This window comes from Myotis daubentonii, chromosome X (genome assembly GCF_963259705.1).
Source record: "Myotis daubentonii chromosome X, mMyoDau2.1, whole genome shotgun sequence".
Lineage (NCBI taxonomy): Eukaryota > Metazoa > Chordata > Mammalia > Chiroptera > Vespertilionidae > Myotis > Myotis daubentonii.
This window is the reverse complement of record NC_081861.1, coordinates 938,560-1,515,275: the sequence shown is the minus strand read 5'-3', so window position 1 is coordinate 1,515,275 and position 576,716 is coordinate 938,560. Positions and strand designations below refer to the sequence as shown.

At 46.5% G+C, this 576,716-nt stretch overlaps 9 protein-coding genes, 1 long non-coding RNA gene and 1 pseudogene across 24 annotated transcripts; 7 read left to right on the top strand and 4 right to left on the bottom strand.

The window, feature by feature from the left end:
* The first annotated feature begins 105,125 nt into the window (after window positions 1-105,125).
* LOC132225369 (U6 spliceosomal RNA) lies at window positions 105,126-105,225 on the top strand (annotated as a pseudogene).
* Window positions 105,226-118,887: 13,662 nt separating this feature from the next.
* CASK (calcium/calmodulin dependent serine protein kinase) lies at window positions 118,888-396,239 on the top strand. Of its 11 annotated transcripts, none has more exons than XM_059679502.1 (27): window positions 118,888-119,427; window positions 184,080-184,210; window positions 220,221-220,326; window positions 252,480-252,557; window positions 258,970-259,042; window positions 298,943-299,045; window positions 302,245-302,420; window positions 306,952-307,074; window positions 307,894-307,977; window positions 317,747-317,846; window positions 330,663-330,784; window positions 342,399-342,476; window positions 344,948-345,028; window positions 352,121-352,309; window positions 359,054-359,132; window positions 360,592-360,677; window positions 362,090-362,158; window positions 364,760-364,828; window positions 366,180-366,215; window positions 368,411-368,607; window positions 372,470-372,585; window positions 379,901-379,981; window positions 380,089-380,169; window positions 382,410-382,612; window positions 383,841-383,960; window positions 389,308-389,391; window positions 394,218-396,239. In XM_059679502.1, exons 1-27 carry the CDS (start codon window positions 119,369-119,371, stop codon window positions 394,392-394,394), a joined length of 2,901 nt encoding a protein of 966 aa, XP_059535485.1. In that variant the 5' UTR covers window positions 118,888-119,368; the 3' UTR covers window positions 394,395-396,239. The 11 variants fall into 11 exon arrangements, with proteins under 11 accessions (XP_059535485.1, XP_059535487.1, XP_059535488.1 ...); XM_059679503.1 differs by having other exon boundaries at window positions 118,903-119,427; window positions 184,080-184,192; XM_059679504.1 differs by lacking the exon at window positions 366,180-366,215 and having other exon boundaries at window positions 118,893-119,427.
* Window positions 269,213-270,273, bottom strand: GPR82 (G protein-coupled receptor 82). The gene has a single exon (XM_059678476.1). The coding sequence runs from the start codon at window positions 270,255-270,257 to the stop codon at window positions 269,241-269,243; it is 1,017 nt and encodes a 338-aa protein (XP_059534459.1). The 5' UTR covers window positions 270,258-270,273; the 3' UTR covers window positions 269,213-269,240.
* GPR34 (G protein-coupled receptor 34) lies at window positions 288,476-295,318 on the bottom strand. 2 transcript variants are annotated; one of them, XM_059678806.1, is made up of 3 exons: window positions 295,209-295,318; window positions 294,096-294,194; window positions 288,476-290,565 (listed from the first exon to the last, which is right to left on the bottom strand). In XM_059678806.1, exon 3 carries the CDS (start codon window positions 290,406-290,408, stop codon window positions 289,290-289,292), a length of 1,119 nt encoding a protein of 372 aa, XP_059534789.1. In that variant the 5' UTR covers window positions 290,409-290,565; window positions 294,096-294,194; window positions 295,209-295,318; the 3' UTR covers window positions 288,476-289,289. The 2 variants fall into 2 exon arrangements, with proteins under 2 accessions (XP_059534789.1, XP_059534788.1); XM_059678805.1 differs by having other exon boundaries at window positions 288,476-290,511.
* A 21,732-nt stretch (window positions 396,240-417,971) lies between the features above and the next one.
* NYX (nyctalopin) lies at window positions 417,972-434,779 on the bottom strand. The gene is made up of 3 exons (XM_059678539.1): window positions 434,435-434,779; window positions 433,596-433,666; window positions 417,972-419,635 (listed from the first exon to the last, which is right to left on the bottom strand). Exons 2-3 carry the CDS (start codon window positions 433,615-433,617, stop codon window positions 418,185-418,187), a joined length of 1,473 nt encoding a protein of 490 aa, XP_059534522.1. The 5' UTR covers window positions 433,618-433,666; window positions 434,435-434,779; the 3' UTR covers window positions 417,972-418,184.
* A 49,970-nt stretch (window positions 434,780-484,749) lies between these two features.
* Window positions 484,750-486,217, top strand: LOC132224698 (erythroid transcription factor-like). The gene is made up of 3 exons (XM_059679794.1): window positions 484,750-484,782; window positions 485,255-485,380; window positions 485,849-486,217. The coding sequence occupies exons 1-3, from the start codon at window positions 484,750-484,752 to the stop codon at window positions 486,215-486,217; spliced, it is 528 nt and encodes a 175-aa protein (XP_059535777.1).
* Window positions 486,218-489,531: 3,314 nt separating this feature from the next.
* Window positions 489,532-491,917, top strand: LOC132224695 (erythroid transcription factor-like). The gene is made up of 5 exons (XM_059679793.1): window positions 489,532-489,540; window positions 489,967-490,201; window positions 490,304-490,482; window positions 490,955-491,080; window positions 491,549-491,917. Exons 1-5 carry the CDS (start codon window positions 489,532-489,534, stop codon window positions 491,915-491,917), a joined length of 918 nt encoding a protein of 305 aa, XP_059535776.1.
* A 3,314-nt stretch (window positions 491,918-495,231) lies between these two features.
* Window positions 495,232-497,617, top strand: LOC132224694 (erythroid transcription factor-like). The gene is made up of 5 exons (XM_059679792.1): window positions 495,232-495,240; window positions 495,667-495,901; window positions 496,004-496,182; window positions 496,655-496,780; window positions 497,249-497,617. The coding sequence occupies exons 1-5, from the start codon at window positions 495,232-495,234 to the stop codon at window positions 497,615-497,617; spliced, it is 918 nt and encodes a 305-aa protein (XP_059535775.1).
* Window positions 497,618-500,931: 3,314 nt separating this feature from the next.
* LOC132224693 (erythroid transcription factor-like) lies at window positions 500,932-503,316 on the top strand. Its single transcript, XM_059679791.1, has 5 exons — window positions 500,932-500,940; window positions 501,367-501,601; window positions 501,704-501,882; window positions 502,354-502,479; window positions 502,948-503,316. Exons 1-5 carry the CDS (start codon window positions 500,932-500,934, stop codon window positions 503,314-503,316), a joined length of 918 nt encoding a protein of 305 aa, XP_059535774.1.
* An 11,870-nt stretch (window positions 503,317-515,186) lies between these two features.
* Window positions 515,187-525,975, top strand: LOC132224150 (uncharacterized). Its single transcript, XR_009450604.1, has 2 exons — window positions 515,187-515,355; window positions 525,479-525,975. It is a non-coding gene; the product is annotated as an uncharacterized LOC132224150 (long non-coding RNA).
* Window positions 521,223-536,813, bottom strand: DDX3X (DEAD-box helicase 3 X-linked). Of its 4 annotated transcripts, none has more exons than XM_059679246.1 (17): window positions 536,655-536,813; window positions 533,469-533,526; window positions 531,693-531,740; window positions 529,676-529,808; window positions 528,527-528,685; window positions 528,345-528,444; window positions 527,835-527,970; window positions 527,167-527,252; window positions 526,888-526,986; window positions 526,621-526,781; window positions 525,832-525,976; window positions 525,609-525,753; window positions 525,235-525,416; window positions 525,032-525,149; window positions 524,579-524,732; window positions 524,045-524,184; window positions 521,223-523,773 (listed from the first exon to the last, which is right to left on the bottom strand). In XM_059679246.1, the coding sequence occupies exons 1-17, from the start codon at window positions 536,697-536,699 to the stop codon at window positions 523,694-523,696; spliced, it is 1,989 nt and encodes a 662-aa protein (XP_059535229.1). In that variant the 5' UTR covers window positions 536,700-536,813; the 3' UTR covers window positions 521,223-523,693. The 4 variants fall into 4 exon arrangements, with proteins under 4 accessions (XP_059535229.1, XP_059535231.1, XP_059535230.1 ...); XM_059679248.1 differs by having other exon boundaries at window positions 524,045-524,181; XM_059679247.1 differs by having other exon boundaries at window positions 531,693-531,737.
* Between the last annotated feature and the right edge of the window lie 39,903 nt (window positions 536,814-576,716).

Genomic DNA, 576,716 nt, shown 5'->3' with positions numbered 1-576,716 from the left:
GCATAACTAATTCACTTCATTGTACTGATGGCCACTCAGTGTACATTGGCATGTCTTTTCAATACCTAAGGATACTTGCAATTCCTATGGAGCTTTCTGCAGGTTGGAAACATGACAAACTCTTCCATTCAGACTTTAAGTCCTGACAATATTTGGAGATTAAAAGGCTTCTCTTGACTGAAAGTTTTTAGACTCTTTGAGTGAGAAGTTCTTTTTGGGTGTTCCAATGAGGCATTTACCAGTATCCTGAAGGCTCCAACAAAGATTGAAGTCACAAAGGCGCAGAGACCACAGGAAAAGAAAGGGTGATCCTCCTTGTAGGACAATACAGGCACCCCAATTTCAGCACCTGTGACTGCATGCCCAAAGATGACCATGGCTCTGAGAGCTGTGAAGAGCTTCTCAGAGCCCTCCTGCTACTCATCACATATGATTTGGAAAAAGAGTTTTTCTTGTGACTTTTTCTGGAAAACCTTAGTAGAGAGTAATTTATGGAGAAAAAAGTCATGGATGAACTTTGTAGTGTTTCCAGTTAATGAGAAAAAATGTATCTAATTTTTCTCTTGGGAATAGTAGAAATGGGATTTAAACACTCTTATTCAATAATGATTGGACACAGTGTTCGCTATCTTGACAAAGAAAAACACCCAACCAGAAGAGCAAAAAGAAAAAAGAATCCAAAAATATGAAAGCTAGTGTAAGAAGCCTCTGAGACAACTTCAAGCACACCAACATTCACATTATGGGGGAGAGGGGCAGAAGAAGAGAGAGAGAAAGATATTGAAAACCTATTTGAAGAAATAAAGACAGAAAACTTCCCCTACCTGGTGAAAGAAATAGACTAGCAAGTCCAGGAAGCACAGAGAGTACCAAACAAGAGGAACCCAAAGAGGACCACACCAAGACACATCATAATTAAAATGCCGAGGGCTAAGGACAAAGAGAGAATCTTAAAAGCAGCAAGAGAAAAGCAGTTAGTAACATACAAGGGAGTACCCATACGACTATCAGCTGATTTCTCAATAGAAACTATGCAGGCCAGAAGAGAGTGGCAAGAAATATTCAAAGTGATGAATAGCAAGGACCTACAACCAAGATTACTTTATCCAGCAAAGCTATCATTCAGAACTGAAGGTCAGATAAAGAGCTTCACAGACAAGAAAAAGATAAAGGAGTTCATCACCACCAAACCAGTAATATATGAAATGTTGAGCGGTATTCTTTAAGAAGAGGAAGAAGAAAAAGATCAAAAATATGAACAACAAAATAGCAAAAAATACATACTTATCAACAATTGAATCTAAAAATTAAAATAAATAAGAAATCTAATGAATAGAATAAACGTGAATAAAATAGAATCAGAGACATGGAAATGGAACAGACTGATGATTCTCAGAGAGAAGGGGGTGGGGGCAGGAAGAGATTAACCAAAGATCTTATATGCATACTAGAGGCCCAGTGCACGAAATTCATGACAGGTGCGGTCCCTAGGCCTGGCTGGCAATCAAAGCATGAGCGTCTGGCATGGAAGGGCAGGTCCCAGCTGACCTCTGGGTCCTGGGCAGCACCTGGGCCCCCGGGCCCCCACGCTCCCCTCTCTGCCTGAGTCACGGAGCCCGACTCCCCACACGGAGATGCAGTGAGCGCACCCAGACACCACAGGCCGGGGCACATCATGGGTCTCTGGGCCACCCAGAGCGGCGCCGCACGGAAGCCGGGCGGGCAGCGCTCTCTCTCCCAGCCAGTCTCACAGACTGGCTCCTGCACAAACTCACAGGAAGCCCAACCGGCCCCTGTGGTCCTGAAGGCTGTGGCCTGGCTCTCCTGGAAGAAGCCGCATGGGTGCAGGGCGGGCTCCTTGCGGGCACCCAGCACCTGAGCGCGGGGGTTTCCCCAGCACGCGAGCCCTGGCATCCCTGGGGAGGGTAGCAGGGGGGATGAGAGCAAGCTTGGCAGACACCTTGCATTCTCACCGCACCTCTATCCCTGTCACCCCTGCACCCAGGTAGCCGGCAAGAGGGTGCAGCTTGTCGCAGACACCCGCCATGTTCTGTGCCTTCCCCTGGTGGTCAGTGCACGTCATAGCGAGCAGTCGAACTCCCAGTCAAACGACCGCCCAAGGGGACAATTTGCATATTAGGCTTTTATTATCTAGGATATTCATTACCTAAGGACACAGGCAATATGGTGGCAAAGGCCTGGGGTGGGGCAGGAACTGGGTGGAGGAGGAGAATGGGGAAAAAAGAGGGACATCTGTAATAATCTCAACAATAAAGATTTTTAAAAAGAAAAGAAAATGGATTCATACAGTAAAAAAAAAAAATGTGGGTGGCAGAGAAAGTTCATATATAACCTTTTCTGCTGAAAATACAACGTCAATATTTAGGTGTAACTAACGAGCTCCATATGATTAATTATGCATAAGGTTTTTCCACTGACTTTTTCTTTTTATAGTTATGGGTTGATTTCATATCAACTAGGCTCCTTTATTTTCCTATAAACTGAGGTACAGAGAGGCAAAATGGTTTCCCGCAGGGAATTCAGAATATTGAGCTATTATAATTAACTCATTCAGTAGCAAGTTGTGGGCGACTTCCAGCCAACATCTTATGTAATGATGCCGCTTCATTCATTCCCAGGAAAAGGAATCGGCAAAAATCCAGGCCACTGGGATGTGATAAGAGATAAATGAGATAATGTATGGGAAAGCCTCAAGCTCCTCAGAAGAAACGTGCTATACACATTCACTTAAAATAATACAGCTTTCCTTCGGTCTCCTTGCCTAAAATAAACTGGCTCCTTTTGAATAGAAACTCCAGGAATACATTTCTCCATTGACATTTCTGCCACTTAGGCCTTCATTACCAACAATTTTATGTGGGTCTTCTGAATACGCACCATTACGGCTTCATCACTGCGATGATTAATAAGGAGCTTTTGCTGTAACCGTGCCATTTACTGAAAGCAATTTCTGTCCCTGTTCCTTTCCAATGGCTTCAAGTGAACAGCTCCGCCTAAAGAAATCCTTGGTCAACACTCTAGCCATGGCGGAGTCTTGTCTCTTCCCTTCTTTTCCATCCGGCAGGGGAGCTATTTGTATTTGAACACCTGCCTCAGTCTACCTGTCGGGATTCATCAAATAGTAGAAGGCAGGGATTGAGCCCTGATGTCTTCATCTCTCTCACGGCAGCCGCGATGGCCCTGAAGCATAACTGAGACCTCACAGAACTACAATGGCAGCTTGGTCCTCTCCCTGGCCAACCACGGAAAGAAAACAGCTCTGCCCGAGCTCCTGGGGGGGGGGGGGAGGCTGGTTTCCTTGTGGCAGCACTGAGACCCCCAGGCACATCTGAAGCACCAAGACACCCTCCAGCTTTTTGTCCTTTTTGCTACAAAGGGCCTGTTTCCTGCTTGGCTCCCCCAGAAGCCCAGGCTTTTATGTGGATGTGGGAGGTGATCCAGGAAGCGCAGGGGGGGGGGGGGGAGATGAGCAGGGCAAGCACCCAGGGGCAGGAGTGTTATTCGCCTGGTCACTGCCTGGGGCAGCAGGGACTCTCCGGGAGATGGGATGGAGCACACCTCCAAGGGGCTAGGATGCTGGCACATCAGTCATTGTGGAGGGTCGCAGGGGGTCGGAGGGAGGCCAGGCAGGTGCCCTGCAGCCAGAGAAAACCTTCAGGCAAAACTCACAGCCTTCACATTGGAAAGTGGGCAGCCCCGGACAGTCACCCAGGGATTCAGAAAGAGAGAGAACCTGGCAAGTCCCCCTCTTCTCACGCTGCCCAGGGCTCCACTGGCCATTCTTCCTCAGAGCCCAGCGACCTGAAGGAGTCCCCTAGAGATGGACCGGCCCTCTCGCCATGGGTCCTTCCACCGTGACCTCCTTCTCAACCAGGGGCATGTGATTTGGAACAAAAAAGTCAGTGGAGAGCCACCTGTGAATCCAAAATCCAAAATGCTCAGCCAACTCCCAGAGGCTGAGACCCGGAAATACTTTCACCTCACAGATCTCATTGGTGCTCCCAGCAGAATCATCGCCCCACTCCCTTCCTCATCCTCACCTCATTCCTTCCTCTCACCAAGGTTATGCACCATCATATGTTAAGTGTGAAGTATCAGATTTGAAAACTAGCAGTAATACAGCTGTGTTTTTATTTCCCAACTAGTGGCTCAGTGTGCCGGGGTCCTGCCCCAGCGGGTCCAGGGGTTCCCCAAAGGTGTGGACGGAGTCGGCGAAGAAGGAATGACACGGAGACAGCGTTCAGTTGATCAGCAGCCTAGCCAGGATCTCTAGCCAGGATCTCCAGCCAAGTTCTGGTCTGGATCTCCAGAGAGGTTCTGCTGTTTATTGTCTTGTTACATCCGTATTTATACCAGTTGATTTTAATCCTGTCAATTTCTATTACAAAGGTTAGGGTGTTTCTTATCTCCATTCCAGGGAGTAAAGATTATGTAGCTTAAGCATGATTGTTTGTAGTGATTAACTACCCGCCTGGCACTTAGTTAAGGAGTTTCATCCCCTCCCTGACTTCAGGGAAAAATTCCTACCTGGGGAAACAACCTTTCTCGGAGAGGTGACCTTGGTTAAAACACACAGCGCTAAGGGGAGCAAACATATTAAGAACAGTATGCTATATACGCCAGGTCCCTTGAAACATATGCTGTGCAGATGTTTCTTTCCTGCAGCGACTGTGTCAGGCAGCAAGGATGGACCGGCTTCCGGCATCAGTGCACAAAATTCGTGCATGGGGGGAGTGTCCCTCAGCCAGGCCTGCACCCTCTCCAATCTGGGACCCCTCAGGGGATATCCCAAAGGGATCAGGCCTCAACCGGCAGTCGGGCATCCCTCTCGCAATCTGGGACCACTGGCTCCTAACCGCTCACCTGCCTGCTGGCCTGCTCACCCCCAACTGCCCCCCCTGCTGGCCTGTTTGCCCCCCAACTGCCCCCCCCACCAGCCTGATTGATCCCAACTGCCCCCCTGCCAGCCTGCTTGCCCCCAAGTGCCGCCCCCCCCCACCGGCCTGCTCGCCCCCAACTGCCCTCCCCTGCCGGCCTGATTGCCCCCAACAGGCCCACCCTGCCAGCCTGCTAATCCCAACTGCACCCTCCGCCAGACTGATCACCCCCAACTACCCTCCCTTCCTGGCCTGATCGCCCCTAACCACCTCTGCCTGGGCTCCGCCAACATGGCTTTGTCCGGAAGGACGTCTGGAAGGTCTCCCGGTCTAATTCGCATATTACCCTTTTATTAGTATAGATTTATTTTGAAGAAAGTATCTTAACTGATTTCTGCTCCAGAAGTTTTCCAGTAGCCTTTGGCTACAAGCATGAAAATTCTAACCTATCTGGGTTCAAGGTCAGCAGCTAAAATTAAAGTCCCATGGAAGTTCAGACGATTTCAACTTAACTAACTCAGCAAATTCTTGTGGTGACAGGTCACTGAACATGTATGAAGAAATATCCCAACAGAACTTGGGGCAGGACAACGAGTTAAGGTCCTCGTCTAGCTTCATTCCTGACCATTCGCACCTCCACGCCCCACCTGCCCCTGAAAACGTTTGCGGGGAGGGCCAAAGTGGAGAAAAGTTAGCAGAAACTGAATCAGAGAGCAAATGGTGGAGTGGCTTTTCCTTCACATCAAGCCCTATATCCATGGACAAGCCGAAACAACCCTTAAGAGGCCCAGGGGGTAGGTGGGTGGGTGGGAAGAGATCAACCAAAGAACTTGTATGGACACAGACAATAGGGTGGTGAAGGCCTGGGGTGTGGGGAGAGCAGGTTAGAAGGGGTCAATGGCGGGGGTGGGGAGGGGACATATGTAATACTTTCAACAATGATTTTTTTAAAAGGAGTTTATCAATCTATCAATCAACCAACGAGGATTTAATGACAGAAGCAGTCTGGTGTTCTGGAAAGACCAATGAAGGAGAAGTCAGGAGGCCTGACTCTCCCCTAGCCCGGTACCAACGGGGAGACATTATGAATGTTGGACTCCTACATGAGCCTAAAGCTCCAACGTGCTAGTTTTGTCATTCGCTTGCTCTGTGATACTGAAGCGGGATGGAGCCTCAGCGTTCAATCAGTCACATTGATAAAGTACCTTGCACATGGTGGGCACACAGTAGGTGCTCTATAGTTGCTTTCCGTTTTATGGGGGCCAGAATAACCCAGTGGAACAAGCCCAGCTTCAGAGGCAGAGAGTTGGGTCGAAATCTCAGTGGCACCAATCACCCCGGGGCCACTGATCAACGCCTATGTGTAGCGTTGCCCTAAGACAGTGGTTCTCAACCTTCCTAATGCCGCGACCCTTTAATACAGTTCCTCCTGTTGTGGTGACCCCCAACCATAAATTATTTCCGTTGCTACTTCATAACTGTGTTGCTACTGTTATGAATCGTCATGTAAATATCTGATAGGCAGGATGTATTTTCATTGTTACAATTGAACATAATGAAAGCATAGTGATTAATCACAAAAACAATATGTAATAATAGATGTGTTTTCCGATGGTCTTAGGCAACCCCTGTGAAAGGGTCGTTCGACCCCCAAAGGGGTCGCAACCCACAGGTTGAGAACCGCTGCCCTAAGATGATTTGATAAATGACTTTTTCCCTTCAACTGCACTCAGCTATCTCAAACCCATAAAAATAAATTCAGTTGCCTTACGGGTTTATTAAATAAACAATAGGCTAACCATTCTGATAAAGTGGGGAAATACATCCATACATCCACCCCTACGGGTTCACTCTACTCAACGGCCTTCTCTAGGAAAGTAGATGCTTGTAGTCAGTTAGGGCCGTGGTCAGCAAATTGTGGCTCGCGAGCCACCTGCGGCTCTTTGGCCCCTTGAGTGTGGCTCTTCCACAAAATACCATGTGCAGGCGCGCACATACAGTGCGATTGAAACTTCGTGGCCCGTGCGTAGAAGTCGGTATTTTGTGGAAGAGCCACACTCAAGGGGCCAAAGAGCCGCCTGTGGCTCACAAGCCGCAGTTTGCCGACCACTGAGTTAGGGGGCCCGGTCAGAAACCAAGCCAGGCCATTCGCTCCCCTATTCGCCCTAGATGAGTCTGCTGACGTAGCAGCTGCCTGAAATAGGAGCGATCTGATGAGAGGGAAACTTAAAAAGGATTGTTGGGAAATTGTACTTGGAAATATGCTTTGACACCCTCTCCTGAGGAGTCTCAAGAACGTTTCAGTAAAAACAAAGTTGTTTTTCAGATGTTTTGGAGCCAGATATTGGAACTTGGGGGATGCCATGAGGGGTCCAGGGCCCGCTTCCTGAACAGGCACCGGTGTAGTTCCACAGGCCACACTCTCAGGGGCCCCAGGGCTTGGTTTCACGTCTGCTATTGCCATCTTGAAATTCTAAATAATTTTCTCTTTAAAGTGATGTTATGTAAATGAAGTCCAACGGGATAACAGAGCATGTGAGTGAGCTGATATAGGCAATACAATGCCCACTGTTTCTTGCCACAGCATTCATGTGCCGTTTTTTTCTGATGCCCCTCTAAGCACACCATCCCAGTGGGCCCATGACGCCTGGGAGTTCAGTGAGACTGAAAGCGGGCAGACAGTAAGTGTGTGATGTCTACAACCAGGTCAGTGAGGTCGCTGGCAGTCTCAAGAGGCCCTGTTTCCCATACAAATCAGAAGTTGCTTTGAACAGAGAAAGAAAACAATGAATTCGAAGAAACATGAATGACCAAGGAATCCTATCATATCTTTTCGTATTTGTGTCACTTCTCTGTATTAGTCAACCACTCTCAGAGAAAATGGTAACTTGGAAGGGAAGGGAAAGATAGGGCAACCCCTTTCCTTTCAGGCCTTCTTTTTTTTAATATATATTTTTATTGATTTCAGAGAGGAAGGGAAGAGAGAGAGAAGCATCAGTGATGAGAATCATTGATTGGCTGCCTCCTGCACGCCCTCTACTGGGGATTGAGGCCCCAACCCAGACATGTGCTCTTGACTGGAATCGAACCCAGGACCCTTCAGTTCACAAGCCGATGCTCTATCCATTGAGCCAAACCAGCCAGGGCTCCAGTTACTTTAAATAGGAATGAAAAGTTGCCTCTCCTATTCTTCCCTGTAGAAGGAGTAGGAAGAGAAGGCTGGACACACTGAGCGCTTCCTTAATCTCTAATATACACGAAATGCACCAGGCCTAGTGCCTATCATCAAATGTAGAAGGAAGAGGAATTTCTGGCAGCCCTGTCCTGGGATTCCACGGTGTCTGTACAAAGAGGAAATTGCCTGAAGCTCCTTTTTCTTTATTAACATAACATAACATAACATTTATTATTTGTAACCATTTTAAGTGTTCGGTTTTGTAGCACTAAGCGCACTCACATTGTACACAACCATCACCATCATTCACCTCTCAGCCTTTTCATTGCCGCTAAAACCTGCCAATGTTTGTTCCTCTGAATTGCCCAGCTTAGGTTGCACTGTCAAGTGAAAGGAGGGTCAAATATGAAAGTAAAACATGAAAAAAAAATGGTAGAAGTGGCTGAATCCATGGATGAAAGAGAGCCAAGCAAAAGAAAATGTCACCCGCATGGATTTGGGATAGTGAAAGATAGAAGCCATTGCCAAGAGGATAGTGTCCACCCATTTTCTTTTACATGTTGTCACGCAAGTCCTCGAAAAACTCCCAGAAAAACCTGTTCTCAAGCAAAGTGGTTTCTCAGACTCACTGCACTGCGGGAGAATAGCATCTTGACGGGTTTAGTCATGTCTCAGACATTGTAGAGGATCTTCAAAGAGTTTAGGGCCCGAGTTGGGTGATTTGAAGGTGGGTTTTGCAAGGTGGGAAACTGGGTGAGATTGGGCCGAGTTTATGGCACAATAACTTTGGATTGGTGGGCACAGCAAATGAAGAGTTTTGAACAAGTCTTTACGATTAAACTGCTCATCTTTGTAACTTGCTTTAGTTAGTTAACAGTCATGGCTTTTAGGAACTATTATTTCCTGGAACAAATAGCTTAAGGGCATTTTTGTTTTGTTTTTTGCTGGTTTTAGTATTTTATAACATGGGGACAGGAAAGCGTGCTCAGTCCCAGCACTGTTAAATACGGGAACAGGAATTTATGTTGGTTTTAGTTTTCAACATGAAGAAGCCAAGGCAGGGAGGGGTTTAATAACAAACCCCACATTCTATAGGTAGTTGGTAACAGAGCTAAGGTTGAGCTCAGACCCTCTGATTACGAGTTCTCTCTCTCTCTCTCTCTCTCTCTCTCTCTCTCTCTCTCTCTCTCTCAATCTAATTACCTTACTTTCTCTTAAAATGAAAAACTTGCAATATAATCACATCACAGAAAATTTGGAAAAAAGAAAAATATATCCCAAATTATCTATATATATAAAAGCCTAAGTGACCAGCTGACCATTCAACTGTTCGACTGTCCAACTGTCCGACTTTTAGCTATGACGCACACTGACCACCAGGGGCAGATGCTCAATGCAGGAGTGGAAACCACAAGCATGGAAACATGGAACAGACTGATGAATCTCAGAGGGAAGGAGGGAGGAGGGAAGGCGGGAAGAGATTAACCAAAGATCTTAAATGCATACTAGAGACCCAGTGCACAGATTCGTGCACTGGTGGGGTCCCTCAGCCTGGCCTATGCCCTATCGCAATCTGGGACCCCATGGGGAATGTCAGAAAGCCGGTTTCAACCTGATCCCCACAGGCCAGGCCAAGGGACCCCACCAGTGCACAAATCCATGCACAGGGCCTCTAGTATCACCATAATATCAATCACCTGTTATTTCCTTCCAGTCTTTCTTTGTATGCAATGTTTTTGTTTCTGTTTTAATTCTGTTATATCAGTGGTTCTCAACCTTGGCTGCACATTAGAATCACCTGGGAATCTTTTTGAAATCCTGATATCTGGGCCTCATCCTCTGGAAATTCTGTTTCTTTGTGATGGGGTGGGGCCACAACATTAGTCACAAAGAAACAGAATTTCTGGAGGATGAGGCCCAGAAATCAGGATTTTAAAAAGATTCCCAGGTGATTCTAATGTGCAGCCAAGGTTGAGAACCACTGTGTTATATAGAGGTTGCTTTTGCTCCATAGATTTTTTCTCTAATGCCTTCTTAAGCCAGATGAATCCTCTCTCCTGCTTCCCTGTGTGCTCCTCACTGCTCCCCATCCTACGGAAGAGAGTCCATGCTTTTGTTGAGATTCTGCCACAGCCATCTAGTCTGAAAGAGCAACTTTAAGAGGCACAAGCCCCAGAGAACAGCTTCCCCCACTAGCCTAGTTTGTGGGGCCCCAAAATCTCCAGGCAACTGACCAGTGACATCAAGGTAAAGTCACCTGACTCTCAGTCAGACTCAGCCTCCTACTACTGGTTATCTCCTCTGTCTGCCTTTACCCTCCCTTTCCCTACTCCCTGCTCTTTGCAAGAGGTCTGCTGAGGCCTTCCATAGGCAATACGTGGCCCTCATTTTAGTAATTGGCAAGCCCTGTCACAATTACAATCACATTCTATAATGGGGATCACGTCACTGATCATTCATTCTCAATAACCTCATTTTCAGTAAAGGGGCTCTTGAAAAGTTTTAAGACAAAGCGCTACTAACTTAATCATATTTAATATGCACTTGAGGACTTAACAGTTAGAAAAAAAATCTCACTGTGAGGCCATTTACATATCAAATAATTGCTTAAATTCCTTCTTCCTCCAAATTGAGATTTTTCCCAAATCAGGTGATCCGGCATTGCATTTCAGTGAATATTACATAAGACATCCTTCTGAAATCTAAAGGGCATCCTTAAAATAAAAATGCATCTTGACGTCCAAAATAATACACTAATCCCAGTCAGCAATACTCTGCCCCGCATAATAACATTCTTATGAAAGGAACCCTAACGTTTCGGTAGCCAGGGCAAGATGTGAAATGTAGAACAGAGGTTGACAGGTGTAAACTTCATTTAGGAACTGATCTCCAAAGAAAGGTGCCAGTCCATGTAAATGGTATATTTCACTCCAGATCGACTTTTACAAAATTTTTAAAAATATATTTTTATTGATTTCAGAGAGAGAGAGAGAGAGAGAGAGAGAGAGAGAGAGAGAGAGAGATAGGAACATCAATAATGAGAGAGAATCATTGATCGGCAGCCTCCGGCATGGCCCCTACTGGGATCAAGCCAACAACCTGAGCATGTGCCCTTGACCGGAATCAAACCCAGGACCCTCAGTCCGCAGGTTGATGCTCTATCCACTGAGCCACACCAGCCAGGGCACCTGAATCGATTTTAAACAACACTAATGGGCATTGGTCCCGTTCTGTTGCTGGCCAAATGCCCCATGTTTCCCATTATCCTAGTCATTTCTCATTATTTTACTCAGAGCACTACACAGAACGAGGCTCCTTACATAGCTAAGGTGTCTTCATTGTCAGTACCTCTCTGCACGACCAGCTACTTAATTGTATGTGTACTATACACATTGCTCAGTCACCCTTGGCTTGACTTTGAGAAGCAGATAGCTGAAGAGGGGATTGGGCTCCAACTGTGTGAAGGGGGGTATAATTGTGAAATGTATTCGATTGGCAATGGACCATGATCAAATGCTGAATCAACTATTTCTTTCTTAATTTCACTATCTCACCTTGCATCCTCTGTTTGTCGATGAGACTATCAGAACTCAGACCTGAATCCCCACTGAACAATTTGAAAACTTTCCTATCAACATGACTCCACCTGCACTGAGCCTGTCCCTGAGAGACACCCCGAGAACCTCCAGGAAAATGAAGGGGGGTCCGGCCAACATTTCCCTCAACCACTCTCAGCAACACAAAATTTCTTATAGACAGAGACCACTTCCTAAGCCTCGAAGCCTGAGCATTTGGGGCTGGACCTACTCATTCTTGCCTGGACTAGGAGAACAGCCTCCTTGCACCATCATGCCTTCAGTCTGGCAGTCTATCCCTGCCAGGGTAATCTTCACAAAAGGCAGCTCTGATTATGTCACCATCTGAACAGCCTAGAGCGCAGGGGACACCCTTGGTGGCTGCAAGTTCCACATTGTACTGGGCCAGAAGTCAGTGGTTACTGGAGCCCATCCTCTGAGAGGTGGGGGTTGGTGGAAAGTCAGATTAACTGACACAGGAAAATAGATATATTTAATAGTAATATCTAGGTTTTTATTACTTATCTATATATATAAAAGGCTAATATGCAAAGTGTCCCCTCGGGAGTTTGACCAGGAGAACGGGAGTTCGATCGCTCGCTATGATGTGCACTAACCATCAGGGGGCAGCACAGAACATGGTAGGCAACCAGCGGTGGTGGCAAGGCACTGAGGGAGCAAGGGAAGGGGAAGGCAGGGAAGCAGGGAGGTGAGGAGGTGGGAAACCTGATCAGTCCTGATCATCGGCCAGGCCTAGGGACCCTACCCATGCATGAATTTCGTGCACCGGGCCTCTAGTACATGAACAGAATGTGGTAAGTTAAATAGTTCTATAAACAAAAGCAGCTGTCCTCAAACACACTTCTTTTCCATTTAACTTTATTCACAATAAATAACCCAGCTCCCTCACCCTAGAGTCAGGTTCTTCACTGTCTCCCAGAGTTTCCAGCGGGACTGAGCCCCCAGTGCCCATACCTCTAACCTGTTCACTTTCTCTTTCCTTGTCTCCCTTCCTCCCTTTACCTAATAGTTCTAAGTTGATCACTTCTCAAATGTACTACCTGACCTCAAATCCTTATCTCAAGGTCTGCTTCTAGGGAAACCCAACTCAAGACCTTGAGAAAAAGCATCCCTACAAGTCAATGGTGAAATATTTGTAAAGATGGGGTTAAAGAAAAGGGAAGGATGGAGAATGGAAGGGATAAGGAATGGAAAGGACTAGAACAAGAGCAGTCATGATCGAGATGCCAACTTCTATGGCCCATGCTCACAGCTATATCTATGTGAGACTTCTTACCAGACAAGACTCTCCAGGACCCAGAATTCTTTGCATTAATACCAAGCACAGCATCTTGTACCGCTGGAGTATTGATAATTTTTCTTGCTACTCTTCAAATTGTTTCTAATAGTTGACAAACTTAAAATTCTCCCCATCCTTGTAGCACCAATGGCCACTGTGAGAAGTTTTCTGACTTCAGTGTCCATTGTAGAGGACTCTGGAGATGAAAGGATTACACAAAGGTTAAGTATTATTGCTTAAAAATATCTTGGGAAAACGTCTTATTTAAGACATTTATCACAAAAGAAGAGCTTAAAAAAGAAAACCAAGCAAGTAATACAGGAGGAAAAACCATATCTTTAGTAAAAAAAAAAAAAAAAATGTCACCTTTCCTTTGTTAAAAATGACTCTGGGAAATCAGTATCACTTCTAGTAGGTGAACTTTCTAGCAGTAATAAAGGAATCAATTTGTGCTTAAGGTAGAACAGAAGTAAAATCAGAAAGCCTTCCAGGAGTGGAACAATTTTCCCAATCCTTTGTAACAGTCAACAAAGCAGAGCCTGAACTGAGGACTGAAGAAATTACGCATCAATATATCATTTTCATTACTATAAGATCACCTCTACTAAAAACCCCCTTTGAAAATATTTGGAGGAATACTATACTATAGAGCCCATGGTTAGCGATGCTTTCACTATCCTGCTATTAGTGCTGTCTTTTTCCTTTGTTTTTCTGGCATGTTGGGGACCAGTTTCGCATAATCTAATGCCAGACATAAGTTTGTACCCATTAAGGTGAACAGAAAATTGCCACAGACAAACAAAAATAATCTATAAGTAGAACACTTCAAAAAGGTAGAACTTAATTTTACTCTCTTATAAAAAGCCTAGAAATATGTAGACCAGGGAGAATATGACAGCTCTGTTCACAAAGTTCTCATGAGCTGAACCTCTTTGGAGATACAAGAATGTATCAAATAAGGCTCCAGAAGTAAGCAACCCCAATCATCAACATTTGTAAGACTGAGAACCAAATCCACTTGTGAAATGGTAACTGCCTAGTTTGGAAGCAAAAGTTGAAAAATCTATAATAATAAAAGCATAATATGCTAATTAGACCAGACATTCTTCCAGAAGACCTTCCAGACAAAGCTGGGGCTGCAAGGGAAGCCCGGGTGCCAGAGGGAAACCAGTGCCAGCAGCTGGGAGAAGGAAGGCCTACTCTTGCATGAATTTCGTGCATCGGGCCTCTAGTGCTATAATAATAGACTGCTCGTAATCAGCCAATCTTTCATGTCCTCTGTGTCTGCCTGCATTTTCCCGATATAAACACTTGGAATTTGCCCACATTATTAGTTATTCTTGGTAATTGGGTCAGGAGTGGCTGGAATAATCACACAAAAAAATCTCAAGCTTCAAATGAGTGTGTAGTTTCAAACCAAATGTCAGAACTCCCTCAAGTGAGCTGCACTTCCTTGTTCTGCCCCCTCAGATGATGGAAAAAGACTTGGCTTGGGGTGGTGAACTCATAATACAATACACAGGTAATGTATTCTAGAATTGTATGCCTGGAACCTACATAATCTTATTAACCAATGTCACTCCAATACATTCAATATAAAAATGAACAAATAAAAAATAATTTTTAATAATGAAATGGCAGGGGATTAAAAAGAATACAAAGGTATATAAATATACACCAGAAAGCAGAAAGACCTAATATAAAGGAGTCAGACAAGGAATTAGTAGACTCAAGGCCTCTAAGTTGGCCAACTATTAGTCACCTTAGACAAACCTAATCTCCCTGACACCCAGTTTCTTCATCTGGCCATTGGGGAGAAAAATCTTAAAAGTTCACAAAATTGTTGAAAATCTACATGGTCTTTAATATGAAAATACCCCTTATCTCTCTCTCTCTCTCTCTCTCTCTCTCTCTCTCTCAAAAGTGGCCTACAAATGTAAAGTGTTAATATAGAAAATCCAAACTTTATTTGCCACAAATAAACAAAGAGTTGTATACAGCCCCTGATGGAGATTATCTGCTACAACCCATCTATTGTTTCAGATGACAAAATTCAGGTCTAAACAAGTTCAGTGGTTTATGAAGACTGCGGGACAAATGCCTAGCAAAGTGTTCGCTTCACACTCAGCCTAGTGGTCTCCCGGGCCCCCTGATCACCTGTGACCTGCCTATGAGGTTGCAGGCAATGGCTAGGATGCTCATCAGCATGCGTGTGGTTCTCAGGACTGTACTGATTAAAGTCAGAGCTCACAAGTCAGTCTGTGCCCCTCGTAGCCCATCCATCACTTAGTGCTGTTAGGTTTACTCCTTAAATCTCTCCGGAGATTCATTCTCTTCCCTTCACTCACACAGCCAAGTCCCCAAACCAAGCTTCCATCCCCTCGTCCGGTCTAGCCTAACTGTTCTCCTAGCTTCCATTCTTCAGCCCTCTAATCTGTTCTCTGTATCACAGCTGAAAGGACTTTTTCAAAAGAAAAATCTGACCACATCTACCTGCTTAAAATCTTTAAAATATTTCCCATTTTAAAAGAAAGAAGACTATGCCCTGGCCGGTTTTGCTCAGTGGATAGAGAATCGGCCTACAGACTCCAGAGTCCCAGGTTCGATTCCAGTCAAGAGCACATACCTCGGTTGCAGGCTCCTCCACAGCCCGGGCCCTGGTCTGGGCTCGTGCAGTAAGCAACCCATCAATGTGTTTCTCTCACATTGATGTTTCTCTCTGTCTCTCCCTCTCTCTATTCCATTCTCTCTAAAAGATCAATGGAAAAATATCCTCAGTGAGGATTAACAGAAAAACAAACAAACAAAAATAAACCTAGGGAATATAGTCAGTAATATTGTAGTAACTACATATGGTGTCAGATGGGTACTAGATTTATTGGGGTGATCACTTCATAAGGTATATAAATGTGTAATCACAAGGTTGAACACCTGAAACTAATATAATATTGGGGTGGGCAAAAGTAGGTACATAATGAGGGCAGCAATTTGAGCACTTACGAGATTGTACCTAAGTACATTGTGTCATTGTGACATTCTTTTGAGTTAATCAATTTATTGTAGTAATCATAACCTGCGTGTCTTTTTCCATATGAACAACTAACTGTAAACTTTTTTTGCCTACTCCTGTATTGTATGTCAACTGTAATCTAGAAATAAAAATCTTATTTTTAAAAAATGTTTTCCCATGGCCCACCAAGCTCTATAGACTCTAGAGAGCATTATACTAAACGAAATAGCAAGTCAGGGAAAGGTAAGTATCACATGATCTCACTCATATGTGGAATGTAATGAGCAACATAAACTGATGAACAAAAATAGATCCAGAGACACAGAAGCATCAAACAGACTGTCAAACCTCAGAGGGTAGGCAGGGGAGGGTGGGTGGGTGGGAAGAGATCAACCAATGAACTTGTATGTATATATGCATCACCCATGGACACAGACAATAGGGTGGTGAAGGCCTAAGGTGGAGGGTGGGGGCCGGCTGGAAGAGGTCAATGGGGGGGAGGGAGACTTAGGTAATACTTTCAATGATAAAGATTTTTTTAATGCTTCCTCATGGCCCAACAAGCTCTACAGAATCTGGTCCCTGCTGATCTCTTTAGACCCATTTCTGCTCTCTTTCCCACTCCAGAGTCAAGCCATATGCTGCCAGCATGCCCATGACCACGCCAATCCCCTTTGCCTTATTAGCACTTTCACCCATAAATCCAAATCAACTCAAATGTCTCCATTCTCCACAAAATTTTATGAGTCACCGACTAGACTAGAACAGGACTCAGAGCTTCCTGTCATTTCCTTTCCGGGACTTTTCAGAGTTGGGCATTATATATTTATACCAGTAGCCCTGCGCACGAATCTGTGTGCCAGTAGGTCGCTGCCACCCTCCTGTAGCTCCCCCCGGCCCCCTCCTCCCTCATAGCTTGCTGCTCTGCCCCCTCCTGTAGCTCTCCACAGCCCGCTTGTACCTCGCTGGCCCACCCTTCTGCTGATCCGTGATCTGGTCGTGACGCACTTGGTTGTTACGCGTCAGGGTGTAACGGCTAATTAGCATATTCCTCTCTTATTATATAGGATGGGTAAGTATTGGACCAATGTCTATCTCTGTCATCACAGGTCCATGGGGGCAATGCCCATGTTTGTTCTGTTCATTATTTGTTCACTAGTCAGTACCTGGTATTCAGTAAGTGCTCAATAATTGTCCATTAACACATTGTATGCGGGAAACGTATTTATACGTTTCACATATTTATACGCTCTACCAGTGTAGTAGAGCACGGGACACATATTAATACATTTTTTATAGACTAGCGGTAGAATGCGGGTAATGTATAAATACGTAAGCTAAAGTTATCGTAATTTTACTGAACGTTGCCATTTGCGCAAAAAATTAGCAAAAATGGCCCGCGCCACCTGTTAGCGCACGATAAAAACTACCTGCAAACAATGTGTTAAGAAAAAGAATGAAGAACAACATTGAAGACCCTGGGTATAATAAGCAACAATTTTTTTCCTGGATCCTCTAAAAATAAACAGAAGTGACCTGGAAAAAAAAAAAAGGAACCAATTCTCATTTCATGAGGACTCTAAACTCTAAGGGTTCATAAATTCCAGTGGAAAGCAACCCCTACATTCAGAACATTCTCTAAAGGTCTTCCTTTAGACCCCCCACAATGATGTCAACTCCTCGCTCTCCCCCCACCCCTGAGCCCAACAGTGTCCTAAATCTAAGGTTGAAATGAGTATGAAATTTTTAAAACATGAAAAATCAATGTAAGTTACCATTTTCCAGTTAGGCAGAGAAAGGTCAAGAGAGGACCAAGCCCTCTCTCCCCAGGTTGTTCTAGCACAGATGGAGAAAATACAAAATCTTTCTTCTTTAAAAGCAGGTGGTACAGAGAAACCCATGAGATACCAAGTCCCTAATACATTCCAAGCATGTGCTAGACACTATGCATATCATTTACTCTCACAACCATGGGATTGGTTGGGTATTATCAATTTTTTATAAGAAAGCAAGCAAGCAGCTAACCCGGCATTACTAAACTTTATAAATTGGCACAGCTAGGCTGCAAACTCAAAGGAATCCGAGTCTAAAGCTTATCTGCCCTTTCTTAAACCCCGTTCCATCCCCCCAGGAGAGATACACAGAAGTGCTGTCTACCATAATCCAATTATGTTCATTTTCTCCCGCAAAACTATCTCCCCAGACCAATTCCTGAGCGTCGGCAGGAAGTAAGCTGAAGATAAATCTTCTCCCCGTATATTCATTCATTCTGTGCACTCATGATCCTTGACTACTTGCTAAATTTGAAGCACAGAGATGGACACAGACACACACACACACACACACACACACACACACACACACACATTTATTTATACCAGTCACACCTCTATGCTTAGCCTGTGAGCGCCGTTGAGTGCAAGGGGCATGTCTCATTCATCTTTAGAACCCCCAGTGCTGAGCGCGGTCCCTGGCTCTCAATAAATCTTTGCTAAATTAACTAGATGAATGTGGACTGATGCAAGATGAATAAAACATGATACTTGCCCCCTAATATATTTAAGGTCTAATAGGAGACAGAACACATAGCAGACACAATAATAAATGACAGTAGTAAAAGTGTCAGAGAGAGTTAAAGGCCAAGAAAATGCTTGAAGGAAGAGAGAACTTTGAGTGGGACCTTACAGACTTGGTGGGATTAGAACAAGCCAAATAAGGAAAGGACGGGGTTCGTGGAGGATAGTCTATGTGGACAAAGCAACATAAATAGAGGTTCCGAAGAGAGAAGCCCTAACTATGACCCAGAATAATCTTATTTGGACGGAGCACAGAGTACAGATGGGAGAGATGCCCGGCAAATAGACTAGAATCAAATTAGGAAAAGGGAACTTAGAAGACAGGGTAAGGAGAGGGGCAGGGAGAGGAGCAGCATTCTAGGAAAGGCTTATGTGGGAAGCACGCGGGAGATGAACTGAGGAGAAGGGAAAATGGAGTAATGCCTATAGAGAGGATGGTTGCAGCTCAGGTCAGAAGCAACTGTGCTCACAGCCACCGCTTCCCATCCAGAGAGCCCGGGCACCACACGTCATGTTATCCCACTTTCTCTCCTAAAAACAAGTGAGTGGTCACAGCCAAGAATTAAGATGGGCGCTGCTTTCCCTCAATCTCCCCATGTTTGCCTTTTTTATCTAAACCAACAGCAGGTCTCTCTCTTCCTAGGTATTTGTCATGAAGTTGGATGAAGCGTATGTTCCAGGGAGCTAATTCCCCCAGGATCAGCCCTCAGTAAAGGATGGATGGAAGTGGGAGGACAAACACCCCAACTTCCTTGCTGGGGCAAATCTGAGGCATGTGACACACGGTCTCCCAGGGGTGGCCCGTGGGACTGAGAGCCGGACGCCCACAGTAGTAACCCACCTTCACAAACTGGCTTCTCTCCTGTCTCACTTCCCCACTCCCCCGCTGCTCTTGTCTAGCTAGCTTCCCAGATAAACGACTTGGCCTCAAATTCTTGTCTCATGTTCCGTTTCGGGGGGAATTCAAACTGAGACAAGGGGAGTCTTTGTTTCTTCAGGATGGTTGCGCTCCTACCACCGAAAAGAGAGAGACCTACATGGTCCTGGGGTAAGAGCAGCCTGGGACTACCTTTGTCATGGAAAAACCCATCCCCAAGGTATGGAACACCTCACTGTCTAGGCCGACATCCCATCATGCCTTGCCTGAGGAGATAAGGGCATCTCTTCCAGGCTGTGAGCTATGATGAATCAACTGACCAAACCTTTCATGTGAGGTCATGGCTGCCACATCAACAGACAAAGCCAGAGGAGGATCCTGAAACCAGCCTATAGGTCCCTGTGTTCCTTCCCCATCTAAATTGCTGCTCTCACATATCTGGAGCATTTCCTGAGGGCCTTTTCTAGAAGCTTCCCAAAGGCCCGGGCTACTGCGGCTGGACAAGAGAGAAGTGTGTCCAGCCCAGCCTTTGCTCTGGCCTGGAATCACTCACATCAAGCTCTCCATGGGCACAAGCTCAACGGGTGAGGGAAACGCCTCATTGCAACTCAGGAGGTAAATTCCTACATTGCATTAGGCCCCATAGCGCTACAGCAGCGGTTCTCAACCTGTGGGTCGCGACCCCCTTGGCGGTCGAACGACCCTTTCACAGGGGTCGCCTAAGACCATCCTGCAGATCAGATATTTACATGACGATTCATCACAGTAGCAACATGACAGTGATGAAGTAGCAATGAAAATAATTTTATGGTTGGGGGTCACCACAACATGAGGAGCTGTATTTAAAGGGCCAGAAGGTTGAGAACTACTGGACTACAGCATCCATCCGGTCCCTCTCCTGGCAGTAGCTCAGAAACAGGGAAATAGGAACTACTGCTCAGTGGCTAAAAGCAGACATGCACGTATGCATGCTCCCTCCCCTCCTGGTTTCCAAGCCATAGACCTGACATGTGTCCCTGAGCCTGGCTGCCTGCCCCAACACCACATCTGCTACATTTCAGTTGTTCACCAAAAGAACGTGGTAGGTTTGTCTACTGAGAAGGCAGTATTCAAGCACACCACATCTCATGCCCACCGCCTTCAAGACTTGGCAAACCAGGGTCACATCTTTGTGAAATAACGTATCGAGGGACAAATTCCACATCTGGAATTTCGAACACACAAGTCACGAAACAACAGGACCTCCTAGAAAGCGCTGAAGCCAAATATTATATGATTCATGCATGAACTTGGCATGGAGACTGCCAGGAAAGAAACGTGCCATGTTAGATCATTTCCCATCTCCTTGTGGCAGGGAAATGGTTACTTGTTTCATTTTCTCTCAAGATACCCATAATGCCAGTGACTGAAATAGACAGCGACTTTGGAATCCAATGCAGTGAAAAAAGACCATGACCAAAAAGTGATTTAAGGCAGAGCGTGCAAGTTGGGGTCCACAGCAAACTGTCATTGTAAAGGCGTAGAACAGCTGTAAACACTCTGAAACTGTTTTTATGATGTCACCTTATTTTAAAACAAGCAGACACTGAAGCTCATGGGCTTCTGCTTTGGGGCAGGGCTCTAAACCGATGCCACAAATCTTTCAAACATATTGTCCTCCGAGAAAATCAATGCCACACTGCGGAACAGGAATTTGACTTTCCATGGAAGCAGGATGGACATTGCCCATGGCTGGCTGGCTCGCATAGAAAAACGAGGCCCAGTCACGTGTTGGGCCCCAAAATAAGCCAGTTGGCCCTACTCCTCTCTGCTCCACAGGCTACTGGCCAGCTTCCCTTCCTTCCTTTCCCTTCAACTTCTTTGCTTCCAATCCACCTGCCTCTACCTCCTCTTCCCCGAAGACTTGGGCGGGAGGCCTCCCCCTCTTTCATCTTCCCATTCTTCCTCCATGGCATGCTCCTCTCATATACCTTCAATCTCCACCAGTAACAGATGTCTCCCAGACTCGCCCTGGGCCCACATCGCTCGTTCATTTAGTACATCTGTCCTACAGCACCCTACAAATAAAACATCTAAAAGGAGGTTCACCGTTCTTGCACCTGAACTTCTCTCCCGTAGGAGTCCCATGATCAGAATTAAGATTTTTCTGATGCTATGCATGTTCCTTCCTTACCCTTTCCAAATTCCCACCCCTGACCAAGCCTATATCAACTCCAGTGGAAATCAATCTGAAAAAATGCACCTCTAATTCATTTCCCTGTCTGTACATCCTTTCCCGTTTGTCTATCTGATACTGAACTGTACATCTTATGTCCAAAATAACAAACCTATTTATTCTTGCACACTGAACCAAACCCAAATGCACTTCCGTCTTCAGAGCTAACACTTCTTTTTTTTTCTTTTTCTTTTTTTTTTTTAAACAGTGTTTATTTTGCAAGTAAAATGCTCAAGAAACTTTAAAAAGGTCCAAAGGCCTGGGGATATCCAGGCTTCAGATAAGATTATAGGCAGGTGCTGACTATTGGTTTCCCGTTACTAACACCTAAACTTCTATGTGCTGGATTCTGTCATTCCATGATTCTTCTTGTTGGGGAGTTAATTCCTCCAACTCTCGACGGCGTACATCAGCATTTACCACAATAAGAACGATAAGAAAAACAGTGGCGGTAGCTATCAATGTCATTGCCAAGGGAAACATTTTCTGGCCCAAGGAGAAACCTACCACAGCAAATCCAAAAATCAAAATCGTTAATCCAGTAAAGAAGAAAAAGTATTGTTTGCAGAATCTATATGAACACTTTCTTTGGATTATTGTCTGCAACAGAGTCCGCTAATCATAAACCCGAGGTGTTCTGATCATGATGAGTCTTACCTTGGTTAATGCAGCTCTTGAATAACCAGAAAAGTCAAACTCCTTTCAAGACGAGGCAGAGCTAACACTTCTTGTACGCCCAATGCATAAGACCAACCCTCATTGCATACAAGAAAAAGCTGGTGGCATCCTTCACACAAGTGCTCTCTCCTGCTGACAGGCATGGGCTTTGTGGGAGCCCGCCTCCAGCCCCAGTATGAAACTAGCTTCTTCCCTTCAGCAGTCGTGCAAGTTTAACAAGTTATTGAACCTCTGAGACTTAACTTCTTGACTTGCATATTAAAAGAGAGCTTAATTATACCTACCTCACGGGATTTTTTCCAGCTATATTGAGGTATAATTGACAAAGTTGTATATGTTTCAGATATACATGGCATTTTGACATATGTATACACTGTGAAATGATCGTCACAATGACCCTAACATGCCCATCACCTCTCACAGCAAGTCTCGTATAAAACACAGTATTACTAACTGTAGTCACCTTGCAATGCTTTAGAAACCTCCCCCCCAGAACTTATAACTGAAAGTTTGTACTTTTTAACCAACTCCCCCTCCCACTCTACTTCCCCTAGCCCTGTGGTCGGCAAACCGCGGCTCGCGAGCCACATGCGGCTCTTTGGCCCCTTCAGTGTGGCCACGAAGTTTCAATCGCACTGTATGTGCACACGTGGTATTTTGTGGAAGAGCCACACTCAAGGCGCCGCATTTGCCGACCACTGGCCTAGCCCCTGGCAACCACCATTCTGTGGTCCTCTTCTAGGAGTTAGCCGTTAGATTCCGTACACAAATGTGATCCGCAGCATGTCTCTCTGTAGCTGCCTATTTCATCCAGGATCATGTCCTCCGGGTTCCTCCATGTTGTCACAGATGGCAGGATTTCCTTCTATGTTAAGACTGAATCATATTCCTATCCCATGGACACAGACAATACTGGGGTGACAGCCTGGGGGGAGGCAACGGGAATGGGGAGGAGGGGTGTCCATGGGGAATCAAATGAAGCCATCTATAATGCTTGCAATAATAAAGATAAAGTTTTAAATGTAAAAAACTGAATTTTATATATATATAAATGTCACCTAACTACCCTCACTGCATTGTTCTGAGTTTGGAATGAGTTAATATACATGGAAGTGTCTGGTAGGGCAACCAGAAAATAGTAGCAGTTTAATTATAAAATGTATGCATTATCTGAAACGCAAAGTTAACTGGGCACCCTTATTTTTATTTGCTAAATCTGGATCGTCTCCCTCTAGGTATTTGCAGCTTTTTCTATTTTGATATTTTCCATAAATCTTTCCGGTTCTCATGTGCTTTAGGGTTGAAAGCCCATCTTTTCTTTCTTTGAAGCCCCCCCCCCCCCCCCCGAGCAGTGAGCCTATCTGGGTGCCCAGCACAAGCTCCAGGCCCCAGGCCCCAGGCCCCTGGCAGCCTCTCCGGCTATTGCGGGAACTGCTGAGCCCATCACCTCTTCAATAAGAGCATATTTCCCAGGCGGTTGGTTCTGCGGTGCAGCGCTCCCTTTTTGTGGCTTTTCCTATCCTGGGCTGTTGAATTGTGACTTCGCTTTTCATGTGTTTATTTCTGCTTATCCTGAATCAGTCAATATACTCAGTTGTCAGCAACAGAAACCAACTCTAACTGATTTCAATGGAAAAGGAACTTATCAAAAGGATATTGAGTGACTCACAGACATGCCTGGAGGCCTGAAGAAGCTGGCTCAAAACAATACCGGAAATCCTTCCACAGATAAAAGAAAAGAAAAAGGGGTTCTGTGCTTACCAGCCCCAGGGGCCAGACACTGTGGCCTTACCACCTACACGGCTGTCTGGGAGCCAAGAGTCTCCCCGCCACCAAGATCCTACTTCTCTGAGCCACTGCCCCCAGGTCCAATGTGGAAGGAGTGTCTCAATCATTGCAGTTCAGTCAAGTGCACATGCCCCACCTGCAAGGAAACTAGGAAAGTGTGGATGGGGCATCTAAGGTTTTCCTATTGGGAGGTGGACTTTCCTACCACCAGGACTCCAGGATTTCTCTTCACATGAAAAGGGGAAGCAGCCCCTGTCAGTTTGGCTCAGTGGATAGAGCGTCGGCCTGCGGACTCAAGGGTCTCAGGTTCGATTCCGGTCAAGGGCATGTACCTGGGTTGCGGGCACATCCCCAGTAGGAGATGTGCAGGAGACAGCTGATCGATGTTTCTCTCTCATCAATGTTTCTAGCTCTCTATCACTCTCCCTTCCTCTCTGTAAAAAATCAATAAAATATATTTTTTTAAAAAGATGCTGTTGACTTTTTAAAACTCATTATAGCTTCAATCTGGGGACTACTGGAAAGAGTTACATTCTGCAATCGATTGCCAAGATAGTGAGGAAGGCCTACTGGGCAGCATGTACAATGCAATCTGTAATGAAAGGAATTTGGGGGGTAAAATACGAATTTTTAGGGATATAGGCAGGTTTCAGAAATTTTAAAAATTAAGGGTCCATGGAAACAACACAGGGCTACAGAGCAGAGGTTCATTTCCATAAGACAAGGAGGGAGCTGGGGGAAGGTACATTTCCATAACACAAGGGAGCCAGGTGCAGTTCCATTTCCATGAGACAAGGGAACTGGGAGTAACAAAAGGTCTGTATTTCCAACATAAAGGAGGAGGAAGAAAGCCCAGAGCGAATAGGAGGACCAGGAGGGACTCACACATCCCACATGAGATTTGACCTTTGCACTCAAGAGCTACTATAGTAACCAATTCAAAAGGGAATATTGACCAATCAGAGGGGATATCAGGACACAGGGACTTGCAGCCTTTATAAACCATGGAAAGAGGAACTGGGTGGGACTCTTTCCCCCTCCCCACGTGGGAGTCTGTGCTGTGAGATTCTTCCCCCCTCCCCACGTGGGAGTCTGTACTTGTTCTTCAGTAAATTTCCACCTTTGCTGTACCACCTTCCACCCATGGAGTCATTCTTCCACTCTGACTCCAACGGACAAAGAATCCGGGGAAGCCATGCTACCCAGGGGAACACCACGCGTTCCATCCAAAAATCCCGTATCAGTAAGTATTGAGATGTAGGAGAAAAGAAGGGACTATGGGCAGTGGATAGAGCAATTTCGCAGAGAAAACAACACTGGAGCTCAGGTCTGAGGGAGTGGATGGATTTGTTCATCAATATGGCGAACCCAGATGTGTTAGGAACTGGTCACACAAAATGAACTCAGGAAGTAGAGAAGTGTTCATAGTGAACCCAAAAGGTGTGCGTGGCTTAGTGAGAGCTGGGGGGAGGGATGCATTTGGAGTGTATGTGCATGCACACACACACACACACACACACACACAATGCCCTTCATGGTAACACTCAATCTATGCAAATGAGACCAGCAGAATGGACTTCATCAGTTGTGACCTCTGACTTGAGGACAAATCCTGAGACGGTGCCAATGACTTAGCAGGTAGTGAAAGAAAATAATATTCAGGAACATGGAAAACTACCTGAAGTGCCCCGTCCTTGCACAAAGGAGTAGGAAGCAGCGCTTCTTAAACTCCATGTGAGCCACACCTGAAGTGGCCTCCAACTGTAACCGGACAATCAAGGGGTCCGGGCCGCCTGTCACTACCTGAGCCAACTCAGCAGAGACGGGGTTGAATCATATGAGCGTTTATCCCAATCCTGCCGGCAGCAGGGAGAGCAGGTCGCCCACAAAAACCTGCTCTGCAGCCCCCATAGGCCAGCTGCTTATGTGGGATAGGAGGACGAAGATTACAGGGGGAGTAGCCAAAGGGCGGGCCAAATGGGCAGCTCACAGGTAATGCGGGCTGGGGGTGTGCAAAGGCCTGCGGGCATGCAAAGCTGGGGGTGTGCAAAGGGCTCAGTGATGTGCAAAAGGACTGGGGGTGTGCAAAGGGCTCAGTGATGTGCAAAAGGACTGGGGGTGTGCAAAGGGCTGGCGCCTCTGGCTTCTGCAACCAGCTTGCTAATGTTTCCATGACCATAGGCAGCTCCCGATGGGAGGATGGGCCACATTTCCAGGTGCTCCCAGGGCCCAGGTGCCCCTTCCAGCCAGGTTAGAATGCCCCTTCTTTAATCAGAACAAAACAATCCCAGTTAACAGAGCATGACTCATATTTCTTACAATTACAACTGGTGCCCAATATTCTATTTCTGCCTCTATCATAACCACACAGTCCAAATAAAAATACAATGAAAGTCACATGTGTAATTGTTAATTTTCTAGTAGCCACATTAAAAAAAAATAAGATTCAATATTGTCAAGATGTCAGTTCTTCCCAACTTGATCTATAGATTCATGCAATCCCAATCAAAATCCCAGCAAGTCACCTTGTGAATATTGACAAACTGACTCCAAAGTTTACATGGCAAGGCAAAGGCCCGATTAGCCAACACAATATTAGAGAACAAAATTAGAGGCTGGATGCTACCCAACTTCAAGACTTACTATAAAGTTACAGTATTCAAGACACTGTGGTACAGACAATAATAGGCAAATAATAGACAAATGGAATAAAACAAAAAGCTCAGAAATCGACCCACATAAATATGGTCAACTGATCTTTGACAATGGATCAAAGGCAATATTATGGGAACAAACACAGTCTTTTCAACAAAGGGTACTAGAACAACTGGACATTCACATGCAAAAAAAACAAAAAAAAAAAAAAAAAGAAGAATCTAGATAGAAACCTTACACCTTCCACAAAAATTAAGTCAAAGTAGTTCACAGTTCTAAATGTAAAGTGAAAAACTATAAACTCCTAGAAGATAACAGAGGAAAAAAATCTATTAGTAGATGACCGTGTGCATGGTAATGACATTTTAGATACAACACCAAATGCACAAACATTGATAAGCTGCTTCATTAAAATATAAAAAATATTCTGCTCATATATATCTATATATCTATATCTATATCTATATCTATATCATCTATATCTATATCTATATCCATCTATATCTATATCCATCTATATCTATATCTATATCCATCTATATCTATATCTATATCTATATCTATATCTATATCTATATCTATATTCTGATACTGTGAAGAGAATAAGACAAGCCACAGACCTGGCCAAAATTTTGGCAAAAGACACATTTAGAAAAAGGACTGTTATCTAAAATGTACAAAGAACTTTTAATAACAAGAAAACAAAAATTCTGATTTCAAAAGTGGGCTGAATACCTGAATAGACAGCTCACCAAAGATGATGTACAGATGGCCAGTAAGCATCTGAAAAGATGCTCCTTGTCATACGTCATTGGGGAAATGCAAATAAAAACAACTATTTTGTCCACCGCCAAAATCCAGAACAGTGACACTACCGCTGAGAATGCGGAGCTACAGGAACGCTCATGCATTGCTGGTGGGAATTCAAAATGGTACAGCCACTTCGGAAGGCAGTTTGGTGGTTTTTTTACCAAACCAAACGTCCTCTTATACCATACAATACAGGAATTATACTGCTTGGTATTTACTGAAAAGAACTGAAAACTTACATCGACACAAAAACCTGCACATGGATGTTTCTAGCAGCTTATTCAGACTTGCCCAAACTTAGAAGCATCAAAGATGTCCTTTGGTGGGTAAATGAACTAGACAATGCAATATTATTCAGCACTAAAAGGAAATGAGCTATCAAGCATGAAACGACATGAAAGAAACTCAAATGCATATTACTAAGTGAAAAAAGCCAATCAGAAAGAGCTAAATACTGTATGATTCCAACTATATGACATTCTTAAAAAGGAAAAACCGTGGAGACAGTAAAAAACTCAGTGGTTGCCAGGGGTTAGGAGGGAGGGAGGGATGAGTAGGCAAAGTGCAGAGGATTTTTAAGGCAGTAAAACTTTTCTGTATGATACTAGAGGCCCGGTGCACAAAATTCGTGCACAGGTGCGGTCCCTAGACCTGTCCGGCCATCAAAGCATGAGCGTCTGGCATGGAAGGGCAGGTCCCAGCTGACCTCTGGGCCCTGGGCAGCACCTGGGCCCCGGGCTACCACGCACCCCCCTCTGCCTGAGTCACAGTGCCCAAGTCCCCACACAGAGATGTGATGAGAGCAGGCAGACGCCATGGGCCAGGGCACATTGTGGGCCTCTGGGCTATGCAGCGGCACTGCACGGAAGCCGGACAGGCAGCGCGCTCTCTCCCAGCCAGCCTCGCAGACCAGCTCCTGTGCAAACCCAAGCGGAGCCCGACTGGCCGCTATGGTCCCGGCAGCGGCGGCCCAGCTCACCCGAAAGAGGCCACACAGGTGTGGGGTGGGCTCCTGGCGGGTGCCCAGCACCTGAGCACGGGGCTTCCCTAGCACACGAGCCCTGGAGTCCCAGGGGAAGGTAGTAGGGGGCGTGAGAGTGAGCTCAGCCGATACACCGTATTCTCACCGCACCTCCGTCCCTGTCACCCTGACCCCAGGTAGCCGGTGAGAGGTTGCAGCGTGTCGCCGACACCCACCATGTTCCACACCGCCCCCTGGTGGTCAGTGCATGTCATAGCGAGCAGTTGAACTCCCGGTCTCCTGGTTGAACTCTTGGTCGAACAACCACCCAAGGGGACATTTTATTATGTAGGATTATAGCAATAGATACATATCATTGCACATTTGTCCAAACCCATATAATATCAACATCAAGAATGTACCCTCATGTAAACTATGGACTTGGGGTGACAATGATATGTCAATATAGCTTCACCAATCATAACAAATGTGCCACTCTGGTGGGGGATGTTCATAATGGGGAGGACTATGCCCGTAGGGGAACAGGGGGTGTATGGGAACTCCCTGTACTTTCTGCTGGATTTTGCTATGAACCTAGAACTGCTCTAAAAAATAAAGTCTACTTAAAAGTAAAAAGAAACAAGTGACCTTCATTTTAGAAAATATTTTATTTAACCTAATTTATGCAAAATATTATCATTGTAACATATAAAACATGACTAAGGAGATATTTTATATCCTTTTTATTGTACTAAGCCTTTTTGTTGTTGTTAATCCTCACCTGAGGATACATTTCCATTGATTTTTAGAGAGAGTGGAAGGGAAAGGAGAGACAGAGAGAGAGAGACATTGGGTGTCTGTCAGAGTCCCGACCAGAGCCATGAATCAAGCCCACAACCGAGGTACATGCCCTTGACCAGCATCGAACCTGGGACCCTTTGGTCCACAGGCAGATGCTCTATTCACCGAGCCACACCGGCTAGGGCTGTCCTAAGCCTTTGGAATCCAGTGTGTAGTTTACATCGACAGGCACCTCAAGCCAAACCAGCCACATTTCAAACACTGATGCCACATGAAGCTCGTGGCTACTGTACAAACAAAAACCAGTGCAGGTCTATAGCCTATTGAAGGCGACTTCAGTGAGTGCGCCCTTGGGTATCTTTGCAATGTCAGGCTGCTTTGAACGTTCTTACATGCCTGCTCTCTGTTTGGAATGGATCCTTCACCAGCAGTGAATAGTTCGCCAACCACACAGAGTGGACCATGCTTGGAGCAGCTGTGGATGGAACAGTTTCCTTCTGCCCCAGAAATCAGGCCATCAGTACCATCGCTGAATACTCGATGGTCATGGGTTCGTGAGTCGCTTGTTCAGGTGGAATCTAACGAAGGCTTTGAAAGACCCTGATGTTTGGAAAGTGTAGATCAAGTACAGACATCTTTCCTGTCTTTGCTCTGCCCCCAGCCCCATGCAAACAGAAACAGCAAACACTAAATAAAGCTCAGAACAGGGCGTTTCACACAGCTGGGAATACCTCCCCTCAGATTTTCCAAGGGGCTTGGAAATGGGTAAACACGGCTTGCAGTGATATTTGACTAGGTGAAACCAAAATCAATTATTTTCCAATATAGGTTTGAATGGAGACAAATAAAAGAATTCTCTTAAGCAACAACAGCAGTTCTGGGGAAATGGCCTTGTTTATAGATGTATTAAAACATCGCAAACCTGTGGGGGATCATTTTTCTGAGAAACAACTCCCTTGAAAATAAATTTTAAAAGACTTTATTCTGAAAGAGGAGGCAAAATTCACATAAAACAGCTTCCAACAGCAACTTTTCAACCTAAATGAAACAGAAAAGCTTCATCTCTGAAAACCAGTCATAACAGAGCAAATCGGTGCTCAAGAAAAAAAACAAAAAAAGTTTAAAACGAAGTCAATTTGAACAGAAAATAGGAACTAAAAGAGGAAGATTTAAATGTCCCACATGTTACCATTAACAGGAAATCTCCAACTGAGAATAACCAAATGTAACAGGCCCTGTCCGTAGCCCTCACAACGTCGAGAATAAGTCAACATCACTTGGTGCACACAGTTATGTAACCTAACTCTGAAGTGGCCACTGCATTACAGCAGTGAGTGATGAACCTAACTGATGACCTGGCCCTTGGAAAGTCACACAAGAGCCATAATCAAATTTCAAGATCAGATTATTATTGTTCCACCCCCACCCCCCACACCCAGAGGTCACAGGTTGAAGTCCTAGCCCCCCAGTGCGAATGGAGACAGGAACTTTAAGGAGGTAATTAAGGTTGAAAGAGGTCATAAGAATGAGGCCCAAACCCAATAGGACGGGTATTCTTATAACAAGAGGAAGACCCCGGCTGGTGTGGCTCAGTGGTTGAGTGTCGATCTATGAATAAGAAGGTCATGGTTTGATTCCCAGTATAGGGCACATGCGTGGGTTGTGGGTTCAATCCCCACTGTGGGGCGTGCAGGAGGCAGCCGATCCATGATTCTCTCATCATTGATGTTTCCATCTCTCTCTTCCTCTCTGAAATCAATAAAAACATATTTTTTAAAAATGAACAGGAAGAGAAACCAAAGCTCCCTGTCCCTCTCCCTCCCTCACTCCTTTTCCCTTTCCTCCCCTCCCTTCTCTCTCTCTCTCTCTCTCCCCACCCCCTCCCTTTCCCACTCCCTGAGCATGTACAGGGAAGAAAGGTCATCTGTTAGGAGGGAAGAGAAGCCTCACCAGAAACCTATCCTGCTGGAACCTTGATCTTGAACTTTGCCTCCAGAACTGTGAGAAAATGAATTTCTGTTGTTCAAACCACCCTGTCTGCGCTATTTTGTTATAACAGCCCGAGCTGACTAGCTCAGGTACTATTTCAGAAGTCCACAGTCTACAGAGAGATTCCCACCTTTAGGGTCACCAATTCACACAGCAGCAACTAGTTGGCTCAGCTGCTACAGTGGTGAGTGACTGAAGTATGTGTGCGCCTGTGAGAGCCAGGGGTGAGGATCAGTCCCAGGAGCTCCAGGCCTGATGAGCCAGTAAGAATCTGGCCCCGTTAGAAACAGGAGAGACTTTCTGCCGACTAACCCTCGCCGTCTAGCTCAGGAGAGAATAATACCGTATGCAAAATATTTAATTATTCTACTCATGTTCTTCCTGCAATAGGAATTCCCTTTTTAAAGAGACAGGATCAATGCTTCCTTCTCAAGAATCTGGCAACAAAGAAAAATAGTTGGTGCCTCTGGTTCTGAAACTGTCTGTGAAGAGTTTGCTTTTTTTAATCCTCACCAGAGAAAATGTTTCAGGGAGAGAGGGAGGGAGGGAGGGAAGAAGGGAAAGAGAGACAGAGGCAGAGACAGAGAGACATCGAAGTGAGAGAGAAACATTGATCGGTTGCCTCCCTTACACACCCCATCCGGGGATTGAACTCGCAAGCTTTCTGGTGTAGTGCAACCAACTGGGCCATCCGGCCAGGGCCCCGAAGGCTTTCTTCATGCAAGTCTTCTAATTACCAGAAACATCTGAATGCACAGAGCACAGGGAGAGACAACGCAGTTCATCAAGGCCAAGGTGATGATAGTGAGAATACTAATAAGACTCAAATGAGTGGTGCATTCTAATGCATTGAATCTAAGAAGGTTAGAACAGACCATTAAAACATTGGAACTTAACTCAAATATCAAATGATCCAAGCTCCTAATTTTACAACCCAGACTTCTAAGTTTTTGAAGGACTTCTTAAGAATATCAAGTGGACACATCCTCCACACTGTCAAAAGAAAGCACACTTGTTGGGACAAATGCCAGAGAATGAGAAAGGAGGAAGCAAAAAAACAAAAAAAAGTAACACAGATTCAGTGAGCATCTACTAAGTGCCAGAGGTACCGGGCTAAATACCTAACATTAGGCATCTTCTTTAAATGCTTTTATAGAACCCTGATGAGGAAAGGCGTTCATATACCCATTTTACAGATGGAAAAACAAAGGCTCTGAGTGTGGAAGTATTTTGCAAAAGACTACATAGATAAATTGTCCAGAACCAGTGTTCTGACCTAACCTCAGTCTGATTCTGAAGACCTCACTCTGCTTTTGCAACCTCAAATACAGCTCCAGCTTAATTTGAAGCATACTTTATTTTTATTTATTTATTTATTATTGTCTAAAGCAGTGGTTCTCAACCTTCTGGCCCTTTAAATACAGTTCCTCATGGTGTGACCCAACCATAAAATTATTTTTGTTGCTACTTCATAACTGTAATGTTGCTACTGTTATGAATTGTAATGTAAATATCTGATATACAAGATGGTCTTAGGCGACCCCTATGAAAGGGTCGTTCAATCACCAAAGGGATCGCGACCCACAGGTTGAGAACCACTGGTCTAAAGTTTTACATATGTCTCCTTTTTCCCCAATTCACCCCCCCCCCAGCCATTCCCACCCCAGGCAAGCCCCCACCGCCCCAGTGTCTGTGTCCATTGGTTACATGCATGCATACAAGTCCTTGGGTTGCTCTCTAACCTCCCCTCCCCTACCATTTATCTCTAGATTGATCTATTCTTGTTCATCAAATTATGTTGATCATGATATCCCACATATGAGTGAGATCATGTGATATTTATCTTTCTCCAACTGGCTTAGAGTCGAAAAGATTTTCAATGTAATCAAGTCTCAAAAACAAAAGAGTCCCTGAGAAAATCACCCCAAGCCCCCTTTAGACCAAGGCATTTATTGCTAAGAGTACTACTGGTTGCTCCAGATTCACAGCTTGGTTCTTTGCTAGGATTTGCCTCCAGTAGCCAGGACCTTCCATTCTCCCGAGGGCAGCCACATCTCAGGACTGGTTCATGGGGATGGGGTACAGAGGTCCAGTCCCTTTGCCCGATTTGGGACAACTCTGAAGACCCATGTCAGTTTCAGAGCTCCCTGCAGGGTCCGCTGAGGACTCAGTGGTGACTGCATCACAGCTCAATTCCTCTCTCTGCCCAAACCTTTCCCCTCACTCCCTTACAAATGCTGATCCTGAGGGTACCCCCCCCACACCCAAGAAAAATTGAGAAATTGACCTAAGAAATATACCATTCCTACCTTTACCAAAAATTGTAAGTAATGTTTTTGAAACATTAAGAAACTGTTGTTCTCTTAGTAGCTGCTACATGTGAATCACTTCTGGCTAATCCTATATAATAAAGGCTAATATGCAAATCGACCGAACAGAATGACCAGTCACTATGATGCTCACTGACCACCAGGTGGCAGACGTTCAACGCAGGAGCTGCCCCCTGGTGGTCAGTGCGCTCCCACAGGGGGAGCGCGGCTCAGCCAGAAGCCAGCTCATGGGTGGTGAGCTCAGTGGTGGTGGCAGGAGCCTCTCCCGCCTCTGCAGCAGCGCTAAGGATGTCTGACTGCTGACTTCAGGGAGCAGGCCTAAGCCATCAGTCAGATATCCCCTGGGGGCTCCCAGACTGCGAGAGGGGCAGGCCCGGCTGAGGGACCCCTGCCTACCCCGAGTGCATGAATTTCATGCACCAGGCTTCTAGTGAGAAAACATGTTGGTAAGTCCTTTGCAGGTGGGAAGGGGGGTGAGAGCCTCAAAGGGCATAGCTGCTTAACAAATTAGGGTCACTAATTGGCTGAGATCATTAAGGGGCAGTCAAGGACTGGGGGAACTTGGATCAAGCGCTGTGTGCAGGAGTAACTAAAAGAAGATCTGGACATTGGGGTAACAGCAACTCTCTCCTCTATCTCCTCTGTAAAACCCTCAGTGACCTGAACATCGTTTCGTTTGTGTGAATAGATCCCGCTTGGAGCTCAGAGAGGTTGCCATGGAAATACCTCATACATGGACTTCACTCTCCATGAAAAAGAGTCAAGTTCTAGCTCAGGAAACGATAATGCGAACGCTCCATCATCCAGGGAGACAATGTCCTGCACCTCTCAGGTGGTGAGGATCTAAAGATGAAGCCCACACGTGATTGAGAGAGAAAAAAAGAGGCAAATTTAAGACAGCATCATGCCAGTGCTTGCTGTTTATTGATTTATTGATGACAGCCACTCTGACAGGTGGGGGGTGATGTCATATTGTCATTTTAATTCGCATCTCTCTAGTGATTAGTGACATCAAGCAACTTTTCAATATGTCTATTGGCCATCTGTATGACCCCTTTAAGAAGTATCTATTCAGGTCTTTTGCTCATTTTTTTTCTGTGTGTGTGTGTGTGTGTGTGTGTGTGTGTGTATTGTTAATCCTCACATGAAGATATTTTTCCCCATTGATTTTAGAGAGAGTGGAAAGGAGGGAAGGAGGGGGAGAGAGAGAAACATCAATGTGAGAGAGACACATTGATTACCCGCATGTGCTTCTACTGGGATGGGGATTGAACCTGCAACATAGGTTACTAGTACATGCCCTTGACCGGGGATCAAACCCGAGACCCTTTGGTAGGCAGTCCGATGCTCTCACCACTGAGCCAAACCAGCTAGGGGCCTTTGCTCATTTTCTTTTAATTGGGTGGTTGGTTTGTCTTTCTGGTGTTGAGTTGTATAAGTTCTTTATGAATTTTGGATATTAACCCCTTATCAGATGTATCATTGGCAAATATGCTCTCCCATTCATTGGGTGTCTTCTCATTTTATTGATGGTTTCCATAGAAAAGGGAACCCTTGTGCACCATTATTGTGAGTGCAGACTGGTGCAGCCACAGTGGAAAGCAGTATGGGTTACCTCAAAAAATTAAAAACAGAACTGCCTTTTGACCCAGTGATTCCACTTCTGGGAATATATCCAAAGAAACCCAAAACACTAATTAGAAAGAATATATGCATCCCTAAGTACATTGCAGGGTTATTTACAATAGCCAAGCTATGGAAGCACCCCAAGTTTCCATCAGTAGATGAGTGAATAAAAAAGTGATGGTGCTTTTACCATGAAATACTACTTGGTCATTAAAAAAAAATAGAAGGAAATCTTACCTTTTGCAACAGCCTGGGTGACCTGGAGAGCATTGTGCTAAGTGAAATAAGCCAATTAGGAAAAATGCAAGTACAATATGATTTCACTCATATGTGGAATCTAATGAACAAAATGAACAAACAAAATAGAAACAGGCTCATAGACAGAGAACAGACTGGCAGAGAGGAGGGGAGTTGCTGGGTGGAAAAAGTGAAGGGATTGAGAAAAATAAAACCTCATAGATCAGTGGTTCTCAACCTTCCTAATGCCATGACCCTTTAATACAGTGCCTCATGTTGTGGTGACCCCCAATTTCATTGTTACAAATTGACCATAATTAAAGCACAGTGATTCATCACAAAAACAATATGTAATGATATATGTGTTTTCCAATGGTCTTAGGTGAGCCCTGTGAAAGGGTCGTTCGACCCCCAAAGGGGTCACGACCCACAGGTTGAGAACCGCTGTCATAGAGACAACAGCATGTTGATTACCAGAGGGGAAGGAGGATGGGGGGAGGTAGGGGAAGGTAGAGGCTAAAAGGGAATATGGTAACGGAAGGAGACTTGACTTGGGTGGTGAACACACAATACAATATACAGATGATGCATTATAGCATTGTACACCTGAAACCCATATAATTTTATTAACCAATGTCACCCATTAAATTCAATTTAAAAAACCAGCATGCCATTTTCACTATTGAAATTACTCATACAGGAAAAGAACATGCATAGAAATCGACTCCCCTATACGATCTGAAAGACTGTGCTGTTACAACCTTCCTAAATGGCAATGTGGGGATAGAGAGCAAGCAGCTCATACATGCACATGCTCTTTGCCCTGCTAATTAGCCACTAAGAAACATCCCAGTGGTGACAAACACAAACATTTACGTGCATGAAAACACATGGGACATTATATACAGTAACCAAAAACTACTCAAGAGAGGGGAAATCTATATATATAAAAGCCCAATATGCAAAGTGTCCCCTCAGGAGTTTGACCAACCAAGAGTTCGATCACTTGCTATGAGGTGCACTGACCACCAGGGGCGCAACGAAGGGAGGCCCCAGCCGGCAGCTGGCAGTTGGGGAAGGGAGGCCCCGGCTGGAAGCCAGTAGCTGCTGGGACCCTACCCATGCACGATTTCGTGCACTGGGCCTCTAGTGTTTAAATACATGATGCTACATTACTGGAAATTTGTTTCCTCAAAGAACATTTAATGAGATGGGAAAGTACTTGTGATCGTAGTAAGTGAAAAATGCAAAAAACTATATATTGTTAAGCTATTTGATCCAGGTTATAATACATGTACATGTGTAAAGGAGTGTATAGATATACTTGTGTTTCTATATATTTGTAAATGAGGCAAAATTAAGTTATGTGTCTTTTTATAAGCAGAAAAACAGTGGAATGAAAAAATAAATCAGACTAAAAGGCAAAATGCAAACACTTAGATTTTCTATCCTTCAACATGAGGAACTTGTTTTTTCTCGCTTATGTTAAGCAAACCAGCTAAATCCCCAGTCAGCCACCAAGTACCTGCCTGGTTGTGCAACCTACAAAATGAATGAAATCATTCCTCCATATTTTCCCAGGAAATGAAAGAAGCAATTCCTATGCAGTCAAAGTGTTGGCTCATCTCATTGAACATTTCACTAAAGGAATCGTGATGATAACCTCCAAACAATAAAGAGCCTGGGTCGCTGTTTTCCTGTGGAGAAACGGGCCTCCTTGCCCCCTAAGGCAGCGGTTCTCAACCTGTGGGCCGCGACCCCTTTGGGGGTCGAACGACCCTTTCACAGGGGTCGCCTAAGACCATCGGAAAACACATGTATCATTACATATTTTTTTTGTGATGAATCACTGTGCTTTAATTGTGTTCAATGTGTAACAATGAAATTGGGGGTCACCACACCATGAGGACCTGTATGAAAGGGCCGCTGCATTAGGAAGGTTGAGAACCGCTGGGCTAAGGCTTAGCTCAGGGGTGTTCGTTTCCGTCCCTGCGTGGCAAGCACCCAGAGAGAGACCCAGGCAGATAGGCATGGTCAGGTTTGCACCCTCACTTCTCTGTGAGAGGTGTGAGGGCGCAGGCTTTACATAAACAAAAGGCTTATCTAAGGGATGAGCCATTTGCCCTAAAGAAAAAGCAGTCTCCCTCCACAGAACAACAGGAAACAAACAAACAAAAATCTATTATTCGCTTTCAAATAACACTTTGTTCCTTTAATCAAAAGTGAGAGGAGCCCTGACCGGTTTGGCTCGGTGGATAGAGCGTCAGCCTGCAGACTGAAGGTTCCCAGGTTCAATTCTGGTCAAGGGCTTGTACCTTGGTTGCGGGCTCAATCCCCAGTGGGGGGCGTGCAGGAGGCAGCTGGTCGATGTTTCTAGCTCTCTATCCCTCTCCCTTCCTCTCTGTGAAAATTCAATAAAATATAAAAAAATAATTGAGAGGAGACATCATTTTTTCCCTCCAGGACCTCAGTCTACTAGGAAAATTCTATGTGTAAATAAAAGTTAATGAGATAAATATAAAGAAGTAGAGGCACAGGTGATGGGACCATAAGGAATTTGCCTCTGCGTTCCTGACTTATACAAGGTACCTGATACATTTGCTTAGTAAATGAAAGATTGGATGACTAATTAAAGGATAAATTCATGATAGAATAGGGAATACCATCCATCTCTGGGATTCCCTACTTGAAAAAAGAAAAAAGCTATTGAAGACCATTGGAACCAAGCAATTCAAGGCCCCAACTATAGGAAGTCATACATGGAAGAGACAAAATGCATGCAGCATCCATCCCCTCACTTTACAGACAAATCAACTGTGGCTCAGAAAGGTTGAGTGGTGCCCAAAGTCACAGCCAGTATCATGGTTAATTTGCCAAATCAGATTGCCAACAATGCTTTTCATTCTTTCGCTTTTCATTCTTTCTCTTACTTGGAAATACATTCTAAATCCCCAAACAGGAACTGCAGCTACTTGGGGAAGAGCCAAAAAAAGCCTCACCCTGGTTCGAGCTATGCACGCCGCTCTGAAGGAGCCATTATCCAGTCACTGCTGTGGCCATAGCTCAGCTCACATCCCACAGAAACGGCCCTGACAGCAGCAGGAGCGCAGCACAAAGAGCCAGCTCGTTCCGAATACCATTTAGCACCAGACAGGGGAGGAGGCAGAAGCCATCATTTCTCATTTGGGGCAAAAGGCAGTCAGTGAGAAAATCTGATTTGCAATCACTTAAAGTGTATTAAAGTGAAAAGGAGACCCAGAAAGACGTGTCTGAGGAGCCTTATTTTAAAATAAAAACAGCACGCCGTGGGCTTAGCCACTGTGTGGACTTCCATGAGCTGTCATGTTAAATCCATGTGCCCAGGGAGACCTGTGGCTAACTCCTAATTCCCCTCACTCAACCCCGGCTCCATGTTATTTGATGACTTCATTGCTGATTTTTGATTTACGGAGCGCTGCTAAAATTCAGTACATAAGCGTGAACACAGTAGAAATGATTATTTGAATAACAACCAAAAACACCCTAACATAAGGCTAATCTGGGTGGCATCATTCAGTCACTTAGACCATCATAAGACATACAGTGGAGCCTTGACTTACGAGTTTAATTCATTCCATGACGGAGCTTGTAACTCAAATTACTCGTATGTCAAATCAATTGTGAACGAGTGAGACACGTGATGCGGGGCTGATGGTGTGGCGTTCACTGTGACGTTCGCTGCGCCAACTAGCGGTGGGGTATCTGAAGCTGGCTCGTAACCCGAATTTTAGCTCGCAACTCAAAGCAAAAAATCAGCCGAGAGACGGCTCGTATCTCAAAAAACTCGTTAGTCGGGACACTCGTAAGTCAAGGCCCCACTGTATTTTTTAAGTCTAGGGAAATAGAGAAAGGGGATGGAGAGGGTGGGAGCTGGGTGAGTCAGTACGGGAGAGACAAATAGAAATCAATATTTCGTGGGGTTCTTTTCTAATAGGATGCAAATTAAATGCAAAATTAATTGCTTGGAATTAAGGTAACTGAGAAGCTCAAGACCTCATGAACAGCAACCAAAACGTTGACATACAGGGCTCACTGGAAGGTGGCTTAGGGCTTCCAATAGAGAGCAGGGAGAATGGATTGACCCTCCCCTCCTCACCCACACCCGTTACAACGACCAAGCAGAGAGGAAAGGAAGATGGCAGCGTAGGCAAACGCCTGTACTCGCAGCCTCACGCAACCACATCACAATTACAACTAAAATACAGAACCACCATCATCCAGAGCCGCCGGAAAGCTGGCCGAGTGGCAGTCCGACAACTAGAGAAGCACAGGAGAGCACACCGGGCCTGGCAGGAGGTGCTGAGGTGCGGAACAGGCCGGGCGGCACCCACGTGGGCCGCCCTTTTAATCGGGAGGGAGGTCGTCTCTGTGGAGGCCGCCCGGGGGAGCAAGGGGTCCCAGCCCCACACCAGGGTCCCAGAGCTGGGAGAAGATGTCCCCACGACGACAGGCTGTAAAACCCAGCGGGACTGGGGCTGACGGACACAGAGGCTGCTGGAGGCCCACCTGCTCCTCTTAAGGGGCCGGCGCCAGGACCTGAACTTACACGGTCCCGCTTCCTCTGAGCTCCAGTGCAGGCGAGGCTCTGGGGGACCCAGACACATACCAGGAGGAACTGGACGGTCTGGCATCAGGGCAGGAACTCGGGGGCGGCTTTCTCCCAGGCGCGGTGCTCGCAGGGGCCACTGTTCCTGTGCTGGGACCTCCCTGGTAGGAGGGCTGACTGGCAGCCATTTCTGTTTGCTCGGCCCTGGTGATTCCCTGAGACCCCTCTCATCCAATTTATAACCCCGCCCAAGCTGTGGGAATCAGCTGTTGCACATGAATGGCCTGTCCTTGCTCAGGGTAAAACCTCAACAAGCTGCAGCTGGGTCAGGGAGCCCAAACCTGTCAATAAAAGGCCCAAGAACCTGCACCGGCACCAGCCCGCCTTGCTTCACAGCTGGGCCTCCTCTGGGGACTTCTAAACCCGATACAAACAGGAGGAATCTGCAGGTCTCTCTGTAGCTCCTGCTGGGTGGCCCCAGGCAGTGGCTGACTTTACACCTCCCTGGAGACCCAAGAGCCAGTGTACCCATGGTCAGAGTGAGACCATACCAGATTACAACTCTACACATCCATAAGAGACACATTCCAGGGGCAGACTCAGTGAGCACCAAAGCCCCACTGCAGCAAGTCCTGCTCCAGAGGGGTGTCTCCTGCACAGCAGCGCTCCCACTGTAGTCACAGCTGGCCCCCACAGCCAATTAGCCTGGCGGTCAATTCCTCCTAGGACAGTGGTCAGCAAACTCATTAGTCAACAGAGCCAAATATCAACAGTACTTCTTCAAAATAGACTCACCCAGGCCGAAAACCAACTTCTGCGCATGGGCCACGAAGTTTCAATCGCACTGTATGTGCGCCCGTACACGGTATTTTGTGGAAGAGCCACATGTGGCTCGAGAGCCACAGTTTGCCGACCACAGTCCTAGTGACACCAACAGCAATCAAGGCTCAACTACAAGAAGACTGTGCACACAGCCCCCACAGGGGCACACCTACAGGGCCCAGCTTAGGTGGCTGGGGAGGCTGAGCCACTGGGCCCTGTAGAATACCTACTGCACAAGGCCACTCTACCAACTCAAGGAGACATAGCAGCTCTACCCAATACACAGAGATAAACACAAAGAAGCAACCAAAATGCAGAGACAAAGAAACATGTCACAAATGAAAGAAATGGAAGAAAGCAAACTACTGGATATAGAGTTCAAACAACAGTTATAAAGTTACTCAAGAATCTTCTAGAAACTGCCCCCCAAAATGGAAAGAGACCAGTAAGAAATTAAGCATACACTTACTGAAATAAAGAATAGTATACAGGGATTCAACAAGAGTTCATCACCACCAAACCAGTATTATCTGAAATGTTGGAGGGTATTCTTTAAGAAGAGGAAGAAAAAGAAAAAGGGGAAAGATCAAAAATATAAACAACAAAATGGCAACAAATACATACCTATCAACAATTGAATCTAAAAATCAAACGAATAAGAAATCCAATAGACAGAATAAACTGGTCCATAAAATGGACTCAGAAGCATGGAAATAGAACAGACTGACGATTCTCAGAGGCAAGGGGGGTGGGGGGGCAGGAAGAGGTTAAACAAAGATCTTATATGCATATATGCATAACCTACAGACACACACAATAGGGTGGTGAAGGCCTGGGGCAGAACGGGAACTGGGCGGAGGAGGGCAATGAGGAGAAAAAAGAGGGCCATCTCTTATAATCTCAACAATAAAGATTTTTTTAAATGACCAAGCAAGATTGATCCGTGCCCCTTCTGTCCTCACCCCAGCATCCCCTGCCACTTGGTGCCTTTACTTATGAATGTGAAAGGAGAAGAGAAAGGTGGAAAAGCAGGAAGAAGCAGCAATAAGGGAGGACGCAAGGGAAAACAAGGATTAAGCTGCCATAACACCTGAAACACCTATCCCCAAGAACTGCAGCCTAAAAATGGTTTTGTGTGTCATGAATAAGTGCTCCATTCTTTTTTTAAATATATTTTATTGATTTTTTACAGAGAGGTAGGGAGAGGGATAGAGTTAGAAACATCGATGAGAGAGAAACTGATCAGCTGCCTCCTGCACACCCCCTACTGGGGATATGCCTGCAACCAAGATACATGCCCTTGACTGGAATCGAACCTGGGACCCTTCAGTCCGCAGGCTGATGCTCATTCCACTGAGCCAAACCGGTCAGGGCAAGTGCTCCATTCTTTATAGCAGCGGTTCTCAACCTGAGGCTCGCGACCCCTTTGGCGGTTGAACGACCCTTTCACAGGGGTCGCCTAAGACCATCCTGCATATCAGACATTTACATGACGATTCATCACAGTAGCAACATGACAGTGATGAAGCAGCAACGAAAATAATTTTATGGTTGGGTCACAACATGAGGAACTGTATTTAAAGGGCCAGAAGGTTGAGAACCACTGCTTTATAGTAAATGAAAGAATGAATGACTGAATTAAAGGATGAATTCCAAGGAGGATGTCAGCAGTCTGATGGCATACCTGGGCTTCTAGAGAAAGTTGGACATGTTAGAGATTTTCCAGTCCAGGGCACATGCCTGGGTTGTGGGCTCGATCCCCAGTGTGGGGCGTGCAGGAGGCAGCTGATCCATGATTCTCTCTCATCACGGATGTTTCATCTCTCTCCTGCCTTCCTCTCTGAAATCAATAAAGAAATATAATTTTTTTAAAAAAAGAAAGAAAGAAGACACTGAACAGAACATATTAGCCAAATCGATGACTGCAAAGTGTTTACCAGTTGCTGATTGGCTGGCATAAGTGATTTCAGAAAGATTTGGTGAGGGGGCCTCCATGGGTGGGACCGTGGCATTCTCGTGGCATAATCTACGGTGAGGTGCCATCCATTATTCCAGGCTTCAGAATAGGCCAGATTGGGCTGTTAAAAGAAGTGTCGTCGGGATAACAACTCTCCCGTGAAATATAATGGGCACAGCCCATAGTGTGGTGAAGGCCTGGGAGGGGCGGGTATGGGGTGGAGGGGGTCAGTGGCGGGGGGAACCTCTGTATACTTTAAACAATAATGATAAATTTAAAAAAAAATTTTAATATAATGGGTTTCAATTCCTGGAGGCCCTGCTTTAATGAGCCCGCAGACCAAACTCACCTTCACGCTGCATGTCTCTGCACAGCTGCGCGAGTGGAAACTCTGAAGACTCTCAGAGAGGGTGGTCCCCGAGCCCCGCAACCAGCGCGGCTCCTGCTGTCCTTGACCTTGACGGTGCTTCCAGTTCCAGTGGGAGCGCAGCAGGCAAGTGACTTGTTGCTTCCAGCTGAGCTGGTGGTAGCCTCGGAGACGCCAGGTGAGAAGATTTCGCCAAAGGTGAAGAGGAGGCGTGACGCTGGGTTCATTGTTTGACCGACACAGGAAGGAAAGAAAACGAGCTCCGTGCAAAAGTCAACCACAAAGACCGAGTTAAGCACAGATCACGCTGACAAAGAGTTTTTTTAGATCTCGTTCATGTTTTCCTCCTGTTCTGTTTGCTCAATTCAGAGGATAGCGGTTGCTTCTTGTTTTCTTTCAAAAATTAAATTAAATGCTGCCCCTGAAGCTGTGCAAGGAGGAGGTATCCTTAGTGTATCCGTCGCTATTTAATTCCCAACAAGCCCACCCATTGAGCCGCATGGTCTGCGTGTTTTGACATTGGCTTTGATGTTGGCTCTCGATGCCAAGCCTCATTTCCCAGGAAAGTCAAGTTCATGGCTCAGGTTTGCTGCTGGAAAAGAAGAGATCTCATAAGATAGGACTGCAGGAGGCCCTGTTCCTTGTTAAGTAGGGAAATTCATGAAGACCTAATTTCAACAAAGTTCATCCCACCAGTTAGAAAACTCCTCTTCCTACTGAGGATGCATGGGGAGGGGGCGAGGCATAGGAGCAGACAAAACTGAGTTTGAGCCCTGACCGGTTTGGCTCAGTGGATGGAGCGTCGGCCTGCGGACTGAAGGGTTCCAGGTTCCATTCTGGTCAAGGGCATGTACCTTGGTTACAGGCTCATTCCCAGTAGGGGGTGTGCAGGAGGCAGCTGATCGATGTTTCTACTCTCTATCCCTCTCCCTTCCTCTCTGTAAAAAATCAATAAAATATATATTTTTTAAAAAACCTGAGTTTGAATTCTGGCTCTGCCACCTCATCACTTACTAGGAACTTCTCTGCGTGTCAGTTTCTTCCCCTGGAAAATGAGGGTGATGGCGGTATCCACCTCAAAGGGTTGTTATGAAAAGCCTGGGAACCCGTGCGTGTTCTTAGTTCTCCTGGGTTTGTCCCCTCACCACCACCTCCCGTCCCATTCAAACTCAGAGTGCGTTTAAGTTCCTTACCTGCCACAGGGTTAGGGAGAGGGGCTGGACTGAAAGCTGAAATCATCTACAAGTGTCCTGGCTTGGGTTTCCAAAAGCTTAATTCTCTAGGCCCTAGGCCAGTGGTCGGCAAACTCATTAGTCAACGGAGCCAAATATCAACAGCACAACGATTGAAATTTCTTTGGAGAGCCAAATTTTTTAAACTTAAACTAGATAGGGAGGTACATTGTGATTAACTTAATGAGGGTGCTCCCAAGGCTTAGGAAGAGTCACACTCAAGGGGCCAAAGAGCCGCATGTGGCTCGCGAGCCACAGCTTGCCGACCATGGGCCTAGGAGAACAGAGAGCCTCTGGTATACAGAACAAAAGTTTAAGGGGGGCGGCGGGAGATGAAGGAAGAAAGATTTCAGGACCTAGACTACAGCAAGATTCTTCTGGGCAGAGGGAGGCGAGGAGATGGGCGAAATACAGGTACCAGACCTTCTGCAGTGAGCGCCCTGGGCCTCGCTTCCCAGAAAGAAAAGACCGCCCCAGGGAGCCCAGGGCTTGTTCCTAAGCAATCGCACTTGTTGATCCTGAACCATCTGGTCTACAATGTGTTACATTCTTCCCTCCTTAAACAAAGAACGTTTTCTTATTGACTTAGTATAGGCCATTCATTGCATGGCCTGCTAATGAACGATGCCCCCAGGTTCTCCCCAAATCTGTAGGGTTGGTTCTCTTGCACTCCATGGCCTTGGACTATTATACTCATTTATATTTGAACCTTCTCTTTTTTTTTCCCACGCATTTTTTATTTTATCCCCGGATTACAAGTAGTCTCTTGTCCAGTGTACCCCCTGTCCGTGGTCAGTCAGTATGTCTCTTTATACAACCTCCTCTCCTCCATTCTAATTTGATTTTCCAAAGTTTGTGTGGGTTTAGGAAGGATTATGCTGAGGAAACAGGTTCTGAGTGAGGGACCAAGGAAGTTAATAATGAAATTTGTGATATCTGTTTTGACTGTGTTATGGATTATAATGGTGTTCTCCTCTCCCTCCACAAAAAGAAAAATCATGTGTTGAAGCTTTAATGCCCAGTGTGTACCGGACAACCAAGGCGTCGGGGCTGTGTGTCACTCCTTCAGCCAATTCAGCAGAGACAGGGTTAAATCCTATATGAGCGTTTATTCCAATCCTGCCGGCAGCAGGGAGAGAGCAGGTCAGCCACAAAAACCTCTGCTCCCCCAACCCCCCATCAGCCAGCTGCTTATATGGGATACAAGGATAAAGATTACATGGGGAAGTAGGCCAACGGAACAAGAATGGGTATGCAAAATGGCAAGTTAACAGGTCATGCCGCGGGCTGGGGATTTGCAAAGGCCTGGGGGTGTGCGAAGGCTGGGGGTCTTCAGAGGGCTGATAGCTCTGGTTTCTGCAACAAAGTTATTCATCTTTCCCTGATCACAGGCAGCTCCCAGGAGGGAGGATGGGCCGCATCTCCAGGTGAGAATAGGGCCTAGAAGGAGGTCAGGAAACTTAAGTGAGAGCCAAGAGAGGAACCCTGAGAGACCTCAGAGCGCCCCCTCTCTCTACACCCACACTGAGAAGAGGGAGGAGGTGGCCGTCTGCAAGCCAGAAAGAGATGCCTCACCGGCAACCACCTTGACCTTCCACTTCAGTCTCCAAAACTGTGAGAAAATCAATCTCTCTTGTTCAGGTCACCCAACCTGCACTGTTCTCTTTGAGCAGCCTGAGCAGACTCAGAAAGACTGCCTACGAAGTTACTTTAAGACAGTCAAGTAAGTCTTATCAAAGAAAAATTAGTGGACACACTTCATAATGAGACTTATGGGAACACATATTGTCAGGTAACATTCCAGTGCCACGAATGATCATTGTCTGCACACTTGTGATCACCATGAAGCACAGCTTACTAGCACTCTGGCGATACGAATCAAAGTAGGAAAAACATGTTGCTATGAAGTCTTTTCAGTGCCGTGTTTTCATTCAGTTCTAAACACGTTCTTACAGTCGTCACCACTAGTTTTCCCGACGGTCCCATCACCAGACCTTCCCAGAGAAGCGCAGAAAATCAACCCAAGATCCAAGTACTGAATGGTAGCTTTCTTTTCTTTTTCTTTTTTTTTTAAGAGAATACCACCAACTACTCAACAATAAGTGTGTTAAGATAAATGATATTAATCATTCAGAGGAGGTCCATCCTCACTTCCACAAATAAGCTTTTTGCTATTATTTAAAAAGAAAAAAAAGCTAGTTAACTAATCCTATTCATTCATCATTACACTCACACACACACACACACACACACACACACACAAAATAACCATCTGAATTTTTTCCTCTGAATTCTTCTAACTACCAGTCACATGCCAAATTCAGATTCCAGCTACTGCCTAGACACCGAGATGGGTTTTTACATTTTTAAAAGGTTGTAGACGATGATGATGACAACGAGCAAGAAGATGAAGGCAGAGGAGGAGGATGAAAGATGCAACAGAAATCTTATGTGCCAGCAGAGCATAAATAATTCCTATCTGGCCCTTTATAGAAAAAAAAATCGCCTGATGGTATAATTGTGTATTTACTTTGAGGAAAGCGCTGAGAATGGTAGACTAATGCTATTTATATGAAATAACAATATAGGGCTGAGTAGGCTCTGCACACAATCATTCTTCTTACAGTGGAAATACCAGACAATCTCCACTAACACAGTCTGTGGAAAAATAAAAATATCAGGAGAAAGTGCTGGCGGCGAATCACTGATATCGCCCTGCCAATGCAGACAATAGGGTGATGGTTCCAACCACAGGGGCAGAAAGGGATCCTGGGTAGAGAGGTACAAAGGTCCATCAGACAAAGGGATCAGTTCGTTGGAATTAAGGGCAAATCCAAGAAAGTTGAAGAGGAACATTTTCATCGAAGGCATTGCTAGAAGGCACACATCTTACTACATAGATCATAGCTGTTAAAATTTGCCATTTAATTTGCCTGAGAAAACAACAGAAGCTAAAGACATTCACATGATTCTTGGAAGGCACTTCTGAACAGGAAAAGCTGTCTTTTCATCAGGGGTTCAACTGCAAGAGGAAGTTTTTAAAAATAAAAACTGCCTGTGAGCAGCCACCCCGTGCAGACAGTAAAGAAGAAAAGAGCATTCCTGTTCACTCAGTTTTGATTGGAACAGATTGAGGTAAGGGCAGCGTGTTGCTTTTGTTCAAAAATCAAATACACCAAATGAGCAAAAAACAGAAAGAGGTAATTAACATTAGAAGAGAAAGATATGAGAAAATGCTTATCATCCCAAATAAAGAAACGCAATTTAAAGTCACCTTAGTTCCTAAACATAAAACTAATAATCTTAAGAAGTCATTTTATGCTATTAAATTAATAGCAATAAAAATGTGTGCTAGCAAAGTTAAACTGGTGCCCACCCACTGCTCTAGACTGGGGTGGGGGTGAAGGGCATGCCCACTGGACAATGGGGAGAACTCTGGCCCCGCATATTGAGTCAGAAGATGTCCCTTCCCTTTGACATAGATGCTCATTTGAGGGGAATTAATCTTAAGGAAACAATTCAAGAGAAGAAGAAAAAAAACGCTTGAATCAAAAAGATTTTCCCTGCTGCCATATATATAATTAGAAACAACCAAATGTTCCCAAATGAGAAACATGAGTAAATAAATGATAGCATATCCGCTTGGGCGACTATTATATAGCCACTGAAATCTTAATATTAAAGACCATGTAGTGACTGGAAAAACAGTTTAGGATGTTTTCAAGTCAGAAAACAGAATACAAATAAAACAGTATATGAGGATATAGGGTTGCAACATTATGGATATGTTTTGGTTTCAATTTTCTTTAATGTTGATATGTTAACTTTTCCTTGTTAAAGCAGAAGCTTGTTGAGCTTTCTACATGTACATATGATCATTCCACTGAATGAATCTAGACCCACTGGAATTTAACACATCTCATCTTAGACTTTTTTGAAACTAGGCTTTCTGGCAATTAGTGATGACAAACCTAAAAGTGTCCACTGACAGGAAAGAGTTCACAATCTGTTTTATGAGCCAATGAAAGCCCTGAGTTCAGAATCTTGCTTCCTTTGGTGCACTTTCTCCTTTTTCACTCTGTGTCTAGACCTTCATTTCTGCTAAGAGTCTTGCTGAGCTAGTATTTGAGAGTTGCCAAGCAAGCAAATAAAGTCAGCTTTGTTTCAAACTGCCATTTAGTAGCCTATCTCATGCTTTGTAATGGGACGTATTATCTAAAGCTCTCACTTAATATCTATAGCTCTCACTACTTTAGGGAAACATCTGTCATGGCAGCCCCTCCAACCCCAGTAAGGACCACAGTGACAACTTCACTGGAAAAAAGCACACCATTGGCCCCCACTTGTTCCAGGAAATGGAACCCACATACAACCCTCCACCCCAACACTGAACAATCCTTCTTCCTTTGAAATGTCCCCAGCTTAGTAGAATGCTTGCCTATTAGAACCTGGGCAAGTGGAAAGCATTTTCCTACCTTCTGCTATAAGACGAACTCTCCTGTCTAACAGCTGTGAACTCCTGCTGAAACCAAAGTGACCTGTAAAAGTCTTCTCCTCCTTTGGACTTACAGTTTTGTCTCTGACACTTTATTTTGACTTTTTCTAATCTTATATAATAAAAGGCTAATATGCAAATCGACCGAATGGCAGAACGACCGGTTGCTATGATGCGCACTGACCACAGGGGGCAGACAATCAATGCAGGTGGTCAATGTGCTCCCAAAGGGGGAGCGCCACTCAGCCAGAAGCCGGCTCAAGGATGGCAAGTGCAGCAGCAGTGGCGGGAGCCTCTCCCGCCTCCACAGCAGCACTAAGGATGTCTGACTGAAGGCTTAGTCCCGCTCCCCATCAGTTAGACACCCCCCGAGGGCTCCTGGACTGCAAGAGGGTGCAGGCTGAGCTGAGGGACCCCACCACCACCACCACCACCACCAGTGCATGAATCTCATGCACCAGGCCTCTAGTGTTCAAATCAATAAGATGATACAATTGAGAAGAAGTAAAAACCCAGTGGTTTTTAAGAATACAAAACAAATCCTTCCTCCATTAAAGGAAACCAAAAGATAAACTTTTAACAGCTGTTATGAAACAAAGATGGAGAAAAGATGAGGCAAAATTTCAAAACTTAGGACTGTGAGGTTTCAATCACCTCTCAAAACTACTCAAATTAGAGAGGCATTTTAGTTCATCATGGACAATTCTACAAAGACTTCCCTCTGGACTCATCTAAAATGTCAACAAAGTCATTTAATCCCTGTTTCCCTTTCCGGTTGCAGTTCCTCTGCCTTATTATGACCAAAGTGGCAGAGAATGACCTTGAGTAGCACACCCTCAGGCTCTTCTCTCTGCCCCACCCCCATACCATGTCCCTGAAACTATGGGAATTCCATCTCAAAGAAAGCCTGGGAAAATTGCTTTCTTCTGTAATAAGTAACTAGCAAAAATTGAGTGCTAGCCTTTGCTTGGGTTCAACCGCATCCCCTAAAACAGTGGTTGGCATACTGCAGCTCTCGAGCCACATGCGGCTCTTTGGCCCCTTGAGTGTGGCTCTTCCACAAAATACCGCGTGCGGGTGTACACGTACAGTGCAGTTGAAACTTTGTGGCCCGTGCGCAGAAGTTGGTATTTTGTGGAAGAGCCACACTCAAGGGGCCAAAGAGCCACATGTGGTTCGCGAGCCACAGTTTGCCGACCACTGCCCTAAAAGATGTCCAAGTCCTAACAACCCTCAGCACCTGTGAACATGACCTTATTTGAAATTAAGGTCTTTGCAGATGTAATCAGGTGAAGGTGAAATCAGATGGGATTAGGGCGGGTTCCAAATCCAAGGAAAGGAGAGAGCAATTTGGAGAGGCAAAGACAGACAGGGAAGATGGTCATGTGATTATGATGGCGGCCACTAGAGTGATGCAGCTGCAAGCCAAAGGGCACCAAGAAGGAACAACCAATGGAAGCCAGGGAAAAAGCAGAAACAGAGGGAAAATGACCCTGTAGACCAGTGGTTCTCAACCTTCCTGATGCCGCGACCCTTTAATACAGTTCCTCATGTTGTGGCACAGTCACATGACCAGCCTCAGCCAACCAGAGATCCCTCCTAGAACTGAACCAGGAAATTGGAGACTCTGGTAGAGTGGAGCCTACCATATGGTGGGAGCAGTGACAGCAGTATCCAGTGCCCCTGGCAGTGATGCCAACAGAGATATAGCGGGGTTCATAATCTAAAAAATGCCCAGGGTGCACTCTTATGAAAATGAAGAAAATATCTATTTCACAGGGTTTGGGGGGGAAATTAAATGTAAAAAAAAATGATCACAGGATCTGGGACAAAATAGATGCTTAATAACTGTGTCTTGAGTTTTGGAGGCCTTCCCCAGTTTCTCAAAAAAGGCTGAGAGTTTCGGTGTTGGCTCCATCTAAACATAGAATTCCCAAGGACTATTATTTCCAGCTCCCATCCCAGTTCTGGATTTCTCACTTTATGTATTTTTTTCTTTTTTTTTTTAAAAATATAGTTTATTGATTTTTTACAAGGAGGAAGGAATAGGGATAGAGAGCCAGAAACATTGATGAGAGAGAAACATCGATCAGCTGCCTCCTGCACACCCCCTACTGGGGATGTGTCCGCAACCAAGGTACATGCCCTTGACTGGAATCGAACCTGGGACTCTTCAGTCCCCAGGCTGACGCTCTATTCACTGAGCCAAACCGGTTAGGGCTCACTTTATGTATTTCTTTTTGCTCTTCCCTATAAGTTCAAAGTACACTTAGCTCAGATATGCAGAAGAATTCAGTTCATTATCTCTGGTATTTGTACATTTTGTCTTGATCTCTGATTAAAAAGTAACTGCTTTATCTGGTGTTTTCTGAAAGGCAAGATCGGTAGGGTTTGGAAGTAGCTTCTTGCCTCTAGTTTAAGATCTAGGTAAAGGAGATAAAACTCACAGTCAGAGAAATCATCTCAGCAGCCACAATGAAACAGACAGCTAAGTGCTAGATGTGATCTATTTCAGCAAATCTTATCACACAAAAAGAACCCTGTGACAATGCTCTGTGCGTACGGGCATTCAGTAGAGTCCCCACCCGCTGCCACTCATGGGCAGGGGAGGGAGGGACCGAGAGGTGGACAATGCACCTCATGGCGACTGGTCGCACAATCATTCTGGTCATTACGCTTATGGTCCCTGGCCTTTTATTATATAGGATACTATCATTCTCCCAATCACACAGGCTCCAGTAATTGATGTTATTTCTATTCCTTTCTCCTCCTTCTCCTGTAATTCATACTTTGCATGGATATTCATACCCATCCCCTTCTTTCCATTCCCACTGGCACCACCCTAGTTGAGGCCCAAATGTTTTGTTTTGTTTTATCTCGCAATGATAAGAATAGATACCCAGTTAGTCTTGATCATTTCTACCTTTTTTCCTGACTACAAATGACTGCACATTGCCTATTTAATCCATTGCTTGCTTATTCAAACACTTATTGCAAACCTAATTGTGCATAACACTATTCTAGGTGTTCTCTAAGTTTATAATTTTAAAAGGCAGCCCTTAATTAGAGGGAAAAAATTGTTTTTAAGTTAATTTTGTATTTAACAACTACTTCGAGAGAAGTCTACATACACACATATAACAGAACACTATAAAAACCCTATCTGTGTTCAAAGAACAGGATAAATGCATTTGGTGTAAATTTTAGAAAACGAACTTTAAAAACTCCATTTCTAAGAACTGGATTTTATGCTCCCTCAATTCACATGTTGAAATTCTAACCCCCAAGGAAATAGGGACTTTGAGAGGTGACTAGGTCATGAGGCTGAAGCCCTCATGAGTGAGATTAGTGCCCTCATTTTAGAGATTCATTTATTTAAAACACAAATAAACACACACACACACACACTTTCATAGGTTAAGTTCCAATGTGTTGGCCATAACTTCTGGGGAAATTACATGGCCTGCAGCTCCACAGAAGAGCTGAGCCAAAGGGGTGATGTACAAATACCATGCATTGGTCTAGTGAGTTGGGCAAGAGCAGGCAGAGGGCCCCAGGCTGGTCAGTGTACTCAAGACCCCCAGCCTTCAAGCCAAAATTCCCCCAGAGAATCAGTGCCTCTTTCTAGAAAGTGACGGAAGAGCCCTGAGTGCCCGACAGCGTCGTGGGAAGCAGAAGTCAGAAAGAGGGCAAGAGCAGGTCAGAGCCGCGTCAAAGCGGGGCCTTGTGTGAAGCAAAGGTTACGCACAGAGAGCAGAGAACTGAGAGAGAAAGAGAGGCTTGTTCCTAGAATCTGATGTCTTTCCGCTATTTCTGGTCCATGGCTATTCAAATAAATTCCCCCTCTCCCGAAGGAACTTGAAGAAGTGAGTTTAAAAGTCAAGCTGGCACAACATTTAAACAAGCTTCCAGAAAAAGCTCCCATAAGCTTAAATCATCAATGCTGACATTGCTCTAAATTCTTTCCCAATTTCCATTAATGCATAAAAATATATTTTTACTTACTTGTAACATATATATATATATATATATATATATATATATATATATATATCCAGTTCTTTACCCTTTTTTCACTTAACATTATTTTATATACATACAGTGGGGCCTTGACTTACGAGTGTCCCGACTAACGAGATTTTCGAGATACGAGCCTTCTCTGGGCCGATTTTTTGCTTTGAGTTGCGAGCTAAAATTCGGGTTACGAGCCAGCTTCAGATACTCCACCGCTAGTTGGCGCAGCGAACATCACAGTAAACGCCACACCATCAGCCCAGCATCACGTGTCTCACTCGTTCACTTTTGATTTGACATACGAGTAATTTGAGTTAGGAGCTCCGTCACAGAACGAATTAAACTCGTAAGTCAAGGCCCCACTGTATTTCCAAGTAGCATTATTGTCTCCATCTATAGATCATGTTCATGTGTGCATATGTCTAGTTTGAAATGTTTGACTATTTTCTATGAATATTATGAATAAACAGTGCTATAAATATCTTTTCTCTTTTAAAATTTTCACTGGGCACAGCCGGCGTTGCTCAGTGGTTGAGCATCAACCCAGGAACCAAGAGGTCGCTGGTTAGATTCCTGGTCAGGGCACATGGTCATTCAAGGACCCAGGCTACTTCCATCTTGGGTTTCCACCTCCTCCTGGGCCTCCACATTCATCCAACAAATAGGAAATGAGCATGGGAATCCTACATGGGAAGTGTTTGTGGACCAGCCCTAGAAGTGGCACCCTTTCTCCCATTCACCTGGCATTGCCTAGAACTTGGGCCACCTCTCGCTGCAAAGGATCTTGGGAAATGCACTCTAGCTGTGAGCTAAAGAAGAGGACATGGGTTTGATGATCAAGCCAGTCTCTCTACCTCAAAGATATACAATACAGTGGGGCCTTGACTTACGAGTTTAATTCGTTCTGAGACCCAACTCGTTAAGGAGCTCGTTAACTCAAATTACTCTATCAACTCAATGCAAAAAATCGGCAGAGAGACAGCTGGTATCTCAAAAAACTCGTTAGTCGGGACACTCGTAAGTCAAGGCCCCACTGTGATTTCATTCTTCCAAACATTAATCACATCATGTGGATTTTAACCTAATTAACCTCAGTAGCCAAGAAAGACAACTATAACGAAGTGAGTTCTTCATTCCCAAGTGCCATGCTAACATATTTCCAAATGGATCAGAACTACAGTATTTCAGTTGAGTGCAAGAAAGAGTTCTTCAGCAGTCGTCACCCAGGATCTATGATAAGCAAAAGGGGTAGAAAGTCCACTAGACTTAGTCTTCCCCTGAAGGATCTTACCCTCCAGTAGGGACACTCACAGACTAATGGAACTTTCCATGTGGCTTTCATACCTTAAAACTGCATGCAATCAATGCAGACAAGAACTCCTTATAAAGTTAAAGAAGCACAGTTCAAAACTAGAAATACTCTTTAAAATTCTGTATCAATAGTACATGAAAAATGGGCATATTATTCAAAGACACATTGATGGATAAATGGATGGATGTTCTGATGTAATCTCACAGAAAATTATTTTAATTGAAGTCATAAAGCACAGGACACAAGATGCAGAAGCGTATGGCTTACCTTAAGGGGAAGAAAGGGGAAAGCCACATATTAAAATAACTAAATTCTTAGCTTCCAGAACAGGCCGTTCCCAAGACGGGCACAGGATGTGTTGGTTTTCAGGTCAATTATTTGAAACTCCGAGTACATTTTTCCTTAGAAGCAAGTCAGAAAGGGTTGTTTAGATTCCTGAGCAGAAGCAGAGGTGTCTATTTCACTCATAATGCGTCTGAAGGATGGCACTGCAGTGCGACTCCTGTTTCACCTGTCACTGGGCACCCTGGTCTTCAACTCAGAAAACTGCTCCCACCATCCCAGCCAGGGGACGAGGAGGTGAAGAGGGGAAGACCTTGTAGGCCAGTTATGGCTGAAGCAGCGACAGATTCCTTAAGATACCGGAAGTCAGCATGGGAGACAGAGGTGACGTTGCCAGCATAGAGGAAGCTGCAAGAGATAGAAATTTCTGGGCTTCTGTAGCCAGTACCACCCACAGCTTCAGTTTCTTTTGAAAACCCAGTTCACATTCTTACAGAACAAAAACCAGCTCTTCACTTCACCCAGTCCCCACCCTCCCTATAATCTTACACTCACTCACTGCACTTCTCTAAGTTTCCTGTCAAGCATGGGCAGTAGAATTAAATGCTACAGAGAGCTCAAGTAAGATAAGAACCGGAAATGGGGTATAAAATTGAAGGACTTCATGCCTAACGTGTATCTGTTTTCTCTGTAGAGTTGTATGTTCATTTCATATGTTGAAGGAAGAGAAGAGCTGGGTAGATGGATTGGCACCTACCACCCATGATACCGTCCCCAAGGTCATAGCACTTTCTTCTGCAGAGATTAATGGCTTGGGTTTCAAAGTGGAAAACCCAGAAACATCACAATAGATTTTCAATAGAAGGTACTTCTTGGAAAATCATTTCCCAAAATGTCCGAATTGTAGAGAAAGCGACAACGATATCTGAAGAGAAAAAAGTATATACAAAGTTTTTCTTCACAAGCCACTTCGTCTGTATGGGTCATCTTTCAATTCCGTTTCCTTTATCAGATTCTTAATCTTCCCAGGCAACTTGAACCAGTACCTCACAGAATATGACAGACCCATAGAAGTAAAAGGAAGTTGTATTTGTTTAATAAATTATTATATCAGAAAGACATAGTTTAAAAGAGTCTGAGTGAAAAATGATTTATTGGGGACTGTTTACATCTTTTGGTAGTAGTTTCATGTGACTAACATTTTTTGAGGAAAAACTGCTGAGCAAAAATGATCAAAGGTTTCCTTTGGGATTTTTCCAGAAAAAAAATATGACACAGAATTATTATGACTAAAGACCTTGAAGAAAGGGTGGACTACTCAAGGAATCTAGATAAAAATTATGATCAGATCAAATGGCTCACTTGAAAAAAAAATTAGTTCTGATTTGTAAGTGATCAATTTTAAATATTTTTCCTTTATGTATTTATATATTTTATACATGGAAAAGAATAAATAAAACATGAAGGTAAATTATAAGGCATCTATAATAATAAAAGCATAATATGCTAATTAGACCAGATGTCCTTCCGGACATCCTTCCAGACGACCTTCCAGAAGAAGCCACAGTGGCAGGGGCTGAGGCAGAGGCAGCTGCCAGAGCAGGTGGGTGTCAAGGCAGCCGCTGTGGTGGTGCGGGCCAAGCCCCTTGCATGAATTTCATGCATCGGGCCTCTAGTAAGAATATAATAAAAGTTAATGAAGTCACTACTGAAAATGTTAACATTGTAAATAATTTGCATCTTATGTATTCACTAACCCAGTGGTCGGCAAACTGCAGCTCGGCAAACTGCGGCTCACGAGCCACATGCGGCTCTGGCCCCTTCAGTGTGGCTCTTCCACAAAATACTGGCTCTTCCACAAAATACCGACTTCTGCGCATGGGCCACGAAGTTGCAATTGCACTGTATGTGCGTGCCAGCACATGGTATTTTGTGGAAGAGCCACACTCAAGGGGCCAAAGAACCGCATGTAGTTCGCGAGCTGCGGTTTGCTGACCACAGCACTAACCAATCCTCCTATCTCCCTACCAGAAGTACTTATTGTCCTAAATTTTGTGTTCATCATTCTATTCCTTTTTTATAGTTTCATCACTTATACGTGTACTTAAACATTTTCAGTACTAAAAATCTGTGCATATCCCCATATAAACTTTTAGAACTTGATTTTTTTTCAGTTAAGATTATGCTTCCAAGAATAATGATGTTGTTTGGATATACAGTTCATTCATTTTCACTGATGTATGATATTTCCTTTTATATACATACTAAAGGCCCAATGCACAAAATTTGTGCAAGGGTCTCGGCCCTCGCAGCCCTGGCTTCGTCCAGAAGGTTGTCCAGAAGGACGGCCGGAAGGATGCCTGGAAGATCGTTTGGCTGTCCAGTCTAATTAGCATATTATGCTTTTATTATTATAGATAACACACTTTATTTCATTCTTCTATGAACAAACATTTGGATGTTGAGAGGGTTTTTTCATGTGTATATATAGCCTGAAGTACATAGGAAAGATTTTACTTAAGTTACTTACATAAAAGGAATTGTTAGCGTATAGGTTAAAGAAATGCCTAACTTTACAATATAAGTGCAAAATTTTTTTGACACTGGTTGCACCAATTTACAATCTACCAACAATATATGAGTTCCTCTCTAATCTTCTCCAGCACTAATATTGTCAGACTGCATTATTTTTACAAATATAATGGATATAAATCATGTTTTCATATTAATTGACAAAATAACATGGGTGAATCTGAAAAACATCATGGTGAGACAAGTCAAACAAAAGAGATGAAATGCTGCATGACTTCATTTACATGAAACTCTAGAAGAGTCAGATCTACAGTGACAGGAAACAGATCAGTGGCTGCCTGGAAACAGGGGAGGGGATCAACTACAAAAGGACATTAGGAAACTTTTCAGGGCTATGGAACTGTTTAATATCTCAGTTGTGGTGGATGTTACATGATGAACATAATTACAAGAATTCATCAGACTATGCACTTCAAATGAGTGAATTCTATTTTGTATTAGTGAGCTCAGGCTGCCATAACGAAGTACCACAGATTGGGTGACTCAAACAACAAATGTATTTTCTCACAGTTCTAGAGACTAGAAGTGTGAGGTCATGCTACCATCAGGGTCATTTCTGGTGAAGCCTCTCTTCCTGACTGGTAGAGGACTGTCCCCTCATTGTCCTCACATGGCCTTTCCTCTGTGTGTGTGACCAGGAGGAGAGAGAGACGGTGTCTTGGTATTTCTTCCTCATCTTTTAAGGACAGCAGTCTTATCAGATTGGGGCCCACTTTTATGACCTCATTTTACTTTAATTATTTCCTTAAAGACCATATCTCCAAATACAGTCACATTGGGGGTTAGAGCTATAACATGAGGAACACAATTCAGTCCATGACTTACCTCAATAAGCTATAGATAGATGATAGATGATAGATAGATAGATAGATAGATGATAGAGATGATGATGATGATGATGATAGATAGATAGATAGATAGATAGATAGATAGATGATAGAGATGATGATGATAGATAGATAGATAGATAGATAGATAGATAGAGATGTTTTTTTAAAATTACATTATATTTTAGTCACAATTGCTATTTCCCTGATACAAAAGAGAGTAATTGGTGCCCTGCCCAGATCCCCTTGGCTGAGCCAGTGCACTTTCCCCGGATGCAGCTAGATTGGCTGCTGGTGGTTCACAGCTTCACTCTTCTCCAAAGAACTACCTTTGGCCAATGGAAGCCATCTCCCCTGAAAAAAGCTCGGGGCAGCCCATAGCCAATGACTGGTTGACACTGAAATGCAAAGATCTAGTTCCTCCTGTTCCAGAGTTTCCACGGGATGAGGCTGAAACCGCATCTACTGGGAGGTCCTAGTGCAAGCTTCCCAACACTGGGCAAGTCCGCAGATGCCTCATGCCTTCCCCTTCTGACTGGCTCCTATAATAAGGCCGTCATCAGTGTCTCCCCGGAAGGAACTTGTGCACACATCCGGTGCCCCACCTTTGGTGGCAGCCACCCACTGGATGGCTCTAACACCAATGGGGCTTGCATTCATGAGTCTCACAGAACTTTAGCAAACAAAAATAAAAGTTTTTAATGGATGCATACAAGTTTAGAATTTTCATATCTCCCTGGGCAATTGAGTCTTTTATCATTTTGTGTTGATGCATTGGTTTATTTTGATTATTAATATAAATCAGTGGTTCTCAACCTTCCTAATGCCGCGACCCTTTAATACAGTTCCTCATGTTGTGGTGACCCCCAATTTCATTGTTACAAATTGAACATAATTAAAGCATAGTGATTCATCACAAAAACAATATGTAATTATATATGTGTTTTCCGATGGTCTTAGGCGACCCCTGTGAAAGGGTCGTTCGACCCCCAAAGGGGTCACGACCCACAGGTTGAGAACCACTGATATAAATGAACATGTTTCTATAGCTTACATTTTTATTTCTCTGTGACTTGCTTTTACTTCTCTTTCCTCCTTTAACACTTTTCAGGATTGATTGAGCCTATTCAGTTGATTTTCTATACCATTTTATCTGATGTAGAATTTATGTACTCGATGTTTTATTCTTTCAGTAGTTGCCCTTGAATTTTTAAGCATTACTGTTCAACTTGCAAAATGTAATGATAAATAATATCTTGATCTACCTCCTGAACGCTTTAACACTGATTACCCCTTTTCTGACTTACATGCTGTTATGCACACATTTAATGATGTTATAATTATTGTTTTATGACACAATATTTGTTTGGATTCACATACATATATGTGAGTTTATTTGTTCACCATTCCTTCTTGCATCTTCTACTAAATTATAGGATAATTTTCCTAATTGATGAAGAATATCATTTAGAATTTCTTTTAGTGTCATTATCTGGGAGTTGAACTTTCTGGGGTTTTGTTCGCTTGAAAGGTCTTTATTTTACTCTCAATTTTGAAAGGTTTTCTTCTGCTAACAGATTTCTAAGTTGACAATTATTTTCTTTGAACAGCTTTTGTTTTGTTGCTGTTGAAAGCCCCCATCACTCTTGCCCGGCCAGTGTGGCTCAGTGGTTGAGCGTCAACCTATGAACCAGGAGGTCACAGTTTGATTCCTGGTCTGGGCACATGCCTGGGTTGGGGGCTCAATCCCCAGTAGGGGGCATGCAGGAGGCAGCCAATCAATGATTCTCATCATTGATGTTTCTCTCTCCCTCTCCCTCTCCCTTCCTCTCTGAAATCAATAAAAACACATTTTTTAAAAGAAAGTCACCATCATTGTAATTGTATTGTATTTTATTCTATTTGGATTATGTTGTGCTTCCTGGGTTTATGATTTTATATTTTTCATAAAGTCTAGAAAATTCACATTCATTATCCCTTCAGTTTTATCTTTTCTCCATTTTTTCTTTCCTTTCCTTCTGAAACTCAGATTAAATACATATTAGACCACTTTCTCATTCTATTCCTTATTTCTTTTTACTCTGTTGCCATCTCCTTAGCTTCCTAAACCACATTTACTAATCTTGTCTTGAGATTTTTCTAATATGTTAGTTAATCTGTCACTGAGTTTTTTATGTCAACAATTATATTTTTCATTTCCAGGATTTAAATTTTTATTTTTATTTTTTTTAAAATATATTTTATTGATTTTTTACAGAGAGGAAGGGAGAGAGATAGAGAGTTAGAAACATCGATGAGAGAGAAACACCGATCAGCTGCCTCCTGCACATCTCCCACTGCGGATGTGCCTGCAACCCAGGCACATGCCCCCGACCGGAATCGAACCTGGGACCCTTCAGTCCGCAAGCCGACGCTCTATCCACTGAGCCAAACCGGCCTCGGCAGGATTTAAATTTTTAAAAATTCTGTCTAGTCATTCCTGATGGTATCTTATTGTATGCTTGGATGTATTGTTTTGCCTGTTATTTCCTTAAACATTTCTTACCCAACTGTCCTATGCTCAATATTTGATTATTTTAATATCTGTATCCTTGAAGCATCCAAATCTATTGTTTGTTTTTTCTACTGATTTTCACTCACTGTGAATTGCCTTACCGTGGGTTTCATAATCTTTGATTGTCAGCCCATTGTTTCAATGTAATCAGGGGGAGTTTCATTGGCAAAACTTTTCCCTAGGCCTTTTCAAATGATCGGAATTACGACCGTTCGATAAATGCAAAACTGAAAACATTAGGAGATGAAAGAATTATGTCCAGAACCAAGCCATCGTGAGAGGATCCAGCAAAAATGCTCTCATAGAAAGCAGTCTTAGCATTCCATAAACATTACTGTACCAAGAAAGCAAGAACTGATGTAGATTAAAATAGCAGAACCTCTACCTCAGTGGTTCTCACCCTTGGCTGCACGTTAGAATCACCGGGGAATCTTTTTAAAATCCTGATTTCTGGGCCTCATCCTCCAGAAATTGTTTCTTTGTGATGGGGTGGGGCCACAACATGAGTCACAAAGACACAGAATTTCCGGAGGATGAGGCCCAGAAATCAGGATTTGGAAAAGATTCCCAGGTGATTCTAACGTGCAGCCAAGGGTGAGAACCACTGATCTAGAGAGTGTTTGCTTCTGCTTTTTCCAGAAGCCAAGGGTTTGCTTCAGCCTGAAGGTTTTAGCTCAGTGCAGGAGTCCCTGGATCATTTCCCTCCTCGTGGTACTGGGATACTGAACCTTAGTACCTCTCACTGCAGCCCACTTCTCTGGTCCCAGTCCCTTTCACTTCAGCTCCAGTTCATGCTCCATTGGGAGTACTCCCTGAACATACCCCATTCCTCTGGCAATACAAGCAATGTCTCAAAAAGTATGTTCTGTGCAGAATATAGTTGTTCTAAGGTAGCAGGTTTCTTTCTTTTCTTTTTTTTTTTTTTTTACAGAGAGGAAGGGAGAGGGATAGAGAGTTAGAAACATCGATGAGAGAGAAACGTCAACCAGCTGCCTCCTGCACACCTACTGGGGATGTGCTGGCAACCAAGGTACATGCCCTTGACCGGAATCGAACCCAGGACCCTTCAGTCCACAGGCCGACGCTCTATCCACCGAGCCAAACCGGTTTTGGCAGTAGCAGGTTTCTTAAAGCTCTTATTTAGCTATAACACCAGAAGTAGAAATCCAAGTGATTAACCTTTTTAAGTAGCCCTATTTAATTCTAATCAACAAATTCAGTTCATCTAATAATTATTGAATGTATACCATGTGCCAAACAATTTTCTAGGCACTGGAGGTATAAAATAAGACTATTTATAGGTAAATTACTTTATTAGCACCCCTCACTCGAAAAACATTATTTTTCTTATTTATTTTCATACTAGAGGCCCAATGCACGAAATTCGTGCACGAGTAGGGTCCCTAGGCCTGGCCGGTGATCAGGGCCAATCAGGTTCCCCGCCTCCCCACCTCCTCCTGCCCTTGCTCCCTCAGCGCCCCGCCACCATGTTTCGCGCCACCCCCTGGTGGTCAGCGCATGTCCCAGTCGAACTCCGGAGGGACACTTTGCATATTAGACTTTTATATAGAGAGATATTTTAAATGTATGAACCTATTTGAAAACTATTATTAACAAGTGAAAATTATGTCTAAAGTCAAACTCCGTCTTTGCTAAGCTGATTCCCTCATTTCATGAGTTCCTGTTCATGGTACTTTTATTCTTTCCTTGACAGAGAATAAAAATTTCAAGAGAGCTTTGACTCCTTCCGCTCCTTCCCTTCATACATCAAAGTAATCCCTGAAAACTTCCCATGAACCCTCCTCTACGAATATCTCTTCTATCTGCCCCTTTTTTTCCATTCCCATAAACTCTTACAATTTCCTTAGGCACAGCCCCAATTATGTCACTCACATTCACAAAATTCTTCAATGGGCCCCCATTACGTACCTCAGTGTTTCTCAAATCATAGGCATGTATAGCTCTAGAAAGGGAATTTTACAGCATTTTACTTATAGAAAATATGAAAGTATCCTAACTCTGTGTTTGTCTTACATAACCATAAACTAAAATAACATTACAAATTTAATAAAAACAGAACTCCAAACCAATTAAAGTCAAATTAACAACATTAATTTAATGTGACATAATAATAGGCTCACACTGAATTTCATCTTAAACATAAGCATGGCGCTGAACGCTACTGCACAGGCTGGTTTGTTTGCCGTTGTTGCCACTGTCCTCGGCACAGCGACGTTCCCATGCACCTGCATGACTAATCCTCCCACTTCTCTGTGCTCAGCCCTGGTGACGTCATTTGGCTGCAACTAGGGTGGAGGCGTCAGGATCAGGATCGTTTCCTTTCTCCAACTGCATCTGATTGCCCGGGGGATGTTAATAATGCAACCCGGTGGGACTCTTTGATGCTACCTAGTCCCTGAAGCCAACACAAATCGACATTTAGGGCTATTCTCAGTTTCAAGGTACATGTCCAGGTCACCCAAAAGACACTGATTTTTCTTTTTTAGATGATCATCTAAATAAAAACAGGACACCTGCTCCGTTCTCATAGGCCTCATTGGGCCAATGAAACGCATCGCTGCTGAACAAAAGCTTGAGATGACCTGGCGTGGCTTCCATCTTCTTCCCTTCGGCCCCGCCATCAGAAATGGGCCCGATGGATGCTGTAGTGACAGCTGGGGTTCTGGAGTGAAGCCGTTACAGCTGCCCCCGAATGTGGGCGTCATGTGAATGAAAAAGAATCCTTTGTTGTAAAAAATAGTCTAAAATAAAAGGCATGACTTGTAAAATTTCTGTTGATCTCATTTTAAGAAATGCGGGGGGGGCGGGGGGGGGAGGCATTCACACCAGCATTTCCCAGATGCCAATGCTCCCTCTTCACTCCCCTGAACAAGTCCTATACAGTGGGGCCTTGACTTACGAGTTTAATTCGTTCCGAGACCGAGCTCCTTAAGGAGCTCATTAAGGAGCTCGTTAACTCAAATTACTCTGTCAACTCAATGCAAAAAATCAGCCGAGAGACAGCTGGTATCTCAAAAAACTCGTTAGTCAGGACACTCGTAAGTCAAGGCCCCACTGTATGTTCTCACCATTGAGCTTTTGCTCATGGAATTATTTCTGCCTACACATTCCTTGCCTCCCTCCTTCCCTTTGCTCCCTATATATGCCCAAGAAGCCTTCGTCAGTCACTCCGGTGGATAAGCACTGCACTTCATACCTCTGTAATGACACATATTACATCTCTCCTTTTTTTGTATTTTAGATTTTATTGAATCCTTTTGTTGAAAGTATTGCATATGCCCCTCTTTTTCCCCATTGACCTCCATCTAGCCCGCCCCGCCCCTCGCCCCAGGCCTTCTATTCCAGCGGTTCTCAACCTGTGGGTCGCGACCCCTTTAGGGGTCGAACGACCCTTTCTCAGGGGTCGCCTAAGACCATCGGAAAACACATCTATAATTACATAATGTTGTTGTGATGAATCACTGTGCTTTAATTATGTTCCATTTATAACAATGAACTTGGGAGTCACCACACATTTAGGAACTGCATTAAAGGCTCGGGCATGAGGAAGGTTGAGAACCGCTGGAATCTATTCCTTCCCAGATTCTCTTTCTGACGGTGGCAACGAGCCTCTTCCAACCTTTTATCCTTGCCCGTGCCTCATCCGATGTGTTGTTTCTATTAAATCCAGCGACAGGAAGATGGGTGGAGATGACAGTCCGCATGGCGCAGCGGCCTCGCTGCTGTCCTACATGCACTGCCACACGGGGGGAACGCATTAGCTACGGAAAACCCCCGCAAAGGCAGAACGAATGTAGCTGGTACTCAGTGACAATTCCCTGCCGCATGAGGCCGGAGGAGAATTATGATAAAAGCTCATTCTTATGAACGAGTGAGTGAGCCCTCTCTGCCTCTAAAAGAAAAATCATTTAGAAATGAATATTGCTGGGAACGTTTTATAAAGCATAAACATTTTCAAAACTAGAAATATTGCCCTGACTGGTGTGGCTCAGTGGATGGAGCGCTGGCCTGTGGACTGAAGGGTCCCAGGTTCGATTCTGGTCCGGGGTGTGTACCTTGGTTGCGGTCACATCCCCAGTGGGAGGTGTGCAGGAGGCAGCTGATCGATGTTTCCCTCATCGATGTTTCTAACTCTCTATCCCTCTCCCTTCCTCTCTATGGAGAGTCAATAAAATATAAATTTTTTTAAAAACTAGAAATATTTGTTATTCTGTATCCGTTTCAGATGTACAGCATAGTGGGCTGTATCGTGGGCAAACACCTTCTTCCATTCAGTGCAGTGGTTCTCAACCTGTGGGTCGCGATCCCTTTGGGGGTCGAATGACCCTTTCACAGGGGTCGCCTCAGACCAGCCTGCATATCAGATATTTACATGACGATTCATCACAGTAGCAACATGACAGTTATGAAGGAGCAACGAAAATAATTTTATGGCTGGGTCACAACATGAGGAACTGTATGTAAGGTTGAGGACCACTGATTCAGTGGGTTGTCTTTTTGTTTTGTTCATTATTTCCTTTGCTGTGCAAAAGCTTCTTAGTTTGATGTAGTCCCCCTTGTTTAGTTTAGTTTTGTTTTGTTTTCCTTGTCTGAGGAGATATGTCGGGGGGGGGGGGAACTATTGCTAAGAGAAATGGCAGAGATTTTACTGTTTCCTTGTAAGAGTTTTATGGTTTTGAGTCTTACATTTGAGAACATTGTTACACTGAGGAAGCCATAGATAGAGGTTGAGAAGTGATGAAAGACAAGGCTTGGCCATGAGGAAAATGAAGGGAAAATGGACTGTAGGTGACAGTAAAATGATTTAAAAACCACATTCTATCATAGTTTGCCAATACGTGACACATAGTTCAAGCACAGACAAAAGACTTTTTAAGTAATTAAAATTATTTCACTACTAATTAACAATAGTTTAAAACCCATGAGGCCCTCCGACTTAAGCATTTCTATTCATACTATATCTGCCAGATATTAAGAAAAAGAGAACAAAAATAGGAGAGGAGAAGCTATTTCCAATTAAACCGCCATTTTTTACTTATTTAGGGCAATAGCTGAACTCAGATGACTTCATTTGGTTAATAGCTTTTAATATATAAAATGACTAGAAGCATGCATTATGAATGCAGTGAAACAGTTTCTTCTATTAAAAACAAAGTAGAACTATCCTGACGTTTATATTTATCTAAACAAAGACCAATACTAGTTAGAAAAAAACATCTGTCTGAATAAAGTCAGAAAATTGCTAAGCACACACTTAACAACTAAGCATGCTTCCAGAGCAGACCCACCCAGACACGTGGCTTGCCGTCCAGATGGGATGATGACATTTTCCAGCCCCTCCTGGCATTTATTTAAATGTTTGGCCATCCAGACACAAACTTCATCCAGCAAATGGGAACGACTATTCCAAAAATAAGTGATTGAAGACATCTTTTTCCTTGTACAAGTAACAACTGAATTCTTCATGCATTAAATCATACTGTGCTAACGCTGTTTCTGCTCTCGAATTTGAAGACCTGCGGCAACTGCACAAACATCGATAGGGCTGCTCTCCCCAACAAGCCCTCATGCTCAATGCGGCAAGCATAGAGAGGTGGAGAAGATACAGCCTTCCCTTCCAGGGCCAAGGGTCTTGGTAAAAGAAATAGAATTTCATGACGAATCACTAGAATGCAGTAGCAGGAAATTGCACAAGAGAAGAGGAACATTCTTGAAGTAAGGATTTAAAACGAAGGCTGTGATGGTTAACAGGAATGAGTGGTGTCATTTGTAGCTAGGAAACGGCAGGAAGAATTTCGGATGGAATTAGCGGTTCACGTAGAATGTGAAGGTTGGTTAGGATTTAAAGCAGCAGCAGTGTGAGGGACAAAGGAACAAAGACAGGAAAAACACAGTGTGAGTGTGAGACGCATGACCTTTCGCAGTGCTGTTTACAACACGCAGCTTGACACTGTTAGCACTCAATCCGTGTGCCCTTGGAACTAACTCTTCTCTCAGACAGAGGCCTGAGAGTTGGCTGATGAATTTCTCATTTTCCTCGCCTCTCAAAGAAACTCTCTCCCCTAGAAGGCTTCAGTAAACCGGATCCCAACTACCCACACGAACACTCTCTGTATTGTCTGTTTTCTCTTCCTTGTCTTACTTCCCTCTCTCCCTAGAAAGACAAATGAGGCATGGACTCACTTACGGAATCCAAAATGGTCAAACTGAGGGAAGCAGAGAATAGAATCATAGCTGCCAGGGGCTGGTGGGAAGGGAAAATGGGAAGATGTTGGACAAAGGGTATAAGTTTCAGTTATACAAGATAAATATAAGTTCTAAAGTACAGCGATGCGAACAGAGTTAACAATGCTGTATTGGATACTTGAAATTTGCTAAGAGGATAGATCTTCAGCATTCTCACCACATAAAAAAAAGGTAAATATATGAGGTGATGGATACACTAACTGGCTTCAGTGTGATGATTATTTGATGATATATACATAAATAAAAACATAAAGTCATGCCCAGTCAGCGTGGCTCAGTGGTTGAGCATCAACCTATGAACCAGGAGGTCACAGTTCGATTCCTGGTCAGGGCACATGCCCTATTGTAGGCTCAATCCCCAGTGTGGGGTGTGCAGGAGGCAGCTCATCTATGATTCTCTTTCATCATTGAGGTTTTTCTCTCTCCCTCTCTCTTCCTCTCTGAAATCAATAAAAATACATTTTATTTTATTTTTTTATTTATTTTTATTGATTTTTCACAGAGAGGAAGGGAGAGAGATAGAGAGCTAGAAACATCGATGAGAGAGAAACATCGATCAGCTGCCTCCTGCACATCCCCCACTGGGGACGTTCCCGCAACCCAGGTACATGCCCTTGACCGGAATCGAACCTGGGACCCTTGAGTCCGCAGGCCGACACTCTATCCACTGAGCCAAACCGGTTTTGGCAATAAAAATACATTTTAAAAAATTAAGGCAAAAGCCTTAAATATATACAATTTTATATTTGTCAATTAGACTTCAATAAAGATAGGAAAAGTATAGTAAAAGGATATTATGAACAATCTTTTTTGTAAAGTAATTTGGCAATATTTACTAAAAGTATAATTACATATACATTTCAACTCAGAAATCCAATATCTTGGACTCTAGCACATAGCAATGAAAACACCAATATAATAAACAAATCTCCAGTATGTAAGGAATATATAGAGAAACTAGAGACCCGGTGCACAAAATTCGTGCATGGGCAGGGTCCCTAGGCCTGGCCGGCGATCAGGGCTGATCAGGTTCCCCGCCTCCAGGCCTCCCTGCCTCCTCCTTTCCTGACCCCCTCAGAACCCCCCACCGCCGCTGGTCACCCACCATATTCCATGCCACCCCCTGGTGGTCAGCGCACGCCATAGCAAGTGATCGAACTCCCAGTCACTGGGTCCAACTCCTGAGGGGACAATTTGCATATTAGCTTTTTATTATATAGGATATTTGCTACAGCAATATTTGTAGTGCAAAAAAGGGAAGCAAAATGCATGTCAATCAATTGCAGAACAGAACATTAGGCAGCCATAGAAAAGAATGATGCAAATACAGTGAGAAAAGGAAGATCCAAAGACGTGCATTATAAGATCCTGTTTTTACTAAAAAGGTCTTAACTGTGTGTATGTGTCTGTGTGCACATGCACACGTAGATGTGTGTAAAATTATACAATGATGGAGAAAGGACTGTAAGAATAAACACCAAATTTTTTACATTAGTTACTGAGAGTATCAGTGAGAGGTGGGGGGTGTCAATAAAAAAATTAAACAAAAATCATTTTTCAAAAGTTTTCCATGATTTAAAGAAGTCACCATGCATGACATTATCTCAAGTAAGTGAAAATACAGCTGTGAATATGCATGCATAACATGAAATGCTAGCCTCCCAAAACATTAAAGGTGAGGTTCTGGGGTGATGAGAATTCAGAAGACGTTTACTTTCTTTAACACGTTCTTCCAAAATTTTTTGAATTTTTCCCAAAGCAAAAATCAAAACAATAAAGCTATTTTCATTGTTAAACACAATAAATAAAAATAAAGAAGCCAAGGTAGGCCCTAGCTGGTGTGGCTCAGTGGATAGAGTGTCAGCCTTCAGACTGAAGGGTCCTGGGTTCAACTCCATCAAGGGCACATGCCCGGGTTGTGGGCTCAATCCCCAGTGTGAGGTGTGCAGGAGGCAGCTGATCAGTGATACTTTCTCACCATTGTTGTTTCTCTCTCTCTCTCCCTCTCCCTTCCTCTCTGAAATCAATAAAAATATTTTTTTTTAAAAAAAAGAAGCCAAAGCAGAATTAGACATTGAGCCATGGAGCATCCCAGAAATATTGTAGGAAGATGATCCCTGTCTTCTTTGGTTGGGTCCTGTCACCATGGCGCCAGAGTCAAGAGGATCTCCGATAATCTCCTCTATTGTTCCTAAATCACCCTCACCTATATGTGAACCAGAGATGACTGACACTCTTTACATGGATAATCACCCCAGATCCCATGCAGAAGCCAGGACACAGTGTTTGAGGCAAGTCCCCTTGCATTGTCAGCTTTCTCATGGTTCTACCTTGGTATGGGCCAGTGGAATCCTTTCCTTACATTTGCTTGTTCAAGATGACATCATGGTCCATTGTGCCCACGTACCAGGGTTCATTATCCAAGCCATCAACTTCTCTCTGTTCTTTGTGTCAGTGAAAACAGCCCTGCCCCAGCCACCACCCACCCGGGCTAGAAAACAGGCTTCAGGCTTTCCCAGCGAAGCACATCCCTGAGATGTTAGCAGGAGCCTCCTTTCCCCAGACTGACATGTCTTCCCTTGAGGGTGACACCTTTCATTTTCCACCTACACACCACCCGTAAGAGTTCTTTAATCATCTTCAGTTCTATTTGCTCTGAATAAGTTTTATTTTGCAGCTCCTGATGGGAATGTGGAGTAGGAGTGTGCAATCACTTTTCCTTTGCCCAATAACAATAACCATTTTCTCCTTTCTAATAACTATTTCTGAGCACTTCCTGAGCCACTGAAATCGTCACATTAACTCTGTTTCTGAATTCTCTCCACCTCTCCCCAGTATCATTTTGCTCAGGCCGAAGTCCTTGAAATCACCCTTAACTGCATCCTCTTTCACATCCTATACCCACTCCATCAGTAAATCCTTCTGACGCTTCTTTGCTCACCAACCTTAGTAATTAGGAAAATGCAAATTAAAACCACAATGTGATACCGCTCCATACCCACTAGAATGACTAAAATAAAATACACCGACAATGCCAAATGCTGACGAGGTTGTAGAGCCACTGAAACTCTCATGTTGCTGCCAAGAATGCAAAATGGTCCACCCTTCATAGCAAACAGTTTGGCAGTTTCTTACAAAGTTCCTCATACACTTACCAATCGCACCAATAGTACCCAGATATTTTTACCCAAAAGAAACTTTGTTCATAATCACCCCAAACTGGAAACAATCCAATGTCCTTCAGTCTGTGAATAGAGAAACAAACTGTGGTACGCCTATAAAATGGAATTCTACTGAGCAATTAAAAGGAAGGAACTATTGATTCACACAACACCAGGAATGAAAGCCAAGTGAAAGAAGCTGGATCCAAAAGGCTATGCATTGTATGATTCCATTTATGTGAATTTCTGGGAAACCCAAAACTATAGGGACAGAAAAAAGATTAGTGGTTGCCAGAGTTGGGGTGTGGCAGCATGAAACAATCCTATATAATAAAAGCCTAATATGCTAAGTGTCTGGCCATCTGGTTGGCCGTTCAACCAAGCAAAGCATAATATGCTAATGATATGCTAAGGCCACTTAACCACTTGCAATCTGATCCCTGCCAACTTCTCTGGCATTATCATCTAGTACTAGGCCCTTGTATTCCAGCCATACTGGCCTCCTTGCTTGTGCATGAACAGTCCAAAGCCACTCCAACTTCAAGGTCTTTACCTTTGCTCTTTCCTCTCACTAGATTATTCTTTGTCAAATACCTGCATGGCTTATTCCCTTGCTTAAAACTCTCAGTAGTTCTCCATTGCCTATAGAATGAAATTTCAACTCCTCAGTGTGGCACTTAAGACCCTTCCTGATGTGGCCCACGCTCATATCTACATCCTAATCTTTCACACATTGGGCTCCAAACTCGGTGAACTCTGTTTCTGAATTCTACCCACTTCCCCTTTTTTGCCTGGTGAATAAATATCTACTTATTTTTTGAAACTCAGCTCAATCATCACTTTCAGATAAAATAGAAAACTCCTTCTTCATGTACCCACCATTCCCTGCATGTGTTTCCCACATTGGCAGGTATTTTTTATTGAATTTCTCAAGGTAACGTCTATATATATAAAAGCTTAAGCGACCATTATGACCAGCCGACTGGATGACCGGCTGGTCACTATGACACGCACTGACCACAAGGGGGCAGATGCTCAACACAGGAGCTGCCCCCTGGTGGTCAGTGCGCTCCCACAGCCAACCTCCCACAGTCCCTCCCCCCAGCTGGCTGGCCCCGATTGGCCCCGATTGCCAACCAGGCCGAGGGACCCCACCCATGCACAAATTCGTGCACAGAGCCTCTAGTTGTTTAATAGCATTACATAATTTTCAGGTGTACAAGATTATAATTTGACATCTGTGCACTCTATTGAATGCTCCCCAGCTGAAGTCTAGTTTCCTTATGTTTCCATATATTTGACCCCTTTACCCACTTTGCCCTCCCCCCATCCTCTTTCCCCTGTGGCAACCACCATCCTGTTGTCTGTATCTATGAGCTTATTTTTGTTAGTTTGTTACTTTTTGTTTTATATTCCACATACAAGTGAAATCATATGGGGGGTTTTGTCTTTCTCCATCTGACTTGTTTCACTTGGTATGTGTTTTAATCAAGCTCTTCGGGTGAGAAGTATTGGCCCAACATTTACAATGTGAATTATATTTGATTATATGTCCATCTCCCCTCACTAGACTGAAAAGCCCTGAAGGTTGTTAACTATTCCCACAGCCTGACACAATGTCTGACTCCAAATATGGGTTTTATAAATATTAGATGAAAAACAACTGAAAGGATGTATGCAAAATTCTTCCTTTCTTCCTACTAACAAAACAGTTCTCTCCCTGTATTGACCACTCACCCAATCAGATATCAGAATGACACAGAAGACAGTTGGGTCTGGCACCTGCGTGCCCTGTGTGGCTGGGACCAGACTGAGTCATTTTTCTTTTGTCTGCTAACTCACTCGGCCATTACAAATTCACTCGGGTTGTTGTCTATCTCTCTAGTATTTAGCCACAGCACTTAGCTCCTAATTTCTGAGTTGGAGGGTTACATTCATTAAGTGCACAACCTTAGCGCAAGGCTCTAAGAGGTCATTGTAGATTTATTTTTTAACCTAGAGCAATTATTTCACTAACTAGTTCTTTCTCTTTATTTGGAGGACACTATTTCTTAGATGTGGATATTTTAATATATTCATGCTGCCTTTCAGTAGTTCCCAAGTGTCCCTTTCCTGCTGAACAAGACACTTGGCAATGGGGGTGGGGCACTCGATATTTGTTCCAGACAACTGCCTTGACACTTGATTCGTTTCATCTAACAACCTTTCTCCACTGTTTCACTGACCAACTCCAACTCCAGTGCCCCCCAGGAAAGCACAGAGCGGGAAGAAATGGGAGGTGGAAGGGAGAGAAAGGGAGAGGAGAAAGGGAGTGACTTGCGAACAGCTGTAAGGAAGATGGGCAATCAGGAAGGGAAGGTGCGGGCTGACCAGACATTTTGCTCAGAGCAATGTGGTCATGCGCACATCAGCCTGAATATTAGGTGGGTGTGGCCCAAAGAGAAGACAAGGTTATTTAACTGGTTGTGACTCACACCCGCTCAGTGTACACAAATTAAGCTCCCACCTACTTATTTTTCCAACAACAACAAAAAGATTTCCAGCAAGATCGCCTTGGTTATCTGCATTGTGACTCAGCAGTTTCTGTTTGTGAAACCCAAACTGCTGCAAAACCCTAAATAAATTGGGATCAACTATCACTAAAGTTGGGATATTATGTATCAATGGTTCTTCTCTCCCCAGGTGTGTTAAATCTAATACTGCAAAGAGATTTCTCTATTGGACATCCGAGCACACACAGTACCTAGAGGTAGGAAGTAAAACAGTCAGAAGCAGCCAGGTGTGGAGCTCAGCTAAAAACTGACAGTGATTTTCACATGATTAAAAGCATTGCTGTGTCAATTCTCTATTAAGATGTTGTGGCTAAGACTCAATGCCACCCTCAATCCATTCTCCTTGACTTGCAGAGTGATAGCAATGGCACGTGATGATGACCCGGAATACATTACCCAGCCTTCTTTGCAGCTAGGTGTGACAAATGATCCAGTTCTGGCTAATGGCATCGGAATAGAAGTAGTATGTTCAATTTCCAGGCTGTGCCCTTACAGAGCAGCGGCCTCGCACTGGACTTCATTCCTATTGACTAGAACATTAGCATAAGTTAGAAGCAATTAATTAAAGGTGGGAGAGAAACAGACAAGATAGAAGGGGACTGGACCATGATCACTGTGGAGCCACCATAGCAGTCTGGAACCAACTACCCAGATTTTTATATGAAAAAGAAATCAACTTCCATCTTGTTTATGCCACTATTCGTTTTAATTTCTCCATGACAGCATATGTACCAACATCCTAAAGGTAGAGACCATTTATTTATGCTTTCTCAGCAGAATCAGTGTGAGAGCAGGCAGAAGCAGTGGTCAGCAATGGTATCAGGGCTCCCTCAGGGGGGCAGTGACTGGTAGAAAATATGTGCATCCTGTGCTCAGGGTGTCTGCACAGGAGAGAACCTATGAAGGGCCAGGGAAGGATGCTCCATTTTTTCTCCCAAACTCAACAAGCCAGTAAGTTACTTTCCTCTTCTGAGAAGGCTTGAGTGAGAAGTCAGGGGAGGGGGGACAGGAGATTTACACTAGCAGAAACCCCTACATTCTTGAGTTGATTGTTCACTTATTTTCATGGTGTCTTACTAATAACTAGAGGCCCAGTGCATGAAATTTGTGCACTGGGGGGAGTCCCTCAGCCCAGCCTGTGCCCTCTCACAGTCTGGGACCCCTCGCTCCTTACCTCCTGCCTGCTCACTGCTCCTTACCGCTCAGCTTGCTGCTCCTTAGCGCTGCTGTGGAGGCAGAAGAGGCTCCTGCCATCGCCACTGAGCTCACCAGCCATGAGCCCAGCTTCTGGTTGAGCATCTGCCCCCTTGTGGTTAGTGCACATCATAGCGACTGGTCATTCTGGTCGTTCCACTGTAATGGTCACTTAGGCTTTTATTATACAGATAATAAAAAACTTTAGTTATAAATTTGCCTCTGAGTATGGCCATAGCTACATTTCATAATATGGGTTGTTTCTATATCCATAAATTATAACTTTATTTGTCCTTTGAAGGAACAGTAATTTAATGGACTAGCTTTAAATTCTACTTTTAAAAATATATTGATGCCCTAACCAGTTTGGCTCAGTGGATAGAGCATCGGCCTGCAGACTGAAAGGTCCCGGGTTTGATTCCGGTCAAGGGCATGTACCTTGGTTGTGGGCACATCCTCAGTGGGGGGGTGTGCAGGAGGCAGCTGATCGATGTTTCTCTCTCACTGATGTTTCTGACTCTCTATCCCTCTCCCTTTCTCTCTGTAAAAAATCAATAAAATATATTAAAAAACAAAAAAAAATATATTGACGTTTTCTTTGATATCTAGTGAAATAAGTTTTTTTTGAATCATGGTGTGGCTAATTGGAAAGAAATACATTGCCTGTAAGGTAAAAAGTTCGACATATGTTTATTAAATTAACTTTGTTAATTATATTATTTAAATTGACACATCCTCTTGTTTTCATATGTTTTACCTTATAGAGCTGTATTAAAGTTCCTAAAACGCAGTTGGATTTATTTGAGTTTGCCAACGAGTTCCTGAAAACTTCTGCTTTGTAAATATCAAGACTAAGTCATGTGGAATATAAAGTTCATAGCTGGTATATCTTTGCTCTGTATGTTTTTTGGCTTGAATTCTGCTTTGCCTGAAATTAATATTGCCAGCTCTGCTTTCCTTTTGTTTGCACTTGTGAACAAAGATAAATTTTTGCCCATTTATAATTTTTAAGATCCAGTGTCTTCCCCTAGCTGGTGTTGCTCAGTGGATAGAGCGTTAAAATTTAGTTATAAATTTGCCTCTGAGTATAGCCGTAGCTACATTCCATAATATACATTGTTTTTGAATACATAAATTATAACTTTATGGGTCCTGGGTTCAATTCTGGTCAAGGGCACATGCCCAGATTGCAGGCTTGATCCCCAGTAGGGGGAGTGCAGGAGGCAGCTGATCCATGATTCTCTCTCATCATTGACGTTTCTATCTCTCTCTCCCTCTCCCTTCCTCTCTGAAATCAATAAAGATATATTTTTTAAAAGATTTAGTGTCTTTTTGTCTCCTATAAGCAATATAAAAGCATATTTTATGTTATAATCTAATCAGAGAGTATTACTAGTTTAATAAGAAGTTTCAACAATTTTTTGTTATAATTGATGTTTCATTGCTTTTATGCCATTTTTTGATGTTGTTATTCCTTTAAAGACACATATTCTGTGTATTTCTTTGTATTTATCCCAGTTAATCATTTAGAAAATATAAACATTATAAACTTTTTAAGACTTTTTATTGATTTTAGAGAGAGGATGGGAGGGAGAGAGAAACATTGATCAGTTGCCTCCTGTATGCACCCCAACTGGAGACAGAACACACAACCTGGGTATGTGCCATGGCCAGGAATCAAACCCACCACCTTTTGATGTACAGGATGATGCTCCAACCAACTGAGCCACACTGGCCAAGGCAACATTATTAGGTGGGTGTGGCCCAAAGAGAAGTTCCTAAACTTTTGCAATCAATGTAGTAAATGTTTACACAGATATACTAGTTCTTTTTTTTTTCAAAAGGTAACATGGTTGGCATATTTTCTGAGCCCATAATACTCATGTCTTTCTGTTGCCTTCATTCATAAATAGATATTGACTATTTAAGCCAATCTTTTTCTTGCCAAATATTTTTGACATTGTTCTGTAGTCTTTCAGCCTTTAGTTTAAAATACTGGAGTTTGCCTGATTTTTCCTTTCTTTATCAGGAAACTAATTAAGAGACTAGATATTTATAGGATACTAGAGGCCCGGTGCATGAATTCGTGCACGGGTGAGGTCCAATCAGGGATGGGGGGCTGGCCAGGGGGAGGGGCTGCGGGTGGTTGGCTGGCAGGCTCCGCCCCCTGGCCAAATTCCCAGTTAAGGGGAAAATTTGCATATTAGCCTTTTATTATATAGGATGTTTGAATCCTTATGATTCAAAATATGCCTACATGAGAATTTCTTTTTATTTTTGTGCCTAGAGGATTCTGGACTTTCAGTCTGCACAAATCAGATCTTTATCAAATCATGAACAGTTTTTTCAATTATGTCTGATTGCTGCGTGTGTTCGTTCTAGTCACACGGATCTCTTTCTCTGGGGTATTGACAACTTTTAGGTTTGACAATGTTTCTCTTTACTCTGCATATCACCCTTCTATTATATAGGATTGTGTTTCTAGTTCTCTTACAGTTTGTTCTACTTTTATGTATCCCAAATATTTGCCTGCTATTCTCCTATAGGTGTCTTCTTTTCTGCTACTTTCCGTAAGTCTTCTGCTCCTGTTTCATAGAAGTTGCATCTTGTCATCTTAAAGCTGTACGTTTCTACTGGTTTGCATAGTAAATCATTTCCCATTTGGCATTTTCCTGAATCTTCAGAGTGGCTTTTTTCTCCGGCTGCTGTATTTTGTCACAGACCTCTGTGTAAGTTGTTTCTATTCACTCATCCCCAAAACGAAGAAACACCTAGCCTGACCCAATTCTTGCCAAGAGACACATTTTGTTTGTCTTTCCTTTCCCCTGGGCATTGCTCCCTTCACCTTCTGAGAGTTCCAGTGTATTGCTGTGGCCTTGTTCTCAATCCAATTTTCATTGCCCAGCTCTTATGTACTACGTTGGAATCTCCTCCCATGTCTAGAGCTTGGCTGTGTGATGCCCTACATCAATCAAGAACATGGAAGACAATAATCACCAGCTCGCACTATGGCAAGGGTTCTTCTGGCCTCTTCAACTGCAGCGAGGTATTATCAATCCCGTCTCTACTTTCTTGCAAATAGTTTTCTGGAAGATTTCTGGTCTCTGCTAAATATAAGATAGATGCTAATAGAATAGGATATGAGCAAGAAAAAGTCTTCTGGCTGCCATTTGACCCAGTGATCCTACTTCTAGGAATATATCCTCAGAGACCTGAAGCACCAGTCAGAAAGAATGTAGGCACCCCTATGTTCATAGCAGCACAATTTACAACAGCTAAAATGTACAAGTGCCCATCAGTAGATGAGTGGATAAAAAAGCTGTGGGACATCTACACCGTGGAATACTATGCAGCTGTAAAATAGAAGGCTCTTTGCGACAGCATGGAGGGGCCTGGAGAGCATTATGCTAAGTGAAATAAGCCAGTCAGAGAAAGACAAGTCTCACATGATCTCACTCATATGTGGAATCTCATGAACAGCATAAACTGATGAACAGAATAGAAACATGGAACAGACTGACAACTGTCAGAGGGAAGGCAGGGGTGGGGGATAGATGGGGAGAGATTAACCAAAGCACTTACATGCATACATGCATAACCCATGGACACAGACAATAGGGTGGTGAAGGCCTGCGGGGGGGGGTGGAGAGGGTCAATGGGGAAAAAGAGGGGACATATGTAATACTTTCAACAATAAATATACATTTTTTAAAAAGAATAAACGTAAGCAACCAACAGCATCTGCTACACTGATTGTTAAATCTTCAAGGTCTAGCTATTCAAAACCTGAAGAGGCTCTAAGAGACACAAGAGATTATGAATTGTGGGCAGCTCTTATTTTGCTGAAGTGTTGTAGTGACACGGTACAATGAGGCACCCTTTGCACTTGCTGTCTGAACTCGTCCCATGCACGTAGGTACATGCAGATACATTTATACTGTTTGTTCATAGTCCTGAGCCTGTCGCTTCTTTTCAATGACTTAACAGAACCGCAGAATATGAGAACTACAGGAGGTCTGAGAGATCAGAGCGTCTGCAGGTTGTCAAAAATTTAAATTCTGAATCCTTTGTACAAATAAAATCTTACCATAGGGAAAACAGATGAAAGTGGAGTCATTCTGGTTGCCACTGTGAGGGGCAAGGGGTGAGGTTGAGTGCATCCATGAAGGGAGGTCAGAGAATCCCTCGTGCTCATACAGTCCCATTTGAAAAGCCATGATCCACTCCAATCTTCTCATCTCAATAGGGAGAGAATTTTTCTTTTTCTCCCCCGAAGTCTGCAAGAGAAGATCCATGTTGTCTAACTTTAGCTTTCTTTTGCCAGCTAATCCCACTCATTCAGAGTGGCTAACTGGCATTTACTCCAATGCTACTACTGAAAAACAAGGATTCCAAAAGCAAACGAATTCAATTCAAATAAAAGGGCATGACGACCATTCCCACTTAAAATTCATCCCCATCACTGTGGGTAATGGGTCCTCGTTTTTTTATAAAATCTGGGGGAAATCTCTGATGGCAGGGTAGAACTGAAGAGAGAGGAGAAAGAACTGGGAGACACGTATGTCACAATCAGTGAAGTAGTTCTTGGAAAAGGAGGAACTTAACATTGTTTATGTGAATGAGCTCCCTGAAGGTATGAAGTCCAGAATAAAAAACAAACAAACAAACAAAAAAAAAAACAGGAGCCACAGAATGGGGCTTAAAAGCCAGATATTGATTGATTGATTGACTGATTGAAGCATGGCTGCATAGTTCAGAATGCAAGTTGAATTAGTACACTGATTTTGGCCAGACGGTCTTATGGTGCTTTTTAATTGTGCAATTGTAATGACTTGTGACGTGGATTCCAGACAGTTCTAAAGAACATAGGTGTGGCCACCTGTTGGGTTCTATATTAACTTTTTAAAAAACTCAAAAAAAAACCCAGACAAAAACAACCCTGCTTTTTGCAAAGTTCCTTTTGAGGAGTCTCTTGTTAAACCTCCCCGTTACCTACAGTCCATTTTTCCTTCATTTTCCTTGTAGCCGGGATTATAGGCACCAATTGTGATGAATCACTGGTTCATCTAGAGCTTCTGCTATTTTAATCTACATCAGTTCTTGCTTTCTCGGTACAGTAATGTTTATGGAATGCTAAGACTGCTTTCTATGAGAGCATTTTGGATCCTCTCACGATGGCTTGGTTCTGGACATAATTCTTTCATCTCCTAATGTTTTCAGTTTTGTATTTCTTGAACGGTCGTAATTCCGATCGTTTGAAAAGGCCTACAGAAAGCATCAGTGGCCGTTTTCATTCTTTAACAGTTTTCATAAAAATTCTGTCTGTTGGAAGATGTTCCTCATTGGAGCTTCAGTATATAGATCTGTACTCGAGCCAACTGACAATAATTCATCTCGGCCGGTCAGCCTTGACTCCGGGTCAGCCTGGCTGCAATAAATTGAAACCGTAATACTTTTGAGAGTTACAGTGGTGTTCCTCTCAGTGTGGAAAGTGGCCATCGGGAGCTCCATCCCAAGCTGTTCATCAAAACAGAATGGATCGCTCATCTTGATGCTGCTCAATAGGGGGGTGATCACACTTGACTTTTTCCTTGATTCTTTTCCATCCCTGGCCATCCGCACTCCATGAATAATGAGGACCAGCATCCCCCCAGCCCTCAAGCAAGAGGCTGTGGAATGATCTATGCCTCTTCACTCCCTTGCCTCCCTGTGGGTGTTATCAAATTCTGTTTCTTCTTTTTCATATACTCAGTGGTATCAGCAATAGTCATTTCATACTCACAGATTCTGTGGGTCAAGAATTTGGACAGGGCTTGGGAGTAGCTTGTCTATATACTGCAAGTCGGGGTCACACAGATTCAGATCCAGGTAGAGGTGACTCAAATGACTGCAGGTTGGAATTATTAGAGATTTCTTCATTTACCCTGCGGGCACCTGGGTGGGGATGGCGCCAGGGCTGGGCTCAGGTGGGCTATAGACGGGAACAACAACATGTGATCTCTTTGTGTGGCTTGGACTTCCTCCCAGCATGGAGCCTGAGTTCCAAGTGGCACTGTCCTGAGAAGCACTAGGAGCAGATGGAGAATATCTCAAGAGAACCAGGTAGAAGCTACATGGTCCCATTTGACATCACGTCAAGTTCTCATTGAATGGGAAGTACTGCTGTGGCCATCTTTGGAGAAAAATGATCTGCTACAACATTTTCCATGGCTGTTTTTGTTCTCTGTTTTCTGACTACTCAGCAAAACGCCTCATCTCGACCCTGGCTATCTTCCCACCACAAAGTAATAGTCATCTCCACAGTAGCTTCTCTATTTTTTTAAACACAAATTTCTTATTTTACAGTTCTGTAAGTCCAACACAGGTCTCGCCCGGCTAAAACCCATGTTTTCAGGTCTATGATCTTGTAGATTCTAAAGGAGAATGTCTCTTTGTTCATGTTCTTTCAGAGGTGAGATCTCCAATGTCCCCTGAAATTCCAACAATATAATATTCTTACAGCCACGCTAGTTGAGTTCTGCTTAATCAAGGTTTTATTTACTCTAGCTTTATCTTATCAACTTTCAGAATATGTGCTAATATGTCCGTAAGTATAAACAGTATAATTATGTCAAAATTTGTTGGAATTTGGGTTCCTAGAAATCAAAAACTTTTTACTTTACTTACTTAGAAAATAGCTTACGTATGAATAATTGATATTAATCAAGTGCTTATTATGAGCCATGCACTTTTCCAACTACTTTATAGATATTAACTCATTTATGTCTTCAAACAACCCTGTGCAGTAGACAGCATTATGATGGCCATTTTTCATATGATGAAAACTAAGGCACAAAGAGGCTCTGCATTGTAAGCAAGCTTCCCTGGTATGTTAGGCGGCATAATTTGCTCACAATTTTTCCTTCTTGCCTCGCCCCCTCTCCATGGAAGAAGTATTCTCCATTCCATTAGCAGAAGCTTTGGCCAGTGGAATGTTCATTGGCATGACACAAGTAGAAATTTTAAATGGACCCGTGTGGTTTGACTTTCTTTGTTGTCCTTATGCTGTCCACCCTGAGGGAACATACCTTGGGTAGCTTCTCCAGAATGAGGAGATACATGCACCAGACTGAAACCCAACCTACAACCAAGGTCAAATGATCCCAACTGAAGCCTACAGAGCCACATTCATCCACTGGCTTACAAGTGAGAAAAATAAGGGAAATTTGCTAGTTATTTGTTATACAGAATTACTTCAGTAAAAGTGTGACTAATTCATACAGCTAAAATGAGGCACAACCAGAATTCAAATGGCATAGCCTACATTTGATTTGAACCACTTCAAAGCATTGGAGCTACTGCTCTGAAAGTATTCAGTTCATTAATAGAGATTAGAGTGGCCCCTGAGCACGAATGGCCTGCAAATTTGTGAATTGTTCCATATTTTCAATGTACAGCATGCGGACTATAGTCAACCCTATATAATAAAAGGGTAAAATGCAAATTGACCCTAACAGCAGAATGACCAGAACAACCGCTCGCTCGACCAGTCACTATGAGGCACACTGACCACCTCTCGGTCCCCTTCCCTGGCCAGCAAGATCCAATTGCCCAATGGCAAACGGGGAACTGGGGGTGGGTGGTGGGGGACATGGATGGTGCCAGGCCAAGACCCCCACCCCACCAGTCATCCCACACACAGAGGGCAACCCATGGCAGGGGTGGGGCCAGCGAGTGGGCAGAAAGGCCAACCTCTCGGTTCCTCCCCCTGGCCAGAAGGCTCCAATCACCTAATGGCAAACGGGGAACTGGGGTAGGTGGCAGCAGGGGGCGGGGCTGGCTGCGGGCAGCCGGGGAAGATGGCCCTGATTGCAGAACAGGCCTAGGGACCGTACCCACACACGAATTTCATGCACCGGGCCTCTAGTATCATAATAACTATGTACAGGGACAGATGGCTACTAGACATTGTGGTGACCATTTCATAAGATATATAAATGTTGAGTCACTATGTTGTACACCTGAAACTAACATAATATGATGTGTCAACTATAAATAAATAAACTGAGTTCGCACCTATGTGGCCTGGAACACAGGCCACCTCTGCTCAAAGTTTGCACCTTGAAAGCATGACAAGCATATACAGGGGAGGATGTTGCTGCCATAAAGAGCAACTCAAGGCAAACTGCCTTATATAGGGTGTCCCAAAATTCACGCAAGAAGTAATTTCGATAGAAAACACAGGTTTATAATTAAAAATTGTAAATTTATTATTGATTCATAAAGTATACAGTATAGGGTTATGTATGGAATAGCACATCAGGTAAATAGCCTCCACGGCTTTGCTGGCACATATGCAAAGCCATGGTCTTCATTGGTCTTCCTTGTCCCTGCTCCTGGGCCATCATTGGTACTTGGTCATGCTTATTAAATTGAAGGGATTGACATCAAAGGGCAACAGATATTAGAATCTGATTCAATAAACCAAGTAAAATTAGGCTTTTATTTTTTGTTGTTGTTAATGCTCATGCAAAATTCAAATCTTGCGTGAATTTTGGGACACCCTGTACTTATGTAGACTTGCTCTAATTCCTCTCAAAATGACTGATGGATTTTGCTCTTGGGGACCACATAGCTTGGACAAAGAGCTGTAGAGTCCGTATCTTTTCTTACATTTACTAATGGCTTTCCCTCTGCCAGCACCTGAAACAATGCTATGAATTGTGTTTGAATCCATGTGGCAACCATAACATCCAGTACCTGCCTCTACCCACTAAGCTAACTCGGTTTGTGTGGGGCCAAATCAGATGGCGCCTTCACTGCCAGATGGCGTCCCTGCCGCACCGAGATGCGTGGCTCAAGATACACTCAGTCTTCGGTAATCAGGTATGCAAATCTATTCATCCACTCAGTAAATATTTATTGAGCATTTGCAGGATGCGACATTGTGCTAGACAGGCACTGAAACGTTTTTTGCCATGTCTTCTACACCACATGCAATGTGCTATTTCCTCTAAAGGTAATTTGCTGTGTCTCCTGCACTGTTTCTTCTGCCACCTACACCAGGTGACAAAATCAGATGCAAAATGGAGATGTGGCCAATGAGCCTGCAAAGCTCTCCTGCCTCTTCCCTTCACTTCTCTTCTAGTGAGTCTTGGTGTCCCTCCCGCCCCACTCACACACACACACCACCCCAGGTACCCTCCCAGTCTTTCCCAGCCCTGTGTGACCTCTGCCTACTCCCTTTTACCTCCACCACACACGCTTCTGCCCTTTCCACAGGCAGGGGCTCTTTATTTTATTTTTAAAATATTTTAATTGATTTCAGACAGAAAGGGAGAGGAAGAGAGAGACAGAAACATCCATGAGAAGAGACAATCATGGATCGACTGCCTCCTGCATGCCCCACACTCGGGATTGAGCCCACAACCTGGCCATGTGCCCTTGACTAGGACCAAACCCGGGACCCCTCTGTCCACAGGGCGACGCTCTATCCACTGAGCCACACCAGCTAGGGCTAGGGGCTCTTTTATATATCACCTTAAGTAATATCATTTCCCCTTTTACATGTGAATCCAACCTCAGTTCCCATTCAGGAACCTGACCAGTAGGGACAGCTATCGCTGGTGTATGTAGATGAGGTGTCACCATTGGCAGGAAGAAGCTGCTGTTGACAGCGCTTCAGAACACAGAGGCACAGAACATGGTGCCTGATATGCTCAGGCTGCCTTAACCTCCGTGAGCCTCCACCCCCTCACTTATTAAATAAATACACATACATGCGCACACACACGACAACCTGACGCCCCCCAGCAAGCAGGAGAGGAGGCATACAAATATAACAAAGTCAATACTTAAATGTCTAAAATAGTAAATACTTCACTGAGCTAAATAATAAAGCAAACAGCCCAGATAGCCATGAAACTAACTTACCTGTCTGCCACACCAACCATTTGTCAGCCAGTGATACCAATAAGATAACACAAATAATATTTATTTTTGTATAAATTGAAATAATAAAATATGAATAAATTATACTGCTACCCCATTAGGAACTCTAAGAAGAATATAGTCAAGGACATAATAACCAATGATCATTTATCCACTTCATAAAATCTAGGCACGAGAATGGGGGAGAACCAAGATGGCGGCATAGGTTAACGCCGGAGTTTGCTGCTTTGAACAACTACTTCAAAAGTGAAACTAAAACACGGAACGGACATCACCCAGAACCACAGGAACGCTGGCTGAGTGGAAGTCCTACAACTAGGAGGAAAGAGAAACGCATACGGACACTCAGAGGAGGCACAGTGCTGAAGTCAAATTCTGAGGTGCGGAGTGCGCGGAGCGGGCTGGCGGCGGAGGGCGCGGTTGTTGTTTTCAATCGGGAGGGAGTCGCAGACTCTGAGCTCCAGATACAGGCGAGTCTTTAGGGACCCAGGCTCAAACGGGAGAAGCAGGACTGTCTGGCTTCGGTCAGAGCGAGTGCAGCTTTCTCTCCGAGCCTTGCAGCGGGTGCTGGGACTCAGAGAGGCAGAGCCCCTGGGGACAGGACTGAGAGCCGCCATAACTGCTCTCTCTGGCCCACCCTGTTGATCCTGTGCGACCCACCCTGCCCAAGCCCTGCACAGAGGCATTTGCCGGATAGCCTCAGGCAAAGGCTAGATTAGCACCTCCCTAGAGGACAGAAGTTCTCTCACTGCTGACACAGCTGATTCTCATAGCCACTTGGCCTGGAGGTCAAACCCTCCCTGGAATTAGCTACAACAATCAAGATTTATCTATAAGACTGCGAACAAAGACCACTAGGGGGTGCACCAAGGAAGCATAACAAAATGCGGAGACAAAGAAAAAGGACAAAATTGTCAAAGGAAGAAATAGAGTTCAGAACCACACTTTTAAGGTCTCTCAAGAACTGTTTAGAAGCTGCCGATAAACTTAATGAGATCTACACGAAAACTAATAAGACCCTCAATCTTATATTGGGGAACCAACTAGAAATTAAGCACACACGGTCTGAAATAACGAATATTAAACAGACGCCCGACAGCAGACCAGAGGAGCGCAAGAATCAAGTCAATGATTTGAATTGCGAGGAAGCAAAAAACATCCAACGGGAAAAGCAAAATGAAAAAAGAATCCAAAAATGCGAGGATAGTGTAAGGAGCCTCTGGGACAGCTTCAAGCGTACCAACATCAGAATTATAGGGGTGCCAGAAGATGAGAGAGAGCAAGATATTGAAAACCTATTTGAAGAAATAATGACAGAAAACTTCCCCCACCTGGTGAAAGAAATGGACTTACAGGTCCAAGAAGCGCGGAGAACCCCAAACAAAAGGAATCCAAAGAGGACCACACCAAGACACATCATAATTAAAATGCCAAGAGCAAAAGATAAAGAGAGAATCTTAAAAACAGCAAGAGAAAGAAACTCAGTTACCTACAAGGGAATACCCATACGACTGTCAGCTGATTTCTCAACAGAAACCATGCAGGCCAGAAGGGAGTGGCAAGAAATATTCAAAGTGATGAATACCAAGAACCTACAACCAAGATTACTTTATCCAGCAAAGCTATCATTCAGAATTGAAGGTCAGATAAAGAGCTTCACAGATAAGGAAAAGCTAAAGGAGTTCATCACCACCAAACCAGGATTATATGAAATGCTGAAAGGTGTCCTTTAAGAAGAGGAAGAGGAAGAAAAAGGTAAAGATACAAATTATGAACAACAAATATGCATCTATCAACAAGTGAATCTAAGAATCAAGTGAATAAATAATCTGATAAACAGAATGAACTGTTGATTATAATAGAATCAGGGACATAGAAAGGGAATGGACTGACTATTCTTGGGGGGGAAAGGGGTGTGGGGGATGTGGGAAGAGACTGGACAAAAATCGTGCACCTATGGATGAGGACAGTGGGTGGGGAGTGAGGGCAGAGGGTGGGGCAGGAACTGGGAGGAGGGGAGTTATGGGGGGGGGAAAAAGAGGAACAAATGTAATAATCTGAACAATAAAGATTTAATTTAAAGAAAAAAAAATAAAATAAAATAAAATAAAATAAAATCTAGGCACTATTGCAAGAATTTTACGTATATTAACTGGCAACAACACTGTAACATAGGTACCATTATCTCCATTCTACTGATGAGTAAACTGAGATACAGAAAAGTTAAATAACATATCCCAGGTCACATCTATTATAATTCTGACTCCGGAGTCTATGTTCTTATTATTCTGTACTACCCCCTGATAATAAAATTACTCTAAATATTCATGCAAATTCTTATTTTAATTATTTGTATTGCTTTTTAAAGAGAGAGGAACATCAATCGGTAGCCTCCTGCATGCCCCCTACTGGGGACTGAACCTTCCACCAAGGCTCATGCTCTGACCAGGAATCGAACCTGGGACCTCTTGGTGCATGGGTCAATGCTTCACCACTGAGCAACACTGGCCAGACTCTTTTTTTTCTTTTCTTTGTTATTCCTCACTGGAGGATATTTCTTCCATTTTGCCACTTATTTTAGAGAGAGTGAAAGGAAAGATGGAGGGGGCAGGGGGAGGAGAGAGAGACATCAATGTGAGAGAGCCTGCAGGGGCCATAATGGGGGCAGGGAACCTGCAACCCAGGTATGTGCCCTTCACCAGAATCGAGCCCTTGACCCTTCAGATCACTGGCCAATGCTCTAACCACTGAGCCCGCTGGCCAGGGCTATGCAAATTCTTATTCTTCATAACTGCTTCCTGGGACTCCAGAAACTGAATTGCAAATTTCAGTTGGCATGCCATCTTTACCTTGCCGGCCATATTCTCCTCCTAGAGAATCAAGTTCATGTCCCACCACAGAAGTGCGAATACATCCCCATCCTAGGACAGCATCTGCCTCAGCTTTGGAGTGGAGGCGCAGCCTTTCTCAGGGAGTCACCCTTGACTTTCTCCTGGGAATTCATCGTTTGAACCCTACGACACTTAATTCATGAATTGGGACTGAGAGACTGAATCTTGGAAATAAAATCAAAGCGGGGGCAGGGCAGGAGTCAGTGCCAGGCCAGCCGACACCATACCTGAGCTGAAGTCCTCATGGTGGAAAAAGCCACAGGAGATAGGACCTAGCCCTCATCGGTGTGGCTCAGTGGATAGAATGTTGGCCTGCGGACTGAAGGGTCCCAGGTTCGATTCCGGTCAAGGGCACGTATCTTGGTTGTAGGCACATCCCCAGTGGGGAGTGTGCAGGAGGCAGCTGATCAATGTTTCTCTCTCATCGATGTTTCTGGCTCTCTATCCCTCTCCCTTCCCCTCAGTAAAAAGTCAATAAAATATATATTTTTTTAAAAAGAGAGAGAGAGAGAGAGAGAGAGAGGACCCAGCAGCCCTGCCAAGAGAAGAAATTGTTCTGTGGCTCCACAGGAGCTGGCAGGACCCCTTACGGCACCTGACATCCTGTGTGGCCTGGCCATAATACAGTACTTAGCCTCAAGTGCCATGAAAATGGAGCATTTACTGTTATAATCAATCCGCTTCACTTCAAGCCAGAGTGAGTAGATTTCTATCTCTTGCTTCCAGCTCTGCCTAAAGAGGAGTGAAGTTTCATACAATCGATCTGGAGGGGAAATGTCGAGTGATGGTAGCTTCAGTGGTAAGAAGGTGCCCCCAGTCCCAGGATGGGAAAATAGTGGTCCATGTAGCGGGAGAAAAGCAACAGCTTGAGTTACAGTCAGCTGCCTCAAGGATCTCCAAATAGGCGCTTCTCCCCCAGAGGGATTTGCAGGACGTGGGAGCCAGATGTGAGCATATCTGAGTGAGCTGGTTTCATCTGGTGGCTTGCGGAAAGGACATCCGGGGAGAGATGAGTTTCCTCTAGAGTTGCCCAGCGGGAGGAGGAGAAGGCAGGAGAAGCAGGCGCTGCTCCTCTTATCTGTAGCCTTGTGTCCCGGGGCCATACTAGAAATTCCCTAAGGTGTGAAACGGCTGCAGCAGGAAACTGTATCAGACTCTCGCAGTGATGCTGTGGGGAGTCGTTGGTGGGCCTGAAAGTGATAAGCAAGTCCCCCGGCAGAGATGATTTAAATGATCTGCCATTGGTAACAATTGTTCAGGTATCATGAGTCTCATTGATTACAGCAGTGGTTTTTTCAAGAGGATGTCATAACTGCTGGTGTTCGTTTGTTGTCTGAAGTATGCACTAGAGCAGTGGTTCTCAACCGTGGCTGCACATGAGAATCACCTGGGAATCTTTTTAAAATCCTGATTTCTGGGCCTCATCCTCCGGAAATTCTGTTTCTTTGTGATGGGGTGGGGCCACAGCATGAGTCACAAAGAAACAGAATTTCCAGAGGATGAGGCCCAGAAATCAGGATTTTAAAAAGATTCCCAGGTGATTCTAATGTGCAGCCAAGGTTGAGAACCACTGCCCTAGTGGGAACGGTTTTAAATTTTAGAGCAATGGATTTGTATTCGTTGTGAGAGATTTCTTATAAAATATGTAAACAGGATGGGTGCTTCCCTGTAGCCCTGGATTACCCTATCGTCACTAAAAGATCGGCTTTGGTTAATGCTCGAAGGCTCCTACAGTGGGGCCTTGACTTACGAGTTTAATTCCATGACAGAGCTCGTAAGTCAAATTACTCGTATGTCAAATCAACAGTGAACGAGTGAGACATGTGATGCTGGGCTGATGTTGTGGCATTCACTGTGATGTTCGCTGCGCCAACTAGTGGTGGGGTATCTGAAGCTGGCTCGTAACCCGAATTTTAGCTCACCACTCAAAGCAAAAAATTGGCAGAGAGACGGCTCGTATCTCGAAAAATTCGTTAGTCAGGACACTCGTAAGTCAAGGCCCCATTGTATTTTGAGGCCATTCTCTCGAGCAAATTCACAAAGGCCAGTTAGTTATGGTTCTTGGCTCCCCCAACCCAAGAGGTGCGGGGAGAAGAAAGAAAAGAAATCTTGCTACCAACCACTCCTCCGCCAACTGAGAACAGGCTGACACCCCCCAACACACACACTATTACAAGAGCCCGTCTTCCTTGTTCTCTCCTCAACTGAACGTGGACCAACCTGGAGGTCCATGGGGTGGTGGAAGTACATTTCAGTGAGCGTCTGTGGGCCATGGAGGTGTGCTGTTCACATCTCCCTTCAGGAAAGAACATGCTGCCCTAACTGGTTTGGCTCAGTGGATAGAGCCTCGGCCTGCGGACTGGAAGGTCCCAGGTTCAATTCCAGTCAAGGGCACATGCCGGGGTTGTAGGCTTGATCCCCAGTAGGGGGCCTCCAGGAGGCAGCCGATCAATGATTCTCTCTCATCATTGATGTTTCTCTCTCTCTCCCTCTCCCTTCCTCTCTGAAATCAATAAAAATATATTTAAAAAAAGAAAGAAAGAAAGAACTTGCCATTCAGTGCCAAGGAGCTCAATCAGCTGACAGCCTCCAGCTGTTACACCTTCAGCATCTGCCTCGGCTTTGAAGCTTAGGCCACGCTTCTCCCAGGCAGCCCCAGCCAACCACTCGGCATGGCGAAAGTGCCCAAATTCCCACATCCCCTTCCCACCAGCCATTGGGCTCAAAATCTAGGGGGTGTGAGGGTTAGAAGCTCACACATCATTGTGCAGGAATTCAATATCAGGAGTGATGTTGCATAGTGGCAAATAATGATAATTGACACACTTTTGAATTGGATAATGACAAAAAGTGATCATTGAATTGGGGGGAATAATCAGTTGGAATGAGTATACTGGAAAAAGGAATAGAATGCCGGGAGCCGGTCCATCCTTGCTGTTTCAAGGGACCTGGCATATATGGCATACGGTTCTTAATATGTTTGCTCACCTTCTTGGCGCTGTGTTTTAACCAAGGTCACCTCTCCGAGAAAGGTTGAATCCCCAGGTAGGGATTTTCCCCTGAAGTTAGGGAGGGAATAAAACCCCTCAACTCTGGCGCCCGAACAGGGACCCCTAGGTAAGCGCCCCGCACTCGGGACGGATCGGACTCCACCGTAGGAAGAAGGTGGATAGTCTTCGCTGACTCCGTCCACACCTTTGGGAACCCCTGGAACAGGATTCCCCTAGGTAAGCCCCCCTCCCCCATTGAGAACCCCCACACTCGGGACGGATCAGACTCCACCATAGGAAGAGGGTGGATAGTCTTCGCCGAATCCGTCCACACCTTTGGGAACCCCTGGAACAGGATTCCCTTAGGTAAGCCCCCCCCATTGAGAACCCCACACTCGGGACGGATAGGACTCCACCAGGGTGCTACAGACCCCCCTATAGAGGATAAGTAGGGTAAGAAGGTGGATAGTACAGAACTTAGATTGAGAAGATGTGCCATACTGAGTCCAAAGAAAGAAGACTCTGTATTGATTCTTAGATTGAGAAGATGTGCCATACTGAGTCCAAAGAAAGAAGACTCTGTATTGATCTTTAGATTAAGAAGATGTGCCATACTGAGTCTAAAGAAAAAAGACTCCGTATTGATCTTTTAACATATATGCTTGTTAGCAGAGGAATTAAGGTTACTCCCAGTCAGACAGAACATTTTATACAAGAAATGCGTCCATGCTTTTCTGAGGAAGGAAAGGTGCCGGAAAGGTAAATGTAGAGGCATGGGAGAAGGTAGGCCCAAGGAGCCTTATCCTTAACCCCACTGCAGCCTTTCCACCCCGGGAAAGTGCAGGATTGGCAAGCTCTCCCTGGGGTGATAGATCAGGACTCAGGTAATAGCAGAAAGCACCAATCCTACTCTTAAAATGGATACAAGAGAGCATTTCAGGTTTTTCTTTTTAATGCCTGCTTTTAAAAAATAAAAAAGGGGGAATTTGCCGAGAGCCGGTCCATCCTTGCTGTTTCAAGGGACCTGGCATATATGGCATACGGTTCTTAATATGTTTGCTCACCTTCTTGGCGCTGTGTTTTAACCAAGGTCACCTCTCCGAGAAAGGTTGAATCCCCAGGTAGGGATTTTCCCCTGAAGTTAGGGAGGGAATAAAACCCCTCAACTAAGTGCCAGGCGGGTAATTAATCCCTTTAACTATGAACAATCATGCTTAAACTACATAATCTTTTCTCCCTGGAATGGAGATAAGAAACGCCCTAACCTTTGTAATAGAGATTGATAGGATTGAATCAACTGGTATAAATACAGTTGTAACAAGACAGAAACACTCAGAACTCAGAACACAGAAATCATGAGACAGAATTCAGAAGACAGCAAGAGACAGAACTGAGAACACAGGGCTTGGAAGACAGGACCAAGAGAGACAGAGCCTAGGCACAGAACCTACACAGAACGTTCTCTAGAGACAGAAGAACTTCACTGGAGAGAGCATGCCGGAGGATCCTGGAGAGGGACTGGCCTCGGAGCCTAGAGACAGAGCCTAGCGGGAGAACATGGCAAGGGATCCTGGACTGAACCTGACTACAGAGATTGGCAGGAGAACCTGACTGGAACCTGGACACTGAACCTGACTGGAGAGCCTGGACAGAACCTGGCTGGAGAACCTAGCGAGGGAACATGGCTACAGAACTTCCCTGGAGATCCAAAGCAGAACCTCTCTGGAGATCGAGACCAGAACTTGGCTGGAGATCCTGGCTGGAGATCCTGGCTAGGCTGCTGATCAACTGAACGCTGTCTCCGTGTCATTCCTTCTTCGCCGACTCCGTCCACACCTTTGGGGACCCCTGGACCCGCTGGGGCTGGACCCCGGCAATAGAATAAGTTATGTGTTTTAAAGTTCTTTGATACAAAGTGAAGTTTGATCGCAGAAAATAATGTTATATTTCTTTGCACATCTGCATCCCAGTAGGTGATATCCACCTGGCTCAATGGGCCATTAACCCTTCCATCTGTACATACTGTGCCCTCTGCCTGAATGCTCCCCTCACCCCCCACCAAAAAAAAAAAAGATTGCTATTTATCCTTCCGATCTCAGCTACAATCATTTCCTCAAAGAACACCTCCTTGGCCCCAGATTAGATCGGTTCCCCTTTATACCTGCTCTTAACATTTTTCTGCATGTCCTTTATGGCACTTCTCACAAGTGCAATTGTACCATTACTCGTTTAAGTCCCATTTTAATATTTATCTCCTCTGGAATGTAAGAACTGAGCAGGGACTGTATCTGTCTTGCTCACGGCAAATGAACAAAATATACCCTATATCTCAAGGGCATAGCCTGGGGTCTGGTATATAGTACGTGCTCAATAACTATGTTGACTGAAGAAATGTCTATGAATATTTTGCAATAGGTATCTGGAATTTTCCTTTCCTTTCTCACACCCACCTTCAATCAGATAGCCAGCGCTGTGCCTCAGGGAGTTATGTGTGTGTGGGGGGGGGGGGGCGGGGGTAGAAAGTTAAAAAAGGTTGCACATGTTTCCGGTTTTTGTTTTCTAAAAGCCTAAGTTGCCTGGAGAAAATGATCCATAGGTCTATATAGAGTTTCTTGAAGGAACACGTAAGGAAAAGGATTTCCCTCAAACTAGAAAAATGTCCCCCAAACTGGCAGAGGTGAGCTGTTGATGGGACCCTGGAGCAGAGACCTTAGTCCCACTTCTCAACAATGCCCGTGGGGAGGGAGCAAGACCAGAAGGAAGAATGGGTGCCACGTGGTCAGGGCTTTCGTATTTCTCAGTGTATCCCAATCACAGAGGACCAAATGTACATCTGCTCATGTGTGTGTGTGTGTGTGTGTGTGTGTGTGTGTGTGTGTGTGTGTGAACCTTGACCCTGGGTAAGATCCCAGAGACAGATAACAGTCTTTAGAAAAAGGAAACAAAAAATGACTGAAGTGACATTTCAAAAAATCGTCTTGCACCCATGGGTTTGTGGAATGAGATTTGTTAAAGCTACATGCTTGTTTTATCAAAGATCCTATATAATAAAGAGGCAATGTGCAAATTGACCCTCACACCCTCGTGTCATCACAAGATGGCTGCCCCCACATGTACCAAGATGGCCGCCCCATGTTGTCACAAGATGGCCAGCAGGGGAGGGCAGTTGGGGTGATCAGGCCAGCAAGGGAGTGGTTAGGGGGTGATCAGGCTGGCAGGCAGAATCGGTTAGGGGCAATCAGGCAGGCAGGCAGGCAAGCGGTTGGGAGCCAGCAGTCCACAGGCATCGGGCCTAAACCAGCAGTCAGACATCCCCTCCACGGGGTCCCAGATTGGAGAGGGTGCAGGCTGGGCTGAGGGACAACCGCCTCCAGTGCATGAATTTCGTGCACCGGGCCTCTAGTGTATTTATATACAGATTTCGTTTCATATGCAGTTTATTCTAGCCTAACCATTTAAAACTGGACCCCCTGTATGGTGTTCACAAAATCTTTTTTACTTTACAATCACATCTGTTCCTTGTAATAACCCTGTGAGACAGAGAAAATATGTATTACTCCCACCACCATCCCATTTTTCAGGTGAAAGCCCTAATTCAAAGAGGTCAAGTGAATGAAAAAAAGCCACATAACTATGGTAGAAGCAGAGTTGAACTTCTGACCTATCATTGCATAAGATTCTTTATGTGATCCCATGCGATCTCTATTAATCAACATGTTGATTTATAAGATGATTCCATTTCCTGACAACATTAAACCACTATGAGTTTTCTGTATTTGGGATCACTTTTTCCCTGCAAAGTTAATTAGCATCTTTCCAAATCCAGTTTCCATTTTCAAAGATGCTTTATAGAACTGATGCCATATTATTTGTTAATTGCTGCTTAATGGTTGAATTTTCCTATCTGTTGGTACAATGAAACTTTTCTTTTCTTTTGGATGAGACACATTCTGCTAAAATGACCTGCTGCTGTTTGTGATTCTGGTGGCGATGCAGCTGGAGAGAGGGGGGGCCGCTGGAGTGAGATCCTCATGTTTGAGATCTTCAAAGTGCGGCCTGCAATTACTTCCCTCCGTCTTAAATTTTATGGCCCAGCGGGGCTACTCGGAATGTACACTGTGGTCCTAGGGGGTTTTATGTTCTCCAAGTTCTGAGGCTTGTTTTGTAATCATGACTGCACAAAAATTCTCAGTGGCTTAGCAGACTTATTTACATGGTTACAAAGAAAGCTCACTTCCATGTAATACTCATGAAATAAAAAATGTTCCCTTTGGTATTCAGCTATGTTAATGCCACTGGGAGGATGGTCCCATGTTAGTCCCTCCCCTGAACAATATGTCTTGTTATAACAGCATTCCAAAGGCATTTGTCAAAAAGTAAAAATTTGATAGACCCTCATTTCTTTCTAACATAGTCACATAGAGCAGCGGTTCTCAACCTGTGGGTCGCGACCCCTTTGGGGGTCGAACGACCCTTTCACAGGGGTCACCAAAGACCATCTGAAAACACATATATAATTACATATTGTTTTGTGATTAATCACTATGCTTTAATTATGTTCAGTTTGTAACAATGAAGTTGGGGGTCACCACAACATGAGGAACTGTATTAAAGGGTCGCAGCATTAGGAAGGTTGAGAACCACTGACATAGAGGGACCAATGTGGGGGAGGGGCAGGGGACAAAGGTGGAAACTTAGGGAATTAACATCTGAAAGAAAACCTTGAACTTGCATTCCAGCTCTAAGATGAAATGATGTTGCTGCAGAAAGTGCCACTACGCTAGATCTGACGGTCATGACATATAATGGCACCTGCAAAGTTTTGTTGAAGTGAATTAACTCGATGTATTGTAGCCTCACAGTTGACAGGACAGTAGTCGCTTTATGAAATTCCATGTTTAATCAATCCACTGCGGACAAAGACATCCTTTCAGTTTGGTCACTGACTGCTTATTTCATGGGTTTAAGTTTGGAAAATCCAAATGAACCCCAAATATTTGCGCTCACATTGCTTGGGCAACATTAGGCAAAAGAGCCACAGAGAGCTGTAAAGATTTCAAAGTGAAGGTTATGTGTGCCAATGGTTGCATATTTAAAAATCCCAGAGGACAAAGGGTGCATGCATCTGTCACATCTAGGAACCCAGAGGGAGAAAACTCAACATCCAAATAAGAAAAACAACCTCTATGCTTCAGAGGAGGATTTTGAACTATGGGAGAATAAATAGCATTGTGAGTGTTGCTTAAAAGTTTCCTTCAGCCCTAACTGGTCTGGCTCAGCGGCTAGAGCGGATAGACCAGTGGTTCTCAACCTTGGCTGCACATTAGAATCACCTGGGAATCTTTTTAAAATCCTGATTTCTGGGCCTCATCCTCCGGAATAGAGCATCGGCCTGCGGAATGAAGGGTCCCAGGTTCGATTCCGGTCAAGGGCATGTACCTTGGTTGCGGGCACATCTCCAGTGGGAGGTGTGCAGGAGGCAGCTGGTCAATGTTTCTCTCTCATCAATGTTTCTTTTTTTAAAATATATTTCTTTATTGATTTCAGAGAGGAAGGAAGAGGGAGAGCTAGAAACATCAATGATGAAAGAGAACCATCAATTGGCTGCCTCCTGCACACCCCCTACTGGGGGTCAAGCCCACAACCCAGGTATGTGCTCTTGGCCGGAATCGAACCTGGGACCCTTCATTCCGCAGGCTGACGCTCTATCCACTGAGCCAAACAGGCTAGGGCAGTGGTCGGCAAACTCATTAGTCAACAGAGCCAAATATCAACAGTACAACGATTGAAATTTCTTTGAGAGCCAAATTTTTAAAACTTAAACTATATAAGTAGGTACATTGTTATTAACTTAATTAGGGTACACCTAAGGCTTAGGAAGAGCCACACTCAAGGGGCCAAAGAGCCGCATGTGGCTCGAGAGCCGCAGTTTGCCAACCACAGGGCTAGGGCATCATCGATGTTTCTAACTATCCCTCTCCCTTCCTCTCTGTGAAAAATCAATAAAATATATAAAAAAACAAAGTTTCCTTCAATCATTTGATACTAAAATTTCCACTGCTTATTATGAGCTCTCTGAATGTGAGAAATATCTTGAAAGTCAAAACTTAAGACTTTACTCAACCCTGCTGACCCTTGTTTCTCAGATTGTAAATTGCAGAGATTATGAAAGCTACATATAGGAGTAATTCTTTTTTAAAATATATTTTTATTGATTTCAGAGAGGAAGGGAGAGAGGGAGAGAGAAACATCCATGATGAGAGAGAATCATGGATCAGCTGCCTCCTGCACGCCCCCTACTGGGGATGGAGCCTGTAACCTGGACATGTGCCCTTGACTGGAATCAAGCCCGAGACCCTTCAGTCCGCAGGCTGACGCTCTAACCACTGAGCAACACCAGCTAGGGCAGGAGTAATTCTTATTGCAGGGCAAGTCATCAAAATAAAATGTGGGTCAACTATAGGCCTTAATTTGGGATCCCCCAAAAGCAGACCCTGAGGCTGGAATATAAGTAGTTTGTTTGGACGGTGAACGAAACATCCAGTAGCAGGGTGGAGAAGTAGAAGAGGGAAGAGAAAAGAAACAAAGCTGTCTATTTGCACAGTGGGGGATTTGCACTCAGGTCCGCTGGGAGCCAATGGAGCACACACACTTCCGAGTTATTCTACCCAAGAGGCCAGGAGCTACAGTATTTAGACACCAGTTCCTGTCATTTATTGGCTGAGCAATACTCCCCAGGGAGCATTCGTTTCTCGGCACTTCTGGGCTGCTGCCGGTGTGGGTGTGCTGGGAAGCGGCCAGAGCGAAGGGCTCTGGCCAGGGCACCATTAGGAAGTGCTGGCTTCTGTCGTGGTCGCTGCAGCTTCCCACCGCAGGAGTGGCTACAATTGCATTTGTAAATCCTTCCCCGTGTCACTGCTGACCTCTCGTCCCCAGCCCTTTGCACGGCGCTGTCACATGGTAGCTCCTGAAACACGTTGGCTGAATGAACCAACACATGATTTGCTCCGTCCGTTATTATTCTGACTGTCATTTCAGGGAAGCAAAAGCTCATCACACAGTTTTGAAACTGTTTCCAAATGTGCTCACCTCCCAAGACAGCATCCGAAACCACCAAGCGGAATGGCCGAGGGCGGGAGGAAGCGGCGATGTGCACACTGTCAGTGAATGTGTGCAGAGGAGCAAGCTTCCCAGAGACCAACTTGTCAATATTTATCAATATTTCAAAGGCACCTATTGTGTGACAACAACTACACCAGCAGGAATTTTACCTCACAGACTTGTGGAAGGGTAGAGCGACATGTACATAAGATGGCACTGCAGCTGTCTTTGTCATAGTGAAACCCTGGATAGTAAGTTAGCTATCCATCAACATCATAAAGGCCAAACGAATTATAGTAAATCCACACAACAAAGGGATTAAAGAAAATGAGGAATTCTATCTAATAAAAGGGTAATATGCAAATTAACTGTCACTCCATCACAAAAGATGGCGGCACCAATAGCCACAAGATGGTGGTATCCAGTCCCCTCAGCCCTGCTGGAGTCCCCCAGTCCTGGGGGGGCAGCCGCTGAGAGTGGGCAGCGTGAGTGGCCTGGCGGAATGCTTGCCTCGTCACCACAGCGACACAGCAAGTGTCCCACCCTGGCCATGGAGGGCCTCTGGGCAGCACATGCATGCACAGAGTGGCCAGGGCGGAATGCTTGCGTTGTCGCCACAGTGATGAGGCAAGCATCCTGCCCCGACTGTGGAGATCCTCTGGCCCATGGAGAGCCTCTGGGCAGCGGGCACGGAGCGGCCAGGCCCCACAGAGAGCAGAGAACCACAGGGAGTGGGCCTAAGCCATCAGGGCTCCCAGATTGGAGAGGGCTCCCCTGAGCGCTCCCAGATTGGAGAGGGTGCAGGTCAGGCTGAGGGGACCCCCCCCCCCCGTGCATGAGTTTCATTCACAGGGCCTCTAGTATCCTTATAGGATGACAGAGAAGTCCAAGACATATTGAGAGAAAGTACCCAGTTCTAAAACAGCATGTTTGCTGTGACCCCATATGTGTCCAGCGATGAGGAGGTTGGATAGTTACAACACAGGTATCCTCGTTTAGGCAGATCAAATGCCTAGAAATCAAACACCCGAGTTTCCAAATCTGTGAGACATCACAGAGTGGTTTCATTTAATCTGGCCCTTACCCTGCAAATACCAGGTAAATTCATTGGCTCTTTTGGCACTATATGTCACATATATTTCATCCTTACCAAAAATTCCACAAAGTGGGTGGTAACACCCTCGATAGAAGTCACTGTCCAAACCCTGCCTGGACTGACTGGCAGACCCCGAGCGGCGGATGAATGGATTGCTCTGACACACGTTTCTGTGAAGGAGAGGCTAAGGGACTGCTTGGCTATAGAAGCCAAAACAGCCCCATTCACCTGCCTCCTTAGGCTTTTATTGTCACAACAGCTTGAACTCAAATTAACCTCTAGACCAGCGGTTCTCAACCTGTGCGTCGCGACCCCTTTGGCAGTTGAACGACCCTTTCACAGGGATCGCCTAAGACCATCCTGCATATCAGATATTTACATTATGATTCATAACAGTAGCAACATAACAGTTAGGAAATAGCAACGAAAATAACTTTATGGTTGGGTCACAACATGAGGAACTGTATTTAAAGGGCCAGGAGGTTGAGAACCACTGCTCTAGACACAATCAGCAGGGTAAGTATCCTTGAGAAAGCACATGCTTCTACAAGGTCAGGTCTAAAGACTAAACATAGAGATTTTAACAAAACACATGGGGGATCGGACTTGTTGGAAAAGTCAAGGTAAGGGCTACCATCTTTGGCAAGGTCCTCCCCAGAGGACCCCGACCTTTCGGAGAATCCTCCATACAGACTCTCCAACCACATCCCGTGCTTCCCCACACAAACCCTATTCCTATTCCATGACCCACCCCAGATGCCTCCTCCATGCCCTCCTTCCCGCATACCCGCTCTAGGTGCAGGAGCCCACTCCACCCGCATGAAGTGGGGGCTGGAAGGGCCTGGATACGCCCAGGCAGTGAGTGACAGGAGTCAGTAAAGACGCCAGCTTCCGGTGCTGTGGGGCACATTTCCAAGGTGTGTTCTACTGTCTCTCAGAAGCTCCCAGCAGGATGGGTCCTGGCCTGCAGCAGTGACCTGCTCATCGCACACCCCGCTTTGGTTTCTGCTTTCCCTATCTCACCTTCCCCAGTCCTCACTGGGCTTCCCGCAGAACCCTCCCAAGTGAAACAATTGCATCTCCATCTCCATCTGAGAGCCCGTGGACCAAATGTTTATCTCGGGGTCTGCTTAGGCTACATCACCATTTAATAGGCCAAGAAACTGAGTGTCTTAAACGTTTAGGCAATGCATGCGAGGCCACCTGGCTACTAGGTTGAACTATAGGAAAGTGCCATTCCTGAAATGGTCAAATACCAGCAATTTCATGTGGTTTAACCTAATAATATTAGAGCAGAAGTTTGAGTCCAGATTGAGAATGAAGCTTGTGTTTTCCAAAGTGATCCTAATAGGTGTGGCCCGGGGTAGACTCAGCTGCGCCTCAAGTGGCAGCAAAGGTATGTTGCACACATTTTGCACATGGGTTATGAGCTGGGCTTTGGATAGAGTCAGACTTGGGTTCAAACCCTGCTTCTTTTTTTTTTAATATATTTTATTGATTTTTTACAGAGAGGAAGGGAGAGAGATAGAGAGTTAGAAACATCAATGGGAGAGAAACATCGATCAGCCGCCTCCTGCACCCCCCCCCCCACTGGGGATGTGCCCACAACCAAGGTACATGCCCTTGACCGGAATCGAACCCGGGACCCCTCAGTCCACAGGCCGACGCTCTATCCACTGAGCCACACTGGTTTCGGCCAAACTCTGCTTCTTATTCATGTGCAGTGTTGAGCAAGTTACCTAATTTTGGGGAGCCCCCATTTCATCACACATACAAAGCAACCACCTCACACATTTCCTGTGAAAATCACCTGAGACGCAATGCAGCCGGCGCCTGGCACAGAGGAAGCCCTGCCGACACGGGTACTTGCTCAAGATGGGAAAATCAACCATTTTGTTTTTCTCTTGGTTACGGTGGACAGAAACTTAACTCAAACAAGCTTGAGCAGAAAAGGGTGTGTGCCGGGTCATGAGACCAAACAAAGAACATGGGTAGGCTGGCCTTGGGTAGCTACACTCGGGGACTTTGGACACTTTTTTCTACCCAGCATTCCTGCTTCTTTCTGTTTCATTCTGGGAGGCATTCTTCAGGTGTCAGAGCCCAAGGCTGTAGCTGACGGCTGATGAAAGGGAGCTTTCTTCCAGGAAGGTCCCCGAGGCATCTGGCTTTGGCTCAGACACTCTGGACTAATTCCCGTGGCCAAGGAAACATGGTCAGGCCTGAGCCATTTACCCACTTACCAGGGTGGGAAGAGAGGGGCTGCTACCAGCAGAAGTATATAAGAGGTGTTCTCAGCCGACACAAATCAAACCTGTTTCTCTCAATTTTAGCAATCATTATTATAATCACTAATCTTTTTTTTAATTGCAGTCGTCTCCCCCATCTGTGCTTTTGATTTCTGCAATTTCAGTTACCTGTGGTCAACCAAAGTCCGAAAATATTAAATGGAAAATTCCAGAAATAAACACTTTGTAAGTTTTAAATGATGTACTGTTCTGAGTAACGTGAGGAAGTCTCTGGCTGCCCTGCTCTGTCCCACCTGGGATGTGAATATTCCCTTTGTCCTGTGTCTCCATGGCCCTATCAGTCATTTAGTAGCTGTCTCAGTGATCAGCGAGACCACACTCATGTTTATATTGTTATAATTGTCTATTTTTTATGAGTTATTATTGTTAACCTCTTAGTGTGTCTATTCATAAATTAAACTTTATCCTAGGTATGTGTGTTCTGGAAAAAACATAGCATATATAGGGTTTGGTACTATCTTCAATGTCAGGAATCCACTAGGGTTTTTGGAACATACCCCCCAAGGACAGGGGGAGGGGACTACTGTAATAAATTTTAAGGTTAAGAGAAGTTGCAGGCTTAAAGGGAAAATTGTGCATAAAGTACAAAGAATTCCTATATGCCCCCTCTCTTCCCTCCCTCCCCCACCAGTTTTCCCTATTATTAACATCTGGCATTGGTATGGTACTTCTATATATATAAAAGCCTAAGGGACCGGCCGACCGGCTGGTAGCTATGACGCACACTGACCACCAAGGGGTAGACACTCAACACAGGAGCGGAAACCACAGGCATGGAAACATGGAACAGACTGATGAATCTCAGAGGGAAGGGAGAAGGGGGAGGGCAGGAAGAGATTAACCAAAGATCTTATATGCATGCTAGAGGCCCCATGCACGTATTTGTGCACTGGTGGGGTCCCTCGGCCTGGCCTGCAGGGACTGACTGGCCTCCAACATCCCCCGAGGGGTCCCAGATTGTGAGAGGGCATAGGCCAGGCCTAGGAACCCCACCGGTGCATGAATTCATGCACTGGGCCTCTAGTTTGTTATAATTGTCAAACCAATATTGATACCTTATTGCTTACTAAAGTGCCTGGTTTGCACTAGGGCTTATGCTTGGTGCTGCACATTCTATGGTTTTGCCAAATGCATCATGTCACGTATCCACCACGACAGTATCACACAAAACAGTGTCACCACCTTGAACATCCCCTGTGCTCCCTCTCTTCATTTTTTCCTTCCACCCTAACCCCAACCACTTCTCTTTTTATTGTCTCCATAGTTTTGGCTGAAACATTGTTTTGAATAAACACCTGCTGAGGATTTGAAAAATATAAAATATAGTTTAAACAAACTTTCCAGGACAGCATGACTATTTTACAAACTGGTAAACTTACTTTTTAAAAAAAATATATTCTTATTGATTTCAGAGAGAAAGGGAGAGGAAGAGAGAGATAGAAACATCAATGATGAGGGGGTGGGGAGGCTGGGGGAATTTCAAGGGGGGGGGAGGAGACATATGTAATACTCTTTGTAATACTTTAAGCAATAAAACAAAATTTTAAAAAAAGAGCCAAATAAAACTCAAAAAAATTAAAAAAGAATATACCTATATAAAATGTTAATACAAGCTACTATATTGCCTTCTAGAAAGATTGCACCAATTTTTACACTCGCCAACAGCAAATGCTATGAATCATCTTCATCTTTACTCTAGCAAAAGGTAAAAGAAAATATTGTTTTTATTTGAATTTCTGGATATCTTTTAAAATGTTAAATGACCATAGATTTTCATTTATTCATATATGTATATCAATTACCTGAAGCTGTACCTATTTTCTATTGGGATATTCTCTTTCAATTTTAGCAAAAATCACCTTATATTAAAGATTTGAACCCAACATTTCCCCCTCAACATATTTTTTCTTTAGTTAAAATTTTTTTTTCAAATACAGCTTGAAAAAACAGTCAATATTATTTTCTATTAGTTTCAGGTGTACACTGGTTAGACACTCATATATTTTACAAAGTGTTTCCAATACCCAACTGACAGTATACATAGTTAAAACAGCATTATTGACTATATTTCCAATGCTGTACTTCATATCCTCACGACTATTTTGTAACTATCAATCTGTACTTCTCAATCCATTCACTTTTTCACCCAGTCCTCCAACCCCTCTCTTCTCTGGCAACCACCAGTTTCTCCGTATCTATGAGACTTTTTCTGTTTTGTTTGTTCATTTTCATCATTCTTTAGGCTCCACATATAGCTAAAATTATATGGTATTTGCCTTTCTCTGACTGACTTATTTCACTTCGCATAATTACCTCTAAGTCCATCCATGCTGTTGCAAATAGTAAAATTTCATTGTTTTTTATGGTGGAGTAATATTCCATCATATATATGTGCCACTGCTTGCTTTTTTATCCATTCAGCTATTGATGGGCACTTGTCTTGGAAGCTCTTTATTTCTCCTTCCATTTTAGATGATAACCTTTGTGGGTAAAGTAGTTTTGCTTGTGGATCCTTGCTTTTTTAAAAATTTAAATTCTTTATTATTTCAAGTATTGCATATGTCTTCTTTTCCCCCCATTGACCTCTCCCTGGCCGCTCTCACCCCCCAGCACATGCCCTAACAAAAAGAAAAAAAAAAAAAGAAACATCAATGATGAGAGGGAATCATTGATTGGCAGCCTCCTGCACATTGGACTGAGCCCGCAACCCAGGCATGCACCCTTGATGGGAATCGAACCTGGGACCCTTCAGTCCGCAGGCCGATGCTTCACCCACTGAGCCAAACCAGCCAGGGCAAAACTTACTTTTTTTAAATAGACAACTTCTAGAAAAGGTCCTCTTGTGTTCTTACAAACTGTGTCACCCCAATTTGCCCCTCCTCATCCTCTGCACTTGAATACCCCTGTCCCTCAGTTCTGGCATCTTTTGAGCTGCAAAATTCATCGCATTTCAATGAGTTGAGTGCCTGTTCATTGGAAATCAAAGCCGCAGTACTTGGCAGGGTGTTAGATTATTAGATGGTAACTTTTTGTGGATTGGCAGGAGGAGGAGTATTCAGGAGGATAGTAGTCGGGGCATGTTGTTGACTTGTTTGATTTTCTTCTTGTGTTTCTTCCAATTTTATTTCCGATCCTGATGGAACTGATTTAACAGCTGTGACATCGCCTGCAGCCTCTTGACATTACTAGCAATTTGTTTATTTCTTCTCTTCATTTCCTTCAACCTAATTTCTCTTCTAAAGCATCTTGTTCAAAAACAAACAAAAAATCTATTCTAAGGAAAACCTATAACGAAAAATCCACACAGCATTCTCCATATTAAACAGCACTTCAGGGATCGCCTTTATTTCTACCAACAAATAAACATTTTCCCACGGCTTCAGCAAAGGTAGCGCTTTTATAGTCTCTAAAGAGACGGGCCAAGTCTGATACAGTATGAAAACACTGATGCTTTCATGTTAAAAATGTATACAGATAACATATAAAGATTATCTTGGCGGAACAATCTCTTTAAAGATATGTCGGCAACACTTTATTACTTTTTTATTGGTGGTACGTTTAACAATGTTAAAAGGCTTCACTATGATTTTCATCATATGGTTCTCTCCGAAAGGGAGAAAGAAAACCAAGAATAAAACTGTATTTTCAAAATCCAGAGTAAACTGCTGAGTTCAACCAGAATGGATTGCGTATCTACTGTGGCAAGTTGCTACGATTCACGAATACGAAGGCAGAGTCGGTGTCATAGGCAGGATTCTCCCAAAGCACACAGTGCGATGGAGTTTGGGGTACATGAGGGTTTCAGGGATCAACATCTTGAAGGGAATTGCTGGCGGCAGGGAGCTCCAGAGCAAGAATTGTCCATCCCAGTGATCCTAAATGGGGCTGAGCTGGCGGGACTCAATGCCCCATTCAATCAGTGATTGCACGTTACTAAGGGAGAGAGGTAACCCAGGGCCAGGGGCTGTCTGTGGCAGAAGCAGGCCCTGAAGGGGCTGACCACACTCCCCACAGCTGGGGCAGCAGGCCCTTCCTTGAAGGGGATTGGGCGGCATATCTCGGAGTCTACCCACAGCCCGGCGGGAAGAACATACCTGTATGTACTTGACCACAACGTAGGAATAAGCTAGGAGGGATGTGCGTGCAGGTTGCTAGGGAAGCATAGAACAGGGACTGGGCCAGGGAGAGTATCACAAAAAGGCTTCCAGGCGAGGGGCTGAAGACGTAGAAGAAGATTGATGTCTTGAGAGCACTGACTTCATCTGGTACCTCACTGGATCGGGACTTCGAAGAATTGAATCATTTCCCCATCGCAGCAGGATTGAAATCAGCTACTCAAAGCAATTAAAGCACAGAGCCAAGAAGCAACTTTAGTAGTTTGGGAGGGGGGGGGGGCACGGGTTTACCACTTCTTCAATGGCAAGACCAGGGGTCCTCAAACCACGGCCCGCGGGCCACATGCAAATACTAACATTGTATTTGTTCCCGTTTGGTTTTTTTACTTCAACATAAGATATGTGCAGTGTGCATAGGAATTTGTTCATAGTTTTTTAAACTATAGTCCGGCCCTCCAACGGTCTGAGGGACAGTGAACTGGCCCCCTGTTTAAAAAGTTTGCGGACCCCTGGGCAAGACTCAAATGGCTTGTCAGTTGAGTAAAATATTCCATCCTGTGAGGACAGGCTTGGTAGGATGAGGGTTTCTCGAAGCATACAGAGGTTTGGTCTAGTCATCAGAGATTGTGTTCCCATATGTTTTTTAAATATATTTTTATTATTGATTCCAGAGAGGAAGGGAGAGGGAGCGATAGAAGCATCCATGATGAGAGAGAATCATTGAGCGGTTGCCTCCTGGGGATGGAGCCCGTAACTCAGGAGTGTGCTGTGGTCAGGAATTGAACCGTGACCTCCTCGTTCATGGGTCGACGCTCAGTCACTGAGCCACGCCAGCCGGGCATGCTCCCATATGTTTGTTCTATAATATGAAATCTCTAGCTCCGGGGAAAGATGCAGGTAACTGACTGAATGTTCCACATTTTTTAAGAATGATGGTATCAGGTAGAAACAGTCAAACTATTGTTATCAAAACTGTACACGGGTGCTCTCTTCAGCATCACATATACTAACATGGGAGTGATACAGAGAAGATTAACATGTGTGAGGATGACATGTAAGTTTGTGAAGCGTTCCATATTTTTCAGACACAGAGTTCAAAATAATGGTTATAGGGATGCTCAAACAACTTACTAACTACAATGAACTTCATGAGAACTACATCAACGTGAAAACGAAAGAAACTCTGAATAAGAGCCAGTCAGAAATGAAGAATACCTTATCTGACATCAAGAATACATGGAATGCCCGGCTGGTGTGGCTCAGTGGTTGAGCATCGGCCTATGAACCAGGAGGTCACGGTCAATTCCTGGTCAGGGCACAGGCCCGGGTTGCAGGCTCCATCCCCAGTAGGGGGCGTGCGGGAGGCAGCCGATCAGTGATTCTCTCTCATCATGGATGTTTCTGTCTGTCACCCCCTCATTCCTTTGTTCCTGTCACAAGGCCTTTTACCGTTTCCAAAAAGCCCCAAGGCCTTTGCAGCTATTTCTTCTGTCTGGACTTCCCCACCGCCCCCCCCCCCCCAATCCTTGACGGAGTCAAGAACTCTGCTAAGGAAGCCTTATGTGCCCTCCCCGCCAGACTCCCCGTGTAGGTTAAGTTCCCACTGGATACCTATCAGTGACTGCTCTGAAGGCTCTTACGTTCATTCACAATTCTCTCCCCATCTCCTGTGATCCTTCCACCACGCTGTCCTCCTGGGTTTGCCCCCCCCCCCCCCCCCCGCCTCCTGCGCTGAGCATCGTGCCAGGCACTTAGCAGGCACTAAGAGAAAGGAAGAATGGATGCAGGACTGATAGGAAAATGACCTTACAATGGAGCGGACGTTTTTTAATTCAAGCAGGCGCTACAATGGATATAGAACAGGAAATGAACGTGGAAACCCAGGACCTGGCTAAAGAAAGCCATTTTTCCTTGCCAAATGTGCCCCGTCCCTTCATCTCTGGGAGCTATGATGCCTGCAGCGCAGCCTCAGCGCCTGTCCCTGGGAGTGGGGGGGAGGCCATTCCTCCCGCCAGGGCCTGGTCAGGCCCAGTAACACTCCTCTGTTCCAGGCTGGAGTAAGGGCCTCCCTGGAAGCCTTTCCCCGCCCCCCTCCTCAGCATGTGTCCTGCCTCCCCGGGTCACACAGGACAAGGACTCGGGATTCAGGTCATTTCAGTCCAGAAGCCAGCTGCAGGGTTTAGTCCTCTCAGACAGAAGTCTGCTATAGCCCTGGCCGGTGTGCGCAGTGGATAGAGCATCAGCCTGCGGACTGAAGGGTCCCAGGTTCGATTCTGGTCAAGGGCCCATGCCTGGGTTGCGGGCACATCCCCAGTGTGGGGCGTGCAGGAGGCAGCCCATCAATGATTCTCTCTCATCATGGATGTTTCTCTTTCCCTCTCCCTTCCTCTCTGAAATCAATAGAGATATATATATATTTTTTAAAAGTCTGCTGTAGAAGAGATCACAGCGGTATTTGTGTGTGTATTGATATGTAATGACTTGGGGCGGTGGGTCAAATAACGCCGGGTTTAAAAAATGACCCGTATGTCTTGGAATTCTCTGAATTCTATGCACTCAACTTGAGTGGGTTTCCCGCAAGCCTACTGCTCATGAGGAAATGGGCATCTTCCAGTCACGCCTGAGCTCCTCAACTTACTATCCCAAGTGGTCCATGTGGTCTTCTGAGTGACAAAGCCACTCAAATGCTATTCCTTGCCTTTTTAAACACATGTATTCTGGAAGTAAAGATCCTAGTGTCCTTTCCACATTTGTCCCTTGGCTCTCGGAAACATTAATTGCGAGGGAAAGAATTCACAGGAGACACCGTTTGCCCAGGTTTTCCTTCTAATCAAAAAACATCACGTTGGGTAGAGAAGCTGCATGATTCAAATACCCAGAATCCTCTTCCAGTCCTTTTTATAGTCTCAAGGTCACGGTCGTAAAGAATGTCTAGAGCAGCCGTGGGCAAACTACGGCCCGCGGGCCGGATCCGGCCCGTTTGAAATGAATAAAACTAAAAAAAAAAAAAAAAGACTGTGCCCTTTTATGTAATGATGTTTACTTTGAATTTATATTAGTTCACACAAACACTCCATCCATGCTTCTGTTCCGGCCCTCCGGTCCAGTTTAAGAACCCATTGTGGCCCTTGAGTCAAAAAGTTTGCCCACTCCTGGTCTAGTGACTGCTAGGCCTTCTGGGAATGAAGCAATGATTTCCTCGGGCAACTGTGAGCTAGGTCTTCTCCTTCCATGATACCCTGGTGTTGGAGCTAATGGCAGGGCTACGTGCCTTCCCTTGACCAAAGTCTCATGCCTGTTTGCTTACACTTAAGCAGATAGCACTTCTGCCTACCCCCGCTGCCTGCATTCCCCCTTTGGCCCAGTGTACAGTCCTCACAGTGGTATCTGCCTTGGTCTGCTCAACCCTATCAATGCGGGGCACTTTTTATTTATTTTATTTTATTTTTTTAATATATATTTTATTGATTTTTTACAGAGAGAAAGGGAGAGGGATAGAGAGAAACATCGATGAGAGAGAAACATCGATCAGCTGCCTCCTGTACACTCCCTACTGGGGATGTGCCCGCAACCAAGGTACATGCCCTTGACCGGAATCGAACCTGGGACCCTTCAGTCCACAGGCCAACGCTCTATCCACTGAGCCAAACCGGTCAGGGCTGTGGGGCACTTTTTAAAACTTCAACTAGCTTCACTCAGAAACTTCAACATGTTACAGCTTTCCCCCACCCCCCCACCCCGACCCCCAGGATCCTCCAGGCAGGGTCTCTGTCACCCTTTTTCCTCCTGGAAAAAGTGCTGTCTGGCTCACATCCACTAGTGGTCATATTTAGGCGAAAAGCAATCTGTGGTTTAACTGGAACTCCAGGGGGCAACCAAGGACTTTATCTTAGGAACTCACACGCTAGTGGCCATTCTGCCCTCCAACAGGCTTTTAAGGCGGCGCCTCCACTAAAAACGCCTAGGCGCTACCTCCACTGCCTTCAAGGTGTTGTCTTTGGTAGAGAAAGAAAGACATACAATGTTCATAGAGTAGAAACCACAGCAAGCGGTAGCTTCATTCGTTTGTTCAAAGACCTGGCTAGCTAGGTCTGCTGACAGTTTAGAGCATGACCGTTAGGCTCCGGGAATGGGTTCAAATTCCATCTCCACCCCTGTGACTAACTGCACCACCTTGTATAGAGCACAATAAAAAGCTCCCTCATATCGTTATTTAAAAGATTAAAGGAGACAAATGTTTCAATTGCACATTCAAAATTTTTTAATGTGCAGCGATAACAACATTTCCTATTTTAATCATTTTTAAGTGTACAGTGTTAAGTATATTCACACTGTTGTACAATCAATCTCCAGAAGTCACTCATCTCAAAAACGGAAGCTCTACACCCATTAAACACTAATTTGCGGAAACCGGTGTGGCTCAGTGGATAGAGCATCGGCCTGCGGACTGAAAGGTCCCAGGTTCGATTCGGGTCAGGGGCATGTACCTTGGTTGTGGGCACATCCCCAATGGGGAGTATGCAGGAGGCAGCTGGTCGATGTTTCTCTCTCATCGATGTTTCTAACTCTCTATCTCTCTCCTTTCCTCTCTGTAAAAACTCAATAAAATGTATTAAAAACAAACAAACAAACAAAAAAACACTAACTCCCCATGTCCCTCCCCCTCAGCATTGGCAACCACCATCCTACTTATTGTTTCTATGAATTGAATTACTCTTCGTGCCTCATGTTTGTCAATCGCTCCATGTTTGCCTTTTTGGAACTAGCTTGCTCCCCTGAGTCGGATGTCCCCAAGGTTCACCCACATTGTAACGTGTGGCGGGACCGCCTTCCTTTGTAGGGCTGAGTCACATTCCACTGTGTGTACGCACCACCTTTTACTGACCCACTCACGTGTGGGTGGGCACTGGGCTGCTTCCCCTACCTCTGGGCTCCTGTGAATAGTGATGTGCTAATCATGGGTGTGCAAATATCTCTGACACCTTGGTTTTAGTTCTTTTACGCCTATAACCACAAAAGGTATTGCTGGATCTTATGGCAGTTCTATTTTTTTTAAATATATTTTATTGATTTTTTACAGAGAGGAAGGGAGAGAGAGAGTTAGAAACATCGATGAGAGAGAAACATCGATCAGCTGCCTCCTGCATACTCCCCACTGGGGATGTGCCCGCAACCCAGGTACATGCCCTTGACCGGAATCAAACCTGGGACCTTTCAGTCCGCAGGCCGACGCTCTATCCACTGAGCCACACCGGTTTCGGCGGCAGTTCTATTTTTAATATTTTGAGGGACTTCCATACTGTTTCCATAGAGGCTGCACCAATTTACACTCACACCAACAGTGGACAAGTGTCCCAATTTCTCCACAGCCTCACCAATGCTTGCTATTCTGTTTTTGTTTCTGGGGGCAGCCAGCCCATGAGTGTGACATGGTATTTTTATTGTGGTTTTGATTGGCATTTCCCTAAGGAGTAGTGAAGTTGACCATCCTTTTGTATGCTTTTTGGCCACTTGTCTATCTTCTCTGGAAATATGTCTATTCAAGTCTTTTGCCCATTTAAAAAGTTTTTATCCAAGTATTATTGGCATACAATAGTGTATTCGCTTCAGGTGTACAAATAGTGATTCAACATTTATATACCTTATGATGTGATGCCACACTAACACTAGTAAACCACTGTCACTGTGCCAAGTTTTTACAATATTATTGATTATACTAAGAGGCCCTATGCACGAAATTCGTGCAAGAGTAGGCCTTCCTTCCCCCGGCTGCTTCACTCCAACCACTGCCACCACCCACCCGATTCCCCATTCGCCATGCTGTGATCAGAGCCTGCGGGCCGAAGGGGAGGGGCGGGAGGTGATCAATGCACCTCATAGCGACTGGTCGAGCGGTCGTTTTGGTCGTTATGGTTGCTGGCCTTTTATGATATAGGAGTCCCTGTGCTGTATACCGCATCTCTGTGGCTAATTTATTTTCTAACTGAAAGTTTGTGCTTCTTATTTTCCTTCAGCTTTTTCACCCATCTTCCCACCCCCAGATTTGTTCTTTTGTTGTTAGGTTGTAGGAGTTCTTCATATATTTTGGATATTGACCATGTATCAGATAGATGACTTGCAAATATTTTCTCCCATTCTGTATGTTGCCTTTTCACTCTGTTGACTGTGTCCTTTGATGCACGGAAGTTTTCGGTGTTGAGATTGTCCAATTTATCTACTACAACTCGTTGCCTGTGAATTTGGCGTCATGTCAAAGGAATTGCCCAATCCGATGGCATGAAGCTTTTCCCTGTTTTCTTCTAAGCATTTGAAAATTGTAGGTCTTCAATCCATGTTGAGTTATTTTTATGTGGTATAAGGTAAGGGTCCAACTTTACTCTTTTGCATGCAGATATACAGTTTTCCAAACACCACTTGTTGCACACATCATCCTTTCCCTATTGAATGGTCTTGGCACCTTGTGAAGATAATTAGATATTTGTTTTCCTGGTTATTTGACTCATAGCTGCCTCTCTCACTAATTTATAAGCTCCAAGAGGACAAGAATCATGTTGACTGTGCTGACTCTTAGCCCCTGAGTTCTAGTAGATAATACAAGCTCAGGAAAATTTAATTTAATGAGCAAATAAATGCTTGAAAACACTGAGCACAGTGCCTGGCTATCATTATCATTGCTATTGCTACTCAACCTATTTTACCCTTTACCTGAAATTCACTTTGCTTAATTCGAATAAAAAAGTTGTTATGTGCATGAAATGAAACATGTGCAACATGTTTGCGTAGTGTCTGACATTTATAATAGGCCCTCAAAGTGGCTCTTCTATTATTCTTTCTTTTAAACATATTTTTATTGATTTCAGGGAGGAAGGGAGAGGGAGAGAGATAAGAACATCAATGATGAGAGGGAATCATGCTCGGCTGCCTTCTGCACACCCCCTACTGGGGATCGAGCCCACAACCCGGGCCTGTGCCCTGACCGGGAATCGAACCCGGGACCCTGCAGGCTGATGCTCTATCCACTGAACCAAACCAGCCAGGGCAATTCTGTTATTTCTTTCCAGACCATTAGACTATCGCTTCCCCTTTGTTTGGTTTGCTATTGTCTTTTTAAAGGTTACTTTCTTAGCTATTGTCTCCATTTACAAAACAATTTAAAATAGATAACAAGGGTAAAGAAGCTTGAATGGGAAATATTTGATTAGACTGCTTAAGGACAAATATCACTGAAGAGTTCCTATCAGATCTGGGAATTACCACAAACAGCCTGTGGAAAAGCTAAGAGTTATTTTTCCTCTTGATCAAAATGGAAAACATCTTATTAGTGCGGATCCCGACATTGTAGATGATCTCTATGGGAATAAAGATTTGTCAGGAAAAGAGTCTCCATTTTTTTTTTTAAAAAGGTATCATTTCTGAGAATGTATGGTAAGCAGGAAATAGCTCCTTACGAGTTTTGCAGGCTCATACTTGCCAGAAAAGACCCCCGGATCGGCTCCATCCTGACGGTAAATGATTAACCCTCCCAGTGTGGATAGGCTCGTATTTCATATTGGTGACTTATTAATCACTTGACCTTTTCCACACTGCACTTAACACAGTAAATTACACTCCTTCCTATCGAGGTCTGAGTGACTCACATGACTGTTTGCAACTTAGCCCGAGCTGGGCTCAATATAAGTCACCCATTGGACACATGGCAGCCGATTGTGCGTTGTCACCCTACAGTGTGACAGTTTAGTGGCAGCCTGGAAAGAAAGCACCAGGAAATACAGAAAAGGACATTATGGAGGGGGTCCCAGTTTAATCTGTCACGCTATCTTCGCAAGCCCTCATAGCTAAGACGGAAGGAAAAATTCCCAATGCTGTGTGAGATTTTTATGCTGGTTTAGCTACACAAAAGATAGCGGGTAGAACAACTGGCAATTAGTAGAAATAAATCCAATGCCTTTCTTTTCTGTCCCTCGTCTCTGTGATACTGCTTTTAGCTCCAATACTGTTGACTCTCCCATCCTCTGTGAAAATTATGTATTTTTTCTGTTATGCAGTTTCTTCCCAAGAATCCAACCACTTTCACTGCTTCTGTTGGCTCTTTGATCTCTTCCTAATGACTGATTCATTCCCTAATCCAACTCAAGAAACATATAGTCATTTATTTATTTAACAAACATATATGTGGTACTTACTGTATGTTCCAGACACTTACTAGGTTCAAGGGTTGAAGGAGAAAGGCTATAACTAAGACAAATGAAAGAGAATTCCAGGAAGTGATAAGGGCTATGAGGCCATTCATTCATTTATTCATTCATCCATTCATTTTGAATAACTACTACACACCAGGCACTGTTCTAGATGCTGAGAAATCGCTTTCATGGACCTGAATTGGGAGAATCTAAAAGAAATGTTGAAAGCAAAATTGACAAGATCTGATGACTGGCGAACAACGAAAAAGCCAATGGCAGGATTTGGGTGAGTAGGGGAACGAGGACCCTTCCCATCATTCATTCTGCCCTTCTGCCTAAAGTGTCTAATTTTCCTTTAAGGCCTTTTCCTACCCCTCCATTCTCAGTCAGGAGGTTGAGTCCCATGCCCCGCTTGATTACTCAGTGGCTCTCCCTCCCTGACTACAGTAATTGGTCCATGGAAGGTCATGTGCCTTAATACAAGGCCAATGAGAGAGAGGGAGGGACTCCTAGGACATGGGCAAGACCTCCTGGATAAGACTCCTCTTTTCCTGGAAGCTGATATACAAGAAGGTGAAGGCTGCAATGGTGGCAGTTGTTTTGCTACATTAAGGGGAGAAAATAGAGCTGGAGGGGTGGAGGGGAGGGGTCATCTTGTAGAACCTAAGAATGAAGCCAGTACCACAGACTGCACAATGATGGAGCTGGGAGAAAGGTCCATGAGCCAAAGGCTCCCTGTTGTCCTAGCTGGCTGGAGTTCTCTGTCCCTTGCAACCAGAAGAACCCTGACTGCTGAAGTCCCCATTAGCACAGCTACAGTGTTCTGTCTCTCGGAGGCCTACGAGCACTTGTGATCTTAAGTGGCTGAATGAATGGATATATTTTGATTAACTTTTGAGTTCCATGTTCATTGTGTACAGGCACTGTACTGTGTCCAAAGGCAATTCTGTTTTTGTCAGACAAAAGTTTCCAGTGACTTGTTTATTGATATGAAAGGAAGAAGGGTAAAATGAATCTTTAGAGAGAGGTTGACAAAAGGAGACATTTCTATTCAGCTCCTCTTCTGCTCCCTGAAGTATTCCTTCGCATTTGTTATGGTCTCTCCACCCGAGTAATGAAGTCAGCCCTGGCTCCTTTTGTCCACTGAGGTTATTCGGTGGCCGGTGTTAAGGGAGTGGGCCTTACTTTTTAGGGGTACAAGACTCACTCAGGAAGCTTACAAAAATATAGATCCCTGCCACAAGCTCCAGGAGATTCCGAGTCAGCAAGGACTGGGTAGGAGGCAGGAATCAACAGTTTTCATGCCCGCCCCCCCCCCCCCAGGTGACATGGATGCACTTGTCACTTTGAGCAGCACCATTGTCTTAGGTTACACCCGCCCAAAGCAGATCCTGCTCAGGGGGTCCAAGAGCACATGATTCATTAAGGAAGGACTCCCAGAAACCCGGGAGAGAAGTGGGAAAAGGAAGGGGAAGGAACTAGTCCTGAGGAGGGGAGCTCAGGTTGTCAGTCACCCCTCAGAGCGCCCCCTCTCCCCTGGGAAAGGGCACTGGGCCCTCACATTCCTGCACCAACAGGCCCATCAGGGAGCCCTGGACTCCCAGGCCCTGTCCTGTGGGCAAATGACCCCAGTGGCTCCTGGGAAGTCCTCTGAACTTGGGGAGCAAAAGCCTGCTGAAGCTGGGGGAGGGGCGCCCAGAAAAAGCAAAGGGGTTTGGAGGGGATTGAGTGCAGCAACTACAGTGTCAGCCCAAAGCATTTAAGACAGTGGTTCTCAACCTTGGCTGCACATTAGAATCACCTGGGAATCTTTTTAAAATCCTGATTTCTGGGCCTCATCCTCCGGAAATTCTGTGTCTTTGTGACTCATGTTGTGGCCCCACCCTATCACAAAGAAACAGAATTTCCGGAGGATGAGGCCCAGAAATCAGGATTTTAAAAAGATTCGTAAGTGATTCTAATGAGCAGCCAAGGTTGAGAGTCTCTTAAATTTTAAGAGATTTCCTATTTAGTGCAGGTGTGCCTGCATTTCTACAGTAACAAAGGGAGAGGCCAGAGTTGGCCAAATACAAAGGGGAAAGTTACGTAGAACAGGATTCCGTTCATGATGGGACTTTGGGGAGCTTAGTCAACACATTAGAGTAGTGCCCCTGAAATCCGCAGTCTTTTATTTTTATTATTATTATTGATCGCAGAGAGGAAGGGAGAGGGAGAGAGAGAGAAACATCAATGATGAGAATCATGGATCGGCTGCCTCCTCCACGCTCCCACTGGGGATCCAGCCCACAACCCAGGCCTGTGCCCTGACCAGAATCGAACCCAGGACCCTTCAGTCCACAGGTCAACACTCTATCCACTGAGCCAAAACCACCTGCCTCTCCCTTGCGCACCTTCAAAGAGGAGGCGGGAGAAGTCCGCTGCCCATGTTCCCAGCTCCCCTGGCAGGTCAGGGTTGCCACGTGACTGTTCTGGCAGTGAGATGGGGAAGGACATAGGATTCCCTATTCCCGAATAAGAGATGGGTGAGGAAGCAAAAGGGCCTAGCGGCTAGCAGCGGTTAGGCAAACTCATTCGTCAACAGAGCCAAATACCAACAGTACAACGATTGAAATTTCTTTGGAGAGCCACATTTTTTAAGCTTAAACTATATAGGCAGGTACATTGTTATTAACTTCATTAGAGTGCTCCTAAGGCTTAGGAAGAGCCACACTCAAAGGGCCAAAGAGCCGCATGTGGCTCGCGAGCCGCCGTTTGCCGACCACGGGCCCAGCCCGTTCTTCTTACCTTCTGATCCCTCCCTTTGCAGGCAGCTTGACCTGGAAATTGTGAAGCCACCACAGGATGACGAAGCAGCGCGCCCAGAATGAGAAGCCAGCCTAGCAAGGGCCGCCGAGGGGAAGGGACGACCTAGGTCAGCGATGGCAATGCTGAGTAGCTGGTCCAGCGTCAGGCACCGTCCACCGCCAGACCCCTGGCTCTGCAGGCAGACGCCCTCACTGGCTTCAGCCTCTGTGATTGAGGACGCAGGCACTCACAGCTGAACACAATCAGTGGGGCGCCCAGTTACTTGAACTTTTTCTTCGTGGAAACAAAAACAGAACTAAATTATTGACACCTGATCATTTACACTATGCTTGTTTGTTGGAAGAGTATTGGGTTGTTGGAAGAAACACAGAGAAGAATTATCTTTATTTAAAAGGTTAGGCCATTTTATGCCCGGCTGGCGTGGCTCAGGAGGTCATGGTTTGATTCCTGGTCAGGGCACATGCCAGGGTTGTGGGCTCGATCTCCATGTGGGGGGGGGGGGGCGTGTAGAAGGCAGTCAATCAATGGTTCTCTCTCATCATAGATGTTTCTATCTCTCCCTTCCTCTCTGAAGTCAATAAAATACACACACACACACACACACACACACACATATACACTGAGTGGCCAGATTATTATGACCACCTGATGTTTGTAGGCAAATTAGCTATAATTTCGCGCTGAAGTTGCTAGAGGGCCGGGCCATTATAAATAGGAAAGGAGGTTGTTTGCCGCGACAGTAGAAGTGATTTTTTTTCTGAAGATATGGGTAAACAATGCGATTTAACAGCCTTTGAACGTGTATATATGTATATGTATATATATATTATTTTTAAAGGTTTGGTCATTTTTTTAAAGTTACATTAATCTTTTTTAAAATATATTTTTATTGACTTCAGAGAGGAAGGGAGAAGGAGAGGGAGAGATACTAGCATCAATGCTGAGAGAGAATCATGGATTGGCTGCCTCCTGCATGCCCCCTACTGGGGTTTCAAGCCCACAACCCAGGCATGTGCCGTTGACCAGAACCGAATGCAGGACCCCCTAGTCTACAGGCCAATGCTCTATCCACTGAGCCAACCCGGCCAGGGCAGGTTGGGTCATTTTCACTGCAGAAGCAGAGAGGGGCCCCTCTGGCCACAGTGCATGTATGAGTTCTGAGGGCTGTGTGTGCAGATAATTTCTCTGAGACTAAATACCACACTGGGAGCTGAGAGGGCTAGGTTCGGATTAGATGTTCAGCTAAATATGTAATCATGAACTTATAGCTGTCTCCGAATTCATTTCTGCCCGCTGCATCATTTGCAGGATGCTTTCTTTGAAAGTAACAGAAAACTCCACTCAAAATGGCTTAAACAAGAAGGAAATTCGTCTCCTACGATGGGAAAGTGTAGAGATCGATAATGTCATTGAGGACGTCTCCACCCTGCTGCCCCTCAGTTCCACCTTCATCTTAGGTCTACTACCCTCATGGCTGCAAGATGTCTAGGCCAGTGTGGTGGTCAGGGGGGGTGGGGGGAGGAGAGAGAGTATTTCCCATTCAACAGAGGGAAAGTCCTGAGCTTTGTGATGATTGGAAGACCTTGAACCAATCAAGACCAGGGAATGCCAAGAGCTGATTAAGTTAGGCCAATATTGTGCCAAAGGGGCTGCATTTATCAGTTTGATGAATCAGGGCCCGCCTCTCCAGGTGAGGTGCTTACAATCCCACCTCAAGCGCAGAGCTGCTACCTCATGGTGGAGGGGCAGAATGGCTCTTGGGAGAGCAACCCCCACTCTCCCCACCCCCCACACCTCTGTAAATGACTGAGCTGGACTGGCTGACCTCTAGGGATCTTTCCAGATCTAAACCGGCGGTGATTCTACGAGCAGAGTGCAAGCCTATCTTTGTAGTCATCTTTTTTATTCCATTCCACATTCCTTTCTTTTATAACTAGAGGCCCGATGCACGAAATTTGTGCAAGGGGCTTCATCCGGAAGGTCGTTGGGCTGTCGGGTCTAATGAGCGTATTATGCGTTTATTATTATAGGTTGTCCTTTTCTGCCCCTGCCTACAGGCCTCTGTGGAAAAGAACCCCCAAATGAAGCTCAGGCTGGGGCCCGGGAGAGGACGCGAAGCTGACAGGGGACTTGTGAGGGTCCCTGTGCACTTCAGGGCAGAATGGAATGATGCCTTATCCACCAGGCACCAGGTGGACATGCCAACGTGGGGTGAGTGACGTGGATGTGTGGGACCCTCCATGGAGGCGATGTTTCTCAGGCTCTAAAGCTCCCTTCTCTAGAGAATGCCCCAGCCCTTCAGGAAAAGGAAGGAAGCCTTCTCACGCAAGTCTATTTTCCTGGTGATTTGCATTTTTAAAAGGTTTAGTACTCACATGGTTAACACGGGGGAAATCTCTGAGCATCTTGAGGGCGTGGTCCAGGGTTTGCACAAAACGTTTCTGAATAGAAAATGGGCTGTGGGTCTCCACTCACCCCACACACTTTGGTAAATACTATCTTTTCTCTTGCTTTCTTTTTAAATGGCTGCGCTGAGAATGCTACCAGGTGATTGCTAGGAGCTGACTTGTGAACGGATGGGGCACTTCTGCTGTGCAGAGGAACAAAGACTTTTTTATTGGTCATCAACTGAGGCATATACCTGTCTGATGGCGCTGGCTCACGCCGCACATGCTCAGTCGAGCAAAAATGTTCCTAACGAACACAACCTAGCACAGCGGCACCACCCAGGAGCTCAGTCGCAGGCTGACCCTGTGCACACGCCCTCCAGTTGTATTTTCACCCTGAATTGTAGAGACAGCAGGCTAGGGCCTGGGGGCCTGGGGGAGGGCACTATCCAAAGGGCTTCACGTCGGTGTCCCTGCCTTCCTGGCCTCTCTCTCGGCGGGGACAGGTGCTGGATAGAGATCTGTTGAGTTGGGGCAGCAGCGGGAGGAGCTCTCTCTAGAGATTGCCATTCGTGGTGGCACGCCGTCCTGTACAGTTTGGTCTGCTCTTGACTTATAGGTGGACGGCCCCCCTCCCCCCTCCCCAGCCCCGGTTTTCCTGAAAGAATGACAGCGGCACTGAAGGCATCCTCCGCCCGGCACGGTCCGGAGCGACCGCCTCTCACCTCCCCTCCAGCTTTTCCCATTCATCAGGACTCGTTCCCAGCCCAGCCGGGGGCCAGGCTGGCGGGGGTGACAAAGGAACGGGGTGGGTGCGGCCGGGGCTCCGAGCCTCCCGCCGCCGATCGCCCCCCACGTGCGCCCGGCCCCGGACCTTTTGTCCCCGGCCCCGCGCGCGCGGCCCGGCTCGGGGGCGGAGGTGACGACCCCGAGCGGCCCCCACCTCAGCGGCGGCCGCCCGCGCGCCCCGAGGGCCCGGCCCCCTCCCCCCACCCCGCCCCGATCCCCGGCGCCCGCCCGATCGCCGTGACGTGTCGGGCGGCGCGCGCATGCGCCCTCAGCCCCCGGCCCCCTTCCCGCGGCCCGCGCCGCCCGACGGGCGGGAGTGGGCGGGGCCTGCGGGGCCCGAGGCCGCGCGGCCGGAGCGGGAGGCGGGCGGGGGTGCGCCGGGCGGGTGCGCGAGGCCGGCGAGCGGGTCCGCGGCCCAGGCGGCGGAGGGGGAGGAGCCGAAGGCGGCGGCCGCGGCTCCCGCCCGCACGGCCAGCCAGTCCCGCGCCGCCCCCTCCCACTCCCCGGCGGGCGGCGGCGGGCGGAGGCGGAGGAGGGAGCGTCTCTGCCGCCGCCTCCTGGTCCCCGGCGCGGAGCTGCCGCCGCCACCTCCTCCCCGAGCGGCGATCGTCCCTCCGTGGTCCCGCCGCGGCCCCCCCACCCCCGATCGGCAGAGCCGCCCCGCGCCGCGCCGGAGCCGGCCTCGCCGAGGGAGCGCTCGCGGCCTCGCGGCCCCGCGCGGGGCGGACGGGCGGAGAGCAGATCGCGGCGCCGCGCGGTCCCCGAGGAGCCGCACGCCGGGCAGCGCGGCCCGAGCAGCGCGAGGAGCCGCGGGCGGGCGGGCGGCGCCGGGCCCGGGCCGCCCTCGCTCCCGGCCCCGCCGCCCGCGCCGCGCCGGGGCGGTCGCCCGCAGAGGAAGGCGCCGCAGTCCCCGGGCCTCGCCGCCCCGCTCGAGCGTCCTCAGCACCGAGGGCTCGCGCGTCCCGAGGGGAGGAGGCGATCCCGGGGCCGGGCACTGAGCTCGTGGGCGCCCCCACCCCCGTTTGCGGAGCCCTCCACGCTGCGGCCACTGTCCCCCCCGGACCATGGCCGACGACGACGTGCTGTTCGAGGATGTGTACGAGCTGTGCGAGGTGATCGGCAAGTGAGTCTCCGCGAGGGAGCGGGCGGGTGGGAAAATGCCCGGCGGGGATGCCCGGGGCCGGCCGCACCCGATCCCGCGCCGGGCCCGACCCCTGCCCTGCGGCCCCTCCCCCGCCCCGGTCCGGCGCACCCCGAGTCTCTCCAGACGGTCCCCGGACCTCCTGCCGGGCGGGGGCTGGGGGGCTCCCGGCGCTCGGCGGCCCCCGAGCCCAGAACGGCCAGCCCACGAGGCGTGGAGCCGGCTGCCCGCCGCTGTCTGCATGTTCCCCGCCGGCTGCCCGGGGACGTGGCCCGAGCGATTGTGTAGTTGCTCCCCGGGAACAGTTGGGGTTATTGTTACCTGGCGTGTGGACCGGGGACGAAAAGAGCAGCTGGCTGGGATCGGCGAGCGAGAGAGAGAGCGTCCAGGGGTTTTAATTGCGGGGTGTGTGTCTATTGTGCGGGATATTAGATAGATGCCTTTGTGTGCGCCCCATGCACGGATGGCGGGGGGCGGGGGGTCCTTTAAGACCGGGTGCTTTCCGTGGGAGCAAATCCCTCACCTGGTGTCGACCAACGTGGAAAGAGTTGGGGGGTCGGAATGGTGAACGCCTCGTTATGCAATGCCTGGGAAATCAGGGTTCGCGGCTCCCTCGACTGCCGGGCTGGTGGCGAGCGTGGCAGAGCCGTCCGCTTTGAGTCACCAAGCGAGGCTGGAAGACAGAACTGACAGGGCAGACGCTCATCCTTTCATCCGTGCCGTGTCATGGCACCAGGGCCAGGCAGGGAATCGGATTCATCCCCGTGCTGCTGGAGAATTCAATCTGCCGTTCCTCCTCTAATTGTCCATCCCCTAAATGTGTTTTTCACTAGTTTCCTTTTCATTCTTGTCAAACACTCGGCCGAGTGCACGAGCCTGCTAATCTGCCCGGGAGGGAAGCGCTTGGCAATCTGAAGTTCATTTCCTAGTTCCGTGTGTCGTCCGTGGCTTTGGAAGTTGAGGAGATCAGACTGAGGGGCGATTTTTAGCTTCTTCGTGGCTTGCTCCATAGCTACCATTGCCTCTTGGGAAGTGGGGCTCTGTCGGCTATTGTCAGGTCTGCAGTTGGGAAATGAAAGCGAGACCTTAGGGCAGTTGGCTCTTTGAAGTTGTCTGCAGCGCTGGATTGCCATGTAAGTGCTGATAACTCATCTTTCCCCTTTGCATGTTGAGGGATGACGGCGTTGCCTCACCTGGTGATTGCGGGGAGAGCTTGCTCCACACTTTGCTCAGACTCAGTTGATAAGGCGACATGTTCCTCCTTGCCCTATTGTTTCTTCACAACCGGCCTGGGGATTAGAAAATCCAGATGTGCTCCCACGAAGTGATGGCGGAAGTGCCCTAGAGCCAGCGCTGTCCGAGAGGGAGAGAGGGGAGCCATGGATGTCATTTTACATGTCAGTTTCCATGTGTGCGTTTTCTAAAAGCCACCTTGAGAAGATGATAAGCACATAGGTGCCGGGACTTTTAATAAAATATTGTCTTGCGCCCCATAGATGCAGACTACGATCATTTCAACATGTAATCGGGAGAGAAATTATTAATGAGATATTTTACAGCCTTTCCCTTCGTACTCGGTCTGTGAAAGCCAATGTGTATTTTACACTAACAACATCTCCATGCGGACACTCCGCTACATTTGCAGGGGAAAAATTTGACCTGAATTTAGTTTTCATAAAATTTGCATTTGCAGAAGTAGAGGCACATACCCAAGTTCCAAGCATACCTAAAAGTTTTCCAATAACGGAATCAACTATCTCTTTCTAAATTTAAATTTAAATGAATCAAAACTAAATAAAATGCAAAATTCAGTTTCTCGGCTGGACTGGCCACATGTAAAGTGCTCAGTAGCCCTGTGTGAACAGCACAATTCTAGAGAGGCAAATGGAAAAAACAAACCCCAGTTTCTTCATTTTTAACACCCAGTAGGGGTGTGAATTAGGTATTTCCCCAAAGCCCCCAAATGATTGTGTGTGTGTGTGGGGGGTAAATATTGTTTGTCATATCTTAGTTATATTTGGTTTAAATGAGCCAGCCAAGTCATAATTGGAAACTGTGAGGTTACGATGTTATTTATATTGCGATGACGGAATATAGCCATCATTAAATCAATGCTAGTTACTAGTCCTGATTCCTTAGGGTCTGGGAGAGTGATGGTATCGCTCTTTGGATATGGAAAAAAAGTGGTCAGCACCACATTAGCGCAATCAATATTCTGCTGACTTGTAATTGATAGAATATTCTCAGGAAACACTTCTGATAGGACTGAATTCATCGCTTCTGTTGCTTCCACGCTGCATGAGGAGGGAGAGTCTCGGGTATTCTGTGACTCCCTTAACTACGGTGCATGTGAAATCTCATTCAGATCCTACAAAATCTGACTTGGTTAGTGCCACTTATGTCATTCCACGCAGTAATGAGTTCAGGGGAACCTTCGTGGAAAGAGTGTAATGCTAGTGTTCCTGTCCTGGGTAAAGGTTGAAGGTTTCTCCCTTAAATCATCTCAGCATATATTGATCTGGGACTCGAAATTCACTTGAGATTTTCTTGCGGGAGCCTCGACAGAATACACTTTAACTTAGAATTTGTTCCACTTTGGATATAAGCAGAAATGCCTTGAACGTGTTCATTTGCACTGAAAAGCTTTGTGCTGATCTCTATCCAAGTTCTCTGGGATTGTGATCTTCTTTTATGCCAAATTAGTACAACAAGTCGGTTTTGACCCCCGGGTCATAATAGGTTTAAATTTTCATGGAGATGCTAGATTGTACTTTTCAAGATCAGCTGACCACCCACTCACTCTCCTACCTCACACGCTCATCCACTCTCTTTAAAGGAATCACGTGCCTGATTCCTTATGAATATTGAAAAGATGTTACCTCTTTTTTTAAAAAGATTTAAAATATTTCCCATGTTTCTGATTTTTTGAAAGTTTTACAAAGGATCCTTTGAACGCCTCTTGTTTCCATAACATTTTCCTACGTAACATCTTTCAACAACTGAAACAGATCTCCAACGATGGGACCTTATTGTAGTCCCAGAACTTTGTCTTAGCAAATTACCGGAAACGGAAGGTGTTATGCAAATATAGGTAACTGGCTAATGTTTTTCATGACCCTCTACTTCAGTGGTTCTCAACCTTCCTAATGCCGCGACCCTTTAATACAGATCCTCATGTTGTGGTGACCCCCAATTTCATTTTTACAAATTGAACATAATTAAAGCATAGTGATTAATCACAAAAACAATATGTAATTATATATGTGTTTTCCAATGGTCTTAGGCGATCCCTGTGAAAGGGTCGTTTGACCCCCAAAGGGGTCGCGACCCACAGGTTGAGAACCGCTGGCCTACTTCATCTTTGGCAGATTTCTGGTTTTACAGGTAAGTATACCATCGGTGATATTGCGGGAAGGAAATTGGAAGATGATTCATCCAAATGAAAACATAGACATGACTGCCTTCAGAGGCCAGGAGTTTTCGTGGAAGAGAAGAGTAGCAAGTTGCACCCTGTCTTCATCTCGCGTGGGCTGAATGTGTGCCTGTGGGTTCAGTAACCTGCACCTTCTTACTTCCATGCTTTGGGAGGACACATGATCAAATGAGGACCCTGCAGCGTGGCCCTGTCTGGGGATGGCCTGCTGTGTTTGTGAAGCCGGCTGTATTTGCTTACACCTCAAGAGTTCTCATCATATTTAATTACAGTTACTTATTTATGGCTCTCCCTCCCCAGTTAACAGGGTGCTTCCTGAGGGCAGGGAGCATATCTTTCTCCATTACTTACCCCCATCCCTGCAAGGTAACCGTCCTTCATTAGCTATGGAATGAATTGAGCCCTTTTAGTAAAATCTCGTTAAAAGGCCAGAAGCCTATTTATCAACCTCCCAGCAATTACTGTGGGAAAGGCTGTATTGCTTTAAAGGAGTGGTTCTCCACCTGGCTGCATGTTAGAATCGCCAGGGGAGCTTTTGAGACAGATCCATGGCCCTGTGTCAGAGCAATGAAATCAGGATCCCAGGAATGGGGTCTGGTCACTGATAATTCTGTAAAGCTCTCTAAATGCTTCTAATGAGCGGCTACAATTGACAGGCATTGTTTTGCGTTTGTAATATTTGGGGTCTGGCTTTTAAAAAGTAGAATGAACGTGTGTGGTTTTTTTTGGGGGGGGGGGAAGGGAGGAGGGGGAGGCACTGAAGCCCAAGGAGGAAACCGTGGATTTTCTTTCCTCTGGGCTGTGATACTGAGATTGTTGTGGAAGAATTTTGTGTGAGCCCGTGTTCGGCTTTGATTTCCTCGGTCTTTCAAGATTCACATAGATTCATGACACTCATCTGATGATAGCATGGTGATGGATGTTTGGAACAACGCAGGACAAGGATTGCTTCAATAACAGTGGATGCGGGGTAGCCACTAGAATGCCTCAATTTCATATTAAGAGAGTTATCAATTTAATATGGATTGTGTTTGTGCATACCAGTACACAAGAGTATGGTTAAGTTGCTTATATATAGGGTGTCCCCCAAAATGTATACGGGCACTTTGAATGATTATAAAGGCAGTGTTTATTAAAATATATTTCTTTTTCAAAATTGAACTATTAGCTGTTCAAGTATATATACATTTGGCGGGGAGGGAGGTGGCACAGACTTTAAAGTCCACACTTGTGGTTCCAATAATGCTCTTTACCAGAGAATTGAGTTAAATGCAGCCTTTATGTAAATACTGGGTTAATAAGATGAAATGTAACTTAGAGAAAAATTCAGCTTTTCTATTTGTACTGATTACTAAGGCTTTCACATATATTGATTGGCCCGCCGATTTGGTTTCCTATTACCATGACAATGGGGGGGTATTACATTACATTGGAACATCTTTCCTGGAAACCTTATTTAGACATTGGAAGTGAACTAGTTTTTAATGTTAAGAAAAGGTCAAGTGTGAGCCTGAAAGAACTAGCAATTGTCCAGACATGAGTAGCTATTCCAGAAAGAAGTGCTCGACCAAGTGACAATCCTATAACAACGTAAAAGAAACACAACCACCACCTGACCTGGTGGCCCAGAGAATCCAAGCGGTGGGGTGACATGGATGTTCCACAGAGGAAAAGCCTGTTACACATAGGGTGGGTCCCTAAACACAGCAGGCTTATGGGAAGTCCGTCAGCAGTGTTGATCCTGGTGATGGAATTTGTCTGGGACCATTTGGGATGGAACTCAGTTGTTTCCTGCATTTGCACATCTTTCTCTGAGTCTCATGATGAGACTGCCTGAGGCCTTGGGGTTTCTGGAAGTGTGGTTTACATGTTAACTTCATACAAACTTCCTGTGACTCCTTTACCTTCCATGACTGACATACGTCTGCACCCTTGACATATGCAGTTCACTCTCCTCCATTTTCCCCTGGTATCTGCAACAGTGTCACCTGGCAAACTTAAGTTATTTCCTGGATATTTTCCTTAATTGAAAATTCTTTTGCCACCTCCAGTTGTAACTCTACTCAAGAAGTTAAAGAAGCAAGTCTACCTTACTGTTTGAGGTTGTTCTTGAATTAGTGCATTTTCATAATTGTTTTCACATTTTAGATGTGGCAGAAGCACAGTTCAAAGGGACTTTGACATAAGATTGTTTAAAAGAAAAACATTTTTATAACAATGCCTATTTCGTAACGGGAATTGACATGTATGCCTTCTCATGTTAAGTGTTTTACATGTATTCTCTCCTCTACTTGTACCCGTTTTATAGAAAAACTAGAGGCCCAATGCACGAAGATTCATGCAAGAATACGCCTTCCTTCCCCGGCTGCCAGCACCACCTTCGCTCCGGCTCGGAGCCGCCTTCCGCCCTCTGCCCAGAGGCCCAGAGCGGCTGGGGGCGTGGCGGCACCCGCTACCCACAGGCTCACCATCTTTGTCGGGTTAATTTGCATACTCACTCCTGATTGACTGTGGTCGTCATGGAGGGACAGTCAATTTACATATTTGTCTATTATGGGTATAGATAACTGAGATTCAGAGATGTGTGAGTAACTTGCCCAAGATCACATGAAATGCCAACTGGTTCTGAAATCCATTGATTTCCTGCTGCGTTGGATTTCCTTATAGGCACATGTCTTCAGAGATTATTTCCTGCAAATTTTAATTGTTTGACTTTCTAGTTAAATTTCTTACCTCTTCAGTAGAGGATCCATACTATTGTTCATTGTTTCATCAATCCCATTTTCCTTTTGGTCTTTCTCTTTAAAGACATATCAGCACCTGTCTCCAAAGTAGTAAGTCTATGCATTGTTCAGCAACGGCAACACAGAATCGTGGCCATTCATCCCAAATATCATTTGTTTTGGAACTTTCTCTACCCCTTTCATAATCTGAGTTTGTCCTCTGCATTCCCCTGAATTAGTCCTAACTTGCCAGGTCAGAAGTAATGAGGTTTCGGAGGTAGGTGTTTGTTGGGAATGGGGCGGGGTGGTTCTTCCAATATCTATAATAATAAAAGCATAATATGCAAATCGACCAAACAGCCAAACAGTGGAACAACCATCCGGACGAAGCCGGGGCTGTGAGGGCCAAAGGCAGTCAGGGCTGCGAGGGCTGAGCCCCTTGCACGAATTTCGTGCATCTGGCCTCTAGTCCTGGTATAAAAACACCGAAATGGCTCTCTCTGGCTCTGAAAGCCACGTTGAACCACAGCTGCAGAGCTGGGAGCATCTCAGCTGGCCCGCCCCGCACACCTAAGTAATCAAGCGACTGAATTGCAACAGTGGCTCTGGGTTCATGCTACAGGTTCAAGGTGCTGTGCGACCTGCTCCGCATTCATTCTTGCCTGGGGCTCCCCGGTCTCTTGGTATCCCCTCTTCCAACTGAGCAAAAAGTAATTACCTGATGGCTATCGGGGTACTGCAGTAGGATTTTGCTCATAGAGCCCAAGTCAGTATGGGAAGAAGCTGACTTGCTATCCCAGGAAGATTTCATTGCTAAAGCTATTGGACTCTTTTTCTATTCTTTCTTTTTACTGATTAGCTCGTTTTGATGAAATAAATTATAAAAATGACTTAAAAATATAGATGATATGAAGGTAAATGGCAAGTCTCTCTCCATTCTCCCACCATCTGTAGTCCCATTCTCCAGGGGTAACCATTATCCCGTTCTTGCATACCTGTGTAAGGATTGTTTAAAAAATAGAATGGGATCATATCTGTACACTATACGGAAGTGCTCGTTTTCTATTGGAAAATAGTATATTTGATGACCTTTCCATAACCATCTATATATCTCACTCTGCCTCCTCTTAAACTGCTGCCCGCCATTCCATGGTGTGGGTTGGTACTTTTTTAAATTTTTGTTTTTAAATATATTTGTATTGATTTCAGACAGGAAGGGAACAGGAGAGAGAGAAATGAGAATCATTGATTGGCTGCCACCTGCACGCCCCAGATGAGGATCGAGCCCGCAACCTGGGCATGTGCCTTGACCGACTGGGAATCGACCCCTGACTGGCCTCCTGGTCCACACCGGCCGGGCGGGATTGGCGCTTTGAATTGGAAATGCCTGCCTGGAGTTTGAGAGAAAGATCTGGAATGACAGTGACTATTTGGGAGTCATCTGTGTGGAAGTGAAACCAGGAAGGAATGAGTTCTTGGGGTTGACTGAGCTGGGGGATTGTGGTTTGGAGTATAACTCACAGAGTTAGAAGAATCAAGATAGCTCAGCATCACAGAAAGTGGGGAGGAGCAGTCATGTAAAATGCCAGCACTCCCTGACTGAGGACCAAGAAAAGGCTTGTCTATCGAGATAAATGTAATATTTAATATTCAGTTTATGGTGTGACTAAAAAGCAAAGATCTAGCTTCATTTCTATGGATTTTGGGAGTATATTGTCTCAACACCAACATATTTCGGGTTTTAAAAAGAGTAGATTATTTTCTTCACTATAATTGTGTTGTGCACATTGTCATAGCTGACTTTTAGGTAAAACCATTTAGTTTTCCCAAGATTAGGTTTTTATGATTCCAGAACTTGGTGCATAACTTTCTTTTTTCTTTCTTTTTGTTTAAACATCTAATTTCAATGAAATAGAAACCTTTAATGATATGACAAAGAGCATTTTAGATGCTTTAAGTTGTTGATATTTGTCAAACCTGGTTATTTTTTTTCATTCTTCCCCATAGGGGACAGAATTCTTCTCGCCTCGGGGTTGTTGGTCCCCATTGAATAAGTGTAGTACTCTCTTCCCCTTTCACATCCTCCCCTCCCTGCCCCCAAGGAAATGTTCATGGACTTTGTGGATATGGATACGTTCACATCCATTCACAATCAGAATTTATGACTTTATTGCACCTAAACCGACTTTTAAAATCTGAGCGCATATTATTTCATTTCAGATCTTGTTTTCTCTTGCTGGGCTGTTGCACGTTCTTTGTTCAATCTTTTTTATTTCTTTTCATACACTTATTTTCGCTTGGAATATTTGCAGGTAGGAGTGATGATTGTCCCCCCCTCTTTTGGTGTAGTTTAATCATTTCAAGTATAGATTCTGTTGAGTATGGATCAGGCTTTTCATTTTAACCCCGAGTTTAGAGTATTTGGGAAGATTTTAATACATGATGAAAGTATTACCCTGGGCCAGTGATGGCGAACCGTTTGAGCTCGGCGTGTCAGCATTTTGAAAAACCCTAAATTAACTCTGGTGCCGTGTCACATATAGAAATTTTTTGATCTTTGCAACCATAGTAAAACAAAGACTTATATTTTTGATATTTATTTTATATATTTAAGTGCCATTTAACAAAGAAAAATCAACCAAAAAAATGAGTTTGCGTGTCAGAGGTTCGCCATCACTGCCCTTGGCCCATATGCAGATTTAATGTTGTTTTAAAACTCTCTCGATGTTACTTGCTTTCAGAGGCCTCTAGGCCTGCTATGATGTGCAGATTACCACTATGCCACTATGGTTTGTAGAATCGGCTTCGTGTTTTTAGGAAACTGCATCGATTTGGGACCTTTCTGCTTGTCCTTGGTTTGTACCTTCCTCAAATATTTGCTTGTAAGTCAGCCCCCTACAATGCGACCTGGTAACCTTTGGGCACAGCGTGGCCATTTTCTCCTTATTTATTGAAAGAACTAGAGGCCCCATGCATGAAGATTTGTGCAAGAATAGGCCTTCCTTCCCCTTGCTGCCAGCACCACCTTTGCTCCGGCCCGTAGCCACCTTCCATCTTCACGCACTGCCCAGAGGCCCAGAGCAGCCGGGGCAGGGCAGAACGCCCAGAGCTTCCCGGCCCAGCCGCTGCCATCTTTGTCGCATCAATTTGCATATTCCCTCCTTATTGGCTGTGGGCAATGCTATCTTTGTTGTGCAGTGATGGTCAATTTGCATATTCCATCTTTATTAGATAAGATGGTAGCTCCTTCACAGGCCATTTGCATGGATCTGTAATTATAAGGCACAGCATAAGTCTTTTTTATTTCTAGAATGTCTCTGAGATACTCAAATTACTTTTGGCAGCTATGTAGCTAAGTTTCAACAATTTCCAAATGTGCACTTTCTCAGCACTTAAAGCACAGGCTCTATTACATAAATGATATGCTGAAATGAACATCCTTTTCTACCCTGTGCATGAAATTGTTGGTGGTGTTTTCATGTATTTGTTCATTTATGCATCCATTTCTAGCTGTGTGGCCCTGGGCGAGTTACTTAACCTCCCTGTGCCTGTTTCTTTATCTGTAAAATGAGGGTGATAGTATATATCTTGAAGAGGTGTTGTGAGAATTGAATATAACATGGTCTATATAAAATGTCAAAAGGTGGTTATTTTCATTGCCATTAATATTATTGTTCACCGAATACTTATTATCTAGCCTCAAGAATTTCTCTGTCAATGGGAGAAGTTGACAAATAGTTCATATCTAATGTAACTAGACCTTAAGTCCTGTGAAGCCAGGGCCATATCTGATTTGTCACCTAGTATCCTCAACATAACTTGATAACTGACACATGGTAAGTACTCGGGAGTTGTTGAAGGAGTGTGTTAAGTGGGTGATCCATAAACTATGGTCACCCCGTAGAAGGAAGTTGGGGAAATCTTTGCAGAGGATGTGAGGCTGAAATGATTTGGTGGCCTTCTTGAGTAACTCATTTAATGTTTTGAGGCCTGTTTCCTAATTTAGAAAGAGGAGTAGAGGAATACAGGTAGAGAAAATAAATCTTTCAAAAGTTTTCTAAAAAATGTTTATCCTATTTTGTTTTTTAATTAATAAACCTCACTTTTAGAACAGTTTTAGGTTCACAGCTCCTATATTAGTTTTAGTGACAACGGCAATAGTATAATAAGTACAAAATTAAAGTTTTCAGGTAAAACTTTAGGAATTCTTTGATTTTTTTTTTTTTTTTTTGGTTTTGAAGTTCTATGGCTTCGGTGTTCATTATATGTTGGACAAGGTGTTAAAATTTTTATATTTTTCTAACTTAACCTTGGCCACAACCCTTCCTTTTGAGGCAGTCACCCCTCCCCGTTTTACAGATGAGAAAACTGAGGAAAGGGGAGATGAGGAATTTACCCTGGGGAAGTGGCAATAATAAGTGGCAGCATGGGGATTCACACCTGGGAGTATATGTGACCCATCTCAACACCTGCTCTGCGACACTGCTTTACGACACTGTTCTACGACACTTTTATGGCAAGTGGAACTATAAATCTGTGGTCTTTAGTGGCTATCTTTTCCTCTAAGCATCACATCTTCAAAGGCTCATTCATGTTGTAGGTGTGTCAGTACTTCATACTTTTTTAAGACCCAATAGTACTCCAATGTGTGGGTCTATCACATTTGTTGATAAGTTGGTGGGATATTTGAGTGGTTCTCAACTTTGGCCTATCCTAAATAACCTTGCTCTGCACATTCCTGTACACGTTTTTGCATGGGCATATGTTTTTCTCTTGGGTATATACCTTGGAGTAGAATTGCTTGGTCACATTGTCACTTTTTGAGGAATCCCAGACTGTTTTCCACAGTGGCTGCACCATTTTGTGCTTCCAGCTACTGTGTATGAGGGTCCAAATGCTTTTAGTCAGGTGAGTTCTATCAGAGTTTGCCTATAGAGTCTGTTCCACGCATAAATGGGACAGCAACTAGAGCAAAGTTATGTTGTTGGCCTGTGCTTTTTTTTTTTTTCAGGATAGAATCCATTTCACTTTTTTTATTTTTTATTTTTATTGATTTTTTACAGAGAGGAAGGGAGAGAGATACAGAGTTAGAAACATTGGTCAGCTGCCTCCTGCACACTCCCTACTGGGTATGTGCCCGCAACCAAGGTACATGACCTTGACTGGAATTGAACCTGGGACCCTTGAGTCCGCAGGCTGACGCTCCATCCACTGAGCCAAACCAGTTAGGGCGTTGGCCCTCCTTTTATCTCATGGCCCTATTTGTAGTGATTTTCAACAATTTTAGGTATTTAAAAAAATTTGTTTTATTGATTAAGGTATTACATATGTGTCCTTATCGCCCCATCCCCCCCCCCCCACACACACACTGCCCCACTCATGCCCTCACCGCCCCCCCCCCCCAGTGTCTGTGTCCATTGGTTAGGCTTATATGCATGCATACAGGTCATTTGGTTGATCTCCGCCCCCTTACCCCCACCCTCCCCTGCCTTCCCTCTGAGGTTTGACGGTCTGATAGATGCTTCTCTGTCTCTGGATCTGTTTTTGTTCATCAGTTTATGTCGTTCATTATATTCCAAAAATGAGTGAGATCATGTGGTATATTTTTTTAATATTTTAGAGGAAGACTTGGCAAACTATCCGTAAACATGTTAGGGTTTAGTGGGCCATATAGCATCCGTCACAGCTAGTCAACTCTGCCTTTGTAGCAGGTGAGAAAAGCGAGCGTGGCTGTGTCCCAGTAAAACTTTATTTACAAAAGCAGGTGGCAGGACTAGATTTGGCCCTTGGATATAGTTTGCTGATCTTGTAGATTAAAACTGAAACTGGAGCTTATTGTTTACCCTCGCAGTTGGGATGTTCTTTGAGGTCGGAGTAGCCCTATAGTGAGTAAATTGTTTCTGCAAAATGTAAACACATTGAGACTGGTCCACGGAACTGTTTTCACTGTCAAATAGGAAAGTGCTATACATTTAATATTTTTCTTTCTTTTGAAAAACTGCTTTTGGATTCTCTTTTTGATCCTAGGTTAAAAGGAAGAAAACCATCAAAATTCTTCTAAGTTGACTGGAGGCAGCATGAATGCGGAGTTCCTGAAAACAATTATTCCCTTCATTCTAGCTTATTGCCTGTAGAATGGATGAAAATAGAGCTGAGAACATACTAGAAATGGTCAGAAATGAACTATTATTTTAAATGTTGGCTTTAGTAAAGTTAGGTGGGAAATCAGCAACTAAATCTCCATCCCTAATTGGAAAGTTGTGATGTGCTATCCATGTCTATCTTATGACTTCAAGAGCCCCTGATAGTCGATTAGGGGTGGTGTGTGTGTGTGTGTGTGTGTATGTGTGTGTGTGTGTGATCCTATATAATAAAAGGCTAATATGCAAATTGACTGAACGGCAGAACGACTGGTCGCTATGACGTGCACTGACCACCAGCGGGCAGACACTCAATGCAGGAGCTGTCCCCTGGTGGTCAGTGAGCTCCCATAGGGGGAGCGCCGCTCAGTCAGAAGCCGGGCTTGCAGCTGGCGAGTGCAGCGGCGGTGGCGGGAGCCTCTCCTACCTCCACTGCAGCATTAAGAGGACACAGGCTGGGCCAAGGGACCATCCCCCCCACCTCCGAGTGCATGAATTTCGTGTACCGGGCCTCTAGTATGTAAATAAAACTTCTTCAGATTTCATTTTATGTTTGACATCCATTTTACTCAATATGTTTTGTGGTAGTAGACATAGACTATCTAGAGTGCTTTGTGGCTTTTTAAAAATTGTCATTGCCTATGTACATAGGAAAAAGTATTTTTGGAGGTTCTAGATTTCAGAATTTGTTTGTGTCATCCCAGTGAATTCAATAATAAAGAAAAAAGACTTTTCTAAATTATAATTATGTTAAAAGAGGGAATTTTATATCACACCTTTTATCTTTGCATTTGGGCATACAACAAATGAATTACTTGTTCAAAATGTGAAATTTCAAACTGAGACAAGGAAAACCACATAATATAGATTTAGGAGACAGCCGTGTAATTTCCCCCAATTTTTTTATGTCCACATCTTAACAGCAAGCAAAATAAGGTAGAAAGAACCCTGGTTGGGTGGCTCATTGGGAGCATCATCCCATGCACCAAAAGGTTGTGGGTTCAATTCCCAGTCAGGGCACATACCTAGGTTGTGGGTTCATGTAAGGAAGCATGTAAGGGAGGCAACCAATCAATGTTTCTCTGTCCCATCTATGTTTCTCTCTCTCTAAAATCCCTTCATCTCTCTCTAAAATCAATAAAAATAATGTATCCTCAGGTGAGGATTAAGAAAAAAATGAGGTAGAAAGATCTTAAATTTAGAGTCCATGATAGGATTGGGCACTGAATCTAAATTACCTACGTTTACAGAACAGCATTTCATCTGCTAGATCACAGTACATTGCAATGGAGGGAAAGTGATAATGTTGGAATCTATTTAGACCACTTACTTCAATGAAAATTCTTCCCAGATTGGCTTCAGAAAACAGTAAAAGGTACCCTAGGATCAGCCTCGGAAAGAATGATCTATATCAGTGATGGCGAACCTTTTGAGCTCGGCGTGTCAGCATTTTGAAAAACCCTAACTTAACTCTGGTGCCGTGTCACATATAGAAATTTTTTGATCTTTGCAACCATAGTAAAACAAAGACTTATATTTTTTATATTTATTTTATATATTTAAGTGCCATTTAACAAAGAAAAATTAACCAAAAAAATGAGTTCACGTGTCACCTCTGACATGTGTGTCATAGGTTCGCCATCACTGATCTAGGCCTTACTTAGTTTGTTTTCCTCAGTTTTTTCATATTGTAAAAGGATAGTAAAGGCTAAATTATCTAACTCATTGGATTCTTACAAACATAAAATGACACAATTCTTCAAAAGGCTTAAACTACCTTATTTGTCTTATTATTTTGATTTTATCAAAATCAGGCACTTCTCCTTAGAAATGGGCTTCATTGAATTTTCTTTGATATTGCAAGAATCATGTACTTTTGTGTTTAAAACTGATTTTCTTTTCTTTTTTTAAATATATTTAATTGATTTTTTACAGAGAGGAAGGGAGAAAGAGAGGGATAGAGAGGTAGAAACATCAATGAGAGAGAAACATTGATCAGCTGCCTCCTGCACACTCCCCACAGCACCCACAACTAAGGTACATGCCCTTGATGGGAATCGAACCCAGGACCCTCCAGTCCGCAGGCTGATGCTCTATCCACTGAGCCAAACCAGTCAGGGCTTATTTTATTTTCTTGTTTGATTTCTAGCGCTTAATATTATCAAGTCTTTATAGGACTTAGAACATGCTAGGTGAAAATGTTGAATAAAGAGATTTGGATGGCCGAAACCGGTTTGGCTCAGTGGATAGAGCGTCGGCCTGCGGACTGAAAGGTCCCAGGTTCGATTCCGGTCAAGGGCATGTACCTGGATTGCGGGCACATCCCCAGGGGGGGTGTGCAGGAGGCAGCTGGTCAATGTTTCTGTCTCATCGATGTTTCTAACTTTCTATCTCTCTCCCTTCCTCTCTGTGAAAAATCAATAAAATATATTTTTAAAAAAGAGAGAGATTTGGATGAATTGTGTGTATTTTACTAAAGAGACAGTGTTTACACTGAAGTCAAAGCAAAGAAAAAACACCCCGACCAGTATGTTTTCCATTGCTTCTCTTTAACTTATTTCATTTTATTTGAGCTTTGAAGTTCAGAACTTACTACAAGTAATAAATTTTTGTTGCCAAAATTTGGCAGCTACTTAAAATGTTGACCTTTCTGTTTAGTAGTAAGGTCGAGAGCAGCGGCTCTCAAAGTCTAGACCTCAGTCTGACCAGTGGCAGCATCACCTGGGGACTTGTTAGAAATACGGGCAATTGGGGCTCTACCCCAACCCTACAGATCAAAAGCCCTGAGGATGGGACCCAGAAATCTCTATTTTAACAGCTCTCCAAGGGGTCCTGAGGCACTAAAGGTAGAGAGCCCTGACTTAGAACTCTAGATCAGGGCTTGGTGAAGTTATGGCCCATGAGCCAAATCGGTCCACTGTCTGTTTTTGTCAATGAAGTGTTGTGGGAAGGCTGCCACTCTCATTGTGTAAATATTGTCTGTGGGTGCTTCTACACTACAAGGGCAGAGTTGAGTAGTTCCAGCAGAGACCATATGGCCCACAAAGTGTAAAATATTTACTTTCCGGCTCTTTACACAAAAAGTTTGATGTTTCCATGTCTTTACAAAAAAGTTTTCTGATCCTGGCTCGAATGGAAGCTTTGGTGCTGTTTCCTTGCCCATAATCCTGGACTACAAACATCTGAAATCCGTAGATAAACACCTCGTTTTGTCTTTGCATTTGACTCTTCTTTCTACAAACTCCTCTCCCTGATGTCAAACTATTACTCGGTGATTAGAAACTTGTGAATAAGAATAAACTACTGTGCCCTTTCCTTCTATTTGGTAACAGTGATCGCCTGTTTAACAATTCTGTGACATTTCCTCACTAATTCTGCACTGGGGTGCCCTTGGTTGTTCTGTACTACATAGTGGCGTAACTTAATTATCTATTACTAGAGGCCCAGTGCACGAAATTCGTGCACAGGTAGGGTCCCTAGTGGTTGCTGGCTGCCAGCCAGGGCCTTCCTTTCTTCCGCGCTGCCCTCTGGTGGTCAGCTCACATCATAGCGAGTGATTGAACTCCTGGTTGGTCAAACTCCCGAGGGGACACTTTGCACATTAGGCTTTTATATATATTAATAGTCTTCATGTCTCCCAATTCTTGCTGCCTTTACTTCCACAACAGAAAGTCCACCTTGGGACTGCTAAGTTAGGAATTCATGGGAGCTGTTTGCTGTGCTTCTAGCCATTGAAATGGTGCCATTTCATCTGGAAAATTTTTATCCTTGGCCTGGAATGCTGTGGCCACTGTACTTCACAACAGTGTTTGTGAGCACATAGATACCAAATATTGTGGGTAATCTTAGAATGTTTACTAGACGAATTTTTGTTTGCCTTCCCATAATCAAGAATTACCATGTCTATCCTTAGTTGGAATATGATAATGTCCTCTTGATATTCTTTTGTACTTGACTTTCAGTCAAGGTGACTGGTGGCCAGTGTCATGTAAAACACAAGAACTAAATTTTGACATTGTCCTCATTGGTACACTTGGAATCTTTCTCTCTACCCACACCACTGAAGAAAGTGTAATAGTTTTGGGGGGGAGGGGGGCCTCTCACAGTCTCCATTCGTTTTGCAAGACCAGGCAAAGTGTTGTTTTTGCAGCTGGTTGTACACGACTGACGTTTTTCGTTAAGAAACGTGACTTGGCCAAATGATAATGAGCTATATTACTAGCGAGTTTGTCTGGGCCATGATTTCTTTCCGTAAGTTCCAGTTGAATAATTTGGTAGGGGATGCTGGGCAAGACACAGGAAATAGTGAGATTGAACTGGACATGATCGAGGTAGATCTTCCATTTAGGCTTTCCCAGCACCTTAATGCATGCCTTTGCCCTGCTTACTCATCGCGGAGGCGAGGTACCGTGAGAGAGGGTCAGGCAAAGGTCAGCCCGCAGAGTGTGGGCACTTAGGTTTGTTGCCAAAAGCAGCCCATCCACAGGAGAATTTGAGCTTTCCTGTTGTGTACAATATAGTGTGGAAACGCTGTGCTGTTAAAATTAAATTGTTATTTATAGCGATGAATAAAATGTGAACTCTATAAAAGAGAGCCGTGTTCTGCAGCCGTATTGTCCTAGTCAACACAATAGCCGCCCACACGAATCAGCTGAACAACCTCATCATTTCTGTGTCATCTACCTGAATGAGGGGTCAGAGGTGGGTGGGGAGGGAAGCTGGGAATCAGGTCGCACTTCAGGCACGAGGAGAGAAATCCTCCGGTAACTCTGGCTGTGCTGTCCTCCCCCGTGTGCACAGGGGCTGGGACAGCCCCGCGGAGCTGGAGGGGAGCTTGGATGCCCCTGGCGCCTTGGCAGTGGGCCATGCTCGGGAGCTGGGTGCGACTTCCCCAAAAGAAACTGCTGTAGACGAGTTCTGCCAAATGTCGGTTTTGAGCCATTTAAAAGGCAATAATGTTCATACTCAGAATTCCTTAGTAGGCACAGAGTGTCATTTAAGGGTACTTATGCTGCAGGGATAAGGTTCATTATGAAATAGACACTGCAGCAAGGCCTCTGTGTGACATAAACTTATTGGAGCTTGTGTATTTTTAAAACCATATATATGTGTGTCTGTATATATAATATATCTTTAATATATAATGCATCTTTATATTTTAAGCGTCATTGGGTCAAGGTTCATGGCTGTCATAGTCATTGCTATATCTCTACACCGAGGACAGCATCTGGCACGCAGGCAAGCTCATTATTTAGTTGCTAAACCAGTTCAAAGGAGAGGAAGTACCTGAACACATTAGAAAAGATAAAATCTGGCCCAGAATGCACAAATGAGTTCAAATTTTCATATAGTAGTAATAGTTTGCCGCTTCAGAAATCATCTAATTGTCATCATGTCCCTTTGAGATAGGTTAATAGATACAGAATTGTACAGTGTATGCTGAACATAATGGTGGGACCCTGAATAACACTTAGCTTCTCTAGTTGAGATCTGTAAGATCATTGCTACAATTAAACTACACGAAGAAAAGAAATTTCTAAGGTTAAAATGGAATGGAGATTTTGATAATGAATAAAATTACTAATACTTGCTTACCTGATCCGTCTAAAACTGCTTCCTCATTTGTAAAATAAGTGAAATAAGCCAGTCAGAGAAAGACAAGTATCACATGGTCCCACTTATATGTAAAATCTAATGAACAAAATAGACCCAGAGACAGGGAAGGGGGGAGGGTGGGAAGAGATTAACCAGGGAATTTATATTCATACTAGAGGCCCAGTGCATGAATTCATACACAGGTGGGGTCCCTCCGCCTGGCTGGCAATCAAGGCCAATTGGGGCCATCTCACCCAGTTCCGATCTGGGCCAGCCGGCCAGGGGAAGGGACCATGGGTGGTTGGCTGGCCATGGGAGGTTGGCTATGGGGATCTCACTGACCACCAAGGGGCAGACGCTCAATGCAGGAGCTGCCCCCTGGTGGTCAGTGCGCATCATAGCTACCCGCCAGTCATAATGGTCGCTTAGGCTTATATATATATAGACTAGAGGCCCGGTGCACAAAAATTTGTGCACTCAGAGGGGGAGGGGGGTCCCTCAGCCTGGCCTGTGCCCTTTCGCAGTCTGGGACCCCTCGGGAGATAACGCCCTGCTGGCTTAGGCCTGCTCCCAGGTGGCAGAGGGCAGGCCCAATCCCTAGGTGCAGCCCCTGGTCGGGCTCAGAGTAGGGCCGATTGGGGAGTTGGGGCGCCGCCCCCTGTCATGCACAGAGCAGGGCAGATTGGGAGGTTGCGATGCCACCCTCAGTCACGCTCAGGGTAGGGCCAATTGGGGGGTTGGGGCACCGCCCCCGCTCACACTCAAGGCAGGGTCGATGGGGAGGTTGAGGTGCCACCCCCTGTCACGCACAGAGCAGGGCCAATCAGGCGGTTGTGGTGCCACCCCTGTCACATACAGAGCCAGCCGATCAGGGGGTTAGGGTGCTGCCCCCTGTCACGCACAGAGCAGGGCCCATCAGGGGGTTGGGGAGCTGCCCCCTGTCACTCACAGAGTAGGGCCCATCAGGGGGGTTGGGGCTCCGTACCCTGTCACACACAGAGCAGGGCCCATCAGGGGGTTGGGGAGCTCCCCCCGTCACGCACAGAACAGGGCTGATCAGGGGGTTGGGGAGCTCCCCCTGTCATGCACAGAGCAGAGCCGATCATGTGGTTGAGGAGCTCCCCCCTGTCACTCACAGAGTAGGGCCGATAGGGGAGTTGGGGCACCGCTCCCTGTCACACACAGAGCAGGGTGGATCAGGGGGTTGGGGTGCCGCCACTGTCACACTCAGGGCAGGGCCGATGGTGAGGTTATGGCTCTACCCTGTCACACACAGAGCAGGGCCCGTGGGGTGGGGGTTGGGGCACCGCCCTCTATCACCCACAGAGCAGGGCCGATCAGGGGGTTGGGGCACCGCACCCTGTCACACACAGAGCAGGGCCGATTAGGGGGTTGGGGCACCGCCCTCTATCACCCACAGAGCAGGGCCGATCAGGGGGTTGGGGCACCGCACCCTGTCACACACAGAGCAGGGCTGATCAGGGGGTTCGGGCGCCTTCCCCTGTCACGAACAGAGCAGGGCGGATAGGGAGGTTGTGGCCCCGCCCCCTGTCACACACAGAGCCGCAGGGCGATCAGGGGGTTTGGGCGCTGCCCCCTGTCACACTGATCCCGGTGCCGGGAGGCCTCTCAAAGCTCTGCTGATCCCGGTGCCGGAAGGCCTCGCGGCTCCGCTGATCCTGGTGCTGGGAGGCATATTACCCTTTTACTATATAGGGTAGAGGCCTGGTGCATGGGTGGGGGCTGGCTGGTTTGCCCTGAAGGGTGTCCTGGATCAGGGTGGGGGGTCCCCACTGGGGTGCCTGGCCAGCCTGGGTGAGGGGATGATGGCTGTTTGCAGCTGGTCACACACCCTTCAGGGTGGGGGTCCCCACTGGGGTGCCTGGCCAGTCTGGGTGAGGGGCTGAGGGCTGTTTTCAGGCTGGCGGGTGACTGAAGCTCCCAACTGCTCCTTTTTTTCTTTTTTTTTTTTAATTCTGGGCCAGCTTTAGCTTTGAGGCTTGGCTCCAGCTCTGAGGCCTCCGCTGCTGAAAGCAGGTTTCTGGCCTTTGTTTACCTTCTGTATTTGAAACAATGTTGCGATCCTGCTGGGTGAAGCCCTGCGGACTAAAGCAGGTTTCTGGGGTTTTGTTTAGCTTCTATATTTGTAACATAGTTGCTTAGAGTTGCAGCTCAGAGGCCTGCAGCGGCAGGCGGCGAACGTTGGAGTCCTCCGTCACTGAAGCAAGCAAGCCTCATGTTAGTTTCAAGCTGCCTGGCTGGCAGTTAATTTGCATATTGCCCTGATTAGCCAATGGGAAGGGTAGCGGTCGTACGCTAATTACCATGTTTCTCTTTTATTAGATAGGATATGCATAGCCCATGGATACAGACAAAATAGTGCATTGAAGGCCTGGGAGGGGGTGGGTCAATGGGGAGAAAGGGAGGGCATCTGTAATACTTGCAACAATAAAGATAAATTAAAATCCTATTTAAGAAAACCCTAATATGCAAATTGACCAAATGGCGGAACAACTGGTCGCTATGATACACTGGTGGTGAGTGCGCTCCCACAGGGGGAGCGCTGCTCAGCCAGAAGCTGGGCTCATGGGTGGCTGGCAAGTGCAGTGGTGGTGGCGGGAGCCTCTGCTGCAGGCAGTCAGTAAGGAGGGAGGGGTCCCGGACTGCAAGAGCCTCAGACTGCGAGAGGGATGTCTGACTGCCATTCAGCCACAAGCTGCAGGTGGACATCCCCTGAGGGGTCCTGGACTACTAGAGGGAGCAGGCTGGGCTGAGGGACCCCCGCTCCCCACCCTCAGTGCATGAATGTAGTGCACTGGGCCTCTAGTAACTAAACAAAATGGAGACAGTAGAATCTATTTCCTAGGACTGTTAGAGGGACACAGTGGGTAGAAAGCACAGTTCCTGGCATGCTGCAAGTGCTTACTAAATGCGAGTTGCTTTCATCAACATGAGTAAGTTTTGAGCACAGGCCAGTGTGGCATGGTTGGTTGGTCATCATCCCATGCACTGAAAAGTTGCCCGTTCAATTCCTGTTCTAGGCACATGCCTGGGTTGCAGGCTCCATCCCTAGTGGGGGGCATGCAGGAGGCAGCTGATTGATGTTTCACTCTCACATCGATGTTTCTCCCTCATTCTTTCTCTCTCTCTCGTTCTCTCTCTCTCTAAAAATCAATAAAAATCTTTTTAAAAAAGACTTAAGTTTTGAGACCTTCCTAAGTGCTAGACTCTGTGGCAAATACATCCCCCTTCCAAGTGTTGCTCCAATTCCCCTTTCCTCTCTTCTTGCTGCCTCACTCCTGGTTCCATCTGGGGTATCTGGGATGAGTCATGAAACTGGGTTTGACCTTCACTCAGCTAGCCCTTCCCACCTGACCTTGAACAAAGGTAAGGGAACCAGACACTAAATCCTGCCATGTGCCTAATACTGTAGCCACTAGCCACATGCGGCTAATTAAATAAAATTTAAAGTTCATTGAATGTTTTTCTAAAGAAGATTTACAAATGGCCAATAAAGGTATGAAAAGGTGCTCAATATCGATAGTCATTAGGGAAATACAAGTCAAAATCATGAGATGTCACTTCACCTACAGCAGGATGGCTATCATAAAAACGAGGGACAAAATAACAAGTGTTGGCGAGGGTGTACGGATATTGGATCTCATGTGTTGCTGGTGGAAATGTAAAATGGTGTAGCCACTGTGGAAGACACTCTTGCAGTTCTTCAGAAGTTATGTTTTTCATACAACCCGGCGATTCTACTGGATATATATCCAAGAGAATTGAAAACATGTTCACACACACACTTGTATATCAGTGTTTGTAGCTTTATTCATGATAGCCAAAAGGTGGGAACCACCCAGATGTCCATTGACTGGTGAATGGATAAACAAAATGTGGTAGTTGTATTGTACACAGTAGAATACCTATATATATAAAAGCCGAATATGCTAAGTGTCCGAATGATCAGTTGACCATTCCATCGACCGGTTAACCAGTCGCTATGACACGCACTGACCACCAGGGGGCAGATGCGCTGACCAGTAGATTAGCTTGCTGATGGGGTCCAGTGGATCGAGACTGGGCGAGATGGGTCAGATATGCCCTGGAGCCTTCCCACGGCCAACCTCCCACAGTCCCCCCTCCCCCGGCTGGTGGGCCCCCATCAGCCCTGATAGCCAGCCAAGCTTCGGGACTCCACCCATGCACGAATTCGTGCACCAGACCTCTAGTTCAGCCATAAAGAAATGAGGCGTTGATACACGCTACCACAAGGATGACCCTCCGAAGCATTACGCTAAGTGAAAGAAGCCAGACACAAAAGAGCACATATTGTATGATTCCATTTATATATGAAATGTCTACAATAGGCAGATCTGTTGACAGAAATCAGTTTGGTGGTGGTCAGGGGATGGGGGAAAGAGGCTGGTGAGTGACTGCTCATGGGTATGGGGTCCTTCTGAGATTATTAAAATAATCTGAAATGGGATAATGCTTACTGATTGAGTGACATATTTGTGACTATACTAAAAAAAACCACACTGAACTGTAGACTTGAAAAGAGTGAACTTTCTGGTATGTGAATTATATCTCAATGAAGATGTTCTATTTAAAAATTCTGCTACTTTGTTGCATCAGCCACATTTGAAGTAGTCAATAGCTACATGTGGCTACAAAGTGGATGGTGCCAACTTGGAACCTGCCCCTCAGCACAGAGACTTCTATTAGATAGCGATGACCTAGAGGAGCTGAGTTTCTCAGTCTGGCACCAAAAAAGAAAAAGAAAGGAAAAATCACAGCCTAAAAATTGCAGAGAGAATGGAAGACAGACTACGTGATTATGCTTTTGAGCAATGTTACTTTTGGATAATTTTATTCTTTGTTGCCTTCTGACTGTTCCACTGGGTGACCTCAACATTCTTTTTAATTCTCAAAACAAACCCACAAGGTAGGTACTATCACTCTCGAATTTTACAAATGAGTGAATTGATGCTTTACTGAGTTGAAGAGATTTGCATAGCTAGCGAGGACAGCCAAGTTTCTAACCTAGGTACTTTACTTCTGTGTTATATAGTTTCCCTCTTTTCATGGTATCTGGGTTTCTTCTAATCCCTCTGTAACCAGACAACCAAGGCGTCTGGGCTGTGTGTCACTCCTTGAGCCATTTTAGCAGGGACAGGGTTGAATCCTATATGAGCATTCATTCCAATCCTGCCGGCAGCAGGGGGAATAGCAGGTCACCCACAAAAACCTGCTCTGCCCCCCCCCCATCCAGCTGCTTATATTGGGTAGAAGGGCAAAGATTACGGGGGACAGTAGGAATTACAGGCATGTAATGAGAATTAAATCAGGCGCTTCCTGCCCATCTCTCTCCTATTTCATGCTCTCTATTTTCTTCTTCACTCTTTCATGGGAAAGTAGGCACGGGATCATCATTACAAGTCATGTGGGCTGGGGGGTGGGGGCGTGTCACAGAGGGTGGGTGCCTCTGGTACCCCTGGACCAGATCACAGGCAATAGGGGCTGGGGGTGTAAAGATTGTCTCAGCCATGAGGCTGTAAATCTTCCCATCATGATAGGCAGTTCTCAGGATGGGAGGGTGGCCTGCATTCCAATGTGAGGGCCCCTGTCCCAGGGCATACAACTCGCAGCCAGGTGAGGATGCACTTTCTCTAATCAGAACAGCACCATCATGGGTAATATTTCTTATTTTATTTCTTACTAGAGGCCCGATGCACGAAATTCATACGAGAGTAGGCCTTCCTTTCCTGGCTGCCGGCACCGGCTTCCCTCTGGCACCCGGGACCCAGGCTGCCTTCCCTCTGGCCACCTGCAGTCACCCAGGTCCTGGGCTTCCCTCCAGTCCCGGCTTCATCTGGAAGGACGTCTGCAATGACGTCCGGTCTAATTAGCATATTACTCTTTTATTATTATAGATAACTAATAGCTACTCCCCAATATTCTATTTCTGCCCCTAACACACTCCGCACGCCCACCTAAAGGCACAGTGCTCTCTGCTCCTTAGCAGAGACCTGTCAGCCACCCCTCTGTCCTCCCGACGCCAGTGCATACATGTGGCCTACTTACCTGCAAGCCCAGCTCCAGTAGCTCTTCCCTTGTGAAACTACCCCACTACGCTTCCAGGTTTAGCAGCCTTTCTTTCTGTTGCCATTTCTGTAGTTAATTTCTAAACATTCCCCAAGTTAAAAGGTAGTTATCCACTAAGGAAACAATGGTGTCAAGCAGTTTGGGGGGCTGCTTTCTCACCCCACTATGGTCTCCATCCCTGGGCTATGCATACATGCATCTATATTCTTTGGCTAATCTCTTCCCGTGTCCCCACTCCCCCCTCCCCCCTCCTCCTTTCCCCCTTCTCCCTCCCCCCACGGTTTATATATTTTCGAATTCTTCACTCTCGTGGTTTCTAGAGGGAGGTATAGAAATTTCAAGTGAAACAGTGGAGTCCTTCCGGCACGTAGGTTAGGAAGCTAGCCCGTGTCCTTGAGCCTGATTTCTTACCCACAAGGCCTCTCATACAGGCCTTCCAGAACCCCACGAAGACGGCAGAGCTTTAAGCCCCCTGTGGCCGTCTCATTCCCGAGGTCTCCCTTCCACATGTTTGGCTTGTCTGTTTGCCCCTGACCAGAGCTGCAGGTTTAGGGAGCTGCCAATGATCCCTATTTGTTTCAACAGAGCTGCAGGCCTGGGGCTTTCCCTTGAAGATCTGAATCAGGTCAGCTCCCTTCCATGGCGACTGTTCACAGAGCTGCATGCCACAGGCTGGTCGTGGGGGATGGGAGCCGCCTCGAGATAAAAGGCAACAGGCCCTGCTTGTCCTGCCTAGATTATTAGAGGCTAAGGTCCTCACTCTGCCGTGACAAGTCCTATCCCCACCTTTGATTTTCAGTGTATTTTTTAAAATATATGTTTTTATTGATGTCGGAGAGGAAGGGAGAGGGAGAGAGAGAGAGAAACATCCATGATGAGAGAGAAGCATGGATCAGCTGCCTCCTGCACGCCCCACAGTGGGGATCAAGCTCACAACCTGGGCCTGTGCCCTTGACCGGAATTGAACCCAGGACCCTTCAGTCTGTAGGCCAGCGCTCCATCCACTGAGCCAAACCAGCTAGGGCCAATGTATTTTTTAAAATATGTTTTTATTGATTTCAGAGAGGGAGAGGGAGAGAGGGATGGAAGCCTCAATGATGAGAGAGAATCATTGCTTGGCTGCCTCCTGCACGCCGACCCGGCCTGTGCCCTGACCGGGAATCGCACCGTGACCTCCTGGTTCATAGGTCGATGCTCACCCACTGAGCCACACCGGCAGGGCTTCCATGTATTTGTTATCCCCGTTTATAGTTTGATGGCTTTTCATTTGGCATAAGTAACTCCTCATCTCTTTGATGGCTGTGTATCATCTCATTTCGATGTCTCAGAGTTATTTGATAATCCCCCTGTTGCTGGACATCAGATAATTACTTGTTTAATTATCTCCTTTTCCCAGCAGGCTCTAGAACTCAGAGGGTTGCGACTGTTTGCTTACCACTTCATCTTCAGTGCCTGACAATAATTTATGTTGAATAAAGATATTTTCCCCTAATTTTAAAATATAATAACACATTGAGGAGTATCTTACTGCCAAAGCTTTACCCAGATTTCAGATTATTTTCTAAGAATGGGATTCCAGAAATGGAACTGCCTTATCAAAGAGTATAGAAATGCTTAAGCATCTTGGCATAGGTTGCCAGACAGTTCTCTCAAAGGTTCTACCAAAATGTCTTCTTTCAGCAGCAAATGGTATTCCTCTCTCTCGCACTGTGCATGTGGTAACATTGAACATGCTAATTGCTTAAGTGTCGTTAACCTGCTAGGCAAAACATGTTATCTCATGGAACCACTTTGTGTCTTTCTAATGACCAGTGGAACTATTCATTTTCCTCATGTTTAATTTTTGTATTCCTTCCAAAAATTGGCTATTTCGTTTCTTCCCCTATTTTCCTATTGTTGCCTAGCCTTTTTCTTGCTAATTAATTTATGGCAACTTGATATATCATATTAGCCTGCTATTGACTTTCAAATGCTTTTCAAGTTCACTTTTTTATTTTTCTGACTAGAGGCCCGATGCACAAAATTCGTGCAAGGGGCTCGGCCCTTGCAGCCCCAGCTTCGTCCAGAAGGACATCCGGAAGGTTGTTTGGCTGTCTGGTCTAATTAGCATAGTATGCTTTTATTATTATAGATGAGTAGATATGTGGAAACTAAAAATCATACAGAAGCCTGTTTATTGGGTGTGATTCGATCTCATAGCTGGGCTGTTTAACAGGAAGTGGTATCTTGAAAAAGTTTACCTGTGTATCTTCAGCAGAATACACATTAAGTCACTAATCCTTTTATATTGGGCTGCCCTTTTCTTTGAATATGAATCTTAATTGATTAGAAATCTATATATTTCTTTTTATATCTCATTCAAAATGCATCATCAGTGATTTTCAGTTTTGGTTTTTTTAAAGTGCAGTGATACCTCAGTGAGCTGTAATCGATGAAGAGTCTTTCAGGTATTCCACAGGTCCCCCTAGTTTTTACAGGTTTGACACCCACATTTAATTCAACATTCACCTTTACAGTATCTGGTCTTTCCAGTCAGTTCCTCTCTTTTTATACTCCCATTGAACTGAATTAACCTATAATTAAGAATTACAGTAACAGGTGCACATAAAAGGGAACACATCGCTGGCAAGGATGTGGAGAAAAGGGAGCCCTTGTGCACTGCTGGTGGGAATGCAGACTGGTGCAGCCACTGTGGAGAACAGTATGGAGTTTCCTCAAAAAATTAAAAATGAAACTTCTATTAGATCCATCATTCCTACTTCTGGGAATATATCCTAACCCCCTCCCCCCTGCCAAAAAAAAAAAACAACAAAAAAACAATCAGAAAGAATGAATGCACCCCTATGTTCATAGCAATGTTAGTTACAATAGCTAAGATTTGGAAACAGCCTAAGTGCCCATCAGTAGATGAGTGGATAAAAAGCTGTGTACATTTATACCATGGAATACTATTCAGCAATAAAAAAGAAGACCCTTTTACCCTTTGAGACAGCATGGAGGGACCTGGAGAGTATCATGCTAAGTGAAATAAACCAGCTAGAGAAAGACAAATATCCCATGATCTCACTGATTTGTGGAATCTAATGAACAAAATGAATTGACCAACAAAATAAGACCCGAAGCAGGGAGCCATGGAACAGACTGACTTACCTCGATGTGGGGGTGGGAGGACGAGAAGAAATAAACCAAAGAACTTATATGCACAGCCCATGGACACGGGCAATGGGGTAGTGAAGACCTGGGGGGGGGGGCAGGTGCTGAAGTAGGGGGTGACTGGAGGAGGGGGGGAATGGGAGACATCTGTAATACTACCAACAATAAAAAATATATTTAAAAATAAAAAAGGGGACAAATCTGGGAATAAACATAACTCTTGGTAAGTAGGCAACTTAATTTAAAGGGCTTGATTCATCTGAAGTTTATTTTGCTTTTCAGTATGAAGTAAAGATCTAAGGAGATTTTCCATAGTCAAATAATCTGCCATGTTCCTCCTGTCACAGGGGCTTTCATGGTAGTTCTCAACCGTTCATGTAGCCTTGGGAGTGGAAGGTCAAGCTCATCCTTTCGGGGGTTAGGGCCAGGCAGGGAGGAAATAGTGGGGTTTTACACGCACACATGCTGTTGGGGGCCAGATCCTCAGCCAGGGCCTGGACCCCACTGGGTGCAGGAAATTGGAAGAACACACAGCTGGCAGGTGGGATGCGCTGGCTGGTCAGTGGCACCTGAGCTACCCGCTCAAACAGAAGAGGCCTCCTGCCAATTAGTGACACTCGTGCGAATTAACATAAACTGGTTACATAAGGGTGCGCATGCGCAGGACATCTAGCGCTACTGCTGAGTCATTGCCCTGGCGCATGCGCAGGGCAAGGGGCCTCGGCCAGTAATACTGCTGTGCCCTGGCCTGCACACATGCGCGTGGGGAGTAGGCCTTGAACTTCCGATGTCCTCTGCTCAGGACCCCCACGCATGCTAATTAGAAAAAGAGCTGGGAAAGAAAATGGTGAGTACAGAGTTACCAAGAAGTGGGTATTTTTCAAGGAAGTCCTTTATAGAACCCAGGCCCTGCCCCAAATGGTGTTTGAAGGTAAAGTAGTTTATTCAGCAGCTTAAACATCAACAGTTCATAGGTGGTTTATTAATAAAAAGGGTATGCCAACAAAGAAGAATTAAGCAAAGTTCTATACATACTAGCAAACTCGAAAGCAGGATTCACCCCTCCCCCTCTAGTTTACCCGTTTATGCTGGGACGTTCTTATGATAAGATATCAGGCCTTTGATTTATGGTGTGTTTCATGGGAGCCTTCCTCTGGAATAAATCGACCCCTCACTGTAATTATTGCTTTTTCCTGGGCCAAAGCATTAGGTCAATTAGTGAGATACTGAGTCTTACACTGTTTAAGACTGTGAACAGCTTCCAACTAACACGTAGAAAATATGGGACTAATATTAAGAAACTGCTGTGAAGCAAATGTTACTAATGGGAAATTTTATTATGCGATGGTATTTAAACTGGTTTATATTGCAAAAATGTTTTCTCTGTAAATGACCACGGTATGGATTTTACTTTCAAAATATTCTTTGATGTTGACCACTGTGTGAGTTTGAACATTGTTTGGTGTTGAGAGGTTCCGTGGAATCTTTTTAACTTGTATTTTGATTGTTGACAGTATACAGATGTCCCCTCCCTGTTTCATCCGAATGTTTATTTGTATTAGAAGTTAAGTCACTTCAAAGTGACTCATCCGCATTGTCTTGAAGCAACCCCCCCAAGCAGCCAGCATGGGAGATCTGTTTCAGCTGGAGGGCCTTGTTCTCCTAAAGCTATTCTCTTCCCTTGTTCTGGAAAGTGCTGGTTGCAAGCCCTTTCCCCCTCTCCCAGTGTGAGGTTTTCGGGGTTCTTGCTACGTGCATTGCAAAGCACATGCAGCAAGTGTCCCCTAGTTTTTCAGACCATTTGGACCCACCTGTGGCCGCTGTGCAGTCTAAAACTTCAGGTGGCTTTAGGATCCATTGGCAGATGGCTAAATTGGAGTCTTGTATCAGAGGTATAATTGATCTTATTTGTTTCATTCCAGAATAGAAAAGTGAAATGAGAAAGAAGACAGTGAAGGATGGGAGTTGTTTCTTTTTTGTGAATTTGGGAAGTATTGACATTTCTCAGAAAAATATGACAATCCATTGATGTTGTTACTGCTTTGGGTTTTCCACTTTAGAATGATATTTCTTCACCGGATTTAGCTGAGGAAAAGTGGCATTTGTAATGGATTGATGGTTTTAGGAGATTTGGTTTTGTTTTCCGGACCTTCAGATACCTGGCTTAAAGTAATTAGAAAGATATCCAGCTTTGTGTGAGTCTCAAAAAGATGGTTATTAAGCTTTTAATTCAATATCTTCTGAGCCTGCTGTGTCTGATACATTAAAATAAAAAATTTTATGATTTATTGAAAAGGGTAAATTGCCCAGATCTCTACCACTGCCACGTTTGAATCCAAACTTAGCTTTAAACAAATATTTAAAATGAAATAGCCCAGCCGGCGGTGGCTCAGTGGTTGAGCATTGACCTATGAACCAAGAGGTCATGGTTTGATTCCCAGTCGGGGCACATGCCCAGGTTGTGGGCTCCATCCCCCAGTGTGGGGTGTGTAGGAGGCAGCATATCCATGATTCTCTCTCATCATGGATGTTTCTATCTCTCTCTCCCTCTCTCTTCCTCTCTGAAGTCAATAAAAATATATTTTTTATAAAATCACAGTTGCCAGAGGCGACAGGGTGGAAGATGGATGAAAAAGCTGAAGGGGAATAATTGACCTTCCAGTTATAAAATAAATAAGCCACAGGGATGTAGTGTACAGCACAGGAAACATAGTCGATCCTATATAATAAACCCTAATATGCAAAGAGACCAAACGGCAGAACGACCGGTCGCTATGATGCACACTGACCACCAGGGGGCAGACGCTTAATGCAGGAGCTGCCCCTGGTGGTCAGTGTGCTCCCATAGGGGAAGCACCGCTCAGCCAGAAGCTGGCTACAGGCGGGCGGTAAGGAGTGAGGGGTCCCGGACTGCGAGAGCCCTGGACTACAAGAGGGATGTCTGTAGGATGCCTGGGGATCGGGCCTAAGCTGGCAGACAGACGTCCCCCAAGGGGTCCCAGACTGTGAGAGAGTGCAGGCTGGGCTTAGGGACTCTCCCCCAAGTGCACGAATTTCATGCACCAGACCTCTAGTAATATCATAACTTTGCATGCTGATAGATGGTTAATAGACTTATTGGGGTCACTGTGTTGTACACCTGAAACTAGTACAATATTGCATGCCAACTATACTTTAATTTTAAAAATTTAGAATAAGTTTTTTAAAAATCCAAAAGCTAAGGTCCTTTAACATTTAGACATTAATTTATAGTACTTGGAGAATGATCAACTGTGCTATTCACATATACGCCTTTCATTTCCTATAGTTGGGATCTGTGTTATATTTTTATTCGGTGTGTAACGTTTTCCAAAAGTGATCTGAGCAAGCTTGACCTTAAAGATATCTTTGTCATTTTTTCCACATTGTTAGTGTTTGCTTTGTAAAGTCTTCTCAGTTTCCAAGCTTCTGTAAGTTACATTTCTAGACTTTCCAAGAAGTTCTAAATGGTTTCAAAGCCTCAAAAAAGGAAATTGAAATAAGCACTGGAAAACTTTATTGAACTTCAGCTGGGAATATGTATGCAGATCCTGTTTTAAAGATCACTGACCATGAGATGCTAATGAGTACATTTTTGTACATTACTAAAGCTTATCTAAACATTGAAACTTCAGTTACGTTTTTATCCTGGGTACTAACACTTAGATCTCAGGGGTTACTTCACAGCTTTCATTGAAGGTAGGGGTCATAGGTTATTCACTATTTTAATAAAGACAAATTATTACATTTTGTAGGCAATCAAATATTTGCTGACTTAATTAAGCTTGCCTAGTTATTTTTACCTTAATGTAGATTTTATTCTGTAGAGCAGAAGAAATTTCTCCACTCTGAGTTTAAAGAAATGCACATGTGTTTGATAAACTTCCCCTCCCCCATAATGAAACAACTTTTTTTTCTTTTAAAAAGATTTACCCAATAGAATAAAAACGGAATTCTTCCATGAATGCTAGTGTTACTTCTGCCGGGTGGAATTAAAGCTGTGAAAATGTTTGCAATATACCCCTGATCTTTTTGTGCTTCCCCCACCCCAGTCCATTATTTCTTGGGTGTAAAAACCAGAAGAATGAACTCTTTCTTAGTCAAATTCTCTATCCTACTACATAAGACAGTGTAACCATGTTCTGGAAATGAATTTAAATTTAGATGTTGCGTATTTCTAATAGCAGATGATGCTAGTTGTGAAGAACAAATTACATAGTGTGGACTTATTAATAATTTACATGTTCATAGTAATTTAAGGTTCAATGTTTTTCACACTTATTTTGTGTGATCTTTACATCAACCCTGTGAGATAAGTAGACTTTCCTATAGTTTCCATTTTACAAAGGAAGGAACAAGTTGTTGTAAAAAGATGACTGGTCTGGAGTTTTAGAATGAGATCATATAATTTGATCCGAGTTACCTGACAGTGTAGAAATCTTGACACTTTTTCTCTATTGTAAGGTGTATCATTCTGTTTTAGAATCCTAGAACTCTAGAGCTGGGAGAAACTGCCATGGATAAAGTGGAAATAGGTCCTGTATTGGGTGCCAGTTGAAACTGGGAGTCGAAACAGTTGTGTAGTTATACTTCCAACTCATTGGGAGAGAGGGCCCTGATTGGTTAACCAGGCCTGAAGTGGACATGGGGGAACATATGGATGGCAAATTTATGTGGCACTCTGGCTAAGGAGGTAACCGATATAGTTTTCTACAGATTCTATTTTTCACTGACCTAAACTTGGTTAATTCCTCAGTGAGTCATAGGATCTGTGTGCATCAGTTAAGGGATTGAATTTTGCTACATGGAACAGAAAACCCAGAGAATAGTGACTTGAATTTGAGCTGCTTTTTCACTCACAGAATGTGAATTCCCATGTTAGGCATTCCAGGGTTGGTACGGTGTCTCCAAGATACCATTAGGGCTCAGGTTCCTTCTAGCCATCTTCCCATTGCTCCATAGGTAGAAGAAGAATAGGACAACTATACTGAAAGTTCCCACCCCCCAGAAAAGGGGGGTAGGAAAGATAGCCATGGTCACATTCTCCTGGACAGGAAGAGCAAGGACTCCCCGTTCTAGCAGAAGAGAACTTTTCTCGGGGGGGCTGCCTGGCTGTCCCTGGTCCTGCTCTCCAGGTGGCTTTCCTTTGCCTGGAAATAAGTGTGTGAGGGGAGCCCCAGCATTTGTGAGGAGCTCATGATTGCTCTTCCCTGGAGGTCAGTAATCACAGTGGACACTGCCACCACTGAATTGGCAAACCTAAATGCAGGGGTGGGCAGAAGGAGGTTTCAATTGTGAGTATGCAAAGCACAGTTTATGCTTACATTATTTAACTAGAGGCCCGATTCACGAAGATTCATGCAAGAATGGGCCTTCCTTCCCCTGGCTGCCGGCACTGCCTTCGCTCCAGCCCAGAGCGGTCTTTCCACCTTCCCACATTGCCCAGAGGCCCAGAGCAGCTGGGGCAATGCGGAACGCCCCCGGCCGCTCGGCACCTTGTATGCAAATTAACCCACCATCTTTGTTGGGTTAATTTGCATACTCACTCCTGATTGGCTGGTGGGCGTCGCAAAGGTATGGTCAATTTGTATCTTTCTCTTTTATTAGTGTGGATTATTGTATAATTTATTTGTGTTATAATTTAAACCTACTTTTACCCACCCCTGTACAGTAAGAGTAATTGAATCGTGGGGTGACAGAGGCCAACTAGCACTCAATCCGCAAAGGCAAGGTAGGCATGGTTTTCTCAATGAACAGGAGGCTCAGATCAGCACTTGGCATAATCTGAGTAATACAGGATGATTTCTTTTACCCCAGAACAGGCCCCTAGACTGTTCTCTAGAGATTTTGGGGGGTCCATTCTCCTCCATAGCCCCATCTGAAGTACTCATTGGGGAGTATGATTTCCTTGGGGAATGCATAGCTTTCACAGCTAATGTTGTTTTGGTGGAGGTTTGGGGCCATGAATTATTTTAGAGACTTAATACTTTCTGGCTGCTGAAGGGCAGTCTTGGGGTTTCATGGTAATATTATTTCCTCCAAAACTTAGAGGTTTTTATATATTTACTTTTAGTAAGTTCAATGGGAGAGAAATCACATCTAGACATCATTTCTTAGCTTGAAAATTCTTCTGCTTACTGGTCTCTGTGCTCAGCCATTTTCCTCTAGCTTTTAAATTAACAGTCATCTGCCTTAAGGTAGGCAACATCCTTAATCTGATTTTTGCTGGTGGTTATCATCTTTGTCCTAAAGAGAACTCGTCAAACAGCTTGGAGCTATGGTCTTATCCTGCTAAGATAATCACTTCTCTTGAGTTACTGCTTATAATCACTTCAATTTGAGGTGCAGAGTCTGTTGAAATTCACAGCCCTACAGAGCTTCAAATTATATAACTCTCAGTTGATCCAGATTGAAGGCTGCAAGCATAGAATGACCAACTCAAGTTTGACTTGGTCCTTCATAGGACAGGGCTCAAGAGCTGTGAGAAAAAGCCATCATATACCCATATCCTGAAGTTTCCCTGTATTTCCCTGAACTGTAGCCTTAATTTGCCACATGACATTATCAAATGTTTTGCCACCACTTAACAAGAATAACCAGCATTAGGAGTCACTAACTTTAAATTGGTTAGAGACTGACATTAGTTCTTAAGACTAATTTTCCATGAAGTCTTTCCTTTTCCTTGATATAGTTACATTCTAAGCATGGGTGGGCAGCTTGGGATGCATTTGCTTTTAATTAGGAGGTATCATGTCTAGAGGGTATTGCTTTTTTCTAAGGAACAGGGACATTTTGAAAAGACAAGGAGAGAAGAAATATGTGGACATAATTGCCAAGAAGTGATGGGGAAATAAATGGTCAAGCAAAAAATGGGCAGTGTGTTCATATCATCCTGTTCAAGGAGGATAGATATTATGTGAGCCATTTTCTTACTTCAGCCACCAGGTGATGTAGTTTACCAGGGTATTGGTTCCTGTCCACAGTGAGAGGTACCATGGTTAAGTAGAAAGTGAACTTACTAGTTGTTTATAAGTTCTCCAATGTTTGCACTTTTTGGGTGAGAGTCTCAAGAAGGAGCAGGAAATGAGAAAGGTGCAGAAAGCTTATTTAAAGAAGGAATGATAGAAAACTTCCCAAATCATGGGAAGGAAATGAACATCAAGAGGTCTTTACCAAGACATATTATAATCAAATTGTTAAAAGGATTTTTAATGCAGCAAAAGAAAAGTGACTTAGATGTAAGCCTCCTATTCTTCCTCCTTCTCCTCCTCTCTCTGTCCCTTCTCCCATAATGCTATCAGCAGATTTCTCACCAGAAACCTTGTAGGCCAAGAGGAAGTGAGATGATATAATCCAAGTGATGGAAGGAAAAAAAAATGCCAATCAAAAAGATGATCCAGTTATTTCACTTCTGGGTATTATCTGAAGAATATGAAAACACTAGTTCAAAAAGACATATGCACCCCATGTTCATTATGGCATTATTTACAATAGCCAAGACTTGGAAGCAACCTTAGTGTCTATCAGTGGATGAATGGGTAAAGAATATGTGGTAGAGCCCTAGCCAGTTTGGCTCAGTGGATAGAGTGTCCACCTGTGGACTGAATGGTCCCAGGTTTAAGCCCAGTCAAGTGCACATGCCCGGGTTGCTGGCTCATTCCCCAATAGGGGGCGTGCAGAAGGCAGCCAATCTATGATTCTATCTCATCATTGATGCTTCTATCTCTCTCCCTCTCCTTCCCTCTCTGAAATCAATAAAAAATATATGTTTTTTTAAAAATACATGGTAGATATAGGTATCTATATTTTTATATGTGTGTAATGGAATACTGCTCATTCATAAAAATGATGAAATAGTGCCATTTGCACAACATGATGGGCCTTGAGGATATTATGCTAAGTGAAATAAGTCAAGTGGAAAAGGACAAATACCATATGATTTCACTCAAATGTAGAATATAAAAGAGATGAAAAATTAAAACAAAACAAAAACAAACTCATAGATATGACCAGAAATTGGTGATTAGTAGAGAGGAAGCATGGTAGGGGAGGATGAAATGAGTAAAAGGGGTCATATATATGGTGATGGATGGAAACTAGACTTTTGATGGTGAGCATGCTATAGTGTGTACAGATACCGAATTACACTGTTGTACACCTGAAACTTATATAATGTTATTCACCAATGTCACCTCAATAAAAATGGTCTTAAAATTTAACAAAAAGAAATGCTGTATCTGGCAAAGGTGTATTTCACAAATGAAGGAGAAATAAAGACTTCCCCAGACTTTCCTAGGCAAATAAAAGCTGCGGGAATTCATCACCACTAGGCAAACTGAACACACCCCTGTATTCAGCACCCAAGTCAAGAAACTAGGCCATTACTCGAAGCCCTCTTCGTGCTGTCTGCACTTCCATTTTTATCTTTGGAATGGGGTAATCCTGTCTCCTTCGCTTTTTAGGAGTGTTGAGAAATGGCCAGAAAAGTTGCATTGATCTCTCTCAGATCATGTGCAGATAAAATGAGATGGCCGTAGCATTATGCATGGGATCTCAGAAAGTAGGACCAATTTGCAGAGTTGTACAGAGCTTACAGAATTATTAATAAGCCTATTAAATTGAGAGTGAATGAGAAAGTCTGAAAATCACAAACCAAAGGACAAAACAGTTGTCTGAAACGAATCATAAAGACTTTTAAGCAGAGTATACGTGCCGCCACCTTATGTTAGTTCCTACACGGTGTCGTCCTTGGGGTTCAATAAAGCAACTTGTATATTTTACATGTTCAGCACATGTGAAACTGCTGTCGTCATTTGAGAACGCTCAGAGTGGGAGCTCCCTGAAAGAAAAGCAAGTTTCATATTGAAAATACCCACAAGTCTTGAGTTCACCAAATATTTCTGTTTAAGGTTTCAGGAGGTCTGATGCTGAATTTCTTTATAGTCATCTGACTCTCAATGAATGCTTTTACGACAGGAAATGCTTCTTCATGTTCTTAATACTATTAACTGAAGAATTTACTTCCTGCTGAGTTATCGTAAATGAAATGACATAGATAAATAAAAAAAAAAGCAAAGTCTGAGGCTAGCAGAGGTTGAGTCATGAGGTTTAAGGAAAGAAGCCGTCTCCATAACAAAAGTGCAAGGGAAAGAAGCAAGTGCTGATAAGATGGAGAAGCTGAAGCAGACTCTCCATTAAGATCATTAATGAAGGTGGCTACAGTAAACAGCACAATTTCACTGTAAGCGAAACAGTCTGATGTTGGAAGAAGATGCCATCTAGGACTTTCATAGCTGGGAGAAGTCAGTGCCTGGCTTTAAAGCTTCTCTCCCATTGAGCTCTCCCCACCCCTCTAAAACTTCTACACTAATAAAAGAGAAACATGCAAATTGGTGTCACTCTGCTATGCCCACCAGCCAATCAGGATGAATATGCAAATTAACCCAACAAAGATGGTGGTTAATTTGCATACACAGGCGCAGAGCAAAGACTGAAGACGACTGAAGGCTGAAGAGGCTTGGCTTCTCCACTGCGGCCGGAGCAAAGGCCTGGGTCCCAGTGCCGGAGGAAAACCGGTGCCAGCAGCCAGGGGAAGGAAGGCCTATTGCACGAATCTCTTCATGCAACGGGCCTCTAGTTTAAAATAAAAATAAAAACTTACCCTCGGGTGAGGATTTTAAAAAACATTTTAAAAAAAGAAAGTCGTGGGCTCTAGATCTGAAACTTTTGGATTTGAATTCTGATTGAACCAGTTACTAGCTCTGGGGCTATGGACCTCAGTTCCCTCATCTGTAAAATGGGGATGAAGATACCGCCTCGATAAAATTGATCTTCTAGAGTAGTTATGGAAATTAGTTAATACCAGCACATCTTAGGAAAATGACTGGCACATAATGAGCGTTCATACCCGCGATACTAATAATAAACTAATAATATATTCAAATATATACTTAATATTAATACAATACCTGTTACTAATAATTTTTTTTATTGTCGACGTTGCTCCTGTGGAAGACTGTGGGAAATGTGATGTGTGAATGGGTTGTCTTCTTACGCTTCTTTGCTAAGTGCAGGATCTTTGACCTGTGGAAACCTTTGACTGCTTGGATGTAAATATAAGTACTTTATTCAGACTTTAACCAATATTAATGAATTTTATAGCGAGAAAGTATTTCTCAGCCCAAATGGTTCTACTAACCCAATTTAATTCCTTGGTCAATTTTTTGTACTATAGTGAAAACATTTGCATTTTTTCAGTTTTCATATTTATTTTCCTGAAAGTATTTTTATTGGGATTAACTTTTTTCTGTGTAAAACCTAAAACCAGGCTTTTGAATTTTATTTATTGATTTTTAGAGAAAGAAGAAGGGAAAGAGAAAAAAATATTGATTTATTGTTTCACTTATTTATGTATTCATTAGTTGATTCTTTTTTTAAATATGTTTTTATTGATTTCAGAGAAAGAGGAAAGGAGATGGAGAGAGACAGAAACATCAATGATGAGATAAAATCATTCACCTGCTGCCTCCTGCACGCCCCCTACTGGGGATCAAGCCCTTGACCCAGCCATGTGTCCTGACCAGGAATCGAATGGTGACCTCCTGGTTCATGGGTCAGTGCTCAACCACTGAGCCACACTGTCCGGGCATTGGTTCATTCTTGCATGTGCCCTGACCCAGGATCAAACTGGCAACCTTGGCACATTAGGAAGACACTCTAACCAAGTGAGCTACCCGGTCTGGGCTAGAACCAGGTTTTTCTAAATATCAAATTTTATTGATTGTGGCTCTACCATGGTAAATGTTCTTTTGCACTGGAATTGTAACATTAATTTTCCTTTAGCATCATACACTACTATACTAACCAATACAGTTTTTAGGGAGGCATTATTATGCCTTCCTGGTGATTATGCTTCATTTCACGTGCTTTCTTGTTTCCCAGGCAGTCATTTCCGCCAACTTCTCCCCCCGCCCCCCCACCCGATCTTGTTGTTAACACTGCTTTCTTGGGGACATGTCAATAACTCTAGAATTAAAGAGCATAAGCGGAGGTAGACGGGAGGCTTGGAGGAAACCAGATGCCCCCTGTGAGGAGTTAAAGGGGAGACAAGGAACTGAGCCCTGAACAGAGGAAGCACCAACTCACTGCAAACCCACAAAGGATTAGTATGATGGTTTTCAAATATGCACTGTTTCCCATCATCCTACTGTACACCATGAGATACTCAAAGAATTTCACTTTTTTTTTTAGAGAGAGAGAGAAAAAAAGAGTGGAAGGGAGGGGGAGAGACAGAGAGAGAAACATCAGTGTGAGAGACACATCTATAGGTTGCTTCCCACAGGTGCCCAGACCAGGCCTGGGGATCGAGCCTATAACCGAGGTACATGCCCTTGATCGGAATCGAACACAGGACCCTTCAGTCCGCAGGCTGACGCTCTATCCCAGGGGTCCTCAAACTATGGCCCGCAGGCCACATGCAAATACTAATATTGTATTTGTTCCCGTTTTGTTTTTTTTACTTCAAAATAAGATATGTGCAATGTGCATAGGAATTTGTTCATAGTTTTTTTTAAAACTATAGTCCGGCCCTCCAACAGTCTGAGGGACAGTGAACTGGCCCCCTGTTTAAAAAGTTTGAGGACCCCTGCTCTATCCACTGAGCCAAACCCGCTAGGGCTAGATTTTCACTTTTTGAAGAACATGCTATTGAAACTATCCCCTTGCCTTAGCAGTGACTTCCTGATTTAAGGTTAAGACTCTCTCTCCAAGATTTTAGATAAAGAAAAACAAAACAGAATTACTTTAATAGCTTTAACATTACTCACTGTGGTTGGTAGTTTAATTTATTTCACGTTTTATTAAGATTGGAAAACAATAAGCATTGCATATTTGAATCAAGTACTGATCTAAACCAGTAAGCATCTGTTACCATCCTGCTTGTCTCTGTTCTGTGTAAGGCACCATTGTAGCAACACTGAGAGTGCCTGGAGCAGTGATTGAAAGAGTAGCCCTTGCTAATTCCACAACCATCTTTCTTTTCTGATCATTAGAATCCATTTTACCTGCTAGAGTTAAGGTTTAAACTGAGTGACCGCTTTCAAAAGGAATATTAGTCTTGATCAATACTGTATTACCTGTAATGCATTTTTAGCCCAATGTGCTTTCCTTAGCTGGGAATTGAGATCCATGTTATCTGTTCAGGAAATGAAAGCAGCAGGTGTCTAGGACTTCGGATTGTTTGTATTACGGATCAACTAAGTATTTGTGGTAAACCAGAGGCATAAACCAAGCTCAAAAACCCAATCTGTTACCTGGAAGTAACAAACTACAATCTCATTAAGAACAGGAACTATGCATTTGTGGAAGTTCCAGAATTTTTTTTTACAACTGGTATAATAATAGCTTCTTTGATGTGTTCCCTAGAAAGGATTGTGGTCCGTCATTTCTCCAACTGATAAACTCTGTTGTTTGGTGCTTTCGGTGTTATTTACCAACTAGAGGCCCGGTGCACGAAATTTGTGCACTGGGGAGATGGGGTCCCTCAGCCCGGCCTGCACCCTCTCCATGTCTGGGAGCCCTTGGGGGATGTTGGGCCTACACCAGCAGTCGGACATCCTTAGTGCTGTGGAGGTGGGAGAGGCTCCCACCACCGCTGCTGCACTTGTCAGCCCTGAGCCCAGCTTCTGGCTGAGCGGGGCTCCCCCTGTGGGAGCACACTGACCTCCAGGGGGCAGCGCCTGCGTTGAGCATTTGCCCCCTGGTGGTCAGTGTGCATCATAGCGACCAGTCATTCTGCCCTGTGGTAGATTTGCATATTAGCCTTTTATTATATAGGATAATGTTGCAGCCACAATAAAAGGAAGACTGCAGTGGAACTCATTTCTTCTCCTCTATTACAGCCCGCTCTCTAAAAGATGTCTGAGGACACCCTAATTGCCTGCAGCCCTATAGTGAATTGCACACCAGATGTCCTGTTTTAAAGTCTTGGTTCTTAGTCTGCATTTTACACCTTTTACGTCAGTATTAGCCTTTGGTTTGCGCCCTTAATGTTAAGTGGTCTGACTGTTTTTTCTAGGCAACAGAATTGGATTCTTTTCTTTTCCCAATGAAGAAAGCAAGGTCAGCATCAACTTTGCAGCTTCAGACTGTTCCTTGAATGAGGTCAGAGCTGGGTCAAGGTCACAAATACTTTTTTCTTCCTTTGGGACAGTATTCAAATGGCATCGTTTCAGTCCTTGTGCTTGTCATTGCTTCTAACAAAAGCACTTGTTCTGGAAGCTTCTCACTTAGTCTACTGTTCAACTATGAAGTAGTGAGTTGCTCATATGAGGCTATGGGAAGAAATAAGGAGTGACCTCAGCCAGTGTGTTCTAGATGAGGCCCCGGAAGTGGGTTTGAACTTTCTTAGCTGTTGGGGAACATTTGTCAACATCGGCAAATCTGCCCTGAGTCCTGTGGATTCTGGTCTCCATTCTGGTTTGGCCTGCGAAGGCCCATATTCTCTTGGGGAGACAACTGGCCTACAGGGTCCTCTATGAACTTCTCCTAGAGCAGCTGCCACTATGAGCTTTCCTTCCAGATTCTCCCTTTAGGGGACAGTCACCTTGAAGAGAGGGTCCCTGCTCAGCACCAAGCGAGGAGAGGGGAGCTAGAATGGGAAGAGTCAATGCCAAAGGCCAGCTTCCTTGAATGCCTCCTTTTAGCGCAGGACCAGCTCTGGCTCTGGCCTGAAATGGATTAGCAAATATGTCTTCCACTTATTAAGTTCACTTTATTTTTAAAAAAATTTTTTTTGTCTAAAGTTTTCCATATGTCTTTTCCCCCAATTGACACCCCCCACCCCACAGCAATTCCCACCCTGGGCAAGCCCCCACTGCCCCAGTGCATGTGAGATGGTGATGGCTCATCTACTAGTAGTTTGTACCCAGTTGGATACAAGTGGCAGATAGGAAAAGTGGCCCAGACTGGTCACATCTGTCTTTCATGAGAATTCAGTCCTTTTCTATTAAGATCCATCCTTCACGTTTTGTTAAGGCTTTTTGCGTAGGAAATACTTGTGGCGATTTTGACTTATTTAATTTGGAAATGACGATTTCTCACTCATGACATACCTTCAGAAACAGTGAATCTCTGTCAGAATTGCCAAAGAACTAGGAATGAAAACCATTAAAGATGCTCATGGTATTAATTTCATCCAAATATGTAAATGCCGTTTGTGTGACAAGTAAAAAAGTTTTAGCTGTTAAATACTTATTTTTACTTTTACATGAATATTGATTCAAGTAAGTCACTTAGTAAAATAAGTCACTTATTAACTAAGAAATGGACAGTACCTGTGGACTGAACACAGTGACTTACTTCCAAAGACTACAGTATGAACAGGGAGACAAAAAAATCACTCTACAGTAGAGAAATCTGACAGATACAGCCTCAGCTCCATGACCAAGGTCAACGTCAACAGTGAAGAGTCATGTTGACAGTACAGACTTTTGATACGATATAATGAAAGTGGCACCGTACCTCAGTAGTCTTCCTCCCCCCCAAAACACATAAGTACAGTCTCATCATGGGGAAAACAGCAGAGAAATTCCATTCAAGAAAATTCTAGAAACTTACAGCCAAGAGGAGCCTAAGGAGACCTCACTAAATGTCATGTGGTGTCCCGGATGGGACCCTGAGACGGAAAAAGGACATTTAAGTTAAAAATTAAGGAAATCTGAATAAAGAATGACCTTAGTTAATGCTGATGTTATTGATAGGGAACTGGGCACAAAGTATACGGGAACTCTGTGTATTATCTGTGTAATTTTTCTAAAAATCCAAAACTTGTAAAAAAAAATTTTTTTAAAGAGTAGTCTCCATTGTTGAGTACAAGAGGCCAGGCACAAAAGAGTACACACGGTATCATTTCTTTTATATGAAATTCAAGGATAGGCAAGATGTACCTATTCTGATAGACATCAAAATAGTGGTTATTTCAGGAAGAGAAGATGGTAATGATTGCAAAGGCACATGATAGAGTATTTGGGATAATGGAAAGATTTCTACATCATCTAGGAGGTAGGCACATAAATGTGGGTGTGTGTGAACGTGTGTGATTGTGAACTTACTTCATTGTAAGCATGTTACACCTCCGATTATGGACTGAATTGTGGCCCTCAAAAATTCCTATGTTACAGTGTTAACCCCTACTACCTCAGAATGTGACTGTATTCAGAGATACGGGCTTTCAGGAGGTGATGGTAGTCAGATGAGGTCATGTGTGTAGGCTATAATCCAATCTGACTGCTATCCTTATTAGAAGAGGAAATGTGGACACACAGAGACATACCTGGGTCATGTGTGTGCAGAGAAGACCTTGTGAAGAGGTGGAAAAAGGGTGGCCCTTTGCAAGCCAACGACACAGACCTTGGGAGAAATCAACCCTACTGGCACTTTGATCTCTGACTTCCAGCCTCCAGAACTGTGAAAAGGTGAGCTCACTTTCCTTCGAATGACCTCTTGGTGATGAGGTGAATGAAAGAGGAGCGTAGGTAGTGATGCTTTTTGAGATCTAGACTCTAGTAGTCCCGGGAATGCACTATCAGTTCTTCGACAAGTACGTACAATTTCTTATTCAAAGTAGAAGTGACGTGCTGAGTTTACCCATAACAGAACGGAAGCAAGAAGAAACAGTCATTTAGCATCATCTGGAACCTCCACTCTGAACACATTATGTGATTGAGAGCAACACTTGGGAACAGCTAAGTGGGGGGTGCACAGAATTTCTGTAAATCTTTTTAGACTTTGCAGGCCATACAGTTTCTGCCACAGCCACAGACAATACGGAAACGAATGCATGTGGCTGTGTTCCCTTAAAGCTGCAGTTACTGAAACACGTGGCCGTCTGGGTTTCCCCTGTGCCCTGTAGTGTGCTGGCCCCTGACCTAAGTGATTGTGTTGCCCAGTTCTGTTAGGTGCACCGTAATTTCTCCTTTAAGAATTCATAAAGGGGGAGGACATATGTAATACTTCCAACAATGAAAATAAAGGGAAAGAGACAAATTAAAAAAGAATTCATAAAGGAATGTAGTTAGAGCAAGTTAGAGTAATAATGGTTTTCAAAGGGAGTAGAAATGGCAGCAACGTACATCTACACCAGTGATGGCGACCCTATGACACGCGTGTCAGAGGTGACGCGCAAACTCATTTTTTTGGTTGATTTTTCTTTGTTAAATGGCATTTAAATATACAAAATAAATATCAAAAATATGTCTTTGTTTTACTTTTAGTTGCAAAGATCAAAAAATTTCTATATGTGACACGGCACCAGAGTTAAGTTAGGGTTTTTCAAAATGCTGACACGCCGAGCTCAAAAGGTTCGCTATCACTGATCTACACAATGGAATACTACGCTGCAGTAAAAAAGAAGGAATTCTTACCATTTGCAGCAGCACGGATGGACCTGGAGAGCATTGTGCTAAGTGAAATAAGCCAGTCAGAGAAAGATAAATATCACATGATCTCACTCACTTGTGGAATATAATGAACAACATAAACTGATGAACAAAAAACAGATCCAGAGACAGAGAAGCATCGATCAGACCGTCAAACCTCAGAGGGAAGGCAAGGGAGGGTGGGGGTAAGGAGGAGAGAGCAACCAAAGGACCTGTATGCATGCATACAGGCTTAACCAATGGACACAGACACCAGGGGGGTGAGGGCATGAGTGTGTGTGGGGGCAATGGGGAGTTAAGGACACATATGTAATACCTTAATAAAGAAATTTTTAAAAAAAGAAATGGCAGCAACATAGAGATAGATGCCGGTTATTGGGCCTTTGGATGCTCCAAGATGTGTGTGTGTGTGTCTCTAATTCAGGGCAATTCATTAACCACATTCTTTTTAGGTTTAGTCTGATTATGGTCTTTTTTGTGTGTTTGTTCTCAGTTGATTTTACTATGGCACAATATTCAAAATCCTTCAGGGAAACCCTATACCACTTCTATCTCAATTCAAATTTCTCACCACCGGTTAATAGTACAGCAGTATTTGCTAAGGTGCGTGACATGTGTTCTGGTAGGCTATATGGCTTTCAGTGGTACCCCAACAGATCGTGTAAACAGCAAGAAACAGAAACAATTCTCTATAGTCTTCTCTCAGTCTTCTTGATTATTCTAATAATTTGGGGGAAAGTCAGACTTTGGTTTTCCCATAACATTACCAACCAACACAGGCTCTTTCCCCCAACTGAGAGTAGTTTTCAAGCTCACAGCTTTTGGAAGGAAGGCAACAGTGCCTTCCTAGACTTTTATAGCGCTGTTATTCTATTTATTTTTTTAAAGATTTTTAATTGTGTGGGTTTTTTTAGACAGAGGAAATGGGGGAGAGAGAGAGACATTGATGTGAGAGTGAAACATGGACCCGCTGCCTCCTGCACGCCCCCTACCGGGGATCGAGCCCACAACCCGGGCATGTGCCCTGACCAGGAATCAAACCAGTAACCTTTGGGTGCCTGGGACGACACCCAACCTCCCAGCCGCCCCAGCCAGGGCAGGTCTGTTTATCTTGAATGTCGCCTTCTATGTATGGCAGGAGATGCCATTCATGTATCTAATTGCACCTAGTGGCCGTTGGCTAAGTCCCACCCTAGCTACCCTATTTAATACTAAAACTTGTCCCAAAACTACCTTAGTATTTCCAGTTCCTTGACATTCTTTTTTCTATAGACTTATCCCCTTAACTTACTGATTGTTTATTGTTTCTATATTTTTACTGCTCCTGGCACATAATAGTAATATATTTGAGTGTAAATCTCTTATTTTGTACTTTGCTTGTCCTGCCTGTTCTATTTCATCTTTCATTTTTCTCTCTTTGTTATGTCATTAATTTTATCACTCCATTTCCTCCCCCACTTAGTTTAGCATTCAGACACTGTGTTTCAGTTCTTCTAGTGGTTATCCTTAAAATAGCAACTTTTGTTATAGACTTACAAATTGTAATACTAAGTCTCAGTACCCTTATCTCAGCCTGTGCAAGGATCTTAGGACATTTTAATTTTATCCCTTCTTGATTTACATGTTAATACCTGTCACACATTTTAGTTCTCTCTATATTTGTAAACGCAGAGGATTTTATTATTGTTCTTTTACATGGTTAGTATTTATAAAGATTTACCTACACATTTATATATTTACCGTGCTCTCTGTTCTTTGCTGCCTTTCTGATCTATGTGGGGTAACTTTTCTCCTGCCTCACGTATCCTTTAGACCAGTGGTTCCCAACGTGGGGCCCACATCCCACAGGGGGGCAATTTGATTCTTAAGGGGGCAATTCGAGAATGAGTTATTACCAGTGCATTTTTTGCATTTCTTATGGTTCTAGGGGCCTCATCTACAGTAGATACATATATATTGTGACATGTTTATGCCTTTCGGTTCTCTATTGTATGTTTTGAAACTGCTATTTTTTCCTATCACTTTATATTCTTATTATTTTTTTTAACAATTTCTTAGTGATTTCTTCCTCAATACTTCAACTGTCCTTTCATTCTTTTATTTTTCTCTTTCATGGATGCCTCTATGGAGGCTTGGCTAGATCAAGTTCATGGCCTTTTAGGCTTCCTCCACGTGAATAGGAGCTCACTTTTTGAAGAATAAGAATTCTATGTCCGGGGGTGGGGGGAGGCTGGGGGTTAATGGGGGGGATGAGGACACATTTGTAATACCTTAACTAATAATAAAAAAATAAAAAATAAATAAAAAAATAAAAGGGAAAAAAAAGAATTCTATGTCGCAAAGGGGTGGAGGGGCATCAGGATGTTAGAGATGCTGGGGGGGGGGGGCAGAAAAAGGTGGGGAACCACTGCTTTCGACGTCCCTTTAGTGGGAGCCTCCTGTGACACACTGTGTCTGCTGGTGTTTCTCTTCAGTTGGCTTGTACTGTTGAAGTGCCTGGGTACGGAACTGGTTGAATGGTACTTCATTTCATCCCACTGAATACATCATCATCCCATTGGCTTCTGGTTTCTATTGTCAGCAAACGGCCACTTCTTTGAAGATAATCTGTCGGTTTTTTATGTCTGCTTATTTTAAGATTTTCCTCTTTGTCTTTGTTTTTCTATGATATATCTTGGTATAATTTCTTTTTATTCAGCCTGCTGTGATTCGCTAGGAACCTTGAATTTGTGGATAGACATATCTGATGAAAATTCTGTGAAAATATTCAGCCATTTCCTCAAATACTGTTTCTACTTCATTCTCTCTGCTCTCCTACTGTGACCCCAATTAGCATATATTAAATCTTCTCATTATTTCATCTAAGTCTCTTACCTTGACTTCTATGTTTTCTTTTTATTTTTCTCTGTGATATATTCTGGATACTTTTCTCTGACCTGTATTCCTCTTTATCTATTCTTTCTTTGGCTCTCAGCTGCTCTGAAATGCATCCATTGAGTTTTAAATTTTGGCTATTGTATTTTTTTGTTTCCATCCTCATGCCTTGGTCTTTTTCTTTTGTCTCTTACTCGGATTCTTGTGCATACTAAGATGACTATCTTTCTCAAGAGAGGATTTGCCTGCCAGGTGTGTGGGGGAGAGTTTATGGCCAGGACAGCAGCTAATCCAATTATAAGATTGAGATTTCCCAGACCACCAGAGGAGGGGGCCAGATGGCAAGTCCATGCAAGGTTAGGCTTGCTTTTGGTTGACCTCCATTCAAGCCACATCACCTTTCAGAAGAAACCAGAACATAGTGGGGGTTGGTTTATTAGATAGATTGCAAGTCTTCTGTTTACTTGCCTATTGCCTATGAGACCCTATCCTCGTATGAGACAGCTGTGTATGGCTGAGCTTACTGCTGTGGCTTCTCGTTCTGGATCTTTAACTGCCAAAGTGTAAGTACTTTATAACATACGTATACTCTCAAGAAGATGGTTGCCCGGCTGGTGTTGCTCAGTGGTTGAGCGTTGACCTGTGAACCAGGAGGTCCCTGTTCAATTCCCTGTCAGATGCCCAGATTGTGGGCTCCATCCCCAGTGTGGGGCGTCTAGGAAGCAGCCCATCCATGATTCTCTTTCATCATTGATGTTTCTATCTCTGTAACCCTCTCCCTTCCTCTCTCTGAAATCAATAAAATCTTTTTTTAAAAGATGGTTTGTGTGTGTGTCCAAGTTTTATTTTGCTCTTCAGTAGGAAGGTTGGTGTAGGCTAACTATTTCACTATTATTGGAAGCAGAATGCCCCTTGGTCTTTTCCTGATTCTTAGTTTTTATGGTGAAACTAGAGGCCTAGTGCACGAAATTCGTGCACTCGGGGTGGGGTCCATCAGCCACCGCCACTGCACTCGCCAGCTGTGAGCCCAGCTTCTGCCTGAGCAGCGCTCCCGCTATAGGAGCGCACTGACCGCCAGGGGGCAGCTCCTGTGCTGAGTGTCTGACCCCTGGTGGTCAGTGTGCATCATAGCGACCAGTTGTTCTGCCATTGGGTCAATTTGCATATTAGCCTTTTATTATATAGGATAGTAGCCTAATAGTTTGGGAGACTGTTTATATTTTTTAGGGGGACAGTAGTAAAGAGGTACTTGTCCAAATCAGACCACCCCCTGAAGAAGTCTCCTTTTGTGTGTATGTGCCAAGCACAGCCCTCTGTGCCTCCTGTTATCTTCTTCCAAACATTTGAAGGAGCTGTTATCTCTATTTCCTGGTTTAAATAAAGTGGGCCCGGAGAGATTGAATAACTGGCCACATGTTGTCATAGTTGGTAATGCGCAAAGCCAGGACTCAGCCCCCAGTCTTTTGAACTCTCAAACGTGTGCTCTGTTTATGCTGGGATGGCTTTGGTTCAAAGAGGAAAAGTTGAAATCAACCAAGGGTCAAAGTGCCTTCTCTTAAAGGGGTCTTGCATATGTAAGGGATGTTTGCAGCTGGAGAGAGGGGGGTGTTTGTACTGCAGGCTGCTTGGACATGCCAAAAGGAGGTTGTCAGTTCAATATAAAATACTCATGTGCGAGTATCCTTAGCTACTAGAATAGCATTTTTCCTTTAAAAATGTCAGTGGCCACTTGCTGGAGGTGCCTAAAAAATTCAGGCGTTAAAGACATCCTGTTCTTCGATATGATCTCGACCCATCTTTCTTGTATGTGTGCTAGACAGTCTGCATGCTTCATTCCTTAGGTCTTTCTCCTCTGGGTTGCTATACAGTAAAGGGTTTGGTGAAAGGACAGGAAATAGTCATCGAATATGTATTTATTCCCTATTAATTGATAAATATTATTGGCTAAGATGTTTATAATTTTATCCCATCCCTTGTCTATTTACTGATTTAAGTTTGTGCATAAAATTGTCAGTTTTCAACCCAGCATTAATTAGAAACCATGAAGTCTTTTTGTCTTCTAAGTCTTGAGTCTGTTTACTTGTAATTTCACCAAAAACTGATCATATGGCTAAAGTAAGAAGTTTATTTCCATCTAGTCCTATTTTGTAGTGGTAAACTATTATAGTGATTGAAGCTTATATTCAACCTTGCCAGATGATACAAACGGAAATTTATTTTCGTAAACTGTTTAAACATTCAAATAAACAGAAAGATGGAGTTAATTTTGAGCCAATCATTGTCACAGCTGATTTTATGAACTTTAGGTTGAAAAGCTTTCGGAATGTCAGCGGCTTTGTTTGGTTCTCTGCCACCACAAAATACTATTTTCGTGAAATGCCTCAAGTTTACAAGGCCTGTTTTAAATCATTAAAACAAAGTGTTTCAGAACAGATGTTAGTACATGTTAAAAGTAAAAAAAGTCTGCTTTTTGAGTTTTAATTATGGTAGCATTAGAAGGATTTTGAATTGGCAATCTGCATCTCTCATACAACAAAAGAATTTCTTTTTTGCAGAAGTATTCAGAAAATCAATTCACATCTTATGATTTTTACAACTTTTGTCTGCCTTTCAGTAATTGACATTGACAAATTAAAGTTTTTATTTCTGTTAGATACGTGACAGTCTCCCCTGAGAGATTAAATAGCTATAAGTTTAGACTCACTGAAATAGAATGTGTCTTAAAGAGAAAACGCAGGTTTGTGCATCCTGAAATGGATTTATCTGTCCATTTGTCCATCCAGAAAGCCTTTCAGGGTCTTCTCTAGCATAATGTCAGGCATCGTCCTACATGCTAAGACACAGGATGGATAGGAAGAAATCCCTGCCTTCACAGAACTAGTAAACCGATAGATCCTTCGTTACAAGCTGACCTTCAGTTACGTATAACCTTATTTATGTAGATGACTATAACCCCTGACTTCCTTCACTTTCTGTAATATGTAAGACCAAATCATGAGGTTGTTATTTAAAGCACCAGTTTTCAACCAATGGGCCATGCCTGAAATATGCTCAGTAAACCTGGTATCTTTAATTCCCTTTTAGACTCAGGAAGGCTGTCAAGGTGGGTGGATGTGAGAGTGCGTGTGCATGCCTGTGTGTGTGCGTGCATGTGTGTGTGTGTGCATGTGTGTGTGTGTGCACGCACACGCATACATGCGTGTGTGACAACAGAAAGGTACCCCTGTTCTAGTGCACGTTGACTAGTTTTGTATTCTTCAAACCCCAAAAGGTTGAGAAACATCAATTACTGGTTTGAAACCCTAAAATTCTGAGCCAGAAATTATGGACCTAATGAGTTTAATGGCTACTGTGCTTCACTGGATATATTGGACATAAAGGAGTTGTAGCTTGTCCCCTGATTTTTATAGAATGAACTCGTAGTACTAGTCCAAATGAAAGAGGCTGAACATGCCCAGACTTCCATTTCTAGAACAAAGTGGTGGAGACTCGCTTTTCCCTGCCCCTCCCCTAATACCTGCAATTAAATTATCCAACTGACAGCAATCAGAGAGCTCAGGAAATTGGAAAGAAGGTTAGCAACCTTAGCACTTGAGGAGCAACAGTGGTGAGTTCCCTGGATTTTCCTTACCTTCCATGTGCGCCTGGGCTGCATGCCAGAAAGACCTACAATCCAGAGCCACCAAAGGGCAGAGATGTACAGGATACAACCAGAAACCACTCAGACCAAGCACCAGGAGAAGCACACTTTGAATGAGAGAAGGTCTTCATCTGAGGCCTGTGCTGTGTTGAATGAGATACTGGAATTAATCACTGAGGGTTTAATTCCGCTATCATAAAGCTGTTCCAACAGTCAGTTACAAATTTTCTGTTTAAAAAAATTTTTGTTAATCTTCACTCAAGGATATTTTTCCATTGATTTTTAGAGGAAGTGGGCGGGAGGGGGAGAGACAGAGAGAGAAACATCAATGTGGGAGAGACACATCAATTGGTTGCCTCCTGCCCACGCCCCGCAACTGGGGCCAGGAATGCACCCTGCAACCCAGGTACGTGCCCTTGACCAGAATCGAACCCATGACCCTCCAGTCCAAGGGCCAGTGCTCTAGCCACTGAGCCATACCAGCTAGGGCAAATGACAAATGTTCTTGAAAGACATGAAAAGATAGGCGAATTTGGCAAAGTAAAGCCAGGACAGGACCATTTCCTAATGAGTTGGAATTGGATGAAGGAAGGGAGGGAGGGAGGGAGGGAGAGAGAAGGAAGAGAGAGAGATTGAGATCTAGGATGGCCCAGAATTCCTGGCTGAGCAGGTGGAAGGAAATCCTTGTCTTCCCTGCGCGCCCTGAGGTTGATGCGTCCTGGGGAAACCGGTTTGAAGTGCGCGTACATTCTGTAGCATCCGGGGACTTGGGTTTTGTACTTCGTGTGAACAGTCCCCCACGTTTGCCTGTCCAATTTTACTATCTTGCCTCAGCAGTGATACCCACTGATTTTACACTCCGATTTTCCCCGAAAGCAATTGTTTTCCAGGTCATCTGCTTCACTTCTTTAGACCTAGAAACTGATTACTGCAATTATGATGCAGAACCCCTTCTCTGCCGCCCTGCCGCACTGAGCGGAGTAATTGGGTGTAAATACTTATTTCCTTTGTGCGCTTTGCTTTTTCCTTAACTGCGGGTGGTTTCGCCGCTGTTGTTAAAAGACCAGAGGTTGCATTATTGCCCGCAGAATATGCTTATAGGAACAGTTGTAAAAAAGAAAATTACTTTGGGGAGTATTAATGAATAGACATTTAAATTGCGTAGTTAAATCATTTCCACCCTTCACCAAGCAAACAATTGAATTAACCCCCATCTCTGTACAAATTTACACAATGCACATGCCGCGTTGGGGGGGGGGGGGGAGAATATTCATTTCAGAAAAAAAGTTGCTTGAAATCTGAATGATTCCCAGACATTACAACTCCATCATTTGTATCTGTATTGTTTGTTATTTTAAATATTAACATTTAGATCCTCATGTTCAAAGTGTTTTTCAGGGCACAGTAAATATTAACAGGTGCTATCTGGGTGATGGGGGCAGAGCTTGGCGAGGGGGGCGGAGCGTGGCAAGGGGGCGGGGCGTGGTGAAGGAGAGAGAGGCCGGTTTCCTAACTGCAAGACTGGGCTGCTAATGCATAATGTGAGCATGGGGTGGGGGTGGAGGGAGGGATTTCATATGGTGTTTCTCAAATTTACTTGACAGAGAAACTTTTATTCTTTTTTATTGGTCTCAGAGAGGAAGGGAGAGGGAGAGAGAGAAACATCAATGATGAGAATCATGGATCAGCTGCCTCCTGCACATCCCCTACTGGGGATCAGCCTGCAACCCAGGCATGTGCCCTGACTGGGAATCAAACCCTGACCTCCTGGTTCATAGGTCAGGGCTCAACCACTAAGCCACACTGGCTGGGTGAAACTTTTATTCTTTAATGACTCCACAAGATACCAATTTGGCAATCCTGATTTAGAGTGTTCGCTAATTACATTTTTATTTCTGTGCTACTGTATACATTTTGCATAATCCTGATGCAACTAAAATGAGTAATAGAGAAAGGAATATTGCTGGCTTTGATGGTTCTTTTACTAGCTTATTTAATTTAAATTAGATAATTTAATTTCATTTAACTCAGAAGTAGGTCTAACTTGTTAGGGAGACCCATAAAACATGGTTCTGAATGAGAAGAGATGATCAGTACTCTACAGAAGTATTATTGGGGGAAAATCTGTTAATGAACATAGGAAATTCTGAGCTCAAATATGAATTCCCCTCCCCTTCTTAGGTGATTAATGGCGGGCAGCAATGCTATTACAAGAAACAAGCACTTGGAAAAACAATCTACGTTAGTGACATTAATCGAGCACATTCACATTATAAATATGATTTGCAATGTAATTTCATACTGCCAGGCTTTCATAATTACTAGTTTTCGTTTAGACAAACTAGACTACACACACAGGCTCTAACAACTGTGATCATGTTAGTGCCCGTTATAAATAATGAAGTTCATGAACACTGCTAGACAAGTCAGGCGTGAGCTTCTAGAACACAGACAGGGCCCCTCCAGGCCTGGGAGGAAGGGGGAGAGGGAGCCTCTGTGTTCTGAGTGCCCCCTTGAGCACTGCTTTTTCCGTTCTGGAGGGACGTTTCCAGAAATTTCCTGGGGCGGGATTGGGGATGTGCATGTTTTCTGGGGCTCTGTCTTCTGTGCTTTGTGGTCTGTACCCTTAAGTACTCGCATTCGCATCATGGCTTCAGGGACCTCCTGGTCACCCGCGCTTCCCAGGGAGTGTGGAAGCTGAGAACTTAGACTTGAGAGTTCTAGGCTCCAGTCCTGACTCTTCCAGGCAGTTCTGTTGGCCACAGGCAACCTGTCTTAGCCTGAGTGTCCTAATCTGAAAAGGGAAGGCTAATAGTATAGTAGCTCTTTTAATAAATTATGATAAATAACAAGAGAAGAAACATAAAGTTCTCAACAGCAGGTGCAGCACATGCGCTGTGAATGGTAGTTGATGTCTGTCATCCCCGTGTTGACCCCCTTCCTTGAACTAGGCTTTCATTATGTTCCATTTGTCACTATGAGATTGGGGGTCACCAACTGTATTAAAGGCTCGCGGCATGAGGAAGGCTGAGAACCACTGCTCTAGACAGAGTGGGGCAACGTGGTAGGTTTACAGTTGTGAGTACGGGAAACACAGATTATTTTTGTATTATTATTCATTCATGATCGAATTAGTAAACCTACTTTTGCCCCGCCCTGGAAATCTGTCAGTCATTCTTTTGACTCACCCTCAACCACCCCCCAATCATTTACTCTGCTGTCCTGTCCATTGGTTTTTTGAAGTATCTCTCAGTGGCCTCTGCTGGGTTGGTTTCGGGCTTTGTCCTCTCTCGTTTGGGCAAATGGAAGAACTTCCTCTTTGGTGCCCACCAGATTCTCCACGTGTGTTCCACTCTTCTGAGTCACAGTGATCGCCGGTCCCCCTCCACCACTTCTCCCACCGCCTCCCCCTCCAGGCTGGCAGCCAGCAATACCAGGCAGTGGAGTTTCCAGCAGACCCCATGCTGTGACAGCTCTGGGCCATTGCACATACTACCACTTCCTTCTGGAATCCTCTTTCAAGCCCTCCTAGGTATCTGTGTCTCATAGAGGTTTCTCTGCCCACCTTCCTAGCCACGGATGATAAACTCTTAGTATTCTACTATTTCAATACTTTGTTCTTTAATATTATTCTAAAAGTATGGACATATATCAACAGCAATCTATTAAATGGGAGTTTCCTGAGGGCAGTCACACTATATTAATCTTGTTTTGTTTGTTCTTTGCATTTTTGAGTCTTTTTTCATTGGGGAAAATGAGGTAAACAAATAGGGTAAAATAGCAATCGAATTTTTAGTGTCCGTGGTTTAATATTTGTGCAAGTTCTTTATATATGTAGCTTAAAAGGCCTAGACGTGCACAACCAAGTCAGAGTTCTTACTTTGGGATGTCTTTTTTTAAAAAAAATATATTCTTATTGACTTCAGAGAGGAAGGAAGAGGGAGAGAGAGGTAGAAGCATCCATGATGAGAGAGAATCATGGATCAGCTGCCCCCTGCACACCCCACACTGGGGATCGAGCCCGCAACCCGGGCCTGTGCCCTGACCAGGAATCAAACTGTAACCTCTTGGTTCAATGCTCTACCACTTAGGTCGCTGCTCAACCACTGAACCACACTGGCCAGGCACTGTGGAATGTCTTTATCTTACAGTTCTTCATATGTGTGTTTTTTTCCTGTGTGTATTCTTCCTTTTCTTAATGTGTTACCAAAAAAATTTTGTTTTTACTCTCCTTGATACGTGCTCCCTCATAAATGAGCTAACGAAGACCTGGGCTCCCTGCCCCTCTACTTTGGCTCTAACCCCAGCCCTTAAAACACGCAAGCACGTGAGCACACATTCCATCAACTAAATATCCAGAACTTCTGGATAAGCAGACACTGCTATGCATGCTCCGCAGTCCTCTCATCAAAGTAGTGAATGGTGAACGTGTAGACTCAGCCAGAGGCTGATGTGCTACATAACATCTCCAGCGAGGTCTACTACACTGTGCATGGAATGACGGAGCTTTGACGGAGGTACTAATTATGCCAACACAAGTGCTGAATTGGTAAATGCTAGTCTTAAACCTCTGTGAAGTGCTCGGCTTTGACAGCTGAGCCAGATTTGTTCTGTTACCTTATTGGAGATCCATGCCAACTGTTTCAAATAATCCTCCCCTTTCTATGTTCAAGAAACGACCTGAATTGTACTGAGCTTATTAATGCCTTTGTCAGGTTTCTGAGACTTTGATTTTAATAATTTTCCACTTCGTGTGTGTTTCTTTAGCAGTAGCTACAATTAGATAAACTCTTTTCCTTTGGGTTGCTTTAGTCACTGTACCTAAAGTACTTAGTTAGCTTGGTGTGTGTGTGTGTGTTTTGGAGGTGGCAGAAGTATTAAAGAAAAAAACTGTATCAATACAGTATTTCTGTCTTCCTATCGCTGCCACAAAGCAACAGGAAGACATGGGAAGTGTTTATTGATGGAATGACATGCATAAGCTCTCCGTTAGTGGCAATGGGTACACCAACAATGGTGATGAAATAAGAGGAAAAGACCATCATATCTTTATTAGTATCACTAGAGGCCCAGTGCACAAAATTCCTGCAAGAGTAGGCCTTCACAGATGCAGCAGCTGCCTCGATCCCATGGCTGCACCCCAGCTTCATCCGGAAGGTCATCTAGAACAGGGGTGGGCAAACTCTTTGACTCGAGGGCCACAATGGGTTCTTAAACTGGACCGGAGGCCGGAACAAAAGCATGGATGGAGTGTTTGTGTGAACTAATATAAATTCAAAGTAAACATCATTACATAAAAGGGCACAGTCTTTTTTTTTTTTTTTTTAGTTTTATTCATTTCAAACGGGCCGCATCTGGCCCGCGGGCCGTAGTTTGCCCACGGCTGGTCTAGAAGGACGTCTGGATGGCTGTTTGGTCGATTTGCATATTACATTTTTATTATTATAGATTTTCATATATTTTCATGTGTGTATAGGGTATAGTTTTCACAATTTCATTCTTGAACTGCTAATGTTGTCATTAGTACCATTATATCTTTGTTTTGTATCCTTTTTACCTACCCACCATCTATTTCCCAGAACTGTACAGAAAGTAGTAGGAAGATACAGATTGAGTAGAAAAATATCTATAAATGCTATGATTTTGCAAAATTTTGTATATTTATATAGAGTGATGTGATGTGAGAAATTTATCAGTCCCTTGTTCATTTCTAGTTTGTTGTCTTTGATACATCCGCTAATATTTCTTGAGGACCTAGGACACTGATGGCAAACCTTTTGAGCTCGGCGTGTCAGCATTTTGAAAAACCCTAACTTAACTCTGGTGCCGTGTCACATATAGAAATTTTTTGATATTTGCAACCATAGTAAGACAAAGACATATTTTTGATATTTATTTTATATATTTAAATACCATTTAACAAAGAAAAATCAACCAAAAAATGAGTTCGCGTGTCACCTCTGACACACATGTCATAGGTTCGCCATCACTGGCCTAGGATATACTAGGCATTCAGGGAGTTTATATTATAATATTAAAACACTAAAGGCCCAAGGCACGAAATTCCTGCAAGGGGCTCAGCCCTCGCAGCCCTGGCTTTGTCCGGAATGTCATCCAGAGGGACGTCCGGAAGGACGTTCGGCTGTCTGGTCTAATTAGCATATTAAGCTTTTATTATGATAGATATAATATTACATATCAATATATATTACATAATATAAATACACCTATATGTATATATGTACGTCCATGTATGTATACACAACGGACACAGTGTCGATGCTCATGATTTACAGTAATTATTTTGTATAAAATTGCCACAAACACTGAATGAGTGAGTACTGAACCATTCTTCCCAATCAATATATAACCTGTTTTATGTGTGTTTCTGTTTGAAGGCACCTTATTTCGAATGTGCTGATTGATTCTTTCACATTGAACTTCTGGCCAGTGGCCCTGTAACTCATGCCTGAGTGAAGCTTATCTAACACATGCATTTTCTCAGTAAGGCACGTCACAGCTGTCTTTCACTTAGGAACACTAGACAGCACTTCAGGACTCCCCTGGGGAGCCACTTTAAACAGTGAAATCCCCAACAAAAAGCACAAAATGCAAAAAAATCCACTAAACGGTTGGCAGAAAAGGACACTTGTCTACAGGATGGCTGAAGCCAGAAGGCAGGTTCACCTTGTTCAAGCTTTACTGGTAATGCGTGTGTCAGGCGACTCAATTTTCACTGCTACGCACACTTCTGCCAGTGACCATGAAAGTGCCACGAGTATTGATTTTGGATTACACATACATGTTAGTGAGGAAGTGAATTCACAAATATTTCCTCTGCACATAACGAGGATGGACTGTCAACTCTGTGTGTGTGTGTATGAATTTATTCATTTATTTTTGGTCGTCAATACCCCCACCCTTTACTTTCGTTCATTGCTCGTTCTTGTTCACAGTTGTTTTCCATCTCCTGTGGTTCATTGTGCAATTATTTATAAGTACAGTGGGGCCTTGACTTACGAGTTTAATTTGTTCCGTGACGGAGCTCGTAACTCAAATTACTCGTATGTCAAATCTTAAAGTGAATGAGTGAGACATGTGATGCTGGGCTGATGTTGTGGTGTTCACTGTGACGTTCGCTGCGCCAACTAGAGGTGGGGTATCTGAAGCTGGCTTGTAACCTGAATTTTAGCTCGCAACTCAAAGCAAAAAATCGGCTGAGAGACGGCTCGTATCCCGAAAAACTCGTTAGTCGGGACACTCGTAAGTCAAGGCCCCACTGTATAATGAAGCTTCTGGGACTGGAATATGTACAGGAAGTTTATCCACTGTATCAAAGGTTTTGTAAACTTCTTATAGGGTGAGAACTTTATATTACAGATGTCGTCCCAAAGTTTATATATAACTACTTAATATCATTTTAAATTTAGTTCCACTAGATGTAAAATTACAATGAATGTAATTCATATTGCCTTTTATGTTTGAGATACAGACATTTTTGTTCATATTTATAAGGTCATTTAAAATAATTTGTATTATACAGATAGGTAAAAAATTAAGACCTCCTTTGATTAGTAAGATCTAAGGGATATACCACTCAGTCATTAAAAACATTCCTTTTAACTGGGAAATATATGTATTTGAGGACTATATAGAGTGTGGTATATATTTTCTAAAGAATAATAATAAAATGAAGACTCATGAATCCATCATTCACATTAAGAATAGAGCATTCCTAGTACCTTTAAAAGCCCCTTCCCAATCATGAACCCCTCCATAGCCACTGTCCTGGCTTTTGTATTAATCACTCCTTTGGAATTTTTTTTAATGGCTTTACTACCTATGTATGTATTCCTAAACAGTGTATTGTTTAGTCTTTAAAACCTGAGTAGTGCCATGGAATACTGCGCAGCTGTAAAAAAGAGGTATCTCTTACCCTTTGGGACAGCATGGCGGGACCTGGAGAGCATCATGCTAAGTGAAATAAGCCAAACATGATCTCACTTATTTGTGGAATGTAACGAGTGAAATGAATTGACCAACAAAATAAGACTCGAAGCATGGAGGTATGGAACAGACTGACATACCTCGATGTGGGGGCAGGAGGACGAGAAGAGATAAACCAAAGTACGTATATACTTACTAGAGGCCCAGTGCACGAAATCCATGCACTTGGGGGGTCCCTCAGCCCAACCTGTGCCCTCTTGCAGTCTGGGAGCTCTCGGGGGATGTCTGACTGCTGCGGAGGCAGGAGAAACTCCCACCACCACCACTGCGCTCGCCAGCCGTGAGCCTGGCTTCTGGCTGAGCAGCGCTCCCCCTGTGGGAGCGCACTGACCACCAGGGGGCAGCTCCTGCGTTGAGCATCTGCCCCCTGGTGGTCAGTGCACGTCATAGCAACCAGACATTCCACCGTTTGGTCAATTTGAATATTAGCCTTTTATTTTATAGGATAGGCATAGCCCATGGACATGGGCAATAGGGTAGTGAAGGGAGTGGAAGGGTAAGTAGGGACTGGGAGGAGGAGGGAAAAGGAGGGCAGTGGGAGATATCTGTAATACTACCAACAATAAAAATATCAAAGTAGAAAAGAAAAAGCTGAGTAGCAAGCAGACACTCAGCTGTGTAAGGAAAGGGCCTAGCAGCTCTATTGTAGAAAGACTGTCAGAAGGGAAGCTGAGCAGCAACTCCTGTTCACAGTCCGTCAGACACCCTGACAGCGTGGAGGGGAGCCTGCTGGGAAGCCAGCTGGGAAGCCCCAGTGAATGACTGGGCTCCTCGCAGGCAGGATGTCGGCGCTGTAGTGCGGGGCTGGGGACTGAGGGTCGGCAGGGATGCGCTCCGGGCCTGGGCTGCTCTGCATCTTCTGCTTACGGCTCGGGGACTGAGACGTGCCTCCGGCTCCCGGGGCGGGAACATTTCTGTGGAGTGGGTGGGAGTGCTCCGCTGATCAGTCAGCAGAGAAGAGCAGGCATGTGATCAGCTCCTGGTCAGCAAAAGCAAACCCAAGAACCTGCCCTGGCTTGCTGGGTCCTGGTGTCAGGCTGAGAAGGTGATCAGTGCTGGTGGACATCCACGAGGGCATGTGACCTTCAGCCTGAGGTCTCCCTGCCTCGTGCTCCCGGCCTTCCCTCTATGTGTCTTCTGTGTCGGATCGCCTACTTGCTACCCCTTGGCGTCATCCTCTTTGCTGGTGTCCTTTCCTGTTTTGGCAAACAGTCTACCATTCCTTCTGCAGAAGCTACGCATCGCAAGGAATTTGAGCTCTTTAATACCTAAAAGTGTCTTTATGATGGTTGACTTTCCTGCTGGATATAGAATTAAAGGTCAGAAATCATTTTCCTTCATGGTTTCAGAAGTATTGCCCTGTTGTCTTCCTGCTTCTAGTGTTGCCAGGGAGAGCTGTCCCACTATTCTGGCCCCTCCCGCCCCCATGGAGCACCTCATCCCGTCAGAGCACCTCACCCCCTCAGAGCACCTCACCCCCACGGAGCACCTCACCCCCACTTCGGGGACCTGGAAGTCCTCCTGGCCACACTTCTGTTAAACTGGTACCTATTCTGCCGAGTGCTCAGTGGTGGGAAATTTTGTTGGATTATTCCTTCCAGTTCCTTCCCTCCATATTCTTTGTTCTTTTTGCTCTACTTTCTGGAAAATGCCCTCAGCTGGATCGGCCAGCCCTTCTGTTGAGTTTGAAATGTCTCCGTGTGTTTGTTTTTCAAGAGCCCCTTGGTGTTTGCTGCAAGTTCTGTTTTTGTCTCTTGGTTATAACATCTTTCTGGGGCTAGGAATGTTAGTTTGAAGTTTGCTTCTTATTGAGTCTGTTTCCATCTCTATCTTCCAAATTAGAGACTCGTCCGATGTCTTGGGAGTTTGCTTGTCTGCTCATGATTAGGAACAGAGCAGTTGTTGGCTTGGGGCAGCCCCCCCCCCACCCCCGCCTCCTCCTGGGGACATTTGACAATGTCTGGAGACATTTTTGGTTGTGAAACTGGTTGAGGGGATGCTGTCGGCATCTAGCAGGCAGAGGCCGAGGATACCGTTAAGCATCCTACAATGCACAGGGCATCCTCGCGCAACTATTCCAGCCCGAGCATCAGTGGTGCCCAGGTGGGAAGCTGCCATAGAGGCTGCAAGCGGATTGAGAGCTCTGAACTTGCAGGCAGAACTTGGCGACTTCGGGTTTCAAGAGAGGGTGAGCTGGTTCAGTGGTTTGGACAACTTCATGTCATTATCTTTACTCTGAAGGATAAAGATCTAGCTTCTAACGTCTTATTAAGGGGGAAGGGGCTGGGGCTGTCTGCATTGAGTTGGTGTGTGAGCACATAAGCCCGTTGCTTTCCAGATACTACCTACTGCCTGTGTCCCCGTTCTAAGGCCTAAGGTTTTACCCTCTCTAGAGTGTATCTCTGAGGAGGAGGTTAGCGGGAAGCCCGCCTATTGTCTTCACTAGCAGAGAGGTGTGGACAAGGAACCCGAAGGCAGAGCTGTGCACCCACTGTTAGTCCAGACATGGTAGCTGAAGCAACTACCCATTTATTATTTATGGAAATCCTTGCTGATGGGCTAGTCTGCCTGTTCCTGGAAATTGCCTGCCGAAGGGCTATGGGTGGATCCCAAACCAATAAAAGCTTGGTGTGGCCTGAGCACCAGGGGAGGTCCTTCCCCTTGAGTTGGACTTGCCCGCCTGGCCCCCCAGTACTTCCAAATTATCTCTTGTCTCCTCTCTTTCATTTGTGTGCGGCTCCTCTTCCAGATCCTGAACCCTGAACCACGCGGGACGTGGGGGGAAACATTTACAACAGAGGCTGGGCAGTTACCCAGTAGCATGGGGTAAGGAGGGGTGTTAGGGCTCTAACTGCTTCCCTAATAGATTTCATTCAAACCTTGTTATTTTAGCTCCCCCTTCTCCCTTAGTTCCGGAGTTATCTCATGCTGTCAGTTCAAATGTTTCCTGGGGATCCTGTAGTGCAAAAGGGCTTGGTTGTGAACTTTCCTTAATTTCCCTTTGCAATTCAGCTTTCCCAGCTGTGCTAAACCAGTTGCCACTACTGCGTCTGCTTGCTTCCCAGCTGTGATGATGATTCTTGTTGTCTCTCATTCTCCCGGTCCTTTCAAAAAAATGTAACCTCTTTGGTATCATTTTAATGGGGTTTGGGGAGGACAGTTAATTCGCTGCATTGTGCTCAATCTATCCTCATATCCTAGAAACCAACATACTATATTCTAGCAATAGTTCATCAAGTTCTAGCCACTTTTTTGGTGTATTTACTTTTGGTATCAGAATTGTTCATTTCTAGCCAGTGATGGCGAACCTATGACACGTGCGTCAGAGGTGACACGCAAACTCATTTTTTTGGTTGATTTTTCTTTGTTAAATGGCATTTAAATATATAACATAAATATCAAAAATATAAGTCTTTGTTTTACTATGGCTGCAAAGATCAAAAAATTTCTATATGTGACACGGCACCAGAGTTAAGTTAGGGTTTTTCAAAATGCTGGCACGCCGAGCTCATCACTGCTCTAAAGAGACACGGAATAATCTCTAGTTTTCATTTATGTGAAGAAAGGTTAAGTCTACAGTGATGGCAAACCTTTTGAGCTCAGCGTGTCAGCATTCCCTGAGGGCTCCCGGACTGTGAGTAGGCGCAGGCTGGGCTGAGATACCCCTCCCCCCAAGCTAAAGACAGTCCTCACATTATAAAATTAGCCTAAAGAATTGAAGCACGCCCTAGCCGGTTAGGCTCAGTGGATAGAGCATCGGGCCCCAGGTTCAGAGAGTCCCAAGGGTTTATGTGTGGACGGAGACCAATTACATTAAGATTTTCCTAACATTGCTTGCTCTTGTCAGGATAAGTGGTCACAAGTAAGACATCCAGATTGAGAATGGAAACGTTTGTGGGAGTCCTGCCTCACTTTATTACATTGTCTTCTTACAAAGCAAAATTTTTGAATCGTTTTGCATGATTATGGAAAGGGGCCTTTTCCTACAGAGCTCTAAGAGGTGTGTTCTTACCATTCTTTTCTTTCTGGTTTAGCTTTGTGAGGTTGTTTCAGGAGAGTAATTTGAAGCTGCAGTGTACTTGATGTCCCGATGATGCCGTGATGAAATCCGTGAATGCATATGATCCCAGAGAAATGTTTAAGTCTGCGTTAGGCTGTATTCTTTTGCTTGTCCTCTAAGTGAAAGAAAAAAAGACCAACTTATACAGTGGGGCCTTGACTTATGAGTAATTCGTTCCGAGACTGAGCTTGTTAAGGAGCTCGTTAACTCAAATTACTCTATCAACTCAATGTAAAAAATCAGCTGAGAGACAGCTGGTATCTCAAAAAACTCGTTAGTCGGGACACTCGTAAGTCAAGGCCCCACTGTACTTGAAGGCCAGCAGTACCACAAGAGTAAATGAAGAACCTTCTCTTTCTGCTGATTAACCACATGCATCCAGGTGTACTGCTTTTTAATATGCTTTTATTGATTTGCGAGAGAGGGAGGAAGGGAGGAGGATAGAGAGATAGAAACATCCATGATGAGAGAGAAATGTTACTGATCGGCTGCCTCCCGCACAACCCCTACTGGGGATTGAGACTGCAACCCGGACATGTGTCCGGACTGGGAGTCAAATCAGTGACCTCTTGGTTCAAGGGTCGATGCTCAACCACTGAGCCACACCAGCTGGGCAGGTGTACTGTTTTTACCTGTCAAAGCCAATGAGGGTGTTTTGTTTTGTTCTCTTTTGGTGTGTTTTTTTTCTGAGGAGGTGAAAAATACACACATGTGCATGTAAGTGTATTTAATGACCTAAACCAGTGGTCGGCAAACTGTGGCTCTTGAGCCACATGCGGCTCTTTGGCCCCTTGAGTGTGGCTCTTCCACAAAATACCATATGCGGGTGCGCACGTACAGTGCGATTGAAACTTCGTGGCCCATGCGCAGAAGTCGGTATTTTGTGAAAGAGCCACACTCAAGGGGCCAAAGAGCCGCATGTGGCTCAAGAGCCACAGTTTGCCGACCACTGACCTAAACCATTCTAGCCTACTATAGTATACTAGAGGCCCAGTGCACGAAATTTGTGCATGGATAGGGTCCCTAGGCCAAGGCCCTGTGTGTGGGGCAACCGGTCTCTGTGTATGGTGCAACTAGCGGGGTGATCGGGGCCCCACTCGCACTCGCTTTGGCCTGGCGCCGCCCACATTCGCTGCCACGCACCCCCGCTTCCCGGTTCCCCGTTCCCCATTGGGTGATCGGAGCCTGCGGCCGAAGGGAGGGACTGAGGGGTTGGCCAGCAGGCCTCGATCAGGCAATCAGGGCCTGCAGGCTGGGGGCAGCTCCTGCATTGAGCATCTTCCCCCTGGTGGTCAGTGAGTTTCATAGCAACCGGTCATTCCACCGTCTTGTCGATTTGCATGTTACGCTTTTATTATATAGGATTGCTGTTGCATTTGGAATTATTCAGTAATTGATTCAAGAATGTAGAAATCTTCTCTTTGGATTATCTTTAGTTCAGATACTTATTGGATAACTACTAATCACAAGGAACTGTGTATGTGCATGTGTGTGTGTGTTTTAATGCCTGGGCCTGGGCATTGGTATTTCATCAATCAACCTGTTCTGAAAGCCACCCGTTTAGATTGAGGAGAGGACTGGGTAGGCAAATGATTGGGCCAGTGGCACTCTGCTGCTAGAAATTCCCGCCTTCCCTATGGCAGTTCTCTCTGGTTCCAGGTGAGACCGGAGATGTGGTTGGCGACCAAATCATGGCACGGCTTTGTTTTTGTGAAGTGCCTGTTCCAGTGTTTTGCCCAGGTTTTATTAGGGTGTATTTTCTTTTACTTTGGAATTATTTCTGTGTTTTGGTTCTCGACTAAATATTTGTACTGAAAATCCCTTCTCTCTGTGGGACTTTAAGCAGAAACATCAGATTTTCAGCTTTAAACCTCACTGCAGGGATGACTGGGAAAAGTTTTTAAGTATTTCTGGTAGAAAATGGTAGTAGCTTAGATTGCGGTATGAGACATGGGGAGGAGTTGACAGGATTCAGAGATATTTGGGATAAACTCAATAGGAATTGTTAGTGAAGATTAGAACAATTGTGGCTGAGAGGAAGGGGTCAAGAATGACAAGTTTCTGGTTCAAAATATAAAAGCTAGGTATATTGCCAGTAATCGATTTCTTATTTTGCTTAAGATGTTGGGAATATAGAGAGAATATTACAAAGATTATTTGCCTTGAACATAAGAATGCTATTTAGAGTTTTTAAAAGTGATTTTGGAATGCAAATTTGTTTTCTGTTTTTCTGGTTTAATAACTTTAAATTATGAATTCCTTATCTCATGAATTATACAAACATATGTTCAAAATTACATCACTAAAAAAAACCCCATAAAATTGCATCACTTAAATTTGATTTTGAAAACTATGGCTGTAGTAGACAATGAAATGCCAGTAGGATTTGAAGGGAAATAGAACTTAAGAAAATCAATGAATTAAACTTGGCTTTTTTTTTTTCCCAGGGGTCCCTTCAGTGTTGTACGACGATGTATCAACAGAGAAACTGGGCAACAATTTGCTGTAAAAATTGTTGATGTAGCCAAGTTCACATCAAGTCCAGGGTTAAGTACAGAAGGTAAGAGATGGATTTCAAGTAAGTTATTTGATGTCTGGCTTTATTTCATCTCCAAAATCCATTTATCAACCTAACCTTCATCTGGGGGTGGGGAAACGGAGGGTATAATGTAGTGAGAAGTGGGTGGAGACAACTTAAGCTCCATTCTAGTTTGTTAGAATTCTAGAACTTAGAATTTGAAAGATAGAGTTATTGATAGAGTTATAAAGTCACCTATGATAGCTTATAGGCCTATGTTTTATTAAGAGGAAAGTGAATTCAGAACGTATATATTAGGGTCTAATTTTGAGTTCCATGGTACAGAACGTGGGATTGGAAGTGAGGGAGGGGAAATAATGCAAAGATATGGTAATTGCAGATTGAAAAGAAACTCAAATGGATTTTCTTCAAGTCCATAACTGCCTACCTTTAAGAATATGATCTAAAACAGTGGTTCTCAACCTTCCTAACGCCACGACCCTTTAATACAGTTCCTCATGTTGTGGTGACCCCAATTTCATTGTTACAAATTGAACATAATTAAAGCATAGTGATTAATCACAAAAACAATATGTAATTATATATGTGTTTTCTGATGGTCTTAGGCCATTCCTATGAAAGGGTCGTTCGACCCCAAAGGGGTCGCGACCCACAGGTTGAGAACCGCTGATCTAAAAGCACTAAAAGACTCATGTCACATTGGCTTAAGTCACATAGGGTGTATATGTGAAAACTTGAAAGATCAGTACTGTTAGGACTTGCAGGACTTAAAATTTTGTTACAAGACATTGATATGTGATCATATTCATGTATAAATATTTAAAAAGAGTATGTAAGCATTTAACATTATTTATTTTTATAGTTTTTAAGCCATAGTTTCCTGGAGTCACAATTCAAATATGCTCATACTTCATATAGCACAATTATTATATTTTTCTAATTAGCTGTCTTCTGACTCGAGACTTTTTCACAGTCCGGTAGAAGATGTATCTTTCTTTAGTCCTTTCCGTTTTAATCCCAGGAGCAATGCAGGTGGCAGTTTCAGTTGGAAAACCTAAGGCAGAATGGCCTCTTTCTGTTTTATCCAGTTACGCTACTTTGGGAAGTAGAAGTCCACGTAGTATGAGCTCCAACTTAATCTGCTCCTGCAGATCTTTTTTTAGGATCATTACTTTTAAATACTTCCGTAAATCTTTGAAATATTATTATCTCTATGCTGATTATAAAAGATTCATGGAGGTTGTTATTCATAAAGAATCAGTAACTGGTTTTTTAGTTCCTTGAAATTTTATGGTAAGATTTCGAGATTTTGCATCTCATGGTTTCATACTCTAGAATTGGTTATTATTTAAATTATAAATTATTTTATACATTTAGCAGAATTTAAAATTTACTTCTAATCAGGCTTTGCAACTAAATTGTGTCTCCTAAAACTTTTCAACTGCATTTAAGTTTAATATACTGTATTGGGTCTTCTGTTCCTTTGTCAACTAATAAAACCTTCCTGAGTATTGAGGTAATTTTGCATAAACCTAGTTTATTAAACATATCAATGTGTTGAATCTTTATTTCTGTTCAATGTTCTGATACTGTTGATGAACTGTTAGTAAGAGCCCAGGTTCAAGTGAAAAGTCTAAGTCAGTTACTCAATATGCCTATAATATGTTGATTTCGTTCATCACTATACCTAATTCTGGATCTGTCCAGGCCAAAGACGGTTTTAGGGAGACAATTAATCACCTTCTCAGTTGGCTGAGAATGTTTATTGGCGGCTGATCCTCTTTTGATTGTCACCTATCAGGGAGTCAAATGCCAAACATTTTTAAAAGAGGGGGTTGGCATGTTGTCCATGCCTCTTGGTTTAAGTCTTGCCTTTACCTAATATAATATACTAGAGGCCCGGTGCACAAAATTTGTGCAAGGGCCTTGGCCCATGTCCCCGCCCACTGCCACCATGGCCCCCACTCGCCGCCACTGCGTCCAGGGTCCTCTGCCACCTATGCCTCAGCCCCTACCCTCTGCAGCTATGTCCAGAAGGAAGGACATCCAGAAGGACGTCCAGCCTAATTAGCATATTATGCTTTTATTATTATAGATGGGAAATTGTAGCTCACTCCTTCATTGCTTTGGCTACATACATGTCTTCAAGTCCTGTTCTGAAGACAAGGCCAGGTCATTCCATTGATCCTATGTGGTAGGGCCACAGCCTGTAGATATTAAAAGACTAGAGGCCGGATGCACGAATTCAAGCACGGGTGGGGTCCCTCAGCCTGGCCGGTGATTGATCGGGGCCAGCCAGGGGGAGGGACTGCAGGAGGTTGGCTGTGGGAGCGCACTGACCACCAGGGGAGCAGCTCCTGCATTGAGTGTCTTCCCCCTGGTGGTCAGTGCATCATCATAGCGACCAGTCAACAGGTTGTTTGGTCAACTGGTCGTAATGGTCACTTAGGCTTTTATATATGTAGATATCCAGTTGAATTCTGTGTATTACTTATGCCTTTATCTGGTTTTCATCCGAGTTAAACATTCCTCAAATAAAAGTGTGCAATTCGTTTTTTATATTTATGGCACCAAAACGTACTTTTCCCACCTTGTTTAGTACAGTGATCGAGAAACATAATCAAAATTTTATCTCCACCCCTGACTTTATTTTTTTGTCAGTGGAGTTCCTATACCCTCCACTCACCATGTTCACACTAGCTTACTTTATTCTGACTTGAACACATTTCATTATAAGATGTAGATGTAACAAATAATAAAACATCTTTTTCATTATTTACAACCTCTTTGAACATTGTCCCCCCCTCCTCCCCCCCCCCACTGCCAACGTCTTTTAACTCTTTTCCTGTCACTACAGGCAAAACATGTGATCCCTTTTGACCTTGCAAGTCAGTATACAGATCGTTAGGGTCCAAAATGACCTCATTCATGGCTAAAGAGAGGAGATGCCTATTTTGAAGTGAAATTTAACACAACAAAAAGTTCAAATAAGTTCATATGAGAATATCTAGAAATACTGTATATGTATTTACCATTACATTATCTTCTAATTAAACCTGTGTCTGGCAACAGACAATTTAACATGCTATTCTTTATTCTTTCCTTTTTTTGTCTTTGTAGTTTATTTTATCATTGTCATTGTCTCAGCACTTTTTCCTGTTTTCTTAGTGCATTTGTATTCAAATATATTATTGAGTAAAATACATTTTATAAAGGGTCACCTCGCACTAAGACGTACAAAAAGAACAGCTACTCTTAAGAGACTTACAGTTTAATAGTCTCCAACTAACATTTTTATGAGTAAGCATACGCAATAACTCTACGTATAATGTACAAATTAGCTTTTGAAATGAAATATGTACATTGGTTGGAGACCACTTCTATATGATTTAATATTTTAAATTCTTATTACTCCACTGAAGATGAGATATTATAATTATTTGAATATCTCCTTTCCCATTAAAATCATAATTTTTTTCTCCAATGGGGATTTTTAATGTACAGGCTGCAGAATATCCATAAGTCACCAGAAGGGGGTGTGTACCAGACAGCCGATAAGTGATTCTCTCTCATCATTGATGTTTCTATCTCTCGCCCTCTCCATGGAATCAATAAAAACATATTAAAAAGGAAGAATTGAGTCCTTTTGTATGCACAATTATGTATATATGTTCACTTTCCTAAGAAGAGAATCCACAGGTTTTATTATGTTCCTACACAGTCATATGATTTCCTAAATGGTTCAGAATATCTTCTTTCACATGGGCATATTGCTTCTGACTTGGGGATATTTTTATACTTATATACACAATCCCCATTAATGAAATTCCTTTATTATGATCTTAAACTTTCAATTAATAGACATTCTATCTTTTACTCTGCTGAGACTCTTGTGAAATGTAGATATCAAATTTAATTCAGGCAAAGTACTATAGGAAACATAAGGAAGGTAAGATGGATGGAATTGGAAACTGAATTGACAAGAGTTCTGAGATCCTGAAGGGACTCAATTCTTCCTTTTTAATATGTTTTTATTGATTCCATGGAGAGGGCGAGAGATAGAAACATCAATGATGAGAGAGAGAATCACTGATCGGCTGTCTGGTGCACGCCCCTTCTGGGGATCAAGCCCGCAACCCGGGCATGTACCCTGACCTGGAATAGAACTGTGACCTCCTAGTTCATAGGTCGACACTCAAAACCACACTGGCCGGGCAGGACTCATTTCTTTATGGTTTAATTTTTAAAGTTCGAGATGATGGTTTTTATTTTGGAATGTGAATTAAGCTATCTTCTAGAAAGAATATAGATGGGGTTCTAGTTTGGTTAGTCTTCATGACTATCTCATTCTAAAAGTTCCAAATAGCAGATGATGTCAGCAAAATCTGAGGAGTAAGGACCATCGACAATTCTCATCTCCATAAAAGCAAGGGTAGAGCTGGCAAATGCTGTCACAATCAACTTCTTCAGAACTCTGGAAATTCGCCAAAGGCTTGCAGCTTTTCAGGAAGAATTTCTTTAAGGAAAACAGCTTATTCTTGATAAGAACTGTGACCTTTGTGGCATTTTAACTGGCCCCAGGCCGATTACCTGCTCTCTAGCTCCACAGTGTCCTTGAAAACAGTTCATAATCATGGTAAAAAAATATATATACAGGAGCCTGGCTGCCACCAGAGGAGGCAGAACAGAGACAGAACGTCATGACATCCTCATGCCCAGGAACTTGTCATTATGTGATCTGCCTGGAAGACTCCACTTGCAAGGCTTGAGGCAGAAGATAACAGTGGGGCAAGCAGAAAGCTACCCTAAAAGTTTACAAATAAAAGCTGACGAATGAGATGTCTCTAGGGGCCCTGAAAACCTATAGCATATTCTTGGGAATCAGGCCCAACCAAGGGTGACTTGGTTGGTTGGAGTGTGGTCCAGTACACCAAAAGGTGATGGGTTCGATTCCCTATCAGGGCACATGCCTAGGTTGTGGGTTCACTTCCCAGTTGGGGTGCATAGGAGAGGCAACCAATCAATGTTTCTCTCACACATTGATGTTTTCCTCTGTTTCTCCCCCCACCCCCTTCTCTCTCAAATCAACAAAAAAACATATCCTTGGGAGAGGATTGGAAGAAAACAAAGATTGCCATGCACAGGCACACGTGTAGGATTGTGCACAAGCTCAGAAAAGATCTAAAGGGACTTGGGCTCTCACCTCGAGCTGACTTCCAAGCTGTGGAAGCAGGAATTGAATGCTAAGGCGGAGGTGGCACCTCCCTGACCGGTGAACAAAGACTCAGCTAACCATGCAGAGACTTAGTGGCCACACACAACAAAGAATACAGACTTTACAGAATTATCTCCCAAAACTCACTAAACCAGTAAATAGCAGCCATAACAACAAACTCTGGAGGAGGTGAGATTCTGATTTCCAGAGTTAACACATTATTTAAAACATCTCGTTGTCAACAAAAAGTTATGAGATGTGCAAAAAAACAAGAAAATATGGCTCATTAAAAAGAAAAAAAAACAATCAATAGAAACTATCCCCGAGCAAACCCAGATGTTACTCTTATCGGAATAATAGTTTAAATCAGCTATTTTAAATGTGTTCAAAGAAATCAAGGAAACCGTGTCTGAAAAACTGAAGGGAAAATATGAGTATGGTATTTCACAAAATAGACACTATTCATAAAGACATAGAATTTGTTTTTAAAAAGAGAACCAAATAGAAATTCTAGAGTTAAAAATGACAGTAACCAAAATGAAAGTTCACTGGAGGAGCTAATGGCAAATTTGAGCAGACAGCAAAAAATTAGCATTTTTGAAAATAGGTCCATTAAGATTATTTAGTTTGTCTCTGACATTTCTTTAGCAATATTTTTTCTGACATATCTCCTCATGCAAGGGAAACAAAGAATGTGTATGCATATATGCACAATCCATGGACACAGACAATAGTGTGCTGAAGGCCTGGGAGGGGGGGTGGGGGGCGGGCAGGTACAGGGTGTAGGGGGTCAATGGGGAAAAAGAGGGACATCTGTAATACTGTCAACAATAAAGATACATTTAGAAAATAAAAATAAAACAATCTAAAAATAAACAAATGGGACCATATTAAACGAAAACATATTTACACAACAAAGGAAACCATCAACAAAGCAAAAAGATAGCCTATTGAATGGGCAAAGATATTGGCCAATGACACATCCAATAAGCAGTTAATATCCAAAACTTACAAAGAACTTACACAGCTCAAAACCAAAAAAATAAAAATAGCGCTAGCTGGTTTGGTTCAGTGGATAAAGCATCAGCCTGTGGACTGAAGGGTCCTGGGTTCTATTCCAGTCAAGGACACATGCCTGGGTTGCAGGCTCGATCCCCAGTAGGGGGCATGCAGGAGTCAGCCAATCAATGATCCTCATTGTTGATGTTTCTATCTCTCTCTCCCTCTCCCTCTCCCTTCCCCTCTGAAATCAATAAAAACATTTTTTAAATCAATGATAAGCAAGAAAATGGGCAATTTAATGTGCTCCAGAAACAAATCAATGAACAAAATGAGTACTTTACCAAAGAGGTTGAAACTTTAAAATAGAACCAAACAGAAATTCTGGAGGTAAAGAACTCAAGAAAAGAGTTCAAGAATGAACTAGTGAGCATAGGAAATGGAGCCAGCCAGATGGAGGAGAGAATTGGTGATATCAAGGGTAGAAATCTAGAAATGATGCAGTAAAAGAAGAGAGAGATTTGAGCATTAAATAAATGAAAGAACTCTATGAGAACTATCTGACTACATCAGAAAGAGAAATATAAGATTAATAGGCATACCAGAAGAAGAAGAGAGGGAAAAGGGCAAGGAGAACCTGTTCAAACAAATCATTGATGAGAACTTCCTAAACCTATGGAAAGAGCTAGATCCTCAAATCCAAGAAGCAAGCAGAACACCTAATTACCTCACTTGAAAAAGGCTTTCTCCAAGGCACATTGTATTAAAAATGTCAAAAATTAACAACAAAGAAAGAATTCTCTTGGCAGCAAGGGAAAGGAAGAAAGTAACCTGTAAAGGAAAGCCCAATTGGGTTATCAATGGACTTCTCAGCAGAAACTCTACAAGCTAGACGAGCGTGGAACCAAATATTCAAATGACTGAAAGAATTTACCAACCAAGAATTATGTATCCAGCAAAGTTATCCTTTAGATATGCAAGAGGAATAAAGACTTTTCCAGACATATAGAAGCTGAGGGAATTTATCTCCAGAAAACCTCCATTGCAGGAAATACTCAATGGGGGTCATTCTACCTGAAACAAAGAAGAAAAGGTCACAAAACTATGAATAAGATCACCAACAAACTTACAGCATAAACAGGGATAATTTGTGACAGTAAAAACAAGAGAAGCAGAAGAAGAAAAAGAAACCATCCAGTTAGTGAGTAAAAGACATGGCCTGTACCCAAGAGAAATAAAACATATGTCCACATAAAACCTTGTATATGAATATTAATAGCAGTATATTTATAATAACCAAAAGGTGGAACCTAAAATGTCTATCAACCCATGAATGGTTAGACAGATGTGGTATATGTATACAGTGGAATATTTATTTAGCCATTAAAAGGAATGAAATACTGATACTTCAAATGACAACGTTGAATACATTATGATAAGTGAAATAAACCAATCATAAGAGATCACATAATATATATTTTGTTCATATGAAATATATAGGTTAAAATTCCAGTTAAAATCCCAGGGAGATTTGTTGTGGCTGTAGAAAGCTTATCATAAAATGTATAATGGTAACACAAAAGAACAAGAATAGGTAAAATAGTTTTGAAAAACTGTAATAAAGTGGGAGAAATCATTCTATTCCATTTTAAGACTTATATAGCTATAAGAAATAATACTCTGTGGTACTGGCACATAGACACATAGATCAATGAAACATTACATTGTCCGGCAGTAACCCCACACAAGAACAGCCAACTCATTTTTGCCAAAGCTTCAAACCCAATTCAGTATTATGTGGATTGGTTGGTTGGTTGTTTTTAACAAACGGTGGTAGAGCATTGGGCATTTATAGGCCAAAAATTGAACCTCAACTTAAACCTCACATCTTCTATACAAATTAATTGTAGGTTTAAATGTAAATCATAAACCTACATAACTTTTAAAAGAAAATAAACCAGGAAATCATTGACACCTAGGAGATGGCGTGGTTAGACGTGACACCAAATGTACAATCTATGGATGGAAAAAACAACAACACGAAACTCAACAGTAAAAAGAAGCAAAGGAAACCATCCAATTAGATAGTGGGTAAAAGACATGGACATTTTCCCAGAAAGTTCCTACCGAGCACATGGAAATGTTCAACATCATTATCTATTAGGGAAATAACAGACTTAAACCACAATGAGATATTGCTATACAGCTATTGGAACAGCTACAATAAAAATCATCATATATTCTGGCAAGGCTGTGAGGAAGATTGATAAAATGGTACAGTCACTTTGGACAATAATTTGGCAGTTTCTTTAAAAAACTTAGCATATACTTGCCATTCAATCCAGCAGTTGTACTCCAGGGAAATGTACATCCCAGAGAAAGGAAAACCTGTGTTCACACTGAGACCTGTAATAAGGTTTTCATAAAGTTTCTATTGAAATGAAACAGTACTCAGCAAAAAAAAAGAAATAAAACGAAAAAATTATTGGTGCATTCAGCTACTTGGGTGGATCTCAAGGGAATTATGTCATGTTTAAAAACAAACTATTTCTAAAGGTCATACACTGTATGATTTTTTTATATAAGCTTCAAAGTCATAAAATTAAGGAACTGGAAAATAGATTGTCACATGAGACCACAAAGTTTGTGTGAAAAGCGCGAGGATTGGTAGCTGACTATAAAGGAAGAGTATGGTATGGTCATTGTGGGGGCTGTTTGTGGCGGTGACTACATGGTTTTACACATGGCGATAAAATTGAATAGCTCTACACATACACACACGAGTGGGTGTAAGACTGGTGAAATCTGAGTAAGTTCTGTCAACTGTCCCAATGTCAATTTCCTGATTTTGATATTGTACTACAGTTGGTTAAATAAGGTGTTACCACTGGGGGAAACTGAGTACAGAACCTCTCTGTACCATGTTGGTACTTTCTGTTAGGGTACAATTATTTTTAAACTAGAGGCTTGGTGCACCAGTGGGGTCCCTCGGCCTGGCCTGCGGGATCGGGCTGAAACCGGCTCTCCAACTCCCCCTGAGGGGTCCCAGATTGCGAGAGGGCACAGGCCAGTCCGAGGGACCCCAGCGGTGCGCAATCAGGGCCAGGGAAAGACGCAGGAGGTTGGCCAGCGGTGGAGGTACCATGGGAGGGCTCCAGGGCATGTCAGCTCATCTAGCGCAATCAGGATCGCCTGGACCCCAGCTGCAAGCCAACCTACTGGTCGGAGTGTCTGCCCCCTGGTGGTCAGTGCACGTCATAGTGAGCAGTTGAGCAGCCTTAGCATGTTATGCTTTGGTTGGTTGAACGGCCGACTGCTCAACTGGACACTTAGCATATTAAACTTTTATTACATAGGATAAAAGTATTTTTAGAATTTCCTCATAATCTATATGCTCACCCACAAAATGAATAAGCCCACAGAAATTTGGGCATATAGGCAAAACGTTTCAACTTCAGATTTTGGTTTTCAGATCATCCAAATTTTTCTGTATGGTCAGAACTCTGATTAATGTAACTTGATAGCATAATCAAAAACTGTCACTTGTTTTCCTCAGGAAACATGAATATTTAGTAGTTAATTTACATAGGGAATTTATGTACATTTTGGGAAATAATTACTGGTGTAGTTAATAAATCTGTATCTCCTCGTTTTGCATGCAGAAAGCATTTGCCAAAACCTATTATTTGCAGTTGCATTTTCTTAATGTCACCATTTCTTCCACTATGGGTTACAGTTGAAATGGTTAGAAATAATCCAACAAATTCCAAGATGTTATGGCTTATTCTGTCTTATTGTCATAAAAAAATACCATAAAATATGATTCCTGAACAGGTTGATCATGTTTTAGAGTCCTGATCATAGACTTAATATATCATATTATAGCCCTGGCCGGTTTGGCTCAGTAGACAGAGCTTCAGCCTGCGGTCTGAAGGGTCCCAGGTTCAATTCTGGTCAAGGGCACAGGCCCGGGTTGTAGGTTCAATCCCCAGTGTGGGGTGTGCAGGAGGCAGTCCATCAATGATCCTCTCTCATCACTGATGTTTCTATCTCTCTCTCCCTCTCCCTTCCTCTCTGAAATCAATAAAAATATATTTTAAAAAATATATTATAGTGTGTAAATTAAATATTTGAAATGATAAGCCCCATTGTTTCAAGCATTAATGAATTATCCTTTATATGCCATGTCACATACATGTGCAATATTAATTTAATTATTTTTAAGTTATTAATCATTCTGATTATAGGCATTATTCATCATAGATGCTTATGGCTGATGAAATCCTTAAATTTTGCTAATATTTTAAAAATCATATTAATGTGGTTCTATGGCAAAAACGTAAAGGATTTTATATTTCATGCAGGAGTTGGAAAAAAATTGCTGGAAAACCGTTTCCACCTGGTGGAATAATTTTCAGTAAAACACCTCACCATGACTAAAGCTGAAGCAGTTCATAGTCACTATCATTAAATCAACTATGCAGAAGAAGAAAACCCTGATTTCTTTCATCATCATTATTTTATCTTTAAAAAATGCAGAAAAGCCTAATGCCCACATTACCTACTTCTGAAAGCATCTAGCTGTTTGTTAAACTGAAAAATTACAGTTCCTGATCGCATGATATATGTTCCCACAGGGCTTTTCCCATGAGGATTTTTCCTTTTCCTTCTTTTTTAAAGCAAATCTTCATATATGGAAAATCATATATTTCCGTAGATCTTAGGCAAATGAGGAGCATTGCTTTAGCAAACTGCCGTGATGATCCATCTTTGGCTGTTTTTCCTGGTGGCTTTTTTTGTGACAATATTAAAGTTTTCTGAGGCTGAAGAGCCAACTTTATAAACAGACTAGAGACCCATTGCACCCCTTCCCCTGGCTGCCGGCACCAGTTTTCCTCCGGCACCCGGGACCCAGGCCTTTGCTCCGGCCGCAGTGGAGAAACCAAGCCTCTTCAGTCTTAAGGCATCTTCAGTCTTCAGTCTCCGCACCTGCGTATGCAAATTAACCGCCATCTTTGGTTAATTTGCATATTCGTCCTGATTGTCTGGTGGGCATAGTAGAGTGACACCAATTTGCATGTTTCTCTTTTATTAGTGTAGATACCTGTTTTTTAATGATTAGATTATTTTGCTGTATTATACCAAGCATTTCTGGACAACTATATTTAAAATAAGGCACCAGTTTTACAAATGTGAACTTTCAGTTGTGTTGCCGATCAATTCCCATTACCAGTTATGGTTCTGTGAGTAACTGCTGATTAATCGTGAAAGCTGAGGCAATTTTTAGTGACTATCCTAAGATCAACTACGTAGGAAAAGAAAACCCTGATTCCCTTCATCTTAATTTTTTTTGCCTTTAAAAATTTCAGAAAAGACTTAAGTCTGCATTACCTACTTCTGAAAGTACATGGCTGTTTGTTAAACGGAATGGCTCATGGTTATGCAATATAATTCTAGGTGAAAATGTGCCTTGATATTACATCTAATAATATGTTGGCCATAATCTATAATATCAACATTTTATTCATAAGGATCTCTTAATCTGGTTTAGGTATGGCCCTCATGTTTATATATTAGAGCTCTCAAAGCTCTTTGGCTTATATATTCAATTTCATGTTAATATCACATTCAGGAAATGTAACAGTATGCAAACTATGACATGAAAGAGGGCTCATTTTTTATTCTGAAACTAGAGGCCTGATGCATGAAATTTGTGCAAGAGTAGGCCTTCCTTCCTCCGGCTGCCGGCACCAGCTTCCCTCCAGCACCCGGCAGGCACCCGGGACCCAGGCTTCCCTCGCAGCCCTGGCTTCATCTGGAAGGTCATCCAGAAGGACGTCTGGAAGGATGTCCACTCTAATTAGCATATTATGCTTTTATTATTATAGATAAGCATCTTGGTTTTTTTGTTTTTTGTTATTCCTCACCTGAGGATATTTTTCTCTTGATTTTTAGAGAAAATGGAAGGGTAGGGGAGAGACAGAGAGAGAGAAACATCGATGTGAAAGACACACATCAGTTGCCTCCCACACACACCCCAAGCAGGGCCAGGGATCGAGCTTGCAACTGAGGTACATGCCCTTGACCAGAATCGAACCCAGGACCCTTAAGTCTGCAGGCTGACACTCTACTCACTGAGCCAGACCAGCCAGGGCAGCAGCTTGTTTTTTGTTTTGTTTTTTAATTTTCCCCTCCTCCACTATATGGACTTAATTTGTGCTTTAATTTTAAATCTTTTTTTTCCCCTGTTCTCTACATATTTTCTTTCAAATCCACATTTTGCTAGCTTTAAAATCGTGATTTAGAAAATTCCTCCCAAAATTGTAAAAATGGAAACTAGATGATGGCAGAGACTTTGGTGGTTTGGTGGATGCATAAGCCCTTGGTATATGAGCCATGGGACATGGGGAACTCATTAGATACAGTAGGGTACAAGAAAAATTTTGGAGTATAGTTACTAATTAAAATTTAAGTCTGAAAGGTAGATGAGTGACAGTTCTTGGATGTCTTGCATGATTGAGTTGCCATTAAATCATCTGCTAGTATATGGCTAGGCTTCTGTGAAAGAGGTTATCCTGGAAGAAATTTGCTGTACACAATTAACTAACGTGTAACAAATAAAAAACAAATTCTGGCTTCTTTATAAAGACTTTATTTGAAAGAATTATTTCAAGGAGGAAAAGGGGAATATTGCAATAGGAAATAGGTCTATGTTAATAGAGAGAATGCTCTCACAATACGATCTACAAGAGGTGGTTGTTGCTTAATCAGGAGGAATATGTAAGGCTAGGAGGAGCTGAGTACAGACATATCTCAGAGATATTGCTGGTTCAGTTCCAGACCCTTGCAATAAAGCAAATATCACAATAAAGTGAGTCACAATTTTTTGTTTGTTTCCTGGTGCATATAAAAGTTATGTTTACACCATACTGTAGTCTTTTAAGTGTGAAATAACATTATGCCTGAAATAAACAATCTTTATACCTTAATTAAAAATACCTTCGAGATGAAAAATGCTACCCATCACCTGAGCCTTCAGGGAGTTGGAATCTTTCTTCTGGCAGACGGTCTTGCTGCTGATTGGCTGCCGACTGGCCAGGGTGGAGCTGCATCCGTTCACTGGTCCTCTCTCACGTTCTCCCTTACGTGTGATGCTGCGGGATAGTCTTTCGCCCACAGTAGAGCTGCTTTCCAAATTGGAGTCGGTCCTCTCAAACACCGCTGCTGCCTTATCAGCTACGTTTGTGGAGTCTTCTAGATCCCTGTCGTCATTTCCTCCATCTTCACAGCATCCTCGCCAGGAGCAGATTCCATCTCGGAAACCATTTTCCTTGCTCCTCTGTAAGAAGCCATCCACTTCCAATTCTTCTCCTCTTGCTGTCTCCACCACGTGTGCAGTTACTCCCTTCGTGAAGGCTGGAATGGCTCCAAGCCCTCCAGGAGGATTGGAATCAACTTCCCAACTCCAGTTAGTGTGGAGCTTTTGACTCTTCCCCTGCATCACCAGTGTTCTTCATGGCATCTAGAATGGTGAATTCTTTCCAGGGGGTCTTCAGTTTATCCTACTTAGAGCCATAAGAGGAATCACCATCTGTGGCAGCTATAGCCTTGTGACATGTGTATATTAAATAATAAGACTTGAGCCCGGCCAGGGTGGCTCGGTGGTTGAGTGTCGACCTATGAACCAGGTCACAGTTCGATTCCCGGTCAGGGCAGATGCTTGGGTTGCGGGCTCAATCCCCAGTGTGGGGTGTGCAGGAGGTAGCCAATCAGAGATTCTCTCTCATCATTGACGTTTCTCTCTCCTTTCCTCTCTGAAATCAATAAAAATATATTTAAAAAAAGAAACATAGAAGAGGCAGTTTGCCTGCTTGAAATGTCAAACATCTTTGGGATGATACGAGAGTTGTAGGCTTAAAATGCAGAGTTGTAGTACTTACCCGTGAATAGAAGTCGAAGTCAACTTGATCGCGAGAAAAGAAAGGGATGGGGAGAAAACTAACATTTTCACAGACATGCTTCAGACTGGGCACAGGTGCTCCTGGGGGTTCACAAAGACTGCTCAGCAATATTAGGCAGGGATGGTTTTAAGGGACCCAGTTTCTACATTTTAACTTCTCTGTGGATTCTTTCTGAAGTCGATGTGCCCAAGAAAACACCTTACTGGACCTAGAGGTGCCCCTGTCTCACCCTTTCCCAGTTTTTCCTCACTCGCTCTGCCGTGGGCGTTCCTCCCACCCACCCAGAACCTCACTGTGATGTGTTGTAAGACGTGGTGCGATACGTACAGAACCCTCCAGGATGCCAAACAGAGGGACCGTTGGAAAATTGGCATCATGTTGAGAAAGTGAGTGGCTCTCAAAGGCCAGGTAACATATACTTTGTCAAGTCAGATTTTTTTTTTCCTCTGCTTTCAGCAAAATTAATGGAACTTATCAACCTGTTGGCTGATGGGTCATTAAAAGGAATTTTAAGACATTATGCAGTTTGTGGCATATGACTCAGAAGTTTGCTTTCACAACCCTCATCATGATGAGTGAAAGAAGCCAGGCATAAAAGGCTGTCTTACCCTGTAATTCCATTTACTTAAAGTACAAAAGCAGCATAACTAATCTATGATGTTTAAAAGCAAAATAGTAGTTTCCTCCAGAGAGGAGGCAGTGCCTGGGAGGGGGCCCCATCAGATAGGAATCGGGGCTTGTAAGATGCTGCTGATGTTCTATTTCCTGATCTGCGTGGTGGTTACATGGGTGAGTTCACTGAAAAGTCATCAAGCTGTGCATTTATTTTATTTTTTTTAAATGTGTTTTTATTGATTTCAGAGAGGAAGGGAGAGGGAGAGAGAGATAGAAACATCAATGATGATGGATCGGCTGCCTCCTGCACACCCCCTACTGGGGATCGAGCCCACGACCCGGGCATGGGTCCTGATCCGAATCAAACTGTTACCTTCTGGTTCATAGGTCAATGCTCAACCACTGAGCCACACCAGCTGGGCAACCTGTACACTTATAGCTTATATACAAGGAATAGGTATATGTTATCTCAAGGGAAAGAGAATGGAGCAGTTTTATATCATCAGCTCATGTGACCAGATGTGGCCAGACTATTTAGATATTTACATTTTGCCTAGTAGGGATCTAATTTGTTCATAGAGGAGTTTATTCAGTTTGGAGAGAACGGGTTATTAGAGACCTATTTTGTGTAGAATGCTAATTATAAGAGCGGGCACAGATAGGAATACAACATAGATACCTTTAAATCTCGTAATCCAGACAGAAGGTTCTCATCCTTGGTAGTAAAGAGTATGGAGGGAGAGGAACTCAGAACATAGATGAAACATGTTATCTTCTCTATAGACTTAGAAATAATGCAAAAGTCATTGGCCTCAAAGTGCATTGAAAGTTACAACTCAAGAAGTGTATTCCGGAAACGCTTCAGAAAGAATTCCACTAGTCTGTTTGCATTGGCCTTGCCTTGTCTGTGGTATTTGCCTTTTTCTTGGCTTGCTTGTATTGCCTCCCATCAATAGGGTAGAGTGTATTTATTTTGTTTGCTCTTAGGAAATAACTACCAGGGAATTCTAAGGCTAGTGTTTGAGGACTGGTTTCTGAATTAGCCATTTTTTAGTGCAGGCAGTAAGCAATACAAGCTTTCTGAAAAGCTTTGCCAGTTTGTCTCTATAATCCTATATAATAAAAGGGTAATATGCAAACTGACCCTAACAGTGAAACACCGGGAATGACTGGTCGCTATGATGCGCACTGACCACCAGGAAGCAGACGCTCAATGCAGGAGCTGCCCCCTGGTGGTCAGTGTGCTCCCACAGGGGGAGCACTGCTCAGCCACAAGCCGGGCTGACGACAAGCACAGCAGCAGCAGCAGCAGGCGCCTCTCCCGCCTCCTCTGCAGCCCTAAAGATGTCCGACTGCGGCTTAGGCCCGATCCCCTGGGGAGCGGGCCTAAGCTGGCAGGTGGACATCCTCTGAGGGGTCCTGGACTGGGAGAGGGCACAGGCTGGACTGAGGGACTTCCCCCCGCCCCCCAGTGCACGAATTTTCATGCACCGAGCCTCTAGTGTATATATATTTTAACAATTCCTCTAGTGCATATATATTTTAACAATTCTAGTATATGAATAAAATATTACCAAGTTTTTTCTGTATCCCCGCCTTAATTATTTATTCATCCAATGATTTTTTTTTACTGAGCTTTGGAAACTCACCTTTAACCTTTTTTTTTTTTTTTCAAATAGATTTGCGTTCAGAGAGGAGAGGGAGAGAGAGTTATAAACATCAATGATGAGCGAATCATGGATCAGCTGCCTCCTGCACGCCCCCTCCTGGGGATCAGGCCCACAACCCAGACATGTGCCTTGACTGGGAATTGAACCGTGACCCCCTGGTCCATAAGTCAATGCTCAACCACTGAGCCACGCCAGCTGGGGACCTTTTATCTTGTTAATATGTTCATCTTCTACCCTCGTGTCATTGAAAACATTGGTGTCTTGTGTGAGACTGTGGTGAACAATGCTTCCCTGTTGTGCTCTTATCCAATCCAAGGAGAGTTTGAGATTGTTAAACACTAAGGGGGCTATAGCTAAAAGTTTTACAGTTATTTTGCAGATCACTGTACTAGTAGGAAAGGCATAGGAAGAGTCCCAACTCTGGTATATACACTGTGACCTTAAGTTGTATAAAAATATCAGCTTTCCCAAGTGTCAAATGAGGGTAAGAATGCTGCCCTCACGGAGCTGGTGCAGATATTAAAGATGACATAGGTATGAAGCTCCTGGGCTCATGCCCAGCACATGTAGGTGAGCTGTAATCTCCCTCTCTCCATGAAGACTCAGCCAAGAGCCATTCTGGAGCTCTCTTCACCCTACCCACCTCAATCACATCTCTACAACTACCACTGGTTTAATCCTTTCATCTTCCTCTTTTTAAAGTACGTTTTTCTTTATTTTAGAGAGGGGAGAAGGGAGAGGGAGAGAGAGAGAGAGAGAAAGAGACAGAGAGAGGTGAGAGAGAGATGTGAGAGAGAAACATTAATCAACTGCCTCCTGCACCCCCCTACTGGGGATGGAGCCTGCTCCCCGACGTGTGCCCTGACCAGGAATGGGCGCTGCTCAACCAACTGAGCCACACCAGCCAGGGTTTCCTTTTATTTTTTAATAAAGCTACAGTAAAGTCGTTTTTCTGCGCTCTGACAAGATGTGATTTTTTTTCTTCTTATAATACTGTTGAGCAAAACACATTTCCAAAACTTTTTTAAATGACAAGAGTCGAATACTCATGTAACTTTACTGCCTTTTCTCAAACTCTCTGCCCCCAGGGTGGCTGATAAAATAACTTTTTCACTCATACGTCTAAGGTGTTTATTAAGGACTGCTGGTTTGGGGAGACTAAGCCCCTTTATGTTCTGGCTTAACATATATTGACTGTGTCTGGTTAGTTTAGTCATTGGAACCCTTCTTTTGTATATATGCCTATGATTTCTATTTAGCTTAAGGGAATCTGCCTGTTTATTTTTTCTTAAAATTCCTCTCAGGGTTTTTAACAGATCATTTTACATGGAGTTTGCTCTTAAGATGACCAGCACCTGTTAAAACTTCTTTTTTGCTTTACTATACTCATTTTGCTTCAGTAAAGAGAAATTAAGTTTACCCATGTATATTAAAAGCAACAGAAATTTATCAGGAGATCCTATTAAATGATGAGTAATTCTTAAAATTAAGCTAAGGAAACCGGCGTCGTTTCCTTTCCACTATGTCTTACTGGTCAGGGAAGTGACAGAGCCCACCTGGATTGAAAGGGAGGGGACACAGAGTCCGCCTCTGAATGGGAGAGCTGACAAAAAATTTCTCACCACCTTGACCACCCCGAGTAATTTTTAAACTTGAACGTTGTTGCCTTAATGTTTGAGTGAGGTCGTAGTAGCTGCGGCTGCTCCATTCCCAAGCAGTACTAACATTCTGCCATTGGATCAGATGTCCTCGTTAAGTACCAATTCAGGACACATTTGACAGCCGTGAATCATTTGTCATTGTGGCTAGGAGCCTGAAATAAGGCCATATTGCATTCTGCAATTAGAAAGAGACTATTTTCAATCTAGTCTGGCACTGTTTATTAAAACGGAATTTTAATATTTTTGTACCCAAAAGATAGGAAATTTATTTTAGGCAGGCTGTTTTTTATATGATTTTGGAACTCTTTTTTAGAAGCAGAATATTAAGAAACAGGTAGTGATTCCCTTTTGAACTGTAACGTGCTTTTCACTTTTAGTAAGAGTTTTGTAAAGCAATACACCAATAATGAATTCTCAGAAAGAGAAATTAAAAAATCCATCCCATTTACCATTGTAGCAAGGAAATTAAGATCCTTAGGAATAAACTTAACCAAGGAGGTAAGCCCAGTACTTGGAAATCTACAGGACATTGGAAAGAGAGAAAGAGGAAGATATGAACAAGTGGCAGAATATACCATGTTCATGGATTGGTAGACGTAACATCCTTAAAATGTCCATACTGCCCAAAGCAATCTATAGATTCGATTGCAACCCCTATTAAAATTCCAAGGGACTATTTCACAGAACTAAACAAATACTCCAAAAATTTATATGAACCAAAAAAGACCCTGAATAGCTGCAGCAATCTTGAGAAAGTAGGTGAACATATCATCTATCAGGTAGTGGCGGAGTGGTCATCCGGGCTCAGGAGTCCAAGAACATGTCATAGAATTGTCATGCAGGGCAGTCCTTGTGGCTGAGTGCAGAGCGAGGTTGATTTCGTCCGAATAGACAGGTATAGATTGATTAACTAAAAATTCATGCAACGAAACAGACTGGCTGTTGTTGGCTTTATAGTACATTTATACATGTTTAATTCCCAAACCAAGAAAAATTCTAACCCGAATGTCTCTCTCTCCTTTGATTCTATATGTGACCAGTTTACTTTCTAAAATTCCGGACTATCAAAGGGTTTGTTGGGCATCTAGGAGATTGGGGAGCTCTTCAAAACACAAGGACCCCCCAGGCAGGTGGCTGGCCCCGCCCAGCAGGGCAGAAACCAAACCATGTCGGAGAGGGCATGGCTGGGCCTCACCCAGGGAAGACAAATGGGCTTTGAACACGTTGAGTCTGAGGAACCTCTGCAAGATAAATGTTGATGATCAGCAGGCAGTCAGATATTTGAGTCTAAAACTAAGCACCAAGGTTAGAGCAAAAGAGAAAAAGAGGTGAGAACCGTCATGGAGGTAGCAGAGGGAATCCCAGAAATACCCACGATTGCTTAAAGGCAAGACATTCAAGGATCACAATGCCAACACAGTCCAGGCAAGTATCTGGAGGAACAGTTCCCTTTAAAGAAAATACGGGCTGGGAAAGAGGGCCCAGGGGAAGGAGTGAGCAATAGGAAGGTTATCACCCCAGAATGCTGGCACGGGGGCTGAGACAGAAGAACTTCTCTGGTTTCAAATGCCATCAAGAGGCCAAACGGGGATTTGGCCACATGGAATCGGTGGGGACGTTGGCTAGAGCAGGTCCAGTGTTGCAGTGGGGCTAGAAGCCAGATTGTGGGGAGGAAGTGGGGAAAGGAAACAATACTTCTCAAGAGGCCAGACCGGGAAGAGAGCCGGTGGTAGGTGGAGAGGCCTGTGGACTAGGATTGGAGCTGAAGGGGGGAGGGGTCGCCACATCTCTCAATGCTGGGGGAGGGGAGAGCTGAGACTTGCAGGCAGGAGGAGGCAGCAAGGGTGTCGGCCCCCCTCCCCCCAGAGTAGCCTTGGTGGTAGAGCGTTCAGGGGGTTGGACCTGAGATGGGAGGAGAAAGTGCTGGGCTGACTCAAGGCCAGCTGGGGCCGGGTGCTGGGGGCTTGTCGCCGTGCCGTCACCATGACTGACCCAGGTCCCCCCAGCACCGCTCCTCAGCATGCAGCCGAGGCGATGAGAACTGTGGGTGGGTCGGCCAGAGTGGCAGGCCAGGCATCACACCAGCAGACGTGCTCAGTGAGGAAATCAAGAGCGCTAACAGGAATGGCAAGAAAAAAAACCATGAAGCTGGACAAGGAAGAGAGAGTGTGAAGGTACAGCGACAGTGGCCCAGGTGGTCGCCCGTGGCGACATCACTGGGAAAGCGGCTGTAGTGCCATGAGTAAGAACCAGTGAGTTAACTTCAGGAAGGCGTGGGTTCCCATTTGACCTTGTGAGAGATACTTGCCTTTTAAGCAAAACTGAAGTTTCATACGTGGTAAATGTTTTAAAATAAAATGAAATGTCAAGAAGTGGGAAGGTGCAAGGTGACTCATCATTAGAGATGCCATTCGAGCACCAAGAAACAAAATCAGGAATGCGTTTTTATTGAGAGCTAGTAGCCCATTTTGATCAGAACATTTCGCTTCACCGCGTGGTGTTCTAGGAACTATGGCCGCATAACCAATTAGTCCAAAACTTCGTGGTATAAAACAACTATCTAATATGCTCGCAGATTCCGGGCTCCTCCATTTGGACAAGACCCCGCAGGAATAGAGTTTCTCTGGCCCACGATGTCTGGGGCATGAGCTGGAAGACTCAAGGGCCAAGGGCCGGAAATATCTGCAGGCTCCCCTCCTCACTCTCTGCCAGTTGATGCTGGCTGTTGATCAAGAGACTTTAGTTGGGACCCTCGGCCACATGTCACATGGCCTCTCCATGTGGACAGGCTTCCTCACAGCATGGCAGGTGAGCTTCAAGGATGAGAGAGAGAAAGGGGGGGGGGAGGAGCTCAAGTCATATCAACCTCAGTGATCTAGACTCGAGAACAGAAAAGGCACCACGTCTCCATGGGGAATGGTGTGGTCCTAGAAGAGCATGTAGGAGCAGATGTCACTGTGACTAATTTTGGAAAATCAGTGCTCTTGATTTCTTCACTCAGCCCATCAGCTGTGTGTCACACCTTCCAGTCTGTCAAACATTTTTTTCAAAATTACCGCCCTGACCGGTTTGGCTCAGTGGATAGAGCGTCGGCCTGTGGACTGAAGGGTCCCAGGTTCGATTCTGGTCAAGGGCATGTGCCTTGGTTGCAGGCACATCCCCAGTAGGGGGTGTGCAGGAGGCAGCTGATCGATGTTTCTCTCTCATCGATGTTTCTAACTCTGTACCCCTCTCCCTTCTTCTCTGTAAAAAAAATCAATAAAGTATATTAAAAAATTACCTATATCTTTAAATTAATTTCACTGAAGCATCATTTACTAACATAGAATCTGATCTACCTATCTAAAGTTTATAGCTTATTGAGTTTTATCCAATATACACCTCCATGTCACCAGCACAATGAGTTCAATTTATTTGTTGGATTTTATTGATGTGTCTTGTCTGTGATATTATAACTTTCCTATCTGACAGATTCATAGAGCTAGCTCCTCTTTTCCTCCCAATATTGATAATTTGTGTCTTCTCTCTTTTTCCATGATGAATTCAAATCCGTGTTGTTCAAAGATCCATGGTATTTCTTTGTTGTATGAGTTCCTTATATATTTTGGATATTAACCCTTTATCAGATGTATCATTGGCAAATATGTTCTCCCATACAGTGGGCTCCCTTTTCATTTTGTTGATGGTTTCTTTTGCTGTGCAGAAGCTTTTTATTTTGATGTAGTCCCATTTGTTTATTTTCTTCTTAGTTTCCATTGCCCTGGGAGCTGTATCGGTAAACATATTGCTATGAGACATGGCTGAGATTTTGCTGCCTATGGTTTCACAATTTACATTTAAGTCTTTTATCCATTTTGAGTTTATTTTTGTGTATGGTGTAAGTTGGTGGTCTAGTTTCATTTTTTTGCATGTATCTGTCCAATTTTCCCAACACCATTTATTGAAGAGACTGTCTTGTCTCCATTGTTTGCTCTTGCCTCCTTTGTCAAATATTAATTGAGCATAGTGGCTTGGGCCAATTTCTTGGGTCTCTTCTGTTCCATTGATCTATATGTCTGTTCTTGTACCAGTGTAAGGCAGTTTTGAGAACAGGGGCTTTATAGTATAACTTGATATCTGGTATTGTGATCCCTCCAACTTTGTTCTTCTTTCTCAAGATTGCTGCGGCTATTCGGGATCTTTTTTATTCTCTATAAATTTTTGAAGTATTTGTTCTAGATCGGTGAAATACGCCATTGGTATTTTAATAGGGATCGCATTGAATCTGTAGATTGCTTTGGGTGGTATGGACATTTTAATGATGTTTGTTCTGCCCATCCATGAACATGGTATATCCTTCCGCTTGTTTATATCTTCCTCTGCCTCTTTATTCAACATCCTGTAGTTTTCTGAGTACAAGTCTTTTACTTCCTTGGTTTAGTTTATTCTAGTATCTTGATTTTCTGTTGTTGCAGTGGTAAATAGGATTGTTTACTTAGTTTCTCTTTCTGAGAATTCATTATTGGTGAATAAAAATCCCAAAGATTTCTGGGTGTTAATATTGTAACCTGCTACGTTGCTTTTGTCACTTATTATTTCATCATTTAATGTCATTTCAGTATTTGTAAGCATCCTAGTGAATGCATCCCAACATAAAAATATTGGCATATCTGATCATAAAATGTGTGGCAGAAAAGGATGCTATATGAAGGTATGCCCCTTCTAAATATCCCTATTTACTTCTGTCTCTAAAGTCCGAATATACCACCGAGTCTGGATTACTGTAACTATACTGTTCCTTTGAAAGCTCAGCACCCCTTTTCTTTCTCTGTATTACTCTAGCCATTTTGCTGTCACCTTTCTGGCTCTCTTTTCCAGTATTCCATATTTCTTTAACAGCCCCACCCTCATTGGGCGCTGCGCTTTCCCTTGAAGATTTTTGCCATGGCCACGTGAGAGTACCAGCTCAGGCTTTTGAAATCAGCTCATCTATGGTCCTTTTAAGTACATTGTCCTTAGTCGCAGCAGTGGCCCTCCTGGGTTCCTTTCTCTCTCGGGAACACTTTCCTTTCTGTCTCAGGGTCCTGGACTGGACTTGGCTTTTTTTCTTTTCATATATATCTTTATTGATTTCAGAGAGGGAGGGAGAGAAAGAAACATCAATGATGAAAGAGAATATGGATCAGCTGCCTCCTGCACGCTCCCTACTGAGGATTGAGCCCGCAACCCGGGCATGTACCCTTGACCAGAATCGAACCTGGGACCCTTCAGTCCACAGGCCTATGCTCTATCCACTGAGCAACACTGGCCAGGGCTGGACTTTGCTTTTTTTTTTTGGCTCCTCACAGCTCCTCTGTCCTGGACCTGTTATCCTAGCTGCTCCTAAACCCTCTGTGTGACACCTCCTCCTGCTTCTCCCTCCCCTGCCCCCACCTGCCCTCTAATTGCTCATCTCTTGTCACTCACTGTGTGTTGCTTCACCTCTGAGTGTGTTTCTGAGAAATTAAATACTATATGCAAGAGGCAGCCTCGCAAAAACCTTTGTAATTCAGAAAATTGATTCCATGCTCACAAAGTCAGCGTTTTCTCTCAGCAGGCATCTCAACTAATGACATTAATGAGAGCCATGCCAGATTACAGAGCAAGGAGAAGAGCATAAAAATGGTCAAAACTGAGAATTTTAGAAGGCAGTTGTTTCCAGCGGTCTGTTGGAATGTTGTAATTACTAAGAAATAAAAGAAGAGAAAACAATTTTAATTGTGCTTTTTAGTACCCCATTACCAGTGGACCCAACAACTTATGAGTTGGGATAGTATAAAAAGTGTGCTTATGTTAAAGTAGAAAAACCAGCCTTGGCCACTTTACTCAGTGGTTAGAGCATCAGCCCGTGGACTGAAGGGTCCCGGGTTCGATTCTGGTCAAGGGCATGTACCTCGGTACAGGCTTGATCCCTGGCCCTGGTTGGGGCACACGCGGGAGGCAACCAATCGATGTGTCTCTCTCACATTGATGTTTCTCTGTCTCTCCCCCTCCCTTCCACGCTCCCCAAAAATCAATGGAAAACGTATCCTCCGGTGAGGATTAACAAAACAATGAAAACAATGATGAAATAAATAAAGTAGGAAAGCCATCGGTCTGCAGGATAAATCCTCATATTTAGTAAACAGCATCCAAGACCTTATCTTCGAATGTCTTACCACAGATTAGATAATACTTTCTAAATGTCTGCTTTCTCTTAATAGTATAGGGAGAACAGACACTCTAAATTGCCAAAGAAAGTTTAAACAATAAGTGGAAGGGCTCAAAATTGCTGCTGCATGTTGGTGGTGATACAGCCCTAGCCTAGCACATCCCGTCAGCTTTGTTCTGTTCTGCAGGGGGCTTACCCAGCCAGCTTCCTGGTGTCACCTTGGGGATTTCAGTTAGAAAGATGGACTTTCCAAAGAGACTAGTTCCCAGCTGTGCTTGCTCTCTCTTATCTTCTATGTTTTAAGGGGTTTTTTGTTCTGTTGTCTTTTAAATGTGTGTGTCTCCCTGTACATAGATAGAAATAAACTGGTGGCCCGGTGCACGGATTCGTGCACCTTACAAGGAAATTAATTAGAAGGTGGCCGGTGGGCAGGACTGGGCAACCACTTTAAGCATTTTTGCTGTTTCTTTTGTAGCAACATACGCTTATATTATATTTTTTTATTTTATAGTTTTACATATTATCAGTTATTGTCGTCCTGCTATGGAAGATGTGGCTCTCTTATGCTGCTACCTGTCCCTCTTCACTTTCCCTCCCCCATTTTTATGACATTATTTATATTTAAGTCATTAGTATAATGCGATTGTGTATCTTGTGTAATTTATTGTTATAACTGGGGTAAATAGTTGACTTATTTGATTGCTTCATTTTCTATGTATTATAGCTAATTCATCTCCAGCCTATTCCGCTAAACTATATACCTACTCTCAGATTCAACTCCATTGGACAATTGATCACGTCTTTTTTATCTTGGCAACAGAGCCCTTCATCTGTCCGTTTCATTCTAAATTGGTTGCTATCTTGTTCTTCTGGATCAGCGGTTCTCAACCTGTGGGTTGCGACCCCTTTGGGGGTCGAATGACCCTTTCACAGGAGTCGCCTAAGACCATCGGAAAACACATATATCATTACATATTGTTTTTGTGATGAATCACTATGCTTTAATTGTGCTAAATTTGTAACCATGAAAATACATCCTGCATATCAGATATTTACATGACAATTCATCACAGTAGCAAAATCACAGTGATGAAACAGCAATGAAGATAATTTTATGGTTGGGGGTCACCACAACATGAGGAACTGTATGAAAGGGTCGCGGCATGAGGGAGGTTGAGAACCGCTGTTCCAGACCGTCATCCTGGGACTTCTCTTTGCTTTTCATCTGTGCTGGGCGCCCTGTCTCCTGGATTCCCTAACCTTGGCTTCATGTCATACTTACCAGCTCCCAGGTTTAGGCAAGTCCCATTACCCGCATGTGCCGAGGTTTCTTCACTAAAAGTTAAGCAGAATAGTCTTACCTACCTCTTGAGTTACTGAGAGGATTGAGTAGCATAAATAAAGCACTTAGAATAGTGCCTGCCCCCTTTTCTCTTTTTCTGAAAACCTTAATGGTAGTCTCTTTACCCCCGTACCCTGCAACTGTATGATCCGCCACTCAGCTGCTGGGCCTCTGAGAACAGCCCCGCTACGAGGCAGAGAGAGAGAGCTACGGGGGCCCGGGTGCGGCTCCCATCCTGTATGCGCAGCCTCCCATTGCTCTTCCCGGGGTGCCGTAGATTTTATTGAATGGGGGCTTCTCCATTTGATGTAAGCCATTTGAGCAGTCTCCAGAGACTCTGAATGATTCTGTGCTTTGTGTGCTTTTTAATGGAGGTATTTTTTTACTCTTTTATTTCTTTTCTTTTTTTATTGTTGAAAGTATTACATGTGTCCCCCTTTTGCCCCCATTGACCTAGCCCCCCCCTGCCCCCTACCCCAGGCCCTCGCCACCCTATTGTCTGTGTCCATGGGTTACGCATATATGCACACATGTTCATTGATTGTTCATTTTGAATTTTAACCAGCTAAATATATGTCTTGGCGGGGGCAGGGGCGGGGGCGGGGGGGTCCCTGAGCTCACACAGGCATTTCAGAAACCCGGCCTGGTCATTGTATTTTTAATGAGTCTGTATCTTACGGCAAATTAGTTTTTCAAAAATAAAATCAGGTGACTTAAAAGGACTAAACTAAGGCTTTTTAAAGGCATTACGATTTTATTACTGAAATTTGCTCTGATTGAACTTGGCTTTAATCACAGCTTTATATTTCCGTTTTTAGAACTAACACAAAGGGATAGCTTACCTGTAAAGGTCACCTTCCGCATTCAGTAGCTGTAGACCTAAGAGGCAGTAGAGCTGAGTTCCAGTCCTGGCTCTGCAGTGCATTAGTTCTGTGAGGGGGTTGCTTCTCTGCTCCCTGCCTCGGCCTCCTCATCTGTAAAATGAGTATCATCTGCCTCCGAGGGTTGGAGTGAGGGTCAAATCAGTGGGCACCTCTTGTTAGACATCTCAGAGGCAAATACAGTGGGGCCTTGACTTACGAGTGTCCCGACTAATGAGTTTTTCGAGATCCGAGCTGTCTCTCGGCCAATTTTTTGCTTTGAGTTGTGAGCTAAAATTCGGGTTACGAGCCAGCTTCAGATACCCCACCGCTAGCTGGCACAGCGAACGTCACAGTGAACCCCACCACATCAGCCCAGCACCACGTGTCTCACTCGTTCACTGTTGATTTGACATACGAGTAATTTGAGTTACGAGCTCTGTCACGGAACGAATTAAACTCGTAAGTCAAGGCCCCACTGTAGTCATCTCACCCGGGTATTAGATTATCAAGACCAATAATATGACTGTCTAGACTAGAGCCAGAGATCTTGGTTAGAGGATTTGTATAAGTAGCTGGATGATCTTGACTGTCCTCTTGTGGACGTAATTAGATGTGCTCTTGTCAGAAACCTGCTTCTTTTGGAGTTGTGGTCATTTAACGCAATACAATTATTCCTGAATAATTAACCAAAGACAAGATCCTCAGGGATAAATGGATTTAAGAAGTAGTTTAAATGTAAATGAAACTTTCAATCTTCATTATTTTTTCAAAACAAGACCTTTTGGTCATGTAATTTATGATATGAAATAATATAGTGAGTATACTATGTAGTGACATAGACATGCCAGGCATATGTTAGTTTTGTTTAAAATTAGTGCTTTCAGTAATGGAAGTACCTTGAAGCTTTTTCTTTTAAGTCGTGGTAATGTGCTACAGAATAACGTTAACAGTTATCAGCAAGTAGATGGCATTATCTTTTGTGTCATTCTCTGAAAATTCTTTAGTGAGTGTGAGTGTAGACTGCCTCAAATACTGGACACTTTTAACGCTTCTTCCAGTAGGTATACCAGCAGGCTAACAGGAAGATTGCTAGCTGGGATCAGAGGCCTGGCTTCATCTTCCAGGTGTGCTGTGAGCTAGCTGCGTGACCTTGGGCCTTCCTATGGCCTTGCGACAGTGGCCCTACTACTGTCCTCCCATTCCTAGCGCTCTGTGATGAGTGATCTATACACTTCAAGGTGAAAAGAAGATGTACTACACGTTGGTGTTTGGTGCTGCCTTCAACGGAGTTGGCAGCAATGTCAGTCTCCCGCAGTGGGACTGTTGGGTCAGTGGTGAGCTATGGAGGCCTGTGTAGACTGTGTTGCTAAGTCACAGCGGGGCGGGCCCACCTCGGCTGCGGGGAGAATGTTAAGGAGAACTTGGAGGCAACGCATGAGTGTCATTTTGAAGAATGAGTTGGCATTTAGCAGCGCAGAAGTAAGCACATGGAGTCCAACTGAGGAAGCAGCATTTTCAGGAGCAGAGAGCGTTGGGGGGAGGGGTGGATACACAAGCTACAGGTAGTTCAGGATGGGCGTCAGGAAGGACGATGGAAGAAGCTAAAAGGACTGTAATATGATTGACACCCCCATAAAAAGAAACCTCACCTACTTATCTAAGAAGCAGGAAAAGCAGGTTCTATTTTCATTTATGTTGCCAAATAGCTCTGCAGACCCAGTGAAGATATTGGACTTAAACTGACCATGTTGGAAGGCTTCCAAAGCCACGCTGAGGGGTTACACATCTTGATGTACAGAATGGAGAGCATGGAGGTTGGGGAGTGGTATGGTCATATCTAATGAGAGTAAAACTATGATGACAATTTATTTTTTTTAATATATTTTTATTGATTTCAGAGAGGAAGGGGGAGGGAGAGAGAGATTGAAACATCTATGATGAGAGAGAATCATGGATTGGCTGCCTCCTGCGCACCCCCTACTGGGGATTGCACCCACAACCCGAGCATGTGCTCTTGACTAGAATCAAACCTGGGACCCTTTAGTCCGCAGGCCGACGCTCTATCCACTGAGCCACACCAGCTCTGGCTATGATGACAATTTAATGAGTAGAATAAAAAGAAGGAAGTGGAAGCAAAGAACCCATTAAAATGTCTTCCCTGTGATCAGACAAGAATCCACGAGGGCCGAGGCCAGGGGAAGAGCAGCAAGGGGCACCGTTTTGACGGGTGTCGCAGAAATAGAATGGACAGGTTTTGGCAGCTGCATACAGGACGTGGAAGAGAAGTGGCGGCTGATCTGAGGGTGACTCCCGGGCTGCCTGGGAGAGGAATGATGTGGGTGGTCACTAGGCCACACCAAGGCAGCTCTGTGGATTCTGTTTTACTTTTTGTAACTCGTGTCCTTATTATTAGCTACTTCAGCTGCACCTGATTTTTACCTTTTCCCCCAATAATTCCACCATCAACTTCAGCTTCAGTTCTTTACAAGCAGTATTACACGATTCCCCCCAAAATTGTAGATGAAAAACTGCAAAGTAAAAGTAGGTTGCAAACTATATAGCAGCTTACTAATTGAATATTCACATTGTGGTTTCATAATTTGAATGGTCACAGAGCCAACTTCTTGTCATGCAGTCACAGGTACGATACAGTGATTCCCACCAAAAATGGTCAAAGAGAAAGGAGACAAAATGTGTGCATATGCCCCATGCCGGGCGCCATGGCAAACACTTGCATGTACTTTGTTAGTCATCAGGGGCTAACGGCACCCAGGATGGGAGCTCTCCTACTCTTTCCACTGCATAGATGAGGGAACCGATGTTCTGAGGCTGTACAACTACTGAGTGATGGAGACAAGATTTAAAGACACGCCTCTTGACCACAAGTCTATTGCTCTGTCTCTTGTGTCCTAAGTGCATCCCTGCAGAAGAGTGCCAGCATTTCAGAGAAGTGCCAGATCTGTGGCAATAGGGTGCCTAGGACCAAGGGACAGGTTCACAGGACACAGCTTCCAGTGCTACGACTGGGGGGTCCCTAAGTTGTTACCCTTTCTGGGAAAGTCACTTTAATACAAAATAAATCATCCTATATAATAAAGAGCTAATATGCTAATTAGACCAAACAGCCGAACAACCGTCCGGACGAAATTCCAGACAAACGTCCAGATGACCTTCCAGACGAAGCCGGGGCTGTGAGAGGCTGCGAGGGCTGAACCCCTTGCACGAATTTCATGCATCGGGCCTCTAGTTATCTAGAATTAGCTAAATAAGGAATTGATTGTCTTTGTTTTTCATAACATTGAGACATGAATTAGGCCTTTTGTTACTACAAGTGACAAATGATTTTTTAATATATTTTTTATTGATTTCAGAGAGGCAGGGAGAGAGAGAGAGAAATATCAATGATGAGAGAGAACCATGGACCAGCTGCCTCCTGCACGCCCCACACTGGGGATCAAGCCCGCAACCCAGGCCTGTGCCCTGACCAGGAATCGAACCCTGACCTCCTGGTTCATAGGTCCATGCTCAGCCACTGAGCCATGCTGATGAGGCTCTGGGGAGACTTTTAGTCCTGCTGGTAGAGTTTCCTGGGCTGGCCCCATCCTGGAGAAAGGAGGTCTGGAGGGAAGTGGGTAGGAAGGAAGTTTGTGCTGCCACAAAGCCTTGTTGAAGGACGTGGCTGTCTGTGTAGAAATGAAAATAGAATGTAAATATCGATCACATAATTAGGAAAGTGTGGAATACAGGTATGTGAATAACACTTTTGACTTGGGCCTATTAGTTGAATACCTGTCATATTGCAATAACTTACTTTTTAAACTTTATTAAATAAGAATTTATGCACAATAAAATGAACCTATTTAAGTGTACAGATCAATGAATTTTAACAAATATAGTATATGTACATATACTCTATCATCCTGCAAAGTTCCTTCATGCTTCTGCCATGTATGTTTTCTAAGGCTTTCATATGAAAAGTATTGACATACAAACTGGTATTTCTCTAATTTTCTTTTACAAAGTTAGGAGTACCTTATTTTTTTAAAGAGGTGTCTGATTTTTATGAGTCAAATGCCCCATCTTTCTCCCTTTTTCCTAAAGCTTTTTGGTTTACGTTTCCAAAAATGAAAAGGAACAGAGGCGATCAGTTGATGTGTCTCACTCACATCAATGTTTCTCTCTGTCTCTCTCCCTCCCTTTCACTCTCTCTAAAAAAAAAAAAAAAAAATCAGTGGAAAATATCCTCAGATGAGGATTGACAAAACAACAACAAAATTCATCGGGAGGGAGTCAAATGTGTAAGAGCTCAGAGAACAGAGTTCGCAGTTAACCCAGATTGGGGTGTGGCCTGTCTGGGCTTCTGGTCAACCACTAGTGGAGACGGTCAACTCTCCTGGTTGCCAGGAAGATAGCCTCATGGAAGCCCCGGCCTGTACGATCGCCAAGGCAGCCGGGATCCTTCGTCTTTGAATTCACTCTTAGAATAAGGTGGAACTCAGCAACAGAATTTGACTTTGCTACTACGGGGTAGAGCAAAAGTAGGTTTACAGTTATTTGTATGGAAAATAATACAATACTTAATAAATATTAATACCAAAATAAACTGTTTCATGTAGTCACAACTATAAACCTCCTGGAAGGTAGGGGAGGGTGGGGGTAAGGGGGAGAGAACAACCAAAGGACTTGTATGCATACATATAGGCCTAACCAATGGACGCAGACACCAGGGGGGTGAGGGCATGGGGGTGGGGGGGGAATGGGGGAATAAGGACACATATGTAATACCTTAATCAATAAAGAAAAAAACAACAACTATAAACCTCCTTTTGCCCCATCCTGTACAGTCCTTCCACCATTCTGCGTGGATTTCTTTCTTAAAATAGCATCTGGTCATTCATTTCAGGACACCAAGGAAAAGATGTGGAGTCAATAATGACTTTTCTTATTAATATTGATTTAGATGAACACATTAATACTTGCCCTAATTATTTCTATGACTAGATTAGAATATTCTTTCTGTTCATTTGGAGGCTGGGTCAGCTCTTAGTGAATTTTGTTAACTATTGAGTTTCTAACACAACCTGCAATTGTGGCCTTCTGAAAGAAGCGTCCAGCTAGCTATTGGTAGTTTGCTCTATCAGCAAGGAATTAATAGCACTTGACACATATATCTTTCATTCACATTTGCATCTAAAACAAACATTTCAAGTTTAATTTCCTGGAATCTATAGTTCGAATGGATATATAATACATTGGTGTTTTTTAAACCGTGGTTTTCTATTTGGGATTTTTAATACTGCCATTTAATCGGTACTATTTTTTTAAAAATATATATATTCTATTGATTTTTTACAGAGAGGAAGGGAGAGGGATAGAGAGAAACATCGATGAGAGAGAAACATGGATCAGCTGCCTCCTGCACACCCCTTACTGGGGATGAGCCCGCAACCAAGGCACATGCCCTTGACCGGAATCGAACCCGGGACCCCTCAGTCCGCAGGCCGACGCTCTATCCACTGAGCCAAACTGGCCAGGGCAAATCGATACTATTTTTATGTGGTTAGTTTTGTGCTGTTCAATTAGAGTTCTGATTTTAGTCACTGAAACGTAAGATTTAAATGTTGAAATGTGACATTTAAATGTTTTTAGTGTTTGACGGCGGGATCCCCACAATTCTGTGTTCATTTCGAGGATGGCAGGTGATGGTGACTCAGCCAGGCAGTGATGTGCCAGTTCAAATGGAAGGTTCTTTTTTTTAATGATTTTATTGATTTCAGAGAGGAAGGGACAGGGAGAGAGAGTTATAAACATCAGTGATGAGAAAGAATCACGGATCGGATGCCTCCTGCACGCCCCACACTGGGGATCGAGCCCGCAACACAGGCCTGTGCCTTGAACAGAATCGACCTGTGTGTGACCTCCTGGGTCATAGGTCGACTGACGCTCAACCACTGAGCCACATCGGCCAGGCTAATGGAAGGTTCTCTAGTGCATTCGTGTCTGCTTTAAGCCTCTCGGTATAACAGATGTGGCAAATGGTGAGTGTGGAGGCTGAAACACACTAGTTGCATGAAAGGGGCAACATGAACCATACCCTGAAAACGGGAGAAAAGACCGTGGTCAGCGTGGCAAACGCTACATCTCTGTTTACTTCTTGACCCCAAGGTCAGAGCGTCGAGCGAAAATCCGCTTTTATATCAGCATAGAAAGAAATGGAAAGAGAGAGACTAAGGTGAGGACAGGAGGCGATACCAGGGTGCCTTCTAATAAAACGAGAAGCTGGAGGCAAACATAAAAATAAGTAATGAAACTCCAAAGCTTTGCAGAGCACCAGGAGGTAGAACATTCTGGAAGGGAGAGAAACACTGCAGGCCCCTGATGGATGTGGCCAGGCTTCGGCCGGGACCTCCAGCTCCAGCGCGCGGGTCCGGGGCCTTCCTGGAGGCAGGACCTGCCACCAGCGCTCCTCCCTGCGGGCCCTTTGCGACCACTGAGCCCCCTCCCCCTCAGCCCCATCCTGCACCCCACACAGTCCTGGCCCGTCTCCTTTCTCATGTGAGCACCCCCTGCCCCCCCCCCGCCCCCCGCAGGCCCTGCACCACCCCCTGCCTCCCATTGCATTTGCACATCCTGCGGGCTTGTCATCACTGTCTCTTACCACAGTGTTTCCTGTAAGACAGCAGCAAAAACAGACCAGCAACCTCCTTTCTTCCTCCCTCCCTCCCTCCCTCCCTCCCTCTCTTCCTTCCTTCCTTCCTTCCTTCCTTCCTTCCTTCCTTCCTTCCTTCCTTCCTTCCTTCCTCTTTATTTCTCTTTCTCTCTCTCTCTCTCTCTTTCTTTCTTTCTCTCTTTCTTTTGTTGTTAATCCTCACCGAGGATACTTTTTCCCATTGATTTTTACAGAGAGTGGGAGGGAAGGGGGAAGAGAAAGAGAAACATTGATGGATTGACTCCTGCATGTGCCTGGGGGCGGGGGGTTTGAGATCCCCAGATACGTTCCCTTGACAGGAATCGAACCTGCCACCCTTCATCCTAGGGCTGACACTCTAACCCAGTGATGGCGAACCTTTTGAGCTCGGCGTGTCAGCATTTTGAAAAACCCTCACTTAACTCTGGTGCCGTGTCACATATAGAAACTTTTTGATCTTTGCAACCATAGTAAAACAAAGACTTATATTTTTGATATTTATTTTGTATTATTTAAATGCCATTTAACAAAGAAAAATCAACCAAAAAAATGAGTTCGCATGTCACCTCTGACACGCGTGTCATCCGTTCGCCATCACTGCTCTAACCACTCAGCAAAACCGGCCAAGGCAGTCAAACCTTCGTTGGCACTTCTGTTCCTTTCCTGCTGCCAGAATCTTTGAATCTAATTATGTCTATGCCCGTCATCATGGCGCTGGAGAGGCCAGGGCTCAAACCTACCCCGGTGGTAGCTCTCTGACCTTGACACCTTTTTAAGGCTGTTTCCTCATCTGTAAAATACCTGCCTCAGCCGGGACCAGGAGGTCACGGTTCGATTCCTGGTCAGGGCACAGGCCCGGGTTATGGGCTCCATCCCCAGTAGGGGGCGTGCAGGAGGCAGCCGATCCATGGTTCTCTCTCATCGTTGATATTTCTATCTCTCCCTCTCCCTTCCTCTCTGAAATCAATAAAAATGCTTTAAATAGCCCTAGCTGGTTTGGCTCAGTGGATAGAGTGTCGGCCTGTGGACCAAAGAATCCCAGGTTTGATTCTGGTCATGTGCACATGCCAGGGGCTGCGGGCTTGATCCCCAGCAGGGGGCGTGCAGGAGGCAGCCGATCCATGATTCTCTCTCATCATTGATGTTTCTCTCTCTCCCTCTCCTTCCTCTCTGACATCAATAAAAATATATTTTTTAAAAAATGCTTTAAATAAATACATACATACCTCACAGGGTTGTTGGGACAGTATATGACAATGACTTTATTAAGTACTTAGCCCAGTGAGCGACATGATAAATTTTAATTTATTACATAATTGTCTCCTGCGTACTGACATCAGACCTGACATTTCCATGGAACTTCATCTTACCCAGAATGCTAATGGTCTTTTCTGACTGAATCTTACAGCCTTTACTCTGCCTTCTTCGACTATTCGTGCCTTCATTCCCTCTATTCTCTGGACTTAATGTTGTGTTATCGACTCTTCCTTTTCTGGTAGCTTCTCTTCTGTCTGATTTACTGATTGGCTTTCTTCATTCCACCCCATGGAAGTCTTCTATGGCTCCCTCTGCTGCCGTCCCTCTTGTTGGAGAGACTAAGTTGGATTAATAAATCAGAGAGGAGATAGTGTTCTCTCTTTTGCTTTGGGCAGTTTATTCTTACCCTTTGTTCTTCTCTACCTGCCTCCCTTCTACTTCCAGGTATAAAAATGTTATATTGGATTTAATTCATCCGAACGGGTAGAACTCCAGCACTATTAACACAGGAAGGCTTGAAGTATCTCGTTCCATGTAGGCATGGCAAGTGGTACCTATAGCCGAACTGTGTTCAGATGGTGATGATGATGATGATGAACTGTGTTCAGATGATAATGATGATGATGATGATGAACTGTGTTCAGATGATGATGACAATGACATTAATATTTTCCAAACAGTATTGTAGAACTAACACACTGGCTTAACCTACGTTATCTGAGATTGTTCTTCAGAATAACACTATAGGTAGTGACCTGAATTATGCAACACATTTTATAAATGATATTTTTAAAATTCTGACTTTGATGCTGGGAGTAGTATCTTTTCTGTTTAAACCATACTCTTATTTTTCCCCCTGTTCCATATAACTTCTCTGATGTGTCTTGTCTATAAATGCTAGATTTTAAAAAGAAAAAAAAAAGACAAATATAAATGTTAGATTTTAGGCTAAAGCAGTGGTCGGCAAACTGCGGCTTGGCAAACTGTAGCTCGTGAGCCACATGCGGCTCTTTGGCCCCTTGAGTGTGGCTCTTCCACAAAATACCGACTCTTCCACAAAATACCGACTTCTTGCGCACGGGCCATGAAGTTTCAATCGCACTGTACGTGCGCACCCGCACGTGGTATTTTGTGGAAGAGCTACACTCAAGGGGCCAAAGAGCTGCATGTGGCTCGCGAGCTGCAGTTTGCCGACCACGGGGCTAAAGAATAGACAGCATATTCTTATCCACTTTAGGGAAAACTAAGCAAAAGAAGTTAAATTTAAAACAGCAAATTGAGTTACTTATTAGCAGATTAAGAAAGAATTGTGAATTTCAAAACTTGATTTTAAGAGTTTGGGGAATGTATTTATTTGTGCTATCTACATTTTTTTTTATTAATAGCTGGCTCTATAATGTATATAGATTTAAGGTGGCAGAAGACATAGAAAAGTTATAGTGTCAAAGATTGTAAAGGGTGAAAAGTTAGGCTTAGCTTAAATGGGGGATTTCATCTCTGTAGTTAGAGAAGTCTTCATGTTACCATAGATCATATCCATTCATTCATTATTCACTCTGATTGTCTTTGGTTCCTACCTAACAAAGTATGTTGTGTGTTTGCTTTTCAGATCTAAAGCGGGAAGCCAGTATCTGTCACATGCTGAAGCACCCCCACATTGTAGAGTTATTGGAGACATATAGCTCAGATGGAATGCTTTACATGGTCTTTGAATTGTGAGTGTACATTCTGTCTTTTTTTGAGGGTTAAAGTTTTCAGCCACATTGGTTTAGGATAACGCTAATACCTTCTTTTAAAATTGAAGAACAGTTGTGAACTCATCTCTTACAGTGGTTCTCAACCTGTGGGTCACTACCTCTTTCGCTGTTGAACGGCCCTTTCACAGGGGTCGCCTAAGACCATCCTGCATATCAGATACTTACATGACGATTCATCACAGTAGCAACATGGCAGTGATGAAGTAGCAACGAAAATAATTTTATGGTTGGGTCACAACATGAGGAACTGTATTTAAAGGGCCAGAAGGTTGAGAACCACTGCTTTAGAAAGACCTGAAGTAGTAAGAGAAGAAGCATGGTCTCATTTTAAGGTTCGAAGTGCTGAGGGAACAGAAGTTGGTCCTGTCTAGTTCCCCTCACATTTTTTGCATTCTTTGCAGAAGAGGCTTTAAAAAGCAAGAGTTCAGAGAGATAGGAGGCCCCAAAATAGAACATTCGGATCATAGGAGTCTTAGTGAGGAGGAGTGGGAAGGCAGTGCAAGCCTCCATGTAGCCAGCCTCGCTAGCAACTAAAGAGTGATAACACACTTCACTTCCTCATTTGATACAATCACCAGCATCGCAAGGAAAGTCTGCAGATCACAGTGTATCTTGATTTCAATCCGCCCCTTGACGCATTTCTCACAATTATTGTCAATAAGATGGAGAAATGCGGGCTGAGGCTGGGACAGCTGGGTGATTTTACAGCTGCTCGGATGATTGTGTCCGGAGTTCATATCCTTTATGGGACACCATCCCTCTTCTGTTCAAGTTCTAATCAGTGACTTTGATTAGGGTCTCCCGCAGGGTAGTAATCCAGGAGTTGCCGGGGCTGAAGTCATTTGAAGGCTCCAGTGGGGATAGATCTGCTCCCAAACTCACTCACTCAGTTGCTGGCAGCAGGCTATGGGACTGCGGGCCTCCTTCCCCAGGAGCTGTTGGCCTCATCCGCCCCAGGCTCCTTGTAACTGGGTCCTTCCATGGGGCAGCTCAGAGTGAGCAAGCAAGTGGACAAGGGTATGCACTAAGCTGAAGTCAAGCCCGGCCAGCGTGGCCTAGTGGGTGAGCGTTGACCTATGAACCAGGAGGTCACGGTTTAATTCCTGGTCAGGGCACATGCCCGGGTGGAGGGCTCCATCCCCGGTAGGGGGCATGCAGGAGGCAGCGGATCCACGATTCTCTCCTCATTGCTGATTCTCTCTCATCACTGATGCTGCTAGCTCTCTCCGCCTCTCCCTTCCTCTCTGAAATCAATAAAAATATACGTTAAAAAAACTGAAGTCAATCTTGTAACCTAATCGCAGAAATCTCTCAGCAGCCCGCCTGCCATATTCTGTTGGTTAGAAACACGGCACTGGATCCAGCCCACACACGAGGGGAAGAGCTTGCGCAAGGGCGTGCATACCAGGAGGCAGCGATCACTGGGAACTGGGTCAAAAGCTACTCCCACACAGGGCTCGCTCATACATTGACGATCCAGATCAGAATTTGAAAATATTTCACAAGTTTGCAGCAAAGCAGCTGATGACATTTAAGGCCTAATTTAATATCAACACACGCATGCAAATCTGTAGGTGCGAGTTCACTGTGGCTTTGGTTGGAACTGCTTAGGTGAAAAGGATGTAAGCGTTTTAGTTAGTTGTTGCAACTAAACAGCCCTGAGTGGAACCTTTGACTAGACTAGTTACCAGTACATAGTATTCAGAAGCAAACCACACTCCCGCTGAATTGTGTACTGCTCATTCCTCCCGCATCTTCGTAGTAAGCGGATAACCAGAGTGGGAAAGAACCTAGAAATTCTGTCATCGAGTCACAGCCTTCAAAACCTTTGTTGGCAAACCCACTGAAAGAATTTTGAAAACTGTGTACCTCCTCACTGATTTTTTAATAAGTTTATTGATTTTTTAAAAATATATTTTATTGATTTTAGAGAGGAAGGGAGAGGGAAGGAGAGATGGAAACATCAATGATGAGAGAATCATGTTTCGGCTGCCTCCTGCACGCCCCACAGTGGGGATCGAGCCCACAACCCAGGCATGTGCCCTTGGCTGGAATCAAACCCGGGACCCTTCAGTCCACAGGCCAACACTCTATCCACTGAGCCACACCAGCTAGGGCAGTTTATTGATTTTTCAGAGAGAGAGGAAGGGAGTGGGAGAAACATTGATCGGCTGCCTTCTGCACGCCCCCTACTGGGGATTTAGCCTGCAAACCAGGCATGTGTCCTGATCAGGAATCGATCCAGTGACCTCCTGGTTCACAGGGTGACGCCCAGACGACGCCCAACCAAATGAGCCACACCAGCCAGGTCCTCCTCACATAGTCTTAAGTTGATATATAACAACTTTTGTTGTGAGGTTGTAATTTTCAGTTTCGTATATTCCTTTAAATATGTTTTCTTCAAAACTGTAGAGCCGCCCTAACCGGAGTGGCTCAGTGAATAGAGCATCGGCCTGCGGCCTGAAGGGTCCCGGGTTTGATTCCGGTCAAGGGCATGTACCTTGGTTGCAGGCACATCCCCAGAGGGAGGTGTGCAGGAGGCAGCTGATCGATGTTTCTAACTCTCTATCCCTCTCCCTTCCTCTCTGTAAAAAATCAATAAAATATATATTTAAAAAAACAACAACTGTAGAGCCGCCCCGTTTTCTCAATTTCTATCTGCTCTGTGAACTAAATGAGCCAAACCAGACTCGCTTTCTGACAGAAAAGAATCTGACTTCATTTTTCAAAGAAACTTCAAGTGCGAATAGACATCTCTGTGACAATCATGTTGCTATTTGTTTCTAGTTCTAAAATGGACCAGGCTTTGCCATGATTATATTGTCTGGATGAAATAAGGTGGTTCTCCCCTTGCTTTTTTTTTAAATCTGTTTTTATTGGCTTTTAGAGAGAGAGGAAGGGAGAGGGAAAGAGAGATAGAAACATCAGTGATGAGAGAGAAACATTAATGATGAGAGAGAAACATCAATGATGAGAGAGAAACATCATCGATTGGCTGCCTCTTGCACGCCCCCTACTGGGGATTGAGCCTGCAACCAGGCAGGTGCTCTGACTGGGAATTGAACCGGTGACCTCTTGGTTCCTGCTTTGACGCTCAACCACTGAGCCACATCGGCTGGGCTCCCCTTTCTTACGTTCTCTGTTTTACTCTCAAGGCTCTCTCCTCCCCTCAGGAGATTTGCATCCCATTTCCCAGTTGTCTCTTAGAAGCGAGGTAGGTTTCTCAGGGTAGGTGAGTGGTTTGGCCCTTGAGATGTGTTCCTGTGAGCGCAGACGTAAAAGGACGTAAAAGGACAGTCAGCAGACCACACACTTGTTCTCAGACCAAACCGTGGAAAAGGCAGATAGGGAAATTGATTGCCTTACAAATCCCCTCGTCCCTGGGAAGGACTTTGGGTACCAGAGAGAGACTCGGGTCCCAGTTCAAAGATCACTGGCATGGAAAGGCCATTGGAAAGATTGGGAGGCGTTCGTTGGCCAAGAATCGATTGGTTTTCTTTTTCTTTTTGCTAAAAGAGTCCTCAGGGCAGAAGCCTGTGGTAGAACATAATGGAAGCCTTCAGTGATTTGAAAGATTGTCCTCTGCAAGAGGGTTCTACAGTTATTCAGTGCAGGGTCAGGGTTATAACTAGAATCAACAAATGGCAGGTGGCCCTGACCGGTTTGGCTCAGTGGATAGAGCGTCAGCCTGTGGACTGAAGGGTCCTGGGTTCGATTCCGGTCAAGGGCATGTACCTGGGTTGCGGGCACATCCCCAGTGGGGGGTGTGCAGGAGGCAGCTGATCAATGTTTCTAACTCTCTATCCCTCTCCCTTCCTCTCTGAAAAAAATCAATAAAATATATATTTAAAAAACCAAACAAACAACAACAAAAAACAAACAACTGGCAGGTAGATCTCACCTCTAAGCAAAGAAGGCCTCTGATGAAGAGACTCACTGTCCCGCAGAACATGCCTTCTCCACTAGAAACACTGCGCTGAAGCTGGGCCATCCAAGGGGCTGAAGCTAAGGTTTTAATTTTGGACGGGACCTCTTTTAAGATACTATAATTCTGTTTTTCCCCTTTTAATTGATTTTAGAGAGAGGAAGGGGAGGAGAAACATTGCTTGGCTGCCTCCCGCATGCACCCTGACCAGGGATCAAACTCACACCCTGGGCACGTGCCCCAACTGGGAATTGAGCCGGCCACCGTTCGGGGCACGGGATGATGCCCCAACCACTGAGCCACACCGGCCAGGGAGACATTATAATCCTTTTAGTCACCTTCTCTGGTTAAATTTTATTCTTTATTCAAGAAATATGTTTCTGTCCACATTTTTATTCACTGAGGAAATGAAAAAATCAGTTTTCTCATATACTATAAAGTAATGAGCATAGAAAGCCAAATATAAAAATGTGCTGAAATTTCATCCTGCCTGCTGTTTGTGTCACAAGGATCTAAGTGCCTGTAAAGGTAAAATGGTCTTTGGTGTCATAGAACTTGTTTTACTCTCCCAACTATGTCCCTTCTAGTAATTATGTGACTTTGGCCAAGTCTTTTAGAGACGAAGTGTCTTACCTTTAAATAAATATTCATAAGGTTATGAGAAGTTGGTGGGAAAACTCTGAATTTCCTTTTTATAAAATGGTAACATGCTCCATAGCTCTAAGGTATTGTTTTCAGTATGGCTTACTGTTAGTTTCTCAGCGTTGAATCTGAATGAGATTTTATGTAGCTCAGTTGACTGAAGTAATTCATCAATGGCTCTATACTGAGATGAGACCTCCTTAAAATTGCATATGCCAACCCAGTGTGGCTCAGTAGTTGAGCATCGACCCATGAACTAGGAGGTCACGGTTCCATTCCCAGTCAGGGCACATACGGGTCAGGGCAGATGCCTGGGTTACAGGTTCGATCCCCAGTAAGGGGCGTGCAAGAGGCAGTCGATCAATGATTCTCTCTCATCATTGATTTCTCTCTCTCTCCCTCTCTCCCTCTCTCCCTCTCTCCCTCCTCTCTCTGAAGTCAATAAAAACATATCAAATAAGTAAATAAATAATAAAATAAAATTGCCTATTTACCAGTCCCAATAACACCTGATCCCAGTGTTAACCCAAATCACTCAAACATGAATTTCCATTTGGAAATTTTTTACCTTTCGGGGAACTTTAAAATAAAGAGAATGCCATAATGAAAGTCAGTGTACCTGTCACCCAGCTTCCACCATTGGCAGCATTGCGCTATTCTTTTCCTACTCACCTGTACTGATGTCTCCTGTATCTCTTGGAGGTTTCTAAGCAGCGCCATTTCAACTGTGAGCTCTCCTGTCTGTCCTTCTGACAGTATTACTGTTCTATATTTTTTAATATATTTTATTGATTTTTTTCAGAGGGGAAGGGAGAGAGACAGAGAATTAGAAACATCAATGAGAGAGAAACATTGATCAGCTGCCTCCTGCACACCCCCCACTGGGGATGTGCCGGCAACCCAGGTACATGCCCTTGACCGGAATCGAACCTGGGACCCTTCAGTCCGCAGGCCGACGCTCTATCCACTGAGCCAAACCAGCTAGGGCAGTATTACTTTTTTTAAATAACCGAAACAATATTATCACATCTAGCAAAATCAATCATAATGCCTTAATATATATTCAATTGATGTTCCGTTTCCCCTGATTGAACATGAATTCTAAAGGACCTATTTCTAAATTTAGAAGTGTTTTATTAGCTCTAGGGATCTGGAAGTAAATTATAAACCCGTAGGTCAAATTACTTCGTTATTTCTCAAAAGGATCAGAAACAAAATAGAAATATAAAATTCTGTCATGCTTTTTCATAAATTCACCCAAGTTTTTTGCATTCGCTGATCTCCTGGGTTGAAAGCAAACAGACAATCAAAACCATTCATTACTGTAAGATTTAAGGTCCCGTGGATCAAAGAGCAAAGCAGTGAGTTTGTGTGTGCCTCCACCTACTGGCGAGGCAAGAGATTGCTTATCTAGCTGCACATCCAGGAGTTAGTCCAGAATTAGTTCCGTGTTTCTGGTAACAGAATAGAATTAATTACTTCCAGCACTCAGAGGCTCATTGCTCAAATTCTGCATAATACGGATCCCTACCCATACAGAGTGGACAAGGAAGGGGAAACAAATGAAGTAAGCTCAGTTGACTTTGCTAAACCAAACAATATATTTGGGTTATCAGTGAATTTGTCTTTTTTTAATATATTTTTATTGATTTCAGAGAGAGAGGAAGGGAGAGGGAGAGAGAGATAAAAACATCAATGATGAGAGAGAATCACTGATAAGCTGCCTCCTGCACACCCCCTACCAGGGATGGGGCACACAACCTGGGCATGTGCCCTTGACCGGAATCGAACCATGACCTTCTGGCTCATAGGTCAACACACTCAACCACTGAGCCTTGCTGGCCGGATTCAGTGGGTTCCTATTATGATATCTATATCTGTCTTTGTCCCTGGTTTGTCCTAAACTGAAGTCATGAAATTATATGGCCTAATCATGTTAGAAAATCCTGTAATATACCCACTATATTACAAATGGTTTATCCATTTAAAGCAGCAGTTCTCAACCTGTGGGTCGCCTAAGACCATCGGAAAACACATATATAATTCCATATTGTTTTTGTGATTAACCACAATGCTTTAATTATGTTCAATTTGTAACCATGAAAATACATCCTGCATAGCAGATATTTATATGACGATTCATAACAGTAGCAACATTACAGTGATGAAGTAGCAACGGAAATAATGTTATGGTTGGGGGTCACCACAACATGAGGAACTGTATTAAAGGGTCGCGGCATTAGGAAGGTTGAGAACCACTGGAAAGCATGCTCGAATACAGAAACTCGCTGAACCAGAATTTTAAGGCTGGGAAAGATTAGAGCAGTAGACTTCAAAATTCAGCATTGGAAAGTCCTGAGCAGAGCCTGTGAAACAAACATGTACCCACCCAGTCCCCACCCCTAGATACTCAGTTTCAACAAATGTGGGTCCAGAAGCAGGAGGTCAAGAGATGATTGACCTTTAAAGTAGGGGGTCACACTACTCAGACACCATGTTGTCATTTTTCCCAGCACACATAGTTAGTTTGTTGGAAACCTACATGTGTCTGCATTATATCCATGGCTTTGGGATTACACTTATCTATTGCAATGTGCTGAAACAGATTTTAAAATGTAGGTTCAAATGTAAAGACGGGCTGTATTGTGTCACACACACACCCTAGATTACATGCGTATTTCTAACTCACAGTTTGTCTTTAGTAGTGTCTGATAACTTGAGTTAAGCTGTAAATCCTAAATTGGCTAGCCAAGGAATATCAATTATCTTATTATAGAATGATTACATAGACCACGGGGAGAGTTTTACAGTAATTAAATATGGATTTCAGGCGTCTGACATGAAAACAGTAGTTTGTATGTTTTAAAACAATATTAGCAGTTTGTATTTTTGAGCTCACAACAGAGATAAATAGACCGAAGGCGCTTTTATTTGTTATTTTAGTTAATTTTCTTTCGGTCTGGTGTTTACGCTTGGGATGGGAGTTTTTGTGAAATTCATTTCTACTGATAGAGTAGAATTGATTAGTATTTATCGACAAACTTGCCACTTAGAGGAAAATGTATTTTTTTCATATCAGGCAAGAAAAATCTGGCCTGTATCATTTTAATTTATATGAAGATGTGTAGATATTTTATGTGTACATATTGGAGCTAGTCTGATCTTCGGTTTTTGGTTTTTATGGGTAATGATATAAACGGCCATTCATTCATTCAGCACGTGTTTATTGAATGCTGCTTAAGTGCTGGGTAATGGGAAGTGGTTGGGAAGTCGTGTTTGGTCCTGGTAAGCATTAGAAACTTGATACTTACGGTAATTCAATAAGATATCTCATAGGGCGTAGCTGGGTGCCTGTGTAGGCCTTTGATAAATACTAGTGACAAGAAAAAAACTTCTGTGATTATAAACATTTTCAAATTAAACATTTCTCTTGACTAGCTTTACCTCTCTATTAAATGTTTAGCTGCATTTTAGTTTTAAGAACTGGATGTCAGGGGTCCCCAGGTCACTCCTAGCTTTGATGATTCACTAAGAGAACTCAGAAGTCTCACCATAGAGTCATATTCACAGCTAAAGACTATAAAGCAAAGTCAGCAAAAGGAAAGGGGGCACGGGTTGAAGTTCAGGGTCGCCAGGCACAAGCTCCAAGGGTCTGTTGCCAACCAGGGAAGCTCACTGGAGAGTCGGCACCCCAGGGTTTTATGGGGAGCTGGTCATGCAGACACCCCCTCCCTGGCGCATACCAAATTCCAGACTCCTAGAAAGAAGGCGGGTGTTCGGGATAAATCACACGGTTTGTACAAAATGCTTTAGACACAGTGAGCCCCTCTTTTCAGTGAGGAGGGGAGGGAGTCCTCCAAATTCCCAGATGCCAATCAAGAGCCAACCTTGGAAGCTTTTCAAAAAATAGCACTTGCCCTGGCTGGTTTGCTCACTGGTTAGAGCATCGGCCTGCAGACTGAAGGGACCCGGGTTTGATTCCAGTCAAGGGCACATGCCTAGGTTGTGGGCTCGATCCCCTAAGGGGCATGCAGGAGGCAGCCGATCCATGATTCTCTCTCATCATTGATGTTTCTCTCTCCCTCCCTCTCATTTCCTCTCTGAAATCAATATAAATATATATTTTTTAAAAGATAATACTTTAGGCCTGCTCTGTTAACTTTTTTTCTGCACAAACGAAAATAGAGATAAATAGAAGGGTTTTGAGTTGATAAATTCCTGGATCTGCAAGCAACACATAATTACCTATAAAAATAATTGCAGAGTTTGGTTTTTTTTTTAACTTTTAACTATAATTACTGTATGATTTTGACATCCATTTAAAAATTTTAGGTGTCCCAATTTTTATATAAAACAAATCTTAGCTTGAGGTGTTATAGTATATAGTAGATTTTAAGCTTTGAATGCTATATTTGAAAACAAACTACATTCTGATGCCTGCTGTCTTAGAAATGTATTTGAAGTTGTCACTCTGGTAATTTTTTTGTATATGAATGCTGATCTTCAACCACTAATATGTACACATAAAATAGGCAGAAGATTCCGTTTACTGTCTTTTATTTTAAAAAAGTAGTTTGTTAATTTAAAAATGAAAATTATAAGCAGTTTTTAGTGTTGACAACCTTTACAATACATGCAGTTTATACAAACTTTAGAAATTATGGAAAAGTATAATGACAAAAATAATACCATTTGCAAAAGTTAATCACAGTGAACACTTCAGGACATTCCTTGTAGTACTTACACTCATTATCACAGTTGCACTAAATTGAGATCATTTTATATATGCAATTTTGTTTTCTGGTTCTTTTCATTTAATAATTTTAAGCATGTTGCTACACCATTAAATATTTTAGGTACAACATGTTAATGGCTGTATTAAGATGTCTAAACTTTATGCATGTGCCATATTTAATTTAATAATTTCCCTCTTGGGACATGTTGTTGGCTATTTCCACTGTTTTCCATTTTTCCTTGTTAGAAAGAACGTTGTAATTAACAATATTCTTATAATTACTTGTTCACACCTGATTGCTTTATTTCCTCAAAATAAGCTTTTAGAAGTAGAATCCTATATAATAAAAGGGTAATATGCAAATAGACTGAACAGCAGAACTGAGCAACCAATCAAAGCATAATATGCTAATGATATGCTAAGGTTGCTCAATCACTCACTATGACATGCACTGACCACCAGGGGGCAGATGCTCCAATTGGTAGGTTAGCTTGCTGCTGGGGTCCAGCCAATCAGGACTGAGCAAGATGGGCCGGACCTGCCCTGGAGCCCTCCCACGGTCCCTCCCCAGCCTGATGGTGCACTGGTGGGGTCCCTCAGCCTGGCCCGTGCCCTCTCGCAATCCGGGACCCCTTGGGGGATGTCGGAGAGCCAGTTTCAGCCTGATCCCTCAGGCCACTCCCCTTGGGGGGGGTGCCAGACGTAGGGCTCATGGCTGGCAGATGCTGATGCAGCAACATGAGCCTCTCCCGATTGGGACTGATTGGGCATGAGCCCGCGGCAGGCACAGTGGGGCCGGGATGAGCGGGAGTGGCAGGTAGGAGCTGCAGGCCACCCAGAGGGACCCCACCTGTGCACGAATTCATGGACCTGGCCGCTAGTTATTAGATAAAAGAATATATGAATACATAAAACACCTGCATCACACGTAGAATTAATCTTTTTATAGGCTCTATGACATTTAGAAAAACGCATGCACAGAACTATACAGCTTAAAGGATTATTGCAAAGTGAACAACCATGTAACTACAACCAGGTCAAGAAATTTGAAAAACTGCCAGCATCTCAAAAGCCCTTCCCTTCCCCTTTCTGATCACAGCCCCTACCACTCTCAGAATCCATTTTAGTCTAGACGCCACTTTCATGCTTTTATATCTTCACCATCCAAATAGGTATCCCTGAATAATGTAATTCAGTGTTACCCATCTTTTTAAAAAATATATATTTTATTGATTTTTTACAGAGAGGAAGGGAGAGGGATAGAGAGTTAGAAACATCGATGAGAGAGAAGCATCGACCAGCTGCCTCCTGCACACTCCCTACTGGGGATGTGCCCGCAACCAAGGTACATGCCCTTGACCGGAATCGAACCTGGGACCCTTCAGTCCACAGGCCGACGTTCTATCCACTGAGCCACACCGGTCAGGGCAGTTATCCATCTTTTACAATCTTTACGTGCAGCCGGCGTGGTTCAGTGGTTGGGCATCAACCTATGAGCCAGGAGGTCACAGTTTGATTCCCAGTCAGGGCACATGCCTGGGTTGTGGGCTCCATCCCCGGTGTGGGGTGTGCAGGAGGCAGCCGATCCATGATTCTCTCTCATCATGGATGTTTCTATCTCTTTCTCCCTCTCCTTTCCTCTCTGAAATCAATAAAGTATATTTTAAAACAAAAAATATTTACTACTTTGAGATTATCAAGATTACCCTCCTATATTTCTCATCCAGCTGTGAGGAAGCAGTCCCGTTTCATTTCTTCCCATGTGGACAGTCAGTGGTCTCAAGAAAATTACAGAAAAGACTGCTCTGCCGCACCGCATTTGCTATAAACCAAGAGTCCGTATAGTGTGCTTGTTTCCAGGCTCCATCCTGGTCCATTGGCCTGTTTGCGGGGCCTTCCACCTCGTTCCCCTGCAGACATATCTTTTTTTTAATATATTTTATTGATTTTACAGAGAGGAAGGGAGAGAGAGAGTTAGAAACATCGATGAGAGAGAAACATGGATCAGCTGCCTCCTGCACACTCCCTACTGGGGATGTGCCCGCAGCCAAGGTACATGCCCTTGACCGGAATCGAACCTGGGACCCTTCAGTCCGCAGGCCGACGCTCTATCCACTGAGCCAAACCGGTTACAGCTGCAGACATATCTTGAGGGGTATACTTGTCTCTGTATTTTCCGTACACACTTTAGAATCAGGTTGTCAGTTCCCATACACACACACAGAGAGAGAAAACCTGCAGGGGTTTTGCCTTGAATATTATATCAAATTTTAGCAACTTGAGAATAATTGACTTGTTTCCAATATTGAGTCTTCCAATTCCATGACCATGGTGTTGTCTTCCCAGTTATTTAGGTGTTTGATTTCTTGCAATAGCATTTTATGCTTTCCTCCACAAACGGTATACACATCCTTTGTTAGACTTATTCTTAGGTACATGTGGTTTTAGTTTGTTTGTTTTTAATTGATTTTTTACAGAGAGGAAGGGAGAGGGACAGAGAGTTAGAAACATCGATGAGAGAGAAACATCGATCAGCTGCCTCCTGCACCCCCCCCCCCCCCGCCACTGGGGATGTGCCCGCAACCCAGGTACATGCCCTTGACCGGAATCGAACCTGGGACCCTTCAGTCCGCAGGCCCACGCTCTATCCACTGAGCCACACCGGTTATGGCTTAGGTACTTGTTTTCAACGGTAGACCATTCTCTCTGTTTCTCTCTCCCTCCTTCCTTGTATTGACTTGGTATTCCTTTCTTTTCATCAAGCTTCAGCAATTCCAATAATTTCTCTGTAGAATTGTTTGGGTTGTCTGCATACCTGATCATATCATCTGTGGGTGAGGAAGATTTTGCTTATTCCTTTCAATTCTTTTTATATTTTATTTCTTTTTCTAGTCTTTACTGCAATGGATTAACATCCTGAAAATGGTGATAGCAGGGGTTGGTTTGGTTTTTGTTTTGTTTGCTTATTTCTGATCTTCAGCTTTGTCAAGCATGAGTGATGGTGAATTGTTATTAAATGCTTTTTTCTGTGTGTGTTGAAATGATATATTTTTCTTTAATTTGTGAATGCAATAAATTTCATTGATTCTTTGGTTAACCAAACTTGGTTATATTGTGTAATCCTTATGATCCTTTTTATATTTTGGCTATATTTGTTTTGTTTACATTTTGTTTAGACTGTTTACGCCTATATTTCTGAGAAGGTTGTACTATAATTTTCACATATACTGTCCTCTCAGCTGTTCATAGCTAGATGATGCTAGCCTTATCAAGTGAATTGGGGAGTGTTCTCTGTTTTCTTACCCTCGTTATAGGATTGGTAGAACTCACCTATAAACCCATCCAGGCCAGACTTTTTTGTGAGAAAGGTTATTACTGATTCAATTCCTTAAGTATTTATAGGAATATTCAGGTTCTCCATTTATTACTGTGCCATTCTGGTGAATTCTATTTTGCTAGGAATGAGCGAACTGTATCTAAACTTTAAACAATTTTGGCATGTGGTGGTTCATAATATCTCTGCAGCATCTTTTCATTCTTGATACTGGTCATTTGTACCTTTTCTTTTTCTTTCTCAGTCTTCCCAGACATTGATTAGTTTTATTTGTCTTTTAAACAACGATTTTTAACTTCGTATATTCTTTTTATTGTGTGTTTCTTTTTCATTTCAGTAACTTCTGCTTATTAGTTCCATTCTCCTATCTTGGGTTTAATTTTCTGAGTTTTCCTCCTTCCTTTTAATTTTAACCTTTTTGTATCCTTGGGTTTTAGATGTGTCTCTTGTTAAAGACATATAGTTATTTTTTTTTTATTCTAGGCCAGGGGTGGGCAACCTTTTTGTGAGTGTGTGCCAAAACCAGCAAAATCTCTGACTCAAAATTCTTCTGCGTGCCAACCCTAATTTTTTGAGAACTTGTTACGCCTGCTTGATATCCCTAAGGTGTACGTATGTGAAGAACCTTGAAGAAATAATAAAATTCATTCGAGCGACAAAAACACAGTATATGATGATGAAAAATACATTTATTTTTTAATGTATACATGTACACGGACAGTCCGACAGAAAACTTTATGACTCCATTTGATATTATCAGTGGGGCTTTTGCTGCTGCATCACTGATGACAGAGATTTTACATCAGGTTTCTATTTCGTGACCTTCAGAGATATGCACGAGCTACTACTTTCATCCGTCAGGCTACTCCTATTACGAGACTTAACAAAATTCATCACTGAGAACAAAGATTCACAATTGTAAACGGAAGATTATAAGAGAGGGTTTCACGTGCCAGCAAAAGTTACTGGCGTGCCATGTTTGGCACGCGTGCCAGGGGTTGCCCACCCCTGTTCTAGGCTATCAGTCTTTCTCTTTTAATTGGAGCATTTAATCTATTTCCATTTAATTATGTTTGGGGTTAGTTTGGTTTACATCTATGGTCTTCTTATGTGCTTTCTATTTGTACCACTTAATGTATGTTGCTTTTTCTTGCCCTTCCTGATATATCTGGATCAATTGAATATTCTTATCACTCCACTTTCCTCCATTAATTTGGAGGTTTAGGCACTGTTCTCCATTATCTTAATTTGTACCCCAGAAATAACAGTATGACTTCCTAATTCATCATATTTTAATATTGATACCGTTACTGTCTTCCCAAATAGTACAAGCACTGTAGAGCACATAAATTTCATATAATGCCTCCCTGACTTATAAGCTATTGTTTCATATATTTAAATTATGCTTGTATGTAAAATGTGTAAGTTATGTGTATTTACATCACTCTATTATTTTTATTCATTTAGATTTGCCCTCATACTTTTCCTTTCTTTGTTCTCTATCCTTTCAGCATCTCTAAGGTTTTATCTGGATTCATTTTCCTAGTGTCAGTCTGCTAGGTGGACAAACTCCTTTTTTTGTTGGTTTCAGAAGTTCTTTATTTCCCCTTTTATCTTTAAGGATATTGACTGAGTAAAGAATTCTAGATTGGCATTTTCTTTCCGTCAGATATCATTCTACTGTCTCCTAGCTTCCACTGATACTGAGAAGTCAGCTAGCAGTCTGCCACTTCTCTGAGAATAATCTGTCTTTATCCCTCACGTTATTAAAAATGATGTTTTCTTCAGTTTTTGTTTTCTGTAGTTTTCTCTGTGATGGGCCGTGCGTGTGTGTGTGTGTGTGTGAATCCTGCGTTAGGTTCTTTAAGTTTCTTGAATTAGTGTATTGATATAGTTCAGCCATGGGCAAACTACGGCCCGCGGGCTGAATCCGGCCCGTTTGAAATGAATAAAACTAAAAAAAAAAAAAAAAAAAAAAGACCGTACCCTTTTATGTAATGATGTTTACTTTGAATTTCTATTAGTTCACACAAACACTCCATCCATGCTTTTGTTCCGGCCCTCCGGTCCAGTTTAAGAACCCATTGTGGCCCTCGAGTCAAAAAGTTTGCCCACCCCTGATATAGTTCATGGTTATGGAAAGTGCTCAGTCCTTATCCTCATCTCTTCAAATATTGCCTCTACCCCTTTCTTTCATCGCCTTTATGATCCGATTAAGTATAGAAAATAGGTATACCTTATGTATTCTATGTATCCTCTGCCCTCTTCTCTGTATTGTGCCAACCAGTCATTTTTCCTTTTCAAATCTATATTTGTATTTTCATTTTCTTGGAAAAATTTATACTCAGCTTTCATGTTCTGGGAGATAGTAAGCTTCATTATTTAATAATCTGAGCTGGATAACCTCAGCGTAGGAAGGGCCCGTGCTTTTGTTTATATTGTCTGTCTTTTTTGCTGCTACTTGGTCAGGATCTCTTACCCCTTCGTGTACCAGATTCATTGTGACTGTGTGCTGGAAATTATTTCAGAAAATATTGGCCGAGGATCACGCTTCCTTCCTCCAGAGAGGACTTTTGTTTGTTTTCCTAGGCACTAGCATGGGGGGCTATTTGGGGTTCAATGCCTAGATTTCCAGGGCACAGGGAGATAAAGACAGATTGCAAGCGTGGGAAGGGGCTGGGTACTTCCGGTTCATCCCCAGCTCTTCAGGTCCTGGCTTCCTGTGGGGGGTGGTTTAGCAGATTCCCGAGTTCTGACTTGTTTTCCCTTCCAGGGCAAGAGGGACTGATGCTTGGCCCGGCCTCTCTGAGTTCCATCCTCTGCAGAGCTCAGCCTACATTCCTGACGAGCTAAGCCAGTGGTTCTCAACCCTCCTCATGCCTCGCCCCTTTAATACAGTTCCTCATGGTGTGGTGACCCCCAATTTCATTGTGACATATTGAACATAATTAAAGCATAGCGATTCATCACAAAAACAACATGTAATGATATATGTGTTTTCCGATGGTCTTAGGCGACCCCTGTGAAAGGGTCGTTTGACCCCCAAAGGGGTCGCGACCCACAGGTTGAGAACCGCTGATGTAAGCACTTGGATGCCTTCAGGAAAGTTTGTTATCCTGTTTTGTTGTTGTTGTTGTTGTCTTCAATGGGAGACATCAGGTAGCAGCAGTCTAGCCATAGAGTTAAAATTCCTTCCACAGTGGTCCTATGACTTTCCATAAAGATTGTACCACTGGTTTTATGTTCAAACCAGTGGTACGTGAGTGCATCCATATTTACATTTTGTGTTTTTTTTAAACATGTTTTATTGATTTTTTACAGGGAGGAGGGGAGAGGGATAGAGAGTTAGAAACATTGATGAGAGAGAAACATCAATCAGCTGCCTCCTGCACACTCCCCACTGGGAATGTGCCCGCAACCAAGGTACATGCCCTTGACCGGAATCGAACCTGGGACCCTTCAGTCCGCAGGCCGACGCTCTATCCACCGAGCCAAAACGGTCAGGGTAATCTTTACCTTTTGATAAGGCAAAATGACGGGTAGTTTCTCTTTGCATTTTGTTGTTGCTGCTGGTGTGGCTAAATGTGTTTAAGGTATCTTTACGCATTTTTCATTTGTTCACTTTCTTTAGCTTTGGGCCATTTTGTAAGAATGCTTTATTTACTTTAGGATAGCTACTTTTTTTTTATGTATTTGCAAATTTTCCCCAAAATTCGTCCCCTTCATTTTGTTCATGGTATTCGATTTTTTGTACATTTATTTGTTAACCATGCAGATGTTTCAAATCAGTCAGAGAAGCAAGTTACAAATAAGCAAGAGTGGAGGCTACAGTGAGTGCTGCTGGATTAGAGTTGGAGGTGGCAGTGTGACCTCATATTCAGTTTAATATATGTACACATATGTGTGTATACATATGTTTGTGTGTGTGTGCATATATGTGCATACACGCATGTGTACACACAGATAGATGTGTGGGCTACTACACATTCATGTATTTCCCAGCTCTGTCCACTGAGAGGGCCTAGAAGTAGTGATGCTACAGTTATAATGAGCACACCTACACCCAGAGTTTTTAAATATATTTTTTATTGATTTCAGAGAGGAAGGGGGAGAGACAGAGAGAGAGAAAAGCATCAATGATGAGAGAGAATCATTGCCACACACTGGGGATGGAGCCCACAACGCGGTCATGTGTCCTGACCGAGAATCGAACCCTGACCTCCTGGTTCATAGGTCGACACTCAACCACTGAGCCATGCCGGCCGGGCTAAACCTTGATTATTTTTTAATTTAAGAACATGAAAATGACGGCTACAATATTTCCATTGGTGGTGAGGATAGACCAGTGTCGGTAGAGATGAAAGGAAGTGGGTAGGATGTGAAGATATTTGGGAGTTCAGATGAACAGGATGTGATCATTGGGAAAAGGAGGTACGGAAGCAGGAGTGAGAGTCCCTGGTCGCTGGATGAGCCCTATGACAGGATGGTGCCTGGAAATGGATGGTGACTTTGACGTCCAGCTAAATGAAGTTGCTCAAGATGAGTATCTTTCTCCCGTAACCATGTTAGTGTCATACATGCAAGTACTACAGCGATCTAATTTGGAACTGAAAATGTGTATTCTAATATAACAATTCAGGTTTCCATTTTGCTGAGGGTAAATTCAGGTGCTTGTTTTTGCACATGTTGACTGACTGAGTGATGGTTGCCACCGTTTCTTGGGAATCGCACAGTGGCTGGCAGGGGCTTTGCTGTTGGTGAGGCAGGGACTGCACTGGGGAGCCGGCCTCTGCATGGACAGAAGGCGTGAGGGCGAGCTGCACTTCTAGAGAGATGGGGCAGAAGCAGAGCTAGAGAGACTTAGGGAGAATCCTGTTACTAACCCACCCCCAAAGCCATAGGACAAAGGAAACCGAGGCAGAGGTACCATCCTGGCTCTCACCTGCGAAAGTCAGTGGGACCAGATCAGAAGTCTAAGAAACTTGAAAATAAACAAATTGATCAAATGCTCTGCCCAGCAGGGTGGCTCAGTGGTTGAGCGTCCACCTATGAACCAGGAGGTCACGGTTTGATGCCCGGTCAGGGCACAGGCCCGGGTTGCGGGCTCCATCCCCAGTGTGGGGCCTGCAGGAGGCAGCCGATCCACGATTCTCTCTCATCATTGATCTTTCTGTCTCTTCCTCTCCCTTCCTCTCTAAAATCAATAAAAATATGTTTTTTAAAATGTGCTTAAACTAGCTGAACTAATACATCCATTAGGTAAAGAAGTGCATGTAAACTATTTGCACAATTATTTTTTTAGAATTAATGAAGATAAAAGATTCAGAGGGTAGTGTAGAAAAGAGGGAGAAGTTCAAGGATCCAGCCTTCAGACACTTTACCCTGTGCAAACATAACTGGGGCCATCTTTTTTTAATATATTTTTATTGATGTCAGAGAGGAAGGGAGAGAGCTAGCGAGATAGAAACATCAGTGATGAGCGAGAATCATTGATTGGCTGCCTCCTGCACGCCCCACACTGGGGGGGGGGGGACCGAGCCCACAACCCAGGCCTGTGCCCTTGACTGGAATCGAACCTAGGACCCTTTAATCCGCAGGCTGATGCTCTATCCACTGAGCCAAACCGGCTAGGGCAAGTGGGGCCATTTAGCAGCCAAGGTCTTAGATGAACTCTGTAGACTTCATGCTGAGAACAGAAACTTGATCGCTTGGAAGCTTGGCTCCTGCCTGCCTCTTGGCCCAATGGGGAAGCGAGCACGCGTGAGATTTCCTTCACTTGTGAAGGTGTTTAGTCTTTTTTTAAAAGTCCTTTGAAAAACTGGAATATCACTATCCCCTCAGCAACCCACCCAAGTCCTTCAAAAAAGTGTACAAGAAGCATGGACTGACACAGGGGTCTGAGGCTCAAGAGGCTGAGGTTGTAGTCCCAACTGCCATTAATCCGTTCCTCGCCTCTAACAAGTCTTTTCCAGTTGGAAAATTCTGTGTTGTGACTCATTGTGATTTATATCTGGGGGCCCCGCTCCACTCCCCCCCCTTCAGAACCTTAACTGAAGGAGGAAGAATATGTGTGTGTAAATATGAATGCTGGAGGTTGGGAAGGTGGGTGTTTAGCTATAAGGATTAGTGAGAACACTGAGGGCTAATAGTTGTTGCTCCCAACTATCTTCTTTTCTTTTCTGGGAATTTCAGAAAACCATACAGAGAGGCATGTCAACATAAACAGCCAATCTCCTAACCTCGGGATGATTCGCTCTCTCGTAGCTGCAGTTTCCTCATCCACTAGGAGGCGCTGTTGTCCTTTAAGCTACTGGACAAGAGAAATGCCTGGAAAACAGAGAAGGGTTGTAAATACAGGACCCTGGAAATGGTGCAAATTAATCTTTGAGATCTGACTGGCATTAGAACAGTCCTCAGCTTCTACAACTTGAAAAACAGTATCTTAGGCTACATCTCAGTTTTAGAGGGGGCAAATGCTTTCAAGCCAGTTTTGTTTTCAAAGAATTGGAATTCTGTGGTTATCAATCAAGAGACCTCAGAGATTACTAAACCAAATCCCATCCTTTTATTAAGGAGTCCTCTCAACCCAGAAATATGAAATGGCAGGCTCTCAAGTCCACCCTGAGCAGTTAAGGGTGGACTTGAGAATAGAACCCATGTGTTGGGGGACATTTCTCATTGTTTTTGGCTGTCTGACATGTGAACCTTCTTCCAGTGTTTGGAGACTCTTAAGAGTCTTGATAGGGGACAAAGCCTGCCTTTTTCTGTAGACACTAAAAATGCCAGGCACAGTGGGGCCTTGACTTATGAGTGTCCTGATTAACGATTTTTTTGAGACACCAGCTGTCTCTCGGCCGATTTTTTGCATTGAGTTGACAGAGTAATTTGAGTTAACGAGCTCCTTAATGAGCTCGGTCTCAGAACGAGTTAAACTCGTAAGTCAAGGCCCCACTGTCTTTGCTCGCCTTGGCAGTTAGGACATGGGCAGATGACTCCTGATGTAATAATAGCTAGTGACCAACAACTGGGACCATGTGTAACTCTCAGGTCAGAGTTTACAGCAGGAGGGCCAGTGATGCACGCTGCTGTAGCTGGTCCAGGGAAGCTGCGGTGGGGCCCTTATCAGATCGGGCCAGGGTTTTGTTTCTGGCTACAGAGCACCGGTCTTGGTTTTATAGGCCTCCTACCTCTCTGTGGGTAGGCCAGTGTCCTATTAATAAACTCCATGTCTGCTGAAATCAGCCAGCGTTGGTTTCTGTTTCTTGTAACTAAGTACCTTAACTGACCCAGCATTAAAGAGTGAGAATGAGTAGAGGAGGGTTGGCCAAAGACACTATTCTAAGACGAGGAGTCAGTGTCCTTGCTAAGTGGTTATAAAATCTGCTCCTCTTGTACCTTGGGGTGTCAACCATGGTCTCGGAAGGCTGTATGGTTAGGCATGGAGCTGGGGATGGACTGAAAAAGAGGACAGGCCAAGGACCAGATAGCACAACATGCCACGTTCTGGTGAGAAAGTTGGAGGAACCGAAGAATTTTTTCTTTTATTAAAACACTAGAGGCCCGGCGCATGAAATTCATGCACGGGTACAGTCCCTAGGCCTGGCCTGTGATCAAGGCCATCTTCCCCAACTGCTGGCAGCTGGCCCCACCCCCCACCCCTGGTTCCCCGTTTGCCATCGGGCGATCGGAGCCTGCGGGCCATGGGAAGGGACGGAGAGGTGGTCAGTGCACCTCACAGTGACTGGTCAAGTGGCCATTCTGGTTGTTCCACAGTTAGGGTCAGTTTTCGTATTACCCTTTTATTATATAGGATATTTTTATTGATTTTTTAGAGAAAGAGGAAGGGAGAAAGAGAAACATGGATGTGAGAGAGAAACAGTGATCGGCTCTCCCCCCTCCCCCCATGCACCCTGACCAGGGATCGAACTCTGCAACCTGGGCATGTGCCCTGACGGGCATCAAGTTGACGACCTTCAGGTGCACAGGACAGCGCTCAACCAACTGTGCCACACCAGCCAGGACCCAATAATTTTTTGTAAAACCTAACTTTCCGGGTCCTTAGGAATATATATTTTTCAAAGTAGGAGAGTAGAACATAATGAACAGTTTGTAAGTTTGATATATAATTCTTAGGGTGGGGGTAAAGTAGGTTTAGAGTTGTGAGTACTAGTACTCGAAACACCAAGTTTATTCTTGTATTATTATGTATGTATTATTGTTTTATTTTCCATACAAACAACTGTAAGCCTACTTTTGCCCCACCCTGTAAATAAAGAGCTCACTCCAATTGGAGGAAAGATACTAAGCTTCATACACAAATGGGCAAGGACAGGAATAGACAGTTCCCACCAACAGAAATTCAACTGACACATAGGTATATGGGGACATGCTCAGGCATCTTATGTCTTTGACAGTATATCAGAACTAGAGGCCTGGTGCATGAAATTCATGCACGGGTGGGGTCCCTGGGCCTGGCTGGCGATCAGGGCCTATCGGGGCTGTCTCGCCTAATCCCGATTGGGGCCGGGCCTGGGGGCCTGCCGGATGGGGGCAGGGACCAGGGGAGGTTGGCTGGCTATGCGAGGTTGGCTGTGGGAGTGCACTGACCACCTGTGGCAGCTCCTGGGTTGAGCGTCTGCTCCCTGGTGGTCAGTGCACATCATAGCGACTGGTCAACCGGTTGTTTGGTCATAACGGTTACTTAGGCTTTTATATATAGAGATTTCTGTTACAGTGAACAACCCTTTTCCCCATTGAAAAGATGAACGTTTCTATCTGCTTACATAGCGTTAGTTAACAATCCTGTCTGTGTCAGTACCTTCTCTAGTCCCTGTCCAAGTTCATACTGAAAGGGTTTGATCGTATCCTGTTTACAGTTTAGCTGAGAGAAGAGAGCTTAGCTCAAATGATTGCCCCTTAAATGTTCCACAATCTACTGCTCCAAGCCCACCTAACATGTTGACTCCTTCCCGACCTAGTGCTCCGGGCCTTCCTGTTGGCTTCTCAGAAGAAATGCCTTAAGATGCTGCTTTCCTCTTCACTAGTGATAGTCCCTGTCCCTTCTGCACTCACTCACTCTCTTTTCTCAGCCTCTCCTGTCCTCCCTCTCCCCATCTGAGAAGCTGCTTACTCCACGAAGACTGTTTGGATCCCTCCAAGATGTACCCCTTCCTTCCACTGAAACTCTAATATGCACGGTTCTAACCACTCCTCCCACAAAAATGGAGTGGGTTAGCCCTGGCCATTTTGGCTCAGTGGATAAAGCGTCAGCCTGTGGACTGAAGGGTCCTGGGTTCGATTCTGGTCGAGGGCACATGCCCAGGTTGCAGGCTGGATCCCTGGAGAAGGGGGAAGGCGTGCGGAAGGCAGCCAATCGATGGTTCTCTCTCATCCTTGACATTTCTAGCTCTCTCTCCCTCTCCCTTCCTCTTTGAAAGCAATAAAAATATATTTTTTAAAATAGAGTGGTTTGGCCCTAACCGGTGTGGCTCAGTGGTTAGAGCATCAGCCTGCAGACTAAAGGGTCCCAGGTTCAATTCCGGTCAAGGGCATGTACCTTGGTTGCGGGCACATCCCCAGTAGGGGGTGTGCAGGAGGCAGCTGATTGATGTTCCTCTCTCATTGATGTTTCTAGCTCTCTATCCCTCTCCCTTCCTCCCTGTAGAAAGTCAGTAAAATATATTTTTTAAAAAATTAAAAAAAAAAATAGAGTGGTTTAGATGGAGGAAAGATTTTTTTTTAAAGGTTGTGGCTCCTCTCTCTCTTTTATAAGTGAATTTGCCACCAACAAATATTTGTAAATATTCATCAATATGTGGAATGTTATGCTAACAATAAAAGACCTGTTTATGCCTTCGCGTTGTTTATTGTCAAATTGTACAGACCAGACAGGTGTCTTTCCAATGACTAAATAGTAACAACTGGCAGTGTAGGTCCAAATGACCATAGAAAGGCACAGGTTCTTGGGCCCTGGGAGGTTGGTGGGGGAGACAGTGGGGAGCTGGAGCAGGCGGGCAGGCATGTACAAAGTCAGTGAAGGACATCAACAGCAGTGTAGGAGAGGGCCAGGTGGGAAAGTGGAGGGAGGACATCCCTGCCAGGGGCCTGGAGAGAACATTGAGGCCTGGCCGGTGTGGCTCAGTGGTTGAGCATGGACCTATGAACCAGGAGATCACAGTTCGATTCCCCATCAGGGCACAGGCCCGGGTTGCGGGCTCGATCCCCAGTGTGAGGCGTGCAGGAGGCAGCCGATCCATGGTTCTCTCATCACTGATGCTTCTGTCTCTCCCTCCTCCATCCTCTCTGAAGTCAATTAAAATATATATTTTTTTCAAAGTCAAAAGAAAAAGAGGACATTTAAGAAAGGCAGCGGTTATCCATCATTTGAGAAGACTTCAAGAGAGTACCACAAGCAATATGCAAGGATTAAAGCATTTATCTGCAAACTTCTTAGTTACAGAGAATTCATTTAAACCGCCTCGGCAATGCAGTATTCGCAGGTGTCACCTGAGGGGGTAGGGATGGAAGCTTTGCAGAACCCAGGGAGGGAGGGGTCTCCAAAAACAGGCATAAAAATCGATTTATTATACAGAGCCCTCCTTACGGTATACTCTGACGGTACTTGTTTACCTGTAATCTTATCTTCCATTAAGTAACTCAGACCCCTGAGCAGCAGTCAGAAGTTCCCCTCTTTATAACGTGAGCATTTTGAAGGGGACAGTGCATGGACTCTAAAATCAGACTGCCAGCCCGGCCGGTGTGGCTCAGTGATTGAGCATTGACCTCTGAACCAGGAGGTCACAGTTTGATTCCCGATCAAGGGCACAGGCCCAGGTTGTGGGCTCCATCCCTAGTGTGGGACGTGTAGGGCAGCCCGTCAGTGGTTGTCTCTCACCATTGATGTTTCTCTCTCTCTCTCCCTTCCTCTCTGAAGTCAATAAAAATATATATTTTTTTAAATAAAGAAAAAATAAAATCAGGCTGCCTGAGTTTGAATCCTGCCTCTGCTACTTGATAGCTGTGTGAGCTCTTGAGCAAGTGACTTCATCTTTGCTGTTTCTCAGTTTTCTTGTAAGTAAAATAGGGGTGAGAATAATACCGACCTTAGAGACTTCTTGTAGGCGTTCAGTGCATGAAGCCTGTACACGCCTGTCACGTCCTATACATGACAGAAGTCAGAGAGTTTGTGTCCTGTGTCCGCTTCCTTCACCCAGTTTTTCCTTTAGGTTCAGCCGAATTCCTCTGTGTAGCTGTAATTTCTTTCCATTGCTCTGCAGTATTCTGTTGTATGAATAGATCAGTGCTTTCACCCATCTACTGATGGGCATTTGGGTGTTGACACTTGGTGGCCATTGCAAGCAAGGCCGCTGTGAACATGCAAGGATACGTCTCCTGGTCCACGTGAGCATGTGTTCATATGAAGAGACCATCTCTGCACTCACCTCTGTGTCGTCAGTCAGGCATCCACATATGTGTGGCTCTCTTTGGAAGACTCTCTGTTACCAGTATGTTCTACTGCCCTGTTCGTCTGGCCTCGTGTCGGCAACATAGTCTTCATGACGAAGCTTTACATTAGGAAATTTTGCTATCGAGTAGAGCAGATCTTCCCACCTTATCATTCTCCCCAAATAGCTTAGGTCTTCTTGTCCTGTGGCAATTCCATATACATTTTAGATTCTGTTAGACATTTCCACAGTATTGAGTCTTCAAGTCTGTGAACAGGATAATTTTCTCTCCATTTATTTTGTAACTAGAGGCCGGGTGCACGAAATTCATGCAAGAGCAGGCCTTCCTTCCCCCGGCTGCCGGCACTGGCTTCCCTCTGGCACCAGGGACCCGGGCTTCCCTCAACCCCAGCGTCGTCTGGAAGGTCATCCAGAAGGACGTCCAGAGGATGTCTGGTCTAATTAGCATATTACGCTTTTATTATTATAGATTTATCTTCATTTAGTAAATATCATACTTTTCTCCCTGGAAGTCCTATACGTCTTTCTGTGATGTTTATTTTTATATTCTTAAAAAGCATTCTTTAGAATTTCTATTTGATTTATGACAATGATTTTGCTAAATTCTGATTAATTTAATTTTACCTTAGATTATTTTGGACATTCTACCATATGCAGTTGTACTATCTGTAAATAATGACAGCTTGTTTCCTTTCGATTCCTGTGCATTTTATTTCTTTATCTCCCATGTTGCTGTGGCTGGGACCTCCAGAATACTGCTGAATAGGGGTTGTTGGAGTGCTCATTTTGTATGTCAGTGTTCGGAATCATGGTAATTGAATTCCAAATGTGAAAACAGGTTTACATTCCTCTGGTGTCATTTTTTACAAACCCAGCTTTGTCCTGAGGTAGTTTTTCTATATTGCTGGTTGGGTTTCCTAATGTTTTGTTTGGGCTCTTTTCTCTGTGTTCATTAGTGAGATTGTTCTGTAATTCTCTCCTGCTGTCCTCCGTGTTGTTGTATCCAGGTGAAGCTTCAGAAAATGAACGGAAGACTGTTCATGCTTTTTATTCATTTTATTTCTCCCTCAAAGTGTTCGGTAGAACTTGTCAGAAATTCAGTCTAGGCCTAAAGTTGTTGTTTTTTCCAGAAGGTTTTTAATTACTGATTTAATTCCTTTAATCAATAGGAATTATTCTGGTTTTCCAATTCTTTTTGTGTCCCTTTTATGAGTTTTATTTGTCCTGGAATCTGTCCACCTTTAGAATGTCTGCAGGATATGAAGTGTTATCCTTTTTCATTCTCTTTAATTTTTATTTATTAATTTTAGGGCAGAGAGAGAGAGAGAGAGAGAGAGAGAGAGAGAGAGAGAGAGAGAGAGAGAATGCCTACCAGGTAGGGAGAGAGAGAAACATCATTTTGTTGTTCCATTTACTTATGCATTTATTGGTTGATTCTTTTATGTGCTCTAGCTGGGGATCGAACCCACAACCTTGGCGTATTAGGACAACGCTCTAACCAATGGAGCTACTGGGCCAGGGCTCCTTTTGCATTCTTAATATTGGCTTCTATATATGTCTTCTCTCTCTTTTTTTTTAATCAATCTTGCTAAAGATTCACCATTTCGCAGGGAACAACTGTTAGCTTTCTCGATCCTCCTAATATGTTTGTTTTCCATTTCATTAATTTCTGTCATTATTTCCTTCAAATTTGTTTGAGTTTAATTTGATGATCTTTATATAACTTACGGAGAATGGATGCTTAGTTCATAAATTTTCAGCCTTTCTCCTTTTCTAATATATGCATCTACAACAGTAAATTTCCTTCTAAGTGCTACTTTGTCTACATTTTATAGGTTTTGATGTGTTTATGTTTATTATTCAGTTTAAAGTATCTTCTCATTTTCTAATGATTTATTCTGAGATCTGTATAATAAAAGTATATTGTTCAGTTTCCAAGCAGGGATTTTTCTAGTTCCATTTCATTAATCTCTGCTCATTATTATTTCCCTCTATCTTCATTGGATACAATTTGCTGTTCTTTTTAAATTTTTCTCCTGATTGAATCTTTAGCTTTAGCTTTTTTATTTTTTAGTATTTGACATCAATATTCATGATATTTTTGTTACTTCAATAATCTAAAGCTTTAAAACAAATGTATGGATGTAAACTACTTTGTAAATACTGTTCAGCTGCATTTTTAAGCGGTGTTTTTGCATTTTGTTGTTTAATATTTAGAGCTGTTTTTAGTATGACCGAAGTGGGAGTACCTGTTCATTTTTTTAAGTAGTGAGTAATAAAAATCCAAGCACAGTCCTACCCACCCACTCAGTGCATCTGCATACACATATATGCATATTACATGTTTATACATCCTAATGTAATATGAACATCTTTCTATATCAATAAATCTACTTCTATAGCATCATTTTAAAATATATTTTTATTGATTTCAGAGAGGAAGGGAGAGGGAGATATAGAAACCTCAATGATGAGAGAGAATCATGGATCGGCTGCCTCCTGCACGCCCCACACTGGGGATCAAGCCCGCCACCTGGGCCTGTGCCCTGACCGGGAATCGAACTGTGGCCTCCTGGTTCCTAGGTCGACGCTCAACCACTGAGCCACCCCAGCCGGGCTTTTAGAGCATCATTTTAATGGCAGCTTAATATTCTACTCTGGATTTACCACAATTTATTTAACCGTTAGCCTCTGTTGGCCATTTAGGTTGTTTCTGACTTCTCTCTATTATAAATAGCTACAGTGCACCCTGTCATTAGCCCTGATTATTTCCCGGGGAATGAAATTATTGGGGTAAAAGACATGCACATTCGTAAGGCTTTTGTCGAGTACTATGAAATTGCCCTCCCTAGAGGTTCTATTGATGTGTTTTTTCCATCAACATTGGATTACCTAATTCAAGAAAAGTTTATCCAACAGAGAGAGAGAGACAGAGAGAGAGAGAGAGAGAGAGAGAGAGACTGACTTATGCCCACCCCCTCCTTTCAACCAGCTCTATATTTGCTGGTCTAATCATGACAACACCCCAACCCTGAAACGTCATGCCTCAGTCCTACACAGGTTTTGAGATGTACTGTTTTCATTATCATTATTAGAAGTATTTTCTAATTTTTCAGATAATTTCTCCTTTGAGTCATAGTTTATTTAGCACGCATCCCTCCATTTCAAGCATTTAGAGAGTCTCGAGTTATTTTGTTCATTTATTTCTAACATAACTATCTTGTGATTAGGAAACATACTCTGAGTACTTACAGTCCTTTAAATGTCGCTGGATCTCAGGAAAGCACTTATGTGATTTACTAAGTTATAAGCTCAACTAGCAGAGTGTGTGTGTGTGTGTGTGTGTGTGTGTGTGTGTGTAACAACGTCTTTACTTGAAAGAGTGACTACAGATAAGCCAGGTTACCCTGATTTGAGTATGGGGCAGACATTTAATTAACATAAACACATTTTGCCGTGGCCGGTGTGGCTCAGAGGTGGATAGAGCGTCGGCCTGCGGACTGAAGGGTCCCGGGTTTGATTCCAGTCAGGGGCACATGCCCGGGTTGTGGGCTTGATCCCCAGTAGGGGGCGTGCAGGAAGCAACCAATCAATTATTCTCATCAGTGATGTTTCTATCTCTCTCTCCTCACTTCTTCTCTGGAATCAATAAAAATATATTTTAAAAAATTAACAAAATAGAATGAACACTTTTTAGGCCTGGCCAGTGTCCTCAGTGGTTAGAGCATCAGCTCGCTGAAGGGTCTTTGGTTTGATTCCCAGTCAAGGGCACGTCCCTGGGTTGTAAGTTGGATTCCCTGCCCCAACCAGAGCACATGTGGGAGGCAGCCATTCGATGTGTCTCTCTCACATGGATGTTTCTCTCTCTCTCTCCTCCCTTTCTCTTCCCCCCGATGCCCACTCTTTAAAATATCAGTGGGAAAAATATCCTCGGGTGAGGATTAACAAAAAAATGAACACATTCAGTAAGAAATGGATGAAGTGAGCCTGCTGCTTCAAGGGAATCCACTCACAGTAGTTGTTGCCAGGGATGACATTCAAAGTTTCAAGTGACAATTAGAATTTTGGAAAACTTGGATCTGCACTGCGAGCGTAACAGCTTCCCGGGTCTTAAAGAATGTCTCTGAGGCATTCAGTGGTGATGCTATCAGACGAGGTTTTTGATGGCGTATAATCAGATGGGTCAGTATTTGGAAGATCTGCATAACTCAGTGGACCAGTACAGTATTTTTCAAATGAGTAAGGCACGATGTGACAAAGTCATGCACAGGTGAAAGACCGATTCAAAGAACAAGACAGAACAATCTAAGATAATAATGGAGGAATATGCAAATTAGCCAGGACGCCCTAATGTCACAACCGATCTACAGTGGCGGAGAGCTACAGGAGGGCGGGGCAGCGGGCCGAGAGCTACCAGCGGCAGTGGGTGGGTGGCCAGCTGAGGCAAGGATTCGTGCGCAGGGCTACTAGTGGGTTATAATGTAACAGACTTCAGAAAGTTCACTGGTGTGGTTTCAGATTCCACATAGCAAATTGCCTTTAAGAAACTAGCACTTCCACCCTGGCCGGTTTGCACAGTGGTTAGAGTGCCGGCCCACTCACTGAAGGGTCCTGGGTTCGATTTCAGTCGAGAGCAGGTGCCTCCGTTGCAGGCTCTATCACCGCCCTGGTCGGGGCACATGTGGAAGGCAACCAATCGATGTGTCTCTCTCAAATCAGTGTTTCTCTCTCTCTCTCTCTCACCCTCCCTCCCCTCCTTCTTCTCCTCCTCCTTCCCCTGCACTCTCTCAAAAAAAAAAAAAATCAATGCAAAAAATATCCTTGGGTGAAGGTTTTTTTTAAAAAAAAGAGAAAAGAAACCACCACTTCTTGAGTCTTAGTGTAGTGTCAAGGAAGGTTCACAAAGATCTGCAAGGGCTGTGAAAATATGCCTCCTTCTGATTATATGTCTACTTGAGGCCATGTTTTCTTCACTTACTTCAACCCAATAACAAATGGAATGCATAAGCAGAAATGAGAATCTGTCTTCTATTAAACCAGAAGTGAAGAAGAATTGCAAAATGCAAAACAGTGTTACTCTTCTCACTAAATTTATTTCGTTTTACCTTTTTAGTGGGCATTTAGTTGTTTCTAAGTTTTTAACTCTTGCAAACAATTAAGCAATAGACTATTGTACATAAAAACAAAATTACTTCGTTTTGAAATATATACTTATTTTTCATGAAAAACATTATTTCTGTTGATGTATAATGGCTATATTATTGTTTCAAAGTAAGTGGTCCTCGCATTTCTGGATTTTAATTTTGAACACAGCAAATATCGATAGCTGAAACCCACACAAACAGTCCCTTTGGGGCTCTCAATGATCTTAAGAGTAGAAAAGGGCCCGGACATTTTTTTAAAAGTTAGAGCCCGGCCGGCGTGGCTCAGTGGTTGAGTGTCGACCTAAGAGCCAGGAGGTCAGGGTTTGATTCCTGGTTGGGGCACAGGCCCGCGTTGCAGGCTCCATCTCCAGTGTTGGGCGTGCAGGAGGCAGCCGATCCATGGTTCTCTCTCATCATGGATGTTTCTCTCTCCCTCTCCCTTCCTCTCTGACATCAATAAAAACATCTTTTTTAAAAAATTAGAGGACTCAGTGGTTGTCCTAGAAATTGCAATATGCTTCCTGATTTATGTTCTTGTTGTTCAGTATTTTTATTTAAAATCAATCTTCTCTCTCTCTCAGAGTCGTTATTGTTTTATATGGTCTCTCTCTGCAGAGAGAGAAGAAATGGTTGTTTTATGCAGTCATTGTTCATTTACACTCATCGGCAGTCACAAGGGTATGCCTGTAGCCGAGGTGTGTAGTAGGCTATGCTATCTAGGTTTGTGTAAGGGCACTCTGTGATGTGCGAACAATTATGAAATTGCCTGCCAACTTATTTCTCAGAACAAACTCCCATCAAGTGGTGCGTGACTGCAGATTTACCACATTTCATGTTCGTGACTTGCTGCATCGCTGAGTTTTTACTGTATTTTCCTTCTACCTGAGGACTGCTCTTTTGTGTGTTTTTTAGGGGCAGGTATGCTGGTGGAAAATTCTCTTGTTCCCTTTCCTTATCTGAAAGAATTTCTCAAGAGTTATTTGGTGAAAACGGAATTTTAGGTTGGCAGTTATTTTTATCTAAGATTCCTTTCTCCTGTACTCGATAGCTATAGATTTCTTTCTCTTTTTTTAAATATATTTTATTGATTTTTTACAGAGAGGAAGGGAGAGAGATATAGTTAGAAACATAGATGAGTGAGAAACATCGATCAGCTGCCTCCTGCACACCCCCTACTGGGGATGTGCCCCCAACCCAGCTACATGCCCTTGACCGGAATCGAACCCGGGACCCTCCAGTCCGCAGACCGACGCTCCATCCACTGAGCCAAACCAGCTAGGGCGCTAGAGATTTCTTTTACCTTGCTGGATGTCTCTTGGGCTTCTTAAAGAAGTGGGTTGGTATCTTTAATTATTTTGGGGCCATTATCAGGCACTCTATTTTTAATATCGCTCCTGCTTCGTTTTCCTTTCACTTTTGAAAGTTCAATAAAATATATACTGACCTTGTCACTAGTCCTGTGTTTCTTTCGCTTACTTTGTATTTTCCTGGTTTGGTGTCCCCCTGCTTCGATCTGATGTAACTTTCAGGTCACTAATTTCTCTTCAACGCTGTGTGACCTCCTGTGGAGAGACATGCGGGCCTGGCACACCAGTGGGTGTAACTCCAGATGATGGGAGAGCGTTGAACATCGATAGATGGGGATTTGAATCCTGTCCCTGTCACACACTTGTTTACTCACGCAGACAAATGATTTGAGAATGAGAAGGATGCTGGCTTCATGGGGTAATTGTAAGAATGAAGGGAGATACAACAAGGAGGTGCTTCCCGTGATGCTTGATAAATGGCAGTATCCATAATGATGATTAGTTACTATTATCACTAGTAATTATTGGTGACAGTAATGAGTAGTTGGTTCCTTTAATTTCCCTTCTGGAAGTTCTGTTTCCTCAGTATCATACCTGAGCAACTGAATAAGTGAAGTGAATTTGAAAACACTTTATAAGCCTTAAAGTATGAAAATGTTAACTAACGATTAATATTTGGATAATTTCATTATATATGTAATGATCTAGCAAAACTTTCATACACACACACGTATGTTTGTATGGAAGTGCTAAATGTTATGATATGGGCTATATGGGGCTGTTAAAGAATTTAAACAAAAGAAGGGCTTAATGTGGCTAGTAATCATTTAGGGGACTTTCGGGGGAAGGTGGGATTGGGAATAGAACCTTGAATTAAGATGGGTTTTGAATTTGAGAAGCAATATATGCAGAAGCATGTGGCCAAGATAACAAGAGGCCTTACTGATGTGATCAGAAATAGAGAACCATTTTAAGTTTGGGGGTAAGATAAGTGACACTGTGTCACCAACACATCACTGTGTTAGAATATGTTTGTAGCAATTAACTTTGGTAACGGAAGTGTGAACAAAAGTAAATTACGGATTAGCTAATTATTTTTTCCTTCCACAGTATATAGCTTGACTTCCCATCTAGTATTGATAACTATGACTAAATGTTTTAGAATTCTTGTATTTTGAGAATATTTCATGACTTGCCTAGATATAGATAATTTCAGAATTTGATTCAAAAATATTCCCATAATCCCCAGCATTGCCCTTCCTGAGACTTCTTGTTGTGATAATCTAAAGACAATTTATATGAATTTCTCAGACCTTATTTGATGCTACCATTTTCTTGTTTTCCTCTTTCTTTCCCTGTGGATTTTCAATGTTAAGATGGTTATAATGTCCTTTACAATTTATGTCTCTTTTCCTTGAAAGAACAGAGATTTAACTAATTTATTACAATCAATCATTAGCTGTAAGTCAGCTAATAACTTAGTTCCAATGCATTCACTTTCAGTGTTTGCATCCTGGAACCTCCTCTTTTCTGACACTCTTTTTCCCTTTTCTCTGCAGTATGGATGGAGCGGATCTGTGCTTTGAAATCGTAAAACGAGCTGATGCTGGTTTTGTATACAGTGAAGCTGTAGCCAGGTATGTAATTTGTATCAACTTCCCAGAGGTCAAGGTGAATGTAAAAGAAAGAAATAAGCAAAAAACAACAGCAAAAACTCGCATGAGGCAGCCTGTTCTTTGAACTGATGGTGAGCATGTTGCCACTCTTTCCTACAAGGACATACGTGTTTTATGTGCATTAGTGGAACCGAATAGTGACTGGACATGCAAAGGACCGAACAGTGAACTTATCTATTAACTGGAGGCCCCGTGCACGGATTCATGCACTGGTGGGGGGCATGGCCTGCAGGGATCGGCCCACTACCGGAGCACACTGACCACCAGGGTGCAGCTCCTGCGTTGAGCATCTGCCCCCTGGTGGTCAGTGCGCATCATAGCGACTGGTCGCCGGTTGTTCTGGTCGTTCCGCCATTCGGTCGCTGGGCTTTTATATATAGAGATATGAGTTTATAGTTTCACATCAGTACTGCCAACTCTCCCATTTCTGATGTCTTTTTTCTTTCAATTTTATTTTGAATTGGTTTCATGTGTACAGCTTAGTGGGTGGACAGTCATATACTGGGGTATTTCCAGTAGCCATCTGGCACCATACATGGTTATTACAGTATTAGTAACTGTATTTCCTATTTTGTAACGACCTATTTGTGCTTCTTAATTCCTTCCCCTCTTTCACCCAGTCCCCCACCCCCGTCCCCTCTGATGACTTTGCTAGCTCAGGAATTAAACTTGGGCTTTTTGTTTGTATGTTTGATTTGAGGGTTTTGGCAGATGTTGCCTCATTCATTTTTTTGGTTGCCTTTTAGTGATAGCAACTTGGTATGTGACCAGTTCTTCTGAGAAAAACCACAGAACTTTAGAAGGAACAGAAATAAAAGCACAATTTTTCTGTTGAATGTACTTGCTTCAGGCCAGTGTGTGGTAATCCCAGTCAAATAGCGACCATTGTTCTACGTGGAGAAGTTGTTGTAAAGAACTAAGGGCTCAATATAAGGAGTAAATATGAAAAATCACAGGAGCCATGCACTTGGCCACTTGTTTATAGATTCAGAGTAAGAATTTGTATGCTTTGGTGACAGTCATATTGTAAATACCACTCTGATGGGTTGCCTTTTTAATACATGTGCTACCTGCATTAATAGGGGACAGCATCCCTCCTCAGGCACCAACCATAATATGTTGAAGGGTTCACACTCACTAGGATTTTTTAAAACTTTCCACCATTTAAGAAACAGTTACCATTAAATGATTATAACACCCCCCCCATCATTCTTTTTATAATTTTGGCATCATGGATGGATATAGCTGGAAACAGCTTAGAACAGCGATTTTCAACCAGCGTGCTGCCAGAATTTTTGAAACATGCAATACAGGACTCTTTCGTCAGGGGCACTGATCTCTTTTCCCTTAGATGGTCAAATAAAAAAACGACAACAGCCAACACTACAGTAGCCATCCAGTGTGAAGGAATCAAAATTATATGTATTTTTTTGTCACATCAGCAAAAAAATATATTTTTTGATGTGCCGCAGAATTTTAGTAATTCGTTTATGTGTGCCATCAGATGGAAAAGGTTGAAAATCGCTGGCTTAGAAGACTACCTAATGCAACTTGGAGCTCAGAGAGGCTTGACTTTCTTCAAGTTCATTGCTCTGCCTCCTCCTACCTGAGGAGCAAGTGCCCTAGTCTCAGAAGATGGAGCAGCCATAGCTATAGCACAAGATAAAGAATATACTCAATTTGAGGTAGCTGCTGTTTTGTGCTATTGGAGCTAGGGACCAGAAGGAAGTGGAAGTTTATATAAATTATAATTACTTCCTTATACTCCTGATGTGTTCAAACACATTCTAGCATTTTTTAAATTCCATTTGTCTTTCTTTTGCGTTCTTTTCGTAACTTTACATTTGCATTCTTTATTGTGCTATGGAACTCAAAAGCATTTTTAATACCAAAATAGTCAACACCATCTTAATTTTTCTTATGGCAATAGTGGTAAACCACTTTATTTGACTACGTGAGACTCTCAAGAATCGGAGGCAACTTGCCTTTTGTACTTTCCCGTGTTGATAGCTTTCAACAGCAGCATCAAATAGGAAAAACTAAAAGTTCTGATTGCCGATTTTATAAAATAGCGAAGCTCGATGGAGGAAGGCGACCTTTTCCTTTTTGAGCCACAATAACACTGGGGCCCCTGGCACATCTGTTGGCAGGGTTGGCGTTAAACCAGGACCACTTTTACTCTGTTCCCGCCCATCCATATGGCTTTTCCTTAACTTCATGCTTGTCCCTGTCACTGGGCTACATGTCAGGATAGGGAGAATAGTAGTGTGTGGAGGTGATGTCATACAGTGAAACGACTTGCAGTCTGTCCCAATCTCAGGATTTATAGAAAGGGTAGTTTATACACATCAAGATGAAAGCCTGTTGGCTTTAAAATCTACCTATGTTTGCTGTTGAAGTGATGTCATGAAAGGAATCCTATATAATAAAAGCCTAATATGCTAAGTGTCCAGTTGTCCAGTTGTCCGTTCAACCAATCAAGGCCACTCAGCTGCTCACTATGACGTGCACTGACCACCAGGGGGCAGACGCTCCAACCGGTAGGTTAGCTTGCTGGTGGGGTCTGGCCAATCAGGACTGAGCAAGATGGGCCGGACACGCCCTGGAGCCTTCCTGTGGTCCCTCCCCAGCTGGCCAACCTCCTGTGTCCCTCCCCGGCCCTGATTGTGCACCGGTGGGGTCCCTCGGCCTGGCCTGCGCCCTCTTGCAATCTGGGACCGCTCAGGGGATGTCGGAGAGCCATTTTCGGCCCGATCCCACAGGCCAGGCCGAGGGACCCCACTGGTGCACGAATTCGTGCACTGGGCCTCTAGTTTTTCATAATGGACCAGAAAAGAGTAATTTTGGGACCAGCAAGTGACACAGCAAAAAAGAGAGGTTTGACTCAACTTATAAAAGCCCTTCCTAAAATGACAGAAGAGGGGGGCAGCCTCAGAGCGCACTATTAGGCCTGTTCCCTGTTACGGAGGCTCGGTGACCAGGTGACAAGGGCACACAGATCCTCCCTCCAGTTACAGTGTTAAGTGAGACGACTTCTAACCTTCCTTCTCCTTTGATTCTGTGACTCAGCTGCCAGCAGTATTCCAACGAGACCAGCTGCAAGGCCGAGACACCAAGTCCTCAAATCGATAGGGTTGCTTTTCCCGCCGGGCTGAGCTTCGAGAGGAGCACCACCCAAACCGTGTTCAGTCCTTACAACCCAGTTAGTGGGCGCCTCGGTCCTTGCAGGGGTGCTGGGCTGAGGATCAGGCTCTCATACAGGACCAACTTAGGGATCAGAGTCTTACCATCAGAGAGCTCTTCTTCCCGAGCGCCCAGCTTTCCTAAACAATTAGACCAGCGGCTCTCAACCTGTGGGTCGCCAACCTGTGGGTCGCGACCCCTTTGGGGGTCGAATGGCCCTTTCACAGGGGTTGCCTAAGACCAGAGGTCCTCAAACTTTTTAAACAGGGGGCCAGTTCACTGTCCCTCAGATCGTTGGAGGCCGGACTATAGTTTAAAAAAAAACTATGAACAAATTCCTGTGCACACTGCACATATCTTATTTTGAAGTAAAAAAATAAAATGGGAACAAATACAATATTTGTATTTGCATGTGGCCTGCGGGCCAGAGTTTGAGGACCCCTGCCTAAGACCATCGGAAAACACATATATAATTCCATATTTTTTTTGTGATGAATCACTATGCTTTCATTATGTTCAATTTGTATCAATGAAAATACACCCTGCATATCAGATATTTCCATGACGATTCATAACAGTAGCAACATGACAGTGATGAAGTAGCCACGAAAATAATGTTATGGTTGGAGGTCACCACAGCATGAGGGGCTGTAGTAAAGGGTCGCGGCATTGGGAAGGTTGAGAACCACTGAATTAGTCCGGCCCTCCAACGGTCTGAGGGACAGTGAACTGGCCCCCTGTTAAAAAGTTTGCAGGGAGGTCTGGGCCTCCAGGGCCGCTTCCCACGTCCCCCCTCGCCGCATCCCACATGCACGTGTGTCCCAGAAGGGATGAGGTCTCTGCGTGAGGTCTGTGGGGTTACATACAGGGGAGCTTGCAATAGGACGCCTGTCCATTGTAAACCCAGGGAGCTGGGGGGTGACATGACATCCAGGAAGCCATACCAGCTCCATCCCCCCCCCCCCAGCCCTTTCCTCCCTGGTCCTCAGGGAAGATGGAGACAAACATACATGACGTTGCTGGCTTCCTCTGAAAGCACAGGCCGCCACGACGCTTCATGAGCTGGAGCTCTCTGATTCGGTTTAATCAGGAACTCTCTAGAACGTGTGGGTGGATTTCGGTTCTCTCTTTATTCATATGTAGAGCCACCCCAGGTCATGACCGGGAGGATGGAGAAAGATCAGTGTCAGTCTGTTTTCTCTGGGGAGAAAGCAATTCTTGCCCCCACCCCCCATACACACCCCGAGATTCTGCTATGTACGATATTCGGATTTTAATGTGCTCATTCAGTGAGATGTTTTTAAATGTTTTTATTGATTTCAGAGGGAGGAAGAGAGAGAGAAAAAAAGAGAGAGAGAGGATGATGAAAGAGAATCATTGCTCAGTGGCTGCCTCCTGCACGCCCTGTACTGGGGATCGAGCCTGCAACCCGGGCTTCTGCCCTGACCGGGAATCGAACCATGACCTCCTGGGTTATGGGTCGATGCTCAACCACTGACCCACACCAGCTGGTCATAAGGTGGTTTTTTTAATGAGGCTTTGAGATAGGAATTTTCTTTAGCTAAATATATGAGCAGCTGTCTTAGTACCGTATATTCAAAGTATCCACAGCGCAGTGTAAGCTGTGTCCACGCTACCTAGTTTCAACTTCCCCACTACTCCAGTGTTCACATGTAGGTGCGCAAATATCCTCTTTCTAAACCTTTGACTAAATTTAACAATAATGACGATGTGGTAATAATTGTGACTTCGCCTTTGCAGCACGGCTTCAAGTTTAGAAAGCACTTTCACATTTGTGGCTTCTGCCATTTCAGGGGCCACAGACCCCCCAGAGCCTGATTTGAACCCCAAGTTCAGAACCCCTAGCTCACATGGAAACTTCAGTACCAGCTGCCCTGGCCCAGGCAGAGAGCATGTGGCCACAGCCCTGTAGGCGTGCATTTGCAAAGTAAGACAAATGGAACATGTAAGCACGGGCCTGGCTCTGCTGGGGGCCCAATTGCAATCCATGAAATAACGCGGATTCTAAATAGAGGGACATCCATCCGAGTTTGGTCAGATAGTAGCAACCAAAGCAGGAACTTGTTTGTCTCAAGTCACAAGCACACACACACACACACACACACACACACACACATGGTCATGTATGAGTATTGTGTTTTTAAAGGATGGGGAAGGTCAGACCTGGAAAGACGGAATGAGATTCCATAAATAATGTGGAGGATATTGCATTTCTATGTCCTGGCTGGTTGGGGAAGGACAAGGGGAAGATAAGAACGGACGAGGGAGAACGGGCAAAATGAGAAAGATATGAAGGGAGTGAACTGCAGAGGAAGAGCAGGTGGAAAAGACGCTCAGAAAGAATACTGGGACGACAGAGCACTCCAGAATGGAGGGGGAGTCAGATCCCTGCCTGCCTGTGCTCAGTGCCCCCCACTATCTGGAGGCCCCCCCGCTGCGTGTGCCAGGACCAACAGCAGCATCGAGTCCTCAGCACCAGTGCTGGCATCCTGTCACACCTGTTGCTGCAGGGTCCTGTCACCCGCTTCTAAGGACCTTTCTGCAAAGTGCTAACACCTCCTGGGCCCGGGGGGGGAGGGGGGCTGGGGGGGAGCCTTAGCTGACCCCTGCTGGCCACGTGAGGAGTCCGACTTCCTGGGACCTAGGCCCAGTGCAAAGCGCTGTGTTCAAGGATGCCCCAACCACAACACGACTTTTAAAATGTATTTTTATTGATTTGAGAGGGAGGGAGAGAGAGAGAGAGAGAAACATCCATGATGAGAGAATCACAGATCAGCTGCCTCCTGCACGCCCCCCACTGGGGATCGAGCCCGCACCCCGGGCCTGTGCCCTGACCGGGAATTGAACCCTGACCTCCTGGTTCCTAGGACGATGCCCAACCACTGAGCCACACCGGCCGGGCTTAAGCTTGAATTTTCGTTTGCAAAGCTATTTTCCTTGCAAACTATGTGACATTCTTTTGACTTCGCTATCTGAGAACAGGTAGAACACCTGATTTCCTCAGAAGGCTCCTAAACGTAGGAGTCTGCCAGCTTTCATCATTAGGCCTCACACCCCAGCGGTCTTGTTTACTCAAACGCCAGGCTCCACGGGCAGCGAATACGAGGGTGGGAGTCACAAACTAGGCGCAACTGTTTTACAGCTTTATGTTTCTTGTGTTTTTCTGCAGTCATTACATGAGACAGATCCTGGAAGCCCTGCGCTACTGTCACGATAACAACATCATTCACCGGGATGTGAAGGTAAGGAGAGAAACTGACTTAAGTTTCCGATGATTTCTCTCATCTTCTTATTTAGCAGCTTTCTACATATGGAGTCATGTGTCATTCCTCAAGCAGCAGTTTTTATCATTTCCGTTTCCTTACTTTTGTTAAAATGCACATGCGTTCTAAAATTTTGTTATCCCTGCTCTAGCCGGTGTGGCTCAGTGGATAGAGTGTCAGCCTACGGACTGGAGGGTCCCGGATTCGATTCTGGTCAAGGGCACATGCTTGGGTTGTGGGTTCAGTCCCCAGTGGGGGGTGTACAGGCAGCAACCCATCCATGATTCTCTCTCATCATGGATGTTTCTCTCTCCCTCTCCCTTCCTCTCAGAAATCAATAAAAAAAATATTTAAAAAATAAAAATAATAAAATTTTGTTACTCCTCTTTTGCTATCATGTATGGTAGCCCTGGCTGGTTTGGGTCAGTGGATGGAGCGTCGGCCTGCGGACTGAAGGGTCCCAGGTTCAATTCCGGTCAAGGGCATGTACCTGGGTTGCGAGTACATCCCCAGTCGGGGGTGTGCAGGAGGCAGCTGATCGATGTTTCTCTCTCATCAATAATTCTAACTCTCTATCCCTCTCCCTTCCTCTCTGTAAAAATCAATAAAATATATATTTTTTAAATTAAAAAATACATTTGTATTGATTTCAGAGAGGAAAGGAGAGGGAGGGAGGGAGGGAGGGAGAGAGAGAGAGAGAGAGAGAGAGAGAGAGAGAGAGAGAGAGAGAGAAACATCAATGAGGACAGAGAATCATGGATCGGCTGCCTCCTGCATGTCCCTGACTGCCTGATTCATAGGTCAACGCTCAACCACTGAGCCACGCCGGCTCGGCAGTGCCCGGGTATGTTGTCACTGCCTCTCTCTCTAACCCACAGCATCCACAGACGTGCTCTCCTTCTCTCAAGATATATGATCAAGGGCCTGGCTTCTTCCATGTATTTTAATGGTTAAGAAAATCTAGTAGACTTAAATGTTCTACAGTGTTTGGGAAATTTTAACTGGAACTCTTGTGGTTAAAAGCTGAGAAAAAGCATAAGCGATTCCAAAACAATGTAGTGGCATGTTATAATAGCAAATGAAAAATCATTGGAGCCCGGCCAGCGTGGCTCAGTGGTTCAACATGGACCTATGAACCAGGAGGTCAGGGTTTGATTCCCGGTCAGGGCACAGGCCCGGGCTGTGGGCTCCATCCCCAGTGTGGGGCGTGCAGGAGGCAGCCGATCCATGATTCTCTCTCATCGATGTTTTTATCTCTCTCTCCCTCTTCCTTCCTCTCTGAAATCATTAAAAATATATTTTTTAAAAAGAAAAATTGAAGAAATGTAAAAAATTCACATTAGTGTAAAATTAGTTGTGAAATATCATTCATGCTTTTTAAATGCAGCGATAGGAAAATGATACTGTTTTTATCAGCAGTCAGTACCGAACAACCCAATGATATGTATTTTTATTTAAACAGTATTCTTCAGTTATATAAACGAGGGAAGATAAAAGGGGAAATTGTCAATGGCAGTGGCATGCCTGTTATTCTTCTGCGTTTAGTGAATATAAGTACATATATACAAAGGAAAATATATCTCCTTGTATATAGTATATAAAACATATACCAGACAAAAATGACCATTTGAAAACTTAAATGGGTAAAACAGATTCTTAGCTCATATAATAACCTTGTGTCAAAAATGCCTTTGCTCAGCAGGTAACTTTATTTTGAATTCTGTTCTTGAAAGCTAATTATATCAGCATCACATCATGTAATAAATAATGAGTGACAACGTGCTCCACGGTAATACTTTCGGTAGCTAATATAGTGAGCTTTTGCTTAGCCATGGCCTTTGAAATCACGGCAATCCAGAACCACACAAAATCCCCAAGTCGTTATATTTGGCTTTACCTTCTCAGTTACCTTCTGATTGATTCATTCAAATGTTTGGGTGTGTGCTCTACGCAGAAGACTGTGCCTGGAGCCCGAAAGCTATTATGGTGTCAGGAGGGATCAACACAAACCAAAACTTAGTGACTTCACACAACCATCACTCATTGGCTCAGAAATGGTGCCATTTGGACAGAGCTTGATGGGGCCTCCTGGATTCTGTTCCACAGGCTGTTGGGGGCCAGCAAGGCCAGTAGCCAGGAGGCCTCACTCGCTCTTCTGGCATCTCAGCTGAAGTGCCTGGAAGAGCTGGGAGCTGGTGGGCCCTTCATAAATGCGAGTTGCCAGGCCTCTTGAAGCCTTGGCCCCAAGTTGGCATTTTGTCGTGTCCTGCGTTCTATTAGTCAAAAGGCCATTAAAAGACAAAGTCAGCCCAGGCCAGTGTGGCTCAGTGGATAGAGCGTCAGCCTGCAAACTGAAGGGTCCTGGGTTTGATTCCGGTCAAGGGCACAGGCCCAGGTTGCAGGCTCGATCCCCAGTGGAGGGCGTGCAGGAGGCAACCGATCCATGATGCTCGCTCATCACTGATGTTTCTCTCTCTCGCTCCCTCTCCCTTCCTCTCTGACATCAATGAAAATACATTTTAAAAATCTAAGGATAACTTGGCTCTCCCGTCAGCCCTTTGCATCCACGGATTTGACCAACCCTGGAATGAAAACAGATTTTTCAGTGCACAGTTGGGAAGCGCCGGTTGGGAGTGCAAACTGTTTTCGATCCGTGGTGGGTGAATCCCCAGATGTAAAACCTGTGGGAACAGGAGGACCGACTGTATTTATTGGAAAAAACAAATCCCCACATAGAAGTGAACCCACGCAGCTCAAACCTGTGCTGTTCAAGGTCAAGTGTACATTGCTTTGTTGGTAGTACATTGAATAGGGGCTCAAGCGGGGAAGCCAGCAAACAGGAGTGGGCCGGAGCGGCGGCAGTGGAGGTGGTGACAAGGTAGATTCCGGGTACATTTTCAAGGTCACGTCAACAGGATTTGCTGAAATAATTAGTGTTGGTAATTTAGCCCAAAGTAGTTTTATTCAGGACCTTGTAGGGGTTTTCCAATGTAGGGGTCATAATAAAACTTTAATAGCAACACATGTCACATGGGTAATGAGTTCACATTTCACTCGATGTGTTAATATTTTTGCCAATAAAGCAGCCTGTTTTTCTTCACATTCGGATATATTAGCCAACGACTTGAACTGATGTAGATTTCATGTGTATGTAGATTCTGTCTTTTTGTAGTTAAATTTGTCTTTCCTTATACTTCAGTAAGGAAAATAGAAGAGCAATGTTTCATTCCTTTTAGAAAATTTAGCTTATTTCATCACTTGCTACACCTAGCCAAGAATATTCCAGCCCCCTCTCCCGCTTCCCCCCTCCCTTCTCATAATTCTTGGCACTGATCCCAAAGCAGTAGATTTCCTAGCATTTCATTGATGAATAACGCTATCTTTCTTGACTCAGTAGGCGTTTCTTTGTGAAATCATCATAATTGAGTAAAATGTTTTCTCGTGTCGCGTTAGATTTGACTTGATGATGTTGCATGACCTGTCGCGGACGTGCCTTTGCTGCTGGAGGCTGTCCTGTATGTTGTGCCTCTACCCACCGCTGCCAGTGGCATTTCCCCCAGTTACAACCATCAGAAATGTCTGCAACATTGCCCAATGCCCCCGGGCACAGAAACAGCCCTGGGTCACACTCGGTCATAACGTAATGTTATCTTTCCCATGCTTCGCCTCCCACGGGCATGTATTAGCACACTAGAGGCCCAGTGCACGAAATTCGTGCAAGAGTAGGCCTTTCTTCCCCCAGCTGCCGGCACCGGCTTCCCTCGCAGCCTTGTCCGAAAGGACATCTGGTCTAATTAGCATAGTACACTTTTTTTATTATAGGTGAATACAGAGTCCTTTTTTTTCTGTCACCTTCTCTTGTATTCCTCTTCCTGTTTCAGTGTTTCTGTCTTTTCTTCCTCTCACCCCTAAATTAAAAGTACTTCAGAAAGAGCCCTGGCTCTGGCCGGTTTGGCTCAGTGGATAGAGCGTCGGCCTGCGGACTCAAGGGTCCCAGGTTCGATTCCAGTCAAGGGCATGTACCTTCATACATGCAGGCACATCCCCAGTGGGGAGTGTGCAGGAGGCGGCTGATCGATGTTTCTCTCACATCGATGTTTCTCTCTGTCTCTCCCTCTCTCTTCCACTCTCCCTAAAAAGATCAATGGGAAAATATTCTCGGGTGAGGATTCAAAAACATTTTTTAAAAAGAAAGAAACGGCCCATTTGGCCAGGAAAATGCAGCCCTGGCCCCTCGCCTGCCTGCAGTGCTGTGGGGCTGAGGTTGGGGTCTCTGGTCCCTCCGGGCTCCCAAACAGCCTCCCAAGTGCACCTGCTGGGCATGGGGCCCGCAAGCAGTCCTGCCTCCTGTGGCTCTGACCGACTGACGCCCAGTTCTAATAACTGAAGTTGAAGGTCAGCTGCTTCTCTAAATGCAAACTACTGCACACAGGCACCTTCTGTTCTGGGTGGGGCCTGTGTCCAGGAGGCCGGGGGCTCAGTTGGGAGTTCTCAGAATTGGGCAGAAACGCCAGTCACAGACACAGCAGAAGCCCCCCCACCCCCAGCCCTGCTCTGCGCGCTTCCCTTAAATGGCTCTCCTCGCTCACTTTCCCCGCTCCCCTGTGGCCGCGCCTGGCTGCTCTCTGGTCCCCTTCTGGTCTCAGTTCTCCTTTCACCTGCTTCAGGCCAGACTTGATTGTGAGCAGGCCTTCACTGAGCGGCGCCAGTTGCCATGGCGTTGGGGATTCTTCCAGCCGCCCTTCCTCTATTGCTCTCGCTTGCTGACACTTGTTTTCCATCCCTGACCACAGCTCCCAAAAGTCCCCGAGTTGCAGAGAAAAGCAGTGCAGAGAAAAGCACATGGGCTGATCTGCGTTTCCTTTCAGGAGGAAATGGTCCCAGTTGGCAAGGAATAATCCGCATACGCTGAGTTTGAGTGTGGGGTTTTAATCACTGCACTTCGAAAAGGCTCACAAAATCATCTTCAACTTACCTTGTATTTTTCTAATATATTTGTGTTGATCTCAGAGAGGAGGGGAGAGGGAAACTTCAATGATGAGAGAGAATCATGGATCGGCTGCCTCCTGCACGCCCCCCACTGGGGATGGAGGCCACAACCCAGGCATGTGCCCTGACCGGGAATTGAACCCGGGACCTCCTGGTTCATAGGTCAACACTCAACCACTGAGCCATGCCAGTTGGGCTACCTTGTATTTTTTTTTTTTTCAGAGAGGAAAGGAGAGGGGGAGAGACAGAGAGAAACATCAATGATGAGAGAGAATTGTCGATCAGCTGCCTCCTGCATACCCCCTACTGGGGATCAAGCCCACAACCCAGGCATGTGCCCGTGCCTGGAATTGAACCCGGGACCCTTCAGTCCACAGGCCGACACTCTACCCACTGAGCAACACCGGCTAGTTACCTTGTATTTCTAACTACTGTGCTTCTCTTCTCCCACCTGACCCTTCAAAAACAATCAACGCCTTGACTTCAAAAGAAAAGAATGGCTGTTTCTTTGCTTATTAGATGCAAACCCTTTCACTGCTGTGCTTCTCCTGAGGCAGGGGCAGCGAGCGTGGATGATGCAGCCAAAGCAGCTTTTTCTGTCGGGTGCATAGCCTTTCTCACGTAGTAACTCTTTCTTCCCTGTGATGTCTCTTCAGTTGGGATTTGGGGACAGTCCAGGGAAGATCCAGGGCATTAGGCCGCACAATGGAAATGCTTGGCATATGGCCAGTGTCCCTCTGTGCTCCCCGTGTGGTTGGCCAAGCGGGCTTTCCTTCCATCGCATCTCCCACCCTGCAGGGTGTAGGGCCCCGATAGGCCGTGGGAGTCCTGCCCAATCAGAACACGATGGGCAGCCTCCCCTTCTGCCCGGGGAGCACAAACTCACTTCCAGGTTGAGTAGTGTATCTTCCTTTTGCTTGTGTAGTCTTTTTTAAATATATATTTGTATTGATTTCAGGGAGGGAGGGAGAGAGAGATAGAAACATCAAAGATGAGAATCATTGATTGGTTGCCTCCTGCACACCCCACACTGGGGATCGAGCCCGCAACCGGGGCATGTGCCTTTGACCGGAATTGAACCCAGGACCCTTCAGTCCACAGGCCGACGCCCTACCCACTGAGCCACACCGGCGAGGGCTGGATGTTTGGTCCTAAGGGTTTGTGTTCCTGACTCATAGTTTGAAAGTTTGCCTCAGTGAGACTATGTCTATGGAAAGGATGCGAGGGGAGATAAACAGTGGCCGTGGCCTGTTTGAAGGCATAATCGTGTTGCCCTAAGTCAGAATTTGGGTTTCTGAAATTGCTTGCCTCTAGCTCACAGGAACATTACAAACACCGTTTTTCTGAAATCCACACTTTAAAGTTAGCGTCCATTTAAAAAATGATTATTTCATATAAAATATTTGCCATGACCTTAAATCAGCGGTTCTCAACCTGTGGGTCGCGACCCCTTTGGGAATCGAACGACCCTTTCACAGGGGTCGCCTAAGACCATCGGAAAACACATATGTAATTACATATTGTTTTTGTGATTAGTTACTATGCTTTAATTATGTTCAATGTGTGACAATGAAATTGGGGGTCACCACAACGTGAGGAACTGCAGTAAAGGGTTGTGGTATTAGGAAGGTTGAGAACCACTGCCTTAAATAGCCAGGTCTTCAAGTTACACAAAAAATGCAGCATGATTTGCAACAACCTATTCAGGAGAGCCGCTATGCTGTTAAGATAAACATGGTGAGTGTAACAGGCTCAGTACAGAGAACTAAACGGGAGCTCTCTGTCAGAATGTGCAACTCACAGAGAAATGGCACAGCTCTCTTTCTGCCTCTTTAAATGTAGGAAACTGGTTTGGCCATATCTTTTATGTTTTATTTAAATAGTAGCCATGTAAAGTGCCTTTTTGAAATAATTATTTTTAGGCCCTGGTCCAGTAGGTCAGTTTGTTAGAGCATCCTACCCATATGTCAAGGTTGTGGGTTCAGTCCCCAGTTAGGGCTGTGACTGAAGGGTCCCAGGTTCGATTCTGATCAAGGGCCCATGCCTGGGTTGCAGGTCCGATCCCCAGTAGAGGGCATGCAGGAGGCAGCCAAGCAATGATTCTTTCTCATCATTGATATTTACCTCTCTCTTTCTCTCCCTCTTCTTCCTCTCTGAAATCAATCCTATCCTATATAATAAAAGCCTAATATGCTAAGTGTCCGACCGTTCGACCAGTTGCTATGACACTCACTGACCACCAGGGGGGAAGACGCTCCAACCAGTAGGTTAGCTTGCTACTGGGGTCCGGCCAATCGGGACTGAGCGAGAAGGGCCAGACATGCCCTGGAGCCCTCCTGCGGTCCTTCCCCCACCAGCCAACCTCCTGTGTCCCTCCCGGCTGGCCCCAATCGGCCCTGATCAGGACTGGGCGAGTTGGGTTGGACACGCCCTGGAGCCCTTGCACAGTCCCTCCCCGGCCCCAGTTGTGCACTGGTGAGGTCCCTCCGCCTGGCCTGCCCCCTCTTGCAATCCAGGACCCCTCAGGGGATGTCGGAGAGCCAGTTTAGGCCCGATCCCCACAGGCCAGGCCAAGGGACCCCACTGGTGCATGAATCCATGCACCGGGCCTCTAGTAAAAATATAAAATAAAATAAAAGAAACAGCCAATGAATACATAAATAAGTGGAACAACAAACTGACATTTCTCTCTCTCCCTCTCCCTCCCCCCATCTCAAAATAAAATAAATTACACGAAATAATTATTTTAAGCAGATATATACAGTGGGGCCTTGACTTACGAGTTTAATTCGTTCCGTGACAGAGCTCGTAACTCAAATTACTCGTATGTCAAATCTTAAAGTGAACGAGTGAGACACGTGATGCTGGGCTGATGGTGTGGCGTTCACTGTGACGTTTGCTGCGCCAACTAGCGGTGGGGTATCTGAAGCTGCTCGTAACCCGAATTTTAGCTCACAACTCAAAGCAAAAAATCAGCCGAGAGACGGCTCATATCTCGAAAAACTCGTTAGTCGGGACACTCGTAAGTCAAGGCCCCACTGTATATTTAAAAACCTAAATGCGGTGAGATTTAATACAGTATGTTAAATGAAAACTATTGATCATCTTCTCAGCTCCCCTTAATCTAATGAGTTTGGGGTTGAAAACTGGTATGAGAATAAAAGTACTGGTGTAACTGGAAACACTTCCTCAGGAATCCTCCTGGCCAGCTGGGCGCTGCTCTGGGATTCTGTGGTTCTCGTGTCCATGAAGTTTCCGTTTGCAGCCAGCTCGCAGGCAGCCACCTGCCTCTGTGTTTGCAGATGAACCAGCCAGAGATCAGGTCGCTGCTGGAGAATAGACGCGCGCTGGACGCGTTTGAAGCCAGCAGGTGGTTCCTCAGACTTTCCTCTGAAGATTTTCTTCTCTCAATTAAGCATTGAAGTAAAACAGGGGGGAAAAAACATGTACTGTTTGTTTTCTATTCTTTTTACATTAAAATCATGCAGATGTGTTAGGGAAACCTCTAGTGCAGTGGCTCTCAACCTTCTGGCCCTTTAAATACAGTTCCTCATGTTGTGGTGACCCCCAACCATAACATTATTTTCGTTGCTACGTCATAACTGTCATGTTGCTACTGTGATGAATCGTCGTGTAAATATCTGATATGCAGGATGGTCTTAGGCGACCCCTGTGAAAGGGTCGTTCCACCGCCAAAGGGGTCGCGACCCACAGGTTGAGAACCGCTGCAGTGGTATTGATCACCTGGCCCGTGGGGCATCTGAAGAGCGAATTCCTTCTACATTTTTAATTCATGGACCCAAACCTGCTGCCAGTGTAAAGGCTTTGGGAAGTGCTGTGTGACCTGAAGGAACTGCCATGGACAGAATAAATGACGCTTTAAGTCTCTAAGTAACAGGTTTCAATGAATATTTATTCAACTTTATTTTTATTCAGCTGTTTTTGTTTGGTTCTTATCTGAGCAGAGAATGCAAGGACCATGGGAGCAGAAATAGAAAACACGCGCCAAAGGTGGGAAGATAAACCACACATTTTCACAAATTATTATTATCATGTATATAATACAGAATAGAGTCACCATCATTTGTCTTACTGACTTGCGTGGAAGAACCAAGTGACCATTAAGAAATGCTTATTCTTTAAATATTTGCTTAGAATATTGGGCAACTTACTTACCCATGCACTTCAGTTTTTAATCAGTAAATTGGCATACTCTAGGGTTGTGATCATTGACATAATACTTATAAAGCGTGTAAGAAGAATGCCTGACACATAGCAAGTGCTTAGTAAATGGTAGTTACTCATAATAGTAACATCTGATTTAATAATAGTACCTATGAACTGTGCGGTACTTTTCCATTCTACAAATGAGGAAATTAACACTTAACCAGGGTGAGGTGGAGCTAGGATTGAGCCCAAGGACTCCAACTGCAGAGACCAGTCTCTGAACAGTGATGCGATTGTACTGCCTTATCATTGTATAATTGAACATATCTACATGCCCGGTTCTATTTGTCATCAATAACAACATTATATAAAATGCAGAGGAAACTATACAAAATGTGATCCAGATTGGCATAGAATGGCATTGTATTCGCTTTTTATTTTGACAAAGTCTAATCCAAATATTTAAGCAGAGTTACAAATAACATCTGCTTGAGAAATACTAGAATCAATGAATGTTGCTTCTCCTAGTATCCTAAGCCACATAATACCAAATAGTGTGCTTCATACCTTGAATTCTTACACTGTATCATTCACACATTTAGATAGGACTTAAGTGAGGAAATTCCGTATCCACTTTTTCTTTTCTTGTCTTCAAAGTCCCCAACAAAACACTCCACAGATGGACCCTTGTATTTGAAAAGTCCACACCTTTGGCTTCCCTGTCCTACCGCCATGAAGCACTGTGTCCCGAATAGAAGCCCCTGTGATTGACTTTGCATAGAAAATGGTCTGTTGGTTTCCTATGCAGCGGGATCCTTTCAATGCGCTTACTTTTGCCCCTGAAGGTCTCTGTCCTCTCAGCCTTCAGTACAAGTTGAACTGTAAAGTGAGTTTTCTGGGCACTTTTTAAACCAAAGAGGTCTTCTCGGTGCCTGTTAACCACCGCATGATGGCCCGTTGACCATGTCGTTTTATAGTCATCTGAGCGCTTTCCTAGGTGGTGGGCTTTCCCCCTCAAAAGTCAGCCATAGGGTTGGGTAGGCGTGGATTCAGATTTTGTGACGAGATCATACAGTATCTTCTTGAACGTCTTATCTAAAAAAAGAAATATAATGGGGTCGGTGCTGCTTCTGGCTGAGGCGAGACAGGTGAGGATGTTTTTGATTTCTATCAAATAATTCAGTTGCTCACAGCTCACTGTTTGGTGGAGCACATAGAAAATGGGCTTAAAGATGCTGTAGGGGAGGAAACAGACAATCAGTAGGATCTGGATGACCAGCAGATGCCTCCTCACGGAACTGTACATGAGATGTCTCTCCGTGATGGACGTACAGGTCCTGATCTTTCTCAGGTGGCTCACAAAAGAGTAGTATGACGTGAGGACGACTAAAAACGAAAATCCGATAAACGTGGTCCCGATGAGGCCCGCGATCTGCGAGATCATGGCTCCTAGTTCCATCTTCCGGTTATAGCACAGGGTCTCCTCTCCCTCCGTGGCCTCCACCACGGAGTAGTAGATGATCACCGGGATAATGATGCCTAGCACGCCGCCCCAGATGTACACGCAGAGCTTTTTAGCGAAGTTGGGCTGGCGGAACTTTTTCAGTAAATGGCCGTAAAATATTTTCTCATAGCACGAAGTGGTCTCGGGCGTGGACTCCTTTTTCATCAGGGTAGCATAGCGGCTGATGGCAATCCAGCTTAAAATCAAGAGGCTGACAAACATACTGACATGCATGGGGAGCGTCCCCAGGAAATTGACCACCCTGCACTGGGCCGATCGGTACTCCCATTGGAAACCCTTCAGGAAATACATCCCCATGAAGGGCATGGTGCTGCACACCAGTAAGTTCGCCGTCACGAGATGCGCCAGGTAGATGTGAGTGGAGGTTTTCTTGCCTATTTTGGTTAAAAACACCCATTGAGAGAGAGAATTGCCGAAGAGGCCGACGACACAGAGGAAGCTGTAAAGGACTGGCAGCGCCACGGAGGAGATCGGGGAGGGCCGGATACATGTCACGGCTGAGTGGTTGCTCATTTAGATCAGCTTTTCTTGACTTGTCACAGGAGCTAGAACAGAATTGCAGGTGTTTTGTTTTGTTTTAATATATTTTATTGATTTTTACAGAGAGGAAGGGAGAGAGAGAGAGAGTTAGAAACATCGATGAGAGAGAAACATCGATCAGCTGCCTCCTGCACACCCCCCACTGGGGATGTGCCCGCAACCCAGGTACATGCCCTTGACCGGAATCGAACCTGGGACCCTTCAGTCTGCAGGCCGACGCTCTATCCACTGAGCCAAACCGGTTTCGGCATGCAGGTGTTTTTAAAACATTTATCTGCCCTACACCTTCTTCCACCTCCCCCCGCCATGTTAAATATTTAAAATTATAAATGGTATTTAAGGTGAACGGTTTTTAAAAATTGGGCAAAATAGCGACATGGATGTGTTGGATGGAAAGGGAACGTGTAGATGCCTTCTCACCTTTTCCGATCCCAATTGTGCAGGTGAAATAAAAGCAAAAGTTGATGCGGAAAGCGCCTTTGTCTAAAAAAACAAAATTCGATAAACATACTTAAATGCCTGAGTTTTGTCACTTTTACTAGAGGGCTTTGTAGTTCTTCTATTAGACTCTAAAGCTGTTTGTAAATGACAATTGATTTCTCTTCCTAGAAAGGTACTTTTTTATAATTTTAAGGCACTTCCAAGCCATACACACACTGGCCAAAGGAACCTGTTGCCAAAGCATAGAGAGGACTGGTCTGTAATCACCACATTCATTGTACATAAATACTGTTCAAAATGGTGTCTTTCCATGGCTGGATTAAAGCACTAATCTAAAATCTAATACTATTAGAAGAGTCTCTTTTCCTATTCAGAAGTAAACTTAATTCCACAGAAACAGATACTCAGTCAAGATCCTGAATTGCACAGAAGGAAAGTGTAGTAACCAAGGATAAACACCAAAATCCCAGGGTCTTTACCAAAGGCCATCAATAATTTATTTCAAATACTAACGCTAAACAGTCCTACTTTAATACGAAGTTTACTTTCAAATTCTGTCAAAACTGTAGCTGCTGTGCTTGTTGGTTAGAGCGCCCTCACGTGTCTGTGTGTGAATTGAGTATCTGGTTTTTCAGAGAAGAGGTTTTTTAAAAGTTATTTTAATCCCAGCAGAAATGCAGGTGTGGCGTTTGCTTTTCTGTCTTATTTTTAAATCTTTATTTAAAGGGTACACAGAAAGGGTTGAAAAGCCACATAAAAACTCCTTGTCATTCTTATTTTTCTCCTGTCCTCATTTCTTTCAGGGGAGAATAATAGAAGTTCTTGGGTTCTGGTCAAATAAGAATCATGAGATTTCTCAGAATGTGCCGCATTTCTTGAATTTTTCACCATAACTTTCTAGGAACCACGTTCTCTATTCTTTTCTAACCTAGAGTGAGGATTCTCAATCTTATTTTTAGAATCCTATCCACTCTTTGGCTAAACAATTTTGAAATAATTTTTATACCAAACAAGACCCACCTAAAGACTTGAAAACCTGAAGGCTATGAAGTGTCTCTAGTTCAAATACTGAGACCCTTCATTAATGTCTACCAATGTCTTTGTCATTCTATTCTATTTCTTTGTCGTTTTTACTCAGGAAATAGTCCATGTGCCGCACAGTTAGTGTGTTTGAATCCACTCCACCTGGCAAATCGGAATCTGCTTGCAGTTAGTGTATCATATCTGCTTGTAAATATCTAAAACCTAAACTGTAGCACATCAGGCAAAGTGGAAAGTGAACTAAGCCAGTTTATTTCTTAAGGAAAATTGATCTGATCAAAGTAGTTTTTATTTTCCAGAAGAAATGGACCTTTTTTATGATGATATGAAAGGAACACACTAGCCCCCTGCCTTGTGTAGATAATACATTCTATACTACAATCTGTAAACGTGATCACGTTTCTGTATTAATAATGTTCCTTTTTTTTTAAGTAGATCACCTCATGCAGCATCTGATCTCTTACTCCTTACCGTCACCTTGTTCTGTTTCACACTAGCAAATGCTTCAGAACAGAAGGGAGGTAAAGAGCCTTCCACAGAGTCTAGCGCTATGAGAGGAATGACATTGACCCTGAACTTCAGTGTAACAAATGACAACTAGTTCACATCTTCAGCTTCCCAAACATCAGACTTGTGTCTACTATGTACATCTCCTTTCAAAATAAACTTGGATTCTAAAAGTACTGGATAATTCGTTTCTAAAATTTGGAAAATAGTATTAGGCTTAAGAAATCAAAGAAAAATCACCAGAGAGAGAGAGAGAGAGAGAGAGAGAGAGAGAGAGAGAGAGAATTGTTCTCTAAAACGATCTCTCCAAGCCTGCATTCCCCTCAGTATGCTGACTGTCTTGAGTCATGCACACATTGGGTTCTACAAGTCTAAGTTCAGTTACTAATGATCATCTGAATAATGACTCTGCTGACCAGCTCTCTTACCTGCACAAGCAGCTAATGCGAGGCTCCGTTATTCAGGGCAGTGATGCTAAACTTCAGGCTCAGCTTCTCTGCTCATCACACCTTCAGTGCCCCGCAGTGTATGTCAGTGTGAAGAGATTCTTGCACGACACTGATGACAGTGGGGGGGAAAAAGGAAATAAACACTGTTGTAGCAATCCAGTAGCGGTAGCGAACGTAGCAACTACCTTTCCCACCCAAAAGACCACTAATTTCTCTGTTTCTGCAGTGAGAGAGTGGGAGGAAGTTGGTGGACCATATATATACTGTGCTTCCATGTGATTCTCTTATGCCCCAGTGACACCTCAGCTAGCTTGACTAGCATGCTTGATTGAAGTTCAAAGGTTTGAGCCCCGTGGCTAGTTAGTTTTACACCACCCAGTGGTAGAGGGAACCACTCCGTATTGACCCAATCAAATATTCATGCCAACTTGTCTGTAAAATCAGTTTTCTTATCTACAGAAGCTGTTAGGTAAGGAAACTGAGTTTTGTCATCCTTATTCTTGATAAGGATGAATTGCAATAAGCCACCCACAGATGATTTCACAGACAAGGATAAACAAGTGAGGCCCAGCCCGGCCGGTGTGGCTCAGTGGTTGAGCATTGACTCATGAACCAGGAGATCGCCGTTTGATTCCCGGTCAGGGCACAGGCCCGGGTTGCGGGCTCGATCCCCAGTGTGGGGCGTGCAGGAGGCAGCCGATCCATGATTCTCTCTCATCGTGGATGTTTCTCTCTCTCGCTCTCTCTCTCGCTCTCTCAAATGAATAAAATGTATTTTTTTAAAAGAAGTGAGGCCCAGCACAGCACACTGTAAACACTGCACCCAGGGGGTTGGATCCCAACTTGCTTGCTAAGAACTAGCTCATTCTACTTTGAAATGCCCTGTGCTGCCTCCATTCAGAATCAAAGTTAGTTCGGAGCATTTCAGAGTGGATTTGGGGAATCCTGGGATGTTTTAGAATCTGAACCTCAGGTATGCCTCGGATAAAATGAATAGTGATAGTATGATATAAAGAATTGTGAGCCCTAACCGGTTTGGCTCAGTGGATAGAGCATCGTGTTGGCCTGCGGACTGAAGGTCCCAGGTTCGATTCTGGTCAAGGGCATGTACCTTGGTTGTGGGCATATCCCCAGTAGGGGGTGTGCAGGAGGCAGCTGATCGATGTTTCTCTCTCATCGATGTTTCTAACTCTCTATCCCTCTCCCTTTCTCTCTGTAAAAAAATCAATAAAATATATTTTTTTAAAAGAATTGTGAAACCGATTTTCTGCATAGAATTGTGCAACCAGTCTGAGCTAGTAACTAGATAAAAGCTAAGGGTGTGCAGCTGGGAGCAGACCCGCATCACACTACCTTCTCTTGGGAAGTTAAACCAGTGAGAGTCTGAGAGTGGGAACAGAAATCCAGTGCAGTCCCCAGTGGGGGCGTGCAGGAGGCAGCCGATCCATGATTCTCTCTCATCATTGAAGTTTCCGGAATGGACAAAAGGGGTTTGGGGTATGACTCAGTTCAGCCTGAGTCAAAAAGGGGTGAATGCAACCCTAGCCGGTGTGGCTCAGTGGATAGAGTGTCATCCTGCGGACTGAAGGGTCCCGGGTTCGATTCCAGTCAAGGCCACGTACCTCAGTTGCAGGCTGCTCCCTGGCTGGAGCCTTGGTCGGGGCATGTGCAGGAGGCAACCCATCAATGTATTTCTCTCGCATCAATGTTTCTCTCTGTCTCTCCCTCTTCCTAAGAATCAATGGGAAAATATCCTCAGATGAAGATTAACAAAAAAGGGGGGAACGGAGGTCGGGGGGAAAGCTAGAACCCAGCAGGCACAAGACAACTCCGTTATACCTGAATGTTTGTGCTTCAACTAGGCCCGTGGTCGGCAAACCGTGGCTCTCAAGCCACATGCGGCTCTTCGGCCCCTTGAGTGTGGCTCTTCCTAAGCCTTAGGAGGACCCTAATGAAGTTAATAACAATGTACCTGCGTATATAGTTTACGTTTAAAAAATGTGGCTCTCCAAAGAGATTTCAATCGTTGTCCTGTTACTTGGCTCTGTTGACTAATGAGTTGGCCGACCACTGAGTTAGACAATCGATCTTCATGAAGAGTAGAGCCGGGGAGGAGCCACGCCCCCTGCATCCCTGTTAGAGCATCGCATGCCAAAGATTGTTATTCCTCCAACTCGGGGGGCGGGGGGCATCGCACCCCAGGCCAGTGGTGCCTCCGGGAGGAAGCACAGCTGTGACCTTAAAGCTGTGGTCTCCGGGCCGCCGAGCGCCCCGCCCGCTGCAGGATGTGGGGTCTGGCCACGGCCATCCTGCCCTCAGCCGGGTGTGAAGAACCTCTACTTGCCCCTGAGAGCTGGTTTCCCAGCACCCCTGGGCACATTTCCCAGCCGGTCGGAAATGTGGGATAGTCCAGAAAAATGGTTCGCTTTTTTCAAATATTTGTATTGATGTCAGAGAGGAAGGGAGAGAGAGAGGAACATCCATGATGAGAGAGAAGCATGATTGGCTCCTCCTGCACGCCCCACACTGGGGAGCGAGCCCACAACCCGGGCCTGTGCCCTTGACCGGAATCAAACCCAGGACCCTTCAGTCCGCAGGCTGACACCTTACCCACTGAACCACACCAGCCAGAGTGAAAAATTATTAGCTTTGTAAGAAAGGTCTAATGACAAGACCTCCATGGGCCTAATCAATGCTTGTGCTTCACCTTTGACCTTTGTCGTGTCCTATGGGCTTGAATGCAGCAGCGGGTCGTGTCTTCTAGAAACACCCACGAAAAAGTACTCAGCAGCGTTGGTGGCAGTCATTGAATCAGAATGGCCTCCGAGGTGGCAGTGGGAAAGCAGCCGGGAAAGTAGCAGGCTTGGGGAAGGGAAGAAACTTTGACCTTGGATGCGGTGAGGGAAAACCTGGAGGACAGGCCGATGTTGAATTTCACCATCTTCGCATCAGCCAACTTCGGTTCATATTATGCTTCCGAGCCTACCTTTTTTTTTTTTTTACAAGTTCTTTGAAAAGCCAAGAGTATATAAAGTTTTCAGAAAATAAAGCATCTGATGATAGAATTCTAAAACTAATTTAGGAGATCACATCAGCACAGCTACAAACCGTATACGCCTGTGCAAGGAGGTTTAGAGACTCCTGTGTCATATACACCTGGCCGTTTTATTAGCAGTCGCTTCTGTTGCATTTCTAAATAAAATGGTCCTGAGGGTAAGTCCCCTGCTCCATGTCACTTCCTGTCCTCATCCAAGTAGAGGGGAAGAGAGATGGCAAAGGAAGACGAGGAAGAGTTTGGTGGATTAGGTCTTACCTGCTGTACCTACTAGGTCTCTATTCATTTTCTCTTCTTTTTAAAAAATATATTTCTTTTGATTGATTTCAGAGAGGAAGGGAGAGGGAGAGAAAGAAACATCCATGCGGAGAGAGAATCATGGATCGGCTGCCTCCTGCACGCCCCCTACTGGGGATCGAGCCCACAACCAGAGTCAAACCCCAGACCCTTCAGTCCGCAGGCCCATGCTCTATCCACTGAGCCACACCGGCCAGAGCGCATCTTGGTAATCTTTTGATGGATGGCGATATATGAGACTTGAAGTACTCGTTTTCAGGCATCCCTCTAAGCAAGTCTTCGTGTTTTAGATATTTCTCCAATTGCACTAGACATGGATCGCTTCGATGAATCTGCAAATCAAGTATTGCATCCAGGAAATATAAGCTCATATGTCCAGAAATATCTGGTGGAGAACATTGGAAAGAAGAAACAACAGTTACATTTTAACCCAGAAAAAGTCTGTGAGAGACTCGTTTCTTTGAAGGTGCTGTGTCCAGCAGAGGGCGGTGTGTTACCGGCCCTAATTACACGTCTTGCTACTAAAGGCTGAAGCACTACGGTGCCTGCGTTATGCTATTTTCTAACCAGAAAATGTGAAACAATTTAAAAGTGTAGTATTTTGAGCTCTAACAAAATGATAAGCTTCTTTAATTTAGTAGCTGAAAAACACTGTAAGTGTTAGAGAATAAAAGTAATTCTGCAGACAGTGGATTTGTGACCTTAAAGTGAACACGCAGTGCTATTTACCCGCCTTTAATAGGATATGTACTTTGGGGGTTTTGTACTAGTGATTAGCACAAGAGTCAGCTTTGTAAAATCTTCACAAATGTAATTGTCCTAATGGTAAAAAGAAAGTCTGACATTGGAGTATGCAGATGCAGAAGCTTTTATCATATTTTTAGTTTCCCTTTAACTTTTTATATATAGTTTTATTGATTTCAGAGAAGAGGGAAGAGGGAGAGAGAAACATCAATGAGGAGAATCATCGATTGGCTGCCTCCTGCATGCTCCCCACTGGGGATTAAGCATTGTCTTTTTTGTTAATAAAATTATTATATTTGTTGTCACCATTTTAGAAATCAATGGTACATATGCTTTTCATTTATGTTTTGCTGGTGGCCCGGTGCATGGATTCATGCACATTGAAAGGAAATTAATTAGAAGGTGGTCAGTGGGGCGGGACTGGGCGAGACGGGCTGGACACACCCTGGAGCCAACCTCCCGCAATCCCTCCCCGGCTGGCCACACCTGGAGCAGTGCCGTGGCTCCAAGGGCATCTGCAGAGTGAGCGGGGTTCCTCTAGCAGGTGGGGTCCCTCAGCCTGGCCTGCAAGGATAGGCCAAAACCAGCTCTCCAACATCCCCCGAGGGGTCCTGGAGTGCGAGAGGGCACTCTGCAAAGTTGCTGTAGTAGAGAGTGTAGAATGAAAACACAAGTGTGCAGTAAACCAGATTCGGGGCTGACAGTGCCCCAGCAACAACATGACCCACGGCTAAAGGTGGAATCACATGGCTCCTTGAGGAATCGGGCTCCCTCCTCTCTGGTTCCAGGGTGTGTCACCTGAGAATCACCACTGCCAAGTCACTGCAGCTTGGCAGCTCCTGCATTGAGCATCTGCCCCCTGGTGGTCAGTGTGTGTCATACCTATCGGTTGGTCACTTAGCCTTTTATATATATATAGATATGCAACATTTACCTATTGTGTACCAAACCATCCCCCATCCGTTCATTGTCAGTTCTGCAATTTGTTCTGGGCTCAGCTGGGCGGTTCTTCAGTCATTCTCACCTGGGGTCATTCACACAGCTTCTTAGTCATCTGACAGCTCAGCTGAGGTGAGTGGTCCAAGATGGCCTCACGCACGTGTCTGGAGCCTCAGTTGGGATGCCTGTGCGGGCCAAGCATCTCTCTCCATGTGATCTTTCACCCTGGGTTTATTTATAACCCAATGGGATCGGTTCCAAGAGGGCAACACTGGAAGCTGTAAGGCCTCTTACGGTCTTGCTCCAATGTCATCCAGTATCCAGCACATTTTACTGATCAAAGCAAGTGACAGCATCTGCCCAGCTTCAAGAGGTGGGCAAAGACTTCACCTCTGGATGAGAGGTGCTACAGAGAATGTTGATATACTTTTTTTTATTTTTTAAATATATATTATTGATTTCAGAGAGGAAGGAAGAGGGCGAGAGACATAGAAGCATCAATGATGACAGAGAATCATTGATCAGCTGCCTCCTGCACCTCCCCTACTGGTAATCAAGCCTGCAACCTGGGATGTGCCCTTGACCAGAATCAAACCTGGGACCCTTGAGTCCACAGGCCAACATTTACTTTGCAAAGGGACGTCCACCCTGTCCCACTTTGGTCTTGGAGCTGTCAGATTGTTTTGATGATTTCTTATATTAAAAGGTCTGTTGGAATTCTCAGGAGCCATACTGTTTCCTTGGTACGTTTTATCCTCTGTAAATAGCCTTTCCCTTAATTTGCGTGCTTTTCTGAGTAGGGTGATGAAATCTCTCATCATACCTCAGGCCAAGAACCATCTCCTTGTCCACCGTCCGCATACTGTCCATACTCCCTGCCTGTCAGTCACTTAGTAGCCATCTTGGTTATCAGATGGGTTATCAGAGAGAGAGAGACCATATTTATATGACTGTGATACAAATATCTATACTAATAAAAGGGTAATATGCTAATTAGAGCAGACACCTTCCAGACGTCCATCCAGACAAAGCCACAGCGCTGCAAGGGCCTAGGGCCTAAGCCGTCAGTAGGACATCCCCTGATGGCTCCCAGACTGTGAGAGGAGGCAGGCTGGGTTGAGGGACACCCCCCCACACACACCCTCAGTGCACAAATTTTCTTGCCCCGGGCCTCTAGTGTTGTTATAATTATTCTATTTTATTGTTGTTAATCTCTCACTGTGCCGGGAGCCGGTCCATCCTTGCTGTTTCAAGGGACCTGGCATATATGGCATACGGTTCTTAATATGTTTGCTCACCTTCTTGGCACTATGTGTTTTAACCAAAGTCACCTCTCCGAGAAAGGTTGAATCCCCAGGAAGGGATTTTCCCCTGAAGTTAGGGAGGGAATAAAACCTCTCAACTAAGTGCCAGGCGGGTAATTAATCCCTTTAACTACGAACAATCATGCTTAAACTACATAATCTTTTCTCCCTGGAATGGAGATAAGAAACGCCCTAACCTTTGTAATAGAGATTGATAGGATTGAATCAACTGGTATAAATACAGTTGTAACAAGACAGAAACACTCAGAACTTAGAACAGAATCAAGAAGAACAAGACAGAAACACTCAGAACTTAGAACAGAATCAAGAAGACAGAACCTACACGGAGCCTAGAGACAGAAGAACTTTGCTGGAGAGAGCATGCCGGAGGATCCTGGAGAAGGACTGGCCTCAGAGCCTAGAGACAGAGCCTAGCGGGAGAACATGGCAAGGGATCCTGGACTGAACCTGACTACAGAGATTGGCAGGAGAACCTGACTGGAACCTGGACACTGAACCTGACTGGAGAGCCTGGACAGAACCTGGCTGGAGAACCTAGCGAGGGAATATGGCTACAGAACCTCGCTGGAAATCCGAAGCAGGACCTCTCTGGAGATCCGGGCTAGAGATCCTGACTAGGTTGCTGATCAACTGAACGCTGTCTCCGTGTCATTCCTTCTTCGCCGACTCCGTCCACACCTTTGGGGACCCCTGGACCTGCTGGGGTTGGACCCCGGCATCACTGTGCCTAATTTATAAATTAAATTTTATCATAGGTATGTGTGTATGTATAGGAAAAAATAGTGTATAGCATCCACTGATGTCTTGGAATGTTAGCCCCCACAGACGGGGGTTGGGGGACTAGTATAGAAAGATTCTCAGCCTCGCTTGCCCCTTGAAGCTCCTTTCCCACCATACTAGGTGGTACTCATTTCTCACGCTCTCATTCTTTTGGGGATCCCAAATGCAAACCATCAGAGCATGAGACCCACATGTACTTACTTGGCTGACTTCTCTCTCTACTGGCCTCATCTATTTGGAACTCTGCAATCGGTCCCCGCAAGAGCTGACCCTGTATGTTCCAGTGTTTTTCAAGTCGCACTGGCCACAAAGGGGAACTGAAGACGAGCAGGCATGCAAAGCTCATCAGTTCCCTTGCCGCCAGCTGGGAGCTGTTTTTAATATAGAGGAAACAGCGTTTTTCTTCTGAGCACAAAGTGCCTTCTCTACAAATACGAAGCATTTCTGCTTCTGAGCGATCGGAACACACCGAAGTGGGCATTAAATTCTGAGAAAGGCAATTATAAGAGAAGGTAGGGAACCAGAGACCAAAGCGAATTGGGGAAGAAGAAGAGGTGCTGCTGAGTCCAGGGAAGGGGCACAGTGGAGGCACGCCTTGTAGAAGGACGACGCCCATGCCAGCATCGCCAGCAGTGACGGCCATTCCAGACCTGAGCTCATGCTATTGAGCCAGGTCTGCGGGGAACGTGTCTTGTCCCCCCTTCCAGATGCAACATCTGATGACACAAAGCAAAGCCAGGGCTCAGAAAGACAGCAGAGAGACCTGAACACCGAACCTAAATATCACAAAGCTCCCAGAATCCATCAGCTCATTTCAGACATAGTTTAAACAGCCTCTCTAGCAACGTGCCTACTGTGTGCTGAGGAAGGGACATGGGACAAATGTGCTATAAAAGAAGATTCGGGAAACCTGCTTGGGGCTCATTGGCCATTCACAAAGCACCTCCTTTCCCCCCGGTGCACACCCTTGAGTCGCCTTGAGGACGCTCGTGCCTTGGCACATGGTCACAGGTGGCCTTTGGTTGCCACTCACCGTTAAGGCATTGAATGTTCTGCAAGACACAAACCTTCTATGAAAGGGAGCTGAAGAGCATCTCTTCCAAACTGTATCGGTTGCTTGAAATGCTTTGCTACCTTCTCAGCCTGCCGGGGGCCCAGGCTGTACTGAAGCAGTTCTGTGAGCAGATAACTCAGTGGCTCTCTACTCGATGTGAGACATGCGCAGCGCTCATCACAACAGGTCCTCTTCCTGCTTTCTCTCCGAGGCCACACACACACATTTTGACTCTCACACCTTCCCTTTGGTCTCTGCTTCAAGGCCGAACAATCCCCTTCTTTCAGCTGTCCTTCACCTGTCATCCTGCAAGGCGCCCTCATCCCCCTCGTCCACTTGCTCAAAGTGCCAGACTGCGGTTCTGGCCAGCACAAGGGAGAATGGGTCTGTTCCCAGTCCTGCCCCGGACAAGGCCATTGTTCACAGGAGCTAATGTTAAATTACCCTTTATGACTTACTTCCGCCACCTCCTCTGATCCGGGTCACCTTCCGCTGTGCATCTTCCTAGTTCTGAAGTTTACCTGCATTTTATAAAGTTGATGTATTTCACCTGCCTTTCCCTTGGCATTTGAGTATTTGGATAACTGACATTCACAATTTTCTACTGGCCAGGCACATTTACTCACTCATTTAGTCCTCATAACAACGACCTAAGTTACATACAACTACAATTCTGCTTTTCTTGGTAGAGGAAAGAAAGCTTGTCCAAGGTTCATAGCAAGTGGCGGAGCCAGAGATTGAACTCCAGCAGTCTGGCTGCAACAGCCACCCTTTTAACCTGTTATGCTGCCTCTCAGTTCATTATCTAATAGCTAGAGGCCCAGTACACGAATTCACGCACCAGTGGGGTCCCTCGGCCTTGCCTGCAGGATGGGGCCAAAACCGCTCTCTGATATCCCCCGAGGGGTCCCAAATTGCGCGAGGGCACAGGCCAGGCTGAGGGACCCCACCGGTGCACAATCGGGGCCAGGGAGAGACGCAGGATTTGGCCAGCCAGGGAGGGACCATGGAAGGGCTCCAGGGCATGTCCGGCCAGTCTCACCCAGTCCCAATTGGCCAGACCCCAGCAGCAAGCTAACCTACCAGTCAGAGCGTCTGCCCCCTGGTGGTCAGTGCATGTCATAGCGAGCAGTTGTGCAGCCTTAGCATATCATTAGCATATTACTCTTTGATTAGTTGAACAGCCAACCTTTCCACTGGACACTTAGCATATTAGGCTTTTATTATCTAGGATGTGGATGTGTAATGTCACTGGGCCAAGAAGATCTATTAGATCCAGCCCCACCATCACCCTCTCTGTGGCCTTACCACCAGGATAACGCTCCTGGTCTGTTGCTCAAGACGCTTCCTCCGGACTGTGTTTGAGTGGCCGATACCAACATCGTCCTAATCCCCCTGCCTGTTTCCTCCTAATTTTCCCTCACTGACCCCCTAGTGAATGGCCAGTTCTTTCTTTAAATTTGTTGATACATTGAGCAGGACAACTCCTGGTCTAGGAGATTTTCTGTGCTTTAAAAGCATTTGCATGTCTGTACTCTGATGTTTGAATGTTATCGTTTAACTCTCAGGAAACATTTCTATTTTGGAGTTCTTAGGGAACACCTCATTTGGACTCCTTTGTACTATTTATGACTGAAATGCCAAATTGTCTTACTGAATCGGTAATTTCATCTGCAATTCTTTAGCGTGGTCCTTGAGGGGTGTCTTTCAAAGGACCAGGGCTTATCTGGATTTATTCATCAGAAAACGTCTTACTTTGCCTGAAAATGTCTGGCAAAAGGCACCATGAGCAAAGTGAAGGGCACGTCCCGTTCTGGTGGAAGTCATTTGCCACCCACACGAACAGCAAAGATTCGCTTGCAGAATGTATGGAGAGCTGCTTCAGCAATTTGAAAGAAAGAAAGAAAAGAATAAAAGATGAGTGACTCATTGAGGGAAGAGAGGGAGAAGTACAGATATGAACAGGTACGTTTACCCAAGGAGAAATGTAAATGGACAATGTCATTAGGGAAATACAGGTTAAAACCGCAGGGAGAGGCCATCTCACACCCACCAGGATGGCAAAAGTTAGTAAGCCTGAGAAAACCAAGTATCGCTGAGGATGTGGGTAAACAGGAACTCATATCTTCCTAGTGGTGGGATACGTACATAAACTGATAAAATCATCTTGGAGAGCAATTTGTCACAACTAAGAGAAACTGAGGATGCGCACAGCCATCCAAGCAAGCATCGCCGCTGCTAGGTGTCAGCCAGAGAGACTGCGCGAGCGCGGGATGTATAAGAGTCTTCACTTGAGCATGGCTTCTGATAGTAAAGAAGTGGAAACCACCTAAGAACCCGTTGTTGGGGGGATGGAGCCTGGAGGTGGCGTTTATCTGCCCAACAAAACACTTCCCGTAAAAAGAACCACTTCCCACCAGTGAACATGAATGAGATTTATATGTGCCAAGCGAAACATAATGTGAGACACGTTGACAAAAGAATGTAACAGGAAGATACTATTTGTGTGCATTTTAAAAAGAAAAACTGAAGTGTATTGTTATGTATACATATGTTATGAAAGTATAAAGTTACATATCAGAATGGTATACACGAACTTCAGAAGGGAGGCTTGGACCCTAGCTGGTGTGGCTCAGTGGATAGAGCATCAGCCTGCAGACTGAAGGGTCCCAGGTTCAGTTCCGGTCAGGGGCACAGGCCTGGGTTGCGGGCTCAATCCCCAGTACGGGCGTGTACGAGGCAGCCGATCCATGATTCTCTCTCATCTTTGATGTTTCTCTCTCCCTCTCCCTTCCTCTCAGAAATCAATAAAAAATATTTTTTTAAAAGAAGAGAGGCTTGGGGTGAGCTTTAGTGTCTCTAAACTTTTTGGATTGTGTGGGTGCAAGGAAACAGTTTAAGCCAAGAGGCCAGAACATTAGCAACTGTGCAGGTGGGATGAGGAGTGCTTAGCTGCCTGGTAAGTTCTCTTTTCTCCTTTTTGTGTATTTGAAATGTTTCAGAAAAAAAAAGGTGATATGCGGAATTACCACATCACAGTCTGACTGTAACAGCTTACTTTTGCTCCTGAAATAACTTGCGTGGCTTTACTAACACAGAGAGATTCTATGCGTCATCAATGCCCGTTTCCAAACCATACTTAGCAACCTTTCCTAAAGCTCATCTCCTGCAGGTTCTTTCTGCATTTCCGGGGCCAGGAGCAAAACCAGCCTTGAAGATTTCGGTTGACATTACACAATCTTAATGCGTTGTAAGCAGAACCTTTTGCCACAAATACATATTAATGCCAATTAATGTTTAAAAAGAGACATCGCAGCCCAGCCAGTATGGCTCAGTGGTTGATCATCAACCTATGAACCAGGAGGTCAGAGTGCGATTCCGGTCAAGGGCACAGCCCGGGTTGTGGGTTCCATCCCCAGTTGGGGGCATGCAGGAGGCAGCCGATCTGTGATTCTCTCTCATCACTGATGTTTCTCTCCCTCTCCCTTCCTCTCTGAAATCAATAAAAATATATTTTTAAATAAAATAAGAAGCGACATCTCGGTCATTACCATTGTGTTAGGGCAGGATGAAGTGAAAATGAAAAGCATTGTCTCAGAAGACACGATGTCCAGGGAATAGAAATTTGTCAACTCACATCCCCTCGTGGGAAATGCCACTGCTATGCACACCCCCCTCCAGGGATGATTCAGTGATCATAGTGCATTTCAAGCACCTTGCACAGCGAAGGGCCCATAAATAACTATCCTTTGCTTCCCCTGTCCTCGCATGTGAACTTGAAGAGGGGAAATAAGAAGCAAAATAGACGTTTAGGACGAACCCAGCAGCACTTACTTCCCTTCCGATTCTGGGTCAGCTGTTCCCAGCACCCAGCCAGCCCTCCTCCTCCATCCGAAGCCAGTCTGCGCCCGGGCACTGCGACGGCCCTCATGGCCCGTGTCCTCACCTGGGCGTGCAGCTGTGACTGCAGACACCGCAGCTGCCGTGAGAATGTGTCTGCCTCATCGGACCTGGCAGAGTTCAGATTACATTCTGAGCTTCCAGTGCTTTCACGGTGTGTATTGGCACTGGACACAAAAGGCTCTCCATCAGTGTCAGAGGAATTTTTCCCCACTTTGTGCTTTTGCTTTTATTTTTATGGGTTTTAACCCCCCCAAAAAAAGTCTACTTTTTAGTCAAATCTATGCATTTTTTTCCCTATGGTTCTTTCTATTGTCTGTCTTATCAATAGAAAGTTCTTTCCCATCCACAAATGAGTTAGTCACATACTAATGAGTTAGTCACTTACATATTTTTAAATCTATTAATATTTTCATCATTTACATGTAACTCTTTAATCCACACTGTGTGTGTGTGTGTGTGTGTGTGTGTGAGTGTGTGTGTGTAACTAGGTGAGGCTATGACTTGGCTTTTTATTTTAAATTAGAGGCCTGGTGCACGAAATTCATGCACTGGGGGCATGTCCCTCAGCCTGCCCTGCACCCTCTCACTGTCCGGGAGCCCTTGGGGGATGTCCGACTGCCACAGAGGCAGGAGAGGCTCCCGCCACCACCGCTGTGCTCATCAGCCAAGAGCCCGGCTTCTGGCTGAGTGGCACTCCCCCTATGGGATCGCACTGACCACCAGGGAACAGCTCCTGCATTGAGCATCTGCCCCCGGTGGTCAGTGCGTGTCATAGTGACCCGTCATTCTACCGTTCGGTCAATTTGCATATTAGCCTTTTATTATATAGGATAAGGGCAGCACTATTTATTAATCCATCCTTCCCTTTCCTGCTGATTTTTGTGGTGTCTCCTTTCCTTCCAGTGATTCTCTGAGGAAGGAAAGTGTGTCAGAGTCACTCAGGAACCTTTTTTTCAAATTCACTTAACCCCACTTTGCAAGATTCCAGCACAGTGTGACTAACAGAGTTTTAGCTTCCCTCTGAGTTGTTCTTGCTCCAACCCTTTTGAGAGCATCAGTTGGTCAAATAGTCTTCTCGTGTCTCATTGAAGGTCCGCTTGGAGACATGTATTGTTTCATGAAAAGTTTCTCTTTGCGTCTTTTCCAGTGTTCTCCTTATTAAAGGGGAAGGATGTATTTTAATATCTGGGAAAATAGATTTCCATTTGTATTTCAAAAGGTTAAAAAATAATTTGCCCATGAACATTTCTCTGCAAAATCCAGGTTGCCTGTTGGGAGAGCTCGGTTTCATGCTGTTTTTCTCTTATGGGTAACTTTCTGTAGGGCATTGCTTCAAATAGTTGTAATCATATTAGTTCTACTTTTACATCAGCAGGATTGAAAACTTCATTTCCAGAGATGTTGAAAATAAGACCTTTTGTACTAGACTAGAATTTTCTTTTTCTAGGGACCTGATCTTAGCAAGTCAACCACCATCAAACCAGTTCTGCCCACAATTCTGTCTCAAAACGCACAGCAGCACTCAGCATTTCTGTCTCGGTCCAGCAGCCAGGCAGTTAAGTCTGCCTTGTTTGGTTTTGCATGTGAGATGTTATTTAGAAACTTTGTCTGGGGATCTTTTGTAAGGTGAGGGTACAGCACTTCTGAATTTCCTTTTTCTATATGCTTCTAGAGCTAAACCTTGGGTCGGGGGAGGTAGGGACAGTGTCTCCTGCTCGTATACACTAGTGGTGAAGTACGAAATAAAAAATTATATCTAATAAATAGCCTTAAATTTGGTAAGTGGCATGGGTTTTTTTCCTTTCTTTTCTAAAAATTTAGAAACATTCTCAGGATTCAGGTTATTAGTGAAACTTGTACTGGTAAACAAGATTTGAAATGAGCTTATAGTTGATTTTGATGAAAATTTATCGTCCTACAAATGTAGCAAGAATTAACTCTGTAGTTTTTAATTTTTTTAAGAATGCCATTTACAGGGCTTTACAGAGATCATCTCACTTAGTCAAATCTGGAGACAGCTTCTAGAACTATGAGTGTATTTGTTTTAATATTTCATAAAACTAGTGGTAATAATAGACATTATAATTTAACCATTCAAACTGTATGTTTACAATATTCATGTAAGCATATAAAATCTTTACCACTAATATAAAAAATAATAATTTTGAGAACATGAGGGAAAAGCAGTATTTAAAATCATATAAACAGAAATGCTAAATTTCAGTTTAGGTTGGTATTTGTTAACATTGTCAAAGCAAGGGAATTAATAGAAATGTTACTTTTTTCTGAGCATCTAATTTTTCTATAAATTTTTATTCTCAAATATTTTTGTTTTGTAAATGCCATTCTGTATTGGCCTATTCTTTTTTTTTTAATTGTCTAAAGTTTTACATATGTCTCCTTTTTCCTCAATTGAACCCCACCCCCCACCACTCCCACCCCCGAGGGCAAGCCCCCACTGCCCCAGTGTCTGTGTCCATGGGTTATGCTAATATGCGTGCATACAAGTCCTTTGGTTGCTCTCTAACCACCCCCACCCCGCCATTTGTCTGTGGGTCTATTCTTGTTCATCAGTTTATGTTGATCATTATATTCCACATATGAGTGAGAGCATGTGATGTTTATCTTTCTCCAACTGGCTTATTTCACTTAGCATAATGCTCTCCAGCTCCATCTATGCTATTGCAAATGGTAAAAGTTCCTTCTTTTTTGTAGCAGCGTAGTATTCTTGAACATCCAGGAAAATTTCAGAATTTGCTCCTTTTAATTCTGATCTACAGAGTTCTTTATTATTATGAACTATTTCAAACACTTAGAAATATACCAAAAATAATATAAAATACTCGTATACTACCACACAGGTTTAACAGACATTAACACATTGCCATGTGTGCTTTAAATCTCTCCAAATATAACCATTAACTCGCAGTTAATGTACATATTGTGTACATTACCATGTCTGTTTTTTATTTTTATTGTGCATTTATAGATTCATAAAAATATTTTTTTAAAGCCTGGCCAGTGTGGCTCAGTGGTTGAGCGTCAACCTATGAGCCAGGAGGTCACGGTTCGATTCCCGGTCAAGGGCACAGGCCCGGGTTGCGGGCTCCATTCCCAGTGTGGGGCGTGCAGGAGGCAGCCGATCCATGGTTCTCTCTCCTCACTGATGTTTCTCTCTTTCCCGCTCCCTTCCTCTCTGAAATCAATAAGAATATATTTTTTAAAAAAGAATATGGTACCGTTTCGTGTGTTTGTATTTTACATACCTGCTTTCATATGTTCCATACCCTTTTGCGGTTTGTTTTTCATTCAGTGTTGCTTTTGTGAATTGTGCTGATGCAGATGGAGTTCATTTCATTTTGTGAATAAGCCACAATGTCGTTTCCCCAGTCCTCGGCTGGCGCACACTCACTCAGCTTGTTTCCAATCGTTTAGTTCCCTGAGCAGCATTACCTATGTTTTATCACATGTGTGTTTGAGGTTCCGGCGGATGTACAGGGTGAGCACATCTTCCATTTTATTCTATGAAAGTGTGGTTTCAGGTGGCTAAGTTCCAAGCCCTGTTAGGCGATTGCATTCTTAGCTCAGCTGTTGTTTGATTTTACTAGTATTGCGCGATATTTAAATTCTTTCCATTTTATATAGGCAGCGAGAGATACTGGGGGATTCCATGTTTTATTAGAAGTTTATCATCAATTCATCTCTTATAGAGGTTTAGGCATCAATTAATACAGAGGCAAATTACAAGCTTTTAAAGTGACAATCAACATGTATTTTCTGACATTTTAAATCAGTCTTCAAATCATTTAACTTACTTTTAAACACACTTTAAATTAGTACTAGGTGCTTAATTTTGAGTAACAACTTTAGTGACTTGAGAAACTATGGCATTTCCTTTAATCATCCTGTTGTTGAAGCCATACATGTCACTTAACTTTATAATCTTTGTTAAGAGTGTTAGTTAGCTTATACCTGGCCGGTTCTCTCAGTGGTTAGAGTTTCGGCCCACAGACCAAAGGGTCACAGGTTAGATTCAGGTTAAGGGCATGCACCTCAGTCGCAAGTTCAATCCCAGATGCATGAGGGAAGCAACCAATAGATGTTTCTCTCTCTCTCTCTCTCTCTCTCTCTCTCTCTCTCTCTCTCCATTCTACTCTCTCTAAAAAGTCAGTGGGAGAGGGGATATCCTCAGGTGAGGATTTTTTGAAAATGAAAGAAAATTTAAAACTTTTGAAGAGTGTTAGCTGACCAATATATCTTGAACAGATTTACACACAGACTTAAAATCTAGTGATAAGCGTAAGCTTTTGTTTTCCTTGAAATATTTTACAATTAAAGCAAATGAAACATCGCCCATAAGAAAAGAGCTCTGGGGAGATTCGGGCCTTGTAAATGCTAGCGTTTCATCCTGGAAAACGTTCCATTCTTCAAGGAATGAAGAGGCTTTTGAACGTGTTGCCCAAAAATGCTTTAGAAGCCGGTCTGAATCTTCGCCGCGGCTGACGTCTCGTGGAGGGAGTACCCTGGCTTGAACTCCGACGTGCTTTCACTCCTGCTCGAATCCCCTTGGAACCTTCTAGAAAGAAGCTGGCACATTATTTTGCGGATGTTACTGGACATCAGGAAGTACATGACGGGGTCCAGGCAGCTGTTGAAAGAGGAGAAGACCAGCATGATCTCGTTGGTCTTGTGCACGATCTCCTTCCAGTAGCACGAGGACACGTTGAGCTGTACGGAAACGTACACAAAGCGGAAGGCGTGAAAGGGCACGAAACAGACGGTGAAAATGATCAGCACGATGAAGGAATTCCGGGCTGTCGTGGCGTATTTGCCCGAATTGGGAAACTTGGACCGCCTCTTCGAAATCTTCAATAGGTTCTTGCCGATCTTCAGATAGGACAGGATGATCAGGAGGAAAACCAGCCAGAACATGACCACCAGCACCAAATTAAAAATGGCTTCGCCTTTCTCCTTCCGCTTATCTCTGTAATGGAAACACATGGTGGAATGGTGGCCTCCGCCCTTCAGGGTTAAAATAATCATAGTGAGGAACCCAGCCAGAGCGACGGCCCAGACTATACAGCAAACGTAAATGCTCTGTCTGGTCGTGACGGCCTTGCGCTGCTGTACGGACCGGTTGATCTTGACGTAGCGATCCAGGCTGATGAAGCCGAGCAGGATGATGCTGATGTACATGTTCATGTAGAAGAGCGTGCCCACCACCTTGCAGAGAATCACGCCGAGCGTCCACCTGTTGTGGTTCAGGTGGTACAGGATGCGGAAGGGGAGGCAGAAGATGAGCAGGAGGTCCGCCACGGCCACGTTCAGGAGGTAGATCTGAATGGAATTCCTTTTGCGGTGGATCCCCAGGAACACATAGAGGGCGATGATGTTCCCCACCAGCCCCACGAGGAAAATGACCGAGTAGAAGGCGGCAAGCACTTGCGAGAGCAGGTGCTCATCCATGGGGCAGTCGGTGGAATTCGGGGCCCCCGAGAAGTTGCGTGGCGACGGGGCGCTGTGGTTGGTCAGGAAGCAGGCTCCCTGGGGAGAGGACGGCCAGCTGCTGGCCGAAGTGGCCGGCGTCATGGTCACGGGGTGATGTCGCGTCGTCTTCTGGGGGGATCAAAAGGTGGGGGTCCCGAAGGACATGGTCCTCGCGGGTGGCTTCCGTAAGGGCTTCAGATTCTTCCTACAACAGAAGGTCAAGCATTGATTCATTTGCTGTTTGAAGACGTTGCTTTAACTGCAAGCATAAACAATAAGTGACTTCTTTTAGACACGGCAAAATTTACTTTTCTCCTACTTTAGGGCCTTAGACCATTTGAGTATGTATTCTATGTATGGAGCAGCATTATGGTGTCAAAAACAAGCAGCAAAGATATAGTAGAATCACGCCCAGCCAGCGTGGCTCAGTGGTTCAACGTTGACCTAGGAACCAGGAGGTCAGGGTTCGATTCCCGGTCAGGGCACAGGCCCGGGTTGTGGGCTCCATCCCCAGTGTGGGGCGTGCAGGAGGCAGCCCAGCCATGATTCTCTCTCATCATGGATGTTTCTCTCTCTCTCTCTCTCCCTCTCCCTGCCTCTCTGAAATGAATAAAATATTTTTTTAAAAGAAAGAAAGAGTGCCGGGGGGGAACCAGCCAGGTGACTGCCTTGATGGAACATCACTTGCACTTCTATAAAAAAAAAAAAAAAGACACGTGGATTTGGAATGACAGCAATTTCCTGGTTTCGCATCTTCTACAAAGAACAATATTTAGGAGAACTCAGCCTCTCTTAACTCAAGCTCCGATCTGCTCAAGAAGAAACCATTTTGCTGGAGGGTGGAGGGTACACTTATCTTCCGTGGAAGGGGAACTGGCGAAGAGGAAGCTGTGCCAGCCTCGGTTAGGGTCTTTCCGGAGTTCAGGGCAGTGGAGGGAGGGAGGCAAATTTCATCAAGTGGGCAGAAGCTCCAGCGTGCTTTTGTGTTAGGAAATTCTAGAAGGAAAGGGCCATCGAGGAAGGCGGGCAGGCTGCCAAGTGTGCAGCTGATGGTGCCGTCTAGCCGGGGGGGGGGGGGGGTGCCAACAGAGGGAGCTGCAGTGAATTTTATTTTATTTTATTTTTTAAAATATATTCTATTGATTTTTTTACAGAGAGGAAGGGAGAGAGATAGAGAGTTAGAAACATCGATGAGAGAGAAACATCGACCAGATGCCTCCTGCACCCCCCTTACTGGGGATGTGCCCGCAACCAAGGTACATGCCCTTGACCGGAATCGAACCTGGGACCCTTCAGTCCACAGGCCGACGCTCTATCCACTGAGCCACACCGGTTAGGGCTGCAGTGACTTTTAAAACAATCATTTTTTCCTCCTCCCAGGCTACGTTACACTCCACACAGCAACGGACCAAGTCTGCTCTGTTTGCCGCTATGTTGAATGAAAGAGGGGATTTTGGTATAAAACTATGCAAAGGGCTCCATGTGGATATTAAAGTCAACTGTTCCAGTATAGGAAGGGCTCTAGCTGACTTAACAGAAACACAGCTGCACTATTACAATCGGCTCCAGTTGCCATAGCAGCAGTGTGAGGTGGCAGCAACAAACACGCACCCCTTGGGCTGAATTCCTACGTCTGGGGGGGATATTTTTCCATTCATTTTTAGAGAGAGTGGAAAGGAAGGGGAGAGACAGAAACAGCAGAGAGAGACACATCGATCGGTTGCCTCCCACAGGGGCTCCAACCAGAGCCTGCAACCGAGGCACATGCCCTCACCTGGAACCCAACCCAGGACCCTTCAGTCCGCCAGCCAACGCTCTATCCACTGAGCCACACCGGCCAGGGCGATCGGGTGGTGTCTTAAGTGAAGATGGTTACTGCTCGTCTGGTCCTGTCTCGAGCTGGTAGGTTTCCACCCACAAGGCAGACTGGCACCTACAGCAGCTCACCCCAGAAAGGGCCCAGCGGTGGGAGAGGAGCCCAGTCATGTCAGAGCGAGTTGAAGGCCACAGGCGCCTGTCCCCGGGGATGTGAGCGTGGGACCAGACCACCCTGGCTCCCCCCGCAGACCTGATCTAATTGGTCTGGAATGGGCTCCAGGCCCTGGTTTCCTTTAAAAGCTCCTCAGGGGATCCTAAGGCTCATGCAGAATTGAGCCCTGGGGCTAGATAGCTGAGCCGCTACCTAATATTTATTTAGCATCTGCTATGTTCCAGGCAGCGCGTTCCACGCGGTCAGGATATATCATTTACGTAATCCTTAGGGAAGCCATGTGAGGTAGGTTTTACAAAAGAGGTCATGAAAGGTCAAGAGGTTATGATCCTCAACCTGGACCACACACATCTGAAGTGGCAGCGCCCAAGTTGGGACTCAGATGCCCATGATCCTTTGCACCAAGCCTCTCTCCTCCTAAGTACGTATGGTCAGCATTTTTGTTATTGTTAAACCTCACCCAACGATATTTCTCCATTGGTTTTTAGAGGGGGGAGGGAGGGAGGGAGGGAGGGGGAGAGAGAGAGAGAGAGAAGGAGAGAGAGAGAGAGAGAGAGAGAGAAAGAAACATTGATGTGTTCCAGCATGCATTCTGACTGGGGCCAGGGATTGAGCCCACAACCCCGGGCATGTACCCTTGCCTGGAATCAAACCTGGGACCCTTCAGTCCGCAGACCGACACTCTATCCACTGAGCCACACCACCAGGGCCAGCATTTTCCTTGTCAATGATGAGTTCAGTCAGCAGTATTTTGACATGATTCCTTTCACATTATCCGCAGTTCTAAGAAGAGATTATGCCATATAGCTTTACTTCTCTAGAAAAGGTATTCATCTTCCTATTTGCGATGTCCATTACAGCCAGTAATAAGTACAGAGTTTACAGAATCACAAATCATTTGTCAGAATGCTTGGCGCTTCCCCCAGAACATATCTTTGCCTACTTATTTCTAGGCCTGAGAGCCTTAAGATGTTTCTAGAAAGCTGCTAGCACACAACACAGATCCCGAAACCATTTGCCTCAGCTCTAACCTGCAAATAAAATAAATGATAGTTGGACAAGACCCCCAATAAACCTCTCTTTGACCGGAATCAAACCTGGGACCCTTCAGTCTGCAGGCCGACGCTCTATCCAAGGAGCCAAACCGGTTAGGGCTGCATCCTCACCCGAGGATATTTTTCCATTGATTTTAGAGAGGAAGGGAGAGAGAGGGGGAGAGAGAAACATCGATATGAGAGAGACACATCGATTGGTTGCCTTCTGCACACACCCCGACCAGGGCTGGGGAACCTGCAACCGAGGTGCATAAACCTCTGATTAGCTCTATTTTCAAGCTTAAATAAAATAAAGCCAAGCAATGCGTCCATTTAACTAGTAATAGTAGGCGGCTAGTATCCAGTCATTTATTTACAAAGTAACTGACTAAATACTGTTTGAAATTCAGTGGCTGTTTTTCGCCTCCTTTCCAATGTCAGTCGAGTTACATATGCTAAGTAACCACACTCTGTGTTCTTAAGGCCATTGTTGCTGTTTTGCGAAGCGTGTGTTTGATTTGTTGAGAATGGCCAGTGAAGGCGGGAAATAACCACTGTGCTCGCACAGTGGCCTCATGCTCCGGGGGCTCCCGTGCCATATTGCAGGGGGCGCAGTGGTTTTCTGCCCGTCGCCCACCGGCCTTTGCCAGTTCATGTAGGCGCTTCATGAGCCCAGCACATGCCCCTGTGGCCTTGAGCGAGCAAGTTTTGAAATGCAGTTTGGGTGTCGGCGAGAACGGCGCATGGCTGTGTTACGGGACATACCTGTTTGGTGGCAGCAGCGACCTAGCACCGCTTGTGGCCTGGCTGCATCGTGAGGGAGACTGAGTCATTCAGGCCATGCTTCAGAAGCTGCATTCATTGCTGCGTGCAGAACGGAAATGGAAAGCATGTTACTCTGGAAATTGGTAGCCCTGGCCAGTGTGGCACAGTGGCTAGAGCATCGGCCCAAAGGGCTGAAGGATCCCAGGTTTGATTCCGGTCAAGAGCACGTACCTCAGCTGCAGGTTCCCCAGCCCTGGTCGGGGTGTGTGCAGGAGGCAGCCAATCAATATGTCTCTCTCAGATTGATGTTTCTCTCTGTCTCTCCCTCTCCCTGCCTCTCTAAAATCAATGGAAAAATATCCTCGGTGAGGACTTAGCCCTGACCGGTTTGGCTCAGTGGATAGACCGTCGGCCTGCAGACTCAAGGGTCCTGGGTTCGATTCCGGTCAAGGGCATGTACCTGGGTTGTGGGCACATCCCCAGTGGGGGGTGTACAGGAGGCAGCTGGTCGATGTTTCTCTCTCATCGATGTTTCTAACTCTCTATCCCTCTCCCTTCCTCTCTGTAAAAAATCAATAAAATATAGATATATTTTTAAAATATCCTCAGGTGAGGATTTCTTACTACTAGTAGCATATTAGGTTTTGTTATAAACTTAACTATGTCTAAAAAACCATTTTTTCAACTTTAGCTGAATTAACTAAAGAGCATTTTGCTTTTGCTTTTCTCTAATAGCCCAAAAGTTAAACTGCAATACATCTGGTCATTACCATAAAATAGTAACAGCACAGTAAAGAAAATGCTATCATCGAGACTAGGCCGACAGCAGAACTTAATAAAGGTAGGAAGTGAAAGATCATGCATAATTGGAAATCATAAAAAATCACAATACACTGGAAAGAAACCCGCCGCGGAGACAAATAACTTTGGTTGGGTCCAGCAGATCTACAAGTCGCCCTGGTAGCGCTCCAGTGCCCCGGCTCCTCACTCAGACCAGTCACATCAAGGTGGACACATCATTCTGAAAGCAGGCCTCCCTTTTCATATTCAGATCTCTCCGCTTTTAACTAGAAGAAAGGATCCTCTGAGTAGTAGAAATCAAGGGATACTCACAGCTCAGGCTCCGGAGTGGAAGGCACTGAGCCCGCACTTCCCTAGACAGTCAGTGTGTCAGCTGGCCTCCTGCATCCGGTGGGGCCGTGGGTTAGGGCTTTCTGCTTTTTTTTTTTTTTTTTTTTTTCTGTCTTCATGTGGTAATTGGCTTTTTTTTTTTCTTTTTCTTTCTTTTTTCAGTATGACAACCCTCCGCCGCTCTGTAACAGCCTCACCTTTCATCTCAGCGAACACTGAACTTGAGGGAATTATGTCTGTCTTTTAGATGAGGTTTTCCCTCATCCCTCAAAATAAAGAAGCTGTAGAAGTTCTCATTAGAAATGGGCTTTTTCTCTTTCAGACTTTTTCCCCCTTTAAAACGTTTTATTACTTGTAAAGCATAATAGTGGAGATAAAGATAGATAAGTAAAAACATAAACTCACACATCACAAAAGAACACCTGTGGTGTCATACTATATGGAATGCAACAAATATAACACTTTATTCGTGTTACATCTTATCACCCAATTTTTAGAAGTTAATTTTCTGTCGATGCATTTTACATCCTGAAATGTATAATTTTAGCAAAGTCATATTTAATGAGCATAACTAAATGCTAGTCACTATGGCTAATTCAAGATTTCAAGTTTTTACATTTAAGAAGGCTCTTTCTCATGATACAACTGTTATTGGAGCTCATTAGAGCATGCGTACGCTGTGACAGTGTTGAGATGAATTTCTGATAATTCTTAGACATGTAAATGGTAGTTTACAAGAGCTGCTGGTTCTTGAGGAACAATTTTTTTCTTTTCCTTTTTTTTAAGGTCCATAATGTGGCCTTTATTTTGTAGCTAACCAGAAGGCCTGGAAGGGTGGTATCATTATTTCCTCGCGTTTCAGAAGGTTTGTTGATGACCTACTGTGAAAAGCTAGAGTAGAAGTTGATTTAGAGTTACCTGTGTAGCTGTAACTTATATGGACTTTTGAAACACAAGCATTGAGCCCTAGCTGGTTTGGCTCAGTGGCTAGAGCATTGGCCTGCGGATCGAAGGGTCCCGGGTTTGATTCCAGTCAAGGGCACATGATGATAGTCATTGATCGGCTGCCTCCCGCAGCACCCCCTCCCCTCCCCCCCACTAGGGATCAAGGCTGCAACCCGGGCGTATGTACCAACCTGGAATTGAACCATGACCTCCTGGTTCATAGATCAACGCTCAACCACTGAGTCACAACAGCTGGGCCCTTACCTCATTCTTGTAAACCCACTTCCCCTCACCCTTCCTATTCCTCCTTTGTTGGCATCTTAGGTTTCTATTTATATAAAGATAAAAGCGAACACGAAGAAATAAATGGAGATGCTTATTTGGTGCCCTCTCTGAACTGATACCACGGTCCTCTATCTGAATCGCAACCCCGGTTCAGTTCAGCTCACCGCCTCCTCCAGGCCTAAACGCTGCCAGGCAGGAGGAGGGCTGCGGGGTACAAACACACTTCACACTGATTGGTCTCACTTCCGATTCATGACCACAGCCCTCAGGTGAATCCATTGCTGCCAGTCTTGCTGTCTTCCCCGAGCCCGGTGCTGCTCAAAGTATGGCTCCCAGAACAGTAGCGTCAATGTCCCTCATCTCAGACCTGAGGAATCAGGACGTGCGGGGGTGGAGGCCAGCAAGGCTGGGGGATGCTGATGGTACCATTTGAGAACGACCGCCTTAGCCACCTCGCGCTCCTGTCCTTTGCAAATCCTTTGCACACCTCCGCTCTCTGCAAACTGCCAGCAGCCGCCTGCCCTGTCCCACTCCCACTCGGTGATCGCATCTGATTTTGAAGGAAATGGAAAGTAGAAGTTCTCAGAAGGGAACTTCCTCATCTCTGCATCCACATCTGTCTGCCTCCGCTGGTGCCCCGCATCCTGCCGCCTTCGCTGCCACCAGGGCCAGCCCCCCGCCCCCTGGTACACCCCCGTCCCATCCCCTCTCTCTCCTGGAAATGTATTTCCTCTCTACGAATCTCTCCCATCAGCGCACAAATGTCTGTTTAAAAACAAATGCCTGGCCAGTGTGCCTCAGTGGTTGAGCATCGACCTATGAACCAGGAGGTCAGGGTTCGATTCCCGGTTAGGGCACAGGTCCGGGTTGCGGGCTCGATCCCCAGTGCGGGGTGTGCAGGAGGCAGCTGATCCATGATTCTCTCTCATCATTGATGTTTCTTTCTCTCTCTCTCAAATCAATAAAAATATATATTAAAAAAATAAAAAACAAAATTCCATGCTAGCTGGGGCCAATGGGGAAATAGGGGACATATGTAATACTTTCAATAAAGATTTTTTTTAAAAAAATCTCCCTGAAAATCTCTAGATACCAATAGTTACCCATGAAAAGGGAGAGGTTGCGAATGAGGAGAGGGGATCAAAGCTAGACCTCGCTGAATGATATTGGCTTAGAGTTTTCACCTGGAACTATGCACATGTTTTACATAATTAAAATACCAAATTAGGTGAGCATCTAATGGAAACAAATCAAGCTCACCATGTAACAAATCGAAAGCATAACCACAGGAATTCTTTTGAGTGACTTTACAATAAGATAGGGTTGTTTCTACATAATTTTAGGCTCACAGAAAAAGTCTAAGGATAGTACAAAGAATTGCGGACTCCTTTCACTCAGATTCCCCGTATGTTAACATTTTTCCACTTTTGTTTTATCTTTCTCAGTCTCTCGCTCTCATCTATCTCTTTATCTACCTCTTTATATATATTTCCTCAAAAGAAGAAATTCTCTTAATCGGTACAGTAAAACGATCAAAATCATGGCATTTATATGGATAGGCTACTATTGTGTAATTGATAGGTCTTTTTCCAGTTTCTTCTCTAGAGACAGGCCTAGTGTCTCCTCTCCCACTTCCGGTTTCTCACCTCCCTTTCTCACAGAGGGGAAAGGCGGGGCCAGAGGAAAGGCGGACATGGCAAGGGCAGAGAATTCCCTAGGCACCAGGCTCACTTGCAGTCATTTGATCTGACTCTTCTTACTTAGGGGTGAAATGAAGAAAGAAGAGAAAGGTTTCAGGGAACATTTGAGCACAAGGTGTCAAAGATATTTCTTCCTTAAGCAAATGTAGACTGTCACTCAAAAGAAGCGACCATTGCATGGAAAAGGCAAAAAATGTATCTTCCTTAATTAAGCATCTGTGCTCCCTGAGTAATTCGTTTCTTTAATTTATTTTTTATATATTTTTATTGATTTCAGAGAGGAAGGGAAATGGAGAGAAAGAGAAACATCCATGATAAAAGAGAATCATGGATCGGCCGCCTCCTACACACCCCACACTTCGGGTCAAGCCCACAACCCAGGCCTGTGCCCTTGACCGCGATCAAATCATGACCTCCTAGTTCTTGGGTTGACGCTCAACCACTGAGAGCCACACCCATCGGGCTTAATTTATTTTTAATTAGAGTTGACATACAATATTATATTAGTTTCAAGTGCACAGCACAGTGATTAGAATCCTAAGTAATCCTTAGCACCGTACCCTAATCTGGGAAGCAAATAATTCCTGGAAAATAGTAGATAGAACAGGTAAGTCTTTGGAGAAGTCAACTAGAAGTGAGAATAAGACAAAGAATTCAAGCACCCAAAATAATTGCAGAAGTTTTTACTGTATTAGTTTATGGTCATGTTACTCGGTTTTGTGTACATTGAATTGTTCGTGTTAAATTAATCCTCATCTCTGGTGTTTTTGTCTGTTTTGCTTTCAGCCCCACTGTGTTCTCCTCGCTTCAAAGGAAAACTCGGCACCTGTCAAACTCGGGGGCTTCGGGGTAGCTATTCAATTAGGAGAGTCCGGACTTGTAGCTGGAGGTAAGAACACTTTTTAAAAATATTCTTCGAAACCTGGTCACTTTTAGGCTGTTGTAAAACTTTCACACTAGATATTAGCCTCTTTTCAATGTTTTATACCCATTGCACCCTACCCCACCCCCCCAAAAGTGCCATTGTATAGTTTTGAATTTAATAGCTCTGTAGTCATAACTAGAATTTTAGTCCCTTAAGAATAGGTTGTCTTTTTTTAAATATTTTTTATTGATTTCAGAGAGGAAAGGAGAGGGAGGGAGAGAAAGAAACATCAACGATGAGAGAGGATCATGGCTCAGCTGCCTCCTGCACGCCCCACACTGGGGATGGAGCCCGCAACCCCGGCCTGTGTCCTGACCGGGAATCGAACCGTGACCTCCTGGTTCCTAGGTCAACGCTCACCCACTGAGCCGGGCTAGTCAAATAAAAAGATGTCTGGATTATGTACTTTCAGGCTTACACCTACGGCTAATTTTTCATTTCATGCTGTTTTACTTTTCCCATTTGTCAGAATACTGCTCAAGCCCTGATCTGTGTATTTGGGAAGAGCGGGCAGATGTGAATGCAGACTAATTTTATTATTAGCCAAAGCAAAACATAACAAGAAAATCCCCAGGCCAGAAAACGAAGAAAAGCTAAAATAGAGGCTTACTTCGCCAGCATACGGAGGTGGATGCTAATTACAGATTCAAGTGTTTGGGTTTCTGTTTATTCCTTTGAATGGACTCCAGCTCAGAATGCCATCCTGTTTTCAGTTCTGTTCCTTAGCTTTGCAAATTGCTTAGGTCCCCATTCTATGAGCTTCCCTTCTTGTCATTTCCTTCTACTTTCTCTCTCTCAATACTGCCGGCCTTCGCAAAGAGGAAACATGGGGAATATCAACAGCACCATTTTGTTGTTGTTCATCCTCACCTGAGGATATTTTTCCATTGATTTTTAGAGAGAGTGGAAGGGAGAGGTAGAGATTGAAAGAAACATTGATGTGAGAGAGACACATCAATTGGTTGCCTCCTGCATGTGCCCCAACTAGAGCTGGGGAACCTGCAACCAAGATACATGCCCTTGACCGGAATCGAACCCAGGACCCTTCAGTCTGCCAGCCAACACTCTATCCACTGAGCCACACTGGCTGGGACAACAGCACCTTTTTAAACCTGTCATCTTTCAAGAATGTTTATAGTAAATTCAAATACCTGACCAATGATAAATATCAAAATAATAATGTTGCACAAGATACTTTATTTCATTTCTTTTTTATTTTATTTGTTGATTTTTCAGGAGAGAGAGACATCAATTTGTTGTTCCAGCCACTTATGCATTCATTGGTTGATTTTTTTATGTTTTGTTTTGAGTATGTTTTTATTGCTGAGAGAGAGAGAGAGAGAGAGAGAGAGAGAGAGAGAGATTTATGTGAGAGAAAAACATCAATTGGTTGCCTCCTGCACGCACCCTAACTGGGGATCAAACCCACAACCTGGGCATGTGCCCTGACTGGGAATTGAGCCGGCCACCTTTCAGTGCACGGGACACTGTTCAGCCAACTGAGCCACACCGGCCAGGGCCATCGGTGGATTCTTATAGGTGCCCTGAGCGGGGACCGAGCGTGCAAGCTTGGTGTGTCGGGACAATGCCGCAACCAGCTGAGCTCCATCTCATTCACTAAAACACCAACGCAGCATTAACACAGACCAGCTTCTGAAAATGAGGCAGGAGTCATCACTGTATTCCTTAAATCATTACTTTACCATTGTCCTCTAAAGAGAAAGGCATTTCCTCCTTTATCTGTTCCATACGGTAAAAACCATTTACATATATGGATCACGGTTTGATTCCCGGTCAGGGCACAGGCCTGGGTTGCAGGCTTGATCCCCAGTGTGGGGCATGCAGGAGGCAGCCGATCCATGATTCTCTCTCATCATGGATGTTTCTCTCTTCCTCTTGCTCTCTCTGCCTCCCCCTTCCTCTCTGAAATCAATAAACTTATATTTTTAAAATTGTACTAGAAAAGAAACACACTCTCAATGAGACTGGCGAGCTCTCATTTTTCCAAAAGCGTTCTGGATTTGTGTCCTGCATACCTTGTGCCTCTACGCCCCTGGTTGGAACACCTTTTGCCGTTTTATCTGTCTAGTTCACTCTTACTGATGTTGAGGCCTGAGCTAACGATCCTCTGGTCTTAAAAGCAGGTTGAAGTTCACCATCCCGTTAGGTAGCTCACTCCCCTGCCATATTGTCGCATGGATGCTGACATTTGTGAGGGTCCGGCGCAGTCATGCTTGTCCCTCTGTATGTCCACAGCACCTCCTGCGGTTGGGACATAGGCACTTAGGAAATTGTCCTGAAATGAAAGGTGCTGGTTCCTAATTAGTTTCCAGTGAATAACAGCTTCTGTGCAAGCAATGAGAAGCTGGGGCTGGACTGAGCAGAGAAAGAAGAAACAAAGGCCCAACCAGAACGAAAGATGAGCACATTCACCCCTGAAACTCCTGAGGGCTTTCCTGTCTCTAGCCCTCCCTTCAGTGGCGACTCCGCGGCATCCAGAAAGGGTTAAACTGTGTGCAGTGCAGCAACTTGTGTGAAAAGAACCGGGAAATGGTAGGCAGGTGCCATCCCAAACTAGGAAGGTAACAAGGTCCGGGTGCGGGGTTCTGGGTAATAAGATCATGATGTTATCAGAAAATACAACATTTAAATAGTGAAATGGTTATCTGATGCGTATCACATACAGTGACATTTCACTTGGTTTGGTGATTGGCTTCCTGTTCTTAGAATTTTGTGGTGAGAGTCATAAAATCAAGTGACCACGCAGCAGGAAAAGTTGAGAGATAGCAAACGAGGAGTTTCGGGATGTTGGTGTATGTGAAAGGTTAACTCCAGCCCTTTTACATGCTACGGATCTGCACAAAATCCAAAGGATCACGCCCATGTGTTCTTCCTACCATTGTCCCTCCTTCTGTCACCTACAAGCAATTCTTGAATCAAAATACATGCATCTTCCCCAAGATGAACACTCATTCTCCACATCAGGGCAGACTTCCATGCAGATGAGCGGAGAGAGCCCCCCCTCCTGGGTGTCCACGGTGGTAGAAGAAACTTTTCACTCAGATTGTTATTGTTCGATTCTTTTCCGTTTTCAGATGGGGGAGGGGGGCTTGCTTTCTGTAAATATTTTTCCTTGATGTTGCTGCTGTTGCTTTAAATGTAGGACGCGTCGGGACCCCTCATTTTATGGCCCCAGAAGTCGTCAAAAGGGAGCCTTATGGGAAGCCCGTGGACGTGTGGGGCTGCGGCGTGATCCTCTTCATCCTGCTCAGCGGCTGCTTGCCTTTCTACGGGACCAAGGAGCGATTGTTCGAGGGCATCATCAAAGGGAAATACAAGGTACGGGGTTAGGAACGCCCGGCTTGCCCGTGGAGACGCAGCTATTCTGAGAAGTGGGTTTGGAAGTCACTGCCTGTCACGTCGATCCCAAGTCAGAGAAACATTCACATTTTGGGGGGCGGATGTGGATGGGAAACCACACGCACACGCCGCAGTCTTCTGACGAGTGAAGTATTGCTTTCATTATTGAAGAAGTGCAAAGTCATTACTGATGGTGTAAAGAGTGATGGACGGGCAGGGTGTACATGGGAAACCGGGGAGTGTGTCCAGGTACCGGGCCCGGGCAGCTGATGGTGGGAAAGTTCTTTTTCTTCCCGTTCTTACTCAAACCTGTACTTTCTACTCAGAACAGCTGTTTCATTTTCAGCCACACGTGGCAACGCAAAAGCAAGCACACAGGTTTCTCTAGCACTGCACTGCCAACCTGGGAGGTCCCCCAAGGTTTCTGTTCAACTCTTGTTTTTTATCTTTATTGTTGAAAGTATGACCTATGTCCCCTTTTTTCCCCCATTGACCCCTTCTAGCCTGCCCCTATCCCCCCGCCCCCCACCACCCCAGGCCCTCACCCTCACCACCCTATTATCTGTGTCCATGGGATACACACACACACACACACACACACACACACACACGTGGCCCGGTGCATGAAATTTGTGTGGGGGGGCGGGGAGGGGGTGTCCCTCAGCCTGGCCTGCACCCTCTCCAATCTGGGACCCCTCGGGGGATGTCCGACTGCCTGTTTGGGATCGGGCCTAAATCAGCAGTCGGACATCACTCTTGCAATCTGGGACCGCTGGCGCCTAACCACTCACCTGCCTGCCTGCTCGCCCCCAACTATTCACCCCCAACTGAACCCCCTGCCAGCCTGCTCACCCCCAACTACGTGCCGCCCCTCCCCCGCCCCTGCTGGCCTGACCGCCCCTAACTGCTTCTGCCTCAGCCCCACCACCATGGCTTTGTCCGGAAGGTCTCCTGGTCTAATTACCATATTACCCTTTTATTAGTATAGATTTATATATCCACATACAAGTTTTTGGTTAACCTCTTCCCACCCACCCACCCTCCCCCCACCTTACCTCTGAGAATCCAAATTCTGTTCTGTGCTTCTATACCTCTGGATCTATTTTGTTGTTCAATTCTTTAGTAATGTTAGAATTTTATATGGGACTTGGGAAAAGGTAGAGAAAAGGGGGAAGGAAAAAAAAAGAAAGGAAAGGAAAAGTAGTTTCAGAGTTACAGCCTTATTCCTTAAAGCCGAAAGCTGAAGCCTGTGGCGTTAAGAAGGTGAGACTAGTTTATACTTTTTTAAATGTTTCTGGCCTATGCACCATCTGCTTATAAAGGCATACGGGTTTGTCTTTATTTTATTTGGATTAAGATATATGCCACTGAGGAAGACAAAGATCACATGATCTCACTGATTTGTGGAATCTAATGAACAAAATGAATTGACCAACAAAATAAGACCCGAAGCAGGGAAGCATGGAGCAGACTGACTTACCTCGATGTGGGGGTGGGAGGACGAGAAGAAATAAACCAAAGAACTTATATGCACAGCCCATGGACACGGGCAATGGGGTAGTGAAGATCTATGGGGGGGATAAAGAGGGGGGAAATGGGAGACACCTTTAATACTATCAATAAAAAATATCTATGTAAACAGTAAAAAAACAATATATGCCCGAAAACTCTGTTAACAGAGAGGTGCTGAGTCTCGGGTTTTCTGCTTCTCTGAGAGGCAGTTGGCCACTCGGGAATAAATCAGTCCTGTCTGCCCAGGTACCTCAGTGCCCAGGGAACTGCTTGTGAACTACATACACTAACATACGAAAATCAGCACAGTTAGTAATGCAGCAGCAGCAGCAGCATACCAGCCACAAGGCCCTGAACGCTTCCACTTGATCAATTTCATCCTCACAATGACGGGTGATGTAGGTGCCATCCAGTGAGGTGGCCCACTGGCCTGGGGAGTTACAAGTATTTGCTAATACAGCTCTTCCTTTGTGTCTCTTCAGTTGCTAACTTCCTTTTTCCAAGGCAATGTGCTTCCTTCCAGCAGCTTCTGGTATTCGATTTCGTCTATGTTTCAAGCATTTAATAGTATTTTTGTTCTTTGTAAGACACTTGGACCGTTCACACGTGTACAGAAGTTACATGATTTTAAAAGTCCCTGTTCTCATCTTCATAGTAAGTCAGATGGGTGGGGCAGCTGGCTCCTCATTTCTGTACCTGAAGGCTTGAAGCTTTGAGGTTAATAATGTAGCTGCACCTTCACTTGACCAACCTCACCTCTTGCCTCTATCCATGACTTTTCTCACAAAAGCCGCAGGTTTTCAGCAGCTCAGTGTGAAGTCTAGATTCATCTCTCCCATCAGTGATGCGCCTCGTGCATTTATTTAAGTGCACAGTGCTATGATCTGTCAGCACTTATGTCTACACTTTTTATTATGGAAAAGTGCAAACAAACAAAAGCAGTGGAGAGAACAGTCTGATGACACCCAGCTACAATGCTTATCACCGTCCAGCCCAGATCTCAAAAATATCATTTTATCACCCTGGTGGTTCTTAACAGAACTGTTATCAATATCCTGACCCCTACGGGTATTTTCAAGAAATTGTTATGACATCTCTCAAATGTAGTACATTTACGTTATCATAGTTTACAAACTACTACTGCTCTTAAGTTATTTTAATTTAACTTTTTATTCTCATTGATTTTTTAAGTAGATGTGAGAAAATACTATTTAACTGGATTGTGGGCTAATATTTAATTTCAGTTAACTTTTTTTTCCAATTACAGTTGACATTCAATTTGTTTTCAATATTATTTTATACTAGAGGCCCAGTGCATGAAATTCGTGCATGGGTAAGGTCCCTAGGCCTGGCTGGCGATCAGGGCCCATCGGGGCCTTCCGGCTGCCAGCTGGGGCCTTCCTTCCCCAGCTGCCGGCCACCAGCCCAGGCCTTCCTTCATTCCACGCCACCCTCTGGTGGTCAGCGCATGTCATAATGAGCAATCAAATTCCCGGTCTCCAGATTGAACTCCCGAGGGGACACTTTGCATATTAGCCTTTTATATATATAGATTAGCTGCAGGTGTACAGCATAGTGATTAGTTATATAATTTATGAAGTGTTCCCCCCCGCCCCCTGGCCCTGTATATAGTATTACAATACCATTCCCTATGCTGCACTTTCCATCCCCCAGCTATCGGTAACTACTAATTTTTAGTTCTTAATCTCTTCACCTTTTTCACCCAGCACCTTAGCCTCCCTCTCCTCTGGCAGCCCTCAGTGACTTCTCCATATCTATGAGTCTGTTCAAGTAACTTCTTTATAAAGGACAAAAATATATTTCCCAAATGTAGAAGGTGCAGTATCATCTTACATCATTGTTAGAGGTAGTCAGTATCCTACACCGCAGAAGTCTAAACTGCCTGGCTTTTGTATTTAAATAAGTGACTGTGTTTAAAAAGAAAAAGATAATTAGTTAGTTAGTTACTTAATTAGTTAGTGACTGTTTTATAGCCTGGTTTGTTCCCCCTCATATACTCAACCCCCCACATTGATTTCAGCTCCTCTTCGGAGCCAAAGGAAGAGGAAACCCCAGACTGGGCCCCCTGCTCCAGGAACCTTACCAGCGCGCTCAGGGGGTTTCTCAAACCCACTCCCAAGGGCCAGCCTTCAGGCTTAACCAGCAGCTCCTGAAACTCCAAGGGCTGTTTGGATATTTACATTGTTCATGGACCATACAAAACTATCTACTTAAAAACTAGCCTGGCCCTGGCTGGTGTTGCTCAGTGGATAGAGCGTCAGCGTGCAGACTGAAGGATCCTGGGTTCGATTCTGGTCAGGGGCACAGTCCCGGGTTGTGGGCTCGATCGCCAGTGGGGGGCATGGAGGAGGCAGCCCATCCATGATCCTCTCTCATCATTGATGTTCCTATCTCTCTCTCCCTCCCTTCCTCTCTGAAATCAATAAATATATATATTTTTTAATTAGCCTGCTATATTTGGTCAAACATTTAATTAATTCACCCCTAATGCCTTGGTAGGGCCAGACCAAATAATGTCAGAGGTTTAAATAAAATTTAAATGTAAGAAATACCATTTTTCATTTTGAAATGTTCTTTCAGTCCTTTCGAGGTCGAAGTATTCTAGTCTCTCTAGCTGAGGTAGAAATTGGAATCATAAACATTCTCTTTTTCAATTATTAAAAGTATAACGTGTAATAACCAGAACATACGTAAGGAGTATTTGTTATGCAAATAACAATAGTAATAAAACCTGGAGAGTATTTGCTTAGGAAGTTTTCAGTATTCGGTCTTTTTGGAAGCGTCGATGAAGGACTGAGGGGGTGGTCGTCATCATCTGGCCACTCCGTGTAGGTTTCTGCTGTTCGCTCTGGGAATTTCCCGGACGTGGACACGGGAGAGGGATGGACGTGGACACGGGAGAGGGATGTTGAGCGACAGCGGGTGCGGCCTTCTGCCTGGGTTAACTGCCCTGCCCCGTCCCTGTCGCCCGCCCCAGATGAACCCCAGGCAGTGGAGCCACATCTCGGAAAGTGCCAAAGACCTGGTGCGGCGCATGCTGATGCTGGACCCGGCTGAGCGCATCACCGTCTACGAAGCCCTGAATCACCCCTGGCTGAAGGTACGCGGCCTCCTGCCCTGGGTGGGAGCTCTCCCGGCGACAGCAGTGACTGCCCTCGAAGGTGGCCCTTCCACCTGATCATCTGAGCCGAGCCCGGCTGGCATGGCTCCCTGGTTGAGCGGCCACCCATGAATCAGGAGGTCGCAGGTTCGATTCCCAGTCATACCTGGTGGCAGGTGCGATCTCCAGTAGGGGGCGTGCAGGACGCAGCCAATCCATGGTTCTCTGTCATCGATGTTTCTATCTCTCTCTCCCTCTCCCTTCCTCGGGAGAGGATTAAGAAGAAAAAAAAAGAACTTTTTCACTTTCTTAAAATTTTAAGGGGCTGCCATAAAAGAATGCTCTCCTACTGGACACTCACCCACCAGGGACTGAAGGGGAAATGGTGGAATTAGATGGCGTTGAAGTTTGTTCTAGTTCGAAGATACTGTGATTTTTAAATCCAAGTATTCCTCACAACTCAGAATGCGGGATCAGTGAAGTTAATTTTCAAATGCTCATTTTATCCAACAAGATCATGTCAAAGGTAACCTCATACCTTCATCATCATGTGATTAATTATTTTAGCCATATATCTGAAAATTATATGACTTGTTATTTCAGCCCTTTATTATTGCTGAAAATAAAATATTATTTTTCTCTTCGTCTTGATCTTCATATGCCTCATTTGGGAATGTTTACCAGAATCATGAACTAAAATCTCCAGTCTCGTAGAATTCAATGTTTCACATTTAAGAATTTGGGCTTTAGCGTTTGTTTTAGGTTAAGCTTCTCACTGTTTTTAAACAGTTACGGATGTTCATTGTCTTGTTTTTATAGGAGAGAGATCGTTATGCCTACAAGATTCATCTTCCGGAAACAGTAGAGCAGCTGAGGAAATTCAATGCAAGGAGGAAACTAAAGGTAAATTAAAGAAATCGTCAAAACGCCAGACAGAGCCCGGCTGGCGTGGCTCAGTGATTGAGCGTCGACCTATGAACCAGGAGGTCAGGGTTCGATACCTGGTCAGGGCACATGCCCAGGTTGTGGGCTCAATCCCCAGTAGGGGGCATGCGGGAGGCAGCTGATCAATGATTCTCATCATTGGTGTTTCTCTCTCTCCCTCCCTCTCCCTCCACTCTGAAATCAATAAAAAGATATGTATTTTAAAAGCCAGACATGCAGTTGATGATCATGTTTGTATTATGTTCCGGGGCCCATGAATATATCCCAGTGCTGACCATTGTTTTTCTAGCTAAATTCTCAGTTCCAGAAATTACCACCATTTCAATAAGATTTTGATTTTTTTAAATCATGTACGGTAATCCCTAAGTATGAATCTAAACAGTAAGTTTTAATAAATGAAGATAAGTCATATTTTAAATTTGTATTATTTTTCAAATTCATAGCAGAGATAAAATTGCTTTAAAAATAGTAACTGACTTATTATCCATTATTATTGAAGATGAATCTAGGCCACGTTTTCTCACACTGGCTCTTTTCTCTTTGTTTTACAAGTCCTTGGCAAAAAAATAATTATTAAGATGGTACCGAAGAAGTTTCCCAAGACTTGAATTTCTTAGCTTTGCTATACACCTGAACCAGTATAGCCTATGAAAGAAAAAAATCTTATTATCCAAAGTGAATTTTGGTCAGCTTTTTTTCTGGTTTTTGTTTTTGTTTTAATCCTCACCTGAGGATATTTTTCCATGATTTTTAGAGAGAGTGGAAGTTGATGGAAGGGGGAGGGGGACGACCTTGCTGTGAGAGACACATCAATTGGTTGCCTGCCACACGCTCCCCCACCAGGGTGGGGGGATCGATCCTGCAACCCAGGTATGTGCCCTTGACCGAGAATCAAACCCATGAGCCTTTGGTCCTCGGGGCCAACGCTCTAACCACTGGACGACCCAGCTAGGGCTGGTCAGCTGTTTTTGAAGTTACTTCTCCCCGCCCCAAGAAACATTAATTATGCTACGTCCTCAATTCTTCCCTAAAGTCTTCTTGACTCTAATGCTGGGCTTTGGCCTATGTGTCGTTCCTCGGTCTGGAGTGCAGCCTTCCATTGCCCACATGCAGGCCTTTTATCGAAGGGCTCAGGTTCGCCCATCACAAGAAACCTGGGCTGGCCCTGACCGGTTTGGCTCACTGATAGAGCGTCGGCCTGCAGACTGAAGGGTCCCAGGTTCGATTCCGGTCAAGGGCATGTACCTTGGTTGCAGGCACATCCCCAGTAGGGAGTGTGCAGGAGGCAGCTGATCGGTGTTTCTCTCATCGATGTTTCTAACTCTCTATCCCTCTCCCTTCCTCTCAGTAAAAAATCAGTAAAACATATGTTTTAAAAAAAAGAAACCTGGGCTGTATTTCTCCCAGCGCCACAGACTCGGGCCTGAAATAGCCCACGTGGTGACTAAGATCAATTTGGCCAGAGCCGAGCTGTCACAGCAGAAAGGAGTCATGTGAACTGACCACATCCCTCTGCAGGGATATTTCAAGCTTCCTGACCCACCAAACAACCTTGAATCGGGAACATCAGCAGAGTTAGGGGTGTCTGAGCCTCTGCCACAGCTGTGCGCCTTGGAGTGATGCAGCCCCTGGGAAGCCCTTGTCCGCATGCTGCCTCTTCCGCCATCTCCCCGGCTCCCAGAGCCCCCTCACAGCTCTTCCCAAATGAACAGCTACGCATCCATCCTCCTCCCGGACACCGGGGTTAAGCTTCTCGGAGGAGGGCAACCCCCGAGTCTGGCCGACTCCCTTTGAGATGAGCAGAAGGGAAGTTCACAGGAAGCAGGAGAGAACTGCTTTTGCCCCAGTCAGAGGGGAGCTTTGTGGTGGTGGGAAACAGTGGGCTTTGCAGCGACATTGCCTTAGGCCAGTGGTCGGCAAGCTCATTAGTCAACAGAGCCAAATACCAACAGGACCACGATTGAAATTTCTTTGGAGAGCCACATTTTTTAAACTTAAACTATATAGGTAGGGACATTGTGATTAACTTCATTAGGGTGCTCCTAAGGCTTAGGAAGAGCCACACTCAAGGGGCCAAAGAGCCGCATGTGGCTCGCGAGCCGCAGTTTGCCGACCACAGCCTTAGGTGAATCGTGGCTCTCACCCTTCCAAGCTGTGTAGACTTGAGCAAGTCATTTCAATACTCTGGGCCTCAACTTCCTTCTTTATAAAATGGGGATAAGGATAAGAGCTGACTCAAAGGCTGTTGTAAGCTTTTAAGGAATGAAAACATTACAGCAGTTAGCAGAGTACACAGCAGTCGTGAGTGCTCCATAGATATTATTTGTAAACATTATTGTTGTTACTGTTTTATTATTATTTTAATGTCAATACCTTTGATTTGGTACTCTATACAGTTAAGCAAGAAAACAAAATAAAAGGCAGCCAGATCGGAAAGAAAGGAAAATTGTCTTTGTTTATAGATGGCATGATTCCGCATATAGAAAAATCCTAAGGAATCTTCAAAAAACTATTAGAAATGTGTAGCAAGATTACAGGATGCAAGGTCACTGTATTGCACACTTTAAAATGGTTACTTTTCTGTTATGTGAATTTCACATAGCCTGATTTTTTATGCCATGTGACAAAATGTTCTTCTTTGACAATGTTTTGTTGATTTTAGAGAGGGGAAGGGAGAGGGACAGAGTAAAGGAAACACTGATCAGCTGCCTCTTACACACCTCCTCCTGGGGATCAAGCCCACAACCCAGGCCTGTGTCCTGACAGGGAATCGAACCAGTGACCTCTTGTTTCATGGGTCGATGCTCAACCACTGAGCCACACCGGCCGGGCACAAAATATGCTTAAATACTGGCTTTCACTGTGGCACGCTCGAGGGATAGGACACATGCCCATAGTAGCAGTGGCTCACTGCACCACTCAGCTCATCTGAGAGAGCCCCACGTCCTCCCTCAGCCCCAGGCATGCAGGTTGGAGGGCTGTGTGTTTATCGGAAAAGCTCCAGGGGTGATTCTGACATGCCCATCTTATTGGGAGTTATAACTCTGAAGCACAAACTGCAATGGTTAGACGTGGAGATGGCTTCTAGTTTCCCATGGCCATAAACACTTGCACAGCTGTCTTCATTAGCAAATCTTTGTGTAGCTCTGATTATATTCTTAGGTAAGTTCTCCGCTACTGGAATTGTTGGCATCTAAGTGTACACATGTATTTTGTATTTTTTTAAGTGTTCGTATTTATTTTAGAGAGAGAGGAAAGAAGAGGGGGAAACATCAATGTGAGAGAGAAGCATTGATGGGTTGCCTCCATTACGCACCCCAACTGGGGCCCGAACCCGTAACCTGGGCATGTGCCCTGGTCAGGAACCAAACAGGTTACCTTTCCGATGAGGCTCAACCAACTGAGCCACGCCAGCCAGGGCTGTATTTAAGATTTTTGATCTCTATAAATAACTTGCCCTCCCAAAAGGCTCATACCCAAGCAGGTGTTTTGGCTAACAAGTTTATCGTTTTTGCAACCCCTTCCTCATTCAGAAAGTTCTACTCCCTGCCAGAATATAAAACAGTACTCACTTTGCTGGCATTTCAAGACAGTTACTCAGTATTGGTTCTAATAGTATCAACACTCCACCATCAGAAGTTGTTGCTCTCCACAGCTGCACGTCCGTTCTGGCATTTCACCTCTACGGCACACTCCGGGAGACACGAAATCCCTGATGCGAACACGGTGTGGATAAGTAGAAAGCACTCATCATTCGCAGACGGTGTTTCAAACTAGATTTTTTTTCAGCATTTATGGAGCCCTGCCTGTGATTTGAATTCCCATCGTCCACTTCTTTTTCTTTATTTTATCACTTGATTGGACATCTGTGAATGATGATGGACAATTCCTTTTCCCCATTTTGGTTGCCAGACATTTCATATGCTGGTTTGAGAGGGGTGCCCTTTTATTGAACGCTAAGCTCTAGAATTTACAGGCTTCCTTTTTTAAAATCCTCTGGACACAATACTCCCTTTAACAAACTGCCCAGCCCTGAGCATGAGACTAGATATGATGAGGGTGGGTGGGACAGACCGCCATCCAGATCTAGAAAACCTGTGCCCTATGTGTCTTAAAGAGGCACCCCTTGCTCTAACCCTGGCTGTCACGTGCTAGAAGGAGGTGCTAAGCAAGACACGGAGGTGGAAAGCGGGGAGGTCTGTGAGTGTGTGAACTTGTCTCCCGAGGGAAGGGGCTCAGGAGTGAGTCTGTTCTAGAAATCGTTCCCTTTGCTTCAAGAATCATTTCTATATTTAGCAAGCAAGTCCCCCTGCAGCGGAGTATGTTGAAGAAATTCTGTATAAATAGAAGCAAGAGTGAGCTGAAGCCATGTGATCGAATGTAGGGGACAAAATCACGTATTCCTTGTATACACAGAAAGTGAGGGAGATGTCTGATACCTGATAACTTTCTACAATTTTCTTTTATTGGTTTTGCAAATTGCAGAAGTATCGTCTGCATGCATCCCTGACTTACCAATGCATTGGTCTCTGGGGCTCCTGAATTGCGCAAACTAGAAAGTTTGCTTAAGAACGCTGTTTTCCAGGACTTCATAGAACTGCACCGCCCAGTGCAGCAGCCACCAGCTGTGTGTAGCTACTTACATTTTAATTTTAATCCTATATAATAAAAGCCTAATATGCTAAGTGTCCAGTCAACCAATCAAAGCATAATATGCTAATGATATGCTAAGGCCACTCAACCACTCGCTATGATGTGCACTGGCCACCAGGGGGCAGACGCTCCGACCAGTAGGTTAGCTTGCTGCAGGGGTCCGGCCATTCGGGACTGAGATGGGCTGGACATGCCCTGGAGCCCTCCCGCAGTCCCTCCCCAGCTGGCCAACCTCCTGCGTACCTCCCTGGCCCCGATCGTGCACCGTGCACCAGTGGGGTCTCTTAGCCTGGCCTGTGCCCTCTCGCAATCTGGGACCCCTCGGGGATGTCAGAGAGCTGGTTTCAGCCCCATTCCGCAAGCCAAGAGACCCCACTGGTGCATGAATTCATGCACTGGGCCTCTAGTTTATTAATATTAGCCCTGGCTGGTTTTGCTCAGTGCTTAGTGTCACCCAAGGACTGAAGGGTTGTGGGTTCAGTTCCAGTCAAGGGCACGTACCTCAGATGCAAGCTTGGTCCCCAGCCCCAGTTGGGGCTTGGGGCTCGTGCAGGAGGCAATCGATTGATGTGTCTCTCTCACATCGATGTTTCTCTCTCTGTGTGTCTCTCCGCCCTCCCTTCCATTTACTACCTAATTTTTACATGTAATCAACCAAAACCCTTGGGCTGACTTTCCAGCCTTTTGGTTATCTCCGTTCAGCCTCGCCCTCTCCCAGTTTAAGGCTTTGACTGCAGTGTTCTGCATCCGTATAAGATGACCCTCTCTTGAATTCTGTGTTGCACTCCTATTTTTATGTCCGTGGATGGGCTTTCCCCCCTCGGTATATTACACTATGACTGTGGGTGACCTTGCTACTTGAGTATAAATCCAGTTATTCTACATCTTATACTGTATGTCTTGTATTTAGACTTGTTAGAATGTACCTGCCCTTGTGGCTATCGAACTTCATGGTTTCTGAGCTCAGTTAGGGGCACCAAAAATGGAGTACGTGTTGGTTTTTTGCCCTTGTCTTCAAGTCAGCCATATATCTGTGTTCAACTCTCGTGTTCCTCACTTACTAACTTGGTTGCCTCCTAAAGTGCATGGAGTAGTTTAACTTAGCAGAAGTCTGAGCTAAGTATTTTCTTGTTTTCACTTCCTTAAATGAAACACAGAATCATTTAGCGGCGAGCATTCCATTTTGATGGTTGGCATATGAGCTATAACTATGATTAAGTTAAGAATTAATTACTTGTAGTTGTCTTTTTCTTTGAGTTTAGAATCTACCTTCTCCTTTCTGGATTAATTTGCTCAGTAGAAAATTGCATCTTTAATATTAGTTGTCTTAACATATTGTGAATAATTTTCTTAATTCAAATTGATATGTTTTGCTCTCAAAACAAACTAAAGTATGCCTACTAAATTAGAAAATTTTTTTATCAAGGATTTAATAAAGTAGGCAGTTTGAAAAACTACTTGTATAAGATCTGATCTCTTTAATAGCTATAGGGGTTAGCAAACTACGAACTGGGGACCAAATCTGGCACACCACCTATTTTTACATAAAAAGTTTTATTGAAACACAGCATGTACATTAACGTATGTATTGTCTATGGCTGCTTTCACGCTATAATGGCAGAGTTGAGTAGTTGCAACATAAAACATATGTCCTTCAACCCTAAAATATTTACTCTCTGGCCCTTTACAGAAAAAAAAAAAGATTATTGACCCATGGTATAGTAATAACCCTTGATTTGGGGAGAGTAGTTAGCGGACCTCAATTCTATCTACTCTTGGCTCTATCTCAAAGTTGGCAAGCCGCTCTGAACTCAGTTTCCTCATCTGCAAAATGAGTCTTTTAGAATTAATCATCTCTAAGCTTGAATCTCAAACTCTAATAAAATTCTATCTGTAATAATAAAAGCATAATATGCTAATTAGACCAGACAGCCGAACGACCTTCCAGACAAAGCTGCGGCGGCAGGGGCCAAGGCAGAGGTAGTTAGGGGCAATCAGGCAAGCAGGTGAGCAGTTAGGGGCAATCAGGCAGGGAGTGGTTAGGGGCAATCAGGTAGGCAGGCGAGTGGTTAGGGATGATCAGGCAGGCAGGCTATTGGGCCTGTGGGGTCGGGCCTAAACCAGCAGTTGGACATCCCCCAGGGGGTCCCAGATTGAGAGGGGGCAGGCCAGGCTGAGGGACACCCTCCCATGCACAAATTTCATGCACCCGGCCTCTAGTAAATCTATAAAGAGTTTGGGACCATTTTGCTGTTTTGCTAATAGCTTTGTGTTGAAAATTCAAACCACACGCAGTCACTAAGTTTAGGAAACTAAATAAACAAACCTAGCCATGTGACCGATAAATTAGGAACTTGCTGCTATTGTTATAAAAGAATTTACCTCTCGGCCCTTTTACATGGTGCTTTCTTAATAGTATAAATATTTCTAGATCTTTCACTTCAGTACTAAGAAACTGAATTGAACTTCACTTGGATGTAAAAATAAAGCATCTCTAAAATTTTAGTTTCTGTGGGTGGGAATCATGATTTGATTCAGAAAAATTCCATTCCCACCCAGCATTTAGGGAACATATGCAATATGTGAAGTGAAATAAGCGTCAACTGTAGAAAAGAAGAACTCAACATTTTCATCAAATTCTGCATAAGAACCTCTCATGCATTAACCCTAGACTTCGAGAAATCTAAAACGTTACCTGGAATGGTAGCACCAAGATCACTTTTCTGTTTTTTGTTCTTCCCTTTCTGTGCAGTCTGTCTCTTTCCATTTCAATTTTTTAGAAAGAAACCCAGTCCTGGCTGGTTTTCTCAGTGATTAGCATGTTGGCCCATGGACTAAAGGGGTCATGGGCTCGGTTCCCTGTCAAGGGCACGTACCTTGTTTGCAGGTTCCCCAGCCCTGATAGGGGGGCATGTGGGAGGCAACCAGTTATCTCGCTCGTGTAGATGTTTCTCTCTCCCCCTCTCTTCCACTCGCTCTGGAAATCAATGGAAAAAATATCCTCAGGTGAGGATTAAAAAAAGAAAGAAACCCTAACATGATTCCTCCCCCACACACACAAAAAAAGAATCTTGAAGAAATGTATTTCTATTAATGTTTTCATATATTTATTACATGCCTGTAAACATAAAAGATTTTTCTTTCTGCCCTAGCTGGTTTGGCTCAGTGGATAGAGCGTCGACCTGCGGACTGAAGGGTCCCAGGTTCGATTCTGGTCAAGGGCACATACCCAGGTTTCGGGCTCATCAATGATTCTCTCTCATCATTGATGTTTCTGTCTCTCTCTCTCCCTCTCCCTTCCTCTCTGAAATAAATAAAAATTAAATTAAAAGATTTCTCTTTCTTTTCAGAAAAACCGAAGAGTTCAATATTTTAGACTTAAGCCTACTTCAGTGCATTGATACTGAGATTGCCTAAATGAGCAGCCAAGGGCTGTGCTCATGTTCTAGCTGTGTAGAGTTCGCAATTATTTGCATTTACAAACTGCTTTACAGTTTGCGGACACTTTCAGACATTATGACTTTTGACGACCCTACGCTAAGTTATATCAGTTTTAATATCCCCACTTTACAAAGGAGAAAGCTGAAGGGGTTAACTGATTGGCTCGGGTAGCTTCGTATGGCCGGAAAGTGACAGAGCCAAGGAACACACCCGAAGAGTGGAACATTTTTACAAAATAACTTTTATGGTTTTTCTAGTTACTGCAACAACAATTCCCAGCCATTTTCCGCCCAGCAGTCCTGAGGGATGTCGTGCACGCAGTGTGACTCACTAGGAGCCAGGAGAGGCTGTGCATGCGGTTTAAAAGAGTCACATGTACTTGGTTCTTCTGTGTGGCCTGACAAGAGCAACACAGCCCTAACCGGTGTGGCTCAGTGGATAGAGCGTCGGCCTGCAGTCTTAGGGGTCCCAGGTTCTATTCCGGCCAAGGGCATGTACCTTGGTTGCGGGCACATCCCCAGTGGGGAGCGTGCAGGAGGCAGCTGATCGATGTTTCTCTCTCATCGATGTTTCTAACTCTCTATCCCTCTCCCTTCCTCTCTGTAAAAATCAATAAAATACATATTTTTTTAAAAGAGCAACACATAGTCATTGTTAACAACAAAAGGAAAGGGGGGAAAGGCTTAAAAAAAGAAAAGTGCCTCATATTCCTACTACCCAGAGATCATTATTGCTGATAACATTTTGGTATATGTTCAGTCTCTTTTATCTATACTAGAGGCCCAGTGCACAGAATTCATGCACAGGTAGGGTCCCTAGGCCTGGCCGACTATCAGGGCCTTCCTTCTGGCTGCTGGCTGGGGCTTTCCTTCCCTGGCTGCCAGCTGCTGGCCAGGGCCTTCCTTTGTTCCGCATCATCCCCTGGTGGTCAGCACACATCATAGTGAGCGACCAAACTCCCGGTCAAACTCCCAAGAGGACACTTTGCATATTAGCCTTTTATATATGTAGATTAACCCTTTTTTCCGAAAATGAGACCATACTATAGATTGTTCTAAAGCTCTTTTATGTCATTCATCACAAGCATCTTTCCATTTCTTTAGACATTCCTCTGCAGCATCTTTTTATAGAGACTGCAGAATATTCCGTTTGTGGTATGTGTTTGAGTTCCAGATGTAAATGGTCGCATATACTTTTGCAATCCCCAACAGTGTTATTCTGGCATATGCACATGTGATTGATTTGAAGGAGTCAGAAACTATTTAAAACTACCCCGGCTATCCTAGCTCAGTGCTTGAGCGTCAACCTATGAACCAGGAGGTCATGGTTCAGTTCCCAGTCAGGGCACAGGCCCAGGTTGCGGGCTCAATCCCCAGTGTGGGGCATGCAGGAGGCAGCCGATCCATGATTCTCTGTCATCACTGATGTTTCTATCTCTCCCTCCCTCTCCCTTCCTCTCTGAAATCAATAAAGATATATTTTTTAAAAGGAAATTATTTAAAACTACATCTTTTCTAGTTGTCATGTCCTATATAGTTGACTTTTCTGAATAATCCTTACTAGTAAGTAACCATTTGTTAATTAATTTTTATATTTATGTATTTATTTTAGTTTTTTCATCTCTTTGCTTTAGGGTGCAGTCCTAGCAGCTGTGTCAAGTCACAAATTCAACTCATTCTATGGGGATCCCCCTGAAGAGTTGCCAGATTTCTCCGAAGACCCTACCTCCTCAGGTAACTGGACCATTCATCCATTCGCCGGTGTGAATCATTTGGTGTCTACATCCTTTCTCTTCCATTCGGAATCGGCCTTTTTCAGTGGAACTAGTCAGATCCTCTAAGCGATTCTAAGGAAGTCTGTCAGCAACCAAATACTATCCACATGTGTCTGGTTCCTTTTCATTTCACTTGTTTCTTTTCACCTCAGGATGCTTCTTCCCCTTCCGCCACTCCAGACCCAGGGTTGCACTTCATCCATCCCACACCGTAATCCATCTTTTTGGATCTTTCTGATTACCTTGGACCTCAATAAAAAGTTCTGGTGTAAGATTTCCCCCCTGTCAACCATAGCAGATCAGACTTTGCCACAACACTGCTTTTAATGGAATCTTTCCATGTAAAGCTGTCTTGTGAGTTATCTCTTGAAACAATTTCCAGGTTCTTCTCTTTTTATAAAGTCTCTAACACATGTATTCAAGCATTCACGGGAGAAGAACATAGAAGAGTTACCTATTTCGATGAAATGTATGTGTAGGTATGTATTTCTGAAATACCCAACTGTGTTCACAAAATTATATTATAAAATGCTCAGATTTTCATCTTACCAGTGAGATATTCTCAAGTACCACTTACTAAAAAAATCTATGGGATCCATATATATGTATATACTAGAGGCCCAGTACATGAAATTCGTGCACTGAAGGGGGTGTCCCTCAGCCCGGCCTGCGCCCTCTCACAGTCCAGGACCCCTTGAGGGATGTCCGTCTGCCAGCTTAGGCCCGATCAACTGGATGACCGGACACTTAGCATATTAGGTTTTTATTATATAGGATAAATGCATGTGTGTAATAGTTTTTAATTTTATGTATTTCTTTATTAATTTAACTCCTGCTTAATATGTCCTCTGCCCTCTGCCTTTCCTTCTTTCATTAAAGCCCCTCAGTGTTTGCCACGTGGTTGACTTTGCCTGTTGACTTGATTTTTGTACTCTTGAACCGGCTCATTCAGTGTTCATAGAGCACCATCGGAATCCGGCCCAGGCCCTTCCTGAAGCATGAGCTGCTTATCCTTCCCTGTGCTCCTCCCCTCTGTTCATACATGTGCGCACATGCTTCCACCTTGTGCAGAATACCAGGCTCACAGTTCCCCTGGCGGCAGCTCTACACAGGCTGGGGCAAAAGTAGGCTGACAGTTGTGAGTACATGAAACCCAGGATTTATTCTCGTCTGGTTTTTTATTAATCACTGTGTTCTTTTCAATATGAACAACTCGGCACCTACCTTTTGCCCACCCCTGTAGTTCCTCATTTTGACTCTTAGCAATTGGGATGTGAAGCTTCCTCTTCTGAGTGTAGGTGATTTCCCAAAACACTCAGAAGTGGCAATCTTAGAGAAGAGACCGAGGAGGAGGCCGGGCTGTCTGCCTCTTGTTCCCTTCACCTGTGGCTTCTTGTTCTCAGCTCGGATCCTCCTTCTCTTCTCATACTCGATTTATTTTTTTAAGTCCTTTTTTTTTTGTCTGTTTGTTTGCTTAATTCCAAGATCAGGTTTTTTAATTATTTTTTTAATTAATATCAGAGAGGAAGAGAGAGAGAGAGAGAGAGAGAGAGAGAGAGAGAGAGAGAAACATCAATGATAGAATCATGGACCGGCTGCCCCCTGCACACCCCCTACTGGGCATGGAGCCCACAACCGGGGCCTGTGCCCTTGACCAGGAATCAAACTGTGACCTCCCGGTTCATAGATCAACGGTCAATCCCTGAGCCACGCCGGGCGGGCCTCCCACTCCGTTTACAGTTGGCCCTGTCTCCAGGGAGCAGCTCCAGGAATGGTGTTATGTTGCACTGGGACTGCATGACATAGTCACATACGTGGGCTGTATTTCGAGTTTTTTTAGATCAAAGCCTCTAATACCATTTCCATCTTGAGACATGGACCTGCAGAGCCATGTGGTCCCTGTAAGGGCTCACGGCCCTGGTCGCTCATGCGTCCCCTTAATGCGCGCCTCCGCCCAGCGAGACCATCCTGAGCTCCATTTCCTGTCTGTGCAAAGCTGGCCTTCCCTTTCCGCACCAGGAAAGCACGTCCTTCCTTACAGACAAGCTCACTTCCTATTAAATTCGCTTCTGTTGCCCAGCGTCTCCTCTTTTCCACTGCAGCCTCTAAATGGTGTGCTTAAATCTTGTCTGATTACAGTACTTGCTTTTTAAGCAAAAGTGACATTTCTTACCCTGCCCAGCAGTGAGCCCACAAGCCCGCACCTCAATTAGTCGCTTGGTTTTGCATTTCTTCTTCCCTTTCCTGCAGCCACACCCCCCCCCTTTTTTTGTCTTTTTTAAATTTTCTGGATCTTAATGATCTTGTAAGCAGTCTCTATCTTCATCTGATGTGCTAAATGTCTTCAAAATGTTTTAGCTAGCACTGTCCAGGCGCTGCAGATAAAAGAGAAAAGAATGATTATGTAGTGTGCATGTCTGATCTACCCTAAATGAACTCATTTTTATTTTTTATCTCATCCTTACTTTTGAAGATTTTCATTCATTAAAACCTACATTCTTCTCTATTTCATTCTAATCCTTAAATTCTGCACCATTGATTTTAAGTTCCCCATGTTGTCCTTTGCACTGTCTCTCTGTTTACATGTGCCTGGGTTTGTTTACAGTACAAAACAGAGAGCGCATAAAGCATGAGCTTGGGGCGGGGGTGGTAAGAGGGTGGGCAAGGAGGGTTAGAGAGAGAACAGTGTAGGGTCACCAACTACCCTTTCTTAAGATGGACTGTTTTCCATCTTTACCTAATGCCTTTTCTATTCTTTCTCTGAAACAATCATAAATGCTAGGTACTTCGATTTTTTAATGACCTGTTTCACAACATGAAGAGCTAACAATTCTATTCTGGTCCCCCCAAAATTCTCCCTCAAATCGCAATTTAAAAACGAATTTAAAACAAATCCGCTTCCCCGTTGGCCATCTAAAGAAGACTCTTAACATATGTATGAATGCTGCTTACATTGTAAAGCAATTTTTAGATGAGCTTCTCTTCTATTTTGATGATTCAAATTAGTTTAATATATTCACTCAAATTTGTTTCGATTAATCTTCTGCTAAGCAGCATATGGTAGCTTTGTTACTTGATAACCCAAAGTGGAAACGTTCTGTTCTCATCGTGCCCATCAGAGAGGGCAGAATCAGAACCCAGCACTTGGATGCCTGAAACCCCAACAGTCCCACTGAATGTGCTCAGGCCACGTGGGGGCTGTCTTTGGGCTCAGCTGGGCCCATGCTTCTGTGGCTTAATAACCTGCTTGCTCTAAAATCATACTGTTTGTCGTTTGTCCATATGCTGCCTTCCTTCTAGGACTTCTAGCCGCAGAAAGTAGGTATCCCTTCGTTTTCCTCTAAGATTTCTCTTTTATGCACCAGTGTTTGGCTTTGCATGGTTCATAAGCAGCTTGACTTTTTCCTTGGCTTGTCTGTGTTTCGATGTTTAATCACGAATTTTAACACTGCCGGATCATCACTTCAAAACTTGGGCGTGTTGGTTTCCTGAGGCATTGCTATATCGAGAATATTAACTTCTCACTTCTGTTATAAGAGGACAAAGAGGCAGTGTTAAAATTGTAACTGCATTTAATATGATTTCACAGATGAGTTTCAAGCACAAACATTAATTCTGGGGGAAGGGTAACATTTTACTTTATAGTTTGCTTTCAAGAAAGCTGCGGGTAAGTGAATTTGCCTTTGACACTCACATAAGCTGTGAGCGGTTTTTATTACTTTCCAGTATTGACTCTCTTTTCAGTTTATTAACATTGAGCTATGAAATAAAATACGAATCCCTGTCTCTTAACAACTTTTACCTCCAGAAAGAACATTTATAAAGAATCATGTAACGTGTAGATTTTAATTGCAAAGGGATGTTGAGTATAGGAATATTAAAGTAAAAGGTATGTAAGAAATTACACACACACACACACACGTACAAGTAAAACGTAGGCCATCTGAATGAGGTAGGCAGATCGTGCCACTGTCAGTATCTGGTTGTTACCAGCAGAGAAACTGAGCAATGTGTGCAAGAGATCCCTGTATTATTTCTTAAAACTGCATAGGACTCTAAAATTGTCTCAATCAGAATTCCAGCTAAAAGGAAAGAATAAAGGTTTATTCTTTCCTTTTAGCTGGAATTCTGATTGAGACAATTTTAGAGTTTTCCTTCATGTTGTGCTCACTGGAGGGACAGAGATAAATTAGAAAGTCTAGAAGCTCATAATTGAATTCCTGGGCATGGGTTTTGTTACATTAGGTGTAGCTCAAACTATAGCTGATTTAACCGAGTCCTCTGCCCCTTAGCAACAGGGTGCATCCTGAGAAATGTGTCATAAGGCCATGTCGTCGCCGTGCAGACACCCAACAGTGCACCTGCACACACCTGGTGCCAGGGCTCCGGCTGTAACTGTGTGCAGTGCGTGTGCTTTATGTGACTGGCAGCACCGCAGGCCCATGTGAACCAGTGTCACCACAAATATGTGAGGAACGCACTGCCCACGACATCATGACAGCCACATGCCTAGGCAATGGGCACTTTCAGCTCCGGTCTATCTATGTGGTCTGTCATGAACCTGACCGTCGTTAAATGGTGCGTGACTACAACACTCTTACCGCGTATCCTCTGTTGCTATATCATGAATGACCGCAAAGCAGCGTTTATCATCTCACAGTTTCTGTGGGCTTAGAAACTGCCCAGGTGCTGCAAATAAAAGAGAAAAGAATGACCATGCAGTGCCCATGTCTGATCACCCACCCTCAATGAAGAGGGAATTTTCATCTGCTTAAAAGGAGACTGCAGTCAAGCCGGCATCCAGAGCTGCGATCGCATGTGAAGGCCCAACCGTGGCGGGGCGGGGGGGCGGGTCCTCTTCCAGGCTCACTCACGTGGTTGTTGGCAGCCTTCAGCCCCTCGCTGGCTGTGGGGCCTGTCCACAGGGCTGCTCACAACACAGAGGCCCGCTCTCCCAGCATGAATGATCAGAGAAGGAGGAGAAAAGGAGAAGGGAGAGCCTGAGAGAAGCCGCGGTCTTTATAACCTAATCTTGGACGTGACATCCTAGCACTTCTGCCCTTTTCTGTTCCTTACAAGTGAGTTAAGTCCAAGCCACACTCCGGGGAAGGGGCTGCTGATACAAGAGCATGACTAGCACGAGGCAGGGATGTCGGAGGCCATCTTAGGGGCTGCCTACCACATACAAGTTAACGGCTATTGAAGTGTAAGCCTCCTCCCACTTGTGTGAAGACGCACTTAGCCAGCGGAAGGGTATTTAAAGGACTTTGACACCGAAAGCCATAGACACAGACCAGCATGGTGGCTACCAGAGGGAAGAGGGGTGGCGGGGTTAAGGTCAAGGGGGGCAAATCTATGGTGACGGAAGATGATTTGACTTTGGGTGGTGGGCACACAAAGCCATATGCAGATGATGTATGACAGAATTGTACACCTAAACTCTATATCATCTTACCCATGTCACCCCAATAATTTCAGTAAAAATAAAAAAAGAAATAGACTCAGAAAACTGTTGAAACTGTTGACAGTTTTCTGCTTTTTTGATTATTTCTTAATAGTAGCAGGAAACTTTCGAGAAACCCATTTATATCAGTGAGATTCTTAGAAAAAGTAGGCATGTTGAGAGTTACAATTATCATCCTGATTTTTAGATACAAACTTGATTACCAAATGAAGTATGCAAAATTAAAGTACAATACTATTCTGGAGGCAAAGCTTGATTACTTTCTAATAAATTCTTCATTGTGAGAGTTTGGATCAAGGCCTCAGAAAATAAGCCTTATGCCCAGCTCAGTGGTTGAGCGTCGACCTCTGAACCAGGAGGTCAGGGTTCAATTCCCGGTCAAGGGCACATGCCCAGGTTATAGGCTTGATCCCCAGTAGGGGGCGTGCAGGCGGCAGTTGATCTCTGATTCTCATCATTGATATTTCTCTCTCTCCCTCTCCCTTCCTCTATGAAAGTAATAAAAATATATTTTAAAAAAGAAAATAAACTTTATATGGTAAAATTGAGATGAAAGAGAGAACAGAAATTGGATATCATCTCATTACCAGATGCAAATGATTCGGGTACCTTGATGACGGAGAAACGTGCTTCCTGAGAGGGCCAGTCTGCAGTGGGTTATCAGAGACCTGGGCCCTGGGACTCTCTGTCCTCTGCTCACTGCTGTGGCCCCAGGGTCACTCACCCCTGCTGCGACTGTGCTTCTTCAAATATGAAAATATTTGCCTACAGAGAACAGTTATTGTGCCATCACATAAGGCAATAAATGTCAAAGCACTTTGGACATTATGAACTATTATACAGATATAAGTATTAAAATAATTTTCTTTTTTTAATATGTATTGGATTTGTTAGTGACATTGGTTAATAAAATTATATAGGCTGCGGGTGTACAATTCTACAATGCACCATCTGTATACTATAGTGTGTGTTCACTGGCCCAAGTCCAGTCTCCTTCCATCACCGTTTATCCCCCCTTTATCCTCAACTACCTCCCCCACCCCCTTTCCCTCTGGTAATCACCATACTGTTGTCTGTGTCTATCAGTTTTAAATTAACTGTTCTTTCTGATTTTGTTATGATACCTTATTTTCAATTCTTCAGAATTTGCTCCGAAAATTAAATTTTAATGGAACACATTTTATTGTGGTTAAAGCACAATGAAAGGGCAGTCTGGAACACAAGCCATTAGTTAGAGGGGTGAACTAGTGTACTATTTATTGATTGATTTTCTTCAAGGTAGTTACAAGCTTAGAGGTCTTATATAAAAACATCCTTTTCCGTTTTTGAGAAAAGTAAACCATTCTTTCAGATTTGACAGTATTGATCAACAAAACAAATGCTAGTAGCAGCTTAAGAGCCTGTGCATGTGTTGTATTCATTTTTACTGCTGCCTCAGTTTAAAACAGATAGCAATGGCCCTAGCTGGTTTGGCTCAGTGGGTAGAGTGTCAGCCTTCAGATGAAAGGATCCTGGGTTCTATTCCAATCAAGGGCACATGCCCAGATTGCTGGCTTGATCCCCAGTAGGGGGCGTGTAGGAGGCAGCTGGTCAATGAATCTTTCTCTTCATTGATGTCTCTCTCTCTCCCTCTCCCTTCCTCTCTGAAATCAATGAAGATATATTTAAAAATAAAACCAATAGCAATGGGACTTTTAGATGGCCTTGGCATTGAACTATAGGTATCCGTTATATACTGTGCCATGCCAGCATGGCCATGGGTGAACCTGAGAGGGGGTGGTGAAGGATGGAGAAAAGACAGACAAGAGAATAAAGCTGGGTCTGGGTGGGACACTGCTCTCTGATGGAGAGACAGCACCATGGACAAAAGCCGAGTCTATTTTATAGCCAGATTCCAGGAGGGTTTCGAATCTGCTCAATTACATGCACCTGATCAAGCTTTATTTACTTGCTGCACCTCCCACAGCCCCTATCACTTAGCCACATGGGACCACAGGTTTGAACCATAGGTTCAAGCTCACAACCATAGCCTTTGGCTAGAATTGTGCTGGGACGTGCACGTGGCTTTGCCACAAAAGGATCGTGCCCTCTCATTAGTCCCAGGCTTGAACCTGTCCAAACGCTGTAGCTGCTCCCCACAATATACATCTGTCAGACTAAAAATGTGTCTATGGTTTGATCACACGCAAAGAAAGAAAGAATGGAACTAGAAGGAGGTGTCAATGAAAGGTGCTAAAATGATCGAAGGTTTTGAGGTTGGACCAAAAATAGTGTTTACTCAACTTGAAAAGACAAAGGAGAAATGGCCTACAAACTAATTTCCCTACCTAATTTCAGAAACTTCAAATTAGGGCACTTTTCAGAGTTTAAATAGGCAACTTGAGAACAGCTATGGAAATGCTTCCTTTCGTGATTAAGTGACTCACATTAGGGCACAAGACCAGACTAAATCAGATCAGAAACGGTAGACATTCAAAGTGGTTACATGGGCCTGTGCACCCAGTGGGTCTCACCTTCTGGAGGCAGATTAACAGATGCCTTTGTTTCCCAGCTGCCCATCCACTGGGCCTACTCTCAGATTAGACTCCTCCAACTCCTCACTGATATCTGTGCCCATTTACTTCAGGCTGACTACACAGCAGCCTGAGAGTCTTCCTCTGGGCCAGAGCTCACACCTGTTTTCTCGGAAGCTCCTGCCTCGCATCTGGCAAAAAGCAGGACCGTTCAGTAAAGACTTTGGTTATTGTCTGGCTCAGTAGGGTTCAAGTTCTTTCTTAACCACCATATCCACACATGAACTTCCCAGCACAGAAAAGGAGCATGAACAAGTGCACACATAGGGTGACGCATGGAGTGTGTAGGTGGGACAGGAATTGCACAGACCTGTGGGAATTCACAGACCAAGAAATGATACATTGATCTGGTTCAGCCAAAATTACTTCCCAGCCGTTACACTAGCCGCCTTAGTATTCACTAGATACAAGGTTGTTTTATTTTAATCTTTTTTTTTTTTAGATTTTTATTGATTTCAGAGAGAGAAAGGGAGAGGGAGAGAGAGAGAGAGAAAGATCAATGATGAGAGAGAATCATGAATCGGCTGCCTCCTGCATGTCTCCCACTGGGGATTGAGCCCGCAACCCAGGCATGTGCCTGGACCAGGAATTGAACCGAGACCTCCTAGTTCATAGATCGACGCTCAACCACTGAGCCACGGCACTGGGCTATTTTCATCAACTTCTACCTAGATTATATATCAGCAGTATAAGCGTTGTTGGGGGGGAAAAAAAACAATGAAAATTAAGATTTCACTAAAATAACTGAGTGGAAATGATTATTAGGTTTCCACACTATCTGTTGAATTTTTTTAATATACAAAAAAAAATTTTTCACTCATATTTTTGTCATTGGCGTTCCATAAGGCCAGAAGTTTAGAACTGGCTTTAGTCGCTTCATAAAGCTGGAGTCCTCTACTTCTGCTGTTGATGGTGCGCTGGGGTCGGGAGTTCCCTGCAACATGTGGGACTTTCTTCATATCATCTCTTGCTTTCCAAGGCTTTCAATGAATGAGCTGGCCTTGAACTCATTTCCAGATTTTTTTTCCTACTCAGAACAAAGAAAAGGCCCTGAGAAGAGCAGGTAGAAGGAAGTGGATTAGATTAACACGGTAAGCGCCCAGTCAGTCACCGGGCACTGACACTATACTTTCTGTCCGGAAGACAAAACAGGCTGGGCGCTTAACGTGTTCATACCTTTTCAGAAACAGCGGGGAAAATGAGGATTGATTTCTGCCTTGTACTTTTTATCCCATTCATATCTATTTCATGTTTACAGTGAAAGAAAAGCCTGGTGTCCGTAGTTATTCAAAACTAAAAGGTATCCACAGTGCCTTCAACAGTGAATGGTCAAACCGTGGTACATCCATGCCATGGAATACTACCCAACATTAAAAAGGATTAAATTAACCCGGCCAGTGTGGCTCAGGGGTTGAGCGTTGACCTATGAACCAGGAGGTCAGGGTTCGATTCCTGGTCAGGGCACACGCCTGGGTTGCAGGCTCGATCCCCAGTGTGGGGCATGCAGGAGGCAGCCGATCAATGCTTCTCTCGCTTCATGGATGTTTCTATCTCTCTTTCTCCCTTCCTCTCTGAAGTCAATAAAAATATATTTTTTAAAAAAACAAAATAATAGGATTAAATTATTGATACACGCAACAACCTGGATGAATCTCCAGAGGGTTATATACTGTGTGTTGCATTACTATAACATCTTTGAAATGTTACAGAAATAGACAAAGGTATAGACCAGCGGTTCTCAGCCTGGGGCTCGCGACCCCTTTGGGGGTCGAACGGCCCTTTCACAGGGGTCACCTAAGACCATCGGAAAACACATCTATAATTACATATTGTTTTTGTGATGAATCACTAGGCTTTAATGATGTTCCATTTGTAACAATGAAGTTGGGGGTCACCACACCATGAGGAACTGTATGAAAGGGTCGCGGCATGAGGAAGGTTGAGAACCACTGGTATAGATGAAGAAGAGACTAGTAGTTGCTGGGGGTTAGGAGGGAGACAGGGGAGGGAAATGAATGTGGTGTCAGCATCCCCATGGTGACGTTATATGACAGTTTTGGGGGAACCTGGGGAAGTGCACATGAGATCTCTGTATTATAATAATGGAGATGCTGACACTGATACAAATTAGGCTACAGAATATTCCCATCACCACGATTTAAAGGCACATTCACATCCAGTTGTGAATAATACATGGGTGTGAATCACAAAATAAAAAATCAAATTTTAATAAAACTGGCCACAGTAATTTCCATGTGGATAACCACTTGATTTATAGCTTAAGCCCCACATCTCTAACATAATAAATAGTACCGCAAAGAAGCACTTGCTTATATAGCAACTTGCTTTCTAGTGGAGAAAAGTTGGAACGTATAGATAAGAATGGAATGAAGTCTGAATAGGAAAATAAAGATAACTACTGTTATCCTTTTAGTGTATTTCATTCAGGGGTTTTTCTGACTATGTATTTATCGGTCATAATTGAGAAAATACCATTTATGCGGTTTTGTATTCTGCTTTGTTGAATTTCATATCATGAGGGTTTCTGTTCTTAGAAGTCTTTAAAAGCAGTTTTCATTTGGCTACATAGTCCATTCTATAGATGTCCTGTACTTGATGTGATCATTCTCTAATTGTTAGATTTTTTCCCATTTTGTATTATAAACTAGAGGCCTGGTGCATGAATTCGTGCACAGCTGGGGTCCCTTGGCCTGGCGGCAATCAGGGCCAATCGGGGCAGCCAGCTGTGGGGAGGGACTGCAGGAGGTTGGCTGGCCAGCCAGGGGGAGGGACCATGGGAGGTTGACCAGCTGTGGGAGCGCACTGACCACCGGGGGGTAGCTCCTGCATTGAGCATCTCCCCCCTGGTGGTCAGTGAGTGTCATAGCAACTGGTCATTTGGTCGACTGGTTGTAAAGGTCACTTAGGCATGTGTGTGTGTGTGTGTGTGTGTGTGTGTGTATAAAATCTTTATACATAATACTTTTTCTGCATTTCCTGTTTTTCCTTAAGGTGGGTTCTGTAAATGGAACTACCGAATCAAAGCTCATGCCCGCAACCAAGGTACATGCCCTTGACTGGAATTGAACCTGGGACCCCTCAGTCCACAGGCCGACGCTCTATCCACTGAGCCACACCGGTCAGGGCCTCATGAGCATTTTTAAGGCTCTTTGTTCTGTTACCAGATTGCTTTCTGGAAAAGTGGTACCCATTTACATTCTTACCACTAAGGGCGTGCAAATGGATAAGGTCCAAGACAGAAGTAATTAGAAACAGCATCGCATTCCAGAACAGACAGATTCCCGATTCATATCTTCATCTAAAGCAAGGTTTCTCAACCTCAGTACTGTTGCTATTTGGGGATGCATCATTCTTTCCAGGGAAGGGGGACTGTCCTGGACATTGTGGACTGTTTACTAGCACCCCGGGCCTCTACCCACTAGTGACAGTAGCACAACCCGTCCCCCCACCACCACAGTTGTGACAACCAAAAATGCAAAAATGCGGGACAAAATTGCCGCTGAAAACTGCTGATCCAAGACTTACATGTGCGACAAGGCGCTTGTGCTTAGACTTTCCCTAGCATTGCAGGGTAAAGACTTTGTTACTAATTGGTGTATATTTTCCCTGCTGCTGGCTCTCAGGATTCCTGGTCAGAAGAGGAAATTGAAAGAAAGTGACTGCACTACCATATGCTTGGCCTTGCAGAAACAGTCTGCCCTAATATTTAACACTAGAGGCCCAGTGCACAAAATTTGTGCACTCGGGGGCGGGGGGGTCCCTCAGCCCGGATTGCGAGAGGGTGCAGACCAGGCCGAGGGACCCCACTGGTGCACAAGGAGCTGGGGAGGGACATGGGAGGTTATCCAGCCATGGAGGGACCGTGGGAGGGCTCCAGGGAGTGTCTGGCCCATCTCGCTCAGCCCCGATTGGCCAGACCCCAGCAGCAAGCTAACCTACTAGTTAGAACATCTGTCCCCTGGTGGTCAGTGCACGTCATAGCAAGTGTTGAGCGGCCATAGCATATCATTAGCATATTACGCTTTGATTGGTTGGACAGATAACCAGATACTTAGCATATTAGGCTTTTATTATAAAGGATGGTGTTTGGAAGTGTCAGTCAGTTTACTTACCCTTCGTCTTTGTGTTCTGAATAGAAAGGTCCAGTGGACTGAGGGTGACTTGCTTCTCTTAACTTTGTATGTGAACAAAGAAAAAAGAATGGATGGAGATATTTGCTAATTTAAGTTTGAGCCTTAAAAGTCCCAAGAAGCCTATTTTGCATGGCAGGGACTCCCGTTGAAGGGGTTGGTCCCTCAGATCTGGCTTTACCTTCAGTTCCTGCTGGAATGGCCTATATGAAAGGGTCACCGTGTTACTCCTGTAATATCCCAGCACCTCACAGGGCCAGGGAACCCACATTCCTCTGATGGATAGCTTGCTGCACCCAGGTCTTCTAGCGGCCCGATTATAGTTGATCAATTTCCTTAATTCAAGTAAGACCAGCTTCGATTTACTCTGAAAAATGAAGCGCACACATTACATTGTTCAGAACATAAACTCAGCAAAAATACTCCATCCTGAAAGATCTGAAATTCTGTGTGAGCCTATCCTTCGCTCAGGACACTGACCTTTGACGTCTGCCGGTCAGCCCGTTGCTCTGAAATGCAGCACGCAGATGGCCCAGGTTGGTCCGCCATTGACTGTGTGCCGGCTGTTGTTCTGTCTGTCCCCCCAGGAGCCGTCTCACAGGTGCTGGACAGCCTGGAAGAGATCCACGCGCTCACAGACTGCAGCGAGAAGGACTTAGACTTTCTCCACAGCGTATTCCAAGACCAGCATCTTCACACGCTACTAGACGTAAGTCTTCCTTTTCGTTATCGTTTTGGGGGGGTAAGTATTCAGCGTGTCATTTCACTTTATGTTCATTTCTCGATGTCCATAATAATAGTCCTTTGTCAGTTGCCTTAAGCCTGTGGGCAATCATCCATCACAGATTCAGAACTAAAATGAAGTGCTGGATGACAGAGAGCACAGTACACGGTGGAAAAAATCATGCGTGTGTATTTCTACTAGAGGAACCCATTGATCTCAGCCGTGGGTACTTTTCACTGCTTTAAACACTGTTTTGAAAACATCGTGCCTCAAGCATGAGGATAGGAGAGAGAAAAGCCAAGAAAATATTGGGTAATGGACCGTGTTCCCACATTTCAGATCTAATGTTGCACTGCATTATGAAGGGACAGGGCCGTTGCTAGCAGGTCGAGATGCACAGAGAAAGCAGAAGCCGATCGTTCCCACCCTCCTTCATCTCAGTCACGTGACCTCTGTTCCCGGCTATTCACATGTCTGTTGTGCTGTCATTGCTGCCCATGATGCAAAGCGTTCACCGTGTGCGGCTCCCGCAGGAGGCTGGGCCTGGGCCGTGCGATGGATGCAAGGAGCTGCCGCTGAGCGTGGAGTTGGGCTTATGTCAGTGCAGTCAGTGGCTAGGGCTTGGCTCAGACTGACTGGCCTCCTCTAGATCCAGGGCTCCTGTCGTGGAAAGGCTGAGACGCCCACATTGGTGTCTGAAGTTGTCTTTCTCTCACTAATACAACAAGGGGTCTGAGCCCCCCAAGCCTGAGACTCAGGGGAAATGCCAGGGAAGGGCGGGTGGGCAGGCACAGGCTGGCCTCTGGGGCGGGGCCAGCCAGCAGCTCTTGCCCAATGCCAGCCTCAGACCTCACGGAAACATCTGGAATGACAGCTGCCTTCTTGGGTAGACGCTGTTCCAACCTCAGAAGAGACTCAGAGTTTGGAGAGGAAAGACACGTCTCCAGCTCTTGTGGGTGCTTCTGACTTCTACACTCACAGATGTGTCAACCGTGTCAGCATCTGCCTCCCAGCGCACCTGGCTCGGTGGCAAGACGTCACGTCTGCAGAATTGGGCAGACAGGGCTCCGCGGGAACCCCAGTCCCTGCCTGCAGTGACTGGCCGTGAGGCCGGCCCGGGGAAGTGTTGGGAGGCACTTGGTTCTCACGATCCAAACTGAGCCGCCCTTCGGTGAGCGCTTAATCAGCATGGGCGCCGCGAGCATCGTGACCTCCAGCCCAGAGATGCGCTTCTCAGCTCTTGTTTCAGACCTCAGAGGCCATTTCAGCAAAGTAGCCAGTGAAGGATTCACCTGCCACATGGAGAAGCCATTCAAAGGGCTTTATTTGGTTTGGGGTTTTTTATACTTTTTTAAATATGTTTTTATTGATTTCAGAGAGAGGAAGGGAGAGAGAAACATCCATGATGAGGGAGGATCAGGGATCGGCTGCCTCCTGCACGCCCCACACTGGGGATCGAGCCTGCAACCCGGGCCTGTGCGCTGACCGGGAACCGAACCCTGACCTCCTGGTTCATAGGTCGATGCTCAACCACTGAGCCACGAGGCCGGGCCCATTAAAATGTCTTTAGTACTTAAATGCTTGTGGTGTGCACCAAAAAAGGAACACAGTCTGGCCATCTCTTGAAAAGAAGCTTCTCGAACTTGGACCATTCATGATTCTTCTTTCTGAGCTTCCAGATCTCATCATTGGATTTGAATTGTTTTGTTTTGCAAAATCAATGTTGGTTCCCTATTAAGGATTCCAAGTAGCGACACCTCGTGGCATAGTTTTGCGGACCTGGGATTGACTGATACTTAATCCCACTGAGACAGTTTATAAAATACGTTAATTAAATTGGAACAATTCCTGTTCATTCCAAAATAGCTAAAGGCGAGGCCCTCGTTCTTACGCTGCCAAGAAACAGGATTCAGTTCCTATAGAAGACTAAATAAAGATCACCTGCTGTCTTATTTTTTCTAGTCATGCCTTTAAAACAGTAACACACTCGACATTCCAAGAAAGATTATTAGCAGTTACTTAGAGGAAACAAAACACGTGTCATGTTGAAAGAACTTACAGTAAAACAAAAGAAGAAATACAGTGGCTCCACTGCGGGGGAGGGGGGGGGGGAGGGGATGCTCTCTGATTTGAATTCCAGTAAAACATATCTGGTTTCATCTATAGTTAGAAATAGGTCCAGAATCTCTAAATATTTGCTACCCCACCAGTTCCACTGGGCACACACCCGCTCCTTATTTTGTAGGAAGCAAGAAAGAGGCTTGAGGAGGAGCGGTGCCTGGCCCAGCTTGGCCCAGTGTGTCTACTTTCTGAACTTAAAAGCCCTGGTGCAGCCCGGCCTGTGTGGCTCAGTGGTTGAGCATTGGCCTATGAACCAGGAGGTCAGGGTTCGATTCCCAGTCAGGCACATGCCCGGGTTGCAGGCTCCATCCCCAATAGGGGGCGTGCAGGAGGCAGCCGATCCATGTTTCTATCTCTCTATCCCTGTCCCTTCCTCTTTTTAAAATCAATAAAAATATTTTTAAAAGCACTGTCATGGAGATGGTCTGTATGTGAAATGTAGGGATCCATTTTAGTATAATACAACTTGTCATGTGTATTAATTTGCTGAAACTGCCATCACAAAGCACCCTAAACCGGGCAGCTGAAAACAGAAAGTACTCCCTCGAGGCTGGAAGTCCTAGATCAGGATGCCGGCTGGGCTGTGCTCCCTCCAAGGAGCCCAGGGAAGAATCCCTCCTCGCCTCTGTCCGTTTCTGGTAGTTGCCTGCAGTCCTCAGCTTGTAGGTGCATCACTCCCATCTCCAACTCCATCTTCACGTGGCATTTTCTTCAGCATGTGTGTGACTTTGTGCCTTCACATGACTTCCTGTAAGGCCTCCTGGCATGGGGTTGAGGGCCCACCCTAATTCAATATGAACGAATCAGTTTTAAAAATATATTTCTGTTTATTTCAGACCGGAAGGGAGAGGGAGAGAGAAATAGAAACATCAACGATGAGAGAGAATCATGGATCGGCTGCCTCCTGCACGCCCCACACTGGGGATGGAGCCTGCAACCCGGGCCTGTGCCCTGACTGGGATTCGAACCCTGACCTCTTGGTTCATAGGTCAACTCTAAACCACTGAGCCACACCAGCCGGGCAATATGACCTCATCTTAATTAATGACATCTACAAAGACTGTATTTCCAGATAAGGTCATATTCAGTAAACATGAATTTTGAGGGACAGTATTCAGCCCAGTGCCTCATGGGAATCTGATTTTTGCCCTGAATTGATTCTTCGGGTGTGAGTGCAGATGACACAAATCTAATATAAAATAGTGACATGTTACAAGTGATACGTTACCCTGTCGTTCATGAATTGGGCTTTCTCGGGAATTGGGGTTAAAGTGCAGTTAGTTATGTCTTTTAATGATATTTTGAACTAGTTTGGGCTTGGAACTTGCATGTGACCCATGGGATGGTCACATGATGGATATTTCTTTGATGGGCTGAAAAATCAAGAGGAGGTGTGGTGTATGTTTTTTAGACAAAAAGCATTTTGCAAATTTTATTTCCTGGTAATTCTCAGTCTTCTCACTTTCTTGTGGAAATGTTCCTATTACAGAATAAATGTTTATTTTATAAGTCAACAGTGTCATAAAACATTGTTAAGTGACACATTTATCTCTCACCCTGCCAAACTCTGACAACTGAATTTTAAACATTCACCCACCATCTGTCATACCTCGGAGCAGCTTTTAGCGTTCACTGCTGTCTCAGAGTAAGGGTGAGACCCCACCTGGTTCACATGATTTCTGTGGGAAGCCCTGAAATCATGTTTTCTAAAAATGTAATTAGTTATTAGATTAATGAAACTTTAATTTAGCTCTTTTATTTTTTTACTGTTTTTATTGATTTTGAGAGAGAAAGAGAGAGAGAGAGAGAGAAAGAGAGAGAGAGAGAGAGAGAGAGAGAGAGAAACATTAATGATAGAGAAACATCACCAATCAGTTGCCTCTTGCACGCCCCCTACTGGGGATCAAGCCCATGCTCTGGGCATGTGCTCTGACCGGGAATCAAATTTAGCAGTTTTATATGATTAATTTATAAGTAGATTTTTATCATGGATCCAGTAACATTTTCAAATATTGCATTAGAAAGAAACCGGTGTCTGGACTCCTATATTTTGTTTCACTGGCGCCTGTATTATCATTCTTTACTGCTCAGGGAGAGGCAGGGTTAGAGTTTTTCTCTCTGCCCCGGAGCTGGTACTGGAAAACTGCAACTTGATTTACTGTTTTGCTTTTTTGAGAGGATGTGAAATTAGTAGTCAGATTCGGGAACAGCGTATTTTTAGAACTTGGATGTTTCCTAAAAGAGCTTCTACGGTAATTTGATGGTTTTAAGCAGTTTGGAGTCTGAGAAAGAACCTGATACACTGTTGGATTTGGATGTTTAAATAGACTACCAGTCAGGAAATGCCAAAGCGAAGTTTCCCATGAATTTCTAGTCCAGTCGATTCGCACTTAAATGTCTGCAATAATAAGGCCTGTCTGAGGGCCTTCAAAGGCTGAGCAGCTGGTACCTTCTCGGGGTCCCATCCCCTCTTTCTTTAAAATATGTTTTTATCGATTTCAGAGAGGAAGTGAGAGGGAGAGAGAGATGGGAACACCGATGATGAGAGAGAATCATGGACCGGCTGCCTCCTACACGCCCCACACTGGGGATCGAGCCCACAACCAGGCATGTGCCCTGACCGGGAATTGAACCTCCTGGTTCATAGGTTGATGTTCAACCACTGAGTCATGCCAGTCAAGCAGTTATGCTTTTTTATGAAAGGAACTAGAGGCCCGGTGCACGAATTCGTGCACCAGTGGGGTACCTCGGCCTGGCCTGTGGGATCGGGCCAAAACTGGCTCTCCGACATCCCCCAAGGGGTCCGGGATTGTGAGAGGGTGCAGGCCAGGCCGAGGGACCCCCCTGGTGCACAGTCGGGGCCGGGGAGGGACACAGGAGGTTGGCCAGCTGGGGAGGGACCACAGGAAGGCTCCAGGGCATGTCTGGCCCATCTCGCTCAGTCCTGATCGGCTGGACCCCAGCAGCAAGCTAACCTACCGGTTGGAGTGTCTGCCCCTGGTGGTCAGTGCACGTCATAGCGACTGGTCAACTGGTCAACTGTCTGCCCCCTGGTGGTCAGTGCACATCATAGTGAGCGGTTGAGTGGCCTTATTATGTCATTAGCATATTACGCTTTGTTTGGTTGAACGGCCAACCGGATGACCAGACACTTAGCATATTGGGCTTTTATTATATAGGATGTGTGATTTTCACTGAAAGCATTATTAATTCCAGGAGGCCCTCTAGTTCCCTTATTTCTTCAGATGAATTAATTCTTCAGACAGGGGTTGGGATTTACTCTAAAATGCCAAGAACAATGAATCACCTTGTCCCCGGTACCAGTGTTTCCCAGTGAGTGCCATTCTCTGTTGTGACACCTCAGTAAACTTTACCAGAAGGCAAAGGAATGTTCCCAAAGCCATCGAAGCGCAGCAAGCACTGGTCTTTCTTCCTGCTCTTCTCAAGGAAAGGAGGCCTTTTGCCTCAGACAGGAATGCGATGCGCTCAGGTGAAGAACATTCGGTGGGGCTGGCTTCAAACATTATCTCATCCAACCACTTCTGCCGGGCTGTCTTTGTCGTGTTCTCTTTTAACTTCCCACAACAGAAATTCGGTTTTGCTACAGCTCCTGTCCAAATGCTTGGCGCTTACCTAAGCACAATAAAGGTCATATCATAATAAGTATTGCATCGGTCATTAAATAACATAGTATATGGCAAAGCCAATATAAATGTTTTCTTCTAAAGCAGCACAGTACTACTAGGATATTCATTTAGTGTAAATGTTATTTAACTGTTGTGGATGCTTCAATATGTAAAGCACATTCGGAAATGAGGTTTTTAATCTTTTTTAACAATGTTTTTCGTGTTTTTTTTTAATGGGAAACTTTATATTATAGTGCCATTTCTCACAGTTGGGCAAACTCTTCGATCTGGTATTTGAAAGTGCACTGTTGCAGAAGGTTTGATTAAAGGCAAAATAAAGCCTGCCTCTGTCATCTACGTAGGCTGGTTTTCCCTCATGGTTTCTTCTCCTTGCTCAAGAATAGGTGTTATGGCCTGGCTGGTGTGGCTCAGTGGTTGAGCCTTGACCTATGAACCAGGAGGTCACGGTTCGATGTCTGGTCAAGGGCATATGCCTGGGTTGCAGGCTCAATCCTCAGTGTGGGGCTGTGCAGGAGGCAGCCGATCCATGATGTTTCTCTCTCATCAATGTTTCTATATCCCTCTCACTTCCTCTCTCTAAAAATCAATAAAAAACATATTTACAAAAAAGAATAGGCATTGTGACCTGTTTCTCCCAGGACCGGGTTTTAGAGTCCTTTGCCAACTGGAAAAGGCCCAGAGAACAGTCTGGTCGGGTCATCTGCTGCCACGGTTTGAGTTTCTCAGAAAGAGCCGCAAACTGACCAGAAATGCACTCCAGCGACCTACCCCGTTAGCCCACCAAAGACACAGTCTTTTTAGATTGAACTAGAAGGTCGAGCTAGTCTGATGGGATGGAAACAAAAGCCGGTCCGTACCGACAAGCAACGCCGAAGCCAACAAGGGCCTCCTTAGGGAAGACAGGTCATCAAGGGCCCCTTTTTTACTTCATTGGGGTGGCATTAGTCACCATGAACATACAGGTTTCAGGTGTGGATTACTAATGTGCAAAATCTGTGTCTAGGACCAGGTGCTACCACCCGAAGTCAGATCTTCTCCTGTCCCCTCATATTAGGACCCCCTTCTCCCCCCACCCCCCTCCCTCTGGCAACACCACTCTGCTGTTTGTGTTCACGAGTTTCAGTTTTATATCCCACATCTGAGTGGAATCCTATAGTTCCAAACTTTTTCTGACTGACTTATTTCACTTTGCATAATGTTCTCAAGGTCCACCCATGCATTGCTTTTCAGAGAGCGTGGAAGGGAAGGAGAGAGGGGGAGAGAGAGAGAGAGAGAGAGACATCGAATGGAGAGAGACACATCAACCTTGCTAAATGCTGCATAGAAACTGTGAGCTTGAAAACAAAGGCATGTATTTGAGGACTAGAAATCAAAGGAAGTGCAATATAGTCGAGTGTGGTTAAAAAATGGAATGGCCCTGACTGGTGTGGCTCAGTGGATAGAGCGTGGGCCTGCAGACTGAAGAGTCCCAGGTTCGATTCCGGTCAAGGGCATGTACCTGGGTTGCGGGCACATCCCCAGTGGGGGGTGTGCAGGAGGCAGCTGATCGATGTTTCTCTCTCATCAATGTTTCTAACTCTATCCCTTTCCCTTCCTCTCTGTAAAAAACCAATCAAATATATATATATTTTAAAAATGAGATGATTTCGTATTTTGAATGGAAATAGAAAGTGACATAGTAGCAGATTCCTTCATCTTTATGTTGGAGAGTGCAGTCTCAGGAGAGCTGGCTTTCAGATCACCACCGACTTCATTCTGCTTTGTTTCAAACAGCCCGTCTCAAATATAGAAGGCGGCCTCCTAACGGAACTGGGCTTGCAGACAGACAGACAGACTGAGCGCGGCCGCGGGCTGTGTGGGCACCTCTGCTGCTGCCCGGAGCGGGCAGGGAGCCCGTGGCCTGTGTACCAGACAGTGCCCAGCTCCATTTCCCATGCCGCTCCCTACATTTCCTCATTTCGCCGTGGGTGTTTTTTTTATGTTTTTGTGGGTTTCTTTTAGTAAAAAATGCTGAGGTTGGGTAACTCTCATTTCATTAGAAAGAAAAAACAAATAGATTCATTCTTGTTTTTCTCTCCAGGGATAATTCATTAACATTTTTCCCTCCGTCCACCTCACCTTCTATGCTTCAGATTTACAAATACATTTGTTATCTTCAATTTTCAGGAAAGCAAATAGCAAAAGGAATATATTTGGGGGTTTTGTTGTTGTTGTTTAGTTTTGGTTTGGGGGTGGGGGTTTTTTAATATTTTTTATTGGTTTCAGAGAGGAAGGGGGAGAGAGAGAGAGAGAGAGAGAGAGAGACATATCAATGATGAGAGAGAATCATGGATCAGCTGCCTCCTTCACACCCCCCACTGGGGATCAAGCCCACAACCTGGGCATGTGCCCTGACCGGGAATTGAACCATGACCTCCTGGTTCATGGATCGATGCTCAACCACTGAGCCACACCGGCTGGGCAAGGAATATTTTTTGTCATTTCAATCCACCCTGAATGTCAGCTTCTAGTGCATCAGCTACAGCTCTCGGGCCAAGCCAGCCGCCTGTTCTTGAAGGGAGTTGTGTTGTACCACAGCCACGCCCACTATTTTATGAATCCTTAGTGGCTGCCTTCACATGTGTGGCTGGGTTGAGTGGTTGTGACAAAGTTCAAATGGCCCTCCACGCCCGAATATTTACCGTCTGGCCAGGAAAGGATGAGGATTCTAACATTTTTCCCGGGGCAGGGCTGTAGTTGATGGGCTAATGTCTTTATTGTTGAAAGTTTTACAGATGTCCCTCTTTTTTGACACCCCCCCCCCGCCTCCTCCCCAGGCCTTTACCACACTATTGTCCGTGTCCCTGAGTTTTGCATATATGCATTCAAGGTCTTTGGTTAATCTCGTCCCCCCACCCCCACACACACACTCTGTGATTCATCGATCTGTTGTGGCATGCTTTCACATGATACTTGTCTTTCTCTGACTGGCTTATTTCACTTAGCATGATACTCTCAGGTCCCTTCTTGCTGTCTCAAAGGGTAAAGGATCCTTCTTTTTTACAGCTGCGTAGTATTCCATGGTGTAAATGTACACAGCTTTTTATCCACTCATCTACTGATGGGCTCTTGGGCTGTTTCCAGATCTTAGCTATTGTAAGCAATGCTGGGATCACTGGGTGCAATAGCAGTTCCATATTTAATTTTTGAAGAAACGCCATACTGTTCTCCACAGTAGCTGCACCAGTCTGCATTCCCACCAGCAGTGCACGAGGGCTCCCTTTTCTCCACACCCTCGCCAGCATCTGTTTGTTGATGGTAGCCATTCTGACAGGTGTGACATGGTACCTCATTGTCCTTTTAATTTGCATCTCTCTGATATCAAAAGGAAAAGGGAACCCACTATATGAGAGAACATATTTGCCAATGATACATCTGATAAGGGGTTAATTTCCAAAATATATAAAGTACTCACGCAACTCAACAGATGGCCAAGAGACATATGAGAAAATGCTCAGTGCCATTAATCATCACCTCACACCTGTCAGAATGGCTACCATCAACCAATCAACAAGTGACAAGGGCTTGAATAGTGATTCTCACTTTCCTACTCCATGCCTCAGTTTCCCAATCTGTAAAGTGGGGAAAATAGGGGTGCCAACCTTATAGGCTTATTTGAGTAATGTGTATTAAGAACTTTAAGTAGGAACTATTACTAGCATGTAATAAGTGCTCAATAAAAGTAGCACTTGTCATTGTTGTTATTAGTACTGTTATTCTTACTCTCAGAACTTAACACTGCATCTAAGATTGACAGCTACCCGAAGCAGACACTTCTAGACCCCGTTTCAAGTTCTGATTCAGTAGGTCTGGAGGGAGGCCAGAACCTGCATGTTTCCTACCCCCCTCAGCTGATTACGCTCCGAGTCCTCAAGAAAGCACTCTGAGCTCTAGCCAGTGTGGCTCAGTGGCTAGAGTATCAGGCCTGCGGACCAAAGGGTCCCAGGTTCAATTCCGGTCAAGGGCACATGCCTGAGTTGTGGGCTAAATCCCATGTGCAGGAGGTAGCCAATCCATGATTCCCTCTCATCATGGATGTTTCTATCTCTCCCTTCCTCTCTGAAATTAATAAAAATATTTTTTTAAAAAACCACTCTGACCTGAGAGCCAGGGAGCTGCGCTTGGCACAGCAAGGCGAGGCCGAAAATAAAAGGTCTCCAGTGGGATTTCTGTGGCTTTGTGAGTGAGTACCAACCAGCGCGCATGGATCCGATGTGTAAATAGAAACTCAGACTAATCCTCGCTGCAAAGTGTGAGAGCAGCGCTCGTGTAGCCCTTGGTCAAGAAAAAGACAAACTTTATGTGCCGCCAACTTGGGAAGCTTCTGTTAAGTCTCCTCTTCACACAGTAGCGTCCAGAGCCGTAAACATTGTTATTATTCATGTCGTTTTTGACTTTGTTTGATTGTCAATACTAGGACAGGTCGGGTGATGACTATGTCTATTTTTTTTACGTGTTATGTATTTTCAATGCTTTTGTTTAACTGATGGCTCCTTGCATTGTGGAGGGAGGGGAGCAGGGGTGGGGGGAGGGGTGACCTCTCCGTAGTATGGCTGTGCATAGTAGGGGAGTTTAAAAAAAAGGGCAAAACCAACCCTCAAAAGAATCCCCATGTATTTTAGAGAAGTGAGGAACCAGAAGTGGCAGCCCAGCCGAGCTCATTTTTAACTTGTCACTTTTCAAAGCAGGCTGTTGAATGAGATGTTTCATCTGAGCTAGAAACCAGTATTTCAGTTGCATTTCCACACTATAGAGATTCTTCTCTAATGAAGTAATGGTCTTCAGAAAGTTAAATTTTTAGACCATTTAGATTTGTGGGGCTTTTAAATATTTTTAGATTCTGTCCATGTCTTCTCTTTGGGGTAGCATGGAGGGACCTGGAAACTATTGTGCTAAGTGAAATAAGCCCATCTGAGAAAGACAAATATCACGTGATCTCACTGATCTGTGGAATCTAATGAACAAAATGAATTGACCAACAAAATAAGTCCGGAAGCAGGGAGCCATGGAACAGACCGACACACCTCGATGTGGGGGTGAGGGGATGAGAAGAGATCAACCAAAGAACTTCTATACGTATATGCACAGCCCATGGACACAGGCAATAGGGTAGTGAAAACCTGGGAGGTGGGTAGGGGGTGAAATGGGGGTGACTCGGGGGGAAGGGGAGAGATGGGAGATACCTGTGCTACTATTGACAATAAAAATCTATTTAAAAATAAATACAATTTAAAAATGAATGGCTTCTCAAACTGTGTGGCTCTCCGATTTCTAAGGCAAAGGTTATGCCCTTGGCTTCCTGTGGAGCCTTCGGGCTGGCGCTGTGGGGGAGCAGCCCTGGTGAGCAAGCAGGAGTCTCTGCGAGAACATTCTTTCCTGGAAGGGCTTGGCCTGCCCTTTCCCAAGACGGAGATTTCTGTGAAAATTCCTCAGTCGGGTCTTGGCCAAAAAGCATTCTTTCCTTTTCCTCCGCCTTCATCTTACTCACTGTTGCTTCTATCAGAGGGGAGCATCCCGTGAGTCCTGAAATACGGATGAATTGAAAACGACGAGGCAGTCGCCACACTGACAGGATTTGGGGCCACCTCTTTAAAAGTGGTTCTGGTAGGATTCGCACACGACTCCTATGCCAGCAAGTTTCCTTGAAGGATCAAAAGATGAACAGGAAGATCCCACGGAAATCGTCAGCCTGTTCTTGGAAGAGGAAAACATTGTTCAGTGAAATAATAAACATGACGTGCTGAATTCCAGCAAAGAATAATAAGTGATTGGCTTTTCTCCTTTGCTTTCAGCTGTATGACAAAATTAACACGAAGTCTTCGCCGCAAATCAGGAACCCTCCAAGTGATGCAGTACAGAGAGCCAAAGAGGTAAGTGACATATTTTGTATGTTTGTGTTTTAATATGTTTCTATTGATTTCAGAGAGGAAGGGAGAGGGGGAGAGTGATAGAAACATCATTGATGAGAGAGAATCATGGATCGGCTGCCTCCTGCACACCCCCCACTGAGGATCGAGCCTGCAACCCTGTCATATGCCCTGACCAGGAATCGAACTGTGACCTCCTGATTCATAGGTCAATGCTCAACCACTGAGCCACACCGGCCAGACTGAGGGACATTTTTGTAAACAGACCTGGGCGTCCAAGAGCAGCATTCCCCAGGTTCCAGGGCTGGTTCTGCTGTGTGAACCTGAACTTGTTAACACAGCAACTTTTGCTTCTCTTTTTTTTTTTTTAAAGTTATTTTACTGCACTTGATGGAAAAAGATATGCTCTGAACATTTGAGTTGCTTTTTAAGGTGGAAATGTTTGCAAGTTAATTTAATATCTGCAACATCTAAGTTCAGAGATACGTCATTTCTATAAATTGTCAGATAATGTATGTCTGTCACAGACGTTTTAAAACCTTTTTGATATGGAAACGTGACATTGTAGAAAGTTTGGAAAATAAAAATTCATGCATGATCCATTTGCATATAAATGTTTATATACAATCAAAATGTATCCTTTTTTACCTGACGTATAATGAGCATTTTCCTATGTTTCTACTTGGTCTTTGTAAATATAAGTTCTGATGACGACATAATTTCTCTTTTTTATTACTAAATGCTCATGAATTGGCAATTCCTCCATTGTGAGACACCTAGTGGGGGTTTTTCCACTTTTTGATGTCATAAAAGCCTTCATGCAAATAAACATTTCCCTTTGAAAACTTTATTTCTTATGAAGTGAGAGAATCTGAAGGGCATCATTCCTTCCCCACCAGGATTTACACACAAGACCTGTCCCGGAAAATATCAAATACTCATTGAGAAACAAAACCTCGGGCAGGGGCCTGCGAGGCCCACCCACGTCAGGTCCGGGCACCAGCCAGGAGACATCCTCTCTAACTCAGGAGCCCACACCTCGGTGTTTAAAATTATAGATTGAGCCCTGGCCTGTTTGGCTCAGTGGCTAGAGGGTTGGCCTGCAGACTGAAGGGTCCTGGGTTCGATTCCAGTCAAGGGCATGTACCTCGGTGGCAGGCTCCTCCCTGCCCTGAATGGGGTGCGTGCAGGAGGCAACCCATCCATGTGTGTCCCTCTCACACTGATGTTTCTCTCTCTGTATGTCTCTCTCTGCTCTCTCTAGAAATCAGTGAGGAAAATATCCTCAGGTGAGGATTTAAAAAATAAAACAAAATACAACTTCCTTTAAAAAAAATTTTAATTAAATTTTAAAATAAAGAAATAAGATCATAGACTGTGAGAGTAGCGAGGGACCACAGAGAGTATATGGTTTCATCCTTTCATTTTCTAGTAGCAAAACTCAAAGCATAAAATACAGCAAGGAGAACTGGCTTGTCGTGTAGCAAAATTAATGACCAGCATAACCAGTACTGGGTAAGCGTGCTTTGCGATAAGAAAGAAACCCTCCAGCCCGAACCGGTTTGGCTCAGTGGATAGAGCGTCGGCCTGCAGACTCAAGGGTCCCAGGTTCGATTCCGGTCAAGGGCATGTACCTTGGTTGTGGGCTCATCCCCAGTAGGGGGTGTATAGGAGGCAGCTGATTGATGTTTCTCTCTCATCGATGTTTCTGACTATCTCTCTCCCTTCCTCCCTGTAAAAAATCAATAAAAGATATTTAAAAAAAAAAAAAAAGAAAGAAAGAAAGAAACCCTTCGGTTGCTGTTTGTCCCATGGCCCCTGAGGTGATGAGTAGCCTGTGGGTTTGCTGCTGAAATCGAAGCCTGAGGCTAAGGACGCTCAGGCGTCCCATCCGCCCAGGGTGCAGGTCTCCCGGGGGAGGCGAGAGTTCCTACCGCAGGGATGGGCCCTCCAAGCCAGTCCTGCCGGGCAACCCGTGACTGGCTCAACTCGGGGCATTGGATGCCTTTAGATAAGCGCTCTGGGCCCAACCGGCTCCAGTTAAGAACCGGAGCAGGATGTTTAAAGGACAATGGGGGCTTCCCTCCCACCACCCTGGGCTCATGTCACAATCAAATTCTAAATGTGTAAGCTCCATCTTGGTGGTAAGGGATAGCTTTTGAAGAACACCTTCATTTTTTTAAATATATTTTTATTGCTTTCAGAGAGGAAGGGAGAGACAGAGAGAAACATCAGTGATGAGAGAGAATCATGGATCGGCTGCCTCCCGCACGCCCCACACTGGGGATCGAGCCCACAGCCCAGGCCTGTGCCCTGACCGGGAATCGAACCGTGACCTCCTGGTTCCTAGGTTGATGCTCAACCCCTGAGCCATTCCGGGCGGGCTCATCCATAACTTTTAATTTAAAAGACTTTTGTAGTTTTAAAACATATCCTGTCTGCACTATGGTATATCTTGCTTGTTTATGTTTTAGGTATTGGAAGAAATTTCATGTTACCCTGAGAATAGTGATGCGAAGGAACTAAAGCGTATTCTAACACAACCTCATTTCATGGTGAGTAACCATTAAACCCCCACAGAGCTACAACCTTCCTTTCAAAATAAGCTCTTCATATTTTTAGATTTTTTTATTAATGTATATTGGCATTCAATATTCTGTTCATTTCAGGTGTACACGATGTGATCGCTACCACAAGTCTATTAACCATCTGTCACTGTACAAAGTTATTTTTCAACTAGAAGTTTGCACCCTTCACCTTTTTAAAAAAGTTTCTAGCAGTCCTCATAAAACAGCCATCTTCATCAAATGCAATTTATTCCTGCAATATCGGACTGTTAACATTACAGTACAAAGTGACATGTGCATTGCTATCAGTAAACATTTCCAAAAAATAATAAATAATTCTTGTCATCTCTGAATATCGAGGTAGATGCTTGAAAGACATCTTCATTCAAATATGTAATTGCCAGCTGTGTGCCAGGCGCCATGCTGGGCACTGAGGGCAGTAGTGAGGACAAGGTCCCTGCCCTCAGGGAACTCCCATTCTAGTGGGGACGGGGTGAGGGGAGATATGTGAGCCGGAGACAGATCGTGAGGAGTAAACTAACAAGATCATCCTATATAATAAAAAGCTAATATGCAAATTGTCCCCTCGGGAGTTCGACCACTCGCTATGACGTGCGCTGACCATCAGGGGGTGGTGTGGAATGAAGGAAGGCCCAACAGCCGGCAGCCAGGGGAAGGAAGGCCCCCATCGGCCCTGATTGCCGGCCAGGCCTAGGGACCCTACCCGTGCACGAATTTTGTGCACTGGGCCTCTAGTTTCATAAAATGATCATGACTATGAAGAAAAGAAAGGCCGAAACCGGTTTGGCTCAGTGGCTAGAGCATCGGCCTGCGGACTGAAGGGTCCCAGGTTCGATTCCGGCCAAGGGCATGTACCTGGGTTGCAGGCACATCCCCAGTGGGGGATGTGCGGGAGGCAGCTGATCGATGTTTCTCTCTCATTGATGTTTCTGACTCTCTGTCTCTCTCCCTTCCTCTCTGTGGGAAGTCAATGAAATATATTTAAAAATAAAAAAGAAAAGAAAGGATAATGGGGCAGAGATGATAGTCAAGTGGGAGCTACTTTATTATTTTTTTAATATATTTTTATTGATTTCAGAGAGGAAGGAAGAGAGATAGAAGCATCAGTGATGAGAGAGAATCATGGACCGGCTGCCTCCTGCACGCCCCACACTGGGGATCAAGCCCACAACTCGGGCCTGTGCCCTGACCGGGAATCGAACCGTGACCTCCTGGGTCATGGGTCGACGCTCAACCACTGAGCCACACCGGCCAGGCGGGAGCTACTTTAGATAATCAGGGGAAAGCCCCTCTGAGGTGTGAATGCTGAGCCAAGACTTGTGATACGAAAGAAGCAGTCTTCTGAACGTGCAGGCCTGGGGAAGAGCGATGAGCGGCCAGGGGCAGGAAGGCCACTGTGGCTGCGACCTGGTGAAAGAGGAGCAAGTGGTACAAGCAGAGCTAGAAGACAGGGCCTTCCCGGCCACGGTGAGGAGTCGGGATTTGTCCCGATGGCACGAGGAGGGCACCGGGGGGTTGCAAGCAGGAAAGTACTATCAGCTCAGAGCTTTAGATGCTGCTGGACTGATGTGCAGAGAATGGACTGTAGGAGGGATGAGTTAAAAGAAGGAGGCCGCTTAGAAGGCTGTTGTGAGAGGTGGTCGAGGCTTGGAGAAGGATGGGGCTGGCAGAAAATGGGCAGATGGAGATTCTACATCAGAGATGGTTGGATATGACAGAACTTGCTCAAGGTAGGCATGTGAGGTGGCGTGACTAATCCCTTTTACAGTTCACAGAGGAAAGTGTGCCCTCAAGGCTTGTCCGGCCGGCGTGGCTCAGTGGCTGGGCATCAACCTATCAACCAGGAGGTCAGGGTTCGATTCCCGGCCAGGGCACATGCCTGGGTTAATGGCTCCATCCCCAGTGTGGGGCCTGCAGGAGGCAGCCGGTCCATGATTCTCTCTCATCCTTGATGTTTCTATCTCTCTCTCCCTCTCCCTTCCTCTCTGACATCAATAAAACATATATTTTTTAAAAAGAATATGCCAAATAAAAAGAGGAAAATCAAAGATGGAATATTTTTCTTCAAATACGTTATAAGGGATGATTGGGCAATTGTTACTAATCTGAAATAGCTGTTATTTTTAATTACATAAGAAGAATCATGTAATAGGAAAAAACACTTTTTGTACTGTAATAAAGATATGGACAAGATAACTTCAGATAAGAGTGAAAAAAATCTATTTTAAAATGAATAGAAAAACTATGAATTTCAGGTTCAAAACGTGGTTCCTCTGGCTTCTTAATTTCACATCATAAAATGTACCACTTAATGAAGCTTCCATGACAACCCAAGGTGGTTTTAAACATTTTGCTTTGGGGCCCTGACTGGTGTGGCTCAGTGGATAGAGCGTTGGCCTTTGGACCGAAGGGTCCCAGGTTGGATTCCGGTCAAGGGCATGTACCTTGGTTGCGGGCACATCCCCAGTAGGGGGTGTGCAGGAGGCAGCTGATCGATGTTTCTAACTCTCTATTCCTCTCCCTTCCTCTCTGTAAAAAATCGATAAAATATTTAAAAAATAAAAATAAACATTTTGTTTTAGGGAAAGTATGATACAAATTTGCTTATAAAATCTTCTGTTCTACATCTGATTTCTTAAAGAAAAAAAGAAATCATTAACTTCTATTAGTACAGTGGGGCCTTGACTTACGAGTGTCCTGACTAACAAGTTTTTTGAGATACCAGCTGTCTCTCGGCCGATTTTTTGCATTGAGTTGATAGAGTAATTTGAGTTAACGAGCTCCTTAACGAGCTCGGTCTCGGATCGAATTAAACTCGTAAGTCAAGGCCCCACTGTATGTCTTTACTGCTTTGTATTTTATAATTGCAATAAGCAAAGGATCTGTTCTTTTTTAAAATTGCTATTTAGTGATTTTTAGAGAAAGAGAGGAAGGGTGGAGGAGAGAGAGAGAGAGAGAGAGAGAGAGAGAGAGAAACATCAATTGGTTGTTCCACTTATTTCCACATTCATTGATTGATTCTTGACCAGGGATGGGACCCGCAACCTTGGCGCGTGGGGCCCGCACTCTAACCAGCTGAACCACTGGGCCAGGGCCAGGGTCTGCTCTTTTGAAAAAATTAGTCTTTCGAATGGAATAATTAAAAAAGGTACTAGTGTGATAACATTTTTATCATGACTTTTAGAGTACAGACTTTAAAAAATCATTTAAGTCTATACTTATTTACACTTCCTTTAATTACTGCAAATATTTATAAGTATATGCATTTTTAAGTGTCAGGTAATTCAATGTTAAGTCCCCCTGTTTTACTGATCAGAAAGCAAAGAAAAAGCCAGATAATTGAACAAATAAGCAAAATTATAAATATGCTAAGAATAACTCCCAAACCTTGGCATCATAACCTCATATAAGCATTAAAATATTTTCCTTTAGCTATTAATATTTCTTTAAAAATACTAAGGTTTTGAAACCATAATTGAAAAATGTTTCTAAGATAGAAAGTTTCTGCGTTTAAAGGTCTATTTGACATAGTATATATAGCTCAGAATAGTATTTCCCACATGGGACATTCTCCAAACATACTTCCTCGGGAATGACCAGTGGGCTCAAGTTAAGTTGATAGGAAAACTGATCCTCATTACAAGTGAACCCACTTTTAAAAGCATGGGCTTTGGAGCCAGTAAGATCTGGGTTTGGAACCACAAGGAGGCCACTTACGAGGTGGGTGACCTCAAGCAAGCCTGGTGATCGGCTTTTAAAATATATTTGTATTGATTTCAGAGAGGAAGGGGAGGGAGGGAGAGATAGAAGCATCCATGAAGAGAGAGAATCATGGATCAGCTGCCTCCTGCACGCCCCACACTGGGCATCAAGCCCACAACCTGAGCATGTGCCCTGACCTGGAGTTGAATCGTGACCTCCTGGTTCATAAGTCAACGCCCAACCACTGAGCCACACGGGCCGGGCTGGCATATTCTTTTTAATGGCTTTTTTTTAATATATATTTTATTGATTTTTCACAGAGAGGAAGGGAGAGGGATAGAGAGCCAGAAACATTGATCAGAGAGAAGCATCGATCAGCTGCCTCCTGCACACTCCCCACTGGGGATGTGCCTGCAACCAAGGTACATGCCCTTGACCGGAATCGAACCCGGGACCCTTCAGTCCCCAGGCCGACGCTCTATCCACTGAGCCAAACCGGCGAGGGCTTAATGGCTTTTTTTTTTTTTAACAACCTGTAAGTGGCCCCTTGTATTCTATTTGCAGATACATTGGAGCCTCAGGTTGACTTTGATCTTGTGGCAAACTGGTTACTATGAAGTATGACCTCCTTTGGTAGCATAATTTGAGCGTTTTTCTTTTAAAGTTCAGTTTGAGTATTATTTTGTGATTCCTTATAAATAATACATTAAAATACAAGTATTTGCTTATATATTTAAAAGGAGAAATAGGAAGAGAAAGGAGAAATAGAAATCACTTGCCAAAAGCATCAACACTTTCTCTCCAACCCCTGTACCCGCCATTATAACCTGACAAAAGCTTGGTTCTTTGTTTACCTGGCGACGTGTCCTCCGATCCTACTAAGCACCGTTTTGAAAATTCACTAATTACGGAAGGCACACCTATAATGGATACAGTTGGGCTAATTTTAGCGGATGAAGTTTTCAGTTTGTCTATTATTGGCCTTTGCTTTGTTCACTAAGGCTTCGCTCTCGAGTGGCCACAATGAAAGCAGGAAAACAGGCATTTACCTGCATAGCAGGCGCAGGGGTCAGGAGGTCAAGGCCTCAGGGCCACCGTGAGCCCCGCTCTCCAGCTGTGCCCTTGGGTGTCCCTCCCCCAGACGCCAGCTCAGACCAGCCTCGGAAACTTTGCAAATCTCTGCCACTTCCTTAGAAACCCAAATGCGCCCTAACTGGTGTGGCTCAGTGGATAGAGCGTTGGCCTGCGGACTCAAGGGTCCCAGGTCCGATTCCGGTCAAGGGCATGTACCTTGGTTGTGGGCACATCCCCAGTGGGGGGTGTGCAGGAGGCAGCTGATCGATGTTTCTCTCTCATTGATGTTTCTAACTCTCTATCCCTCTCCTTTCCTCTCTATAAAAAAATCAATAAAATATATTTTAAAAAAAGAAACCCAAATGCATATATTGCTCTAAACACATGCACTACTGATGACAAGTCAATCCCGTCTTTGTAATTGCACTGCATTGTTACTTTATTTTTGCCTCGTACGCATGCCTTTGAAATTAAAATAGCCAAGTCATAACTGTGATAAGCCTTTAATTAAATAACTTAATTTGAGATGCTAAGGGTTGTACTTTCAAAACAATTTTAATTGCGTTTAATTATCTCTAGAGATTTCATCACCACACAGATCACAGATTCAAACAGAACTGAATTTATAGTTAGCACATAAGAAAATAGAATCTATGTAAGCTCCAAGCATACTCATCTTCAGCTGTAATATTCTCCTTGAAGTAGACATGTTCAAATATTCATGCTCTTTTTTTTTCAAGCCTCGCCCAAGGATATTTTTTCCATTGATTTTTTTAAAGAGAGAATGGAGGGGGGGAGGGAGGGGAAGGGATGAGAGAAAAACATGAATGTGAGAGAGACACATCGATTGGTTGCCTACTGCACGCACCCCAGTTAGGGCGGGGACCGAGTCTAACCCAGGTACATGCCCTTGACCAGGGATCGAACCCACAACCCTTCAGTCCGAGGGCCAACACTCTAACCACTGAGCAAGACCGGCCAGGGCTCTTCATGCTTATTAAAAACTTTGTTGTGATGGCACCAAGAGCATAGTACGTCTCAAAGAATATCCTTTTTTAGGGATATTTGTTATCCAGTTCCACCAAGATGACATGTGCAGATATCAATACAAAGAAATCACTTTTTCTTTGTTAACGGGCTTGGCAAAAGGAAGTCATAATGATAATTGTCTACTTATTTTTCAGTCAAGTGCTCCAAAATATAGAAATGAATAAAAACATTAGGTGCGTTTAGATGTTAGCTCCATATCGAATGTGATATTTTGGAAAATTACATGTTTTTCAGTTACACTTGTGTGTGTTCTCATCTCTTTCATGAAGTCATATGTTATAAATTGTCTTCATCCTTTTGGTTATATAACAGAGTTATTGTTAACACTATCAATGAAAGATATTTACTCAGTACACCAACTATTGCACTGTTTCTTTTTAAATCTGTTGCCATTTTAAGCCCTAGAATAAATTTGCCACCCTCATGAGCCTTTCTGCTAAATTATTTGAAATTGCGTTATGTCAGCTTTCTAACAAGTTAGTTGGGCCCTAGCTGGTGTTGCTCAGTGGCTAGAGCACCGGCCTGCGGACTGAAGGGTCCTGGGTTCGATTCCGGTCAAGGGCACATACCTTGGTTGCGGGCTCCTCCCCAGCCCAGGTCCTGGTCAGGGCATGTGCAGGAGGCAACCTCTGTTTCTCCCTCTCTCTTCCACTTTCTTCAGAAATCAATGGGAAAATATCCTCAGATGAGGATTTAAAAGTAAATAAATAAATAAACAAACAAACAGGTTGGTTGGTACTTTTTTATAACATCAGACCATACCTCTAACCCAGGTAATCAGCAAACACATGCATTCATTGATTTACTCATTCATTCACGTGTTCATTCTTTTTTTAAATCATCATGATTATTTGTCATAAAGAAATCAAGGTGCCTGGGCGGTGTGGCTCAGTGGGTGAGCGTTGACCTATGAACCAGGAGGTCACAGTTCCATTCCTGGTCAGGGCACATGCCCGGGTTGCAGGCTCCATCCCCAGTGCAGGAGGCACCGATCCATGATCCTCTGTCATCATTGATGTTTCTCTCTTTCCTTCTTCCTTCCTCTCTGAAGCCAATAAAATATATTTTTAAAGAAATCAGGGTATAGTTTTATGTAGGTGTAACGTGCTTTGAGTTCTCTGTAGATGAGATACACCTTTGAGGGGCAACGGGTGATTATACGCATGTTTATAGAATCGATTTCTGCTGGAATAGTACTATTATTGAGGTTTTACTTCTCTCCTGAAATACTAGGCCTTACTTCAAACTCACGACGTAGTGGCCCATGAAGTTTACAGCGATGAAGCGCTGAGGGTCACACCGCCCCCCACGTCTCCCTACTTAAACGGTGATTCCCCGGAGAGCGCCAACGGAGACATGGACATGGAGAACGTGACCCGCGTCCGGCTGGTTCAGTTCCAGAAGAACACGGATGAGCCCATGGTGAGTAGGAAGGAAAGTTCTCTCGCCTCCCAAAATGCCAGCGCGAGCAGGAGCACCTGACTCCAGCCTCTACACCCAGGAGGGGGGAGAGGGGAGGGGACCCGCTTCACACCCTCACTTCACACAGGCCCGCTGCTGCCCAGAGCCGCTGTGCTCACATTGCTCCTAAAGCAGGCTGACTTCTCCTTCCCACCAATTCTTTCACAGCTGCTCTTCACCTTTACTTTCAAAAAAAAAAAAAAGACAGTCCGGCTGGGGTGGCTCAGTGGTTGAGCATCAACCTAGGAGCCAGGAGGTCACTGTTCAATTCCCGATCAGGGCACAGGCCCGGGTTGCAGACTCGATCCCCAGTGTGGGGCGTGCAGGAGGCAGCCGATCCATGATTCTCTCTCATCATGGATATTTCTCTCTCTCTCCCTCTCCCTTCCTCTCTCTCTAAAGTCAATGAAAACATTTTTTTAAAATGACATACATAGTCCATTACTCCAGAGTGTGCCTCTGGGCAGCAAAAGGCACAATTTAAAATATTGGCAGTGGTGTGGGAAAAGTGAATGTCAAAAATGGGATTGTTAAAAACATCCCGTTATCAGTCTCGTGGTTTGCAGAAGAAGACTCTTTTGGAAGGCATTCGAAGAATTGGGTGAAGTGGCTAAAAGGAAACGCGCCGTGCAACTCCTCGCTCCCAAGGAATTCTACCCCTGGAGGGAATCCTGTTGGCATCTACCCATTTAACATTAATTTTCTCAGTGTTTCCAAATAGCATGGGAATAGAGTTGATGCTGAGCCCTCCCTCATTGTCATAGAATTGACTTAGATTGGGAAGATCAAAGAAAGGCTCCATGGTGTTATCTGAACAAATTCGAGGCCGGGCAGGGGGAGGGGGGGCAGTAGAGCAGAGTAGAGACCATCCAGGCATACCAAGTGGCAGGTGCAGAAACTTGGAAGTGAAAGGGCTTAGTGTCGTTTCAAAATGGAAAGGAGCCACGACTGGGCTCTAGAAAACACGGTGAGTGGCAGGAACGGGGCGCACACATGCGGAGAGACATGGCAAGGATTCGTTCTTTGTCTTAAAACATCAGGAAGATAGGAGCATGTTTTCATTTCAGAAATAATCACTGGAGAACGGATTAGAGGGCAAGAGTGGGTGTGGAGAGGCTGGTTAAGAGGCGTTAGTATCGGAACACAGGGGAGAGCTGATGGGACTGAACTAGAAGGATGGACATCAAATGGAAGGAAGTGAAAAGATTTCACAAAAGAGGAAAACCAGCCCTGGCTGGTTTGGCTCAGTGGATAGAACGTCAGCCTGCAGACTGAAGGGTCCCAGGTTCAATTCTGGTCAAGGGCACACACATGCCCGGGTTGCAGGCTCCATCCCCAGTAGGGGGCGTGCAGGAGGCAGCCAATCCATGATTCTCTCTCATCCTTGATGTTTCTCTCTCTCCCTCTTCCTTCCTCTCTGAAACCAATAAAAACCTGTATTTAAAAAAAAAAAAACCAAAGAGGAAAACCAGTAGGCCTTGGTAATGGATTCCCAGTGGAGACGAGGGAGAAGCAGGTGTCAAGGATGACCCTCAACTTGAGGGTTTCACAGGTTTGGGGGCGGAATCAGATCTGCGGGGGGAAATTCAAGTGGCATGCATCCATACCCTTTCTTCCGCGCATAGAGAAGGGATGTCGGGTTATGGAGAGAAAGGTGAGTGAGCTGCTTAGAAAGTTGCCCAGTTGCTCTACAATTAAAGGGGGCGTTACGGAGCGGGGGTTCCGCGGCTGCGGTTCCGGGGGGCCCTGCCCTGTGGATATGGCAGCTTGTCCTCACTGCTCCTTGCCAGCTGGGCTGTATCGTGGCAGCATAGGCAGCAGGCAGGGGCCATGGTTGCCTCACCTCCTCTGGTGCTCGCCAGGCAACTGTTTGGCTTAAGAGCACGGGCAGTGGCAGCTTAGGGCAGTGGTCGGCAAACTCATTCGTCAGCAGAGCGAATATCAGCAATACGATTAAAATTTCTTTGGAGAGCCACATTTTTTAAACTTAAACTATATAGGTAGGTACATTGTTATTAACTTAATTAGGGTGCTCCTAAGGCTTAGGAAGAGCCACACTCAAGGGGCCAAAGAGCTGCGTGTGGCTCGCGAGCCAGTTTGCCGTCCACGGGCCTTGACTGACTAACTGACCCCCTGGGTCCCACCCCGCTCTGCAAGCCTTTAGCAAATGCTGAAGTGCCTACTGTGTGCGGATAACTGGCTTAGATGCCACTGAGGTCATGGCAGGCAAGCCGTGGGCCCTTCCCGGAGGCCACCTGCCACAGGGGTGACAGTCACAGCTGTGGTGCGGCAGCCGGGAGCAGGCTGTGGCCGGGCGGCAGGAAGGAGGGGTGAGAGGCGCGCGAAGGAGGCAGGAAGGTGAACTGAACCGCAAGGAGGCGGCCCGGGGCGGCCTGTGCTCATGTTCTCCAGCGGCCTGGGCCTGCGGCGGCGGCCTGGGCATTTCTCTGAAGGCTGAGTGCAGAGAGCCGGGCTGAGGGGCAGGATACAGCTGCGTCCCCGAGTTCCTGCTCTCAGAAAGTATGCGCTGGCCCCCAAGACAAGCCGTTCTCTCTCCTGTCGCCTGTGATCCCAGCCACAGGGTGTGTGTTTCTTCTCTTGTTGACTGGTCGCCATAAACATGGGAATGACGTTATGGGAAATATGTCTCTTCGGTGATACAGTTCTATGACATTTCATACAGCTTCTTTTGCTTTCTCATTTGTCTTATTAAAAGCATTATATTACTACGTGAGATGCACCCATAGGACAGTGGTTCTCAACCTTCTGGCCCTTTAAATACAGTTCCCCATGTTGTGACTCATCCATAAAATTATTTTCGTTGCTACTTCATCACTGTCATGTTGCTACTGTGATGAATCGTCATGGAAATATCTGCTATGCAGGATGGTCTGAGGCAACCCCTGTGAAAGGGTCGTTCGACTGCCAAAGGGGTCGCGACCCACAGGTTGAGAACCGCTGCCATAGGATCTCTTTGTATTTTGGAACTTATACACTGTGTCCCACTGGGCTGCGTCCACCCCCAAGGATGACACACTCCCATCACACCCTTCCTTTCCCCTTTGTAATATCGCCCTTGCAATTGCTTCTCTATAGATCGGGACTCCCTCAGTGTCAAGTGATAAAGACCAACCTTGAAGTAGCTTAGACAATAGGGAAGGCCAGGAATTGACCCCGAGCTGGGGTGGGTTCAGGAATAGGCACCCAGCCCAAGCAGAGACCAGGTTTACCCTCTGACCTGAAACAACCAAGAAATGTTTAAAACTGCCCCAGCTGGTGTGGCTCAGTGGATAGAGCGTCAGCCTGCAGCCTGAAGGGTCCCGGGTTCAATTCCGGTCAAGGGCATGTACCTATGTTGTGGCCTCGATCCCCTGCAGGGGGTGTCCAGGAGGCAGCTGATGGGTGTTTCTCTCTTATTCAGTGTTTCTAACTGTCCCGCTCCCTTTCTGTAAAAATCAATTAAATGTATTTTTTAAAATGTTTAAAACAGACAAAATTACATGAAAGAACAGTTTTGAAGACATTGGACATCGAGCAAGAAAGGACAGTGGTCCCTAAGAAACAGGAAGTAAACAGCATGAGCCCTGGGGTTGCCCAATCTTCCTGACTTGAGAGTTTCCAGGCCACAGACAGGGAGGGGTGACCGAGGCCAAGCAGGCAGGCTCCCTGGATTGAGGAGACAGAACTGAGCTGCTGGGGAAACCAGGCACCTGAAGTTCATGGGGCAGAGGGCTGGAGGGGGAGGGCTGCACCGAGAGGACCCGAGAGACCTAGAGAGGACACTACCTGGAGCCCAGCAAAGACCCTCCTAAAGGATGAGCGAGCCCAGTGCCTGACGCTGGCGGCCTGGTCCCACCCACAGACTCGAAGGACCAGTCCGTGAGGCGCTGCGTAGGGCGCTAGGGAAGGTCTTGCCTCAGGAGGAGAGATAATTAGCCCTGGATGGAGAATTCCTCCAAACCTGCGGAATAAATCACAGAAGCAAGTTCCAAAGGTTCACCTGGCCAGCATGGTTCAGTGGTTGAGCATCAACCTATGAACCAGGAGATCCCGGGTTCGATTTTTGATCAGGGTGCATGCCCGGGTTGCAGGCTCGATCCCAGTGTGGGGTGTGCAGGAGGCAGCCAATCCATGATCCTCTCTCATCATGGATGTTTCTCTCTCTCCCTCCTTTCCTCTCTGAAATCAATAAAAAAATTTTTTTTAAAGACCCAAAGGGTTAAACTGTTTCTAAGTAACTGAACTACATCCCAGGAAAAAAAAAAAAGCTTAAGAATCTTTATAAGAATTAAAAAAAAAAAAAAACACCAAGCAGGCAACAAGATAAAATGTACAATATCTGGCATCAAATCAAAGATTACGAGGCATGTGAAAAGGCAGGAAAATGTGACCTATAATGTGGAGAATAATCAATCACAACTGACACCGAACTGACAGATATTCGAATTAGCCCAGTAGGGGGTGTGGAGGAGGCAGCCGATCCACGATTCTCTCTCTTCCCTGATGTTTCTATCTCTCTCTCTCCCCCTCTCCCTTCCCCTTTGGAATCAATAAAAATATAACTTTTAAGAAAAAAAAGATGCTCAGATTTGCAAACAGCGACCTGGGAACCAGGAGGTCAGGGTTCGAGTCCCGGTCAGGCCACGTGCCCAGTTTTTTTAAAAGCTCAATTTACAATTCTAAATCCAGCAAAAGTTTCTTTCAAAAAATAAAGGTAAGACCTAGCTGGTTTGCTTAGTGGTTAGAGCATCAGCCCACAGACTGAAGGGTCCCGGGTTCGATTCTGGTCAAGAGCATGTACCTCGGTTACAGGTTCATTCCCCGGCCCTGGTCCAGGCACGTGCAGGAGGCAACCAATTGATGTGTCTCTCTCACATATACGTTTTTCTATCTCTCCCCCTCCCTTCCACTCTCTCTAAAAATCAATGGAAAAAGATATCCTCAGGTAATGATTAACAAAAAAATTTTTTAAATAAAGGTAAAATAAAAACATTTTAAGATATACCAAAACAATTCAATAGATCTACAGTATAAGAAATGTTAAAGGAAAAAAAAAAGAAATGTTAAAGGGCAACCTTATCATTTAAATCTCTTTCAAAGATAACTGGCAGTTTAAACAAAAATAATGACGATATGTTTGGGGTTTATAACATGTGGGAGTAAAATGTATAACAACACAAAGGTCAAAAGGAAGGAAGTGGAAGTATACTGCTGTAAGGTTCTTAAACTATTTGTGATATGGCATAATGTCACTTGAAGGTGGACTGTGGTAAGTTAAAAATATATGCTATAAACCCTAAAGCAGTCCCTAAAGCAACAGAATAGAATTATAGCTAATAAGACAACACAGGAGAGAAAATAGAATAAAAAGAAATTAATCCAAAAGAAGGCAAGAAAATATATTCATACCTAACTGTATCAGTAATCATATTAAATGTAAATGGTCTAAGTTCCCCCAAATTAACAAGCAGTGATTGTCTGATTAGGGGGGAGCAAGACCCAATATTGCCTGTAAGAAATGCTTTCTACATAAAGACAAATTGTTTCAAAGTAAAGGGATGGGAAAAGAAAAGCCATGATGGCGTTAATCAAAAGGAGGCTTGAATGGCTATATTAACATCAAAGTATATTCTCAACCCACATGGGGATTAAATTGGAAATAAAGAACAAAAAGATCTCTGGAAAAATCCCGAAGCACTTGAAAACTAAACACATTTCCAAATAAACCATCAATCAAAGAAGAAATCAAAAGGGAAATTAAGTTATTTTGAAGTGGATTAAAATGAAACCACAACATATCAGAATTTGTGGTGTGCTGCTAAAGTAGTACTTCGGGAGTGTAGCACTAAGCATCTATGTTAGAAAAACAGGAATGTCTGCCCTGCTGATGTGGCTCAGTGGGTTGAGCCTTGTCCTATGCACCAAGGGGTTGCCGGTTTGCTTCCCAAACTAGCTGCCCCCTGGTGGTCAGTGTGCTCCCACAGTGGGTGTGCCGCCCCCCCAAGGGCCAATCCCTGCAGGCCATGCCCCCACCACCAGTGCACGAATGCATGCACTGGGCCTCTAGTAAATAATAAAGAGCAAAGTAGAAATCAATGAAATAGAAATCAGAAAACGATAGGGGGAAATCAATTGAACAAACATTTTCTTTGAGAGGATCAGACTGATCAGGGGGAAAAAGACACTAACTTACTAATGTCATGCATTAGAGAAGTGACATTACTACACATTCTGCAGCTATAAAAAAGGGTAATAAGGAAATATGAGAAACAACTTCATGCCAATAAATTCAGCAACTTGGATGAAATGGATAAGTTCCTTGGAAGGCAAGAAACTATAAAAGCTTACTTAAGAAGGAATAACTGAGTCACCCTAAACTATTTAAAAATTGAATTTGTAGTTAAAAACCATCCTTCAAGAAAGCTCCAGGCAAGATGGTTTCACTGGCAAATTCTACCAAACATATAAGGAAGAAATAACAGCAATTCTACACAAACTCTTCCCAAAACATTGAAAGGGGAGGAATTCTTCCCAACTCATTGTTTGTTGTTGTTTTTATTATTATTAGCTAGCATTACCTTGGTACCCAACCAGATAAAGACATTACAAGAAAACTACGGACCAGTAACCCTCTTGACGATAAATGCACAAATGCTAACCAAGTGTCATCTTATAGTAATTCTATTTTTACTTAACTTTTTACAGGGAATCACTTTAAAAATGAATGAGCTAAATCATTGTATTGTTGCAAGAATTATGCATGGGGGCATGATTCACAGACAAGGTAAGTGTCGTATATGATTCTTTCTCACTTTTGTCCTATAGCCTAGTGGAGAAAGTGTTGTTATGGCCCATATAAGAAATCTGTTAAATACGTGGTTCATAGAAATGATCCATTTAAGTTATCTCTTGGGTTTAGTCATTTGTTTCTGTTCACCTGTAGACAATGGAGAGCGGGTGCATTACAGTTCTGTTCTGGAGCATGTGTGTGTGAATCACTGTTTATATCCTGACTTCGTAGAGACCAGGTTATATGGAAGACATCCATTCTAGGATATGAAATGTGTATATTTAAATTTAATGACAGTTCAAGAATTGCTCTCTCACCCAGCCGGCGTGGCTCAGTGGTTGAGCATCCACCCATGAACCAGGAAGTCATGGTTCCATTCCCTGACATGGCACATGTCCAAGTTACAGGCTGGATCCCCATAGGGGCGGGGGGCGGGGTGCAGGAGGCAGCCCATCAATGATTCTCTCTCCCTCTCCATTCCTTTCTTTCTCAAATAAAGAAAACATTTTTCAAAAACTTAAAAAAGAATTGTCTCATTCATCCGGGAATGAGATATACTACTTATAAATTAAGAAATTGGAGTTTGCCGAACCGGTTTGGCTCAGTGGATAGAGCGTCAGCCTGCGGACTCAAGGGTCCCGGGTTCGATTCCGGTCAAGGGCATGTACCTTGGTTGCGGGCACATCCCCGATGGGGGGTGTGCAGGAGGCAGCTGATCGATCTCTCTCATCGATGTTTCTTACTCTCTGTCCCTCTCCCTTCTTCTCTGTAAAAAATCAATAAAATATATTTAAAAAAAAAAAAAAAAAAAAAAAAAAAAAAAAAAAGAAATTGGAGTTTGATAAAGAGCATAGAGATTCAATGGTAAGATCAGCCTGATGGTGGCCAGAAGGGAGGGGAGTTTGTGGGGCTGAGAGGAAAAAGGAAAGGGATTAAAATATACGAATTTGGAGGCACAAAACAGTCACGGGAACATAGTCAATAATATTGTAGTAACTATGGACATGCCAGGTGTAAGGTGTATCATTGTCTAACCTCTGTGCGTGCACCTGAGCCCTGTACATGTCTTCAGCTCATTGCATCCTCACAGCAGCCCTATGAGATGGGTACTATTGTCACCTCCGCCTCATACATGCAAAACCGAGCCATGGAGAGTTTGGTAACTTACCCGAGATGTCAAAGCTAGTGAGCGATGAAGCTGGGATTTGAACCCAGACAGGCTGGAACTAGAAACTGTTCTTTTATCTCAGAAAAATTACCAGATTCCCACCACCATCTTTCCAAGCGGTGTCTCCCATCATAGATGTCCCTGTGTTAGCGTGTACTCGTGAGCCAAACTTGTCTGTTTCTGAAATATTGCCCTTCAGTGTTTAGCTTAATTTTTTTACATCGCTCTCTTTGGATTATCAAAGTATATTTCATCGCATGTTTATAATCTTGTGACATGTCTTAGGCACCCTGCATGTGGGTGATGAAATCCGAGAAATCAATGGCATCAGTGTGGCTAACCAAACAGTGGAACAGCTGCAGAAAATGCTCGTGAGTACATGCAAGTTTCTTTTTCTTCGTCTAAGGCTGACTTTCAGTTTGTTAGCTTTCTTGTTCACACAGAAACAGGGGGCCTTCTTTTGCAATCCGAGTATCGCTGGGACCACCAGCGTGTGCACTTGAACTTATGCATGTGCACTTGAATTTATGCAACATTCATGAAAACTGACAACTAGGAAAATGGTCACAAGCAACGGCGTTTGGAAACACTGGGCCCGTCCTGAACGGTGCGGGCTTTAGCTCTCTCCTTTCATCTTCATCTGCTGGTTTTTTTCTCGAGCAGCTGTTTAAAGCAAACCTTCCCAGCTGTGCATAACTGAACCGGGTTCTCAGTGACCTCAATCTGCTGACATCAGCAATGTCAAACCCCTTTCCTGCGTGGCTGAGTCACAGCCAGCTGTGTGGGATTTCTCCACAGCACAGAGGGGAGGAAAGTTCTAGTAGATCAGGCCATTTCTATCCGTGCCCCCCAAAGTCTGTGTGTGGATCAGGGTTCGGGTTTTAAAAAGGAGGTGGGGGGCGGGGGCAGAATGGCGGGCCCTGGCAAGCAGACCTTCTTCCCACCACAACGTAGTGAATATCTATTATGAATATTGATTAAGTACGAAATACCTATTATGAATATTGATTAAGTGTGAAATAAGCACACAGACGCTCAGTGCAGGAGCTGCCCCCTGGTGGTCAGTGCCCCAGAAGCTGGGCTCACGGCTGGCGAGCGCAGCGGTGGTGGCGGGAGCCTCTCCCGCCTCCCGGCAGTCGGACATCCCCCAAGGGCTCCCAGACTGTGAGAGGGCACAGGCCGGGCTGAGGGGACACCCCCCCCCCTGCACGAATTTCGTGCACTGGGCCTCTAGTTATGAAATCAAAAGCAAATTTTACGACATATAGCATCATGCTGGAGCCTACCAAACATAATTTTTCGGTATTTTTTGATTACCCAGTTCAGTTTCTATTCACTTTTCTTAGTCTTTATTGTTGAAAGCATTACATATGTCCCCCTTTTCCCCACTGACCCTCTCTAGCCCACCCCCGCCTCCCCGGGCCCTCACCACCCCACTGTCTGCCTCCATGGGCCATGCATCTATGCATACAAGGTCTTTGGTTGATCCCCCCCACCCACCCTCCCCGCCTTCCCTCTGAGATCCCGTGCCATTTTGGAAAGACAGAGCACTTAGCGTGTTTTGTATTCATGTCTATGAAAGAGTCAGGGTCAGGGTCAGGGTCGGGGCTCTGCTGTATGGACAAGGCGCTGCGCTGCACCCTGAGCTTAATGACTCAGTTTCAGTCTAGGCCCCGGCGCTCGCAGCTGCCTCGCTTCCTTGTCCTCACATGTTTTGAGCAGCTTCCTCTGTGTTTTCTGTGCAACATGGCTTTGCTAAGAAAGCTGTCCTTTCTTCCTCCAGCGGGAAATGCGCGGGAGTATCACCTTCAAGATCGTGCCCAGTTACCGCACGCAGTCGTCATCCTGTGAGGTAATGGCTTTCCCCGCCCGCCCCGCTCCCCTGGGTCCCTCCCTCCCTGTCTGCTCCTGGCTGAATGTCTGGCTTTCTGGGAAATGGTTTCTGCCTGTGCTGTTGATCACTGCACACCAATTTTGCAACCAAGATAACGGAACAGAGTAGGTCCCCTCCACCTACTCAGCCCTGCTTCCATGGGGACTTCAACTTGAACTTCCTGCAGGCCGGAGTCGAAGCTAAACATAGAGCAGCTACAAATAACGGCGTAGCCTTAATACAGAAAAAGCGGGGTCTCTGAGGGAAGGAGGAATTGCGGTAACATTTCCAGGAAGGACAGTCACTCCCCTTGTTAAGAAATCACGCAGATAGTTCTTGTTCTTCTTTCCAAGAATCTGAGAGGCGGCTTCTCCTGGTGTCCAGATAGAGTCGGTCAGATCATGAGCCAGGTCTCGAGGGGCGTGAGGAGTGGCTAACTGGCGTTATTAGAGGGATGGAGGCTTTTGCAACCTGCCGTGGAATCATATAAATTTGGGATGTTAGGTGATTCGTAAACACGTTTCCTAGGACAACACAACCCCAAGTTTCTTTCTCAAGCGAGGCTCGGCTGATAGAGACGGTCGCTGCTGCCTGTCTCGCTCAGTTTCGTGTTGGTGACTGAATGCGATCCCGAAGGCTCTTCTTTTTCTGTTTGGAAATGCAAAGTGGCATCGGGGGTGGCACCCTTCGGCCACTGCTCACCCGGCTCCAGGGTTATTTTTGAAGCCTGTTCTCCCATGGGCATCTCCCACGGGTGTGCACAGCAACACGACGTACGCTTCCCAGCGCCTCCTCTGTGAGCCTGGCAGGGACCAGGGCGGAACTCGTGTAGGAAATGGCATTTGTACTCGGGCAGCGCTGCAGGAGGAATGATCACGCTCCTCCCCTTCCCTAGCAAGACTGTCCGTTTCCCAGGACACATCTGAGGCCCCTGCGTCTCTGAACCTGTCGAAGAGACGCAGACGAATTGGTAGTTGGGTCAAGTGCGTGTTGAGCGAGCCATGGCGACGGGGGTTTCTGTTCATCTCAGGCCTTGAGCTCCCCTCGGTGGCCTTTGACGGAACTTCAGTGAACACTGTGTTTTCACAGAAAATGCAGTAGTTCCACTCCGGGATGTGTCGTTCGGAAGTTTGGTGTTCTAGGAAATGTAGTAAACACAATGGATTTCTGTCTTTTCTGGCTAACGAACCAGAAGGCAGTTATTAAGATCCCATGAGTTTCCCTTGTGTTTGTTACGTGCTTGAACTAGGTTTGGGATGGGCGAGTGTGAGACGTGTACATTCTACACTCTCACGTAAGAAGAGCCCCCTCGTACCTGCTCCCCTCCCAGCCCCAGCACAGCCTGTCTGACCTCCTGGCAGAATTCAAGTCCCAGGTGGGACCTTCCCCAGCTGGGGCCATACTTCCCAATGGAAGGCTCTCTGGCCACCTGCCTCAGTATCCCCCTGACCTCACCCCGGCCCTACTGCCTGGGGTCTCTTGGGTGGTACCTAGAGATCAGTCTGCTCACCAACGTTTGAGAAGGTTCATCTAAGGGATCCCATTATTTATTTTATTTTAGAAGATTCTATTCTTTTAATTGATTTCAGAGAGGAAGGGAGAGAGATGGAAACATCGATGATGAGAGAGAATCATAGACCGGCTGCCTCCTGCACGCCCCACACTGGGGATCGAGCCCACAACCCGGGCACATGCCCTGACCAGGAATCAAACTGCCACCTCCTGGTTCCTAGGTCGGTGCTCAACCACTGAGCCACGCCGGCCAGGCCAGAAGTTTTCTTTAAATCTTCTGGGGGGGGGGGGGGCATGTCTTTTAAGCAGACATGCACATTTCAAAGGTTTCAGAGAACTCTACTAAACCAAAAATGTTGAAACACTTACTTCCCATCCTCTCCTTGGTCTTCGTGTTAAAAGTGATTTGGACAATAAGGGAGTGGGGCCAGGGAAGGAGTGTGAGTGCGTCGAATAGGACAAATATTATAAATAAGAATAAAACACAGATATATACTAGAGAAGAGACCTTTATTCTTTAGGTCATTGTAGCGGATTGATTCAAAGAATAATCTCTGAAAATGTTTGTCCTAGAAAGATCCCAAAGCGACTGCAACATGAGAAGTCTTTTTTTACATTAGTTTCACCTCAAATGGAGTCATTCAGTAATTTTTGACATTGAGGAACCAAAAAATTTACTAAATACTTTGTAAACCTACTTTGTAATGCAAAGTACGCAGTTGGGGTCTTTAGCCCAATAATGCTACAGTAACGTTTGTCATTTCATAGCACTAGGTAGGGTTCTAACATGAAGCCACTCTCTGCGTCTCCTTTAAAGAAAGCGAAGGGTAGAGAGTGCTGGAGACAGGAGAGAAGTGGTTCATGAATGACACGGTCATCGCTTACAGCGTATGACTAAACTGCAAAGTTTTTTTCTGATTTCTGTGAAATCACGCAAGTAAGTCAGTGCGGCACCTTCGCAGCTGAAACCTCAGAGGAAATGGTTGTCGGACTGTGGTTGTAACTGTTGATGTGAATATATCTGTCTCTGTGCTGGTGTTTGTTAATGAACCTTGTGTCTTATTTCAGAGAGATTCCCCCTCCACTTCCAGACAGTCCCCAGCTAATGGTCATAGCAGCACTAACAATTCTGTTTCGGTAAGAACTCGAGCTTCACACGGCCATGAGTGTTCTAGTTACATGTGTCCAGTGGCAATATGTCTTCTGCCGGCAGTTCAGAACTCCTGGAAGATCTTTCTCAACATTTTCTTCTCCATAAAACCCCTCCCATTAGTTAAATTTGAAGACACGCAGTTCAACACTCCTTTGGTCACCCCCCAGATATTCCCGTGTCACCCCACTAGTCTTTATGACTTCGCTTAAACTTACGCAAAGGATGTAACTGGAAATTTGTTGAAATTTCGAAGTGTTTTTTAATTTGAGAAAGAGAAAGAAATGTACCGATTTTGCAGCGCAGGCATTTGGGTCTTAGGCTTGTAGTGACGTCAGCGACATGCCTTAGTTTCCGCTATCTAAGTTTATGAATTGGTGTGCCCTCTGTTTTTGTGGTACGTGCACATATTTTTGTGAATTACAACCCTTGCCTGGATATGAAAAGCAAAAGGAACTGGCTTCAATCTGCACTTAAGCCACGCTGTTATCACATCTTTAACACAAAGTACTTTATGTTTTGACTTGAACTTGGAATTTTTTTTTTTTTCCCCAGAACTTTCCATTTTGATATATGAAAAGAACTGGTTTTAGTTTATTTGAACAAACGGAAGCACTTACCGGTGCAAGTATGCAATATTTGGGGGTAACAAAGTCTCCTCCGAGTTGCTGGTATTGCTGTTCAAAGTATTGAAAGCTCCGATAATGCAGCAGTATCGCTCTTTTCTGACTATTCATTTGCCCTTTAAAAATCTATCAGCTTTTTGCAAATAAAATAAAAATATATCAACTTTGTTATCGGGTAAAATTTTAAATAATTTCAACATCATCTCAAATGGAATGATATCATTAAGTAAAATTATGGATGAAAATTCCCTATGGCTTCTATTTTCAACTTCAAATAGGCAATAAAGGAATTCATTCTGACAGTGAACATTTAATACTTTTCAGATGGTGACAATCCATAGAGCCATCCGATTTTTCAAAATCTAAATGGTGGCAGTGACCAAGCTTAAAGAGCAACAACTCTTTTTGGTTGGGGTTGTTGTTGAAATAGGGCTGTTTCACTCGCTGTGGCTTTTGTGTTGAAGATGCTGAGTTGTTGCTTAGCAACACATTTTCTCTCTGCTTCAACTTACCTGCTTTCTTCAGCTTGCTGCTAAATGGCTAATTTTTTTAATAATTCAACATTTCTGAGAAATGGAATAATGTGTATTATCTCTTTACAACTTAAATCTAGCTCATTTTTTTTAACCATATTGTAACAGAACACACAAATGTCCTTGTACTCTTGAAAAGTAAATGAAAATTTTTCTCCTGGGTTGGCTCTATTCTACAGGACTTGCCATCAACTACCCAACCAAAAGGACGACAGGTGAATAGACATCCTCTCTAGAAACTTCTCTAAACTGAGCTGCTAATAGCCAATCCTTTATTAACCCTCTCCATCCCATAATGTCTGCATTTTGGACCATAACATTTGAGCATTGAGAGCTTGTACCATTTCATTTTAACACATTAAACATGACTAATTCGCTATAAAGATTTTCCCCTCACATCCTTGTAGCTACGATGGTTAGTGTCATTTCAACCTGATCACTGTGTCAGTGATTAAGAATTCAGCCTTTTGGGGGTCTTACGGGCCTGGCTCTGGCTGGGGTGGGAAAAAATGTTACAGGTCACAAAATTTCTAAGATTGTAAGAATAACTCAAATGTACATCCTGGTGAACATTCTTTTTTTAAAAATATATTTTATTGATTTTTTGCAGAGAGGAAGGGAGAGGGATAGAGAGTTAGAAACATCGATGAGAGAGAAACATCGATCAGCCGCCTCCTGCACATCTCCTACTGGGGATGTGCCCGAAACCAAGGCACATGCCCTTGACCGGAATCGAACCTGGGACCCTTGAGTCCAAAGGCTGACGCTCTATCCACTGAGCCACACCGGCGAGGGCTGAACATTCTTAAGTAATAATTTTATGAAATTTGAAGTCCTTTTAGTATCTGTATTTGCATGAATGTTTCTCAGCGGCATTGACAATGAAGAATGAGGACATACACATCTGGCATTGAGGCCTTGCCTGCCTGCTAGTCGCCACATGAAACCTTGAGGGCTGCCAGCCACAGCAGTAACTTTCAGTTCCTCCCAAGGATGGCTTTTAGGTGCAAATGCAGAGATTTGCTAATTTTATAGGCGGGGTTTCTGCAAAGAAACTTACAGGAAACAATTATGCAATCGTTCCAGAGCCTTCAGGTCAGCTTTACAGTGACTTAGACATTAATATTCAAATTTAATTTCAAGAGATAGAATCTTTATGGGCTTTTTCTGGAAATGCGGTCTTAAAACATAATCAGGTGTAGAGTTCATATTGGCGTGAATTAGCACCTGACGGAATTCGCCCACAGTTTAGCATTAGGACTCAGTAAGCTATACAGCGCGCCCCATACCTTAAAGCAGCGGTTCTCAACCTTCCTGATGCCGCGCCCCTTTAATACTGTTCCTTATGTTGTGGTGACCCCCAATTTCATTGTTACAAATTGAACACAATTAAAGCACAGTGATTCATCACAAACACAATATGTCCCCCTTAGGGGGACACATGTAATTATATGTGTTTTCCGATGGTCTTAGGTGACCTCTGTGAAAGGGTCGTTCGATCTCTAAGGGGTCGCGACCCACAGGTTGAGAACCGCTGCCTTAAAGTCTTTTATAATATTTACTAATGACATTTACATATCATCACACTCAAAGCCTGGAGCTCTGCTCACTTCTAGCATCACGTTGGCAAAGCTAGGCTTCACACTCACTTGTCTTCTCTAAGAAGAGTAAAACACAAATATGAAGCCTACACCCTTTTTTAAATAGATTTTTATTGATTTCAGAGAGGAAGGGAGAGGGAGAGAGAGATAGAAACATCCATGATGAGAGAGAATCACTGATCAGCTGCCTCCTGCACGCCCCCTGCTGAAGATGGAGCCCGCAACCACTGAGCCACATGGCCGGGCCCTACATCCTTTTTCCAAACTAAAACTATTTTTAAATGCTTCTTTAAATGGTTTGAATCACATTTCAGTTCATCAGCTGCGTGCCCACACACTGCCGGTCGCCCTGTAGGCATTTCAGGGCAAGGTGCCAAGGCAGCGTTCTTGCTAGTTTCATGCCACGTGCTGCTTCGTGGTTAAAACCTACCCTGAATGATTGTATTGGTGGCTTCATGGCTGCCACATCATCACAACAACTTATCCATCACACCCATGAGACCTCATGCCGATTTTTAAATGGAAAGCATACGTCTCTACCATCACAGGCCTATTAGGTCTTTAGTTGTAATAAACAGTTATCTTAAGTGCTCCCCCCAAGTAAGCACAGCGAAGATTTAAAGCTGTGCCCATCCGAAGTGGTCCATCGTTTGTCGTGGTAGCGGGTCTTTGTGTTGTGTTTCCACGCATCCTTTTCGTCTCGCCATCCAGTGTCCCGTTGGTATCGGGGGTGTCGGGGTGTGCTTGCTGGGGGCGCTGCGGGCTCCGCGCCGCCCCGGCCTCCGTGCTCACGCGCTCCTGTCCCGCAGATCTATGTGAGGGCACAGTTTGAATATGACCCTGCCAAGGACGACCTCATTCCCTGCAAGGAGGCTGGCATCCGGTTCCGCGTGGGTGACGTCATCCAGATCATCAGCAAGGACGATCACAATTGGTGGCAGGGCAAACTGGAAAACTCCAAAAACGGGACTGCGGGTCTCATTCCTTCCCCTGAGCTTCAGGAATGGTACGTTCTTTCTCCTTTTGTTTTGTTTCGTCACAAAAAACGAAGCCCTGCCTGTCCATTTTTCCACTTTGATATGATTGCTTTCTAGTGGCAACCCTGATCTATTCCTTGCCCTACTAGCCAGACACAATTCAAGTTCGTCATTCCCGAATGCTGCATCCTCGGCATCTAGTGCGCTCCTACGTATCCAGTCAGATCTTCGTGTTACATAAAGGCGAGAAGGGGCTAGGGCAGGGGTGGGGAACGTCTGGCCCGCGAAATCCTTTGGTCTGGCCCTGCCAAAGCATTAGGGGTGAGTTAATTAAATGCTTGACCCAATAGAGCAGGCAAATTTTTAAGTTGATAATTTTGTACAGCCCGAGAATGATGTTATAAATATCCATCCCTGCTCTAGAGAGGTTGAGTGGACAGCCTCGGGTCCCTGTCACATCGTGGTCTCTTAGCAGAGCCCTCCACTCCTGTATGCTGCTTCAATGCTGTTAGAATTGCAGTTTGTTGTTGTTTACTTAGGAGTAGGATATTCTCTTTTTTAAAATATATTTTTATTGATTTCAGAGAGGAAGGAAGCGGGAGATAGATAGAAACATCAATGATGAGTTTGATGGGCTGCCTCCTGCACGCCCCCCACTGGGGACTGAGCCCACAACCCAGGCATATGCCCTTGACCGGAATCGAACCCGTGACCCTTCAGTCCACAGGTCAACGCTCTATCCACTGAGCCAAACCGGCTAGGGCAGAATTGCAGTTTTCTAATGTCCCTCTCCTTGTCCCTGCACATGCTGTCACCACCCGTTCCACTCCACCACCAGCGAAACACTCAAATGCCCCGATTCAGTGTCACTCAGGGTGTTTGAAGATAAAATGTGTTTCACGCCCAGCCAGCGTGGCTCACTGGTTGAGCATGGACCTATGAACCAGGAGGTCACGGTTTGATTCCCGGTCAGGGCACAGGCCCGGGTTGTGGGCTCGATCCCCAGTGGGGGGCGTGCGGGAGGCAGCCGGTCCATGCTTCTCTCTCAAACACTTTGGTCTTTACCTTGCGAGGTCTTTAAATGTATGTCTGTTAAGGAAGCTGGAGCTTTGAAAGCAGGTTAAAGTCAGACAGTTTTTCGGGGGGCGGGGCGGTATATTTTTATTGGTTTCAGAGAGGAAGGGAGATGGAGAGAGAGAGACAGAAACATCAATGATGAGAGACAATCATGGATCGGCTGCCTCCTGTACTCCCCCCAACAGGGGATCAAGCCCACAACCTAGGCACGTGCCCTCGACTAGAATCGAACCCGGCACTCTCCCCCCCCCCCCCCAAGTCCACAGGCCAGCGCTCTGTCCACCGAGCCAAACCGGCCAGGGCATCAGTTTTTAGACCCTACTTTTAACTGAGAGAAGGAGTCACAGGTTACTATATATCCTGGTGAAGTCTATTTCTGCTGTTATTGTTAAAATTGGCTTAGCTGAACTACTATTTTAATAATGTTGAAGGTTTTACTATTGTCAGTCCTTTGACAATCTATCAGAAGTCTAGTGCCAAAGAGATAGATATGACTGAGCTTTGTTTCTTGTGACAAAAAAGAAGCAGTAGGCATTGTGTCACTTCTCCCACAATACGTGAGCCTAGCTAAGGGAGACGTGAGCCTAGCTAAGGGAGACGTGAGCCTAGCTAAGGGAGACGTGAGCCTAGCTAAGGGAGACGTGAGCCTAGCTAAGGGAGACGTGAGCCTAGCTAAGGGAGACGTGAGCCTAGCTAAGGGAGACGTGAGCCTAGCTAAGGGAGACGTGAGCCTAGCTAAGGGAGACGTGAGCCTAGCTAAGGGAGACGTGAGCCTAGCTAAGGGAGATGTGAGCCTAGCTAAGGGAGATGTGAGCCTAGCTAAGGGAGACGGAGGGCATTGAGCGCATGGCTATTTATAGCTCCTTCCCACACCTTTGTCTCACTAATTAAAGGAATTTCTCCATTAATCACTTTCGTTTGATTGCCTCTTTTAGTCATCCATGCTCCCCCCAAATATTCTTACATCTAGAATGTTCGAGCCATCCTTTCACACGAGGGGGTGTGGGCCCAGGGAGAGGACGCAGCAGCCTTCCACTTGGCATTGTCTTTCAGTTTGACCTTCAAGAAACAGCTTAAGCATTAGCAGGAGTCATTTTTTAAAATATATTTGATACTCTGGCTTCTCTTCAGATCGCATAAATCTTTCACCTTTTAAAATATATTTTATTGATTTCAGAGAGGATGGGAGAGGGAGAGAGATAAAAACATCCATGATGAGAGAGAGCCATGGATCGGCTGCCTCCTGCACGGCCCCTCCTGGGGATGGAGCCCACAACCCGGGCACGTGCCCTTGACCGGGAATCGAACCGTGACCTCCTGGTTCATAGGTCGATGCTCAACCACTGAGCCACGCCGGCCGTGCATAGGAAATGTCTTCTGGAATGTTAACCATATATCATGAGCATTTGCTGAGAATAATTATGTAGATTCCAGGCCTCTTCTGCCCATTCAGATCATTTGTATAAATCATGCTTCGTCGATGCCCAGAGCTCCAGGCGCTCTGGAGCAATGCTGAGAGGGGGCAGTGGGAAAACCATTTAGCTTCCTGTTCCCTGTTCGCTGGGCTGGGTTATTTGAACCAGAGCTGCTGAGTGAAAAGAAAAGTGCTGTAGAAAATAGGCTTCTGGAAATTACCTTGAAAGCACTGAGTCGCTGAAAGGTAGTGGGGAACTCAGCGACCAATTTTTCTATGAGAGCCATCAATCAGAGCAATAAAAATTAAAGCACTGAAGTGGCCCATTTTGCCAGGCGGGCATCTCTGTTAGCGAAAACGTCTCTGCCGGGGGACCAAGGTTAAGACCAAGGCCCGTCCAAGTAGGGGAGGCTGTTAGGGGACCTTTCCCACAGTTAGGACTGCAGAAGGAGGACAGAAATCATGGCCCGAGGTGCGTTTGGAATGGGTTCCCACATAGGGACACGTGGCCTGGAACAATGAGGGCAACACCGGCCATGCCCTTGATCTGAGCTCTCCCCTCTGCTAATCATTCCAAATATCAGTGAGAAACAAAAGGATCGCCCAGCCGGCGTGGCTCAGTGGTTGAGGGTCAACCCATGAACCAGGAGGTCACGGTTCAATTCCCAGTCGGGCCACATGCTGGGGTTGTGGGCTCGATACCCAGTAGGGCACGTGCAGGAGGCAGCCAATCAAGGATTCTCTTTCATCATGGATGTTTCTCTCTCTCCCCCTCTCCCTTCCTCTCTGAAATCAATTAAAATATATATTGTTAAAAGGAATGAACTATTAATACACAAAATAATATGGATGAAACTCAAAATCATTATATTTCCAGACAAAAAAAAAAAGAGAGAACGAACTATAGGATTCCATTCTATATGATGAAATTGCAGACAATGCAGAGCTGATCTGTAGCCACAGTGTTGCCCGGGGTTTCAGAAGAGCATAAGGGAACTGCTGGAGTGATAACATGTTTGGTGTGTTCTTTGAAAGATTCCATGAGTTCGTACATGGAAATTAGCCAGAAAGGCACCTAACACTAAATCGGTCAAACGAGACCTGTATCAACTCAGCATCCCGTGCTCTTTCCACCGCATGTCACGACCATGGGTGTAGGCTTTTCATGTGTTATCCGTTACTATGTGCTCAAGGAACACGATGTCATGTTATGATGAGCCGGTGTTCTTCAGACCTTTCTAGGACATTGCCATGAAAGCCAAAGAACAGGCTTTATCTGAAAGACCTGAAAAATTAGTGAGGAGTACGTTCGTGCAGTGATTTTTCAAATCAGTGATTTTCCTCTTTGGTCAACACCAAACTAGACATGCGTTCTTTCCCTCTCTCTCCTGGTCTGCTAGGCGAGTGGCTTGCATCGCCATGGAGAAGACCAAACAGGAGCAGCAGGCCAGCTGCACTTGGTTTGGCAAGAAGAAGAAGCAGTACAAGGACAAGTACTTGGCCAAGCACAACGCAGGTAGGGACACGCCTGGCTGTCGCTGCGGCCGGCTCCACACCGCAGAGCCCAACACACAGGTCACTTGTCCTTCAGGCTTCAGAGTTCTCTGTCCCCAAACTCCAGCATGTGAGCGCTTCATCAGCTGGCAAAACCGTTCAAGAACCCCTGCCTTCCCATATGATGTTGGTTGGTTGCCAGATATATTGCAGAACTCAACTTCGTAGGAAGAAAGCGCTATTTGGCAATAGCAGGCTCTGGAACAGCAAGAACCCAGTACATGAAGTCCTCCCCTGAGAAATGCGAGCTTGGGAGACTGCTGAGCCGCCAGGACTCTGGCCTCCTTGCAGATTGGTCTTGAGCAAATGCCCTTGCTCCTGGCTCCTCTCCGGCCCTTGGACTTGGCCCCGGGGCACATTTCAAAGGGCAGAGGCGCACTCTTAACAGAGAGCTGGGCTGCCGATGGTTGGGTAATCGGTTTGAAAGGGCACAAGTGACATCGGATACTAAATTGGTTTAGTCCGGCTCTGTGGCTAGTCTTTTCCGTCACTGGTATTTCCTTGGCTCCTAAAAGACCAAGAGCATTACCGTGCCCTTCCCTTCATGGTATGCTTGCCTTTCTGGAAGCTTGCCTTTCTCAAGACAAAAGGCTCACTTGTTTGCCAATAACTGAAATGAATCCCCAAAAGGCATGACCTGTCATTGCAGTAGGATTCCCGAGGGCTCACTGAAATTAAAGTGTGTGGTGATCTAAGAGTGGCATGAGATTAGTTCCCAGGGTTTCAGAAATAACTCCCCAAATCAAACATGTGGCCAAAAAAATCAAGTGAACGCAATCACGCATGCCCGTTGACAGGTCAGTGTTTCCGACCAATAGGAAAGCCTTTCTCTCTGCAGAATGTTCGAGCGATGGTGTCAGCATTCATTAGAAAAAGTGCTTTAGAAACTCGCAAGGGTTCGCTTGTGGTTCAGAGAGTAAAAGGAAGCATGTTGAAGTCCTACGTCATGTGGAATAGATGCGAGTGGCCACATTTGATGTCCAACAAATACGCTGCTAATGGGTTTTTGGTTTTATAAAGAGAGACTTAAAGCAGTTTTGTTAGGCATGGCCCTAGTGACTCCTCATGGTAAATGCTCAGGTGGTACAATTTGAGGAAAGTCACTGCCGTATCAGCAGAATGTTATTTCCCACAAAATGTCAGTGGTTGTTGCCAAGCCTCTGTAGTCTCCTTATTTCCATCAGCTTCTAACAGGCTCACAAATTATTTATATGTGTGTGTGTGTATATATATGTAGAGCAGTGGCTCTCAACCTTCTGGCCCTTTAAATACAGTTCCTCATGCTGTGACCCAACCATAAAATAATTTTCGTTGCTACTTCATCACTGTCATGTTGCTACTGTGATGAATCGTCATGGAAATATCTGATATGCAGGATGGTCTTAGGCGACCCCTGTGAAAGGGTCGTTCGACCGCCAAAAGGGTCGCGACCCACAGGTTGAGAACCGCTGATGTAGAAGTGTGTGTGTATATATATCCTTGTATGATTTTTATAATAATTTTAAATGATACAGATAGATAGACATTAAAATTCATTTAAACCTAGGAAAGCAAAGAAGTGGCTGCTTAAGGCTCTCAGTTCATCGCTGGTGTACATTCTACTACAGTGGGGCCTTGACTTACGAGTGTCCCGACTAACGAGTTTTTTGAGATACCAGCTGTCTCTTGGCCGATTTTTTGCATTGAGTTGATAGAGTAATTTGAGTTAACGAGCTCAGTCTCGGAACGAATTAAACTCGTAAGTCAAGGCCCCACTGTAATAGCACATGACAGGAGCGTTCCATTGGCCCATCTCCCCTCATTCAGCTCTGAGGACAAATACAAAGTCAATTGATGGAAAAACTAGAACCTCTACATGCTGAGCAAGAATCCACTGCCTCGTTCACTTCAGAATTTTGCCTTCTCCCCTGTTCCCCTGCTTTGTCACCTGGGCCACCCTGGCCTCCCATCTGCCTGTTCTGATGCATCGTAGGCGATGCTCAGCGGCACTGCAAACACGCCCGTCAGCTGACCAGGCAGCCGGAGCTGCGCCCAGGAGTCCGCACACCCGAGTCATTGCAGCTCGAAGATCACTGATCACATTGGCCAGTCGGGGGCACCATTTCTAATTCTGAAATCCGGTGGGTCTCGGGCTCCTTCTCCACCAGGCCTGGCGAATGGGTATCATTTTCTCTTTGACCTCCTACCTCCGAGCCAAAGCCGAGGGCTAAGTTCTTGTAAACTTGGAACTAAGAAGGTGGGGGACCCACCGCCATCGCTTCCTTGTTCTCTTCAGCTTCTTCCCACGCAGTGGTCTTCTGGGCCCCAGGGCCTTTCTCCCCATGTCCCACCCACTTCTCCGATGGCCTCTGTCCCTGCGAATGAGACGCTGCTTTGAGCCCTTGGCTGGCCGGTCTGAGCCTCTTATAAGGTCCTGACAGAGCCTCTCAGGTTTCTCTGTAGACGGCCATTGTCAGGGTGCCCTTCCCCGCAAAGTCATCGCTCCTGAGTCCCCCAGAAGCTTCCCTGGTCATCAGGAGGTGCCGGGCCCCTTTCCTGGCCTCTGTGAAGCTGCGCCTGGCCAGGCCTTGCTCTCACCATCTCCTCAAGGTCCTTCCTCTTCCATGTGGCTCATTCGAAAGTGCAGACGAGCCATTTGCTTCATGATCATCTTGACTGTTGACAAGAGGTGAAGGCAGAAAAGGAAGCCAGACATCCTAACCTGCGGCATGGCCTGTATAAAGGATTGCTCTAAGGGAGAGAAACAGCCCTGGCCAGTGTTGTTCAGTGGATAGAGCACCTGCCTGCGGACCAAAGGGTCCTGGGTTCGATTCCAGTCAAGGGCACATACTTCAGTTATAGGCTCCTCCCCGGCCCGGGCCCTGGTCAGGGCACGTGCAGGAGGCAACCACTCAATGTGTTTCTCTCACATCGATGTTTCTGTCTTTCTCTCTCTTCCACTCTCTCTAAAAGTCAATGGAAAAATGTCCTCAGGTGAGGATTAACAAAAAAGAGAGAGAGAAACAAATACAGATGACCTCCATCAATAAGGTGGATATTTTGAGAACTTGAAATATCCTGTTCTTTAGTACCAAGAACTAGCTAACTGGGCTCATGGGTCACAAACCAAACTATGTTTCTGAAGGATTTGGGGGACTTTTTCCGAAGTTGGTTGTAAAACACAGTAGGGCATCTTCTCATAAAGCTCAGTAAAATAAAACAAGGGCCACATGTTTTTCCTGCTTCAAATATTGGAGAACTCAGCATATATTGGTGGCAAGATCCAAACCTTATCATCATCCTGAAGTTGTTTATATTTTCAGTAAACATGAGGAATGGGAACTCTGTCAACATCTGGAACTGATAGGAATGGTAACACTAGAATTAATTCTTTCCATTTCTGTTACTGGGAGAGTGCACATGTCTAATTAAAGCAGACTTCTCTGCAAACTGTGTTGCCTACATCTCACATTATAAAGTGGCAGCCTATTCACTGAATATGACCTATAAATAAGTTTTGTTTTCCACATACACTCACGGCGTTTAAAATAATAGCTATCACCTATCTAGTGTGGCTCAGTTCTTGAGCATCAACCTAGGAACCAGGAGGTCAGGGTTCGATTCCCAATCAGGGCATATGCCCAGGTTGCGGGCTCCATCCCCAGTCGGGGGTGTGCAGGAGGCAGCCGATCCATGATTCTCTCTCATCATTGATGTTTCTCTCTCTCTCTCTCTCCCTCTCTGACATCAATAGAAATATACTTTAAAAATAATAATAACAGTTATCACCGTTGAAAATCAGGCCCAGAAGACCAAGAAGAACAGAGAATATAGTAACACGAGGCCCGCTTTCTTCCTTCACGGCTCTAGGCTCTTGGTGTCCCTGTTGAATGGGGCACTCATTCTCTAGACACTCTCTCTAGGGCCATTGTCCCCACCACTGCATTCCTGCACCCGGCCCACTCATGTCAGCACACCAGCTGCCCGGTCACCGTGTGCTGTCTTCTCTAACGGAAGGATTTGTTCAGTATTTGAAGACCCTTCTAGCTTTTCCAAGCAGAGACAGGAATCAGTGCTAAAGGCTTATTTATGAAGAAGATTCCACCGGAAAGGGGTTACCTACATACTTAACAGTGGCATAGATATTGAGTGGCTTCCCAGGAGGTCAAGATCACGTGAGCCAACTGTGCCAGACAGTATTTCTGAAGCCTTGGGGATAGATGTGACCATGGTGTACAGTGTTCGCAGCAAGCCCGTCTTCTGCGATGCGGCCAAGTTTGCAGCCACATGAACTTGATGGGGAAGATTGTCATGCTGCTGGGGCAGTGGTCGGCAAAGCGGCTCGCGAGCCACAGGCAGCTCTTTGGCCCCTGGAGTGTGGCTCTTCCACAAAATACCACGTGCGGGCGCGTACGTACAGTGCGATTGAAACTTCGTGGCCCATGCGCAGAAGTCGGGATTTTGTGGAAGAGCCACACTCAAGGGGCCAAAGAGCTGCGTGTGGCTCGCGAGCCGCAGTTTGCCGACCACTGTGCTGGGGGAACCGCAGTCCTGAGGCCTTGAGGCTCCTCACCCTGGGACTTCCGAAATCAGTTGCAGATCCCGTTACTCATGTAAACTTTGAAAAAATATTCCCTCATTCATTTTTTCAACATTAGAGCTCTGAGCAGAGGTATTTAAATCTCCTGAGACCCTATTTACATCTCTTTAAACAAGAAAAGTAATAGGCACAGGTGATTAGAGTGGCAAACCCAGGAAGGCTGCTTGTAACTACTACCAGACAAAATCTCCACGCATCTGCTCACGTGTGAAAGCCGCTGGCTTTGAGAGAAGGGTGTTGCTGAATTTGTATTAAATGGGTTTGTTTCTTAATGTGATTGATTTGCCTCGTGTTGAGAATATTGCATGATAAAGTTTCTTTTGTGCATATACTTTTATTTTACTAATATATTAAAGCCATATTTCAATGACCCCTGTCCATTTTTCATGCTGTCTTACTCCCAATGGCCTCTGCATGTAAGTAACTGTTGGGTGACTATGCCTCTTTGTTTTTGATGGTTTTCTTTCATGACGTCCTCTTATTTAATCAGCAAGCATCTTAAAGCCTGTAAAAGTCCAATCTCTATGTGTTCTCCTTCTATCCCTTGTACGTCTTCTTTTCCAATATTGTTTTTGATTGTTTTGCAATCCTCTGGCCACGTGTTGATTTGATTCTGAGCAGAGTAACCTCCTCATGCTACCCATTTAAGGTTAAGATATCGATGTGTAACACCCCAGTTCATTTGTTTGTGGTGTCCATGGTGACTCTAACTCGTTCTTGTGTGTTTTGGAAAATGACGGGTCTTGTTTCAGTAGGATTGGAGTTAGGCTCTGTAGAGGGGAAGTGGTGTACCCACCATTCAGAAAGCTGTGTCATCACCTTGCTCTTCTGTGAGAGGTTTGACATTTTGTCTATTAAAGTCTGCCAGCTGGTTGATGCGCCTCTTCCACTAGCGCACGTTTCCTGGATGGAAATGCCACCCAGAGGGCAGTAGGGAGAAAAAGCAGTGTCGTCAGCACTCCTGGTTTTAAATATTTTGGTGACTCTTGTCACCCTGTCACCACCGCAGCGTGACCCGCTAGCTCTGCTACGCAGAGAGCCTCATGTTCATTTCGATTTTGCAAGGCTGCCTATCAGACGCAGAAAGCACTTCTTGGGCTTTAGCCGTTGCTAGAGCATTTGCTTGAAAGACTTTCAGTCAGCCTTCATGCAGCGGTTCTCAACCTTCCTAAGGCCGCGACCCTTTAATACAGGTCCTCATGTTGTGGTGACCCCCAATTTCATTGTGACACATTGAACACAATTAAAGCCTAGTGATTCATCACAAAAACAATATGTAATTATAGATGTGTTTTCCAGTGGTCTTAGGCGACCCACAGGTTGAGAACCGCTGCTTTATGGAACCAAGTTCTCAAAAGAAAACAAACGCAGAAATACCCATTAACATGCACTAACCCTGTTTTAGCATATTGCATTTCTTTCTTTTCATATTTTGGGAATGATACTTTGTTTGTTTGTTTGTTTGTTTGTTTGTTTGTTTGTTTCCGATCTGTTGCATTCCAGAGTAGCCTACTTTGCATTTTACGGTTCTTTGCTACTGGGAAGATCACACACAGTTAAGGACTGAGCTGATATTCAAAGGCATTTGGCCATTTTGTCGCAGGGCCTAGCAGCTTCTCTTAACGATTGACTGAAACACCCTCGATTCTTTATTACACAGGGAATCCATTTTATTGAGTTTCCCTCCAGCCCTCTAAAATCCATAGCACATTCCGTATCCCTGAAAGAGGAATTGCCATGTGCCTGACCACATTTTTGCATAACCATGTAGAATAGTCTTACAGGAAACATAGGTGCATGGTTGTAGCCGCCTTGCGAGAATTTTCAAACGCGTCTGAGAACCGCACTGCCTTGAACTTCCACAGGAATGGTTTGTCCTCTCGGGAAAGTTTTTGTAATAGTTCTGTTAAGAGGCAGGTTCCCCAAAAAAATGTCTTTAAAGTATTTCTTCTCAGTCTGTAATGATGAGAGAACTCCCTTTTGCTTCTTTCCATCGTGTTCATCCTCACTTACTGCTCACAGGCCCACAAGCCTGGGCCCAGCGGAGCCTGTCTCCTACTCACGTCCCCACGAGTTCCATCGAATGGATAGCTGGGTCGCAATAAGACCTGTGAGATGCTCATTTCAAACGCCTGTGACATCATAGTCCCAGAACTTGACCTCGAGAGCATCTGGCATGCTGCCTTCAGCAACTCGGTTGAGAGAAAGAACCATGAAGTTCAAGACCAGCTGTCCATGCATCCCACATCCATCCCTAGCTGGCCTCGCTGGCCTCTTTCTTGCTTCTCTGTAGTTGCATTCATTCTATATTCATGTTGGCCGCTGTCTGCAGACTTTCTCCTTTTTAGCATTGCTGGTTTCTTAGAATCGCAAAGAGATGAGCAGCATGTGGTTTTGAATGAGTTCGTCTGATTTGTTGGCTACTGCATGAAAGATAGGCGGTATCTTTTAGAATTGGACTTTCATGCATGTGCTCAACGTATCTTTGGCTGCCCCTGCTTCCGAAGTGCATTTTCATGGGCTTAAAGATGACATTTTCTTCCGAAAGGTTATATGACTTAAACGTATTCCAAGTCGGATTCAGATATTTTAAGACATGGTTTTACTACAGCTTTAGTTTCACCAGCAAAATTGTCATTGACATACGTGAACTATTCTTCCTGCAAATTTACCTGTCTTCTAAATCTTTGCATTTTAGTGTTTGATCAATTAGATCTTGTTACATATGAAGAAGTAGTAAAACTGCCAGCATTCAAAAGGAAAACACTAGTCTTATTAGGTGAGTCTGGTGGGGGAAACACGTGGTTTTCTTATTCTCGTCTTCAGAACACTGTGAATATTATTAACAATTGTCCGTTTTCCCTTCCTTTCCAAAAAATGGCATAGGTGCGCATGGTGTTGGGAGAAGACACATAAAAAACACCCTCATCACAAAGCACCCGGACCGGTTTGCGTACCCTATTCCACGTAAGCAATGTCTCTCTTTTAAGTATATTTTTTCTAGTACTTGTGTAATATTGTAATTTATCTATTTTTTCTGATTAAATTAGTAATAACTATTCACTATAAGAAATTTGGGCCTGGCCGGCGCGGCTCAGTGGTTGAGCATTGACCTGTAAACCAGGAGGTCATGGCTTGATTCCTCCTCAGGGCACAGGCCTGGGTTGCAGGCTCCATACCCAGTAACGGGGCGTGCGGGAGGCAGCTAATCAATGATTCTCATCATTGATGTTTCTCTCTGTCTCTCCCTCTCCCTTCGTTTCTGAAGTCAATAAAAAAAAATGAATCTGAAAGATCCAAAAAAGAACAAAGAAGAAAATGAGTTAATGATCCCAACCCCACCCCCCTAATAATAGTGCTATAAATATTTTCTTTTATACCCTCCCAGACTTCTCTTGTGCAGATATGTGTAGTGCAGTGATGGCGAACCTTTTGAGCTCAGCATGTCAGCATTTTGAAAAACCCTCACTTAACTCTGGTGCCGTGTCACATATAGAAATTTTTTTGATATTTGCAACCATAGTAAAACAAAGACTTATATTTTTGATATTTATTTTATATATTTAAATGCTATTTAACAGAGAAAAATCAATCCAAAAAAATTTTTAATTAGCCTGCTCTATTTGGTCATACATTTAATTGACTCACCCCTAATACGTTGGCAGGGCCAGACCAAATGATTTCTCAGGCCTTATATGGCCCACAGGCCAGAGGTTCCCCACCCCTGGTCTAGAGATATAAAGAGAATTTGCGATCATGTGAAGCACTTAGCAGATACTCGATAAATAGTAGCCATCCGACCAGTATAATATTACTACTACTCTGAAGTTTAAATTAGCCAACATTTCGTTTCTTCCAGATCACATAATAATTGAACAGCTGTTGAACAATTTAATGTTATTAAAGGGCCAGTTCACTAGCTTGGTTTTAAAGCGTACCATTGCTGACCTCAAGCATGTCACCTCTCTGATATATTTAGCCCCAGATGTGTGTATGTCATATGTTTACCTACCAAAGTGATGGAAGACAGTACAGCATCCACGTAGTATGTGCCATTTATTGAACTTTCCATGTACCTGGAGAAAGGATTCTCTTTTTTTTAATCCACATTTTTGATGCCCATGAGTACTTGGAAGTTCTAATAGTCTAGTTGGGGCAGGAGAGGGGGGATTCCCTATGGGTTTGAACCCATCCACTCAGCAAAGAGTAGCACAAATGTGTCCTTGCCACGGAAGGAAGGAAGGAAGGAAGGAAGGAAGGAAGGAAGGAAGGAAGGAAGGAAGGAAGGAAGGAAGGAAGGAAGATCAGGCATAGACAGTATGGAAAGAAATGGACGTGGCTATGTTCCAATGAAACTTTCTTTACAGAAACAGACAGTGGGCATATTTGCCCCACAGGCCATAGTTTGCCAGCCCCTGGTTAAGGTCTTTCTTAACTCTGGTGGCCACGTCGGGCTGACGTCATTGTGTTCAGTATGGTATGCCTCTGCTATAGTCTTCCACATGAGCAGAACCCAGTAGACCTTCTCAGTATCTTCGCTGTCCAGCACAGTCGCCAGTAGCCACGTGTGTCTACTGAACCCTGGAACTGTGCCCAGTGAGACTGAGGAACTGACGTTTTCATTGATCTTCAATTTAAATAACCATAGGTAGTTTTCTATCTTTTACATTCTTTTTTCCTTCTGCCTAGCTGCATTAAGGTATACAGTGAGTCACGTTACTCGGGTCGTTTTGTGTCTTTCTCATGTGGTGACCCATGAAAGAATGAAAGAGATCTTATCTAAACACTGGAAGATTCACCAAACCAAACAACTCGCCAGCTACCGTGGTCTGGTGTCACGCAGATAAATACAACTTCTAGAATTTAGTGCTACAGGCTACTAAGGATGGGAACGGGGCATGAGGCATGTACTGTGGAATCCACAGCCTTAAGAAGCGATTAGGGCCCTACTGGTTTGGCTCAGCGGATAGAGCGTCAGGTTTGATTTCGGTCAAGGGCATGTACCTTGGTTGCGGGCACATCCCCAGTCGGGGGCGTGCAGGAGGCAGCTGATCGATGTTTCTCTCATCGATGTTTCTAACTCTCTATTCCTCTCTGTGAAAATCCAATAAAATATATTTTTTTAAAAAGAAGCGATTAGGTTTGGGTAGGTCCACTGGGAGCACAGACTCAGCCTTTTAATCCTCTCTTGACGTGTGACTTTGCAGATACCACCAGACCTCCAAAGAAAGATGAAGAAAACGGGAAGAACTATTACTTTGTATCTCACGACCAAATGATGCAAGACATCTCTAACAACGAGTACTTGGAGTACGGCAGCCACGAGGACGCCATGTATGGAACAAAGCTGGAGACCATCCGGAAGATACATGAGCAGGGCCTGATCGCCATCCTGGACGTGGAGCCTCAGGTAGCGCCCGTCATCCCGCCTGCATGCTAAGCTCGGGTTTTGCCATCAAAATGCCATCAGAATGTCGTGGGTCGCATAATTGAATAAACTACAGGAAAGGATCAGTGATGAAGGCATCGTGGGTTAGCGGTCCAGACTACAAACTAATTGCTGGCCTCGGTGCACACACCATGTATTTAAGAAGCAGAGTCTATCCTATCATGAGATTCCTTATACCCAGGAGCTCAATGACTACCTGGTGGGGTCTTGCTGGCCAGAAATCCTACAATAATCTGGCCTCAAGGTGAGAGTCGGGCACTTTATCCCAACAGCCAACTGGACCTCTCTGTGTGCAGCTCATGCTGGACCATCAGAGCCTCTGCCAGCATCTTAGGTTAGTCCCAGCGAGGAACTCTGACCCTGGGGCCTGGGGCTGAAACCCAGCACCAGCCTTATGAAAGCGAGCGGGAGTGAGCCCTGGGGTGACCGATGGAGCCGAAACGGAGCCTGAGGTGGCTGTCAGCCTCTGCCATCTCTTTAATGATGAGATGCCTGACCCTGAACTAGAACTAGAAGTAGGAGGGATGTGGCGAACATGGAGCTGATCAGATGATTTATATAGACAAGTCCCACACCGGAAGCAATAGAAATCATTACACCGACAAAGGAAAAGCCCAAGGCCTTACGGCAACCATGCAGATAAGCTGTGTTTTTCCTGAGATCAAAGCAAGTCCCGCAGGAAGGACTCAGGAGTGGGAAGCATCAGGGCAGGTTGTCGGAGAGGCTGTGGTCCCGGGGCTCCCAAGCTGCCGTTTCTAAAGACCTGTTTGTGCCCCAAATCCCTTCGCACTTGTAAATGGAATCCGAATGGAATGGTAGACCAGCAGGCCCCGTTGCATCAGGAGGCTCCCTGGGTATCCGAGGCAGGGGAGGTCCTTGTTCAAGGGCTGCTTTGAGAGACTTGGTCCCCTAGCCATCCCCAAGGGGAGAATGGCACCTGCGCTCAGGGTCTGCGTGACCCAACAGCTCAGTTGCTCAGCTCCAAGATGCTAACACCCTGGCCCGTGGGTTCACCCGTTTCCGTTTCTCGGCACCTGATGGGCTTCTTGAACTTGGAATCTGGTTAAGGGGCTGGGAGGCGGGCCAGCGCTAGACAGTGTGCTTAGCAGTCACCTTGGACCTGCATAGAACTAAGAGATGCTGTGTGCCGCACCTGGATCCTTGTTAACTACTAATCCCTCCTCACCAGGGATTGGAAAAACCTTCTGGCCAGGGCTGGCCAGAGGCCAAGTCTCAATCCTGGGCCTGGTCTGCGGCGTCCTCTCCTTGGGTTCCACACTGGTCTTCACCTGAACGCCGTTTTCTGCTGGTAGTAATGCCTCTAGCGGTTCGCTGGCTGCAGGGCTCAGACCCCCCCGCATTTCCTAAGGCCCCTTTCCAGGGCTTTCCGCCTCCCCTGCCGCTGCCACCGCTGCTCCTGCTGCTGCTGCCGCCACGCTCCACCCCGGGCGTCCAGCTCTCCCTGTGCCCCTGCCCTTGGCCTTGCACAGCCATGCATTGCTCTGCACTGCTGGGCGGGGGCACTTCTCGGCCTTTTCAGGACATCCATGCCATCACTTTATGTGTGGCCCTGGGCACCTGGGCACCCCTCATCCTGGCTGGGCACTTTCCCGTCCCCCCGCCCCCCACTGCTGGATGGACTCACTGCATTCTTCTCTCCTGTTTCCTGTGTCCCCACCTCTGAGGACCATGACCTGGCAGGGCCAGCCACCCCTGAGGGCCGGCCTGAGGCATCCTCTTCTCCTGAGCCTCTCTGGGCTCACGGCCCTGGGGCCAGGGATCGCCCATGTCCTGTCCCTCCCACTGGTCTGGTTGACCACTCTGGTCCCAGGCTCTCCCGCACGGAGCCACACATGCTCAGTCTAGACTTATGCCCAGTCCTGCTCTCACACTGAATGCGTACCCCATGGTCCAGCTGCAGGTGCCCACAGGGCCTCACCTACTGGGTTTTGCCCTCCACCTTCAGGCCACTGTGTCCCCAGGCTTGGCAAGGCCCACATCCTGACATCAGGATGCCCGTGGCCATGACCGACTTGCTGTCAGGCTGAGCCTCATTGCTCTGGGGACGCTCTCTCCTTGGGACATTTTTCTCCACGCCTTCCCCACCCCAGCCTTTCAGGTCACCTCCTCCGCTGTATCTCATGGACAGTTTGATTCATCCAGCTCCTATTAGGCACTTTCTGTGTGCCAAGCACCGTGCCAGGAGCTAAGAACGCAAATGGGAAGGCACACTGGTGAGGATGGAAGGGGAGCAACACCCTGTGGCCTTTTTTAAAGGCCTCTTGCTTCTGTCCCTGCTGACACCGCCCCCACTGCGTGTGGCCACGGAAAGACCACCTACCGCTGGTGTTCAGCTTGTTTAGTTCCAGTTGAATACTTGGGACCATCTTAACTTATTTTAGACAGTCAGGCCAAATGGAACACATGTCTAATAATACTGTATGGTAAGACTTTGTGCTCCGACTTTAAACCTCCAGAACCATGGCAAAGACATTAAACTAGAAGAAAAGGTGTAGCCTGGCTTCGTTAAAATGATAATAATAAGTTGTGTTCCCATAGCGCTCTCTATCTTGCCAAGTGTTAGAAGTCCTTACCTGAGCCTTGGAACCCTGAGCTAGAGATTGTTAGGGTTTTTTAGGCTGGTGACGCTGGGCTGTGAGAGTATTCACAGCTGAGAGAAGAGATAGATACAGAGAGAGAGAGTTTATTTTACTTTTCCTGAGGGGAAAGGGCTGGTGTATTGATAGTCAATGTAAAGGCAAAGAACAAAAACCAAACTACTCCCCTTTTTAAAGCCTTGCCTGCTGTTGACAAGGAAGGGAGGGGGTTTGGGGGCTGAAACTGAGCAGACATCAGGGGGGTTGTAGTTTGTTAGTTCTAGGGAGGTGTCTTATCAGTATTTTTCCCAGGCCTGTAAAACATGCTTAGAGTAAAAGTTCAAAAGAGGCTTATTTGAAGGGAAGGGGGGAAGGGAACTTTGTACTAATTACCCCTGAGTTGTAAAAACAGCAGGGAGGAGGAGGATGCAAGAATGTGGCCTTGAGAGTAACTTATCTTATCCCTCAGTTTAAACAGAGGGGCTGTTTGAATCAGAGGAGCCAGCAGTCTTGGGGTTTAATTACCAGGGGCTTCTCAGAAACTGTGGAAGGCCACCGCAAAGAAAAGGAAAGGCCTTTTTTTCTCTGCCTTACAGAGACACCAGTATCTGCTTTTGTAGATGAAGAAACCAGGGCTAACGTAATTATGACTTCGCCAAGGTTTTACAGCCCATTGAAAATGAGGTTCAAACTTGAACAGTGTTGGTTTGGGTTTTAGGTTTCCTACAATAAATTCTAGCCTCCTTTCATTGTATCAGCCTAGAAGAGTGAACCCTGAGACTCCTTAAGCTGATCCACCTTGTACGGAGTGGTATTTTGGGAGGGAGGGGGGGTGGTTGTGGTTTGTTGGTACGTTTTTGGTTTAGGTGTTTTGCATTTAAGAAAAATCTAGAACACAGTCCAACCTGAGAAAAACTATGGAACTTATTTCTCATGGGAATAAAGCCATGGCTCAGGAAATCATCTCTATCTGTAAAACTGAAACTGCAATGGCTCCAGTGTGTAATCAGAACTTGCTGTGGCAGTTTTAAATTTTAATTTGATTCTGATTTAGCCATTTGCTACATTAAAAGTTACGAGTAGCAGAATGCTTGTGCTTTGCTGTGGCCCACAAAGGGAAAGGCTGTCCTCCAGGTGCAGCTGCAGTCTCATTAGGAATCTAGACTCAAAACAAGGGCCAGCTCTGGCCCGGGGCCTTTGGTGGAACCCGCTGGCTCTCTTAAGATTGTTCCTGGGCTCACTATACTCTCCCTTAAACTTTATACAAAAATCTAAGCTCTTCCTTAGATTTTTGTACCAAATGACTCAGGCTCTTCTGTACTTTTTAAGTTTGCAAACCGAATAAATGTTAAAGAGGTCTGCATCTTAGGTGCTTTGTCAAATGGTTTTTTATTCCTTGAAGACAATAACCTGAGATTAATTACTGACCATAGATGAGCCATACAATCAATTTCTCTCCCCAGAAGAGAACTGAAGAATTCGCTTTAAATGCTACATACATGTTACTTTGGCTGTTTGGATCCAGTGTGTTTCCAGGGATCTTTCTAGACTCCCTCTCTGGGGTTCAGAAAAGCAGTATTTGCCTGTAAATATTAACAAATGTGTGTCTCATCTAAAGTCAGAAAGGAAATGGGTTAAGAGATCATCGGAGAGCCACCTATTCAAGGCCTGAGGGAGGGAGATCCTTGTGAAGTGACCTTGAACCTCAGGCAAGCTAAGGCTGCACAATGAATGACCTTCAGGAACCGAGGGAAAGTGTGGTGACTCTGCTGAAGATATAAAGGCGACTAGACAAGAAAATGTCAGTCAGGATTCAAGGCATCTGATAATTTTTAGAAATATAGTAATATTGGATACAAACAGAAAATTAAAGCCATGAGAAGGGGGAAGCAATCATGCAGGCCACAGAAGCTACAGTAATTCCTTTTGCTAACCGTGAAATGCAGCCTTCTGGCAACCAGGACAAAGAGGGCAGTGCCATGGATCACGTGGTTTCCAGCTAATAGAAGCGGGCCCGTCCCCGCCTCCGAATTCACTGCTAGAGGAATACAACCTGGTTCTTCGGCACAAAGGGCAACTGGCCATGTGATGAGCGCAGGAAATGCAGAATGACCGTGTCTTCATGGGTGACGGCCAAGGGCGTGTGTGTGGTGCGCAGGGAAGGGCGAGATGCAGGGAGCTCGCGTCCTGAGTAGCGTGTTTGCTGCAGTTGTGAGGTGGGAGCAGGTAGAACTGACGCAGGTGGGGGATGCGGGGGGGGCAGGGACAGGCTGACCGGTAAGCCTGGGCCAGCTCATGCCGGGGGTCTGACATTTGTGCTAAGAACCATGCGTTTCATCCCCGTTGCGTCTGGAACGTCGCGAAACTGCAGGCACAGACATGAGTCTCATTGCTACTCAGTCAGCCAGGAAAGGAATAGGGCAAAACCAGCCATGGGAAAGGCCATTGAGAAAGCGAAATCTGTGGATCACAGACTAGACATGTGAAAGTCTCACCAAAGGACAGCAAGATACATACCCCGGATGCGGACAAATTAATTGCATCTCCGAGCCTGTGGCGTGCGTGCCTGCGTGTTAACTGTGCTCCTCAGAGGGGTGTGCGCTGTGCCAACTCAGTGAGAGGTTTGGATGCCAGGGAAGGGAGCTGGCAGGGGCTTGGAGGCCCCTGTCCCTGGGATGTAGCATCTCCTCGGGCCTGTGAACTGCTTAGAGCCCCCAACTGCTCCAGTGGCTCCACCCCAGCTCCGGACAGGGTCCCCCCCCCCCAGCACCCCCCCAGCCCCACAGGCGCCTTTCATCAGGGCAGTTCATATGCTGCGAACACAGCCTCACGGTGCCAGGGGTCACGATCGGCCCATCCTTGTTAGCAACTTGGGGTTTGCAGTGGGAAGCGGGCTGTGGATCGGTGGGGAGGCCAGCTGGCTGGTCCCAGACTCCCCCAAAATGCACTTGCTAGACATTCAAGTTTCGGCTACAATCAGTAACCAGCTTGCTGGGGTCTAACCCCAGCAGGTCCAGGGGTCCCCAAAGGTGTGGACGGAGTCGGCGAAGAAGGAATGACACGGAGACAGCGTTCAGTTGATCAGCAACCTAGCCAGGATCTCTAGCCCGGATCTCCAGAGAGGTTCTGCTTCGGATTTCCAGCGAGGTTCTGTAGCCATGTTCCCTCGCTAGGTTCTCCAGCCAGGTTCTGTCCAGGCTCTCCAGTCAGGTTCAGTGTCCAGGTTCCAGTCAGGTTCTCCTGCCAATCTCTGTAGTCAGGTTCAGTCCAGGATCCCTTGCCATGTTCTCCCGCTAGGCTCTGTCTCTAGGCTCCGAGGCCAGTCCCTCTCCAGGATCCTCCGGCATGCTCTCTCCAGCAAAGTTCTTCTGTCTCTAGGCTCTGTGTAGGTTCTGTCTTCTTGATTCTGTTCTAAGTTCTGAGTGTTACTGTCTTGTTACAACTGTATTTATACCAGTTGATTCAATCCTATCAATCTCTATTACAAAGGTTAGGGCGTTTCTTATCTCCATTCCAGGGAGAAAAGATTATGTAGTTTAAGCATGATTGTTCGTAGTTAAAGGGATTAATTACCCGCCTGGCACTTAGTTGAGGGGTTTTATTCCCTCCCTAACTTCAGGGGAAAATCCCTACCTGGGGATTCAACCTTTCTCAGAGAGGAGACCTTGGTTAAAACACACTGCCAAGAAGGTGAGCAAACATATTAAGAACCGTATGCCATATATGCCAGGTCCCTTGAAACAGCAAGGATGGACCGGCTCCCGGCACCAGCTCTAAGCGAGCCTTCAAGCAGCATGACCAGTGTTCCCTTTTCTGAAGAAAAACCCGTCAGATTGATTCATGAGATGCATAAGAAAAATGTCCAGTCTGTCGCCTTTTGTTTGCTGATGGCTCTTATCTCGCCCTCGGAAGAAAGGGAGTCACACGTGGTCCATCACATTGGCCATGGAAAACGCCTTGCGGGAGTGTGGATGAAGGGCCTTTTCGGTTGTGTCAAGTGTTAGACGCGTGTGACAGTGGCACCTTCCATCCTCTAAGTCTCGGGTCTTTCTCACGCAGGCGCTGAAGGTCCTGAGAACCGCCGAGTTCGCTCCTTTCGTTGTTTTTATTGCCGCACCAACCATTACCCCGGGTTTGAATGAGGTAAGAACTGACCAGTATTTCCCACGTGCATATGCACCCCCCCCCCATAGCAGGGCCCGTCCGTGCTGTGCGCCCAGGACCACAACCCCGTGGCAATGTCCCTGGTTGTGGTCCTATTTCAGTGTCAGGAACGAAGCTGACAGAGGCGTGTTCCTCCAAGATCAGTCATTAGGCAAATGCAAGCCTTGCTCCCAGCGCGATCACCCTATGGCCTAATCCAGGGGTCCTCAAACCACGGCCCGCGGGCCACATGCAAATACTAACATTGTATTTGTTCCCGTTTTGTTGTTTTACTTCAAAATAAGATGTGTGCAGTGTGCATAGGAATTTGTTCATAGTGTTTTTTTTAAACTATAGTCCGGCCCTCCAACGGCCTGAGGGACAGTGAACTGGCCCCCTGTTTAAAAAGTTTGAGGGCCCCTGGCCTAATCAATAAGTCTACTCTTTTTCCAATTATTCCTTCTTTTTTTTAAAATATTGTTGAAAGTATTACACATGTCCCCTTTTCCCCCCATCGACCCCCTCCAGCCTGACCCCGCCCCAGGCCCTCAGCACCCCACTGTCTGTGTCCATGGCCATGCATATATGCACACACGTTCTTTGGTCATCGCTTCCCACCCACCCTCCCTCCCCCGCCCCTTCCCTCTAACATTCCACACTCTGTTCCATGCTTCCACGTCTCTGGATCCACTCTGTTCATCAGTTTATTTTGTTCATTGGATTCCACATATGAGGGAGGTCATGGGATACTTGGAAAGAGTTTAAACAGGTGTCCTTTTAAAGGGCTTACACCCCCTCCGCCCTCCTCTCCTGATAGGGACGAAGCCAAGCGCCTAAAGGTAGCGCTGGCCCTGGACACTCGCAAACCTAGGGATGAGCTGGGCCCCCTATGAGGCCAATGCAAGTGAGCAGCTGCCTCAGAGACCTACCAGGCAGCCGGGAGGGCTCCTTGGTGCTGATCTGCTATGGGTCATTCTTCTCTTTTCATAATTATATGATTACTAGGGGCCCGGTGCACGAAATTCGTGCACTGGGTGTGGGGCGGGGGGGAGTGTCCCTCAGCCCAGCCTGCCCCCTCTCACATACTGGGAACCCTCAGGCATTGACCCCCATCACCCTCCAATCGCAGGATCGGCCCCTTGCCCAGGCCTGACGCCTCTGACAGAGGCGTCAGGCCTGGGCAGGGGACCCTCATTTCCCCCCATCACTGGTTCTGCCCCCAGCCCAGGCCTGATGCCTCTGGCCTAGGTGTCTGGCCCGGGCAGCGGGGACCTGCAGTGGCAGCGGGGGGCGCCACAATCACGCGGGCTCCGCCCCTGCCCCTGCAGGATGCCTCTGGCTGAGGCGTTTGGCCCGGGCAGCGGGGACCCACAGCTGCAGTGGCCCCGCGATCGTGGGCTCCGCTTTAGGCCCAGGCAAGGGGCCCCTAGCTCCTGGGACTGCCAGCTTCGACCGTGCCCAGCTCCCATCGCTGGCTCCACCCCTACTTCCTGCTATCACTGGCCAGGGCGGAAAAGGCACCTGATTCTCCAATCATGGCTGGGAGGCAGGGCAAAGGCGGCCCCAGGGCCGCCTTTGCCCTGCTCCCCAGTTCTTAGCTCCCCCCTGGGTTTCCGATCACTGTCAGTGGCAGGGGGCTTCTTCCTGCTTTCCCTTTCGCCTCCCTGCATTGTGCCTACATATGCAAATTAACCGCCATCTTGTTGGCAGTTAACTGCCAATCTTAGTTGGCAGTTAATTTGCATATAGCCCTGATTAGCCAATGAAAAGGGTATCGTCGTACGCCAATTACCATTTTTCTCTTTTATTAGTGTAGATTGTTGAAAGTATTATGCAGGTCCCCTTTTTTCCTCCAGTGACCCCCTCCAGCCTGCCCCTGCCCCCCGCCCCATTGTCTGTGTCCATGGGTTTGCATACAGGCACACCAGGTCCTTGGTTGATTACCCCCCACCCATCCCCACCCCCACCATCCCCCGCCTTGCCTCTGAGGTTCCGCACTCTGTCCCACGCTTCCAGGTCCCTGGATCTGGGGGTCATTCTTCAGGGGAGACTCCCGCACTGAACCCTCCTGAAGTCCATCACGTCTGCAGGGCAGGGAGCCACCAGGGGGCTCTAGGCTCTGCTCAGGACAGGAAAACCAGGCCTTGGAGGCGCTCGCTCCCTGTGCCTTTAAGGAGGAGGGAATGTTTAGATGTCTGTGTTGCCTGTATTTGCAGCCATGACTTTGGGGCATTTTATTTGCGAAAGGGGTGCCCCTTCGGAAACTGCTGCTCCCCCTCTGATGTCATCCGCAGACATGTTGGAAGCTGTGCGTGGTGGATTTTTGTTGAATCACCATCTTTGCTTTGTTTTTGTGTTTGTGTTGCCTGTCTTCCCGCCCTTTCACTCATTTTCCATAGCTGCCAAAATGGTGCCGAAAATTGCCTGTAAGTACCAGCTAGGCGGTGAGGAATTGCGGCCTGTTTCCCTGCACAGGTGTAGACGGTAGCGTTTCACTCCCACCGACCCTCGCTCTTGCTGTTGGCATAAAGGCATTTTCTTTTCACCGAGTGGAACCCTGCTCCCGGGCAAACTCCCCCCCCCCCCACCCCCACCCCCACCCCACCCCCCGCAGCTGCTGTGGAGGAAGCTGAGTTTTTCTGTGCTGAGAACTGCATCCGAAATGCCATGCTCTCGGCCTGGACTCCCTGGAACGTTCTCATCACCCCAGAGCTTTCGGAGCAGATCGTAGGCTCTGCTGGTGGTTGGGGAGCCCGGGACCCGATGTCTCCTAGGAGCCCAGGCTCAGGGGACATGTGGGAGCCGCTCCTTCTCTGCCCGGGGCGAGCACCCCTGCGCTGTTTTTTTGTAAAATGAAGCCACAGTGAAAAGACTATGCTTTTGAAGTGCCAGCAGAGAGGGTGTTGATGCGGCCTCAGAAGGTGATGAGCCGAGGTCTTATCAACACGGCAGTAGTCACCGCCTAACGTCACGGCGTCCTGGTGGGAGAAGGCAGTGCAGGCAGGAGACCCCTACAGAGCGTCCGAGAGGAAAGATGGGCTTCTGACTTCCCCGGTGTCTGTCCCTCCCCACTGCGGCGCCACGATGCAGTCAGGAGTGTCGCTTTGGGTCCCCTTTCCACAGGCGCATTGGGAAGGGTCTCTGCCAAACCCCAGATGGGCCCCAGGGAAGAGGAGGGGCCCTAAGCCATAGGCGGGCACCACGGCTCCCAGGTCCCTGGCGGCACGCAACCCTGAGTTTTTCTGGCGCCTGTGTCCTGGGAGAACTGCTCTGTGTCTCGAGTAGGGAGTTAGCACTCATCACATCCGGGAATGGCCAGCAGGAGTCAGCCCAGTGCTTGTTCTTTCAGTAACATTTATTAAGCACTTACTGTATGCAAGGCCCAACGCCGAGGACACGGCAATGACGGGGCACAGAAGACAAGTTTACGGATGCTACTCTAATCAGCAGGTGTTTCGTTGCATCTGGCTGTATTTTAAGACTCGACCCGATAGCTCGCCTGCCTAGCACTGGAGGAGAAGGGGGCGGGTAGTGTGGCTGAGCAAGCTGCCTGGTTTCACATCTGAACTTGTCCATTGAACATGCAACGTTCTATGATCCATAAAGATGCAGGGGCGGGCTTTCTGGTGACTCTTAGGAGACCCTGATCTTGAAAGAAGTGCCACCCTGAGGCTAACGGTAGCCTCTCAAGGACAAACTAGGGGCCCTGAGTGTCCTCTTGCTGTGGGCTCAGCCAGCGAGAGTTCTCAGAGTCGGTAACAAGCTCTGGATTGAGGGAAAGTTCTTTTCTTTTCTTTTTAATATATTTTATTGATTTTTTTACAGAGCAGAAGGGAGAGGGATAGAGAGTTAGAAACATCGATGAGAGAGAAACATCAATCAGCTGCCTCCTGCACACTCCCCACTGGGGATGTGCCCGCAACCAAGGTACATGCCCTTGACCGGAATCGAACCTGGGACCCTTCAGTCTGCAGGCCGACGCTCTATCCACTGAGCCACACCGGTCAGGGCTGAGGGAAAGTTCTTGACTGTAGCCAGACTCCCGAATCCAGCGGCTGCCTCTGCTTCCGTGTCCCCTCAGAGATGTGCGAACTTCTAAGCGATGACATTTGGCCCTTTCCAGTCCAGACCAATTTGAGCGGACGCACCAGATGCTGTCCCTGTTGTGTCTGGGAAATAGCCTTGTTTCATCCATTATCTGTAACATCCAGAAAGCTTTCGCCTCTGGCATCCGCTGCTGTTGAGTGAGGGCCATTATATGTAATTGAATTCCCGGAACATGTTGAGCCTCTAAGTAGAAAAGAGGAAAATGCAACTGAATTTGTTGTCCGGAGGCAGGGGCGTCTAGGTGCGCAGGCGGCAGGGCCCAGAGCAGGCGAGTGCAGAGGGCGGAGGGGGGACAGGCACTCACCCCAAAGCCCTCCCACCGAGCAGGGAGCAGGAAAGAGGTTGGGGATGAGGGGCCTGGGTCAGAGGAATGAAGACAGAACGGCTAGGCCTGGGGGAGGGGAGGAGGGGTTGGTAATGTGTTTGCTGAAGAGTGTGTGTTTTCTCTGGTCCGTCCGGTTTGGCGTGGAGCTCTTTGTTGCATGGTGAGCGGTCTGGGTGGCAAGCAGGAGTCCTGTGACCCAGATCTGTCCCTCGTCTCCTCTGTCATGAAGTGGACTCAGTCTTGTGCCCCAACGCGGCACCTCGCGGTCTGGCCTTGACTGTTTCTGACACGGGGACGAACAGAAACGTGCAGAGAAAGAATCCCGCTGACCTCTCTCTTCTCTACTTTTCCCTCCCCCCCGCCCGCCCCTGCCTCCGTCCCCCTCTCCGTCCAGGATGAATCTCTTCAGCGCCTGCAGAAGGAGTCTGATATCTTACAGAGAACATACGCACACTACTTCGATCTCACAATTATCAACAATGAAATTGATGAGACAATCAGACACCTGGAGGAAGCCGTGGAGCTCGTGTGCACAGCCCCTCAGTGGGTGCCCGTGTCCTGGGTCTATTAGGCCTGTCCCCAGCTACCTGACACATACCTGGGAGCCACCTCATACATGGAAACGCCTCTTTGTTATCGGCCTTGTGTCAGCAGGTCGTGGTCCCTAGAGACTACCTAGTTGTAGTGTGACCTACATTTATAATTATTGTCATGTCCGAATAGGTAGGAGGAGAAAAACAATTACACACTAATTTAAAGAGACAGTATCTTTTTTAATCAGTTCTCCTAAACTTTAATAAAATGTATCTTTAAATGTATGTATTATTCAATCCTTTGGAATGTTATATTTTTTGAAATCATAGCTTTTTATTTCCAAGGCCCCTAAAAACTGCACAAAATAGATGCTGCTTTCTATAATCTATTTTAATAATAATAAACAGTGATTCTGTTACCTTGACCGGGGGTGGAATACTACATTCTTTTTAGAGTCTGATTTTATGGATTGGAATCTCTTTCTCTCCTTTATTTATTTGAAATAATCAGTCTAGTGATGACAAAACAGTCAGAAATTTTTAAAGGCCTTTTTTCTCTTCTGTTTTTTAGAGTAGCCTTTTTTTTTTAGTCCTTTATGTGACATCCAGATGATGTGATACTGTCTCTTTGAAGCCCCCCTGTAAACCTTTTAGAGATTTGAACTTGGGTCTTGACTCTTAATGCATGTGGACAGTCGCGAGCGTTTATGCTGTCGGTGTGTCTGTGTTGGACAAAACGATCTGTAATTACAGCCAAGTACATTCCGTTCACGGGGCACACCCAGGGAATAAGAATAAGATGCTATTATGACTAAGTTGTAAAACCTATGCACATCCCTTGCATTTTGGGCAACTTTATTAAAAAAAAAACAACAAAAACAAAACTGATTTTTATTAATAATAATCATATAGTGAAATGTGTTTGTAATTTTGTCTCAGTTTAATTTGTTGTAAGGTGGGAGGGGGAATTGCTGGTTTCACCATTTCAGATCTGTGTTGTCTGAGAGTATTAACGTTTTAATTAAGCAAAGAAATGAGGATTTTTAAAATGTATGTAATTGTTTTAAAAGCACCCATTTTAAGAGAATATACTGTGCAATGAAGAAACCAGTTTAGGCATTTGCTATAAACTGAATTATTCCAAAAGAATAATCTATAACAGCCCTGTAAATTCCTTTAAAATGCTAACTAACAGGACAGTTTGACCAATTTTTTTAAATATACTTCCTTTTATGTGTTCAATATTAAAAGCCTTTGGGTCCTTCATTTCATTATAGATTTGTTCAGCTATACAACCGATAATCTTTCAGATTTTTAAGTCATTCGATGCTCATTGAACCATCAAAGGTCCAGGAGCGACTATCAGTTGGAAGGACAACAAAATCCTCTGTCAGAGCACAGCTCAGACCATGCCTGGCTCCCAGAGCACACGCGGTCACCCAAGGGCCACCGTGTCCCAGAGGCCACCTGTGGTTCCCTTCCTCTTGCTATATCCCTTGGCACAGGAGAATCATCTTTTCTTGTTGCTTTAGAGACATTAACCATCTCATCACCCTGACATGAGGTCACAGCCTTCCAATACAGCAGGTTCAGGCTGGGCATTTCCGACTCTTGCCAGAGGTCAGTGGAAGGTTTTTCGTTATAGCACTGGGGTGTGTGAAGTGGTTCTGTTAACCTGAGATCCTTGAAAAAAATACCATCGTGTTTGCTTCTTGACAGTTAGATGGCCTCATCGCTTTGTGCCTTGGCCGGATGTGCAGGGTGTGTTCTGAGCTGAAAAGCTCCTCTTGAAGGGCCACACAGAGAAGACATTTGTATACTCCTTTTGGGGTGCCATCCCTCCCCACATACTCTTATTAAATGATGCTGATTTTTTTTTCCTCTGATGTTGTCCTTTGTCAGTGACCAGATGAGTCTGCAACTTACCAACAAGTTGAGCAAACTGCTTCTGTTGGGGCTCCATAACAGGGTGACCAGACCACCAGAGCAGAGACATCCTGGATGGAAAGAGAAACCCCAAGAGTTGTTTAGGGCTGTGCAAGGACTGATGCAAATCTAACCGATGCCAAGGCCACATAATCATTCCCTTGAAGGTACTGACCACAATCCGGGCTCTTCTCAGTGTGCAAGAGCCCGCTCTACCTCTTTTCCAATGAAGCACAAAAAAGAAATCAGCTAACACCTGGGGAAGAGAAACTCCTCCTCTGATAGAAACCCCCGTGCCCTACTTGCACTTTTAGACCAAATCTTGAGAGATGCTGACCATGCCATGTTGATAAATGTGGATTAAGCAGAGAAAGAGAAGAGCGATGCCAGGTTGAGTGTCTGTGGTCCCAGTATCGAGCAGCATTGTAGTGCTAGTCCTCTCTCGCCCGTGGCTTTATGCAGATGGTTTTACAAACCTCCACACAGGCAGGCACTGTTCTTGCCGTTGTGTGAATGGGGGATTCCTGCACCCAGAACTCATTCTCTCTGGCCTCTCAATGGAGTCACCTGATACACATCTTCTCTACAGCAGCGTCTTTATGACCAAGCAGAAAACACCGAAATACCCGAATTCAGAGTAATTCCAGGATATTGCTGCTGCCCCTGCATTATAATTGTCCACTGAGCAATCAGGGAAAATTGCTAAAAAGCTTCCTGATTGCTTCCATTCTATCAGCAAAATCCTCTTTTGTCCTTTTAAATACCAGAGCAAATGATTGGATTATTAGATCTTCTCACTGGTCACATGAGCCGTATTCTGAGGTTTCTCAACCCCACTCCCCCACAGCAAAAAAAGGGGGGTCTTTTTAATATTTTCAATTACTCATCATAAAGAAGAGATGTTGTGATTTTTTAATCATGAGGCAGTAATTTCTTTGCCCTTGCAGCACATTCAATTTTAACACCAAAATGGAAAATGAAGTTCAGTTCATCCGGAATTTCCCAGTGTCACGATAATATGGTAGCCTTTTAAAATGCAGTTAAACGTCTCTCCTGTCAGGTGAGATGGTTGAAAATGTGTGCTCAGAGAGGAAAATGGATGACCTACTTCTTGCAATTTGCATTGCAGAGGCATCCTCCCAGCCCTTCTATTGGCGGCAGAATAAGAGATGCCACAAAGCCGTGGTGCAGGCAGGAGGCAGCGAGCGCCCTCTTCCCCATCCAACCCCATCTCTGCTGGGCCAGCTGGTCGGCTGGGACTCGCATCTTTGGAAGCCTTTGATCTCATTACTGCAGAGGAGGGCGCTTCTGTGTTCTTCAACCACTTGCAGCCCGTCCTGGCTTTGCGTCCAGCGCTGGGAAAGTGCGGCCAGTTGAGCCCCCTCAGGGGAAACTGACCAGGGAGATGCTCAGAGAGGACCCGCCCCTCACAGCCAGGTGGCCCTGAGCCACCTCTGGCATTCCCCATGTGAGGTCCTTTTCTTCATTTCAGGTCCAGCTCTTCACTTGTTTCCTATCATCTAACTGGTGTGTGCGTGCATGCGTGTGTGTGTGTGTGTGTGTGTGTGTGTGTGTGTGTGTTGGGGAGCAGGTGAGGGTTTGTTTTTCCAGAACTGAACACAGCCTCCTGATTCCATCCTCTTCACAAGGGCTTATCCTGAGGCTGATGACAGCGCGTCAGAGGTTCAAGGCCGCTGAGCGCTTTGCTCTTGTTCTTCGCCTCTTAGTGAGTTCTCCTCTCCCGCTGACCTTGTGCTTCTGGCTGCTGCTCACATAAGGGCTACAAGCTTCCATCGTGAGTCATCCTACTGGGTCGACCTTTGCCTCTTCTCACCCCTTTAGAAGTGAGGTTTTCCTCTGCATTCGGGGTCTTCGGCTGTGGGAGCGCATGCCCAGGACGCTGCGTGCTGGGTTGGCTTGGCCACACTCACCTCGCCGTTGGCCTTCAACTTGGAGCTGCTGGGAGGCTCGGGTCTTCCAGCTCAGTGAGTGGAGTTTGGCTGTGACGTGTGTGCAGGGAGTGGGAGTGGGACAGGACTACGCTCAGCCGTGCGCATCCCTGGGAACTGGGCTTTTCTCTGCCTCCCGAGCTGCAGAAGGTGGGCAGGCCCAGCCCAGAGAGAGAAGGGGGGGGGGGAGCCGCACCACCTCTAACGGGCACCACCCACCCTTTGCTCCTGGGGGGCATTGAAAAGCCAGTGCCCCACCACCTTCACCTGCCCCTCCATCACCTCCAACCTGTGCAAATGGACCGAGCAAAAGAAAACGGAAAGAGATTTGTCACCACACAAGAGACCTCGTTTCTAGCCCCACGCACCACTCCTGGTCTGCGTGGGCTCAGAACCCAGGGCTCTGCTGCTGCCACTCACTTGAGTGTCAGTTCCCGTCTCTCAGGCACGTGACCTAGAGAACATGTCAGTTTCCTTGCCAGGAGAGGCCTGGGGTGTGGCCAGCGTGGGGCCCAGAGGGGCGGCAGTATCTTAGTTCTTCCCGGGAGTACAACAGGCCTTCCTCCACAGCAAGTCGCCCCACCTGTTTTTTTGTTTTTCCTTTTGAAGAGACCAGGAATTGGGGGCCTTGATGCTCAGTCCCGGCCGTGCCCTGGAGCAGCCCCCTGGTGGGCAGGCGGGAGGCTGCGGGCCGGGCAGGGTGGCTGATGCAAAGGCCACAGGAGCCCCGAGCGCTCCGGCCGGAGTAGCACGTCTCCTTGAAAATGCAGGTGCGCCGCCAGTCAGACTCCTTCCTCGGGTTGTTTTGCATCAAGTTTTGCCAACGTGTTCTTTTCTCTGTCTGTACAATTGCCTTTTTATAAAAGGTTCTGAAGTATTGTCTCAGTGATCAAAAGAGAGCGATGTTCATGGTTGTTGTATATTTCACCGTAGCCAATTGTAAGTATTTGCAGGGTACAGCCAAGCCTTAGCGTGCAAGTGCGTCTGTGCAGGGGTGTCCTTCAGCGCCCGCCACAGGACGGGGTCGGAGAGGTCCGGATTCTCTGTGAATGCCCTGCTTTTCTTTCTCTGTGTGTATCTATCTACATGCCTTAGCACACGCCCTCCCGCCCTGATCCCTTCGCCTGTTGCCAGAGCACCCAATCACTGGTGCCCTGGCCCACAGTCCAAGTGGATGGAACCCTAATCAGTGATCTCGTGTGACGGGGGAGGGAGACAGTCTCCATAGTATTCTTCGTAGAATATACATACTTGTAGGATGCTGTGTCATGGGAAACCATAGAATTGGGCTTTTGTCATTTCAAAGTTGGAGAAATGTACGAATAAAATGTATAAAACACCAAAAGGCCGTTGTCTCCTCGGATTGCAGGCCACACAGCTGGGGGGCGCACCACACAAGGGCGAGGGGGAGAGGGAGGGTGTTCCCCTCCCCCCTGCAAAGGTCTGGGGCACAGGGCTGCTCCCATGCTTTCGGCATCCGCCCAGTAGCCTCCGTCTTCAGTGTAGCTACACACCATGGCACAAGAGCTGTTCCAGTTCAGTTGCTTGCATTTATTTTTTTAATATTTTTATTGATGTCAGAGAGGAAGGGAGAGGGATAGAAACATCCATGATGAGAGAGAATCATGGATCAGCTGCCTCCTGCACACCCCACAGTGGGGATCCAGCCTGCAACCCCGGCATGTGCCCTGACTGGGAATCAAACCCGGGACCCTTCAGTCTGCGGGCCGATGCTCTATCCACTGAGCTACACTGGCTAGGGCAGTTGATTGCATTTAGATGCAGATTTAAAATAGCTTTAGCCCAGCCGCGGTGACTCAGTGGTTGAGCATTGACCTATGAACCAGGAGGTCATGGTTGGATTCCTGGTCAAGGGCACATGCCCAGGTTGCAGGCTCAATCCCCAGTAGGGGGCGTGTAGGAGGCAGCCGGTCCATGATTCTCTCTCATTATTGATGCTTCTATCTCCTTCTCCCTTCCTCTCTGAAATAAAAATATTTTTAAAAATATTTTTTAAATAAAATAGCTTCAGGTTTTAAAAAATGAAAAAAAATCCAAGTAGTGACAGATCCTAGAACGAGAAGCGCCCATTGATCTGCGTGGGGCCGGCACGCAGCGGGCCTTGTTGGAAGCTGCACAGGAGGCGTCAGGAGGGAGCCGGCGGCCCTGGTGCGGGGTGCTTTGCTGGAGCCTGGGACGCGACCTGCCTCCGCCACCTGCTTTACACCCTCCCCGCCCTGCCCTGGACCATGGTGGCTGCAGACACCTACACTTGCATGTGTCCAAACACCACCACCACCCCCCCGCCAAGAAACAACCCCCCCAAAGGTGCTCACAGCTCCCACTGAGAAGACCCACTTTTAAACACATTTTTTTTAAATATATATTTTATTGATTTTTTACAGAGAGGAAGGGAGAGAGATAGAGAGTTAGAAACATCGATGAGAGAGAAACATCGATTAGCTGCCTCTTGCACATCTCCCACTGGGGATCGAGCCCGCAACCCAGGTACATGCCCTTGACCGGAATCGAACCTGGGACCCTTCAGTCCGCAAGCCGACGCTCTATCCACTGAACCCAACTGGCCAAGGCTGTTTTATTGATTTTTAGAGAGAAAGGAAGGGAGAGAGATAAAGAGATAGAAACATCGATAAGAGAGGAATATCATGGATTGGCTGCCTCCTGCACGCCCCCCACTGGGGATTGAACCCACAACCTGGGCCATGCCCTGACCGGGAATCGAACTGGCAACCTCTTGGTTCCTGGCGTGATGCTCAGCCACTGAGCCACAGGCCAGGCAAGAAGACCCATCCATATTAAGGAAACATAAACTAGGGGCGATTCATTGCTTTCCCCAAGTAAACTTCATGCTACCAAACATATATAGAAGCGTCTAGATCAGTGACGGCGAACCTTTTGAGCTCGGCATGTCAGCATTTTGAAAAACCCTAACTTAACTCTGGTGCCGTGTCACATATAGAAATTTTTTGATATTTGCAACCATAGTAAAACAAACACTTATATTTTTGACATTTATTGTATATATTTAAATGCCATTTAACAAAGAAAAATCAACCAAAAAAAGTTCGCATGTCACCTCTGACACGTGTGTCATAGGTTCGCCATCACTGGTCTAGATAGTATTCTGACAGAAGTAGTTGAGTCCCTGGAATCCCAAGTCCTCTTTCTGCCAGCTTCTTGCCTCCATGTAGAGAGCACCGGAAGCACACCAGGGTGCCAGTCCCAAGCTGGCAGAGATGAAGAGCAACGCGTCTCCGTCATTCTCCCCGTCCCCTGCATGTCCCACGGTGAGCTGGATCAATGACTCCAGGCAGCAGTCCATGAGCTGCTGCTGCAGAGGTGGGGAACCTGCAAAACAGATGCAACCAGATTGCTGCAGGGTAGTGGCCTTGAGTTCAATGTCACTGAGGGTAGTCACCTTGAGTATCCTGATGTAGCAAGCCCCCTGAGGACAATGGAGTACAAGCTAGCAACCCAGCCAAAGGGAAGGGTGCTCCAGGAGAGAATGTCCCAGAAGGTGGCATCTGACTTTATTAAGGAACTAGAGGCCCAGTGCACAAAAATTGTGCACTTGGGGTGGGGGGACCCTCAGCCCAGATTGCAAGAGGGGCCAGGCCAGGCCAAGGGACCCCACAGGTGCACAATCAGGGGAGGGGAGGGACACAGGAGGTTGGCCAGCTGGGGAGGGACCACAGGAAGGCTTCAGGGCGTGTCCAGCCCATCTCGCTCAGTCCTGATCAGCCAGACCCCACCAGCAAGCTAACCTACCAGTTGGAGCGTCTGCCCCCTGGTGGTCAGTGCACGTCATAGTGAGTGGTTGAGCAGCCTTAGCATATCATTAGCATGGTACACTTTGATTGGTTGAACAGATGACCGACACTTAGCATATTAGGCTTTTATTATATAGGATGAGCACAGACATGGGGCCTACAGCTGAGATGCCATGGTTGCGGTGGTGTCGGGATCCTGCACCCACCACACCTGCTCTCCACGCTCCTCGCCCCTCTGAGCCTGTCAGCGTGTGGTCCCCGCAAACAGGTTTGCCACAGACGCATTCTTAGGCTGGGCCACTAAAAGCTTACGTTCCTGCCATTGCTTCTTCACATCCCAGAAGGCAGCTTTCCCTCCCCTCCCCATGGCCACTTGCCCTGCACAGAATCTAGCTCCCTTCTGCCACCAGCATGGGCTACTGACCAACTTGAGAGGGGACAGCGTGTTGGGGCCTCCCATGTGGCTCCTGGCCCTCAAGAAGGTAAACTGAGGCTGGAGACGGGTAAATCCAGACTGTGCTCAAAGCATTACACCTCAGCACAAAATTGCTTCTAGAACTTTCTGGGGAGGTGGAAATGTTATATCTCTTGTTTGGAGTGGTAGGTATAGGGGTATATACATTATGTCAAAACACATCACACTGAATTCCTAAGACCTGTGCATTTTATTATATATAAAAAATATATCAGTTACAAAAATGAAAAACCATACGATCATCTTTGCAGTGGCCAAAAAAAATTTTTTTGACAAAATTCAACACCAGTTCTAATTTAAAAACCAACCATAACTCTAAAAAATAAGGCAGAAAATATCTTTTGCAGACAAAGAATACCTGTTTCAACCCACAGCCAACATAATTCACTTAAAACGGAGACATTATCTTGTTTAATTGCTTAAATAACACATGACCTTCACAGAATGATTAGAAAATATGGATAAACAAAAAGTAGATATTCAACCAAATTCTGCCACACAACTGCTATAAACACTCTGTCAGGGCAACATATATATACACACACACACAGGGTGGACAGAAGTAGATTTACAAATAATACAAATAAAAAATACAACAGCCCCTCTGGTGTAGCTCAGTGGTTGAGCATTGACCTATGAACCAGGAAGTCACGATTCAATTCCCAGTCAGGGCACATGTCCGGGTTGCGGGCTCGATCCCCAGTGTGGGGCAGCCGATCCATGATTCTCTCTCCTCATTGATGTTTCTATCTCTCTCCCTCCCCCTTCCTCTCTGAAATAAAAAATACATTTTATTTTCTTAAATATATTTTTATATCGAGCCTGCAACCTGGGCATGTGCCCAGACAGGGAACCGAACTGCAGTCTTTTCTTTTAATTGGAGCATTTTGTCTATTTCGATTCCGGTCAAGGGCACATGCTAGGTTGCGGGCTTGGTCCCCAGTGTGGGGCCTGCAGGAGGTAGCCGATCAATGATTCTTTTTCATCGTTAATGTTTCTATCTCTCTCTTCCTCTCAGAAATCAATAAAAAATATTTTTTTAAGTTAAAAATTAAAAAAGAAAAGAAAAGGATGGTAAGACTGTACTTTTTAAAATTTTAGTCTCTAGGCTTCTAAGAGACTAAAAGGACAGAAAAATACATTAGGAAAACACTAACAAAGAAACCAGTGTAGCACTTTTAGATAAAATAGACTTTCAAGCAAAAAGCATTACCAGAGACCATTTCATCATGATAAAAAGGGTCAATCCACTGAGAAGATTAACAATCCTATATTGATAATAACCTAGCCTCAAAGTAAAGAAAATAACGCATAGAACTTCAAGGACTAAATCAATATACTAGTGGGCTATTTTCACGTGCCTCGCTCATAACGATAAAGCAGACAAAAAATTACTAGGGATATACAAGATGTGAACAGCATCAAACATCTGGAAATAGGCCTAACAAAAAACACACAAGACCCCTCTGTAGCTTATAGTTTGTAAAACATTATGGGAAAGCTTGAAAGAAGACCTAAATAAAGGAAGAAATATACAATAGTCTCAGCTAGAAGATGCAACATCGTAAAGATGTCCAATTCTCCCCAGACCGGTCTACGGATTCAGTACAATCTCATTTGAAATCCCAACAAGTTTTGTTTGTGGAACTTGACAAACTAATTATAAAATCTACATGGAGATTCCAAGGACATAGAATAATCAAGGCAATCTTGGAGAAGAACAAGGTGTGCGATGTTAAAAGCTTTTAAGACTTATTATAAAGCTGCACTATAGAAACTAGTGTAATGTTGGCACAAGGGTAGATATACAAACCAATGAAATAAAATAGAGCCCCAAGCAGTCCCAGCGTATTGGGGCCCTGGCAGAGCAGTGAGCAGTGGGAAAAGGATGGTCTTTTCTTCTTTATTTTCTTTTTTTATATATTTGTATTGATTTCAGAGAGGAAGGGAGAGGGAGAGAGAGCGAAGCATCCATGATGAGAGAGAATCATGGATCAGCTGCCTCCTGCACGCCCCACACTGGGGATCGAGCCCACAACCCAGGCCTGTGCCCTGACCGGGAATCGAACCCTGACCTCCTGGTTCATAGGTTGGCATCGGGCTTTGTGTTTGACTAGGGGACCCCTCCTCCAGGTGCCTACGTTTTCATCATTCCATCACCCTCCCTTTGCTCCCTCAGCCCAAGTAGCTGCTTCCTGCAGTTGCTACCTCCTCAGTGCCTTTGTGTCCATTTTCTCTTAATTAGAAAGTTTCTTGAGATCATTGTGGACTCACATGCAGCTTTAAGAAAGAATACATAGAGATCCCTTGTGCACTTTGCCCGGTTTCCCCTCATGGTGACATCTTGCAAACGTGCAGTATAATCTCACCGCCAGGATATTGACATTGATATCATCCACCACTTACCCGTATTTCCTGTTTTACTTGCACTCAGACGTGTACTAATCTGTGTGTGTGTGTGTGTGTGTGTGTGAGTGTGTGTGTGTGTGTGTGAGAGTGTGTGTGTGAGTGTGTGTGAGTGTGTGTGTGCGTGTGTGTGAGTGTGTGTGTGTGTGAGTGTGTGTGTGAGTGTGTGTGCATGTGTGTGTGAGTGTGTGAGTGTGTGTGTGAGTGTGTGTGTGCATGTGTGTGTGAGAGTGTGTGTGTGCGCGCGCGCGCGTGTGTGTGTGTGTGTGTGTGTGTTCTGTACACTCGGCACATCTGTAGGTTTATGAAGAAGGCTGATGGTGACAACAATGATGCATCTGAAACGCGGTGTTGGGGGAGAGCTCTAAGGGTACCCTCAACCCCAGGAAGGTGAACAAGTGGGTCCAGAAGCAAATCAAGCCGTCATCGCTGGAGGCAAGGATGACAACACTGAAGCTGCCCTACTTCGAGCGCATCACGGAAAGGCAGGGTTCTTTGGAAAAGACAATAATGGGGTCAGAACTGTGGACGTCACTCCTCCCTAGTGTCCTCAGGGGTTGGGTTCCATTCCCAGTGAGGGGCACGCACCTGGGTTGCAGGCTCAAGCCCCGGCCCAGGGATGGGTGAACCAAGATGGCAGTGTAGGTAACCGCCTCCCACAACCACATCAAAATTACAACTAAAATACGGAACAGCCATCATCCAGAACCAACGGAAAGCTGGCTGCATGGAAGTCCTACAACTAGAGAAGCAAAGAACGCAGTGCACTGAGACCAGTAGGAGGGGCGGAGGTGCGGAACGGGCTGGGGAGGGTGATGTCTCTGCAGAGGCCTCCCATGAGGAGCAAGGCGCCCCAGCCCCACACCAGACCCCCAGCCCAGGGTTCCAGAGCTGGGAAGAGAAGTGCCCGCAGCTACGGGCTGTAAAAACCAGCGGGGATTGGGACTGAGGGACACGGGGGCTGCTGGAGACCCAGGCAGTTCCTCTTTCTAAATCGTTTACACCAGTGGTCGGCAAACTGCGTCCCGTGAGCCACATGCAGCTCTCTGGCCCCTTGAGTGTGGCTCTTCCACAAAATACCACGTGCAGGTGTGCACATACAGTGCGAAGTTGACAAAACTTTTTAATTTTAGGGAACGTTGTGGAGTGAAAGGAGATGTAGTGTCGAGGATTGAAAAAGGTATGTTGAGATGGTTTGGACAGATAGAGAGGATGAACGAAAGGAGATAGAGGAAACAAGTATACAAGACAAGTGCGGATGGGAGAGTTGGAAGGGGTCGACCTCAGCAAACGTATCTCAATCAGACTGAGGACGTTTTTAGCAAAGGCCAGCTTAGGAGGACCCTAATGAAGTTAATAACAAGGTACCTACCTATATAGTTTAAGTTTAAAAAATTTGGCTCTCAAAAGAAATTTCAATCATTGTACTGTTGATATCTGGCTCTGTTGACTAATGAGTTTGCCGACCACTGGCTTACACACTTGGGAAATGGGATGAGTTTTTTCCGGGGGAGAGGGTGGGAGGCTGGGAGAGGGGAAAGCACACCTGTGCGCATTTTTGTTGCTTGGATCAAACACTGTTGACAGTACGACCTTCCCACCGGCTCCTGGTGGAAGTTCCCGCACAGGCCCCTGGTTTGCCAAGTTGTGGCATGTGCCTTGGTCTGGTCGTGTTTCTGGCACTGAGCTCCTACAAGCCTGGGAATTTCCTAGGTGGTAAGAACGATGAAAGTGTCTTTTGTTACTCACAACAAGTCCCTTTCAGCACACCTAAGTATGTCACAGGGTAGCCTCAGGGTGGGGCTGGTTGCCAAGGGAATGAGCCTTCTGATGAGAGGCTTGGAAATGTCAGCCCCAGGCCCCCAGGCTCCTAACCGGAAGTTGAGTTCATCACCAGCAGCCGATGCTTTCATCAATCACGCCCCCGCCCCCACAAAAACCCCCAAGGACAGGGTTCTGGGGCCTTCCTCCACCTCCATGGGGACAGAAGCTGCTGGGACACTTCCAGGCCCCCTTATGCTTCCCCTCCTCTGGCTGCTCCTTGTGTTTGTTCATAGCTCATAATGAACCTGTGATCTGGTGCGGAAACTGCTACTGAGTCCTGTGAGCCACTCTAACAAAGGAGGGGTCATGGGAACGTCGATTTATACCTGGCCTTCCAGAAGCACGGGTGGCAACCTGGACTTGAGACTGGCATCTGAAGGGGTGGGGGTGTGCGTGGGGGTTCGATTCCCGGTCAGGGCACAGGCCCGGGTTGCGGGCTTGATCCCCAGTGTGGGGCGTGCGGGAGGCAGCCGATCCATGAGTCTCTCTCATCACTGATGTTCCTCCCTCTCCCTCCCTCTCTGAAATCAATACAAATATATATTTTTTAATAATAGAAAGGAAGGATTGAGGGGACGCTCTTCTTCCTCCCCTGGGACTTTATCCCGCGCGAGAACTAAACTTCTACCTGATTTAAGCCGCTGGTATGGGTGGGTTTCTGTGCCAGCTCAGTCCAGGCCGCCCTGAGCTTCCACTGGTGATTCAAGGCTTCGCAGCTGTCTCCACTCTCCATTCCTCACGAGAGCTCTTCACGGAAAACAGCATTTTCCTGGGGGAGAAATGGAAGCTTCGGCACCCCCGGGGAGGGGAGACCCGCGATGCTGGTTTGTCTCTCCAGAAGGCTGTTCCTGTACTCATCACAGTGATGAGCTCTGTGCTGTGAGCCGTGTCAGGGAGACCAGAAGACATGCGCATTCCTGGTCGGCCGCAGCCGAAAGCAGGCAAGTGCTGCGGGGGGAGGGGAGGGAGGTTGGGCCAGGCACCCCAGGGATGCTGGGTTACAAGGCCAAGAACAGGCCAGACTTTCAGCTGGAGACAGAACCGCCGCCAGCCCCCAGGGGGCGCTTTCGGTCTGTTCTCCGTGGTGGACGGTGTTCCATTTTTCTGGTGAATGTCCTTGAAAACTAGAGAAAGCAAACTGTCCGCAAAGGAAATCGCTAGTGGGGGCAGAGGGAGGCAAACATGCAACCATGTTTAGTAACGATTCTCTTCCTCGTCGTGGGTTTAAAGGTGAGGGGTGGGGACCAGTACTGAGAGAGGGTGCTGGTGTCTCCCCAACCCCTGCCCCACCCCCGTGTTCACCAAGCCCAGAAGGGCCAGGGTCTGGAGCTATGGTGCCGTCAGCCGGCATCGGCGGGGCATCTGAGGCTTCCGTAGTTCAGTTCCGTCCAGGCCAAAGTGTGACCGGACAACCAAGGTGTCCGTGCAGCCCGCCACTACCTGAGCCAACTCAGCAGAGACGGGGTTGGATCCTATGTGAGCGTTTATCCCAATCCTGCCCGCAGCAGGGGGAGCAGGTCGCCCACAAAAACCTGCTCTGCAGCCCCCATAGGCCAGCTGCTAATGTGGGGTAGAAGGACGAAGATTACAGGGGGAGTAGCCAAAGGGCGGGCCAAATGGGCAGCTCACAGGTAATGCGGGCTGGGGGTGTGCAAAGGCCTGCGGGCATGCAAAGCTGGGGGTGTGCAAAGGGCTCAGTGATGTGCAAAAGGACTGGGGGTGTGCAAAGGGCTGGCGCCTCTGGCTTCTGCAACCAGCTTGCTAATGTTTCCATGACCACAGGCAGCTCCCGATGGGAGGATGGGCCACATTTCCAGGTGCTCCCAGGGCCCGGGTGCCCCTCCCAGCCAGGTGAGCATGCGCCCTCTTTCACCAGAACAACCCAGTCACGGCCAACAGAGCATGACTCGTATTTCTTACAACTCTAGCTGGTCCCCAGGGCTCTGTTTCTGCCCCATCAGAAGGCCGGGTCCAGAGATATTGTGCCATCAGCTGGCATCGGCGGGGCATCTGAGGCTCTCATAGCTCGGTCTCTGCCAAAGCTTAGTCCAGCCCCGGCTCTGTCCCTGCCCGGCTGGCTCAGCCTCCATTCCTGGCTCAGAGTCACAGAGAGAAGCCACGGATGAATGAATGAATGAATGAATGGGCGACCCAGTGCTACCCAGTGGGGCCTTTGTTCAGCTTTGATTCTATGACCTTGGGCTTGTGAGAGAGGCCTTCTGTCAGACTGACCCACCTCTTTCCTAACCCTTCGCAGGCTGGTGCTGGTTGCCCGCGTCACTGGTCCATTCCCTTTAATTGAACAGTCTTGGGAGACATGGACCATCGGAGGGCACCGGAGCTGGTTCCGGTTCTCAGCTGACATCCAGAAAGCCGCCAGGAACATTGGTGGCCAGGTTTTTATGTGAACAGAAGGTTTCATTCACCAGGGTGAATGGCCAGGAGTGCAAATGCTGAGTCATAGAGTCGCTGCATGTTTAGTTTCGGGAAAAATTGCCTAACCTTTTCTAGAGCGGCTCTGTCCTCATCTGTTCCCAGCAGCTGCCTGGTCGGCATTGGGCGTGAGCACGCGTGTGAGCCATCCTGGCGGTCTCTTCATTTGCATCGCTCAAGGTCAATGATGCTGCCCATTTTCTAAGGACATGGTTGGCATTTGGGCTGTCGAGATCTGAGGTTTCTGTGGGGAATATGTGGTTGGCAGCTCCCTTCTCCCTGGCTGTGGCTTGCCTTTTCATCTTCTTCAGGTGGCCTTTTGCACAAGGAAATCTTTTCATTGTGATCAAATAAAATTGTAGCTGAGTGCCATGCTGGGTCTCTCTGACCCAGTCTTGTTTTGTTCCCGCGGCCTTCAGGCTAATGGCTTCAGCTTTTACCAAACCAGCCCCACCCCCACCCCCCATGTTCCGGTCCCTTGATTTAAAAGAAGCCTAAACTTTTGTGTGTGCTCCTTTAAGATGGATTTGAGGAGCCTCTGAGGCCGCCCCCCTTCTGGATTAGGTGTCTTCTCCATCAAACCCTTTCTTACTGCAAACTCTGACATTTTGAATACTGGCCTTTCTGAAGTGTCGTGCACACGAATTTGGGGGCTGGTAACAGAATTTGCCCATTTTCCCTTTTCTGCATAGTCCTATGGGTGTCAAGCCCTAGATCCCAAAGACTTCCTATTTTTTCCCTGAGTTTTATAGCTTCATATTTTACATTTAATTCCAAGATTCATTTTGCGTTAACTTTTGCATAGGATGTGCAGTTTAGGGCGAGGTTCATTTTTTTTTTTTTTTTTGCCTATGGATGTCCCTTTACGCCAGCAACATTTGTTGAAAAGGCTTCCACTTATACACAAACAAACAAAATAGAAACAGAGCCATAGATACAGAAAACAGAGAGGAGGGGCGTTAGGGTCTGGGTGATAAAGGTGAAGAGATTAAGAAGAAAAAACAAAACCACAAAACTCATAGGCACAGACAGCAGTATGGTGATTACCAGAGGGAAAGGGGGGTGGGGGAGGTAGGAGAGGATAAAGGGGAGATAGATGGTGATGGAAGGAGATGACTTGGGGTGGTGAACACACAATACAATACACAGATGATGTGTTATAGAATTGTGTACCTGAAGCCTATATAATTTATTAACCAATGTCACCCCCAATAAATTCCATAGAAAAAGAAAGAGCTATCTTTTATTAAAATGCTTTTGCAATTTTTAAAAAATATATTTTTTTTATTGATTTCAGAGAGAGGGTGTGGGAGAGAGAGGGATAGAAACATCAATGATGAGGGAGAATCATGGATTGCTGCCTCCTGCACGCCCTGCTGGGGATCGAGCCTGCAACCCAGGTATGGGCCCTTGACTGGAATCGAATTGTGACCTCCTAGTTCATGAGTGAATGCTCAACCACTGAGCCACACCGGCTGGGCTGCTTTTGCAATTTTGTCAGAAGTTGGCTGAGCCTGTTCATGTGGATCTATTTGTGTGTTCTCCATTCTGTTCATTGGTCTCTTTCTGTGTTTCTGTCTCTTCGACAATACCACCGTGTCTTGATGACTGTAACTATATAGACTTAAATGTCGCCTAGAGTGACTCTTCCCACTTTCTTCTTCTTTGTCGAGATCAGTTGAGCGACTCCAGGGCCCACGCCTTCTGTGTAAATTGTAAAGTGAGCTTGTCTGTGTCTACAAAGAACCTTGCTGAGTTCATGGGACCAATCCCCAATCCTTTCCTCTGAAACGGAAGTCTTAGCTCCAGAAAGTTCCCAGAGGTAAGGCTTCGCGTCTCAGGGAAGTTTACTCTGGGTCTGGAGCTGAGAGACCCGGATTCAAATCTGGAATCGGGTACCCTTAGTGGGTTTTTCCTTCATGTTACTGGCGCTTTAATAGTAGGTGTGTGCACTAGCCGGCTTGGCTCAGTGGATAGAGCGTCGGCCTGCGGACTGAGGGGTCCCGGGTTCGATTCCAGCCAGGGGCACATGCCTGGGTTGCGGGCTCAATCCCCAGTGGGGGGTGTGCAGGAGGCAGCCAATCAATGATTCTCTCTCATCATGGATGTTTCTATCTCTCTCTCCTTCTCCCTTCCTCTCTGAAACCAATAAAGAAATATATTTTAAAAAAAAATTAAAATAGTAGGTGTCACTGTGAGGCACAAGAGGTCATTCAAAGGGTGCTCATGATTAGTCATTAACTTATTAAATGAAACAGCCGTTACCTCTGTGGGCCTCCGCAGGGGCTGCGCGGGCCACTCCCCCTGCCTCTTGGGGTCAAAGGGCACCTCCATTCTGACTCCTAAGTGCCCAGGTGCTCTTCCAAATGCCCCACGGCGCCGCTTCTGATCGGGCTGGTCTTTAAACGGGGTCCACATAAGGCAAGTCCACTGTTTGGTGGCGAAGCAGGAAAAGGAATTGGCTGGGAGAAGCGTCAGCAAATGGAATGCGTTGCGCACTCGGCTTTTTTGTTGTCTGTTTTGTTAACCCTCACCGCGGATGTTTTTCCATTGATGGTTTTTTCAATGAGCAATAATCGCAGCTTGGATAAACCTCATTGGCTACAATGCTGCCACTGAGCAAAGCTTCCATTGAATTTTAAGGAGAGTGGAAGGGAGGGGGGGAGACAGAGAGACATCGATGTGAGAGAGACACATCGACTGGTTGCTTCCTGAATGCACCGCAACCTGGGGCTGGGGATCCCTGCAACTGAGGTGCGTGCCCTTGATCAGAATCGAACCCAGGACCCTTTGGTCCACGGGCTGACACTCTATCCACTGAGCCAAATGGCTAGGGCTGCACTTGACTTTGAACTTCACATTCTTTGAAAAAAAGGAATCAAACTGATCGATGACGCTGGCTTTCAAATGTTCACGATGATGACCTGCAGTGAGAGATATTTTTATGTTGTGATCCAGTACACACACACACTCACACTCATCCACACACACATACACTCACACACACACACATACACTGACACACACACACATACACACTCACACACACACATTCATACATACACTCACACACACACTCATCTACACACACTCACACTCACACATACACACACACTCACTCACAGTCACATATAACTAAAGCATGTGCCCTGACCGGGAACTGAACTGTAACCTCCTGGTTCATAGGTCCACACTCACCACTGAGCCACACGGCCGGGCTCTTCGGCCAGCTCTGAGAGTCCAGGCCTCATTCTAGCAGGCGAGCTGCCTGGAGCCACTCGTGCCTGGGGCGTTGCTGGCGGTGAGCATGTGGGGGGACCGGCCTTCCCTGCCTGGTGAAGCTGTGTGGCTGTGTGACATTTGGGGCCAATAAATGTGAGTCACGTCGGGGTGGGAGCTTCCCTTCTCTGGGCACAAACCCTCAAGCCCGTGTTGGGGTAACCGTGTCCTGCACTGGCAGCTCCTCCATCCGCCGGGCAACCTAAGTGCCTCCAGTGAGCAGAGCCCCTCAGAAGCTCATGTTGGGCAAGTTGCTTAAGCACGGAACAGCCCTCAGGAAGCCACCAAAGATGGGGTTGCTTGTTACCGCAGCACAACGGGTCCATCCTGACAGGTACATGTTTTGCTCAGCAGAGCCCATAGCACCTTGCATGTCCCAAGGGGGCTCCTAGGGAGCCAGTGATGGGGTGAGGACCTCGATGAACTCAAAACTGGGGACTCCCACCCCCCCTTCCCTCGGGAGAGCTCACACTGGGCACGACTCCCCGGGATCTGTCTGACAGGAAGCAACCCCCACCTTCCCAGAATCCTTCTGGGCTGTGTAGCTCTAGAAAAATCTGCCTCCCAGAGGCTATTTCAGTGTTGCTACTTGTTCAAAAACTTTCAGCCAAATAAATGTTCCCTCAAAACTGGCCACCTAACCCCCGAGGCAGACCTGGAGCCGCCTGTGGAGGCGGGCTCTCAGCAGCCCGGCCAAGTGCCAGGCATCCCTCCCAAGGCGGCTGGCTCCTCGGCAGCTCAGGCTGCGCCTCTGCTGTGGCTGCCATGGTTACGGAGAGAGCTGGTCTCCAGGATTCTCGGGATCCTCGCTCCGTTACCATGGCCACCACACACGGACTGAACAAACAATTCTGACCTCATCTGGGTCTCACATATGAAAAGTAAGGCATTTGGGAAACGATTGCATTTGGGAACATGAAAATCAATCGAGGGATTGGCAATTTTGAAGTATTGCAATCAAATGAACACCAACCACGCCCTAGGAACCTCATTTTTCCACCCACGGGAAAAAGAACGGCTGCTTAAAAAACCATTCAGCCCTGCCGACGTGGCTCAGGGGTGGAGCATCAACCTATGAACCAGGAGGTCACGGTTCGATTCCCGGTCAGGGCACAGGCCTGGGTTGTGGGCTCCATCCCCAGTGTGGGGCGTGCAGGAGGCAGCCGATCCATGGTTCTCTCTCATCATGGATGTTTCTCTCCCTCTCCCTTCCTCTCTCTGAAATCAATACAAATATATTTTTTAAATTTTTTTTAATCTTTTAGACCACTGTTCAGGTTTCAATATAGAGAATAGTTTAAATAATAGTATTATATTGATGACAGTTCCTGATTTTGATATAATGGGATTGGGGATGAGAAAATGTCCTTGACTCTGGCAATACATACTGAGGTATTTAGGGGTGAAGGGCCGTGATGTTTGCAACTAACTCTAACTGTTAGTAAAAAATAATAATAGCCCTAGCTGGTGTTGCTCAGTGGATAGAGCATCGATCGGCCTGTGGACTGAAGGATCCCGGGTTCGATTCAGGTCCAGGGCACATGCCTGGGTTGCGGGCTCCATCCCCAGTAGAGGGCGTGCAGGAGGCAGCCGATCCATGATTCTCTCATCATTAATGTTTCTATCTCTCTCTCCCTCTCCCTTCCTCTCTGAAATCAATACAAATATTTTTTAAAAGAAATAATAATAACATGGCGAGGAAGGGAAAGCAAATATAGTAAAATGCTATCAACTGGAAAACCTAGGTGAACGGCCAAAGTGTTCATTCCACTATTCCTGCAGCTTTTCTGTAGGTTTGCAATTACTCCAAATGAAAAGGTTTCTTTAAATCATGCATGCTCCAGATTACTGACTTTCAAACTTCTTTAATGCTAACGCACAATAAATATAGATTGTATTAAGCACTCCAGACACATACATATATAATCTGAACAAACGCATACAAATTCAATCAAAAGGTTCACAAACCAAAACTTACTCCTATAATAGACATGTCATGTGAGGCTCCGTGGCGTTGGCGTTCTGTCTTGTTTTTGAAATGCTGGTGATGAGCCATTCGATTGGGTTGATGAGCACAAGGGTCACAAGCTGTTTGGACACTCCCGCCCTCCCCCCGGTGCTTTCGGCGGCATTGCTAATATTTAACATGACCTGCAGGCACAAAAGTACTGCCACCGTGCAGAATGGACGCTCCGGCCTGCCATGTGCTCAGTGGGTGAGCGTCAACCCATGAACCAGGAGGTCACCGTTCAATTCCCAGTCGGGTCACATGCCCAGGTTGCAGGCTCAATCCCCAGTGTGGGGCGTGCAGGACGCAGCCAGTCAATGATTATTTCTTTTTTTTTTTTCAGAGATAAAGAGAGAGAGAGAGAGAGAGAGAGAGAGAGAGACATCAATGATGAGAGAGAATCATGGATCAGCTGCCTCCCACACACCCCACACTGGGGATCGAGCCCGCAACCCGGGCATATGCCCTGACTGGGAATTGAACGGTGACCTCCTGGTTCATAAGTTAATGTTCAACCCCTAAGCCACGCCAGCGAGGCCTCTCATTATTGATATTTCTCTCTCTCTCTCTCCCTCTCCCTTCCTGTCTGAAGTCAATAAAAATATGTTTTTTAAAGAACAGACACTTGATGCACTTGGATCTGTATGGGCTTTGAAAACCCACCTCCTTTCCTAACAACAGTAGGAAATGTATTTCCCGTTGGCCTACAGGGAACTTAGGGAGCACACGGGAGTCACACCTGTAGTCATTTTTAAAAGTTTTTTTAAGGAAAAGTTGGATGAAAGCAATGCACCTTGAGCTGCTTTATGCAGTACTTGTAACACTTCCTGCTCCTTAGGCCTGTGTATTTACAGAACACAAACACGTATGTAAATGTGTATAAACACATACACACTTCAGAAGGGCCTATGCACAATTGTCTGTGCAGTCTTGAGCATCCATTAGTTGTACAAACATAGACATTTCTAATGGGTGCTTCCCTTTCTAGAATATCTATGATATGCCCTGGCTGGTTCTGCTCAGTGGTTAGAGCATTGGTCCACAGATCAAAGGGTCATTGTTTCAATGCCCAGTCAAGGGCAGGTACTCTGTTGCAGGTTCAGTCCCCGGCCCCAGTCCTGAGGATTAAAAATAATAATAACATATGTATGCTATCTTCTCATTTATCTGGATGATATCTTAGTAAAAACTTCTTTAAAGACTAAAAAAAAAAGAGAGAAATATAAAAGAAAACCTCTTCAAACACAGAGAGAGAAACTCAGGACATTAAGATTAGGGATTTCCAGAATGTTAACAAAGGCAGTCATCATTGCCTGTGGATGGAGAACAGCTTGGGCCAGTGCTCAGCAGACGTCAGCCTTTGCTCCGACACTCGGGCCTGGGGACTCCCAGTTGGCCAACTCCCTTCCTGGGAAATACCTCAGCCCCCTACCCAGCTACTGGCTGCCTCCTCTCCTCCTGGCCATTGGGCAGCCCCGAAGTGTGCAGCCCATGATAATTCCCACAGCCCATGATAACCACCCACGCTGGGGACTCCCTGTCCCACGGACACGGCATGTCTGTGTCTCCTGGACACGCCTCCCGCCAAACACTAAGAAGGTTATGTGGCCCTGACCGGGTTGGCTCAGTGGATAGAGCATTGGCCTGCGGACTGAAGGGTCCCAGGCTCGATTCCGGCCAAGGGCATGTGCCTTGGTTGCGGGCACATCCCCAGTAGGGGGTGTGCAAGAGGCAGCTGAATTGATATTTCTCTCTCATCGATGTTTCTAACTCTCTATCCCTCTCCTTCTCCCTTCCTCTCTGTAAAAAAAATCAATAAAATATATTTTTAAAAAGGTTGTGTGGCGTCCCTGGAGATGCACAATGCACGTTTCTACATGAAAGACTGAAAAGTCCCGCAGGAGAGAGATTAATGTTGATTGTATGTAGCATTATTTTTAAGATCATTTTCCTTGAAAAAAAAATTTAAAAATAATAAAATGAAATTTCAAAATAAAACAAAGTCCTGCAGGAGAAAAACCTGTTAACTTTTTTTAAAATCTTAGAATTTTACAAATTGATTTGTCCACAGATACCTCCCCCTCTTTTTCTCTCTACTCTGCCCTAAAGTTCCTTTCTGCCTAAGGCCACTCCCGGGAATAATTGTGGGGCAAATAAAATGGATCTTCGTTTTGTTTTTGTTTTAAGATTTTTTTATTGATTTTGGGAGAGAGAGAGAGAGAGAGAGAGAGAGAGAGAGAGAGAGAGATCTATTGATGTGAGAGCAAGACATCTATCAGCTGCAGCCGGAAGCCGGTCCATCCTTGCTGCTTGACACGGTTGCTGCAGGGAAGAAACATCTGCACAGCATATGTTTCAGGGGACCTGGCGTATATGGCATACTGTTCTTAATATGTTTGCTCCCCTACTTAGTGCTATGTGTTTTAACCAAGGTCACCTCTCCGAGAAAGGTTGTTTCCCCAGGTGGGGATTTTTCCCTGGAGTTAGGGATTAACAGGACTAAGGAAGGGAATAAATCAGTAAAACCCCTTAACTAAGTGCCAGGCGGGTAGTTAATCACTTTAACTATGAACAATCACGCTTAAGCTACATAATCTTTACTTAGGATAATCTCCTTCAGTTACTTCCTTGTAGCTTAACAGAACAATACAGTAGTGACCTTGGAATGGAGATAACAAACGCCCTAACCTTTGGAATAGAATGGATAGGATTAAAATCAAATGGTATAAATACAGATGTAACAGGAGAATAAAGACAGAACCTGGCTAGAGAACCTGGCTATGCTTATCAACTGAACACTGTCTCCCTGTCATTCCTTCTTCGCCGACTCTGTCCACACCTTTGGGAACCCCTGGACCTGCTGGGGCTGGACCCCAACAAGCTGCCTCCTGCACGCCCCCAATGGGGGATCAATCCCAAAATGCTTCATTGCAGGGAGGACACCCAACCAACCGAGCCAGGCAAGCCAGGGCTGGCTCTTTGCTTTAACAGCCTCCTAACACATCTCAGACTCCAGGGATCACTACCACCCCCTTCAGTCTAAGTCCTTCTCCCACCCCCTTCTCTCCTGTCCTGTCCATCTTCCTGGACCCTCGTGTCCCCAGGCCCAGAGGGGAGAGGGTTGTGGCAGGAAACAAAGGGACTGGGCCTAATGGGTTGCCCCACCAGGATCGGCACCGTTCTTAATACTTAGCCAATGGACTGGCTCTCGTTCAGGCATTGCGGTCCTTTCTGGGAAGATGAGGAATGAGGGGAGGAAGTGGCGCCCTGGGACCCTACAAGCTTCCAATTCCTAGCCTTTTGGTGGAAGGGTCCATGTTCATTCTTTCATTTTTTAAATATATTTCATTGATTTTTTACAGAGAGGAAGGGAGAGGGATAGAGAGCTAGAAACACTGATAGGAGAGAAACTTCGATCAGCTGCCTCCCGCACACCCCCTGCTGGGGATGTGTCCGCAACCAAGGTACATGCCCTTGACCGGAATCCAACCCGGGACCCTTCAGTCCGCAGGCCGTTGCTCTATCCACTGAGCAAAACTGGCCAGGGCCATATTCATTCTTGCTTCTCTTTTCCAACTGATGCCCATGTGACATGAACAGAAATCCATACCCCTTCCCTAATCCCAGGTGCCATTTCCCAGGGCTGTCCTCTTCCTGGGGCCATCTCTAGAGGCAAACTTCTCCATCCTGTTCACCCCTCCCCGCACCACAAACATCTTCAGGCCCAATTAGGGAAATTATCTGCCACTGGCCAAGGCAGTCGGGGCCACCCCAGGGTGGCAGGCTCCGGATGTCTGTAGGACAAACAGCATGTGCTGGGCCGCGCTGAGCAGGAGACTGGAACCCAGGAGAAACTGGGTGCTGCCGCTTGAGCCTCCCACCGCCCTCGAGGGAAGGGCCAGTGAGCCATTGACTGGCCCCACGGTGGTGTTGGCCGCCTCCTCCACTGGGGCCCTCGGGGCCAGCAGCTTGGAGAGGAGGCTGCTGAACCTGCTCACAGTGGTGGCCGCGGGCCCCGGGGACGGGCCTGCGCTGGACGCGCTGAGGTTCAGTTCCTCGGGGTCCACGCAGAGCCCATCGGAGGCTCGGCCGAAGGCCACGCGGCTGAGGTCCAGGCCGGCCACGGAGCCCGGGGATGCGCAGGGCACCTCGGCCACACGCCCGGAGCCCTCCATCCAAGCCCGCAGCCACTCCAGGCGGCAGTCGCAGCGCCAGGGGTTGCGGAAGAGAAAGAGGCGGCCCAGGAAGAAGCCGGGCTGGAAGGCGGCCCAGGCCAGCGCGGTCAGGCGGTTGCCGTTGAGGTGCAGCGCCAGCAGGCCCGACAGGTTCTGGAAGGCGCCCTCCTCCACGAAGGCGATGCGGTTGCGGTCCAGGTAGAGCAGCTCGAGCTCAGCCAGGTCGGTGAACCAGGCGCGCGCCACGCGGCCCAGCGCATTGCCGCCCAGGTGGAGCGCCCGCAGGCGGCCCAGGCCGCGGAAGGCGCCGGCGGGCAGCTCGGCCAGCCGGTTGTCGTTGAGCAGCAGGTGCTCCAGGGCCCCGCAGGGGCGGAAGGCGCCGGCGTGCACCGTGCCCACCCGGTTGGCCTGCAGGCTGAGCGCGCGCAGGCGGCCCAGGCCCAGCAGCGAGCCCGCGGCCACCGCCTCGATGCGGCCGCGCTCCAGGCGCGCGTGCGTCAGGTTGGCCAGGCCGCGCAGGGCGCCGGGCACGCGGCCGAACAGGTTGCCGGGGGCGGCGAGCTCGCGCAGGGCGGGCAGCCCGGCCAGGAGGCGCTCGGGCAGCGAGAAGAGGCGGCAGGCGGCCAGGTCGAGGCGGCGCAGGCGGCCCAGGGCCGCGAAGGTGCGCGCGTGCAGGTAGCGCAGGTCGCCGTTGTGCGCCAGGCGCAGCTCGGCCAGGCGCGCCAGGCCCCGGAAGGCGCCGGGCGTGATGAACGACAGGTTGTTGTGGCGCAGGGACAGGCGGCGCAGCGACGGCAGCGTCCCGAAGGCCCGCTCGCCCAGGAAGCGCAGGCCGTTGCGGTCCAGGTCGATGGAGGCTGCCTGGCCCGGGAACTCGGGCGGCACCCGCAGGAGGCCGGCGCGGTCGCAGCGTACCCAGCAGCCCCGCTCGCCCAGGCCGCAGGAGCAGGCGGCTGGGCAGGACCGCGTGCAGGCCTCTGGGGCCCCGGCGCCCACCCCTCCGAGGACCAGTGCTGGGGGGGTTGGGGGGGGCGGGAGAGAAAAGACAGAACAAGGAGCGATCGTCATCCAGAGGGTCACTGCGGATGAAATCCCACCTGTCTGTATGGCAAGATGCAGCCTGCCACCTCCTGCATCATCCTAGGCCTTAGGGTTTCCCACCCCTTTGCAGCCCAATTATTTTTTTTCAGACACTTGTATTGATTTCAGAGAGGAAGGGAGACAGAGAGAATCATGGATCAGCTGCCTCCTGCACACCCCACACTGGGAATTGAGCCCACGACCGGGGCATGTGCCCTGACCTGGACTTGAACCGTGACCTCCTGGTTCATGGGCTGATGCTTAACCACTGAGCCACACCAGCTGAGCAGTTCAATATTCTTGTTGCAGAAGCTTGGCTTGGTTTTTCTCTGCCCCTAAGAACTGTGAACTAGACACCAAGTTTATGGTCAGGTTCTTGGACCCTGAGCTGAGCTCAGCTGTAGCAGGGGAGCTGCTGACCTGGAGAGGTACCCTGTTAGCGAAGACGAGGCCAAGAATGTAACCTTAAGTCCAGGTGTCAGCTGGACACAGGCGGAATTTTTTCTATCAACTCTTCCAACTGGGTCAAGCAGAAGGCATCAGATTTCTTGACAGAGTCCTTAATTCCATTCTCTGCTCCTCTCTAATTAACAGAAGTGCACACTCACCCATATGACTCATGTTTCTGCGCCACAGTAGCGGGCATTGTTCCGGGCGCATGGTATGGCTCAGTGAATGTTTGCAGAGTTCAATGGAATCAGTGCCCTCCTCTGTAACGATTCCTGCTGCAGGACGTTGTTTATTTTTTTTAAAAAAATACTCTTTGTCGCCGAAACCGGTTTGGCTCAGTGGATGGAGCGTCGGCCTGCGGACTGAAGGGTCCCGGGTTCGATTCCGGTCAAGGGCATGTACCTGGGTTGCGGGCATATCCCCAGTGGGAGATGTGCAGGAGGCAGCTGATCGATGTTTCTCTCTCATCCATGTTTCTAACTCTCTATCTCTCTCCCTTCCTCTCTGTAAAAAATCAATAAAATATATTTTTAAAAAAATACTCTTTGTCAAGGAATTTCTGGGATTAAGACATAGAAGGTACAAGCAATTCACTTGTCGACCAAACAGCCGAACAGCGGAATGACCATCCGGGCGACCATCTGGGACCACGCTATGACACCCACTGGCACCAGGCCAGCCAAGGCGGGTGTGATGCAGTTGGTCGGGGGCCCGGCCATTGCCCCATGATCGCCCCACAGAGGGAGGCCCAGGCCACTGGCTGACAGGGCAATCAATCGGGGGGGCTCCATGATCGCCCCAAAGAGGGAGGCCAGGACACCAACCAGCAGGCTGCAGGGGACGGGCAAGGCCTCCCCTGCGAGGGAAGCCCGGGTCCGGATGCCGGAGGGAAGTCGGTGCTGGCAGCCGGGGGAAGGAAGGCCTACTCTTGCATGAATTTCGTGCACCCGGCCTCTAGTATAATATCAGAGGTCAAAAATGTAGCTGGCAATTTTTTAAAAACATGCAAGAGGAGTGAACTTTTTTATTGTATATCCTTTTTACCTTTTAACGTTTGGACTATCACCCTAGGCAGTTTGGCTCAGTGGATAGAGTGACGGCCTGCGGACTGAAGGGTCCCGGGTTTGATTCCGGTCAAGGGCACCACGTACCTTGGTTGCAGGGTCCCAGCCCTGGTCAGGGGCATGCAGGAGGCAACCAATTGATGTGTCTCACTTGGTGTTTCTCTCTGTCCCTCTCTCCCTTCCACTTTCTCTAAAAATCATTGGGAAATATATCCTCGGGTGAGGATAAAAAAAACACAACAACAATGAAGTTTGAATCAGAAAGTAGATTAAAGGTTATTTTAATCTTTAAACATTCAAGATGTTGTCACTATTAGAGACCTATTTTCAGCCTTTGAAACTTTGATAGCCATTAGGAATAACTAATTTACTGGATTATTTCGTGAAATTTAAATTAAATCAAGTAAATTCTCAGAACAGACAACCAAAGCCCAGCGTTGGCTTACCCAATATGAAGACTAACTACGTGCCTAATAATCCAGAGACCAGGGCACCAAAGCAACATTTTAAATAATAATAATAACATATTTGGGTGAGTCCTACTTGCAATAAATGGCAGAGTAATTTGTATCAGACCAATATTCCTGCCGATAGCTAGTGTACACTGTGGAAAAAATACTTTTTTCTTTTTTTTAATTGATTTTAGAGAGAGGAAGGGGGCGAGAAGGAGACAGAGAGAGAGAGAGAGAGAAACATTGATGTGAGAGAGACACATCAATCGGTTGCTCCCACATGCTCCCCGACCTGGGCAAGGGATCAAACCTGCAACCCAGGCACATGCCCTTGATAGGGAATCAAACCCACAATTCTTCAGTGCATGGGATGATGCTCTAACCACTTAATACCACTGGTCAGAGCAAGAATATATTATGTAGCCATTAAGCACATGAAGAGGTGATCAACATCATTAGCCATTAGGGACATGCAATTAAAGCTCCAATGAGATTTCCCTACATAGCCACTAGAATGAGTAAAATTCAAAAGACTCTGACAACCCCAAATGTTGCTGAGGATATAGGACAACTGGATTTTCTTACATTATGGGTGGGAGTGGAAAACAGCTCAGTAACTTTGGAAAACCTTAGCAGTGTCTATTAAAGCTAAGCATATGCCTACCCTATGACTCAGCAATTCCACTCCTAGGTGTTTACCCAAAAGAAATTTAAAAAAAAGTTTGCAAAAAGACTGTACAAGAAAGTGCATAGTGGCTGATTCATAATAGATCAAAACTAGAAATTACCCAACAGTGCAGTGGAGAAGTGAATTGCAATACATTTATTTTTACAGCAGAATGCTACTCTGCAACAAAAGGGAACAAAAGCATTATGTTGAGCAAAGAAACTTGACACAGAAGAACACGTACTGTTATGCTAAACGAAATAAGCCAGTCAGAGAGGAGAACTATCACGTGATCTCACTCATATGTGGACTCTAATGAACCAAATAAACTGAGGAACAAAATAGACCCAGAGACGTGGAAGCAGGGAACAGACTGTGAAACCGCAGAGGGAAGTGGGGGAGGTGGGGGAAGAGGTCAACCAATGAACTTGTGTGCATGACCCATGGACACAGACAATGCGGTGGTGAGGGCCTGGGGCGGGGGGTGGGGGCGGGGAGCGGCTGGAAGAGATTAATGGGGGGGGGGAAAGAGGACCTGTGTAACACTTTCAACAATAAAGATTTTTTTAAATGACTACATACTGTACGACCACATTTCTACGCAGCCCTAGAGCACAGCTACTGGCAGTGGCTCTGGGAGTCCAAGGGAACAAGGCCCACAGGTGGGCCCCATCACGAAAGACAGCAAATACCACCAGACGTGGCTCAGGAATATTATCTGGGTGATATAAGCATGTCTAATGCGACTCCAATTCATCAAATTGTATGGGATTCTTTTACTTTTAGAACAAACACATTTTTTTTATTTTTTTTCTTTATTGATTAAGGTATTACATGTGTGTCCTTATTCCCCCATTGCCCCCCACCCCCCACTCATGCCCTCACCCCCCTGGTGTCTGTGTCCATTGGTTAGGCTTATATGCACGCATACAGGTCCTTTGGTTGCTCTCTCCCCCTTCCCCCCACCCTCCCCTGCCTTCCCTCTGAGGTTTGACGGTCTGATGGATGCCTCTCTGTCTCTGGGTCTGTTTTTGTTCATCAGTTTATGTTGTTCGTTATATTCCACAAGTGAGTGAGATCCTGTGGTATGTATCTTTCTCCGTCTGGCTTATTTCGCTTAGCATAATGCTCTCCAGTTCCATCCGTGCTGTTGCAAATGGTAAGAATCCTTTTGTACCACAGCGTGATATTCCATTGAGAACAACCACATTTTAACTAGTGTCTGCTCCAGGCTAAGCTTGGTACATACATTATTTCATTTCAGATGGCAATCCTGCGAGGGAGGATTCTCTCCTTCTGACAAAAGAAGAAGCTGAGGTTCAGAGTGGCTCACCGCCGCGAGCCTCGGCTTGTCTTCCCACCGCATGCGTGCTCCTCACCCCCAGGCCTGGCCTTTCTCAGCTTCCGCTCCTCTGACTGTAAACCGGCGGCCTACACTTCCTGGCTTTGGGGCCCTCCTGGCTCTCAGTCCCCCCGTTTGCACAGCAGCTGGTGCCAACCACCATCTGAGAAAACAACACCCGTGTGTGTCCCTCCTGCCGCCTCCCCGCCACAGCTGTGTGGGCCGAGGGTGACATCCTGTGAGCACCCACCTGCATGGCCCCGGGGCTGAGCTCTGTGAGAGAGCCACGGGCAGGTCAAAAGCTGGAGGAGGCAGGAGCCAAGGACAAGATGGGGAAGCTGGTGTGTGGAGACCAGAGCCAACGGGAGAACGACAGAGCAGGCAGCCTGGCCAGCTCTCGGGTTCCCACGGGGCCCTGCTAATGGCTGTTGCTGTGACATTTTCCTGTTTTCATGTCAGAAACCCATTGTAACCATCTGCATGGCCACGTGTTTCTGTTCCTTGTGACCAACCATCATCAACATCATCATCATCATAAAGGACTATGCCAATTAGCTGTGACACCGTAACAGCAGGGACCTGAGGCTGCATGGCGCCTGGCCAGGGCCAGGGACCTCAGGCCACGCCCCCCCGCCCCAGCACTGGACCGGGGGACCTCAGGCTGTGCCCCCCACCCAGCAGCGCTTGACAGGGACCTCAGGCCATGCCCCCCGCCCAGGCACTGGACTGGGGGACCTGAGGCTGCGCCCGCCACCCAGCAGGGTTGACAGGGGACCTGAGACTGCACCCCCTGGCTGGCACCGAGCTGGGGGACCTGTGGCTGCACCCCCCGCCTGGCGGGGCTTGATGGGGGTGTGGCCAGCCGGGTCTGGGTCTCACCCAATGGGGGTGGGGCCGGCTGGGTCTGGGTCTCACCCAATGGGGGTGGGGCTGGCTGGGTCTGGGTCTCACCCAATGGGGGTGGGGCTGGCTGGGTCTGGGTCTCACCCAATGGGGGTGGAGCTGGCTGGGTCTGGGTCTTGTGCGATTTCGAGGCATGCGCAGGTGGGCGGGGACTTGACTCTAGGTCCTGTGGCGCGCCCCAGACTCTGACAGGAGGGAGATTTTCATATACATTTTACTAATTTTCTTTCACCCCTGACACTTCTGTTATAGAGAAAGGGCAAATAGCAGTATTTCCTCTAATTAATTCCCTTTTAATGTGCATGAATTTTATGCACCGGGCCACTAGTGTCTGATAAGAGTGGACATTTGACACCGTTTCTGGCTCCCTAGCAGCATGTTTTGTTTCTTCCTACATTTTTATTTATTTTGTTAATTTATCTTTATCGGTGAAAGTATTACAGAGGTCCCCTTTTCTCCCCATGGACCCCTTCCACCTGTACCTGCCTCCTCCCTCCCCCTCTGCAGCACCTTTGAAGCACTCTTTCTACACTTAGGGACTTTCCTGCCTTGTCCATCCCGCCTGCTCGAGGTTGAAACCAGAAACTTTCCCATCAGCCCCTGCAGCTGGGGCCCAAGCATGTGACTAGCATTGGGGGTCACACACACTCAGCAAGACTTGGATTTAGAAGTAACCATTTTCTGGCCGGGATGTGCACAGGCACCTGGCTTTTGGGCTCCCATGATGGAATTTCTTTTTAAAAAACAATTTTTTTTATTGATTTCAGAGAGGAAGGGAGAGGGAGAGAGAGAGAAACATCCATGATGAGCCTGGCTGGTATGGCTCAGTGGTTGAGTGTCAACCCAGGAACCAAGAGGTCATGGGTTCCATTCCCAGTTAACCAAGTTAAGGCACTGGATCCCTGGTAGAGGGTGTGCAGGAGGCAGCCAATTGATGACTTCCTCTCTCATCGATGTTTCTCTCTATCCCTCTCCCTTCCCCTCTCTCTAAAAATCAATAAAAATATATATTTTTTAAAAATAAAGAAACATCTATGATGAGAGAATCATGGATCAGCTGCCTCCTGCATGCCCCCTCCTGGGGATCGAGCTTGCAGCCCGGGCCTGTGCCCTTGACTGGAATTGAACCCTGACCTCCTGGTTCATAGGTCCATGCTCAACCACGAAGGCCAGGCCCATGATGGAATTGCTGACACCCAGCGCCCAGCATGATTTCGGGGAGCTGCAGTGGTGGTGGCCAAAGGGTCTTTGCTGGACCTGCCCCACTAGCTGGTTTAGGTGTTGCTCCAGGCAGAGGGCCTCCCACGGGGAGGCGTGGGAACAACGAGCATGAACCATTCTCCGCTTCTCCGGTTGGCAACTAGATTCCTGAGCAACATCCTGGTGAGGCAGCTTCCCTACAATGAAAGGGAATCCATCTCCATCGCCTCCTGTTGCCTCCCCCCTGCCCCCCCCACCCGCCCCCCTCCCTGAAGAGCCTTGAAAGAGAAAACAACTGAAAGCAGGACCAGGCCGCGCCTCCCGGAAAGGAGGCCCCGTGCCAGCCAGTGCCGGGAAGCAGAGAGCGTGGAACTCAGGATTGTCCAGGCCACCCCTGGCTTTCCCAGGTGCAGACGGAAAGGGGCCTCTCCCGGAACCACTGCGATCATTCCAGAAGCCAGGCTCCCTGGCTGCCCGGAGCTGAGTCCCACGGGAACGCTGGGGCCAGGAACACATTTGCCGGATTGAAAGAAAGGTCACAGTTCATGGGAAGAGAAGGTCAAACCCATTGGCAGTTCTCAGCCCGGTGACCATCGGAAAGGGCAGGGGGGTGGGGGGGAGGGGCAGGTGAGAAATCCCGGACTGGCCTGCGCTCTGTCATGGCCCCAGGACTCACATGTGGGGCTTGCCAGGGAGTCAGCCTAGATCACTCGTCCGGAGGGTGTGGCCTCTAGTTCTCTCCCAAACTCTCCTGACGCCGCCTTTCCTCCCCCTCACACCGCCTGCTTTTTGTTTCTAACCTCAGGTGACCTTTCTGCGGCTCGGTTTCCTCGTCTGTAACAGATGGACCGCAGGAGGGGTGGGGGGGGAGCGCCTGAAGCAGCTGGGACAGCAGGAGCGAAGCTAAGAATAGGCTCCAGGAGCCTCTGCTGTCCCCGGATTAAATCTCACGGGGGACTGATATTTCAATCTGCCCCAGAGCAAAAAGCACGATGCCAAGTGTCAGAGTATTCAAGTTAGGCCTGGCCGCGTGGCTCAGTGGGTGAGCACCGACCTATGAACCAGGAGGTCAGGGTTCGATTCCCGGTCAGGGCACAGGCCCGGGTTGCTGGTTCATCCCTAGTGGGGGGGGGCGTGCAGGAGGCAGCCGACCCATGATTCTCTCTCATCATGGATGTTTCTGTCTCTCTCTCCCTCTCCCTTCCTCTCTGAAGTTAGTAAAAATATATTTGCCGAAACCGGTTTGGCTCAGTGGATAGAGCATTGGCCTGCGGACCAAAAGATCCCAGGTTCAATTCTGGCCAAGGGCACGTACCTTGGTTGCAGGCACATCCCCAGTAGGTGTGCAGGAGGCAGCTGATTGATGTTTCTCTCTCATCGATGTTTCTAACTCTCTGTCTCTCTCCCTTCCTCTCTGAAAAAAATCAATTAAAAAATATATTTAAAAATAAATAAACACCGCCAAATTGTACACCTTTGTGTTTTTTATTTTTAAAATATGTTTTTATTGATTTCAGAGAGGTAGAGGAAGGGAGAGGGAGAGATAGAAACATCCATGATGAGAGAGAATCATCATTCTCTCCATCCAACTGGGGATGGTGCCCACAACTTGGGCATGTGCCTTGACCGGGAATCCCACCCTGACCTCCTGGTTCATGGGTTGATGCTCAACCAACTGAGCCACACCGGCCGGGCGGAATTGTACACTTTTAAGCGATGAATGGCTAATTTCATGTTACGTAAATTTTACTTCAATAAAAACAATGTCCGGGGGTCCCTGCTTCTGCACGCTGGTCAGTGGCTGGCCATGCCCCCAGCTGCCAGGGGGCGGCGATGGCGGGGCCCCCACCCCACACACCGATGCCCTGACGCGTGCTGCTGAGCAGTGTCTCCCTGTAGGCCCTTGGCTTCTCTGCCACCTGCTCTGCCCCCTGGAGGTCTGCTAGCACAGCTACTCAGGCGGTTCCCAAGCACAGACTGAGTTTGAGGTGTTTCTTCCTTCTCATTGTTTTCAAAGAACTTGCGCCTCGTGGAACCAAAATAGCAAGGAAAACTAGGGTCCGTTTCCTGGTTTCAGCAAAATCTGTTCCGCCGCTGTGGCTCTCGAAGTCACTCCCCTTTCACTCCTGGCAAATGCTGCCCCGCCTGCTCCTCAGGCCAACACCCAGTGCTGGCTTTTCAAAACAGAATGGACTGGGGTCAGCAGGGGGGAGGGGGCCAGACATGCCGTGGGGGAGCCATCCCACAGCCTCTGGCCTCAGGGCCCCCCAGAACTCGCTTCTCACACCTTTTCTGACAGGAGAGAAAGGCTCGTGGTCTCCGTCTGGCTGTGGAGACGTGAGCCTGCCTCCAGAAGGATGGTCTGCTGGTGGCTCGCAGGCCTGGGGACCGGGAGCTAGAGAGCTGTCCACTCTAAGAACATGAGGCCCGGAAAGGCCTGGGGCCTCCATCTCCATGATGGCCCCAAACTGGGAACAACCTCAAATGCTGAGCAGCAGGAGAATGAATAAGCAAATCAGCAGAACCATCCAGAGAGAATCGTGCACAGCAACCAAAAGGAAGGAGTCACTGGCCTGGGCAGTGACAATGACTCACACACATACTGCCCAACGGGCCACAGGCCCTGATGCTCAATACTGAGGGATCTGTTCTCGCCCTACAGCTTTCCTTTTAAAAGAAAATGTTTTTATTGATTTCAGAGAGGAAGGGAGAGGGAGAGAGAGAGAAACATCCATGATGAGAGAGAATCATGGATCGGCTGCCTCCTGCACACCCCACACTGGGGATGGAGCCCGCCACCTGGGCCTGTGCCCTGACCGGGAATCGAACCGTGACCTTCTGGTTCCTAGATCGATGCTCAACCACGGAGCCACACCGCCCGGGCCCTTTGTCCTTATAAATCAAGTTGATTGAGGTCTATATAGTTTACTTACAATGAAATGCACCCGTTTGAAGTGTACAGTTCAGTAAGGACAGTAAGTGTACTCGCCCATGTAATCACCACCGCAATCACGATGTATCACTTTTCTGCCACCGGAAAGTGTCCTCAGGCCCCTTTGACAGGGGTCCCCTCCCCGCCCCCCACTCCAGGCCACCAAGGACCTCACATAAGTGGAACCAAGTGGTTATTTTAGTCGACATTGTGCTTGTGAGGTTCATCCATGTGGCTCTGAATCTCAGGTGACGATTCCTTTTTATTACCAAACAGCACCCCACGTCTGGCCTTTGGATGGCTTCCGGTTTTCACCTATTTCGACGAAAGCTGATGTAAGGACTGGTGTGCAAGTCTTCTGTGCACATGTGTTTGCACTTCTCGTTTGCCCAGGAGTGGGACGCTGGACAGATGGTAAGTAGATGGAGAGCTTTAGAGGAAACTGTAACATCGTTTTCCAAAGTGGCCAGTCCACCTTGATTCTCACCAGCCGCGCGTGAGAACCCTAATTGCGGCACATTGTCACCAACACTTCTATGGTCTGTCCGCTTGGCTCCGCCATCCTTGCGGCTGTAAAGTGGCATCTGGTTGTGGTTTCACTTGCATTTCCCGGGGCCTAAGGACGTGGGGCATCTTTCATATGTTCATTAGCCACTTGTATATCTTCTTTGTTGCAATGGCTGGTCACATTTGTTTCCCTGGTTTTAAAAATTGAGTTGCCTTATTGTGGAGTTTATGAGTTTTTAAATGTGTGTGTGTGTGTGTGTGTGTGTGTGTGTGTACTGTTACAATATCTGCTGCAAGACCTTTATCAAGATATTGCAACAGTTCTAATCTGGGTGGCTTCACCCATTCAACAAACAAACCCTAAGTACCCACCATGTCTTAAATTTAGAAATGAAAAAAAAAAATGTAGAAATGACAAGGTGAATAAAACACAAAAAGTGTGGCTCAGTGGTTGAGTGACAACCTAAGAACCAGGAGGTCAGGGTTCGATACCCGGTCAGGGCACATGCTCGGGTTACAGGCTCAATCCCCAGTGTGGGGGGTGCAGCAGGCAGCCGATCCATGATTCTCTCTCATCGTTGATGTTTCTGTCTCTCCCTCTCCCTGCCTCTCTGAAATCAATAAAAATATATAATTTTTTTTAAAGATTCAGTTTAGAGCATGCTGCTGATGAAGGACCCTGTAAAGCAATTGAAGGAATTGGGATATTGTCCTAGCTGGTGTGGCTCAGTGGATAGAGCATCCCCCTGCAGACTGAAGGGTCCCAGGTTCAATTCCAGTCAAGGGCATATGCCTGGATTGTGGGTTCCATCCCCAGTAGGGGGCGTGCAGGAGGCAGCCGATCAGTGATTCTCTCTCACCATTGATGTTTCAATCTCTCCCTCCCTCTCCCTTCCTCTCTCTGAAATCAACAAAAATCTTTTTTAAAGGAATCGGGGTATTATGCTGTGAGAAGGAGAATGAACCGGAAAGAGGTTGACATAGGGGGAGGGGGGAGTCCTAGCCCCTCCAGGAGACCCTCGTGGCCAGAGAATTTCTGCTTCCGGTGGCCCCAGCCTCACCGGGCTCGGCTGCCTCTCATTCCTGCTGTCAGGCTCACTGAGTCGTGCCTCTCTACTTGAGGTAGAGCTCTCTCCCCGCCTGCTTCTCGGGAACACGGCGTCCCTAATCCTTGTGACTTGCCGTCAAAGGAATATTATCTGCGCTGCAGAGTGTTGGAAATGAAATGCCAGGGTATGGAGATGGCCATTAATTCTAAGTGCAGCTATTGTTAGCACATGATGTCACCGCCGAGCTCTCCGACTTGTCACAAGAAGTCTAGCTGTAGCTCGGTCTCCTGCAGCAGGAACAGTCCTGTTTGCAGCACAGGAGCTGGGCGTATTGCCTGCACTCTGTGCGGGTCGGGAGAGCTGTGGGTGCACATTTAAAAGAAGATTGGCCCGGGCCCATGTGGCTCAGTGGGTAGAGCATTGGCCTGCAGACTGAAAGGTCCCGGGTTCAATTCCGGTCAAGGGCATGTACCTTGGTTGCGGGCACATCCCCAGTAGGAGGTGTGCAGGAGGCAGCTGATCGATGTTTCTCTCTCATCGATGTTTCTAACTCTCTATCTCTCTCCCTTCCTCTCTGTAAAAAATCAATAAAATATATTTTAAAAAAATAAAATAAAATAAAAGAAGATGGCCCTAGCAGGTTTGGCTCAGTGGATAGAGCATCGGCCTGCAGACTGAAGGGTCCCGGGTTCAATTCCGGTCACGGGCACATGCCTGGGTTGCGGGCTCGATCCCCAGAGTGGGGGTGCAGGAGGCAACCAATCAATGATTCTCTCTCATCATTGATGTTCCTATCTCCCTCTCCCTTCCTCTCTGAAATCAATAAAAATATATTTAAAATATATATATTGGGCCCAGCTTCTGTGGCTCAGTGGTTGAGCATCGACCTATGAGCCAGGAGGTCACGGTTCAATTCCAGGTCAGGGCACATGCCCGGATTGCAGGCTCAATCCCTGGTGGGGGTTGTGCAGGAGGCAGCCGATCCATGATTCTCATCATTGATGTTTCTAGCTCCCTTTCCCTTCCTCTCTGAAATCAATAAAAATATATTTTTAAAAAATCAGTCCTTGACTTAAAAAAAAAAAAAAGAATATTGGCCCTTGGAAGTAAACACTCTGTCCCAATGAGTCAATCAAACTTCGTATCGTTTCTAGGTGGGAGGCAGCCAGGAGCAGGCTGTCTGTAATTATATAAATGTCAACCCTGTCCTTCGCAGCCTCCTCGAGGCAGGCAGCCGTGTCCTATTTATCATAATGTTCCCTGCACCTTGTTCCAATTTTTTTCTCATTACTTGTTGGGTCTCCCATAAAAGAATGTCAGTTTCTCAAAGACAAAGTCTTTGCAATCATCTCTCATAAGACCCCGGGAGTGTGTGGAAGGTACAGTGTGTATCTGTTGACTCAATGAATAGAGCAAGTTCTGCTTTTTGAAAAGGTAGAAGGAAGAGTAAAAAGATTTGCCCTAGCTGGTGTGGCTCAGTGGATGGAGTGTCAGCCTGCGGACTGAAGGGTCCCAGGTTCGATTCCGGTCAAGGGCATGTACCTTGGTTTCGGGCACATCCTCAGTAGCGGGTGTGCAGGAGGCAGCTGATCATCGATGTTTCTAACTCTCTATCCCCTCTCCCTTCCTCTCTGTGAAAAATCAATAAAATATATTTTTAAAAAAAAAAAAAAAAAGAAAGAAAAGATTCACCCTAGCTGGTTTGGCTCAGTGGATAGAGTGTCGGTCTGTGGACCTAAGGGTCCCAGGTTCAATTCCAGTCAAGGGCACATGCCTGGGTGGCAGGCTTGATCCCCAGTAAGGGGCCTGCAAAAGGCAGCCGATCAGTGATTCTCTCTCATCATTGATGTTTCTATCTCTCTCGCCCTCCCTCTCCCTTCCTCTCTGCAATCCATAAAAATATTTTTTAAAAAGAGTGAAAAAATTCTGTTCCCATTTTAGAATTATCTGGTAAAGTTTTCTCTGCCAATGCTGCTATTGCATGGGTCATTACAACCCTAAATAATTAAATTCATCCGAGCGTCAGAACACCAGAGTCGCTGTTTAGAATTATTTACTGCAGAACTTCATGAGGGATGTTTCCTTGGGCTCTCTCAGGTTTGAGCACCTAGACCTGTAGATGTGTGGTGACAAATTTGTGATGAGCCTGGCTGGTGTGCCTCAGTGGCTGAGCACCATCCCATGCACCAGGAGGTCACTGGTTCCATTCCTGGTCAGGGCACTTGCCCAGGTTCGGGCTCGATCCCCAGTAGGGGGCGTGCAGGAGGCAGCTGATGGATTCTCTCTCAGCATTGATGTTTCTCTCGCTCTCTCTCTCCCTCTCCCTTCCTCTCTACCTAAAAAAATCAATACAAACATATTTTTTAAAATTTGTGATGAGTCTTCTGATTCTATTAAAACCTATAGAACAACAGGGCAAAAAACTTGGGGGTGGGGGTGGGGGGGGATTTCAACATCCATAATCAGACAGTTCCAGCCTGATAGTTTTCATTTTTTTCTTCTTCCTTTAGGAAGATGGTTTCTTTAAGGGATTTTTTTAAAGCAAAATGATCTTAAAATGATGTAACTAGAGAGCTACTGTAGTTTTTGGTGACTCCATCAATGAATTCATATCTGAAATTAAAATAAGAAAATCACCAAAAAGGTTATTTCATATATTTGGCTCAGAGTTTTGTTTTTATTTTATTTTTAATATATTTTTATTGATTTCAGAAAGGAAGGGAGAGGGAGAGAGATAGAAACATCCATGATGAGAGAGAATCATTGATCAGCTGCCTCCTGCATGCTCCCTACTGGGGATTGAGCCTGCAACCTGGACATGTGCCCTGACTAGAATCGAACAGGGGACCTTTCAGTCTGCAGGCTGATGCTCTATCCACTGAGCCAAACCGGCTAGGGCTAAGTTTTGTTTTTAAACCAATGGTTCTCAACCTTCCTCATGCCGCAACCCTTTAATACAGTTCCTCATGTTGTGGTGACCCCCAATTTCATTGTTACACATGGAACATAATGAAAGCATCGTGATTAATCACAAAAACAATATGTAATTATATGTGTGTTTTCCGATGGTCTTAGGCGACCCCTGTGAAAGAGTCGTTCAACCCCCAAAGGTTGAGAACCGCTGTTTTAAACAAAAACCCCACCCCCTACTGTTTCTCTCATTCTCCATCCCCTCCCCCACGACCACACATCCAATGAAACCGAATCCAAACCGGTGTCCAGGTACAGCTTCCACGGAAGCCACTTGAAGACCGGGCTTCTTGGGTTCCCACACCCCTTCTCGGCCACGCAACCGGCTGGGGCCAGAGGAGCGGCCTGGAGACTTACCAGGCAGCAGCAGGGCCAGCATCCCGTGAGCTGCAGGCCTGTGGCTTAGAGCCGCCCAGCTGGATCCCTGCCTGCGGGGAGAGAGCACAGGTCAGCAGGCGCCCAGCAGCGGTGCCTGCAGAACCGGACACCGGGCCCCCTCACACCTCCCCCTCCTCCCGGGCGCCCGTCTTCTCCCTCTTCTCCACACTCACTTCGCCCAATAATCTTGCTGTTGGGTGAAGAACCACTAGCAGCCCAGCTGGTGTGGCTCAGTGGTTGAGCATCAACCTATGAACCAAGAGGTCACGGTTCCATTCCCGGTCAAGGTACCTCCGGCTCAATCCGCAGTAGGGGGCGTGCAGGAGGCAGCCAATTGATTCATGTATATTTCTCTCTCTCTCTCTCTCTCTCTCTCTCTCTCTCTCTCTCTCTCTCCCTCTAACATCAATAAAAACATGTTTTTTAAAAAAAGAAAAGAAGAACCAGCTCAGCCAGCATGGTTGAACCTCAATCTAAACCAGGAGGTCACAGTTTGATTCCCGATCAGGGCACAGGCCTGGGTTGTGGGACGATCCCCAGTGTGGGGCGTGCGGGAGGCAGCCGGTCCATGATTCTCTCTCATCTTTGATGTTTCTCTCTCTCCCTTCCTCTCTGAAATCAATAAAAATATATTTTTTAAAAAAGAAGCAGTAACAACAGCCAATCGGAAGCTCCCTGCCCGGATCTGTTCAGAAACCCTTCATCAGGCTAAATCCCGGACGCCGCTCAGAGGGACGCACTGACAACCCAGTGAGCAGACACACAGAGAGGAACCCTCCGCCGGAAGCCTTAGCGAACAGTCCCCAAGTGTCGCTTACCGGCCTGGGGGGTCGGCCTGGTCCCCTCCTCCTGCGAGGCTCCCTTGGGCTCCCGGGGCTCATCCATCTCCGAGGTCAGGCAGCCAACGCTGCTGAAAAGCCTCCCACAGAGAAGTGGGGGGGGGGGGCAGGAGGAAGAGTTGCTTGTGCTGCTTTGAGCGCTTATTTTTCTTCCTCCAGATTTAATGGCAGGAAAATCCTGTATCCGAGGAGGATTAGCCGAGATGATAGAATGTGTCTGCCTCTCGGATCACAAAAGCCAGTGGCAGGACTTGCTGACACACCAATCGGCTTTATCCCCGGCCTGGGCCGCTATCCGCCGGCCCCCTTCCCTCCTTGAACCCTCTGCAGACCCCACCTCCCGCCCTGGCCCCAGCCCCGGCCCCAAGCACCATGCAGCCAGGAATTGGCTTCCCGCCAACCAAAGAGCGGTCTCAGCATTTTCCACGAGGCCATGTTATGTAACCCGGAGAGCCGGGGCCAGGCCCCGGCAGCTAAAGGGAGGCCGTTTTCCCGAAATGCGGGCTGCCGATCGGCCTTGCTCTGCAGTGATTGATGCGACCCTCGTGCCCATCTGGCTAGAGACCTGGTTTGGGGCGGAGGGCGGGGAGGGGGGGAGGCTGAGCTGGCCACCGCCCAGGGCAGCAGGTCTAGGGGCCATTTTCCCCATCTGGCTGGGGTTTCTCGAACCCATTGGGCCTTAGAGTCTGGTGGCAGCAACATGGGGAGCTGGTTAGGGATTGAGACTCTCAGCACCCCCACCCCCACCTCTGGAATCAGCATCTGCATTTGTGGTGGGGGTTTTCTGTTTGTCTGTTTGTTTGTTTGTTTTTCTTAATCCTCACCCGAGGATATTTTCCGTTGATTTTTAGGGAGAGAGGAAGGGAGAGGGAAAGACAGAGAGAAACATCGATGTGAGAGAAACACATGGATTGGTTGCCTCCTGCATGTGCGGTGACCAGGGCCCAGACTAGGGAGGAGCCCGCACCCAAGGCACGTGCCCTTGACCGGAATCGAACCCGGGACCCTTCAGTCCGCAGGCCGACGCTCTATCCACTGAGCCACACCGGCCAGGGCAGGAAGCATCCTTTGCATTGTCTTCTCCAGGCTCGCAGGCCTGTTGCTCTGGGCCAGGGATCTCCCTGAGGAGGCCCTTCCCGCCAGTGAACTCAGACATTCCTCCCGAGCGGGAAGCGAGGAACAATCAGAGACTGTCCCGGGCCAGAGCAAGGGGCCCATCCACACTGTGACTCCAGCTGGGGGTGGGGGGGAGGGGGACAAGCGGCCTAAGAATCCAAAACGTGCTCCCAGGGGGGAGGGGTGGCCACAGGAAGTGCGATCGCCGGGCACGCCCCCAGGCGGAGCTTCAGACGCGCCCCTTTCATCCGCAGGTGGAGCCGGGCCACCGCCGCTCAGGGCCCCGGGCAGCTTGCACCCCGCCGGCTCCGTCACAAAGCGTTTGGCGACCGATCAGAAGGGGCCGAAGGGGGAGGGGGGCGGGGGAGCCTGAGAAACAAAGGTGGCCCAGGATGCACCGCTCTGCCTGTGCAGGTGGCCTTCTAGAAAGCTCCCCTCCCCACGGGGCTGTGGGAAGCCCCGCCTTTCTCTGTGATTGCTGCGGCATGGGGCGGGGAGGGGGGTGAGCAGTGAGCAGGGACCCTGCCCGGGGCGCCTAGTGAAAGGAAAAGAGCGAATTCCTCCGTGGGTTCAGGAGTTCAGCCGGTCAGCAGCCTCCTATGGGAGCTCCCAGGGGGGACTTGGCTATTAAACCAGGTCCCTTCTTTGCTTTTCTTTTTAAATATATTTTTATTGGTCTCAGAGAGGAAGGGAGAGGGAGAGAGAGAGAAACATCAATGATGAGAGAATCATGGACCGGCTGCCTCCTGCATGCTCCCCACTGGGGATCAAGCCCACAACCCATGCATGTGCTCTGACTGGAATCGAACCATCAACTCCTGGTTCATAGGTCGGTGCTAACCACTGAGAACCCCGGCCGGGCTAAACAAGGTTCCTTCTATTTCTCTGCTCCCAACCCCTCCTGCTTGCACCGACATGCACACACCGCGCAGAGACCAGGCCCTTCCGCGGGGGTAGGAGGCAGGGGGCGGGGCAGGTGTACCCGACACCCAGGCGGCCCAGTTCATCTGATAGAAGGCCGTTTCCTTCCACGCCTTTATTTACCGACGAGGAACCGAGCAACCGGAAGCCAGGGCAGCAGGATTGCCCGTTTGCTTAGGGGGGTCCCCGAGCAGCAGATCTTGAGCCGGGACCCGATCGCAAGCGCTTTGCCCGGGGAGGGGATGTGGAGGCACCAGCAGGGCGCGCGGAGTGAGACTCATGTGCGGCCTGGCACGCTGGCACCTGGGCAAGCGCAGCCTCGTCCGTGGCCTAGTCTGCGGGAGGAGGCGGGGCATTTACCCACCAACTTCCGCCCTCGGCGGAGGGCTGTTCCCAGAGCCAGGAGGGCTGTTCCCGGTCAGGGCACAGGCCCGGGTTGCGGCTGGATCCCCAGTGGGGGGTGTGCAGGAGGCAGCCGATCCAGGATTCTCTCTCATCATTGGTGGTTCTCTCTATCTCTCTCTCTCTCTCTCCCCTTCTCTGAAATCGGTACAAACGTATTCTTTAAAACGTAACAAAGAAAGCTTCTTTCCAGGGTCATCTCTTTCAGCAAAGCAGGGGCCAGAATTCCCCCTGAAGGTTCCGACTGAGCTTCTGAGACTGGTGCCCGCGGTGGCACGGCGCGGGGAGGGGTGCAGGGGCTTTGGCCCAGTGCAGAGCTGCCCTGGGGTGGGCTGCAGGGTCTCATCCTGCTCTGATGGGTGACCTGCCCCTCGCCAGCCTTTCTGCACTGAGGTCACAATTCACAGACACTCCCGCCCTGAGTGGCAGGTCCCCAGGCCTTTGGTCCGTTCATTTCCCACGTCCCCACAGGCTCAGCACACATGCCACCTTCTCTAAGAAATGCGCCCCTTCCTGACACCTTCCCTCCTCCCGATAGTGCTCGGATGGGCCGGGCTGCCGCTGCCCCACACCCTCACCCTGGGCAAGGCGGAGGGAGGCAGAGCAAGGAGTCCCGGGGCGATGGGCATGCCCGCCCACAACTGCATTCTGGGTACCTGGGGCTTCAGAACTCCCTGCCCAATAGATTCTGACCCCCCTTTCTTAGTCCATCCTCCTGAGGACACGTGTGGGCAAGTGTCCTGGTGGTGTGGGATGGGCGCAGGTGGAGGAGAAAGGAAGTCACATGCGGGCCTTGAGCTGGTGCCACTCTCAGTGCCACCACATTCCAGCTCTGAACTGGTAAAGAAGCGCCAATACAAAAATTCCAAACTTGAACTTGGCTTTCCAGATTGTTATGGAGGTATCTCTGACAAGGTAGGATAGAACATATATTTTTTTAGTGTTTGTTAATTGATTTCAGAGAGAGGAAAGGAGAGAGAGACAGAAACATCCATGATGAGAGAGAACCATGGATCGGCTGCCTCCTGCACGCCCCCCACTGGGGATGGAGCCCACAACCCGGGCCTGTGCCCTGACCAGGAATGGAACCAACGACCGACCTCCTGGTTCATAGGTTGAGCCACGCCCGCGGGCAGAACGTATTTTATTTAAGAGTTGGTTAGCTTGGTTTAGAACGTTTAAACATTTGGACAGATGGCATCTGTCCCCGCAGACACTCAGGGCGGCCTATGTTCCGCACACAGGCCACGGAACACAAATGTTTGCTAATGAGTAGTGGGCGGGAGCAACAGAAAGAGACTTGGGTGAGTGACACTTCTGGCCGCTGGCCCCGCCTTGCTTTCTGACATGGGGGGGGCAGTGAAGGGGCGCTCAGGACAGGCCCCCCTCCCTTCCTGGGCCTTATCCTCCTTAAAACATATTCATAGTCTTGTACAAACCCTCATTCTCCACGTGGGGAAACTGAGGCCCACAAAGGTCGAGTGGCCTGCTCCCAGGTGAGAGGTGGAGGTGAGCTGGGACCCAGTCCTCCTGCCTCCAATCCCTGGGTTTTCGGGGGCGCTAGCAAGGCAGGGGCCCGAGGGAGCCCCATCCCCGTGGCCACTCGGCGGCCTGCATGAGAAGGGGGAGGGGGACTCCCCGTGTGGCTGAAGCGCCTCCCTCCTTTGTTCTCTGTTAAAGCATCCACTCCCCCTGTCCTTTCCCTTCCAGCCTCCCGTGCCAACAGCTCCGCGGGCGGTTACATCAGCCGGGTTCGGGGCCTCGTTTCTGGAATCGGGGAGGGGGCGGGGCAGGGACCACACAGCTTTCATCCCGTTTCCCCGGATGGAGTGACGTCGCCCCAAACGGCAGGCCAGGACACTGGGGGTGCGGGCTCGCGCCCCCCTCGGTCCCCCGCTAATGGCGGGGCCGTGGGCAGCCAGTGACAAGTGTGCACATTCCCGCCCCTCCCCCCGTCCTTCCCCCGTCGGCAGCTCCGCGTGACTCAGTGGTTTCTGCCGCTTAAGGTCGCGTCCTTGCGAAACCTCTGCAGCAGCTTCTGCGGCATCCACGGCCCTGCCCCCCTCCCCCCTCTCCCCTCCCCCCTCCCCCCCCCCGGAGCCGCTCCTCGCCGGGCGTGGCCGCCAGGGGGCGCCGAGGCCCGAGCCGGTTCCCAGCTCCCAGCCCCGCCCCGCCCTCCGGGCCCCGCCCCCTCCAGGCCCCGCCCCTCCGGGCCCCGCCCCTCGCGCGTTCTCAGCGGCTCCGGGGGCGGGGGCGGGGGCGGAGCCGGGAAAGTCCCAGGCCCGTCATCGCGGGAAACGTTAGTCACGCACCTGCCGCCGCACCGTTTCCGGCTGGGAGCGAGGCCAGGGCCAGGGCCTGACCCGGCCAAGGTCACACCCTGGGGAGGGTCTCCCAGCACCTGCCCTCCGGACTGGCCACGTCGTTCTGATGGCGGCCGCCAGCCCGTCTGGCCATCTGGAAGGGAAGAGCTGGCCCAGGTCCCTCCCTGCCTTTTCGCTCCACAAACACCTCCTGGGCGGCTCGCGCCTCCTTTCCCGGGAAAAGGAGCCAGAGCTCCTTGGGGCAGAGGCGGAGCGGAGCGGGCGGCGGGCAGGGCCTGGGCGCACCGTCCTAGCTCGGAGGGCTAGCCGTCAGAGAGGCGGGGTCTCAATAAGAATCCTGACTGTAATCAATTGAAACACACCAAGTAAAATTCATGTCTGTCTTCGATCCGTCCTATATAATAAAGAGCTAACATGCTAATTAGACCGAACAGCAGAACGACTGTCTGGATGACCTTCCGGACGAAGCCCGGGTTGCGTGGCCTGAGCCCTTTGCACGAATTTCGCGCATCGGGCCTGTAGTGAGTTTATGATGATGCTTTAAAAACTCTCATCAGCCGAAACCGGTTTGGCTCAGTGGATAGAGGGTCGGCCTGCGGACTGAAAGGTCCCAGGTTCGATTCCGGTCAAGAGCATGTACCTGGGTTGCGGGCACATCCCCAGTGAGGGGCGTGCACGAGGCAGCTGATCGATGTTTCTCTCTCATCGATGTTTCTAGCTCTCTGTCTCTCTCCCTTCCTCTCTGTAAAAAATCAATAAAGTATATTTTTTAAAAAAAACTCTCATCAGTAGATTCTGCAGGTCCCTAGGGCCGCCTCTGAAAGGTGATAACTAAAGGGAAAGAAGCAAGCATTTCCCTTCCTCGCCTGTATGGCTTGCATTGCAGGGTAACCACATGCACCAGTTGGTGAGAGAAAGGTTATCTTTCTGAAAGAATCACAGCTAATAAATGCAGACGTGATGGGATGAGGAAATCACTATGGTGCAATGAAATCATGGATCCTGCTGGTCATTCTTAACACGCCCTCAAAATGGCACAACCAGACACTAAGGGCCTCCTGTTGTGATGTAATAGAAAGTACACGCACTACCACTGACCTATTCTGGGCCCAAGAAAAGAAAAAAAATGAAGGTGATCAAGCCTCCAGATCTAGCTACTATTTAAAGAAAGATGAAGGGCGGAGAGAGGTGTTAAAAAAAAAAAAACCACCAAAGATACAATCAGTTAGATAGAGAGACTATGGAAAGTTCTACAAGGCAAATGATCCAGTTTTTCCAACACAGGAAAGGAATGCGGGAGGAGGAGGGAGGGCCATCTGTTAAGTAAAAGACTTAAGAAACATCAATCAATCCAACCTTTGGAAAATTGTGAAACAATCAGTAGAAAGAACTTACAGATAGATTATTAGATAACATACAGAATGGGCTTTGCTGGGTGTGGTAATGGTAGTATGGCTCTATTCTGAAGGTCCTTATCCAGCAGGAAAAAATACAGAAAAATTTCTGGTAAAATGATGTGTCTATGGTTTGCTTACAGTACTCCCACAAAGCAAACAGCAGGGCAGAATTGAAACCAAAATAGCTGAAGGTTGATAACTGAGGAAACTGGGTGACAAATGCATGGGGCCTCCACTTTTATGTGGTGTTTGAAAATTATTTATTAACTAGGGGCCCGGTGCACGAAATTCATGCACTGGGTGTGTGTGTGTGGTGAGGGGGGAGTGTCCCTCAGCCCAGCCTGCCCCCTCTCACATACTGGGAGCCCTCAGGCGTTGACCCCCATCACCCTCCAATTGCAGGATCCGCCCCTTGCCCAGGCCTGACGCCTCTGGCCTAGGCGTCCGGCCCGGGCAGCGGGGACCCACAGCTGCAGCGGCCCTGCGATCATGGGCTCCGCTTTAGGCCCAGGCAAGGGACCCCTAGCTCCCGGGACTGCCAGCTTCGACCGTGCCCAGCTCCCATCGCTGGCTCCACCCCTACTTCCTGCTATCACTGGCCAGGGCGGCAAAGGCACCTGATTCTCCGATCATGGCTGGGGGGCAGGGCAAAGGCGGCCCCAGCTCCTAGCTCCCCCCTGGGTTTCCGATCACTGTCAGTGGCAGGGGGCTCCTTCCTGCTTTCCCTTTCGCCTCCCTGCATTGTGCCTACATATGCAAATTAACCGCCATCTTGTTGGCAGTTAACTGCCAATCTTAGTTGGCAGTTAATTTGCATATAGCCCTGATTAGCCAATGAAAAGGGTAGCTCGTATGCCAATTACCATTTTTCTCTTTTATTAGTATTGATTACAGCTTTTTAAAAGTATGCCCCTCATTTGGCCCCTTTCAGACATATAGCTAAGTAAATTCAGTGAGAAGAAATTTTTCTATTTTTCTCTGTATTTACTGCCATGCAATCCTATCAACTTTCCTACATCTCCTTTATTTGATAATAAAAAATAACCTACAGCCCTAACCGGTTTGGCTCAGTGGATAGAGCGTCGGCCTGCGGACTGAAGAGTCCCAGGCTCGATTCCAGTCAAGGGCATGTACCTTGGTTGTGGGCACATCCCCAGTAGGGGGTGTGCAGGAGGCAGCCAATCAATGTGTCTCTCTCATCGATGTTTCTAACTCTCTATCTATGCCTTTCTTTTTTTTAAAAAAAAAATATATTTTATTGATTTTTTACAGAGAGGAAGGGAGAGAGACAGAGAGTCAGAAACATCGATGAGAGAGAAACATCGATCAGCCGCCTCCTGCACATCTCCCACCGGGGATGTGCCTGCAACCCAGGTACATGCCCTTGACCAGAATCAAACCTGGGACCTTTCAGTCCGCAGGCCGACGCTCTATCCACTGAGCCAAACCGGTTTCAGCTCTATCCCTTTCTAAAAAATCAATAATAAAATATATTTTTAAAAAATAACCTACAAAGAGTGAATTAATTAGCAATTCTCCCTTCCTTTTAAAAATCTAGAATAGGTCTATACATAATCCAGAATTCAAAATGGTTAAACTAAAGACGAAACTGAGAATCAGAATGTCTGAGTTTTATGGCCCATTTGGTTTATTGTTCCTTCTCTCTCTCTCTCTCTCTCTGTTTAGATAATCTTAGGAGGTGGCATATAATAATCACTAATTTCTTATGGACCCAAAACGTGCTGTTCTGATTCAGGCCTCTGGCATGTCAAGTTCTGAACAAATGTGCGCTCTTCATTTAAAGCTGCGAGTGTCCGTTCTTGGTTGAAGCAAAGGAGAAAGGTTAAGCTCATGACTGAGCTGTGGGGAGGCACCTGCGTTCGCCCCAAATCCTTCCCCCAAACAGGCCCCGTCTTCGGGGTTTCACTTCCCTCTTTTGAATTGGGGCCCTTTCAGTCCTGCCTGAGGGCTAACGACAGGCTGTGAGCGCACCTTCAGGGAAGATCCTACGATGCAGCCCGCTTGCGAAGGGAAAACCATCATTAATATATTTTAATCCTCACATGAAACGCCCCCAGAGACACGCCCACCTCCTCTCCATTCAGGCCCATCTTTGCAAAGGGGTCATTAACAAGGATGATGTCAGATCCCCGGATCGCTGCTTTCCTCCTCGCTCGCCTTTGAAAACAGGCGAGATGCCTACCGATTGCCCATCCCCGAGCCAGAGACACACTTGTCTTTGGGAGCCGCGTAAAGGAACGTTAAAAGCGGCCTGCACCTGCCTTGTAAGTCCTCACCGGATACCAGCCCCCCTCCCCCACCCCCCACCCCCGCCCACCCCCCGCACCGAGCAAGGGTGGCGGCCACTTGCAGCCACGAAACGCCCAGCCCGCTGGACAGGGGCTCTTTGCAATGCTAATATCATGGTTGCAAATTCCTGTGTCTTTTCTTTAAATAGAGCAATATAAGGGCTTCTTTGTAGATATATTATTTTTTAAAATCTTTATTGTTGAAAGGATGACAGAGGTCCTCCTTTTCCCACTAACCTCCCCCAGCCTGCTCCCCGCCCCCCAGGCTCTCCCCCCGCCCATTGTCTGTGTCCACGGGTGCCGCACGCAAGGTCTTTGACGGGTCTCTTCCCTCGGAGGCTCCCCAGTCTGTTCGTGCTTCTGTGACTGTAGGGGAGGGGACTGGAGAAGAAAGCCCCCCCAGTTTACCCAGTGACTTCCGTTTCCGCTGTCCGGCTGGCCCCCCACATGCCACCTCTTGTTTTCTCTCCCCCCCCACCCCCCAACCCACCCCCACCCCCCCCGGGCTGCCGGGAACGTGGAGCAGCCATTTCTGAGGCTCTGGAGGCTGCCATGGGGTAGGACCTCCCAGAAGAGCATGTGACAGAAGGGTAGGGAGCCCTCCATCCTCCCCTCCCCCACCCAGGTCCCCTGCCCTGGCATCCGGGCCCCGCCTCCCCCCCCACACTTGGCAGGCTCCTCCCTCTCCTTTGTTCCTCTCCTCTCCCTGCAAGCTCACCCCAAGCACCCCAATCCTCACCCTTTCCTTCCGCCCAGGAGCCTGGCGCTCGCTCGGTCTCATTCATCGCGGGTGGCCCCAGCCCCGCTCTCTGGCCACAGGCCCAGGGCCCACCGGTTTGCTTTTCTGAACAAAGGCCGTTCCCCCGCAGAACAGCTCTGTGCACACTCAGGGGTGCTGCTCCGACACGACCGCTTCTGCAGGGGGGACAGGAAAACGCATCTGGCCAGGCCTTGCCAGCAGCTCCCCAACTTTTTTTGCTTTCAGGATGGCTTTCCCCTGAAAAATGAAAGCCTTTGTTGGAGCTATGAAGATTCGCTACTAAAATGAAAGCCGGGGCGTTTTTTTACATTTGTATTTGTCAATTGGTTTAAAATAAGCCCATTACATGTTAACATAAATAGTACATTTTTATGGAAAAATAGCTCTGCTTTCCAAACCCAACAAAGCGGTGAGGATGCAGCTCGCGCTGGGCTGCGTTCCCAGGAGACGCTGGGGCGCTGTCTGCTTCCCCCTCGGTCTCTGCGATGTCAGACATCAGGCGCCCGGACACCCCCCCTGCGTGCTCCTGAGAGAATTGGGGAGGAAGGAGCCAGCAGCGCCCTCATCTATCACAAAACATGTCTTTTGTCCTCGCGGGACCTCTTGCAGGGGTCGGCAAACTCATCAGTCAACAGAGCCAAATCTCAACAGTACGATTGAAATTTCTTTGGAGAGCCACATTTTTTAGACTGAAACTATATAGGTAGGTACATTGTTAGTAACTTGATTAGGATACACCTAAGGTTTAGGAAGAGCCACACTCCAGGGGCCAAAGAGCCGCATGTGGCTCGCAAGCCGCCGTTTGCTGACCACTGTCTTATGGGATCTCCAGAGATCTCCTTTGAGAACCACAATCTTAAAGCATGAAGACAGCCGGCCGGCCCGTGTGGCTCAGTTGGTAGAGCACCAAGTGGTTGCAGGTTTGATTCCCGGTCAGGGCACAGGCCGGGTTGCGTGCTCCATCCCCAGTGTGGGGCGTGCAGGAGGCAGCCGATTGGTCATTCTCTCTCATCATGGATGTTTCTCACTCCCTCTCCCTTCCTCTCTCTCAAATCAATAAAAACATCGTTTACTTAATAAGTTGGGCGCAGGGCTGGCTTGGCAGGTAAGTCAGGGAAGAGCCTGGTGATGTCCCACATCCCATTCCGCCGCCACGGCCTGCTGGCTGCCTGTGCCCAGGCTCCTGGCGAGGAGGCAGCCGCTGTGTGTGCACATGGAAGGGCGGGAAGCAGGGGCTGCATAGGGAGCTGAGCAGCATGCAAAGGAAATGGAATGTGGGAATGTTTCACCAGCTACAGCATTAAATGCAAACGGGCTGACCTCTCCTATCAAAAGCAGGCAGCTCACGGGCTGTTAAAAGGACACAATCTAGTGCTTTGTTGCTACAGAGACATGCAAACCAGAGAAGACCCGCAGAGGCAGAGTGGCGGGGTCAGAGGGCGCTCCTTGGGAAGAGGAAAAGCCGGGATTAGTATGTGGAAGCAGATGAAGCAGATGCCACAGCAAAAGGCAGAACAAGCAATACACAAGGCCGTTACATAATGGCCAAATGTGCATTCCATCGTGAACATACAAGCAGTGAATGTTTGTGTTATAAACGCCATTGCAACCAAGGCCAGAAAAGAACATGGAATCGACCAATGAGCGTGTGTGCATATATGCCTCACCCATGGACACAGACAATGGGGTGGTGAGAGCCTGGGGCGGGGAGAGAATGGGCTGGGAGTGGTTAATGGGAGAAAAGGAGGACCTATGTAATACTTTCAATAATAAAAAAATTTTTAAAAAGAAAGATTAGGAAAAAAATAAAATGCAACCTCATTGTAACAAACAAAGAAAATGGACAAAAAAGCAAGAAGAAATAGAAACAAATATTTTAATTGGAACACTCAGCATTCCATTTGGGGAAAGAAAAGAGAAAAATGAATCGGGAAATACTCTGATTGAATAACTCATTCAATCAAAATTGAGGGTCAGGTGAGGCTCACGGGGTTCCAAGTACATATAGGTCATGCCATCTGCAAACAGCATACAAAACACTGATCCTAGCCCAGCCGGCGTGACTCAGTGGTTGAGCGTCGACTTATGAACCAGGAGGTCAGGGTTCGATTCCGGTCAAGGGCACATTCCCGGGTTACAGACTCGATTCCCAGGAGGGGGCCTTGCAGGAGGCAGCCGATTGATGTTTCTCTCTGATCATCAATGTTTCTATCGCTCTCTCTCTCCCTGTCCCTTCCTCTCTGAAATCAATAAATAAATATGTGGGTTTTTTTTAATTTTTAAAAACCACTGATCCCATATTGGATCACAAAGACTCATTCTCTCCTTGATTTAGCACACATTAACTCGTTTGTTCCAATGAGCTTTGGTATTCACAGAGGCAGAAATGCTAGCCACCAAATGGTCAAACCACAGGCATGACAATGGAAAACAAAAACAAATGACCAATAACAGAAGAATGTTTTGAAACATTTCAATGCTCTCTGGTCGTGCTCGGGTTACACAGGAAGGCCAGAACATATGCAGCGGACAGCTGCTGCTGTGGCCTGGCCCTGCTGCTTCTGTCACCAGGCGGGCAACAGAAGTCATCTCTTTCTTTGGGGAACTGTCCCTCCCCGATTCTGGTGAGACGCCCAGGCCCTGGGTCTGGAGTAAGATGACTCACGTGGCCCAAGTAACTCATCCTCCTGAAGACGCTGATGGTGCTAGAACGGGCCTGTGACCCTAACCAGCCAATTGGAGCCTTTTAAAAATATATATTTTATTGATTTTTTTTTACAGAGAGGAAGGGAGAGGGATAGAGAGTTAGAAACATCGATGAGAAAGAAACATCCATCAGCCGCCTCCTGCACACTCCCTACTGGGGATGTGCCCGCAACCAAGGTACATGCCCTTGACCGGAATCAAACCTGGAACTCTGCAGTCCACAGGCCGATGCTCTAGCCACTGAGCCAAACTGGTCAGGGCTCAGAGCCTTTTGAAGACACTGGCATGGACCCTGGGGAGAGACTTGTGGTCAGTTCTCTGGGGTTATGAGGGTTAAGGAAGACATAACCCTAGTGACACTGGGGACTATGTCAGCTGTCATATGGAGAGAGCTGCCTGAGCTTGAAACCCACACAAAGAACTAAGACACGGGAGTGAGAGGGCCAAAGTCCTCATGGTGTTGCATGGGCCCCCAAATCCAGCCATGACTGAGGGAGCGATTCAGTTGCTAGAGCCAAGAAATTCTCCTCCTGTCTTAAAATTTGCGGTAAAATATATAGAACATGAAATTTACCATTTTAGCCCTTTTAAGAGTACAATTCAGTGGCATTTCACACTCACATTGTTATGCAACCATCCCCATTATTCTTTTATTTTTAACTAGAGGCCCGGTGCACAAAAATTTGTGCACTCGGGGGGGAGGGGGGTCCCTTAGCCCGGCCTGTGCCCTCTCGCAGTCTGGGACCCCTCGGGAGATAACGACCTGCTGGCTTAGGCCTGCTCCCGGGTGGCAGAGGGCAGGCCCAATCCCTAGGTGCAGCCCCTGGTCGGGCTCAGAGCAGGGCCAATTGGGGAGTTGGGGCACCGCCCCCTGTCATGCACAGAGCAGGGAGGATCGGGAGGTTGCAATGCCACCCTCAGTCACACTCAGGGTAGGGCCGATTGGGGGGTTGGGGCACCGCCCCCTGTCACACTCAAGGCAGGGTCGATGGGGAGGTTGTGGCGCCACCCCCTGTCACGCACAGAGCAGGGCCGATCAGGGGGTTGGGGAGCTTCCCCTTGTCACGCACAGAGCAGGGCCCATCAGGGGGTTGGGGAGCTTCCCCTGTCACGCACAGAGCAGGGCCGATCAGGGGGTTGGGGAGCTTCCCCTGTCACGCACAGAGCAGGGCCGATCAGGGGCTTGGGGTGCCTCACCCTGTCACACACAGAGCTGCAGGGCGTTCAGGGGGTTGGGGAGCTCCCCCCTATCAGGCACAGAGCAGGGCTGATCAGGGGGCTGGGGTGCCTTCCCCTGTCATGAACAGAGCATGGCGGATAGGAAGGTTGTGGCCCCGCCCCCTGTCACACACAGAGCCGCAGGGCGATCAGGGGTTTGGGTGCTGCCCCCTGTCACGCTGATCCCGGTGCTGGGAGGCATATTACCCTTTTACTATATAGGGTAGAGGCCTGGTTCACGGGTGGGGGCTGGCTGGTTTGCCCTGAAGGGTGTCTTGGATCAGGGTGGGGGTCCCCACTGGGGTGCCTGGCCAGCCTGGATGAGGGGATGATGGCTGTTTTCAGGCTGGCGGGTGACTGAAGCTCCCAAGCACTCCTTTTTTTCTTTTCTTATTTTTATTCTGGGCCAGCTTTAGCTCTGAGGCTTGGCTCCAGCTCTTAGGCCTCGGCTGCTGAAAGTAGGTATCTGGTTTGTTTGGGTTCTATAATCGAAACACTGTTTCAACTCCAGCTCTGAGATCCCGGCTGGCTGAAAGCAGGTTTCTGGGGTTTTGTTTAGCTTCTATATTTGTAACAATGTTTCAAACTGCAAGCTCAGAGGCCGGCAAGGCAGGCGGGAACGTTGGAGTCCTCTGTCACTGAAGCAAGCAAGCCTCATGTCCGCTTCAAGCTGCCTGGCTGCCGGCCGCCATCTTGGCTGGCAGTTAATTTGCATATCGCCCTGATTAGCCAATGGGAAGGGTAGTGGATGTACGGCTAATTACCATGTTTCTCTTTTATTAGATAGGATTTTTATTGACTTCAGAGAGGAAGGGAGAGGGAGAGAGGATGGAAACATCCGTGATGAGAGAGAATTCCCCTGACTGGGAATTGATCTGGTGACCTCTCGGTTCCTGGGTCAACACTCAACCACTGAGCCACACTGGCCAGGCCTCACTTTCTTTTCCAGAACTTTTCCACCATCCAAAACTGAAATTCTGTACTCATTAAATAACAACTTCCCTTTCCGCCTTTCCCCAAGAAGTGTTCTTTGAGGTTTGAACTATTCTAAGTTCCATTTGTGTACCGTGTAATCAAAAGAGTCAACATAGTTTACTTTGGAAACAATGAAAACATGATACAAAATATACAATCGTCATATATAGCAAGAACTATAAAAATATTCATACTGTTTGGCACATTTTATTCTGGGGAATATAACCCAAATAACCACCTCACTCATTAAACTTACATTAAACAAAAGCATTCAAGCTATTGATAATGGTGAATTATGAAAACACTAGAGGCTTGATGCACAAAATTCATGCAAGAGTAGGCCTTTCTTCCCCTGGCTGCCAACACCGGCTTCCCTCTGCCACCTGTGACCTGGGCCTCCCTCGAAACCCTGATTTCATCCAGAAGGTCGTCTGGAAGGATGTCTGGTCTAATTAGCATATTATGCTTTTATTATTATAGAAGATGATAGATATACAGTAATATGGGTGACAACTAAGCCAAAACTTTAATGACATAACATGGATCATATAAAAACATGAAAATAAATGCTCATCTGTTTCTGTATAGTCTGTGGCTGCTTTCATGTTGCCATAGCAAAGTCTAATTGTTATGACAAACCGTATAGCCCTATCTGGCCTGTACAGAAAGTCTGCTGAGCCCTGCTATCTAGCAAGGAGAGGGACAGAACTACAAGTGCGTGCAGCAAATGAATGATTCTATCTCCTGAAAAACAGTATTGACTAGGTGTGGCCATGGATGGAGGGCATTTATATAAGGGAAACCGGAAGTTAAGGGAAGGGGAAGTTGGAACCATAGAGCTTTAGTGAAAACATAGAGTTCTTCCTGCAGTGATCTTGCGAGAACTCCCATAAGCTCCAGCTCTTCTCATATAGACCCTCCTGACTGGTCATGTTCCCTTCCAGTTCCAGTTAGTCTATCAAATCTCACACACAGATTGTTGGGCAGAAAAGCCAGACACAAATGAGCACACGTGGTATGATTTCATTTCCATAAAGTACAAAAGCAGGCAAGACTCTTCTCTGCTGTTAGAAGGCAGAATGGTGGTTCCTGCGTCAGAGGGAGAGAGCTGTCCCCAACCTGGATTCAATGCATTTAAATGAGAGGCTCTGATTGCGTTGTGATAAGCCAATTTATTAAGGTAACTAAAGCATGCACCTTTATTAGCGAAGCAAGGCAAGCAAACCTTTCCATCTGGCTCATGAAGCGTGCACAGGGTCTCAGCTAATCTGAAGAGCAGGTGGGGTGGGGGTTCGAGGCGTTATATGGCCTCCTGTCTGCAGGTTTCAGAATTCCTCTGCTGAATGTCTTGGCGCAGATGAATTCTCAAGGTCCCTTTCACTTTGTTGTGACCTTCCCAGAATTCGTGAGACCCGCCTGGCACCTTTATCTTGTCAAGCCTTGAGACTGCTGGCTTCTCTGCTTTAGGGAGTGAACACACACACACACACACACACAGAAATTATCTTTTTTCCCTTTCTCCTTCCCTAAAGGGCTGGTTTCTTTGTTCAGTGGCTGAAAAAGATTCCCCTGTCCTCTCACCCCCCCTCCTCCCCTAGGGAGTCTTTTAACCATTTGCTCTCAGGCTCCTTCATCCTTGGCTAGGAAGATAATGGCTTGTTATTTGAGGACCAGCTGCCAATTGCCCACACTGTGCGGCCTTGTTTTAACTTTCCTGTCTGCATTCCCTGTTCCTCCCGCCCTGGGCTTTCCCAGCTCCTTCTTATCCTGTACCAGCTGTCTGTGCCATGGGGCCCGGGGGGCTTCTGGGTCATGTGCTGGTTGGGGTTCTGGAACAAACAATGACATTAGCAGAGAGATGGGGGGGCATCTGAGGGAAGCTGTAGCTCAGTGAATAGCAATATACAGACATTAGCTCCTTCATTTGGGCTAATGTACATGACGCAAGATGCTAACATTAGGGGAAGCGGGGTGGGGGTGCAAGAACTCTGTCCTGGCTTCGCAACTTTCCTGTAAATCTAAAGTTATTATAAAATTAAAAGTTTTTTAAAAAACTATAGAGCTAGCAGCAGTTCACAAATTTGTGGTCTCAAAACCCCTTTACAGTCTTCAAATTTATTGAGGTCCCCCAAAGAGTTTTGTTACAGTTACCAATCTTGACTGAGGCCCGGCCGGCGTGGCTCAGTGACTGGGCGTTGACCTATGAACCAGGAGGTCAAGGTTCGATTCCCATTCAGGGCACATGCCCGGGTTGCGGGCTCAACCCCCCCGAGTGGGGGGTGGTTGCAGGAGGCGGCTGATCCATGATTCTCATCATTGATGTTTCTATCTCTCTCCCTCTCTCTTCCTCTCTGAAATCAATAAAAATATATTAAAAAAAAACAACACCTGAGCAAATGTTGAAGTATGTATCTGTTAATTCATTTAAAACAAGATAAGAAGCCCATTACACAGTAGCATACATCATACACGTTTATGAAAAATATCTTTTCCAAAACAAAAAAAAATTAACCAGAGAAGCGGCATTGTGTTGCGTTCTCACAAATCTCTCATGTGTGACTTAATAGAAGCCAGCTGCACCCTCGCAGGGCCCCTCCATCTTTGTGTCAGCAAACACACAGAGCCCTGGGCAAATGCCACTGCGCGTGCGAGCAGGACAGGGAGGAGGCGAGCGATGTCTCAATGTGATTATGAAAGGACTTGCCACCTCGGGGGACGCTGGCACTGCGCTCTGCAGGCATTTATTCTTTTCCTTTGGTTCTGTGTGCAGTGAAATGGCTGCAATCAGATCGTGTTCTTTCTGGATGTGAAAAGCAAAGCCAGGTCCCTTGCACGAAGCTCATTAAGCATCGCACCAGGCGGCCGGCAGCTCCGGTTCTAGCTGGTGTCCCTGCATCCCTCCTGCCGCAGCCAGACCCCTGCCTGGTGGCCAAGGATGCCCTGTTCCGGATGGAAGGCCCTGGTCACCAGTCAGGGTCCCAGTGGACGTCCATGCGCAGACGTCACGCGCAATGCCAAGAGGTGGACGCACAGGTCCCGCCTGGGAGGGGGGTGTCGCTGCTGGGGTTTCATTCTGTAACTGGACAGTCAGTGTGCTGGCGGCCTGCCACTACCTGAGCCAACTCAGCAGAGACAGGGTTGGATCCTATGTGAGCGTTTATCCCAATCCTGCCCGCAGCAGGGGGAGCAGGTCGCCCACAAAAACCTGCTCTGCAGCCCCCATAGGCCAGCTGCTTATGTGGGGTAGGAGGACAAAGATTACAGGGGGAGTAGCCAAAGGGCGGGCCAAATGGGCAGCTCACAGGGGTGGGGGTGTGCAAAGGCCTGCGGGCATGCAAAGCTGGGGGTGTGCAAAGGGCTCAGTGATGTGCAAAAGGACTGGGGGTGTGCAAAGGGCTGGCGCCTCTGGCTTCTGCAACCAGCTTGCTAATGTTTCCATGACCACAGGCAGCTCCCGGTGGGGAGGATGGGCCACATTTCCAGGTGCTCCCAGGGCCCGGGTGCCCCTCCCAGCCAGGTGAGCATGCGCCCTCTTTCACCAGAACAACCCAGTCACGATCAATAGAGCATGACTCGTATTTCTTACAACTCTAGCTGGTCCCCAGGGCTCTGTTTCTGCCCCATCAATCCCAGGGATCACATGAGGGCACTGGACTCCCGGCTTCAGTACATGTATGTGCCCAGGCCTGCACTTGAAGAGTCACTGCCAACAGGGCACCACCAGCCAGGACAGGCTGCCCCAGCTCTGCCCTGTGCCACCAGCACCACCCAGCCAAGCGCCACCCTCTTTCCATCTGTTAATTCTTTATAGCAACTAGATTGGGCTGGCACACATGATAAGACAGAGATCTACGCGTTTCTAGACACTGAGCATATCTGTGTGGCTCTTGCCCCAGAAACCCCCAGGAGCCATTCCCAGTTAAAACCCACGCCCAGTAGGCGTGGCTCAGTGGTTGAGCATCAACCTGTGAACCAGGAGGTCACAATTCGATTCCTGGTCAGGGCCCAGGCCCAGGTTACAGGCTCGATCCCCAGTGAGGGGCGTGCAGGAGGCAGCCGGTCCATGATTCTCTCTCCTCATTGCTGCTTCTCTCTCTCTCTCCCTCTCCCTTCCTCTCTGAAGTCAATACAAATATACTTTTAAAAAACCCAGCCGGCTAGACGACCACTATCCTGACTTCTAACACCATCAATTAGTTTTGCCAGTTTTTATACTTTGCATAAACGGAATAAACTGTACATATTCTTTTGTGTGCTTCTTTCGCTCAATGTCATATCTCCGCGAGTATCCATGTTGTTACATTTACAGTAGTTCATTGATTCTCATTCCTAGACAGTAAGGATTGAACTTGTTTCTCCCTCCTCCGTGGACACCTGGGCTTTTTCCGGTTGAGGCCACTATGACGACGGCTGCCATGAACAGGAATCTGGTGGAAAGCTTTTTGTGGAAACATTAGCTAGGCTGAAACTCACACTAACCGTGGTCATGGTTTTGTTTTGTTTTCAAATCCAACGTTACAGACTGTGATGTGAAAAGCAGAAATCGCCTCCCCCATCTTTGCCTCCTTTCAACACCTTTGTCGTCAGCCCTATTAAGTTCCTGGGGCTTTCTTCCAGAAATGTCTTAAGCACATAAACACACACGCATACAAATGAGCTCACTCTTTCTGCACTTGGGTTTCTCTCCGGGAGATTGCATTAGTCATGATGGGCTGGCGGAGGCTGAGGTCATGCAAAGCATTCCCAGTCTCAGGGGGTGAAATGTTCCTCCCGCTCCAACTGCACGTCTGACCAGGTCGGCACGAAGGCCGCACTCATCACTGTTCCCCGGAGGCCCAGACCCCATCTCAATTCTTGTGTCCGCAATCACTGGGGCAGGGGGAGGGGGTGGCATGTGCTGGCATTTCAGGTGTTCACGCAGAAAGGACATGTCACCTCTGGTCAGATCTCATCAGCCGCAAGCCACGTGCCCACACCTATCTTCAAAGTGCAATTCTATCCTGTGTGGGGAGAAATGAGAGAGGCAGGACTTGGGAGCATCTTTAATGACTACCACAGAGATCTATCTTTCTCTTTCTTTTTTAAATATATTTTTATTGATTTCAGAGAGGGAAGGAGAGGGAGAGATAGAAACATCTATATATATAGAAAAGCCTAAGCAACCAAATGACTGAGCGACCGGTCACTATGACATGCACTGACCACCAGGGGGCAGACGTTCAACACAGGAGCTGCCCCTGGTGGTCAGTGCGCTCCCACAGCCAACCTCCCGTGGTCCCTCCCTGCTGCCAGCCAAACTCCCATGGCCCGATCTGCCCCTAGGGACCCCACCCATGCACAAATTCGTGCACCAGGCCTCTAGTCAATGAGAAAAGACAATCATGGATCAGCTGCCTCCTGCATGCCCCCTACTGGGGATGGAGCCCACAACCCAGGCATGTGCCCGGGGCTATATTTCTTTTTCAGTAAGTGACCAGTTCCTGACCTTTGCCTATGTCCTGTTGATTACTGGTCTTAGTTCTCATTAATTAGATCCCTTTGTATTTAAAGAAAAGCAGCTTGGAGTCTGCCATGTGTATTTCAAAGATGTTCTTTTGGTCTGTATTTCTCTTTTGTCTTTAGTTATGGTACTTTTGTTTTCACAGACATTTTAAATGTCATATAATTAAACGACCCATTTTTGCTTTGTGGATCCTGGGTTTGGAAACACTTGTCTTAAAAGAGTTTTCCCAGCCAAAATATATTTTTTAATCACTATGTTTCTTTCTTTGTTTCTTTTTGCCATGTCTCTTTCTTAAGGAAAGTGGGTAAACACGGAAACACACGCTTACATTATCTGGCTTTAACACTCTTTTCCTAAAGTCACTCCATTTTTTCTCCAGGAAAATATCATGACTGACCTCATTACACTTGGGAAAATGGTCAAGAAAACTAAGGATAGTTACTTGGTATTCCCTTTTTCCTAGGGATGGCAACTTCAGAAATCACAAACAACCGTCTTTTTCCGTGTACAAGATGCAATTTTTTTCTAAAATCGTTAGACTGAAAATCGAGAGGCATCTTATACACGGAAGTCAGCTGAGGAGGGAGCCGTGTGGGTGCCTAGCTGCCCACACCTTGTCAAACAGGCTTCCTCCAATCACGAGCCTTATTGTTACTGAGGGCAGCTGATGCCGTAATGCGAGGTGGAGGTGGAGAGTGCGCAGATGCAACAGGGACCGGAGCGTTCTGAGCCCATAAAGACGTCAAAAAATAAAAAGATAAATACCGGTAAGCGATTGTCTTACTCTGTTAAATTCAAACTGAATGCAGTCAGCTGTGCAGAGAGCATGGACACAGAGCTGCAGAGAGACCGCTTGGCCCTCCTCCCACTGAGTGTCTGGTCAGCCAGAGGAGAAAACAGGAAGAACAGCTCCTGAGGGTGCCAGAAAAGAGGGCCTTAGAGGAAAGCCAGCAACATGTTTACAATATTGATTTCTTAATTTAGGTTGGAAAAGTGGGGGGTGTCTTGTACACGGAAAAATACAGTAAAAGCCTGTGATACCTACATTTATGTAAAAGAAGTGGGGCGGGGGGTGAAACTATATATTCTCAGATGTATATAGAAATGGCACTGCTTTCTGGCTTAAACTTTAACAAGCATATAAGTGCTCCAAACTGGAAACACCTCAACTGTCCACTAATATCAGAAAGATGAACTAAGCCATGTGGTACACCGTGGGACACTACACAGCAGGAAGAGTGAACACGGGAGCTACAGGAGAGCCCAGCTGGGGTGGCTCAGTGGTTGAGCACCGACCCATGAACCAGGAGGTCAGGGTTCCATGCCCGGTCAGGGCATATACTCAGGTTTCGGGCTCTATCCCCACTACGGGGCGTACAGGAAGCAGCCGATCCATGATTCTCTCTCATCATGGATGTTTCTATCTCTCTCTCCTTCTCCCTTCCTCTCGGAAATCAATAGAAATATATTAAAAAAATTTTAAGTTAGGAGAAAGGAATTATTTCTTTTCCTTGTCTTTCTTCTCTTTCTTTTTGAGGGATTATTTCTTGAGGACAGAAGCAGGCTGTGACTGGGAGGGGCACGGGGAAACTTCAAGGGTGGGGCCCATGTCCTAGTTCCTGATTTGGGTGCTGTTGACACGGTGTTTGCTTTATAAACATTTCTTAAATCACAAGTGTACGTTTTAGACACCTTCCTGGGTTATTTTACTTCACAGTAAGAAAGGTTTTTTAAAAAAAATAAAAAAACCAGCAGGTTACACAGAGCTGCATGACAGTAGCAGTTCAGAGCAGATCAGAGGAGTTGTGGGGTCCCCTTCTCACGTGGGGGAATTCAGGAAATTTAAACTGCAGACAAACACCGCACAGTGTTGTCAGTATATTTCAAGTTCTCACGGAACATGCTCATCCTAAAAAAATTCTTCATTGTTTATTGGAAATTCAGTTGTAACTTGGCTTTTGTATCTTTATTTGCTAAATCTGGCCACCCGAACTGTCTACTAGGAGTCAAGTATCAGAACAAGAGACGAGCCCTGGCTGGTTTGGTTCAATGGGTAGAGCGTAGGCCTGCGGACTGAAGGGTCCCAGGTTCGATTCCAGCCAAGGGCACATGCCCGGGTTGCGGGCTCAATCCCCAGTAGGGGGCGTGTAGGAGGCACCTGATCCATGATTCTCTCTCATCATTCATGTTTCTATCTCTCTCTCCTTCTCCCTTTCTCTCTAAAATCAATAAAATATGTTAGAGGAAAAAAAAGACACTCCTAGTACCTCATCACTTAGGAAGTTACAAGAGTTTCAGGAGCTCTGTGCCAGGAACCGGGGACAGAGACCAATATATCTATTTTCTATGGTCTCACAAGATGTACTTGCATTAAAATTATATACATTTTAAATATATTTACATCACATTTCTAAATTGAAGTAGACGGGCCCGGCTGGTGTGGCTCAGTGGTTAGGCATAAACCTAGGAACCAGGAGGTCATGGACTGATTCCTGGTCAGGGCACGTGCCCTGGTTGCAGGCTCGATCCCCAGTGTGGGGCGTGCAGGAGGCAGCCGATCCATGATTCTCTCATCATCATGGATGCTTCTGTCTCTCTTTCCCTCTCCCTTCCTCTCTCTGAAATCAATAAAAACATTTTTTTAAAAACTGGAGTCACACTGCACACATTTGGTCGAGAGCTACGTATCTACCAAATTAAGAGTAATAAAAATTGTTTTTAATATTGTTATATGTTGTAAAATATTGTTTATAGTGTTTACGTTTTCAAGTATTGTTCAATCTTTCGCCGATGTCCCTCGGCTGCCATGTTGTGAAAAAAATCCCTTTAATTCATGAGTCCTTTCAGATCCATGAATTGGGGCTCTAAGAGAAGCAGAAGAATGGACACTCGGCACCCGGGGGCGGGGAACTGCTTATCCTCCTGTGTTCTGAGAGAAGAGCTCTGGCGAGTTCCATGATGATGTCTTTTCTCTTACCAAGCCCTGCAGTCCCTCCTGCTCACACTGTGAAACGCTCCTCATCTCTGATGCCTCAGGCAGCACAGCCCACAAGCGTCCACAGCCTGTGGCCATGGTTACCTTCTGTTTGACGGACACAGGATGTCTAAACATCCTGTCAGTAATGGGAGGGGATGTTCAAGGTCACGGCCAGGCTGTGCCAATGCTGACGAGCTGGTCCTCAGCCGAGCAGTGCCCTTGTGTGCAGAAGTGTGTTTTGTAGCCTGTGGGCTCTCTGGAATGTAGGGCTCAGGGTAGGGGCCCCCCTTGCCCAGATCTAAGGCTGGGACTCGCTGTGAGAACCTGAGAGGATCAAAGCCAATTCCAGAAGCAGGTCCTCACCCAGGACTTTGACAAGGATGGGTTTGACAAGCTTTCCGCCAGTTCTACAAACATGAGGCATTTCCATCAGAGCTAAAGTTCAATGTCAACCAGGGCCCTAGTCAGTGTGGCTCAGTGGATAGAGAATCAGCCAGCGGACCAAAGGGTCCAGGGTTCGATTCCAGTCAAGGGCACATACCTGGGTTGCAGGCTCTTCCAGGGCCCGGGCGCTGGTCGGGGCTCATGCAGGAGGCAACCCATCGATGTGTCTCTCACATCGATGTTTCTCTCTGTCTCTCCCTCTCCCTTTCACTCTCCCTAAAAATCAATGGAAAAATATCCTCAGAGGAGGATAAACAAAAATAATAATAATAACCAGGAAAAGAGTCATGCTGGCTTGCCCCCCACCCCCGCATGGAGCCCCTCACTGAGGCCTTCCCTGGCTCCTCCCCACCACCAGGTAAGGAGAGAAGGGGGTGCTCCTTCTACAGTTCCTACCCCCCCTTGATTGGGGACCACCACTTCCCACCCTCCAACAGAAGTGACCGTCTCTCTTCAATTCGGGGCTAATTTACAAAATATTGAAGCTTCACACCCCAGGCTAGGGGCCTGGCAGCTGACCAGGAAGGGGTACAAGGCCTGGCCTGGACTTTGTTCCGGCTGCGTCTCCGCCCTGCCTGCCCCTTCAGCAGCTGCTGAGATCCGGCTTCCTCAGGGTGTGCCCAGAGCGCCTCCCGCCCCCACCGAGGGGATCAGGGAACCTTCTCTGCTGTTCCTCTGAGCCATGAGCCGAGAGCCCCAGCCATTTCGAAAGCTGCGGAGGGCTTCTCACGAGGGAGGCCCGTGGCTCCATGAACGGGCCTGGGGCAACTGCTGAGCATGCTCACCGAGGCTTTCCCAACATAAGTCTCGCCCTCGCCGGTGTGGCTCAGTGGATGGAGCGTCGGCCTGCGGACTGAAGGGTCCCAGGTTCGATTCCGGTCAAGGGCATGTACCTGGGTTGTGGGCACATCCCCAGTAGGGAGTGTGCAGGAGGCAGCTGATCGATGTTTCTCTCTCATCATGTTTCTAACTCTCTATCCCTCTCCCTTCCTCTCTGTAAAAAATCAATAAAATATGTTTTAAAAAAATAGAAAATAAATAAACATAAGTCTCTGTATGTCACAAAAGCCCGTCTCTAAACCAGTCCAGCCCAGCGGAGTGGCTAAGCATCTACCTGTGAACTCAGAGGTCACAGTTCGATTCCCAGTCAGGACACAGGCCCGGGTTGCAGGCTCCATCCCCAGTGTGGGACACAGGAGGCAGCCGATCCATGGTTCTCTCTCATCGTGGATGTTTCTATCTTTCTCCCTCTCCCTTCCTCTCTGATATCAATATATATTTTTTAAATGTTCCATTTTATTGTAATAATTACTGATTATGCATTTAAAATAGTTTATTGCATAAACTTGTGTACAAGAATGTTGAAATCATGTCATAGGTAGCGAGACTTAGGTGTCAAACAAGATGAATGAATCCCAACTCAATGCAGAGCTCAGGCTGCCTCCTGTGTCCACATCTCCCCATCCCCAGCCGTCTCCACGTGGCTTCATCCTCAGCTCTCTGCGGGTGTTTTGCTGTTGTTGTTGTTGTTGTTGTTTTTTTAAATATATTTTATTGATTCCTTACAGAGAGGAAAGAAGAGGGATAGAGAGTCAGAAACATCGGTGAGAGAGAAACATCGACCAGCTGCCTCCTGCACACCTCCCACTGGGGATGTGCCCGCAACCAAGGTACATGCCCTTGACCGGAATCGAACCTGGGAGCCCTCAGTCTGCAGGCCGACTCTCTATCCACTGAGCCAAACCGGTTAGAGCTCTCTGCGGGTTTTTTAGGAGAGAAATTTAAAGTTTTGTTTCAGAAAGTGACAATTTTGCTGCTGTGTCCCCAGCTCTCAGAATGATGCCTGGAATGTAGTTAGATGCTCAGTCAATAGCCACCGAATGGCTGAAGCGATTCTCTTAACATTTATTGGGGTTTACATGAATCAGAGTCCTGATCCAGAAGCATTGTAGCCTGCTAAGCAACAGAAGTTTGTTGGGGTTTTTAAATATAAATTTTTATTGATTTTAGAGAGGAAGGGAGAGGGCGAGCGAGAGAACCATCCATGAGGAGAGAGAAGCATGCATCAGCTGCCTCCTGCAGGCCCCCTACTGGGGACTGAGCCCACAACCCGGGCATGTGCCCTGACTGGGAATTGAAACATGACTTCCTGGTTCATAGGTCAACGCTCAACCACTGAGCCACACTAGCTGAGCTGTTGGTTTTTTCTGCAGATTATAAGAGTAATTTGGAAAACTTGAAAATTTAGAAAAGTAGAGAATTTGGAAGCAACCGAAAAGTATGAAGAGAAGGAGTCCTCATGTCTTACTACTGCAGGCTACTGCGAACAGTTAAAGGTTTTAAGGACTGCAATCAATAAGTAATCTGCATTCATCACTGAAATCCAAAAAGAGGCAAAAAAAAAAAAAAAAGGAGGACGACATGGCATTCTCAAAGGAGTGGCTCAGGCTTGCTGGGATGCTGCTCGGCCTCTTACAGCTCAGAGCCCAAAGACAAGGTCTGGCCCAGCCCCCAGCACGTCTCACTGTTTAAAAGGTATACATCAGGAGCCAGTGGGCGAAAGGGCGACATCTGTAATACTCTCAATGGTAAAGGTGAATTTTTTAAAATCGGAAAAAATATATACATCAGAATTAAAAGTCTATGTGATTTAAATCATGCTGAAATTGTATTAATCTGAAATGTTAATTAAATCTTGGGAAATGTTTTTGTAAATAAACTAGAGGCCCAGCGCACAAAATCGTGTGCGGGTAGGGTCCCCAGGCCTAGCCTGCGATCAGGGCCATCTTCCGCCCGCTCGCCAGTCCCCAGTCCCGCCCCGCCGCCTGCACCCACCCGGGTCCCCTCACCAGTGCCCAGTCCCGCCCCGCCGCCTGCACCCACCCGGGTCCCCTCACCAGTGCCCAGTCCCGCCCCGCCGCCTGCACCCACCCGGGTCCCCTCACCAGTGCCCAGTCCCGCCCCGCCGCCTGCACCCACCCTGGTTCCCCGTGGTTCCTCGTTTGCCATCCAGTGATGGGAGCCTGCAGGCCGGGTGGAGGGACCGAGAGGTGGTCAATGCACCTCATAGTGACTGGTCCAGTGGTCATTCTGGTTGTTACAGCGTTACGGTCACTGACTTTTTATATATATAGATAACTTTTTGCATTCTTAGTGGTCAGTGTCCATCTGGGTTCCATTGTAGAGAATCAATATCCTGATTCCTGTATATTATAAGTGTGTGTGTGTATAGATATCATACATACATATAGATTCAGGAGTAATAGGAATTGCTTGCTGTCTCCTAGTGTTCCCTAGCCACCGTGTGGTGCCTCTGGAACCACAATTTGGCACACAGAGAAGCAGCAATAAGGACAGCCATCCTCAAAAGGGCCATGACACTCGGGTCCGTGTAAATCTCTTACAGTCATGCTGTCTGGAAGGAAGGGTTTGGCAAGTTCATTTGTCTCTTCTTTCACCTCAAGCCTCTGCTGCTCAGCTCCCGCCTCCCAGGCCGAGGAGGTGCAGCCACAGGCTTCCAGAACAAGGGGTGAGTATGGACAGCAGTCATTTCCTGGGGCCTGAGCGGCGTCAGGCATGCAAGCAGCTGTCCCTACCAGGGCCTGGCTCAAGGCTCAGGGCTATGCGGGTCCTGACCACTGGGTCTCTGGACAGAGGCACCTGTGCAGCATCCACCATGCGGATTCCGCGTGCTCTTTTGGTAGGTGGCACAAGGATGAGCAGCTTCCTTTGCCACCTGGGGCAGCCCAGCGCATCTTGTAGGCCCACCCAGGACAGGGCAATGAGAAGCTCCTACAAAGAACCAGGTCAGGCAATCAATCACCTTTCTTCCGGGGCCACAGGCTCGCTTCGGAAGCCACCTGCCAAGGGCATGGCCGGGGGGCAAAGATGGCCTGGCCTCTGCAATGCTGTCTTGTGTGGGAAGACAGGCCCCATTCCACGCGGGCTTTCCAGCATTGTTGTGGCGAGGAGCTGGCTGCTTGCCCAACCACCTCACTGAAGGCAGCCGGAGCCGGGAAGGAAGCCAGGAGACGGTTGGCTGTGTGTGCGGTCCCCTGGCCTTGGGACGGGGTGGGGGATACAGGGTGGACATGGAGAGCTCTATAGGCACCCGCCCCATTCCCAGGATTCCTGGGAGAAGACCATGGAGGTGCGGGCCAGGAGTCACAGTCTCCATTCCTCCTTTCCCAGCCCTACAGGACAAAATGGCTCCGGCTCTTCACCAGACAAACTGTAAGAAAAAGAAAGGGGTGGGAGGAGGAGAAGAGGTTCAGAGTGATTTAGGAGACATTTGTGATGAGCATAAAAGTTCGGATCATGGTTCCTTCTGGGGGAGGGAGGAGCTGTGATTTGGTGGGAAACGTGAAGGCGTGTCCAGGGCGCCTGGCAAAGCTGCTTCTTGACCTGGGTGGTGGTTCCAGGATGTTCAGCTCAGATTAGTTCATCTGTTTCGCTGTGTCTGTGTTTTATTTTACAGTAAAAAGGGTTTTTTAAAAATATCCCCTGGCACATCAACTTGCTGCCTAATTACAAGGACTTTGTTTTGCTGTTCTTTGGACCCAGAAACCCTCAAGTCTCTGGTATCTGTGGTGGCCACACCGCTCATGCAGATGTTTTCCAGATGTCGGTCAGATGTTCTGGCTATTCTGGGGCAGCTGTGATTTTACAGAGTCTATTTGCTTGTCATTGCAAATCATCATTTTCCCTTAAATCCCAGGGTCTTGACGAATAACATCTAAATGAACTAAAACATTAAGCATTTTTGAGATCTTAGGGCTGAAAAAAGAAACACTCCCTCATAAAGTTGAGATCACAGTGACCCATATTCTGCTGAGGGAAAACTGTGTGTGCAGCATGTTCTGGCCAGGAGGCCTGGGGCCAGAGGCTGGGAGAAGAAGAGAAGAGAAGAAGAGAGGTAAATTGTAGGGAGCGGCTCTAGAGTTAAACCTGGGATTGACCTGTGGCAGAGCCACAAACAAGTCCCAGCTTGGAGGGCAGAACCCTCTTAGCTTAATTAAGTTTAACCTTATAGTGCCCTCTAGATCCTTCCTGGGTAGCTAATGGGTTGTGGGAGGTGCAGCAAGTGCTGCCAAAACAAGTGAAACTCACAAGAACAGTGTAACTATGGTGACCACAACCTTGTTTTCCTCTGACTATAAAATAAAGCCTCCGCTTGCTGGCTGGATCCTTCTCTGTGGCCTCATCCCGGCACAGGAGATCCACCAAGCCCCAGCTGTATTCTCTTTGTCTGTCTTTTCTTTAATCCTTAGCTGCCTCCCCACCCACCCCCAGGCTCACCAAACCCTTGGCTGTGCTGGCCCGGCACAGAGAATATTCCTAGACCCTTTTTCCCGAAAAATGTCCACCTCTTTGAGGTGCAGTGGTGGACATCCAGGGGACCGAAGATGGCACACAGATTCCCTCTGAAGGAGGAGGAGCCGGAGGGTGGGCCTGCTTCCACAGCCACTGGGGCCAAGGGTGGGAAATACGATCAGTGGGCAAGTGTCCAGGGTAGCAGCAGAGATAGAAACGGGCAACACCAGGGCCAGGAGATGGAGAGGACAGGATTGGGCATGCGTGGAAGGGGTGCTTTCCTTGCTGGCCAGCCACTCTTGGGGGGCAGTGGTAAGATGACCTCATTTAAGGGCAGCCCTTGTCCCTTTGTCCTCTCTTATCCTGGGCAGCTTGGCGGGGAGAGACCTTGTCCTCTTCCTGAGAGAAGGAAGGCAGGTTTGCTCTGGTCCAGTCCTCTCCCCACAGGGCACGTTAACCAGAGCTGGCCAGGGTCACTGCTGCAGCCCAGACCTCCTCCCCCTGCTTCCCAGCTCTAGTGGTGGGAGGGATGGTTACCCACGAACCTGTGCATATGCCACCTCATGTGGCAGAAGAGACGGCAGATGTGATCAAGTCAAGGATCTCACTATGGGGAGAGCAGCCTGGGTTATCCTTCTGGGCCGGATGTGCTCACAAGAGTCTTTCTAAGAGGAAGCCAGGAGGGTGAGAGCCAGCTAAGGTGATGTGATGGAAGCAGAGGCCAGGGAGAGAGAGACAGAGAGGGGGAGAGATAGATGGAGAGAGAGAGAGAGAGAGAGAGAGAGAGAGAGAGAGAGAGAGAGAGATTGGAGGGTGCTACATTGTAGGCTTTGGAGATGGAGGGAGGGACCATGAGCCAAAGGATGCAGGCAGCCTGTGGCTGGAAAAGGCAAGGAAAAGCATTCTACCCCAGAGCTTCCTGGAGGAGTTCAGCCAACACCTTGATGTCTGGACCTCTAACCTTCCCAACTGTAAGATGATACAGTGTCGTTTGAAGTCACTGAGTTTGCGGTAACTTGTTACAGCAGCGATAGGAAACTAATACATACTGGTAGGAACGGGGCAGGCTCCTGAGCCCGGCGAGGCAGGGAGTGGTAGAAGGTGCTGCTGGGCGTCTGGACAGGGATCACTAACTAGGGATGCCATGGGTCTGAGGAAGCCTGTGAGCTTGCATGGGCCAAGAAAGTAGACTTTCAACAGAGAGCTGATGCAGAGGGGTGTTGGGGAGGGAGTCTCGGGCTGTTTTCTGAGATTGTCTCCCTTGGAGCACCCTATTGGCCTCCCCTACATGTGACAAGGGCTGACCGCTGCTGGGACAAGAAGAAATCCTGCTAGATATTAAGAGGCAATTGACATTATGAGGGGGCCCAGAGGCAGTAGGATGAAATCTCTAGTGACCAAAGAATGTTGTGTTCTCACTAAAGGAAGGCTAATTACAGGCTACCTGTGACCCGGATGCTGAGTCAGTGTGGGACCCAGGTCACTGTGGTCTGGCTGCGGGGCATGAATTGGAAAGCTACGGGGACTTTTGCCCAGTGACAAACTCTGGAAGCTTCGGTTGCCTCGTCTGTGAAATGGGTTGAACACAGTGCCTGTCTCCCAGACTTGTAACTAGGCTTAAGGAGAGAACCCATGGGACACACTCAGCGCCTGGCACACAGACGGCCCTGGGCGAAGGCTGTCATTATGTAAAACTGCAGCCTCGTAGGGAAATCACAGAGGGGGCGGCCCGTGGGGTGGGAAGGCGCTTTGATAAACATGTCAGGGGCAGGGAGGGAGGTGTGGCAGGTCCTGCTGACACAGGATCGGCGGGTCCATCAGGAAACCCAGCAGATGGCTCCGTGTGATGCTCAGGGGTCAAGAGTTGCTGTCCAAGTCTGTCCTTGTCAAGGGCACGTGCACACCCCCAAGGGCAGACCTAGGGGCCCGACAGCCACCCAGCCCTGTCCCTGTAACATGGGGCATGTCTCTGGCCAGGGCAGGACACAGTGGAGCAGAGAGAGCTGGGGTCACGGCCAAGCACAGTGAGTGCCAGGCCCGAGGTAGCTGAGATCATTGGAAGGTCCCAAAGGGCAAGAGCAGGACTGGACCTGAGAGAGAAGACCCAGCGTGAAGAGCTAGAGTGCAGCCTGGCCGGCGTGGCTCAGGGGTTCTGCGTGGACCTAGGAACCAGGAGGTCAGGGTTCGATTCCCGGTCAGGGCACAGGCCCGGGTTGTGGGCTCCATCTCCAGTGGGGGGCCTGCAGGAGGCAGCCGATCCATGATTCTCTCTCATCATTGATGTTTCTCTCTCCCTTCCTCTCTGAAATCAACAAACATATATTTTCTTACAAAGAGCTGGAGTACAGAGGGAGTCCAGTGGGAGGCTGGGAAGCGTTGGGCGACTCCTCACCAACCAAAGGCCTGGGCGTCCATGGAACATTCCACGGCGTCCATGGGGGAGTGTGCAGGAATCAGGTGGGCTAACTTTGTCAACAGTTCCAGGCTGTTCGAAGAGTTTGAGGAATCATTTAAACACAACTTTTACTTTTAGTGTCAATACGAGTACAAAAGGCATGAGGAGAACACGTTGTTTTACGGAGTTGACCTTGCACCACGTGTACTCCGTGGAAAGGGCCATAAATACCTTTGCAGGGGGAAGTCTGGCTTCACAAACATGACCAGACAACCACCCATTCCTACCAGTCCTGCGCTTCCGTTGTGTCTGGGAAGAAAATCTCCTGACATTATTAGAGTCAGACAAACAGTTGTCTTTGGGACAGAATGGAACACCTCATTGCCTAACATGGCTATGATCTCAGGTTGTACTCAGCAGGAATTTTCACATCGTTGAAAACTACATTTTTCATCAGCGCCAAGAGAAAGTGCAAGCATTGTGGAGAAGGTTTGTTCCAAAGCCTCCTAATCAACCACTGGGCTTGGGTGAAACTTTGCCTCTTATCTAAACTCAAACATGAAAAGTTGTTCCTATCATTATTAAAACGTTTTATGAAAACACTGGGAGAGAGCTGACTGATTAAAGAAACATTTTTATTTCTTATGAGCCAGCAAGGACATGCTGCTAAAACTGCTGGCAGGTCTCCTCAAAATCCAGGCTGGGGCGAAAGTAGGTTTACAGTTGTTTGTATGGAAAATTACACAATAATCATCATAATAAAAGGCCAGAGGCATCACAACCGAAACGACCAAACAACCGGTCACCATGAAGTGCATGGAGCACCTCTCGGTCCCTCCCCCGCCGCCCACAGGCTCCGATTGCAGCAAGGCTGGCGGGCGGGGCGGTGGGGAGGCGGGCTCGGCAAGGTGCACACAGGTGGGCAGGGCCGCGCGATTTTGTGCGCTGGGCCTCTAGTTAATAAATAATAATATGAGAATAAACTCTGTGTTTCATGTACTCACAACTGTAAACCTATTGATGACATTGCTAAGCCTGTGAATCTACCCTTGGACCGCCTACTTCACAGTCATTAAGAAAGATCTTTAGAAGAAAAAGAAAAAAAAGAAAGAGCTTTATGGCTCTAGCTGGTTTGGCTCAGTGGATAGAGCGTCGGCCTGCAGACTGAAGGGTCCCAGGTTCGATTCCAGTCAAGGGCATGTACCTTGGTTGCAGGCTCCTGGCCTTGGTCGGGGGCATGTGGGAGGCAACCAATCGATGTGTCTCTCTCATATCAATGTCTCTCTCTGTCTCTCCCTCTCCCTTCCACTCTCCCTAAAAATCAATGGGAAAAATATCCTCAGGTGAGGATTTAAAAAACAGAAAAAAGAAAAAGCTTTCTGGGTTAAGCCACGGTTGGCGAGAGGGGTGTTTTGTTACCAGGCTGTTTTGCAGCCTTGAGCATCCTCCCTGACATCTCCACATGTGCAGAGCCAGTGCTGGGCGCCAAAGGCAGGGTGGCTGTGCAGCATGATCCCGCTCAGCAGTGAGCATGTGCGTGGTCATAATACCACCGGGACTTGTTTTAAGCAAAAATTTAGAAATAGCCCTGTTAGGAGAGTAGAGGTTGGGAAAATGGGATCAGGGTATGTAAGAAGGCCCAGTCTTCATCAGCATGACAGGAAGTCACAAATAATGTTTAAACGTAGGAAATAAAATCTAGCAGCTTAAGTGTGTTCATTAGAAATAAGGAGATAGGCTCCTGGTTCATGTGTCACCTTAGCTAAAGTCAACTTTCCAGAATTTTCAGGAATTCGCCTTGGGATTTGATTACTGAATTAAAATATCATCTATTTTCTTTTTAAAAACAAGAAATAGGGAGACAGATATCAGGAGAAAGCGAAAAGGCCTGCAAGGATCTTCGATGGCAGAAGAGTGAGGAGGGAGGGCAGGTGGGGGCAGTCCGTCTGCCCTGATGCATTATGAGCCTTTCAGCTCCACTTGTCTTATTTATTTATTTATATTTTTATTGATTTTTAGAAAGAGAGGAAGGGAGAGAGAGAGAGAGGGAGAGGGAGAGGGAGAGAAACATCTATGTGAGAGCAAAACATTGATCAGCTGCCTCATGCACCACAACCCCCTACTGGGAATTGAGCCTGAAACCTAGATACGTGTCCTCACTGGGAATGGAACAGGCATCCTTTTGGCCAGGGCCCACTTGTCTCTTTTTTAAAAAAGAACACATATTCTCTGAAAAAATCTTAAATTCAAAACAACAAAAATGTTAAAATGTTACAGATTTGGAGACAATTCTCACTAATTAAACCATGCTAAAGAGAAACAAACCAAAAAAAAAAAAGAGTATGTGAGAGATTACTCATTAACATGCTCTAATATCTGTCTATATAAAAGGCTAATATGCAAGGTGTGCCCTCGGGAGTTCAACCAGGAGACCGGGAGTTCAATTGCTCACTATGATGTGCGCTGACCACCAGGGGTTGCCGTGAAACTAAGGGAGGCCCCAGCTGGCAGCTGGAAGGCCCTGATTGGCCCTGATCACTGGCCAGGCCTAGAAACCCTACCCATGCACGAATTTTGTGCACCGGGCCTCTAGTCATTTAATAATTCTAAAAGTAGGTGGAGGTTATCAAGGAAAGGCTGTTTGAGGTAGACAGTGATGTGTATTTGTAATGAACACGGGAAATGTGGAGACAAAGTTCAAGGCGTCAGTCTATCAGTTTGCTGTTACTAGTTCTGTGCATGTCACAAGCTCAGTCTTACACCTGAATCTTTCTTTAGATCTCTGCCATAGAAAAGCTCACCATCGCAGCTGGGAAGCCAAGAGTAACCAATAATCGCAAAGCATAGAACAGCACAAGGAAAGAATCAAGAGGAGCTGAGTGGGCATTGGCATGGTCGGGCACAGCCCACTGGGCAATGTGTGTTTGCCCCGGGCTGTAAAGAATGAATGGTGTTTCAGGAGGCAGCAAGAAGGAGGGTGGGGTTCCAGGTAAAATAAATAAGACAAACAAAGTCATTAAGGAGGAAAGACTGGGTCAAGGTGGTGGAGTGGGTAAATGCTTAGCTTGCACAGTCTAAGCCAGCCGTGGGCAAACTACGGCCCGTGGGCCGGATCCGGCCCGTTGGGCTGTTCTATCTGGCCCGCGGAGCAGAAAGAGCGGAGGGTTCTCTTGCTCTCCCCTCCGCTCCTTCACCAGCAGCAGCGTTAACATGGCAACGTCGGGAAACACGGCCGCAGCTCCTTCTTCTGAGTCCAGTTTAAGAACCCATTGTGACCCTCGAGTCAAAAAGTTTGCCACCCCTGGTCTAAGCTCTGTTCCTTCGTCTGCTAAAGAAATAGTGTCAAGCTGCTTATAGCTTACCATCATCCCTTTGCATTTAAAAAAATACAGGAAGAGCCCAGCCCATGTAGCTCAGTGGTTGAGTATTGACCTATGAACCAGGAGGTCATGGTTCAATTCCGGGTCAGGGCTCAATCCCCAGTGTGGGGTGTGTAAGAGGCAGCTGATCAGTTTTTTCTCATTGATGTTTCTCTCTGTCTCTCTCTCTCCCTTCCTCTCTCTGAAATCAACAAAAAAATGTTTTAAAATGGGGATTCATTTAAAAAAAGAAAAGAAGAAAGAGAAAAACCAAGAACCCAGTAGGGAAAAGGACAAAGGATATAAGCAGGTGTCATTCACACACACCCCACAATGCAGAGGGGTCTTAAATACATGAAAGGATTTGTTGCACACTAAGAGAAATAGCCAATAAGTTCCATTTTCGATAACTCACTGTGTGGCGGGCAGAATGCTAAGATGGCGCCCCCAATTCTCACCCCATGGTGGGCAGTCACCTTCTTGCAATTATTCTCTCATAAACTCATCTAGGTGTTGCTGCAAAGGGGTTTTGCAGATGTGACTAAGTTCCCAAATCAGGTGATCTTACAATGGTCTGGGTGGGCCTGACCTAATCTAACAAGCCCTTTAAATAGAGGCCTAGAGCCCAGCCAGCATGGCCCAGTAATTGAGCATCGACCTATGAGCCAGGAGGTCACAATTTGATTCCTGGTCAGGGCACAGGCCCGGGTTGTGGGCTCGATCACCAGTGCAGTAGTCAGCCGATCAGTGACTCTCATCATTGAGGTTTTTCTCTCTCTCTTCCTCTCCCTTCCTCTCTGAAATCAATTATATATATATATATATATATATATATATATATATATATATATATATATATATAGAGAGAGAGAGAGAGAGAGAGAGAGAGAGAGAGAGAGATATGTATATATATATATATATATAGAGAGAGAGAGAGAGAGAGAGAGAGAGAGATCACAGCCAGAGAAGTCAGAAATCCAAGCACAAGAAGGATTTGATTCGGTGCTGTTTGCTTGAAGATGGAAGGGGCCACGTGGCAAGGAATGTGGGCAGCCTCTAACAGTGATGGCGAGCCTATGACATGCGTGTCAGAGGTGACGCACGAACTCATTTTTTTGGTTGATTTTTCTTTGTTAAATGGCATTTAAATATATACAATACATATCAAACATATAAGTCTTTGTTTTACTATGGTTGCAAATATCAAAAAATTTCTGTATGTGACACGGCACCAGAGTTAAGTTAGGGTTTTTCAAAATGCTGGCACGCCGAGCTCAAAAGGTTCGCCATCACTGGTCTAGGAGCTGAGAGCGGCCCCAGCGGACAGCCTCGGGCCTACAGTCGCAAGGAGCTGAATTCCGCCAACAGCATAACCAGCTGGGAAGCAGATATTTCACCAGAGCCTCCAGACAACACCTTGCTTTTAACCTTGGGACACCCTGAGCAGAGACTGCAGCCGCGCCATGCCAGCCTTGACCTCCAGACCTGCGAGCTAATAAAGGGGTATTGTTCGAAGCCACTGAGTTCGTGGTAATGTGACGCAGCCATCGAAAGCTAATATGCTGTGCTTAAAAGGGTGTGGAGAAACTGCCGCATTCATTCATTGCCAGTCAGTGTGTAAATAGACATAACCTCTATTGAGCGCAAGTTGGCAATACCTATGGAAATTAAAGTTGCTCAGCCATTTGACCCAGCAGCTCCACCTTTAAGGATTCATCTTACAGATAGACTCACCTTATGCAAGATGATCTCGAAGCGATATACATTGCAGCATTGTTTATAACAGCAAAGGATGGTGTGCAACCTAAATGCCTATCAATAATAGCCTAGCAAGCCCGGCCGGCGTGGCTCAGAGATTGAGCATCAACCTATGAACCAGGAGGTCACGGTTCGATTCCCAGTCAGGGCACAGGCCTGGATTGTGGCCTTGATCCCCACTGTGGGACGTGCAGGAGGCAGGCCCCTCGTGAATGATTCTCTCATCATTGATGTTTCTCTCTCTCTCCCTCTCCCTTCCTCTCTGAAAGCAATTTAAAAAGGTAGTAGGCTAGCGAAATATGTGAAGGTGCGGCCCCCAGAATGAGGCCACTCCAGATACACTGATAGGAAGCGCTCCAAGAATTTTTTTTTATATAAAAGCTAGAGGCCCAGCACGTGAAATCGCACGAGTCCCAGACCTGGCGCACTGCGGGACCCAGCATCAAGTCCCGCTGGCACCACAGGATGCAGAGTCAAATCCCGCCGGCGCTGTGGGACCCATCAATGCACCTCCTGGTGATTGGTCTTTGGTCGTTACGGTGTTACGACCACTGGGTTTTTATTATATAGGTGGAAGGTGTAAGTTGTGTGTAGAATTCTACTATTTATATGGGGCCAACAAATATATATGAACAGACATGTTAGTAAAGGCACAGAATATTTCTGGAAGATACACAAGGTCCCAAAGCTGGCCTTTCGGGAGGGGCCGGCTGCCTAGAGGACAGAGGAAGGTGGAAGACTATTGTCTTTTGAGAACAAAGAAGGTGTGTGCATTGTTCAGAAAAATGAATCAAACAAAACAGCAAGATTAGGTCTGCCCTTGTGGGCACTTGAGACTAAAACAACAGTTCTTTAAATGAAGGGAGGAACCTGGCTGGTGTGGCTCAGTGGTTGAGCGTCAACCCATGAACCAAGAGGTCATGGTTCGATTCCTCGTCAGGGCACATGCCTGGGTTGCAGGCTCGATCCCCAGTGGGGGAGGGCATGCAGGAGGCAGCCGATCAATGATTCTCATCATTGATGTTTCTATCTCTCTCTCTCTCTCCCCCCCCACTCTGAAATCAATAAAAATACATTTTTTTAAAAATCAGCAGGGAACACAAGAGTTTCAAATCATAAAAAAAATCTCACAATGTGTCGCATGACAACCATTTCTGTCACTTCTGTGATTCTTGTTGCATCCAAGAACCTCAAGAATGAGGTCCCCGCTCTTCCCTTCCCAACCAAGGGCTTAAGAATCCACCCCAACGAGTCCAAATCGAGGGGTTGTTTCTGTTTCGTGTCCTTTGTCAGTCCAAGTGTTACTGAAAGTAAGAGCCAAGCAGCAGCAGGCCCTGCGGCAACCGGGCTGTGCGCACAGCACTGCCTCCCGCGTCCCCAGCGCCTTGGCGGGCACGCCCTCCTGGCCCAGTTTAGGGATCTGGACCGGGCAGGCCTGGCCCTGCCGGTGACCTGCCCACCGCCCCGGGCACTCCCACGGCCTCTGCCACGGTGGCACCTGGATTGGGCCACCTGCCCCGGTTGCCAGGGAAGTGGAGGGAAGTCAGCTGCTCCCAGGCCCCTGGCGAGGAGCCCTGGGCTGTCGCAGGCCCTGAGTCATCGGCCCCACCCACCACACACGTGGCCGCAGCAGGGAATCCACCGGTAAGGGCCGGGGTGGCCTCCAGCACTGGGACCTGCTTTCCTGTCAGCCTGGGACCCAACAGAAGTCCTCCAGGTCCCTCAGAAAAGAGCACATTCAAGCCCTGGCCGGTGTGGCTCAGTGAATAGAGCATTGGCCTGCGGACCCTAGGGTCCTGGGTTTGATTCCAGTCAAGGGCACGTACCTCGGTTGCAAGCTCCTCCCTGGCCCGGGCCCTGTTCAGGGTCTGTGAAGGAAGGAGGCAACCAATCGATGTGTCTCTCACATATCGATGTTTCTCTCTGTCTCTCCCCCTCCCTTCCACTCTCCCTAAAAATCAATGGAGAAATATCCTCGGGTGAGGATTAGAATGAATGAATGAATGAATGAAGAAAAGTACTTACAAAAGAAAGACATTATTAAGGGGTAAAGAAAAAAGACAAGAGCACATACAAGGCCTGGGGGATGGAGCCTCCCCACCCTGACCGGTGCCCGGTGCTCGGAGGCACACAAAGCACAACTCTGCCCAGGGACCAGCCGCAGGGCCCCCAGAGCAGCGGGCGCACCCAGCGCTCAGGGACCTGAACCGAACCTCCTCATTGAGGTTGTGGCCTCGCCCGGCTGCTCTGACACAGCAGTTTTCCAGTTTTCCGGCCACACTTCCGTCTCTTCTGTGACTCTGTCCTACCTCTGCCCCTTGGCCTGGTGCGCCCAGGCTTCTGCCCTGTCCTCCCTAACTGATGGATCCCCCCACCCTACTCATCAGTGAGCACAGCAGGCTTGGCTTAAAGGGTCCTTTTTGTTGTTGCTGTTAATCCTCAGCAGAGGATAATTTTCCATTGGTTTTCAGAGAGAGTGGAAAGGAGGGAGGGAGAGAGAGAGAGAGAGAGAGAGAGAGAGAGAGAGAGAGAGAGAGAGAAACATCGACGTGAGAGACACACATGGACTGGTTGCTTCCCCCACCCCCCCGCCCCGACTAGGGGGTGTGGAGCAAACCAGCAACCCATGTAAGTGCCCTTGACTGGGAATTGAACCCACGTCCCTTGGGTGCCCAGGCTGGTCTCTAACCACCGAGAAACACCAGCCAGGGCTCAAGGATCATTTTCTGAGACCTCAAACTGTAGTTGACCTTTGTACCAGTCTCAGTATATTTCCCAGGGAAGAACCTTCTAGGGGATCAATAGATGTTTACTCTTACATTTCTACCTGTAGCCTGACTCACTCTGTTTGGCCTAAATCCAGCCCAGAGCTTTCCGTCAGGGCCATGCATCGTGGCCGGCTATGCTCCTGTGCCCTCTCTCTCAGCATGCTGTGCCCCCAAGAGATTCCCATGTGGCCCTAAGTGTGTGGAAGGAGGGGGAAGTCTGGGGCGCCCTCCTGTCCGAGTTCCCAACAATGTGAATGTAACCATGTTTCTGCCCACAGCTCTTGGGGAGCAGAAGGGTAAATGCTGGGTCTTCCCTTCCTCTAGGTCAGATCTACCTGAAGGCCACGAGGTCTGAAGTCTGCCTAATGCTGATGGGAAAGGTATTGTGTCTCCATCACAGAACTACTGTGATCAGAATGCCCCAGGATCAATAGTTATTATTATTGAAGTATAATTGGCATATTCTATATAATAAAAGACTAACATGCTACGCATCCAACCATTTGACCAGTCACTATGAGGCACACGGACCACCAGGGGGCAGACACTCCGACTGGTAGGTTAGCTTGCTGCTGGGGTCTGGCTGATTGGGACTGGGCAAGAAGGGCCTGACATGCCCTGGAGGCTTCCTGCGGTCCCTCCCCAGCCCCGATCATACACTGGTGCAAGGGACCCCACCAGTGCACAAATCCATGCACCAGGCCTCTAATAACATTATATTAGCTTCAGTTGTACAACACAATGATTCAGTATTTGTAGATATTGTGAAATGATCACCACAAGAATTGTAGTTAACATCCATAACCATACATAGTTACAATTATTTTTCTCCTGATAAGAACTTTTAAGAGCTTCTCTCTTAACAACTTTCAAATATATGATACATTATTATTAACTACTAGAGGTCTGGTGCACGAAATTCATGCACTCGGCTGGGGAGGTGGCCAGCCTGGCCTGTGTCCTCTCGCAGTCCAGGACCCCTCACTCCTTACACCCACCTGCTCACTGCTCCTTACCGCTCAGTTCACTGCTCCTTAGCACTGCCGCGGAGGTGGGAGAGGCTCCCGCCACCACTGCTGCACTCCCCAGCCCTGAGCCCGGCTTCTGGCTGAGAGGCGCTCCCCTGTGGGAGTGCACTGACCACCAGGGGGCAGCTCCTGAATTGAGCGTCTGCCATCTAGTAGTCAGTGCACATCATAGCGACCGGTCGTTCTGCTGTTAGGGTCAATTTGCATATTAGGGTTTTATTATATAGGACTAGTGGCCCTGTGCGTAAATCCATGTGTGAATAGCTCGCTGCCACTTGCCTCAGCTGGCCGCCCCGCCCACTGCTGCTCGTAGCTCTCCGCCACACGTAGCTCGCTGCCCCGCCCTCCTGCTGATCAATTGTTACGCATCATGGCGTAATGACCATTTGCATATTACCTCTTTATTATATAGGATAGTTACCATGCTGTACAGTAGATAGAAGGATTTACTTATTTTATTTTTTCCTTTTTTAAAAATATTTTTTATTGATTTCAGAGAGGGAGAGAGAGAGAGAAACATCAGTGATGAGAGAGAATCATGGATCAGCTGCCCCCTGCACACCCCATACTGGGGATCAAGCCTGCAACCCGGGCCTGTGCCCTGATCAGGAATTGAACCGTAACTTCCTGGTTTATAGATTGATGCTCAGCCACTGAGCCATGCTGGCTGGGAAGATTTACTTATTTTATAAGTGAAAGTTTGTACCTTCTGACACCCTTCACCCATTTCTCACTCCCCACCACTGCCTCTGGCAATGATCACTCTGTTCTCTGTATCTATGAACTTGGTTTGGTGGGGGATTTTATGGGTTTCTTTCCCTCCCTTTTTTTGAGATTCCACATATAAGTGAGATCATGTGGTATTTGTCTTTCTGTGTCTGACTTATTTCACTTAGCACACTACCCTCCAGGTCCATCCATGTTGTGAAAATGGCAAAATTTCATTCTTTTTATGGCTGAGTAATATTCCAGTGTGTGTGTGCATGTATATATATATCACAACATCTTTACCCATTTATCCATCGGTGGACACCCAGGTTGCTTCCATAGCTTGGCTACTGTAAACAGTACTGCAATGAACATGGGGGTGCGTGTATGTTCTCATTTTTTTCAGATATGGAGTTGCTGAATAAAATCTAATTCTACTGGCCGTAACCGGTTTGGCTCAGTGGATAGAGCGTCGGCCTGCGGACTGAGGGGTCCCAGGTTCGATGCCAGTCAGGGACATGTGCCTTGGTTGCGGGCACATCCCCAATGGGGGGTGTGCAGGAGGCAGCTGATCGATGTTTCTCTCTCATCGATGTTTCTAACTCTCTATCCCTCTACCTTCCTCTCTGTAAAAAATCAATAAAATATATTTCCAAAAAAAACTAATTCTACTTTGTAAATGTTTTAGGAATCTTCATACTGTTTTCCCTAGTGGCTACACCAATTTACATTCTCAGCTACAGTGCATAAGAGTGCCCTTTGTTCTCCATCCTCACCAACACTGTTATTTCTTGTCTGGTTGGTAATACGCACTCTAGCAGGCATGAGTGACAGTGACCTCATGGTGGCTTTCATTTACATTTCCCTAAAGGTTGGTGATGTTAAGCATTTTTTCATAAACCTGTTGGCCATCTGTATATCTTTGGAAAAATCTCTACTCAGATCTTCTGCCTATTTTTTAATCAAATTCTTTGTTTTGTTTTTTTGCTATTAAATTATATGAGCTCTGGCCCCTCTGGCGTGGCTCAGTGGTTGAGCATCAATCTATGAACCAGGAGGTCATGGTTCAATTCCTGATCAGGGCATATGCCCAGGTTGTGGGTTCTATCCCCAGTGTAGGCCATGCAGGAGGCAGCTGATCCATGATTCTCTCTCATCACTGATGTTTCTGTCCCTCTCCCTTCCTCTCTAAAATCAATAAAAAATGTATCATAAAAAAAAGAAAGCCCCATCTGTAAACTCTTTGGGAACCCTGATTGAGTTCAGGAGCCTTGCTTACATTGTTGACAATGACCTCTGACCTCACTCTGCACAACAATCCCTACCTCACACCCTACCCCACAGAGTCCACAGGAACCTGTGATCCAACTCTCAATGTGAACTTCAATCTTGAACTTACATGGAAAACCTTTCCTGAATCTGTGGGAGGCGCCTGTCCTGACCCCCTAACTTTAAGTCCAGACCTCATCCTATATAGGCACCGACAGCCCCACCTGGCACAGGACCTCCTGCCCTGACACTGTGCAGGGCTTGCTGATCTAACCCTGTCCTGGCTCCATGGCTCTGACCCTCTACAGGAAGCCCTGCCTATAACAGTGCTGGATTCTGCAGAAACCTATCCCTGACTTCCAACAGAAATCCGTAACTTGACCCGTTTGGGGAATCTCTGACCTGATCGTTCATAGGAACCCCTAAACTTGCCCTCTGGAAACACCCTCCTGATCCTGTATAGGAAGCCCTGATGTGACTCTCTCTGACAGCCATGGTCTGGAAGCCTTGCCCTCCCCTTGTACAGCAGCCACTGTCTTGACTGTGGCTAGTGGCCACCACATGAAACAGCGTAGCTCTGGGGAGTGTACAGAATGCTGTAGCAGGCACTGCTATAGGCTTTTCAACCCTGTTCCCCTTTCTTCCTGACTCACTCACATTCCCAGCCTCCCTTGCAATGACAGGTGGACATGTGACAGTTCTGATCAATGGCGTGAGCACAGTGACATACGCAACTTCCAGGCCTGGCCCATAGGAACCTCTCATGGGCCCTCTTATGAGCCCTGGCTGGTGTTCTCAGTGGTTAGTGTTATGCCCAGATTTCAAGATCCCCCAAGACAGACCACTAGGGAGCCGAGTCCGATGCAAAAGCATAGAGTCATTTATTCAAGCCCGGGACTTGGCCCCCCCCCCCACCCCGCCTCCATTACTGAATGCAAGAGAGAGCCTCTAATCCCAAGGGAACAAAGAATTTATAGGGCTTGGGGTCGGGGGTGGGGGCACACTCTGACCACTGATTTGGCCGATTCTGGTTGGTTGAGTGAGGGCCGGGGGCTAGTGACGCAAGGGCAGGGTGCAGCTAGGGTCTGGTTACACAAAGACAGGGGGGTGGCTAGCATACTCTTGGCCTTGGGCTAGTTTCCCCCGCTCTCCCATTGGCTGAGATAAGGGCAGGCTGAGTAACTGATACATTCTGTGGCTTTCCTGGGAGAGGAGTTAGAGACACAGCTATCAGTTCCGTTCTGTTCTTTTACTATCAGTTCCGTTCTGTCCCTTCATTCCCCCCTTGTCTTGGAACTTCCGGCTCAATCATGAGACGGACTGAACTATCAACTGAACTACTTTTATACATTCCTTGACAAATTGGACTAGTCTGTTGATAATGCAAGGGCCATAAGTCAACAGCAGCAGGAGGGTTACAGGGGTCCGCCGAGGTCTGCTGTCTTGAGGGTGATCTGCAGCGGGTGTGTCTGGTTAGAGGTCACCTTCCACTCAGGCTCCCTGCTGTCCTGAGCACAGAAGGAGCTGGGCTTGTGACCTGGCAGAGACAAACTATAGCAAATGGTTTGGTGGAAGGGAAAGAAGCTTTAACAACTTCTATTGAAATAGGATTTTTCTTCTTAAAATTCCTCTATGGCTATCAAAAAGCCAAATCAAGACTAATTTATCTACTGCATTCAATTTGGCCTGATGTTTGCATAAACACAACAAGAACGGTAGCTGACTATCTTTGCTGGAATTTCATGGTTGAACCTTAATGTGCCCCGTAGGGCCAGGAAGCCAAGCCATCCAGCTGCCATCAGGCCTGCCTGCAGTATCTGCTGTGTTAGGTGAATCCCTCACCTGTAGCAACTCCACCTGAGCCCATGCTCCAGGCTTTAAGGCCCATCTCAGTAGCCCTCCTACTCATTGAGGTCCAGAGTGTGTGGGGGTTCCGCAGGGATGCAGAGGCATCCTTATTGCTCCCCTTCTACTCTGACCAACCGCCAGTGATGGTAGGGCATGGGCCTGACGCTCCAGCGCCAGCCATCTTCAGGGCTCCCAAGCAGGATACCAGGCTTTTCCTGTGGCATTCTTACTGGCTTCAAGTCTTTAGAGCTTAGACAGGGTTTCTTTAAAACATGATACTCCAGTCAAAGTTTCCGGTTAATAAAATCACTATTGAAAACCGGTCTTATTGATTTCATGCAAAGATATGTATTGCCATGACTTATTTAGCATGGCCAAATTTCAGAGGAATTATATAAGGAGAAAAACATGCTGATCTGCTCTAAGATCTTCTGATTTTTCTCGTCAGTCCTTTTTCATGGACTCTTCAGAGTTATAACAAAACAGTAACTGTGGATTTCTTTTATCAGTCCTCTCTAAGTACTTTGGCATAACTATTTACCCTCTGTTTAGTGAGGCAGAATGTAAGTTATTTACTCTTTCTGACCTACTGGCCTGTACCATTTGATTTATTTTTTTAATATTTTTTATTATGTACATAATTTTTATAAATTTTATACTTTTAAACCAGCCTTTAAACCTTTTTTTATGTTTTTTAGAAATGCATAACCATGCTTCATATCTTCTATTCCAAACAGGCTTTTTCCAGTTTTCTACAGTTGAGGTTTTGTGCCACCTCTGACATGGGCATGGTCACACAGGCCTATAAGATAGTATACAGGCTGCCAACTGTCAACTGTCTCTCGATAGAGACTAAACCCTGATGGGTATTCTCCTTTGCCCAGTTGGGCACCTGCCCTCTTGGCAGCTAGACACCCTTTACTTTTGGAGTTCACCCCACATAGTCCCCTTCCAGGACAGCTAACACATAGCTATAGCAATGTTCCTCGGTGTGGGAGACTGGACGTTTGCCAGTTACAGCTACATTTAAACCTGTAAGAGAATTGAAGGTTAATACAACACATTAATACAATGAAACATAATATTGGCACCATGGCCTCTTCAGGTAGCCAAATCCTCCGCTACTAAACATGAGACATGGCAGGGCTATACAAACATTTTAGGGAGGTGACTAAAGTCCACTCTTTGACCTTTCTATATAAGGTAAAATCGTCCTTGTCTTTCTGAAGCCATGTCTATGAAGATGCAGGCATCATCTGAGTCTATTATACAATTTTCTGCAGGTATAGTTCTTTTCAAGTTGGGGTGAGTTCTGGGGTCCTGAACTTCTTTACCCACACCGAGTCCCCAGGCTGGAAAGGATGTACAGAGTCCGAGGTGGCACTGGCAGGGCATCTCGAACAAGCTTATGGGTGGCTTGTAGTTTCTGTAAGAGATCACGTCCAAGTAAGGGGTACAGGCATTCTGGCATGACTAGAAACGAATGAGTTACCGTGTTCTTTCTGAGGTCCACAGTCCTCTTTGATGTCCAAGGAAAAAGGCAGTTTGTCCGGTGGCTCTTAGAACTGGTGTCTTCTGAGATGTTACTGGTCCCATTGGCTCGGTCAAGACTGAATGGGCTGCTCCAGAACACACCAGGAAACTAACCGGGGGTTTTATTTATTTTATAAATATTTATACCTAAGTAGACATATAAACATCAAATAAACATCCATATTTACATCTTTTCAGTGAACAAGTACTTTTACAGTTTTGGGAATTTTGGCAGATAACAGGAACACTGCCCAAGTCCCCTGATGGGGGCCTGACAAGAACAGATGTGGGGTCCTTTGGCTGGGGGTATAAAGTCTTCATTCTTCCTCTCTCGGCACTGCTAAGGACAGGATCATTGGAGAGGTCTCTTCACCTAGGCAAGGCTGTGCTGAGCCATCTGGGGTAAAAGTGGTTTCTGCTTCCATTTTGGCTAAAAGGTCTCTGCCCATTAGAGGGACCAGGTCAACTGGTAAATATAGGAATTCATGAACCACCTGATGGCCACCTAACTGACATCGGCGGGGGCAGCAGAACAGTCTGCAGCTGTGGTACCGTACCAGTAGCTCCAATAATGGTGACTTCCTGTCCTGAGAGGGGAGCTACCTTCTGAGTAACTACCGAGTGCTCTGCCGCTGTATCAATCATAAAGTTCCCAGTCGGGCCCCCGATCTTCATTTTGACCATCGGCTCATGGGAGCCCAGTTGGAAAAAGCCCAGTCTGTCCTAGTCAGAGTCAGCTGTTGCCAGTCCGAGGAGGTCCGCCTCAGGCGGCTCTGGCCAATAGCGGCTGGGTGGTTTGGATGGCCTTGCCAGCTTCTTCTGCCCTGCTACTAAACTTTACTCTGTCCCTTCTTACACACGCAGAACTGGATCCAAGGCAGCGAGGTTTGAGCAATTTTAAGTTTTTAACATACATTTTATCACCCATGTTGCAGGGAGGGACCAGGTTGGCTCCTCCTGAATAAAAGAACTAATCAAAATAAGGCTTATTTTCTAACTTCATTTGTCCCTGGGTGTGGACAACAAATGACACTAATCAGATAGACATAAAGGATTTAACCTTTGTTTAGGGAGGCAAATGCAAAGCATTTACTCCCCAGTGTCATTGGTTTAGGGAAGATAGGATTTCTGCTCACTTTCCCTATTTTACTTGTCCCAGCTTACTGGTCTATCATGCATTCAATTTTCTTAAAATGTATTCTGGCACAGGAGAAAGTTGTTTTGTTGTACACAGGTAGCTTAACCCCTATATAACTGGGCTTGGACCCCTGCCCAGCAAACTGCAGTCTGTAAGTTCAATATGCAGCCTCCGGTTTTTCTAACCCAAGGAGGTTTCTGTCAGTCTCTGAGTCAGACTCCTCCTCTCTTGGAGAATTTCAAAGTCCTGATGGCTCCCAGGTCCAGGGAGAGTGCCCTTTTGTTAACCCTTAGGGCCCTGCTTTCTTGCCTTTCTACCAGTTCCCTTGGTGGCAGAGCAGCAACCAGGCCTCTTTCAAGGGAGTGCTCTAGAAGGGGATATCAGCCCCTCCTGTGAGCCAGCTGCTCCGCCTAGGGTCTCCCAGGGGCCCAGCCAGAGCGTCCCCCAGCAAATCCCAGAAGCCACTGCCCTTTTGCAGTGGTATGGACTCAAGCAGGGGTTCCCTGGATGTAGCCGGCAGCGAAGCGCTCGCTGGCTTCTGCCTGCAGCTGCTGGTGCCCACAAGCTCTGCCCCGCAGCACGCTCTGCACCGTCAGCTCCAGCACCTCGGCGTTCTCCAGCTTAGCCTGCACCTCGGGCCCGCCAGCAGCTGCTGCAGCTCCTGTAGCTCCTGTAGGCTCTCGTTGATCCGCCTCTTCTCCACCAGGAGCTTCCGGGTCTTGCGGGCAGCTCAGGCATTCAGCCCCCCCTTCTTTGACCTGGCTCTCAGGGGCTGAGTCTGCCTGGCAAACAGTTCTAAATCAGCAGGGGGGGGGGCTGCAGATTCCAGCTTTGTTCCTCCTCTACTTTTCTAGCAGGAGTTTAGTTTTTTTGTTTTTGTTTTTGTTTTTTATTCTTAGAAACCTTAATCCTTTAATGATTACCAAAAGTGAACATTCAGCAATTTTAGATTAATATTTATGAATATATTTTAAATGTACTTTTACTCTTAAGATATATCTAGACCTTTTGTGATAAAACTAAGAACAGGTATCGGTCTGATTCCGCATTGGAGGGGTTAAAAGAATAAACCAGGGCAGAGAAAGACTGTGCTTACAGTTACTTTTTGTAACCTTGAAGTTCATTGATAAGACCTGTTAGGTTTGCAGCCAGCAGCACAACTGCCAACCCCCCCCCCCCCACACTTCTCTCAGCCCAGGCTGCTTTTCCTCACAGATTTTTTTCTCTTTTACTCTTTTATAAGCAATCTCAGAACTAAGCAATCTTGGAATTACAGCGATTTACAACCCAGGTAAGAGCAACTGATAGACAGGAATTTATATTAACTAAGTGGGCTGATTCCTTCTGTAGTGGCGAGCAAAAGACTCTGAGAACTGCTAGAGATTCTTGCAGCCCACCGCGGGTCCAGTCTAAACGTTCAGCCAGATGAATTAACAGAAATGCAAAATAAAGTAATTTTCACTTTACACAGACTAGTAATGATCAGCCAAAATAGACAAAACATTCGTATTCACACTCTGTCAGTAGACTAGCCCAGACTGGAGCTGAGCAGATAAACAAAACAATGCCCAACTCCCCAGACCGGCGTGGGGGCACTCCTGGCACCCATGTCCCAGAACAGAATTCTTGACCAACGTTTTGGTGAGAACCTACCGTAGGAGTTAAGACTGCGTCCAGTCCCCCCTCTCGGTAGCAAATTGGCTAGTTCCACACAAACAAACAGCTGTTCACTCAGGCTTCCTCAATGTTTCAGCATTCATTCAGCAAAGGCATTTAGCTACCATAATACACAATTTTTCCCAGTTCAATCCGAACCTTAAACTTTTAGCAAATATTCAGCATTTCTCAATCAGTAACATTTTTAAGAATAAACTTCAAAAATGCAAGACATAAGATTTTTATCATTTGAATTCAGTAAGCTTCAAGGTCCCAAGTTCCCAGCAGTTCTGGAAAACCACATCTGAGGCTGGCAAGCAGGTTTGGCCCAGCCCTTGACTTTAAAACGACCATAATGCTTAAAGGAGTAGTTTGAGTCTGTCCCATAACGTCCGTCCAGTAAGTCCACAGAAAACAGGAAAAAAAAAAACATAAACCCAGACAAATACAGTCTTCCAACTCTATGGAAGTAAAACCAAAATAACCTTCCGATTCCATGGAAGCAAAACTACAGATTAGACAATGGCCATGCACCGCTCGTCTCAAATTGAGGGGTTTCTCGGCCCCTCCAGATGGAGGATCGGGGCGTCCCCTGCCTCCTCCCGCCCGTGGCCCCCCAGTGTGTCCACCTAGGCCTTTACGGGCAATACAGATTTCAGAAGTGAGCTAACACAGGATAGAACACATAGAATAGAATAGACAACACATAGACACTTACCGTGGTCAGTCAGACTCTCCGGATCGGGGTTCCTCCTGGGTCTTGGGGGTCCCGCACGAGCCCCCAAATGTTATGTCCAGTTTTCAAGATCCCCCAAGACAGACCACTAGGGAGCCGAGTCCGATGCAAAAGCATAGAGTCATTTATTCAAGCCTGGGACTTGGTCCCCCCCCCCCCGCCTCCATTACTGGATGCAAGAGAGAGCCCCGAATCCCAAGGGAACAAAGAATTTATAGGGCTTGGGGTCGGGGGTGGGGGCACACTCTGACCACTGATTTGGCCGACTCTGGTTGGTTGAGTGAGGGCCGGGGGCTAGTGACGCAAGGGCAGGGTGCAGCTAGGGTCTGGTTACACAAAGACAGGGGGGTGGCTAGCATACTCTTGGCCTTGGGCTAGTTTCCCCCGCTCTCCCATTGGCTGAGATAAGGGCAGGCTGAGTAACTGATACATTCTGTGGCTTTCCTGGGAGAGGAGTTAGAGACACAGCTATCAGTTCCCTTCTGTTCTTTTACTATCAGTTCCGTTCTGTCCTTTCAGTTAGAGCATGGGCTTGTGCACTGATGGGTCTCGGGTTTGATTCCCAGACAAGGGCATGCACCTGGGTTTAGGTTTGATCCCCAGCCCCAGTTGGAGCATATGCAGGCAGCTGCTGCACTGGCTCTTCTGGCAGGGTTCCATGTTGCTGGGGTATCCATGGAGACCCTTAGCCAGGGTAGAACCCCACAAAGCAGCCATCTTAGAAATGGCCAGAAGCCTTCCCGAGGCTGTGTGGATCACGTTCCCTGTGTATGTGCAGACCTGGGAACGTACATCCCCAGACTGCATCATTGGGAATGAATACGGTAAGTAGGTGGGGGTGAGCCTAGTTGAGTGGCCCATGGGGCTCCACAAAGTTCTGCTTAAAGCCCATTGGGAAAAGGCTGCTGGTGACTGCAGCTGCCAGAGTGACCAGTGGGGCTCAGACCCAAGAGTCACCCAATGGCCAGCAGCTGCTCTGGCAACCTATGGGAAGGTGGGAAGGTTGGCCACCACGTGGGGCTGTTGGGAATCACCGCATCTTGAAAGCAGGATGGCTTCAGACCTTCTGTCCCCTTCTCTCTTCCTTCCCATACCCACCCACACCCCAAACAGTCTTCGAGGTTAATGCATGCCTCTGCTGTCTGGAGGGGACCCCAGGAGGCTCACCATACACCAGCTGGGCCTATGGACGCACTGGGCTCCACCCTCCCGCATCTGTGAGCCCCACCTGGGAGTACACCCCTCCCCAGGCCTCAGAAGATTCCTATGCAAGAGGCACCTTCCTTGAGAACATCAGCGCACAGCGACTGAGTCCGGACCTGTTGATGCTGGGGCCTGCAGAGCCTTCCTCCATCCCTGTCCCCAGCAGTGCCTACGGGCCCCCCGACTTTCCTAGGAGCTTCCTTCCTCCAATCAGAAGCCCCCCCAATCCAGCCGTCTATTCCTCCCCCAACCTCCAAGGTACCCTGCCCCTGTCCACCTGTGGTGAGGCTCCCCCAAAGGGACAGGGAGGTTGAGGAGGGGGATGGGGTCCAAGGCAAAGTTGGGCTGAGCCTGGTCCCTCTTGCCCCCTGTCCACCTCACCAGAGGCCTGGGATTGTGCGCCATGCCGGGTGGTTCTGAGACGGTGTGATAGCCCGTGTACCAGGCACAGCGACAGTCCGGCAGGGCGAAAGTCCGGCAGAGCGAAAGCCGCTCCACAGTGCTACCTGTGCAATGCCGGTGGTCAGACGATGACTAGGCACCACAAGCCCCAGAGGCGCCCGGTAAGAGCCCAGGCCCGCCTCCCCTCACCCAGGTACTCTGTTCTCACTCCGGGCAGGGATCTCTGCCCTCACACTCTATGAGAACCCACATCCCCCCTCCCTGCCCCATCCACTCAGGGACCCAGCTCTGTACAGGAGTGTCTACCCTCAGCCCACCCTCGGGCTGCAAGCAGGCACGCCGTCCACTCCCTGCACTGCACTTTTCATCCTTGGCTACTCACTGGGATCACCGTGGGGCCCTCCCGAGATGGGTTGATTTACTTGGTCTGAGTCCAGTGTCCGCCAACACTGAGGACCACTGATGAATCACTCCATGCCGTTTGGACAGCCCCGGGACAGGAGGCCATGTCCTCGCCCCTCAGAGCACCCTCGGTCTATGCCTTGTCCAGGAAGCCCTGCCTGCACCCTGACCCTCACCTCCTGGGTCCTCCACCCACCAGTGCACTGACCCTCATTTTCTTGCTGCCCCCAGAAGGTCAGCAAGCGTGCAGGTGCCCAGTGCACCAACTGCCAGACAACCACCACGGCAGTGTGGCGGCTGAATGCTGGTAGAGACCCCGTGTGCAATGCCTGCGGCCTTTATTACAAGCGACACCAGGTGTGCCCTGCCTCTTGGAGCCTGCCCCCTGCACCCCCATCCCACTAACCTGGCCTTCCTTCTCCTTTTCCTTTCCTGTATTCTTCCTATCTCCCTTTCTCTCTTCTCCCTGTTATTCTACTCCCTCCTCCTTCCCTATCACCCTTCTCTTCTCTACACCTTCATCTCCTCCCTGCCTGTCTTTTCCCTCCTGCTCCCTTCTCTCTCCTCCATTTCTCATCTCCTTCCTCCTCCCCTCCAGCCATCAGCTAGTCCTATGGCTAGAGGCTCCCTCAGCCTTTCCATCGCTTAGGGCCTCACAAGCTCATGACTCCTTAGGGCATTATCTGTGCCGCAGCTGGGGCCTACTCCCCTAGACCTTGACCCAGTTCCCCACTGTTAAGGAGTGGGGTGGAAAGGGTGTCCCTGGTGGAGACACAGAGGCAAAAGTCTGAGGTTGGGGAACACTCATGGCCTCTCTTTCATCAGGTGAACCGACCACGGACCGTGCAGAAGGGTGGTATAAAGTCTAGAAAACCAAGGCCATCACAGAAAGAAAAGAAGCCAGTGTCGAGCCTGGGAGGCACAGGACCGGCTGATGCTGTGGCTGGTGGCTTCATGGTGGTGGCTGGGGGCAGCGATGGTGGGAATTGTGGGGAAGTGCCCTCAGGGTTGAGATTGGGCCCACCTGATACTGCCCATCTCTACCAAGGCCCGGGCCCCGAGGTGCTGTCAGGGCCTGTCAGCCACCTCATGCCTTCCCCCGGGCCCCTGTTGGGTTCACCCACAGGCGCCTTCCCCACAGGCCCCATGCCTCCCACCACCAGCAGCACTGTGGAGGTGCCACTCAGCCCATGAGGACACAGAGCATGACTCAGAGCAGGGGTAGGGTCCGTCTCCGCGTGGAGCCAGAAGTTTCTACAACCCAACCTCTGGGCCCCCACAGCTCTTGGTCTGGACTGTCAACGATTTGTAAAATAAATCATCAGAGTCCTGAAGTTGGAGGTGTGAGTCTGAGTGGGACTGAATAAAGAGCCGTGGTAGGTGGGGTGTGCAACAGTGCCTGTGGCTCTCTGGTGATGGCGTGAGGCCGTGTGAGACAGCACGTGTCACCCTTCATGATAGTGGGTTATGATGTGCAAGTATAAGATTGTACTAGTATGTGAGACCACGTGTGACAGCAACCAGGGTGTATGATATGGCCTGTACATGCACACGTCATGGGCAGAGACTGTGTAGTGGCTGACTGCTCTGTGAGGTGGTGACCATGGGGGTGAGGTTCTGAGAGATGGTGTGCATGACACCAGACAACTGTGAGAAACGGGGCACCAGTGACTGTATGAAGGGACGTGGGGGTATGTGTGCAACGGGGTGTGCTGAGGCAACGTGTGAGGCTGTGCTCATGTGATTGTGCACCATGCAGGGTGGTTCTGAGACGGTGTGACAGCGTGTGTGCCAGGCACAGCATTTGCTCAATAAACATTTCTGGGATGCTCACCAAGGGCTGTGTAGGACGGAATGTGGAGACCTAGCAGTGTGACCTGAGGTACTGCGTGCCAGGAGGTCTTTGTGGGTCTGCATACTTGTGTGCAAGCATGTGTATGTGAGCGTATCGCACATCCTGTGCCCTGTCACAGTGTCTCTGAGTGGCTGACAGCGTGAGCAGCTCCGAACACTTGTTTGTGGAGGTATCAATATATACAATTTCAGTCTGTCAGTTAGGGACCCACCTCCAGGGGACAGAAGACATGTTCAGGACAGGAACGGGAGGCCAAGAGTGGGGCTGGAAAGGCAGCCAGCAAGAAGGGCAGAGGCCGGTCTGGGACCGTGGGGTTGTCCATGGGCCCTCCTGTCACTCATCTCTGATCTCTTTCAGCCCAGCTCGGCCTGCAGCCCTGTGGGAAATGGTAGAGAAGGAGGGGGAGATTAGGAGGACAAAATAATCTCTAGGGGGGGATATTTAGGCCCCAGAGGTGGTGAGCTCCCCACAGTGCCAATTCCCTCCCCAATGCACCCACTCACCTGGGATGTGTTCTTCCATGGAACAAACCCTCACACTGGAGCATGCACGGAGTCAGGTGACATCCTAACCCAGACAGGTTAAGCGTCTCTCCCAAGGCCACACAGCTGGTGGCACAGGGCTGAGCTAGGCTCCGTGACTTAGCCCCACACGGCCCAGAGGCTCCTAACCACAAGCAGCACCGTTTGCTGAGTGCTCACTGTGGTCAACAACAGCGGAAGGCTCAGGTGCTTTCCTTCATGAACACCTGAAAAAATACTCTAGTCCGGCTGGTGTGGCTCAGTGGTTGAGCATCAACAGAACAGCACCCCTTCAGCTCGTCCGCACACTGGCCCACTGAGGAACCACAGTAGTCCCTGCTCATGACAGGGATTGTCCAGAACTTCCCTGGCCGCTCCACAGAACCCCAGCCTCCTCATCCTGTGGGAGCCCCTGTCCTCGTCTTGAACAGAAACCTCTTGCCGAACCTGTGCTGGACAGGCCCCTGGACCCGCCGTGTTCAGGAGCCCCGGATCCCCAACTCCTATCAAAACGGCAGCCCTAGCCTGGTTCAGGAGCCTCTCTGATACTGGAGCTCTAAGGGAACCCTTCCTCTAATCAACAGGAAACCCATCCTGACCCTGAGCAGGATCACCGGTCCTCACCTTCTACAGGAGGCACCCTGTCCTGCCACCACAGCACAGGAACCTCCGCCTTCCCTGGTGGCAGGACAGAGCCTGCCCCACCCACCCTTATAGAAATGCCTGGCCTGACCCTCTTCATGGGACTCCATCTCTATAGGAATCCTGCCTGGACCTTGGACGGGACAGCTCTGTCCTCACACTGCACTGCAGCCCTCCCGTCCAGGGAGTATTTTACAACCACTTTGCTCATCTTAAAATCTAGTTCTGAAACCACCTCCCTGACTCTGTCTGCAGAAATTCTCTCTTACCATTGATGTTTCTATCCCTCTCCCTTCCTCTCTGAAATCTTTAAAAATATATTTTAAACAAAGAAATCCCCATCTGTAAACTCCTTGGGAACCCCGATTGAGTTCAGGAGCCTTGCTTGCATTGTTGACAATGACCCCTGACGTCACTCTGCACAACAATCCCTACCTCACACCCTAGCCCACAGAGTCCACCGGAACCTGTGATCCAACTCTCAATGTGAACTTCAATCTTGAACTTACATGGAAAACCTTTCCTGAATCTGTGGGAGGCACCTGTCCTGACCCCCTGCTTTAAGTCCAGACCTCATCCTATATAGGCACCGACAGCCCCACCTGGCACAGGACCTCCTGCCCTGACACTGTGCAGGGCTTGCTGATCTAACCCTGTGCTGGCTCCATGGCTCTGACCCTCTCCAGGAAGCCTCGCCTATAACAGTGCTGGAGCCTATAGCCGGATTCTGCAGAAATCTTTCCCAGACTTCCAACCGAAATCTGTAACTTGACCCATTTGGGGAATCTCTGACCTGATCGTTCATAGGAACCTCTAAACTTGCCCTCTGGAAACACCCTCCTGACCCTGTATAGGAAGCCCTGATGTGACTCTCTCTGACAGCCTTGGTCTGGAAGCCTTGCCCTCCCCTTGTACAGGAGCCACTGTCTTGACTGTGGCTTAGTGGCCACCACATGAAACAGCGTAGCTCTGGGGAGTCTACAGAATCCTGTAGCAGGCACTGCTATAGGCTTTTCAACCCTGTTCCCCTTTCTTCCTGACTCGCTCACTTTCCCAGCCTCCCTTGCAATGACAGGTGGACATGTGACAGCTCTGATCAATCGAGTGAGCAAAGTGACATATGCAACTTCCAGGCCTGGCCCATAGGAACCTCTCATGGGACCTCTGATGAGCACTGGCTGGTGTTCTCAGTGGTTGGAGCATGGGCTTATGCACTGAAGGGTCTCGGGTTTGATTCCCAGACAAGGGCATGCACCTGGGTTTAGGTTTGATCCCCAGCCCCAGTTGGAGCATATGCAGGCAGCTGCTGCACTGGCTCTTCTGGCAGGGTTCCATGTTGCTGGGGTATCCATGGAGACCCTTAGCCAGGGTAGAACCCCACAAAGCAGCCATCTTAGAAATGGCCAGAAGCCTTCCCGAGGCTGTGTGGATCACGTTCCCTGTGTATGTGCAGACCTGGGAACGTACATCCCCAGACTGCATCATTGGGAATGAATACGGTAAGTAGGTGGGGGTGAGCCTAGTTGAGTGGCCCATGGGGCTCCACAAAGTTCTGCTTAAAGCCCATTGGGAAAAGGCTGCTGGTGACTGCAGCTGCCAGAGTGACCAGTGGGGCTCAGACCCAAGAGTCACCCAATGGCCAGCAGCTGCTCTGGCAACCTATGGGAAGGTGGGAAGGTTGGCCACCACGTGGGGCTGTTGGGAATCACCGCATCTTGAAAGCAGGATGGCTTCAGACCTTCTGTCCCCTTCTCTCTTCCTTCCCATACCCACCCAAACCCCAAACAGTCTTCGAGGTTAATGCATGCCTCTGCTGTCTGGAGGGGACCCCAGGAGGCTCACCATACACCAGCTGGGCCTATGGACGCACTGGGCTCCACCCTCCCGCATCTGTGAGCCCCACCTGGGAGTACACCCCTCCCCAGGCCTCAGAAGATTCCTATGCAAGAGGCACCTTCCTTGAGAACATCAGCGCACAGCGACTGAGTCCGGACCTGTTGATGCTGGGGCCTGCAGAGCCTTCCTCCATCCCTGTCCCCAGCAGTGCCTACGGGCCCCCCGACTTTCCTAGGAGCTTCCTTCCTCCAATCAGAAGCCCCCCCAATCCAGCCGTCTATTCCTCCCCCAACCTCCAAGGTACCCTGCCCCTGTCCACCTGTGGTGAGGCTCCCCCAAAGGGACAGGGAGGTTGAGGAGGGGGATGGGGTCCAAGGCAAAGTTGGGCTGAGCCTGGTCCCTCTTGCCCCCTGTCCACCTCACCAGAGGCCTGGGATTGTGCGCCATGCCGGGTGGTTCTGAGACGGTGTGATAGCCCGTGTACCAGGCACAGCGACAGTCCGGCAGGGCGAAAGTCCGGCAGAGCGAAAGCCGCTCCACAGTGCTACCTGTGCAATGCCGGTGGTCAGACGATGACTAGGCACCACAAGCCCCAGAGGCGCCCGGTAAGAGCCCAGGCCCGCCTCCCCTCACCCAGGTACTCTGTTCTCACTCCGGGCAGGGATCTCTGCCCTCACACTCTATGAGAACCCACATCCCCCCTCCCTGCCCCATCCACTCAGGGACCCAGCTCTGTACAGGAGTGTCTACCCTCAGCCCACCCTCGGGCTGCAAGCAGGCACGCCGTCCACTCCCTGCACTGCACTTTTCATCCTTGGCTACTCACTGGGATCACCGTGGGGCCCTCCCGAGATGGGTTGATTTACTTGGTCTGAGTCCAGTGTCCGCCAACACTGAGGACCACTGATGAATCACTCCATGCCGTTTGGACAGCCCCGGGACAGGAGGCCATGTCCTCGCCCCTCAGAGCACCCTCGGTCTATGCCTTGTCCAGGAAGCCCTGCCTGCACCCTGACCCTCACCTCCTGGGTCCTCCACCCACCAGTGCACTGACCCTCATTTTCTTGCTGCCCCCAGAAGGTCAGCAAGCGTGCAGGTGCCCAGTGCACCAACTGCCAGACAACCACCACGGCAGTGTGGCGGCTGAATGCTGATAGAGACCCCGTGTGCAATGCCTGCGGCCTTTATTACAAGCGATACCAGGTGTGCCCTGCCTCTTGGAGCCTGCCCCCTGCACCCCCATCCCACTAACCTGGCCTTCCTTCTCCTTTTCCTTTCCTGTATTCTTCCTATCTCCCTTTCTCTCTTCTCCCTGTTATTCTACTCCCTCCTCCTTCCCTATCACCCTTCTCTTCTCTACACCTTCATCTCCTCCCTGCCTGTCTTTTCCCTCCTGCTCCCTTCTCTCTCCTCCATTTCTCATCTCCTTCCTCCTCCCCTCCAGCCATCAGCTAGTCCTATGGCTAGAGGCTCCCTCAGCCTTTCCATCGCTTAGGGCCTCACAAGCTCATGACTCCTTAGGGCATTATCTGTGCCGCAGCTGGGGCCTACTCCCCTAGACCTTGACCCAGTTCCCCACTGTTAAGGAGTGGGGTGGAAAGGGTGTCCCTGGTGGAGACACAGAGGCAAAAGTCTGAGGTTGGGGAACACTCATGGCCTCTCTTTCATCAGGTGAACCGACCACGGACCGTGCAGAAGGGTGGTATAAAGTCTAGAAAACCAAGGCCATCACAGAAAGAAAAGAAGCCAGTGTCGAGCCTGGGAGGCACAGGACCGGCTGATGCTGTGGCTGGTGGCTTCATGGTGGTGGCTGGGGGCAGCGATGGTGGGAATTGTGGGGAAGTGCCCTCAGGGTTGAGATTGGGCCCACCTGATACTGCCCATCTCTACCAAGGCCCGGGCCCCGAGGTGCTGTCAGGGCCTGTCAGCCACCTCATGCCTTCCCCCGGGCCCCTGTTGGGTTCACCCACAGGCGCCTTCCCCACAGGCCCCATGCCTCCCACCACCAGCAGCACTGTGGAGGTGCCACTCAGCCCATGAGGACACAGAGCATGACTCAGAGCAGGGGTAGGGTCCGTCTCCGCGTGGAGCCAGAAGTTTCTACAACCCAACCTCTGGGCCCCCACAGCTCTTGGTCTGGACTGTCAACGATTTGTAAAATAAATCATCAGAGTCCTGAAGTTGGAGGTGTGAGTCTGAGTGGGACTGAATAAAGAGCCGTGGTAGGTGGGGTGTGCAACAGTGCCTGTGGCTCTCTGGTGATGGCGTGAGGCCGTGTGAGACAGCACGTGTCACCCTTCATGATAGTGGGTTATGATGTGCAAGTATAAGATTGTACTAGTATGTGAGACCACGTGTGACAGCAACCAGGGTGTATGATATGGCCTGTACATGCACACGTCATGGGCAGAGACTGTGTAGTGGCTGACTGCTCTGTGAGGTGGTGACCATGGGGGTGAGGTTCTGAGAGATGGTGTGCATGACACCAGACAACTGTGAGAAACGGGGCACCAGTGACTGTATGAAGGGACGTGGGGGTATGTGTGCAACGGGGTGTGCTGAGGCAACGTGTGAGGCTGTGCTCATGTGATTGTGCACCATGCAGGGTGGTTCTGAGACGGTGTGACAGCGTGTGTGCCAGGCACAGCATTTGCTCAATAAACATTTCTGGGATGCTCACCAAGGGCTGTGTAGGACGGAATGTGGAGACCTAGCAGTGTGACCTGAGGTACTGCGTGCCAGGAGGTCTTTGTGGGTCTGCATACTTGTGTGCAAGCATGTGTATGTGAGCGTATCGCACATCCTGTGCCCTGTCACAGTGTCTCTGAGTGGCTGACAGCGTGAGCAGCTCCGAACACTTGTTTGTGGAGGTATCAATATATACAATTTCAGTCTGTCAGTTAGGGACCCACCTCCAGGGGACAGAAGACATGTTCAGGACAGGAACGGGAGGCCAAGAGTGGGGCTGGAAAGGCAGCCAGCAAGAAGGGCAGAGGCCGGTCTGGGACCGTGGGGTTGTCCATGGGCCCTCCTGTCACTCATCTCTGATCTCTTTCAGCCCAGCTCGGCCTGCAGCCCTGTGGGAAATGGTAGAGAAGGAGGGGGAGATTAGGAGGACAAAATAATCTCTAGGGGGGGATATTTAGGCCCCAGAGGTGGTGAGCTCCCCACAGTGCCAATTCCCTCCCCAATGCACCCACTCACCTGGGATGTGTTCTTCCATGGAACAAACCCTCACACTGGAGCATGCACGGAGTCAGGTGACATCCTAACCCAGACAGGTTAAGCGTCTCTCCCAAGGCCACACAGCTGGTGGCACAGGGCTGAGCTAGGCTCCGTGACTTAGCCCCACACGGCCCAGAGGCTCCTAACCACAAGCAGCGCCGTTTGCTGAGTGCTCACTGTGGTCAACAACAGCGGAAGGCTCAGGTGCTTTCCTTCATGAACACCTGAAAAAATACTCTAGTCCGGCTGGTGTGGCTCAGTGGTTGAGCATCAACAGAACAGCACCCCTTCAGCTCGTCCGCACACTGGCCCACTGAGGAACCACAGTAGTCCCTGCTCATGACAGGGATTGTCCAGAACTTCCCTGGCCGCTCCACAGAACCCCAGCCTCCTCATCCTGTGGGAGCCCCTGTCCTCGTCTTGAACAGAAACCTCTTGCCGAACCTGTGCTGGACAGGCCCCTGGACCCGCCGTGTTCAGGAGCCCCGGATCCCCAACTCCTATCAAAACGGCAGCCCTAGCCTGGTTCAGGAGCCTCTCTGATACTGGAGCTCTAAGGGAACCCTTCCTCTAATCAACAGGAAACCCATCCTGACCCTGAGCAGGATCACCGGTCCTCACCTTCTACAGGAGGCACCCTGTCCTGCCACCACAGCACAGGAACCTCCGCCTTCCCTGGTGGCAGGACAGAGCCTGCCCCACCCACCCTTATAGAAATGCCTGGCCTGACCCTCTTCATGGGACTCCATCTCTATAGGAATCCTGCCTGGACCTTGGACGGGACAGCTCTGTCCTCACACTGCACTGCAGCCCTCCCGTCCAGGGAGTATTTTACAACCACTTTGCTCATCTTAAAATCTAGTTCTGAAACCACCTCCCTGACTCTGTCTGCAGAAATTCTCTCTTACCATTGATGTTTCTATCCCTCTCCCTTCCTCTCTGAAATCTTTAAAAATATATTTTAAACAAAGAAATCCCCATCTGTAAACTCCTTGGGAACCCCGATTGAGTTCAGGAGCCTTGCTTGCATTGTTGACAATGACCCCTGACGTCACTCTGCACAACAATCCCTACCTCACACCCTAGCCCACAGAGTCCACCGGAACCTGTGATCCAACTCTCAATGTGAACTTCAATCTTGAACTTACATGGAAAACCTTTCCTGAATCTGTGGGAGGCACCTGTCCTGACCCCCTGCTTTAAGTCCAGACCTCATCCTATATAGGCACCGACAGCCCCACCTGGCACAGGACCTCCTGCCCTGACACTGTGCAGGGCTTGCTGATCTAACCCTGTGCTGGCTCCATGGCTCTGACCCTCTCCAGGAAGCCTCGCCTATAACAGTGCTGGAGCCTATAGCCGGATTCTGCAGAAATCTTTCCCAGACTTCCAACCGAAATCTGTAACTTGACCCATTTGGGGAATCTCTGACCTGATCGTTCATAGGAACCTCTAAACTTGCCCTCTGGAAACACCCTCCTGACCCTGTATAGGAAGCCCTGATGTGACTCTCTCTGACAGCCTTGGTCTGGAAGCCTTGCCCTCCCCTTGTACAGGAGCCACTGTCTTGACTGTGGCTTAGTGGCCACCACATGAAACAGCGTAGCTCTGGGGAGTCTACAGAATCCTGTAGCAGGCACTGCTATAGGCTTTTCAACCCTGTTCCCCTTTCTTCCTGACTCGCTCACTTTCCCAGCCTCCCTTGCAATGACAGGTGGACATGTGACAGCTCTGATCAATCGAGTGAGCAAAGTGACATATGCAACTTCCAGGCCTGGCCCATAGGAACCTCTCATGGGACCTCTGATGAGCACTGGCTGGTGTTCTCAGTGGTTGGAGCATGGGCTTATGCACTGAAGGGTCTCGGGTTTGATTCCCAGACAAGGGCATGCACCTGGGTTTAGGTTTGATCCCCAGCCCCAGTTGGAGCATATGCAGGCAGCTGCTGCACTGGCTCTTCTGGCAGGGTTCCATGTTGCTGGGGTATCCATGGAGACCCTTAGCCAGGGTAGAACCCCACAAAGCAGCCATCTTAGAAATGGCCAGAAGCCTTCCCGAGGCTGTGTGGATCACGTTCCCTGTGTATGTGCAGACCTGGGAACGTACATCCCCAGACTGCATCATTGGGAATGAATACGGTAAGTAGGTGGGGGTGAGCCTAGTTGAGTGGCCCATGGGGCTCCACAAAGTTCTGCTTAAAGCCCATTGGGAAAAGGCTGCTGGTGACTGCAGCTGCCAGAGTGACCAGTGGGGCTCAGACCCAAGAGTCACCCAATGGCCAGCAGCTGCTCTGGCAACCTATGGGAAGGTGGGAAGGTTGGCCACCACGTGGGGCTGTTGGGAATCACCGCATCTTGAAAGCAGGATGGCTTCAGACCTTCTGTCCCCTTCTCTCTTCCTTCCCATACCCACCCACACCCCAAACAGTCTTCGAGGTTAATGCATGCCTCTGCTGTCTGGAGGGGACCCCAGGAGGCTCACCATACACCAGCTGGGCCTATGGACGCACTGGGCTCCACCCTCCCGCATCTGTGAGCCCCACCTGGGAGTACACCCCTCCCCAGGCCTCAGAAGATTCCTATGCAAGAGGCACCTTCCTTGAGAACATCAGCGCACAGCGACTGAGTCCGGACCTGTTGATGCTGGGGCCTGCAGAGCCTTCCTCCATCCCTGTCCCCAGCAGTGCCTACGGGCCCCCCGACTTTCCTAGGAGCTTCCTTCCTCCAATCAGAAGCCCCCCCAATCCAGCCGTCTATTCCTCCCCCAACCTCCAAGGTACCCTGCCCCTGTCCACCTGTGGTGAGGCTCCCCCAAAGGGACAGGGAGGTTGAGGAGGGGGATGGGGTCCAAGGCAAAGTTGGGCTGAGCCTGGTCCCTCTTGCCCCCTGTCCACCTCACCAGAGGCCTGGGATTGTGCGCCATGCCGGGTGGTTCTGAGACGGTGTGATAGCCCGTGTACCAGGCACAGCGACAGTCCGGCAGGGCGAAAGTCCGGCAGAGCGAAAGCCGCTCCACAGTGCTACCTGTGCAATGCCGGTGGTCAGACGATGACTAGGCACCACAAGCCCCAGAGGCGCCCGGTAAGAGCCCAGGCCCGCCTCCCCTCACCCAGGTACTCTGTTCTCACTCCGGGCAGGGATCTCTGCCCTCACACTCTATGAGAACCCACATCCCCCCTCCCTGCCCCATCCACTCAGGGACCCAGCTCTGTACAGGAGTGTCTACCCTCAGCCCACCCTCGGGCTGCAAGCAGGCACGCCGTCCACTCCCTGCACTGCACTTTTCATCCTTGGCTACTCACTGGGATCACCGTGGGGCCCTCCCGAGATGGGTTGATTTACTTGGTCTGAGTCCAGTGTCCGCCAACACTGAGGACCACTGATGAATCACTCCATGCCGTTTGGACAGCCCCGGGACAGGAGGCCATGTCCTCGCCCCTCAGAGCACCCTCGGTCTATGCCTTGTCCAGGAAGCCCTGCCTGCACCCTGACCCTCACCTCCTGGGTCCTCCACCCACCAGTGCACTGACCCTCATTTTCTTGCTGCCCCCAGAAGGTCAGCAAGCGTGCAGGTGCCCAGTGCACCAACTGCCAGACAACCACCACGGCAGTGTGGCGGCTGAATGCTGATAGAGACCCCGTGTGCAATGCCTGCGGCCTTTATTACAAGCGATACCAGGTGTGCCCTGCCTCTTGGAGCCTGCCCCCTGCACCCCCATCCCACTAACCTGGCCTTCCTTCTCCTTTTCCTTTCCTGTATTCTTCCTATCTCCCTTTCTCTCTTCTCCCTGTTATTCTACTCCCTCCTCCTTCCCTATCACCCTTCTCTTCTCTACACCTTCATCTCCTCCCTGCCTGTCTTTTCCCTCCTGCTCCCTTCTCTCTCCTCCATTTCTCATCTCCTTCCTCCTCCCCTCCAGCCATCAGCTAGTCCTATGGCTAGAGGCTCCCTCAGCCTTTCCATCGCTTAGGGCCTCACAAGCTCATGACTCCTTAGGGCATTATCTGTGCCGCAGCTGGGGCCTACTCCCCTAGACCTTGACCCAGTTCCCCACTGTTAAGGAGTGGGGTGGAAAGGGTGTCCCTGGTGGAGACACAGAGGCAAAAGTCTGAGGTTGGGGAACACTCATGGCCTCTCTTTCATCAGGTGAACCGACCACGGACCGTGCAGAAGGGTGGTATAAAGTCTAGAAAACCAAGGCCATCACAGAAAGAAAAGAAGCCAGTGTCGAGCCTGGGAGGCACAGGACCGGCTGATGCTGTGGCTGGTGGCTTCATGGTGGTGGCTGGGGGCAGCGATGGTGGGAATTGTGGGGAAGTGCCCTCAGGGTTGAGATTGGGCCCACCTGATACTGCCCATCTCTACCAAGGCCCGGGCCCCGAGGTGCTGTCAGGGCCTGTCAGCCACCTCATGCCTTCCCCCGGGCCCCTGTTGGGTTCACCCACAGGCGCCTTCCCCACAGGCCCCATGCCTCCCACCACCAGCAGCACTGTGGAGGTGCCACTCAGCCCATGAGGACACAGAGCATGACTCAGAGCAGGGGTAGGGTCCGTCTCCGCGTGGAGCCAGAAGTTTCTACAACCCAACCTCTGGGCCCCCACAGCTCTTGGTCTGGACTGTCAACGATTTGTAAAATAAATCATCAGAGTCCTGAAGTTGGAGGTGTGAGTCTGAGTGGGACTGAATAAAGAGCCGTGGTAGGTGGGGTGTGCAACAGTGCCTGTGGCTCTCTGGTGATGGCGTGAGGCCGTGTGAGACAGCACGTGTCACCCTTCATGATAGTGGGTTATGATGTGCAAGTATAAGATTGTACTAGTATGTGAGACCACGTGTGACAGCAACCAGGGTGTATGATATGGCCTGTACATGCACACGTCATGGGCAGAGACTGTGTAGTGGCTGACTGCTCTGTGAGGTGGTGACCATGGGGGTGAGGTTCTGAGAGATGGTGTGCATGACACCAGACAACTGTGAGAAACGGGGCACCAGTGACTGTATGAAGGGACGTGGGGGTATGTGTGCAACGGGGTGTGCTGAGGCAACGTGTGAGGCTGTGCTCATGTGATTGTGCACCATGCAGGGTGGTTCTGAGACGGTGTGACAGCGTGTGTGCCAGGCACAGCATTTGCTCAATAAACATTTCTGGGATGCTCACCAAGGGCTGTGTAGGACGGAATGTGGAGACCTAGCAGTGTGACCTGAGGTACTGCGTGCCAGGAGGTCTTTGTGGGTCTGCATACTTGTGTGCAAGCATGTGTATGTGAGCGTATCGCACATCCTGTGCCCTGTCACAGTGTCTCTGAGTGGCTGACAGCGTGAGCAGCTCCGAACACTTGTTTGTGGAGGTATCAATATATACAATTTCAGTCTGTCAGTTAGGGACCCACCTCCAGGGGACAGAAGACATGTTCAGGACAGGAACGGGAGGCCAAGAGTGGGGCTGGAAAGGCAGCCAGCAAGAAGGGCAGAGGCCGGTCTGGGACCGTGGGGTTGTCCATGGGCCCTCCTGTCACTCATCTCTGATCTCTTTCAGCCCAGCTCGGCCTGCAGCCCTGTGGGAAATGGTAGAGAAGGAGGGGGAGATTAGGAGGACAAAATAATCTCTAGGGGGGGATATTTAGGCCCCAGAGGTGGTGAGCTCCCCACAGTGCCAATTCCCTCCCCAATGCACCCACTCACCTGGGATGTGTTCTTCCATGGAACAAACCCTCACACTGGAGCATGCACGGAGTCAGGTGACATCCTAACCCAGACAGGTTAAGCGTCTCTCCCAAGGCCACACAGCTGGTGGCACAGGGCTGAGCTAGGCTCCGTGACTTAGCCCCACACGGCCCAGAGGCTCCTAACCACAAGCAGCGCCGTTTGCTGAGTGCTCACTGTGGTCAACAACAGCGGAAGGCTCAGGTGCTTTCCTTCATGAACACCTGAAAAAATACTCTAGTCCGGCTGGTGTGGCTCAGTGGTTGAGCATCAACAGAACAGCACCCCTTCAGCTCGTCCGCACACTGGCCCACTGAGGAACCACAGTAGTCCCTGCTCATGACAGGGATTGTCCAGAACTTCCCTGGCCGCTCCACAGAACCCCAGCCTCCTCATCCTGTGGGAGCCCCTGTCCTCGTCTTGAACAGAAACCTCTTGCCGAACCTGTGCTGGACAGGCCCCTGGACCCGCCGTGTTCAGGAGCCCCGGATCCCCAACTCCTATCAAAACGGCAGCCCTAGCCTGGTTCAGGAGCCTCTCTGATACTGGAGCTCTAAGGGAACCCTTCCTCTAATCAACAGGAAACCCATCCTGACCCTGAGCAGGATCACCGGTCCTCACCTTCTACAGGAGGCACCCTGTCCTGCCACCACAGCACAGGAACCTCCGCCTTCCCTGGTGGCAGGACAGAGCCTGCCCCACCCACCCTTATAGAAATGCCTGGCCTGACCCTCTTCATGGGACTCCATCTCTATAGGAATCCTGCCTGGACCTTGGACGGGACAGCTCTGTCCTCACACTGCACTGCAGCCCTCCCGTCCAGGGAGTATTTTACAACCACTTTGCTCATCTTAAAATCTAGTTCTGAAACCACCTCCCTGACTCTGTCTGCAGAAATTCTCTCTTACCATTGATGTTTCTATCCCTCTCCCTTCCTCTCTGAAATCTTTAAAAATATATTTTAAACAAAGAAATCCCCATCTGTAAACTCCTTGGGAACCCCGATTGAGTTCAGGAGCCTTGCTTGCATTGTTGACAATGACCCCTGACGTCACTCTGCACAACAATCCCTACCTCACACCCTAGCCCACAGAGTCCACCGGAACCTGTGATCCAACTCTCAATGTGAACTTCAATCTTGAACTTACATGGAAAACCTTTCCTGAATCTGTGGGAGGCACCTGTCCTGACCCCCTGCTTTAAGTCCAGACCTCATCCTATATAGGCACCGACAGCCCCACCTGGCACAGGACCTCCTGCCCTGACACTGTGCAGGGCTTGCTGATCTAACCCTGTGCTGGCTCCATGGCTCTGACCCTCTCCAGGAAGCCTCGCCTATAACAGTGCTGGAGCCTATAGCCGGATTCTGCAGAAATCTTTCCCAGACTTCCAACCGAAATCTGTAACTTGACCCATTTGGGGAATCTCTGACCTGATCGTTCATAGGAACCTCTAAACTTGCCCTCTGGAAACACCCTCCTGACCCTGTATAGGAAGCCCTGATGTGACTCTCTCTGACAGCCTTGGTCTGGAAGCCTTGCCCTCCCCTTGTACAGGAGCCACTGTCTTGACTGTGGCTTAGTGGCCACCACATGAAACAGCGTAGCTCTGGGGAGTCTACAGAATCCTGTAGCAGGCACTGCTATAGGCTTTTCAACCCTGTTCCCCTTTCTTCCTGACTCGCTCACTTTCCCAGCCTCCCTTGCAATGACAGGTGGACATGTGACAGCTCTGATCAATCGAGTGAGCAAAGTGACATATGCAACTTCCAGGCCTGGCCCATAGGAACCTCTCATGGGACCTCTGATGAGCACTGGCTGGTGTTCTCAGTGGTTGGAGCATGGGCTTATGCACTGAAGGGTCTCGGGTTTGATTCCCAGACAAGGGCATGCACCTGGGTTTAGGTTTGATCCCCAGCCCCAGTTGGAGCATATGCAGGCAGCTGCTGCACTGGCTCTTCTGGCAGGGTTCCATGTTGCTGGGGTATCCATGGAGACCCTTAGCCAGGGTAGAACCCCACAAAGCAGCCATCTTAGAAATGGCCAGAAGCCTTCCCGAGGCTGTGTGGATCACGTTCCCTGTGTATGTGCAGACCTGGGAACGTACATCCCCAGACTGCATCATTGGGAATGAATACGGTAAGTAGGTGGGGGTGAGCCTAGTTGAGTGGCCCATGGGGCTCCACAAAGTTCTGCTTAAAGCCCATTGGGAAAAGGCTGCTGGTGACTGCAGCTGCCAGAGTGACCAGTGGGGCTCAGACCCAAGAGTCACCCAATGGCCAGCAGCTGCTCTGGCAACCTATGGGAAGGTGGGAAGGTTGGCCACCACGTGGGGCTGTTGGGAATCACCGCATCTTGAAAGCAGGATGGCTTCAGACCTTCTGTCCCCTTCTCTCTTCCTTCCCATACCCACCCACACCCCAAACAGTCTTCGAGGTTAATGCATGCCTCTGCTGTCTGGAGGGGACCCCAGGAGGCTCACCATACACCAGCTGGGCCTATGGACGCACTGGGCTCCACCCTCCCGCATCTGTGAGCCCCACCTGGGAGTACACCCCTCCCCAGGCCTCAGAAGATTCCTATGCAAGAGGCACCTTCCTTGAGAACATCAGCGCACAGCGACTGAGTCCGGACCTGTTGATGCTGGGGCCTGCAGAGCCTTCCTCCATCCCTGTCCCCAGCAGTGCCTACGGGCCCCCCGACTTTCCTAGGAGCTTCCTTCCTCCAATCAGAAGCCCCCCCAATCCAGCCGTCTATTCCTCCCCCAACCTCCAAGGTACCCTGCCCCTGTCCACCTGTGGTGAGGCTCCCCCAAAGGGACAGGGAGGTTGAGGAGGGGGATGGGGTCCAAGGCAAAGTTGGGCTGAGCCTGGTCCCTCTTGCCCCCTGTCCACCTCACCAGAGGCCTGGGATTGTGCGCCATGCCGGGTGGTTCTGAGACGGTGTGATAGCCCGTGTACCAGGCACAGCGACAGTCCGGCAGGGCGAAAGTCCGGCAGAGCGAAAGCCGCTCCACAGTGCTACCTGTGCAATGCCGGTGGTCAGACGATGACTAGGCACCACAAGCCCCAGAGGCGCCCGGTAAGAGCCCAGGCCCGCCTCCCCTCACCCAGGTACTCTGTTCTCACTCCGGGCAGGGATCTCTGCCCTCACACTCTATGAGAACCCACATCCCCCCTCCCTGCCCCATCCACTCAGGGACCCAGCTCTGTACAGGAGTGTCTACCCTCAGCCCACCCTCGGGCTGCAAGCAGGCACGCCGTCCACTCCCTGCACTGCACTTTTCATCCTTGGCTACTCACTGGGATCACCGTGGGGCCCTCCCGAGATGGGTTGATTTACTTGGTCTGAGTCCAGTGTCCGCCAACACTGAGGACCACTGATGAATCACTCCATGCCGTTTGGACAGCCCCGGGACAGGAGGCCATGTCCTCGCCCCTCAGAGCACCTCGGTCTATGCCTTGTCCAGGAAGCCCTGCCTGCACCCTGACCCTCACCTCCTGGGTCCTCCACCCACCAGTGCACTGACCCTCATTTTCTTGCTGCCCCCAGAAGGTCAGCAAGCGTGCAGGTGCCCAGTGCACCAACTGCCAGACAACCACCACGGCAGTGTGGCGGCTGAATGCTGGTAGAGACCCCGTGTGCAATGCCTGCGGCCTTTATTACAAGCGATACCAGGTGTGCCCTGCCTCTTGGAGCCTGCCCCTGCACCCCCATCCCACTAACCTGGCCTTCCTTCTCCTTTTCCTTTCCTGTATTCTTCCTATCTCCCTTTCTCTCTTCTCCCTGTTATTCTACTCCCTCCTCCTTCCCTATCACCCTTCTCTTCTCTACCACCTTCATCTCCTCCCTGCCTGTCTTTTCCCTCCTGCTCCCTTCTCTCTCCTCCATTTCTCATTTCCTTCCCCCTCCCCTCCAGCCATCAGCTAGTCCTATGGCTAGAGGCTCCCTCAGCCTTTCCATTGCTTAGGGCCTCACAAGCTCATGACTCCTTAGGGCATTATCTGTGCCACAGCTGGGGCCCGCTCCCCTAGTCCTTGACCCAGTTCCCCACTGTTAAGGAGTGGGGTGGAAAGGGTGTCCCTGGTGGAGACACAGAGGCAAAAGTCTGAGGTTGGGGAACACTCATGGCCTCTCTTTCATCAGGTGAACCGACCATGGACCGTGCAGAAGGGTGGTATAAAGTCTAGAAAACCCAGGCCATCACAGAAAGAAAAGAAGCCAGTGTCGAGCCTGGGAGGCACAGGACCGGCTGATGCTGTGGCTGGTGGCTTCATGGTGGTGGCTGGGGGCAGCGATGGTGAGAATTGTGGGGAAGTGGCCTCAGGCTGGAGATTGGGCCCACCTGATACTGCCCATCTCTACCAAGGCCCGGGCCCCGAGGTGCTGTCTGGGCCTGTCAGCCACCTCATGCCTTCCCCCGGGCCCCTGTTGGGTTCACCCATAGGCGCCTTCCCCACAGGCCCCATGCCTCCCACCACCACCAGCACTGTGGAGGCGCCACTCAGCCCATGAGGACACAGAGCATGACTCAGAGCAGGGGTAGGGTCCCTCTCTGCGTGGAGCCAGAAGTTTCTACAACCCAACCTCCGGGCCCCCCACAGCTCTTGGTCTGGACCATCGACGATTTGTAAAATAAATCATCAGAGTCCTGAAGTTGGAGGTGTGAGTCTGAGTGGGACTGAATGAAGAGCCGTGGTAGGTGGGTTGTGCAACGGTGCCTGTGGTTCTCTGGTGATGACTGAGCTCCTGAGTCAAAAGTGGTATCATAAGTGTTGGAGCTGAGCAAATGCCGGGGATTGTCTTGAAAAGTTACAGTTTGCTTTCCAGGAGGCAGTCTGGCAGATGTTCTAGGGAGGTATCTTATCAGTATCTTCCCCAAGAATGTAAAACATGCTTAGAAAAAAAGTTACGAAGAGTTCAAAAGAGGCTTGTTTGAAAGGAGGGAGAGGGAAACTCTACTAATTGGAGACTCCTTGGTGGGAATTACCCCTGAGTTGTGAAAACAGCAGGGAGGAGGAGGATGCAAGAATGTAGACTTGAGAGTAGCTCATCTTATCCTGCAGTTTGAACAGAGGGGCTGTTGGAATCAAAGGAGCCAACAATCTTGGGGTTTAATTACCAGGGGTTCCTCAGAAACTGTGGAAGCCCACCGCAAAGAAAAGGAAAGGCCTTTTTCTGTCCTTACAATAAGCTTCCTTGTAAACCACTCCCTCCCCAACCTTTAGGGTATTTGACTAAAAAGGCAGATGCCCAGGATCCATCTCAGACTCACTAAACCAGAATCTCTGAGAGTGGACCCAGGCATATGTATTTTTTGGTAAGAGTTTGACTGAGATATAACTCACATGCCATAAAACTCACCCTTTAAAGTGTACAAGTCAATGATTTTTAGTCTATTCACTGAGCTTTGCAACCATCACCACTAGCTAATTTTAGAATATTTTCATCTTCCCAAAAGGAGCTTCTATAGCTATTAGCAGTCACTCTCCATTCCCCGTCCTCCAGCCCATGGTAACCATTAATCCACTTTCTGTCTCTATGATTTGCCTGTTCTGGACATTTCATACACGTGAAATCATGTAATATGTATTCCTGTGTGTCTGGTTTCTTCACTCAGAAGAATGTTTTTTTGTTTGTTTGTTTTTGTTTTTGTTTTTTTTCAGAAGAATGTTTTCAAGGCTTGTCTATGTTGTAGCCTGTGTCAGAACTTCATTCATTTTAATTAATGAATAATGTTGCATTGTACATTGTACAGATAAATCACATTTTATCCATTCATCAGTCGATGGACATTTGAGCTGTTAAAACGACAATGAGGTATTACTTCACACCTGTCAGAATGGCTATCATCAATAAATCAACAAATGACAAGGGTCATTTGTTGAGGGTGTGGAGAAAAGGGAGCCCTAGTACACTGCTGGTGGGAATGCAGACTGGTGCAGCCATTATGGAAGACAGTATGGAGGTTCCTCAAAAAATTAAATAATGGAACTGCCATTTGACCCAGTGATCCCACTTCTAGGATTATATCCTAAGAAACCTGAAACCCCAATCAGAAAGAATGTATGCACCCCTATGTTCATAGCAGCATTATTTAGAATAGCTAAGATCTGGAAACAGCCCAAGTGCCCATCAGTGGATGAGTGGATAAAAAGCTGTGGTACATTTACATCATGGAATACTACGCAGCTGTAAAAAAGAAGGATCTCTTCCCCTTTGAGACAGCATGGAGGGACCTGGAGAGTATCATGCTAAGAGAAATAAGCCAGTCCCCCTGAAATAACTGCCCGTCCAGAAGCGATCATGACCCCGGGCACAGGCTTGTACCGGCGGTGAGGACGTGTGTGGATGTGGGGGGCGGGGGGCTTTGAACTCCTGTCACAGCCCTACCTCCGGGACTTGGTTGCCAATCCAGACGGAGCTGCTGGCGGGGGCCGGGGGGGGGGCGGCAGAGGCAGCCAGCTGCTCAGAGCTCGGTGCTGGGGGGGGGGCAGGCATTTCTCTTCTTGCCTCGCCCATCACGGGGAGCTGGTGGCGCTCAGTGTGGAGACCTGGCTTTTTTTTTGTCCCCTGGCTTGTCCTCGAGTCACAGGGAGGACTAACCTAGAGTCACCACGTGTCAGTTACAGAGCAAAAGAGCCCAGCTGGGGTGGCTCAGTGGTTGAGCATTGACCTAGGAACCAGGAGGTCACGGTTCGATTCCTGGTCAGGGCACAGGCCCGGTTGCGGGCTCCATCCCCAGTGCGGGGCGTGCAGGAGGCAGCCGGTCCATGGTTCTCTCTCATCACTGATGTTTCTCTCTCTCTTCTGTCTCTCTCTCTCTCTCTCTCCCTCTCTTCCTTCCTGTCTGACATCAATAAAAAAAATACATATATATTTTTTAAAGCTAAAGAGAGAGGGAGACAGCTGTACACAGGAACTGGCTTTGTTTCCCTTCTGCCCCGTAAACAACAGCAAATCCTCCAAATGGGTTGACATGGAAATAGCCCCTGAGAGTAAAGTGTCGGTGACCGACCGTCCCTGCAGCTCACGCAGCCCCGTCTCCTGCTTCCTGGAGCTGCACCCCTGGCCGGGACATGGGATTTATGGCTTTGGGACAAAGGGGTTTTTTTAATAGAAAAACTAATGGGTTCCTCATGGGCCGCTGCCCAAGACTTGGCTGAGTGCTGTCCAGCCTGTGTGTTCTCGTGCTCCCTTCTCATCCCCATCTCCGTCATGAAGAAATCCGCCCATTGGAACCTCTGCTCCTTTCCTTCCCAGAAAGAGAGTGAGTCACCCGCTCCGCAGACTCCCACCCCTGGAGCCAGTGTGCGTGGCTGCGGGACTCTGCCCCAAGCTGCCGGCCTCAGAGCAGGGCCCAGGCCGGGGGCGGCGGGACCTCTGGTTCTGCCTGGAAGACTCGAGAGAACGCCATGAAGAAATCCCCCTGAGCTCTGAGGACCAGGGAGCGAGGCTGTCCTCACCCCAGCTGACCTGCTGGTCACGGAGGTGCCGGGCTATGTGCCCAGAGCCGTGTCCTGGGGAGAGAGTCTCTGTGGAGAAGAGCTTTCGCCCGGCCGGTGTGGCTCAGTGGTTGAGCACTGACCTAGGAACCAGGAGGTCAGGGTTCCATGCCTGGTCAGGGCACAGGCCCGGGTTGCAGGCTCCATCCCCAGTGTGGGGCGTGCAGGAGGCAGCCGATCCATGATTCTCTCATCATGGATGTTTCTCTCTCCCTCCCTCTCCCTTCCTCTCTGATGTCAATAAAAATGTAATTTTTTTAAAAAGAAAAAGCACCAGAGCGGGCGGGAGAAATCCACAGGGCAGCTCAGGTGCACCTGCTTGCCCAGGGTCACTGGGGGTCACCCTTGGTCCCCCCTCCCCCAGCCCAGGCGGGTGCTCGCACACTGACCTCCAGCAGCTGCAGCTGGAGCGGGGCCAGGCTCCGCCTCCAGCACCAAGGAGTGGGGCTGCCTGCTCCTCCAGGCTCCTGCCCACCCAGTTTGACGGGTCGGCCCTCCCTCTCCCGGGGCAGTTTCCAGCCTGGAACTGGCGTCACTGCACCTGGCACCACAGTCCTCCGACTCCAGGGCATTGCCCAGAATGTGGGCGCTTGGGAAATGGCTCTGGAAACCAACCAGAACCTAAAAACAACAAAAAACACCCACAAGCACGGCGCCTTCCACTTGCCACCCCAGCTCCCTGCCCAGCCATGTGGACAGGGCACAGGGACTCCCTGCCCAGGAAACCAGCACATCGGCTACGGAAAGCAGCCCAGCGTGGAGGCGACAGAGGGCCCTCAGCCAGGCCTCTGCCAGGAGGTAGCACCATCCTGACCCCAGGGGGCAGGGGCCCCTTTTCACGGCTCAGCTCTCCCCAGACTCCAGGCCCGTAGCCTGCACCTGTGGGCCAATGGGATTCATAGGTTCCCCTGTTGCTAGTCCCTCATGCCTCAGTGTCCCCTGCTAAATTCCACAATCCTGCCAGGACCTTTGTCATCGGTCTCTTCACTAAACAGTCTTCCAGCCATCAGAATTAGAGCGAGTGGAGCAACAACATCAATGACAGCCTTGGATTAGAACCCGTCCAGGAGTCCACACTGATAGTAACAAGGAGCTGAACAATAAATAATGAGGAGCAGGGAAGCTCTTCCTCGCAGAAGAATCTCATTTAATACATGTAAGGCCCTGGCTAGTGTGGCTCAGTGGAAAGAGCATCGGCCTGTGGACCAAAGGGTCCCGGGTTTGATTCCTGTCAAGGGCATGTACCTTGGTTGCAGGCCCCAGCCTGGGCCCTGGTCAGGGCTCCTGCAGGAGGCAGCCAATCGATATGTCTCTCTCACATCAGTGTTTCTCTCTGTCTCCCCCTCTCTTCTGTTCTCTCTAAAAATCAATGGGAAAATATCCTCGGGTGAGGATTAACAAAAACAAACGAACAAAAAGTAAATAAATAAAGGTGATTAAATGTTTTTTAAAAATGTAGGAGGAGCCCTGGCCAGTGTGGATCAGTGAATAGAGCGTCAACCTTCGGACTGAAGGGTTCTGGGTTCAATTCCAGGCACATGCCTGGGTTGCGAATTCCATCCCTAGTAGCGGGCGTGCAGGAGGCAGCCGATCCATGATTCTCTCTCATCATTGATGTTTCTACCTCTCTCTCCCTCTCCCTTCCTCTCTGAAACCAATGAAAATATATTTAAAACATAAATAGATAAATGTAGAAGGAATGAGAGAAATACAAACAGCCCAGTAATAACCAGCGAGGGCAACATCTACAATGGATGCTAAAATCAGTGAGCAAAAGACAAGAGAAACAGGATAAACACACTGTTAATGACAAAGGGGCGAGCGTAGTTTGCAGTGGAGAAGCCACCTGAGCCAATGACCGGGGTTAGCACGCCCAGTAATCAGACGTACTGACAACCTGTAACCCCAGTATGATGCAAGGGGCACAGCATCACTTCCGCGGTCTTCTTGCCAAAAATGTGCCGAATCAAGAGACACTGCACAAGGACATCAAGAAAAGAGAAGACGGAGAGAGACTGGGGACACTAGGAAACAGAACAACTAAATGCAATGGCGAATCCTGGGTTGGATCCTGAAGCAGAAAGACATTTGTGAAAAAAATGGTGACATTTGAATTAGGTTCATAGTTTAGTGGCTATCCTCATACCAAGGTTAAACTCCTGGTTTTGATCTTTGCACTATGGCACTCCCACTACTTCAAGACCCTCCCTGTCCAACTAAATCGAAGTCCAGGGGATTTAAAGGGCCAGCACCCTTTTTCTTCCTCTCCCCTCCTCCCACTTCCCCCTCCCCCTCCCATCACTCTTTATTTCCCCCTTTTAAGAGCAAGACATGTAGGACATTCAAAAGCAACCACAGACACAGGGGTATGTATAAAGTCACTGGCACAGGCACAGCTTACAGCAAACCCAGGGAAGGGGGAGAATCTTATTTCCAGTCACGACATTATTAGATTGAAATACCCAGTTTTCAACAACAAAATCATAAGGCAAACAAAGAAATGGAACACACCCACAACAGAAGCATCCCTGAGAAAGATGAGGTGGCACGCTTGCTAGACAAAGCTAAACAATTCTCTTAAAGATGCTCAAAGGAAGATGATATGAAGAAAATAAAAAACGATGTATAAGCAAAATGGAAATATCCATCAAGAGATAGAAAACTCAGAGCTGAAAAACTTACTAGAGGGATTCAAAGGTAGCTATGAGCAGGCAGGGGAAAGAATTGGCAAACTTGAAGACAGAACAGTGACCCTTATCTAGTCTGAGACACAGAAAGAAAGAGATTGAAGAAAGGTGAACAGAGCAGACCAACATGTGTGCTGTGGAGTCCCAGAAGGAGAAGAAAGAGAGAACAGGGCAGAGAAAATATTTGAAGAAATAATAGCTGAACACTTCAACATTGTGATAAAAGCATGAAAAAATGTAAACCTGCCACAGAGCTGCAAGAATAGACAGCCCAACGGATGGAGACAGAGACGTGCTGAGAGGTCCAAAGGTCCCAGCTCAGGATGGGGCGCCGGCGTCACGGGGTCATCTAGGATGCAGACTCGCTCATCTTTCTACCCCACCACCGTCAGCATATGCTTTCCGTCCTCATGGTTACAGATCAGTTTCTGCACCTCTGGGCTTTGTGCTCCAAGTTCTAGGAGAGAAAAGAACAGTAGAGCCTTAGCCAGTGTGGTTCAGTGGATAGAGCATCACCCTGCAGACCAAAGGGTCCAGGGTTCCATTCGGGTCAAGGGCATGTACCTTGGTTGCAGGGTCCTCCCTGGCCTGGTCGGGGCTCATGCAGGAGGCAACCAATTCATGTGTTTCTCTCACATTGATATTTCTCTCCGTCTCTCCCTCTCCGTTCCACTCTCCCTAAAAATCAATGGGAAATCATCCTCCGGTAAGGATTAAACAAAAGAAGAAGAGCCCTAGCTGGTTTGGCTCAGTGGATAGAGCGTCAGCCTGCGGACTGAAGGGTCCCGGGTTCGATTCCGGTCAAGGGCATGTACCTGGGTTGCGGGCACATCCCCAGTGGGAAGTGTGCAGGAGGCAGCTGATCGATGTTTCTCTCTCATCGATGTTTCTAACTCTCTATCCCTCTCCCTTCCTCTCTGTAAAAAATCCATAAAATATATAAATATATTTTTAAAAATTAAAAAAAGAAAACAGGAGGAGGAGGGGGGGGAGGAGGGGGACGGGGAGGGCGAGAAAGAAAAAAGCAGTAGAGCCAAAAGTCTTCTCGTGGGTTCATGTGGGAAGGGACACCCACCTCAGGGGCTCCCACCTCCATGCCTTGGACGGGAATTGGGAAAAAAGTCTTCCCTAGCACCCCATCCAGAACCAAAGGGGTCCTGTTAGTGGGGGAGGAAGGGAGGTGGCTGTTTCTGTGGTCCAGGCTGAACAGCAGGAAGGGAGAACTGCAGACGTGAGCGATGTTCTAAAACCACGAGCCGGCCTTAGGCTAGTGGGGGGAGGTGGCAAAGGAGTAGTTCCCGTGGCTCTGAGCTTCCTACCGTGGGATAGTAATGGAAGGGTGGGGGGGCAGTTTGTGTGTGTGTGTGTGTGTGTGTGTGTGTGTGTGTGTGTGTGTGACAGTTGTATGTCCACTATCCTATGTCCATCGAAACCACAGAATGCTAGACTAGCACTTTAAATACATCTTCCCTTAATTGTCACAGAAAGTACATAGGGCGGGGACTGCTGTTTCTGCTTCAGTGAGGAAAGCTGTGACTCAGAATGAAGGCATTTGCTGAAGGACAGTCAGGGGGTGGCATTCTCTTGGTCAGGAGTAGACAGCATCTTACTGCGAGGATGTGAAAGTGGCTTCATGCTGCAGGTCCTTTCCTGGTAGGAAGACAATAGGGAGGCTGGGCCTCGATATAGGAGCATCAAGCCCGGCCGGTGTGGCTCAGTGTTTGAGCACCGACCTATGAACCAGGAGGTCACGGTTCAATTCCTGGTCAGGGCACAGGCCCGGGTTATGGGCTCCATGCCCCAGTGTGGGGCGTGCAGGAGGCAGCCGATCCATGCTTCTCTCTCAGCATTATGTTTCTCTCCCTTCCTCTCTGAAGTCAATTTAAAAATATTTTAAATATATATATATGAGCATCAAGGGAATGAGGAAGCTTGTATCTGCCACAGCTTCCCTTTAGGGCTCCCTTGACATTGAAATTAGAGAAGTTAGCTGGGAATGTCAGGTAGGGCCTCTCTGAGGGGCGACATTTGAGTTCAGGGCTGAATGAGGAGGAGGCAGCCATGCTAGGAAAGGAGGTGGCTGGATGGAAAGCAGGATGGCTGGTAGGAGCACGGTGGATGCCCCGGGGAATGGGAGGCTGACAGGGAGACCATTCCGGCGCTGTTGCCGTGGGCAGCTGAGAAAGGAAGCCAGCTTGGCCCAGGCTGTTAGCAGTGGTGGCGATAAGAGGTTGGGTTTGCAAGGAGAACTTACGGCATTGGCTGAGAAGTGGTGTAAGAGAATAAGAAAAAAGGAATGACTTCTCAGCTTGTCTTTTTTTCTTGGACTTTTTTCTTATCTTCTTTTGTCATTTGAGTGAAGTTGGTAGACAATCTTATCTAGTGGTAGTGCCATTTAACGGGATGGCGAGGACTCTGGAATGGCTAGGGAAAGGGAGGGAGAAAATGCAGCTATCTATTGCATCCATGATCTATTCAGCTCTTTGGATTAGAAGGTGAAGGATGATACCACATTATTTGCATATTAGAAAATCTATTAAGGCCCTGGCCAGTAGCTCAGGTGGTTAGAGCATCGACCTGATATGCCAAGGTTGTGGGTTTGATCCCTGGTCAGGGCGTATAAAAAAATCAAGCAGTGCCCTAGCCGATTTGGCTCAGTGGGCAGAGCATCGGCCTGCGGACTGAAGGGTCCCAGGTTCGATTCTGACCAAGGGCACATGCCTGGGTTGTGGGCTTGATCCCCAGTAGGGGGCATGCAGGAGGCAGCCTATCAATGATTCTCTCTCATCATTGATGTTTCTATCCCTCTCCCTTCCCCTCTAAAATCAATAAAAATATATTTTTAAAAAAATCAAGCAGTGAATTCATAAATAAGTGGAACAACAAATCGATGTTTCTCTCTCTCCCTCTTCCACTCTCTCTAAAGTCAATAATAAATAAAAATTAAAAAGAAGAAAAACTATTAAAATACTTAAGTATATTAATAAATCTAAGGAGAAAAATCATATTTCCTCAAAGTCTGAAAAAGTATGTGACAGATTTAACACCCATTCTTGATTAAAAACTCAAAATATGAATAGAATTGATACCCTTAACATGTTTAACATGTTTGACATTATTTTAGTATCAAATTTAATGGAAAATGCCAGAAGAATTAGCAATTATTTAACATTGTACTGGAGATCCTAACTGAAGCGATTACACAAGAAAAATAAACTAGAGGTCTACCAATTGGAAAAGAGGAAGTAAAACTATTATTATTTGCAGAAAATGTAACCAGTATGCTTGGAAAAGCCAAGAGACTCAACTGAGAAACTACCAGAAACAATATGAGAATTCAGTAAAGTAGCAGAAAATAAAACATAAAGATATCAATAGTTAACATACAGGGTGGGACAAAAGCCAGGTTACAGTTGTTTTTATGGAAATAAAATAATTAATATCTATACTAATAAAAGGGTAATATGTTAATTAGACCAGATAGACTGGACATCTTCCAGTCGTCCGGTCATCCTTCCGGACAAAGCTACATTGGCAGGGGCCGAGGGAGAGGCGGTTAGAGGCGATCAGGCCAGCAGGGGAGGGAAGTTAGGGGTGAGATCAGGCGGCAGGCAGAGTGGTTAGGGCAGGGGTGGGCAAACTTTTTGACTAGAGGGCCACAATGGGTTCTTAAACTGGACCAGAGGGCCGGAACAAAAGCATGGATGGAGTGTTTGTGCGAACTAATATAAATTCAAAGTAAACATCTACACTAATAAAAGAGAAAAATGGTAATTGGCGTACAATGATACCCTTTTCATTGGCTAATCAGGGCTATATGCAAATTAACTGCCAACTATGATTGGCAGTTAATTTGCATATGTAGGCACAATGCAGGGAGGCGAAAGGGAAAGCAGGAAGAAGCCCACTGCCACTGACAGTGATCGGAAACCCAGGGGGGAGCTAAGAGCTGGGGGGCAGGGCAAAGGCCCCCCAGCCATGATCAGAGAATCAGGTGCCTTTGCCGCCCTGGCCAGTGATAGCAGGAAGTAGGGGTGGAGCCAGCGATGGGAGCTGGACACGGTCGAAGCTGGCAGTCCCGGGAGCTAGGGGTCCCTTGCCTGGGCCTAAAGCGGAGCCCACGATCGCGGGGCCGCTGCAGCTGCGGGTCCCCGCTGCCCGAGCTGGACGCCTCAGCCAGAGGTGTTAGGCCTGGGCAGGGGCGGAGCCTGAAACCACGGGGAGCTGGGGGTCCCCTGCCCAGGCCTGACACCTCTGCCGGAGGCCTCAGGCCTGGTCAAGGGGCAGATCCGGTGATTGATGATCGGAGGGTGATGAGGGTCAACTCCTCTGGCCAAGGCATCAGGCCTGGGTGGGGGGCGGAGCCGGGGATTGGGGGGATATGATGGTCCCCTTGCCCAGGCCTGAAGCCTGGGTCAGAGGCGTCAGGCTTGGGCGGGGGGTGGAGCAAGCTATCAGAGGGAGATGGGGGTCCCCTGCCCAGGCATGATTCCTGGGCCAGAGGCCTCAGGCCTGGGCGGGGGCCAGAGCCAGTGATCGGGGGAAGATGGTGGTCCCCTGTCCAAACCTGACACCTCTGGCGGAGGCGTCAGGCCTGGGCAAGGGGCAGAGCCAGCAATCGGAGGGGTCTGGGGGTCCCCTGCCCAGGCCTGATGCCTGGGCCAGAGGCATCAGGCCTGGGCTGGGGGCAGAACCAGTGATGGGGGGAAATGAGGGTCCCCTGCCCAGGCCTGACACCTCTGTCAGAGGCGTCAGGCCTGGGCAAGGGGCCGATCCTGCGATTGGAGGGTGATGGGGGTCAACACCTGAGGGCTCCCAATATGTGAGAGGGGGCAGGCTGGGCTGAGGGACACTCCCCGCCCCCCATACCCAGTGCACGAATTTCGTGCACCGGGCCCCTAGTCATTACATAAAAGGGTACGGTCTTTTTTTTTTTTTTTTTTAGTTTTATTCATTTCAAATGGGCCGGATCTGGCCCGCAGGCCATAGTTTGCCCACGGATGGGTTAGGGGCAATCAGACCGGCAGGCAGGTGAGCGGTTAGGAGCCAGCGGTCCCAGATTGTGAAGGGATGTCCGACTGTGGGATTGGGCCTAAATTGGCAGTCGGACATCCCCTAAGGGGTCCCAGATTAGAGAGGGTGCAGGTTGGGCTGAGGGAACCCCCCCCCATGCATGAATTTCGTGCACCAGGCCTCTAGTATAATAATAATACAAAAATAAACTGTTTCGAGTACTCACAACTGTATATCTAATTTTGCCCCATCCTAGACATATAAGAAAGAAGATATTCCATTTGTAATAGCAACAAATAACAGAAATAACTTGGAATAAACTTGACATGAAGTACACAAGATCTTTAAAAAAACAAACAAAAACATGCCCAGCTGGCATGGCTCAGCAGTTGAGCCTTGACGTATGAACCAGGAGATCATGGTTCAATTCCCGATCAGGGCACATGCCTGGGTTGTGGGCTCCATCCCCAGTGGGGGGTGTGCAGGAGGCAGCCGGTCCATGATTCTCTCTCATCATTGATGTTTCTCTCTCTCCCTCTCCCTTCCCCTCTGAAATCAATAAAATATATTTTTAAAACCCTCCAAAATGTTTATAACTAGACAAATGATTGTAAATGTTGTTTTTAAAAAATAAACAAGCAAGAAGAGCAAAAATAAAACTTTAAATAAAAGAGCACTGAAGGGAAAACTAGATATTAAAGATATTAAAACATAGTTCAAAGCCTCAATAATGAAAACTACTTGGTTCTAGCCCATGAACCAGAAGGCCAGTGAACACAGGAGAAATTCCAGAAGGAAGCCCCTTTGCACGATGGGAGTTTTGTATCTGATCCTTGTTGGCTGTGAAGACTGTTAGTAATCCTCTCAAATACATTCTCCCCTTATAATAACGGAATGTGCCCAGCTAGGTTACACTTCCCAGCCTCCCTTGCAGCTAGACTTGGCCATGTGATCAAGATTTTACCAAGATGGCGTATGAGTGAAGTGATGTGTGCCACTTCCGCACTGACACAGGAAGACAGTGGCGCACCTCCTCTGAGCACCCTCCCCCCTTGCAACGCAGGCTGATTTGATCAGCGGTTCTTAACCGCATGCGAATCCCTGGGGAGCTTGTTAAAATACAGATCACTGCACCCTTCTCTGCTGCTTCTGAGTCAGCGGGTCTGGGAGAGACCCAGGAATTTGTATTTCTAGCAAGTTCTCCAGCAATGCTGACCCTCCTGGGGTAGGAACCATTTTGAGAACTGCTGCCTTCAACGTAGAGAAATGAACTGGAAGGAGCCTCAATCCCGAATGGCAGGACCACAGAGTCACCCACTGGCCTGGGAACACGAATTCTGAAATGGCAGGTAAGAGAAATTATTTCTTTCTTAGTTGAGTCATTGTATCTCAGAGCCTCTTTGCTACACTTTAACCTTACCCTAACTAACAGTACAGAAAAGACAGGTATTTCCATAGATGGCAGTTGGGTCAAATTGAAAAAAAAAATACTGCATCCATAAACCATTATCACATACCAAGATAAACTCAAAATGGATAAAAATCAATACATTTAAAAATATATGTATATAAAGAAAGCTCAGTATGGACTGACTTTTAAAAAAGGAATACTGTTAATTCTGTAGATCTCTTCAAAACCCACAAAATAGGCTGGTGTGGCTCAGTGGTTGAGTGTCGACCTATGAACCAGGAGGTCAGGGTTCGATTCCTGGTCAGGGCATATGCCCGGGTTGTGGGCTCGATCCCCAGTATGGGGCGTACAGGAGACAGCCGATCCATGATTCTCTCTCATCATGGATGTTTCTATCTCTCTCCCCAACCCCTTCCTTCCTCTCTGAAATCAATAAAAATACATTTTTTAAAAAACACAAAACCAATGGGAATGCAAATTACCCCTGGCAGCCTCGTGCCATCTTGTGAAGGAGAAGGCTCTGCCTCTGTGTTTGGCAATTAAAAAGACCTTCTACAGGAAGTCCCCGCAGTGCAATCCAAGGACACAGCTCCTGGATGAAAATTGACATTAAAATTGTGTTATTAAAATTCTGGGACAGTATGGTAATTGAGTCCAGTGCATGCTGAGAATTCATATTCAAGTCAGACTGCCAAGCACTCTCAGAATGAGTTTCAGGAAGAAGAAACTGGAAGAGTGTAAGGTGCCCCTAAGTTTGGGTGAGCCGAGCAGTGCATTTCCCGCTCAGGCGGCTACTGATGTATCTGACTCATTGGGGAACCTCTGCCTCTGTTGCTCACGGGAGCCCGTCCAGCTGTTCACAGGCTCAGAACCGGAACGCCTGCAGATTCATGCTACTTGTGCGTTTTGATGGTTGTCTTCAGCAGGAGGGTTGGCCTGAAATACCTCGGCTGCCATCGCCAGCAGCTGAACTCCTTTTGTTTTGTTTGTTAATCCTCACCCGGGGATATTTGCCATTGATTTTCAGAGAGAGTGGAAGGGAGAGGGAGAGACAGAGAGAAACATCGATGTAAGAGAAACACATCCATTGCTTACCTCCTGCACGCGCCCTGACCAGGGCCCGGACCGGGGAGGAGCCTGCAACCAAGGTATGTGCCCTTGACCGGAATTGAACCCGGGACCCTTTGGTCTGTAGGCAGGTGCTCTACCCACTGAGCAACACCAGCTAGGGCTGGACTCCTTAATATGTTCCTGAGTGAACTTCCTTCACAAAATGCGGCCTTTCCTGGAGGAGGAGCATGATCCCAGGACGGATAAACAGGAGTGCTCCCTGTGGGAAGTGCCAGGTATCCCTGTTGCTGGATAGTCTGAGTTTACAACTTACAAATACGCTTTAGACTCAACATAGTGAAGAGGTCAGTTCTCCCCCAAACTGACCTACAGGTTCAGCACAATTACCATCAAAATCCCGCAAGATTTTTTTGTGGCTTACTCTAAAATTTATATGAAAAGGGAAGGAAACTAGAATAGCTAAAACCATTTTTGAAAAATAATAAGTTGGGAGGAATCACTCTATCCAATTTTAAAACTTACTATATGGCTGGAAATAACTGAAGCAGGCAGTGTGCTATTGGCACATCTATATCATAAAAGGCGTCGCGGGGCGGCAGACATAGCCCTGATGGCAGGCTGGGCCTAGGGGACCCCACACGCACACGATTTAATTGCGCTAGGCCTCTAGTAGATCAATAAAACAGAAAAGAACCCAAAAATACCCATACAAGGATAGGCAACTGATTTTTTTTAATTTACTGATTGATTTTAGAGAGAAGGAAAGGCAAAAAGAGAGAGAGAGAAACATTGATTTTGTTTTTCCATTTATTTATGCATTCACTGGTTGATTCTTGTATGTGCCCTGACCAGGGATTGGTTTGTCTTGTATGTGCCTGGGATGGCACTGGTAACCTTGGCGTGTCAGGACAATACTCTAACCAACTGAACTACCCGGCCAGGTTGTGAACTCATTTTTGACACAGTTGCAAAAACAAGTCAATGGAGAAAGAATAGTCTTTTCAACAAAAGACTAGAACAATTGGCCACAGATTAAAAAGTGAACTTCCACCTAAACCTCACACCTTAAAAATGGACTCAAATGGACTGTAGATTTAAATGCAAAATTATTAGAAAAAATAGGAAAAACATCTTTAGGGTGTAGGGCAGGGTGAAGGGTCCTTAAGCATGACACCACAGGCACGTCCCATAAAAGGAAATGTTGATAAATTGGGCTGCATCAAAATTAGAAATGTTTTTCAAAAAAACTGTTTGCTCTGCAAAAGACTGTTAAGATGAAAAGACAAGCTATAGACTGGGACAAAATATTTGCAAACCATATATCTGACAAGACTTGTACCTAGAATATATAAAGAGCTCAGCAGTAAAAAGCAATCAATTAATTTTAAAATGGGCAATACAGGAACATATATTCTGCCAAATATATAAGGATAGCAAATAAGCACAAGAAAAGATGATTAACATCACTAGTCATTAGTGAAATGCAAATTAAGACCACAATGAGCTAGCACTTCCCATCAATTAGGCCAAAATAAATTCCAACAACACAGCCTGGCTGGTGTGGCTCCGTGGTTGAGCACCAACCTATGAACCAGGAAGTCACAATTCAATTCCTGGTCAGGGCACATGCCCAGGTTGCGGGCTCAATTTCCAGTGTGGGGCATGCAAGGAGGCAGCCAATGAATAATTCTCTCATCACTGATGTTTCTCTTTCTCTTTCCCTTCCTCTCTGAAATCAATAAAAATATTTTTTTAAAACATTCTAGTCCCTCTGGAAAAGGATTTGGCAGATTCTGTCTTCAGACACATCAGACTAATGGTACCTCTCACAGTATTGGCAGGTTCTCACACTAAACATGCACTTCCCATAGGACGCAGCAGTTGCACTCCTGGCATTTATGCCAGAAAGATGGACACTTATGTCTACACAAAACCTGCACACCAATGTTCAGAGCAGCTTTAATGTGTAATAGTCAAAAACTGGAAACAGCCCTGGCCGGTGTGGCTCAGTGGATAGAGCATTGGCCTGTGGACTCGAGTCCCGGGTTCGATTCTGGTCAAGGGCACGTACCTTGGTTGCGGGCTCCTCCCCCGGTCTGGTCCCTGGTTGGGGCATGTGCAGGAGGCAACCCATCGATGTGTTTCTCTCACATCGTTATTTCTCTCTGTCTTTCTCTCTCTTTTCCACTCTCCCTAAAAATCAATGGGAAAATGTCCTCGGGTGAGGATTAAAAAAAACAACTGGAAACAAGCCAAACGTCCTTCGGTGGTGAATGGACAAACTATGGCCCATGCATACTACTCAGCAATAAGACGGAACTGCAACCACTTGAATGGCTCTCAAGGTCATTGTGCTGAATGACAAACCGCACAACTCCATTTTGTTAGCAATTCTGAAATGCCATTTTAGAGATGGAAACGCAGTGAGTGGTTGCCAGGGGTGAGTGACAGGGTGAGGAGGCAGGAAGGGGCGGATGTGACCACAGAGGCGGCCCTCGGGAGATCTTGCTGCTGCTGGAACAGTTTGGTGGAGGTGGTTACACAGATCAACATGTGATAAGACTACGCAGAACTACACACACACACACACACACACACACCCACACACACCCCACATACACCACACACACACACACACACACACACACACACACACACACACGGAAAACTAGAGAAACCTGAATAAGATCCGTGGTTGTACCAAAATCCACTTCCTGCTTTGATGTTGCATTAGTTGTGCCAATGTTCCCATTGGGGGAAACTGGGCGAAGGGTACAGGACCCCTCTGTACTATTTCCACCACTAAAAAAGAGGAAAACATTTTCTATTAGAAAATATATTCTAATCGTATAAAATCTGTTCAGTACAAGTTTGAAGCATAAAGTCTTTTTAAAATTTCAACCAGAAACAGGAACTGTCACTATTTTAGCAGAGTTCCTCCTACTTTTTTTTTTTCTTCTTCTTCTGGGTTTGCTTGGCCATCTTTTGTTTTTAAATGTTTTTATTGGTTTCAGAGAGGAAGGGAGAGAGAGAGGGAGAGAAACATCAATGATGAGAATCATGGATCAGCTGCCTCCTGCACACCCCACACTGGGGATCAAGCCGGCAACCAGGGCATGTGCCCTTGACTGGAATCAAACCCTGACCTCCTGGTTCATAGGTCAATGCTCAACCACTTATCAACTGGCCGGGCAAATTCCTCCTATTCTTCTATGTATTTTCAAAGTAGTTGAGACCATTCTGTGTACTCCAATTGTAACCTACTCTTCCCTCCACCTATTAGAGCAATTATTTTCTCCACAATGCTAGCTATTGTAAACATAAATTCTGAGTACAACATATAAAATCACTCAGAATGTTAATTTAGCTCCAGTCCTAATTAGAGGAAACAGGGTAAACGAAAACTAAGGCAGAGTACAGGATACGTGTTCAATAAGAACAGAAGAGAAAGCTAACTTTTCAAAGTCCTGTAACTGCAGTGAATTGAATCTCTGCATTTGGGTGTGGAGGAGGGACAGACCACTGTCCACAGATATGTCACTGAGCTACAAAGGGGAGGCCCGTGACCAACCAGGTCACTTAAGAACAAAAACAAATGTATTAAGCACAATGACATTGGGCAATTTCAAACATGCTCCAAGATATTTTTGAAAAAAATTATCTGGTGAGAGGTTAGGAAGTAAAACCCAGTAAATAGTACTTAGATAAGTTATTTACTATTTCAACTATAGAATAGTTTAGGCAGTTCCCCCAGAACAGATAAAAGGGACCTTGAACCGTCCTTAGAATTGTTTCACTTAATTTGAATCACCTTCAACCACTGCCAATCTTTTCAATGTGGCCATTTTCTTTCCACTTATTTTGACCGAACAACTACCTCCCTTTCCTATCTCCAATACCAATGGCCACGCTTCTAATTCTTCCATAAAAGGCAACTATCAAGAAGCAAGTGTTTTAAAAAATGTTCTTAATCACACTGCAAACCTAGAACTCAATGCGGAATGAAGGCCAATGTGCATTCATTAGGTTGAACCATATTGTCAACTTTTGCCGCCCAAAGACACGGCCTTGTCTCACATAGTTCAACTTAGAGGAATTATCTGTTCAGTTATGGTTCCACCATCCTTGGTTAATTGGTAGCAAGCTGCCTACCTCAATGTGTGATAATAAACATCAGCAAAAACTACAGGTGGAATGGAGGTGCCTGTGTCATGCCTATCACCCTCACCCTGAATACATATTTTAAATGTTTCTGATTTGAGAGAGGGACATGGAGAAACATTGGTTGCCTCTGGGAAGTGGCCCAATGGGGATCAAACCTGCAACCTGGGCAGGTGCCCTGATGGGGAATCGAACCAGTGACCTGTTGGTGAAAGGGTCGGAGCCCAAATATATTCTTGGACCCCCACTCCTTAACCATGTTTGATTACTGTCCGATTTTGAATTCATTCTTCCACTCCAACCTTCAAATAACAGGTTCAAACCATATTGAAGCTGATTAAAATATAAACCGATCTAGAATACATGCTGAACACCTTTTAGATTTCCACCTATTACAGAAACCTTTTCATCTGTATTACAAATACTTAACCAAAGGGATTATTCCTGTCTGCAAGAGGGATCTCAAAACTAGCGGGACAGCAACCAAAAAAAATATAACACCTTACAGTTCAGGCAAGAGCACAACTTTATTGTCACTGCTAATAATAAACCACAATTGACAACAACGAAAGAGACTGTGCAGTTCAGCTTTTTATTTTAATAAAATCAGAATATGCACAGCACATGCAGTGCTAGCATCTAAACTAATACAATAAGCAATTACTAAAGCTACAGTGACTTGAGGTTCAATCATTACATTCAGCAAGTTTAAATCCATTCTTACATTTTTGAAACCTTATAACTGAAAATATTGCTTACTGGTAGAACTTGCTATTGCTGAATGCACAAGTCACTGATTATGCCAATACAACAAAGATAACCACATGTTTGAGGATTGCAATGTGCCAGACATTCACTGGGAAAAAAAATACACACAACTAAACAAAACTCACGCAACAAACATCTGAGAATCTGGACACTTCGTATCAGTGTTCTGAAGTGTTTCATTAATATCTTAAGACAAGTGTATCAAAACCTTGGCATGTTTTAATTTCAAGTCGCCAATTTTGTTTTCACTAACATCAGAAAGTTATGGCTACACTGCCAATGCCGGGTCTGCTTAATTTGACTTAAGAGTTTAATATGACTTAACATTAAAAGCTCACACTACCCCGAAATATATAATTTCACGCATACGGTGACATTCAACATTCAAGTGCCAGTGTTTTTGTACTGTCTTTTGGTCAAGTTTCTTTAAACTTTCAAAGAATCACTTTTAGGCTTACAAAAATAAATATTTGTCAAAATGTTCAATAAATATTACATAAAACTAGCAGCAAAAAGTATTAGAAATCTGTCGTGTGCAAATAGTTCTTCTTCCCAACCATCACTCCCATGGTCCCAAATAAATTTTAGAATCTAGTCCCATCCCCTTCCTAGACAAGCTGCGTTCAACCATCTCCAAGAGACAAAATAAGATTGGAAGTTTAAGGACACGCACACAAGACATATATATAAAATTCTCTGAATGTGCAATAAAAGAAGTATTTTGTAAAAAGTTATGGGCAAAATGTACAAGGGCCTAAACCTAGACTAATTGAAATAGCACCATAACAAATGACCTCAATACTGTCAAGTGCACCTACTTAATAAAAGTTTTAGAACAAGGCACAATACACTTGAAAATCTATTGCACTTTAGGAAATTTTTGCCGTCTCCCTATGCCACTGTAGAAAGATTGAGCGTTTTGATCACCGCATTCTGGCCACAAAATTAGCGCAGAATTCAAAGTGGCGGAGGCATTTTAGTGGTGGACAATGCTCATCTTTGGCCAGATTTAGCATAAACAGACTATAAATACAATGGAAACCTATGCAACTAAAACTGACTAAAACTGCACTGGAGAGCAGAATTGACACCTTGTGCAGTTATGTACATATTTCCAACCTGTGTGATCTCAGATTTCAGTTCCTCTTCTGGAGCCATTTTTACAAAGTCTATAGTAAGCCAGTTTAACATCTCAACGCAGCTTGAACAGAGTAATGTGAATCGGCGTTTAAAAGAAAGCCCGCTGCATTAGTTCTTCCTGTTCATACCCTCTTGACCAAAAAACATCAACACTAGCATGCGTTATTAGACCAAAAATCATCCGGGCCCTAATGCGGGCTGGTCATTGCTGTGGTCAGCCATTCTACCATTTCAATTCATTTATGGCAGGCATTTAAAATGTCAAGTAGATGAATTCTCCTAAAAACCTATTTATTTCATGTTATCAGACCTTTAAACTTTCCCTGTAATAGTATGCCCACATTTGGCCAGCTCATCCTTCATGATCTGCCTAAACATTGAACGAGGAATTGCTGTGTTTACTTGCATTAACTTTGAAACAGTGCTTCGAATGTATGCATGAGTTCATACATCACCTCCTCATGACTGGAATGGCTTGTTTAAAGACTATCAGGTTCTAAATACCTATCCAGGATAGAGTGAGCAAATCAGAACTTTAACTTAATACAGTTTGCCACATTAGAAACTAATTCCATTAATATGCTTCAAGACGTTTGTTGTTTCCCCCAATCTGCAAGTATCAAAGAGCCCTAATGCAGGTTACCGCATAAGTTTTTTTCCTTATAATATTTATGGATGAATCGATGATTCCTGTTAAGTTGTATCACACCTGTGTGCCAAGGTTTGATTTTAGCCCAAGTTCAGTAAATTTATTTTGTCAAAACAATTGATATCTTGAGCATTACTGAGCCAACAGGACATCAAAATAAAAAGTTGTCTAAAGTTAAAGGCACAGTACATTAACAAACAAATGATCCTCAGTCACAAATTATAAATGCAGTTTGGGATGGGGGTTGGTGGGAGGGGAGTTAATCCAAACTACAGCAATGAAGTCTTCAAACCACCTTCCGAACAGGGCTGCTGATTGTTCATCTCTTCGTGTGACCTTGAGCTCCCTTTAAAAAAAAAATTTCAGTGGAGAATCACAGCTGGTAATGTACTGCAAGTTCTTGAAGCTACACAAGGTATAGTCTGGCTAAGTTACATGTGGTTTCCATATTAGCTTGTTTGGCAGGGTGACCTACTGCAAAGTAGGTTCAGTTACCCCACCAGTCAACCCCTTGGGAGTTGTAATTTCCTCCGTAGCCATCGCTGTTGTAAAAGCCTCCATAGCCACCTAATGAGAGATTTGAAAAGGAGAGAGATTAGTCAAGTCATCCGCTATTAAATATAATCTTTCCCACCCAGCCAGTGTGGCTCAGTGGTCGAGCGTCAACCTATAAAACAGGAGGTCAGGGCACATGCCCAGGTTGCAGGCTCACTCCCCAGTGTGGGGCGTGCAGGAGGCAGCCGATCAATGATTCTCTCACTCTCTCATCGTTGATGTTTCTGTCTCTCCCTCTCCCTGAAATCAATAAAAGTATATATTTAGAAAAAAGTAATATTACCTCCACCAAACCCTCTGCTGCCGCCATGGCCACCTCCCCCACTGCGGCTGCTGCTCGCACGGCTGCTGCTGAAGCTGGAACTGCTGGCACCGCTACTCTGCCGATAGTCTCTGGCACCAAATCCTCCGCTGAATCGACTACTACGAGGACAAAAACGTGTATTGGTTACATGACAAGTCCCACTAAATATTCCAAAATTCTTGCTAAATCTTCCCAGTGCCCACACACTGGTGCTTATGGTTGAGTATCTAACATGGCCACAGTAGTCTTGATAACCAAACTCATTTTTTTCCATCTTTAGAAATCTACCCAGGAACACCATACCCAACAGATCAGGCTGCCCTGTGTCAATCTCTTTAACTTCATATTGTGTCTGTCTTTATGCTTTGGTTCACAGTAACTTCTCATGTTAGGGAACTGATTTGCATTGGACACAAACTTGAAAGAAAATCAAGCTTGTTAAACTCGTATCTGAACAGTTAGCCTTGGGCAGCACCCCTCTCCCTCACGATGTGCCACCTGTGCCTCCCTCACCTCTTAGACCGTCCACGACTGCTGCCCTTGTAGTGGTGTTCGTAAGCCATGCTTTCCAACCAAGACGGCACTTCTTGCTTAGCTTCAACGAGCAGATCCAACAAATCCTTTGTGATGTTTATGTTCCTCTCATTAAAGAATGAGGTGGCAAGGCCTGAAACAGTTCCAAAAAGTACATACATTAAGGTCTTCCATAAAGCAGCACAGTATTCTCACTTTCCTTAGAATAGTAGGTGTAATACTAAAAAAAAAAAAAAAAAAGATTACAATTTGCTATTTAACCAACGCAAAGGTCTTTGAACAAAACCTGACTTTTCTATCACTTCTGCTGCTGAAATGTATTTTACCTGCATTCTTTGGAAATAGAAGTTCTTAAAATTAAGATCCTGAAAAGTTCTTTGCTACAGGAATCACAGTAAGAAAAAATAACCAGAACATTAAGCAGCCACTTACCAAGGTTTCCGACACGTCCTGTACGGCCAATGCGATGGACATATTCTTCAATATCACTTGGCAAGTCAAAATTGATGACATGTTTCACATTTGAAATGTCCAGGCCTCTTGCTGCTACCTAGAAAAGATCTCTTTTGTTATACATGGCCCACTTAAAAGACAACCAATAGCCGAACATGAAAACAATAGTATATGATACACACTGCTGTAGCCACTAGAATCGGGCTTTTTCCTGAGCGGAACTGGTGCAGAGCCTCCTCTCTATCTCTCTGAGATCGGTCTCCATGGATGCTGGTGCACGCATATCCTTCATGGTATAAGAAATCCTCCAGAGAATCTGCACCCTTTTTGGTCTCCACAAACACTAAGGTGAGTGAATCCTTGCCTAAATTTGAAAAATTACAAGTTTTTTGTCACTAATAGTGGCTGTGTTCTTTTTGCACTTAGTAAACACACATAAAGGCAAGATTTAAAACCATTTTAACAGAATGCTTGGAATGAGGAAAAGCAGTACCGGTGATCCAAATGGATTCCCATTACCGAAGGCACCAGAGAAAAGCTACAATTCTCATCTTACCTGTTGCATTTAGAAGGTCAAGCAGAAATGACCGCTTGTCTGCATCTTCCACCCACACTACTTTCTGTGTGATGTTCTCAGAGGTAGAGCCAACTCTTCCTACAGCCAAGAAGATATATTCATCCAAGAAATCACGAGCAAGCATCTGAAAGAAAAAAACTTTCATTACCTACTGAGACAAATAAATTCCTCATTTAATAAAGTGTGTAGCATCAAACAATACCTGTATTTCCTTGGGGAAAGTAGCACTAAACATCATAGTGTGGCGCACGCCCTTTGGTGGCATCGTATCTTGTTCAACTATTCTACGAATCTGAGGTTCAAACCCCATATCCAACATCCGATCAGCTTCATCCAACACCAAGTATCTGTGATGAAAAAAATTCAGTTTAGAATTTCAGAAGAGTTTTAGTATAGCTGTATCAATAATTACAATTATATTATTTATTCAAGGAGCTAAAATTCCTCACATCACACAATTTGATACTATACACGACAGCACAGGATTTTGTCACTGAATAAATCATCCAAGATCAGTTAAATTAGTTCTTATTGCCCTAACCGGTTTGGCTCAGTGGATAGAGCATCGGCCTGCGGACTGAAAGGTCCCGGGTTCGATTCAGGTCAAGGGCATGTAACTTGGTGGTGGGCACATCCCCTGTAGGGAGTGTGCAGGAGGCAGCTGGTCGATGTTTCTCTCTCATCGATGTTTCTAACTCTCTATACCTCTCCCTTCCTCTCTGTAAAAAAATCAATAAAATATATATTTTTTTAAAAATAGTTCTTACTATTTGATTACTTGTCCCAGTGTGGTCATTCTCAGCCTCTACTAAAATGTCGCTGACTTTTCAACATTAAAATTACAATAAACTAATTTTAGCAAAAGTAGAAGACAAAATAAACCACTTCTCCAATATTTAAAATTTAGATAACACTATTAAGTTCCAAAAAACTAATGGCCAGAAATTTTAAAAATTAACATTGCGTTCCATGGATTTAAAAGGTAACATACTTGCAGAAGTCTAATCCAATCTTGCCTCTTTCCATCATATCCACTAGACGTCCTGGAGTTGCTACTAGCAAGTGGCATCCACGTTCTAAGTCTCGAATCTGCTGACCAATATCGGCACCACCGTAAACAACACAAGGACGGACTCTAGATCTGTATGAAAACTATAAGCAAAGAAATTTTATCAACTTCAAGGCCAAGATTTTTCCAAGATCATAAAACATTTTGGAGTCAACGGGAAAGTCATTAATTGCTAAAATGCATACTTACTTTCCTGGCTTCCTCATAGATCTGTACTGCCAATTCTCTAGTTGGTGCTAATACCAAGGAGATTGGGTATTGTTTGCGGCGCCCGTACCTTCCATTTTCCTAAGAAATTAATTTATATATTAATACTCAACATACTTTTTATAACTCATTCCAAAATTCCCTTCTGTAATTTATGGACTACACTTGAAAACTCTTACATTAAGTAGACTGGAGTGAGTTTTAGTGTCACTTACAGCTACCTAAATACCGTAATTTTCCATTTTGTAAGGAAATAGTTACCTTCATGGCCCTCAAGGCCTCGCCTGGGCCATCGGTATAAATCTGACTCAAGATGGGCAGAAGAAATGCTGCCGTTTTCCCAGACCCTGTTGGAGAGAACGCATGTTCACTCAACCACAGGAAAAGCTGATTACTTTTGAATAAACATTGGTAGATGGCTTTTATGTAAGAGCTAAGTTAAAGATACGAAGTGACTTGTTTGATCCACTTGTAACAAGAATCCACACACTAAGGCCTAGACAAGCTTTGCAGATACAGCCACCACACTCAATAATTTACATATGGTTGCGCTCACATTACAACAGCAGAGCTGAGTGGATGCAATAGAGACCATGTAGCCCATAAAGAAAGTTTATTTTGTTCCTTTATAGATAAGGATACCAAACACTAATCAGTAACAATGTATTCACTTCTTTGCATTGTTGTTTATAAAGAAACAGAAACTTTGCCTCAAAAGTGGTATCCATTTCAATTTCTAACACTTCCTCGTGTATGAAGGATGGCATTCTCACACATATAGTAAAGCTTGTACTGAATTCAGAGGCTAGAAACACCCCCGTTTCTAAAGGTGAGAGGTGCTACTTTACCCTGGAGGCACCTCTCCCCTGGCCACATTCCTGTAGATCACAGGCTCTTCTCTATTCTTTTACTTTAATACGTGAGCTTACCTGTCTGGGCACAAGCCATCAGGTCTCTCTTCTCTTTGATAATAGGAATAGCATGCTTTTGCACTGGAGTCGGACGAGTGTAACGAGTAAGCTCAATGTTTCCCATAATAATCTCTCCCATCTCAACATCACTGAACTGTCAAGAAATTCAACACGGTTAAATTGCTAGAAATAGCCATTTTTGTTTCATACTAATATAATAATGAAAACACCTAAGAGCTGATTTGTACTTGAGTTCACAGCTGCTTTAAGTAAAAATTACGTTACAGTGGCGGGGAGGGTATCTACATGGGAGAGTTTGGGTGCTTCCTGTGTTTGACCCATTTCCTATTTCATATTAATAGTGACACCTACTGAGCTCAATCCCTTTCCACCAATGAGGCTGGTTTTTAAGTAACCTTAAAGAACTGCTAAAATAAGATAAGCATGGTCTATATGCCTACATCATTTTGGCATGCTGTGAAAAAATTTACATTGCCCTGTTTTAAAAGACTAAGCATAAATACTTACACTTTCAATATGTGGAGGACAGTTGTTGCCTGTTGCCTCAACTGGAATATCATCATATTTCTCAAAGTTAATCCCAGTGTTTCCTCCAGAAAAGAGTTCCCTGAAATCAAAATTGGTAAGTTTGTTATACTAGCTATTAAGGCTACATTGCATCACAATTAACATACATTTCAGAAACTTACTGTTCCAAGCGTTCACTTGGTGGGAGTGGTTTGGACCAATCATCCTCATCTGATTTGTCACACCAGCGACTATTTCCACCACGTTCAAATTTGCCAAAGCCACTTCTGTCACCACGGCCACCAATGCCATCATAGTCACCCCGTCCACGATCATCAAACCTGAACAGCACAAGCAATTAATCAGAATCTTATCATTTAACCAGTTATCATATTCCTACCACTACTCTAGAACAGTACCTGGAGAGAAGTTGGAATTATTCATTATGGCTAACTTCAAGGATGTCAACAGTCCAATTCTGGCTTACTCTTATTTGACAAATAAGGCCCTCTAATTACCAGATTGATATGTATAATTTATATAACCTTACTTTCTAAAATCAGTATCCTTTATTTCTATAAATTATATAGCCTACACAGGCCTCATACAGGCTGAAATTAAGAATCAAATCTTGTATATTTGTAATCAGCACATAACTTATACCTTTATATCCACATATACTTAGTGTAGGGAAGAAGAAAATAGCACACCAAGTAAAAAAAAGAAAGAAAGAAAATACCACACCAAGTATCAATTGTCCCAGGTATGAGAGAATATCATTTAAAGGACAATTCACCTGTGTGACAGATTTTGGATAAAAAGTAGAAAATAATCCTTACCTGAATTAGGATGTTTTTAGAGTTTTAGGCCTGTTTGCGAAAAATCAGGACACACAGGACTAACCACAGCTATTAGGCCCATGAGGTCAGTTCACCACACTTGTGTAATCAAAAATATAAGGTGTTTAAAAATTGCCATATAGAATATCCACAAAAATCTCAACCAAATTAGGCCATTCACTAGATAAACTTACTCTTTTAAATAGACTATACAGAAGTAGAGAAATATAAAAATAGCTGAGTTCATTATGTCAAAGGGGGCATTCTTATTCTTATCTAATTTCTATGTAAAAAGTTCAATTTAGTAAAGACCTCTCACAACTAAGAAAATATGATTGCAACAGACATAATACTTAACATCCAAATAGGTGGTCTATTAAGGAGAAAAAAGATGCTCAATGGCCAGAGTACAAAGGATGAAGACTTACCAAATTCAAGATCAATTCCTAAATGGCTATATTGCACACACATGTAAAGCAACACACCACTTACCTTCCTCTTGACCCACTTCCACGGTCACTGAAGAAACTAGACTTTCCTCTCGAATCACCACGAGCTCCAAAATTGCTGTACGCATCCTTATCCTTGCTGGAACTCCAACCTGAACTGTCTTTATCGTAGAATCCTTCAATTCAAATAAAACACAAATCCATTTTAATGTATTATTAGAAATTTCTAATACCTTAACATGATTTTTTTTAAAAAAAATATATTTTATCGATTTTTTAGAGAGGAAGGGAGAGGGATAGAGTTAGAAACACCGATGAGAGAGAAACATCGATCAGCTGCCTCCTGCACACTACACTCCCCACTGGGGATGTGCCACAACCAAGGTACATGCCCCTGACCGGAATCGAACCTGGGACCCTTCAGTCCGCAGGCCGACGCTCCATCCACTGAACCAAACCAGCTAGGCAACATGATTCTTATGTTTCTGAATTGGAAGCCCTCCATTCACTTTATCTTTTTCACTGTAGACTGGAGGACAATGGGAATGATTCTTATTATAGCACTAGAAGAAAACCAAGATTTAGAGCTGGTTTACACTGGTACGCAAAATGTTTTATCTTAATTCTCTCCATTAGGAAATACGGTACACTAAACCACGCACTCTGCCTATCTAAACTTGATTTTCAGCATGCTTTCCCTCTCAGGGGGTGCCTTAGCCTTTCTCTCTCCTAAGCTCCAGTGGCCCTTCTTTGCTTCTGTAACTGGTTTCCTGAGCCCATGCAGCCCAGCTGGCTCACTTACACTACTTCTGTAACTTTCTAAATAAGCTTTCTCTTATAATTTGGAAAAAAGAATTTCCATTCATGTTATAAGTGAGTTTACTAGGAACCAGAGACCACTGGTTTCAATGTTTCTTAGGGGTAATATTCATTTACAGCATTTTTAAGTGCCACATTAATACTTTTTCCGTTTCAACAGTAAAAAGCTTAAGAACAGTGCTCTGTTCACGTGAAATACATCCTGTCAGACAAGAACCAAGAAGACCTAGAAAGGAAAACCCTCCTCCTCAGTATGGACTGGCCCTGGGATGCAGCTATAAACATTCAGGTAGAGGGGATGACAAAGGTACAAACAGGTAGAGGATTTAAAGACAAGTAGAAAGTTTAACTGGTTTCAGTTACACTATTAGCCAAACAGTTTACAAGTTAATTAAGTTACTTTCATTTGGCCTCTGCCTCTACCATTAGCCAACCTGGTGACCAACAGTTTTCGCTACCAGTAAAGAATTGAGTTAGGGTTCTAAGATCTCTTTCAGCTCTAAAACCTCCTATACAGCCTCTCCCTTTGTTTTCTGTCACTCCAACAAAGAGGGAAAGAAAGCACTAAATGTACATGGGGGCAATCCCAGCGGGTACATTCCAAGGAATAATGACAACACCCAGGATGATAAAGACAAACTGTAGTATGTGGACTCTTTCTCCACCTTTCACATATCCAGCATATTCCCTCCTGACCTTTAAATCATTCTCCTGACCTTTTTCTTCCAAATCTCAGGTCAACCATTTAACGAAACATACAGCACCCAAATAGTTGTGCCATAATTTGAGACATCTACTAGTTTTCTATCACTACATTACACACTACATGGGAAAAGACTAAATGTTGTGATACCTTTTGGACAAAATCTTTCAAATGAAGCAGTTCAGGCAAGTGAATGAAATCAGAATCACTCCCAACTTATTAGGAGCATGCCCAATGCTATGTGCCCTATTAACTATTCTACAATAACCCCATCTTTGTTTTGGCATCTCTGCAAGACAGAAATAACTGAGTTGTTATGACCCTGCAGTTTGGTTTACATAGTAGGCTGTCCACTCACCTTTTTCTAATTGAAATCATGCTGCGAATACGCAGACTAGAAGCACCAGACTAGTGAAATTGTACAGTGATGATGCCCTAATATTTACAGACTTCCCAAGGTGCCTCATTTTCCCTAGGCTCAAACTTCTATACGCAGCAAGAATTACTGGTAGGTCCCCAAACTGCTCAAAGGACTTACCTTTAGTAGCTTCTCTGTTCCTTAAGTGAGGAGGAATATAGCGCCCTTCTGAAAAAAAAAAAAAAAAAAAAAAACACAAATAATTTAAATCTCTAGCCTTCTATAGTCTAACTTATTTTAAATGGGTTATTGCTTTATAAGGATAACTTTAAAAGAGGGGGAAGGACAAGTTTGGCAAACAAAAATTTGACTTGGTAACTAACAGTTAAACTGCACAAATTAATATAATTTAACTTGCCACTAGCTCTGCTATGATTTGAGAATTGTTATAAATTAAAACAGTTGCAGCTAAAGTATTACTATAACCTATAAGACTACTCTGTAATAAATCATACTTAGCCACTAAGAGACCTTTTTGTACCCATCCTGATAATTTCCAAAACAGGATAAATATATATGTAGAAAAACTGAAATGGGGAAATGATTTTAAGGAATTGGGAGTTTTAATTTGGGACTTGCTGAGTTTATGGAAAGTTAACTGTTGCTCTGTATGCAGGCAACAATATGGCCTAGAAAATGGATAAGAAGGCAAAAACAAATAAAAGTCCACTCACTTTATCACTAATAAATCTGCAACTCAACATCCCTTTTTCCCTTCTGGGTCGAATTAAATATTAAAGATCTCTATTAGGAGGACCAATTCCTAACATTTTTAGCATGAGTGGCAAGTACAGTGAAATTTAAAACAAATACTAAATGGCCCTGGTTGGGTAGCTCAGTTGGTTAGAGCAACATCCTGATACACCAAGGTTGTCGGTTCAATCCCTAATCAGGGCGCATATAAGACGCAAATTGAATGCCTAAGTGGGACAACAAATGGATGTTTCTGTTTCTCTCCCTCAAATAAATAAAGTACTAAGTAACTATGTGCCCAGTGTAACACAGTGCTTGAAGAAATACTAATTTCAGACTCTACAGCCCATACCTGTCTTATTTAATAGAATGGGAGAGACCTAAGCCAGAGCAAGTCCACTGCCAAATGATAAACCATTAAGATCCCCTACTTAATATTAATGTAACAAGTTAAAAAAAAAAAACACACAAAAATCTTTTATTTTATTGTTGACAGTATTACAGATATCTCCCAATTTTCTCCCTTTTTGACCCTTCCACCCAACCCCTGCCCCACCCCAGGCTTCCCCCAGGGGTTATGCATATATGCACATATGTTCTTTGGTTAATCTCTTCCTGTCCCCTCCCCCCACCCAACTCCCCCACTGGTATCTGTTGAGTTCATGCATCCATACCTCTGGACCTATTTTGTTTGTCAATTTATTTTGTTTAGATCCCACTTATATATCTACTTTTCAAAAGAATACTACAGTGACGCAGCGTTTAAAATCCTAAGCACAAGATTCAATATAGCTTTGTTCTAGTACTTTCATGTTCTTCATGGAAAAGGGGTAGCTAGCTGTAACAATTGAATGTTTCCTTTATTGAGTTTAATTCTGGTAAGACTTGCTCTAACACAACCCCACCACCTCTAAGCTGGGCTCAGGACTCATACCAGACAAACTCTTCTAGAGGTAATTTGTGTGTTGTATTTCTTTAAATGATTGTTTTTAACTCAAGAAAACCAGTACCTTTTTTTTTTTTAACTACCAAAAGGTTACAATCTAAAGATTGATCACTAATTCATAATTCTACATAACAATGCCTACATAATTCTTTACACAGTAAAAATCAGAAGGGAAACTGTTAAATTTTAAATAAACTCCAAAAATGAACAGCATTAAAACTCTAGTATTCAGTAAATCCATAAAACATTTTACTTACTGCTGGCTGTACTTCCTCCACTCTGATTATCTGCAGAGTTCAGGTCTAGGCCAGCAAACTGGAAGAGAGTTAAACGGTTAGTAGCCAGAATGGTGAAATATTACTAAAACTAGTCAGCCCCGAATCATGGGGCTGGTTTGAAACTACTAATGCAAAGGTGACTGAGAATGTGCTTCGAAGACTGAAGTTCTAAGTACAAAACCGTATTACTGTACATACTGCAGAAGGCAGCACACCAAGATAAGATGCTGGTGCTGTAGAAACTGGGTCCCTGTGAGTCATTCATTCAGAATGAATGCTCCCCCATAACATTCTCCACAATAAAAGCTCCAGAAACTAAAATTATTTTAAAATGTCAAATACACTTTCCCTGTATGAGGCCCCAGGTTCGTTCCCCGGCATCTCCACCAGGAAAAAAAAAGATGTCAAATACACAAAGGATGAATTTTAGCTCCAATTATATTTGACAAATGTTTCCAACGCCAACTTTCTACTTGGGATTATTTTAAATGTACAAAAGCACACCTGAAAATGTCAGAACAAAATTTTTAATTCCTTTATGCCCTAAATACTGCACAAGTATTTTTAATTAGGGTAGCACTCTTAATACATCCACCACTTACTAATAAGCACTATATTAAAAACAACCCTGTGAAGTGGGTGCCTACGGATTCTCCCATTTTCACCACTGACATAAGCACAACTGGCATTCAATGCCCTAAGAGACTAGGGCTGCCTTTAATCCCCATTCTTACCTTATACTAGTTCAAAACCTCAACATTCTACAAAAAAGACCTGCTTTACACACACACACACACACACACACACACACACACACACACCACAGACCTGCTATGTTCATCACATCCTGTTATGACTAACCAGGAACTACTTACAAGCAAAGGGGGGGAGGGGGCCATGTATGCCAAAATAAGTATTTTAAAAGCCACAAAAGACCAGACTACTGTTGCCAACTGTCTGCAAAGGTGATGTGCTATACCATAACTTCCTGTTAAAAGGTCAAAACGATTGTGTCTCATTGCAACCATTAATGGAGTCATTGAAAATTGGAAACAGATGCTATATCTTAAAGAAAATGAGCTGAGTAAGACTGAAGTGCCTTATTTCTGTAATTTCTATTAGCAAAAACGCTGTCAGGCTTTCTCTGTGTAGTAGTTATCTCAACAGACTGATACTTGAAAGCACAAAAAAACTTTGTTTGCACTTGTTACCAGTTATTAATTTTACACTTGGCACTTTCAACGCTAGTTAAGTGTTTAAAGATCGCTAAGATTACACTGTTGCAATTTTCTCAGTTGGGAATTTGCTTGCTGCTGAATTCTAAGGATTGCATATTCTTTCGCATTACATCAACTGCAAATTTCAAGTATATTCCTGCCTAGAATCTTAAAAAAAAAAAAAAAAAAAACCGCGCCACTGTCCTGGCCCAGTAGTTCAGTTGGTTGGGGTGTCACCCTGTACACCAAAAGGCTGCAGGTTGGATTCCCAATCAGGGCAAACAGGGGAGGCAACCGATGGATCTTTCGATCTCTCTGCCATGGATGCTTCTCTCTCTTTCTCCCTTTCAGTCTCTCTAAAATCAAAACATATCCTCGGGTGAGGAATTTCTTTTAAAAAGCACCACTCACATGGAAAACGTTAAAGCTGCCCGAACACCAGCCTTTTTTCTCTCTTCCATTCAACATATGACGTCTGAGCAATTTAGAGGATTTAATATAATTGATTCATTAATGGAAAAGATGTTTCCAAAAGAAACAATTAAATCCCTAAAAATGTATTCTACAAGACTACTTGAAGATCTATGAAACTAATCTGCCGCTGTTTCGTTTCAGGATTACTCCCGAGTTCACGGGAGGCAGAAGTTGGCTGGAGGCTAGGAGCAGCCTACTGCGGAGCGGATCTGGAGCGCTGGGCCACTGTCGCAGAGGAATGCAGACTTCCTGCCACCAAGCCCACGAGCCCAGTCCCTCGGCTCACCCCCGCCCGCTCAGCAGGGGGACTGCAGTCCGACAGCACACCTTAGGCGACCTATTTCAAAATGTTACTCCACGGGCAGCAACAAGTCAACAAAACTTTTTTTATTTTCCCTTGAGCCACATTCGGGGTATTTTCCCCCACCTCGATCCGAGAAGCTGGGCTATTTTTTTTTATTATTTCTTTTTGCTTTGGCTGATTCCTGGATCAAACGCCACTAGCATAGACACTCACACAACCCGTGGTCCCTTCCGAGAAAAACAAAAAAGGGAGAAAATAAATAAATAAATAAAAGAAGCGCGCGCGCACATGCACACACGCACACACGCACACACACAACAACGCGTGGCCATCGGTACCTCGCCGCACACTGACTACCGGGCGGCAACACCGGGGAAGGGGCCGCTCCGGGGCCTCCGCCTCGGTCCCCCGAGCCCGGCGCCACGGCGCGCGCAGCGGCCCCGGCGCCCTCCCCCTCCTCCTCCCCGAATCTTCTGCGTCACAAAACTTTCCACTCCGGAAACGCGGCCTCCCGGGCCGCAGCGCCGGGCCTGCGGAAACCGGGCCGCGGCCAGGCCGCCCGCGGAAGGAAGGACGCCGGCCAGGCACCGGGCGCCCCTGCCGTCTGCCTTTCCGGGCCCCCGCCGCCCAGGGGCCCGCGGATCCTCCCTCCCCCGCTCGCGGGCCGCAGCGCCGCCCCGCCGCCACACAAAGGAGGCCGCCGCCATTACCCGGCGCGCGGGCCGCCCCCCGCGCCGCCCCCTCGCACATTCCAGGGGCCGCGGGCCACGTCGGGGGCGCGCGCGCGCGCTCCCCGCCGCCGCCTGACAGGAACCCGAGCCGCGGGGCCACAAAGAGTCCCCCGGGCGCACCCCCGCCGCCACCCGGGCCCGCGCGTGCGCCTCCCCGCGAGCGCGCGCACTCTCGCCCTCAGCCGCCCGCGCCGGCACACACAAAAGCCGCCATTGTGCTCGTCCCGGGGACAATACCGCGGGTCGAGCCGGGGACCCGGCCCGGGCGCCAGTCGCCAGCCGCATTCCCGCCACCTCCCTGCTCCTCCACAGCCCCGTGGCCACGCGCCAGCCCGAGGTGGCCGGGAAATGGGAACGAAGGGCGTCCGCGGGCGCTGCGCCATAAGCCAAGTTGGCTGACGGGAGGGATCTGCGCCGTCCGGGGCGCCGGGCAGCTCACCTGCTGGTCCAGCCCGAGCGCATTTTCCACCGCCACATGACTCATCCCTGAAGAGTACCGGGAACTCGGAGTCTTCCGCTGCTGAGCGAGTGCGTTAGGTTCACCGCGAAGGTCCTCTCACGGGAGAACTGCGGCTCTGGAGCGCCCGGCGCTGCCACGGACCTAATATACACACTCGCGGGCTGTGACGTCAGCACGTCGTGCGCGTGCCCTCCCTTTCACACCCCCGCTCCCGCTGCCCCACCACTTCTGCCTAGCGACTGAGCGCCTGGTCAGCCCTAATCTCGCGGGATTTCCTGCTTTCCCCGTCCCTGGCTCGTCGTCCTACCTGGGAACTCAAAACGCAAACGCTGTCCTACTTCGCTATTCCCCCTCGACAGCCCACGGAAGGCTGGTTCTCGAGATCTCGCGAGAACTCTTCTTCCCGCTTTTCGCCGCTAGGGGCCTTAACATTTCCCTTAGGCCTCTATCACCTTCCCTCACCCCCCTCCACTCCCGGTGTTTGCTGTTCCTCCCTTCCTGGCGCTTGCCCTCGCTCTCTTCTTTCCCTCAGTGTCCGGACTAGCAGATGCCGGGAGATTTTCCTAAACTAATCCGCCCTCGCTCGCCCGCGGGCACCCTGTCCGCAGTCCGGGGTCACGTGACCGCAGGTGCCGGCCGCGGTGGCCATTTTGTGGAGCAGGAAACCGGGGCTTAAATAAGAGCGCTCGGAATGCGGGGGTCTCGAGGGCGACATGGGAAGAGGAGTGGGAAGAGGAGGAGGGAGAAACGGGAGGAAGGAGAGCGGGAAGGTGACCGGGTTAGGGGCTGGGGGAGCTGGCGGCGCGCGCCGGGGGCCGTCGCTCTGCAGCGCGGTTGCCTAGGCAGCGGGGACGCCGCCTAGAAACGCAGCAATCCCTCAGTGTCACCCCCCCAGACTCCATCACGCTCCTGCGCGCTCCCCCGAACCCCGCGATGAGGAAACAATAAAACAATCACGCGCCGAGTTTGAGCGGGTGGGTGCGCACCCAGAAGGGACCCCGGCCTCCGCGGCTACAAGTGTCTTATTACCTCCCCCGAAGCCAGGGGACCCTGGGTACCGAGAACAGCTACCCTAGGGAATAGGGGGTTTGCGCTGGGCGAATCTGGGCTGCCCACGTCCTGTGGCATTATTGGCCTGGGGTCCGGGGAACCCTCGGGCCACTGCGGTGGAAGGGGGGAGGGGAGGAAATGTGGCCCCCCTCCTAGCCCGCCACCCCTAGTTCCAGCTTCCATGCCACAGGCCTCCATGTGGAAGAAAATGCGTTGACCAGTGGGGTCCCTGGCTTTCAGGGAGCGGCCGCACAGATGGGGTTCTTAGAAACGCTTTGCCCCTCTTTTCTGACCCGCAGCCTGACAAAAACTACGCAGCGTTTTTCTCCATCCCCCCGCCCCTCAAGGGCTTCTGCTGCCCGAATTCAGATAGCTCCTTCTCCTCACATCATTTCCCAGGTACCACTCTCCCTTTCCAATTTTTAAAACTGAAATAATTCTAAGGAGATTAGGGAGATAACACTGGTGCCCTGGGGCAAGTTGCTTAACTGCTTTGGGTCTCAACCTCCTCATTTATAAAAGGAGTCTGCCGGACTCCGTAACCCTGTAAAAGATCCAACTCCCTTTTATCACGGTATTTTGTAACGCCCCCAATAACCATACTGAAATAACAAATCATAGATAATAAAAACAACGCACAATTCCAAAAAACATGATCTAACTGTAGAATAAAAGTGCGGATGGTTATAATGAAATTATTTTAATATGTGAAAGCTCCCAGGCAACACTAGCTGATGATAGATACCTGCCCAGTGCCATTAAAAATGCAAACGGAAGCCCTGGCCGTAGCTCCGTTGGCGGGAGCACTGTCCATGCACCAAGCGCCGAGGTTGCGCTTTGATCCACGGTCAGTCGGGCTCATGAAGCAGGAGCCGGCCAACGGACGCATGGATGAACCAAACAAAATAATGCGTTTCTCTCTCTCTCTTGCTCTCAAATCAATTTTTTAAATGCGACTGGAAATGTATGTTTTCACAACTCAAGTATGCTGCGCAATTTTGACACTGGTGACTTTATTTTACAAAATGGCTAATTCTTGATAATGTTTGAAATAAAATAGTACAATGTTCCCTCACTTGCTATAGTAGTTACATTCCTGGAGAAGTCTCTGTGTAGCAACGCTAACAGCCCTGGCCGGTTCACCGTATGAAGCTAAAAGCCCTGCCCTGATAGCTGGTTAGAGCCGGGGTTGGCAAACTGCGGCTCGCGAGCCACATGCGGCTCTTTGGCCCCTTGAGTGTGGCTCTTCCTAAGCTTTAGGAGTACCCTAATTGTTAATAACAATGTCCCTACCTATATAGTTTAAGTTTAAAAAATGTAGCTCTCAAAAGAAATTTCAGCCGAAACCGGTTTGGCTCAGTGGATGGAGCGTCGGCCTGCGGACTGAAGGGTCCCAGGCTCGATTCTGGTCAAGGGCATGTACCTGGGTTGCGGGCATATCCCCAGTAGGAGATGTGCAGGAGGCAGCTGATCGATGTTTCTCTCTCATCGATGTTTCTAACTCTCTATCTCTCTCCCTTCCTCTCTGTAAAAAATCAATAAAATATATTAAAAAAAAAGAAGAAATTTCAGCCCTAACGGGTGTGGCTCAGTGGATAGAGCATCAGCCTTCGGACTCAAGGGTCCCGGGTTCCGGTCAAGGGCACGTACTTTGGTTGCGGGCACATCCCCAGTGGGGAGCGTGCAGGAGGCAGCTGATCGATGTTTCTCTCTCTTCGGTGTTTCTAACTCTCTATCCCTCTTCCTTCCTCTCTGTAGAAAATCAATAAAATATATTTTTTTAAAAAAGAAATTTCAATCGTTGTACTGTTGGTATTTGGCTCTGTTGACTAATGAGTTTGCCGACCACTGGCTTAGAGCACCCTCCGCCAGAAGCCAAGGGTGCGGGTTCCATCCCTGGTCAGGGCACACACGAGAAGCAACCAATGAATGTGTAAATAAGTGGACCAACAAATCGACGTTTCTCTAAAATCAATTTTTTAAAATTGGGCAAAGAGCTCTAGCCGGTTGGCTCAGTGGATAGACCGTCGGCCTGCGGACTGAAGGGTTCCAGGTCCTATCCAGGTCAAGGGCACTACCTGGCTGTAGGCTGCCGGCCCTGGGCAGGGCATGCGGAAGGCAACCAATTGGGATTTCTCTCTGTCTCTCCCTCTCCCTTCCACTCTCTCTAAAAAAAAAATGGAAAAAATATCATCGGGTGAGGATTCAAAACAAAACAAAACAAAACAAAAAAAAAAACAAAAAAAAAAAAAAAAAACAAAAACAAAAACAAAAACCGCCAAAACCGGTTTGGCTCAGTGGATAGGGCGTTGGCCTGCGGACTGAAAGGTCCCAGGTTCGATTCCGGTCAAGGGCATGTACCTGGGTTGCGGGCACATCCCCAGTAGGAGATGTGCAGGAGGGGCACATCCCCAGTAGGAGATGTGCAGGAGGCAGCTGATCGATGTTTCTCTCTCATCGATGTTTCTAACTCTCTATCTCTCTCCCTTTCTCTCTGTAAAAAATCAATAAAATATATTTAAAAAAAAAAAAAAAAAAAAAAAAAAAAAAACCTGTGCAGAGCTATTTTGTGCTTATATGTCAAATAGAGTTAATTCGGAGGAACTCATTTTTAGGTGAGTGTCCTGCACGCCTGGCGCCTGCCCACCAAGTGCCAGTAGCCCCTGCCAGTCACTGTGACAACCAAAACCCACAGATTCCCACAGGGCCTCCCCGATGACCATCCGGGTCCCCCGCCGAGATTCGTGGATTCTCAGGGACCGTTGTGGAGGTATTTTTGCGTGGTTTTGCTTCAGTTTCCTTTTCAGGGTAAAGAGAGTAAAGACTGAGTTCTGAGCGTTCAAACTGCACACAACAACAATGGGATGTCCTGACTATTCTGGTTCTGGGCTTTATTTTACTTTTGAGTAGAGCCGGTGTACAAGGTACTGCCTGGGAATACCTAGAAGAATAAATTAGACAGCCCGGCTGGCGTGGCTCAGGGCTTGAGCATCGGCCTATGAACCAGGAGGTCAGGGTTCGATTCCCGGTCAGGGCACAGGCCCGGTGGCGGGCTCCATCCCCACTGTGGAGCGTGCAGGAGGCAGCCGATCCATGATTCTCTCTCATCATGGATGTTTCTGTTTCCCTTTCCCTTCTTCTTTAAAATCAATAAAAATATATTTTTAAAAAATAATAAATTATACAGCAGCTTCCTATTTTCAATGAACCCCCGCTCATAGGCAGACTCAGTCAAATCAACAGTGTTTCGTTAATATATTATAATTGGAACATCAAGTTGGAAAGGGAGCGGGAAACACTCAAGGCTTTGTCTTCAAACACATTCACTCTGAAGAAGAACGCGCACGTGGGGCACCGCACTCCCAGCGACTTTTCCACTAGGTCATTTGCATATCTTCCCGGGCAGTCATTTGCAAATTTTATTTAAAGTGACCTCCAAAGGGTTAGGAAAAGCTGAGCGTGGGAAACTTTCTCCGGCCTCCCTTTCTTCCATCCCCAGGCATTGTTCAATGGAGCCCCCACATGGAAGCCAATAACTACCTTTTGTGCCACCCTCTCCCCCTCCCTGGAGGCAGCCAATCAGATGAGGAAAAGCTTGGAAACTGCAGCCGTTCAGATCCCCCGTGAGACTGGAAGCAACTTACTTAACATCTCAATGCCTCAGTTTCCATCTATAAAGTTAGAATGAACCAAAGAACTTATGTGCATATATGCAGAATCCATGCACACAGACACTAGTGTGGTGAAGGCTGGGGGGGGGGGGTGGAGGTAGGTCAAAGGGGGAGAAAAAGGGGACATATGTAATACTTTCAACAATAAAGATAAGTTAAAAAGAAAACAGTTTTAGCTGGCCTGTGCGGCTCAGTGGTTGAGCATGGACCAGGAGGTCAGGGTTCGATTCCCAATCAGGGCACAGGCCCGGGTTGCGGGCTCCATCCCCAGTGTGGGGACGTGCAGGAGGCAGCCGGTCCATGATTCTCTCTCCTCATGGACGTTTCCATCTCTCCCTCTGCCTTCCTTTCTGAAATGAATAAAAAACATTTTTTTTTAATAAATAGAATAGGTTTTTCGCCTCAAAAGGTAGTTGCGATTTAAGGGCTGGCGCATGAAATGCTTTGCAAAGAGTAAGAGCTTAGTGCACGGTGCATACACGTACATATACACTTCCCCCCTCCCCACCGTCTCAGCCGCCCAGCACAGCAGGCTGCCCTGGCTCCCCCGCCCCCCCATCCCCCCACCCCCACCCCCACCCCCGGCCAAGGCTGCATCTAACGCCCTGTTGTGCTGCAGCTGTGTCTGAGCCCACGGAGGACAAGGAACTTGTCTCACCCCAGGGCCGTGCAAGGGGCAGCACAAGGGTGCCCAACAGATGTTTGCTGGTGGCTAACTAGTGCAAGTGCCCACCTTCTGACACCGACTTCATCTTACTTTATTGTTGACGGCATTACCTGTCTCCACGTTCTCCCTTTTCGTCCCCCTCCACCCCACTCCTGACCCCGCCCCGGGCCTTCACCACCCTATTGTCCGTGTCCCTGGTGATGCCTCGATGCACACCAGTTCTTCGGTTGCTCTCTTCCTGTCCCCTCCCCCCACCGCGCCGAGGCCTCCTGTCCTGTTCCCGGCACCCAAACCTCGGAGCCTGTGTTTTCGTCCGTTTATTTCGTTCTTTGGATTTCGCCTGGGAGTGAGATCGCGGCTGTGCCTCTGTCGCGGGCGGATGTCGCCCCGCATCGTTCTGAGGCTGGTGTGTATTGTCTGTGCTGCCGAAGCCAGCACAGTCAGAGGCTCAGCTAGAAACCGCATTACTGTGACGCAAATAAATAAGGCGGCTGAGGGAGATGCGGAGGGATTCCAAGACCTGGAAACCTCGAGCCTTTCGTGGTGACTTCCTGTGCCCGAGGGCTGAATTCTTGGTAATGTTTGAAACAAAACAGTGCGGTGTCCCCTCGCTTATCTCGCAGTTCCATTCCCAGAGAAGTGACTGTGTGTGAGCAGTCAGAGCCGCAGCCTTTGGGGTGGCTGGGGGTAAAGTTCACCAGGGCAGAGCTCCCTGTAATCAGAGGTTAATTACAGGTAAGAGCATTGCCTCCTGTGTCTCCTTTCATGTCTGAAAACGTAACCGCCTTTGGGGGCTTTTTGTTTGTTTGTTGGGGGTTTCAGACCCGCAGACCCCCCTCCCATGCGGGTAAGTTACAGTCATCAGGCGGCTGTGGCTGATAAAGGTTCTAAAGCGAGGGGGGCGTCTGTGGCTCTGGGATATTATCCAAGGGCCAGAGCTGCGACTTACAAAACCCAGAATGTCTTACGCAATCAGACTCCACAATAGCAGATCTGGCTCCGAATCCACTTGTTCCCCACAAAAATGGCATCTTTTCAAACAGGAAAATTCAGTGCATGTCTGCCTTCATTCATGCAAAGTGACTGCGCCGCACGGGGAAGAATAGGGGAGCCCAGGGGGAGGGGGAGGGGGCAGCAGGCTGCCTGCCAGTGGGAGAGAAGACAGGGGTCTTGGAAATACAGGGGAGGGGGAGCACGTGCCCTTTGGGACCCCCATGCCGCATCTCAGGTAATGGGGCGCTTTTAACAGAGTCTCTCTCTTGGTGTCACTGTCCTACAGACTTTGATGGCGACTAGGTTTCATTGTTTCTAAAACTTTTAAATGTTTCTTTTCCTTTTGTGTGTGTGTGTGTGCCAACCCCACACTCCTTTGTCTGCCGGGCGCGTGCTGCCAACCATCTTCAATGTTTTAATTTTTATTTCTTTAAAAGCTCATTGGTTAGCGCCTCCTCTGGATACACCAAGGTTGCGGGTTCGATCCTTACTCGGGCACAAAGGAGAAACAACCAGTGAATGCACAAATCAGTGGAACAACACAACAAAAGGATCTCTCCCTCCTTCCCTCCCTCTCTCCCTCCCTCCCCCTTCCTCCCCCCCCTCAAATCAATGAATTAAAAATAATAAAATACAGGCATCTAGATGTGATGTGATGATATATAATGAGAAATACTCAATCGGCCTGCCACCCGCCCCTGCGCGGAGGGCGAGGGCCTTTTGTTCTGTTAATGCGGCGACGTTGGGAAGCACCCCCGGGTGCGGGCTGGTTGCCAGTGGAGACGATCACGTGACGGCAGGGCTGGAATTTTCATTCCCACCCCACCCCCACCTCTGGGGACCGGACAATGAGGCTTATGTAGCGAACCCGCTATAAAACCCAAAAGCGCTGCCCGCACCTCGCCGGGGCCCCGCCTCCATCTGACCCGTCCTGAGTCCCGTCCTTTTCTTTTTTTTTTTAATATATTGTATTGATTTTTTTACAGAGAGGAAGGGAGAGGGATAGAGAGTCAGAAACACCGATGAGAGAGAAACATCCATCAGCTGCCTCCTGCACACCCCCCACTGGGGATGTGCCGGCAACCCAGGTACATGCCCCTGACCGGAATCGAACCCGGGACCCTTCAGTCCGCAGGCCGACGCTCTAGCCACTGAGCCACACCGGTCAGGGCACGTCCTTTTCTAAGGAACCGTGAGCCGCTCTAGCAAACGCATCTGACCCAATGGGGGGGAGGGAGGACGCTGGGACCGCCGGTCTATAGCTCAGGGGACCGCCTGCATTTGCTGCTGGCATCTGAGGCTGGGGCAGGGGTCTTGGGGGACTGAGCCCTTAACCTACGGGATCAACACTCTGTCCGGGGAGCGAGTGTGAGAACTGAGTTGAATTGTAGGACATGGAGCTGCTGTCAGAACTGCTTGGGGACGTGGGGAAAAGTACACATTATAATTGGAATCAATCCTGTGCCACCCAGGGTTCTCAATTAAGAGAGACGGAATTGGCCCTGGCTGGTGTGGTTCAGTGGATAGAGCGTTGGCCTGCGGACCGAAGGGTCCCAGGCTCGGTTCTGGTCGAGGGCCCGTACCTCGATTACAGACTCCTCTCCAGCCCGGTCCTGGTCAGGGCTTGTGCAGAGGCAACCAATGGATGTGTTTCTCTCACATCAATGTTGCTCTCTGTCTTTCCCTCTCTCTTCCACTCTCTCTAAAAATCAATGGACAGCCCTAACCGGTTTGGCTCAGTGGATAGAGCTCCCGCCTGCAGACTGAAGGGTCCCAGGTTCGATTCTGGTCAAGGGCATGTACCTTGGTTGCAGGCACATCCCCTCTCATCGATGTTTCTAACTCTCAATCCCTCTCCCTTCCTCTCTGTAAAAATCAATAAAATATTTTAAAAAATAAAAATCAGCCCTGACCGGTTTGGCTCAGTGGATAGAGCATCGGCCTGTGGACTGGGGGGTCCCGGGTTCGATTCCGGTCAAGGGCATGTACCTGGGTTGCGGGCACATCCCCAGTGTGGGGCATGCGGGAGGCAGCTGATGGATGTTTCTGGCTCTCTGTCCCTCTCTCTTTCTCTCTGTGAAAAATCAATAAAATATATTTAAAAATAAAAATAAATAAATATAAAAATCAATGGACAAATATCCTCGGGTGAGGATTAACAACAACAAAAAAAACACACCAAAAAAAAAAAGATATACAGAATTGGCCCTAGCTGGTTTTGCTCAATGGTTAGGGCATCGGCCCAAGGACTGAAAGGTCCTAGGTTCAATTCTGATCAAGGGCACATACCTGGGTTGCAGGCTCAATCCCCCCTCTACCCACCCACCCCCACTCCCCGATTAATGTGTCTCTCTCACATCAATGTTCCTCTCTCTCTGTCTCTCCCCCTTCCTTCCACTAAAAAAAAAAAAAAAAAAATGCATACAGAAGTGTGTCCTTAGGTAGAACCCTGGACCTTCTGCTAATTCTCCATGTGGGCCATCCTCAGGACAGGGAAGAGCTGTTAGAGACTAACCCTCAGCAGTCCCAGGAGGCGGCACCGGCCCCCAGGGCACAGACAGGAGGCCAAGTGAAGCCACCACTCACCAGGGCCCCTTGTACCCCTCCCCGTCTCCCCAACAACTTCCTCCTCTGGTCTTTTTTTGAATGTATTCTTATTGATTTCAGAAAGAACGGGGGAGAGTGAGAGAGAGAGAGAAACATCCATGAGGAGAGAGAATCATGGACCGGCTGCCTCCTGCACGCCCCCCACTGGGGATGGAGCCCACAACCCAGGCATGTGCCCTGATCAGAACCGAACCGTGACCTCCTGGTTCCTAGGCCGACGCTCAGTGCCAGCTTTCTTAAGGGAGGCAGGGCGTGTTTGTGTGCCGTGTCTTGACTTGTGACTGCTGGCTGCTTAGATTATTCCATGTTCTGTGTGGGCCCAGGCTTCGGGGCTATTGGTACCGTTCTAGTTGCTAAGCGGGTTGATGGGTACATGATGGGCTTGTTCTCCCTCATTCCTCTTGCCTCCTAGGAAGGTTATAAATCTCCTTTTCTATGTATTCCAAGTTCACTGCCAAAATCTCTAAACCCTTTAGTGAGTTTCGTTTTGCCAGCAGACCACTCATTTGCATCCTCTTCTGGATATTAGTTTGCAGTTCTGCAAAAGTTGCAGATAACAAGGTTTGTGGCTGTCCACCTCCACTTGAATAATAATTGGATTAGTTGGGCATGACTTTGTGCTGAAAATAGAAGAAGGCAGCAGTGTCTTCCACAAGAATTGTTCTGGGAAAGGAAAAATGTTGCAACTCACTGATTGCCGACTGCCGCCCACTCTTCTCTCCTGGAAGGTTTCTGAATCTATCATGTTACCTTCACACAACCTGATGTTGACTCTAAGAACATTAATTAGCCCTGGCCGGTTTGGCTCAGTGAATAGAGCGTCGGCCTGCAGACTGAAGGGTCTTGGGTTCAATTCCGGTCAAGGGCACATGCCTGGGTTGCAGGCTCCATCCTCAGTGGGGGTGGGGGGGTGGGGAAGGAGGCAGCTGATTCATGATTCTCTCTCATCATTGATGTTTCTATCTCTCTCTCCCTCTCCCTTCCTCCTGAAATCAATAAAAATAAATTTAAAAAATAAATGGAGTGAAGGAATGAGTGGTACCAAACATGCAGTAACTGTTCTAAGGAGGAAGATACTCTGGTGGCCTAGAAAGTTCTGGAAGCTTTCAAAGTTTGGAGCTTGAATCAACCCTGGAGCCACAGATAGGATTCGGATCATCAGGGGGCAGGGAGGGGCTGCTTCTGGCTGTGGGCATGAGGGAGAGATGCCTGGTGTGCAGAACTAGGAAGGGAGACTATCAGGGGTGGGCAAGGAGGGACGTCACCCGGGGGGTGGACAGGGTGACAAAAGGCACGCTCTGGTTTTAAGCCGCAGGTATTTGCTGTGAAGATCCTCTGGCCAGTCAGTCCTACACAGGCAAGGTCAGCCTCCCTTCTCACGTGAGGGTCCCCACTCCTCCCAGTGTGGCGCTGGCCACACTTTCCTAGGTGCCTGGTAGGGAAGCGCAGCCTCTGCTTGGAATATAGGCCACGCATAACACATCTGTCCCGCCTGCTGCAGAGTCATAACGCGAGGCGGCTTGGCATGCGAGGCCAGGCCCACAGCTTCTCAGATGAGCGCTGCTATATCAGGGCCAAGGTCAGTTACACAAGCCCAGCCGCACCTTCCCTCGAGCCTGGACTGCAGAGGGAAGACAACTGTTGAACAAACAGGTGTCGTTTTATTTTATTCTTTATTATTAATTTTTAAATACATTTTTACTGATTTCAGAGAGGAAGGGAGAGGGAGTAGGAGAGATAGAAACATCAAGGATGAGAGAGAATCATGGACCGGCTGCCTCCTGCACGCCCCCCCACTGGGGATCGAGCCCACAGCCTGGAGATGTGCCCTTGACCAGAAACGTACCTGGGACCCTTCAATCCACAGGCGGACGCTCTATCCACTGAGCCAGGCCAGCCAGGGCCACATCAAAATGTGAAACTTTGCTCTGCCGAAGACCCTGTTAAGGAGTACAAATTGCCAGTTATAAAAGCAGCCACGGGGCTGTAAAGGGCAGCATAGGGAGTGGAGTCAGGAAGATGGTAATGACTACGTATGGCGCCGGCGGGTACTAGACTTACTATGGTGACCACTGAGTAAGGTATGCAAGTGCCTAATCGCTATGTTGTGCACCTGAAACTAACATAATATTGGATGTCAACTATCACCGAAAAGCAAAGTTAAAAAAAGATGAAAAGACAAAGTTACCAGTAAAGACGGGGAGATAATATTTGCAAATCACACCAGGATTTGTGTCTAGATTATATGTATAAAGAACTCTCAAAACTCAACAGTAATAAACAATCTAATTAGAAAATGGGCAAAAGACAGAAACAGATATTTCAATGAAGAGGACACACAGATGGCAAATGAGGCCAGGAAAAGACATTCAACATCATTGGCTGTTAGAGAAACCCAGGTTCAAACCACAATGAGACATCAGCACACCCATCAAAATGCTGGCCAATATACAGAGAAACTGGCTCATTCACTCAGCGCGGGTGGGAATAGGCAACGAGGCAGCCACTCGGGAAAACAGTTTGACGGGTTCTTTTAAAACTAAAAAGGGCCGAAACCGGCTTGGCTCAGTGGATAGAGCATCGGCCTGCGGACTGAAGGGTCCCAGGTTCGATTCCGGTCAGGGGCATGTACCTGGGTTGCGGGCACATCCCCAGTAGGAGATGTGCAGGAGGCAGCTGATTGATGTTTCTCTCTCATCGATGTTTCTAACTCTCTATCCCTCTCCCTTCCTCTCTGTAAAAAATCAATAAAATATATTTTAAAAAAATAAATAAAACTAAAAAGGGATTTACCATACGACCCAGGACTTACATTAGACATTCATCCAGAGAAATGAAAACTTATTTCACACAGAAACCTGTACACAAATGTTCATAGTAGCTTTAATAGCCAAAGACTTGAAGCTACCCAAATATCCTTCACCGAGTGGTGGGTAAACTGTGGTGCAACCATACCATGGGATACTGAACAATAAAAAGGAATGAACTGGCCCAAGCCAACAGGGCTCAGTGGTTGAGCGTCAACCTATGAGCCAGGAGGTCATGGTTCAATTCCTGGTTGGGGTACAGTTTGTGAGCTCAGTCCCCGGTGTGGGGCGTGCAGGAGGCAGCCGATCCAGGATTCTCTCTCATCATGGATGTTTCTCTCTCCTTCTCCCTCTCCCTTCCTCTCTGAAATCAATAAAAATATATTTTAAAAAATAAATAAATACAAAGGAATGAACTAGCATGTTATGGAGTCAATGTTTGTGCCTCCCCAATGGGAAGGTATTTGGAGATGGGGCCTTTGGGAGGTGATTAGGTTTCGCTGTGGTTATGAGGGTGGGGCCCTCATGACTGCATTAGTGCCCTGGTAAGAAAAGGCCGAGACACCGGCACTCCCTCTCTCCATCCCCTGCCTGCCCCAGCCAGTAAGAGGGCCCTCACCCAGAACCAAATCTGCCAGGTACCTGCATCTTGGACTTCCAGGCTCCAGAACTCTGAGAACTAAATGTCTGTTGTGTAAGCCACTCAGCCCTTAGTATTTTGTTATAGCCACTCTAGCTGACTAAGACATATTGATACACATAACGACATAGAACTTCAAGGGATTCTGTTGAGGGGCGGAGGGAGCCAATCTCAAAAGGATGCACACTGTATGCTTACATTTACACGACATAATTCTAGAGATGGAGGACAGTGTGATATTGCCAGGGGTTAGGGATGGGGGAGGGGAGGGGAGTGGATGTGGCCATACCATAGAGGGATAGCCTGAGGGAGCCCTGTGGTCACGGTACAGGTCATTATCTTGGTCATGGTGGTTACACAAAGCGACATGTGATAGCATTGCATGGAGCTATGTGCACACACACGCAAAGGAGCCCATGTAAAACTGGCAAAATGTAGCTCCTCGGCCTATGAACCAGGAGGTCAGAGTTCAATCCCCAGTGTGTGGCGTGTGGGAGGCAGCCCATCCATGCTTCTCTCTCATCATTGATGTTTCTCTCTCTCTCCCTTCCTCTCTGAAATCAATACAAATATATATATTTTTAAAATCTGAATAAGGTCTGTAGATTGTACATTTCCTGGTTTTCATCTTACACTATAGTTATGCAACTCCCTGGGAATCTATGATTATTCTAAAATTAAGTTGTTTTTAAATGAAACCAGACAGCATTTCTGCCTCGCAACTTTGTTTTCCTTTAAGCACGCCCTCTCTCTTAAATACTGTTTGTTACATCAAGATGCGAGAGCCTTGAGGCAATTAAAGTAGATCTAGAGCCTTCCAATGTGCCTTTAGAGCTGCGATCCTTTTGTTATTGTTTTGTGGTGGTAACAGCAAAGGTTTCTTTTCAAGGCCCAGTGCTGATCCCTCCCCCTTCCTTTCTGGTGACTGAAAACCTCGTGGCTTCCTGCTTGGGAAGGGCTTTCTGAGGGTCCTGGGGAGGAATCGTGTCCAGAAATGTACACGCTGAACTTTCCGGCCGTCCCTGCCCGCCTGCCCGCGGGGCTCATTGGACCATTATGCCCTACAATTCAGCTCACCGGAACAGCAGGCCGGGCTCCTGCCGCGGCCCTTAACCATCGCAACCTCCGTGTTTTGTGTCTTGACCTCATCTTCACAAAGACAGCTGGAGAAGTGCCTAAGCCCCCCTGGGCTGTCAGAACAGAACACCACAGGCTGGCAGCTTCGAAACAACACACTTATTCCTCGCAGTTCTGGAGGCTCGACGTCCAAGATCAAGGTACCAACAGTGGGTGCCTGGTGAGCCCGGGGCCTGATTCACAGACAGTTGTGTTTTTGCTATGCCCTCACCTGGTGGTGGGGCTAAGGAAGCTGTCTGGGGTCCCTTTTGTAAAGGCACCGACCTGCCCTAGCCGGGCATCTCAGTGGTTAGAGCGTCGGCCCTCGGACTAAAAGGTTGCGGGTTGGATTCTGCTCAAGGGCAGGGTACCTGGGTGGCAGGCTCTGCCAGGGCGTGTGTGGGAGGCAACCAATTCATGTGTCTCTCTCACATCAATGTCTCTCTCTGTCTCTCCCCCTCCCTTCCCCTCTCCCTAAAAATCAATGGAAAAATGTCCTTGGGTGAGGATTCACACTAAATAAACAAACAAATAAAGGCACTGAGCCCAATTGTGAGGCGTCCACCCTCATGACCTAAAGGAGGCCCCGTCTCCTAAGACCATCACGTTGGGGTTAGGGTTTCTACATATGAAATAAGGGGGGGGCGCTACAGAGGACAGCAAGGACATTTCTCCTGGGCCCTCCAGGTGTGGGGACCCAGCACTGGCTGGCGGGGGAAGCAGGGAGAAAGAAAGAAGGTGCCCAAGCGGAAATGTTTCTTGAGGAAGCCATGAGGGTTGGTAGCCAGGGGCGTGGGCTCAGGCCCTCCCGGTCCTGCTCCTGCCTCCCCTGTCACCACTGTCACCATTATTGCTTCTGAGGGACCAGCCAGCTCAGGCCCTGTGCGAAGCCCCTGGGCAGTGCTGACAGCGGGTCTATGCCACACAGGGCTGTTGTTGTTTTGTGTTGTTTTGTTGTTGTTTTGGTTAATGATCCTCAAGGATATTTTTCCATTGATTTTTGGGGAGAGTGGAAGGGAGAAGGAGACACAAAGAGAGAGAAACATCGATGTGAGAGAAACACACTGATTGGTTGCTTCCTGCCTGGGCCTGGGAGGAATCTACAACCGCAGTACCTGCCCTTGCTCAGAATTGAACCCGGGACCTTTCCGTCTGCAGGCTGGTGCTCTATCCACTGAGCCACACCGGCTGGGGCCCACACAGGATTTTGAACAAAGCCATCCAGAACAAAACAGATTTGTTGTATCTGCTGAGATCAAACCGGTGCAAAATGAGAAATGTTCGCTGCTGACTGCATGGTGCCCATAAGGTCAGGAGCCGGGGGCACTTCTGTTCGGAAGATGTCCCGGCTCACAGTCTGTCTGCTGCCTGTGCCCAGCCTGGATGGCTGCCCTGGATGGTGAGCCGGGGTGTGACTCAGTCACAGCATGAATGGGGCTCCCTGGCTCCCAGCTGCTAAGCCACCGACTCATTCATTACGCAGACGTTTCTGGGGACCACCTGTGTCTCAGGAGGCACGTTAGCGGACAAGCCCTTGGTCTCATCAGCTCCTTCAACATGCTCGCCTTTTGGTTTTTGGAGAGGAAGGAACTGGTGAAACCGTGATCCCGGTCAGCTCTCAGCTCCATGACTGTGCTGTTCTGACTGCCTTCATGTATGTAATTAGCCCATGACAAGTCTGCCAGCTGCGCCATCAACACCACCACCCAGCCAAAACTCTGCTCTGTGAGTCATTTCCACAGCGCGAGGAGGCCACCAGTGTGCCCCATGGTCTCTCTGAGCTCCGTTCCTTTTGTTTGCTTTGTTTTTTTAAAATATATTTTTATTGCCAGACCGGTGTGGCTCAGTGGATAGAGCATCGGCCTGCGGACTCAAGGGTCCCAGGTTCAATTCCGGTCAAGGGCATGTGCCTTGGTTGCGGGCACATCCCCAGTGGGAGGTGTGCAGGAGGCGGTTGGTTGATGTTTCTCTATCATTATGTTTCTAACTCTCTATTCCCTCTCCCTTCCTCTCTGTAAAAAAATCAATAAAATATATTTAAAAATAAATAAATAAATAAATAAAATATATTTTTATTGATTTCAGAGAGGAAGGGAGAGGGAGAGAGACAGAAACATCCATGATGAGAGAGAATCATGGATCGGCTGCCTCCTGCATGCCCCACACTGGGGATCGAGCCCGCAACCCGGGCCTGTGCCCTGACCGGAGAATTGAACTGGGACCTCCTGGTTCATAAGTCGCCGCTCAACCACTGAGCCACGCGGCCAGGCTCGTGTGGCTTCTTAATGAGCCGTGACCACGCGATGCTCGCTCCCAGGGGACAGGAGATTATGTACTCAGATTATTATTTGGATGCAACCAGCACGATCCTGAGACTTTGAAGGTGAATCGCAGGCAGTCGCCATTGAGGGGCCTGACTCAATCCGGAAGCTGATGAGAGCAGAAAGTCATGGGAGGACTGGACAGCGACTCACCCAGTCACTGTCCGAGACTGGGATGCAGGGACTTGATGGCGGAAGTGAGGAGGGACCCAAGATGCTGACCTTGGGAAGGCCTTGTAAGGGGCGCAGGCTGAGGCTGAGGTGGGCGGGAAGGCTGGTGTGCAGATGCGCATCTCTTGTTCATGAATCCAAAGCTTGCTGATCTCACGCCAATGAAAAGGCCACGAATGTCCCTAACCCGACACGTGGGGAGTTCTCAGTTGACTTGGAGAAAGATGGGAGGAGGCAGTGGGATAGGGAGATGTTGGAGGCTCAGAAGGCAGAGGATCTGGGGATGGGTGGGGCCAGATGGGGAGGGAAGGGGGGGTCAGAGGCCTTAGGAAAGCAGCTGGCCCGGGACACTGGATGACAGAGATCACAAATACGGTACATGGCCCGGCCGGCGGGGCTCAGTGGCTGAGCGTCAACCTAGGAACCAGGAGGTCACGGTTCGATTCCCGGTCAGGGCACAGGCCTGGGCTGCAGGCTTCATCCCCAGTGCGGGGGGTGTGCGGGAAGCAGCCGATCCATGATTCTCTCTCATCACTGATGCTTCTATCTCTCTCTCCCTTTATCTCTGAAATCAATAGAAATATATTTACAGGAACAAATACTGTGCATGAGGCAGGGCTCTGTGGGAGGACTTAATGAGTCGCTGTGGACATGCTCAGCTGAGGAGCCAGCAGGCCTCAGGGAATAGGGACCCAGAGCCACTGCCTAAGCCAGGTGAGCAGCTCCTGAGCAAACACAGCGCTGGGCTGCATTCACGCTGCCGTTACAGCTGCGTTCACGCTGCACTTACAGCTGCATTCACGCTGCACTAACAGCTGCATTCACGCTGCACTTACAGCTGCATTCACGCTGCACTTACAGCTGCATTCACGCTGCACTTACAGCTGCATTCATGCTGCACTTACAGCTGCATTCACGCTGCATTTACAGCTGCATTCACGCTGCATTTACAGCTGCATTCACGCTGCACTTACAGCTGCATTCACACTGCATTTACAGCTGCATTCACACTGCTTTTACTGCTGCATTCACGCTGCATTTACAGCTGCATTGACACTGCATTCACAGCTGCATTCACGCTGCACTTACAGCTGCATTTACAGCTACATTTACACTGCTGTTACAGCTGCATTCATGCTGCACTTACAGCTACATTCACGCTGCACTTACAGCTGCATTCACACTGCGTTTACAGCTGCATTCACACTGCACTTACGGCTGCATTCACGCTGCATTTACAGCTGCATTCACACTGCACTTACAGCTGCATTCACACTGCACTTACAGCTGCATTCACACTGCATTTACAGCTGCATTCACACTGCATTTACAGCTGCATTCACACTGCACTTACAGCTGCATTCACACTGCTTTTACTGCTGCATTCATGCTGCATTTACAGCTGCATTGACACTGCATTCACGCTGCACTTACAGCTGCATTTACAGCTACATTTACACTGCTGTTACAGCTGCATTCACGCTGCACTTACAGCTACATTCACACTGCACTTACAGCTGCATTCACACTGCATTTACAGCTGCATTCACACTGCACTTACAGCTGCATTCACACTGCATTTACAGCTGCATTCACACTGCTTTTACTGCTGCATTCACGCTGCATTTACAGCTGCATTGACACTGCATTCACAGCTGCATTCACACTGCACTTACAGCTGCATTCACACTGCACTTACAGCTGCATTCACACTGCCATTACAGCCGCATTCACGCTGCACTTACAGCTGCATTCACGCTGTTAGAGCTGTGTAGTGTTCAGGCAGAGACCAGTGTCACTGTTAGCTGGAGGGCACCTCATTCAGGCCCCCAGCAGTGCGGAATGGGCACAGCTTCCCACTGACATTGGTATAACCCAGCTGATAACATGATTGGGGCAGGGCAGGAGGCCGCCTGGAGGGTGGGGAACTGGAAATCATGTTACGGATGCTAGGAAACCTAGATGTCACCGTTTTCCCGAAAAGGAACTTGGAGGTCCTTTTCTGATTAGTGTAACAGGATATGAAAATGGACGCTTCTACAGATACCAGCGACGGTAAATGTCAACTTGCCGAGTGAGGTGCCCGTGGCACCATGTAGATTTACAAACGCAATAGCTCCCTGGCCTGGTCAGCCACTCCGGGGACCTTCTGAGGAGCCATAGAAAAGGTGCCTCAGACCCTAGCCAACTGGGCTCAGTGAGTAGAGCGACAGCCCTTGAAGGGTCCCGGGTTCGATTCTGGTCGAGGGCATGTACCTTGGTTGCAGGCTCGATCCAGCCCCTGATCAGGCGCATGCAGGAGGCAACCAATCCATGTGTCTCTCTCACATCAATGTTTCTCTCTCTCTGCTCCTCCCCCGCCTTCCACTCTCTCTAAAAAGCAATGGGAAAATATCCTGAGGTGAGGATTAACAACAAGAACAGATCAAAACAAAAGGTGCCTCAGAATGGTATGCCTGAGGGATGAGAGAAGACTGTTTACACACTCTCTCCCTTTTCCTTCCTCTCTGAAGTAAAAAATATATATTTTAAAAAATAAAAGAGCCCTGGCTGGTGTGGCTCAGTGAATGGAGCACCGGCCTGCGGACTAAAGGATCCCAGGTTCGATTCCGGTCAAGGGCACGTACCCGGGTTGTGGGCTCGTTCCCCAGTGGGGGGCGTGCAGGAGGAAGCTGATCCATGCTTCTCTCTCATCATTGATGTTTCTATCTCTCTCCCTCTCCCTTCCTCTCTGAAATCAATTATATATAGATAGATAGATAGATAGATAGATAGATAGATAGATAGATATAGATAGATATACCTATATATCTATTTTTCTATATCTTTCTTTTTTTAAATATTTTATTGATTTTTTTACAGAGAGGAAGGGAGAGAGATGGAGAGTTAGAAACATCGATGAGAGAGAAACATGGATCAGCTGCCTCCTGCACACTCCCTACTGGGGATGTGCCCGCAACCAAGGTACATGCCCTTGACCAGAATTGAACCTGGGACCTTTCAGTCCGCAGGCCGACGCTCTATCCACTGAGCCAAACCGGTCAGGGCTCTATATCTTTCTATATCTATAGCTATATCTATCTATCTATCTATCTATCTATCTATCTATCTATCTATCTATCTAAAGGGCAAATGGTGGCCAGGACAGGGAACACTGTCCACTGTCAGTGGGTCAGCCTACCCTTGCAGAGAGTGGGGGGCAAGGTTGTGTGGGTGCTTCCCAAGGGACACAGTCCCCCCCAGAGGACTTGCACAGTGGGGTGGGGTGGGATGAGGGACACAGGGCGGCTCAGGGCCCTGCCCGCTGAGCAAGGCCACGCCCAGGCCGCTGTGGCCCCAACCTCAGGAGCAGAGGGCGAGGCCCACCCCTCCCAGCTCTGCACCCTCCCCCACCCCAGTAGCTGGAGGAGGGGGGGAAGGGGAAGTGAAAGGTGGAGACATAGGCCGGAAGCCAGCCATCACTGCCGGGGGATTCCAACCCATAGCGCCCGAGCTGGGGGAGGGGCGGCAAACTGCCTGAAGCTGCCCCCTCGCTCCCGCCAGGCCCGTCCCTCTGGCCCCTCCCCCGCAATAGGCCGGTTCCCACGTGTCCGGCCCGTGGAATCCGCCTCTGGTGCCATCAGGACTGCCCCGGGGGCGGCTGGTCAGTGACTTTTGTAAAGAACACGCGTATCTGTCCCGAGGCTTATTTGTGGGGGCTGCCAGCACGCAGATGCTTGCACAGGATCCATTTCCCCGTGGCCTGTCTTCGGAGGAGCAGGTAATGGGTAATCACAAGATAATTAAAGATGAAAGCTCCCGCGGGGGGGGGGGGGGGCGGTACCGTGATTGATCACCAGGGTCCCTGCTGTAGCGGAGGGAGGGGGAGTGGCCGAGGGGGGAGCAGGCAGGTGAGGGGCCTGGAGGAGGCTGACCCCGGGAACTGCTGATGACCCTCCTCCAGGAGCCGAGGGGCTCAGAGGCTGGGATGCAGTAGAGCAAATGCTCCCCCGAACACAAGCAGAGGCTGAGGCACAGGCCTGGCCTCAGAAGCTGCACCCCAGCTTCACCCATTGGGCACAGGCCCATCCGGAGATGGGGGGGGGGGGGGGGGCTGGCCGCTGTGGGAGAGCCAGCGGGGCCAGGGGCTGGGAGGGAACTGCCACTCACTTGTATGCATATGCACAGCCCAGGACACAGGCGGGGGAGGGGGCAGGATTGGGGTGGCAGGGGTCAGTGGTGGGGGGGCAATGGGGCCATCTGTAATACTTTATTTTTAAAAATATATATTTTATTAGATTTTTTACAGAGAGGAAGGGAGAGGAATAAAGAGAAACATCGATGAGAGAGAAACATAGATCAGCTGCCTCCTGCACGCCCCCCACTGGGGATGTGCCCGCAACCAAGGTACATGTCCTTGACGGGAATCGAACCTGGGACCCTTGAGTCCACAGGCTGACACTCTATCCACTGAGTCAAACCGGTTAGAGCAATACTTTATTTTTTAAAATGTATTTTCATTGATTTCAGATTAAAAGGGAGAGGGAGAGAGAGATTGGAACATCAGTGATAAGAGAGAATCATCCATTAACTGCCTCCTGCACAACCCCCACTGAGGACTGAGGATCGAACCCACAACCAAGGCATGTGCCCTTGACCAGGAATCGAATGACACAACCACTGTGCCACACCGGCCGGGCACATCTGTAATTCTTTCTTTCTTTTTTTTAAGACTTTTCTTTTTCTTCTTTTTTTCTTTTTAATAGATTTTTACTGATTTCAGAGAGGAGGGGAGGAGATAGGAACATCAATGATGAGAGAGAATCATGGTTCGGCTGCCTCCCGCACACCCCACACTGGGGATCGAGCCCGCAACCCAAGCATGTGCCCTTGACCAGAATCGAACCCGGGACCTTTCAGTCCACAGGCCGAGGCTCTATCCACTGAGCCAAACCGGCTAGGGCACATCTGTAATATTCCAACGATAAAGATACATTTTCTAAAAAAGCCATCTGGAGCCCGGCTTTGAAGTGATAGCTTTCCATTCTCCTTGCTTGGCACCATGCAAATAAAACCGCGTTAATTTCTCCGCTGCAAACTTCCACGGACTTTTGGCACTTGGCTTTGCTGCGTTGCTGCGTGCCATGCGGGGGACCCTCATTTAGTTCCGTTCGGTACTATCACTATATTTACTAAAAGGACATCTTCCTTAATACAGAACATAGCAGCCCTGGACAGTGTTGCTCAGTGGATAGAGCGTCGGTCTGCGGACCAAAGGGTCCCAGGTTTGATTCCGGTCAAGGGCACGTACCTCTCTCTGGGCCCTGGTAAGGGGTGCGTGCAGGAGTCAGCCAATCCGTGTGTTTCTCTCACATGGATGTTTCTCTGTCTTCCCCTCTCTCTTCCACTCTCCCTAAAAATCAACGGGAAAATATCCTCGGGTGAGAATTCACAAAACAAATTACTGAAGATGAGTTTGCGTAGCCCAGGCCATCCAGACCATCTCCCCCGGAGGAGCCCCCCTCCTTGGAGAGAAGGAGCCTGGGGGACCCCATTATTTGGGGGAAGCGCTCAGCAGAGGTGCCTAGCCATCCCTGTCTTCCTTTTCCCCAGAGCAACAGCCCCCCGATATTATTGGGGGTGGCAATGGGCCAGGCCCAGCCCCCCCTGGATGCACACTCACATTTTCCTGAAACTACCCCAGTGAACTTGGCGAGGGCCCAAGTTCTTTCGGTGAAACTCAGACCATCATCCCTTGCGCAGGATGGAGGTGGGGCTGGTTGAGTGTCCCAGCCTCCAGCCCAAGGGCCTCCATTGTCTGTGGATTAGCTCCACTTGCCCCGCTTGTGGGTTCGATCCCCTGTAGGGGTCACGCAGGAGGCAGCCGATCCATGGTTCTCTCTCATCGTTGATGCTTCCATCTCTCTCTCCCTTTCCCTTCCTCTCTGAAACCAATAAAAAATATATTCAAAACAAAACAATGTGGTTTGTGCTGAACTCCTGCTTTCCTACTGGGAGCCTGGAACTTGGGTACGTGTCAGGCAGGGGGTGTGACCAGCCCACACTAACAGCCTGGGTGCTGGGTCTCTAAGGAGCTTCCCCGGTGGCAACATCTCATGGGCGTTGTCCCCACGCGTTGGGGGAACTGCGTGTATTGTGTGTCCACAGGGACGGGGCTCTCGGAAGCGTGGGCCCAGCCTCCCCTGGACTTTGCCCCTTTGCTGACTGAGCTCTGTGTCCTTCGATCGCAGTAAAAAACAGCCACGAGCACAACTGTTTGCTGAGTCCCGTGAGCCTCCCGGTGAGTCACGGAACTGGACTGGGGGGTGGTCTTGGAGACCCTGACATCCCAGGCCGGGAGAGATCTGCTGTCACACAGACTCGCGCACAAAGCTCACCTCGCCCTGCTCTGCCGCCCTCCTGCTGGCCCTCCCTCCCCTTCTTCCCTTGTCTTGCCAGCCTCTCACCTCTGACTTTCTTTGCTCTCTTCATACACCGACCCTGGACATCATTTAGCATTTACTTTGCGTCCCAGTGGCCCTGCCCTTACTCTGCCTAGGATGCCATTCTCTCCCTGTGTCACCAGAAAGGGACTGGGACCGAGGCAGGTCTGGAATGTGTGGGTTCTTCACTTCGTGCAGGAAAAATCCAGGTGATTTGGAGAGGACATTTATTAAAGCTACGCACAGAGAAACAAACAGAGGGCTCAAGATAGAAAAGGCAAGATCCCAACAGCAGGAGTGAGCCACACTGGGCTGCGTGGGCACAGGAAAGGAAGTCACAGCCACAGGAGTGAGCCACACTGGGCTGCGTGGACTCTGGAAACAAGTTGTGGAGGCAAAAGGAGGGCCCTTGGAGACAGGTTCAGGGGGTTGGCCTAAGACAAGCTGCCGCTACCCAAGGCTCCCCTGGTTGCAAGTCTCATGGGGAACCTTAGAGCTTAGGAGAAAGAGAGCAAAAGTACACGCTTGAGGAAAGGGGGGTAGTGCAGGAATGCTCAAGAGGGAACAGCTCTGACATCGTTTGTCTTAAGGGTTTTTATCTGTTTTTTCTTTTTAAAAAATATTTTTATTGATTTCAGAGAGTAAGGAGAGGGAGAGAGAGAAACATCAATGATGAGAGAGATTAATGGATTGGCTGCCTCCTCCTGCACACCTCACACTGGGGATCAAACACCAGCCGGGCAAAAAAAAATTTTTTGTTTAATTTTTAGAGCAGTTTTAGATTCCCAGCAAGATGGAGAGGAAGATACAAAGATTTCCCACACAGCCCTGCCCCTGTGCATGCCCTAGAGTGGGGCATTTGCTACAATCGATAAGCCCACACTGACATCATGATGACTGTAGGGCTCACTCTCAGTGTTGTACATCCCATGGGTTTGGACAAATGCCTCATGACATCTTCGAAACACAGTAGTTTCACTGCCTCAAAAGTCCCCAGTGCTCCACTCTTCATCCCTCCTCTCCCCTCACCCCTCCCGTCAACTGCTGATCCTTTTGCCGTTTCCCTAATGTTGTCTTTTCCAGACTCTCACACAGCTGTTACCATACAGTATGTCGCCCTTTCCGATTGGTTTTCACTTAGTAATTCATTTTCCTTTTACGGTAAGTTTCCTGCTTAGGTTTTCCCAATCCTTCTCTCCTCTAGTGTACACGGCCCACAATATCCTCCATTGAAGAAAGAAACCTTATTGCGGGACTGCAAAGAAATTGGAATCCAGTGTTCTTCCTTTGGGAAAAGGGAAGCTAACATTTCCTGAATATTGGAAACTACATATCCCAGCACCTGTAGGTTGAGCCACAGTCCAGCTGCCTGCCCCTAGCCCCCCCCCCCCCCGCCAACGTGTTCCCATCTAAAGTAAGAAGAGCCCAACCCTGCTGGTGTGGCTCAGTGGATGAGTATCGACCTATGAACCAGGAGGTCACGGTTGGATTCTTGGTCAGATCCCCGGTGTGGGGCGAGCAGGTGGCAGCCAATCAATGATTCTCTCTCATCATTGATGTTTCTCTCTCTCTCCCTTTCCCTTCCTCTCTGAACTCAATAAAAATATATTTTAAGCTGAAACCAGTTTGGCTCAGTGGATAGAGCGTCGGCCTGCGGACTGAAAGGTCCCGGGTTCGATTCCGGTCAAGGGCATGTACCTGGGTTGTGGGCACATCCCCAGTAGGAGATGTGCAGGAGGCAGCTGATCGATGTTTCTCTCTCATCGATGTTTCTAACTCTCTATCTCTCTCCCTTCCTCTCTGTAAAAAATCAATAAAATATATTAAAAAAAGAAATACTTTAAAAATATATATATATATTTTAAAAAATTAAAATAAAAATAGATTTTAAGTAAAACGAGAAAGCAAGCTTTGCTTTGAGGTTATAAAAGGGTGTCCCAAAATTCACGGAAGAAGTAATTTTGATATAAAACACAGGTTTATAATTAAAAATTGTAATTTTTTATTGATTCATAAAGTATACAGTACAGGGTTATGTATGGAATAGCATATCGGGTAAATGGCCTCCACGGCTTTGCTGGCACATGCGCACTCTTTTGTTATTGCCTGAGCAGCCGCATTTTCGCAGAAGAATGTTCCGATGGTGCCTCCAGCCCAAAATCCGCACCAAACAGTGACACATTGTGGATGCATTTGTTTCTCAACACTCGTGGATTTTCTGAGCCCCAAATGCGACAATTTTGTCGATGAACCAAGCCATCAAGATGAAAATGAGCCTCATCGAAATTCAGCCACATTTATGCAAAAGGGTCATGGAAAATTTCAACAAAAGAGTGCGTATGTGCCAGCAAAGCCGTGGAGGCCATTTACCCGATATGCTATTCTATACATAACCCTATACTGTATACTTTATGAATCAATAAAAAATTTACAATTTTTAATTATAAGCCTGTGTTTTCTGTCAAAATTACTTCTTGCGTGAATTTTGGGACACCCTTTATTATTTAGAACTCCATTGGGTACAAGTAACAAATTTCAAGCGCACTGAACCTCAGAAGGAGGTCATAGGACCTATGGCCTGAGAAACATAGGTCATAGGTGCGTGTGAGCCAGGAGACCAGATCCTTATGGAAGACGGGAGGCTGCAGCAGGGGCCTCAGAAAGGCCTGGAAGGTGGCGGGGAGCACCAGCAGAGGCTGATTTCCCGAGGCCGCCTCTCTATGCCATCACTTTATTCTCTTTCTCTTCCTCCCTCCCTCCCTCCCTCCCTCCCTCTGTCCCTCCCCCTGCCTCCCAGGCCAGCAGCCTCCCACAGCTCCCCTAGCCACACAGGATGGTCTCTGGCCCTTTAATAGACACTGTTTCCCCTTTTTCCATTTCAATCCTAAATTCCTGGCCACGGTGACTGGCGGCCCAGGACCTAGGCCAGGCCCTGGCTGCCGGTACAAAGGGAGCTGCCTGGAGCGCAGTCCTGCAAGGAGGAGGGTGGGGGGCTAGAAGGGGTGTAGGGGGGGGCGGGGGGGGGGCTAGTTCGGTGCTATGTGCAGCCCTGCCGCGGAGCAGGGAGAGAAGCTGCGCTGGGCGTTGGGTTGAAAGCCTCCGGGGCTGGGATGTGGGGCAGGACCTGGAGGGGTTCCGTGGCCAACTGCCTGGCTTCCTTCTTATGTAACGCGCGGGCCCCTGGGAGGATCTCAGGATTTGGCTGGCTGGCTTTTTTTTTTCCTGTTGCAGCAGTTTACTTATTAATAAATAAATAAGAAGGAAGTAATAAAATAACCTCATGTTCCAGCCCGCGCGGTGCGCAGCGCCGGGAAGGGGCCGGACCCGGCGTGTCAGCATCTTCCGCTGCGGCTGCGGCTGCCACGGGCCAATGTAATTCATCCCTCTTCTCCCCTCCCCCTCCCTCCCCTCCCTCCCCCGCTCCCCTCCTCCCTCCCCCGCTCCCTCCCGGCTTGGGGCGTCCTTGGAAGGGGGGAGGCCTCAGACCTGAAGTGCCCGCATCCGTCCTTCCCACCATCTCGAGGAGGAGGGGGCGCCATCAACAGGGAGATGGGCGCTTGGGGTTCAGATGGGGGGGCAAGTCGCGCCCCCACCTCGCGGCCGGAGGGGGGCCCCTCTGGGGACTGGGCTCCCCCCCCCCCCCCCCGTCCCCCCTGCCATCTGCGCAGCGTCCCCGCTTGTCTGCGACAATGCAGGGAGCCGGGCGTGTCGGGGTTCTGGGGATTGTGACTCAGAGGGCCCCGCTCCCCCAAACCCCGGAGCTCCAGAGCGACCAGGGCCCCAGCGCGGCGCCCACACTAGTCCCCTCCCAGGATGGACCGGATCGAGGGCCGGAAGCCCAGGTCCCAGCAGCTTCAGCCCCTCTCCCCCCTCCCCCTCCCCAGCCCTCCCCCATCGGGAGGCCGAGCCCGCGCCCTCGTGGCAGGCGAGCCGAGCCGGGCTGGAGGGAGGAAATGAGGGCCCAGCAGCTGCCGGGAAGGCTGGGTGTCCGCATCCCCCCCCCCCCACCCGGGATGGGGACGGGGTGCCTGCCCTTTGGAGCCCCGCCTGGTGCGGGGCGCAGGCCGCCCTCGGAGAGGTTCGGGGCTGCGTGGTCAGGCGGGCTCTGCATCCTCATTGTCTCACGACACCCCCCCGAACATGCCTAGAACATGTGTGTGACACTCAGCGGGGGACTGCAGAGGAACTGGGGCATCCACATGGGGCAACCAAGTGAAGACACTTACATATAAACGATTAGAAAAGGGGTTCAGTTGCCAGGACAGTTCAGCACCCTAAAATGAAAGCTCTCCCGGTCAACCGCGGACCACGTGTCTCCTCAGCGTGGAGCTGAGAAAGCCCTGTCACCTGCTGACCCCTAGCTGCTCGGAGGGAGACAGCACGCCATGCACGTGCGGGGCGGGGGCGGGGGGGGGGGCAGCCCACGGTGGCGGGAGGGCACCCACCGTGAGTGGCAGGCTGTCCGTCTGGGTGTGAGTTCGCGGTGTCATTGCCTCGGTCTCTGTTTCTCAGGCCACAGTCCCATCTTTAGGCCTCGCGAGGCTGGATGCATATGCATTGTTCTAATCTAAGCCATCATTTCCAACCCCCTTTTGATTTTATACTTTAAAAAATATATATAGCCCTAACCGGTTTGGCTCAGTGGATAGAGTGTCGGCCTGTGGACTCAAGGGTCCCGGGTTCGATTCCGGTCAAGGGCATGTACCTTGGTTTCGGGCACATCCCCAGTGGGGAGTGTGCAGGAGGCAGCTGATCGATGTTTCTCTCTCATCGATGTTTCTAACTCTCTATCCCTCTCCCTTCCTCTCTGTAAAAAGTCAATAAAATATATTAAAAATATATATATATATATATTTTATTGATTTCAGAGAGGAAAGGAGAGGGAAAGAGAAACATCAATGATAAGAAAGAATCATCGATCAGCTGCCTCCTGCACACCCCCCACTGGGGATGCACCCACAACCAAGTTACATGCCCTTGACTGGAATCGAACCCAGGACCCTTCAGTCCCTAGGCCGATGCTCAGTCTATCCAATGAGCCAAACCAGCTAGGGCTGTTTTTGTTTTTTTAATGCAATCTTTTTTAAAAAATATATTTTTATTGATTTCAGAGAGGGAGAGAGAGGTAGAAACATCAGTGATGAGAGAGAATCATAGGTCAGCTGCCTCCTGCACGCCCCCTACTGGGGATCAAGCCCACAACCCAGGCATGTGCCCTTGACCAGAATCGAACCCGGGACCCCTCAGTCCGCAGACTGATGCTCTATCCCCTGAGCCACACCGGCTAGGGCTATGTTTTTGTTTGGGGTTTTTTTAAATGATAAATTGAGCTTGTGTTCCTTTCAAGCTCCTATGGGTGGTGGGTCGCTAGGCGGCCCTACATGTTTACGGGGAGGAGTTATTCCTGTTCGGGGCGCACCCGGGCCTCACCAGGATGTTAGTCTGCAGTGACTGCAAGGTGTTCAGATGCCGGAAACCCAAGTGTCACTCCTCACAAGGGCAGGGGGACTAGCGCTTCCTGGGGAGCAGCTGGCCAAGAGCTTATAGCGGATAGTTCACTTGACTTTGAAAACCTGGCAAGGAACCTGGCACAGACCAGGGAAAGCTGACAGATCTAAGGAAGAGAGTCAGGAGATCAAGCAGAAACGAACGCCACGCTACGTGTGTCATGAACAGGTTGGAGAAAAATAAGAACCGCCGAAAGTTCAGGGGGTGTGGGCACGGACGCGTTTCTGAGATCTTACTGTTTAACCATTTCTCTGAGCGCGTTGGAAAATCTCCTTTAGAGACAGAACATCCAAATTATTCATTCATTTTTACATAAGATGACTCAAATGAAAAGGTGACTAAAAATGCATTTCTTTGCCCTGGCCGGTGTGGCTCAGTGGATAGAGCGGCGGCCGGCAGACTGAATGGCCCAGGGTTCGATTCCAGTCAAGGGCACATGCCTGGGTTGCAGGCTCCATCTCCGGCCCCAGCTTTTTATAGGAGGTCTTATGCTTGCACGGGCCACACACAATTCCTCATCTAGACTTGATAATGATGGACAAACTTGGGAAGCACAGGTAAGCAACTGACATGGCTCATCATCCGTTGAAAATTGTGCAACAGTGGACATGACATTGAAAGTCTCTGGCAGCTCTTCCTTTGGTGGACAGATGACATATTGAAATTGCTTATTGTGATGGAAATGGACGCTGAATCCAAATGTATCTTCTAATCAGGCGCTTGCGAATGAACATGAGGACTAACGTGCCTATGACAGCACTTGGCTGGGGCACCAGAAAAGTGAGAATCAGCCACAAAAGGATCCAGGTACCCGACCCCCATGGAGCTGGCGCTTCGGGGCGCTGGGGCCCTGCCCTCCCTGCCTCCCTGCCTCTCCCTGCCTCCCTGCCTCTCCCTGCCTCCCGGGCGGCCCCTGGGAAGCCAGCAGGCTCAGGATGCTAACTGGGGACTTGCTCAGAGCTGGGCTCACACCTTCTGGCATCCAACACCAGCCCAGTTTTAAATAACAACAGTGCTATTTTGGTGCCCTCAGCCCATTTTCACCATCTGGCACACCCTCATGCCTTTCACGTTTCCTCTTCAGGCAGGAAGAAGGCCCGACAGGAAAACCATCCAGGGACTAGCAGCTCCCCTCCGACACCAACTGGGAGACCTTCAGGTCACATGACAAGCTGCCTCGCTGCAGGCTGCAGCCTCTCAACTCTGAGCAACAAGCTTTACAAAACCGCCTTCTACAAAGGTCAACAGAGTGAAAGTTCGATTGCAAATAATCTTTTTTTGTATAACAGGTGATGACAATCTTAAAATATCCAAGAAACTGAGTGGAAGAAAAAGCACTCTTCCCCCTGGGCGGTGTGGCTCAGTGGATAGAGCGTGGGCCCATGGACTGAAGGGTCCCAGGTTCAATGCCTGGGTTGCAGGCTCCATCCCCGGCCCCAGTCAGGGCACGTGTGGGAGGCAAGCAATCGATGTGCCTCTCTCACATCGATTTTTTTGGTTTCTTCTCTCTGCATCTTCCACGCTCTCTAAAAAAAATTTAAATTTAATTTTTAAAGCACTCATCTGCCCGAGGCAATGGTGAAATGGTGGCCCAAAGCTGTCCTCTGCACTCTCCTGGGGGTGACACCGAAGGAAGGGAAGGTATTGGTGGAACCAACAGGAAAATTAGCTCATTGGTAAAATAGTTCTCAGTGGGTCTAGCTTTTCATAAATCTGTGGTAATTTTGTGAGTGAATTTTCTGCAGTAGAATCTGATGTTGGAGTCACATTCACTAGCCCCTTTATACTGATCAAAAGAGCTACCCTAGCCGGGCCGGTGTGGCACAGTGGTTGAGTGTCATCATTGATATTTCTTTAAAAAATATTTTTTTATTGAATTCAGAGAGGGAGAGGGGGAGAGAGAAACATCCATGATGAGAGAGAATCATGGACCGGCTGCCTCCTGCATGCCCCCTACTGGGGGTGGAGCCCACAACCTGGGCATGTGCCCTGACCGGATATTGAACCCAGGACCCTTCAGTCCGCAGGTCGACGCTCTATCCACTGAGCCACTCCAGCTGGGGCTTTACCTCATATTTTAAATAAAAATTTTGAGTTGAAAAGCATAATGTGAATGAACATCAGAAGAGAACTAGCATAACTGAGGAGACAGGGAAAAGCTGGGTACCGTGGACTCAGGGACCTTGACACCTGCACCCATGAAGGTCCTCTGGGACCTGTTCGACAAGGGGACGCCCGGGGACCCTGAGCTCGCCTCCTCCCAGGACTCCCCGAATCCATAGCTACCCATGGACCAACCTCCTCAAAGGCGCCTTCACCTGGCCCGGGGGCTCTGGAGGCCTGGGCCTGAGCTCCGGCCTGGGCGGGGAGGCCAGGGGGGGCAGGTAGGAGGGCCGTCAGGAGGGGGGGCATGTGAAGACCGTAGGGCAATGTGATGCTTAGGGCCAGGAGCCAGCTCCAGCCACAGGAGACAAAGCAAAGGGAAACTCGCTGGGCCCCAGGAGCGACCACAGGGACGGAAACTGCCCTGAAGGCGCCTGAGCGCACACCTGCCAGCCAGCCCTCCAGCCCCTCCCCCCCAGCCCCAGGCCCCGGGGGCAGAGTCCCGCAGTGACTGCTGGGAGGAGGACACTCCAGCCCTGGGGTGCCACCTTGCCCCATGTCCCCTGGCAGCCCTCCCTTTGCATCTCCCATCCCCCATTCCCTTTCTTCAAATTCAATTAAAAATATGTATTTGTATTGATTTCAGAGAGCAGGGGAGAGGGAGAAACATCCATGATGAGAGAGAATCACTGATCGGCTCCCCCTGCAGGCTCCCCACTGGGGATGGAGCCCACAACCCGGGCCCACAGCCGGATCGAACCCTGACCTCTAGTTCATCCGTCAACGCTCAACCACTGAGCCACGCCAGGGCTCCATTATCTTTAATCACCATCCACCATGCCCACCTTTCGCTTATTTTGTTTCAATCCTCAATATATTTTTTTCAATCCTTCAATATTTTCCGTTGATTTTTAGGGAGAGTGGAAGAGAGAGGGAACTAGAGAGAAACACTGATGTGAGAGAGACACCTGGATGGTTGGCTCCTGCACGAGCCCTGACCAGGGCCGGGCGGGGGAGGAGCCCGCCACCCAGGTACAAGCCCTTGACCGGAATCGAGCCCAGACCCTTCGGTCCCCAGGCTGACGCTCTATCCACTGGGCCCCACCGGCCAGGGCCCCACCTTTCGCTTCTTACACTCTCCCAGGGCTCCTGGGCCGGCCCCTTTCCTGCGGCCCTAACCCAGAGGGGTGGAACCCACGCGGCACCCCAGCTTTGAAGGCCTGCACCTCAGCAACGAGCCCCCAACACATCTGCTTTGAAACCACCGGGATGCGCGGCCCTGGGAGCCTGAGGGCCCGGCCGGAGGACTCACCGCCTTGGGGCGCGCTGGGGTGGCGGCGCGGTCCTGGCCTCCCGGGAGCTCTTCCCGCGTCCGGATCCGAGCTCTTCGGCTGCCACCAGGGCCACCTCTCGCGGCCACGGAGTCCTGGAAGGGCCACCACCTGCGGGCACAGCCAGAGGCCCTCTGAGCCCAGGGCGGCCCCGCCCGCAGCTGCGGCCGCTTCAGCCCCCAGGCCGCCGCCCCTCCTCCGCCCCACGCCCCGCAGCTGTGTGCGTGCCTTCAGGCCTGTGCTAAGCGTGTGTACAATACGGGTGGCTCCGTGGGTGAGCGTCCACCTATGAGCCAGGAGGTCACGGTTCGATTCCCGGTCAGGGCACAGGCCTGGGTTGTGGGCTCGATCCCCAGTGTGGGGGGTGCAGGAGGCAGCCGATCCGTGATTCTCTCTCATCATGGATGCTTCTCTCTCTCCCTCTCCCTTCCTCTCTGACATCAATAAAAACATGCTAAAAAGCAAAGCAAACATGTATATGTATATCATGGTATGTGTGTATGTAGAGATTTACCGTGTTAAACATCCAAATTCTCTAATAAAGAAAGCATCGTTTGTTACCCATCTGGGAAGATGCTCCAGGTCCCTTTTCATAAAAGAAAGAACATTTAAAAGTCATTGAGAAACAACAACAAAAAATGTGTGTCTCCCTGTGGCCTTGTCCCCTCATCCCGAATCTCCCACACCCCTACCCAAGGGGGCCCCCTAGCCTGGCCTGTGCGGCTCAGTGGTTGAGCACCCACCCATGAACCAGGAGGTCAGGTCAGGGCACAGGCCGGGTTGCAAACTCCATCCCCACTGCGGGGCGTGCGGGAGGCAGCCGATCCATGATTCTCTCTCTCCCTCTCCCTTCCGCTCTGAAATCAATAAAGATGTATTTTTTAAAAGAAAAAACTATTACATAGTTCTTAAAAAACCAAAAAAAAAAAACCAACCAACAATAAACAAAGGGCCCCCTAGCGCCGACCGCGTGGGCCGTGTAACCGCAGCCTCTAGAGGGCGCCACACCCCAGCCGCCCGGGCTGTCTCAGCCCCCCCCACCCCCACCCCCGCGCTCTGCGGATCGCTCTCCCGCCGACCACGGGCAGCGAGGACGGACAGCAGCAGCCCCCCTCGCTTGCAGCCGGTGCTGGGGACCCTGCGGGAGCCCCAGAGAGCGACGGGCTTCCCCTTTGAAGTTCGCGGCGGCGGGGGGTGGGGGGGACTCTCCTTTACCCACGACCCCGCCCGGGGCAGGGCCTGTGACTCTGCTGAGTCTGCGAGGGGCCCTCCCTGCCCCCAGGCCTCCCCTCAGGCTCCCGCAGCCACAGGAATTTGGGGTGTCGGTGGGGAGGGAGCTCAGGAGGTGCTGGGATGCAGTGACGAGAGCCGAGAGCCGAGAGCCGGGCCTGTGTTGGTGGCACTGCCAGGCCTGACCTGCAGCATCTGTTGTGGCTGCTTCAGCAGGGAGCACTGGGAATAGCTAGGTGTTCTCTCTCTCTCTCTCTCTCTCTCTCTCTCTCTCTCTCTCTCTCTCTCTCCTCTTGTTTTTAAAAATATATTTTATTGATCTTTTACAGAGAGGAAGGGAGAGGGATACAGAGTTAGAAACATCAATGAGAGAGAAACATCGATCAGCTGCCTCCTGCACACTCCCTACTGGGGATGTGCCCGCAACCAAGGTACATGCCCTTGACTGGAATCGAACCCGGGACCCTTCAGTCCGCAGGCCAACACGATGCTCTATCCACTGAGCCAAACCAATCAGGGCTGTACTGTTAAATAGCTAGTTTTTAACAAGACTTTGGCTTTGACCTCTGGGTAGAAGGCTGGGGTGAGGAGGAACAAGCAAAGGCTTCAGGTGAGAAAATCTCTCTCTCTCTCTCAAATCAATTTAAAAAATTTAAATAGCAACTCCCCCAGCTAGAACCCCAAATGATTTTGATTCATAAAATAAATATTATATATGACATAAGTATTACATATAGTTATTAGCATATATCATAATCCGTGTGGAAGTTTCATGCGATATTACTAGCCACACTTCAGGTGTGTTGCAGATTACACAGGGTCTATGGGCGGAATCACCCAGGATGAGCATGGACGTTCTGTCATCGGGACAAATTCAGTTTTATGAGAATCTTACTTTGTCTTCTTCTGGCTCCTTTTGACCAGACAAATCCACCAGGGGCCACGGGAACTCCTCATCTGGCTGTTTGTCTCTTCTTCGGTTATCCTTCCCATTTTTAAACTTTATTGAGGAATAACTGAGAAATATAATTCCACATAAAGTATACAGTGCAATGATTTACATCATCTACATTGTAGAATGATGACTACAATCAGGATAAACAACACACCCATCACACATAGTTAACAGTGTGTGTGGGGGGGGAGGGGGAGGATGTTTAAGGCTGACTCTCAATTACTTTCAAGCACACAGTGCGCATAGCTCCTCAGAGCCTCTTACAGCAGGATTTGCACCCTTTTACCTACATCATTTCCTCCTTTGGCTAATCAGAAATATATATATATTTTAGAAATATATATATTTTAAGTGTTTTTTATTGATTTCAGAGAGGAAGGGAGAGGAGAGAAACATCCATAATGAGAGAGAATCATGGATCGGCTGCCTCCTGCAGGCCCCCCACTGGGGATCGAGCTCACAACCGGGCACGTGCCCTGACCAGGAATGGAACCCAGGACCCTTCAGTCCGCAGGCTGACACTCTATTCACCGAGCCAAACGGGCTAGAGCGCAATCAGAAATATTATTGCTCAAATCAGAACCTCTTGTAGCTTCTAGAAATCTCTACATTAGTGGTGAGCAATCTTTACTTTCCCTCACAAGAGCCAATTTAGGGGGAAATGGTGTTTATGAGCTACAGACATTTGCACTGCAAATGAAAATAGCTTTTCCTCCCGTGGGGGGGGCGGGTGCCTGTGCCAGCGGGTGGGTCTATAATGAGAAAACCAGGTGGCTTCCCAGTTGCTAAAAGGTTAACTGTCCCCCTGAATTAGCTGAGCTGGTGAAGGTGTCGCTGAATCGAAGGGCATGGAACCCTTCCTACCAGCGGTAGCTTCATTTCTCCTGTGATTCACCCATTAGACCTGTTTTGATCCAATACAGGAGACCAACTTGCCACGAATCCTGCACTCAGCTTGTTCCTAAGGCGCAGCGAGAAAGGCCAGCTCCAAACGGCTGCTGGGCCTCTTGGCCAGGCCCTCCTAAGAGGCCCTAACGGGAGTCTGAAGCGAACCAACTGGAATTGGAGGCTTTAAAAAATTATATATATACCACAAAAAAGAAGTGCTTGCCCTGGCCTGTGTCGCTCAGTGGATAGAGTTTCTGCCCTCAGACTGAAGGGTCCCAGTCATATTCTGGTCAAGGGCACGTACCTCGGTTGCAGGCTCCATCCCCAGCCCAATGGATGTCTCTCTCACATCGATGTTTCTCTCGGTGTCTCTCCCCGGCCCTTGCACAAACTCTAGAAACCGATGGAAAAATATCCTGGGTGAGGCTTGGCAACAACAACAAGGCGCTTACTGTGTTAGGCAGATGTTTGCATGCGGATCATAACGGGGGTTAGTGCGTGCTTGACACATCTACTTAGCAGACCTGTCTCGCCCGCCCGCCCCCACGTGAGCAAAGCGAGGGTTCAAATAATGTGTCGGTGAGGCTGCGCGGTCCTGTCCAACCGCCTGGGTTCCGATCCCTGCAAAGCACGTGAGCTCATGGAGCTCCGAGGTGCGCCCTCCCCGGCGGCGGGGCCACAGCCAGGGCGGTGGGGGCGCGGCCTGACCCAGGTGGTAGATGCGGGGACTTAGTGATGCGGCGGAGGAAGAAGCCACAGAAGATTCAGAAAACTCGGAGAAATCACATGATAGGAGATGCTTCCGGCTTCATTTCCTTTCGCTTGCAGCTTCGGGCGAGCATGTCCCTTCCCGCAGCAAGACAATAGGGTTGTCTGCCAGGCCTTCATTCTCAAATGGCTTTTCATTGTTAGAAATGATTTAATGTTTTTCTCGCTCCCTCTCCCTTCCTCTCAGAAATCCATTAAAAAATACATAAAAGGGGGTGGGGGCGCTGCAGGGGATTACAGGGGGAAAGGGGAGCATCGCGAATACTTTCCACAATCAAGGGAAAAGTGATTTAAAGATCCTGGGCATTTATGCGGGGCCATGGAAGCTACGCAAGTTGCCTTTATTTCCGCATTTCCAGTTTCATGCAATTTGATTACATTTTCTGCTTCGGTAGTAAATTTGGAACGCACAAGAAAAAGGACCCCATATTTTCAAATGCAACACTTGCTAGATTTCCCCCCAATATCATCTAATAAGAACTAATCCTTGCCGCTCAGCCTTTTGAATTGAAGTAGATTTGACATCTACCATCGCGTAAACGACAGGCTGTGTTCCCTTTGTTCTCTGTGAAGGGCGGTGTAACCTGTTTGGGGCACACACCTCCTCCACGTTCTCTCCTCTGGGGGTGCAGCGGCTGCTCGTGGGGGTAGAATTGATGACCAAATCGCATCCGCGCGGCTGTGAAATGCCAGCGATCTCTTCGGAGAAAGAAGACGTGTCCCCGACGCTGCAGGAAAGATGCGTCGCTGTGCGAGGCAGACGGAGCCACAGTCCAAAGGCGCGTCTGGCCCCCCCAGCGCCGCCCGCAGCGGCCGGGAGCGCATCCCAGGCGCCGCCTCCGCCCCTTGGATTCATTTGACCAAGACTTTAAGACAAAGAAAACAATTGCTCCTTCTCCTCTCTCCCCGCGAGCAACCGCAGAAAAGCCATTGAAGCTCTTGGAGCTGATTTTTTTTTTGTTTTTGATTTTTTGTTTTTTAATCCTCACTCAAGGACACGCTTTTGTCATTGATCTACAGAGAAGGGAGAGGGAGAGAGAGAAGAGAAACATGGATCGGCTGCCTCCCGCCCTGCCTAGGGATGGAACTTGCCACGCGACCCTGCAACCACCCGAGCCTCCCCCACCCCCACTCCAACCCCCCGGCCAGGCTGCAAGTCTTTCGTGGCTAAGATGAGGGGGTTTCATCTACCTCGGGGTTCTGAGAACGGAATAAGCCAGTCTTTTCCTGCAGCCTTGTTTTATAGAAAAGACACCACACATACAATGCTATCTGGTGACATCATAGTGAATACGCAGGGAAAAAATTCCATAGGAATTTTCCAAAGCAAACGATACAGGAAAGCTGACCCCGTCCATGAAAGTCACCCCCCAAGCATCAGCAAGAACCCCTCGGGGGAACCCGTCCAGCCAGCGTCTCAGAAGATGGTTTTGCTAATTTCAGCCGCAAAGCGCACTGTAAACAGAAAGCAACCCCCACCATTTTCTTCGCTTTTCTCCAGAGAGGAGGAGGGCCGCCGCGGTCCCCCCCAAGCACACGCCTCTGTTGCTCTAAAGCAGCGGTTCTCAACCTGTGGGTCGCGACCCCTTTGGGGGGGGTCAAACGACCCTTTGGGAGGTCGCCTAAGACCATCGGAAAACACATATATAATCACATATTGTTTTTGTGATTGATCACGATGCTTTAATTATGTTCCATGTGTAACAATGAAGTTGGGGTCACCACCACATGAGGACCTGTATGAAAGGGTCGCGGCATGAGGGAGGTTGAGAACCGCTGCCCTAAAGCAACTCACAGGGCGCCCAACATCTCGGCTGAAAATAGATCATGTTGTTTCTGAGACAGAAATTGCTGTGGGCGGCGCAGCCAGCGCGCTTCGTGCTAAGCCCGGGGCTTTGTGTTCGCTTTTCACGGAAGCGGGTGGTAAACACCCGAGGCCAAACGCACGCACGGAGCCGGGCGGGTGGCTCAGCGCGCCGTTTCGTTTGCCGTTTGTTCGGGGACGTTGGGCCGCGGGGATTGCGGGGGGGAGGGGGGGGGAGCTGGGGGATCGTCTCGGGCACGTTCCTTTTCTAAAAGGAACATTGGACCGACACGGACACCGTCCTCTTCTTGCTCCTGAACCCCAGGTGAGAAAATCAGACCCTAGCAATCTTGTCCCTGAAACGGGGGAGCCTGGCACGTTATACCCCCCGCCCTGGAGCAGCCATTCAAACCAGGAGCCGTGGCCACTCCCAGACAAGCACCACCAATTCCTTTGGAAGGTCTCGCTCCCACAGACAGGACATGATTGATGTTCCCGAATTTACCAATTCTTTGTCTATTTTCTCAGAGTTCTCTTTTAATTTTAATTTATTTATTTATTAAATATGTATTTTATTGATTTTTTACAGAGAGGAAGGGAGAGGGATAGAGAGTTAGAAACATCGATGAGAGAGAAACATCCATCAGCTGCCTCCTGCACACTCCCCACTGGGGATGTGCCCGCAACCAAGGTACGTGCCCTTGACCGGAATCGAACCCGGGACCCTTCAGTCCCCAGGCCCACGCTCTATCCACTGAGCCAAACTGGTCAGGGCTTTCGTTTAGAATTTTTTTTTTTTTAATTTCAGAGAGGAAGGGAGAGATAGAAACAATGCTGAGAGGGAATCATGGATCGCTGCCTCCTGCACTCCCTCTCCCCCCACTGGGGATCGAGCTCCGGCCTGTGCCCTGACCAGGAATCGAACTGTGACCTCCTGGTTCATAGGTCACCCAACCACGGAGCCACACCCCCCGGCGACCCCAAATGATCTTTCGTTCTGAATTCCAAAGGCGTCTCCGTGTTTTAGTGGGCGGGGCGGGGAGTCACACGGGGCTTGGCAGAGGGGCAGGTGATGGCTGCAATGCCGTCAGTGCATCTAATCCTCAGGCGAGTGACCGTGCAAATCCGCCCCGGCACCCCCAGCCTCCGTTTGGACTGTTATTGCATCTCTGCGGCTGAAAAGAAATAGCCCACGAATACGATTCGTACCCTGCGAGGTGGCCCTTTACCTTTGGGGAGAGCAGTGGTGGGAGGGGAAAGCCAGTTGCCATGACCCTAACGCATAACGGGCAAGAGCCAGGCGCCCCCCTTTGTGGTGGAGCCAGTCTGCAGGAGGTGTTAACTGCAAGGTATGCGACAAGAACCCCAGTTTGAGGGCTCCTCAAGGGGTCAGCCCCATCAAGCTCTTGTCAATGGGCCAGCTTTGTTGATCATCACACATACAAATCAGGTTTCTGTATCCCACTAGGTTAACGGCAAAAACAAGCAACGCGAGAAGAGCCCACAACACTTTCTACTTCAAGATATAGTCACAAGCATCTGTCCTGACATGGATGGCTACCAAATGGGATCCCCCACGTTTTAATATCCCCCAAAGCAGGCTGATTTGGCCTACCTGCATCTTACACAGCATCTGGGACTTGAGGAAGTGCAGTATATTCTAATGCTGGTGGAACATAAGATCTTTTTCAGATAGATGACAGCTCAAACCACTCCCATTTTTAAGTTTGTACATTTAAGTGGAATGTCTTTAAAATAACTCATTTTTTACATGGGTCTGAAATGTTTGATGGAGGAATCTCTCTTTAAAAAATATTTTTGAGTTCATAAAGGGAGAGGGAGATAGGTCAATGAGAATCACCAATGAGCTGCCTCCTGCACGCCCCCTTCTGGAGACTGAGCCTGGAACCCCTGCATATGCCCTGACAGGGAATCGAACCCTGACCTCCTGGTTCATAGATCAACACCCACCACTGTGTCACACGGGCAGCACAACTTTCACTTAACTCCCATGAAAACATGTGCCCTGCTTCATTGCTCATTATTTATTTAAATGAACTTTTAAACACCAAAGTGTTTGCTGAATCTTCATTTTAGAATGAACAATTGTTAGCAAGTACAACTCAATTTTTGAACTTGGATGTGAATATGCTTTGAATATACAGTGAGGGCAGAATTACAAATACTTCCCTTTATAAATTCTGTTCAAATCACACCTCTAATTTACCTTCCATTTAGAATTCTTATTTCAATAAATAAAAGGGAAAGCCGGCATTTAATTTATAAAGTTTTATTTTTGTATATGTGCTAAATCTTAGGACCTGTGGACAATCTTCAGTCAGTCTCGGCTTGAAAAAGGCTGAGAAGGGTGTGATCTGGTGGTGAAATTTCCTTTTGGGAATCTGGGTTTCAAAATAAAAACATTTCACTGATTTCCAAGTTTCAAACATGTTGGATCTTTCCCCCTTTTTTCTCACACCTCTAAGTTTGGAGGAGAAGTGCTACATTTTCTTTGCAAACAAACGAATTGTCAGAAATACAATCGGCAGCAAGGTAATACATTGAGCATTCCTGTAGTGAATTATCACACCCCAAAACTTGCCAAACACTAAACACTCACATTGGTGCGGGACCAATTCCGGCTGAGCCCTACTGTGAAACCAGTACTGAATGGTTTTTCCGGTAACACAAAACTGGGGGGGAAGGTGTGTTCTACTCGCTCGGCAGTATGTAGGTACCTTCAAACTAGAGACCAAAATCGGGCACTTATAATGAATGAAAAGGCAATTTTCTTATCCAGTTACAATTCTAAATAAGGCAGGATATCCACCAAATGAACCACAAAATTCAGCAGAGTTCTTGGGAGAACCTAAGCTGGAAAAATACTAAAAAAAACAAAAACAAAAAAACACTGAAAGGAACTATTTTGGAGTTATCTGAATATTCAGACTGCTGCTTTCATTTAGAAATGTAATTCAAATAAAAAAGG

Coding starts and splice junctions, on each gene's coding strand:
- NYX (XM_059678539.1), bottom strand. CDS start 433,617: ATGCTGGCCCTGCTGCTGCCTG. Junction 419,636..433,595: donor GCTGGCCCTGCTGCTGCCTG/GTAAGTCTCCAG, acceptor CAACCCCCCCAG/CACTGGTCCTCGGAGGGGTG.
- GPR82 (XM_059678476.1), bottom strand. CDS start 270,257: ATGAGCAACCACTCAGCCGTGACATGTATCCGGCCCTCCCCGATCTCC.
- DDX3X (XM_059679246.1), bottom strand. CDS start 536,699: ATGAGTCATGTGGCGGTGGAAAATGCGCTCGGGCTGGACCAGCAG. Junction 528,686..529,675: donor GGAAGTGGGTCAAGAGGAAG/GTAAGTGGTGTG, acceptor TGTGCTGTTCAG/GTTTGATGATCGTGGACGGG. Junction 523,774..524,044: donor CAGCAGAGGGTTTGGTGGAG/GTAATATTACTT, acceptor ATCTCTCATTAG/GTGGCTATGGAGGCTTTTAC.
- LOC132224698 (XM_059679794.1), top strand. CDS start 484,750: ATGACTAGGCACCACAAGCCCCAGAGGCGCCCG. Junction 484,783..485,254: donor ACAAGCCCCAGAGGCGCCCG/GTAAGAGCCCAG, acceptor TGCTGCCCCCAG/AAGGTCAGCAAGCGTGCAGG. Junction 485,381..485,848: donor TTTATTACAAGCGACACCAG/GTGTGCCCTGCC, acceptor CTCTTTCATCAG/GTGAACCGACCACGGACCGT.
- CASK (XM_059679502.1), top strand. CDS start 119,369: ATGGCCGACGACGACGTGCTGTTCGAGGATGTGTACGAGCTGTGCGAG. Junction 184,211..220,220: donor AGGTAAGAGATGGATTTCAA/GTAAGTTATTTG, acceptor TTTGCTTTTCAG/ATCTAAAGCGGGAAGCCAGT. Junction 360,678..362,089: donor AACAGCTGCAGAAAATGCTC/GTGAGTACATGC, acceptor TTCTTCCTCCAG/CGGGAAATGCGCGGGAGTAT.
- LOC132224694 (XM_059679792.1), top strand. Junction 495,902..496,003: donor CCTGCCCCTGTCCACCTGTG/GTGAGGCTCCCC, acceptor CCACCTCACCAG/AGGCCTGGGATTGTGCGCCA. Junction 496,183..496,654: donor ACAAGCCCCAGAGGCGCCCG/GTAAGAGCCCAG, acceptor TGCTGCCCCCAG/AAGGTCAGCAAGCGTGCAGG.
- LOC132224693 (XM_059679791.1), top strand. Junction 501,602..501,703: donor CCTGCCCCTGTCCACCTGTG/GTGAGGCTCCCC, acceptor CCACCTCACCAG/AGGCCTGGGATTGTGCGCCA. Junction 502,480..502,947: donor TTTATTACAAGCGATACCAG/GTGTGCCCTGCC, acceptor CTCTTTCATCAG/GTGAACCGACCATGGACCGT.
- LOC132224695 (XM_059679793.1), top strand. Junction 490,202..490,303: donor CCTGCCCCTGTCCACCTGTG/GTGAGGCTCCCC, acceptor CCACCTCACCAG/AGGCCTGGGATTGTGCGCCA. Junction 490,483..490,954: donor ACAAGCCCCAGAGGCGCCCG/GTAAGAGCCCAG, acceptor TGCTGCCCCCAG/AAGGTCAGCAAGCGTGCAGG.
- GPR34 (XM_059678806.1), bottom strand. CDS start 290,408: ATGACGCCGGCCACTTCGGCCAGCAGCTGGCCGTCCTCTCCCCAGGGA.